Source organism: Rhinolophus ferrumequinum, chromosome 20 (genome assembly GCF_004115265.2).
Source record: "Rhinolophus ferrumequinum isolate MPI-CBG mRhiFer1 chromosome 20, mRhiFer1_v1.p, whole genome shotgun sequence".
Taxonomy (NCBI): domain Eukaryota; kingdom Metazoa; phylum Chordata; class Mammalia; order Chiroptera; family Rhinolophidae; genus Rhinolophus; species Rhinolophus ferrumequinum.
The window spans coordinates 52,728,681-53,305,396 of NC_046303.1; the positions used below are offsets into that span (position 1 = coordinate 52,728,681).

The window sequence follows — 576,716 nt, forward strand, 5'->3', positions numbered from 1 at the left end:
GGGTGGAAAAAAGGGAAGGGATTAAGGAGTACATATTGGTAGTTATAAAATAGTCACAGGGATGTCAAGTACAGCATAGGGAATATAGGCAATAATATGGTCATGACTACGTAGAGTGCCAGGTGGGTACTAGACTTATCAGGAGGATCACTTCCTAAATTGTATGAATGTCTAACCATATGCTATACACCAGAAACTAATATAAAATAATATTGAGCTTCAACTGCAGTTGAAAATTGAAAAAAAAGAAAAAAGAAAAAAGAAAAAAGAAAATAATTTTTTTTAAAAAGAAAAGGAACATAGGACCGGTATAGGAAATGTACAAGAAAATTCTGGAACATCTTCCTGGCACAAAAAGTAAGGAAGTTATCAAAGGCTAATGGGATCATGTCAAAAGTATATATAGCCAGCTTGATGCGCTCCCATGGAAAAAGATGTGAAAATTAGAGCGTCAGTGAGAATAATTATTGCAATTGTTTAAAACTCACTGAAAATATAAAAATCTATGAGTTATTAGTTATATTAAAAGAGAAATAAAGCATAATTCATTGTACAATATTGGAGGCTGCTAGGGCACAAACTCACTCTGAAAACTGATAATGTAAGTTAAAGAACTGAGTTTATATTCTGTCTTGCAATATAAACTGTTTCAAAAGAACCACGTATCTCCACTGGGTGAGGGCAAAGTTCTCTGTATAAAAACTGCTAATAAATGCAGAAGGAATTAGAAAAATCGCCATTTTGCAATTTCTAAAGACTAACAACTCCAGACAATGGTCATCGACGGGCCAGAAAACTGTTCAATGAAATGTCAATGGCGGGAACACGTTATCAGCACCTGAACCTTGAACCTCAGTATTGCTAAAAGTGAGACGACCAGACTGTAGCTGCCTCCTAATCACAGCAGCCACAGCACCATCCAGGATGAAATTTGACCCCGAATTTAAGCAAGTTTCTAGGTCTAACTCTTAGTCTGCAGGAAATATGGGAGACAGAGAAACAAGTTAGATCATATCAGGAAAAAAACTATCAGCAAAATTCAGAACACGCAACAGACTCAGTTTCTTCAACATTTAAAGTATAAGAAACAATGAAGAGGGGATGTTTTCTTGTAGTAAGAGTTTTATGAGAAACGGAAGAGATACAAGAAAATAAAAACTATAAAACTATTTTGAATCTTAATTTAATAAAACCAATAGTAAAAAGACATTTTTGATAATATATCAATTTTGAGAAGTTTGCTTATGGATTTAATATTAAAATATTGAATATTAGATTATATGAAAAATTATTAAATGATTAGTATTAAGTAATAATTATTAATTTTTAAAATGGTCTGTGGTAATGTAAGAAAATGAATGTCTTTTATATTTTGAAATTCACATTAAAATGTTAGAAGTAAAAGAACGTCACATCTGGGGTTTGCTTTGGAATACTCTAACCAAGAAAGCAGAGAGGGGCTGATAAAAGAAGTCTGGTAATGTGGGTGATTGTTGAAGTTGGATGGTAGTTATCCATTGCTCCAAAGATTTTCTTGAAACTCTTTTAATCCCTGTTTGCGCCTCCCCACTTCATTTCGTGCTTTATACATATGTCAAAAGTTATCTGGTAGCACATTTTAAATATGGCAGTTTGTTATGTATCAATTATACCCTAATTTGCTTTCTTTTACTATACTTTAGTTTACATTTTCTAGAATTTTACACGAATGGAATCATACAGAATTCACTTTTTTTGTATCTCTTCTTTTCCTCAGGATAATTATTTTGAGATTCATTCATATTGTCATGCACATCAAAAGTTCAGTTATTATTTTTTTTTTTTTTAGGAAAAAATGTGTTTTTTTTTGTACACGGGAAGAAACAATATAAATTCAAAACTTACAGATAAGGGTTAGCTCTAGCACTCATCTCTTTAAAAAGTTTATATGAATATCCAGTCAAAACCAACAGGGTATCTCCCTTGAAATGTTATCTATACGGATTTCCAAGTAGACCACAGGACTGTATGCTGTCTTGGAATGTCCTTAGAAGGCTCTGTCATTGACCAGGTAACAGTAAAAACCCCAGAGTCCTTTCTTTCCAACGGAAAAGGGAAAGACCGGGATAGAACAAACTATTCAAACTTCGTCTTCTTTCCTTGTGGCTTGTGGTCTCCTCCTCCTCTGCCTCCTCGGAAGCCTCCTTGCCCTCCAAAGCCTCCCCAGCCTCTGCCACCAAATCCACCTCGGCCTCCGCGGCCACCACCTCGGCCTCCAAAGCCACCTCTGCCTCCGCCACGACCTCCAAAGCCACCTTCACCCTTAGGCTTGGCCCAGTCCAAAGTAACTTTGTTTCCATCAATTTCACCGTCTTCCATGGCCTCCTTGGCGGCTTTGGCATCTTCCTCACTATTGAAGTCCACAAAACCAAACCCTTTGGAAGACCCAGTCTCCCGGTCGGTGACTATCCTTGCCCGAACAGAGCCGTCAAATGACTCCTTTAATGTCTCTTCTGTAGTCTCCTCAGACAGACCTTTGACAAACAAAGTTTTGGATGGCTGGCTTCTTGCATTAGGTGATCCCCTAGGTCCTTGCAACTCCAGCCTGATTGCTCTGCCCTCAATTTCTCTTTTATTACAAGAATTTAAAGCTTCTTTAGCATCTTCAAATGACGCAAATTCTATAAATGCATACCCTTTAGATTTGCCATTTTGGTTCTGGGGCACTTTGATAAAAGTTGCCTTCTCAAATACTTCCTGAAGAGTTTCTTCTGTTGCACTGTAGGAGAGGTTGCTTAAAACCAGAGTTTTTGATTCACCACTCCAAGTGCTATTCTTTCCACCTCTGTAGTCTTGATTTTGACCTTTCTCTCCGGTATAGTACAGGGAAATGGATCGCCCATCTATCTCTGTTCCCTGCTTTTCTTCCAACGTTTTCTCTGCATCAGCTTCTGTCTTAAATTCAATATAAGCAATCCCTTTACTCTTTCCATCCTTGCTGACTAATCTGATCTCCATAGCATCTTCAAACACTTCTTTTAATTCATCCTGAGTAACTTTATAAGGCAGATTTTTAGCCAAAAGTGTTCTTGCATCTCGATCTTTTTTACTGTCTTTTCCCTTTGGTTTTTCTAGTTTAATTTCATTGCCAAAGACTTTTAAACCTGTGAGTTCCAAGGCTTTTTCCAGGTCTTCAGCAGATTCAAAATCCACATAGCCAAACTTCCTAGACACACCAATTCTGACATCCACAACAGCAAGATCATTTTTAGCAAAAATGTCACTGATACCAGTTTTTAATTCAGGAGCAGATTTGTTGAAGTTCAGGTTTCCAACAAATAGATTGAAAGATGTGGTCGGTTCTGTGCCTTCCACCTTCTGTTTCTTGGCTTCAGGAGCTGCTTTCTGTTTGGCCATTTCCTTCTTTCGTTTTCCAGGTGCTTCTTTGACAGGCTCTTCCTCCTCATCCTCGTCCTCCTCTTCATCGTCCTCCTCATCCTCGTCCTCATCCTCATCATCCTCATCATCCTCGTCATCCTCGTCATCCTCTTCGTCTTCATCATCTGCGGTGCTCTTGGCCTTCACAGAAACAGCTTTTGCAGGAGCTTTCTTGCCTTTGGCTGGTATAACCTCCATGGGTTCCTCTTCTGAGTCATCTTCTTCCTCATCATCATCATCATCCTCGTGGTCATCTTCCTCATCATCGTCTTCCTCCTCCTCCTCATCTGAGGCAGCAGCAGTAGCTGCTGCTTTCATCACTGCTGGCTCAAATTCATCCTCATCCTCATCTTCGTCCTCATCTTCATCCTCATCTTCCTCTTCACTGTCATCATCTTCCTCATCACTGTCTTCCTTCTTGGCATTCTTGCCATTCTTGGCTCCCTTGGCTGGGGTGGCTGCTCCTTTTTGCCAGGGGTTGCTACCAATGCTTTGCCTGGTGTGGCTCCCTTCTTGCCAGGTGTCACCACTGCTTTGGCTGGTGTAACTGCTGCCTTTTTGGCAAGGGCTGGTGTAGCCACTGCCTTTTTGCTGGGGGTGACAACTGCTTTCTTGGCTGGTGTGGCAACTGCAACCTTTTTTGTTGGGGAAACCATCACCTTCTTTGCTGGAGTAGTGGTAGCCTTCTTGCCTTTTTTCTGAGGAATGACAACCTCTTCTCCGCTGCTTTCATCTTCTTCATCTTCTGACATTTCCTCATCTTCACTATCTTCTTCTATCTCCTTTGGGGGAGGAGCCATTTTCTTGGGGTCACCTTGATTTTTACTGGCCTTTGCAAGCTTTACCATGATGGCGGTTTATGACGGCGGAATGTGTGGCGGACGAGTGGCGCAAATGAGCCCAGAGGAACGCAACGACGTCTATGGCGGCCGCTGGTACTGAAGATCCGGAGCGCGTATACTTGGCTGCCAGCTAGAGCTCGAGACTCAAAAGTTCAGTTATTTTTTATTGTTGAGTAATATTCCATTGTATGGATATACACAATTTATTCATTTATCTATTGATATCTTTCGGTTGTTATTCGTTTTGGGCTGCTGCAAATAAAGGTGCTATGCACATTTGTATATAAGTCTTTGAATGGACATCTGTATGCTTTCATTTTTCACATGTAAACACCTAGGAGTGGAGTGGCTGCATTGTGTGATAGATATGCATTTAACTTTTGAACATACCCAAACTGTTGTACAACGTGGTGGTACCACATTACTTTCCTGCCAGCAGTAGGAGAATTCCCTCTCCTCCACATCTTTGCTAGGTCAGTCTTTTCAGTTTTAGTCATTCTAATAAGAGTGTACCTTATAAGTAGTAGTATTGCTAATAAGTAGTAGTACCTCATTGTGGTTTCATTTTGTATTTCCCTAATAAATAATGGTCATCTTTTCATGCATTCATTTGCAATATGAAGATCTTCTTTGGTTCAAGTGTCTGTTCAAAATATTTTGCCTATTTTATTATTGAGTTTTATTGAGTTTGGAGAATTATTCATATATTTTGGATATAAGTCCTTTATCAGATATGTGATTTGCAAATATTTTCTCCCATTGCGTGGTTTGTCTTTTCATTTTTTTAACATTGTTTTTTGAAAAATAGTTTGTAATTTTGATGAAGTCCAGTTTGCCACTTTAATCACCGTTGTGCTTTTGTTATTGTATTGGAAATATCTTTGCCTAACCCCAAACCACAAAGTTTTTTTCTCCGGTTTTCTTTTAGACATTTTAAAGTTTTAGGTGTAATATTTAGGTTTCTGATACAGTTTGCGATAATTTTTGTGTATTGTGCAAGGTATGGGTCAAAATTCATTTGTTTTCTACGTGGAGCTATTCAATTGTTCCAGCACCATTTGTTGAAATTATCCAGTGAATTGCTTTTGCACTTTTACCAAAAATCTGTTGTCCATATATATGTGGGTCTATTTCTGGGCTCTCTGCTGTGTTCCACTGACCCCTTTGTCTGGCTTGGTGCCAATACGCAATGCACTGTCATGATTCCTATAGCTTTATAATGTCTTAATGTCAGCTAATGTTAGTCCTCCAACTTTTTCTTCTTTTCCAAAGTTGTTTGGCTATCCCAGACACTTTGCCATTCATATCATTTTTAGAATCAGTGGGCCAGTTTGTGAAAGAAAGCCTGCTATGATTTTGGTTGGTATTACATAGCCTCTGTTGGTCAATTTTGGAAGAATTACCACCTTAATATGAGCCTTCCAACTCATGAACATAGTATATCTGTTGTTTATTTAAGTCTCTCTTAATTTCTCTCAGCAATGTTTTATATTTTCCAGTGTACAGATCTTTCACATCTTTTGCCAGATTTATCCCTAAAAATATTCACATTTTTATGCTATTGTAAATGATACTATTTTTTAATTTCAATTTCTGATTGCTTATCGCTAGTATATAGAAAGCAATTGATTATTGTATGTTGCTCTTGAATCTGCCAACCTTTCTAACTTCATTTATCAGTTCCAGTAGACTTTTTATAGATTTTGTTATAATTTCTACATAAAGTTTTAATATGACAGAAGTATAAGAATGCTAATTTTCCTTGTCTTTCATGGAAATTAGAAGAGATAGCACTAGAGACAACTATCCTGAGGGATTTTCTGTAAAACAAAGCAAGGAAATGGGGTGATAGCTGAAAGAGGTTCATAAAACAGGTGCTTTAAAAGGTAATCTAATATGTTATTTATGCTAATGGAATAATCTAGTAGAGTTAGAAATTGTACTAGTGCAGGAGGCAATGGGGAAGATTGCAAGAACAAAATCCTAGAGTAATTGAAGGGGAGCAAGATCTTGTGCACAAGTAGCAGTGTTCTTTTTATTCAGAAGCAAAGATACTTCATCTATTTTAGCTTGAGGAAAGGGAGGGCATTTGGTACAAACACACACAGATTGGCTGACTTGGGGGCAGGAGTGGGTGGCCGTTCTCTGCTTCTGTAGTTCTGATGAAAGCAGAAGCAAGGCCATCACTGAGAAGGAGGAGAAGTACGGGAATGCTGCAGATTTCAGGAGAAAGTGGAAAGTGTAGAATTGCGCACTTGGAAAGTGGGAAGTGGTTTGAGCAGGAAAATCGCACTAGATTGCGGGCAGCACCAAGGGCTGCTTTGGGGTAAATGTGCTTAAAGTAAGACGGCGAGCATGATTGTACGTGTTTCTCCTCCTACATTCTTGTACATGGGTGTAGGGACAGAATAGGGAAAGTGTTGGATTTAACGTGGGCTGGGTTTGGCCATTAGGATGACTGGTGAAGAGCTGAGACTGTGCTTAGTGCAATGGTCTCTCTGTTCACTAGCCAGAGGAGTCTTGGGTTCAAATAAGCAGTCAAACCCATGAGAAACAATAGGCTTCACAAAGTTCACTTAGGTTGAAGGAAGACTAAAAGATGGGCAACAAAGCATGGAGCGTGTTGGCATAGGGAAGTTCTGTGACTTCTCTACGAACTCCTGATTTCCCAGTCATTCTGTACTTGGGATGTACAGTCATAGATGACATGAGCTCAGGGAAGCCGTGGGCTCAGGGTCTCCAGCTTTTATACTTAGACAGTTTTGTAGCCCCCTCAGGAGCAATTTCTCAACTCACAGCTCTCACGTGCCTAGTCTGGGACCTAGTCTTCAGAAAGATTTTCATTCCTCAATCTGGTATAAACTATACTCCAAGATTCCATGTGTTAAATTTGCAAGAGGGACTCAGCCACTAGTCAAATTCTCTAGTGTCCCTAAGGCTAGAGGAAAGCTTACAGAACCTGCTGTTAATCCTTTCCTTTTAACAGGAAAATGAACCATAATTATGAACCATGAAATTTAAGCTTGTGGAGGGAAATAACATCAAAGAAGATAAAGGTCAGTTGTTTGGGGTCCCAGTGGAACCAAAGGAATGATGGAATTAGGGTAAATTCTAGATATATGGAGGGTTGTAGGAGGAGACTTTGATCCCTGGAATTAAGGTTCCCAGGGAATACAGGTTGCAGTTGTTGGTAGGATCTAGATTTGACCCTGGGTGGCACCGGCCAAGTCGGGGTAGGGTCAAGAACACTGAGCAGGAGCAGGTCAAGGGTCATCTATTGGTTAGTAAACAAGACACATTAAAATTGATTAAGATGCTAATTTTTGACTACTTGGCTTTGACTGCTGCTTGCAGAAACAACTCAGAAACACTTCCAATCATATGGATGTTTAATGACATTTATCATTTTGTTTTGTTGCATTTAGAATAATCCATTCCTTTAAGTGTTATTTTTGTGTTTTAAGTTGCATTCTCATTTTATCACCAGTTCAACTTCCCTCTTCACTATGGGCTCAGACAAGGTGCATTTTCACCGTTCCTTTCACTATACCCTTTCTTGCTATCAGCATCCTTTCTTCTGATTAATCCCATCATTCCTGGTTCAAATGTCCACACCAAGAGCATCTGTAAATCAACTGTATTCACTGATGTGATGAGTGAAACAAAATAAGTACTTTGCAGTGTTTCACTGATGTCCTTATCATTTCTATTTATACTTAGGGCCCCAAATTTCTATATGCTTCAATAATTGCAACTGTACCTAGGTATTTCTCTATACCAAAGTGACCACCCATTTTTTTATATTGTTTTATAACGTATAAATCTTTCTCATTTAAAAAGGGTTTTCAAAACTCAATACTATTGCTTGAACTCCAAGTTATACGTACTATTTCTGTAGAAGAAAAGAGGAAGGAAAGTAGAAGAAGAGAATTACAATTTGTAAGAATGTACTGTTATTCTTAACAGACATTGTAATAGGTATCCATGAACTTTCTCTTTTAAAACCCAAAACAACCATCGGGTCAGCTGAGGTCAGCCTGTCCCTTGACAGTGAGGTAAAATTGATACAAGCTTCCTTTAACACACATCCTTCACGGATTCACAAAACCTTTGTGAATTCTCAGGGTTGTTGTAGTAGACTTATTTTATTGCCCTGCTTTCTACCCACTATTAATTCTCCTTTTCCTAAAAGCCCCTGCTTGCTGTTTGTAGAGTCACATGTCTTCAGGGCTCCTGATTGTGTCCAGTAAAAGACTGCTGGGCAGATCACACCACCAAGGCTGAGACATCCAGTCTATTCTAGCCCTTTGAGCACAGAAGTGGAGGGCTGCACGTGTAATCTAGCCAAATCACAAAGAATCTCTGGGCTTTTGTTTGGCTATTAGAAACAAAGGGTCTCCCTCCTGTTCTGGATGTCGTGGTTGGTGGTGTGGTGTAAGGGAGCTGCTGTAGCCATTTGCTATCATGAGGGAAGCCAGTCTGAGCCAAACCAATGCTCAGATTGAAACAGAGCCAAGAGATCCATGGAGAGGTGTAGCTCTATTGATGTTAGAAACCTCGAGATCAAGCCAGACCTGAAGCCTACTTGTCTCTATACGCTTCAGTTTTGTGACCAGCAAATTCCTTATTCTGTCCAAGAAAGGCACAGTCCAGTTTTACATTTTGTGCATGCTAACAGATACTAGTTCACATTCTGCCACTTCCTCAGGCTCTGCCTGAACTTCTTGCAGCTCACTTTCCATAGCTCTTCTGTTTGCTTGTTGTTATTGACTCGGATGTGAAATTCAGCTCTCCTTCTTCTGAAAAAATGTTCATCACACAAGAATTTATATGTGTAGCAGATTTTGCTGAAGGTTTGGAAATCAAAGAATATATACAAGGCAGGAAAAAACAATAGTAACAACATATTCAATTAATGTTGAATGTTAGCTATTTCTGTTTGTAAGACTCTCTCTCACTTCTCTCTTGGGTGATGGTGGGAAATTTCTCACCCACTGCCCCAGTTCTCTTGAGATCTCTGTTCCTTCTTTTCTGTACTCTCTGACCTAGAATTTTATTTTATTTTGCTATGTCTTTGTTACTTGTCTTCTTGTTCCTTGCCTTTGGGCCTTCCTGGTTAAGCAGTTTATCAAACGTTTTCCTGAAGAAACAAAATCCCCTCCCTAAAAGGATAATCCTGATTGGCACAGCTAAATAATTATGCCATTACATACATTCTGTTCTATTTCATGGGTGTCATCATTTTTTTTTTTTTGGTCCAGTACTGCCAACTATAGTTTTATAATCAAATGGATGTTTAAGAATTATAAATTTTACTCTTTTATGTTCTGTACAGATCTGCTTGTCTACTTGACATGGAGGTTTGGCAGATACATAATGTTATAGCTGGAAAGAGTATTAAAAATCCAACACCTTCATTCAAGCCCAATGTCATAAAGATATTAGTGGCAGCGATAGGAGTGGAACCGGACAATTATTATTCCTTTGGGCTCTTCGTTGAGGCATGTGGCAGTCACCATGGATACTCTTCAGTTACTGTGACGTAGATTTGATACTGATCACAGATAAGCATCCTGTATAAAATGTTTAAAAACCCTAATTTAATGATTTTTACAACACTCCCATCTCAGTTTACTCATATATAAAATTATAATTTTGGGTCATTCATCTCTAAGAACCTTTGCATTTTTTCCCACAAATGTTCATAACATCTTTATTTAAATAGACAAAACTATAAATAATGCAAATGTCTAACAACACATAATGGATAAACAAATTGTAGTAAACCATTTAATGCAATACTAGTTAGCAATAAAAAGAAACTGTTAATTCATGCTATAACATTGATAAATCACAAAATTATTATTCTAGGCAAAAGAAGCTGGGCCAAAAATAAACAAAAAGAAAAAAATACAAATTTTATAATTCCATTCACATAAAATTCTGGGGAATGAACTAATCTATAGTGACAGAAAGTAGGTCAGAACGGATGGATTACAAAGGGTTACAAGGAAACTTTTGAGAAAAAGGGAAATGTTTGTTATCCTAACAGATTTGTATGCATATGCCCAAATCGTACACTTTAAATATGAGTATATGAAGTTTAGTGAAATTTAATTAGACTTCAATAAAGTTAAAAGAAGCCAAAAAATAAAAAGGGATAAAATTGCATCCATTCCACGGTAAGAGCTTATAGTAAAAAAGCATTTTTAAGGTAGGTTACCTAATGCTGGTTTATTTGAGACTATTTTCTTTCTTTCTTTTTTGTTTCTTATGATTTTTATTAAAATATAGCTAACCTGCAATATTCTATTAGTTTCAGGCATCCATCATATTTATTCAACAGTACCCACCTGGCACTATATATGGTTATTAGCATATCATTATTATCTTTCCTATGTTTCACTTTACATCCCCATGACTATTTTATAACTACCAATTTGTATTTCTTAATTGCTTCCCCTTTTTCACCCTGTCCCCAACCCCCTCCCATCTGTCATCCTGAAAGATCTGGTCCCCATCTGACACTACACCTCGTTATTGCTATATTATTGACTATATTCCTTGTGCTGCTGTACCTTACATTCCTACGACTACTGGGTAACTCAGTTTGTACTTCTTAGTCTCTTCCCTTTTTCACCCTGTCCCCAACCCCCTCCCATCTGGCAACCACCTAAATGTTCTCTGTATCTATGAGTTTGTTTCTGTTTTGTTTGTTTCTTTATTTTGTCCTATAGATTCCACTTATAAGTAAAATCACATGACATTTGTCTTTTGCTGTCTGACTTACTCCACTCAGCACAGTACCTTCTAGGTCCATCCATGTTGTCACTGATGACAAGATTTCATTCCTTTTTACAGCTGAGTAATATTCCATCATACATATGAACCATCTTTTCTTTAATCATTCATCCTTTCAGGGACGCCCAGGTTGCCTTCATATCTTGGCTATTGTAAATAATGCTGCATATGGATGAGTATGTCCCTTTGAAGTAGCATTTTGGATTTCTTTGGATAAATACCCAGAAGTGGGATTACTAGGTCCTTCTTGGTCTCTTATTATAATCTTTGTTTTAAAGTCTCTTTTGTCTGGTATAAGTATTGCTACCCCAGGTTTTTGTTTCCATTTTCGTGAAATATATTTTTCCATCCCTTTACTTTCAGTCTGTGTGTGTCTTTAAATCTGAAGTGAGTCTCTTGTAGGCAGCATATGTAAGGGTTTGTTTTCTTATCCATTTAGCCCCCCTATTTTTGATTTTTTTTTTTATCTTAAAGAATTCCCTCAAAGATTCCATGTTATACTGGTTTGGTAGTGATGAACTCCTTTAGCTTTATCTTGTCTGGGAAGTTCTTTTTTGTCCTTTGAATCTAAATGATGGTTTTGCTGGGTAGAGAGTAATCTTGGTTGTAGGTCATTGCTTTTTCATCACTTTGAATATTTACTGCCAATCCCCTCTGGCCTGCAAAGTTTCTGTTGAGAAATCAGCTGATAATCATATGGGGGCTCCCTTGTAGGTAACTAACTGCTTCTCTCTTGCTGTTTTTCAGGTTCTCTCTTTGAATTTAACCTTTGGTATTTTAATTATGATGTGTCTTGGTGTGGGCCTCCTTGGGTTCACCTTGTTTGGGATACTTCCTGGGCTTGTATATTTATTTTCTTCAATAGGTTAGGGAAGTTTTCCTTCATCATTTCTTCAAATAGGTTTTCAATTTCTTGCTCCCTCTCTTCTCCTTCTGGTACCTCTATAATGCAAACATCATCCCAGAGGCCCCTTAAACTTTCCTCATTTTATTGGATTCTTTTTCCTTTCTGCTATGCTGATTGGGTGTTTTCTGATTCCTTATCTTCTAAATCGCTGATTCTGCCCTTCTAATCTACTGCTGATTCCCTCTAATGTATTCTTCATTTCAGTTATTATATTCTTTATTTCTGACTGGTCCTTTTTTATGCTTTCTATCTCCATTTATGTTCTCTGCCTCTCTGATGAAGTTCTCTCTGATCATTGAGTATTCTTATAGCCAGTGTTTGGAACTCTGTGTCTGGTAGATTGATTGTCTCCATTTTGTCTAGTTCTTTTTCTGGATCTTTGTTCTGTTCTTTTATTGGGACATATTTCTTTGTCTCCCCATTTTGTCTGCCTCCCTGCATTTGTTTCTATGTACTAGGTAAGGCTGCTATGTTTCCTGCTCTTAGAGTGGCCTTATACAGGAGGTGTGCTGTGGGGCTCAGTGGCGCACTCTTCCTGGTCACCTGATCCACGCATTCCAGGTGTGTCCCTTGTGTGGGTTGTGTGTGCTGTCCTCTTGTAGTTGAGCCTTGGTTGCTATTTGCATGTCAGTAGGAGGGATCGACCCTCCGACTCACTGGTTGAGTGCCATCTTGATTGGAACGCAGAACCTTTGCATTTATAATAGTCAAAATACTGCGATCAGTGTTCTCATCCGTAAAGTCAAGACTAAAAAATATGTTGAGGGCCAGTGTGAGGAAAAAAGGCATTCAGACATATGAAGTGCTTTGGACAATGCATAGCATATAGTAAATACTGTACTCTGACTGCAGTTCTCATACTTTTTTGTCTTAGGACTGCTTTACACTATTACAAAATTATTTAGCACACAAAAGCTTTTATGTTTGTGGGTTTTATTTATAAATATTTATATTAAAAATTAAAGCCAAGAAACTTAAATGCTTATTTATGAAACCATTTAAATAATTAATGATAACATTATTTTTAATGAAAAGAACTATATTTTCCCAAGACAAGACAGTTAGTGATAAGAGTGGCATTGTTTTACATTTTTGTGAATCTTTGTAGTGTCTGGTTTACCATACCTGCTTTTTGCATTCAATCTGCTATGAAATCACAAGTCAGGAAGCCCTGGGAAATCATCTTGTACTCTCTTCGTAAAATGAGAGTGAAAAGGGCAGGTCTTATTTTAGTATTATTTTGAGAAAGTTTTGACCTCATGGACCCCCTGAAAGAGTCGCAGGGACCCTCAGGAGTCCTCAAACTAAAGTACACCTTGAGAGCTACTCCTATATTTTCTATTGTTAGGATTGTTGTGATTATTGATGAGGATGATGAAAGAGAAAACCAAGATAGAAATGGATTTTCCAAAGTCAAAGCTGAGAGCTGTTAAGTTCTCTTAGTGAAACTGGTTCCATGCAGACATCCACTTAAAAACGCCTGTCTTTGAAAGAGTAGAACTAGGTTTAGATGGGAATGCTACGAGCTTACTGATATGAGGCCGGAGAGGACAGTGGTATTTAGCCTTTCCAGGCATTGGGAGCTACAGTCATGAAAAAAGGAGGAAAGTCCCCCTAGTGTACCCTTGCTCTAAAGAGACAGAGCATGTGTTTGTACCACACGGAGAATAGTCATGAGAAGTTATGTATTAGCATTTGTCCTCAGATACCAAGACTGCAGTTAGTATCGTGAACCTGGGAGCATTTAAATGCCTTTTTCCAAGGGTATTCAGGCAGAAGAAATATATTCTGGAATACCAAAATGCATAACTGTTACCAAAACATTCCATGAAAGAGGCAGATAGAAATTATGGGATAATTGCATCATTTTTTCTGTATTTATCCAGGATACAGTCACCCGGTAGAAAAGATGACAAACTTGGAGGTCTAATAATGCATTGGTATGTTCATAGGCCATCTTTGCCAGGAGTCCACAGGATCTTGAACTTCTCAGCTGTTCATTTGAAAGGTGAAATCTTGTCCCTGTCTCTCAAGGGAAAAACAGGGCTTCCAAATTATGCTGTAGAAAAAGTTGGAATTACAGGTTCTCACAACCAACTGTGCTCGGCTCATCATTGCTAAACCACACTCCCTCATGTAGTCCCTGGGTCTTGGTGTGCGGAGCTTTACTCCTTCTCCTGTTCTCATTTAAAAATAATCATCCTGCGTAGGGTACTTTTCCTGTGCTCACTTTCCCTAGAAATATAAAAATAACACAAAAAATCCCAGGGTGCAAATTCATTACACTGCTTAAGGGCCCATGGAAGTAAAATCTGTCTCATATGGCTTAAGGAAACCGATGGTGGTTGAAAAGACCATATCAGAGCAATGATCTACAGAACTTGACAGTGTAGGCAAAAATTTTGATATTGAGGGCTGTGCAAAGAGAGAAAGTAGTGGATCATTCCAGAGGCTGATGGTGCCAAATTAAATTCTAGGGAAAAATTGACCTTGAAAACGAAGGCAAAAGTTGTGCTGAAGGGGAGAGAATTGAAGACTGTAGAAAGGGAGTCAATGAGGAGTCTTGACTGTGTGTACTTACTCCCACTATGCTGTCTCTCTTCCACCTGTTATCTGGTTCCTACATCAGCCTTGCAAATCATGCAGCAGCTGCATGGTAAGCAAACTCTAGAGAATGCTCTGTTATGATTCATATTCTAGGAAGAAGGCTGAAGTCATGTGGACACATAAGAAAAACGGTGGGGGGGGGGGTGGGAAATCTGGGGGCAAAAATAAACAGACTAGTTGGAGGAATGGTGAGATTAATCTTTCAGAGACCAGGAATTAGAGGAGTGAAAAGCAAAGAGAAGTAGATAAACATTTTTTAAAAAGTAACAAACGAACAAACAGTAAGCAAGAGAAAGAGCAAGTCAACAGAGGGAAAGGGCAACAAAATAGAATTGAAGTAAACCTACATTTTGTAATAGCTTAAGTGGAAACATACTAAGTCTAAGAAGGAGTGGATTCCTCTTGATGTCTTTTGTTGAAGACTTTTTTTTGATTCTTGCATTCTAAAGACACTCACCTATACGGTTGTCCCCCTTTATCTGTGGTTTCATTTCCTGAAGTTTCAGTTATCCATTGTCAACTGCATTCTGAAAATGTTAAATGGAAAATTCCAGAAAAAACAATTCATGAGTTTCAAAATTGCACACTATTCTAAGTAGTGTGATGAAATCTCTCACCATCTCACTCCATCCTGCCCATGACCTGAATCCAATGTCAACACTCTCTATACACTACTCCCCATTTAATCACTTAGTAGCTGTCTCAGTGGAGAGAGAACATTCTTTATACATTTTATTATAGTATATTGTTATAATTATTCTATTAGTTGTTACTCTCTTACTGTATCTACTTTATCAATTAAACTTTATCATAAGTATGTATGTATGTATGTATAGGAAAAAACATAGTATTTTAGGGTTCGGTACTATTCATGGTTTTCGGCATCCTCGGGGGGGGTGTCTTAGAACATATCCCCTGTCAATAAGGGGAACCACTACTGTATTATCTCTTCTCATCTTAAATATTGCAAAGAATGTATTGAATAGCAGCGATGACCAACACCTCCACTTTGTCTTGGTTCTCTGTGCAACACTTATCTCTTAGTATCCTCTGCAGTTTAATGATTAAGAAATTAAAGGCATCCTTCTTCTAAGAAGTTGGGTGCTAGGTCTGATTTATGGCGACCCATTGCTGTTCTGTCTACAATAGGGTCAGTGTTGGGAAAAGGGCAAGTCTAGCTGATCTGTGATGCAAGCAGGGAGATTTAGATGGCTGGGTAAAGCACAGTGGAAATTTGGTGGAAAGAGGGGAGAGAAGAAGAGCGGGTGGTAATAGAGAATATTTAGCTTAAGGAATTTCTTTCCTAAATTCTATTGTGGAAGTGGGAGTAAAAATTAATTGAATTACTTCCTGTGTTTTTCCATTGCTCTAATGTTAAAAGTGATACCCACACTGATGGAGGAACAAATGGTTTCACTCATGCTAGTCCCTTTGACCTGAATACAAGATGCCTTCTGTTTATATCAAAATCCTTCTGCCATCTTCATGGAGCCTTCCTCAATTCCCCAGCAGAATTCATCTTTCCTGCCCTCTATCATCCTCCCACATGGGAAAATAACTAACATTTGCTGAGTACTTACAGAATATAACTCAATAAGGTCTCACAAAACATTATCTCCCCCAGTCCTTACACTACCGTTGAGGAGTTCTGAGAAACTCACGACACACAGGAGTTGCCACTTTCGCAAGACCACACTCCATCAGAGGTCAGGGCTGGAGCAGATCCCAGCCCAAACCTGTATGTTATGGTGCCTGAAAAATGTAAGCATCTTCCACCAGATAGAATCAAACAAGCCCCACAGATAAATGTTTATGCATTCAGTTTATTTTTTAAAAAGCAATCTGTGCTGTATTTAAGTCATTTCATTTGTGTGAGTTTCCCACTAGATTATTGATCTTTGAATGTAAGGAAGCAGGTCTTATTCAAGTCTCTGTATTATCCAGAATGCCTACCTGAGATCTCACGATAGGTGCTAGATATAAGTTGTTAATTGAATGATTCAAAACTACCTTTGTGTTTTTATCTTGACGTCCTTCCTACCATTGCCATATTAGACTTGGAGACCACTCCTTCCATTTTGGACAGGGTCTTAGGGCCTTACCTGTACTTTATACCAAACTGAGATGCTTTAATTCATGCTGTCTGGAGACTTTTCATTATGGGGGGGCTCCTAAGAATGGTTGTGGTCATCAGTTTTACCTTGGTTTCCTGGCAGGAAGATTTTAATCAACTGGACAGTGCCAGAACCACCAACTTGTTCCAAAGCAGTCAGAGGCATTGAACAAAGTCAAGAACATTGATTTTCCTCAAATGAACCTTACCTGTTGCTGCCTAGACTCCTAGATTTTACTTCTGAAAAAAAGGGGGATAATCATTCTTACCCTGAGGACTGTAGTGAAAATAGATCTCAAATCAAAATTATGGTATCTACCACTTGTTCCCAACCTGGTCCTACTCCTGATTCCCTAGCTCAGTAAATGGCATCACCAGCTATGCATTTTGTACAAAACCAAAAAGACATCTCCCTTTTCTTTAAGTTCCATTATCAATAAACCACCAAAGTCTGTGAATTGTACCTCTTATCCTGAAATCATCCAGTTCCTTGTATCACCCACCAGTGCTATAGCCGGTCTCACCGAATCCACTTTCATTAATCCCAACCCACCCCTAACTTTCCACTATAGCCAGAGATGTCTTTCAAAATTCAGTGAGACTACACTGCTTAAAGTATCCTCAGTGGCCTCACAGTGCTCCTGGCTGAGGGAAGGAATCTGATGGCACCTAGGAGAGCCTGCGTGCCCTGGGCTTTGCCTGCAGCCTCTCTGTGCCTGCTGTGCTCCACACAAGGCATCCTGCTTCATTTGAGCTCCAGTAAGTCACGCTCCTCCACACCTTTTGCATATTTCTTCTGCAGAGAATGTTTACCCCCATCAACCAATTTCCAGCTTTCTTGTGTTTTCCTAACATTCTTCCAATTTCAGTTTATTTCAAGTCAATTGCTTAGTGATGTTTTGCTGACTCCCCTTTGTTTACATACAAAACCAAGACTAGGTTAATTCCTCTGATATAGGTTCTCATATTACTCTGCTTTTCTCCATAGCTCTCTGATTATTTGACAAATAATCAGAAGCACCCGGGTAGGTCAGTTTCCAGAGGCAAGGACGGGTTCCGGCGCTCACTGTACATTGTACCTACCTGTCCAATCCACTAAAATGTAAGATCTCTGAGGAACTATATCTGTTTTGCTGGATCTCTAGCACATTACAGTACTTGGCACATAGTACAGACTTCATAAATATTTATTGAATCAGTCTGTACTTTGTGTGTGGTAACCATTATGCCAAATATTCCTTGACATCTGGGTTTTTTATGAAAAGCTCAGTCTTTGGATTCAGAGCAGCTTCAAATCATGGTTCGTTCATCTTGGGCAGTTATCTTGTGTGTGTCTGTGTGTCTCATCTGTAAAATGGGAATAATTGTACCGGGTTTACTGAGTTGTTTAGGGGATTTAGCGAGCTCCGGTTACGTCTGACCCAGTGCGTGGCTCAGGTTTCTATCAGTGTTGGCTAGTCATGACTGTAATTGATATACGCCAGATGGTCAGGTAAACAACCCGAGTGTAAGCAGAGTTGTCCCTATGCCGACCTGGGCCACTATAATTCGGAGGATGCAGCTTCAAAGGGGGTCTTCGGCCTCATCCTGCAACCTAGACACCACTCCCATCCAATTCCCCGGGGAGATGCCCAAGAAGCTTAGATCCCAGGAGGAGGTTGAGACTGCAGTGAGATGGCGGCGAGTGGACACCACGGCTGCCTTCCAGAGGTGGGGGTCGACAGCCCAGCCCCAGGCTCATCACCAGCCGACTCCAGGCTGGGCTCCCAGGAGGGCGCAGAAGGCTGCAACGCGGGATTCTCCGGTGCCGGGGAAGGCAGCGCCGCGGGAGGTGGAGGGTCAGTAGCTGGTGGAAATCACTTGGCTCGGCCCTCCTCCGCAACTTTCCCTGGTTCCCCATACTCCGTGTGTGGCCAGTGTCTGCCTGGGCAGGGTCCCAGAAGGCGACGCTTGGAGCAGTCGCACCTCACATGCCCTCTGCAAGCCCGCGGGCTTCGGGCAAGTTTGGCACAGCCCTGGCGGGTTCCCACAGCAGCTCGGGCCGATTTCCCGGCTCGGCTGCCTGTGCCTCCCTCCCCTGCCCGGCCAGAGGTGGCGATGGACACGCGAGCAGCGTCTGGATCTGGGGTAACTGCAGAAGCGCCCGGGTAGGTCAGTCTCCAGAGGCAAGGACGGGTTCCCGCGCTCACTGTACATTGCAGTCCTGTTCAGGAGGGCCTTTCCCCAGTCCTCAGGTCCCAAGAGGGCTACCCAGTTGGTGCACGGCTTTATTTCGTTTGGGGATGCCAGAGTGTGTGCGCGCGCGTATGTGTACATAAATCTGTTTATATGGAAGCAACTCTTAATGGGAAGTCTATGAAACTTCAATCTCCTAAAGCTTTCTTTTAAAATGTTGAAAATTGGGTTTTTTTCCTGACTTGAAGTTCCTTTTAATTTTTAAGCGATGATATGATAGAATGCTATAATATACATAATAGTATATATTCTGTATTAAACATTCCTCATAATTTCTCTCTCTCAAGCTTAACGTTAGTTTTGAACCTTGAAAAAGCATCCCCATTTTAATAACAGAAAGTTTTCCTGTAAAAAAAATTTTTTTGAAAAGTTAGAGTACTCCAACTAATGAAATTAATTAAATTCATGAAGAAGATAAATGCAAACATTAACAACTCCACAAAGCCATCAAATTAATGGATATTATTTATGGTTTTGGATTTTCAAAGAGCAACTTTGCAATGTCTGTTGGGTTGTATTGAAAATCAGTTTCTGAGCTTAATCCTGAAAGAGTTAAATGGCTACTAGGTTACATTCAGGTCACCCTTACAATAGCTGACCCACAATACATGAGCAATCTATTCTAGAGTGTGTGGGATCAAAAAGCTTAAATCAAATGAAAAAAAGTTGAAATATTTGTCATCACATTACATCAGTTTAGATGAGCCGCAAGTAAGTCATTTTCTAACCTTTTAGAAGATAAAAAGTTTAGTGACAACTGTTTACACCCTTTGAATATTTTATATTTGAGTGGTCATAACAGTTTACACAAATGATTGTATATATCCATTTCCAATCAACAAATACCAGCGTATCTGTGTTATGCAATGGTTAACATTTCAAGCTTCTCTATGAAGGTGACATTAAATAAAACTGTAGAAATTACTGAATATTGTCAAAAGGTCATTTAGAGAATCTGAAAATAAAATCATTAGGGACAGCTTAAGAAAGCTTATATTACTTATAACTGAAAAAATGTATATGGTGGCATAGAAATCCAAGTTTCAATTATCACATGAATTTGTTCAAATATCACATGTTTTTGTTTTAAACATAGGTTTCTAGAGCATTAAAAAAATCTCCTACGTTTGTTAAACCTTTAGCGGATGATTACAGCCAATGTTTTGTCTTTGGTGAATAGCTGTTTGTCTCACTTTATTTACTTGGTATTGGATATTTGTCAATGTCATTTCATATCTACAGAAAATTCTTACGCTCTATGGAGGTAGTGAATGTGTGTGTGCGTGTCTGCTGGAGGTCACATGACGGTTTCATCCTATTTGGTGGAGCAGCTTGACTTTTTTTCCCCTTGCTTTTGGTGATGGTTGTGAGTGCAGAAGTTGATTGACAGATGCATGCCAGAAAGCCCCATTCTCCTTTTCAAAGACAACATATGATGGATTGCGATCTCTCAGCCCAGCACGACACAGGGACCATGCAAGCTGTAATTGGTCAGGTATGGAGTCAGCCATTTCTCAACTCCCCTTTTTTCCACAAGGGTTTCACCATATGATTCACATAATTCATATTTACAGTACCATCTTTCTATCTGTATCTCCAGCTACCTGCCAGCATAGTGCTGAAAGCGCGAAAGGCAGAAGGCACCCATTAAATCTATCCAGGAAACCTCAGCTTAAAACTTCATTGCAATATTTAAAAACAAAAACTAAAACAACAACAAAAAAATATCGAAGAACAAATCTAGTTTATAATTTGGTCTGGTGAAAAAAAATCTGTTTTTAAGAATTTATTTTCTGTTGAGAATGTAATCTCTGAAAGAAATGAAGTGTGAGAAGAGAATAAAGTGTTATGTTTCCTAGGTAATAGTTAAAATTTTTCTGTTCAATATTTTTATTTTGATATTTTTTATGTTTTCCCCTTCCTCCCTCCCTCCCTTCCTCCATTTCTCCCTCCCTCCCCCCCACCTCTGGAAAATATAAATATATAAATACACGTGCCTTCACTTCTAACCCAGATGTGTGATTGAGCTTGGTAACTGTAGTAGTGGTCTTGGCTGCAGCACAGGGCGGGCTGCAAATTAAACATTGCCACAATCTGAAAGGTCCAGGTGGTCTGCTTGCGTTTCCTAATGCAATCCAGCACAACAGCTTTAATAAACAGCTCTATTTAGTTCCTCCTCCCTGGATCCAGGGAGGTGAACTGGGCTGGGGCTGCTGTGATGAAATGCCAGAAGAATATCTTTCAGTGGCCTCACAAGCTGATTTTTAGAGCTTTCCTGTTCTGTCGTCTTTGTCTTCCAAATGGGTCAGTGAGTCTTGCTCTTTCTGTTCCGTGCTTTCTGTTCAATCCTTACTTTCTGTTTGTGTTGAAATGTTTGCGTTGTAAGCTAAATCAGGAGAGGAAAGGATCATTGTATTTTCATTTGCCTTCAGATAACTGAAGTGGTGAAAGGAATGCTAGTGCCCGGCTGCAAAGGAAGGGTGATTTTTCTGACTAGGATGGGGGTGGGGTGAGGAAAAAGGGGATATATGAGGCTTCTTTCTTTCTTTCTTTCCTTTTTTTTTTTTTGTAACGTGTTTTTGACCAAAATATTTCTAAGTTATCTATGCTTACTTATGAATTGTTAACTTATCAATCAGAATAAGGTTACGAATATTGATAAACTCCTAAAAGTTGTTTTTTGGGTTTTTTTGCACACTTTCCAATCAGGACAACCTTGCAAGGTGGTAACACAAAATTTATTTGCTGTTTGTTAATAGCATGGTGGAAAATACACCACCGTATTCTGTTTTCAACAAAAATATAGCAAAGCACTTCAGGGTTCTGAAAGCATATGGTTTATTAATACCAGCATGCTTCATAATGTATTTTAGATGGAAAATGTCAAATATATAATACCATGTTTCCACAGGTTCATACTCTCTTAAAAGCAATAGATATCTGTTTCAACAGAACAATATATTTTTTAAAACTTTCAAGTTGGTTTTGTTTACAGACATATGGGTATATAAAGTGAAGTCTCCAGGCATATATTTGTTAGGACAAAATATGTAAGGACTGATTTTATATACTATTAATACTTATTTCAGTGTAAGTGTTCATTGATGAGCAAGTAAATATATGAAATATAACTAAAAAATTGTGGCATATAGAATTAAATAAATGCCTATTTAAAAAGACCTTTTTGTGTATAAATAAACCTTGAGCTCCTGATAACTGTCTTGTCCTGTTTAATAAAACTTTTCTTAGATTTCAAGAATGTTCACTCTCCCATATGTCATAGTATGATCTTAATATTGTACAAAATTACTGTGTTTCAGTCCCAAATAAGAAATAGGATTTCATTTTGTATATATTTTCCTTAGTTGAGAAAAGAAAGCTTGGTGAAAAAAAAGAAATGATACTTCTAATTTGTTATTCAATATTGTTTATCGGAAATAATTGCAAAGGTGTATATATTTTTTAAAGGTTCAAGTATATATTTCAAAAACAGAATCAGACACCAGACTTAACTTCTAATTTGTTAGGATTTAAAATTGGTTGTTATTATTACATAGCTCTGTATTTTGTGTGTACTCTTAAGTAATTTTTAAAGGTTCAGTATGTCCAGGCACTATATATGTTAATGACTTGTTATGAATACTTTGTAAATAGTTTCGTCAAAGTAACCTCGTTTTCTGAATATTTCATTTCTCATAAATTATTTATTTAAAACTCAGATACTTATTCAAGCTAGTAAATTATAAAAGAAATTGTTCTGAAGGTTGCAAAATTTTCTGTACTAAAAATATACAAACTGAAATGCTTATTACTTTTTGAAACTGAAACACTAAGTATTCAAAAGGAAAAAAATAGTATACTGTCTCATATGTATACCATGAAAGTCAGGAAACCTAAATTTAACCCAAATCTAGAGATATAAAAAGAAAGATGGCATACACATTTGAAGTGATTTTCTTTTAATTGTTACAGCACAGGTAAGACTATTGACTCAAATGTCTACTTCTAACAGTAAAGACAAGAAAGTGAAAATAATTTTTATTGCCAAGCAATCACTTATAATCAGAAAGAGATGGTTTATTTTTCATCTCTTGATTTCAATATCACCTTATACTTACTCAGGAGGAGTGACAGTCCCATTTGATAATGCAAATGTTTGTGTGTGTTACTTTTCACATACATACTGGAATAATCATTATTTTTGTCCTTGTTTTTTTTTCTGTTCTGAGTCCTGTTCCTAAATGGCTTGGGGTTGGAGGCACAATAACCAGTTTTCAATGGTATTTTCCTTTCAGAATACTGAAAGATTCTTATGAAATATGGTCTTTAGGATTTTTCATTCATCGCTAGGATCAAATACCCAGTTGCTTCCACTAGAGGGGAAGAGTGGACCTCTGCGTTGCTGGCCAGGATCCAGCTTGGGAGGGTGTACGGGCTTCATGGAGAAATATTGCTCATATATGCCTTTCCCTCAGGATTTCCTCTCCCCCAAGCAAGCAATTAAGCAGCCTCGTACTCGAGAACATACTTCCAGCTTAGTATATCAAGATCAAGAAACTTAGTTCATTCATACAGTTTTTGGAAATTAACAGGATTTTTGATACCTGTAGCCAGCTTCCTAGCCCTTTGAACTATGGAATGGATTATTTCCTGCAGATGGTTTTTCAAATTCAAACAAAACGGATAAGCAGGTCTGAGCCATGGGTTTGAATATCGTTTAAAAATGAAGACTCACATTTCCCCCTGTCATGTTCGTTAAATGTTTACTGCATCTTTTCTTTTTTGCAGACCTGAGCTAGTGAGTGACACAGTAGCTCATCAGTATTACAGACCTCCGGTTTTATTTTTTTCTCACCTCATGTCGACGGGTCACCATGTCCAATCCTCTTTCTGGCACTGCTGTCCCCAGAGAACCCTTGGCCAGCCTGCCATCTTGATGTGTAGGCCTGAGGGTCTGGACTGGCTGCATGTTTCTGTATCCTGACTTATGCAAATATTGTAAAACAGAGGATATTCAATTAGTTGTTAATAAAAACAACAGATGAGGCCAATGAGATAAAAATATTTACCAAGGATATCTAAGAGTTTGCTAGGAATAGGAGAGACAGCTGGTTAAGAGTGCTCATTGGTGCTCTTGCAGTGGACATAGCGGAAGTGCTAGCACCAGAGTGAAGACACCGGATTTAAGAGCTTTGCAAGTGCAGTCATAGCTTTTGCGATTTTCCTTACCAGTAAAATGGGTCTTTTTTTTTCAAGGTAAATTTAGACATTTGAAATCACTTGCAGGTGGCACACTAAAAAGAGAATGCAGTTGCTGCAGAGGTGGTCTCTGTGTGTCCTAATGGCTCAGAAGGGACGTGAGGGTGACAGTGCATGAGGCTTGACAGTACCTCAATGCATGTTTCCTCACAGGCAGATTTTAAGGCACAAAAATATTTCGTTGTTCTAGTACCAAGACCCTTTTATATGTGGGCTGATTTATACCCTCCCTTGCTCCCCACAGTATTTAATGTGGCTTTAAGAGCAGTGTGCTGACCTAGAACGCACTCAGGCTGATGTGGAATGGACGTGGCCCAGGGAGGGACCCAACAATGACAACACACTCGCACATTGTTCTCAGTCCATTTAGACTGGTTTTCGGGCCTCTGTAAAGATTAAGCTTTGGGGCTAACCTCATCCTGTTTTACACATGCTAGGCATAACTCCGATAAACTCTAGAAAGTCAGTTTTGTAGGTGTGAATGCCCCCTTTTTTTCTTTTTGTAACAGACATATCACTTCCACAAATTCATGTATTTTGGAGATGTGGAGTTGTTGTTTGGATTTAATTGAGAATGCTTTTTTCAGGGTATTACAGGTGAATAGTATACTAGACAAATACAAATTAATTAAAGATTATTCTTTCTGAATACAAAATAGTGCTAGTATCCCTTTTGTAAGTGTGGAACTCACCAACATTGATTTTATACTATGTATTTCTGATTGACCTACACACTTTACTCAATACTCCTACTTAGCAGAAAGTGGATGTTAGCTTTTTATAGTCTATCAGATGAGCTCAACTTTTATTACCTTTAAAATATTTTTAAATTGAAGTTCAGTATATTACCTCAGCAGGTGTTTAAACTGTAAAGCCAATTTTGTCCATTAAAGTAAATTTTATCAATGTAGTAATAATACAATATTGTTAACAATAATAATACTAAACAATCAGCACATGAAATCTGGCCTCTAACTAAATTTTATTTTCAATTTATAAGGTCAATTAATGAAGCTCTATATACTATTCAAGCATCATTTCAATGCTTAAGACTTTAAAGCTTTTGGATTCATATCTCTAGAATATGGAGAAAGGTTGCTGAAACACTTAAAATATGAGTGCTTATGAAAGAAAGTTTGAATATAACATGTTTTCTATATGTAAAATCTACAGTACTTGTTCCAGAGGTGAATGAAAGAAGGCATGCTGTGTAAACTATATTTTATCAGTTTAAAGCATCTTTCTCTCTTCATCTTTATTGTTTACCAAAATTAGAATTTAACTAACATCTGCAAATACTGAAAAACTCCACTTTTCAATTGCATTGTGATATTGCATAAGCTGTTACTTTTTTCTAACACTTGATAAAGGAGAAAGTAAGTTTGTGAAACAAGATGCCACTATAAAAGGATCGGGCTTGAAGAAAAAATATGCACAAAGGTAAATATTGACCATAATTTGGACACTAAGAAAAGATCCAAATTATGCAATTTTTAAATTAATTTGTGGTTTTTTGGCCAAACTATTACTTGGGGGATAATAGCTGCTCTAAATACAATTTCAAACCTGCAATTATGTTCTCCTTCTCCTTTATTCTTATTCCTCCGTCTTTCCCTCCCTCCCTCCATTTCTCCTCCTTCTCCTTCTTTTTCTCCTTCTCCTTCTCCTTTTTTTCTTCCTCCTTCTTAGTAGTAGTAGTAGTAGATGAGATGTATGTCCAATAAAGTAAGTTACTGAGTTACGTACGTCTTGTTCTGGGATCACATGTCAGTTACTCTGTTAGCCATGTTGTTCTGAGCTGGTCCAAAATTGTAATAAAAATTTATACGAGTTTTACTTTGTACACATTTCTTCTGAATCTTAGATTAAAGAAGGGCTTGTGAGAGACTGTCATTACATTTCAGTAAGATTAGTTTTTCTTTCTCTTATTTTCTTGTTCTCCTCAATTTTACAGTGTGAGCCAATATGGTAAAAATTGCCTAATTTTTATTTGATAACTTCCTTCCTGGTTTGCCCTATGCTTCTGTTATTTTTCTTTACCGCAGTTATAATTGACCATGTTATTATTTTAGAGCTACCACTTCTAAATATAAACCATTATATGTAAATGGTAACAAAATAATTGAAAACATATATCATTATTTATATTAAAGGCAACTCTTTAGGTTTTAAAACACTTTATTTTTCAAGTTGGCTGGTTTCAGAAAATAATTTTTTGTTTTGTCACTACCTTGAAAATCTTCATGATATGGACTCTTTCTTTAAAAGACAGAGATTAGCTGTTGGTACTTAAAACTGCAAACTTATTCCCTTCAGCAGCATTTTTCTAACCTTAAGAACAACAACAAAAAAATTGAGGATCAACAGAATATTCTAAATTTCACCTATGTTCAGTTTCCTTTTTTTTTTTTTCCTTCAGGGGGTGGATCATTCCAGTGGGAAGAGAGACCCACACAATTTCCCACTCCCATCTCCTAAGGTCAAAAACGCAAAATAATGTGTTGACACCTTGCTTGTAAAGGAAATAGTTACTCCAATGCATTGCTCTGAAATTTTGCTCTCTTCCTTCACTGTCATTTCTCCATCAGCTTTTCTTCCCTCTTCTACTGTAATCCAGAGTCAGGGTGATGAGTAATAAGTGAAAAATGAATTAATCCTTGTGGGCTGCCCAGGCAGCAAAGGGCACTGGACATAGACAAGACCTGAAGCAAAACAAAGCAAAACAGTAGCAGAGAACTCACCAACACACTTACTTCTGCAGTTAGTGTTTTTTTGGAGTTATTTTGTGAGCTTACTTCACCTCACCTAGCAATTTTAGATCACACAACTAAGCAGTAAAACAATACTTTAGGTCAGGACAGATAAAAGTAAGAACAAACCAAAAGGGGAAAAAAAAAGCTTTACAGTTTTTAGAACACAAACTTCAAAATTAAGGAACACTTTATTTGGAGATTTTACAAGAGTTTGACCAGTGCATGGGTGTTATGAAATAGCAGCCTTATTAAAAATAGATGTTTCTGGCAGTTCATATGATGTTGACTGTTTGCATATTTTACGACTTTGATTTTTTTTCATGAATAATTAGAAATTATTTTAAGAAGAAAGTATTTACCCCTAATACCTAAAAACTTAAAGAAACAAATATACTTTAAAAAATTAAATACCTGTTAAATGGTGTTTCAGCATGGATGAAAAAAATTCAGGTAAACTCTTTAAAAGAATAAAATGCATCATTTATAGAGAGCTGACTTTTCAGTGCAGAATTCATATACAGATTTTTTTAAATGAAATTATTGTTGAGAGTGAGATGCAAATATTGCACCAACACAAAAGCGTGGATGCCAGAAACCCTAATTGATATTGAGGCAATATGAAAAAAAAATAGCTATTTCTAGATCTGCAATTGTATTCCTCCAAAACTGACGGCCGACATGGGTGAGAATGGAGCCAGACATGCAGCACTAGGCTGTAGCAGGCCAACTTGTTTCGGAGCTGGTTAACTTCGTAAGCCTTAAATAACACTAGAAAACAAGGCTCTTTGAACCTTTTGGAGTAAAGGTTGAGAGTTGGGACAAATGTAAACTGCTACTTACTGTGCGTGAATAAAGCCAAGGACATCAAGCTCATTTCACTTAGTGTCATTCCCGATGATTCATCATTATGGTCAGGGCAAACTGTGGTCTCTGGCTGAAACAATTTTATCCATTTTTTTTTTTTTTTAAACAGAATGTTCCAGCTTGGATCTTATATCCTTAGGGTTACAATATTGAATTCTGAATCAGGAAACTTAATCTTGCAGCCAGATTTGACAAGATGCCGGTTGAATGGTAGGCAGAAATGATGACTATGGGATGAAATGCCCCAGGTCAGAATTCGGGAAAATAAGAGATTTTTGTGGAAGTTTGGCTGTGATACAAGAACCCTACATTTGAAAATTTCTCACTGTTCATATCAGCAGATGGTGTTCTAAGGTCTGAAAAGTAGATCACTGCTGTATTCATTTTCTCTGTTTCAAATCTTTTTTAACAGAATGAGTTTTTACACATTCACAGGTGTATTTCTTAGCGTGTTTCTAATTTGCTAATATAAAAGGTGCTTCGTAATATCCAAAAGGTTTCTGGGAACGAAGGATAACATTATTCCTCAAGACAATCATACTTTGTTTCTTGGTAGAACGTTAATACTGAATTCAGGAACTAAAATTGTGTGTGTTTTTTTTGTTTTGTTTTTTTGAAAACTTTCTTCATTTCTAAATAAAATTATATCTAGATTTCCAGGAACTAAATAATTTAGAGTAAGAATGAAAATGAGGAAATGTAAAACACACACACACACAAACACCGCTTACACATTTTAGCCATGCTTGATTACTTAACCTCTAATAATCTAAAAGTATTTTAAGTCTCTATTTTCAAGTTTAATACACGAAAAAATTATAGCAGGTGTTTACTTAAAATATTGCTCCTCTCAACTAGAGAGGAGAAAAATACTCCTCTCTAGTTCAAGAGAGTGGAAAAATACTTTGCAACTTCTAGAAATCAAGATTATTGTAGAAATCTGTGTATATGGTTGATCACTATATTGCAAAGGGATGATTATTGTGGTTATTTCCTTCCAAAACCAGGGGCACTTTATTTTGCAGTGTACTTCCATTTTATAGCTACTTTCTACAAGTGCTGAAACATATCAACTGGGATTGTTTTCTCTCTTTCTACCATCATCCATCAAATAGAATTTAAAGAGCTAGTTCAGACGGAATGTGGAGCATCTGTGTAAAACCTACAGAACAAACACAATTCTTAGATGTAGATGACTGAGGCGAGTTACATGGCGGGATTCTGAGTCCTTTAATAATTTTTTATTAAACAGATTATAAAAGTAATATGTGCTTACGATAAGCAATTTCAACAGCCCAGGAGAGTATAACATGAAAAGTAATGTGCCCTATTATTCCACTCCTCACAAATAACCATCGTCAATAACTTATATATCCTTCCAAAAGTGTTCTATGCATGTACAAACTTAGAAAATCTTTATACAACCCAAGTAGATCCATGCTGTGCATAGAGTTGTGCAATATACGTTTACATTTTAAAAACTTATGTTGAACATCTCATATTACAATAAATGGATCTACATCATTCTGTGTAGTATTTCCTTTTATGGATATACACTGATTTATTTAAACAGTTTTTTTTTTTATCGAGATGTAACTGACAAATAGCATTATATTACTTCCAGGTGTACAACATGATTCAGTATTTGTATATATTGTGAAATGATTGCCACAATAAGTAACCAGTTCTCTCTTGATGAGCATCTAGCTTTTAAAAAAATAAGTTATTCTCTGCAATGAGACTAACAAGTAAAGATGTTTCATTTCTCTTGGCTTACAAAATTCCAAAATCTTCCCAATGGGGTTTGCTCTACCAAAAGAACTCATAAGTAGTGTCTCCTAAGAGAAGGCCGGGTGTAATGTTAAAAGTGAAGGATAGCTTTATGCCAGAATAGATTTTTGTCATTTACATATGGAACATTCAAACCAATTAAAATAGCAATAAAGATCACAATATTGTATTTAGTAACAAGTGCCAGTTCTCAGTCAGATCCATCATGACTTTAAAGCCTCTATGTTTGTTCCAAGCCACCAACTCAACTAAACAAAATGCATAGCTTGTTTTCTTTCATGGGCCTCAATACTATTTATTAAGATAATTGACAGAGATATATGTTTGCAATGCATGATTCAGTTAGTATACCTAGATTAGTGAAAAGGAGACCAGAAGAAATTCATGGTAATTAATGTCAGGTAAATTCTTGTCTTCTATATTTCATATCGTCAGACCAGTCCTTCAATCATGATTCATAGGTTAAATAATGTAGTCCGAAGAAGCTCTGAATCAAAATTAATCAGACATAGCCCTTGAATTCAATTAATGTAGAGTTTTGGTAAGGTGGACGAAATATATGCTAGCTAAATATTTAAGAGAATGTGAAAAACTATGGTCTACGTTTCTTTTAGGTTATGTCTCTGCTCATTCATCTTAACCACATGACTTCACATATGCTAAAAAGAAAGGAAGTGGGAGGTAATCAAATCTTACAATTATGTAAGAGTTGGAAGCGTGAACTGACTGTGATATCTTTCCCAGAACTGATTCTATGGAACAGCTGGTTGGGTGGGTGTATGTTTCTCCTCTGTTCTTTCCCACAGGTACTGGGACAAGTACCCTGGATAGGAAATAATAACGCTTTTTGTATGTTTAAATGTAGCTGGCTCGGTCACCTAAGGCCCCAAACAGGTTCTCAAGAGCAAACTGCAGAGCATATCATTGATATAAATGCTCTCATTTGAAACCCACACCTGTGGGAAGTAGCTACAGACCATCATTCCCATTTTATGGAACTGGAAACTGGCTCAGAGAGGTTACATATCTTATTTATAGCTAATGAGTAGAAATGAGGTGTGAATCAAGACATGCTTTCCGAGAGTTCACTGTTTCCCTCCACACCAGTTCTTAACTCTGGGTGCCTTTTAGAACCATCTAGGACAACCTTTGAAAATCTACTGATAGGCAGGATCCACTCCCAGAGATCTGACTCAATTTATCTGAGAATTGGCTTTTGGAATAGCTCCATAGCTGATTCTGATGCACTGTGTCATAGTGCTTCTTAAAATGAATGAATGTTATTTGAAATAAGAAAAGATACAATTAATATTAAACAATTAACTCCCCCCTGCCCCCAATCATACATCACAGCAGAAAAAAGAGTGGAGGTAATTTAGTCTAGTATTCATTGTGTGTGTGTGTGTATGTGTGTTCAGTAGGAAGCTTTGTTGAATATCTGAGATTATGTTTTAATAACATTTTTCATCCATAAAAGAGCTAGGTATTTAGTCATCTCAAAAATGACAGCAGTAATACGTCTACCAATTAGTGAGCACGTCCTAAGGTGCTGAGCGCTTTACAAGGGTAATTTAATCCTCACAACAGCTCTGTGCTGTAGGTGCTGTTACTACTACATTTTGCTAATTAGGTGACTGAGGAAGTGGCACGAGATCACAAACACAGTACAGGGCAGAACTGGAGTGTGACCTAAGGATGTCAGAGGCCAGGGGGTCAGCCCTGATGAAGGCAGGTTTTATGACAGAAATGTCTCCTTTCTTCCTCCTATCCTCCTCCTCCTTTCTCTCCCCTTCTTCCTCCTCCGTCCTCTGCTCCCTCCCTCCCTCTCTTTCCTCCTTTTCTTCGTCCTCCTAAGAATCCGTGACTCATTCATCCATAAATAAGAATTTTATTGTTGCCATCATTACCTATTATAATTGGACACTACATAGTGGTTTGGAAAATGGTTCCTTTATAAAACAAAACAATAAAGCAGATAGTGAGCTGAAGGGTGGAAGAGCTGGTGCTGTCGTGTAGGATTCCTTCACTGAGGTGCTCCTCCCTGGACACGGAGTCACACTGGCCTTCACTCCTAGTTCTCCACGAGACATGCCTTCAGACCCGACAGGCCTGAAATGGAGGCCGCAGGCACTGTCTGTATGCACGAGGAACACGATTTCTGTAGACAGTTCCAGGGAAGGTTTAAAAACAAGCTTGTATTTCATAATATATGTGTAAAATAGAAAATACTTGTACTTTATAGTATATATGATATATATTATACATAAAATACATAAAATATAACACAAGTTTATATTTTATAATAGTCCTCACTCTTTCAGATTAAGAGCCTCAGAAATTCTTTTGTCTGGCTTTCGTCTTTTAACTGATTAACATTCTTGCCTGGATTTTAAATCAAGCATTAAACTTGCAAAATGAGCTTGTTTTCTTTCTTCATTCGTCATAAAACTCAACTAAATTCCAGCCAAATGTGCATTGCTACCTCTAAACTAATTTTTATGAACTAGTTATGTTGTCATTAAGGGTTACTGTCATGGGAAATTGGCACTTTTATCAAGGGGATATTTCTGAACTCAAATTTTGGAAAACTTTTGAATAATATTGTGGCATTTCTTCTATTTCAATTCCATTTAATAAAACAAATAAAGGGTATCTTTTATCCTTCTTAACTGTTTTTAACTAAATTTCTTCCTGTCAAGTGGCATTTTCAACATTTGTGACCCTAGAAGCAGTAGTGGCCTGAAAAAGAGAAATCTCTCCTCTACTCAGTAGTGTGAAATTTTCACAAAACATTAATTTTGTTTGCATTTCTGTGTTGTAGATACAGGACCAAGAAGAGTTTACACTTAAATATATCCTTTAACTTTTACACATAATTCAGTTACGTTACAACTCATGGATCTATGGTTAAGAAACAATATGATGATTTAGTGAAATGAATCACCATGACCTTCAACAAAGTGTGTATTGCTTTGGGACATCAGAAATGAACATAATGCTTGGCAAAGACAGGGCTGTTGGACAGGGGCTTATAATCCACTGTAGTATACCTTATATCTTGGCCCACCACCTCTTCCATACCTACATCCTTTCTCTCAGTAACTATTCTGAGTCAAAGGGAGAAGACATGGCCATTGTTCAAACAGATGAGCTGAGTCTTGATACCATCTCCTGTAAGAGCCCAGCAGTGTGGGAAATTGCTGAGATGGGATACAGGTGAGATGTGTGCTAGAATTTAAGGAAGTAGACAAGGATATGAGTCGAAGAATTTGTGCATTAAGATCTCTGAAGGTTTTCTCTTCTATTCACACCTGTCTTCCTTCAATGTGTCTTGATGGTTTTCTTTCTTTCCAGTTGGACTGAGTCTTCATTAGAAATAGAGTTTTAAAGGAGACGTTAAAAGTGAGGGATCATTCTACCTTTTGGTTATTTGGTTAGTCAGCACATAAAGTTGACACGACATCACAATACAGGGGGTTAAATTATGAGCAAATGAATGAAAGAACGAATCCCTGACCCACCAGCCATTATTTAATTTTAGGAAAAATTACAATTATATATTAATAAAAAATAAATAGGTGCCTCATGCACCCATTTCTTTTATTCTATTGGAGTTTCAAGTGGCAATAAATAAGATCCTTTCTTTAATTCTTGAGTTTGTTTTCACTTTATTATTTACAAAACTCATTAAAAACTGTGGTTTTACATTTCAGCCAGGTGAGCCTGCTAATTTTTCATGTGCCTACATTTTAATCTTAGGACAGCCTACCAATGGAACGTTTGAGTCTGACGAAAAGACCCATTTACCCAGGATTTCTGCCTCCTACTGGGAGTGGGGCAAAGAGGGAAAAAATATCAAATTCCCTGTGGCTGTGGTGAACTGTGGTTCTTGTCACTGAGCATCACGAGACAGAATTTCTCCACTGTGGTGAGAAGTCCATTCACATGAAACAGAGCTTCCCCACCACCCACTTTCTGGTCAATTCCTTTGGAGATGTTCTTGCACGAAACGGGTGATATGGGTGTCTTATTGTGCCATTGTCAGACCGAGAATCCAAACAAAGGGGTTTAACTAAAATAAGGTGCTGGGCTTCTTGTATTTTTAGTTTAGACTGCTGTGGAATTTCTTTTCCTTTCCTTCTCTATCACCTATCTCTCTCTATCTCTGTCTAATCTCTCTCATCTCTTTCTCTTTATTCTCCCTCCCTTCCTCCCTCTCTCCCTCCCTCCCTTGGTCCCTCCCTTCTTCCTTCCTTCCTTCCTTCCTTCCATCCTTCCATCCATCCATCCATGCATCCATCCATCCATATTTCTTTCTGTGAAATTGGCCCATAATTATCTTAGAATAGTTAAAGAGTGAAAGAGTTGCTATACATGATACAGTTTTTTTCTCTTTATACTCACCATCTTACTCTCTCCCCTTGTTCCGTACTTTCTCAAACAACTCTTAGGTCTTTCTAGAGGTACATCCTGGTATGTAGCAGGTGCTCAATAATTGCTTTGGGCTGTTTTTTTTTTTTATTACAACTGTCACTCTTCTAATTTATATCTTGGTAGAATGCTCTTCTCACGTGGTTCTGAACCTTGAGTTGTCCTTGCTCCATTTAGTTCCCTCCTAGTATTCCTTGTATGAGAATTTGTTTGTGTTCTACTCCTAGTTTCATTTCAAAATATGTAAATAGACTATCCTTGACAATTATTATTTGCCAGTTTTATATTGATGTCTAAAAGGAAAGGGGTTTCCGCAGCTGTAGTTTCTTATTCATATTCCATATTGCATTTAATTTAAACAGCCACCACCATGGTATCCAGTGGATGCTAATTTTTAGCACATCTTAATCTTTAATCTTAAATTGAAGGATGGATGCAAGTTCTTATTTAACAGACCTTAAAAGACAAAGAAGAGTGGAGAATGAGAACACACAATTTGTTTCAGAAGTTTACAATGACTAGATGTTATGGATGTGGATAAAATAAGCAAGACATGACCAAATAAATAAATAGATAAATCAATAAATAAATAGATAGATAGATAGATAAAGGACATCTTGTAAATCTGATCTCATTGTTTTCAGGGATTTCATGAAAATATTCTTATATTTGCTTAGTGGTGAAGTCTGTTTGAACACTTTGTCACCTCTAAATAATACTCCTTAAAGCATTACTCTGGGTGGAAAGATTGTCTTACATGTTAGCAAAGTTTTCTGCAGTCCAAACCAATTGACTGTGAATAATTTTCATCTTTCTACAGTCTGGGAGATGGATTCAAATCATGCTTTAAAACTCTTAATACCAAAGGCCACAGAGTAATTGGCCGTTGCATGTGTACTTACAAATTGAAAAAGTTAATGAATAAAAAAAATCTAATGAATGAATAAATTATTTTGGTACTTGGAAAACAATGAGATAAATTTAGGATCTACTCTAGTTGATTCTTGAATTAAATTTTCTAAAAATAACATAAGGAAAGATATGTTAATAAATTGTTTTACGTTTTATATTTCTTAGGGTAAGTAAATGGCAACATATAAACATTTGAAGTTTAAGTTTTTCTTGTTTTCAGCTGAATTTTAAGCACAATAATGAAATAGGTATTACTCTTCTGCATAACAAATGGACGAAAAAAGAATATAGGCATAGTTAGAAAAGAAAAAAAAGATTTTTAGACCAGATCAGTAAAAAATGAAGTGTTGATTGTTTGGTTTTATTTATTTGAATGAATGTTGTGCAATACATGAGTTTCAAGTTTCAAATTAGAATTATAAAATATGAAATGGTATCTAAAGAGAAAAACATGAAAATGTCAAGGATATTGTTTGACAGCAAAATGGGGGTTTTTCAGGGGTTGCAGTTTTAGGTTTATGATTCCAAAAGCAGCCCAAAGGAAAGTCTGTCTAGCATCTGAAGTAAGACTGAGCAATACCAACATTTGAATCTCAGGATTTTACACATATGCGCACATGAGCACACACACGTACACATATGCATGCAGACACACATGAATCAGTGGTTTTTCTAGATAGGTAATCTATTTTCTTCCTCACAAGAGGTCAAAGGTGTGAAATTCTAAAGTACTTCTGATTTGACTTCTCACTAGAATCCCACGGCAGAGGAAGTGTCTGATGCTCTGAGGACATGAGGCTTCTTGGTAGATAGACAAGGGTAGCAACATGTCTCAGGGGCTGGAGTTCTCCTTCAGAGGGCAGAATTGAACTCCAATCCTTCCTTCATGCCTTTTACTGTCTTGTCTATCCTAAAAGTGACTTTTCTACTTGGCTTAACAAACTCTTCGTTCAACAAAAGTCAAAGTATCTGAGGCTAACAGAAAGGCAAAACCATCAATTTTGTTAGTGCCAACAGATTCTTTGTTATTCTCAATTTTGCTGTGGTAATGGAGATTTGGATAAATATCATGCCATCGTCCCTTCCTAAAAGAATGGGAACTCCAAACTGCAGGAGTGTTCCATGGAGAAGTCTGGGTGAAGCAACAACCTAGAAACAGGAAACCTGTAGGAGAACTAGGAAAGTCTGATAGGAGAGGCAGAGGGTCTGCAGTAGAGGTGGGGTACCATCAGGGTGTCATGAGTGGCACCTAGCAGGTTCCAGGGGAGGTAGGGGGAGAGGAGGTAGGGAGAGAGGAGACGGAACATGAATTCTGCAGGTCCTGGAGAAGGACGGGAAGGGAATTCAGCGAGGAAAATGTGGTAACCAGGACCATGGTGCAGAGAGAAGAGTTTGGGCACAGAAATAAGGTTGCTGCCTGACTATGAAACAGGACACAGGGCCAGAGTAGGAAGAGAAGGCTGACATGAGTGCTCTTTCTAGTGCCATGATGGGAGCTGATAAACAGCTTGGCTCAGTCTGAGCATGAGGCGCTGGTCAGCAGCCTTCAGGGTAAGGAAACGTCGTGTGGTCAGAGAAATAGGCTGGCTTTGCCTTCTTTTCCCCATTGCCCGTTGTTTTCCTGCCACTTTCATTTCCCCCCGTGATCCAGCCCCTCATTCCAATTCATACTGCCGTCACATCCTGCCATTTTGATCTTGTCACTCCTTTGCTCAGGCTCCTCTCTCCACCACAGTCTCATTTCCTAATGTGGCAATGTTTAAACTCTCCCGTCTATCACCATCTTACTTTCCTAGTCCCAGACTCCCAACAGTCCCCTACTGCCAGGCTGCTGTACTCAGATCTTCTCATGGAGCCCTCCAAAGGGATTCTTGTTATGTGCCAGACACTATTCTAAGAATTTTACATATATATATATATATGCATATATATCCATATATGCATATATATAGACATATATGCATGTATATATATATATATATCTCAACAGAAATAAGTGACAGAATTAGGATGTAAATCAGGCAGTCTGACTCTTGACTTGCTTATTTCTGCAAAGGATGGAATAGCCTTCCATTCACTTAAGCTTAGAACCTCAGTCATCTTTACTTCTCCCTTACTCTCACCTGTCACATTTAATGAATGGTCATAGCTCACGGAGTCTACCTGGGTTAAAAATTCTTTGTCCACTCTTGCTTCCACCTTCTCTTTTAGACTTTCGTTCCTTTCACCTGGATTATTGAACTAACAAACCCACTTATAGTCTTCCTATGTCTATATTTTCCGTGTATCGGTGACTTTCGAACATTTCTACTTCCAAACAAATTTAACATAGAAGCCCCAAATGTAGAACAAAGACAGCAGGCTCTGATTGAAGTTGAAGGAGGAACTCAGATTCCCACCTGCCCTGTGTTGACTTTGTCTCCCATGGCAGCCTCTGGTCCCTCAGTGGAAACTTCAGGGTGTGAAATCTACTAATGAGCCAAATATTGGATAATTTCCTCAAGACTCACCTCTGAGGCTACTCTTCCGTGTCCTGAAACACTCAATGGTTTAAAGACTCCGTGATGAGCTCGTGGGAGCCTCCACACTGTCTTTCCCAGGTTTGTTTGTATTCCTTCCCTCCTTCCACTCAGACTCCAAATTCTAGTCTAGATGAACTAGATCACTCACTTTCTCAAACATCTGCAGTTTCTTTCTCCCATGCTTTTCATTTTCCACCACGATTTCTGTTTACTTAAATCCTGTCCGTCTTTCTGAAACAAGGAGGCCTCTACACATTGGCCCAATCGTACGCACCCGCACAGCACATTGTGCCTCTTTTTAGCACCCACCTTCTGCTTTGTATTAGGGTTGTTGTAAACTGTGATCTGCTTCCCCTTGAGGATCACCTTTCAAGGTTTATCGTCTATATTTCCCTTTGGTGCCAGCACTAAGCACAAATGCATTACATTTAGTACACAAATGTATTACAAATAGTGAAAATAATTCCTTCATTCAACAAGTATTTATTGGGCATTTGTTAGGCCAATTTCTCGGTCCCAGCTGTTATAGCACTGAAACATATGAGCAAATATGATAAGGTCTTCCTTTTCTGCAGAAGTATGAATTTCATATAGTTGCAGAAGTTTTGGAGGAAAGAGGGCATCAAGTGAAACAGATCCAAGGCCCTTATTTGACTCAAAGAAGTGAAATGATTTAACCGAGGTCAATGGCCAAATGGATGAGAGAGACCCCATTCTTCGGACATTATATCACAGCTCCAAGGTAGCCATGCATAATTTCTTGTTAGTTCAGAAAAGTGGGCAAAATAGAGATTGTTCTTTGCAAAATTATCCTTATATCTATTTCCTGTGACCATTTTTATAATGCTTACGTCTTTTCTCTTTATCTCCTTCCTTCTCTGTCCCATCCTTGCCAGCAACTCCCGCCCCCAGTAATCCTGTGAACAATGTATGCTTACCATTGCTCGGCTACTCGTTCCAGTTAATGAATTACCTGTGACATTGCTCAGACCCTGCAACTTCCTGAGGTTAGGAGTGGGGGCGGGAGTCTACTTCCAAGTTGTTTATCTAGCACATTCTAGTTTGAGCTGTCTTTAAGTGATTAAGGTGTGCAAGAACGAATTTTAACAACTCAGAAAGGAGAGGTTGAAGCCAGCTCTGAAAGAAAGAGGGAGTTTACATGACATACAACATTTCTCATGTTTACAGAGCATACATATATCTAGACGTAGGTGTATGTTGGTAGTTATTTCATGGGCTACATAGCAAGCCATTACTTCATCTGAACATCTATAAAAAGCACAGACATGCTCTGTGAAGTATTTTTAATTCAAGGAGAATGTTAGGAAAATGTAAGCAGTAAATATTTTTTGGTGTTAATTATGTAGTTGGTGAGACAGAAGGGGACAAGGCAAGAAAGGATAGACCAACACATCAAGTATAGAGACTCAGCAATGGGAAGCCCAGTAGTGGGTGTTAGATAGTTAGCTTTAGGAGATAGATGCTGGAATTGAAGTAGTGGGCGTTTGGGGGTAGTTTCATAGCATTTCCACTTTATATACTTCTCCACATGACATTTGAGGAATATTATGGGCAATTTCTGCTGTTTGGCCACAGAAGAAGGAATTCCCCATTCCTTGTAGAACTGTAAGGTCCCAGTGGGTATTTTTCCACAGAAGCTACTTGAGGCAGGGACCATATTTTCCCACAGCCTCTAGCGCAATGCTTTACACATAATAGGCACTCAATAAAGATTTGTCCAGTGTATGAACACGTAGGGTTTCCATAAAGACATGATCCAAAGCTCTTCAAGTGGTCCTTACTCAATTTTCACTGCCATTCGAAATGACAGCTCCCATAGCAACAATAACTTGTACCCCTCCAGCATATGTGGTATTTAGTGTTTCCGTATGTGGTGTCAACTTTCATGTCATGATATACTATGTATGCCACTGGTGAAGTTACAGTTGTTTGGGAAACCACAGGCTTCCCCATCTAAAACAAGCCCTTGCTGGCCGTGCTTGCTGTGCAGAGGCAACATTCACTGAATGACCTTTTCATGCCTAACTCCCTGTCCCTGGCACTGGCCCCTCAGTTCGGTTGACACATCAAGTTATAGCTTCTGTGCTGGTTATAATGACAATTCTGTGCTTAATAGTTTTTTTGCTAGTAACAGTATGACATCAATATTTCTAAAGGTCACTTTTACATTTCCTATTGTTTTGTTGGGGGTACTGTTATATTATACCTATGGTTTGAAAAGGGGGATCAAGTCAAGAGTTGGTTTGGGTAAGATATTCCTAGGGACGATGACATGGAATAAATATGTCACTTCGTCCTGCCTCATGCAACCAAAGATGAAGTGTAATGGCATCATTTTCCTAAAGTAGACACTTTAACTTTTCATTTTCTGTTTATAATTACAGAATTTTTCAAGGGAGTTTCTTGAAATTTAGGAAAGTAACTAAACCTTCTCTTAGTTCTATTCGTTCTTAATTGACCATCATGAGTATAAAGCCAAAGAAAGGGGTCAGTGCACAGCGAGGGGGAGCTTAGGGGAAGGGATGGGGCGTAAAATGGTCTCCGCTCAGGACCCAGCAGCATGTTCCTGTGGGTGCCAGAGCACACTGTTTACGCAGACTGGCCTGGAGCCAGAACATATTTCTGTCTGTGTGACTGGAAGCTTACAGAGCTATCTGTTGTGCTCTCTAAGAGAAAACCTCAGCGTATCTATGTCTTTCTAAACTGAGAGCACCTTATTGTTTAAGACTCATTGACTTACAAGGCCTTTCCCCCTTCTGGTGATCACTGAAACAGTTAGTGAAGCACGTATGATATTTTACCAATGTTTATTACATATCAGCAGCTAGCATCAGGTTCCTGTCCACTGTACTGCTTCGCCAAATGTGTTCTTAATCCCTTCCACATCTCCCACCCTCTCCATTCTTTCAACACACACACACACCCCTCCCTCCTCAATTTACAACTAGATATCAATCTCCGTCTTTTATATTTGGAGCCCTGGCCTCAAGACTGAACACTTAGGATCTTTATTTCTTCTTCGTAAGTCATAAATGGGCTCTCAAACACATCTATTGAAATGGAATAAAAACACTCCAAAATTTTGCTTATAGAATATCTAGGAAAGACTGGGGCTAAAGGAGACATTTTTTCCCACTCTTGTTCTTTGATGTCTTCTTGGCCCTTACGTACAGGGTCTTCTGGCACAATATCTTGTTCCACCCTTATCAACAACGTGACCTTTCCTTATCCTTATATCTTCCAGCACTCCAGTCCTTGGCAAGTCAAAAATGACTAGTCCAGTGTTCTTTGTTCAGTCTGATAAATGAATTCATACCTAAGTGTTAATATGTGAACCACCAGGTAGTGATTATATTTTAAAAAGATTTTCATGGCATTACAGTATATTAACCTGAAAGATTAATTTAATGGTGGGGATTTCATGCTGGGCAGGGGAGAGAGATGTTTCTGAGTGACTAGTCCACTCTACCTCTTGACTCATACCACTTGTAAGGCCACTTTCTCTGCCTTTATGTATTACCTGTTCCTGGTAGTGCCTATATGCTGTGTAGACAGTTTAAAAATAACGTCTTATGGGTATAGCAGAACTAAATTTCCAGACAAAATATACTGGAAAGATCATTTTGCATTGCATGCAATTTTGATGTTTTTAAAGTTAGGTAGAGTTTATAACCATAATTGAGGACATATAATGATAATTGATTGATTAATTAATTCATGTGATTTTTATTGAGTGCCTGCTATGGGCCAGACACTATATAATTTACTGGAGAAAGAACAATGGCCAAGATACTTGTGGTCATTGTCCTCACCTAGATTGCAATGTAGATAAGGAAAGATATGAAAAACAAAAAAACAGAGAAAATGATAAACTGTGATAAGTACCAGGAAGAAAATTAAAGGTATGGCTAAGATAGGGAATTATGATCGTCAGTGGGAAACCTACTTTAGAGGGGGGAATGGGGGAAGGTCACATTTCAGCTAAGTCCTGCAGGTTGGGTAGTCAGCTTGTGGAGGATGGGGCTGGAGATGGAATGGGAGCGATGGTGATGATGGCGACGGTGGGGTGGTGACGGAGGTGGTGATGGTGGTGAGGGTCATTGTGATGGATGTGACGGTGGTGATGGTGATTATGAGTCACAGTGAGGTTTAAAACTACTCTCTGGTAAAAATAACAAAGCTACATCAAATGTTATTCGGCATTTTATCTAAGATGACCTAAAAATATTAACAATTAGGGTGATAATAAATAACTTGTTTAAGCTTACTTTTGCCTGTGAACAATTTACTCTTCAAAGTACACTTAGTGGCAAAGGAGCAAGCAATATTTCCAGGACTTATGTATATGTTTATATTTTAGATAATGAATTCTAGAAAAAACAAAGTGACTGCTATTATTCTGTTCTTTGTTTTTAACTTTTTTATTAGCTTCAGGTGTACAAAACAATATAATAGTTAAACATTTATCATTTATACCCCTCACACAGTGAAAACCCCCCTCCCCCATCTACTACTCCTCTGACATCACACACAGCCATTACATTTCCACTGTCTCTATTCCTAATGCTGCACTCTACCTCTTGTAACTATATATATATGTATATCTATACATATATATACACACACATATATATGTATGTGTATGTATATATATGTGTGTATATATATATATATATATATATGTATGAAATTGTAGTTGACATTCATTATTGTTCAGCTTCAGCTTCAGGTGTACAGTGCAGTGATCAGGCATCTACATCAGTTCTTCTTTAGGCAAAACTCAGTAATTTTGAAACCAGTTTCATATATAGTACTAGTTTTGCCTTGAGGTCAATGCTTTACAAGTCTCAGGGAAAATAAGATTTTAGGGCACTAAACTGATTACTGACCTGTTGTTTTGGTCATTTATTGATTTGATCAATTTCTTCAAAGCCCTAGCTTGTTTTTCTCTTCAGGGGAACTTCTGAGTACTTTCTGATGGTTGGTGTCTCCTTCTGAACCATGCTCTTCTCGCTTCCTTTCCTTTTCTCTCCTGTCAAAACATCTTTAGCATATAATGAAGGTTTCATTAAGGATCAGGTATTAGTGTTAAGTAGTGAACAGACACGGTGTTTTAAAATTTGCTGAGTTGTAGAATTTTATTCAGTCTTATTCATTATCTACGAGAGAACACTTTGTGAAAAACCAACACAATTTAGTTATCCTTTGCTTTTGAATTTGGAAGATTTAATGACATGAAAAGAATCTCAGTTATTTTGTTAATTGGAAAAAGCTAGTTATAATACATTATGTACATGCTTCAGCTTTATAAATAATACAAAAATATAAAATGCATATCTAAATTTTTTTATATGTATACAAGGGCCATCAAGGATACACTAAGATGTTAATCTCTTACCAGTGGGTTATTTTGAGAAAATTTTCTGGTTTTTCCTTTCCTAAATTCTAAATTTCAGCAATGAAGTGGCATTCCCTTTAAAATGAGATATATAAACATAATAGTTTTTAAAAAAGAATCAGAACAAGATAATCCAGATAAGAATTCATTTAGTTGTTTTGGTGGAAATAATTAGGCCTAGAACATGTTACATTTCTCTTGTATTCAGCCAGTGGCTAAGTAAACAAGAGCAAATAATAGCCTTGAATTTCTTCGACACATCTTATACACTGTCTAAACTCTGGAGAAAAACAACAAAATCTCAAGCTTTAGGATTGAACTATCGGATTGTCTGAACAGTTATTGCTCAGACATACTGTTAATATGATTATTAGACATCTTATCAACTTTGTGCAATTGATTAGGAGGGTTCAATCAGATTAATAAGCAACAGAAGGGTTTCCTAAAGGTTTTTTGCTTATTGTACAAATGGAATAAGAATTGGCTGTATTAACCTCTATTCCCCTGTTAAGCTACAGGACAAACCCAGTGTGTGAACTGACCCAATTGCTTAGGCATCCATGGATCCCTGCCTTGGGTGAAGGAAGCCTAGGGAAGAGAAGTGCCCCGTCCAGAGCAGTCCCTCCATAAATGACTGGTCAGAGGGCACCTAAAGCACATTTGGTCCAGTCTATATCCCATCCCACAGTTTCAACTGGAAAGTAAATACAGTTGACCCTGAAACAACACAGGTTTGAATGTGTGGGTCTTCTTCTATGCAGATTTTTTTTCAGTAAATACTGTAAATGTTATTTTCTCTTTGTTTGGTTTTTCTTAACATTTTCTTTTCTACAGCTTACTTTATTGTAAGAATACAGTATATAATATATATAACAAAGTATGTGCTAATCGACTGCTTATGTTATCAGTAAGGCTTCTGGTAAACAGTAGGCTATTAGCAGTGAAATTTTGGGGGAAGTCAAAATTCATACACAGATTTTCAACTGTGTAGGGTGGCTGTCAAAACATCTTTAGCATATAATGAAGGTTTCATTAAGGATCAGGTATTAGTGTTAAGTAGTGAACAGACACGGTGTTTTAAAATTTGCTGAGTTGTAGAATTTTATTCAGTCTTATTCATTATCTACGAGAGAACACTTTGTGAAAAACCAACACAATTTAGTTATCCTTTGCTTTTGAATTTGGAAGATTTAATGACATGAAAAGAATCTCAGTTATTTTGTTAATTGGAAACAAAATAACCCCTCTGTGGTTCGAGGATCAAGTGTACTTTATATATGATATTTACATGAATGCTACCTGTCTGGGGTAAAAAAGCAAAAACAGGAGGAGTAATTGTATTAATAGTAATAAAAGGATCCTGAAAATCCTGGCTGCCCAATATTGTGCACCTGCTGTATGCCAGGCCCTGCAAGAGATGCCGGCATTTGTCCTCACAATCATCTATGGCACCCGCTCCTGATTTACTCTAGGACTTGTCCTTGTCTGATGGTTACAACATGTGAAAAGACACAGTGACCAGGCTCTCGGCACACATGGTGTCCCATGCCCTTTACCCCTTGGACAAACCTCTCAGTTTTGGTCTGTGCTCTGATGGTGTTCCATCTAGGTCTGAGGCAGATGAGATTCAAGGTGAGAGAAAGAACAAATCTGGTAAGGTAATTCTGTCACTCACCTCATCTTCATAATCTTCCCTGCGCTTCCTCTGCTGCTTACCCTGGTATTGATCGTGTCACAGGCTATAGCAGACCGAGGCAGGGGGCTGAAAACCTTTCCCTGCAACCCTCGCCAGAGCCCCTGTCTCAGCTCCAAGAAGAAAAGCCTGCTGTGAAAACAATCAGTGCATTTGCTTTAGATCTAAGTGACTCCAACTAGGTCGATGCTTCATGCTGATGTGTTGAAAACATTTTAAAAATTTCTCAGAGTATGATTTCCACTGGAACACTGCAGTATGTGTCTCAGTGTCTGAGGGTCTGCAGTTGTTATTTCCCCTAACGCAGCAACAACTACTTCCTGCCACAGCACACAAAAGCAGTAGGAAAACGGAGGCTTTTGTCTGCGTGGATATTTACTAGGAAGGTTTTTTGGGAGAAAGGGAGGAACATGTGTGCAGGTCTGGTTGGTAGCCACGTGTTATTGTGACCTGCAGTGGTAGGGCTTTTGTTTTTGTTTGTTTTACTCCTGAAGTGAAGAGGATCCAGTGTTGACTAACTGTAAATGTGAGAGAATGGGCAGCTCTCTTGTTTGGTTTTGAGTTTTGAGATTTTCTTTGTTTTGGCACAGACTTTCCTAAAGCCAGCTATTTATAATAATGCTGTGAGTGACTTTATCTTCTAAAAGATCCATCAGCACCCTGAAAATTTGTTTATATTCAGAAACAATTGGACCTCTTCATCACATTTTGGCATCAAGTAGCAAAATAGGCACTACAGAAAGGAGCTATCTGCACCCAAATTAATATTTATTTAATCTGTGGCAGAGACCCAGGACAATATTTAATGGTAGAATGTACAACAAAAAAATTCCCACCTGAAAAATCATCCTTAAAGGCAGGGACTGCTGCACCAGCATTTACTTGGTGCTGGGGACATGATAAGGGACAAGGGGTCCAGTTTAAAAGTGTAGGGATCAAGGACATGTATAAACATGTTACACCTGATCCCATCTCTAAGTTCCCCATGTTAGTTATTAATAATAGAACCCAGGATTTGTTAAAAGCAAAACAAAATGAATCTAACACACCTTCAAATTACTCTTCCTTTATTTCGAGATGAAGCCAGAGGACGGCCATTAGGGCTTTTTGTTTTTCCCATATCGTTTTGGAAGATTTGTAGATAAATGAGAGTGTAGTGTTCCATCTGCCAAGTCCTATCAAAAGTATGTGTGTCTGTTCAGCTGAGTTTTCTTTGCAATGCATCATTTGAACCAAATGTTGGGGTTTCCTTCTAGGCATGAACTCTGGGGTTGTGTGACCCTGTGTGCTGGTTCTGGTTCTACTACCAAAATGCTGAAAGAATGTTCTTATAATGATCCCAGAGGAAGTGGCAAATCAGTGCTCTTCTTCAGGTATTTTGCTGATTTTTCAGAATGCCTACCAATAGGAAAATTCCCACAAAACTCTACTCTGTGGGTTTATTGTATAAATCCCAGGGGAAGTGTTGTCACGTTTCCTTTAGTCAAATGAGTGAGGTCCCCTTTTGCTCTGATTTGCTGCTTCTCCAAAAGGTTAGATTTATATTATGTCAGAATCATTCCTTATTCATTATCTGTTCCCACCTCTGGTTAGTCCATGGGTGATATTATGGTTTATTTTACTGAACACCTACATTGAGTACCTGTTGCGTACATACTTGACTATTAGAACTTATATTCTGAATACAAACTGCATATACATGATTGTTTATGGAATTGTTATTTGCTATTGTTATACCTCATTTAAAAATAAGATAGACAGGGTGTGGTTTTTATGGGGCAAGATACTGTAGATATTTGAGAATTACTTTACACTTGTATTTCTATATAATCTGTCTTCCTGAAAAGCCCAAAGTGGTTTCAGGGAGTTAAGATGGTGATATTCATAGCTTCCTTATGATGAAGAAAATTTCAATTGAATGTAATCTGTCTCAAAGACACAAAAAAGTTGTGTTGTTTAAAGGGGACCTAGGTCAGTGCTGATGGATCTAGGACCACAATTTATCTCCAGCTTTCTAGTTCTCTTTTCCTTGTAGTAGATATATGCTTCTCTAAAATGGGACAACTCGAGAATGTCTTCATGTATAGAGTTTTAGAACTCTGGGGATAATAGAATCAACTGGTTTTGCCCTGAGAATAGGATTTCACAGTGTCCCATAGTATAAAGAAGGCAGCCTGTATGTACAGCCTTGTCCCTTTCTTTCCACTAACAGTATATGTCTAAAAACAGTAAGAGAGTGGAGCTGCTGTAAGTCAACGAGTGGGGAAAATCATTCTAAAATGTCATCTTTCCAGCATCATTTCATTCATTTTAAAAATGAACTCCTTTGGTGTGCTGTAGAACTACTATTTGTACTTTATATGTGCTATCAAGAGCCCTATTTATAAAGAATTTATGCACTTAATTTATATACTCAGCTTGTCAAGCTACTTTGTTTCTGGATTTCCACCCCCCTCACCAGAGCAATGGGGGGGGAGTCCACATGAGTTACAGAAAGTAAAACTATAGGCTTACAGTAAGCTTCTACTGGTTCGTGTGTGAAGCTTAGGCTACTATAGATTTTCCAGAAAATCAGATATGGCTGTGGTGGGAATGTCTTTTTTTGCCAGGAGAAGCAACTCACAATGAGACTGTTAACTGTGTATTTCTTGGGAATGTCTTTAAGCAGTTACTTAAAAGCCAGTGTTTAGCAACAGAACTTTGAGGGAGGCATAGTCCAATGCTGGCAGTTTTAAAGCTGCTTTAAGTGAACATTTTCCCATAGGAGATTATTTCAAATGGGACTGTGGAAATGGCAGGTGGCATGGAATACCACATTTTCAGCTAATTGGAATACCACATTTTCCCGAGAGTAGTTGTTATGACTATAAAAATGAAGATGAACATACTGAAAAATAAATGGATAAAATTAGTTTTACAGAAACAATAATATTTTAGACATTGTTTAGCAACTTTTAATGTTAAAAAATCTTTCTTTTGTGCCATGGATAATGTGAAGTCAGCATTACTGAGTAGTTTTATGAAAAGTCTATGTGCAGGGCAAGTCTTATTTCACGTTATGAATCCCATTAAAATATTATATGTGGCATCTTATGGGTTCAGACAAAGCTGAATTGTAGAATTTTCATGCTTTGTCAATTTATTGTTATTCTTTTGTTACCCTCTACTTGTTGGTTATTACTTAGACCTCGAAAGGAAACTTTGCAGGTTTTGTTTTTATTTTTTATTTTTTCCTGGTCTTCTCTGAGATTTGAGGGTCACTTGGAGCATCCTCTCACAAATGCTGGAGAGCTCCTCTACGCGGTAGGCAATAAAAATATACCTCTGGTTTAATAAATGATGGGCCCTCCCTAGTTCTCAGTTTCCTTTTGGCAAAACCTGAATTATTTCCGTGCAGCTGTTGCTTCCTTCTTTCTACTGCTATTGACCCTTTTCTATTAGTGGGCTTCAAGAGCCTTTTGGCAAAAGGATGGCATCTGAGGATAAATTATTGTCTCTCTCCTTGTGGTTCCCATTCATGTGACCACTGAGAATATTTAGCTTTTTACTCATGGATTAAAAAACAACAACACTGAATTAAAAAAATATATTAGTAATGGTGTCAGAATATTTTATTTTGTTGACAAGCAGAATTTTAAGAGATTTGGATGCCTAATAATTTCTTATTCTTCAAACCCATTTTCTCCTTATGTTTTTAAAAAATATTATGATGACTGTTAATCATACCTGTAGGTCTCATTATATGTATATACCTCTTCTCGAGACGTAAAGTAGAAAGAGATTTAATTCAGAAGTGGAAGCTGGGGCCAGCCCGGTGGTTCAGGCGGTTAGAGCTCCATGCTCCTAACTCCAAAGGCTGCCGGTTCGATTCCCACAAGGGATGGTGGTCTTCCACAAGGGATGGTGGGCTGTGCCCCCTGCAACTATAAACAGCTGGACCGGGAGCTGAGCTGCGCCCTCCACAACTAAGACTGAAAAGACAACAACTTGACTTGGAAAAAAGCCTTGGAAGTACACACTGTTCCCCAATAAAGTCCTGTTCCCCTTCCCCAATAAAATCTTTAAAAAAAAAGAGTTGTTAACATTTAAAAAAAAAAAAGAAGTGGAAGCTGGTTTTAGGAAACAGATTTACTTATTCACGTGTTCGTTCTTTCATTCATTCATTCACAAATTAATCAAAATATATTTGTTCAGCTTTATTATGTGGTAGGCGTTTTGTTGCATGCTGAAGATAAAAGTAAAAATACAGTTTCTGCAATCAAGGAGCTTTGATTTATTGTAAAAATAACAAATAATTGCAATGTAGTTATAATAGCCTTAATTCATCCTATTAAGAAATATGTATTGGGCCCCTACAGTGGGCCGTGCACAGTTCTAGGAATTGGGATGCGATGGGTCTGGTCCTTGTCTCTTTGTAGTCCAGTAGACCTCATCTCCTACCAGCTGTGCCCCGTGCCGTCCGCTGTAGCCACACTGGACATTCTTGCTGTTCCTCAAACATGCCACACATGCTCTCACCTCCCAGGCTTCGAACTCCATTCTCTTTGCCTGGATGCCCTCTTCCCTAGTAACTGCATGACTCCTCCTTTACATAAGTCATTCAGAATTGTTATTAAGCTTATGTCCAGATATTGTGTGTGTATGTGTGATTTGAATGGATTTTTTTTTTTTTTTTAGAATTCTCTTATTCTCTCAATTTGTTTTCCTTGTCTTGCTGTATTGGCTATTACTGTCGTGTCATTGTGGGAAACTCAGGTGATATCGGGCATCCTTACTTTCCTCCCAGCCGATTGAAAGTCCTTGTGATTTGTGTTAAATAGAAAACCAGCCTGAACTCTTTGAGTTGCAAATGACAGAAATTCAAATCAAACCGTTAAGCAAGCTGGGTCACCTAACTGGTAAGTCTGGGGATCGGGCAGTCTTCAGACACAGGTGGACTTTAAAGGTTCAAATAAGTATTCCGGGGATATGTCTCTGTTTCCATCTCTCACCTTTGTATCAGTTTTGTTCTCAGAAATACCTTTCTCCCTGCAGTAGGAAATACGGAATGTTCTGATTGGTCTTTCTGAGGTTACAAACCCACCCTCCAGTACAATTTCTGTGTCCAGTGGCAGGATTAACCACGCTTGAAGCAACAACCTGAATTTATTTGCTGCAAAACCTGACCTGAACTGATATGTCAAACATTTACACATTTTTTTCCTGCAGAAATGTTAATTGGCATGATAATCCAGAATGTGCTGGAAGTGTCACTTAATATATAGCCTAAATATTATACTATCCTTGTAAAATCTCTGAAATTCTGAGTTCTGATTCATATCTTGGTCCCGTGGAATCACATAGGGGATTGTCAGCCTGTATAATTAAGTTTTCCATGTTTATCTATAAGTTGAATAGAAAAATGGGGAAAAAATATTTATAGTGAATATTTAAAATATTCACTATAAAACAAAATGGAATGTTTCATAGGTCAAGACATATAATAATATGTCTTTAAAGCAGTGTCACTAAAAGTAGAAATACAGATAATAAAAGTTGGAAGTGGGAAGGGAAATAGAGTGGGGTATTTTTACTTCAAATGTTTTAATATGCCTTTTCATCAAGAAGATTCATTGCCTCTACCAAGAAATTTATTTTTTAGAATTCATTTGCTTCTTGGAAACACTAAATTCAGAGTTCCAGTATTCCACGTTTTATTGTAGCCTGGCTTCCCAGATCCACTGCATGGCATCTTCTAGAATTTCTTTTCATTTTGATGACTTATTTGGTCCATGGTTTTGAAATCTCATATTTTCCTCACTCTTTAATTCTGTTTCATTTATATTATTGTTAAAGTACATTTTCAAATAATTCTTTAAGAACAAATCTATAGATGGTAAATTTTGTGAGTCCCTGCATGTCTGAAAATGACTATTATGTCTTTACTTTTGATTGATAACTAGAATTCAAGGTTCAAAATAATTTTCACTCAGAACTTTTAAAGACATTACTTGATGTTTTTTGGCATCCAGCATTGCTTATGAAATGTCTGAAACCAATTTGGTCCTTCTTCCGTGGAAGATAAATGTTGTACTCTCTTTGGAAGCTTTTAGAATCTTTAAAATCCTGAGGTTCTGAAATTTTATAATAATGTGTGTAGATTTTTTCCTCCATTTTTTTTTTTTCGCTCAGCACCAGATGGAATCTTTCAAGATAAGACATATTTTTTATTGGTTTTTTTAAGTTTTGGGTAATTTCTTTCTTTTATTCCTTTGATAAATTGCTCATGTCCCTTTTCTTAGCTACTGCTTTCTGGAACTATTAGTTAGATGTTGGTCTTCCTGGATTGATTGTCTGCGTTGAAATCTTTCACATTTTCTGTTTGTCATTTTTTTCTAGATTCTGGAAATATTCCCTGACTTTTTCTTCTTGACATGCGGTGTGATCAAACAATAAGGTGAATGTTTAAGTAAAATAAAATTTATTACAGTAAAATACACATTATATCAAGATATCAAATGTCAAGAATTATATTTTGAATTTTCGCAAACCATTGTTTCTTTTGCCATTACAACCTGTTCTTGTTTTATGGATAAACTAATTTGTCAAATCTCTCATAAACCCAAGTAAAATTATTTTAAGATTTCCTTCTCCTCCCTGAATTGTTTCCTCCAGCCTTGGTCGATTGTTTGTTCTTTTTAATTCTTTTGGTTATTTTTTATGATTTTTCTCAAATATCTGACAATAGTTGGCTGTCCATTTGTATTTATGAATGGAGTAGGTTAATTATTACATGTTACTGTAATGTCTTTCCTTTGCAGCTTACCTATGGTGTGTGGAACTAGGAGCAGGTGAGCAGGTTGGGTGTGCCCTCCCAGACCCCAAAAGAAAGTTTGTCCCCACTCTGAGATCCCATCCTCACTCTGGAAACTAGTGTTTCTATTTTAAAAAGTGTTGACAAGACACCATCATTCAGGCCCTGATTAATAAAGTCTTTTTATAAGGCTGTGAGAATGGGAAGAGAAAGGAATAAATGGTATTTATCTACTCAAGATACTCAAATATCTATCAGGATATTACTACACTATGGTCAGATATCACCCGTCTTGTCTTCTCAGCCTGCTATGAATGTGAGCTCTTTTATATCCAAAGTCTGTGCAGTAGTGTTAATTTCCACAATTATGGCATTGAGGATAAAGTGTGAGCTAACTCGTGTTTCTGTTTTGAGGATTTATTGAGATGGCCTTTGCAGTCTCATCCATGACTCCTTTGCAGTACTGTTCCATGAAAATTTGAAACAGATATGTCTTTTTACATCTGGGAGATACAATGGTTTTTTTCACTTACTTTTTCTCCTCAGTATATCAAACTCCTTAATTGTGTTATTCAAGTACTCTCTATATTTTTTATCTACTTGATCTATCACATTCTGAAAGAGGTATGTTATCTCCCTTAAGATTGCAATTTCTGCCAATTTCTAAAAGTTTTTGTCTAATGTATTTTGAGGTTAGATCTTTACTGATGTATAAAGTTTCTTGACATGCGGTGTGATCAAACAATAAGGTGAATGCTTAAGTAAAATAAAATTTATTACAGTAAAATACACATTGCCATTAATACCCCTCAAAATGCTACCTCTCGCTTCAAACACACTTATCCCATCGTTCTTGTCACTTTCTGAAGCAGTTCTGGAAGTTCTCTTTCATGAGTGTCTTTAGTATTACTGTCGTGGCTGCCTTGATGTCCTGAATTGTTTTGACTTTGGGAAAGAGTCAGAAGTCGCATGGTGCCAGAGCCGGTGAATAAGGTGGATGAGGACACACCGTAAAGCTTTTATTTGACAGAAATTGTCGTATAATAGAAGTGATGTGTGACACGGAACATTGTCACGATGGAAGATGACTTACAGCACACTGTAAAATACAACATCTCTCAACCATACTTCACACCTGACTGACTGTACCGAACAAGTTGAAACTTGTCACACACTGTTACTAAGTTTCCATGCGCTGCTTCCCGTTTTGAAGATCCCTGCCTATCTGTTGGATGGCACTCGGCAACGGCATTCACCGTATTTTGTGATCGCAATGGAAAGGCTCCGTGTCACATATCATTTCTGGTACGAAAATTTGTCAAATACAAATATTATGGTGTGTCCTCACCCACCTTGTCCACTGGATCTGGCGTTGTGCGACTTCTGGCTCTTCCCCAAAGTCAGAATGACCACGAAAAGTAAACATTTTGAATAGATTCAGGACATTGGGGCAGCCACGACAGCGCAACTAAAGACACACAAGAGGACTTCCAGAATTGCTTCAGAAAGTGGCAAGAATGATGGGCTAAGTGTGTCTGAAGCAGAGTATTTTGAGGGGGATTAATGGCAATGTGTCCTTTACTGTAATAATTTTTTTAAATTTAAACATTCACCGTACTCATATCTCGTGTTTATTTGTAGAATGTACCTTTCATAAATACAAAATATCCCGTTTAATGCATTTTGCTTCAGCTGTACTTTTATAGTAATAGTGCCACCTGCTTTGCTTTTGTTTCCATTTCCCTAGCATATTGTCACTGGGGCTCATGGGGATGTCCTAAAGAGGACTCATCCCCGAGCAGCAGTGACCAGTTCTTGTCTTTGCACAAGAAAGAGTTCAAGTGTGAGGCAGATGCAGGAAAGCACAGGGAGTTTATTGAAAGGAAAGTACACACTTGAGAGGGAAGTGCAGGTGAACTCCAAGACTGACTTGCATGGAGGAAGTCTTCACCAGGGATATTTATCTCCCTTAGAGGTGGAAATTGGTCACATCCCACTGATGTGGCTCCTCAGTTTCTTCCCAGTAGGTGGCAACCTCAGTTTCCCACTCTCTCTTCCTTATTTGGTTCCTCCAGGACTGTCATGGCATCAGGTGCACGATGGCAGTCTTAGTAACTGCAATGTAAATGACATTATAATGACATTATAATCAGCTAAAGGTCAGGTCCCTGTCAGGGGTATTAGTCCGGTGGGGGATAAACTCCTTGTTTTTCTTCAGCTGGAGGTATCAGATGAGATTACTTGTTACTTGCGTAATCAGGGAGGAACTCCACATTGTATCTGGGCGGGGGTGGTCAATTTCCTAGGCTACTTATCCTGCCTCAGTATCTTCAACTATTCTCAACCTTTCCTTATAATTGTATTTAAAATGCTCTTTTAAATAACCTCTGGATGAGTTTTACTTTTCTTCTCTAACTTCTCTAATTTTAGACATTATTGTTTATAGAGAAATTTAGTTTATTCCATTTGTTATGTTAGTTGTTTGGTCTTGGTCTTATTCTTACCTGCTACATTTTAGGTTTTGTGGTTTTCTTTCTTTTGCTATCTTTCCTTGGAGTAATCATTTTTTTTTCCTTTACCGATTTGGAAATTCTGTGTTTTATTACTCTGTACTAGTGGGTAATATTAATTTTTTGTAAGAAATATACATGAAAAAATTATATATATATGTGTGCATACACACGTTGCAAAAAATGTATACACATTTTAAGAAAGGAAAGAACTGTATTAAAATTGTAGTACAAAATATATACTGGTAACAAAAGATGAACACAAGTCATGTTTGACTTCTGCAGTACAAGAGGTGCTCAAAGTGGTTACCATCAGTGTGATTGTAATACAGTCTATTCCTTTCTTAAAATGTGTATACATTTTTTTTTGGCACCGTGTGTGTGTGTGTGTGTGTGTGTGTGTGTGTTTCTAACAGCAAGATCTAAACTGTACTGGTAGCCTCTCTCCATAATCCTAGGATAAGAATTTTAGTATTCATTTATTCCATCCAGTTTGCCATATTTTATTGAAAGTATGTGAAATTTTAGCTCCAGAATTTATTAAAAAACAAATTTATTTTTTTTTAAACAATCCTTCCGTCATAATCGATTAAGCTTCAAAACCATATTGTTAACAATTCTTAGGATGAATATTTATTGGTTTTATTCACAAAATGTTTCCTGAGTACTACAAATTCCTTGCATTCTATTACATTTATGTTGATTCATGTCTTCCTCAAATAATATTTTACAAAGGTCACATAGATGTCATATCTCAATTTGTGCATTCAACAATATAAAAATAATGATTTCCATAAGAATAAAATTCCAGGAAAATAGTGCATTTTGCTAAAGATTTCTAGAAATCTTATTACATTTCTAAATGTTTGTTTTGAGATTCTTGTATGAAAATATTTTGACTTATTTTCAAAGAAATAAGGAAATAAGAACAATGAGTATATTTGTGGGTATATGTGTGTGTGTGTGTGTGTGTGTGTGTGTGTATATATATATATATATATATATATAGTCATTTTGAGGAATGCCTGCCTGTAATTTTGATATATCCTTCCTGTTTTATTGTGGTGATATTAGATGATGGTGATAGTAGATAACGATATTTTAAGATTTTTAGTTCTACAAATAAAATTTGGCAACCATTTTTAAAAATTTTATTTGGTACCTAAAATACAATTCTGGAACCCACAGTTCTAGCATTTTTTTTCTTTGAAAGTAATCTTTTTCTTTCTATCTTTTTTCTACACATATTCAGGGTTTTATCTTTATCTTTAGAATTCAGAACTTTGTCAGAATATGTCAAGAGATGTATCCCCTAACAAATAACCCTGCTTGCTCTTAGATATAAAGACATGACTTTCTTCAACTCAGGAAATATTTCTTTTATTATATCTCTGATTAATGCTTTTCTTCCATGTTCTATTCTTTCTCTCTCTCTTTTTAAATGATATCCTCTACTTGTTATTTTCTATATTTTTTCTCTCTGGCCTTCCAGTTTACTAATTTGTCTTCTTTGTCATTTGTTAATTACTCATTTTTTTGTGTGTGTGCTGATTGCTCCTGTTTTACTGGATAAATTGTCTTCTCAAAATTCAATGAAATGGCTTGAATGTACATGGATATTTACTGTTCTCCAGTTTACTACCTTCACTATTTTTTGTGTTGTTAATTCTGGTTGCTCAGCCTGATTAACCTCTCACCCCTCATTTTTCACAGTAAAACACACAGATGTTCATCTCAATCAGTTTTGACACATGTGTATGCCTGTGTAACCACTACCCCAACCAAGACATAGAGTGAAACCAGGCACAGAAAGCTCCCTAGTGTCTCAGAGGCAATCGGGTTGATTCTGTCATCTCAATTTCATTTCTCCTGTTCTAAAGCTTCATATAAATAGACTTACAGTGTATACTCCTTTATGTCTTGCTTCTTTATTTCAGCATAATGTCTGTGAGATTCATTCATGTTTTTGCATGAATAGTACTTTTTTCTTTCTCTTTACTTTTCTACGTTCCTTTCCTTTTCTTTTTCCACTTCTTTTTCTTTTATCCTTTCTCCAATGAGGAGTATTCCACTAGGGGATTTACCACTGTTTTCACTAATTTGTCTCTTAGGCACTGGGTTGTTTCCAGTTCTGAGCAACTATGAATAAGCTGTTATGAACATTCTTATAAAAGTCTTTGCACGCACACATGTTTTCAGTTCTTTTGGATAAATACTTAGGACTGGAATTGCTAAGTCATAGAGTAGGTATTTGTCTAACTTGATAAGAAATTGTCTGTCAGCTTTCCAAATGGTTGTACCATTTTACCCACCCAACAGCACCGTACAAGAGCCCCGCTGTTCCATATCCTCACCAGCATTTGGTATGGTTGGTCTTTCTACCTTCAGCCATCCTAATCGGTGTGTACTAGTATTTCGTGGATTTGTGATGCAGTTCTCTCAGGATGTTGAGCATCTTTTCATATGCTTCTTGACCATTTGTATATCTGATTTTTGAAGTATTTGTTCAAGTCTTTTTCCCAATTTTTAAATTAGTTTGAAAAAATGAAAAGTTTTAAAATATATTATGTATGCTAGTCTTTATCGTGAATATTTTTTTTTGTCAATTTCTGGCTTGCCTTTTCATTTTTGAACAGAAATTTTTAAGAGCAGAAATTTAAAATTTTGATCAAGTCCAATTTGCCTTGTTTTTCTTTTATGGTTGCTGCTTTTCATATCATGTCTAACATGCTTTGTCCCCCCGTGGACATTTGGCAATGTCTGGAGACATTAATGTTTGTTTCAGCCCGGGTGGGTGGAGATGCTGCTAGCATCTAGTGGCCAGGGATGCTGCTGAGCATCCTGCAGTGTGCAGGACAGCTTCCTCAGAACTGGGAGTTACCGAGCCCCAAGTGTCAAAAGCAGAGAGGCTGAGAAATCCTGGTTTAAAGGGACACACAAATGTCAAAATGAGTTTTCCATTTTTCTTAACGGAGGGTTCTTATTGGGAAGGTTTTTCTATCTAATTTATAAATTTATAAGGTCTTCTATTCTTTTATATCATTCTACATCTACCACTTATTGAGCACTTACTATGAAGCCGGTCCACTCTATGTACTTTATTATTATCTCACTGAACTCTGACAAGTAGGTATGATCCGCACTTTACAGGTGAAGAAACTGAAGCCAGAGAAGAAAAATCCCTGAGGTCAAAGAGCCAAGATTTCTGTTTAGGTCAGTGTGATATTTTAAGACTCTAGAAGTTCTTTTGTGTGTGTGTGTGTGTGTTTTAATATAAAACTTAAATTGTCACTTATATCACCTGTTTTACTTTAATATTATAATAATACTGATGCTCCAAAAAAAAGTGTGCTATAGTTGTGCTACGATGATAGAGGACCTCATGTTGAAATGTAAGGAGATACATATTTTCATTCCTACTTTAGAGATTGCCAAACTAAGAAACAGAGGTCAAGTGCCTCATCTCATCCTCAGGAATGAGTTTAGGCAATTGACTGCTCTTCTCTCTATTTTTGTTTTAGTTTTCCATTTGACTGTCCAACTTTCTGGTGATTGAAAGTAGTATCAAGTAGGTTTTGCTTACGATTAATAAAAGACATAAGCAATTTTTCCTGACAGCACAGAAACAATGTAAGTAAACTACTTATGAAGATTATAGTGTACTTTCAGAGTGCTTCGAGCAATTTAAATGAGTAATAGGAAATATATTTGGACGCTGGAGACCTTTGAGGCTTCTTTCAAAAACATTGGGTACCTTTGATATTACAGCTGGATATCTTTCCAGAAATCCTACCCATTATTGTACACTGAGCAGGTGTCCTCTAAAAACACTCATTAGGCTTTCTGCCATCATCTAATCACACTGACATTCTGTGATGCTTCTGTAATATAAATTAAGATGGTGGCACTCACTGCAGAGCTTCTTGTGCTCTATCCATAAAAAGTTTGCACAGTTCTCTGGAATTTATGGAAAGTATTTTATTATTTCATGTCTCCATCTGTTTGCATATGCTGGGTTATTTTATTTTGTTTTGCATTCTCTGACATTCTTTTCTATTTGGGGTACTAGAATGTTCAAATTTAAAAGATAATGCCAATTTGTATTTAAAGTGGATAAACCGATTTACATTCCTGCAAAGTAATATTTCAGAGTCTCCATCGATCCTCATCCTCTCCAATACTTGGTGTAATCGAACTTATTAATTTTCCCCAACTTAAGGGGAGTAAAATTGCATCTTGTTGTTCTCTAATTGCATTTTCCTGGTTATTAATAAGGTTAAGCATCTTTTCACATGTTTATTTGCCATTCCTGTTTTATTTTCTTTGAAAAGTCAGTTCATGTTTTTTGTCCACACTTTCTATTGGTTTTCCCCATATTATATATTCATTATATTATATATCCATTACAATAGTTTGTCTGTAATATGCATTCTAAAATTAGTCTCTCTGCTTTTGTCTTATATTTTACTTTCTTTAGATGCCTTTTGATGGCAGAGGTTTATAATTTTGATGCACATGAAATTAATTTTAAAACTGTCAATGTTTGTTTCTTTTCATGGCGTGCTTAAGAAATCTTAACCCACCTCAATGTTTCAAGGATATTCTTCTTTTACATTTTTTAAACATTAAAAACTTTTGCTTTTTACACTGAAGTCTTTAATCCACCTGGAATTAATTTTTTTTGAGTACAGAAATCTAATTTCACCTTTTCTCTATATGGATAACCCAATATCCCAAGAAATAGTTATTAAACACTCAGTCTTTCCCCCAGTAATCTGCAATGTCACCACTGTCATAGATTAAAATTCCATATATGTGAGGATCTGTTTCTTGACTTCTTTTTCTTTCTTTTTTTTTTAGTTTTAGGTGTACAAAGCAATGTAATAGTTAGACATTTAAACCCTTCATAAAGTGATAACCCACCCCCAAGATACTACCACTCTGACAACTTATATAGCTGTTACAATTCCATTGATTATCTTCCCTATGTTGTATTCCACATCCTGTGACTATATATCCATATATATTTAGTTATAGTTGACATTCAATATTATTCTACTTCAGCTTCAGGTGTATAGTGCAGTGGTCAGGCATCTACACAGTCTATGAAATGATCCCCAAGATAAGTCCAGTGCACTTGATCTTTACAGCATTGTTGATTATATTCACCACACTGTATTAACTACCAATTTGTATTTTTTAATACCTTCACCTTTTTCACCCTGTCACCAACCCCATTCCTATCTACTACCCTGATAATTCTAGTATGTGTCTGGCACCATATCTAGTTATAACAATATTACTGACTAAATTCCTTAGTTCTATGCTACATCCCAATGATTACTGTGTAACAACCAATTTGTACTTAATCCCTTCCCCTTTCACACATTCTTAACCCCCCTCCCATCTTAAAGAAGTCCCTCTAAGATTCCTTATAATACTGGTTTGGTGGCGATGAACTCCTTCAACTTTTTCTTGTCTGGGAAGCTCCTTACCTGTCCTTCAATTCTAAATGATAGCTTTGCCGGGTACAGTAATCTTGGTTGAAGGTCGTTGCTTTTCATCACTTGGGACATTTCCTGCCAATCCCTTTTGGCCTGCAAAGTTTCTGTTGAGAAATCAGCTGACAGTCTTATGGGAGCTCCCTTGTAGGTAACTAACTGCTTTTCTCTTGCTGCTTTTAATATTCTCTCATTGTCTTTAACCTTTGGCATTTTAATTATGATGTGTCTTGATGTTGGCCTCTTTAGGTTCATCTTGTTTGGGACTCTCTGTGTTTCCTGGGCTTGTATGTCCATTTCCTTCACCATGTTAGGGAATTTTTCTGTCATTATTTCTTCAAATAGGTTTTCAATTCCTTGCTGTTTCTCTTCTCTGTCTGGTATGCCTATCATGTGAATGTTGGTATGCTTGATATTGTCCCAGAGGCCCCTTAAACACTCCTCAATTTTTTGGATTCTTTTTTCTTTTTGCTATTCTGGTTGGGTGTTTTCTTTTACCTTATTTTCTACATTGCTGGTTGGATCCTCTGCTTCATCTAATCTACTCTTTTATTCTCTGTAATATATTCTTCATTTCCGTTATTGTAACCTTTATTTCTGGCTGGAATTTTTTTCATGTTTTCCTTCTCCATTTTTAGGCTTCCTATCTCTCTGTTGAAGTTCTCTCTGTGATCATTGAGCATCTTTACAACCAGTGTTTGGAACTTTGCATCTGATAGATTGCTTAACTCCCTTTCATTTAGTTCTTTTTCTGGAGCTTTGTTCTGTTCTTTTATTTGGGACATGTTTTTTTGTCTCCCCATTTTGGGTGCCTCCCTGTGTTTGTTTCTATGTATTAGGTAGGGCTCTTATGTCTCCCGATCTTAGTAGAGTGGTCTTATGTACGAGGTGTGCTGTCGGGTTCAGTGGTGCAGTCTTTCTGGTCACCTGAACCATGCACTCCAGGTGTGTCCCTTGTGTGGGTTGTGTGTGCCCTTCTCTTGAAGTAGAGCCTTGATTGCACATCAGTGGGAGGGACTGACCCTTGGGATCACTGGTTGTGAGGACTGGCCTTGATTACAGTGGAAGAGTTGTTGTGCAGGGGCTGACACTAGACAGCAGGATCGGTCTCAGCAGGGCTCTAGTGTGCCCAATTCGTCCCTTGAGTATGTTGTTTTAGGAGGTGGCTAGGTGATGCTCCAGCTCATTTTGAAGCTGGCCACCAGGGACGCCATCCCCAGGACCACCTTGGAGGGGATTTGCTGTAGGTCAGGTTCAGCCACAACCTGTACCCCACCCAGGGCCACCTCACAGGACCCACAAAGCAATCCACAGGTGGCTGCCCCCCATGCCGTGCTTGGAAGTGCCTTGACAGTCCAAGCCGGGAACCAAGGGCAGTTGCCGCTAGTGCTGGCTTAGGGATGCTCAGCCAGAGGTGCAGGACCTGCTCAAGCTAGATGTTGCTTGTCTGGGTTACCTGAACCTTTGAGAGACCCTAGGAAAGTCTGCAGCTTGAGCCAAAGCAGGCAGTCTGTATGAGAAAGCCACTGAAAGCAGCCTGGGTGTGCCCAAAAGTGGGGTGGAGCCAGGTCTTGAATTGCCAGGGCATGGCAAATGAACAGCAGAGACTCAGATATGGCAGCCACATGCAGGGAAGGGGGAGGGCTCAGCAAAGAAACAATGGCCTCTTCCAGTTCCTCCATCCAGGATAAAGCTGCCCTTCTAGCCCCCGTCCCAAGCCAGGCAAGTTAGTTCCCTAACATTTGCCCCTGCTGCCTCTCCAGCTGCTGCCCCAGCACTGGAGCTCAAAGCAAGTGATTCCATTGGTGGATATGTCCATGCACAGTCCCTTTAAGAGGAGCACCTGTGAGTGCAGCTGCCCTCTGTCTCACTCAGTCACAATCTCCTCTCGTTTTTACAACCAAACATAATGGGGACTTCTCTCCCTAGCACTGGAACCCTGGGCTGGGGTGGGGCTGCGACCTCTCACTCACCTGGCGGCTGGGGAGGCCCCCACAGCTGAAATATCCCTTGTGGTCTTTAATGGTCACACGTGGGTGTGGGACCAGGCCCTGTTCCATGTCTCTGCCCTTTTTCCAGTCTGGAGGTGGCTTCTTCTGTGCATCCTTAGTTGAAGGGCTTCAGTTGAGAATGATTTTAGGTGGTTCTCAATAATGGTGGCTTTGTAGATGAGTGGTGTTTTTGATGTGGTTGTGAGAGAAGGTAAGCACAGCATTTACCTACTGCGCCGTCTCAGTATCACTCACTGTTTCTTAACTTTTAATTTGGTCACTACCATCTTAATTATTACTGCTTCATAAAGGTCATGATATCTGGTGGGGAATTTTGATTTGAATGTCGTCTTTTTTCAAAACTTGGGTGAATTAACATGTTTATACCCTTGAGTTTTCCAATCAATGATTATTTATATAGGTTTTCTTTAATATCTTTCTATAATATTTTTTGCATATTCATAGAAAATTTGTGCAGTTCTTTTTGTACAGGTCTTGAACGTCTCTTTTAGATTTATTTCTAGGTAGCTTGTAGTATTGTTCCTTTTCTTTTTAACAGATCTTTTCCAATTATTTGTACCCTTTCTAACTTAGCTTTTCTAATTGTCATTGTTGATAATATATAGATTACAAATCAGTCATCTTGTCATAAGTTAGTCAAATTATCTCTATTTCTAATATTTTGTCTTGTATTCTTTTGGATTTTCTATGAAGAAGACAATTGCATAATCTTTAAAGTTTTGTTTCTCTTTTATATCTTTTGCACCTTTGGTTTCTGTCATGTGACACTGTCTAAAATGTTGATGCTAATAGTTAAAAAAATAGTGCTAATGAGAATATTTGGCTTGTTCTTCACATTAAATGTACTTGCCATTTTTCATGATCAAGAATAATATTTCCCGTAAATTGGTTCTAGAAGTTCTTTAAAACAATAAAACATTCTCTTCTATTCTGTTTCCTAAAATTTTTTTCTTATAGTTTAAATTTACAGTGGAATTTAAATCAAATGTTTTTTTCTGAATACAGTAAAATTATCATATAATTGTTTTCCTTTAATCATTTAATATATGAATTTCCTTTATAGATTTTAAAATTTTAAATAATCCTTGCATTTCTGGGGTAAATGTGACCTGCTCATAATGTATATTTTTAGACACCCCTAGATTCTGTTTTTAATAGTATTTTTGCATCTTTGTTCATGAATGATATTGGCCTGTAAATATCATTTGTGCTGTATCCTACTCTGGTTTTAGTATTAAGGTTTTATTGACTTCATTGATTGGAAATTATACCATCTTTATTCTTTGAAAGAGTGTTTAAAGTTCAGAATGACTCTTTAAAAGTTTCATCTGTGTAATCATCTGAGCCAGTTTGATGTGTGTGTGTGTGTGTGTGTGTGTGTGTGTGTGTGTGTGTGTGTGTATACTTGAAATTATAGACTCAATTTATTTAATAAAGAAAAGACATGTGCAGGTTTCTATCTATTACTGAGTTTTTTGAGAAAGTTTTGTTTTCTAGGAAATTGTCCATTTTTACTAGGAATTTATATTCATTGCTATACATTTTTCATTGAATTCTGTCCTTTCAATATTTATTTTATTTGTAGATATACTTCCATTTTTATTCCTAATATAGTTTACTTATGCATTCTCTTTTTTGTCTAGATCATTCTTACTTGAGATCCGAGTATTTATTAGCTTTTTCTAAGGAGCAATTTTGGCTGATCTTCTCCACTGAATCTTTTTTTATAGTTAACTAAACTTTCTTATCTGTACTAGCTCTTTCCTTTGAGTTTATCCTGTTGTTTTTTTCACAAACTACTGAAATACATGTATAACTCATTAATATTTGGTTTTTATTATTTTCTAATATATGCATTTAAGAATATAACTTTCCCTAGAAAAACTGCTTTCTCTGTATCCTACAAGTTTTAGTATATAGTATAGTCATCATAATTCATGTCTAAGTATGTTATATTTTTAAAAATTTTTCAATTACAGTTGACATACAATATTATATTAGTTTCAGGTGTATAGCATAGTGATTAGACATTTATATAACTTTCCAGGTTATCACCCCAATAAATCTAGTACCTATCTGACACCAAAAATAGTTATTGCAATAGTACTGACTATATTCTTTATTGCTATACTTTATATCCTCATGACTATTTTGTAACTACCAATTTGTACTTAATCCATTCGCCTTTTCTCCCATACCCCAACCTCCTCCCATCTGGCAACCCTCAAAATGTTCTCTGTATCTATGATTTTATTTTTGTTTGTTCGTTTATTTTTTTCTTTAGCTTCCACATATAAGTGAAATCATCTGACATTTCTCTTTCTCTGTCTGACTTACTCCATTCAGCCTAATACCCCCAGGTCCATCCATGTTCTTACAGATGGCAAGATTTCATTCTTTTTTATGGCTGAGATATATTCCATTGTATATATGTACCAGATCTTCTTCATCCATTCATCCACTGATGGACACCAAGGGTACCTTCATATCTTGGCTGCTGTAAATAATGCTGCAATGAACATATAGATGCACATATCTCTTTGATGTAGTGTTTTGGGTTTCTTTGGGTAAATACCCAGAAGTGTGATTACTGGGTTATTCTTTGTCTCTTGTTATAGCCTTTGTTTTAAAGCCTGTTTTGTCTGGGATAAGTAATGCTACCCCAGATTTTTTTTCAATTCCTCATGAAATATCTTTTTCCATCACTTTACTTTCAGTTTGTGTGTGTCTTTCAATCTGAAGTGAGTCTCTTGTAGGCAATATATGTAAGGGTTTTGTTTTCTTATCCATTTAGCCACCCTGTGTTTTCATTGGAGCATTTAATCCATTTACTTTGAAAGTAATTGTTGATAGAAATATACAGAGGATGCCGAAAAAATGTATACACGTTTTCAGAAAGGAAAAAACTATTAAAATTGTAATACTCAATATATACTGATAACAAAAGATAAATACAAGTCACATTTGACTTCTGAAATTTTACAAGAGGTGCTCAAAGCAGTTACCATCAGAGGCCAAACACTTCTGATTACGGCAAACTACTGCTTGAGCAACATTGAACAAAGTGTCTACTTGTATACATTTGTTTGACACCCCCGGTAGTTATTGCCATTTTATTATTCATATTTTTTATCTGTTTTTTTCTTCTTATTCTTAAAGAATTTTCTTTAATATTTCTTGTAGTACTGTTTTTTTCTTGTGTGGGAGGCTCTTTTATCTGTTTTTGATTCTAAGTAGTAGCTATACTAGGTACAGTAATCTTGGTTGTAGGTCCTTACTTTTCATCACTTTGAATATTTCCTGCCAGTGCTTTCTGGCCTGCAAAGTTTCTATGGAGAAATCAGCTGAAACAGTCTCATGGGAGTTTTGTTGGTAACTAACTGCCTTCACTTGCTACTTTTCAGATTCTCTCTGTCTTTAACCTTTGGCATTTTAATTATGATGTCTCTTGATGTTGCCTCTTTGGGTTCATCTTGTTTGGGACTCTGCACTTCCTGGGCTTGTATGTCTATTTCCTTCACCAGATTAGGGAGGTTTTCAGTCATTATCTCTTCAAATAGGTTCTCAATTCCTTGCTCTCTCTCTTCTCCTTTTGGTACCCCTATGATGTGAATGTTGGTGCACTTAATGTTATCCCAGAGGCCCCTCAAACTATACTCAATTTTTTGGATTCTTTTTTCTTTTTGATGTTCTGATTGGGTGTTTTCTGCTACCTTATCTTCTGAATTGCTGATTTGATCCTCTGCTTCATCTAATCTACTGTTGATTCTCTCTAATGTATTTTTTATTTCCATGATTGTATTCTTTATTTGTCACTGGTTCTTTTTTATTTTTTATTTTTCTATTTCCATGTTTCCTCTTTGTTAAAGTTCTCACTGAGTTCATCTATTCTTCCCCTAAGTTCATTGAGCCGCCTTAAAACCAGTGCTTTGAACTCTGCATCTGATAAATTGCTTGTCTCCATTTTCTTTAGTTCTTTTCCTAGAGCTTTTGCTCTTCCTTCATTTGGGACATGTTTCTTTGTCTCCTCATTTTGGCTACCTACCTCTGTTTGTTTCTATGTATTAGGTAGAGCTGCTATTAATATGTCTCTTGGTCTTAGTAGAGTGGCTTTATATAGTAGGTGTCCTAGGGGGCTCAGTGTCACAGTCTCCCTAGTCTCCTGAGCCAGGTGCTCTAGGTGTGTCCCTTGTGTGGGTTGTGTTCCCTCCTGTTGTAATTGAGCCTTAGTTGCTGTTGTCATGTCAATGGGAGGGATTGACCCTCGAGTTGATTGGTTGTGCGGACTACAGTCGAGAAGCTGTTGTGCATGGGCTAAACCTACAAAGCAAGATTTGCTTTAGCCCATCGCTGGTGCCTGTCCAGTCTGCCCTTTGGGTGCATCATACATGGAGGTAGTTCGGGTGGTGCTCCAGCTGGGTCTGAAGCTGACCACTGGGCTGCCAGTGGAAGGGTCTCTGCCACAGACCAAATTCTGCTGCAGCCTGTGCCCTGTCCAGGGCCACCTGAAATGAGCCACGAAGCAATCTGCAGATGGCCGACACCTGCGGTGGCTTGGAGGTGCCTGGGAGATGTTAAACTGCAAACCAAGGCAGGGTATCGCTAGTGCCAAGCTTGGGGCTGCGTAGCAAGAAGTATGCAGCATGCCGAGGTTAGATGCTGCTTGTTTGGGATTTGTGAATCTGAGAGATTTTAGGAAAGTTTGTAAGATGAGCCAAGACAGGCCTTTCATATGGAAAAGCCATCAGAAGCGGCTTTTGTGGGCCCTCAAATTGAGTGTGGTGGGTTTTCAGGGAATCACCAGGATGGGTCAAATGGTGTTGGCCAAGTTGATAGAGACTCAGATATGGCACCTGTAGGCTGGGTAGCAGGAGGGCTCAACAAAGGAACAATGGCTTTTGCCAGCACTCTGTCTGGGAGAAAGCTGCCTTTCCATCCCTTGCCCAAAGTCAGACAATTCAGTTCTTTCCCTTATGTCCCTGGTACCTTTCTAGCTGCTGCCTCAGTGAAGGAGCTCAGGGTGAGGGAGTCCATCAGCAAGTAAATCCATGTGCAGGCCCTGTAAGTGGTGCATCTGGTACTCCTGCCACTCTTCATCTCACTCAACCACAATCTCTGCTGGTTTTCACATGAAGTTATAGGGACTGCATTCCCCAGGACTGGAACTCTTGGAACCTATGTGGAGCTGGGACCTCTTGCTGCTCAGGGGGTCTCTGCAGCGGCAGTATCCCTACAGATTTTTAACACGCATGGCTGTGAGACCAGCCCGTTCTACATCTCAGCCCCTGCTACCAGTCTTGAGGTGGCTTCTTCTGTATTTCTTTATTTGTAGGGCTTTGGTTTAGCTAGACTTCAGGTGACTCTCAATAATGGTCATTCTGTAGTTTAGTTGTAAATTTGATGTGGTCAAAAGAAAATGCAAGCACGGGATTTACCTACTCTGCCATCTGGACTGGAAATCCCATGTCTAAGTATTTTTAATTTCCATTATTATTCCTCCTTTGAGCCATGAGTTATTTACTAGATTTTGTTTATGCTACCAAATATGGAGATTTAAAATATATATATTCTTTCACATTGATTTCTAAATTAATCACATTTTGGTCATACAATGTGGTATGCTTAAAGTTGTTTCTTTGAAATTTATTGAGATTTACTTAATAACCTAGTTATTTTGTATAACTGTTCCATGTTTTGAGAAGAATATTTATTTTACTATTACTAGGTACAGAATTCTATACAGGCCTATTAGCTCAAGTTTCTTAATTATGCTGTTCATATTTTCTATACTTTTACAAATTTTGGAAGATTTGTCCTAGCAAAAATAGAGATGCATTAAAAAAATCTCTTAAGATTTCAAAATATCTCTATTTTCAAAAGTTCTATTATTTCTTTATGTATTTTCAGCTATTTTGATTAGATGCATACAAGTTCAGTATTGTTTTAGCTTCCAGATGAATAAAGTAGTCTATGATTATCCAGGGATAATCTCTATCTAATACTAATTTTTGTCTTAATGATTATTTATCTGAAATAATATAGTTTGCCTTGATTTCTTTTTATTAGTACATGTCTGGTATGTATTTTTCCAAACTTTTATATCAACTTTCCTATAGTTTATGCCTTTATGTTTTATATGTATCTTGTAAACCGTATATAACTAATTTTTAAAATGCCTAACAATCTCTTTACAAAATGGTGAGTTAAAACATATAAACCACTTTTTCTATGCATTTCCTTTCTCTTTCACTTTTTTTTTTTTACTTTTTTTGAGACAGTTTGAGTTTTTGAGTGGTCCCTTTTATTTCTCATCCCTGCTTCATTGTCCTTCTAGTGATTAACAACTTTTACACTCTGTTTTGATTTTCCAAGTGATTATACTTTGATATTTCTGCATATTTAACTTTTAAAAAGGCTTAAAACTAAACACTTTAACTTCTTTAAGAAAAAATGTAGGGATATTAAAAAAAATGTAACTTCATTCACTTCCTTCCCAAACTGACCTGCTCCTGGTGTTCCATATTTTAGTTTCTCTTTCCTTCTTTCTTTCTTTCTTTCTTCCTTCCTTTCTTTCTTTCTTTCTTTCTTTCTTTCTTTCTTTCTTTCTTTCTTTCTTTCTTTCTTTCTTTCTTTCTTTCTTTCTTTCTTTCTTTCTTTCTTTCTTTCTTTCTCTCTCTCTCTCTCTCTCTTTCCTTCCTTCCTTCCTTCCTTCCTTCCTTCCTTCCTTCCTTCCTTCCTTCCTTCCTTCTCTCTCTCTCTCTCTCTCTCTCTCTCTCTCTCTCTCTCTCTCTCTTTCTTCTTTTTTAAATACTCTTTAAGTTAGTCATCAGTGTTTCATATAGACAATTTTTTTTTGGATTTGTGCATTTAATGTTTTAAATGATTGCCATAATGTCTTTCAATTCACTCTTCTCCCTAACCTGCGTTTTTTTCAGTTCCAATAGTGAAAATCTGTTGATGGTAAATTTTCTATTTGTACTTAACTAAAATGTCTCTTTTCCACCCTTGTCATTGACAGATAACCTTTATAGATACATAATTCTGTTTGTCTTTGGTGTCCTGCTTTATTACTAAAATATGTCCAGATTTACATTACTTTTTCTTTATTTATTTTGGAAAATGTTACATTTTCTGAATGTGAATTCACATTTTTATCACTTCTGGAAGTTTTTGATTTATTACCTCTTCAAATGTTGCCTTCCCTGATTTCTCTCTATTCTCTCCTTCTGGGACTCTGTTAAAGTAAACCTGGACTTTATGATTGGATCCACTGTGTCTCTTAACTTCACTTTTATTTTTCCTTCTGCTAGTCCCTCTGTATTGCATCCTGGAAATTTTCTTTACCTATATCTTCTCGTATTTTAATTCTATCTTTGGTTATGTTTAATTTGTTTTTAAATTAACCTATGCAAAAAAAAAGTGATATTGGAGTAGAGGTATGAAGGTGTAGAAATGGGCACCATTTGGTTATTTAGAGGAGAAGCATCTAGACAGAGGGACAGCACATGCCAAAACTCTGAGATGAGACTTTGCTAGGTACCTTAGAGGAACTGTATAGAGACAAAGGAAGATGCAGCAGGGGAAATAAGAGGAAGTAGTAGGAGATGATGATGTGGAGAGGGGCTGGTTGGCTGGGTGATACATGGTTCTAGACCATTAGAAGGACGTTAGCTTTTTCTCTGAGTAAGCTGAGAAACCATCAGTGTTTTTTCAGAGTAACATGACGTGAACAAGGGATCCTTGATGGCAATATACTGGCAAGGGTGAGAGCAGGGAGACTAGTTGGAGGCTATTAACATAATCCTGGTAAGTGATGGCATGGGTCAGGATAGAAGTGCTGCAGTTGGTGAGAAGTGTTTGAATTCTGGATATATTTTGATTTATTATTGGGTTGGATGTGGGATGTGGGAAAGAGAGGAGTCAAACACAACCCCAAAAATTGGAGCCGTTTGAAGGATGAAATTGCCATTTGCTGAGATGCTAAAGCCTATAGGAGTAACAGGGGTTAAAAAGCAGTTGTTCGGTTTTTAACAAATAAAGCTTACTATGCTATTGGATATTTAAGTGGAAATATATTGAGAGAGCGGTTGAATATTTGAGACTGGCACTTGGAAACCATGTCTAAGTATTTGGGGATGCCAGCATATGGGTGGGCTTTAAAGCCAGAGCTTGGGGAATGTCTCCAAAAGAGAGAGGGTTGATAGAGAAGAAAAAGGCAGGGTACCAGGCTCTAGGGCATCTCAGTGCTCAAAAGGTGGGAAATGAAGAGGAACCTGCAAGAGACTGATGAAACCTGAGAGGTAGAAGGGACACCTGATGAACTTAGTGTCCTGGAAACACAGAGGGTTTGAAGGAAAAGCAAGTGATTGATTGTGCCAAAGGCTGCTAAAAGGTCAAGTACATGAGAACTAAGAACTGACTATTGGATTTAACAATGTGACATGCCTAGCGACCTTTAGTAGAGTAATATATAGTAATTGTACCTTCCTCCTTGGACTGTTGAAGACAGCACGTTGCTGTCCTGGACACAGTATCAGTATCCAATAACCATTACTACCATTGCTAATTCGACTGCTAGAATTCAGCTTTACTTCACTTTGTAGGACACAGATGCCACGAAGAAGGTGCAGAGATTTCACCCACCTGTGTGCTACCACCTCAGAGGTGTGGGGTCTCTGTAATAAGTGGTGTGACAGAGGCCGCCCCGTATGCTCTCCTGGTGACCTAATGCACTGGAGCTGCTGTCCATGAGAACTGGTCGTTATGCTCCCTCTGCTTCAGTACAGCAGTGCCACACTAAGCAGATGAGAGCCAGCCACTAGAATTCAGTTAGGGCTGCCTGCTTCAAGTGGTCCTCAAATGAGAGGATTTGAAAAGCCCAGGAGGTGGGGGTGGGGGCGCACACTGCTGTGATACTAAAAATCTTCATTAGATCAAAAATAGTATTGACCTTGCCCCCTTCCAATAATTGATATGCGTAGAGGATGAATTGAGCCCTCAAAGTGTGAAAAAAGATGATACCAGGATAGAAGCTACACAAGCAGATAATACAAATAATCTACACCTTACTGATATTCCTCAAGAAACCCCTAGAATGTTTAGAAACGGCAAAGGAGATTCAGGCGTGGCCAGTGAAGTAGGTGGAGAGCCTCCCAAGGTCGGCATCCTGGAAGTCACGTGACGTGTATCCATGATCTGTTGTTCTAACAGAAACTCTCTTTCCTGTACTAAAGAAAGACCCCTGTCTGCAGACCAAAGGGCCCACCAAGAACCATTACTGAATAGATTACCTCTTTAAAAGTGTTAGAACTTTATCTCACATTGTACACCAAAATAAAATCCGGATTGATTTAATAGTTAAATAGAAAAAAAATGATACAATAATTTTTAATATTAAAAAATAGGAGAATTTTTATTTGCTAATAGTTTAGAAAGAAATTTTCCCAGGTAGAAAGAAGCCTGGAAGTAGTTACAAAAGTGGAAAACTAAGAGATATGGCTGAAATAGAAGTGTGGAGCTTTTATAGGTCAAAACATGCTTTGAACAAAATTCAAGGAGAAACTCAAAACTCAAAAATATTTGCGTGAATCTGACAAAGGGTTGTCATAATTCCTATAAAGAATTATTTATTACATAAGAAAAATAATACTCCACAGTAGAAAATATTGAAAGAAAATATAAGCACATGAAAATATAATCAACATGTGAAGCAGTATCTAGACATACATAAAAATTAAAGTAAGACAATTAAAATTTATGAGATGCTGTTCTTCATCTGAAAAATTTACAAAAATTAAAATAACTGACAAAACATAGAGATGTTAAAAAAAGAGAGTGTTAGTATGCAAAGTACTTAGATATTTTTTGAAAAACAATTTGTCATCATTTGTTTTGGTCAAGACAATTAGACTAAAATCCTTAAAATTATTTATATAAACTGTAGGCTAAGTAAGCTTTCCTATTAGAAGCTATTATATGATGATAGTAATCCAGGCAAAATATATGCATTAAAAAGATGCTCATTGTCACCTTAAATATTAAACTTTATAAATAGTTTAAATATCCAGCCATAATACAGATTACCTTAAATATTATACAGCCATTATGGGGCTGTCATTGAAGAATACTGAGTTTGGTAAATGTTAGCAACATAATCTTAAGTGAATGAAATAGGATAGTAAATATACCATGTGATACCAAATTTGTATGTGTATGTATTAAAGAAATATATCAAGTAGTATGACTGTGGGTGATACATGACATTTTCTAACTCACATGTTTATTTCCCAGATTGTCTTCAGTAAGCATGTGCTTTTAAGATATTATTATTATTTATTAATATATTAATCCTGCTAATAGTAAGTATTGCTTTAATACAAAGAGGTCAGGAGAAAAAAGAAAACCAAGACATGATATTACGAGCTGTAGAGTTTATTGGGGGTCATTTAAGAAATAAAGGGGCATTTTCTAAAGCAGATGCTTTTTCCATTTTTCTCAACTGTCCCCAGAGAGCAGAGAAGCTACTTCTTCTCAAACTTTGAGGAAGTTGGCTGAGAGATTCATGGGAGGGTTTCCATTTTGCCTAAAACAATCGTTTGGATCACTGAGATCATTTCCTTTCACGGAGAAAAGATTTCATATAGCACAGACAAAGGTGGACAAGAGCTGCCTGATTTCCCCAGACCTTGGTGCAAAAGCTCTATCGTGGTCAGCTGATGGTGGTGCCCATGAATTAATGCCTTTGGCCAGAACCTACGTTATGTTGCTTTTAGAAAAATTATCTGTAAGCTATTTTATTAGAAGTTTAGTAAAGGATAATTATTAGGATCAGCAAACTAATTTTTGATACTAATAATACTTTTCTTTTTTAAAAATTAAAGTTTATTGGGATGACAATTGTTAGTAAAGTTACATAGATTTCAGGTGTGCAATTCTGTAATACATCATCTATATATCACATTGTGTGTTCACCACCCAGAGTCAGTTCTCCTTCCATCATCATACATTTGATCCCTTTTACCCTCATCTACCACACCAGTCCCCTCCACCCCCAACACTCTGGTAATCACTAAACTATTGTCTGTGTCTATGAGTTTTTGTTTCTTCATTTGTTTGTCTTGTTCCTTTGTTGTTTTTAGTTTTATATACCACATACAGTGAAATCATTTTGGTTCTTGACTTTTTCTGTCTGATTTATTTTGCTTAACATTATAATCTCAAGATCCATCCATGTTGTCACAAATGGCACTATTTCATCTTTTCTTATGGCAGAATAGTATTCCATTGTGTATATATACCACAACTTCTTTACCCATTCATCTATCAAAGAACACTTTGGTTGTTTCCGTGTCTTGGCCACCGTAAATAAAGCTACAACGAACATCAGAGCACATATATCTTTACAGATAAATGTTTTCAGATTTTTTTTGTAGACACCCAAGAGAGGGATTGCTGGGTCATATGGTAATTCTATTTTTAAATTTTTGAGGACTCTCCACACTGCCCTCCATAGCAGCTGCACCAATCTGCATTCTCACCAACAGTGTATGAGGGTTCCTTTTTCTCCACAGCTTCTGCAACACTTGTTACTATTTGTCTTGTTGATAATAGTTACTCTAACTAGTGTGAGGTGATATCTCACTGTGATTTTTATTTGCATTTCTCTGATGATTAATGATGTTGAGCATTTTTTCCTACGTCTATTGGTCATTTGTATGTCCTCTTTGTTGAAAAGTCTATTCAGGTCCTTTGCCCATTTTTCACTTGGATTGTTTGGGATTTTTTGTTGTTGCTGTTGAGTTGTATGAGTTCCTTATGTATTTTGGATATTAGCCCCTTATCAGAGATATTGTTTGCAAAAATCTTCCCTCATTCAGTTGGTTGCCTCTTTAGTTGGTCAATGGTGTCTTTTGCTGTGCAGAAGCTTGTTAGTTTGATATAGTCCCATTCATTTATTTTGGCTTTTACTTCCCTTGCCTTTGGAATCAAATTCATAAAATCCTCTTAGAACTCAAGGTCCATAAGTGTAGTACCTATGTTTTCTTCTATTCAGTTTATTGTTTCAGTTCTTATGTTTTTAGGTCTTTGATCCATTTTTAATTAATTTTGGTACACGGTGACAGACGGCAGTCTAGTTTCATTCTTTTGCATGTGGCTTTTCAATTCTCCCAACACCATTTATTGAAGAGCCTATCTTTTCTCCATTATATGTTTTTGGTTTCTTTGTCAAAAATTATCTGTCCATATTTATGTGGCTGTATTTCTGGATGCTCAGTTCTATTCCATTGTATGTGTGTCTATTTTTCTGCCAATAATTGTACTGTTTGGGTTATTGTTACCCTGTAGTACAAGCTGAAGTCAGGGAGTGTGATACCTCCAGCATTGTTCATTTTCTTAGGATTGCTTTGGCTATTGTGGTTCCATATAAATCTGATGTTTTTTTGTTCTATTTGTTTAAAAAATGCCATTGGGATTTTGATGGGGATTGCATTAAGTCTGTATATTGCTTTGGGTAATACGGCCATTTTAACTATGTTGATTCTTCCAATCCATGAGCACGGAATGTCTTTCCATTTCTTTGTGTTTTCTTCAATTTCTTTCAAAAATGTCTTATAGTTTTCAGCATATAGGTCTTTCATATCCTTGGTTAAATTTTTTCCTAGGTATATTATTCTTTTTGTTGCAATTGCAAAAGGAATTGTGTGTTTTTTTGTTTCTTTTTCTTAGGTTTCATTGTTAGTATATAGGAATGCAATGGGCTTTTGTACATTGATTTTGTAGCTGGCAACTTTACTGTATTCGTTTCTTTCTAACAGTTTTGTGGTGGAGTCTTTGGGATTTTCTATATATAGCATCATGTCATCCGCAAAAAGTGACAATTTAAATTCTTCATTTCCTTTCTGGATGCATTTTATTCCTTTCTCTTGCCTGATTTCTCTGGCTAGGACTTCCCCTATGGAAAGCAGAGGTGCTAGGGGACAGCACCGTCGTGTTCCTGAACATAGAGCAAAGGGTTTCAGATTTTGACCGTTAATTATGACATTGCTGAGGGTTTGTCACATATGGGCTTTATTTTGGTATTTTCCTACTATACCCATTTTATTAAGTGTTTTAATCATAAATGGATGTTGTATCTCATCAAATGCTATTTCTGTACCTATTGATAAAATCATATGATTTTTGTCTCTTATTTTGTTTATGTGGTATCCGTACATTGATCGATTTGTGTATGTTGAACCATCCTTGTGCCCCTGGGATGAACCCCACTTGGTCGTGATGGATAATCTTTTTAATGCATTGTTGCATTCAATTTGCTAGAATTTTGTTTAGGATTTTTGCATCTGTATTTATCAGAAATATTCGTTTGTAATTTTCTTTTTTTGTGTTATTCTTACCAGGTTTTGGTATCGGGGTAATGTTGGCCTCATAAAATGGGTTAGGGAGTATTGTCTCTTCCTCAATTTTTGGAAGAGTTTAAGTAGGACAGGTATTAGATCCTCTCTGAATGTTTGGTAGAATTCACTAGTAAAGCCATCTGGTCCTGGACTTTTACTTTTGGGAAGGTTTCACATGACTGATTCAATTTCCTTACTGTTGATCTGTCTATTTAGATTTTTCAGTTCTTCGTGATTCAGCCTAGGAAGGCTGTATGTTTCTAAGAACTTGTCCATTTCTTCTAGGTTATTGAATTTGGTGGCATATAGTATTCTGGGATAATCCTTTGTATTTCTGTGGCATCCATGGTAATGTCCCCTCTTTCATTTCTGATTTTGTTTATTTGTGTCTTTTCTCTTTTATCTTAGTGAGTCTGGCCAAAGATTTGTCAATTTTATTAATCTTTTCAAAGAACCAGATTTTTGTTGCATTAATTTTTCTAGTGTCTTTTCATTCTCTATTTCATTTAGTTCTGTTCTGGTTTTTATTATTTTCCTTCGTTCTACTGACTTTGGGTTTCATTTGTTCTTCTTTTTCTAGTTCTTTAAGGTGCAATGTGATGTTATTTATCTGGGATTTTTCTTCTTTCTTGAGATAGGCCTGTAATGATATAAATTTCCCCCTTAAAACTGCTTTTGCTGCATCCCAAAAATTTTGGTAGGATGTATTTTCATTCTTATTTGTTATATGTATCTTTTGATCTCTCCCCTTACTTCTCCTTTGACCCAGCCATTCTTTAAAAGTTTAATCTCCACATATTTGTAGTTTTTCCTGCTTTCTTTTTGCAGTTGATATCTAATTTCAAAGCCTTGTGATCAGAGAATATGCTTGGTATGATTTCAATTTTCTTAAATTTGCTGAGGCTAGTTTTATGTCCCAATATATGGTCTATCCTTGAGAATGTTCCATGTACACTAGAAAAGAATATATAGTCTGATGTTCTAGGATGAAGTGCTCTATACATGTCAATTATGTGCATTTCATCTAATGTGTTATTTAGGGCTGATACTGCTTTATTTTCTGTTTGGGTGATCTATCTATAGCTGTCAATGATGTATTTAGGTTCCCTATTGTAATTGTGTTTTGGTCAATTTCTCCCTTTAGTTCTGTTAGTAGATCTTTGTATATTTTGATTCTCTCTGATTGGGGGCATAAATATTGATGACTGTTATGTCTTCTTGTTGTATAGTCCCCTTTATCATTATGAAATGTCCATCTTTGTCTCTTGTTGCCTTTTTTATCTTGAAGTCTGTTTCATCTGATATCATTATGGCTACACCTGATTTTCTCTGGGTACCATTTGCTTGCAGTGTCAATTTCCACCCTCTCACTTTGAGTCTATATTTGTCGTTGTAGCTGAGATGTGTCTCTTGGAGGCAGCATATCGTTGGGTTTAGTTTTTTTTTTTTTTTTTAATCAATCTGCTTCTCTGTGTCTTTTTATTGGTGAGGTTAGCCCATTTACATTTAGGGTGATTATTGATATATGAGGATTTCCTATCATTCTATCTTTGGCTTTCTGGTAGGACTGTGTCTCCATTGTTTCTTTGCCTTTTTGTTGCTCCCTATTATTTCAGTGTGGTGGTATTCTATAATTTTTCCCTCTGCTTCTTTTTTTATGTTATATATTTCAGTTCTGGATTTTTTTTTTTTGAATGGTTACCATTAAGTTTATGTAAAAGAAAGTTTTATATCTAGAGTATTCCATTTTCTTCAGCATGCTTACTTTCTCCATTCCTTTGTGTTGATTCAGACCTTACTCTCTCCCCTTTTATATTTTTGTTGTCAAAAATTATCCCTGTTTATGTTGTGAGTTGATTTCTGCATTGAAGTAGCAAATTGTCTTTTTCCTCTTTTTTTTTAAGTGTTTTTTTTTCTTCTACTTTACCCTTTATGTTATGTTTAAGTATATAGTGTCTTATTTGGTGTAGGGATTGCCATTTCCTGCTTCTGTCTGTCTGTTCGTAGTACTGTTCATGGTTTTGTATTCTTTTGCTTTTTTTGTTTCAGGTTGAATAGCCTCCTTCAGTATTTCTTGTAGTGTAGGTCGTGTGTTAGAAAATTCCCTCAGCTTCTGTATGCCTGGAAAGGTCTTTATTCCGCCTTCATATCTAAAGGATATCTTTGCTGAATATGTTATTCTTGGCTCCTAATTTCTCCCTTTCAATAGTTTGAATATTTGATTCCACTCCCTCCTGGCTAGTAGAGGAAAAATCCATTAGATTATCATCATATTTTTAAAAGGAAAGCCCATTAGATTATATGATGATAATCTAATGGGCTTTCCTTTGTAGGTCACCATCTTCTTTTCCATGGCTGCCCTGAGGATTCTTTCTTTGTCGTTAATTTTTGACAGCTTCAATACAATGTGCCTTGGAGAAGGCCTGTTGGGATTGAGATAATTTGGTGTTCTATTTGCTTCTTGGATTCGAGGATCCAGTTCTTTCCACAAGTTTGGGAAGTTCTCATCTACTATTTGAATATACTCTGTTACTTTCTCCCTTTCTTCTCCTTCTGGTATGGCCATTATTCTTATATTGCTCTTTCTCATGGAGTCAGAAAGTTTTTGTAGAGTTCTTTCATTTCTTTTAACTCTCAAGTCTCTCTTCTTCTATCTGTGTCATATCCAGATTTCTATCTTTGATGTCACTGATTCTTTCCTCCATCTGGTCAGCTCTATTACCTAAGCTGGCTATTTCATTCTTCATTTCTTTTATTGAGTTCTTAATCTCCATATCCCTTATTTGGTTCTTTTTTGAAATTTCAATCTCTTTGGTAAAATGTTCATTTTGTTCTTTGATTGTGTTTCTGAGTTCATTACACTGCCTGTCTGTGTGTTCTTGCATCTCGCTGAGTTTCTTCAGATCTGCAGTCTTGCCTTCTCTGTCATTTAATCACATATTCCCACGTCTTCAAGTTAATCTGGACACTTCATTTCCTTTCTGAGCTCTCTTTTTATCTTGATTATTCATGGCAATTAATGAATTATTAGTTGTCTTCCTAGGCATCTAAAAGAGTGGGTTCTACAACAGGTTGGTAGAAAGAGGTCTTTCTTTTGCTTTCCAGTAGGTGTTGGTAGAACGCTTTATTTCCTGTCCAACTTCAGCCTTTTATTCTGTCTCATGGTGTAGTGTCATATTTTCTCTGCACCGTTCCAGCTTCTCACTCTATGGTGGGAATCCCTGGAACATGGGCTTCTCCTCTATGAGCAGGTCACCTGAGTCTTAAGGCACCACCTCCGTGGAGATATGTGGAGAGCTTCTGAAGTTCCAAAGTTCTTCCTGTACCATATTCAGGGCCTGTGTGTTTCAGTGGCTCTGTTTACCCCTGCGGGAATCCGCCCAGATAGGTGGGGACATGGGTGGCATGAGTTGTGAGAGGTGGCTCTGAGCAATGGCAACGACCACCAGCACAGCCGGTCCCGCACCCAAGGCTCCCTCCCCTCTGCCGGAACTAGTTGGGCTGCAAGTCCGTATCTGTGGACCACAGTTCTCAGAACTGCAAATATTCTGTTCTTTATATCTGACACTGCTACTGTTCCGCTTCTAGCAGTGGGCAGGTGGGAGTGGGGCGAGCTCTGGGAGGGTGGGGAGAGGGCGGCTAGGCCAGTTTCTAAGCCTTCCATCCTCTGCTCGGCAGTGAGGGCTTAAACCGCCATTTTGACTCTCCTTCCCTCAGTCTTTGCTTCGAGGTCTCTGCCGTGAGCGTTGGGTTCCCCCGTGTTATATGCTGCCCCCTCAGCCCTGTGGGCCATAAGCGGAGCCCTCGCAGTCCGAGTGCTTCCCTCTCCCGCAGCTGCGGTAGCTCCGGGATGCAGCGAGCTCGGAGCCCTGAGCCAGGTCTGCGTCCTGCGCCTGCCCACGCGGCTCCGTCTCCGCACTTCTCCCTTCCCTCCTCCCCCGTTTGCGCAATTTGCCCACCTTTAGATGATTTCAATTGCGTGCCTTTTAGTCTTGCCTGTCTACTGCACACAGAGTCTCTTGTGAAATTATAGCTGTTCAAATTTGTTGTAAATTCCAGGGGAGATTTCAAGACGCTCACGTCACGCTGCCATTTCTATGACATCATCAATACTACTTCTTATATTTAGAGTGCAAATTGAAGCAACAGCAGAGAAATCATTCCATTTTAAGATTCCCATGTGGATACAAGCATGTAACAAAATACCGACTCTATATCTCTATTAGTATTTTATTTACTAAGCGGCTTCTAGGTTTTCTTTGAAAAGGGGCTGCATTCTCTCCCTCCTATCATTTAGCTTCCTTAGAATTGCACTTGTCATGTGATAGGTTAGATGCAGGACTCTGTATTATCACAGCCCTCACTTGTAGAAAATTGAGTTTTCATATTTCAATAGTTGAATATGACTTTCGAATGAAAAAGGATGCTACTCATGATTTCTGGATTGGTGCTCTACTTTGGATGCTAACAAGAAGACACATTTCCCCAAAATGTTTAGAGATACCAGGAGGTCTTCTTTCACTTGCTAGCCCCACAAACTTTCCTGTGGCATATTGTTTACTAGTGAGCATTGGATGATGGACTTTATGGAGAAACTTTGACTGCTTCTGGAACTCCTTCACTCTCTAGTCAGAAACCATCAAAAAGGTGAGATGGTGAGAGAGATTTTAATCACAGTGAGTCCTTCATGTCCAAAAGAAATGATAGTCACTCTATTGTACCTGTATGAGTGTCAATATAGCATTTTTCAATGAAAAAGGAGGAAAGGAGGCATTTAATAAAAACTTTGGTACATCCCCCACCCCTTAAAAGATACTTGTTGACGTAAACCCTATAACAAATGTGGACATTTAGTTGAATGAGGTTTGCATACATTAGACGAGATCAGGTGTGTTCAGGGAGGTATGGCCGTAGACAGCTTGCATGCATCAATCACACCTGTTTCCTAGGGTTTAACATACCAATCCCTTGTGTCCCCTTCTTTGTCTAAGGAGGAATGTAGCATCCCATAGAAGAGCCTTTTATTCCCAAAGGAGCTATGTTACTGTTAATTCTGACATAAACTTGCATGACGTACAAGGAAATTCAGATTTAAGCCTGCCATGCTGAGAGTTTGCTTGGTTTTATCCGGGTATTACGGACACAGGATGTTCAGCATTCTCTGAGGCCCCTGAAATACCTCACTACCGCACAGGCCATAGTTTTTAATAACCGCTTTAACACAGTGCAGGGGAAATCTCAGCCACACACAGCTCAGGATGCTATAACCACGGAGCCTCCTGGGAGCAGTCTGTCCACTCCTAGGCTTGTTTCCTTGTGACACACATCTTCTGTCTAAATTCTTTATCAAGGCTTCTCTGCCTCAGAGTGGTAAAGAGCATGGACTCTCTAGTTGAGAGACAAATGGCAAATGTGTTAGTGGGGAAGGGCTGGTAGCTACAGCAGGTCTGTCAGAGTGTATGTGATATAACCAGTGACTGGGTTTCCTGGGTCTTTGCCTAGGGAGAGAAAGAAATAGTCATGGAAACTAGTAACACCCACGATTCTATGCATATCATACCCCAGGTATTTTTAGGTATCGAGAGGTACAACCTATATACTGATGAACAGGTACCTAAGAACGACACCGACATATTTGGCTTCGGAATGCCTGAATCATAGCCAGGGCCACCCAGAGAACAGGTGTAGTTATAAACACAGATGTGTGTATGGCTGTAATGACATTTCATCGTATCACATCTATCAGGTCACAAGCAGCTTATAATTTTCTTTTTCTAGTCACAGCCAAACATTATAATGGCACAAACCATAAATCACATCAGCATGGAACATTGCTTAGCAAATATAAATGTATGTGCATTGCAGAATGATCTGAGATTACAAAAATATATCAGAAGTCAAAAGTAGCTTGTGGAGAAATGCTCCATCTTTAGTTTATTGAGATTGTTTGAGGATCCTAATGTACTGTCACTGAAAGAATAATTTTTCCTTTACAATCTACTTAGCAAAGATTTATCGATCCTTTCCCCCTTCATAGAGAATTACTGATCCATTTTAGAAAATCAGATTTTCACACCTTTCATGAGAATGTGCCCAGCGTGGTTCTCAGGGGACTGCCTGGGAAGTTGACTTTGACACGCAGTCCCTTGGAACTTGCACACCACAGCTGAGAGTCTCAGCACTGATTTGTTGCACCAGGCAGTAAAATACTTTCCTACATTTATAGAGAAATGATAGTACTGCAGGACTTATTTTTCCGTGCTAGTGGATGTATTCAGGGTACCGTTATTTGTGTAAACAGCATTTTTCAGATGTGCTTTTTCTTTTTTACCCCTGTCTTCTCAGCTGTGATGTTATGAACAGTAAGGTAAGATAAAAGTTGTTGAAATTCATGCTGCAAAGCTGTGGGATGCTGTAGAATTTCTCAGTGTGTGTGTAAATAACTTTCTTAGAGACGTGCATGTCTGCTGCCCCTCATTATGGGAGTATCAGAGTAGCGAAGCAGCCGGCATGCTATCCTGATGTATGCATCATAATGAAGGTGATTTATTATAATTAAAACAGTGTGGAGAGGAGCTTTGTATTAGACATACTGTTTCACAGAAGAGCTTAATAAAGAGCATTATTATTAATGGATTTGGGTGAAGGATGTTGTTTACTGGGTTATGTGAGCATTACTCAAAGTCTGAAGTTGCTCTTTGAGTTGTTCTGTATTGGGAGGGAAGAAACCTTCAGTAAACGAAGAATTTTAATACTGCCAGGAGGCTAGTGTGTATGTGTTTGCGTGCAAGTAGGAGAGAGAGGGGAGAAGGATACAGAAGAAAATGACGCGCACCTGAAGTGTTCTCGGCAGGAGCAGTTCTAGGATACTTTATTACATATCTATGGAGACAATGGCATGGACTGTAAGTAGCTGCTGTCTCTTGATATAATAATACACATAAAGTCGGGGTCAGACTGGGTTCGCTCTGGGCTTTGATGCTGCGGAAGGTCACCAGGGGAATCGATGGACCAAAATGAGCCCTGAGTTTCATGCAATCAATGCGATTTTTCTATTTAAAGTGGACACTGCTGGGTGTGAGTCTCAAGCGCCAAATGTGGTTTGGCTCAGCTTTTCAGATCAAGAGTAGATTGCAGTGCAAATAGGCTGTTTATTATCATAATTGAGATGAGATGATATGGCAAAGGCAGAACAGGAGAAGCAACCTGCAAATACTGCTTTCAAGTTTGGCGCTCTGTTATTTGGGCAACCAAATTAGGAGCCAGCTGATTGCTGGAGGGTCCCTTGTGTTTTGTTTATTTTGCTTTTTTAAATGATTTTAAAATAAGGAGACCCTTTAAAAATGAAAAGCAAATTGTTACTAAACCAAAGTATTTCTAAATCTTTTCTATATTCTGCGTATCCGTTTTATCCATCCATCCATCCATGATCTATTTATCCCTCATCAGTTTGCTGATTGGAAGATAAATAGAAGGATTTTCTAATGTATGTTTTTTGCATCAATACCATTTATAATATAAATTTTTAAAAAGTCTTGTTCGGTCAGAATGTGAATGGAAGATTTTTTATTATCCGCGAAGCTAGAAGGTTCTGATTTTGCATCAACTCTTCAAGCTCTCTTACTCTGCAGTGGCAAGAAGCTTGCTATTTAAAATGACAAATTATAAATGCAGTTTTCCCACCAGAATAAAAGTTCTGGAGCTGCTGAAAGATCTTTTACTGGTTTCTCTTCATCAAGTCACATTGCCACTGAGATACACTGTCATTTAGGAAAACAGATTATGGAGGGAAGGCACTGTTGCTTTCTGTTTGGGAGAGAAGGCAAGTTAGGAGAGACTGGAGTTTATAAAAATATTCTAAGTCTTTGAGGGACGCCTCTTTTGCTCTTTCCCACAGGAGGACCGGTAGCCCCAAAGACAAAAGTAACTGGCATAAAATATTTATGCGTTTTACTTAGGGTAAAATTTTACTTCTTCCTGCGAATCAGGGTTGTGATCTACAGAGAAAAACGTGCCAAAGACTCCACTTATTGAAGGACCTGAAAGCTGGAGAAATTAAGGAATATTAACCTTCCATTACATTGAAGCATATTTGCCACTGAATTGTCACTTTATGTTTTTTCTTACACTCTAAAAGATCATATTGCTGCCCAGCTTTTAATTTAAACTTAATTTAATTTGAACTTCCAGAGTTTTAATTTAGTAAAAGAAGACAGGAGGAAATAAGTTGAAATTACTGTTGACCCATGGCAAAGAGCCAAGTTCATGCTCCCTCGCCCAAACAGGCCTGGCAGCCTTTCACATTCAAATAAATGTGGTTTTTATACAAAATGCTAATTAAGTATATTTGTAATAGTACAGGTCACATACAAAGAGCTCTAAATTTGTTTGCTGAAACTGGAAAAATGCCCCCAGAGAATAAGAAACATGAGAAGGAGGCAAGGAAAGGTATGTGGAGAGCAAGGGAAGAATTTTGCCTATAGGATGTTGTTAGCAGACCTTTGCAACCGAGACAGTTTGTCTGTGCCTGCAGTTATGGGTCTTTGTAGTCAGGAAAAACTACAGAATTTGGTTTGCATTATCATCCTTATCTCTCCAAAGTCTTCTTTTAATGATCTCTAGAATTTGGGGCACTTGGAATGACTAGAGTTCTCAGCCAAACCATTTTGTGTATTAATTATAATAATCACAAAACAACTCAGAAATAACCCACTAAAAATTTTAGAATATGTTTCCATTGGGTAGAACCTTAAATCTCAGGTATGTGAAATATGATGTAAACATCTGGAGGATATGGAAAGAATGATTTCATTATAATTAATTGTCACGAGTGATGCTCTATTGTTTTATTCTAGTCACCCAGTTATTTTTTAAGGGAGTAATCAACATTTATTTTACATACTACTAAATACAAAATTTGACATATGAGCAGAATGATTTTTTTTCTTTGTTTTACCAGTGATTCTTTAAAAATGAAAGGAAGGAGAGAACTTTGAAATTTGTAGTTGTGATTCTTACTGTCCAAAATAAGTTTATTTGTGAAAATAATGGGATACTTAAATTTTCTCCAACATAGATTTTTTTTTTTAATCATATGTTTTATATTCCAAGAAGGAATATCTGGTAAATGTACTTTGTATATAAACTTACAATGTATGTCATTTTATATTTTGTAATATATGATATTTATTTATATTTAGTATTGTTTTATTTATCATTGAATTTATATTTATTATTGCTTATATTTATTATTTTATTATATTTGCTATTATATTTATTATTCCATTTAACTCTTAGTGTCCCCGTATTTTAACTTGTAGGGTCCATGGCAAAAAGAAAGGGTTCCTCCTCATTGATTATGATTTTGAAATATTTATTACGTGGTCTTCAGTTGAAAAATGGATTCAAGAGACTTAGTCACTATTTAAAGACCCTGAGGCCTTTTGGGGAGGGTGGATTAAGACTGTCACTGAGATGCTTCTGCCTACAAAATCACTGCCCTTCAGATGAGGGTACTGAGATGATGGAAAAATCCTTAATCTCAAAAGCACCCCTGAATGTGCCACCTGAAAATTAACCTCATTCATCCCCTTCCCCCACCTTCATTTTTTTTCTTTTTTGAGGTCTCAGAAAAACTGAGCACATAAATTAAAGTGTTCCTTTAACTGCTCCAACATATGCAATTGGCATTCATTCAACAGAACCCTGGGGTTCAGAGACCTTGAGAACACAGAGGTCATATTTTCATCCAGATGAACTGCTCATGAACAATTTTTTCATTGTTTTAGACCCAAATGGGCTTTTCTTTGATTTCAAAGATGAAGGAGGTCTTCCTTCTGTCTTAATTGGTTTTTTTTGAGAAGACATTTATTGTGGTTATTTCTGAGAAAATCCCACTTTTCTGTGATGTTTGCTTTCTATTATGCATCTTCAGCAATGTATCAGGCAAATAAAGAGGTACAGGGTCTGATTCTGTATGTAATATGTTTTCATTTGTGTTTGGAAGCACCTCTTGCATGTGTCCAGTACCACAGACTAACAAATCATGTTTCTTGTTGTTTTTCAAAACCGGATCTAGTTCTGGGGAAAGGTTTTGATTGATTTTGCTCTCTGAGAGATCCTTGTCTATGTCATCCTGATGGTTTAGAAGTACCATCAGCAGTTTAGGATATCTTTCTAGTTTTCTGAAGGCCAAGAGTAAATAAAACATCTCTTCCCCACTTATCACCTCAAATCAGATTAGTCAAAGAAGAAATGTGAAATAAGCAGTTTTCCATAAATTTCCCGAAAATCAAATGGATAGTAGGTTTATACTGATGGCCTTGAAGAAGGGGCCCTTGTTGAAACCTTTTACTCTCCTGGGTAATCTAAAGACACCAAAGTGAAGGAATGTGCTGTCCACAGACTGGTGACAATAGAAGCCGCAGCTAACTGAGCGTTCAAAAATTAAGGAAGAAAGCAGTTTACCAGCTCCGGAGTCTGTCTTGCAGCACAGGGTTGTTCCTTTCCACTTGGAAGAATTATCTGGAGGATTTACTCTGTCCCACCAAGATACAGGTATAGTTCACATTTTTCTGCCACGTACATTACTCTCTTATACAAGTGACTCTTGAACAACAGGAAATTGAACTATACGTGTCCACTTACATGCAATTTTCCCTCCTTTAATATCCATGGGTTTCGTATCTGCAGGTTCAACCAACCAAGGATGGAAAACAGTATTTTTGCTTTCCCAATCTTGGTTGAATTTGCAGATGCAAAGGGTCGACTACAGGTAAATTTTGGGGGGCTCAAAATATATACATGGATTTTCAACGGGTGGGGGTTCAGAGTCCCTAACCCATGCTGTTCAAGGGTCAACTGTACTGTATGAGTACTTTTCCATCACTTAAGTCATCTGGGCATTAGCTCCTCTGGGCATTAAACATTGCATTTGCTTCAAGAGAAAATTAAGGTATTTCTAAAGAATTTGAATACTCCTATGAACATTCGAAGGCTTCTGTTTTTCACAGAAAATATAGCTTTATTTTGCCAAGAGTAAATGTATTTGAATCACAAAAGGTTTAAGTTAGTTTAAAGACGCTAACTAACAGCAAAGGTCCCACACAAAAAATTCACATCTCTAAAATTTATCCTTAAGGGAATTTGGATCTTGGAGAAATGTCTTCCCATTTTTCAATATGGCTTGACTTTGTTATAACCTTGGAATTAAATAAAGCATTTATTCTTTCTTGTAGATCCCTTTAAAAACCTCTTTAGTAATGCTGCTGAACTCCTAAAAACCTTGTTTCATTATCTATGCTCACTCTAGCTTTTCCTGTTACCTTAATTATCTCTTTCAGTCCTCTGGTTATATCTTGACTGGTGTAGAATATGCCCCATTGAAAATACAGTACTTGGGCTGACCTTGGTTGCACTTTCGTGATTTGTCTTGGGCAAGTGAGAGTTTCCTCTTACTCCAGTCTCTCTGTTGACAGAGAATATTTTGTCACCACAGAGCACAGAAACACCAGAGGGGAAAATTGGGGTGTGTAATAAGGGTGAAGACAAAACTGCCTATAAAATGTTTTTAGTTCCTTGGAAGAAGTGATATTTTATATTCAAACTGGCTTGAATCTATGCTCTTAATCCATATGGATTAAGAGCATAGATTCAAGCCAGTTTGAATTCACATAACTTTTGTTGGACAATTGTATCACAATATTGACTCAAGTCCAAATTAGGGCCTCTGGGGTGCCTCTTTCTCTACTGATTTGCAGTTTATTCGTTCCGCAATTCCATTACTCTCCATCTGATTTTCTCAACATTTCCCTTGCTGTCTTACTGTGGTCAAAAGTTCTGTTTAGGAATGACAGATACAAGAAGTTACTCATGTATAGAATGCCGCCATCACATTTAATTTCCTTGATTCTGGGACATTCACTTTGTTCTCTGCAATTTATTAAAAGAAGAAGAAGAATCAATAGTTGAGAAATCTTATTAGTTAATTTCCATTGAAATGTGACTTTTTTGTCATCTGTGTCCTCTGATGTCTATATCTTTAATTTTGTGAAGTATAGATGAGCCCCTTTATGGATACATCAACTAATTGAATTTGCTTAAAGAAAAAAAAAGGGGAGACTATTTTTTTCTTTACTCACTCACTATAGACATTCTCCATAATTACAAAAAGAAAAGCAAGGTACAATAGTGATCCCAAGTAATCCTAATTAGTTCAGTGGATACTTGAGCTCTATCAATTACTGAAATGGCTTAGGGAGCTGGGGGTGTGTTGGGTGAAGAAGTATGTATTGGCATGTGGGTTGGTAGAGCCAAGTAAAACAATCGGCTTGAAGCACAGATAATGCCCCTGATTCTGCTATTAAGATAATTCTGAATATAGTGCCTGATGAAAGACAAGTCTAAAAATTTGCATTTCCAGTTTTGAGTGATGAATTTTGTGCAAGGGTTAGGTGCAGAATGCATTGGAAAGTAGACTTTGAAACCAGAAGTTTGACTGGGGCTCAACTGGGTGAGGTCTTGGATTAGCTACAGAGCTGAATTCATGACTTTAAATCCCTGGTGAAGACAGGTGTCTGGAATCCTGGATTTAAGTGCTGTACTGAATTTCCTCACCTGCTTTTTTATCAGAAACAGTATTGACAAGATTTTCATTACTTCCTAAATGTCTGCCCTGGCTTTCTTTATTTTTCTTGTTAAAGTTTGGTATTTATATATATAAAAGCCACCGGTCGCCTTACCATTTTAGTCACCACCAATTTCATCATCTTTCTCATTTATTAATGGTCTTGCTTTCTTTCTAATACCTCTTTTCTTCCTGACATATCTGTGAAACACTTTTTCTTCCCCTTAAATTCCTTTATCTGAAATTAACCAAGGCAACTTCCACTGTCTTTTGCTTCTGTTGTAGACATTACAGGGCCAACAGTTTTCTTCATGTAAAACAATGCATATGTAAAATGTATACATGACAACTATATTAATAGCATTTCTTTAACTCTACTGCCATTAAAAAGTCCCTATCTAGATGATTTTAGTAAATTTAAGAAATAAAATCTGGTTACATATTTCTTTAGCAAATTTGAGAAATAAAATCTAGCCTGAATTGCATTGAATAAAATCTAGTCATCCTCTCTTTAGGATATATTTTTGTAATCTTACCTGTAATCAATAATTAATACCACTTCTATGATAATAAGCAACATAATTTCCTAAGAAAATAATCAGAAATGGTGTCAAAATTCATGTACAGTTAACAAATTATTCATAAAGTGTAAACTTGGGTTGAAAAACCCCAAAGTTACTTTTTCCTAGAGAAAACAATGGGAAGAAATTACACCAAAATATTAATAGTGGTTATCCTGAAGTAGAATAAGTATGGGTAATTTATATTTTCTCCTTTTATATTTTGCAATTTTTCTAAAGTAGTAATGTATTACTTTTGGAATAAAATACGTACATCTTAATTTAAGAAAACTATTGAAGCAATACGTGTTCAATGAAAAAAATGCAAACAGTACTGAAGTATGAAAATTACAAAATGGTACATTACCTCTTATTCCACGGTGATTCTGCTCTAGTTTTTGTTTACCCTTTCTGATATTTTTTCTGTGTCTCAATGCTCACATGCAAATACATGCTCACATACTTACATACTCGCACACATTCACGTATGTACTATAAAAAAATGAAAATAGTCCCATAAAATGGCTTGCAGAATTTTACAAGCCAATTATTAAACATTGGTAGCTGAAATGCAGCCATGATGAGTGTACCTCATTGAAATCAGCAAACTCTGATAAAGCCTTCTTTTTTAAATGACACCTTGTTTTCCAGCACATCACTGACCCATACTATACATTTTATTCTGTAACTTGCTTTTTACTTAGCAATGAAGACCATGTTCCGCATCGGTATTTATAGCTCTTACCTGATTCTTTTTATGGTTGAGCAGCTTGTTATTGCATGGGTGTATCAACCTCTCCATTGACAAACTTTATGCTTTTCCCAATTTTTGATATCACAAACAATACTGTAAGAAGTATCATGCTTGTAGCCCTTGACGTATTTGTGCAAGTAATTCTGTAGGACAGATTCCTAGAAGAGGAAGTCCCTCTGTCATAAAGCATACAAATTTAAAGTTTGACTACTCCTGACAAATTGCTCTCCAAAATCATTATTCTACTTTGTACATCAACCAGGTCTTCATCTTCTGACCATTACTTGATATTATCAATCTTTACATTTTTTTCTAATTTTAGCCTAAATTTAGGCAAAATAATTGGGACTTCGTTTAATTATCAATGAGACTAATCATGTTTTATAAGCTTATTATTCATATGTACCATATGTTGCCATGTATAATATACACCCACATTTTTGGCCCAAACTTTTAGGGAAAAATAAGGGCATTATACATGGGTAGTACTAATTCCATATCTATATAAATGTTTTTAATTCTTTTATTTATGCTTATGAGTTAAAAGTGTAATAATACATAAATAAATAAATAAATGTTAAAATTCCTTTATAATACAAAAAATAAGTACCTAAATATAAACTAATAAAAATTTGAATTAAAATTAAAATTAAAGATTTTTTTCCCTAAAAGTTTGGGCCAAAAATGTGGGTGCACATTATACATGGGAGCACAACATGCATGGCAAAATACGGTATTTCTTTTCAGTTTTTTATTATTGATTTGTAAGCACTCTGTATATATTATGGATACTGCATTTTTGTCATGTGTAGTAAATATTTTCTTCCAATATGTTATGTTCCTTTCATAATATCCAAGGCTTCTTTGGCCTATGGGAGTTAAAATCTTGCTTTATGAAATCTAAGTTTCATGTCAGAATTATAAAGGATTTTGTAACCTAAGGCTATGAAATTATTAAGTGATGTTTTTAGACTTCCTCCACATGATTTCATGGAAAAGAGCATTCCCGTTCCCACCAACAGACCCACAGAGTGTTAGAATGATCTCTTCTCTGCTTCTTTACTTGTCCCCATGGTAGAAGGAATTGCTAATTTGATTGGTAAGTATCATGAGCATTTATTGGGCCAGAATTACAAATGTGTGGCCTATGTGTTAAAAAATCATAGTTTCCTATGGCACAGCCCATTGACTTCTTGGACATATACACTAAAGTGTAAAGAAAGGGTAGTTAGAAGAGGATGTGGGAGGAACAGAGAGAATCGTTGGTCTCCCTGTGTACATTTTTTATGAAAGTGCCTTTCCAATGCTTGTTAAGACTATGAAAATAAGACATTGGAGGAGGCAGAAGGAAGTGGGCAATTAAAGTATGAGTGGTCAAGCTGTAAGATACTAGAGATAAAGTACAATGTATGATGATTTTAAAATGCTACTCCCCACTGTAGCATACATTCCTGGTGTTTACTGGGAAAATTGGACTTCTCTGTCCCTTTGAAATTAGAAGGAGCTATTTGACAAGTTCTGGCCAGTGGATTATAAGGAGAAGTGAAGTGTATTACTGCCCAGCCAGAACATTCTATTGAGGCTGTGAGACCCTTCAGCTGCACTGGTAATGGCAATATATGTTGAGAACGAGCCTCTGTCAGCAGAGTCTCTGAGTGACTACAAAGAACAGAAGGCCACTACTCGCCTCCCCACTCCCAACCCATGTTTTACAACTAGCTTGAGAAAGAAAATAAAATGCTCTTCAAGTTTCTGAGATTTTGAAGCTCTTTGTTACTGCAGCCTAACCTAGCCTTTGCTGACTGTCACATTCATCAACAAATGGTGTAGTCCCCACCCCAGGCTCATTCCCTTTGATGTCAGCCTCTTTAGTGGGGCTTACCTTGCACCACTATTCTCCAAGTGGTAAATGGATCTTTATCAGAGCCTGCTGGAAACCCAGTGAGGTACCTGCTGTTTGTTTGTTTCAGCTTTACACTTCCATGTAGATGGCTAAGTCATGCCTTCAGTGCACACTGACCTGTTTTCAATTGGGGCAGAGGAATAAAAATCTTTTTGTCTTGGGATCTGTCCTATGCTGCATCCTTCGATCAGAAAGCCCTACTTTTAGAGGGTTGGGGACACCTACTAGGGCATGAATAAAGTGGGCACACTGATCCACTATTAGGCAAGTGATTCTTGAGTATGTGTATATTCTCTGTAGGTTGGAACTCAGAGGGGATAATGGAGAGGGTAAGGTTTCCTAATATCCCACATGAGACAATCTCCTTAATTTTATTCTTGTAGGAATTTTATATTTATATCATAGGACCAAAGTTAAATGCTGCACATGTTTGTGTTCAACATTACACATTTGATTCAAGAATGCAGTCATCCACTCCACCATCTTTTTGTGTACTAATAATGGCAAGAAAATACATTGGAAAAGAATTGTAACTCGTGGAAATTTCACACTCTAGCCTAGAAATGGACACTGATACTGCAAAGAAGCAAGGAATATTTGTGAGAGCAATTTGTGTGACATTATTCTGCTGTCTATAAATATGTCCTATATACAGGAAGACCAAATGAAACTCCCTGTAATGCTGTCTTAAGGAAGAGAATGACTGCTTTCCAAGCCAGGGCAAGTGCTGTTGCAGTATTGGAACATCAAACAGGCAAAAATTGTAATTGTATGTGTCAATGGCTACAATGTAATTTTATTGGTTTACAATGTGAAGACACGATTTCTGGCTTATATAAGGTGTCACATTGGAGTAATTGCACACCAACTGGATTTTGTGACTAGATAAGAACATGGTAATGCCCACACAGATTCCTCAGGCTTCCTTGCATTGACTGTTCAGTAATCAGGGACTTATTATTAGCAATTGTCCCGCTTGAATACTCATAGAAGGCACAGATGTTATGTGACTTGGGTTTGGTGTTAGTATAATTTTTTGCGTCATCCAAAGGAAAAACATTTTCAAGTTGCTCCCTTGGTTTAGTCTGGATCCATTCTGTCCTTTTGGCCCCTGATTGTCCAGGTTTTCACAAATCCCCATAAAGTTCTCTGTTATTCACTTTAACTTATCTCAGGCTCCAGTGTGAAAGCTTTGGGAAATACACCTCTCTTTAAGCAGACTGCCAGAGTCTGGAGCAGTGTCATTTAAGGTGTGATTCTGACACCACCTGCATCAGAATCACCAGGTTGCTAGGCTTTGTCTTGGACATATTGAAGCAGAATCTCAAGGGAATAAGGCCTTGAAACGTGCATTTGAACAAGCACCTTAGTGGATTCTTATGAATAGTAGAGTCTGGAAACCTGGCAGTGAGGAAAGAATGTCCATAACCTATGACCCATATGAAAAATTTAAAGAATATAGAGGTTATATTTTTATTATCATTTTGTTTTACATTTGTGAAGTAACTTTATTCAGAGAAACTGAAACATTCAAATTTATATGAGCTTTCCAAATAATTTTCATGCTAGTTTAAGGCATGTCACATTCAATATTTGTTGTGCATGAGAATACATGCCCATATATTTATTTTTATATGGAGATTATAGGTATAATTTATATAAAGAACTTGTTTGGAGTTCACCTGTGCTGTTTTTAAAATTAAATATATTGGGGTAACATTGGTAAATAAAGTTATATATTATAATTTTATGGAGTAGGATTCACTTTAGTGGTACTCTGGTGCCTGCTGAATCTGCCCTTGGGTGTGTCATTTGTTGAGGTGGTTGGGTGGTGCGCTAGTGTGATCTGAAGCTGGCCACGAGGTATATTGGTTATGGAGCCTCTTGTGAGAGGCTGTGTTGCAGGCCAAGTTCAACCTTCTGCCTATGCCCTGGATGGGAACTCTTGGTATGAGCTACAAAGTGATCTGCAGATGGTTGCCACTTGTGCTGGTCTTGGAGGTGCCTAAGAGAGCCTAAGCTGGGAACCAAGACCAGCTGCCACTATTGTCAAGTTTTGAGCTCCTTAGCAAGAGGTACAGGGCACTCTGAGTCCAGATTATGCTTGTCTGGGGTTTGTGAACCTTTGAGAGATTTAAGGAAAGTCTGCAGCATGAGCAAAGATAGGGTATTTTTTACAGAAAAGCCACTGGAGGTGCCTTGGGTTGGCCTGCAGTTGGGTGGTGTGGGGTCTCAGGGAATCATCAGGGTGAGGCAAATGGTGTTAGCCAGGTTGATGGAGATTCAAATATGGCAGCTGCAGGCTGAGTCGTAGGAACGCTCAACAAAGGAACAATGGCTTCTGCCAGCCCTTCTGTCTGGGAGAAAGCTGCCCCTGCAGCCCTTGCTATGAAGCCAGACAATTCGGTTCCTCCCCTTATGTCCCTGGCACCTTTCAAGCTGCTGCCCCAGTGCTGGAGCTCAGAATGAGTTAGTCCATCAGGGAGTAAGTCCATGTGTGGGCCCTTTAAGAGGAGTGCCTGGGACTCTAGCAGCCCTCTGTTTCACTCAGCCACAATCTCCACTGTTTCTCACAGCCAGAAGTTGTGGGGACTTTTTTTTCTGGCACTGGAACCCTGAGCTGGGGAGCCTGGTGTGGAAGAGGGACCTCTTGCTCCTCACGGTGGACCTCTGCAGCTGAGATATCCCTCCCAATTTTTCACCACCATATGTGGTTGTAGGACCAGCCTGTTCTGCATCTCAGCCCCTCTTACCAGTCTAAACGTGGCTTCTTCTGTATATCCTTAGTTATAGGACTTCTGTTCAACTAGACTTGACGCAATTCTACATGATGGTTGTTCTGTAGATTAGTCGTAATTTTGATGTGGTCCAGAGAGGATGCAAGCACAGCATTGACCTACTCTGCCATCTTGACCGGAAGGCCTGAATAAACATTTCTTATAAGACTTACAAATGGCCAACAGGTATATGAACAAGTGCTCAATTTCATGAATCATCAGGGAAATGCAAATCAAAATCATGATAAGATATCACCTCACACCTGTTAGAATGGCTGTTATCAGAAAGATGTTATCAGTAAGAAGTGCTGGCAAAGATATGGGGAAAAGGCAATCCACATACACTGTTTATGGGAATGTAAATTGGTACAGCTCTTATGGAAAACAGTATGGGTGTTATTCAAAAAATACCTCATGATTTAGTAATCCCACTTCACTTCTGGGTATATATTCGCAGTAAGTGAAATCATTATCTTGAAGAGATACCTAAACTCTCATGTTTATTTTAGCATTATTCACAGTATCCAAGATATGGAAAGAATCTAAATGTTCACCGACAGATGAATAGATAAAAAATATATATGTAATACACACACACACACACACACACACACACACACACACACACTATATGTACTATGGAATATAGTCTATATATTCCCGAATGTTAGAATATATTCTATATATGTTAGAATATATTCTATAATATACATAGTGTGTATATATGAAAATGTGATATAGAATATATACTATAGTGTTATATATATATGTATATATATATCATATATACAACGAATTATCATTCTGCCATTAAAAGAAAGAAATCCTGATGGTTGTGACAACATGGTGAACTTGGAGGACATTATGCAAAGTGAGTTAAGCCAGATACAGAGAGACAAATGCTACCCTGATCTCATTTATATGTGTAATCTAAAAATGTCAAACTCAAGGAAAGAGTAGAATGGTGTTTACCAGGGACTGGGAAAGGAGGAAATGGGAAAATGTTAATTAAGGAGTACAAAGTTTCAGTTATGCAAGATAAATAAGTTTTGGAGAACTGATGTGCACCAATGTTACTACAATTAACAATATTGTGTTTTATAATTGAAATTTGCTAAAAAGGTACATCTTAATTGTTCTCACCATAAGAAAAAGTAACTGAGGTGATGGATGTGTTGATTAGCTTGATTGTGGCGAATATTTTAAAATGTATGCATACATTAAACTAAGTTGTATATCTTAAACATATACAATTTTAATTGTCAACCATAACTCAATACAGTTAGGAAAAAATAAATTTTGTGAAAATCTGACAAGTGGGCAGAAGGAAAAAAATTAAAATTGTCTTGTCACCTTTCTCAAAAATCAATTGACCAAAATTATAAGGTTTTACTTCTGAAATTTTCATTTTGTTTTATTGAGATACACACACACACATACACACATGTGTGTGTATACACATATATATGTGTATATATATGTGTGCATATATATGCATATATATATATATATATATATACATATATATATGTATATATATGTATTTTTATACAGGTGGTGCCAAAAAAAAGGAAACAAATGGACACTTTGGTCAACGTTGATCAAACAGTAATTCACCATAATCAATCAGAAGTGTCTGGATGCTGATGGTAACCACTTTGAACACCTCTTGTAATTGTAGAAGTCAAACATGACTTGTATTCATCTTTCATTATCGGTATTTATTGTGTATTACAATTTTAATAGTTTTTTCCTTTCTTAAAATGTGTATAGATTCTTTTGGTACCTTCTGTGTGTGTGTATGTGTGTGTGTGTATATATACAAATTCCACACTGTCTTGATTACTGTAGCGTTATAGTAAGTTTTAAAATAAGGCAATGTAAGTTCCGTGACTTTATTTTTCTTTTACAAAATTGTTCTGGTTATTCTAGCTCCTTTGCATTTATATATAAATTTTATATAAATTTCTACCAAAAAGATCCTATTGGAGTTTTAGTAGGAATTGCTGTGAATCTGTATAGATAATTTTGAGGACAATTGTGATTTTAACAGTAATGAAAATTTGCAATCCCTGAACAGTGTAGCTCCATTAAATTATACCTTCTTTAATTTCTCTCAACACTTGTTTATAGTTTTCAATGTATAAGTCTTATACTTTGTTAAATTTATTAAGTATTACATTCTTTCTGATACTATTGTGAATGAAAGTATTTTCTTAATATTCAGATTGTTCATTTCTAATATTTGAAGCTACAATTGAGTGTTGTACGTCATGCTACTTTAGAGTGTGTGTGTGTGTGTTTGTGTGTGTGTGTGTGTGTATTCCTTAGGATTTTCTCCGTATAAGAGTTTGTCATATGCCTATAAAAACAATTTTAATTCTTCCTTTCTAGTCTGAATGCCTTGAACTTGTTTTGGTGGAGATTGAGGAAATTCCTTTTTATTCCAAGTTTGTTGAGATCTTTTAAAATAGTCATGAATGGGTGTGGAGTTTTGTCAAATGCTTTTTCTTTTTCTATATTTATTAAAATGATTGTGTAAGGTGATTGCCAGATTGTTGCTGAAACTCCATGTGCCCATATGTTTCAAAAGGCCAAAACTCAAAAATGTAAGAGTTTTGAGTAAGAAAATGTTTATTGATCAAGAAGGCACCAACCAAAAAGATGGGAGACCTAATCGTTCCTCAAATCCATCTTGCTCGCTGGACTAGGTTAAGGGTTTTTAAGGAGCTAGGTAGAACAAGATTGTGGAAGTGCGGGTGGGGCAAGTTTTAATTGGAGAACCTTGAACTTAGCCATTGATGGTAAAGGGGTGTCAACACTGCATCTTCCCGGACAATGGACCCTTAGCTTCTGAAAGTGTTCCAGTGTTCAAGTTCCAGTTACGTCCTGGTCCTTTGGGTCCATGGATGGGGGGAGGGGAGGATGAGACTTTGGTTCTGGATGCAGCTGACGGTCAAAGTTCTCATCTCTGCGTGTTCTCTGGCTGCACGGCTTGTGGTTTGGTCTGTTGTCTCTTAAAAACAACTCAGTATCTCCTTAAACAGGAAGGCACCATTTTGAGCTGGTTCTGAGGTTACAAGATGTTAAACCAAACTTTCATTCTTAGGATAAATCTCATGGTATAAAGTACTTTTATATCTTGATTTGTTTTGTTTGCTAGTTTTTAAAAAGATATTTCCCACTGTATTCAATGAGGGATATTGATCTACAATTTTATTTTCTTTTGTCATTTAGATTGTTGCTTATTACTGACAACTCTGCTGAGCATGGGATTTTCCAACTACTGCTCCAAATCTAGTCACTTTCCTTCTACAGTTAAGCTGCTGGTTATTCACCACTTTCCCTATCTTGTTGGGACTACCATGAAGAAGGAGCTAGGGAAGGGAATGTTTTAACTCAAAATTCAGTAGTTTTTCATTAATAAGTGCTTATCTGTTTGTTCCATACATTTGGTCAATTTCCAGGGCACTGAAACAGTTGTTTTTGATACATTTGTCCATTTTTATAGTTACTATTTGGTGAAAAGGTTTTTGACATCCTCACTCCACCAATCCATTCGCTTTGATTTTTGTGTCTCCAGAAACTGCAGCCTAGGCTGCTGCAGGTACACAGCCTAGCCCAGACTATAGGGCACCTCACGTAGCCTAGCCTACAGCTCTAACGATGGGACTCAGACATCTTGGAGAAGAAATAATTAAATCTATTTTTATTCTTTTATATTTTAATGCCAGGGAGCTTCAGGTCATTACTTAGAGTGAGTTTCTGATAAGCGAAATTCCTACCATCAAAGAAGACAAAGGGCACCAACCTATGTTGACATCACTGAACACGAACAACTCACTTTCTGTCTTTGCTGAAGATCAAGCTGCAGAGCCGGCTCGTTTTCAGGTTTTGTAGCGTACTATATATGCTTGAAAGTATTTAGTTAGAAAATGTCCATGAGAGCTAATGCTCAGTAGTCTACTTGTTACTTAATATGCACATAATATTCAGGTTGCTGAGATATCTGATAGGAAAACATTAGAACATTTGAGGAATGATCAAATTTCTCTACCTATGCTTTTCAGAGATACTCTGCAGAAATATTAAACTTGAAAAAGAAAGTCAAAACTCTTGGTGTATGAATTGAACGATGTTTGAGTAAGGCATTTAGTAATATTCTTTGAGACGTTTATAGAAGAGGTTTTTTTTTGCTGAGGCGTACGTAGCTATTTCTTTCATGTTGATTGCTATCCTCTCCAGGAAAAGGGAGAATGTTCTGTTAAAACAGTTACTGCCGTAAGGCGTTTTCACAGAAGTAATATGGGTCTAGTGGCTAGGGGAGTGAAGAGGACGCTCATGAAAAGGGTTTAAACTCTAGCTCCTCAGTGTATCTGTGAGTGTTTTTCTTCTTTCTGGTTCATTTATTGTCTGTTGAAGCTGAGGGTATCCTTGTGATACACAATAATGTGGTGTTGGGATGTATGTAAATTAACTATATAGTTGCCATTTGTGTGGCTATTTGCCTTTCACATGCTCATGAGCTCTGAACCCGTCTAGGTTCACTCCTACTGGTAACTGATAAGTGATAGGCAACTAACCATGACCATTGGGGCGTCAGGTGATCCAGCTCTGAAGCACATTGCATATCAGGTGGCACATGTAACTTTTGGGAACCCTGAAACAACAGTGGAAAATAAACATTATATATTGTGTTTTTACAATGTGACAAGTGGTGCTGTGCTGGGCTAGTTTAATGTCTATTATTTTTCACTTCCAGAATAACTCCATAAGGTATATATTACGATGACCCCAATAAAAAGATGAGAAAAATTTAGGACCAGAGAAATTAAATAATCATCAAATGTCATAAAACCAGTAAGTTGGAAGGCAGTTTTTGAAACCTGATGTATCTGATTGCAAAGCCTGTTCCCCGGACCACTATTATATACTGCTTCCCTAGGCTATTCATAGAAGCTGTTAGCAAAAACATCACTCATTCATTGTCCATTCATTCACCCAATTTTGTGGGGTGCCCAGTGTATTCCAGAAACATGCTAGATCTTGGCTCTGTTCATTCTCCTAGCTTTTTAAAACATGACTCTACTTCCCAGGTTTCTTGCCCTTGCCTCTGGGCTTCCAGAGCTTCTTGAAGGTCAGGATTCCCAGACAAGCAGCCTCAGGGTCACCTGGAAACTCATTAAAAAGGCATATTCTTGGGTTTGCCTCAGACCTACTGAATCAGAAACTCTAGGGCTATATTGAAGAGACAGAATAATACCTCACACTCTGAAAGGCCTTGGCAGGGCTAATTGGTGAAGAAATAGACCCTTTAGGGTGGCGGGAGAGGGACTATCCTCCTTTCCTAAAGTGAAGAAGGAAGTCTTCTATGCGTATTCCTGAAAGTAAGCATTCACTGGGGAAGGTTTGCAGTGTGGACTATGTCAAAGTGCCTTTTCTACACTTGATCTCTGGTAACTTTGTCCATTAAGTAAGGGACTCTGTAGTAGAGAGTCCTGATAATTCTTTCCTTTTTATCCTCCCTTCTTTCCTTCTTCTCTGTCTCTCCCTACTTTTTTCTTTCTTTCTTAGATATATTAAATATATATACACTTTGGCAAGACCATCATCCTTTTCTCTGCAGAAGATCCTTAGGAGAAGATGGATTACTTAAAGTATAATTTTCTTTCCTGAATGCATGAAATGGATACCTCATTTGTGTGTTCACATACATACTGGTATGTCTGAGCTGTGAGCATGTGTTTTAGGTACAGTAGTCATTGCTTATCCACCGAGGATGTTTTCCAAGGCCCCCAGTGGGTGCCTGAAACCATACATACTATGAACCCTATACATACTGTTTCTTCCTATACATACATACCTTTTCACTTAAAGGAAGCAGTTTATGACTTCTCTGCCAGCATCACTACCTGTTATGCTTTGAGGTCATTATTAAGTAAAATAAGGGTTACCTGAACACAAGCATTGCGATACCAAGGCAGTCAGTCTGATAACTGACATGGCTACTAATTGACTAATGGGCAGGGAGTGGACATAGCCTGGAGACCCTGGAAAAGGGATGATTCACTTCTTAGGCAGGATGGAGCAGGATGGCGTGAGCTTTCATCTTGCTCCTCAGAATGGCATGCGATTTAACTTATGAATTGTTTACTTGTAGAATTTCCCATTTAATAGTTTTGGACTGTGGTTGACTGCAGGTAACTGAAACTGAAAAGTGAAACAGAAAAGCGGGGGAGGGGAATTACTGTCATTGCCCATTTTTTCTGCCCCTTACCATTAGTTCAACTATTCTTACGAGAGAAATGAAAACTTTTTCTCAGGAAATGCTGTATAAATACTTTTGAAATAGTCCATTTCTCGGCCTAAAAGAAATCAGCACTGGCAAATAAAACAACAAAATGAAAATTTAAAATATATCCTTAAACATTACTTTTTTATTCTTCCCTTTAGATATACGACTGGTCAAATAATGCACTTTTCAAATAATAATAATGATTATCTATTAATTAGTGTTCCACAATTCTTTATAAACAGTTACAAAATTTATTATCAACTCTGACCCTCACAGTCAGGGAAGGTGTAATTGTTCCTATATTATAGATAAGATAATTCGCCACAGAAAGTTTAAGCAACCTACTCAATCCTACAAGGTGGTGACAACACTGAATAAATGGAGTAAATGGAAATCTCAAGGGAGTGGATTCATCTTGGATCTGATAACTTCAAAACAGTCATGTTTAATTTTCTGAGATTGAGAGGTAGAACAGGAATATGAGTACAGGCAATGGTCCTTCAATCATGGGCATAAAGTTGGAAGAGACAAATATTGAGAGGAAAGGGGATCCGTGGCTCTGGAGAGGCTACTCTGATGTAGGGTGTTGAAACAGAGACACAAAAGTTGAGCTGGCTATGGTGGGGGTTGAGGAAGAAGTAAGGAGAGGGATGCTCCTAACAGAGCACAGAGGAAAAATCAGCGCTTTTTGGGGGAACTGAAAGAACAGCTATGTGAGCACAGAGGAAAAAACTGGAGAAGTTGAGGCTGAGAGGTTGGTGAGGACGCATCCTGTAAGGAATATTTCTTATCCTCAAGGTAGTAGCCACTGAAGAGTGTTATGGAGGGTTGGATTGTGTTGATGGGGGAGGACAACATGATCATATTGGTTATTTAAAATTATCACTTTGGGTGCAGAGGGAAGAATAAATTGGATGGGGGCAAGAATGTTTACCTGAAAGTGACTTAGACTAGAAGCGGTAGACTGTGGGGACAAAGTAGAAGATAGAGTCAAAAGATAGTCAAGAAAATGAATTGATTGGATTTGGGATTAAGTGTGGACAGTGAGCAAGGGGAAATGATACTTCAAAATGTAGCTCTTAAAATGTTTTTGTTTGATTTTCTTTGTTTTATGCTATTAGTAAAGTTGTAAAAGAGCTGTGTGGTGCTATGATTCATATGTTGTTTACAGCTTTCTCTTTGGATGTGAGAAAAGATGCAATGGCAGGTTTTCTTCCTCCGAGGCAGGAGATTATTCATCATTGTCTTCCAGGAAGCCATGGTCCTCAGAACACTGTCAAACTTGAACTTTTTTTTTTTTTTACAATAAATTCTGTTGTTCTGAACACTAACACAGTAGACAGAGTCATACTTTTAAAAAGATTCTACCTTCATGAGTGAGAATATTAAACAAATAATGTTATTGAAATTACTCTGCATGTTAAAGATATTTATCCTTAAGCCCTTCAAATAGAGTAAATGGGAATTTTTTTCTTCCCTCAAACCGTGACATTTTTCTTCTTTCCCTTCTCTGTTAAGTCATGTTTCTTTAATTTTGTGGTCAGATTGTATGTGTTTGACCAAAAACAAAAATAAAATAACATTCTAGACTTATAGAAAAAACACACTCCTGAAACTAAAAAATGTAGATTCCTTCTATATCCACACAAACACGACACATACAGAGTTCTTTTTTGTGTAATAACATGACTGTGTCTTGATGTTGACTGTTACCTATCAATTTTTCCTGAGGCAGGATGGGCCTTTTCAAAGTATAGATTAAAGTTTTCTTTTATTTCTAGAAAATGTTATTAAAGTATGTTTTAGTTTTCTTCATCTGGTATTCACTTTGAATCTTTTTAAATCTGGATTCCTCACCTGTCAATATCATTCTAATCTTTAAAAGAACTCTGGTTTTGTTTTGTTTGCATTTGGCCATATTTTCAGAAATGTCTATTTTCTTAGGTGTGGTTTTACCTTTGTCTTTATTTTTGTAATTTTTTTCTGCTTTTATTTTTTTAGCTCTGCCAACTAGTGTTTTATCTCTGTGGTCTTATCATATCTTTCCTGAGTTATTGACTATCTTCTTTGTATTGTTGTTTAAATGAGGAAAAACCTATAATTTTAGGATGCAAAGAAAAAGCTGGGAAGAAATAAATCACCAGGGGTAGATAGAATACCATTAGAATTATTTCTTTTTAAAATTATTATTTTTTTTATATTTCAACTACAGTGACGTAAAATATTATATTTCAAGTGTACACCACAGTAATTAAACATTTATATAACTTACAAAGTGATCACCCTGATAAATCTAGTACCCATCTGAAACCACATATAGTTATCACAATACTACTGAATGTTTTTCCCGTGCTATACTCTACATCCCCATGACTATTTTGTAACAACCAATTTGTACTTCTTAATCCTCTCCCCCTTCACTCCTCCTCCTCCCACCATTCGACAACCATCAAAATGCTCTCTGTACTGTGTTTCCCCGAAAATAAGACCTACCTGCACAATCAGCTCTAATGCGTCTTTTGGAAGAAAAATTAACATAAGACCCAGTATTATATTATATTACATTACATTATGTTACGTTACACTACATTACATTACATTATATTATATTAAAGACCCGGTCTTATATTATAGTAAAATAAAACTGGATCTTATATTAATTTTTGCTCCAAAAGACACATTAGAGCTGATTTTCTGGCTAAGTCTTATTTTCTGGGAAACATGGCATCTATGAGCTTCCTTCTGTTTTGTTTGTTAATTTATCCTGTTCTCTAGAGTATACATATAAGTGGAATCATATGACATTTGTCTTTCTCTGTCTGACTTGTTCCACTCAGCAAAATAACCTTCTTTAACTCTTTTTATAGCCTTTTGTGTAAAGTCTATGTTGTCTGGTATAAGTATTGCTACCACAGCTTTTTTTGTTGTTGTTTCCATTTTCATGAAATATCTTTTTCTATGCCTTTACTTTCAGTCTCTGTGTGTCTTTCAATCTGAAGTGAGTCTCTTGTGGGCAGCATATGTAAGTGTTTTGTTTTCTTATCCATTCAACCCTCCTATATTTTTGATTGGAGCATCAATTACCTTGAAAGTAGTTGTTAATAGATATGTAGTTATTGCCATTTTATTATTCATATTTTTATTTTTTTTCCATCTTAAAGAAGTCTCTTTAACGTCCTTTTAATACTGGTTTGGTGGTGATAAACTCCTTTAGCTTTCTCTTGTCTAGGAAGCTCTTTTTCTGTCCTTTGAATTAAAATGATAGCCTTGCTGGGTAGAGTAATCTTAGTTGTAGGTCCTCGGTTTTTATCACATTGAATACTTCATGCCAATCCCTTCTAAGCTGCAACATTTCTGTTGAGAAGTCAGCTAACAATCTTATGGGAGCTCCCTTATAAGTTACTAGTTGCCTTTCTCTTGCTACTTTTAGGATTTTCTCTTTGTCTTTAACTTTTGCTATCTTAACTATAATGTGTCTTGGTTTGGGCCTGTCTAGATTCATCTTGTCTGGGAGTCTCTGTGCCTCCTGAGCTTGTATGTCTATTTCTTTTGTCAGGTTAGGAAAGTCACCAGTCATTATTTCTTCAAATATGTTCTCAATCTTTGTTTTATCTCTTCTCCTTCTGGTACCTCTATGATGCAAATGTTGTTACGCTTGATGTTGTCCCAGAAGTCTCTTAAACTATCCTCATTTTTTAAAATTCTTTTCTTTTCTTTTTTTTTTTTTTTGCTGTTCCAATTGGGTGTGCTCTGCTACCTTGTCTTTCAAATCACTTATTCGATTTAGTCTGCTAGTGATTTCATTTCAGTATTGTTTTCTTCACTTCTGACTGGTTCTTTTTTATGGTTTTTATGTCCTTTTTTATGCTTCTGATCTCTTTGTTGAAGTTTTCACTAAGATCCTTGAGCATCCTTTTAACCATTGTTTTCAACTCTGTCTCTTGTAGGTTGATTGCCTCCATTTTGTTTATTTTTTTTTCTGGAATTTTCTCCTGTTCTTTCATTTGAGATGTATTTATTTGTTTCCTCATGGCTGCCTCTCTGTGTTTGTTTCTATGTATTAGGTAGATCTTCTATGTCTCCCAGTCTTGACAAGTAGCCTTACATAGTAGGTGCCCTGTGGGGCCCAGTGGCACAGTCTCCCTAGTCACCTGTGCTGGGTGTTCCAGGAGTGTCCCTTGTGTGTGCCCTCCTATTATATTTGAGCCTTGATTGCTGTTGGTTTGTCAGCAGGTGGGACTGACCCTCAGGTTGGCTGTGGGTGGGGTTTGGCCCTGTCCAAAGCTTACGGGCTACTGTATGGGTGGCTTACCGCACAGAGCTGGATTTGCCTCACTTCCAAGTATGTTTGTTCTGGGGCCTCTTGAAAGGGGCTCCTGTACAGGCTCAGGTCACCCACTGCCTGTGACCAGCCAGGGACTACTTGGTAGGAGCTATAAAGCAATCCACGGTTGTTCACTCCCTGTACTGGACCTAGAGGCTGTGAGAGAGGCCACACTGTGAACCACAAACTGCTGCCACCAGTACTGAGCCTGAGGTAGCTATGCAGAAAGCCAGAACACTCAGATGCCTGCTGACAGCTGCTGGCTCCCATAAGGTTCAGCCACTGATAAAGCCTCATGTGGTATGCAAGTTCGGTGAGGCAGGGTCTCAGGGAGTCACTAGAGTTGGAAGAGTTGTGGTCACCAAGTTAATGTAGACTCTGGTTTGGTGCCAGTGCTGAACCTGAAGTTACTTAGCAAAAGTCTTAGAGCTACTCAGCAAAAGTCTTAGAGCACACTGAGGCCAGTTGCCACCTTCCTGGGGCCATGGACTTGAACAGTTTTCCAAGAGTGCAATGCGTGTGGGGCTGGCTTTTCCCAGAGAAAGTTATTCTGGCATTGGGGGTGTTGGGCAGGGTAGGGTCCCAGTGGAGCTCACCAGAACAATTAGATTCAGATTTGACCATGAGGGGGAGGGTTCATAATAGGAAAAATGGCACCTGCCTGTTGGCTGCACAGAAGCAGGACCCCATACAGGGAAAATGCCGACTGTCCTCCAGCCCTTGCTTGGAAACCACACACCTCAGTGTGCCCCTGTATGCCTCCTACACCCTCCAAATCACTGTCTCTCCACCAGAGCCCAGGGTGAGTGCCTATGAGTGAGTCTGTATGTGGGCCCTTTAAGAGGATGACTGGGTTTTCCACAGCCTTCCATCCCATCCTGATTGTCAAAATCCCCATTATTTTTCACAGAGGAGCTCCTTTTCCCACCACCTGTATTCCAGGCTGGCGAGCCTGGTGTGGGGGCTCAGGTCCCTGGCTCCTTCAAGGGGAACCTCTGTGGCCAAGATATCCCTCCCAGTTCTCAACTGTCATGTGGGGTTTGGGGCCAGCCCATTTCGCATCTTCAACCCTCCTACCAGTCTTGATGTGGCTTCTTCTTTATATCCTTAGTTATAACTTTTGTTCAGCTAGACTTCAGATTGTTTTCCAGGTTGATTGTTGTGTATTTAGTTGTAATTTTAATATATTCATGGGATGATGCAAGCACAGAGTATATGTATTCCACCATCTTGGATCTCTCTCTCAGATGTCTCCTAGTTTTGTTGAAGGTGGAGTTCGTGCTTCTGTTTTTTATTGTCTGTATTACTTTTGCATGCATTTAAAGATATAATTTTGGAAACCTCACATTTACACCATGATTCTAAAACCCACCCACCCAAAAAAATTGTTTTTTGGTAAAATCTTTTTAATTTGAAAAAAAGGTAGACCTTGGTTTTAGTTTATTTAATTTGCATTTCCTTTAATATTAGTCATTGGACTTTTTAATCTTTTCTTATTTCTTCCAATGTGCTTTATTTCTTACCTTTACCAATTTGTCAGTGTTTTTCTTTTTTCAATTTGCAAAGGAACATTTTTTCAATGTTCAAAGGAACATTAACTCATTGTATCTCTAGTTTGTTGCAGTTATTAGTCTTAGCCTGTCATTTGCCTCCTAATTTTTCAATAGTGTTTTTGGCACATAGATGTTCAATAGTTTTGTGTAACTTAATATTTTTCTTTGTGATTTCTTCCATTGCTCTATGCTTAGAAAACAGTTCCCTATTCCAAAACCAGTTAATTTTCACATTTTTATTCTATTTTTTTTGTAGTTTCACTTTTTGTGTTTAGCTCTTTATTTTATTTCATTATTTAATGTGAGGTAAAAATTTCAATTGAGAGTTCCCCAAGTAGTCATTTTCCCAAATCATTCACTGGAAAATCTCTTGCTTTCCCAAAGATTTGTGATGTTTTGTGTGGTAAGTGTTTGTCTAACTTGGTCTATTCCTCACATAGTGAGGCATACACTGAGTGTTGATTCATTCCTCCAGTTGGAGATCAGTATTGTCTCCAGCTGTCCTCCTGTCTGCCCAACTCCTGGCTGGCCAGCAAAGTTAATGAACAGAATTTGTCCATTCTGTTCAGCAGGTCCAGCAGGTCCTTAGGATGTAAGGTCTGATTGATCCAAGTTAATGTTTCTCCTCTTCCAACGCTTAGACTTTCTCAGATTCCATAAAGCCAGAAACAGTATCTATTTACTCCTTATTTAAATGTATTACTTGAAGGGCAACATAGTCTAGCACGTATACTCTTCTCCAAGCCATCCTCAGTTCTCTCATGTAAGTCGATCTCACAAAGGGCAATACACCAACATCTACATCTAGGTGAGTTCCATACTACAAGCAACCAAAGTTTCCAGATGTATTGTGAGAGTGAGCACAGCTACTGATGGGGTTGGGAATGGAATTAGGAGGAAAAAAATGGGAAGATTCTTAGTGGTGAATCCTTGCATTATCATGACTAGGGCTAGAAAGAGGCATGGATCCACCAGTCTCCTTGCACAATGCAGAATGCCTCTGCTTTGGGAATGCATTTCTGCAGCGATCCCACTGCACCACAAACCAGTGACACTGCAATTGTTGTACATCTCCCCTTGGAATTTGGGAAATCATCTTTTTTCATCAGCCTGCCTTCTTGTTTCTAGTGTTTAGTCATTTTCGGGCTCTTAGTGAGTAAAATTTGGAGATGAGACGATCTGTCACCTGGAATACAGGTGGAAACCTGGAATTGCAAGAAATGAATTTAGATGATTCTAACATTTGCAAAGTCTTAAGGTAATAAATTCATTTTTGTATGATTAGATATGTATGGGGGTTATCAGTTTTGTATGGCAAATGCTCATTAATATTTTCCTGTAATTTGAATGATGAAAAGAATATCTATGAAAATTCAAATTGTGGGTGATTTATACTAGGGTAAGGAGTTTTATTAAGTTGACTATTACCAGCTGCTGACTCCAAACCAACATCCAGAATGATTACTTTTTTCAAATTTGTTTTTATGAAAACAATCTAGATTTTATGACAATTAAGTGTTTAATTTCCTGAGAAGGTACAAAATCACCTGAAAGACTTAAGAAACTAAAAATGTAAAAAAAATCCCATACCCTTTAGAAAGATACTGTGACAGCAAATAAAGGTTCTTGGTGTGTTTTTGTACAGTACCTTTGTGGTGAGCTGACAAAACAGCATGTAAATAATGAAACAGCATAATCATTTCCGTAATGACTTGTCAGAGAATGGCAGTATCATCCTCAAGTGGTCACATAGGAACATAAGCTTCAAGAAGAATTTTAGAATATTATATTAGAGATAAAGGTTTTAATTAGGAAAGAAAAGCAATGTTGAAATCTTTTAAATTAAGGTCTTAGAAAAATGAATATGTACTTCAAGAAGACTCAAGAGAACAAAGAAAATAAATAAAGGGAAGATTATTAATTGAAAAACTTCAGAAACTTGCATGTATGTTTAAAATGAGTGGCCAGACCTTATTCATAAATATAATATTTAAAACATGCTCAATTACTTGAAACCAAAATGAGATGCCACTTTATACCCCAAAAGATGGCTATGATAAAAAAGTGGAAAATAATAAGTGTTAGAAAACATGTGGAGAAATTGGAACCCTCATACATTGTTGGTGGGAATGCAAAATGGTGCACCTGCTGTGAAAAACACTGGTAGCTCCTCAAAAAAGTTAAACACATAATTACCATATGATCCAGTAATTATATTCCTAAGTACATTTCTAGGAGAACTAGAAGCATAGGTACATAAAAATACCTGTATACAAATGTCTATAGCAGCATTATTCATAACAGCCAAAGTAGTTGGAACAACCCAGATACCCAGCAATTAATATATCCATACAATGGATTATTCAGCCATAGGAAGGAATGAAGCATTGACACCTGCTACAACATAGATGAACCTTGAATACATTGTGCTAAGTGAAAGAAGCCAGACACAAAAAGTCACATATTATATGACTTCATTTATATGAGATGTCCAGAATAAATAAATCTATAGAGACAGAAAGAATATGAATGGTTTCTTAGTGCTTAGGGAATAAGAAGATGCAGGGGTATAGCTAAAGGATTTTTTTCCCGAGGTATTGAAATATTCTAAAATTTACTGCGGTGCTGGTTGCACAACTCTTTGATATAGTAAAAACCAGAGAATTGTACACTTTAGAATGGTGGATTTTATGACATGTAAGTTATATCTTAAATTTTTTAAAAAAGCTCTCAGCCTTCCACTAAATATCTGAAGGAACTGAAAACATGAAAATTTACAAAATCCCCAAATAGAATTAAAACTCACCTATTTATTATTCAAGTCTGAGAGGAATTTTTACTAACTTCAAGATATTATAGATGAAATTTGAAAGAAAAATACAGTTAATGGTCCAACAATGTTGTATGACCAGAAACAGAAAGTAGAAAGTTGTCCCTTTCTCTATGCACAAAATAGAGTGGGGGTTCTCAAACTTTCTGATCTCAGGACTTCATTACAATCTTAAAAATTGTTGAGAATGGCAAAGAGCTTTCATTTATGTGGGTAATATCTATTGATATTTATCAAATTAGAAACACAAATTGAGGAAATTTTGTAACATTATATATTAATGCATTTAAAAATAATAATAAACTCATGCTAATATATTTCATTAAAAAACTAAGTTTTAATAAAAATTTCACTTAAAAATGAAAGCAGTTGGAATCTTATATCTATTTCTGCATTTAAATTTTGTGATACGTTCCTTTGGTTTAGACTTATGGAGAAATCAAGTGTCATGCAGATACGTGATAGAAAAAGGAAGTAAAATTTTAGTTGGTTTTGAGGATAATTATGGTTATTCTTTGATACTACCCCAAAATCTGACAAGTGGTAGTTTTATAAAACTTTGTTGTAATGTAGAGTTGAAAACCATATCGATAAACTTTTTGTAGTCATTTACACTAAAATCCATTGATGTGTCTTGCACTTTGAATGGATCTATTACCAATGCATAATTTTGCAACATCATGCATTGATCATTTGGAAAATATTGATTCACTGTGTTACACAGCTCTTTTAAATGTTGGCGCATTTAATTACACAATGTAAAAAAATCATGTTTCTTAATATCACCACTTATTTCACTTAAAGAAAAATTCTTTAAGTACTGGGAAGTTCTCAGACTTTTGGTGGCAGATACAAGTTTTCCAAAATTCTAATTTTCTCTTTCGAGCTCGAATGTTATCACTGGCAACAAGTACTTTTAGCTGTTTCCTTTGAAATAACAGGTTCAAAACATGTTTATCTGCCAAATACCCAAGACTGAAAAACCATAGTTTGTCTGTCGATGGTTTTTCAACCTAAACAATCTCACCAGTGCTTCCCTTGAAACCATCATTATATTTGGTATGCTCCCAAGGTGCTTTACGTGTGCTGCCCAGTTCCTCACACAGAATAGTTCTTAAAAATGTACTCAAGGGTTGCAATTTAATAAAATTAATATTTGACCACTCCATCAGAGACATTTTGGAATGAAACTGTCTTCTCCTCCTTCTCCTCCTCTCCTTCTTCTTCTTCTTCTCCTTTCTTCTTCCTCTTTCCCTCCTCCTCCTACTCTTCATCCTTCTTCTTCTTCTTCTTCCCTTAGTGTGAGTTCATGGATACTACATATGTAGTTTGCTGCCATTGGTATGAATTATGCCAAGACAGCAGCAATTTTATCCAGCACTTACTATGCTTTTGCATAGTAAGTATAAATGTCAACTTAGTGAAAGGCAAACATGTCTAAGTATTATCACAAAATAGTATTATAATATTATATAGTAGTATTACTATGAAAATAGTTTTGACCCTGCAGACCCCCTTATAGGGTGTCAGGGACCCTCAGGGATTTGCAGATCATGCTTTTGGAACTGTTGAATGAAAGGACTTGTAAGGTGCCCCTTTTCTCCTGTAGTGTCATATTTTAGACGGTTTGAAACACACAATGTGATATATAGATGATGTACTACAGAATTGTACACCTGAAACCTATGTAACTTTACAAACAATTTTCACCCCAATAAACTTTAATAATAAAAACAAGAAAATGAATCAAACTGTGAACCTTCCACCACTCTTCTTCACCTTCTATATACAGACGTTTTTATTACCACAAGCAACGACAAAGAGAGGAGAGGATAGAAGGCACTCACCCATACTATCCAGAGACAGGAAGCTTGCCCACAAAGCACATGACTCAGGGGCGCATTCAGGGAGAGCCCTGGGCATACTGAACTCTAGTGGTTGTACTTGCTTATGTACAGTATCAGGGTCAGAAAGTCAGACAGATGGAGGACAAGATCCAATCGTAGTCCAGCCAAGTCATACTAGATAAAACTTGAACAGATACACAATCTTTAATGTCACAATGGTCATTGGTGGTAAAAAGTCATAGTAGGGACAAGAAAAATTACAAGATGCTGCATATGTGACCAGGAGTTATGTGTAAGAAAACTCCTGGTCACAGCAGAACTGAGAAAGAGATTTGGTGATTCCCTTAAGTGGACTTCTGAAAGTGGGGCCAAAGTCACCTTTTACCTAAGTAGGTAATAGTCTGGATAGCTTTCTTTTGATATACAGATAATTAGAAAAAAGAACAAAATTAGACCTATATAAAGATGCTACAGAACAAGAAAAGGAAGGATTATTATGAACACTGCGACAGCAAGCTTCTAAATGTGATTCTAGTAGTAAAAATCAGAACAAGGATTTAGAAATTTCATTAGCATCCTTAAAAGTGTATAAAAGCCTATAGGCTTTCTGTCATAGGATCAGAAAATCATAAGAGGAAAAGGAGCAAAGAGGAAAGGCAGCAGGTGAGATGCAAAGAGTTCTGTGAAGTCAGAAAGCATTTCAACGACAAAATAAAAAAATAACATTAGAGGATCAAAAAGCAGGCTTTCCACTGGCAAGTTAAATCAGTGTATAGAGAAGAAACTCACAAAACTTCTGCAGAACAGAGACAGTTAAAAGAACTTAAAATGATGAGGTACAATGGCCAAGAAGAACGCAGAATGGAGAGCAATGAAGACTTCCTGAAGATGAGAGGAAAATAACTTAAAATTAACTTATGATTAAGGCCATAATTAAATAAAACTTAACTAAAACTGAGTGGGAGGAAAAAAAAATCCCTGAGAAATTAAGGTTGAGAGGGTTCTCTTAGTTCTAAGAAAATCAATAAGACACCCACCCTAGAGCTATCTTGGACACTTTTTCCCCCCTTTTTCGCCTCTCCCCTGTTGTGGTTCAAGCCATTGTTTTCTCAGTCTAGTTGTGTAGGAAACAGCTCCCTGACCCATGCTGGTATTATGAGCCACTGGACATTCATGGCAGCACACGGTAGCCCACAGTAGCCCACGGCAGCCCACAGCAGCCCACGGCAGCCCACGGCAGCCCAGCTCCAGGCAGAGCAGTTGTTCACAATCTTAGCTGTAGAGGGCACAGCTCACTGGCCCATGTGGGAATCGAACCAGCAATCTCGGCGTTAGGAGCACGGCGTTCCAACCACCTGAGCCACCAGGCTGACCCCTCTTTTTTAATAAGAAAGAGAAACAATAATTTTATAAGCATGTGGCAGGAAACAAAAAAATGTTATTTATAAAGGAACAAAAACCAGTTTAGTCTCAAAACATTCCTATTTAGAAACAAATTTCAGCAGCCATATGAATAATCTCTGTTTACAGAGTTTTGAGCCCAAAGTAGCAATATAAAAAATTCACTCGGTCAAGACATCTTTAATGTGTGAAGGCAATAGAAAGGCATTATCCGGTAAACAAGGACTTTGACAAAAATCTTCTTTAAAATTACAAAAAAGCAAATGAGAGATGAATCAAAATGAAGAACTAAAGAAAGGGGACATCAAGAAATTTCAAGCCACTTAAATACAAAATTGACTAAATAATTACTGTAACTTTAGTTAAGAAATTGAATACAAATAAAAAGTAACAGAGAATTCAGAATATAAAATATTTAATAATAATAGTAAATTTGGTGTAAAATTCCAAGTTAAAGACTTGAAATGAGGTGTGTGTTGGTGGTTGTGTATACAACCATTCTCTTTCTTTTAAATCTTCCATAGAGAGGGTGCTTAAGTGATATCATTATATTCTCAACTATGATAGTTAAAAATTAAAACCTGATATGTATATTTTAATAGTGGTAACCATTTGAAGAACAAAAAGCAGGATATAAAACTTCCAAATTTCTGTCAAAGATCAATACCAACACAAATGAAACCAAAATCAGTAAGACAAATAAACAATTAACTCCAAAAGCAAAAGAGACATAATAACTGAAAATTAAAATTAAATAGAAAATACTAATAAAACTACAAATGACTGAAAATAAAAACTGAGGTAACCAAAATAAGATCAAATATATTGATTATGACAATAAACATAAATGTTTTTAATTTCTCCATAGATACAAAGTGTCAGTTTTGTATGAAAAAAATCTTAGTAACGAGACACACCTAAAACAAAATATTATAAAAATGGTAAAATCAAAAGAAGAAGCAATGTTACCAGGAAAATTCAAACAGACAAATATGCAAATCAGAATTTAAGACAAGAAACACTAAATGAAAAACAGCTTATTTATATTTCTGGAAAATACAACACATCAAATAACAAGTTAAAAAATACATAAAGCAAACCCTTAAAAATTCAATGCCAAATTTATTGAAAACAGCATTATGAGAAATATTAACACAAGTCGATCAAATTTAGCTAGACAAAGGAGTCACAAGGTAGATAATGACAAAAATTTTAATTTTTAAATATTGATTTATTTAATAGGTTCTCTTATAAACTTAAAACAGATTTTGTTTTTATGCATCCAAAAAACATTTGCAAAAGGTGTTCATAAAATAAACCACACAAGAAAATTTTCTCTCAAGAAACCTCAAAAATCACATTACCTGGCATGATACATTAAAATTAAAAATTAATAATAAAGACCTAATAATGATTTCTTTAAAAAAACTGCTATATCTAAAACATCTCCAAAATAATTGTTGGGTCAAAGAACAAAACAAAATCACAAGATGAGCTCCTTATTAATTAACAAAAATATAAAGGAAAAATATGAAGATTCACAGGATATGTCAAACTTGTAACTGTCCATTCTCTCATTTTTTAATAGAATACATGAATAAAGTAAGTGTGAAAATCAAGAAACGTAAGGACATTGGGTAGACAGATATACTGAAAATAAAAGAAATCAAAAAAAAATTTAAGTTGACAAATGCAAGAGTTAGTTCTTTGAGGAAAACTAATAAAATAAAGATTTGATCAATTTAAGCAACATAAATAGGAAAAATACAGCAACAATGGATGTGAAGGAGACTAAAATGATAAAGACATGTACAATTCCATTCAAATATACTTAGAAATATTGATAAATATGAATTATCTAAATTGACTAAGAAATAAGTAGGGTAATACCATAGTAAAATTATGCAATTATTTTTAAATCCCTCCCAAAGAAAAAAGAGAGAAGTTAAAATCATTCACGGCAAATAATTTTACTAGTAAATTATTTCAAACTTTCTAGAGAGTGATTCTCCTACTACATAAATTATTATATAGATAAAAAATCTGAAAAAATGACCTGAACCGTATTATGAACCAGTCTTCATCTCAACACGGCAATTGAAAAACAATTATAAACTAGTTTTATTTATACTGGATATCAGTGCAAAATACTCCTTAAAAATACGGACACCAATTCAGCTTAATTTTCAACAGAATATTCCTGGTATCCAAAGATGCTTTACTATTAGGAAACTTATCAGGAAGTTAACTGAAAGAAAAAGAGAAAGCATCTAATAAAGTACAAAAGCCATTTCTTACATTAAAAAAAAAAAAATTAATGAATGGTAGTTTCTTACATGATAAAGCCAAATTTAAACCAACACCAAAAATCTACAAATACCTTATTTAAGTGAAACACCAGAAGCATTCCAATTAAATCAAGGCCTCACATCATTACTGTTATGCACTATCTTTCTTATAATGTTATAAGAAATATGAAACAGCCATTAATAGAAAGGAGGAGACAACTATTTTTGTTTGTTAAATGCATGAATATATATGTATGGTTCTAATTGAATCAACTGAAAACTCAGTAGATTATAGAAAGGGAAATTGATTTTATTCATAATAGGAACAAAACATAAAATATTTGGAAGTTTTAAAATTAAAATGTCTATAATAGATATGAAAAAATAACCAAAAATTACTGATACAAGAAAATTTAAATAAATGGACAGGGCCAAGTTTCTTGATGGTGACACTGAATATTATAAAGATGACATTTATCCATCCCTGTTTTAATTTTAGAATTTGACAAAATGATTTAAAGTTCATCTGGAAACAGCTGAGATTAAGTATGAAGTTTTTGAAAAAGAGGAATAGACTATATAGAGGATTTTTGCTCTATTATACATATTACATAGTACATATATAACTATATAAATATACATTAGACATATAGTATTATCTAAAATGTATATATTATACATAGTGTGTGTATATGTGTGTGTGTATATATATATATATATATATATATATATATATATTTTAAACATATTTTGTCCATTATATATGGTCATACATATATATGGTCCAAAAACACACCTGAGATTCCATTAGAACTTAGTTTTTGATTCAAAAAAGAGGAAGCATTATATGCCAATGGGTTATTTAACTAACTGTATTCTAAAAATTGACTATTTCGGATACTGTAAAATTTTCAATTAATATGCACATAAATTCCCGATGGATTCTAGAATCGCCTAAAAAATAAAATCAGAGAAAATAAAGAATTTTGGTGAATATTTATACTTTTTCACGATGATTTTCTCATCATAAACGCACTAGAATAAATCATAAAGGAAAGGATTGATACATATAACTGGATAAGAATTTAAAAAATCTTTTTTGAAAATCAACATTAAAAGAAATCAAAAGGAAATAATGAATTCTAGAGAAAATATTTGGAATTCTTAATGTTTGAAATCAAGACGACTCTGCCAGGTTACATGTTATTTACCATCATTCATCTCAATTTGATCATTGATGAAATTGGAATAATAATGCTATCGGTTGTTTAGAGGACTAGAAATGCAGTATATTTTAATATCACAGCCCAGTGCTCAACACAGTAAGTGTCAGCAATTATTTTTTATAATTATTACTACTTCTATGTAGCTATACAAATTTCAATGAGAAAAATACTTAGGTCCCAATAGAAAGACAGGCAAAAGATGTGAGTAATTTATGAAAGAAGAACTTAATTAGCTAATAAACTTGAAAAAATTAGCCTTGCTAATGAGATGCAAATTAAAACATTAATAAAATGTCAGTTTCTAGTTAATAAATTAGAAAAATAATTTTAAAATATAATACGAAACAGAAGTTTCCTCATGTACTGGGAGCATAAATTTCCCAACAACTGACCTTGAAGGTATTATAATTTGGCAATGGTCCAAACTCTTTGGCCTGTAATTTCACTCTTGAAAATATATTTTAAAATGTCAAAATTTTAATTTCGTGTAAATAGTTGGACATATCTTAAATCAAGGGACTCCAAGGTTTTGTGATGACTCAGTTTTATCAATGAAAATAATTTTACCATGGACTCCTAATAAATATAAATGTATTTATTCCTGTTTTTTGTACTATATATTCTTACCACTACAAACATAAACAAAAAAGAATTGAAATAATTGAAATGAAAACAGAAATGCTAATACTTTCTTCCTGCACCTCAATGCATTGTCTTGCAATATCTCAGTATGCATGCATCCCGTTTCAAAGACCACAGCCCAGAATGTTCCTGCAGTTAGAGAAGAATTAAATAAATCATGGCACATCCATCAGAGTAAATATTATGCTGGTGTTTAAAATCACAATTTCAGGTAATATTTAATTTTAAGAACATGGTTACAATATAATAGTATCTGTAAGGGCAAATACAGTGCCTGACTGGCTTACCTGCCTGAGTTCTGCAGGTTTGAGTGACTCAGAATAGGTGACAATAGAGAGGACAGGTTAGGATTGAAGTGGAGACATAAAAAGTACATGCTTCTTGCCAGTACCACTGCAAAACACAAAAGCTGCATTAAGAAGAGGTCTCTTAAAAGCAGAGGTCCTAAACCGCGGTCTGTGCAAGCCATTGACAGTTTAAAAAGGGGCTTCTGTTATGTGTGACTAGGTCAAAAGTCCTAGAATTCGAGGGACCAAGTGTGCTAGGAGAGACTTGCTTTCAGAGGTGGAGCAGAGGCCCCTTCCCAAGTGCTATCCAGGCAATGGAGATGCATTAATGCCAGGAGAGTCCTGTAGGTGACGCTCTTTTTCTGACAAGCTCAGGACTCTGTACAGTCCTTAAGCCCCACTGGGAAGTGGACAAATATTATTTTAGCTGAAGGAGCATTCAGAGAAGTTCAGGTGACTTACCTAAGACTGCATCGGGAGCTGGTAGGGTGTCAACAAGAATGGGACTTCAGTGATCTTAGGGACACACTCCCTTCCCCATCTGGCCTCAGTGCCCAGGAGGACTCTGGGAACAATCCACCTAAGCCTGACAGGCAAGAAGAAGCAGCCAGTGCAGATTCTGCAAAGGCAGGTAAAGCTGAGGAATGATTCGTTTGATTACTTTTCAAAGAAAATTAAGTTGACATAAAGGCTGTTGGGTAGACAGTAAGGAAAAAATGTGGTTTATATTTGGGTTTTCGTAAGATTCAAGTTATTGAAATTATTTATGGTTCCATAGACATCGTGCGGTAGACTTTTTATATGGTAAAGTAGATCTTTGCAATCTTTTATTTTTAATAAAAAATTTATCTCCTCCCCCCAAAAAAATCTTTTGGAGGTGATGGATATGTTTATTACCTATATTGTGGTGATGTTTTCACGCATGTATTTATATGTCCAAACTCACCAAATTGTATACATTTAAATATATGCAAACTTTTTTATATATCAATTATATCTCAATCAAACTGTTAGTTTTCTTTTTATCTAGTACCTAAACTATTAATACAAGGCATTTCCCTCCAAGCAGCCTTTGAAAGGCAAGTCAGATCCTGTCACATCTTGCTCAAACCCTCAAGTAGATTCCTTTCATGTTTCCAGTTAAACCCCAAGGCCCCACAATGGTCCACAAGGCCCACCTGATCTTGTCCCTGGCCGTTTCCCTGACACCCACTTCTCTGGCCTCAGCTTCAGCCACACCCACTCACTCCCAGTCAGCTACCTTGGCCTCCTGGTCCCCGGAGGGCATGGGACAGGCTCCCAGGCCACAGCCCTTTAATCAAGTTCCCATTATGATGCTTGCATGACTTTCCCTCGCTCATGGTGGCCTCTTCATAAAGTCCCTTATCTGTGTGACCTTTCTGATCATCTTCTGTAAATTACACACCCTTAGTCCTCCACACACTTCAGCCTGATTTCTTTCTGTTCATAGCACTCATCACTGCCTCACATCATGATATTTCCTTAATTGTTTATTTGGCTATTTTCCGTCTCTCCACTGTCATTTCAGTTGCAGGAGGGCCTGCACCTTGATCTGGCTTGTTCAATGACGTGTTCCTATATCCTTGCTGAGTGGGTGGTATGGCATGCAAGTACTCACTCAATCTGTAGTTGTTGAAATAAATGAATATAAATAGCATTAAAAACATTCCCAATATCAAAGCTAATTGAAGAGAAAAAACAATCTCCAATAATCCTTGTGCAACAACAATCAAAATGTTTCCAACTGGATTTAAAAAATTTACTCAATTTTTAAAAATCTATTGTAAATGACTGCATCTATTTTTATTTCAAAGACTTGGGAATTTATTTCCCAGTTTATCTCAATGCTCATTTGAACTTACTTTTCCAGTTGCTTTTAATCAAAGAGATGATTTCTTGCTGATTTTTAAATTAAGTACTCTGCAGGCTTGATTAGAGTTTTGCTTGACATACTAAGGAAATGAGTGCCCACAGGTGGCCCACTCAAGATCCAAAAGCCAAGGGCAAGCCTTGCAGGAGAGTGCAGATCCCGCAGGCTTCCAGCAAGACTCTGTTCCCAGGCGTGGAGGAGAGCAGACTGACCCTAGTAGTGTAAGTAGTGAGGAAATAGGAGGACCTAGCAATGGTCCATTTCTCATTTGTTCTGTGCAGGAAACAGAAATTTCAGGCATTACGCATGTGCATGTGGACAAATTGTGCAGAAGCTCAGCGGAATAGAATAGAAAGGGGTTGTATAAGAGGCTGTGTGCCAGCCCTGGCAGATCAAGCCTTCCTAGGGCGCTGATACACTAATGTCATTGGGATGGGCCTGCTCACATAGGCAGACTGGGGATAATTCAGCTAGCACTGAGTTGAAATGGTCTGTTTTTAATCTATGAAGCTTTAGTCTAAGCAATTAATGGTGGAGGTATGAAGAGGGGATAAATGGAGGCTTCTCAACCCACTGAAAAGAGCCAATTGTCTATAGAGACTTCAGCACATCTGTTTCTATGAGTGTGTCTTACTGACTTGTTAAAACAGTTCTATTTTCTTCTTGATAACATATTACTCATTCTCGTTACAGTAGGTGCTTCAGGATATTAGGGAAGCAATTCTTTAAAAATACTCTCTGCCCAACTAGTAACTCAGATGCTTCATCTGCTGCGTCTGGCACTGCAGCCTTTGATGGCCTGGGATCCTGTGGATGGCTGTGTTGATATTATATATTGTTTTAGTGTGTGACTCAAACACATTGGGGTCATCAGTTACAGGCTAGCTCCCTAAAATAAGGAATTAAGTCTAGAAAAAAACACTTAAAACTCCCTGGGAGGGGGAATATGCTTATTCATTAGCATCTGTAACGATGCTAAAACAGTGCTTCAGAGAAAGTGTTGTGTGTTTGTGTGAGCGCATGCGTGACACACATGTTCAGTATACGTTGGCATTTTACAGGAAGGGGAGGCAAGGGATGCCAAGAAAAGGTTATATCTGTGAAACAATACACTAGGCTCATAGAAGTTGCTGAATAATCTCTTTCCTTTGCTGACGTCTACCAGATGGTGACATTTTTGATGGTAGCAAATGTTTCTTGATCCTTACATTCCCCAAACTCCCTAGCACAACGCCTCATACAGGATGAATGGTCAATAAATATTTGTTGAATTGCATCAGTTTTATTTTAAGTGGACCCTGATTCAGAGCCATCCCCGATCATGCAAACTAAAGGGACAAAAATAAATATTAATAAAAGTGAGCCTCAATTTCAAAGACTAGAGACTCAAAGAAATATTTAGTTAAGCCTCTTTTTATAGTTGGGGTTGGAAATAAAATATTTTTAATAAGGATTAATAAGATAGCTGATTGTGGGGAGAACCCATAAAAAAAAAAACGACCCCCCCAGTTCATGTATTTGTGAGAGGCTAAATCCCCAGGAATGAGAAGATTTAGCTCATCTTTCCAATCACATTCTCAGTCCCTCCCCACCCCCATCTCCTTGGAATTATGTTATCTCTGCTCGGTTTAAAAGCTCAGAAGCCTTTTGAATTGGAGCTGCATTCAAAGGACAGTCAAGGGTCACCCTTGGAATATTAAAGGAGAGTGGATTACAGGAGAGGGAGGGAAGGGAGCAGCTGGGGCCAGGCATAGCCAGGGCAGAAAATGAGAGGAAAACGCCACAGGAGCCGGTGTTGGCCGAGAGAAAGCTGCCCGGATTGTTAGGAAGGACAGGAAGTAGCAACGCAGCAACCCACATTATCAGTGTCTAGTGCGTGCTAGTGGAGTTTGAGAGCAGAGGACAGGAAAACACGTATTCGTGAAATCAATTAGGCAATGGCCTTTTGAACAGAAACAGAATGCTTCCCTTAGAGAGCATGAATACATGAACCTTGGAAAATTAAAAGCCAGATATTGTTAGTTCAGGGATATAATTCTACGGAATGTACAGCCCCTTGACAGTTACTTATTTCTTAAGATAATAAGGCCTTGGAATTTATAAAGCGAATTTCTTCTCAAAAGACGTCTAAGTAATTCAGTTTTCAAAAATCTATTTTTTGACCTTTCTTCCATCATTTATAGATATTGATTCTTGTTTTTGTTTTTCAAATAAAATCAATGGATATTTAGTGAAGGCTTATTATGTGCCAAGCAGTGTCCTAATATTTGGAGTGAGAGGACGCGGTGACAGGCCCCTGCGCCTCAACAGTGGTTACTTACTCTTATTTTGTGGTGGGGGAGATTGGGAGGTGGATCATGAATCTTTTTGAAAACCTGATGAAGACTAAGGAGCTTTCCATAGTAAAATGGATGCACAGTCATACTTTGTCAGAAGAGTCGCAGACGAAATGCAATATATGCATCTCTTATGATTACAGTTGGCCTATTCTGAGCACTATTTGTGATTTATTTATCTAATCTGCACAGCTATCCCATGAGGCATATACTATAATTACTCCCATTTCCGTTCTGGGAAACTGAGGCTCAGAGAGTTGTCCCTTGCCCCATGCCCTTCAGTGAGGAAAACGTGACCCCAGGCACACGCACAGGCTCTTGGCTCCAGGGTCCAGGTTCTCGCGCCGGCACTGCGGGTCTCCAGACGCGCGCAAGGTCCTTGTGAGCCTGGCCTCTGTTCCCCTCTGTGGGCTGATGGGGGCCGGTCTCTGCATCAGGTAGATCAGGCAGTGCCTGACACATCATTGCCACCTGCCAGAAGAAAATCTCAGCATGTTTACAATCATTATAAAAATGTACGTGGCATATTCTCTGGCTGTGCAGTGGTTATCCATATGCCATGGGCTGACTATGAGGGGTCTGGGGTGTTAAGCAGGAGTGAACGTTGTAGGTGATGTTGGATCAGCCGGGATCATGTCTCCTGAAGCCGAAAAATGGAAACACGGACCAGGGAGAGGCAAAAAGTTTTAAAAAGAGGATAGTTTATTAGAGGCAGAGAGAGGTTGCAGCTCCCGAGAGGGAAGGGTCCCAAATGGTGGTGCCCCATGACTGAGGCAAAAGCTCTTACTTTTATACCTTCCCTTTGCCTGCTTGGGGAAGGGGAGCTGTTTGGAGAAGGGAACTTGTTTGAAGAAGGGAACTGGCGCCTTCTAATGAAATTCGTCTACCAGGTGTGTTCTACTTGCCCATCTTAAAGGAATTAGCAAAGTAACCCACTCTTTATCTATCAGATCTGCTCCATGTGTCAGGCCAAAATGAATTTTATGATTAACCTCAAGGCCTTGTTACATTATGTCCTGGAGCGAAGGTGTGATTTCAAAACCTGAAGTTTTAGGATATGACTGTCTTTGTTTATTCCACCAGGGACCTCCCTGTCTACCTAGGGACGTGCTAACTCTCCTGTATCATTTAGACCTAACTTAGAAGGTACTGAGGAACGATTAGGTTTCAAACTGGATTTTTAGGAATATTAGTCTATCAGCAGAGGGCAGAATGGAGTTTCTATTTATTTTTGGAAATTGGAAACTATAGGGAACTGGATAGTTCTCGAATAAAAAGTTTTTCTCCTCAACTGTGGTCCTTTGCCATTCAGAATGGAAGAATAGAATTAGATGTCTCCACATATTTAATGTATTATTCATTTAAATGAATATTTGCCTCTGAGCAAAACACGATAGAATAAGAACATTTATAACAAAATTATGTTTCTAACATGCTGTATGTGTGAGATGATACTGCTCCTGAATGACTATGAGGGAACTAGAAGGAGGGTGAATTGTACAGGAGTGGTGTCAGGCTCTCCTTGTTGAGAGGGAAACTCTTCCAGGCTGAACAAGGGCCATGGACAGCCCATGAGGCGTAGGCTCCTGGCCGACTGGCCCTGCACTCCCCCCCCCCCCCCCCCCCCCCCCCCCCCCCCCCCCCTCATCTGGGGCCCCCTGGGCTCCAGTGCTCAGTGCCTTTGCTTGGGAGAGCTTATCCCCCCGACCAGTGGTAGCTTTTCTTCCAAGGAGAAAAAAACAAACCAATAACAACAAAAATCCACTTTCCTTTTCTCTTTTAGTGTTGCTGTTAAATTCTTCCATTTTGTCCTACAGTAAAACAAAGTAACACAATCACACAAAGCCAAACTCACTTCCATTTCTGGAAGCAGAATATGGGTCAGTGTGCATGTCAGACATAAAATAGCCAGGTGAAGCCTAAGTTTTACACTGTGTGCTTTTAGACACAATTAAATGTATTTTTAAAACATTAAACGTATGAGTATCAACCAAAGACAATCCTTGCTGTAACCTCCCTTCTTTCCTTCCCTTCTTCCTTCCTTCCTTCCTTCCTTCCTTCCTTCCTTCCTTCCTTCCTTCCTTCCTTCCTTCCTTCCTTCCTTCCTCAGAACCACAATCAATCAAAATGCATTTATTGAGAGCCTATTTTGTATCAGACACAATGCTTGGTATTGGGAATTCTGAAACATGTCTGCCTGCAAAGGACTCAAACATAAATATTTTGAGACGGTAAACAATTATCCAATAGAAAACAGTGTTGTGATTTTATTGCATCGGTGCTGCATTGCAAATATGTAAAATGGGCCAACCCGGAAACCTTTCTTCAAGTATACTGAAGATGCCATGTAAAATAGGTGAGAGAAGCCCATATGGTGTTAAACACCAGGAGTGGGCACTTTGGCCCTCCCCTGCATTCCTTCCCCAAAACCTTAGGGCTTCTCAGTTCAATGCTCAATTTGACAATTCTGAGGCTAGAGACCAGGTCGTCCTTTTCTATGAACTGAGCCATCCCCTTCTGCAAAAGGTTACAAGTGTTGAGACTTTATATATCTGTATCATCTATTTCTATCTATCTATCTATCTATCTATCTATCTATCTATCTATCTATCTATCTATCTATCTATCTATAAACGCAAAGATATAGACAAAATGTATACGCACACACGTTAATTAAGTACCTCTGTTAGAATTTCTAAGATGCTGAAAGTAAGCTGTTTTTTAGGATAGAAGTTGGATGTTCTCTGTTTGTACATTTCAATCACTAAATGCAAATTCACTTTAATCTGCATTTTATTCTGATTAAATTCTGATGCCTGTGGGAAGCCATCAGATTATGAAGAATGTATGAATATAGGGTATGTGTATGCAATGTCGATACTGCTGTATAACCCCATTACCAAACAACCAGGTCCAGAGGAGCCTGGTTTGAACTCTTATTGATGCTTTTTCACAAAGGCAGCAGAAACTGAATTGATGGAGCTATTAGGTTGTCAATACCAGTGTCTCCCTTTCTTCCCAGATAAGTATACATGAAGCAGCATCCATACAGTCATTTTAAACTCTTGGGGGCAAAGGAGCTATAGAGGTTCAAGGTGATGATCGAGGTGAGGAGATGCTTTGTAGAAGTCCAGAACTGGCAGACTCTTGTTTGACTGGTTATTGTCATTTCAACCTACACATGTGCATTGATGAGCTGTTTTGCTTGTATTATTTGCTTGTTTTGTTTAAATACAGCTGTGTCTGACGCTTTCATCTTTAATTGGAGTTGTCTCTAGAGTATAAGCATAGTTAAGAGGATGCATCACTCATGGCGGTATTTCGAGAGACCTAGAGACCCTAGGTGGTGACTGACAGGGGAGCAGGAGATTGCATACATATCTGAGGTTCAGCAAAGAGACAAGAGACTCTTAAACTGTGCCCACAGGTACACACTTAGATGAAATACCATCCTGACACCAAAGCAAATCAGATATTTTGCAGCCTCATTTTATCCTATGACTCTGAATATTCACCTAATAAATATCCCCCAGATAAAGTGTTAGGGATTGGTAGGGGCAGCAAATAGTGTGATTTGCCCAGGACATCTTTGAACAGGTGCTCTACACCCTATTTCACTCCATAATGACCTAGCCTGTCCCTAAGGCTGTGTTCACCTAGGTATGGGTCATAATTCAGTAGACAGGGTTGGGTTGCAGAAGGCCTGCACCAACTTTGTAGGCACAACTTTTGGGTTCCTTTTTGGTAGATCATGGTAGTCAGTAATGCTTAGAAATGGGTAAGGGCTTGCTACATCCCCAAAGCCTTGCTACCTGGTTATAATGAAAGTGAGCTCTGAGACCAAAAGCTGCCATACATTATTAAGTACACTTTTATTAACAAACTATCCCAAAATAATTTGTTCAATCTGTCTGTAAGCTTAATGAAGTCATAATTCTTATTTCCAGTGAAGCTTACACACCTTGCATGGAAGGTTCATTAAGGCAGATACAGAAACATTCTAGAAGCAAAATCTGTTTCTCTTGCAGTCATCATCAGGCAACTAGAACTCTCTGACCCAAAGACTGGACATGGGATGGTTTGGGGATCAAGCCTTCGTTCCCTGGCCCCAGGTACATAGATCACAGGACTTGCTAGATTCTTATTCTCTGGTTTCACACAAGTGTGGGGAGTGTTGTCTCCAAAATACTTTAGCTAATACATATTTCAACCTTTGTTAATGCTGATCAAATCATTAATTTAAGTCTAATACAAATTATATTAATCAACAAAATGCAGGGTGAGGGAGTGGTGGACAGCGAACAATGAAGTGAACTGAGGTAGCTAAAGAGTCTGTGGGGGCCACGCCTAGAGTAGGGCGTTTCTGATTAAATGCTAGCCTTGGCACACGAATACTGATTAAGGGAATTGACTGAACCTAGGGTGGAGCTCAAGGGTCTAAAAACCTTTTTTGTGAAGAAGCAGACAGTAAATATTTTAGGTCTTGTAGGCCATAAGGCAAAATGTAGGCTGCCCCTGAGGAAAGGACACGACTTTGGAGAGACAGTCCCTTCTCAGGCAAAGGCAAGTCCTAGCAATGGACCCAACTGTGATCCATCCTCAGATCCATCCCTGGCAGCTGAGAAATGAGTATGTTGGTCCTTAAAAGGGGATCTGGACAGCACACGAAAGCATCCACTACGGCATATTCTCCTGTTCCAAGCTAGAGCAGGGGAGAAAAGGAACCTGCAGTCAATCGTATGCCTTCATGTGGAAGTTGTACGATGGAAAGTGGTCTATCTATATAGCACTTTCTATCTTTCAAAACATATTCATATACATTATCTACATTACCTCACTCTAATCTCACACTATCACCCTTAAGATATAGAAAGCCATGTTGGTATGGAAATCAAGATGGAAGAGATGATGATTCCCTCATGGTCATGCAAGTGCTTAGTGCTAAATCAGGGAGCAGCCATGCGTCTCCTGAAGGTTCCTCAGTACTGCACACTCCAAGCCCAGCATTCATTTTGGATTTTCAGTGCCCTGCTTGACTTTCACAGAATTTTCCTTTATTTCGGGATGGGATTAAATAAAATTTCAGCCATACTAACTGCAAAGTGAGAGATGGGGGAAATACATAGCAGTTGGGAATATTAGGCTGAGGAAGGAAATACAGGTTGGGATCAACATTTTGCTGTGAAAATCAACAGTATGTATGTGTAAGCTTTGTAATTACGTTCATTATAATGTAAATTTCTGTCGTTTATTATTTGCTAAAAATGTGAGATTTTCTGGTTTTCTCAAAACAATTTTTGTTTTCAGTGTAGGAAGTGACATTTAAAATAAAATAATCAGTGGTGGGTAAATTTACAGTGTCTTTTGATCATCAGTAATTGTCAAAATTTTCAACAATAAATATATATACTTATATCAATGGAAAAAAAAGTAAAAATAAACTATGGTCTTATTTCCAAAAGTCAAATAGATTGTTTTTAAAAATTATTGATAGAGGGAGGAAATATGAATAATAAAAATTGAAAGTCTTCATAATTTTTGAGAGAAAACATTCTGCAGTACATTAAATATCATATTGAGAACTAACCTACTCAATAATATTTGGTAATTGGTAAAATAAAAATAAAAATTGCTTTTCTTCATGACTAAGGTAACAAAATACACACTTGAAGTTTTCTTTTCCCCAAACCTACGAAGGTCTAGTTTCTTCCTCTTAATTATTTGTGATTTTGAGTGTTTCACCTCTTCTTAGTGAGAGAAATGAAATACAAAACATGATGCTGTCTTTACATCTTAAATTGACTGTAGATAACTTGTTCCCACCTTTTTCCTAAATTGAAATGTGGCATTTTAAGAGAGAGCGAAATCCAATATATATATATTTTTTCCCTTTATAATGGATATAATTTTTCTATTGATCTGTTGAGTACAACTTTGCCATATCCTGGCTCTTCACAACCAAATGAATTGTTTCCTTGGATTTTTGAAGCCTGCCTGTCTTATTTACAGTTTCTTAAAAGCCCTTCTGATCGCCTGTTTCAAAGTTTGTTTGTGCGTACATAAGAATATGCTGGACTCAGTTCAAGCTGTTTAGAGGGGGACAGATACTTCCATCGCGTGGCTGCCGCTGGGCACAGATGCTTTGCTGAGTTAATAATCTCTCTGTCTTTAGTTTCTTTGACTATAAAATGAGAATGATTATGCTTACAAAAACCCTGTTGGTTAAATTATTGAAGGCGGTTAGTTGAATTATATTTTTGTTTATCTGGTATTATTTTTAACAGCCTGGTAAAAGCCCAAGTTGAATTCTCCTCCTTCATACAGTACCCTATGTCTGCTCTTCAAATCAAGTTTTCACAACAGAAGTGCATGGGGACATCTTTATTGAAAAATGGTATTAAACTATCAGGAATTAGTATATGATGAGAGAGTATACACACTTAGTCTATACTAAACCGTATATAATTGTATATAAATGAACTGTAAGGAATATTAATTAGGTAAAAGTTATTAGAATGTGAGAAGTGCTTGACATATATGTACTTGTTGAAGCTTCCTAACCTATTATTGCAGAATCGTTAAAAATTAGAGCTCTAACTTACATTAGCGAATTTCCAGTAGCTGTAATCCAAGTGGGTGCATTCTAAACTGAGTTTCAAGAAGCACTAGGTCCATTAGATAATATAATAAAGGTGATAAGGGAAAGGCCTTCCTTGGTCAGACAGTTTGGGGGAATGTTAGGTTAAGCAGACTTGAATTGGTTTCTTTCCCAGTAGACTTTTCTGCTGCATGTTCCATGAGGGTGTGATCCAATACCCATTTATTGTACAGTATCTTTTGGGGCAAGTATTCTGTGGAATGCTGTTTGAGAAATACTGTCTTATTCCAACCTTTTCATTTTCTAGGTGAGAAAACTGAGGGTGAAAGTGGTTAGCGATTTGCTAAATTTAGGCTAAGAGAGTGAACCTGAATGCATGCCTGGGTGTTTGACACTCCATGATGTTCTGTCTACTACACCACATCGCGCCATAGATTTCACCCAACCAGCATCAGACCGAAAAGTATTTTGTTCCTAGAGTCTGAAGGGAAGAAGATTGAATACACAACATGCTCTGGGAATCCATTTTCCAGGACTTAGCACTCTTCGCAGTCCATAATCCAAGTTATGGGAGATCCCCTGGGTTCCGAAGGCCATGACTCTCCGTTTTTTCACCCGGTGCCCATTGAGTACAAAAAAATGTTAATATTTGGAGATGAGTCTACTAGGATTCAAAATGCAGATCCACGACTTATTAGCTAGCTGTATGGCTTTGGGACAAGTCACTTAGCCTCTCTGAGTCTCAGTCCTTTAACCCTGAAATGGTAAATACCTGGCACAGTTGGGTGACTTGAAATATATCTGAAGCACCTATCTGGTAAAGGCATTCAATAAAAGGGACCTATTGTTTAGGCCTGAAAGAGATTTAAATAATATCTGTGTAGTTCTGCTGTTGATTGCAGCTCTTTCATTGTAGTATGCGGTGAAATTTTTGTTTATGCAAACTACCTCTCCCACTTCTTTTCTTACCATCTGGCTCTTGGGTCTCTGATGACCCCTGTGAGTGTCCTGTATTGGCCTATGCTGTGTCCTATTCTTGTACATACTTGGCATTGTTCATATTGGACCAGTCACTTTCTTCTATCAGGGCTGATAAACAAATTGCAGAGAAGTCCCAGCTTCTTCAACTGTAGCTGTGACAAGTTCAGATTTTCTAGTAAGAACTCTTCACCAATTCGATTTCCTTTTTTTTTTTTTTTTTGCCTGTACTAGCTATTTCTGTTCCTGTTTGCTGCTGCAGGGATCCTTGCACGTATTGAAGTTGCAGCTCTCTTTCATCCCTGCAAGCACTTATGTAGGTGCACATTGGAAAATCCTTTCCTCACTCTGGCAGAAAAGAATTTTACAGACTGCCACCGCTTTTGGCAGAGAGAGAATGACTTCCAAGCTGAGTGCTGCTTGAAAGAGGCATTTCCCCATCACTTATACGCCTGTACTCAGTGGTTACTGCTTGTGACACATTTTCAAATGGACCCCCCAGTGGCTGCAGCTGTGATTAAAAGCTGTCTGCTCTCTGCCTCACTGGGGGTTTCCTGTTTAACCATGTCATGCACATATATATGTGGATTGCAGCTGCATCATGGCAAACATAGTGTTTTGTAAGATGAAAAATCAAATGAGTACTTGAATGATAAACTCCTGAATTTTCCAAGCTTAAGTCACTGAGAGACACTAGTTGGGAACCCAGCCATGCGTGAGGTACATAAAAGTAATTTAAAGAAGCAGAGTGAATGGTCAGTGAATGTATACCATCTGCCAGGACATGCTTTGCATACATCAACCAGACTGAACATCTTAAAGATTTGAGTGCACTTGAACTTAGTAGCTGCATTTCAGCTCCTCTGTGTGATTCGGGATTCAGTTTGACCATTCACAAATAGAGCAAAAACAGGATATTCTTGTTTAAAGATTACCCAGATCTTCACTGATACACTAAAGGCCACGTTTGGCACATCATGAGGGTAGTGCCTGGCATTTTAAGTACGTTTGCCATTAACACTACCTTAAAAAGTACTCAAATGAGCAGTGTGGCCTCAAAGACTCATGTCTCGAAGGCACAAGTCACACTCCTTCCTTTGGATGAGAAAGACTGAGTATTCAACATTTTGTAAAGTAAAAAGAATGTGCTAGAATTTAAACCTGGGCTCTTTACTTCACGTGATGAGTATACCTATCAAAGCCATGAGGTGAAACAGTGTTCCCCTCCTACCCACCCTGCTCCACCAACTGAATCAGAAGAGTCCACATACACATTCTTTCTTAGATACAGAGGAAAGAAATTTGGGGGAAATTTGAAAATTTTGTGTTTCCTTTCCCCTCTGCCTGCTTCCCCCCCAATTTCAAGGACTCCAAATCTCAGCAACCAAACACAGCATATGAAATGCTAATGTATCACTAGCAAATTTAGGCTGACAATACTGTGAATCGACCACATTGATTATATTTCAAATATTTACAATATGGTGAGACAAGCCTAATTTATTTTCTAAAGAGTTCAAGGTAGGTATCACCATTCCAGAGGGGGGAACAACGGAGAAATGTTTGTGGTTGCTATCTGCAATAATCTGATGCTGACAGAGAGTAGTATTTTATTTAGTAATTAACAGTGTAAAGGGGAGAGGAGCTGTCATGTTGGTTCTTAAGCTGGGGAATGTGATGAAAGATGATATCTGCGATCTCATCCTTTCCACTTGTTTAGGATTGTCAGGATGAGAAATGTCAGCATTATGAAAGCTCGGCTCTGCTCTTGATATGATAAAACCCTTCAAAAGCCAGTCTTTCTCTCACCCTCGGCCCCCTCCTTTCTCGCTCTCTCTCCGCACTTGCTTTTTTATTTATCCTGTTTTGTTAGATGGCAGAAATATAATTCTTTTCTTTCTTCCTATTATAAGCCACCATTTTTGTTTTATTATATGTTTCACAACCCCTAATGCCCCACTGAAAATTACCTTGTTAAATGACAGTGTTTCAAAGCCATGAATCCTTTCCACCATTCCCTCAGAGGTTTGAAACAGTCAACAGACTGTAAAGAATAAATAATAAAAAAGTATTGATTATTTTGATGACTGTGAGATTCAATTAAGTATTAATTTTGCCCTCCAGTGGACCTATCAAGGTATTCAAAAGGGAGGATTCAGCTCGGCTAACTGCGTGCAGAGTGCTTCAGCCTTAAATAGGGAGAAAATGTGTTTACCTACAGTATTTGAAGAAGTGCATTGATGCACAGAGTCCAATATTTAAGTGCTGTGCAAATTAAGCCCTGGTGACAGTGACATTGTTTTCAGTGGTATGAGTATTGACTTAAGAAGTGCATTTGATGACAGCTTAAACTATTTGTATTGATTAACATTTTCATAGATTATCATGTGTCATATCAAATTCACTTTTCAGGCATGAATACATTAAAAAAAATAATAACCACAGGCATACCGCAACCAATGCAATGATGGCACCAGAGAGCTTGCGGCCCCACCTGCTCCTATGCCGGTCACCTGTTTCCTGCTCAGGAACCACTTAGGCATGAACTTGGCAATAAATAGCCTGCAGATAATGCAAAAAGGGCACCTCTTGCTTTTCTTTTCCTTCTGCATCTGATATTTGTGCCAAAACAATATTGGGCATCGGGGTTTGCAAATGCAATAAAAGACTACACTTGGAAAATATTTCTGATCCTAGAATGCCCTCCTAATGAGCTGAAGATAAAACAGATTTAAATTACTGGGGCTGAAAGTTTGCCCTTTTTTGGAGGTGATTTTTGTTTTCTTTTTCTTTAATGCTCTGAGTGTAAGATGCTCTAGATTTCCGAATTCTTGAACACAGTTTGTAAGTATGTTTCCGATTCCTTTAAAAATGTTAAAACTAATTTTCATCTACTTTGTCGTGTATTGTTTGCTTTGAAATGTTCATTTGATTGGAGGTTAGTTTCCGCCCAAATCTGGGACGGCTGGAGTCAACTTCTAAGGGCGCTTATGGAATTTACATAAGAAATCGCTTTTATTCCAGTGACAGCGTTTTGCCGACTCTTTTCTCCCTATCTTTTTTCTCTGCTCTGGGGACAGGGTTTAATTGCTTGTCCCCCAGGGAGAGGGCTTCTTAAAATAGCCGGCGGTTCCTCCATAGGGTGCGCCTTCCTTTTCAGTGTGTTGCTGAAGTACAAACCCAGCACTTTCTTTTTTCTTACTGCATTAAAGACAGAACAAGGTGTAAAAACATTTGCACAAAAAGCACATCCCTCAATTAAAGCTGTGTTGGTTAGGTTGCTTTCAAAGAAGTTTTTTTTTCCCTCCCCTCCGAAGCCTCCTGAATCTCTCACATGCTAGTTGAGCTTTAATAGGGTGGGGAGTAATGGAGAACTCCTCGGATCTGTAATAGCTCTTCACTTGACTGCAGCCAGACATAACAGCGGGAGCAGCCAGAGATAAGAGGAGAGAGGGAGACTGTGCGTGTGGAAGAGGGAGAAGGGAAGGGAGAGGGAGCGAGGACACGCACACTGAAGCTGCCACTTTTTTCCTCCCTGCACTCTTCCCCTATCCTAGGATCCAATGATAGCTGGACAAGTCGGTAAGCCCTTGCTGTCAGTGCGGAGTGAAATGAATGCGGAGCTGAGAGGTGAGGACGAGGCTGCTACTTCAGACAGCGAGCTGACTGAGCCCCGGCTGGCGCCTGTGGAATCAAATGACAGCGAGGACCCTCCCAGCAAGCTCTTCGGTAAGTCTGCCTAGGTGTTCATTTCAGTCCCACCGCGCTGTCCAGAAGAGCAGTCCGCACACGCACCCCTTCCCCGTGCTCCGTGCAGTGTGCTCGCGCGTGTGTGCTGAAAAGAGGAGCTTCGCATCCTGAAGGGGCCGAGCCACTGCAGCCGTGCCAGCTGGCTCAGGAGGACGTCCTCCAAACTTTTCCCGACAAGGAACTTCCTCGCTGCCCATTCTGACTTGCCAAATATTGCTAATTCCCAGGCTAGGAATTATTTGGAAAAGGAAGGTGGTAATCCTAATCAGGAAATCAGTTCCACTTTGAGAATTGGTTAACGTTTACTGAATAAATATCGACTCGGTTTCGGGTTGCTCTGCTGCCTTTTGTTAAGGGGAAGGAGAGTAAAGTGTTGTTATCTGTAGTCAAAGGACGGGAGAGGGAAATGAAAAATATCAATACAAGTCGTTCCAGGCCCGGTAAACAAAGGTGGCTGCGGGAATTGTTCAAAGAAATACCACTTTGTAATCACAATTAGAATGAATATCTCTCTCTTCTTTTAAAAGGGTGATGAGGAAAGAAAACAGGTCCTTGGCGGCCCTCCCTGACCCTGTCCCCTTTAACAGATGTTTACAGCCCCAGCCTAAGTGCAGAGGCAGCTCAGCACCTTTTAGGAACCTTTGTTTCATAAACAAAACACGAACAAGCAGAGTGCCACTCCAGCAAAGACATCTGTCATTCAAACAGATGACACTCTGTAAGCCGACTCAAGCAACTGTGGTCTCTGATCAGAGAGGCGAGCGGGCTGTTGAGGCGCGTGACTGACTGATGGATGGCGACAGATGTCTCTGCTGGAGACGCGTTTTCTGGGCTAGAGTGACACGCGCCTTCCAGAACACTTGCTCTTGAAACACTTGCTTTTAATTATTTTCCAGTGTTTATGTACTTGTATCACTAAATATCTATAATACCTACAACCTGTTTATACACATATACTAACCTGACATATATATCTGATTTTATATATATATAAATTGTATATAATATGATTATATATAATATATATTTTACATGTATATGTATGATCTTATACATATATACATATATATGGCAGAGAACTGCTTGGTCTCACATTAAAAACAGTTGTATGCCTGAGCTTAAGAAAAAAAAGATCAGTGCATAGACTACTTTGTTAAAAAGTCATTAATTCAGTTAAAAAATAAGCTTTGTTATTATTTTTTTTAACCTGTAGCAAGAAAGAAGCCTTAACAGTTTGGCAACTCGAGGCCAGGTTCCACAGAGGAGATTTTCTCTGATTTTAAAGCTCAATCAAACATTAGAGGGGTGTTTTAGAGAAACTTTCTGTTTCAATTTTTCTATTGGTAAAATACTGTTTTATAGTTAACAGTATAATAGATTCCAGTTTCAAGAAATTCTAACATACTACCCTTTCTTCAGAAAGCAGCAATTCCTCCTCTGACATAAATTTTCCATACCTAGGCACTAAGGTTTGAGCATTTTCACTCAAAAGAAATATTTTGTTGTAGTCTAAGTTTTTATCTGTGTAGGAAGAGTTATGTCCAAAACACTCATTTCATTTCAGGGCGTTAGCAGGAGAGGCCAGATACAATTATAAATTACAGGAAGGCAAAAGCCAGGCTCTAGCCTCTCTGATGTTGAGTATACTAATACTAAGCACTTTGACTTTTCAAAAGTAATCAAGTGTGTATTCAACGTAACTTCACATAATGGATTATTTGTTTCTAAACTCTCCATGCATTTTTTAAAAAGTAAATGCATTTTGAAGACTTTGACTTACAACCCCAACGTGGTTTTGTTTTGTTGCTTGTTTTCTTCATTTTTTCTATGACTTAATCTTTTTTCCCTCATTGGTTTCAATGGAGGGGTGATTAATTTGGCTCCTCTACATTTTAAAAAAATTTCCACAGTTGAAAATCGTTATATGTTTGTTATGTTACTTCTTACTGATTTGCATGTGTAGAGAAATAGCTTTTGAAAAATCTAAGAGGGTCAAAGAAATTTGAATTAAGACTTCATTGAAAATATATCTCAAGTGGAATCTTATGGTTAAACTAGGAATCATAGTTTAGAAATCATAGTAGATTTTAGAAGGTACTCATCTTACTTTGGAATTCTCAACTGCTGAATTTGTGACAGAGAAGCCAGCACAATTTACATCCTATAACTATCATTCTTAAGTATTCACTTAATTTTATTTGGTCTGTAGCATGCTTTTCAAACTCAATGTCAATATTTTTCAGTTTCCAATTAGGTGAAGACAAAATCAGTAGATGAACAGTTTTGAAAACTTGAGAAAAAAACTGGAGACAATCTGAGACAGAGAGAAATAATACACGTTGGAAAGAAAGCATCCCCAAGTCCTCTAAGGTTTCCTTAGGTAGTGGGTCTATTGTGTTCTCACTTTTTAATATCACTTAGGAATTCTAGTTTATGTAACTGACTAAAACTTCGTAGAATAATTCTCTCCCAGAATTTTTAGCAACTGTGGTAACACTTAATGGGTGATAATTTAGTGGACCATTATTTTATTTGACATGAATATGTTCAAGGTTTCTGATTATTTATGTAGTGTTGGCTATACTCTTTACTTGATAATGAAGAATTACATTCTTCCTGAATAACTTAGAGCATCCAGGTTTATCGCTAAACAATGATTTTCTAACATACTCTCTTAAACCATCCTTCCTAAAATATATGCACTGAATTACTGAAAACCGTACTTCTATAATGAAAGAGGCAGTTTAAGACAAACCATGTGCATCTTGATATGTTTACTTTTGTGGAGAGACATTAAGCAACATCAGAAGGTAAGGGGAGTTCGCTGTTCTATTGTACCTGAAATTTCTGTGTAAATGGACTTCTTCGGAGGTTATTCCCCTTGGGTGTCTTGTGCAGATTAGCAGTCCAGAGGACAAGTCTGTTTCTCTCACAGTATGGCACCTTCAGCACAGAACTGCAGGAGAAAAATTAATACTGATGCCCTCTATGGATAAACAAAGGAAATTTCAGGAACCATTGGGCCTTTTATGCCTCCCTTAAATTGCACCTCTGCACCGAACTGCCTCCAAAAGCAAACATAGTGTGCAGAATGTTTCAGTGCTCTGAGCAGCTCAGAATACCAGAAAGAGAAACCAGAAGCCATGTGCCAGCCTAAGTAGAAAGTTCAGAAAAGCGCCCTTGTGTTTTACAGAGTAATTACATCAGAGGTAATGTTTTGCTTAAATTGAACAGCATGGAAACTAAAGTACACTTAGGAGAGATGAATCCACATTTCATTGAGAAACATGTGGTTAGGTAGTTCTCTGTGATATCATTAAGTGGTGCATTATTTACTCTTGTAAAGTCTGTGGAGTAACTCTCTCCTTTTTCACTTCCTAGTCAGGAAGTATTATGCTAAGCTCCAAGCCGTAGGAAACAGTTTGGAGAACAGACTTCCATGTCAGGGGATTTTAATCAGAGAACCTGGCTCTGTTTCACTGGGTTTCAGCTGTGGGATCAAATGCGTGATGCCACACAGGGCCCCATTTAATGTGTGACTAGTGATGTACATATATGAAACCATTTTCAAAAGCGGACTTTAGCAAACAATCTCAAAGGAAGACGTTGCTGTGTTTCTCCAGTGACATTTATAGCTCTCGTGTCAACGTGGTACTTCATTTTTAGTTATGCCCATCAAGAATTCAGTGTTCCAGGCTCAGTCAAGGTGGATGCTAAAATTCAAATGGTAGCATCAACAACCTGGTCAGGAAAATGGCCACAGAAAGGATAAAAGTAATATATATCCCTAGAAAAATATCTGTACTAAAGTTTGCCCATGCAGTCTCAGCCAAAGAAGTGAGACCACATAAAACATGCCCGATATATTTTCTCCCATATATATTTGAAATTTGAAAGATGATTTATTGACAGTTTCCTCCTAGGAATATTTTTATTGTTTCAAGTTAAACCTCATGATAGTGTTCCTTAAAGTCCCGACTGCCTTGAGTGGTTGGGTTAGTAGTCTCTTGCTTCTTGGTTGTGCCACACTGTACGCGAACTGTGGCACACAGTTCTAAAGCCTGAGCTGAGATGTAAACGAAACACCATTTATAAACATTGCACCTGAAATAAAAATTGGTGGTTGGTTTACTCTTATGATACTGTGTTTTTCTAGGTTAAAGGAAATTGCATGCAATGATACTTGTAAGAATGGGTATTTTCAATGTCATTTATCTGTGAACTATGGGAAAAGGGTTGAAAGTTAGGTCAGTGATTCTTCCTTGCTAGAAAATGTACTATCTGCAGGGCTGTTTTTTTCCTTCCCTGTCTGTTATCTTTCTCATAGAAACATGCATTAAAAGATTTAAAAACAAAAATTACCGTCCAGTTTGACTTGATTAGAATTTATGGCAGTGGAATCGTTTTCAATGACAAAAGGATAAAGGACTAAATTGTCTTTCAGCCCTTGAGACAGTGGTCTCTGCAGGTCAGTGTGGAGGTCATTGGTAGGGCATGGCTGCACTTTTGGGGATGCTGCCTCTCGCCTGTGCACACGTGTGCCCTTCCTTATGGCATCACTGTCTTTATTACTTTATTTAAATGTCTCTCTCAGGGTTTCAGTGCCGTGGGTATTTATAATATTCTGATAAAATATGCTGGGGCCCGTAATCAGGACAGAGGGCTTAAGCCCAAGAGGGACTTAGCTGGGAGGTGATGAGGAAAATTCCCTAGAGGAATCTATTTATTTAAAATATGCATCATGCTTTCATATTTTAGGAGTTTCAATATCATACCAATTAAAAATTTTATTTTTCACTGAAGAAAGTGTGTTTTGCTAGGGAAATATTGAAACAGGATATTTTTTATCAATTAAATAATTTGAGCAATAGAGTCTATATAAAAACAGTTATTTCAAAGAAACCAGTAGAAACCTGTATTTGTGTAAGTAAATGGGATGCATGATAATGTGTTTGTTAAAAGTCAATTATAGGTTAATAGTCAAACAAAACTTGTAGTGCTGCTCTCTGACTACTGAGGGGGAAAATGGACAGTTAGATACATTTCTTAACATTTAAGGAAATCTAATACACTGAGGTACTTCTTTAAAAAACCCAGTGAGAGTCTGTGAGTTTAAACAAATTTAGCTGTGTTTTTTTTATCCCAGAAAACCATTGTAATACTGCACTGATAAATAAATCCACTTTAAATAGCAGGCGTGAGCTTTGAGATAGAAAATAAATCCATGTAAAATGGCAGTGATGTTCAAACTTTTCACCATATTCGTTCATTGACCTGCACTCATTTCTAAGTGGCACTTTAATGGAGGACAGTGCATAATCCGAGACATAAGATTCAGTGGGGATTTTTTAGTGTCTTTCTTTTCTGTCCCTTTTCCATGCCTGGGGAGCTCAGGTCAGCCCTCTGTCTAAAGAGGAAAGTTCAATGTTGCAGTGTCTGAGGATGCTACTACGTGGTAACACATCAGCAGACTGAAATGCTGATACGGTTTGACGTTTTTTCTTTTATTTTGATTGTTAACGGTTCTTATGTTGTTGTTGTTGTTAAATGGTACTATAAACAACTGGCAATAAGACAAAGTACTAGAAATTACATTAATCTGTACCATCATCCCTTAAAACGATCCCATTTTAGGCTTTTTAATGTCTTGGGTGTTTCTGACTTAAAGGTCACATGGCATTATAATGTTTTTGTAGTTTCCCCAGCCCAGTTTCTGTCATAATTAATAAATAGAGGGTCAGTCCAGATTCCAGCTCTCTAGGCTCAGTCCTTAAGTAGATTGCCTTCTTTCTCAATTACCTGATTTAACTATAGAGTTAGCATTATTCTTTTCAAGAATTGACCAAATAAAATTTTGTTTCATTTCAAAAATGAGACATAAGTGACTGTTGGAAGTGGACCTTGCTTGTTATTAGAGAGTAAACAGGTAATTTGTGAGAGAACCGGTTCTTTCTTTGATTGGGGACCTTGCTGGTTTATGTTTGGGGATTAATAATACATCAGACATTCACACATTAAAAAGGAAGTGGATGTGAAGGAGGCAGGGCGGAGGGTGCAGTTCCGCTGTTGGGCTGCTCCTGATTATTCAGGATTCCTGAGAACGGAGACTGTTGGAGGAGCCGTAGCATTTGCCCAGAGATGCACCTGGCTCCCCTTAACATGTTTCTTGATTTTCTTATGCTAAAGGGAAAGATAGCAAAGTGTTTATACCAAACCGGCACCCTGTCAGGGGGCAATCTGTGTAAAGTTTCCTGCTGTCAGGTTAATAAATTTTTTAAAAATATCCAAAGGCAGAGGTAGGTGGAGAAAGCTCATAGTAACAGTTGCCATTCTCCAGCGGGTGGGTTTGTCTTAAACACCCAGTGTGGCTCTGGAATTTTCTTGCTGTCTTCGTAGGTTCTATACTTCGCTGGCGCTTTTGTTCAGTTTTCCCTTTATTAATACTTTTTTATTGTTTATCATTTTAAATTTCAAGTGTCTTTTCTTTTAGAGGGAAATAAAATGAGCATAATTTGTTTAAATATGGTGTTTTCCAGTTGAACACATACCCTATGCTATGAGCCTAAAGGAGGTTTTAAATCTGCCAACATTGGACCTTTCTTTGGGAGTACCTTTAAGTAATATTTATATTAATTCATACAGGAGTATTTGGGCTTTGGCAGTATGGGGGCTTATCTGTTCATTAAACATGTTGACCTGACTCAATATTTTAAATGTAAACTCCCACCTTCTGATTCTCAAAGTCAGCTTTCATAAAAATATGAAGCAAAGGCACACTAGTTTGCTAACATCTCTTACTCTGTGTTGTGACACTATTGTGCTATCAAAAATGGACCTTTTTAGTGTGGACACAGAGGTCAGAAACAAAAATACTCAATCTCTTTAGGTGGAAGAAAGTTTGTCATGCTCAGAGAAATGGAAATGGAAATTAATTTTTTTTGTAAGTATTCAAAGATCATTTTTAAAACCCACCTAATAAAGATACATAGTTCCTGACATCTCTTTCTAATAGTTAGCCACTACTTTTGAAAATATCTTAGTATGTTATATGAATGTCTATATTTTATTTGAGAATTTAAAAGAAAATTCATGCTCAAACTTCTTTACAGTCTTTCCTTTTTAAAGTGCTCTTAAGGTCCTGTATGTGGCAAAAATACATTGCTTTTTATTTTAATTAAAAAATTAGCTAGCTGGAACAGCATATCTAATACAGTATCAGTCACTTTTATTAGAAGACTTCACTACCATAAAAACTATTTGAAAATATGAGGAAAAATTTATAGATTACAATTAGAGAACCTAAGTAATATCATTACACATAAACTATTAGGTTGGTACAAAAGTAACTGCTGTTTTAAAAGTTAAAAATAATTGCAAAAATTGCGATTACTTTTGTACCACCAACCTAATAAATGCTTAAGAAGTTTGCTCTAATGAAAACCATTTGAAAATGGAATCCTATAATGAAATCTTCATTTACTAAGATGCTTAAAAGTATTCTAAGTAAATTACTAAAATAAAACCTGTTAATTTAGCCTGAGAATGAAGTAGAATATTAAGGTATTTTAAGGACACTTATAATGTACCAACGATAACCAACATGAAACCATTTAACAATTTAATGAATGTGTTTGTCCTACTCCATAGTGTTTGGCATTCATTAGCAGTTTGTTTAGTATTTCATCGTTTTCTGTAAAGTAATCAGTGTTTTCCAGAGAGATGCACTTTCCAAATATCTTGTGTTACTTTAATTTCATCCTATTAATGAGAAAAAAAAAACACAACCCTTCAACTGTGATAAAAGTTTCTGAAAGCCAAGAAACACATATATAAAGATTAACATTAATACAGTGTTTTAAAATAACATTGCACATTTTTCATTTTCTTGTGAGGTCCATGCCTTAATTTTGTTTCCCTGTGTTTTTGTTCTTAGGCACTATGCATGCACACTGAATAAATGTGATGCTACTCATGTGAAACATTTGTGTGTGTCTATGGTATGTTTGCCGTATTTTCTCTTGAGTTCATATGAGACTTCAAATTGTCTTACTAAATTTTTAGTATGCATGTATTTTCTTTATCGTAAAATTAATAATGGCTAATTTATAATAATACACTTTATTTATTTCCCCGCTATCTATACATCACTTAATGTAGTTCTCCTGTACTCATGTATAGTTTAGAAAAATAGTTTTCAGACAAGCTTATCAAATTTAATAGTTTGCCAATAAAAGACAACTAATTATATTATTGTATTGCTTGTGGCGTATTTGGGCTATAATCCAAGTTCCAGTGTCTTCTCTGAAGCTTCTATTCACTGAGCAGAAGAGAAAACAGGATTTCTCAAAATTTGTGCAGTTTAATTCAGTCAAAAGATTTGGGGGTTTCTACACAGTTTGATTTATAAGAAATTATATATTTATATATATTTGTGGGAAATTATACATCTATAGGAAATTATATATATGTGTATAAATATAAATATATATGTGTGTATATATACATATATATACACATACACACACACACACACACACACACATATATATATATTTATATATACTGGGGGTGCCAAAAAAGATGTACACAAGTGGACACTTTGATCAGCGTTGCTCAAGCAGTAGTTCACCATAATCAGCAGTGTCTGGATGCTGATGGCAACCACTTTGAGCACCTCTTGTAATTGCAGAAGTCAAACGTGACTTGTATTCATCTTTTGTTATCAGTATATATTGAGTATTACAATTTTAATACAGGTTTCCTTTCTTAAAATGTGTATATATATCTCTATCTATATCTATGTATAGATATAGATAGAGATATATATATATATCTCTATATATTATACATTTTTGGCACCCTCTGTATAGATGTAGATACATAGATAAAGATATAGATACAGATATAGATATAATCTGCCCAAATTAGGGAGGACTCTTGCACTCTAAATATTGGGAACCTAAATATTTGTCTATTTGTAGGTGTATATCCTATGTATATGTATATGTATATTATACAATAAATGTCTTTTTCTTTTTTTAAGTAAAAGACATTTTTTCAATAGTTAGTAAGCACAATTTTTGTTACATATTCCTGTAAGGATTCCATGTCCCTAAATATGCATTTACATGTACACATATCAGACAGAATGGACACATATCAAGACAGATGCACAATAAAGAAATCACATTTTAAACATTTGCTGTCAAAATAGTGTGTTGTGATTAATCCCCTTTTGCAGTTCTTGATGGCCACATAGTGGTGATTTGTCTTTTAATATCAATATGGCAAGATTTATTCTTATAAATTAATGGTTGGGGTTATTTATTGCATGAGAGAATCATCGCTGTTGAAGTAGAAGGGGACTGAGGGATTAATTTGATTTACCTCATTCTCAGGCTAACTTCAAAATTCGAAGCTGTTTAAAAATCATGACAAATGATTATTGCAGAGTGAATTTTTGCCAAAATCAACCGAGGCTAAAAGAGAATACAAAATCAAATGGAACACATTGCCCTGTATTTAAAAATGTATAGATGTGGAAGTGGTGGTGGAGTGAGATGCCTTTTCCCAAACGGTACAGTTTTCCTTTAATATATCTAATTTCATTTAGCAAAATAGCATAAGATAACAACATATCAGAAAGGAAGCATACAGTCTACAAAGAAGGCATGAAATAAACACTGAATAAGTTAACATTTTTATGGATTTGTTTAATTATATAAATATAGTGTATGCTGTAATCTATGCCAGGGTTAATATTCAGAGCAGGGCTCATCTGGATTATGTGGGAAAACTTTCATAAACTTTTGGAAAGAAGTTTAGGTGTTCATAGACTCATCTTTTTCTGATTCCTAAGATTAAGGCAGGTTTTATTCTTAAGCATTACTTAAGAAGTTATTCAAATTTTCAGAAATACTGGTCTAGTTCTTTGCTCTAGTTTGGAATCTTTACTTCTTCCATTAGATTCTACATATGTAGTAATTTCCTAACATCCAATCAGAATCTGCAGGCAATAGGATAAGTGTTGAAAATTAAGCATTATGCTTTCAAAGGGATTAATGTCTATAGGTGACTACTTAAAAAAAACAAAAAACAGAGCTGGTGAGATTGGAGATTGCTGACGACATTGAGATGGTTGGTTGCACTAGCCTAGAATGGTAGCTACTCGTCTTGTCTTCTGTAGAGTATCAATATGTTTTATAATGATACAATAACCTGAACCCTGTAACAGTTTATGGTCCTTTGGAGAATTCTTATGGATTCTTAGAGTGACGGAGGTCTGAGAAAAGATCTTGAAAGCTTTCACAAAATCTGGCTAGGTGACAGAAAATGGGCATGGCTTTGATTTAGCTGCTAAGGAATCCTATTGACTGGGAACATTTTTAAACTTTACGTTAAAACAAAACCCACAAAACAAATAGTAGATACAAAGGGTGGGGGTACCCAAAAGGATAGCAGAAATTAAAAAGTGCTGAAGGGTCTGCGATAAGAGGCAAAATCCAGCAAACCCAACATTGCTCTTGATATCCAGCTTGGAAATAAGATTTTGTTTAAATACAGTTCTGAATATTGCAGCATGCATAGGAAATCTGCATCAGTGCATTTCCTTGGTGGAATCTATCAGACTTGGTTGTTGCTTTTTCATTCTCCCTGCCTATTTTTAGTCAATGGTAAACAAGAACCTGAATTTTGAATCTGGCACCAGTGAGATATAAAACCAGAAAGAGCAGGAAATAACCATGACAAGTAACTTCTCACCAGTATATGCACGTAGACCTCCGTCTTCTTAACATTGTAATACTGCTAATTTCTGTGGGCTTTTAAAAATACACTTCCACATGAGCTCTCAAAACCCATAAAGTGTGGCATGTAAAGTAAATTGTTTGTCACTTGCCGACGACCTGCCATATTTATTGTCAGGAGAAATGGACATTAGTTGGAAAAGCAGTTGTTAAAGGCCAAACAATTTTTAAAGATGGCAAGGATGGGCGAGGGGTTTCCTTTTTCTAACAATGAGCCGCCCCTTCAGACATCAAAAGACAAGATAATAAGACCACTTCAAGCACAATTCAAGATTATATTCAACATCTAAAGGCTCATCTCTTGTCAGTTTGCATTTACTCTCCCAGGGATGTGACGCTTCTATCATCTTTCTGTCAAGAGGAGTCTGGCAGAAGAGGCGAGAGCTCTTATTTCACACACTTAGGGTTTTTTATCAAATAGCCCACACTCGTTCTGATTCAGCCAAAATGGGGGGATAATTGAAGAAGGTCATGCACAAGCACAAAAATCTCATATTGATTTGTGTGATTAGAAAGCATTAAATTGCACATTTATGTTAGTTGCTGAGATGTTTTGTCAGTTTATTTGGTAAATACACTTTTGCAGCCTAGAAAAAAAAGATGACTTAAAATTTAAAAATACGTGGCTGAAAGTCGAAATTGCTTCCTTTAAGGTGACCATATTTGAACATTTAATAAGTGAACATAAAAATAATTTAATGCTTTTAGTTTAGCAGTATTTAAATTAGCTTATATAATGAAATACTTCATGCAATGTAAAAGCAAATAGCACAATTGTGCCTATCAGAGGAAAGAAATATATATGTGAAATTTATTTGTAAATACTTTAAAATTGATTTCATATATTTAATATATAGATAAAAGATGATGACATTTTCAATATAAATGTAATTATGAGGGTATTTTATAATGGTTATCAAATTTTTAACATTTTGCACTCTTTGAAATTACAGTGTCATTATATTGTCATTTTATGCCATTCTTAGTAGATATGCCCTTTTCCAGAGAGGGTACTAAAGAATAAATAAAGGAGTTGTTAAATTATTATTACTATTCTCTGTCAAAATCCATCACATGCCTCCTTTGCTCTCTGACAGTCACAAAGCAGTACAAAGAAACATTTTTTTTTTTTTTGGAGGGAGACACATCTATAGAAGTTAGAAGAACCAGCTTTTCCTCTCAAAATAAACAATTGATGAAAATAAGCCATGATATCCTTGGATCACTTCTATATTGTATCTTTGAAATTACTTTCCTAGGAATTTTCATCAACTCTGTGTGTCTGTCTCCATTTCTTATATTTCTCTTCTTTGCCATGAAGCATTTTGAAACTGACTTTCTTACTTTGTGCTACTTTCACCTACAAAACAGAAAGGAGGTGCACACATATAGTGTAGTCACAATGAGCTGTAATAGAACGAAACCTGTAATTTGTCCTTTTTGTTATCTAGGACTTTTCTACGTGACACAGTTTACGTGTTCCACATTCAGCAGTGACTTCATCCACTGAACAAATAGTTGTGGGCGCCTGCTCTGTGGCAGGGGCTGTGTGGTTCTGGGGACGCAGTGGAGGACACAGCAGACGGAATCAGTTACCTAGTCTAGCTCACCTGCTGCACTGGACGCTGAGGATGCGGAAATGAACAAGGCACGGACACCTCACCCTCAAATAGTTTGTTAATTGTGCCTGAAGAGAGAAGGAACTAGATTTATCTTTTCTCCCTGTCTCTCCTGCCTCTATTCTTCTTCCAAAATTCATGTTTGCTTGTCGTATAGTATCATGTAGTAGGTCAAGGCTCTGGCGTCAGGATGTTTTTGTTCACTGGTTGTGCAAGTACATGTAGGTTCAAGCTTCATTTTCCCTATCTCTAAATGGAGGTACTTATGGCCTTAACTCATAGGGCAGGCTTGAGGTTGACATGGGTGACACCAGTAGAGAGCCCTGTTGACTGCCTGGAATATAACCAGCTTTGAATAAATACCAGTCGTTCCAAACTACAACTAAGAGTTGCAAATGAACTTGCCATTGTTAGAAGGAATTTGATTACTTTTTGCAACAGAAATCAAGAAACCAAATTCTGAGGTCTTCAGAATTAACCGTGCTCCCTCCCCAAGGAAGCATCAGCTCTCAGGGCTCCCTTGGCCAAAAGAAGTTCTGGGGATACTTTCTCCTGATGACAGCACCCCTTCCTTCTTCAGATACATTAGATGCCGCTTTCTCTGAAAGTACTCAGGAAAAGATTCAGACATAAATAGATGGCAAGCACTTTCTAGAGAAGACCATAATTCACAGTCTTTATCTTGGAGAGTGTGTGGGCAAGGTGGTGAGCAGGATAGAAGGAGGCAGTTACATATCTTATCCTCTAAATTTAAAATATGGGAATGTGATTCTTTTGAATCATAGGGATTTAGGGATTTAAAAAATAATTTTGGCAGTAAGAAATGATATGAAACCAGATGTCTGTGGGCAACAGCAAATGCTTCTCTAATGGTGGCTCAACCAGATACCCTGGTGGCAGCCTCCCTTTGAGGGTGTTTCTCTAAGGTGCTAGCTGTGGATGCCAGGGAATTTGCCAGCTCTGAGGCCAAGCACGTACCTCTCTACCTTGACTACCTTGTTACCCAAACTAGGAAAACATAGCTTTTGCCTCCAACTAAATGCTCAGAGATCCTTCAGAGGATGCTTTTGTTATGCAGTCAAGATGAAGGACACAAAATTTCAGAGCAAGAGAAACATCCCCTTGAAATCAGGTGAAGAAAAGGGAAGGATGGTTCAGCAGTAGGATCGTAACCAGGGTTTGAATCACAGCTTTCTATCTACGCAGAGGGTTATTTGAACATGAGAGTTCAAATAATCTGATAGGGTGTTGAAAACTACGGAAAGGAAGGCAAGTAAGGTGGCTGCACATGGGGGTATTTAATAAAGTGAGTTCCTTTTCCCTACATCTTAGAGCAATAGTGTGTCTTTCTCAGGTCTGAAAAGCGACCCTGTCGGGAGTGTGAAGCAGACATTAATGATAAGATGAGGGAGGAGTTTTTTATGATAAGATATGCTTTCCTAGTCTAAGTTTCTTCATAAAAGCCAAAACTCAAGCTAGGTATAGAGAGAATTATCTCTGCTCCAGAAGTAAAGAGAATTTGATTAGGTTGTGGGTCTTCTCTGTCCCAATGGGGAGCTCTTTTCTGCCTTCAAAGTAAAGCACTTGTCTCAAAGGGTTAATTATGTGTTAGGTACTGGAACATGGCTGCAACGAGAAATCCATGGTGTCTTTATTCCTTTGGGGATATTTATAGCCAATGTTTAATTAAGATTTTCTGATCTTCAAGTAAACACATTTTTTAAGGAATAAACCAAAAATAAGATAACCTCAAAAAACCTTCAATACAACACTTCTAAGAATAGAACATGCTGTAAATATTTAAGTATGTTAAATTGACATTTGATGCTGTATTTGCAGAAAATATGTTATCTTTCTTAAGGATATTTAGGGATTTTGGTTGAGATTACTAACATCTACTTCCTGTTATAAACACAAAAGTAGTCAGGATCACTGAGGGAGCATCTTTGTGTTGTTGTTGTCACCATGGCAACCCCAGATGTTTTCAATTACATTTTTATTCATGACCCATGCACGTTTATCAGAAGTTATTGGCACTTCTAAAAGCACTTATTTAAAGTGTGTCGATTGACGTCAATAAATACATGGTGATATTGAAAAATATTAAATCGTGCTTTCAGATTGAGTTAAGGTACATGTTTGTGTGAATGTTAAGAAGTGACAACCCTTCTTGAAGCCAGTGGCAATGACCATACCCCTTTATATAACGTGTCTTTTGACAGTTTTGACTTTTTTCACAGAGTGTATAGGACGTTTTGTCCCTTAGGAGTCCTAGCTTTTATTGCTGTTCTCTCTGTCATTTTGTCATTGGGGACTAAACAGATCTGTGTCCACTTGGCTGGGCACCTGGATAGTGGCATCGTGGGAAGGACAATGTTGGGAAAACTAATACGGGGTTGGGCTCTATTAAGGGATGTATGTACAGAAGCAGGAAAAAGCCACCGCTGCAAGCTGTGCTGTGGATGGGGCACAGATTTATTTAGTGAACCTCTCATCCGGCTCTGCTGTGCCTTTCCCACACCACTCCTGTTAGCCGCATCATGCGAGATACTTCAATCCAGCCCTGCAAGCTACAGCTGAATCTGCCATTTTTTTCACATTTTTATAAAAATTAAGCTGCATCTTAATTGCTTCTTCTAGAGAAGATTTTTTTTTTTAACTGATTTCTCTGCCTTTATGCTTCACGATGGTTCAAAACTCTTTCTTCCTCAAAATCTTCAACTTTAACAGTCTTAAGTACTCCTGGGAATTTGTAGCTTGTCTTCTTCATTTAAATATTAAAATAGGCTTGCTAACTATTAGGCACTCTTTAAGGTGATTGGCCTTTGAAAATGGCAATAATTTTATACTATCCTTATGAAGGACACCTTGGTTCTTGGTCTTCCGATTCTTCAGAGATGCATTTATTTTCCTATCAAATATCAGCCTTTTAGAGAAAAATCTATAGAATCTATGTAACAATACACTATTAGCTAATATCACTTTGTTTCAATTGGGTGAAAGGGCCAGGTTCAAATAACCATTTCATATTTTGATATGTTCTCTAAGTTGCTTATAATGAACTTATTGAGAGCTTAATTTACTCAGAAACACTTATTGCATGCGTCCCAGTCTGCTGCCACCTTGTTTTTCATGGTCAAAATATTTTGGCTAAGCTTCTTGATGTCCCACATTACAATGAATCTTGCCTTCCCTTGCTTTCCAACTGTTCTCTCATTTTTAAACCTCTTTTGCAGCCCTTTCCAGTGTTTGCCTGGTATTATAATGACTTGTGCATTTGTCTGCCTTCCTTGCTGGATAGCAAACCCCTAGAGGACAGATAATAGATCTTGCATATATTAAGTCCCAGATAAATGTTTTTTGAATTGAACTGCCTCTGAATTGGATATTTCTGGACATCATCCACACTTGGTAAATACTAACTGAATATTAAGGGGAAATAGACTCTACCCACAGGAGTCTATTCAACTGTTCAACTAAAGTAAGAATGTGTGTGTGTGTATGTGTGTGTGTGTTTTGTGTGTGTATCAGCAAAAATGAATAACAAAACAAAGGTAAAGAAGTGTTTGTTCACATGTTCAAAAAGTATTCACTGAGAACCTTTCACTATTGTACTAGGTGCTGAGAATACCGTGATAAATTATACAGAATTGGTCCCTGTTTTCATAGTTTACAGGTGGCAGGGAACTCAGATATTAAGCAGTGATTATCCAGAAATTTAATAATTTTCTGTTGTGTGACATGCTCTGCAAGAGAAGTACTGGATGCTATAGGAATGTAATGGGGGATGCGACTTAGTTTGAAGGATCAGGTGTTGTGGTAGACATCAAGTGGACAATATGTAGTTATTACTTGGGCAAATTACTCTTCTCCAATTGGATACAGTTTCGGTGAAACTATCAAACAAGACGTTCCATATTAGCCTGGATAAAGGGCTCGTATGTGCCCCAAAGTAGATAATCAGGTGCTTTCTCCTGGGGAGATGATTCTTCACCTGAGTGATCGAAGGACTGAACAACAGCTGGAGTGTGTCTAGATGGTGCTGGCCCTAGAGACTGCCCTTAGCTTTTATCACCTTGATTCCTGGAAGAGTCTTGATTACTATCTTTTCAGAGATCTAGATCTTTAGCTTTGGCCTTTGACTCTGCGGGCTACTTTAAGCTCTTAAAACAGTTTTTTCTCTCCCTTTCTATTTTTTGCATAAGTAAGCCAGAACAGGTTCTTGTTACCTACAACTGAATCACCCTTGTACTGGATGATCATGACCTCCAGAGCTGCTTTTAGACAAGACATTTTTCTAAAATCAGTATCTCACGGTTAGAACAGAGAAGGTATTCCAGCTTGGACAGACAGCAGGGACAAAGGAACAGAGTGAGGGCGTTGTGTTCAGCTACAACTTTCTCTGATGGAAAATAAAAACTATGCTTTCCTGGTAGAAAAAGGGTAGGGTCAGGTGAAGTGTTACGTAAAATATGGGAATCTGCTTTCTGAAGCAGCAAAACTGGGAAAGCTTGAGAGCAGCTTCATAGGCTGCAATTCTGCGTCTGCCTCCCATTCTTCCTGCCTAGTTTCAGACCCACCCAGAGCACCCATCACCAGCCGTAAATGCCTTCTACTAAGACATTATTTAAAGTACCACGTATTTTTAAAGTACAAGTACTCATGGTTATACAGTTGTTCCCATTATCTGTTGCTATGTTCTAATCTATCCCAAAACTTAGTGGCTTAAACAATGACAACATTTATTTTGCTCACAATTCTTCAATTTGGAGAGTAGTTAGTAGAAACAGTGCATTTCTCTTCCACTTGGTTTCAACTGAGGCAGTTCAGTTCAAAGGCTGGGGGTTGGAATCATCCAAAAACTTGTTTTTAACGTCTGGTGGTTGATGCTGACTGTTGGCTGGGACCTTATCTGGGGCTATTGAGCAGAATACCTACATGTGCTTCTCCATGTGACCTTGGCTTGCTCACAATATGGTAGCTGGTTCAGAGAGAGAGAGAGACAGAGAGAGAGAGGTGGAATCTAGCTGTCATAAACTAGAGTTTTCTAACTTGTCCTTGGAAGTCAATAGCATCACTTCCACCACTTTCAGTTTATTAGGATCAAGTCATTAAGGTTGTCTCATATTCAAAAAGGGGGGAATTAAACTCCATTTTTTGATGAGAAGAGTGTCAAAAAATTTGTGGAAAATTATAGAACCACTACACAGGTTATATTACTTTTACATATCTATTCCTTTTTTCTCTAATGAATTAAAGTAAGCAAAATCATTTTAGAGGCAGTATTCTGTTATTAGTAAACAAACATTGGTAATGAATCAGAAGTTTTTATTTGGGGCAAAGTTAAATTGGGGATGACTTGTACACCACATAATGAGCATAACTCAGTAACTTCTAGATATTTGTGTGTTTAGTTGTACTGAAAGTTACCTTTTTATCACTTTCATTTTTCTCATAGAGATTAAGAGGTTTAGTTTAGATTTTGGAAACTGGATTGTTACTCTATAAACATGAAAAAAATAAAGGAAGTCTCATCTTAGGATGTCAGGGGCAGATGGAAGATAGAATCTGGAAGTCCACTATGTCCACGCTTATGACAGACCATTGGTTATAGCAAATGAAAATAGATTTCCCAAACCTAACATATTAAGTTCAATACATTTCTTGTAGGTAATAAAAGACAGAAATTTCAGTTATAATAAACCATTCTGAGCATTTATGTCTACCACTAGACATTCCAAAGAAGGATGAGCTGGTAAAAGAAAGTGGGTATGTCTGAAGGCATTTCACAGTAATTATTGTTGATTATAAGAATATCATCTGTACCACAATTTTCTAAAAATATCTTTAAATTAAATAAATTCTAAATTTAAGGTTTTTGGCTCGAAATTTCTTTTTCTGGTTATATCTAGGATATTCTCTCTTCAAACATTTTGAATTCTTATAAAAATTTATTCTATATTTCCTAATGTATGAAGATTTTTATTAAAAAGGATCACCAGAGGAAAGAATGAATATTCGTGGTGTTTTTAGACAGACAAATGTATAAATAAAGTATAAGGTTCTTTCTGGTTCTGTTGAGGAAAGAGGGGCAGCAAAAGACCCCGTTCAAACTTAGTATTAGCTGTGGACGTTTTAAATACGGACTCAGCAAATTAGAATGTGCTCATCTGCTACGTGTTGTTCAAATAGTGACCAGACTAAGCAATTTTATTAACTGAAGAAGTCATGAACTGATTTCTGAATTCTTTTCATTATGATAAGAATTCTAGCCCAGAATTGTGTTTTCCTTGGACCAATACTCTCCAGCCCTCCATTTCCACCAGGGAACACTTGAGAATTCGAGTTCAAACTTTGCTGGGTGCCAGCCTTCACACACAGTGCCGTCAGTGTCGGTGACTGTGCCTAGATGGGCAGGGGAGTAGGGCACCACGAAAAAATGTTAAGGTTGGTGCTTGTAACCATTCTCTATAGGTCATGGCATATGCCACAAATATACAATATGAAATGCCAGTTTACAGGATTCTTCAAAAAGCGTTTTCTTTAAATCCAGCTAGAACAACTTCATAATAACGTAGATTTCTGAGTGTGTCTACAAGCCGACTTCTACTTCCAGGCTTTCTTTGATGATGATGATGGTGATGATAGAATAGATTAACATTTTATAAGTATTTTTATTCTCAGAAACCAAATGAGGTAGATACTTACAGGGATTTGACTGTTAGACCTCAGGTAATATAGAATTTATGGAGTTGTGAGCATAGTTTTTCTCTACTACTTAAAGCCTTATGGTGGCTTCCTAGCTCAGAATAAATTTCAAACTCCTCCAGTAACATGGTTTCTATGTTCTAAATGGTATGCCCCTTGCTTCCCTGCAGGTAGTCTATAACCATGCTGTAATAAAATGTTTTTATAGCTTGCTTTTTCCTTATTGAGCTTGTTTGTATGGAAACTATATATGCCTAAACGTTTTTCTATGCAAACAAAAATTTTTATATCAATAGCTCAAATGACTATAAAGTATTTTATCATATGGATGTGTCATCATTTATTTAATTAATCTGCTACAGTTGAACAGTTAGATGGTTTACAGTTTTTTTAACTTAAATATTTAAATTTAAACTTTGTTTATATCCTTAATCATTTCCTTAAGATAAATTAACATAATTTATTTATTTATTAAGCAGAATTACTATTAAACTATCTGTTTTATATTAAACAGATTAATAGGTATGCATATTTTAAGGCCCTCCAGGAAAGATAAGCAATTTATCTTGATTATCTTGATGTATAAGCAATTTATATATCCATGAACAGTATTTTAGACTATCCATTTTCTGATTCCTTCACTAAACCTAATTTTTATCATTCTTTTTGGTTTTGGATAATTTGATAGTTGAGAAATTTTATATTTCTTACTTTGCGTTTCTTAGATTACTAATCAGGCTTAAATAGTCTTTTTGCAATTTATGGCTATTGGAAATTCCTCTGTGAATGCTTGTTCTTAACTTCTATTGGGAAATCCATCTTTTTTCTTATTGCTTTATGTAAGCTCTTTACAAAAAATGACACCAGTATTAATTTTTCCATATTTATAAACTTGCATAAACTTTGCTGATGAGAGCAAATAGAACATATTAACAAAAGTATGATGGGAAAATATTTTCTTTTGAATTGGCTATTGTTCTAAAGACCGCTAACTGATTATACATGGCAGAATATTATAATAGTTGTTTTAGTCAAGATCTTGGCAGGAAAGAAATGGCACACTCAAACTGGGTAAATTGAGGAGAGTTTAATAATGGTATAGTGTTTGTAAAAGTTTAGATAGACTGTAGGCGAATACGAAAGAGAGTGGGAATTTCCTCCCCAATATTAGTGATACAATGTCCTTCTGACCCTTGACCCTTGAATCTATCACCCTTTGATCCATGGTGTCTCTTTACCTGAAAGGATACAGTTACCCTGAAATGGTAAAGGAGAAGGCATACACCAAAACCTAGAAAGGGAGTGTTATTTGGAAAGTACCACCTCTGTAGGAGGATGCAGCCATTTTAAGACATCACAGATAGGGAGAAAATGAAAATAAATAACCCAATTTCATTCTCTTCCCTCCCTCCATTGACAGAACCCAACTGGAAACCAAAGGAAAAGAAAGGTTTCCATGTAGTCCATATAGATCAGCCTCCCAGAACGCCAAGCAGGATGGAAAAGAGTAGAGTATCATCTGTAGGGACAAATGGTTTCAGCATAATGGAATATAGCTATGAATCTGGAATTGGTCTCAAAAAGGCTCAGTCCCCCGGCCTTGCTACTTACCTATTATTTAAAGTCTATGACCCTCACCTGTAACATGAGGATAATCAACTATCGCAAAACTGTACCCACCTCATATGGCTTTTGTGATAGATGAAGGAGTTAAAGCAGTTGATACAGTCTTGGCGTAACGAGAATGCAGTGTGTATGCAGTTGAGGGTCCAAGGAAACTTTCATTGATGTCTTCTTTCTCCTTCCCTTTCCCCTTGTCCGTTAATAATCCCCACTTCTAACACAGCCTGGTTGGCATTTGGCTGGGCATCCTGAATGTAAATCACCAGGGCCAACCCTGTTCCTTTTCTCAGAACTTGGCTAGAGAATTCGTGGCAATGGCTCCCATCCAGCATCCAGACAGACCTGCTAGCTCCCTGTGGGTCCTCCAACCACTTACTCGGGAGGCTCTGAGCTCCCCTATGTCACGTCCCCAGCATTTTATCATATTCCTCCAGCCTGGGTACTTTCCAGTCATGGCACATACACTCAGGAAGTCTTTCCCAGAGATGCTTTAACTTGCTCAGAGAAATTATGAGATAAAATAAATGTATCTCCCAAAAGGAAATTTTTCCTTGTTCTCACAATAACCACATGAGATGGGTCTTTAGAAGCCATCTAGAGGTTTTTGTTTCAATGTTTGCTTTCTAGATTAAAAAATGAAACAAAATTATCAACCCAACAAAATAAATGTGTGAAGAAGTTTGTGTAACTGAGCGTGCATTAACTCATAAAGTTACATATACTCTTCAGATTTTCTAGATAATAATTTGCAACAAAAAGCCTATCTTCTCTTGGAGAATTAATAGAAGAATTTCTCAATCAAAACTAGAAGAAACTTTTAAGTATACAATTATAAGCAAAAATTACTTCCTGGGAGCCTTTAGTTGGCTCTGTGTTGGGTTTCTTAATTTCACTGTTGATTATTACTTTCTGAATGAAGTAAGGATAATTCTATACACAACTATTACTATTTTAATACTATGAAATTGAAAACGTGTGTTTGTTGGTATCTGTCCAAGGCATTGATATCTAGCTTGAGTTGGGATTTGGACAGGAATAAATTCTGACTGATGAATATTAGCATACTGTGGCCATGCATATGCTGGGACAGTCCCTCCATCTGCCTGATGGAGACTTTAGATTATTCTGAGAAGCAACTTTAGTTCTTGTGTATGAGCTTATAACATTTGTATAGGATTGGTAAAAATAGTTGTTTAGTTTAAAAGAGTGATTTATATTACATTTTAATGACAGAATAAACATTAGAGATGTAGTTCAGGTACATCTATTACACAGTAGGAAATGTAAACGTATGGTTGGCATTATTGATGAAGTTATTTTGGCTTTAAATTTTGAGTAATGTTTCCAATTTGAATCAGTGATTTCAGAGCTCAGAGAGGAGTCTAGCAGATCGAGGTAGATTTTGAAAAATTGAATATCTATCTAGCTCTACTACCACTGGTGTAGTGGAGCCAGCCTATGCTATCTTGTGAAAGACAATTGTTATATTCAGGAATTTTGTGAGCCAGTTGTTAAACAAATCACTATTAAGAATTAAATTATACAATTCTATAATTATATAAATTACATTTAAAAACAAAGGTAATAAATACTCAAAACTACCATTTCCTAAATATTTTAATACTGTATTATCTATGCTCTTGGGGTTTTTACATTTGTTGTATTCACATGGTGGAAATACAATGTAATGATATTGTGTATCTCTTCTCAACCCTACCTTCAGTGATGTGTTGGTAGCTTGAAACCGGCCATGGAGAGAATATTTGTACCATGGAAACGGGCAAATGCTAAAAATCAGAGAAGACTGTATTTATTGTCTTGTTGATTATCTAGACTTGAGAAAGTGATGGAGGAAATGCTAATAATGTAGATTAAACTTAAAAGTGTGTTGTGTCTGTAGGTATTATATTGTGAATAACACAAGGAAATGAAGAAATATTCTTCTAGTATTCTAAAATTATTATATGAATCTAAATGGAAATCACTTATGTCATGACGAATAAATGAAGTCTGGCATTCACCTTTACTATCTCACTTTCATCTTACTTGTTATCATAAATGAAAATATCAACCAAACATTCACTCAGAATGTTTGCAATGGCATGAGAGACTTTGCTAAATCAGGTAGTAATCAAACATTTATTTGTAGTCTTAGTTTTGTAACACGATTATTGGCAAAAGAAATTTATAGTGGATTTTGTAAGAAATAGTAAATTTCAGAATTATAGGTATAGAGAATTTTAGTATTACATATTTTGTTATTATTTCTAAATTACGTGTTACTGTTCTTTATGTTAATTTATAATAAATGTGTGCACACGTGTATATGCATGCTTTTTTCTTCTGGAGAGCTGGCTATTAAGCAGTTACCAGCACACGGTTGATTGGATGTTATTAGTTCTAACAACAAGTCTGAAAAACTCTGCATCTTGGTCTCAACATATCAGCTTTCGGTTTGTGAAGACCCACAAAGAGATTAAGAAGTTTTACTAAAAAGTGTTTTACCCCAGAAATACCATATTTACCCCAGGAAACTTTTAGGAAAGATTATTCTAGTAGCAGGTTGGCTCTAATACCAATTGCTTTTTCTTTTTCTTTCTTTCTTCCTTTTTTTTTCTTAAAAGAAGAATCTGTTTATGAAATTACATGATATGCTTTTAAAAGTGGAGAACATTCAGTCCACACACTGCCCTGTTTAGAAGTAAAGAAATGCAGCAATTCAGATGAGAGTGCTCTGGAAGATAAAAGGATTCATAACATGTCACACAGGGACTGATAATGAAACAAAACAGTCAACCTGTAGTAAAGAAAACTTGGAAGTCCATGGCAGAAGTCTGCAAATATTGGAAGGTTTTTAGAAAAATGTTGGAGAAAGACGAGGTTTATTCTGGGTGGTTTCAGAGGCCTTAACAAACTCCAGTGTATGGAATTGTAGGGGGATGGCTTTCACATGATGTAAGAATTATCTAACAGCTAGAACTGTCCAAAATGAAACAGTGCCTCCTAAAGAGGTGGTGATTTCCTCATCATTAGAAGTCCTCAGGCAGAGGTAAGAAGTGTTATAGACGGGAGTCACATGATCATTGTGGTCACCTTTCCAATTCTGTAATTCTGCGAGTCACCTGACTTCTCAGTTGTATATTAACCCCCAAGGAGCAATCGGACCTTGTTAATGTGTCTGCTTATTTGAAAATTGGCTGACAATTGTCACCCTAATAAACTTTAATTTAAAAAATATTTAAAAAAAGAAAATTGGCTGAACATGTTTTTCAAGAAAGCTAAAAAATGAAATTAACCTTTCAAATGTGATAATTGAAATGTACACATGATCATATACTACTTTTAACTGAATAAATCCAGGTAACAAATTGGATTTGTTCCAACTGGAACAAATTCCTATGCAAAGAAGCATTCTCTATAACAAAAATATTTCTGTCTCCTGGAAGTAGCCGTAGCAAACGAGCCCTGCGACCTATTAACAGTGGATGGATATTATTGCATGCTTACACTACTGGTGTTATGCTTGACCACACATTCCCTTTTGGCCCACTCAGTTTTCAATACAGTTACTTTATAGCTTTAAAAAGAAGACAGGGTAGAGAGGAAACAGTCAAAACCACTGTTTAAACTGAGTTACCACTGGCAAGCTATTTCAGTAAGTATCTACATGGAATTGCTTAGGGTACAAGAATTGAGTGGGGTTTTTTTCTTGTACTTTTAAAATACATTATACCCTCTAGGGGCCAATTATATCCCCCCAATCAGTGTTTTACTTGAAAATGTTCATAGATCAAATGAACAAAACTGAATCTTGACTGGCAGACTGGAATATTAATTAGAGTCGGCATGTAGGAATATAATAACCATATACTGAAAGGGTCTGTGTTGGTTAGGAATGCTGATCAGATCTCTGATGTTTCTGTTCCCCAGAGAAAAGGTAGTACCATCCTAAGTGACTATGGATTAGATGTTTATATTTTTAACCCCTTAATTATTCTTGATTTTTATAAGACAGTTGAAAGTTTTAAATTTTATTCTTACAGAAAAAAATATTTCCCGGGATCAGGAAACTCACATGAACATCGTAGTTTTATCCTTAAGTCAGTTTGAAATATAAGTAACAAGTATACACAAGATACAAAAAGAAACATGGGAAAAACTTTTGAAATATATCATTGTCTTGAATTTAAACTAAGGAAAGTACCTCTTGGTACCCACTTTATGAAAATATACCACCATTGTTTGCAAAACGATGAAAGCAGGGAGAAAGTGCTCTTAGTTTAGTGTTTTGTTTTGTTTTTAACTTATTGGGGTGACAATTGTTAGTAAAATTACATAGATTTCAGGTGTACAATTCTGTATTACATCATCTATAAATTACATTGTGTGTTCACCACCCAGAGTCAGTTCTTCTTCCATCACCATATATTTGATCCTCCTAGTTTTAATTTAGTTTGTTTTTTTAAGCATCAGGAATAGAAAAGAGAAACACTCCAAGTTAAATGAATGGGTAAAATTTGCTAGAATTTTAAAATAATACCACCAAACAACTTTTGCCTGGGTATGTGTTGTTGTCTCAGAGGTTCATGGTTACAATAGCCCAGACTACTGCTTGCGCCAACTCACCAAAGGAAAAACAAACCTTATGTTTTCTCCTCAAATCACAAAAAAAAGAAAAAAAAAGAGAAGGAGAATATTCAAGGAGAGAAAATAGTCAAGGGAATAGACACTTTTCTTAAAGTTTTGGAGAGGAAACAGGAGCGGAAATGAGCTGAGGTAGAACCGGGGTACTGAACCAACCCAGTCAATTCACAAACGGGGTAACAACTGGAAGAACGGGGCGTGATGTCATTGCATCTCTCATCCTAGATTTGTTTCTTTACATTGCAAATTGGCTGTTCAGAGACTGGGTCTCCGAAATAGTTCATTTGTAGTCTACATAAGCTAGGAAAGTGCCTCATTTCAATAAAATCCACCCTAGATCAAAACAGTCTGAACTACACTTACAATGGAGATTTGCCAGCCTGCATTTGCTTTCAACATGTGGCAATGCTGTTGGTCACAGGCTCGCTGATGGTGTGCAAGTGTGGAGAACAGGGCACAGGTAGCCATTATCATGGAAAAAATTCAGGGAAATGCCCTTCTGGCTAGGTCAACAGCACGCTTTTAATATGGAGGTGTCAGTGTGCTAGGGTGCTAGATTGTAAGCCTTATAAAAAGTGCATGAATACTTTACTGTATAGGTGAACGCGTACTGAATATGGACATGGGATCTCATAGAAAAGTGCCTAGAACTAACTAACTCTCCCCCGCAAACACACACACTCATAAACATTACAAAGAAAGTCATTGGGTAAAGCCAAATTTCTTTGTCATTTTTGTCGTCGTTAACAGCTAAGTCATGGTGTTGGTGATCATGATTATTACCTTTCAACTGATAGTAAAAATCTTCTCCATCTTAGAGTAATTTAAATAAGAGGTAAGCTCATTCATCTATTCTGAAGGGTTAGAATGAATATTTGACTATAGGAACTTAGCATTTACCCTTCATGGGTCAATGGAAAGGTGAGGCTTAAAACCTCTTTAGGGGAAGATTATTCCAGCAGAAGCTTCCTTCAGCCCCCTGCCTTTCAAAGGCCCAGAGCAATATTCCATATTTCTTAGAAGAAATAAGGTCAAATGTGGGGAAAGTACAGATAAACAATATCATTCTCATGGAAATTGTCACTTCAAGTTAATGAAAAGGTGATTTTTCTGGAAAAAAAGAGAACTGATGGAACTGATTTTTGATGGTATTAAAGGCAAGGAGTTTTATTTAAAAAATTGTTCTCCAAGTGCTGAATAACAGTTTAATGCCATAAAAATAAAGTTGCTAAATCTTACACCAAAGGAAGATTGTCTTTTAATGTTTAACAATAATTGTTTTGTGCTGGGAACACTGTGCTGCTAATCGGAGAAATTACCCAAGTAACTTAGCTGAAGAGAAATTTTAAATTTTATAAAGATGCATACCAAATTAATTATACACACACTATATGAATACATACGCAGATAGATAGTAGATAGATATGTGTATATATGTGTACTTGTGTGTTATTCCTATATTCCTTTGATTTACATGGTATAAATCATAGTGATTTAGGTAGCTAAAATACATATTAGCAGTTAAAATACATACAATTAGCAGTTTATGTTCACAGTGAAAAGAGAGGAGAGATAGCCCCAGTACCAGGTAGGCATGAAAAGCAAACCTTTGAAATCACTGGCCTGACTCTTCATTCCGCAGACAAGACTATGAGATTGGCACCTATGATTATGCAGCCCCTTGTGGGAGAGCCAGACGTAACTCACCGTTTCTCAGATCTTAATTATTCTGTGGTGAAATGCCCAGAGGCGTGATATGCAGCCATATTTTTTTTCTCAACAAATTTCAACTTCTTTTCACCCTCATACTAAATCTCAGCTTTCCTCAAAATTTTCAAGGCTTTTTAAATGTACCTTCAACTTACATTTCTTTCCCTCCATCCCCTGCTCTTTGTTTTTCAGTACATGGGACTCCAAAGAGGTAACTTCCTGCCTAATTTGAAAGTCCCTCTCTGCTGTCTTGTCCTGTTTCCTGGGTTCTGTGGAGCCTGCTACTCCACCGCCCACAGAGAGTTCACCTCTTTCAAAGCAGACCAGAACTTGCCTAACCCATAAAGACATCTTCGGTTACTTGGAAATCTTAGAAGTGAGAGCAGAACCTTTTCTGTATTCACTGAGACAGAAATCATAGGAACTCCAATTGGGGCTGGCATGTTTTCTGAGGAAAGGTGAGAGTTACCAGGTTACAGCTCCTGAGCTCAGGTGTTAGACCTGGTACATTTTCTGATACCACCATGTTTAACAGGTAGAAGAATAAGAGCATTTGGCAAAAATAAACTGAAGTAAGATCTGTTTTTTTAAAAAGGCACCTTCTCTTTGTAGCGTATACGTATGGAGTCCTAGAAGCAGCTGTTCTTACCTAGATTACGAAAGGACATATTTGATTATAGACCAAATTCCACTTTGAGCACTTGTTCTTTTTTTTTTTTTTTCAAAGATTTTATTGGAGAAAGGGAACAGGACTTTATTGGGGAACAGTGTGTACTTCCAGAACTTTTTTCTTTTCCAAGTCAAGTTGTCCTTTCAGTCTTAGTTGTGGAGGGCGCAACTCACCTCCAGGTTCAGTTGCATTTGCTAGTTTCAGGGGGCACAGCCCACTATCCCTTGCGGGAGTCGAACTGGCAACCTTGTGGTTGAGAGGACGCGCTCCAACCAACTGAGCCATCCGGGAGGCAACTCAGCTCAAGGTGCCCGTGTTCAATCTTAGTTGCAGGGGGCAGAGCCCACCATTCCTTGTGGGACTGGAGGATTTGAACCAGCAACCTTGTGGTTGAGAGCCCACTGGCCCATGTGGGAATCCAACTGCCTTCGGAGTTAGGAGCACGGAGCTCCAACAGCCTGAGCCATCGGGCGTGAGCACTTGTTCTTATTTACAGAAAATAAGAGATTGTTCTGAGGTTAAGTAATTTGTTCACCACCTTGCAGTGAATCTGGACAGAGTCTCCTTAGCAGACCTGCACCTCCCCCTGGGTATTATCTTTTTGTTCCAAGACAGTCTCAGCCAGCTCTACTTAAAACTATAAAGCAAGTTATCATTATGGTGATCACTGTCATTACTAACTACCGTTTATTGAGCATTTACGAGGTGCCAGGCACTTTGCTAAGTACTTGTCATATATAACCTCACTTAATTCTCACCTCCTTTGAAATACATATTATCATCCCTCTTTTGCAGATGAGAAAACAAAGAGAAGCTAACTGTTTAATATGCACAGCTAATGTATGAGGAAAGTAGGATTTGAACTCACGACCCTAAATTGCCTTTCTCTTAGCCGCTAAATTGCTGACCTGCAGAACCACGCTACCTGAGCTTGGTGCCTTCCACTCTCCTTCCATCCTGTGCCTTTCCCTTTCTCCAGAACATCTTTCTGTCTTCCCTCCACTGTCAGGTACCCTGATTATCTCCCTCCCTTCAAATAAAAGTCTTCAGACTTTTCATTTACACCAAGATTTTTATGTTATCACCTCCAAAGTGTCCTTGTACATCAAGCAGAGAAAGTCTTAAGCAAAAAAATTTATAAAATAACAGTACAATTTTAGGTATTAAGTCAGACAGGAATTGTTGAGGTTCAGGAGTGAATTAGGAGCCTATCCTACAGGTCCTGTTCAAGATGATGACATAGGAAGATCCTGAGCTCACTTCCTCCCACAGACACAACGAACCTATAGCTATCATGGAACAATTTCCTCTGGGGAAAAAACAAACCCTAAAAACTGGTGGAGCAACCCCCTTACACTGGACAAATGAAACAGAAGCCACATTGAAGAGGGTAGAAAAAGCCGAACACGATATCGCCATAACCCCCACCCCTGGCACAGTGACCCACCCTCAAGAGGGACCTTGAAACCCAGAACTTCTCCCTGAGGAGCAAAGGGTTTGTACAACACATCAGGAACCCCAACTTTTAAGACCAGCACCTAAGAGACAAGCCCCCAAAACATCTGGCTTTGAAAACCAATGGGGCTTGGTTGCACAAGACCTGTGGGGCTGTGGCGAACTGAGGAATGTCTGAAAGGACTCACAAACAGACTCACCAACCTCAGGGTTCAGCATAGATGCAGCCCTTTGAAAACTGCCCAGACTTTATGTAAAAGAGACTCATTGCTTAATTTTAAAAGTGTTGGTCTTTAAGGGGACAGGAGCCTGCTACAATACTTTCTGGGCATGGAAGCTGGTGGGGAGGGGGGGTGGGGGATGGGCATCTTGCTGCTCTTCCTCTGCCTTGTTAAAGCCAGCAGGGACCATCATTTTTTTTTCCTTTCCTGTTGCTGCCATCTTTATGTTTCAGTTGGCAGGCACCATCTTCCATGCTTGCCCTTGGCCTTGCTGAAGCTGTGGGCACCATCTTTTTCATTTTTTGAAATTTCTCTTTTCTCTTTTTCTTCTTTTTGTACCTCTTTCCTTTGTTTTCTTTTCTTTTTTCTATTTCTTCTTCTTTCTTCTTTGCATTTTTTTCAGTGAGTGCCATTTTTGCACTTGCCCTCTGCCTCACTCCAGCCAGTGGGCACCATCTTAGTGCTCTTCCTTTGCTGTGCTCCAGAGAACCAGTATCTCTGAGAGGGGAGCTTCTACACGTGCCTGGTGTCCCAGTTTTTACGTCTCATGTCCAGGGAACTCCTCTTGATGCCTGCCTTAGGAGGCCAGGGTACTTGTGTTCCTGAGTCCCAGAGGATTATAAAAATTGGAGAGACAGTTACTGGCAAACTGCCATTCCCAGGGCACTGTAGAGATAGCAGAATGAAACACATCCCCAGTCTTTCTGAGAAAGAGGCCTATTTGCTTGTCCAGCTTTGACCTCAGGGGCAGGCTTCAGGTGTAGCACACATCTAAAGGCTATAGCAGTGCTCTCAGGGATCATAGACAGAGGGACATCATCTTTGTGCTCTCCCTCTGCCTTGCTACAGCTCACGGGTATCCCCAGAAAGGAACTATACACTGGTCTGGAGCCATGAGTTTTGTAACTGCTGCTCATGAAACACGTTCATTCACCTGATTCTCGGGCCAACTGGGACTGTATGCTTCTATACAGTCTCACAGGACTGTATATACTTGCATTCTTTAAAAGCTGTTGCCTGAGGATTTAGCTTCCAATCAACTTGAATCTAGGTGCTGACTGAGATCCTTCCCTTTGGGACAATGACTGGTCTTGACACACCATCAACTACCCGGAAGGTGTTAAAAATAAAACAGGCTGCTTGAACAATCACAAAGGTTTGAGAGACAACCAAGCATTGAATAATAAAGCTCATCTACACGAGTCCAACCCTTCAAGAGGGGAGATACAGCCATTTCATTTAATGCATAGAAACAAACACAGAGAGTCAAGTGAAAGAAGAAACAATGGAATATGTTCCAAATGAAAGAACAAGAGAAAAACTAAGGGGAATTAAAACAAACAAACAAACAAACAAAAAACAAAAACAAAAAACCTTAATGCAACAGAGATAAGTAATTTACCTGATAAAGAGTTCAATGTAATGATCATAAAGATGCTCACTGAACTCAGAAGAAGATTGGATGAACACACTGAGAACTTCAGCAAAGGGATAGAAAATATAAGGAAGTTTCAAACAGAAGTCACAGAACTGAAGAATACAATAACAACTGTAAAATACACTAGAGGTGTTCAACAGCAGAAGAAAGGATCAGTGAACTCGAAGACAGGGCAGAGGAACTCAATCAGAGCAGCAAAAAAGAAAACAGCATGTAAAACAATAAAGATAAGAGACTTATGGAACAATATCAAGCAGACAAACACTTTCATTGTAGGAGTCCCAGAAGGAGAAGAGAGAGAGAGAGAGAAAGGGGCAGAACACTTATTTGAAGAAACAATGGCTGAAAATTTCTCTAACCTGGGGAAAGAAAGAGACATTCAGATCCAGGAAGCTTAGAGAGTTCCAAATATGATGAACCCAAAGATGCCCAAGATACATTCTAAATAAATGTCAAAAGTTAAATACATGGAGAGAATTTTAAAAGCAGCAAGAGGAAAACCACGTGTTACATATAAGGGAGCCTGTATAAGACTATCCAATTTTTCAGGAGAAACTTTGCATGCCAGGAGGGAATGGCATGATATATTCAGAGTGCTAAAAGAAGCAAAAATCCCACCAAGAATACTCTATATAGCAAAGTCATTATTTGGAATTGGAGAAGAGGTGGCTTTCCAGAGAAGCATAAGCTAAAGAGTTCATTACCACTAACTCATCTTTACAAGAAATGTTAAAGAGACTTCTTTAAGGAGCCTATCCTGATTTCTCTGAAATTACTTTATGTAAGAGGTACCTTTTTATTTGTATGTTGAGCCTGAGAAAGCTCCTTTTTAAAAGTGATTTACAGCCAGGAAGTCCACATATTCAGTTGCATATCAACTTTGTTCATTTTGCAAGACTGGTATGTTTCAAGAGAATTTAGCATTGTGTACCCAGACAATTACTTAATGGCAAATGAATTATTGCTTCACTTGTTATATAATAAGTCATTATGGTAATACAACGGTATGGTTGCTGAAATCTTGGACTTTAGGGTGTGGAGCATCAGAGAAGTAAGCATAAATGCCTCAGAAGGAAGAACACACTTGAGTTATCAAATTATCTTCCCCAGGAAACCAAGTTCCATATTGATACCACCAGAAGATAGATAAAACAAACAAACAAACAAGTAAAAACACTACAGCAGACTTTTAGATTGAACATTTCTCTTCAGTCTCTACTGAAACACAATAAACATAACCACAGAGGAATTTACAAAGGTATAAACCAGCAAGAACAAAGAGGAGCAGAGCAGAAGTGACCCTGACCGTGATATGTCAACAAGCTTTTAGAAGAGGGGAAATGAATAATAACTGATGTAACTGAGTAGAGAAAGTTAACCCCTTACAACTTGCAGGAGGAGAAACCAACAAGAGGAAGTCAATCCACATGGCAGAGCCCTTGATTCAGGCACTGGAGACACCAAGTGCCTCTGCACAGGGAGTATTGGTATGCGGTTGAAAGCAAGAGAATTTGTTGAAAGTCCTATAAAAAGCAGTTAGAGCTCCAAGGCCTCTTCTGCTTCCCCCTTTGAAGGTGAGTCCTCCCCCACCTATCAGAGACAGGAGCTTTACTATTTGTGGAAACTGAAACAGAGAGCTTCCCATCCCAGGGACAACAGACAAGACCAGCAAGGGGGAAAAAAACCACAGGACTGAAAACAAAGGTATTGAGTGAGAGTTAGATATACAAAAGTTGGGCCCTCAATTCCCTTTCCCTGCTTACCTTCTAGAATGCCAGTAGTCAGTCTTACACCCTTATACCACCACCACCACCACCACCATATCTTTCCTTAGCAGAAGATTAGAAAATTATTCTCTGGGGAAGTGGTATGGTCCCATATAAAAGACCCATAGGGTTGATGTTGAGTGTTCTTCAGCAAATTGACTGGTTCTAATCCTAATTCTAAGTCAAAAAATACCATCTATCCATTGGGACCAATCAGCTTTTTATTGCCTTGTTTTGTAACAAAAACTGGAGGAAGGTTAACCAATATTTGAGGAAAGGTTTCAATATGAAAGACAGATAATAAAAAATAGGATTTGAAAGAGGAACTCCAAAAAAAAAAAAAAAAAGCAGCAAAATAAAACTTGGAGAAAAGAATAATTCCATCAACAACATAAGATACTATAATGGTGAAACAAGAAAATGATGTTACAGAAAAGGGACACTCAGGTATCAAGTGAGAGCTCCTGAAAATAAAAAATAAGAAAGCAGAAATCAAAATTGAATAGAAGGTTTGGAACAGATGTTGTAATCTACCAGTTGTTTCCAGAAAATATAGAAAATGAACACACAAGTTGTGATAAAAAATACAGTTAATGTTTAAAATAAAAAATTTATTACAGTGAAAGACACATTGCCATTAATCCCCCTCAAAATGTTCCCCCTTGCTTCAAACACACTTATCCCATCATTCTTGACACTTTCTGAAACAGTTCTGGAAGCCGTCTTTTGTGAGTGTCTTTAGTTGCACTGTTGTGGCTGCCTCAATATCCTGAATTGATTCAAAATGTTTACCTTTCATGGTCGCTTTGATTTTGGTGAAGAGCCAGAAGTTGCATGGTGCCAGATTCAGTGAATAAGGTGGATGAAGGCACACTGCAGTGTTTTTTGTTTTGTCTTGTTTTGTTTTAGTTTCAGGTATACAAAACAATGTAATAATTAGACGTTTACATCCCTCACAAAGTGATTAACCCCCTCCCCCAATCTACTAACCCTGTGACATTATATATAGCTGTTACAATTCCATTGACTCTATTCCCTATGTGTAATGTTTTTATTTGATAGAAATTGCATATACCATAAGCGATGTGTGACACAGTCTTTCCATTATGATCACAAAATACGGTGAATGCTGCTGCTGAGTGCCATCCAACGGAAAGGCAGGGACCTGCAATATAGGTCCCTATATAGGTCGCTGTGTGACAAGCGACGCATTGAATCTTAGTAACTGTGTGACAAGTTTCAACTTGTTCGGTGCAGTCAGTCAGGTGTGAGCTATGGTTGAGAGAAGTTGTGTTTTAAAGTGTGCTGTAAATCATCCTCCATCATGACAATGCTCTGTGTCACACATCGTTTCTGGTATGCGACAATTTCTGCTAAATAAAAGCATTACGGCATGTCCTCATCCACCTTATTCACCGAATCTGGCACTGTGTGACTTCTGGCTCTTCCCCAAAGTCAAAATGATTCAGGACATTGAGGCAGCCACGACAGTGCAACTAAAGACACTCACAAAAGAGGACTCCCAGAACTACTTCAGGAAGTGGCAAGAATGATGAGATAAGTGTGTTTGAAATGAGGGGGAGTATTTTAAGAGGAATTAATGGCAATGTCTCTTTTACTGTAATAAATTTTTTAAAAACTTTAAGCATTTACCATATTGTTTGATCACACCTTGTAGTGTAGAAAAGATTGAATAGAAAATTAGAGATTAGAACCTGGAAATTCACTATCTGGTTAACAAGAACAACAGAAGAAGAATGGTGAAAATGGAAGGGAGGCAAATTATCAAATAAAAACTGTGAAAACAATTTCCAACAAATTAAGGATATTAGCTTCCAGATCGAAAAGACCCACTAAATACCCTGCATAAAATAAATGACAAATGAACATACCATTGTGAAATTTTAGAACATTCTAAACATTTTCAGAAACAACAAAAAGGCACATATCAGGAATTGAGATGGTATAAGATTTATCAATAGCTTAGAATTCTAACTTTAGCAAGAAATAGTTTTCATTCACTAATTTTTTACTTTTTAAAAATGTGTCTCCCATACACCGTTAACTTGCAAAGCTTCTGGAGGATGTGCTCCACCAAAATGAGAGGATAAGGCAAGAAAGAATACTTAAAAGCCATAATGGGGTTGCATTCCAGGAGAGAGGTGGAGGGAATTCCCAGGAGGATGATAAATAAGGCCTGGAGAGCTGGCAATCCTATTTGGAATAGGAGAACACTGGGATGTCAGGGGTGTCTCTAGGATTTATAAAGGCTCTGTTATCGCCTGATGTATTTGACAATGTTGAAGGCATTTTACATAGAGTTTGGGAGAAAAAACAATGATATTTCAGATAGAGAATTACCAAATAAATAGACAAGGCAAGTATTCATTACCAAAAAAGTTTTAAAAAATAATTAAACATAACTGCATAGTAAGTGTTTTAATTGTGAGAAATAAATGCCTAATAGTAATAATGTAAACATCCAAAACTGATTTATTTAAAGTCAATTATATTATTTTGGGAGGAGGATAAAAAGAAGACTGGGGGGAGGAGAGACGAAATGGGCCAGAGAGAACTGAATTCTCATCTTCCAGAAGACAAAGCTATGAATAATGGCAAAAGTAGGAAAATAAAGAAATATGTACCAGTTCTAATAGTTTTTTAGTGGAATCTTTTGGGTTCTGTCTACATAGTATTATGTCATCTGTAAATAATGACAGTTTTACTTCTTCCATTCCAATTTGGATGCCTTTTATTTCTTTTTCTTGTCTGATTGCTGTGGCTAGAACTTCCAACACTATGTTGAATAGAAGTGGAGAAAGTGGACATCCTTGTTTTGTTCCTGATCTTAAGGAAAATGCTTTTAGCTTTTCCCCATTGAGTATGATGTTAGTTGTGCATTTGTCATATATGGCCTTTATTATATTGAGATATGCTCCCTCTAGTCCCACTTTTTATCATAATTTGATTTTTTTTAATCATAAATGAGAGTTTTTTATATCATAAACGGATGCTGGATTTTGTCAAACCTGTTTTGTGCATCTGTTGATATCATATGATTTTTATCCTTTATTTTGTTTATGTGATATATCACATGAATTGATTTGTGGATACTGAGCAAACCTTGCATCCCAGGAATAAATCCTACTTGATCATGATGTATGATCTTTTTAATGTATTGCTGAATTCAGTTTGTTAATATTTCGTTGAGGATTTTTGCATCTATGCTCATCAAAAATATCGCCCTATAGTTTTCTTTTTCTGTAATGTCTTTGTCTGGTTTTGGATTCAGGGTAATGGTGGCCTCATAAAATGAGCTTGGGAGCCCTCCCTCCAGCTTGATATTTTGGAATAGTTTGAGAAGGATAAGTGTTAATTCTCTTTTGAATGTTTGGCAAAATTCTCCTGTGATACCGTCTGTTTTAGGACTTTTTTGGGGAGTTTTTGGATTACTAATTTGATTTCATTAGTATTAATCGGTCTGTTCAGATATTCTATTTCTTCTTGATTCAGTCTTGGCAGATTGTGTGTTTCTAGGAATTTATCAATTTCTTCCAGATTGTCCCATCTATTGGAATGTAATTGTTGGTAGTATTTTGTTATAATTCTTTGTGTTTCTGTGTGTCATTTGTCACTTCTCTTTCATTCCTGATTTTGTTTATTTGGGTCCTCTCTCTTTTTTTCTTGATGAGGCTGGTTAAAGGTTTATCAATTTTGTTTATGTTTTCAAAGAACCAGATCTTGGTTTCACTGATCTTTTGTATTATTTTTTCAGACCATATTTTGTGTATTTTTGCTCTGATTTTTGTTGTTTCCATCCTTGTACTCACTTTGGGCTTTGTTTGTTGTTCTTTTTCTAGTTCCTTTAAGGAAAGGTTCGACTATTTAAGATTTTTCTTGTTTCTTAGGTAGACTTGTGTTGCTGTGAATTTCCCTCTTAGGACTGCTTTCTCTGTGTCCCATAGATTTTGGGTCATTGTGTTTTCATTTTTCTAAAGGTAACTTCTAATTTTGTCCTTAATCTCATTGTTAATCCATTCATTGTTTAGCAGCATGTTATTTAGCTTGTATGTGTTTGTGTGTTTTTCCACTTTTTTCTTGTAATTGACTTCTAGTTTCATACCATTGTGGTCAGAGAAGACGTTTTAAGTGATTTCAATCTTCTTAAATTTATTGAGACTTGTTTTGTAACCTAGCATGTGGTCTATCTTGGGAACTATGCCATGTGCACTTGAAACGAATGTAAATTCTGCTGCTTTGGAGTAAAATGCTCTAAAAATACCAATTAAATCCATCTGGTCTAATGTGTTGTTTAAGTCTGCTGTTTCCTTGTTGATTTTCTGTCTGGAAGATCTATCCATTAGTGTCAATGGGGTGGCAGAGTCCGTTGGTGTAACTGTATTCCTGTTAATTCCTCCCTGTATGCCTGTCAATATTTGCTTTATTTAGATGCTTCTATGTTGGGTGCATAAATGTTTGCAAGAGTTATACCCTGTTGTTGAATCAATCCCTTTATCATTATGAAATGTTATTCTTTGTCTTCTATTATTGCCTTTGCTTTAAAGTCTATTTTGTCTGATATAAGTATTGCTACCCACCTTTTAGTTTTTCATTTCCATTTGCATGAAATGGGATTTTCCATCCCTTTACTTTCAGTCTGTGTGTCTTTCGATCTTAAGTGAGTCTCTTATAGACAGCATAGGTATGAGAGTTCTTCTTCTTCTTCTTCTTTAAATCCATTTAGCTACCCTGTGTCTTTTGATTGGAGCATTTAGTCCATTTATATTTAAAGTGATTATTGATAGTATGTAATTATTGTCAATTTCTTATTCATATTTATGTTCTTTTTTCTTCTTCTTCTTAAAGAAGTCCCTGTAACATTTCTTGTAATACTGTTTTAGTGGTGATGAGCTCCTTTAGCTATTTCTTGTCTGGGAAGCTCTTTATCTCTTTTTAAATTTTAAACGAAAGCTTTGCTACATAGGTTAGTCTTGGGTGTAGGCCTTTATTTTTCATCACTTTGAGTATTTTATGCCAATCCCTTCTGGCCTGCAAAGTTTCTGTTGAGAAATCAGCTGACAGTCTTAAGGGAGCTCCCTTGTAGGTAACCAACTGCCTTTCTCTTGCTACTTTTAATATTATCTCTTTGTATTTAACCTTTGGTATTTTAATTATAATGTGTCTTAGTATGGACCTCTTTGGGTTTATGTTGTTTAGTACTCTCTGTGCTTGCTGGGCTTGTATGTCTATTTTCTTTGCCAGGTTAAGGAACTTTCAGACATTCTTTCTTCAAACAGGTTCTCAATCTTTTGCTCTCTCTCTTCTTCTCTGGTATCCTTATGATGTGAATATTGCTACACTTGATGTTGTTTTAGAAGTCACTTAAACTCTCCTCAATTTTTTGGATTTTTTTTTTCTTTCTGCTGTTCTGCTTGGATGTTTTCTGCTACCTTGTCTTCTAAATCACTGGTTCAGTCCTCTGCTTCATCTAGTCTTGTGGTGATTCCTTCTAGTGTATCCTTCATCTTGGTTATTGTATTTTTCATTTTTGACTGGTTCTTTTTATGGTTTCTATCTCATTTTTTATGCTTACTATCTTTTTGTTGAAGTTGTCACTAAGTTTCTTGAGCATACTTATAACCACTATATCTGTTAGATTGCTTGCCTCCATTTAGTATAGTTCTTTTTCTGAAGTTTTCTCTTAATCTTTCACTGGGGACATGTTTGTTTGTCTCCTCATTTTGGTTGCCTTCTGTGTTTGTTTATATGTATTAAGTAGATGTACTATGTCTCCCAGTCTCGATATTGTGGACTGTGTATTAGGTGTGCTGTGGGGCCCAGTGGCACAGTCTCCCTGATCACCTGAGCTGGGTGCTCCAGGAGTGTCCTTTTTGCCTGTTGTGTACGCTCTCCGGTTGTAGTTGAGCCCGATTGCTGTTGGCTTGTCAGTGGGTAGGATTGACCCTCAGGCTGACTGTCTATGAGGATTGACCACAACCACAGCACACAAGCTTCTGTGTGGGGGCTGACCTCATGGAGCAAGATGCACCCCAGTGGTTTCTAGTGCCTGCCAATACCACGTTTTGAGTGTGATATTTTTGGGGCTAATTGGATGATGCTCTGTTATGGTCTGAAACCCGCCAAAGGATGTTTTTCAGAACAAAGGATGTGTTCTGGGACCTCTTGGGTGGGGCACCACACAGGCCAAGGTGACTGGCTTGGGGCTACCTGGTAGAAGCTACAAAGCAATCCCAGGCTGGTTGCTGCCTGTGCTGGACCTGGAGGCATGTGGGAGAGGCCATGCTGCAAGCTGAGCCCAATTACCACCAATACCACACCTGGGGAAGCTCAGCAAATACCCAGGGTACCCTGAGGTCCGCCTCTGCCTGCTGGCTGCCCATTAAACTCAACCACTGAAAGAGCCTCGGGCAGTATAAGAATTGGATGAGTCGGGGTCAAAGGGCATCACTAGGGTGGGGCAAGTGGTGTTCACCAGGTTAATACAGATTTAGATTTGTCACCAGTGCTGAGCCTGGGGCCACTCAGCAAAGGGCTCAGGGTACATCAATGTCAACCTCTGTCTGCCTGGGGCCTGCAGACCCCCAAGAGGTATCCAAGAAAGACTGCAACATGGACTAATACCAGCTGCCTGCCACCAAAAGAGCATTAGGTAGTGCTCAAGTGGGTGGAGCAGGGTCTCAGGGAGTCACCAAGGTGGACTGAGTGAAGTTCAGCAGTCCAATTCAGATTTAGATTTGACTTTATGGAGGGAAGGCTCAACACAGGAAAGATAATGCTGCCTGCTGGCTGCATGGGAGAGGGCTCAACACAGGGACAATGGCTTCTGTGCCTCCAGCCCTAGTCCCAAAGCCACACAATTCAGTCTCACCCTGTATGTCTCTTGCCCCTCCCAAACCACTATGTCTCTGCTGGCTGAGTGCCTTGGAACAAGAGAGTCTGTACCTGTACCCTTTAAGAGATTGCCTGGGTTTCTAGCAGCCCTTCATCTCGCCCAAACTGACTGAATCTCTGCTGAGTTTCACATCCAGATGTTGTCAGACCTCCTCTTCCCAGCACTAGTGCTTCAGGCTGGGGAACCCAGTGTGGGACAGGGACCCTCATTCCTCAGTGGGAACCACTACAACTGAGATATCACTCTTGATTCTCAAACACCCCACCTGGATGTCGGGCCCGCCCGTCTCTGCTCTTCCTACTAGTCTCCATGTGGCTTCATCTTTAGTTATAGGACTTCTGTTCAGCTAGTCGTCAGGTGGTTCTCCATGTTCATTGTTCTATAATTTAGTTGTAATTTTAATGTGTGCATGGAAGAGGCAAGCACAGTATTTACCTACTCTGCCATCTTGATGGGCTATTTTCTATTTCATTTTTAAAATGTTGATTTCTAACTAGTGTCATGAAATCAATATAGTGGATTAATAGGAACATTTATTTTAAAAATGGAATAAAATAGAATGTTACAGAGTATTATGAAATTAAAGTATTTATGACCCCTAATTTGAAAAATATTTTGTTTCCTTAATAAAAATCCTAATCCTTTCACTGTACTTCTCCAAAGCCTCAGTACTCATTGGAATGTGACACATAAGTCCCAAGAGTGGTGAGAATCACGTAAGCTAGAGAAATCTGATGAACCAGTAGTCTTAGTGCTGTGATGGACTTTCTAGCCAGCATGCAAGAGTCTGCTAGACCAGGTAGCTATTTTTTCAATTCTTAAAAATAATTTTTACCATGACCCACTGTGAAAAATGTCGACATGCAAAGAATGCAATTAAGGATGGTTAGTGTTCTGTGAAACTCTTGTTTCAGTTGTGTGTGTGTGTGTGTGTGTGTGTGTGTGTGTGTAAAGTTGCTTATACTTTATGAACCTTGATTTCCTCATATGTTAAGTGGGAATGCTAATATCTTCATCATGGTTCTTTTCAGGATTAAATGAGATAACCCCTGTTGAAGCACTTTTCCCAGTTCATGGCAGAGAGAAAACCCTCAGCAGAAGCTGGCTTTCATTATCAATCGTTTTTTTCTCATACAGACTTGTTTCTCAGCAAAATTCTTTGCTAAGTAGCATAATTAAGATTGGCAATTTATAAGTGATTTTCCACAACTGGTTAGAAGAGATTGGTCAATATTTTTCTATCAAAACTTGTATGTCTTGTTATTTTTCCTCATTATAAGGCTTCCTTAAACTTATAATAGGCAATATGTTTACTGTTTTCTTACTTAATTTATGCATTTGACTAGGATATCTTTTGTTCAAGTTTGTATGTACACCCAGAAGGAAAAGATTAGTGTGCATTGTTAGTTTATATGGCTCCATATAGATAAATATTTAGTAATCAGGTTTAGATAATGGTGGTGATCATTGATAATACACCAAGAATAAGAGATCTGGTTCCATTCCCATTTTCATACCTAATTTGTAATGTACTCTAAATCCTATCATTTGTGCCTTTTGGCAAACATCTGTTTTATGAAATATATGTATATTCAGAAGGATTCTACACTTCCTGAAAGTTGTACTATAATCTACCTTTAAATAATAAACTGCTTTGTATGTTTAGAATGGGACTGATTTATAAAATTCACATGATTCACATACACTAAAATTTGGGCACAGCATGAGGTGTAGCCAGACCACCACTCAAAAGGTAGCTCTCCCACTTACTATGGAAGCTTGTGCGAGTTAGCCTCTAAAGGGACTCAGTTTCTCCATCAGTTGAATGGGCATATTTATAGGCCACTGTGTGAAATAAAGTTTGTAGAATAATTAGCACAGGCTTCATGCAGAATAAAGAGTCAAAATATTTTGAACAAGTGGACTTGAAGGGTGCATATAACTGAGGGTGCATATAATAGATTGGAGGAGTCTCAGGAAGCAAGAAGATTGCCTTTCCCTGATACTCCTTTATTTATTTTAAACTGACCACTTCCGTCTCAAATTGCTTGGTGATTGCAGTTCAGCCAAGGCCTAAATTGGGAAGGCCATAGATACAGACGCCTCTGAACACTTCACCAATTACCACCTGTGTTATCTGGGCAAGTTACTTAATTTCTCTGAGCCTCAGTTTCCTCATGTGTAAATACTGAACCATGTTTTGTTATTGTACAGATTAGAGCTGATGTGCATAAATCAGCTGTCACGATAATTGGCAAAAATAGTAGGTCCGCAGTAGTGCTAAAGTTATGCAAATTGATTATTGTGCAATACAAGCAATTGTTTTGGCGTGCGGTATGTAGTGTGCACTAGCTCTTTGTTTACCAGCCCATCTTCCTATGGCACAGATACACAATCCTCAGGCCCTGTGGACATGAAATAGAAGGGTAGGTTCATCGTCATAGAGATACGAAAATCCCAAACATAGACCTCAGTGAACAACCAAGGAATCAAGCATTCAGAAAGTTGGTAGGAGATAGAATACTTGCTTCTATACTTGTGTTACTATATCTTCAATTTTCTTTGGTTTGAGCACGAATTAAAACTAAAATGTAGTTCCTTGTAGGTTAGCATGATTTTTTCAAATACTGTTAGAGAATCAATTGCTTCCAAATTTGGGACATTTTCAAAACTTTTGTGAAGTTGTCTCTATTGTCCGTTTTGGCTTTGCCAGGCTTTAAAATACAATAACATTTCTATTATCTCTTGCTCATTTTCAGAATGTCTTGGGTATTTTTAAGGCATCTATTTTGATTGTACTATCTTGGAGCAATGACCCCTCAGTTTCTTGGAGAGGGAGTTTTAGTTTTCCTAGGTTAGACCTTTATTTTCTTTTTATTTTTGTTTTAAATTTACAGTATATAAACTGATATTTCAACAATTTCACATATGTCAAGAAGAAAAGTTAAGTAACTAGTTTTGGAATCTTTTAATTAATAATAATACAAGTATTTATAAACATATACAGAATATAAATTAAATTGCATATACGTACCATAGTTACCAGCCATGACTAAGAAACCAAAAATGTTCTCCAGACTTCCATAAGCTTTCTCTGCCTTTGTTCCCTTGTCCATAGAGTAGGCTTTCCCTATTTTAGGCTCATGCGGATCTGGTACAGATTATTGAGTTAACATCTATGGAAAATTGTATCTGAACACTTCCGTAAACAAGGGCAATAGAAGTGAAAAACACTTCAGTTCCTGGCTAGTTGCTACAAAATTCAGCTTGCTACTAAATTTCCACTGACATGGAAATTCTGTTTATCTTTGTGCATTTTCAGAAATGAAATGCACTATGCAAATGTATTGTTTGGTGATCAACTACTATACTTTAATGAAATGGCCAGTTGTATTTTGAAATAAATAGGAATAACTTCCCAGACAGCATGAACACACTTGTTATTGTCATGACAGCTATTGTCATTCTGGTAACAACAATAGTGGCTTCTGAGACATAATAAAGAGTATAATTCTCAAGTGTTCTACACAGTACTAGGGGCTCATTTCACAGAAGCAGATTAAAAATAAACTCCACAACAACCACAACAACCAAAAGCCCACTGGTGAAGACTGAGTCTTGTAACAAAACCACCACATCAAACCATCAGTGGATACAAATTATGTGACTCACAGAATAACTCAAAATGGCGGAGGTTCACCTAACAAGTTTTCTTGTCTCTGTAAAGCCAGATATATTTTCAGAAGTTGAATTTACCTACATTTTGGTTGGGACAATTAGCTGATATACAGATACATCCTTAAGCTTCTGGTTAGGCTTTATTTTTCTCTTCTTCCCTTGTTATATTTTCTTTGCATGTACAGTTGGGTATGGAGGAAGGTGAAGTTTATATTACCTATAGAAAGATTCATAAATTTACCAAAATAATCCATGTGTGTGTGAGGCCCCTAATGTAATGTCTATTAAAATGTCTATGTGTTGTATACTTGTTTTTAATATGTAGAATTATAGATCTTGGGTCCTTATATGAAAATACTTGTCACTATCCTTTATAGTTTTCCTTTCCTTTTTTAAATTACATTTTAACTTTCATAGAAAATATACTATTTTTCACTTTACAAATGAAAAAAATACTATGCCATTAAACTTGAGATCACATACTATCCTAGTACTTACATTGAAACTTTGGAACTGTGTATACGTGAAGTAGGGTTTTGTATATCTGTAGACTGTGTTAGAAAGATACAGTTGGAATTCAATGTTGGATGGTATTTTTAAAGCTGAAATTAGATTCCCCGCTTTGATTATTCCATTGTGAGTTCCCAGTTATATTTTAGTGTCCTTCACCCTTTCTTCCTTTATTATTTATAACCTGTACTCTTTGAGCAATGACCAGTACTAATCTGTAACCTTCTGTCCTTCTGCCTGATTCGCTGCCTTTTTTGAAACTCAAAGATTGAAGCATATATTCTGAGGCTTTCTGTTAAAAAATATATTACTTTTTTTTCTTTCATATTTCTGAGCCTGAAATAAGAGTCAGTCCTGAGTTTGCTTGTCTCATTCATTTTCTGCCTGCCAGCTTCATAAAAAACAAAAACAACAACAAAAAACTGAGAAAGAGAGAGAAGAGTGTAGGGGGGAGAGAGAGAGAGAAAGAAGTATTATAAAGAAGTCACACTTTTATATTCATTTTTTATTTCTCACATGCACGCAAATATACTTTTGCATACACACTTGTTAAAAACATTTTTGTTTTGCTATCTTGATTGCTAGATTAATGCATTGGGTCTTTCTCACATCCCTTGCCTCATTTTATTTTTCTTCTCCATCCACAGTAGCTGGACCTAAATAATAATAAAAACAAAGAATAGAAATTCAGTTTTACTTGGTGTGCATTAAAGAGAAGTGGGGCATAAAGCAACCTTAGTGGTAAATTCCCTGAGGACCAAAGACTCCCACTGGTTCCAGTCTTCTGAACGGTGCCTGTCCCTCCCACGCAGCTAATGACTGAAATGGGATCCATTGCCACTGGGAGCTTTTAATTTCTTTACATTTTGTTCAGGTTGCTCTGATATGATGCAAAGTGACAGCTTCCATTTCAGTCTGGCTCATTATCAGCTCTTACACCAGACAGTAAGGACACACATCTTTACCTGCATGTTGGACCTAACCCTTGTTGCCATGTAAACTGAACTCGGCCTTGGCTAAGGTATAAAGTAATGTGGGCATATGTGCAAACTATGTCACATCTAAAGGAATCAGGAAAAAGAAAAGGAAAGTGGAGACAAGGCATGGATTCCTTAGGATTCACAAACTGAAGAACTTCCGTTTGGTTAAAATCCACTACTTACCATTAGAGGCAAGAAAACTTCCGAGGACAGTTCAACTGTGAGCAGGTGAAGGCAAATTTAAATTGTAGATCTGGAAACGGATGCAAGTCTCCTGGATCCTTTATGTCTAACGTCGACTGCCATATTTAGCCATGAGCACTCAGTCATTTACTAGGGTATGGAATCGGTCCATGCCAGTTAAGTATGTGTTGTGAGTTTCTTTTCCTTCTAGAAATGGCTCAACGAACTACTGCATGGTTCATGGATTTCTTTATTTAGATATAAGTTATCACACCTGGCCTAAGTTTCTCCTAAGCAGGCCTCAGAGAACAATTCAAAGATGGTCCAAATTCTCAGTATTTTGGTCAGCCAGTCTCCTGCATCTGGAAGTTAACACTCTCTCTAATGCTGCATATGAGAAAGCAGAAGCCAATGCTGTGTATAAGTTTTCTTAAAAGTACACAGAGATACACATAGATATTGACAATGTATATCAAGATGTACTTATCTGCAAATGCTCATTGGTATTGAGTGTGGGTAGGGTACGTTAGGTCATGGGGCTAAAGAAATACATGAAGGACTTAAAAAGTAGGTGAGATATGTTTTAGGTGTGCTTTACTAGCACTGCCCAATAGAAATTCAATGTGAGCCACACTTGTAATTTTAAATCTTCTAGTAACCACATTTAAAAAATAAAAAGAATCAGGTGAAATAAATTTTAATAATACATTTTATTTAATCTAATATATAAAATATTATCATTTTGACATGGAAATTAAAGTTATTTATTAGATAAAATAAAAATTATTGAGATGTTTTACAATTTTTTTTTTTGTATTTAGTCTTTGAAACCCAGTATGTAGTTTATGATTACACCACATTTCAGTCGGACTTGGCACATTTTAAACATTTCATAGCCACGCGTGGCTCGTAGCTGCTGTAGCAGACAGCACCGCTTCACACAGCCATAGTGACTCATAAGAAGCTCCGGTTCCTTACCAAAATGTGGCTTTTTAAGAAATAATGAAGAACGATTGTCTAGGTCTGTTCGGGCAGCTATAACAAAATACTATAGACTGGGTGGCTTAAAAAGAAAAGCAAGAGAAATTTCTCACAATTGTTGGAAGTCCAATTCAGGGTGCCAGGTTGGATTCTGGTGAAGGCCCTCTTCTGGGTTGCACACTGACAAATTCTTTTGTCTTCATATGGTGAACGGGGTGAAGGATCTCTGTGGGGACTCTTTTGTAAGAACATTAATCTCATTAATGAGGACTCTGTCTCATGACCTAAGCACCTCCCAAATACCCTACTCCTTAATACCATCACATTGGACATTAGGGTTTCAACATATGAATTTTGGGGGGAACCAAACTTACACACCATAGCAGAGATCTTGATAATATCTTGGCTTAGGCAAGCACAATCTATCCATTTACTTATTCAGTCAACAAATATCCAGCACCTGTCATGTACTAGGCACCTGAGGAAAGTCAGGATGCATCAGACATGGGTACAATGTGTAGAAGTGAAAAAGAATGACAAGGTCTCTTCTATCATGCAGCTGACATTCCAGTTTGGGATACAGGAAGAGAAAGACAAGTGAATATGTAATCCATCAGATGGAGACAAGTGATCTGAAGAAAAATGAAGTGGGTAGAGGACTAGAGAGTGGTGGTGGTGCCGTGCTAGACTGGAGGGTGCTGCAAAGGTATCTGATAAGGGAGCATTTGAGCTGAGACCAAAATGAAGGGAGACCTTGGGTCCTGTGACCATCTAGAGAAAGATTATTTTTGGGAGCAGCTGCAAAGGCCATGACGCAGGAAGGTAAATTTCATATAGTCCTATAAGCCACTGAGGACTCTGGCTTTAATTTACTCTAAATAAGGTGGAAAGCCATTGGAAAGGTTTGAACCAAGGCATGGCAAGATCTATCTGGATTCTCTATAGAGAATGGTTTAGGCAATATCATTTATATGTACTTGCATTTATATTTTTATTTATTTTTATTGATGAATTTCCCTTTTGATCATATAATCTCTCAAAGATTATCTTCTATATGGGCAAAATGAAATTTCTGAACTTTACTCAAACAATGCTTTCATTAATCAAATCACCAGTGGTGAGATCTGCCTCCCAAGTATAGAAGAGCTGAATCCAAGACATAAATTGCATGTTAGGGCTGGTGCAGAGATTAGGCAGCTAATCTGAAATTAGCAAAAATTGGGACATGTGGATTATTACATATACCTGGGTTACAGTAGATGTGTATGTTAATTTGATGATTATTCATGGAAATATCCCCGCATGGGACTGTACATTTAGACTTTTTGGTGTGCAAAGGTAAAATTCTAGTCTGTCAGTCTTTATACAAAATTTTGATTATTATCAGTGACAAATGTGCACAGGATGAAACTGGTGGTATTTTATTTTTATTCAACGTGTGTACCGCTAGGAAACAAGAAAGAAAACCAGAGGTATCCAGTTGTGTGGATCTATGATCGCCATGTGTTCTCAGGCAGCCTGGCAGCCAGATATAAGCCATTTCTTATCTCCTATTAGAATCAAAAGTTATTCCTGCTTTCTGATTTAAGTTTTCTGCAGAGTGAAGAAAGTACATTTACCTCTGAAAAGGAATGCAACTGAAATTATGTGGGAGTATATTAGACTTTAAGAACAAATCTCCTGCTAGCATCCTTATTTAGTAAAGGACTCCCTAAATGTAGTTAGGATAAAATCCAGGATCAGGATAAGAGTGGCTATCACTTTGGAATATCATGGTGGAAATCAACATATCTGAAAAGACGTGAATGTCCCTCAGGAGTTCAGACTGAATAAAAGGCTGGTGAAGCATTCAAACCACTGACTCTTTATCTTGGTAATTGGTCATTTCTTAGTGTGGTCAGAAAAAAATGTTAAGTTGTCGCTGGTCATTATGTCTGCGGTTTCTTAGGAGAACAACTTTCTCCTTAGGAATCTCATGATTTAGTAACTCCAAATCATTAGTCAGAATCCCAAGGCTCCATGAGAGTAGAAATTGTGCCTATATCGTTCACTGTTGCATTCTTATCATCCAGAAGGGTGCTCAGCATACGACAGATGCTCTATCAATACCAGTTAAATGAAATTCGACGTGAACTGACTTAAATATAAAACATTCTTTAGGCAAACCTTGAAGTACAACTCCCCACCCTCCCACACACACCCCACCTTTACTCTCCCCAAACACCCACCCTTACCTTAACTGACAGTGGACTTATCATACAATTTAATTTTGAAGTGGTGGACATTCTGGCTCCTTATTTGTTACTTTTAACACAATTTGAGAGATTTTTTTTTCCAGGTAACAATTCAAACTTTAAGTTTGAAGCATTATTATAACTATTTAAAAAATGTTTTCACAACATAGACTGAAGTAAAATATCATTTTATAAAAACTAAAGAAAGATGTGTGTGTGTGTGTTTATTGTTTTTTTGTTTTGTTTTGTTTTGTTTTTTGTCTGTAGGATATTCTTTGTTAACTGGGAAAAATTATATTTCATATCCAACAAAACAAATGAAGGTAATCAAATTCGAATAAGCTGAAGGCAGGGAAACACTACACCTATAGACCTGCATTTTTCCCTAAGAATTTTACTCTTTGAAAATAGGACACACTGTCATTTAAACACACTAGGGCTAGGCCATGCTATTTGACATTGTTGACAATGTATGGCACTGTATCAGGGCTGTAAAAAGTTCACTTGAGAGAAGTCATGCAGTTACGACCAACATGCTGAGCTAAGCTACTATGGCTTGGAATTTTCTGATTTTATAGTGTTTCCTAATCTCCCTACCCAAAAGTAAAATGAAACTACATACAACAAATTAGATAATCCCCTATAGATGATTTTTTAGAAAACAGTTTTGCAAATATACGTGGAAAAGGCACTTAATCACAATGAAGTTTATTACTCAGAACAATAAAAACCCAGAGTTTTTTCAAAGAGGAAGAAAATAATTTATTTAAAAAAACAATCCATTATAGACCCTGTCCTAAAATGCTCCTGAATTTTCAGATGCTAAGTAGGGTTTGGGTGGGATTGTCACTCACCCAAAATGAACAAGTGGCATCTTAAAAGATACCATTTAATTAAAAGGCCACACTTGGGATTTCGTTTCCCGGAGTTGGAGAGGAATGTGGACTTTGTGCGCTCCCACCTGCTGCCCAGCGCGCTGCGAGCGTTGTTGCGGTGCCTCCCGGCTGCAGGTGAACCACTTTCACAGTCCAGAAAGCATGACATTCCCTGTTACCAGTGGGAGGAAGGGCTAATTGAGAAGTGTGTATAAAGGCTGTAATGAGTAGCATTTACATGTATTGATTAGAAGCAGGGCCACCGTTTCTCATTTATCACCACCAGCAGCTGTGAAATTTTCCCCACGTCGATTGGCACGGCTCATATTCCCGCTCCTCTAGTTCTTTATTGCTTTTTTCCCCCTTCCCCTGCTGAACCAGAGTGCTGATCCACCAGCTGGAATGGCCTCGTAATTACTCCAGCTCCTCTACCAGCTGCCACAATTGCCAAACCGCTGGAGTGAAAAATTCCATCCCGCATTTCCGATTTTTTACATTACCATTGCATAATCATATTTGACGAATAATTAACCTGGGTTAATACTTCAGGGAGCCATTTGCAAGTAAATTGATAAGCTGAGTGCTGTAACCCTGCACAAGGGCTGAGGACTTGGCAGTGGCGTGCTTCTGCTTTGGCCTAGCTGCTTCAGGGGAGCGAGTATTCTTTCTGACCACCTCCGCTGACCAAGGCCACCAGCTTTCAAAAAGAGTCCTTGACCATGACTCAGTTGGGGCAGAGGAGCAGACTCTAAATCTATAGTCACATTGAATGACTACGAGCTGTTCTTTCTTAAAGGGCTACCCTCATTGTCTATATCCTCCTGGATGTGGGATAGGTATTTTAAGTGTCAAACCCATTTTGAAAAATTTACTAACTCAGGAGACTGTGGCCTGGAGTTTAGGAAATTATTAACTTTGTTTTGCTTTATTATTTAATCTTTTTTAAACATTGGAGAGGCTCCTTTGGCTGGCTAGAGAGTGATGTGCTTCAGCTTCATAAGTGGCAGCCATTTGGGAAGTAAAGGAGAGATGTCCTAATATATCCAACAGCATGGGAACATGTGACAGAGAGAATTGATGCGACTGCTGAATAATAATCATGTTTCCAGTTCAAAAATAATTTGGCTGGCCAAAATTTTCCAGTTTGGAAAACTATTCATAAGACTAAAGTAATAGGAGAGCATCAAAGTCTAACCATCTGAATTCAAAGTTGTTCATAACCCTTTTTTTTGTGAACCATGGGGACATTGAATTCTTTTCAGTTGTTTAATTCCAATACTTCTTGATTCTTATCTCTTCACTTGCTCATCTTGGGCCATGCACTTTGTCGTGCGAGGCGGCCTGCGGGGTCTCTACTCTAGCTCCCCACATAAGAACGCAGGACACGGTGAGGCCAAAAAGGAACACCCACGGAGCCATAGGTAGGGGAGTCATACCACTATGGTCTCACTGGAGGCTGGATTCACACGACGTGCGACCTGCTGTCCGCTTTTCTGCCAACCGACCGACTCTCCTCGACTCCAGTCCCCAGCGCAGTCTCGGCAGTTGTATTAGTGGCCAATGGCTCACTGGTTACAGCTGACGGCCAACTAGTCACAGCTGACGGCCATCTACTACCCGAGCCAGCACCTTTCCACGTGAGGCCGAGAGCCCGGAAACTGCTCTCTGTGGCTCTGTCCCCACACACTCTTTCATAGCTAATCAAGGGGGCAAGTAATGACCCTGAGATTTCAGTAATAATATTTATATCGTGTCATTGGGCTTTGCTATGTGAGCTGAGTATTTTTAAAGTGAAATCCATGTGTACAAGCCAGATGGAAAGTCAGCACTCAGCGTCTGTCACTGTGTGAGGCTTTGCAAGGAAAAGCAGTTCCTTTCAGACTCAACTGTAGCACTAAGTGAAATCAATGGCCAAACAATCTAACACAATTGGTCACATATTGATAGAATTAAACACTGCTGTTAACGTGACTTGTCATTGATCTGACAAAAACAGAGTTCAAGGTAAAAGTAGCCTGCAGTGTTAGACTCTGTGTTTATGGAGAAAGGGAAAGAGAAATGAGACTTAATTGGCTCCATCTACTTTAAATATGATTTTTGTTTTCTCCAGTCACTGTATTTCACTCTGGAACACATTTTCTGGACCTCAGTTTTTTTTCCATTGGTGACATGGAAGAGGGAACTAGAAGGAGCTTATTTAAAGTTATGTTATGCTCCACAACACCTTCTCAACGGTGTGGAGATGACCTCTTTGACAGAAGTCCTATAGATGCCTGTGGACAATGAAACAAGTCAACTCAGTTCATAAAACATCACATTCTACTGTATCCCACATCTCTGCCTATGAACAGGGATCTGCTTGTTGAATACCAATTCTGAAAGTGTTTTCCATCATTTGCGTGCACTCAATAATATTGCAAACCACCGTGGCCCAGGAGAACCAGGCCATATCCTTCCTCATGGTGCCTCTGGGCACTGCAGTCAGTTGTTTATGGGGCTCCATCTGCCAAAGCACGTGTGTGGCTATTAAGAGAATGTCCGGTCAGAGAAAGTCAGCTGCTGTGTGTAACCTGTGTGTGTGGTTTGCCCTGAGGACCCACATCAAGTCGCTGTGATTTCGGAAGTGCTGTATAGGAGGGAGCAGTGCTGTGTCAGCACCTGCAATGAATAAAATCAAGGGAGAGATAGGATATTTTTGAAACGGGGGACCTCTTTCCTTTCTGTGTTTCAAAATGACATGACTGTGGGTGCATTGGTGAATATACCTAAGGATCTGAATATAAATATTTTTCTCTATTGCGTAGCCTATTGAGTTTCTTCAAAGCACTCCCACAGTCTATAATTATCTTATGCATGTAATTGTTTACCAGTTTAATGTGTGTCTTCCCCAATGGAATGCATACTCTATGAGTACAGTCACATTGTCTGTCATATTCTCCATAATATCAAACTAATGCATAGCCAGGGTGGAGTAAAGCCTGTGGTTTGGTAGAATGTGCTGTGCACTGCACAACTCCAGGGGGTGCTATTCACACAGAGCACAATGTACAACCTGTGTAAGCTCCACATCACATCCCTGAGAGGCTAAAACACAGATGATAATAAATACCTTTGGAATGAATGAATAATTTTTTCTTATGTTACTGTGGACAGATAAAATACCATTTCCTTTATTGAATAATGAATAACTGTAAAGCAGTGGTTCCTTAGCATGCATGAGAATCATCTGTAAGGCTTTTCAAAACATACATTGCTGAGTTTCACCCTCAGGGTCCCTGATTTAGTAGATCTGAAGTGGGGCCCAAGAATTTGCATTTTAACACTTTCCCAGGTGATGTTAATGCTGCAAGAACCATTTTCGTAAGGCCCACAGATGGTGATGATGATAATGCCAATGAAAGATGATGCCAACTCCAACTACAGTTCTTCGCTCTTCTTCCTCATTCTATCTTTCACATTGGAACTCCAGAGTTATTTTCCAAAAGAACTGATCTAATCTAAGCTTTAAACCTGCTACAAACTTTTGATGACCCTTGTAGCTGTAGCACAAAATCCAAATTCTTTCACATAGTGCTTAAAGCCATCTGCCATCTTTGAGTGTCACCAACAATTCTCTTCTCCTCCATCCAAACCCTGTACAATAGAACTGTGTCTGAACTCTGGCTGTGTATCAGAATCACTCATGGAGCTATCCAAATATACAGATGCCTGTGTCGTGTTCCAGACATTCTGATTCAGTAGCTCCTGAGTGAGCATTGCCTTTTGAAAAAGCTTCACAGATGAATCTGTTGTACAATTGCACTAAACTACCAACTTACGGGATGTGGGCAAGGTTATTGTCAAAGGTGAGTTTATAATTTCATAATTTTTCATAATAAAAATAAATAGGCAATAATCTCAATAAGTTGAGAAGAAAACAAAATAAAACTTACAGACTGATATAAAAATGAAAGAAAAGAATTCAGTAAATTAGAAAACTAAAAAGAAATAGAAAGGAAAATTAAATTCAGGCAACAGATCTTGAAGAAACTGATAACATACAGGCCTCTGATAAATGCATGAAAAATATATGCCAAGAAATTTGACAAAGTGATGAAATAGATAATTTTACAAGACAGCAATTATGAACATTGACTCAAGAACTTTAAACAAATACCAGATATATTCTATTAACTCAGCAAATATTTATCAAGTACTTACTATATACCAGGCAATGTCCTAGGCAGAGAGAACCTGGCAGTGAATGAAATAGACCAAAATCCTAGCCAGTGTGAAGTTTACTTTTTATCAACCTTAGTGTCAAACTCTGTTAAAACACATGCAGAAAGCAATAGACCAATCGCATATATAAATAAAGATGAGGAAAATGTAAATAAAAGACCAGGAAGCTATGTTCAACAGAACATTAAAAGAATATTCATCCATACTCATTTCAGGATCATAATGATAGTTTAATATTAGCAAATGCATTAATATAATGCATCAAATCAAGAAATCCACTAATTTTATGAACATAGAGCTCAGTAGATGCTGAAAAGGTATTCAATACAATTAAATATCTATGCCTCATAAAAATTCCTTGGAACACTAAGAATAGAAGGATCTTTCCTTAACCTGATAAAGAGTATCTGAAACCAAGAGCCAACATCATACTTCATGGTGAGACAGTGGAGGCATTTTCATTTAAACTAGAGACAAGAGATGAATTCTTACTGTCACCATTGTTATTTAGCATTGTCTGAAAGTTCAGGCAAATACAATAAACCATGAAAATAAGAATAACTACAGAATGGGAGATAAAATTATGGTTATATGATGACAGTATGATTAGACACATCTAGAAAATCCAGGGAAACAACTAAATAATGTTTTGAATTAATAAGCAAATTCATCAAAAGTGAATGGCTTCAAGATAAATATATAAGAATCAATGACACTTCTATATAACAGCAATAAACATGCTAGAAGATATAATGACAACTAAACCTATGAATTATCAAGAAATGCATGACACCTATATGAAGAAAACCACAAAATTTTATTGAGCAATATAAAAGAAGATTTGTATAAATGGAAGTGCATATTGTGTTGCTGGATGGAAACAGTGTAAAATAAAATTATCTTACTTTCCCCCTAATTAAGAGTTTTCATATAATTCCAATCAAAATCTACATGGGATTTTTATGGTTGGCTTGACAAACATCTAAATATAAAATAATAAAAAATTTTAAAAAACAAGAAAAATCTGTAAAGTAAAATGATGGGGAGAGTGGAATAGGACTTGCCCTAGTAGATACTAAAATGCATTACAATGGTATGAACACTGTAACAGCAAGGTACTGTACCCAGAAATAAAGGTCAAATCAAAGAACAGTTGCAGATACCTCTAGACAGATCCTAGGATATGTGAATGTTGCAGACAATGTGAACAGAACAGCATGCGCCACAGTCCTGGGATAGAAAGGGATCAACATGTTGAAGAACTGAAGCCTAATGTGGCTGAGGTGTAAATAAGTTTAGTACACACTGGAACAAACTTTTTAAGAAAGCAAATTCTTTATGCTTCTAAAATATGCACTTTTAAATATAAGAATAAAGAGTCTTTGACCCAGTGATTCTTCCTCAAAGGATCCTAGAAGTGAGTACAAGTGAAGATCAGTTAAAACCAGAGTTGTTCTTTGCACCATTGTTAATAGCAGCATTGAAACTCAACAATTTAAATGACCTGCAAAAAGGAACATGTCAAATAAATGATGGTACTTCCATAAACTGGGCTATTTGAAACTATTAAAAATGTGATTTGAATAACCCAAATACTATATTAAGTGAAAAAGCAGGATTCAAAACTATATTCATTGTACAATCCCATCTTCAATTAATATGCATATATGCAAAATATAGAAATATATCAAATTGTTAGCAATGATTACTTCTGGGATGGTGAGCCTGTAGATGTTTTTATACTTATACAACTTTTAATTTTTGAAATTTTCTAGTTAATTATCACAAAAATAAACATAACATAAACATTAAAAGATCCATTTCATGCCCCAGCTCAACTATCACCTTTTGTGTGAATTCTTCACAGATTCCCCAGTCAAAAATATTCTCTCCTCTCCTGAGTTCCTATAAACTCCATGTGTCTTGGTTAACCCAGTATGTAACACTCCTGGGTAAGGTACAGTTTAATGTATTCATGTTGATTGCCTCTGTTTGATGCTAAGCTTCTCTGGGTTGCATGCTTTCACTAAGGATTTCCTGTGAGAAACATTACCAAATCCAGAAGAGAGATGTCTGCAAGCATATGGTCCTGTAAAGAGATGCTACAACTAACATGGGAACTGAGGAACATGAGTGCAAAGTCAGCTATCTTAGCACATGAACGTCTTCATGTGTATTACGGGAATTTGGGATGTTTAATATTTTGCTATTAATTTAGGTGGTGGTACTTTTCTAGACACCTGTTGTTCTAGACATATTATAAACAGTATAATATAGTAATTAGGAACTAGTTATTTAGACATCAGACCTTGGAAAAATTAACCCCTATGACCTCAATTTCCTAATTTATAAAATGGGGAGAGCAATATTACTTACTCACGGGTGATGGAGAGAATGAAATAAGATGACGCAAGTTTGCAGGCAAAATGGCTGGCTCACAATGAGTCTATTATATAATATAGACATCACTAGGAAAATTCTATTATTTACATAGTCTGACTGGAACACCCCCCTCTTTCTCTTTCACATCATGAAGTCATAGTTTGAGAGTCTCCCTTCCCTACCTCCTCTGGCTTCAGCCCAGTAAACTATAATTTCTCACCTGTTTGGAGAGTGAGCTATAATTCATTGCAGGATCTGCTTCATGGGCGTGAGACCTGGGCACAGAAGGACCCACACTTAGTTTAATGCTCTGCTGTCGCTGAAGTTTTAATGATTTTGAACAACGGGCCCAGCATTTTCATTTTGCACTGGGCATCGCAAACTGTGCAGCCAGCCCTGTTCAGTAAGCTCTCCCATCTCACTGATCCCATAGCAGTTGCTGAAAGGTTATGCTCACCAGTGGGCTATTATAGTTCCTAGACTGTTGAGGCATTAGGGGTGTTTGACTTGTCTAACTTCCTTCATATGTAAGTCGGCAAACAACCGGTTCCCTGGAGAGGCAGCACCTTGGGAGACCTGGTTTAGGGGGTCATTTCAGTGCTGATGTGCTGGTACTTTGCTGCTGATCTTGAGTGTACGCTTAGATCTCCTCTGCTCTGCTTGTGCTGTCTGCTACCTGAGTTATTTGTAAGAGTGGCCGCCACTGCTTTTGCCACAAATGCTAACTGCTGTTTGTTTTTCTTATTTTTTACGCATTACTAAAAGTCACATTGCTCCTACTTTTGGTGGCATTTGCTGCTTTCTAAGCCCGATTCTCTGGATGATGTTCTACTGTCATGTGCACTCAGATCCTCCTTCTCATGCGACCTCTATTTCAGAAGCGAGGCTGGGAAGGGTTTTTGAGGGAGCGCTCTCATATGCAAACAGAAGAGGGTTTCTTTGGATCAGGGCAGACTGCGGGACAGTTCTCCATTGGTTCTGAGTCCAGGGAGAGTGGACAGGCGGGATTAGGCACATGTTCCTGGCTTGCTCTGTGATGTGTCACTTTTGGGTTTGCAGATTGGTCCAGGCTGTCTCTTCTGGAAAGATATGTGAGTCTGGTTTGTGCTTAAAGGCCCTGTGCCTAGGAAAGCATTGAGAACAACCAATAGACAGACTATTTGAACTCAGGTTGAACACTGGATGCTGATGCTGTTTTTATGGGACACTGAACATTCACAACAGATTCGGATCAGAAAAAAACATTGGAGACAGAGTCAGGAGCCTAATTATGTCATTAACCAGTTATGAGATCCACTCTCTGAGCCATAGTTTTCTTAACGTGTAAAGGGTGAAACTATTACTTATCCTTCCCTACATTACAGGGCTCTTTAAGGATCAGATGTGATGGGGAAAAGCCCTTTGTAAATTGCAAAGCACTGCAAACGTGTAAGAGCTGCACCTGTAACTCTGTTTTTACCAATCTAGGCACAGAATCAAAGTTTATTTCTATTTTCCACCTTGGTGTCCCTCCACGTCCTGATTTTCAACTGTCGGGAGTCTCTTGGAGGAGGACAGAGCATACGCTAAGAGCTAAAGGCTACATGGAACCATCTGTTTGGGCAAATACAAATAGTTACAGAATGGCTGCGGTCTAGAGGGGGTGGAAGGCAAGCGGTATGGCAGGGTTGGGTGGGCAGAGGGAAGGGGAGGCATCGTATTAGTTTTCTGTGGCTGCTGTAACAAACTACCACAAACTGGGTGGCTTAAAACAACAGAAATTTATTCTCTTACAGTTCTAGAGGCTGGAAGTCTGAACTCACAGTGTCAGCAGAGCTACATTCTCCTTGGGTCTCTAGGGGAGAATCCATTCCTTGCCTCGTTCAGTTCCTGGTGGCTGTTGGCTTTCCTTGGCTTGTGACTGCACCACTCTAACCTCTGCTTCTGTAATCCTATTTCCTCCTCCTTTCTTTGGCCAAACCTCCCTCTGTCCCTCTCTTTTAAGGACACTTGTGATTGCATTGAAGGCCCATCTAGATAATCCAGGTTAGTCTCCCCAAGTCAAGATCCTTAATTCTACCACATCTGCAGAGACTTTTGACATGCACAGGGATTAGGAAGTGCATACCTTCGAGAAGCCATTATTTTGCCTAGCACAGGGAGGGACATGGAAGGATCTTGAAAGACCATGAAAGCCTGGCTCAGGAGTTTGGAGCTGATGCTGAATGCAGTGAGGAGTCATTGTAAGGATCTGCAGAGATGGGCTGGTGGGTCTGGAGCAGAGGTCAGTAGCCCAGCTACAGAACTGCTGTAGTCCCTGTGTGAGGGCCAGGCCCTGGAGGAGCCCCGCACCCTCCCCTGGACTCTGGAGGGTTGTTTCTTTTGGCCATACTTAAAGTCACAAGTTATTCTGAGGGCTTCTTGGGCCCCCAGGTGCTCTGAACTAATCCATAGCAGAACCTTTGAATGTTAGGGGACTGTGTTCTTCCATCAGGTGCATCTTGTCTCATGTTCTCTTTCTTTTACCAGGAATGGATTGAGAGCACACAAGCTGTACTGACCATTACTGTAAAATCTTACCTTTCTTGGGGACAATTCTAACTTAATGAGAAACAAGGTTTTAATAATAAAGCAACTTGGTTGGGATTTCAGGTATCAGGAAGCAGTTGGAGGGTGGATTGTCCTTTCCTCTGTGATCAAAGTCTACCCTCTTCTCAGAACTTTCCCCAATCCCAACTCATACCCAGACACCTGGCGTTTCCTTACAGTTTGGGATATAGGACGAGGAAAGACAGGGAGGCTCAAGCCCAAAGTTCTGAGATTTATTTTTATTTGAGATGGCAGGGCCTCATTTTACTAAGGTCTTATCACATTCTTTATATGTCTTACATGCAATTCTAGAGGTCTTTAGTGCTGTGTAGTCCTATCGTTAAGGTTTATCCCTTGGTCCTGAAAGCATACACCCTAATACTGCAAGTAAAAACGAAATACTGTGGTTTTAAAGTCCCTGTATCAGTCCCACAATAAATTATCAATAATAATCACAATGAATATTTGCATTGTTAGAAAAATATTTTTACAGATAGAACTTTGGGAATGCCATGAAAGAAGACTGAAAAAAAGTATTAAAAATGTCACACTAAACCAAACTCTGCTGTCTGAGTGTCTGCTAACGTATGACTCAGCTCTTATCCTCCCTTGTGAAGGTCGGCGGTCTGGAGGCCTGACCTAGTGGCTGGCAGCTTGAAGTCTGCCTTTGCAGAGAGATAGTGCTCTGCTCATGCTTCTCAGAACATTTTAGAGAGCGAGCAGAAGAGACTATTCACGTCGTCGGCCATACCAAGTGTTCATACCTTCTGTAAGGCAGGCGAGGTGGGTCGTGAACTGCTGAAAATTGTCTACAATCTTGGAGATGTCCCTTTGCATTTAGCCACAATCTATTTTAAAGGAAGGGGAAGAATTCACTCTGGTAACTAATGAAAAGAAAAAAAAAATTAGATTTTCCATGAAACTTCATATGCCCTTGATGCTGTTTCCTGATTGATGATTTTTGTTGAACTGTAAAATACTTGGCTATCAGAAATATGAGTATATTGAGTCACCTAGTCCTGGCCCAGGAAAAATTTTGCATTTTTAGTTAAAGTGCTCTACTCGATCATCTCTTTCTCCTTTTATAGAAAAAGATACATAGCCACCCCACCTCCTTTCCTCTAATTCAGCCTTTGAGCTAATGAATGTTAGCAGTCGTGCATGTAATTTTCCATGTGTTGCATGCCTTTGAACACATTAAAAAATGTATATAAATATATTAAGATTTTTAAAAGCATGCACATTTATTTAGTATACATTTAATTAAAATAAAAATTTATTAAACAGATTTTTATTGAATTGTTATAGGTATCTAGCACTGTTCTTGAGGCTGGGTATATAGCACTGAACAAAACAAAAATGCCTGTTCTCACTTACATTCTAGTGGTTTTTTTTTCTAAAGAAAGTCTCAAGTTGGAAATAGTTTTGGTTTAAAGGAGCATATAAGAGAGGGTATGACTCACCCAAACCTCAGTGGTAGCTGCCTGGCCCTCCTCATGAAGTTTAGAAAAGAAGGGAGCTGCCAAAGGGCACATGTGGGCTAATGAAGTAGCCCTTCCTTCTTTTTTCCCTCCCTCCTGCCCTTCCTCCTTCTCTCCGTCTCATGTTCAAATATTTATTAAGCAGCTACTAGGTGCCAGTCACTGATAACATGAAATTGAACACAACATGGCCTCTGCCGTTGCAGATTTTGCCTTCTTTAAAAAAAAAAAATTGTATGTATATGTGTATATATATATATATATATATATATATAACAGGATATATATATATATATATATATATATATATATATATATAACAGGATATATATATATATATATATATATATATATATATATATATACATATCCTGTTTCCCCAAAAATAAAATCTAGTTGGACCATCAGCTCTAATGCGTCTTTTAGAGCAAAAATTAATATAAGACCTGGTCTTATTTTAATATAATATAGGACCAGGTCTCATATAATATAATATAAGACTGGGTCTTATATTAATTTTTGCTCCAAAAGATGCATTAGACCTGATGTCCGGCTAGGTCTTATTTTTGGGGAAACAGGGTATATATATAAATATACTTTTTCAATTACATTTGACATACAGTATTATGTTAGTTTCAGGTGTACAGCATAGTGGTTAGACATTTACATAATTTATAAAGTGATCCCTCCAATAAGTCTAGTACCCACCTGGCACCATTCCTAGTTATTACAATATTATTGACTATATTCCGTATGCTGTACTTTACATCCCTGTGACTATTGTATGCAAACTTCCAATTTGTACTTTTTAATCCCTTTACCTTTTTTACCCAGTCTCCAACCCCTACTCCCATCTACCAACTAGCAGTTTGTTCTTTGTATCTATGATCTGTTTCTGTTTTGTTTGTTCATTTATTTTGTTTTTTAGGGTCCACATATAAGTGACATATTGTCTTTCTCTGCCTGGCTTATTTCACTTAGCATAATACCCTCTAGGTCCATCCATGTTGTCACAAATGGCAAGTTTCATTCTTTTTTATAGCTGAATAATACTCCATTGTATATATGTGCCACATCTTTTTTATCTAATCCTCTATTGATGGACACTTAGGTTGCTTCCATATTTGATAAGGGGTTAATATGCAAAAATATAAGGAATTTATACAACTTAACACCAAAAAAGCAAACAATCCAATTGAAGAATGGGCAGAGGACCTGAATAGACATTCCTCCAAAGAGGACATACAAATGTATGTTTATTTGTTCTTTAGATTCCACTTACAGGTGAAATCATGTGACATTTGTCTTTCTCTGTTTGACTTACTCCACTCAGCACAATATCCTCGAGGTCATCTATTTTCTTAAGATGGCAAGATTTCATTTATGTTTTTCTTATGGCTGAGTACTGTTCCATTGTATATATGTACACCTCTTCTTTATCCATTCATTTATTGATGGACACTCAGGTTGCCTCCATATCTTGGCTGTTATAAATAATGCTGCAATGAATATATGGATACACGTGTCCCTTTGAAATAGTATTTTGAATTTCTTTGGATAAATTTTCAGAAGTGGGATTACTGAGTCTTTGTTTCTTGTTATAGCCTTTGTTTTAAAGTCTATTTTCTCTGGTATAAGATTTGCTACCCCAACTTTTTTTCGTTTTCATTTTCCTGAAAAATCTTTTTCTATTCCTTTACTTCCAGTCTGTGAGTGTCTTTACATCTGAAGTGAGCCTCTTGTAAGCAGCATATGTATGGATCTTGTTTTCTTATCCAGTCAACCACACTATGCCTTCTGACTGGAGCATTTAATCCATTTGCATTTAAAGTAATTATTGATAAATATGTAGTTGTTGCCATTTATTGTTCACATTTTTAATCTTTTTTTCCTTCTTAATGAAGTCCCTTTAACATTTCTTAATAATACTAGTTTGATGATGATGAACTCCTTTAGCTTTTTCTTGTCTGGGAAGATCTTTCTCTGTCCTTCAATTCTAAATGATAGCTTTGCTGGGTGGAGTAATATTGGTTGTAGGTCCTTGGTTTTCATAGATTTGAATATTTTATGCCAATCTTTTCTGGCATGCAAAGTTTCTGTTGAGAAATCAGCTGACAGTCTATGGGAGCTCCCTTGTAGGTAACTAACTGTTTTTTGTTTTTTGTTTTTTGTTTTTTCTTGCTGCTTTAAAGATTCTCTCCTTGTACTTGACCTTTGGCATTTTAATTATGATGTGTCTTGGTGTGGGCCTCTTTGGGTTCATCTTGTTTGGGACTCTCTGTGCTTTTTGGGCTTGTATGCATATTTCCTTTGCTGGGTTAGGGAAGTTTTCTGTTATTATTTCTTCAAATAGGTTTTCAATTCCTTGCTCTCTCCTTTTCTCTTTCTGGTACCCACCCCGATGATGCAAATGTTGGTACACTTGATGTTGTCCCAGAGGCCCCTTAATCTATCCTTAATTTTTTGGATTTTATTATTTTTTTCTATTCTGATTGGGTGTTTTCTGCTACTTTATCTTCCAAATCACTGATTGGATCCTCTGCTTCATCTAGTCTGTTGATTCTCTCTAATGCATTCTTTATTTCAGTTATTGTATTCTTCATTTCTGACTGCTTCTCTTTTATGCTTTCTATCTCCATTTTTATGTCTCCTATCTCTTTGTTGAAGTTCTCCTTGAGATTATTGAGCATGCTTATAGCCAGTAGATTGCTTGTCTCCATTTTGTTTAGTTCTCTTTCTGGAGTTTTGTTTGTTTGTTTTTTTCCATTTGGGACATGTTTTTTTGTCTCCCCATTTTGGCTGCCTCCCTTTGTTTGTTTCTATGTATTAGGTAGGACTGTTATGCTTCCTGTTCTTAGTAGAGTGGTCTGAAGTAGTGGATGTCCTGTTGGACCCAGTGGCACAGTCTCTCTGGTCACCTGAGCTGGGTGCTCCAGGTGTGGCCTTTGTGTGTGACTTCCTGTTGTAGTTGAGCCTTGGCTGCTGTTTGTACATCAGTGGGAGAGACTGGCCCTCAGGCTGATTGGTTGTGAGGACTGGCCATGACTACAGTGGAGGAGCTGTTGTTCAGGGGCTGACCCTACAGAGTAGGATTCACTTTAGCAGGGCTCTGGTGCCTGATCAGTCCTTTGGATGTGTCTTTTGTGGAGGTGGCTGAGTGGTGCTCTGGTGTGGTCTGCAGCTGGTAACCAGGAGTGTTGGTTCTGGGGTCTTTTGGGAGGGGCTCTAGTGCAGACCAAGGTCAGCTGCTGCCTGTGCTTTGCCCGGGGACACTTGGTATGACCTACAAAGTGATCAGCAAGTGGTTACCACTTATGCTGAGCTTGGAGATGTCTGGGAGAGGCTAAGCTGTGAATCGGGGCCAGCTGCAGCTAGTGCCAGACCTGGGGCTGCTTCATGTGAGGTATGGGGCATGCCAAGGTCAAATGCTGCTTGTTTGGAGTTTGTGTACCTTTGAGAGACTTTAGAAAAGTCTGCACTATGAGCCAAGATAGGCTGTTTGTAGGTAAAAGCCTCTGGAAGCAGCTTGTGTGGGCCTGCAAGTTAGGTGGGGTGAAGTCCCAGGGAATCACCAGGATGGGGTGAATGTTGTTAGCAAGGTTGATGGAGACTCGGATATGGCGGCTGCCTATGTGTGCAGGTTGGCTGGGGGGAAGGACTCAACAAAGGAACAATGGTTTCTATCAGCACTTCTGTCTGAGAGAAAGCTGCTCTTCCAGCCCTCACTCTGCAGCCAGACAGTTCAGTTCTTCTATGTATGTCCCTGGCACCTTTTGTGCTGCTGCCCCAGAGCTGTAGGTTAGAACGAGTGAGTCTGTCATTGAATAAGTCCATGTGTGGGCCCATTAAGGGTAATCCCTGGGACTTCTGCCACCCTCTATCTCACTCAGCCACAATCTTTGCTGGTTTTCACAGGCAGAAGTTATGGAGACTTCTCTTCCCAGCACTGAAACCCTGGGCTGGGGATCTTGGTGTAGGGTAGGGACCCCTTGCTCCTCAGGGGGACCTCTGCAGATAAGGTATCCCTCCACCTTTAACCACCACATGTGGGTGTGGGACCAGTCCATTCTGCATCCATACACCTCCCTACCTGTCTTGATGTGGCCTCTTCTGTGTGTCCTTAGCTATAGGACTTATGTTCAGCTAGACTTCAGGAGATTCTCAGTGATGTTCTGTAGTTTAGTTGTAGTTTTGATGTGGTCATGAGAGGAGGCAGTCACATTTACCTACCCTGCCGTCTTGTTTGGAACCTCAAGAATTTGCCTTCTTAAGAAGAAAACTACTATATTCTCAATGCTTCTAAATGGGAGATCTCAAGTAAAACTCTTATTTGGTGTAATTGTTAGAACATTTTTCTTTAGATTTACCCAAGGCTATATATAGTCTTCTTCTAGGGTGTTAGACACATTGCAGGGGCACAACTTTGAAGACTGGGGGATTCTGCTTGCTTGTCCTCCTGTAGGCTTCCTTGGCCTGTAATCACCTCTTTTCTCCAATGGAGGCTGGGAGTCTGGCCATTATTCACTTGCCAGCAGGACATAGATGGTTTTATGTAGTGATTGATTCTCTCATATCACAACACATTTGGATACTTACAGTGCAGATTTCAGGCTAGTTTCCTAGCTTCACCTTCTTCAGTGGTCTCTGTCTACTTAAATCTGATATTTCAGGGGAAAAGCAATAAAACTTAAGCCAATTTTTGCCACTCTATAATGTTTTTTTTTTAATATTACTAAATAACAAAAACAAACATTTTATTCCCTCCACATGTTGATGATCAATATGTTCATTGGGAAATCTGCTATGAGACAAGGTATTATACTTGCATAAATATAGACTTGGAAAACAATTATATTACCACCATAGATCATACTTGGAGGTGGTGGGCATATGACACGTATAAGAGAGAGAGAGAGAGAGAAAGAAAAAGAGAAAGAGAGAGAACCATATTACATAGTTTTAAATAGCATATGTCATTTATTATAAGCAATCAAATAAAACCTGCATGAGCAGAAAGAAATAAGTTTGGTACATTTGTTGGACCTCTTTGCAGATGTGCAGAGTGGACATACCTGAATTCCAACCTTCCTACTTCTATCTGGCAATGGTTTTAACAGGTCCTAATTAACATGGAAGGGCTTTGAAAAGGTTTTTCAAGTGTTTTATTAGCTCTGGATGATTCTCACCCTTTGGCTGCAGGTTAGGTGGTTGAGTCTGGGGCTTTTTGTCCTCAGTGGTCAGTTTGTAGAGGAAGCAGGGGAGGAAAATTTCCCTGGCTGGGCTGTCACTCCAGCTCCCTGTCCCTTCCTCAGAAGCTGCTGTGTATATTTTTAAGGGGTTGGAATTGTGGATGATTCTCACTTTATTTTTTATGTTCTGTTTAAGAGAGAAGAAGAATAACATAACTCACCCTGCATTTGTTTTTATTTTATTTGCTTTTCTTTGCCTGGATCCAGAAAGGACATAAGAAAGCTTACCTTAACAGAGATAACTCAGGGCAAAATACAATTTAAAATATTTCGAATAGGAAATAGGCAAAGATAAAACTGATTCGTTTTTTTTCAAAAATATTTATTGAGAGCCTGGTATGTGTTAGAAATGGTCTAGAAGGTAGAGATACGATGATGAACCAAACAGTTCTGCTTACATGGAGCTTAGAGTCTAAAAAGGGAAAGAGATATTTATCAAATAACCACACCACACACACACACACACACACACACGCACACGCACACACACACACACACACACACGCACACACATTGTGATAAATGTTACGGGAAGAACACAAGAAATGATCTAATTAACTCAAGGGAGGGAGGGTGGATATTATTAGCTTACCCTGAAGGAGGAATTATTTTTGGAGCTAAGGGGACGGGTGGTAACTGCAGAATGGTGAGTGCAGCTGCAGCAGGTTTGTGTGTCACTGGATGTCAAGGCCCAGAGGTCACAGAGCTGGATGCCTTTGAGAAACTGAAAGGTGCTGGAGGGATGGAAAGGTGTCGATGCCTTTGGAAACTGAGTGAGAAATGAGGCTGGAAGGGTCAGTGGGGAGCCAGCTCAGGCAATGGCTTTGTAAGAGCAATCATGGGTCATTGATAGGTACTGTCTGGAGAGTCATGTGTTAGATTTGTTTTTACAGTGAAAACAGGAGAAATAAAAAGCTGTTGTGGTATAGTGAGTACACCAAATCCAAACTGTAAACTCTCACACATTTGATAGCGGGAATCACACCTAGAGGAGAAAAGAAGAGATGCAGTCCAGTCTGAGGACAGAAGCTTCCCCCAGCGCTCTTCAAGGGGCACTGAAGGGCTGGGAATTAAAGTAAAGAACTTCCTCCAAGGAGGTGGGGTGGTGGGGTGGTAAAAATTATTTCTAACTGTCAAACAAAGCACAGGAAACTAATATCCAAAGAAGTAGAGTGACTTGCCCAAGGTCACACAGCAGAGTAGTGGCAGCTTAGACTATCACCAGGCCAGGGATCTTTCCACCAACCTGCTTTCTAAGTCACAAATTATTGGTTTGTGCCATTTAAAGTAGTCACATAAAGATGTCAATAGCTGGAATATTTTTAAAACCATATAACATTATGTGAAAAAAATTAAGTTACAAATAAGTCACTAGATATAAATAAGAATTTAACTATGTAAATATATTTCCATACTCATATATTTGTATGTGTGTTTGCATATACTCAGAAAAATGCATGGAAAAATGTATATTAAAACATTCTTTTATTTGAGTGGTGGGATTATGGCTATGTTTTATTGACTTATTTATAATCACTTATATTTTCCAAATTTTCTACAAGAATATATTACCTTTTAAATTATTAAAAATAATTTTAGGTTGTAAATATTTTCCTGTCTGATAAAATTTTCAGGGAAACTAAATGTAGCATAATCAAGTAAATTCTATTGCAAGGGCAGCGCATATGTGTATGTAATTAATTGTAGGAGACAATGTGTGAGCTGTTTGGATTCCTGAGCATACAGAATACTAATGTTCTGGGAAAATACAAATTTAACCTGTGTGTGACCTGAGGTTGCTTGTAAACGAATAAAGAAGGAACAATGAAACAAGTTTTCATTTGTAAAGATTGTACAAAACATACTTTGAAATGAATGAGAAAAAGCCCCACACTGGGGTAGCTGTGTCCCCACACCATTCAGTTCTCCTCAACCTCTTTCTCTTTTCTCTCCCCCATTGGGAAAAGGCTCCCATGTTTTTGCATTTCTTTTTCACTCTTCACATATCAATTTAGAGAGGTGGGAAGGACTGGGTTATTGGAGGAACTTGGGATGCTCTGGAAATTATAAAGGGAAATAAATTAAACTTCTCTCAAATGAGAGCTGTAGCCTGTCTACAAATGCCTCGTTTATCTACAAACGCCTAATTTGTACCCTGCAGCCTAATTGTAAGATTGCCTAATTTGTACTTCATTTCAGGAAGACCTCCTTACCATATGAGCCTCACATACCTACGTAACTGAGATGAAAATCTGCTCCCACTCTTATTTAAGCAGTAAATCACACACACACACACACACACACACACACACACACACACACACACCTCTCTCTCTCTCTCTCTCTCTCTCTCTCACACACACACACACACACAGACACACATCTTAAATTTTCTAAAGCAGTTTTCAAATATTTCAAATGTTTTCCAAAGGAGGCATCGTTCCTTTCCACCTGATTACAGCTGATGGCCCTCTAATAACCGAGCCAGCACCTTTCCACGTGAGGCCGAGAGCCTGGAAACTGCTCTCTGGGACTCTGTCCTCACAGATAACATCCAAGAATTTTGTCAGGCAAGAGTGGAAGGAGTGGGAGGGATTCCTTGGGAAGGATGGAGGGCTTGTTTTTGATGGGAGAGCCTCAAGCATATTTATTTGCTGAGGAGAGAACACTAGAAGAGGAGCAGCTGAGGATCTGGAGATAGAGGAGATCGTTGATGAAAGGAGGCTGTGAGGACGCAGACGGGGGTTGTAGGAGGACCAGACTCGGGCGGAGGCGTTCTTGAGTTGGCCTTCTGTAGGTTGTGATACTTTCTGTATCCAGACACATACTTACTTGCAGGGAATTTTACAGCAAAATCCCATAAGAAAACCTTTTGAAAAAATATGAGAAAATTTACAGAATTGAGGGAAAATTCCTCATTCAGAAAAAAAAATAGCTTTTTCTGATACAGCTTATTCCTTGTGGACTATTCTCATACCTTGTTCACCTAGAAATCTCCCATCTGATGTGAAGTGGGGAGTTCTGCCCTCTGCGGGTCCATGATCTCAAATACAATGCTGAAGTGGCATTACTTTTTTTGCTATTAAACATGGTTTGTGGGGGTTTTTCTTGTGTGTGTTTTTTGCCTCTTCTAGAAGGTTCTTTTCCTGATGGAGGTCAGCAAGCTGCAAGGTCTAGCAATGATTGATCCCAGCCCTGCATGGCATTTTACAAAGCTGAAGTAACAACAGCCTGAACCACTGCACAGTAAAAGTGGTTTTATGTTTCCAATGCCTGTCCTAAAGTAGTTTTAGAGGTCAGCCTTAATCAATAAATCATTCTGATCACATGTATCCTCTCTGGGGGCCCATTAGCTGGTAGGGATGGCTTAGTCATTTCACCATCAGCTTCCTTAGACCAGAAGTCCTTGCGACTACAAGTTCAAACCCCTGTTGAGCTGATGTAGCTCTTGGCTCTTCTGAGGTAGATAAATCGAGCTTCACATAGTTTGTTGTACAGAGATTTCTACGAAGCAGCATTCGCTATCCAGTGGTGGTACGATATCTATGACCCTTTTATTTAAAACGTGACAATGCTTGATTTTATCCTTGTACCTTCTCTTTTCATCTAACTGTCTAATAATGCAGGTTAATGGCTTCTGAAATGGCTAGATTAACTTAATTCTTTAAAACAGAATGTCATGACAGTGATGGCCTTTGTGGATAACCCCACACCCTGCCCTGGGCACAGACGCTGTGAGGGCTTAGGAGAGACATGGTTTCAAATCCTGTGGTTCCCTGTGGACAGGAGAGGATTGGAGTCATGAATTAATAAAGAATGGGACTGTTGCAAACCCTCTTGAGAGATAGGAAACTGGCTTTCTACCACATCCTGCTGTGTGTAATCCCAGGGCAGTGCTGTAAATGTTGGTGCAAACATCCCACCACCTGGATGCTCTTTGTCAAGTAGTAACAGAGGTTCCTGTAAGTGTTTTTTCTCCTTGTGCCTGAGAGTGGTCAGGTTATCAACATGAGAGTCACATTCAGGGTGTCTTATCTTCCTTCTGTAGCCAGGAGAGCACATGGTAGAGAAAGAAGTGACCTGCAGGCCTAGGGATTGCTCAACTGTGTATTAGATTGGTGCAAAAGTAATTGCGGTTTAAAAGGTTAAAAAGCATTGCAAAAACTGCAATCACTTTTGCAGCAACCTAATATTTATATAGGCATACGCACGCAATGTTAGAAAATGCAGCTGTGAGTTTTAGTTGGGTACTGCTGTGTCTGAAACCTAAGTCCAAAAGTATCAGGAATGTTCGCAGGACTGAGGTCCTTAGCATCCTTAAAGAAAGTCCTAAACGATCAGCACATGCTTACTCCTGCTCAAAGAACCCCTGGGAATCAACCAATGACCAATACTATCTTCTGGGCTTCTGTATGGATAAGTGACCCCCAGACGGTTGCTAGGGACTAACGATGGCAATTGTTTATTTTGCTGGGCTGGAAATGGCACGAGAACCATTCTGTCCCCAAGGCCCTGCCTGTCATTCTGGGTACTTGAGAGAGATGTTAGAAAAAATGTGGGGTTATAGTTTTCTTTGGGACCTGAATCTCTCCTCCTTTGTCCCGGTGCTAAGAGGTTTCCCATTCCTATTAGCAGAAGTGGTGGGTGAGCAAGCAGGGAGGGATGTGAGCCCCAGAGCCCCAGTCTCTCTGTGACTGGGCTGGCTGAGGTTCCCAAGGTCACTCAGTGATTTGCTGCCAGAGTGGAAATCATTTGCTAGGTCCCCTGACTCTGCCTCCTGCTCTCCATCCATTAGACCATGCAGCCTCTCACCGCCAGTGAGACGCACTCAGGACACTTTAATTTCAGAGTTTGATTCCATGTCTATTTTTCAGCTATTTGCTACTACAACATTCTGGGAAAGTAAGGTTTAAATTTCCTACAATCCAAATCATTTTCTAGTTTACCTATAAGTGATTCTGAAACAGTTGGCCCTGGAAAGCTGACAACTTGATAAAATGTATCTTTCAAATCAACCTAGTGCTGCCTTTATATATAGTTAAATCATCCAAATCCAGGGTGCCGAGTTAAGAAACGGAGATCTTCTGTTCTCAGGCTGCCTGTCACTTTGGGTAAGAAAACACACAGAGTTATGCTCGCTTACACTTAGTCAATGTGGTCTCTTGGGAAAGAAATAAGCACTGGCTTTTGGCAGGTTTGTCTGCTTTTAGCCAGTAAGAAATGCTTTCTCCAGTGATGTGCACTGGACAAAGGTAGTTTGGGGAGACGTAGTGTCAAACCAGCAGGCAGTATAATGTTGATGGAGAAAAGGTTTATACATACATATACATACGTGTGTGTGTATAATAATAATTATTATTAAGGTTAGAGGGTTTAAGAGCCATCCTGAATGTTCAACACCAATAATGACAGTTTCTATTGCTTTAGAAAGTAGACTGATGTGTATCTGAACTGATATGACATCTATCATGACACGAAGCTGAGACTGGTGTGACGCGCCTGGCGCTTTCCTTGTACTAGTCAAGGCCCCCAGATTGCAGTGGCTTCTCATATTTTGCCACAATATGGTTGCATGCCACCCTTTGGGAAATAAAGGAGCCAAGAGGGCAAGAGACCAGACGGGTCCCTTGCCACTGGTAGTAAGGATAAGTGATAGCTAATTTAATATTCTCTACCACATAGAATGTTCACAAGTGAATACAGATAACATGAATAAGATCTCTAGGAATCTGGCTATTCTGGGGTGAATAACTGGCTATAAAAAATGAAGGTAGATTATTTAGATTTTGAGAAATAGTGTTTGGGAACACAGTGAATATAACACATTATTTGCTGGTTCTCTAGTCAAAGATTTCAAAGTATAAACATTAACCCAGTGAAGTTGTTTAAAATTAAATTACAAAACAGTGTTTCCTGTTTGCCCCAAACTCCCTGGTACCCTCTGACCCCGTAGCCATGCAAGGCATGTAAGATAGTGATTAGAGCATGGGCTTCAGAGAAAGGGAGACCTGGATTTGCATCCTGCTTCTACAGTCCTTTACAGCCTGGCATATAAGCTCTGTTGGGTCTGATCTAAGAATGCCCATGCAGGTTTTTGTAGAACTAAGTAAGCTGAGATATATACAGCATTTTGTTTTGTTGCTTAGTTACTGACACAATAAGTGCTCACCTAATAGCACCTGTTACTGTATTGTGCTCTTTATGTGTCTGATCAGTATGTCTAAGTTCATTAACATAATATCCCAAAGGGCAAGGCTTATGTCATGGTCTCCTCTAAATAATTTTGCATATAACTAATTGTTATACAATTTACTGCAACTAATTGGATTAGAAATTGCAACCATGGGTAGAGCCATTTCCAAGGGTTGATAGACCCTGAGTGAATTATGAATTCATGTCATTCTTTTGCATAGAGGTTCTGTGCTGAGGTTGGGCCTCCTGGCTATGTTAAAATGAAGATGGTGACTGGCGATGAGAACTCCTTTCCTGCAGCGCATGCACTGATGAGTGTGCTGGGGCCAGGCCCGTGCTGGGGCCAGTCACGGTCATCGTTCTATCCGCTTGCTGCGAATCCAGGAAGAACCAGAATGATGCAGAAGCAGGCTCTGTTTCTACAGTGATCTCAGGGCACAGAAATAGGACAGTTAATCATACCCCATCCAACTTACATTATGTGCTGATTCACATTCCCAGGTTGTAGTACAGTTGGCATTTGTGCAAGGGAGGTAGACCTGTGGATAAAATGACTTCAGTATACAGGTAAAACAACAACAACAACAACAACAAAACCCACCTGAAGGGTCTTCCTCACAAGGTCAGAAGGTTTAACAGTGACTCCCTTAGACAACCAGTGCGGTGTGCGGAGTAACACAGCAAAGCAGGCATGCAAGATCGCGTGGGAGACAAAACATTTGGGACTGTGAAAGGACCTGAGCAACTTTGGAAAGGAATGATAATCCAAACCAGTATTTCTCTTGCTTTTATTGATTTTTGGAGTTCAGTTTTAAAGATTTTTTTAGTAGTGAGATAGAACAACTTTTTGTGAGAGAAAGACGATGAAGAGGGTGAAATGGAAAGAACATTAAGTATCTTTTCCACTATGGCCAGAATGTCTTGCTTTCCAAAAGTCTGTGAAGAAGGCAAAAAGTGGTTTTCATTTTGGGGAAAAGAAGGACGAGAATAAGAGGTGACCTTTTGAAGGACTTTCTGAAAGAGTATAATTTCCATTTGGTAAAACAACTTGCAAATTGTGAGCTCTGAAGTCACAAATATCTTTGAAAAACTTTGTGGCAAATTTAAATCAAATGTATTCTGTAGGATTTGTCTTAAACTGGTTTCATATTTACCGTTATGTTTTAAATTCAAGGCAACTCCATGTTGTATCAGAGAATGGATAAAGGACAACACCTGATTGTATAATACACATTGTAATTTGGTGATGTTAATTTTTGGCCCCTAAGCTTTCTGAAAGGAAGACAGACTTGAGTGAAGACAATTCATTTTAAAGTTTAATCTAGTATTTAATTTTTAGTATGAAAGTTATTTTTTTATATTTAAGATAAAATGTATAAATAACAATATGGCAAATACTATTCTACCACCCACTCAGATTAAATAATAAAACTGCCTACAGCTGAAGCCCCTCACTACTCTTCCTTGAAAAAATTCCCCTCCATACTTCCAAAATGTAACACCTATCAAGTTCAGTAGGTCACGCTATTTTTTATGCTAAATAGCTACTAGACATTTTTCTAAAACTAAATATCAAGTACGCATTTTGGCTGATAGGGACATAACAGCCTACAAAAGTGTCGATATCTTGTTCTAAATCCCCAAGTAAAATCCTGATTGTGAGCTTCTTGTCTCACACAGACATTTCGCACAAATTACGGGAGGGTTTACATGTGCTATGACTACGATCGCTGGGCTGTGGTATGATAGCTAAGCATGCACTTTGCGAAAGTCCATCTTAGCCACAGATCCTCATCAGATCACTTAGAATGATCACAAAAGAATTGGCAAGTGTTCATTGACTTTTGAGGCTTTTCCATTATTCACGTTATTTTGCAGCTTCATGTGATTTCACCCTGTTAGCCCTGTCTCTAGTCTTCATCACAACCACATAGTTTATGTCCAGTATATGCTTTAGATTAACTGGGATAATATATTTGAAAGGTTTAGGAAACTGCACAGCAGGAGACAAATGTTATTATAATTGCTGTGTCCCTGAGAAAGGAGCCAGACATTTCAGAGGCACTAGTTAGAGAATAATGGGGGGAAGAAATCTCGGAGTGGGCTTGGCAAACTAGTTATTACACTTGAAGGACTTAATCACAGACTTCTAGAGCTTTATAGCTGGAAGGAATCTTCAAGACACTTGAGTTCAACCTGTTTATTTAATACAGTTAAATAACGTGCTTAAAACCATTCAGGATCCTTCAGGAAGATTCTGGACTAAAACCAGTTCTCCCCACTGCTCATCCAGGGCTTGTTTCTTTTCAGTGCTGACCTCTTCAAGAAAGGGGAGCTGGGGAGGGATATCTAGATTTTGACCATGAACCACTTAGGGGGAAGCACCACCTGATGTCAAAATAATGCCTTTGTGTCGATTGCCTGGGCAGCACCAAACAGACCAGCTGTCTTCATCATCAGACCTCTTTAAGGACCTTCCCCTTTTCCAAGCAGAGTTTTCTTTTGTTTTCATTTGAAAGAAAATAGTCTCCCTTGTCCCGGTCACCACCAGGTATGTCCTTAGAACTTCTCTGTGTTTATTGTAATCTGTGAATATTGTGTTTTACAGCTTGTAAATTAAATATAGAATTGAGTACTGAGGCAGAGCACAGAGTATTAAAAACAGTCAATTCCAGGGGGGAACCAGCGATCGGTTAAGGCCTGGTGCATATAATGCTAATATTGCATCAAGTACTGTGTTATTGCATGAGATGCTCATTGATAATGTCTGTGGGGAGGGTCCCTTCCGAAGATTTCAATTTCAATAAACAGATTATGCAGTTCCACCATATACAATTAGGGAGGTGGTAATGAAATGGTTATAGAGTCCCTTGTGGGTCTGTCATCTTTTTTTTAATTTTGTAAATAACATCAGAAGCATTCTAGAGGGAAGTGCTTATGCATTTATTTATTATTGATTTTTTAAAAAAATACATTTAACATTACTAGTTATTGCAAATCCAGTCTCAGTGAGTTGAAGAAGATAAGCTGTTTCTACATTATTAAATGCTGAATGTATAGGGAATTGTGAAGTGTTATCCTTCATATAAATATATTAAATATTAATGAACAATGATTGCAAAAAATTAATTTACAGCTACCTTACTTGGCAAATAAAACCTTTCCCAGGTTTAACCCTTTTGCTGCACACAATGCATGTTTTACTTACATCCCTTTGGGGAATGGTTTGGAGGATACAAGTGGTTCTGTCCTACCTGAATGGTGCCCACTGCAGAGAATGAAGGTGGATTAAACACACACACTTTCATCAGGCAAATAATTGTTGGAGGGGCGACCTCAATAAGCTGCCAGAGTTTTGATGTATCACTAGTGGGTTAACTGTTGTTCCTTCTGGGGACTATCATGAAGCAGTAAAAATGAATTCTGGATAGTTAGAATTCTCCTTGGAGCATGAGACTCAATATAGCACCTAAAGATTCAGGATGCCAGCCATTCACCCAGGACGCCATTCTTCAGGTGAGGGGCAGAGATATGAAGCAGGCTGACTGGATTCCATTTTTCCAACTTCAGCAAGTTGTGTAACTTCTCTGAGCTTTGATATCTTCATCTGTAAAATGGGAGTAATAATAATACGTTCTTTCTACGGTGTTATGGAGATTAAACACTAAACAAAGCTGGTGGTGCTCAGTAATTGTGTTATTTTTAAAAAGTGTTTTTCATTCACTCATGCGTTTAGTTAGTTATTATTAAATAAACCATTTGGCAGGAATGAGGATACAGTGATAGATAACAGTCCTCACACTTCATGGATTTTGCCAAATTTCTAGACGCGACAGGGGTCTCTCAGGGAGTTTAGATGCCCTCCTCCCTTACTCTTACGGGATTATGTTCTCGGAGGCTTCCTTTTATGTTTCACTGGCACTTCATTGTTACCCAGATATAACAACTGCTTTTTCTTTCTTTTCTTTCTCTGTTTCTTCCCCAGTCCAGTCTTAATGCTCATCCCAGAAGGGGGATTGGGCAGAAAGCTCCCCAAAATCTAAGCACTGTGGAGCACCTGAATATAATCTCAGAATTTATTGTGTAGAGACTTATACCTTCATAGCTTTAACACCATATTTTTATTTCTACATAGTCTTTTTTAAGAGTTGAGATGTACATACCTTTCTATTTGGTAAACACATAGGCATATGTGGCTCAGTCTAGATAATTACTGTATACCTATTCTGTGTATGGCATTGCGAAAAAAAATGTATAGGACATATATTGAAATGGGTATTATATTATTGTGGTGGGAAGAGGTAACAAAAAGAAGTGATAGAGGAGAGATAGAAGACAGATAGATAGATAGATAGATAGATAGATAGATAGATAGATAGATAGATAGAGATTGGGAGCGAGGAAAGGTAGGAAGGGAGGGAGAGAAGGAAAAAAGGAAGGAAGGAAGGAAGGAAAGATAGAAGGAAGGAAAGAAGGAAGGAAGGAAGGAAGAAGGCAAAATGTGCTAGTGTTATGCAGATTTGAAACTGGGAGTTAGACAATGGAGAGAAAAATGCGAGAGAAAGGATTGGGAAAGGGAGGAGAGGAGAGAAGAAGGGAGGGGAGGGGAGCAAAGAAAGAACCTACTTAAACTTGTCAGTAGGAGAGGGGACACCAACGGGTCTCACCCAGAAAGACCTATCCTCTCAGAATCTTCAGAAGGCATGGGTACTTTAAATAAGCTCACCCAAGCTCCCGAGATTCTGATATAACATGAGAGGCCACTATCCTCATTCAGTGCCTCTGCCGGTGCAGACAGAGTGGAATCAGTAAGGAGGACTGGGAAGTAGGTAGGGGTCCGAGGGCTGTCAGGAGACATGGGTGAGAACAGTGTAAAAGTTGAGAAAGTTTCCAAGAGAGGGTGTGGCTAGTGCAGACGTACATGTCATAGCTCCTAACACATTGGCAAACAATAAATGCTAGTTATTAAAATCATTCATAAATTCTGTATGGAGCATCCAGTAAGATGAAGACTAAGAAGAGGGAAGTGGATTTTATAATTTCAGGAAGCTGGCGGTGGAAGGCTGATTTTAGGTGAGAAAGTAGTTTAAGAGAAAAGTCACTCCAGTCCCCCTCCCTCCCATACTTTTCTGTCCCACTATTCTCTTCTGGTTCCTCTGCCTTAGTATCTCCCACTGGTCTCTTGACTTGGAGTGCTGCTCCAATACACATCTCAAAAACCTTCGGTGGTCCGTGTTTCCCATTACCACTATTGGTGACAAACTCGTCGGCTGTCTACAAGAGAGGGCCAGGCTGTGTTCTGCCTCCTGGGACGTTGCTTCTTTATTCGTACCTGGTATTCATCTAACACTGAGCCTCGTGGCTTCCTCCTTCTGGATCTTTTCTCAAGCTCATCTCATCTCTGTTAATTGAAATCCTGTCTATACCATAAGCTCTATTTAAAAATCATCGTATTTCATGAAGACTTTGCTGATTAAATCTTCGGAATTGTTTTTTTCCTCTAACTGGCCTCAGTGTTCTTAAACCACGTATAACATTCTGACTTGTACGATAATTGTAAAAGTCTCTTTGCCAGATTTAAGCCCCTTGAGGGCAGTACCTGTAATGTTGTAAGTACCCAGAGGATAACTTTTGTCAGAAAATTGATGAATAAGAAAATTACCTTCTTTATGCTTCCTGTAGTGCCTAACAGTATCTTGAACATAATAGTTGCTTGTTAAACAGATGTTGAATTGTATCCATGGCGATCACCAATATCTTTCATTTATCCTTAAGTCTTCACGCCTTGTGCACAAAGTAGGAATAAATTCTGATGCAAATTCTAGGTCAGACTATCAGAAGTACTAGAGCTTGGGAAAGGTAAATGCTAAGGAGGAAGTGCTGGAGAGAACATTCATCACATCCTAGTTATCCATTCTAGTTTTTCACCTATTCTAGTCACCATCTAGTTCTAACTATAATCTCTTAGACCAGGGGTTTCCAAACTTTTTTCAACGTTTTCCACCAAGGGCCACATGCAGTAAAATACACAAACAGCCGGGCCACTCACTCGAGGTGAAGTACGTATTGCCTCCCCTGGTTTATTTAAGTAAACTAAATATATTTTTGGAATTTGCTGCGGGCCAATTAACAATGGATTGCGGGCCGCAGTTGGCCCGCGGGCCGCAGTTTGGACACCCCTGCCTTAGACTCTTCCTTTGCCCTTCATTTCGTTCCTTTTCTCTGCTGAGATTTATCATCACAAATCTTTTGATAGAACATTCACCTACATCTCATTGAAACTGATATGCTACTTGAGTCCTCTCAATATACCTTGAGTATATTCGTTTGTGCTGACTTGTTCTCATTCCTGCAAAGGTCAGTCAAATTGTGGAACTAAAATTTAGTAATTTAGTATTTCCCCAGTTTTCAAACTTCCAAAGACAACTGTATGACATATGTTGGTATAGGTACTAACTACAGGCAGGTCCATATTGGTGCTTTTGTTTCATAGATGAGAAAATAGGAGCTCAGAGAAGCCAAGAGATTTGCTCAAGGTCACTGGCTGCAGAATGGCCTGTGCAGAATGATGAGGTATCTTCAGGTACCGAGAATGAAGCCACGTGGGTATCGCTTGCCTCATGGTCCCATTGGTCAGTGACAGATGCCTCGTCTCCCCACAATTTCATGATTACAAAAGCAGCAGTATGTATGCAAATCAGGGAATATCAAGAAAGAAGCGATGAAGTTTAGGGGAAAGGAGAAATAGATCATGCATCATAGGAGGTAGACCGCCCTGCCCGCTCACAGCCATTTTGCTGTAATATTTAAGGACAAGAATTTGGTGTCTTCTTATGTGTCATCATCCTATGAGGTGTACTGATCACCTTCCACATTCCTGTACCCTGCATGGTGTGGGAATGCTGTGCTTCTGTCAGAAAATAATGCACCTGACCCACCATTCCTCATGAAACAGGCTTTGGAGGGTTTTTCCAGTTTGTGGGGATGCCTTTCTGCCAATCCATTTATACCCTCTCATTGAGTTTCCATGGTGACCAGAATGCGTTTTTAAAAGACACATGGTGAGGGGCTGTGAGTATAGTCTGCGGCTGTAGGCTGAAGGAGTGAAGTGCACATAGCAATAGAGATACGTGGTAAATGCGGCCGTGTGTTGTTCCGGAGAGCGCATAAAGGGAGGAGGCAGGAAGCGCGCAATTAGACTGACTGAGGAGATTTGGAAGCACTTTGGCCTTTTTTTGGCATTTTGATGTCTAATAGTGGAAACTCTATAGAAGTGTGGTACATGCTTACTAAGCAGGTCTAGTTGGGTGCCAACTTGAGAAGGTTTTCTGACTGTCAGTCCTGATTTTCCCAAGATCAGATGGTCTCCATTTTAGTGAGTCAGATAAATCCCCACAATGCAAGCCACTATCACTCCTAAGACATGATGTTCTCTAAACTGTGGAGTCCACGGAATTCAACAGGATGTTCAGAGGTATAATGCACAACAATTCTGTGGTCAGAGAAAGTTGGTGTAAACAGAATTGAGCAGTCTGGTTTTCTCAGAGCCATCATGCCATCCTGCCGGTAAATTTTAACATGCATTGTGCTGGTACATTTCTAAGGGGTAATAGTATTCAATTTTCCAGCTTTTTGATAAATAAAACACTTTTTCCTAGAACGTACGTTAAGATCTTTTGGGAAGCTAAGGCATTGGCTGAGTGCTGTTACAGAGCCTGGGTTTTCCAGCAATCTGTGACACTGTCCTCTGTCTCACTAGAGGGAAGGTTAGGGCAGGAACCAAGCAGAACCTAGGAACTGGGTGTCACTACTGTTTTCCCATGCCTTCCGGCGGAAGCATGGACCACTGTGCCAGGATCGAGCTTAGATTTTACACAGCTACCTCGTCACCCTTTCCAGCTGAGTTTAACTCTTATTTTCTCGTTAGAGACAATTATAAATGGAACCTCTCAGAGAGGTTGTGATCCAATAGAATTTGACTGAGGTGAAGTGACTGTCAGGTCCTGGTCTCACCCAGGAAGTGGATGGGGAATTAGAGGATTTCTGGAAAGCTCTGAAGAATCCTGTCCAAAGCATCAGTACTGGCTAAAAGGAGCTGGTTTGATTCCCGTTTGAATCTCTAGTGAGACAGGAAGCTGCCCATTGGAGCCAACTAACATCGTGGAGAAGTTTCTAGGAGCTCATGATGGTGGTGGAAACCCTAGAGCAGAGAACGAGACCTCATGCACAAAGCATTGGCTTTAGTGGCAGGAATTCTGCATAGAGATTCAGGGTCTAGTCCCTGCTCGGCACTTTACTTACGAGGTGACTTTGAATAAGTCCCTGAAGACTCTCTTGGTCTCAGTTTCATCTGTAACACACAATGGTTAAACCACTGATGTTTTTCCCCATCTATTCTTGCTTACATCCATGCTTTTTCAAATGAAATCATTTCTGTAAAATGGATAAAAGCGTCTGTGCTAAGACTGAAGTGGGGCTCAGAGTCCCACTGCTCTGTTGCCCAATGGCTCCCCAAGGAAAGTCCTTAGCACCCCCGGAAGCACCAGGCAGGACTCTGGGCCAGGCTGTGAGCACCACAGCTCCCTAAGGGCCCATGCAGCTATCAGGCTCTGTGCTGGCTAAGTCCTGATTCTGCTGCATCTGGGGCTGACCGGGAAGGGAGACTCTGGACGCACTCGCTGTCCAGAGCTGCGAGTCCTATGGGCTGGCACTGACCCAGGCCCAGAGATCCCAGAGGGCTGTGTGCAGCTGTCGTCCAGAGAAGGGGGAGAAGGGACAGGGCACGTTGGCTTTACATGTTTAGACAAAGGAGGGGAATGAAGATGAGGGAAAAGCTCCAGTCTACCCCTGAAGCTCAAAGTGGGTTTCCACCAAGGACTTTGTGTCTGCCAGTTATTTGTTTATGGGAGGCTTTCCAAAGAGATGTCGGTCTTGTCGCGAGCCAGGTAAATCTTTCCACCCTTAGCTGAATTTCCAGCCCTGCATTCAGTATGATTCCACTTTTCCTCCTCATTAATATTCACCACCATGCCACCCATTATTTCTATTTCTTTGAAGTCATCCTTGGCCTATTTATTTAAATTATGCAAAGAGTTTGTATTTCCTAAGATTACAACTTCACTAAGGTCAATTATCATGTCATGCTTCTCGGAGGATTACAGCCCGCTCTGACTGGCGGGCCACTCAGTGTGTTCACAGAGCTTTTCCAGGCCGACTATAATCTAATGTACTTGATGAAAAGGCAGCCACACTCCCCAGCCCCTCATCAAGTGACACCTCAGATGTGACTACCCCTCCTTCATATATTAACCCTTTTCAGTCAGGCTTTGGTTATATGTTTATGTTTGATAGGATTGAACTTGAGGGCCCAAAGAAATCATAGAGATCCTGTAATCTATCCCTTTCCATATGAGAGAATGGAGAGAAGTGGCTTGCCAAAGTAGTGGTGAGAATAATGATAATCCAAACATTTATAAACCTTTGTTAATATGCCGATAGCAGTCTAAGTGCTTTATATATCACTATGTTTGATTTTTTATAACACTACCAGGGAGGAATTAGTAGAATTGTTTTGCAAGTGAGAAAGTTGAGGGCCACAGAACTTAGATAACTTGTCCATGTTTACGAGTCTGCAGAGTCGGTTGCGAAAGGCTGGATTTGAGTGAACCCCTGCGGTTTGTCTCAGAGGGTATCCCCCACCGCCTCCTCACCTCCCTGGCTCCATCCCATTGCCCATAACTATGGTACCTTAGCCTTTTTGTTTTTTATGTTCTTGCCACATTTTAATATACTAGAACTTTTGGTGGCTCGCCAATTTTTAAAAAGCAATTCCCATTGAAAAACACACACACTAAAAAACGAAAACAAAATAAAACCTCCTGACTGCAGTGATCATTCTGTTCCCCTGGCAAACTGTGTTGCTGTCTCACTAGAGCTGCCCTGTGCCCAAATGACACTGTCTCTTCAGGATGTGTTTTGTTCTCACACATTCTGTCACACAGGTATCTTGGTTTTACATTTGGCTTGCTGCTTCTTATTCACAGCTACCCCGTTTTACTTTAAATCTCTGAACTTCTTCTCTGCTCAAAGTTCTGTTCGACAGACATCATAGTAAATATCTCTCCAGTTGTAGGGCAAGTAAATGATAGTCATCAGAATCTGGCTGCCAAAACCACAGGGTTTGCAGCTTACCCGTAGACCATAGTACACCTGTTGAGATAGGTTAAAGGTCAACTTCCTGAACCCTGGTTGAGCATTCTTTGTATTATACCTACGCTGGATTCCACATGCATCGATAGTTGCATTTCTCTTCTGTATCAGAGAGATTAACTCTTTTCTTCTTGTACCTCTAGCACTAAGACTGTGCTCCTGCATTATTTATTGACTTGAAAAAGCCTTGTATTTTTATTACTGACAGTATTTGTGAGCTAGTAACCAATGAAACAATTATCAAATCGGTTTTGGCTGTTTCAACATTTTATTTCATTTTAATAAGTACTTATCAAACAACTGAAATGTGTCCAGGACTACTCTAAGTATGACAGAAGGGAGCAAAGAGGTATAAAACATGGTCTCAGGCATCATGGCACTTATAGTCTGTGTGAAATAAAATCTATCCCCATGAAAGAATTTAACAAACTGAATGCTCAAATAACCATCATAGACAGTAAGTGCTCTCAGAGTCGTTAAAAAGGAAAAACATCTGTGGGTTACAGGGACTTGAATTGGACCTCAAATGGTGGGTTTGATGTGGAAAGAGGGCATTCCAGGTCTTCTGGATGTGTCAGGGACAGAGCCACAGAGCCACAAATGAGCCTGAGCTGGTGACTCATTGAGGAGAGATTGGAAAGAATGTGGCTAACTTTACTCTACAACTTGAGCAGTTCTTAGAGGTAAGGGTCTCCTTGAAAGACAGGTCCAGGGCCTAGGACAGCGGACTACCTGAAGATTTATACATTATTTTGAGGGATGTGAGGAGCACTGAAGTGTTGTGAGCCCAAAAACGTTCAATGACAATGATGCTCCATGGACACCAATGAGAGGGCAAAGAGTAGGAGACACTGGAGCAAGGGATGAGAGGCAGCAGAACAGCAGTCGGGCCAATTATAGTAATTTAGACGTGAGCTGCTGAAAGGCTGGAACGCTCGGTGACTGGGAATAGAATGAGAAGGATATGAGCTAGTTTACTAAAAGAGATAAAACACAAGTGAGTGATTAGCTAGACATATGAAGTGGAGGGCATCAGTTGAAACTGGCTCCAAGGTTTCAAACACTGGTGTTTGTAGAGATCCTGTTTTGAGGGAGAACCCCCAACATTTATTGGGAATCCACTTCATAAACACTGTTACACACGGTAATAAAAGCTTTATATGTATTGGTTTATTCCACAGATTACATTAAAAACCAGGTATAAATGCATACATTTCACTGTGTACATGAGGATTCTCAGGCTCAGTAGGTTATGTGCCCAGTTCAAACTCACACAACTGACAGAGCCAAGACCCCAGCAAAGATGCCTCTAACGCCAAAGTCCACATTTTCCATATCGGGTTACTATGGGATGACCCCCTTGCTGCCAAATACGATGGACCCTTCCTCTCTTCTTGTTGACTCTCTGACATAGTTGGCTCTCTCAAATTTCTCTCTCCTTTCTTATGACTTCATTTTATTCCAATATAGAAGATAAATGATAGATAGATAGATAGATAGATAGATAGATAGATAGATAGATAGATAGATACAGTCTTTTGTCTCCACTGGTTTTCTTCCCCCACCTGCTACTTAAATGCTGGTGTTTCTGAGGGCTTTGTCCCCACACTCTTCCTGGGATATATTCTCTAGTCCCAAGGTTTTATTACTATATATGTGAATGATTCCAATATTTGTTTTCCTATCTCAAACCTCTTTCTGAAACATAGGACTCATGTCCACTTGTCTCCAGACTATCTCCACCAGACTATACCATGGAGACCTCAAACTCAACATGTGTGCCATCTTTCTGCACAACCTTCTTTTCTTCTGTTGGTTTTGTGGTCATTGTTCCTGTGTCTCAAGAGGTATCTCCATGTACCTGGTGTCCCAAACTCAGAAGACAGTTAGTCTGACCCACCTATCACATTACAGATGAGAAACACCACAGATTACATTAAAAACCAGATGTAAATGCATACATTTCACTCTGTACATGAGGATTCTCAGGCTCAGTAGGTCATGTGCCCAGTTCAAACTCACACAATTGACAGAGCCAAGACCCCAGCAAAGATGCCTCTAACTCTAACTACAGATGAGTGGGAACTGTGTTAAGTCCTGCTCTGTTGTAACCCCAAGAACGTGGAGACTTGGAGCCTACTTCCAAGCCCTAACTCAACCACAGACCGAAGCTTCTTTAAATTAGAAGCTCTTAGTTAACTCAGTTTGCCTTTCTCATGTTAAAAGGAAGTGAGAGCCAGACAGATGATGAATATAAAAGTGAGAGCTCTGGAGGTGGCCGGTTAGCTCAGTTGGTTAGAGTGTGGTGCCGATTACACCAAGGTTGCCAGTTCAATCCCCGCATGGACCACTGTGAGCTGCGCCCTCCTCAAAAGAGAGAGAGAGAGAGAGAGAGAGAGAGAGAGAGAGAGAGAGAGAGAGAGACAAAGATAGCTCTATAGCTCTGGAGTGGTAGAAATAGTTAAGTTCCTGTGTCATAACCTGGGATAAAAGGATGGTGGAGATGCCTAACTTTCAATGATTCTTAAACTGCCCCACGTCTGGTATATAGGCTTCCTAGAACCTTGTCTGTGATTGAGTTTTACCACTTATGAATACTGTATGTTCACTGTAAAAAACCCTACTGATTCAGAAAATGGTGATAGTTCTGAGAAATAAATATGACTTGCAGGCCACCATCTTTCCCCATCATACAAAGAATTCTTGATACTATTAGTGATTATGGACTGTGAAAATTTTGTTCAAGATCTATAAAAAATCAGAAACCTCCCAAAATACATTATTGGGTATAAAGAAGAGAAGGCTAGAAGATAAATTACTCAAAAGTTCCCTTGTAATATAAGTATGTCCACTACCCAAAGTTATTTGTCCTCTGCCCTCAGTCCCAACTAAAGACCATGCAATAGAATTTATTTCCACTAAAATATGAAAAATTGAAATCAGACTAGTTAAAATTAATTGCCTAAAATAGTGACACTGCATGAGTCCCTGGACCCCTAGAGATTCTGAAGGCAATAATGGAAGTTCTTGAACCATTTTTATTTAACCGTTTCAAAAGCCAAATAAGAATTACACATTTACTCACAATAAGCAACTGAAATATCAGATTTCTTTCATCAGGTTGAAAATATATGCTGATAATATGGCTTAAAATGTTGATCTGTAATTATGAAAGATAGTCATGTATTTTGGTAAATAAAAATGAGATGGAAATGTTATTATTGTTAAATAAGAACAGTTTATTTGGCATAAAGTTTGTAAGACATGTATGCCTATAAGCAAAAATTAATTGAGCTTTCGATGGTTAAAAAAAAAAAACATTGAGATCCTAAGACAAAGAGGAACAAGAGGGAAAAATTAGAGTTTTCCAAATAGTAAATAAAGATCCAAAGGCAAAAAATAATTAGCCAATAAATACAATGAAAAGCAGGAGTTGACTAACCATAAATGAGTGAATTTTTTTCAATCCTAATTCACCAAATCCGTGTAAAGTGTTGCAACTCCAAGGTAATTCTTAGATTGTGATGAGCAAATCACATTCAGCAGAGAACCTGTCCAAGTAGGTTCACTTCTTGGGAGATACAGGAGCCACTTTGGTAACTAATCATGTCCCAACCTTGAGTAGGTTTTCCCCACAGAATAATGTTAGCTTAGTAAGTTTTATATATGGAGATAGAGAAACAAGATCTTGGGAAATTTTTGTGGGTTTTGCTGTGAACGTACTACAAAATAACACATGCTCATTGTAGCATATTCAGACAACACAGCCATTTCCCCTCACTGCCTCACGTTCCATTCTCCAACAAGGACTTGGAATAGTTTGGTTTGAATTCTTCAAGATATCGTGCAGATCCGTACAAACCTGATATGTACAGAGGGTGCCAAAAAATTGTATGCACATTTTAAGAAAGGGAAAAACTGTATTAAAATTATGCTGATGGGAACCACTTTGAGCACCTCTTGTAATTGCAGAAGTCAAATGTGACTTGTATTCATCTTTTGGTATCGGTATGTATTGAGTATTACAATTTTTTGGCACCCTCTGTATATACATGAAGTTAGATAGATAAATATATAGATATGTAAATATAGTCTTGTTTTTTTACAATCTAGGCTCAGCCTGTGCATATTACGTACAAAACTTTTCTTTATTTGTATCAGAAAACATCATTAACATTTTTCTATGACAGAGTCCACTTTTTAACAGCTGCTGAGTAGCCTAGTATCCCATGTTATGGATGATTTATAATTTATTTAAACAGACTCCAACAGATTGATTAACCTTTGAGTCACTTGTAAAATATTTAGCTGTAAAGATAACGTCTCCATGAACATCCTTCTATAAACATCTTCGTGTGTGACTCTTCCTATAGGAAGGACATCTAGAAATGGATTTCTGTTCCCTGTATGCACATCTTTCACTTTGATAGATTCGACCAAGTTTCCCTTCAAAATGACTGTACCTTTGTACACATGTCTACAGTTACTAGTGATGTTAAGCAACCTTTCCTTTGTTCGTTAGCTATTTGTATTTCCTTTAGGAATTGTTTATTCATATATTTTTCTTACTTTTCTATTAGGTTGTTCATCTTTTTATTATTGATTCATAGGCAATGTTATATTTTATGGATATTAATGCTCTGACTGTTACATGTGTGGAAATATTTTATACTTCATTGTCTCCAAAATACATTTGTTTCAGAGAAGTTATATCTTTTTATATAGTCAATATGTGACACTTTTTTGGGTTTTAGGTTTTCTGCTATGTTAGTAAGGCTTTTTCTAACTCAGGCCTATAAAACTATTGCCATATTTTCATTTAGTACTTTCTCAAGTTTATTATTTTTTCATCAGTAGATATTTAACCTACCTGGAATTTACTTTTGTGGATGGCATGTTGTAAGAATTTTCAAATTGAGAAGGATACCACAGAAAACACATCGACAATGATAAAAATATTTTATTATGTCACAAAATAGTTTTTAAAGTCTTAGAAAAAATAAATTAGATATTTGGCCAAGCATAAATTATAACCTATGCTTATTTTCTCAAGAGTCATAATATAACAAAATGCTTCGTATTTATGTAGCACCTTAAAATTGTCCAAACATTTTTGTATCTGGGTTCTATTTTTCACCACCATAACAACCTTATGTGGTAAATAGAGCAGATGATATTATCTGTTTAAAAGACTTGCCTACAGTCTCTAAGATAATTAATAGTTGCATTACTGATAGAAACCAGCTTTCTTTACTTTCCTACTATTCTTTCTACTCTTCTACTATTTTTTGTACTATTATTATAATTATCACATGTGCACCACCATTCTGCATTAAAAAGAAAAATCCCAAGGCAGAAAGTCTTGACTATAATAAAAGCGAAAGACTTAAGCAATACAGATTTGTTAAAACTATTAGTTATAGGCCCTCTCTCCCTGTTTCTGGCCTAACATCAGTGTTGTGAGTGAGTTATACACTTGCGGAAGCTGGCCTGGGGTGTGTGCCCACACAGGCTTAACTTGAGAGGTGCAAATTGTGCCAATGTAATTCCTAATACGAGACAGTGGAAAATTGCCAGCACAATTGAGAGTTGTTAACACAACAGAAAGGATTCTGAAGGAAAACTTGATGTGTCTCTCCGGCATCTTTTTTCTACCCACTGCCATTTTCCAAGGGGACAAAATGAGATGACACAGGGAGGAAAAGTACCACACCAGAACAGCAATGATTGCTGCTTTGAATGCCACGCAGCTGCTCCAGTGCTGCCAGATTGATCCATTTCAAAGCAGTGGTCATTATATTGCGTTTTACTCTGAAAATGCAGTACGTTTCTGTTTCCCGATTTGTCTGTGTGATGGACGGTGTGATTCTCTACCTCAGTGCATTATTCTATGTTTAACAATCTTGCATCGTAGAATTAACTGTGGTGTGTATTTCGGCAGTATCCCCAAAGAAAGTCTGGACTATGAAAAGAATGCAAATTATGTGAGAAGAAGTGAGAACAGTAGAAAAGAGGTTCATTTTGTTCAAACAACTGTTTTTAGATCTGATTACATCCAACATCTAATTTTTACAATGTTATCTTACTACCTACTGATTTTCATTCTCAGAGAAAATTCCTATTCTTAAAAAAAAACTGATTTGAGACCTCACTTAATTTTTTTTATTACCTTAATTAAGTCATTATGCTTTGAGAATGAAAGTTTGGGGGAGAATTGTTATGCTTATTAAACATATGCATAAGCTGACACATGGTCTTAAAGTATCAGGGCCCAAAACAAACAAACAAATGAGCAAACAATAACAAAACAGCAAAAACTGATCTGAAGGGAATAGAGTTAACATGTAACATGTACACATACAACGCGGTGAATAAAGTGCCATCAAATCATACAATGTTTAAAATTTTCTATGTGAAATTGTGACTTTTGTGTTCATTTTGGGACTACTAAAGACACATGGTCAGATTGTGAGCTATATACATGTAAAGACTTCTACCATTCTCACTTGACATTTGACCTGTAAGAGAAAATAGAGGTGAAAGCTCAGAATAAAATAGTCATATGTTCTACAATAAAACTATTTTTATAAAGTATCATATCACATTTGTGAGTAGAGATTGACTTAAAAGATAAAATATCTTATTGCTTGTTATGACGTTTTTGTTTAAGCTCTACGTATTTCTGCCTCTTACTATACTTCTAACTTTGCATATTGGAGGGTTAGATTGGTAAAATGCATATTGTTATATTTTGTCTATCTTCTTCAAAGGGAAAATGACGTAAAACTTAGAAAATACTCAGAATCCTTTGCAAACTATAAGCTATATGTAGACTCTAATAATAATTTATTAAAACAATTAGGTCTGTGTACTATAGATGACTTCATATGACCAGGAGAACTGCAAATTTCCAATTCCTGGCTTTGAACAACATAGCCATGCAATTTCAGTGTTGCAATATCCATATATATGTATATGTATACATATGTATCATAAACTAGGAACAATAGCGACACAGATATATTAAGACCTACATAATCTTCACTTAACTAATCCAAAATCCTTCATATTTCCAAAAAATTATTAACCATTTTAAATTACTTTTCAGCAAATATGGAACAATAATCACATCTGTCATAGATTTATTTATATACACAGAGGTGCCAAAAAAATGTATAAACATTTTAAGAAAGGAAAAAACTGTATTGAAATTGTAACACTCAGTATGTATCTATAACAAAAGATGAATACAAGTCATGTTTGACTTTTGCAATTACAAGAGGTGCTCAAAGTGGTTACCATCAGCGTCCAGACACTTCTGATTATGGGGAACTACTACTACTTGAGCAACATTGACCAAAGTGTCCACTTGTATTGCAGCGCATGCCGTTTCAATTTCTTCACACAGTGCCATGTGTCTCAAATTTATCATGAATGGGTGCACTTGTTAGGCGTGTTGGAGGTTCTGTTGCATATTCACACCTCCTTTGGCATTGTACTTCCACAACGTTCTCGAATTTCAAATACCACTTCAAAATGGTCTTGCGCTCCTCCAATGACAACCATGCTTCGGCCATTTTTTTTTTAACTGTCCTGCCTGTCACATGGTGACGCTAACATTCATTTGATTAATGCCATCTTTTGAGCAAGCGTGATACTACACCTTGCTATTGTAATTCAATTCAACTTTGAAAAGTAATACATAGATCACATCTCTTAAAATGTGTATACATTTTTTTGACACTGCCGGCATATTTATCCTATAAATTCTGCTAGAAAATACTGCTGTGAATTCTTTAAAATTATTAACTAGAAATTAAACAATTTTCTTTAGTCAAAATGTATTAGTAGTTATATATAAGGATAGAATATCTGACTTTTAAGTACCAGGGCACATTTTAACTTGGGAAACATTCTGTAAATTATAAGATTTCTGTTATTCAGATTTAGATTTTTCTTAGACGTATTTAGGAAGCATCTCTCAGCATTGTCTAGGTTCAAAAAATTGAATCAAAAGAGAAAAAAGAAAGACTGTTGGATTAAAAAAAAAGATGTTCAACTATAAAACAAAAATAATCTTTCGATTGGTTAATGACTGCCTTAGTAAACTCCAGCAAGAAATCCAAATTTCAGAGTATTTAGCCATCGTTGTTTCTTTTCTATTTCAGTCTTCAATAGGCAGAAATGGTACCCTGTCCTTGGCGCTGTCTTAGGCAGCAGGACCATCTACTCTAGCTTCTCTTTGAAAATCACTTCAGCCTTTTAACATGTTCAAGTGTTAGAAACTTTTCAAGTCAGAAGAGACTTCCTTATGTTTAACTTACATATTTTGTGCTCAGTAGTTTCATGATTGTTAAACAGTAAGGCCGTTAGACATTTTTTGCAATCACTTTTTTGTTTGCATATTTATTTGTTTTTATTGGGAGTGGGGAAAGAGAGCAGAGAGAGTCTGGAAAAGGAACGGCGATTGGTTTTGCTAAAGCATCATTTATATAAGAGAAATACTTGCTCCTTTTAGGAAACTCAGAAAAATCAAAAAGGTGTAAAGAGGTTAGTTTTTTTTAAAAAAAAAATCATCCCAAACCTCACCTCCTCCAAGAGATAGTTCTTGTTAACATTTTGGTGTACTGTCTTCTACTTTTTCTTTGTACACATGCGTTCACATATTTAAGATCATATTGTGCATTTGACATTAGATCACAAACATGTTCTAGTATCACTGCAAACTTTTTAGAAGCATCACATTTAATATTTTGTTTAATATTCCATCTCATGTACGAATTTCCATCACCGTTCTCTACTATTGGACATTTAGACTGTTACCAACTGTTCATAAAACATTGTTTTAGATCTGAATTTCTACCTCCGTTTAATTCCTTGTTCACATAGAGTAAGCCATAAGTAGCTTACTCTATAGAATTTAATGGATTACTCTATAGAATTTAATACACTTAATGTGATTTCTAAGTAGTATATTATTATATTCAAGACATATGTAACCCAGGAAGCCTAAGAAAATAGCATTTGAGGATCAGTTTCTACACGACTCCCCCTCATATTTCAGAAAATTGAAGATGAGTATTACCTAAGGCTTGTCCTTTCAGGTGCATTTTCAAAACTATGGAGAAGTATGTCCAATAGAAATATGATGTGAGCCACAAATACAAGCCACTGACATAACTTTAAATTTTCTGGTAGCCACATTAAAAAATAAAAAGAAACAGAGGAAATTAATTTTAATAATGTACTTAATCCAATATACCCAAAATATTATCATTTCAAATTGTAATTAATATAAAAATTATTAATGGACTATTCTATATATTTTTTCAAACTAAGTGTTAGAAATCTGGTGTGTTTTTTATATTTATAGCACATCTCTAGTCAGTCTAGCTACATTTCAAGGGTTCAGTTGTTACCTGTAGCTAGTGGCTACCAGTCTGCACTGTGCAGCTGTAGAGAGGTAAAACGGGGATTCTGTCTGGAGTTTAAGCTAGCTCTGTCACTTATTAGCTAACTTCAGGTAAGCTATTTAACTTCTCTATGCTTCAGTTTGCCTATCTGTAAAATGGAAATAATAATAGTAACTACTGTGTAGAGTTGATGTAGAGATTGTATAAGATTCTTGAAAAAGTATAGCTAGTGATCCCATTCTAACTTAACCACTTAGTTTCAGTATCCTATGATCTCCTGTATTAGTCTTGTCACTATTTTCCTTAAGAACGAATTATTTAGAAAACAACCACTGCTCTCCTGCTCTGGAAAAAGGGACTAGCACTTTACCCATAGCCTGGATGACCAAAGCAACATAGAATCATGTGCATTTTTGTTATTTTTAATCCATATTGATGATGGGCCTTCTCCATGACTCACATTGGTTCTCTTCTAGAAGAGGTCTGCACTCCACCCTGGTCCTGTTGGATAACATGTTCCAAACACAGTTCCTCCAAGCGGTGGGTGGGAATGTAGAGAGAACCCCAGGTTCTCCGCCTGCTGGCTGCCATGGTAGTTTGCGTGGGTTACTTAGGAAAGATTTAGGCCTATTCTGCCTCTATTCTCAATTTCAGACATTCCAGCAAGGAGCTAAAACAGAAACAACTGAAGAGAGTTTGGCAGATATTTCTGAGCCAGAGAGCTGGCTTCTCATGCTGGTTCAAGTGTATGTGCATCAGTGTGTCTGCTTGATGATTTCTGATTTCACTAAAAGGAGCAAGTATTTCTTTTATACAAATGATGCTTTAGCAAAGCCAACCACCTATCCTTTTCCAGACTCTCTTGGAAGAGCTCATGTGGGAGAAGTGACTGGAGATGGTTCCCTTCAGTTGACCCTGAAGGTGGCTTGGATCCCTTAAAGCAGAAGCGCCCTGGCTGCAATCATAGCCTTTTCACTTGGAGAATGTGACAAACTGGTGGAGATGGGAAAGGCAAACACTCTTGCTGACCAACAGGCCCTCTCCAGACAGATTACACTTAGAAGACATAACTGGGAACCCCTTGTTGACTTCAGAGGTCACACTAAAGTATAAATTCCTGGTGGTTGCCACTTCTCTGTAGTGGCTTTGGAGTATTGAAAATTCAGTGTTAAATAACAGTATTTTTATATTGTGAGTGTAATCAGGACTGTTTTTAAGGGTGAGTACAGTTAGAAAACCGTGACTAGCTATATCTGATTTTTCATTGCTTTCATATATTGCTGTGATCTCTTTATTTTCATTGTATTTAGTGCTGAAAACACTTACAAATTTACCTACAGTCGTGCCTTCCTGTTCTCCTGTTCGAGGAGAAGAGATGTGCCCATTCTGGTCAACACTCCCAAGTGATTGGCCGTTTCTCCTCAGTCTTCCCCCAATTGCTATCAACTGGCTCCTTGGTATCTGTTCTTGTACACACTCAAGTCCTTCCCATCCTTTTTTTTTTTTTTTTTTAAAAGCCTCTGGACTCTGAATTGTCTCCAGTTATTGCCTGATCTCCTTCTCTGCCATAGTCCCAACACGTGGAAGAACTGGTCTTACGTGCTGCATCCATTCCTCTAGCCCCCCATATTCCTCAGATCACGTAATCTGGATCCCGTCTTCCATTGCAATCAGACTTTCCTTGCCTGGGTCAGCTGTGTGCTCCTTACAGCTAAATCCAACAAGCACTTTTTATTCCTCTTCTCACATGACCTCTCTTCAGTGTTTGATGCTGTTGTCTAGTCCCTCCATCATCAAATTATTTTTCCTTTATTTTGTGACACTACACAATCTTGTGGGGTTTTTTCCTCCTCCCTCTTTGATTTATGAGGTCCTCTTCCTTTGCCCCTCCATGGAATGGGATTCCCTAGGTTGCCATCTTCCATCTTCTATTTTTCTCATGCATTCACTTCCCCTGCCCCGGCTTTAATAGAGTTTAAATACTGATAACTCTGCACCCTGTGATTTGACTTCAAATCTTTCTTTTGGACGTGGCTCCAATTTTCTTCTAGTCACTTTCACTCAGATGTCACAATGGGCGCCTAAAACTAAGCATGTCCAAAGCTTAGTGTATCATTGCAGGGTGACCACGTGTTTTATTGTTCAAATTAGATCTGTTTTGAATGTGAAAAAAGTAGACTACTGATCATTAAGCCACAATAACTGGCATAAACAGAAACTGTCCCAGGCTGGTCAGGTCACATGTCAAGGGCTGACTTCTCTAGTAGACACAGCAGCCACAGGGCCCAGGGACCACGATTCTATTAGGGACACATGAAAATGTTATCATTTAAATTTTATTTAATGTCAGAAGAAAAACTAATGGAATAAATATATTTATAAATGCAATAATAACACATAATAATAAATAAAAATATAATAATATAATAGCGAATCCACCTGTCTTTATACCAACACAGTCATAAATATAATTTCGTTTTTTTTTAATAGGGGAAGGGTCTCCATAGACAAAGGCAAACATATGTAGGGGAACATGAAAATCATACTGCCGCTTGCTTTCTCTCCTCATTTCTTCATCTCATAGACTGGCATCCTCACCATCCACTCAAAAGGCACCAAGTGGGAACCTGGGAGTCATCCTTGCCTCCTGCCCTATCCTTTCAGTGCCCACACCAACTGCTAGGATTACCTGTGACTCAGCAATTCCCTAAATTCAGTTTCCATGTAAACATCTGCCTCATAGCTGCCTTTATCTTAGGTCAATCAGCAAGTCAGAGAGCACACTTTTGCCAAACATTTTCTCATTTTTCTTCTTTGTCTCTTCCTTGAGCTTATACTCCTCCCTCTCTTTCACAGCTTCCAGCGTCCTTTCATTGGCCTGCAACAAAGTGTTTATTCTGGCACACACCCATGGCGGGCCTCAGCCCCTTCCCATGGAGACCCAGTGTTCTCTCTCATGCAGACAGCGAAGGAGGAGCGTCTCTCCCCACCTCAGTCCTGCCATGGTGCTGGGGCTGCAGGGTTCATCCTTAGCCTATCAGTTCTCTGTCAGACAGAATGATCAGGGCTTAACCACCCATGCAGCCCCACATTTTTTAAAGAGTATCCTTTATGTTTGATTTTGAGAGAAATTGCAGCTGTTAGGAATATTGATTTTATCTTTAATGTTACAAATAATGAGAATGAGAATTCTGTACAGGGCCTGGACGTTGCATGCATGGATGGTTATGCAACACCATCTGAAAGCCCCCTCTGTGGTCATGTTTTATCTGGTGACTTACCAACTGCTCCATCAATTGGACCAATGATGCAACAGTAAGGGAAACAGGAAGACAGGGAAAGCTTTCCCTTCCCAAAATATGTTTCCTCAATCCTCACCAGTCTTCAGATGTATAACTGATAATGACTTTGCTAGCCTGGTTTTGAAATGTCCTTTCATCTATACGTGAACATAGAAAAGTTAAAAAACAAAAAATAAAAAAACCCAGGTACATACAAACACATACCCTATATCTTGGATTAGCAACAGATAACACATTCTAAAATGCTAGAACATTGAAGTTTTCCAAATACCACTTGAAACATAATAATATAAAAGTCCATGGCAGTAAGCATAAGAAATAGGTCAACAGACCCCAAGTCTGCTAAAACCCAGGAACATATGGGTGCCTACCAGAATAAAAGTTAATACACAAATATTTAAAACATCAATTTCATTAATGTTAGAAGAGTGGAACTTACTCAGAAAAAATGGCCATAGAAAACCACAAATTTCATCTTACATGTTCGTGATTTACTCTTTAACCAGCCTATCCTTTCTATACCATGTCTCAGTTTTAGGCACCTTTACCATTTTTCAAATACAATGTATAGTTAACCTGCATTTGCTCATCAAATGGTTTATTTTTATAATGAGATTTGGGCCAGAATAAGGGGCTATACATGCATAACTCAGTGCCCCTCATTCACTGTGCTCATGCGAGGATGCCGTCCTTGGCCGTCCTTCGCACCAGCTCCACCTGCAGCTTTAGATGATTCGGACTACGTGCGTCAACTCTGGACTTCCCGTGTCCTGCCCTCATACAGAGCGAAGCTCAGGGCAGGCATGGAAAATCTCTTCCAGCTCTCCTGCCAACCATAACCAATCGGGAGTATCTGTGCTAGGAGAATTCTTTAGGACAGTATTGGGCTGGACTAGCAGCATCTGCCTTGGGAAGTCATGGGGGCAGGGAAACTCAGGTGCTGCCTTTTTACAACCCCTGCGATCAGATCACCTGGTGAGACACTCCTAAATTTTTGAAAGAAGAGAAATAAGAATGCCTTCTGATGTGTATAGTTTAAAAACAACACAAAATAGACGAAATAAACAGAGGCAACGTCACTTGCAACAGACACTGCCTCCTGGTTTAATCAGAAGTAGGTTTGCTCAATACCGGAACAGCAGAAGTAGGCAGTGTTCCTCCAAACACATGGCAGGGTAGGGGTGGGCACAGCCTCCCAGCTTCATCTGCAGGGCCTGTAGCCCTCTGTAAGTTTATGCTCTCACAGCCTGATACCAAATATAGGAGATTCCAGCTTTCTTTCTTCTAAGGTTTTTAACATTCTCCAGTTAGAAATTGCCTTACAATTATACTTTCAATATAGCATTTTGATCTAAGAAGTTATTACATTGATACTATATTTTTTTAAGATCAGTGTTGTTTCTCTAAATAGATGAATCTAATATGGATGCATTTTAATCCTCTTGCTATAAATCTGTTTACATAGATTTATTAAGTGTAAACTATATTCCATGTAGTGTACCAGTTTTTTTCAAGATTTAAAACTCTTTCTCTAAACATAAAAATGTTACTATTTGTATATGCCGTGTTCCCTCCTCCACACACCCTAACATCCTATGAGAGTCTCTTCTATGTATCCTCACTAAGAGTTTCTATAGCTTGATTACAAAAATAGTCTTTATTTTTTATTTTCTAAGTATTATAATATTTTATAAGTATAATAAGAATTACTTTAAAATTGTAAGATTCAATATACTTTTTAAGTTACCCATGCAGAAATTCCCTACATGGAGATACACAGCCTACCAGCAAAGAATGTGCTGTTTTTAAATTTAATATGTTGCCATTTTTGTGTCTACATACCTTATGAATGAGCTTGATAAATGTGAGTCTGAGCCTGAAAAAATCTCCTCCCCGTGAACAACAGAATCCTAGAAATCAAGTTCTGAGACGGTAAACCCAGGAGCAGACCCTGGACTGCGATTACGTCCCCGATGGAAGGCCCCTGCTGGAGCTGCCTGGCCGACAACCTGCTGCCCGCTCTCCAGGGGCTGACATCACTAGAGACCCTTCTGGACACGTCTGTAGCCTCTATCCACTGCTTTTTTCCCTTCTTCTGGTTGGCTATGGTAGAAAAAGGCCCTTTTTCGGGTATTTCCATCCTGTCAGAGCATTTCTGTGCCCAAGGCAGGTGACCAAGTATGTCTGGGGAAGAGGCATACTCAGCTGAGTGTTAGTAGGATAAAAGCTACCTTTTCATAATTAAAGAGCTGCAGGGTCTTTTCTGCAGATCTCTGGAAGCCCAGGTATCCAGGGTTTGGCCTCCAGATAACTAGATTACAATTGCATTGTGATAATATGATTGTATTCTACTTTATTATTGCATTACTGATCAGTGAAGAAACCCTAAGTCACTGCTGCTGCGTTGAGAGTGTTCTCTCAAGGGCTGTGAAATGACCCCAGAAGAGCAGGGAGGGGCTCCTTTGCTCCATCAGAGAGCTGGAACAGCATAGTGCTCGAGAATGCTCATGCTGGTGCCTCACTGCCTGGGTCCACCTCCCAATCTGGCCATTTTTACTAGGTTAGGCAAAGGTATTTCACCTCCCCATGCCCTGCTTTGGCTGTTCAAAATGTGGGTTATAGCAGTACACTCCCCTTGTGGGTCAGGTAGCTAAGGTTGTCGTGGGGATTAATTGTTAGTATATGTCACATAAACCCAATATGAATCTTTGCTTTTGTTGTTATTATCCATGTTACTCAGAGAGAGAACACACACAATCACACAAGATCTGCAGCAGTGATTCTCAATCTTTAAGACTCATAAAAACCACCTGGGGATCTTTTTCTCCACCACTTTTATAAAGATGTAATTAGCATACATAGATTACTGTATAAGTTTAAGGTATATAGCCTAATGATTTGACTTAATATATCGTAAAATGATTATCACAATAAGTTTAATTAACAGTCATCATTTCATACAGACACAAAACAACAAAAAAGAAGTTGTTTTCCTTGCAATGGAATCTTAGAACCCACCCTCTGAACAACATTCACGTATACCATACAGCTGTGTTAACTCCAGTCACCATGCTGCACGTCACATCACCAGTAGTCATTTATCTTATAACTGGAAGTTTGTCCCTTTTGACCACCTTCATCTAATTCCCACTCCCCCCACCCTCCACCTCTGGTAACCACAAATCTGATCACTTTTTCTGTGAGTTTGTTTTTTTCTTTTGCTTGTAAACTCCATATATAAGTGGAATTCCACATATAAGTGTGATCATAGTATTTGTCTTTCTCTCTGTGGCTTATTTCACTTAGCATAATGTCCTCGAAGTCCATCCATGTTGTCACAAACACCTGGGAATTTTAAACGACAGGTTCTAGTCCAGGGTGATCTGAGATTCTTCATTGCTCCTGGCTCACTGACCACATTTTGAGTCGGAGGGACTAGAGCAGATGAAGAGCAGGGTTTACAAAAGGTATTATTAAGAGTAGAAAATTAACGTGGCCCCAGTTACAATCACTCCCTCTCCACTGGAAAGCTCCCGGAGCGTCAGGGAGAGGGAGGACCCAGTTTCCGCCGAGGCTGCCATTCACCAGCTGCGGGTCGCATCACTCAGGGCCCACCACTTAAGTGCGTTGTATTTCATTTTCCTCATCTTCCAAATGGGGATAATAATACTTGCTCTGCCTACTTCCCAGGATTGTTGTAAGGGTCAAATGAGAGAATGCACGTGAAAGCTCTTTGAAAAATTAAAAGTGCTGCCCAATTGTAAAGGGATCAATACAGCAGGAGGAGGAGCAGGCGGAGTGATGTTGGCTGGTGACGGAGAGCCCCGCGCAGAAGAGTCAATTCGGACCCTGGGTTTGAAGGCAGCGGCTAGGGAGGCTGATTCGCCGTTATTCCAATTGAGAAGTAACTGCTGATGGAGAAAATGACACTGATGGAGAAAATGACACAAAGACAGAAGCAAGTAACTCTGGGTGTGCATGTCTGTGTATGCACGAGCCACAATGAACTAACGTGCTTCCTCAGCGAAGGCTCCATCTGCAGGAATTGATGAAGTTTTTTAAAAAGAGAGAAAAAGAACATTAAAGAGAAGGCAGAACACTGCCTCTGAAGTCTTGATTAAAGTCTTTTGAGATGAGGCAAAGACAAAAGAGACATTATTTTAGAAAGCACATTTAGTGTTGCTCATATGACAGACTGACCCCTTCATTTGCCAGAAACATTGTACAGATAAAGCCTCCCCGCACCTGGCCGCTAGTGCTGCCTCTATGCAGCCTGGATGCTACCAAACCTTAGCTCGCATCTCCAACAAAGGCTTGGTCCCAGAATTGCCTGTGAAACTCCAGCCTTGCATCTTTGCTGCCTTCTGCGTGAGGCAGGGCCAGCTGCATGGGTGTGTGACAAGTGCAGTGGCATAGGGCCCCACGTTCAGAAGGGCATGTGCTTAGTTTATGCTTGTCTGTCACTGTCTTGAAATTCCTAATAATTTTTGAACAAGGGACACTTCATTTTCATTTTGCATTGGTCCCCAATGCTGGCTTTGGTTTCCCGCCTCTCCTTACCAACTCCCCACCTCTGACCTTCCTACCAACTTCCCCCCTTTCCCTTCTAAAACAATTTTTAATTCGTCCCATCAATGGTTCTCGATTGTCTACACATTGGTATCACCTGAGTCATTTTAAATAATACTAATATCTAAGTTCTACCCCAGACAATTAGACCGGAAGTGCGGGGCCTAGGTCCCACACATGCAGATTTATGTTCAGGTCTGCATGTGATTCTCAGGTGCATCCATTCCAGAGCGAGGAGTAACTGTCCTGTTTGCAGAAAGCGTTCTCCGCCTCCTGGCTTTAGTGGAAACTTGGCTGTCCCCTATGGACATGGCTTTCTTTGCAGTCCTTTCAGGTGGAGACTGTTCATTCTTGTACACTCTATACGTATTGGCACCAGAAGGTCATGTTGTCACACCCCCAGATGTTCAGATGTTGCTAACATGGCCTTACTTCTCTATTGTATTCCTCTGAGAACCTTGCTCTTCTGCGATATAACACACCTTTCATTTCTGTTACTGAAGGCAGCATTCTTTGGCCACCTCAGCTCCAAGGTCTTCACCTTCTCTCTGTGGACTTGCTCTCTCATACTTACCTGTCATTACCCAGAACGCTTCCACTCTGAAAACCACATGCTGAGCCCCGCCTCACTCGGTATCAGTTTTCAGCCCTTTGTTCCTGCCATACCTATTCTCCCACCCCAAATAACCTAACCTTCAGAGTGCTGGGGATGAGGACACGACTATATCTCTTGGGGCCACCACACAACTCAGGCCATTTTGCAGATGAGAGCCACAAAAGGTCTCCAGCCTCTTTACCCAGGCCTGTTCCTTGTTCACAAAGAGCTCATTCCCCACTCCTTTCGACGACTGTCTGAAACGTCACCAACACTCCTCTCACATCAAGCCGTTCCTACCTCTGACAGCACATGAGCTGATGTCCTCTTTCACTTAGAAAATTGACATCGTTGCTTTTCTTCTCCATCAGCTTCTTCGACACACACTCATTCTCTTTCTTTCTGGGCTCAAAGGGGGACCTTTCCTTCCTCTCGCTCAAAGCCAGCTCCTCTCATGAGCTCTGAATCCATCCCTCCCACTTCTTTTGGGGACCTTATTCCATTAGGAGTACAAACTTTCTTAGTAGTATCTTTAACCTTTCCTTCTTAACTATCGCCTTCTACTCAGATTGTAACAGTCTCAAGCCTCTACCTCCTTTAAACAAACAAACAACAACAAAAAACAACTTTATTCACACTATCTTTTTTGCTTCACAATAGAGGATTTCAAACTTTTTAACTTCAATTTATAACACAAAACATATTTCATATTGGGATGCAGTTATACAAAAATATAATACATAACTGCAATTAAAATTTCTTGAAATACTTGCTCTTAATGTGTGCTAAGCACTCTGTTATTTCCTATTTATTCTACTCCACTCAATTATTCTTTACGATTTAAGTTTTTACTGCTGGTTGCAACTCACTAAATTTGTTTCACATACCACTAATAGACTACACAACCCATAGTCTAAAAATCACTGATCTAACCTGCCCTGCCTGTTTAAACACATAGATACACTTCTTCGCTTGCAATGCATTCCTTCACTCACTAAAATGTATCGTCAATCTCCATGATTTCAGTAAAACTGTTCATGCTAATGTTTATTCATCCAAATAGTATTTTAAGTAGCTGCTATATGTTCACATATTAATAAGTGTAGTATCTTTCTCTTCTTCTCTTACTTGATCCCTCTAAAGGATTTGGGATGACCAGTTGTACGGTCCTGCAAAATCTCTTGGCCACTGGATGATTGTGAACTCTGAGTTCTTATGTCACCTCACCGAGTTTCTCCTCAGTTAATTCCTGGGCTCCTCTTTTCTGCTGCAATCACAAACTTGATGTTCCCCGAAATTACATCCTAGTAAGTCATTGCTCTTCTAACACACTTTTCCTGGGAGTTAATCTGCTCTGTGGTTCTCAAGGCCACCTGATTGCTGATTGTTCCAGCATCTGTGTCTCCACTTGGCCTCTCTGCCTTGAGCATCTGGCAGTATCAACATCTCCACGGGAGTCCCACAGGCACTGTGTATATGCATTATAGCTAAACCTGAACTTTTTATTCCAGCAAAAACACAGTGAAGAAAATTATGGACTCTGTAACGTGGCTTGGCAGCAGTTGAAAGTATCCTCTATGCCAATAATTTTCATATTTTCTTAGCTCTGATGATGCCAAGAGTCCTTGTAGACTACCTTCTTTTGCCAAAGAGCGAATTTAAAAATTGACATGACTATTCATGATCCACAGTGATTAATATAATTCCTTATTATTATAATACAGAATATGCTATGCAAATCTGTGTTATTTCATTCTTCAAACTAATGTATGAACATTACCATGTTCTCAGTACAAAACCACTAAGAAGCCAATATTCCACCCACCCGATTAACGTCCGTAAGTCCAGGCTGACACATGCATTGCCTGTCAAGTCTTGTAAATGCCAGGGACCTCCTCCCCCAAAAGTCCCAGTCCTGTTCTGGTAGATAATAAAGAGGGATAATTTCATGTATCTCTCTAGTCCCTGGGAGGGGTCAAGTCGGTCTATGCGAATGGGTCATTAAATCGTGGGCTTATTTGCACAGCAATAGAATTATCATGAAGATTGGACGGACCCAATCTATTAATTTTTCTTTTTCTCTATTTCGGTTATCTTTCTCCCCTCAGGTGCAGAAAATTTGGATCAATGCCAATTTGTTTAATTGGATTTTTTAAATAAGCACAAAAAAATATCAAGCAGTCCTTTTAAGCTCTTTTAGTGAGCTTGACAAGGGCCAAATCAATTAAGCAAATTGCTTTAAAAAAATAACCTACCAACTCCAAATAAACCTCTTCTCTGCTTCAGAGATACATATGCCAACGTTTATGCAGAGCTAATTTTTCCAGCTGAATTACCGACTTCTCAAAACTGGGGATTTAAAAGGGAAATGCTGACGCGACCTCAGTCATGGTAGGAAAAGGGTGCCACTCTGTTCCTACCCCAGCAGGGTTGTTTTGATGGCAGCTGTGGGACGTGCAACAGCAGCCTGGAGACATTCACCAAGCCTGTGGCCCTGACCTGATTTACTTGTGCGTTCGGTGGGGAGATTATATTAAAAATATCTGCACTCTGACATATAAAACAAGACACTTTTCTCTCCTCTTTAGTTTTCTGAAATAAATATATGTGAAATTTGAAACCCCACCTGGGTGGAAGGTTTCCTGCGTTTCTTTCCCCCTTTGTTTGCAACCCTCCCCGCTTCCCCACCTACCATTTAACAAACAGTAGCACAAGAACTGTGTTTTCTTTTCAGTGGTAACATGTAACCAGAACAAACAGAGGGCATAGGAAAGGTGGAGAAAAGTTAGATATATAAGCAAGAAAAAGTGAGTTATTGATTTTATTGACTGGTGTGTTAACTTCTGACATTGCAATAAAGTCTTATTTATTTGTATACAGAAGACTCAATTACATAGATACATATCATTTTAACAACTGGGTTATTTACAGGAGAATTGCAGCTTCATAAATAATATAGACCTGGGATCCCTCAAGCTGCTGTTTATCCATTGTTACCTAAAGAAGTGGCAATGGCTACACACACCCCTCCTGCAGTCATTAGAATAGCATTACAATAGGCTATGGTGAAGAAGGAAGAGCCAGGGAAGAGCAGTAAAATGAGGGCAGGAGCCTCAGCCCAGCTGAAACATACAGTAAATCATCCCAGACAGAGCTGCTGAACTCTTTTCCCTCCTGCCAGCACAGGACTGCTGTCACGGAGACAGCTGGGTCAAAGGATCCAGTCTTTAAACTTCCACTTTTAATTGCACAAGCCACTAGGATTATATCACAGATTTTGTTTTTTTAAACATGAAGGATACCGTGTTTCCCTAAAAAGAAGACCTAGCCGGACAATCAGCTCTAATGCGTCTTTTGGAGCAAAAACTAATATAAGACCCGGTATTATATTATATTATATTATATTATATTATATTATATTATATTATATTACATTACATTATATTATATCATATTATATTATATTAAAGACCTGGTCTTATATTATAGTAATATAACACCGGGTCTTATGTTAATTTTTGCTCCAAAATACACATTAAAGCTGATGGTCTGGCTCGGTCTTCTTTTCGGGGAAACACGGTACATCTCAAAGGAAGTTTTAGAAGAATAGGATCAAGTAGTCCCAAACATCTTCTCTTGATGGGGCAATGGGTGGAAATGGAGGGGACATCCTGGTGCTGCCCCTAGTTCTGTAGGGTTCCCTGGAGCCATGTTCAGGGGTCTCCTGAAATAATTCTTTGTTCAACTATTAATTTAGCGCATAATTTCATTGCTAGGCTGTAAGCCCCAAAGGCCCAGGAACCATATCTGGTCATTATTCAGTGAATATTTGTTGCAAATGAGTGAATTAAGTAATGAGGAGAAATGGAACAGCACAGTATTATTTTTATGTGTCCTTAGCATCTTGCAAATGCCCTCCCCCAACAAGAACTTAGTAATATTGTGAAGAATTAATGATCAAAGAAAAGTGTTAGCATTCCAATTTTCTGATGAGATGGCTGTAATTCAACGTTGGTCGTGAACTTAGAACATAAGCCCAAGTTTTGGATCTCAGAATCTCCCAAGAATAGCTCCTCTGCCAAGAAGGGGGTGCTGGAGAGCTGCTGGGAGGCAAGAGCAGACAAAGGGCAGTTGCAAGAAAGTGCAAACATACTTTGGTTATTGTGAATGATGCTGCAGTGAATACGGGAGGACAGAATCTCGTCCAGATCCTGATTTCAATTCTTTTGGGTGAACACGCAGAGCACAATTGTTGACTCGTATGGTAGTTTTATTTTTAATTTTGGGGGTAACCTCCATACTGTTTTTCATAGCAGCTGCACCATTTTACATTTTCACCAACACGGTACAAAGGCTCCAGTTTCTCCACATCTTCACCAACACTTATCTTTTGTTTTGGTTTTTTATAATAGCCATTCTAACGGGTGTGAGATGATATTTCACTATCCACAATAGCCAAGATATGGAAACCACCTAAGTGTCCATTGATGGGTGAATGGATAAAGAAAAAGTATCCATTGAATGAAATCCTTAAAAAGGAAGAAAATCCTGCCGTATGCAATATGGATGAACCTGAGGACATGACGCTAAGTGAAATAAGCCAGTCACAGAGGGACAAATGCTTCATGATTCCACTGATATGAAATGTCTAAAATCGTCCAACGCGTAGACACAGAGAGTAGCATAGTGGTTGCCAGGAGCTGGGCAGAAGGGCGAATGGAGAGTTGCTGTTCAATGAGTACAAAATTTTAGTTGTAAACATGAAGTTTGTATCGGTGGAGATGAACACGTTCTATATACAACATTATGCCTCCAGTTAAGAATATTGTAATAGTGGACTGCAATATTTGTCGAAGGTGGAGCTCATGTTAAGTGATCTTACCCCAGGAAAGAAAAATTAGTTAATTAAATTAACTAGAAAATACAAGCAGAATCCAGTCTGGGCGCTGAGGAACCATTTGCTATTTGCTTACCCACACGGCTGTCATCACCTCCTTGGTGGCTGCGTCTCCTGGTTCTTATTTTTAGAGTCCACTTACATATCCATCTGTGTTTATCATCCACGTAGGGACCAAGTTCTTTTTTGGACTCACATTCAGACACCACCGCAGTCCACGTGTAGATTCCTAGGCACCAGCTCAGTCATTTTGGAAAAAGCCATCCCAGCCAGCCATTGCCCTGAAAATGAAACCCTCTGCTCCGAAGCATAATCGCTTTCGTTCTTTTCCACAACAGCTCACACATGACACACGTACTTCTGCCTGAGCCATGAGCAGTGCCTGTCTGCAGAGGCTTTGCAAACCACCAGAGGAGGTTGCCGTGGGGTTCTGCTCCATCCCGTCTCTCTGTCCCTCTCCTGACACCCCTGTGGGTTCTACCCTGCCCTCGAGGCATTGACAATGTTGGAGGCGAATGCTTAGGATATTGTCAGATCAAACAGCTGTAACCACATTTCGCAGGCCTGCTGCGTGGAGTGCCACCTGCTCTGCGTACCGGAGCCCCTCTGGGTGAGACACTTAGCAGTGCGGACCCCTGGGTGGGGCTCTGCCTCCCTCCCCGAATAATGGTAATGGTGAGAAAGCTCACGTGTATGGAGTGCTTACTGTGTGCCAGAAACTGTGATTGTATAGTTTGCTTATAGGATTACTGCACTTAATCTTCACTTTATGAGGGAGGTACCATTTTTATTTCAATTTTACAGATAATGAAACTGAGCCCAGAAAGATTAAGCCACTTGTTTGAGGTCCCGCACCTAGCAAGTGGTAGAGACAGGCAATCCAACTTCAGAGCCTGTGCCTCCACATAAGGCTCTCACGCTCTTGTTCACTCCCTCCTGGGGCTCACCTGTACAGCTGCCAGGTCTCCTGATGGAGGCTGTCTCCTTGCCCACTCACTCCTTCAGACCCTTACACCCCTGTCTGCAGACCCAGCTTTCTGTCTGCCAGGTAGCAGCCAAAGCAGGGCCATCTCCTGGACTTCACTCAGTGGCAGTATTTATAGGTCTCACTAGCGTTAGTGTATAGGATGAACGGAAGACAGGACAGACCAGAGGCGTGGGGACTATGCCTATGACCTGAGTGAGTGACAATGAGGGAGCTGAAACAGAGAGAGGGACAGTTATCAGCAATGCTGGAGCACAAGATTTGGGATTTGGGATTTGGCTACCTCTGGGGATGAGACAGAGAGACTGTAAGCAAAGGTAATTTAGAAAATTGTTTTTTTGAGCATGTGTGATTAGAAGGATGAACCTGAGTAGAAATTGTGCAGTTAGGAGGAACTGGAGCTGTTTTTTTTTTGGGGGGGGGGACCTGTGGGAAATGTGCTCCTTAGAAATACTGGACAGGAACAGAGGAGTTTTTAGATGTAGCAACTTAGGTTTAGAAATCATCCTCCTTCTCCAGTCTTCCTGCTTTTCTCCTATACTTGAATTCATTCTTGGATATTGGCTGCATGTGTGTGATTTTACAGGCTCCTCTAGATTGTCCCCCTACTAATGGCTGCCCTCTGTGGCCACATCATCTCCTCTTCCCTTCTTGATCTAGATCATTGGTGATTGGATAATCATATGTCAATGTCATTTGTAACAATGCTCCAATAATTGATAATGACAGCCAATACTGTTGAACATTTATTATGTGCCAGGCTCGATGCTGAGCTCTTTCACTCAATAATCTGTTTCACTATAGAAATGACACCTATAATGCAGGTACTACTTCTACCTCCATTTCATAGTTGAGGAAACTTAAGATCAGAGAGTGCGTAACTTATCCAAAGTCACACAGATAGCACATGTGACACAAAGATGAAAATATCAGTCATTCTGACTCCACACTATATTGTCAGAATGTTCTTTTAGACTCCTGTTTTCTTCTTTTTATGAGTTCTGATTATGGGGTCATGAGGATAATTTTTCTGAAATTTTCAGAATCTGACTATCCCCACATTCCCTTTCTCATAAATAAACCGTCTAGAAGTATATGGTCACATTATCCCATAGATCCTCTTACTTCAATGTGGCCCTATTAATCAGAATTAAGTCTAGACTAAGAATACCGCTCCCTGCCCCCAAACCTCCTGAGAGATGAGGCTGTCAGGCCAAACAGAAACTTACCTGGTATTCTGCTTTTGGCAGACACTGCCAGCAGAAGCTAGCTCTTCATTACCAAATGCTTCTTCTTTATAAAAAAATTACAATTAGCATTAGATAGCATCATCCACATCTTCCTCCTGATTTGGGGTCATATGCCCTCAAAATAAAATGTGTACTTTTTAACTGAGAAAGAGAAATCACCCCTCGACATGTAGGCCTGACACGCGCAGCTGGGCCTTGGTCCCTGCTGCTGAACATAAAAAGTTCCTAGAACATGTAGGCCTGACACGCGCAGCTGGGCCTTGGTCCCTCCAGCTGAACATAAAAAGTTCCTAGAACATGTAGGCCTGACACGTGCAGCTGGGCCTTGGTCCCTCCTGCTGAACATAAAAAGTTCCTAGAACATCAACATCAGACAAGGCCACTCTGACCATGACGGACAAAACCAAGGTCATTCCATCATCATGTCTGAACAGACAAACCAAGAACATTGTCCAAACCACAAAATGACCAGATAGGCATCCATCCTGGCTAATATAAGCGAATACTTTTCTTGTACCACCCACAGCTTTAGCCTTTCTTTGTCTTCCTCATTTCCTCCACAAGAATTATTCAAACACTCAATTGCCACCACTTCCAGATGGCATCCAAATCTTGCGGATATTTTAAAAGTTGTATGTAAAATTTCTAGTTTAGTGTATTGCCTATTCTCTGTTCCAAAATACATAGACACACAAAGGCCAATGAGTAGTAATGTATTTCATCATTCTGAGATACACAGCTTTCACTTCATGTGACATCTTAAAGTGAAGATTAGGGATAGAATTAGGATGTATCTTATAACCAATCAGTGGCATGTCATGGTTTAATTGGCAGATTAATTTGTTCTTAGGGGAACGTAAAATATTCATGAGCTTTACATCAATAACATCTTAGATTTGATGAAATACAGTGTATATTTTTAAATGATTGGACACCTCTTCTTCCACTCTTTCACCTTTTCACCATTGTATTAGCAGTTTGTTCTGCTTCTTCTTTCACATCTGACCCTGCCATTCTAAAGTCACATGTGAACTCAAGGGGTAGGTTTATAAAAGTATTTGGACTTAAAACCTTACAATTATATAATCTGAGTCTAAGTCATATTTAGTAGGCATATTTTTATAATATGAACTCTAAAACATATCTAAAAATAAGTTAATATAACAAACCAAAATTGTTATGTATTTGAAACTGTCATGAAAAGGAGTTAAAATAATGATGAAAAATATTCTGAACAAGTTCTGTGAAACTTTTGTTCTATTTGACTTTAAGTGGAACAAAATCTTCAGAACAAGAGGACAACAAAATAATGCTTTGCTAAAAGGATAAAGGAATCTGACCTAAGTCTATTAGTGATATAACACTCTACGAATGCACTCAAGTTAATAGCACCTTTAGCAATAGATAACGTTTTCAATTATAGTAATGCTAAGAAATAAATAGACTAAGTGAGAGCAAAATGATCAGAGACATGAATTAGACTAGTTGTTTGGCTGTTTAGTTTTCTATAACCAACTCTCAGGGGAGAAAAAACCTAACCACCAATCTATGGATGGGCCATTAATTTGAGTTTTCATATTCTAGACCTACTTAATCTTACTACAGATGCAATGTTTTGTTACCCCATCTCCAAAGAAGGTTTTGCAGCACTTGATAATTTGTTCATAGTGACTTGTGTGACATCCTTCCCTCCTGCACAATTTGGTTGTCACGCTGTCATACATAGATGCCCCATTACTGTAAGGGTTGCTAACTGCGTGTGATGCTACTATTTCATGCAATGTAGTTGCTCTGGAGGTCCCTCCATCCTGTCCTTTGCTGAGTTCTAAATGACCCCACTGTCACCAATCTTTAGTTGCACACAACAGTGAGTGATTGCAAATGCTTTGCTTTTGGAGTACCTGTGTAGAAATGCAGTTTTATTCCAGGTTTAAGGGATTTAAAATTTTTATTCCCCCTTTTTAAAGTGGCGCTCTGTCTACTTTTGCAATGAATGTGGTGTTCTGAAAGTAAATAACTGAAATGGATAAGCCAGATTCTTATCTTCATGGACCCTCACAAATAGAAGAGCAAAGATATGGATATGGAAGGAGAAAGTGTCAGGAAAATTGCCATAAATCATAGAGCAAGGATATTGGCATTAGTTTTGTGGTGTTTTAGAAAGAATAAATGTACTTCTCTGTAAGAATCTAGGACCAGCTCTTCCTGCTGTGAACCTCTTCAACTGGGGGGTCCTCCCACTGGGTACGTGGGGTAAGAATGGTTGAGGGCTATTACTGTGATTGAGAGTGTTCCTCCTGAACATTTTCTTTTCCTGCATTCTCACACACCTCCACTCCAACTTTTGTGAGATAGGATATGATAGTCTACTGCAAATAAAAGTTAGGCATTTTAGGTATATTCATACTTAAATGCTACCCAAGGGGAAGGAAGGAAGGAAGAAACAAGGGATGAGGGAAGGAGAGAAGGATGGAGGAAGGCAAGGAAGGGAAAAAAGAAAGGACAGAAAAAGGGAGAGAGGGAGGGAGGGAAGGATGGATGAAGGGAGGGAGGGAAGGATAGATAGAGGGAGGGAGGGAAGGAAAGAGGGAGGGAAGGAGTAATAAACTCAAAACCAGTGCTTCTCACTCTGAGCTACGGGTAATGGATCACCTGAGGATTTTGTTCCAACGCAGACCTGATGCAGTGGGTCTGAGACGTGGGTGGACTGGGACCTGCAGACCCACCTTTCTCACAAGGTCCCAGGTGGTACTGGTGCCAGTCCAGAGATTACACCTTGACTATGGAGACGCTAAACTAAGAATGCAGCTGTACTTTATGCCATTTTCCCTTCTCCATCACCCACTTTCCCAGACCTCAAACCTAGAGGTCTCTGGAGTGAAGTTCCACTAGGAAAATATCTGAAAACATGATTTCTATCGTCGCATTGAGAATTTATTGTGTTGTCTCCCTGAAACATTTTTATTTGATGCATATGGTAGTGGGTTCAAATTCTGATGCTATCACTCACTAACTGTGATCATAGGTGAATTATTTAAACTGTCTAAACCTTAGTTACTGTATCTGTAAAATGGGAATGATAATCCTGATAATACAGGGCTTCTGCGGAAATTAAATGAGAAAATGTATATAAAATACTGAGCAAAGTCCCTGGCTCATAGTAAGTATTCACTAAATGGTAGGTGATATAAAATATTTGATCAGTATATAGTCTAGGTGATAAAGATGTGGGCCTTCCTTCCATTGATCGGGTAGCTTGAGATACAGTTGCTTCTCTGTCACTTCCTTATTGTGTACTAGAAAAGTGAGTTAACCTCTGTAAACCTTAGTTTCCTGTATAAACGGACATAGTCATAAACACCTTGTACAGTTACTGTAAGGGTTGACAAAGATAATATTTATAAAATAATGTAATACTTGGAACATAAAACTTTATATATATAAAGAAAATTATGTGATATCTCTAAAAAAAAAAAAACCATTGAGAGAAAAAAGGAATTATTTATTCAAAAGAACAAACACTTTAGGAGTGTTAGGTCAGACATTTCCCATGTCTGGAGGAGCAGAGGGAGCAGTCGTGCTGATTCTCCAAATCCTGCCACATGCACGACAAGCTCCCAATGCTCTGTGACAAAGCAGTGTCCCTCTGCGACATAAAGAAAGACACTGGTCGAAGGGAAAAAGAAAAAAAAAAAAAGAAAAAGTCCAGTGAGTTTCTCGTTAGGCTAAACTTCTGCAATTTAAAGGATTATCCTTTAAATGGAGAATACATCCTTTGGGTGTGGAGAGGGCATCCAAACACCTTTATTGTATGATAATGCCAGTGCATAGCAAGTTTTTACTTGGCAAAATTAAATGTCGAGATATTTCTAGTCATACAGCTATTAATGTGCTCCTTTAATTTGACTGCCCTGTGAAACCTCGAAGTCTGAGATAGTCAGTGTCCTGTGATTTCTAATCACCTGCTCTTTGCAGTCACAAATGCAGCCCTGCAGACGGAGGACACCAGTGTTCCGCATTGGGGCTCTCCGAGATGTTGTACCATGCGTATTATCAGAAGTGACTGTGCCCAGAGGCCATCATTTCCAATTGAAATAATGATTTATTCTGTTGTAGCTCATAGTTAAATCATATTCTGAATGTCAGGTCAACAGCCCCCTTTCTGCTGAGGGTTGCACAGAGTTCAGACCTCTGGAAGGCATTTGGTCCGGGAGGAGAGGGTTTGATACATCACTGTGATTGCCATTTCACTTCCGTCAGAGCCCAGAGTTTGGGCTCGTGTGACCATGATGTAGCTCTCTCTGTTTCAGCCCCATCTTCTTTCCACACTTGGGTTTCCAGGTATCCATGTGGGGCTGCTGGGCTAAGAGTCTCAAAACACTGAAAATAGTTTAAAACTTCATGATGAGACTTTTGATGAGGCAGCCCTGTGGGTCCAGAGGGCTGCAAAAGAGAGCCCTACAGATATTCGAAAACAAACTCAAATGTTGCTGGAAGAGGCTGGAGGATTGGAAATTGCAAGAAGAAATACAAGGACCTCTGACCCCACCACTTGTACCCCTTAGTACTAATAACACTGGTGTTAAGAAAAAATGGACTCTCTCCTCTCTGCCCTTCAGCCTCATCTCCCCACCCCAATACACACACACACACACACACACACACACACACACACACACACACTCTTCACCTAAGTTAGTACCAAAATTTTAAAGCAGATTATTTAACAGCTTTGACCATTTTTCAAGTACATTTAATGTCTGTTCTTAGTAATCCTTGCATGTTGTCCCGTAGGTAGGTAACCTGGGGGTGCTTCCCGACGGCCAATTACATTGCCTTGAACACCTAGGTCAGGGGTGTCCAAACTTTTTTCAACATTTTCCACGAAGGGCCACATGCGGTAAAATACACAAACAGCCGGGCCACTCACTCGAGGTGAAGTACGTATTGCCTCACCTGGTTTATTTAAGTAAACTAAATATAGTTTTGAAATTTGCTGCGGGCCAATTAAAAATGGATTGCGGGCCGCAGTTGGCCCGCGGGCCACAGTTTGACACCCCTGCCCTAGATCATGTCCCCTGTTGTCAGGCTTGGAGATGAGCCAGCAGATAGTCAGGAGAGACAACCTTTGTTTTTGTTTTTGTTAGTGAAAGTGTAACACTGTTAAAAAGCTATGTCTACAACTGAGAAAAGACATGTGACAACTTGTATGTGATTTCTCTTTTGAGGAATTCATGCCTTTTCTCTCCAATCTAGGCAGAGGTAACTCAAACCTGATAGAAAATAAAACAGTATTTCATCCTAATTTTCCACCAAATGGTATATTTACGTGGTATTTGATAATGATGTATAATAGATGCATTGATGATTTGTTAGCTTGATTTCTTGTTGGGGAATAAAAAAGCCATGCCTAAATTCCTCCGTAGACACATACACTGCTTTCAAAATTTGCACTGATTTGGAAAAATGACTCTCTCAAAGCAATTTTAGGTTTAGCTGCAATTTTTCAAAATTTTAGGACCCTTTATAAGGAGGTCCCCTTGGTGGAAAATTAGTAACCAAAAGTTGTGTGGACACTGACTCGGTTTATGCCGACAGTGAGCCATGGGCTGGGCTCCTTTCAGGGCCAGGACCACTGGGGGACACAGGCCTCCCAGCGCAGCAGGGCCCGGTGTTTGGGGTCAGTACCCCGAGGTCACCATCTTGCAATTCTAAATAATTTCTCTTTGAATTTGTGTTTTGTGAGTAAAGTCTGACGGGACAATGAGAGCGTGTGGGTGGATGGGGGCTTGGAACCTCTGGTGGTCCAGCTGCTACCTCCTCACCTCCCCAGGACAGGACAGGCTCTCGGCCACCTGCTTCTTGCCCCTGGCAGCTCCAGACCCCTGGAAGCTCGAATCTAGCTGTCACCTTCTCCCTGCTGCCCTTCTCAGGGTCCAGCTTAGCTGTGGGATGGTCATGTGCTCAGTGTGTATCTCAGAGTGGGCTTCCTGCCCACTCCTGATCTAGGTGTCCAGTTCATCTCAGCGGAGAAATTACAATCCCTGGTTTCACCTATCTGCAGTGGATTGAAGCAGCCCTGGGGAAAGGGAGGTTGACTTCCCAGCCCCAGGCCAGGGACCTGCATTTTCATTTTGCCCTGAGCCCCACAATTTATGGAGCTGGCCCTGGTATAGAGTTGATCATAGATGAAGCATGAGAAAGGAGGCTCCATATATGGGCATAAAAACACAAGTTATCCGTGACCTTGGCATCCACAGGGCCATGCTAGAGTCCCATCAATCACAGGGGAGCAAAGACTTCATCCCTGGATCAAGTGCCGCAAGCAACGTCCTTGTCAGAGGAAGTGTCCATTTCCTGGGAGAAGTGTGTGGAACTGTGCAAGCCTTCTTAGATTAAAATGCATTTTTTAAATTAGACAAACCATTTTCAGGTGGTTTAAAATCTGTGTCTAAACTATTTCAGCTCACTTTGATACATATGTCCATCATTTTAAGAACACTAACTCACTACCACATACAACTCACACCACCAACATGCATATATACATTCATACAAACCCATATGTACATACATACATGCCAAGGCCCGGAGCTGGTCGGACGGAGACACAAGATGGAGTTAGGAAGAGCCTTTGCCTTGAAAGAATGTAAACCCTTGTAGAGACAGCAGTACTCGGGGAAAATCCATACCCCAAAGCTCCCTCTATGCCTACAGTATGTCATAGAATTTTGCTTAAATATGTTTGATGACTCTCTTTTTAATCTTTTTTCTAAAAAGAAGCGTTTACAGAAATTGAGAACTTCATTGGCCTAGATATCACAGGAGTTCAGCTGTGCTTTTATTAGATGGATGTAAAAACAATGATAAAAAAAAAAAGTCGTTGGAGAAAGAATGAAATTTTGAGAGAATGAAATGCACTGAAAGTCTTCTATAGCACACATAGTTAAGCCTACATGTAGAACTGAAGCAATTAGTGAATAATTTTGGTAGATATTACAAAAACATTTTCAGATAATCAAGTCCAAATGAGAGATTTGTAGGATTTCTTATTATGGTTTATCTATTAGATATCCCAAGTCTCCCTTTGACATTTAATGCATCTGTGCAACCTTTAAATAAAGATCAGTATTGAGAACCACTTCGGACCTAGACCCCTCACAGAAAGAAAACTGGACTTCCCTCCACCAGAGGCCAGATAAGTCACTTGTTAGAAGAATAAAAGAATCCATTTTTCTCATTGATATCATCAGACATTCTCTGTTCTCCAGGCCTCAGTGGGTGAAGTTACAAGTACTTGACAACAGAACTTGCAAAGACACAGACCCTTATGTGAATTAATGAATGTTTGTTTTTCAAGTGTGGCTTATTACTTAGCATCTCCAATTCCGGTGGAGTCCTGTATACTGTTCTGTACATAAATGTGTGTGTGGCCAGTGTCATAAAGAACTCCCAAATGGCAATTAAAACATGGCCAACAGTGGCAGTGGCTGTGAAAAGACGTTTACAGACACCATCACTCCCACCTTGGCATTTAGTCATCTTGAAGAAATTGACAGAAAGGGAAGTTTAATTTAGAGAGGACTTGTGCCCTGCTTAGCTGGTTTCGCACACCCAACATGAAATAATAATGCATTCAACTGTCTACCTTATAATAAGCCACCTTTGCATCACCTCCCTCACTGGTAAAAGCCACGAACAGTGGGTAAAAGAGGCATGAATTCCAGAAAAAGCTGAGGGATCCCTGTGACCTTCATGTGATTATGTTTGTGCTAATGCATCGAGGACAGAAACCCAAACTCTCCCTCTGCAAAACCCGATTCATTAAAAATGCATTGGTCGTTAACAAGAGAATCTGGTGCGCTGAATGGGATAGGCTCAGCCTCCACCTGGGAGGTGGTGGAGCTGGCTTACTCAGTTCATACTGCAAATCACATTGCAGCCCTGTTTTCTTCTCAGTGCCATGGCCGTTGTGTCCTCTTTGCAAAGGTAATGCAAAGGTAAAGGCTCCACAAAGGAGGATAGCCTCTCAGGATTAAAAATGTTTTATTTGTTTCTTAAAATGACTTATTTGGAAGTCAACTCCAAAGTGGAGGGGTGGTAGGGTTTAAAACTCTATACTAGAGTGCACATCTATTTTATCTTTAGAATAACTAAGAGATGCCACGCCTGGTTTGCCTTAGTTAATAAAAACTCATATATATATATATATATGGATGAAGCGTGTGTGTGTGTGTGTGTGTGTGTGTGTGTGTGTGTGTATGTAAGAAAAAGAAAAGAAGAAAAAAGAAAAGAGGTAATTTGCCAAAGCAAAAGTAGCTTGCTGTGAGGAATGAGTGGCGGTCCTTCAGGAACTCGCCTTGAGCTGGCGGGGAGGGTGGACTGACAGGCTGTCTCCTAGGCACACCCTGAGGGAAGAACCCAAGGCCTGGGGTATCACCTGTCTTGGTGCTGCCAATAGTCTGGTGCCTCCAGAGCAGAGTGGTCAGCAGGCAGCTATGTAGGCTTCAGACGTGAAATCAGAACTTGAAAAATGGTGCTGAATGAACCAATGCTCTGACAAGCAGGCATTTAACAATTAAAAATAAGTTTTACCCTTGTGTCCCAGCCAAACTCCTCATCAGTCTTTCAGTGTCTTCACCACTCCTGACCTGTCCTTTCCATAACAGATTTATAGCAGGGCTCCCTGTACTTGCACAGAATTGACTCCTATTATAAAACTATTTAAAATTTTATACTGTGATCCTTCTAACACCAGTTTTTATATTCCTTGAATTAACAGTGAGCAAATCATAATTACAAAAAAAAACAACAAAAAACCATGTATCTGAGATGGTTCTTCCCCTTGCTAAGCTAGAAGTATACGGGGATTGTGATGGGACAATGCCCCAGGTGAAGAGACTTGGAAGGCCAGCGAGGTAATGCGAGCTGATGTCCCGTCTGCTTCTCATAAAACGAGTTGTATGAGCATCCTCTGTGCAAGGGCGATTTAGACCCGCCGGGCAGCCTCTAAGCCACTGTTTTCTGCCCATGGTCTTTGATCACTGGTGGAGTTTCATAAAACTTACACGTGAGCCCCCACTTAGTTGTTCCATCAGTAGTCTCATGAGGGATGTGATCCTCTGCGTTCCAGAAGCTCCACAGACCATGCTGATTCACAGGCCTGGGTAAGAACTACTGATTGAAGCCTGGGTCTGGGTGAGAGAGAATTTGGAAGCTGTATCTTTGTGCCATATTTCCTGGTCATGTTACCATGGACTGAAGGAAGCATTATCTGTAAACATCCCCCTTTGTAGCCTCTGAGAGGCCTGACTATTTGATGAACTATTTCCAAACATTCGTCAAAAGGTTCAGAGTATACAGCGTTGTGGTGCTTGTGTGAGGAAATGTGGACTGCTCACATAGGGATGGGAGAAGGTACTGAGTTGACTTGGGGCAGGTGGATGTTAGGGGCTAATTAAATAATATTAAATATTATATTAAATACAAAGTAAATCTTATTAAATAATAATAGTCAAGAGAAATAACACTGAGTGGTAAGCATGCTCTGTTCCAAAAAAATTACAAGTGTATTTCTCATTCAATTCTCACAACAGCAGCCCTATAACGGAGGTGCTATTATTTCCCCAGACTTTTACGAGAGGAAGCTGATACATGAGGAAGAGGGAAAACAAGCCCAAGTTCACATAACTAGTGAAGTGGCAGAGCTAAATTTAAACACAGAGAGAGCTAAAAATTTAAGAGTCCTTGCTTTTAAACTGTACAGCAAACTGTTTCTAACATCTACATTGGAACTGAGGTAGAATTTGCCAACAAGCTAATGATTTAAAGATATTTCTAAAGTTTACACTAAACAGTAGTAAATAGTCAAGTGGATGCCAATACTGCTCTTGAAGGAATTATACCACCCCCAAATGAAAATCCAAGCCTCTATTTCTACTGAGCGAATATTTAATCGATGTGAGTAAAATGCCTGCACAAGGGCTGGGCATAAAGTGGTGAACCAGCGAACAGTCCCTGCCTTACTGGACTTCACAGCTGCTGCCTGAAAAACACAAACTGTTAAATTCAGAACAGGTCACAGAGAGCTTTCTGGACATTCTTGGTCTCCGGAGAGGTAACACGTTTCCCGGACGCCTGATCAGGAGGAACCTGCCCAACCCATTTAAGTTCGTATTTTCATGTCTGTGCCCATGGAAATAGATAACCTGAAATTCTCTGCTAACGTAGACTCAGCACTGCTTTGGATCTCTCTTAGCCAATGTCGTTTATTCATTCTGACTGCTGGAGTCCCCTTTGGCTGTGAGAAGACCCCTGATCTGGGAGCCGCCTTATGATCCGACAGATTAGTTTATGGTCCTACAAAGTTAAGTGTGATACATGCGTTTGGGGAAAATGGAGACGTGCATTAAAAAGAAACATTACTTGTTGATCCTGGCAGGAGAGCATGCATAATCTCCTCTAGAGCCTGTGAAAGACTTTATTTTACACATGAAATTGTGTGGAATTGCCCTGTACTGCATTGAACATGGTTTTTGAGAATAACCAGCCTCAAAACCAGCGGTTTATGCATTGGGCCTCCAGCCAGAATAAAATATAAGCAAATGTAACCTGTGTGAAGCTACAGGTGACACACACACACAATCTGTGACACAGTGTCTATATGGGACAAATCCTAAACCTTACAATGGCGTGTCATTTGGAACAGAGTCTACAAATAGGCATGGGACTTTGAAAGAAGTATGAAGAGAATGGCCAGGCATGGTACAGAAATCTTTAAAGATTAAGAGAGGTATTTTTTTTAATGGTGTAGAAGGGTTTTCTCTTTTTCTGTGCATTGTAAAACTCTTTTCACAGTGTGGTGTAAAAATTCATGGCTGGCGAATATGGGGAAGCACAAAATTTTTAAGAACATCAAAAACTAAACCTAGGAGGGTTTTTGGCAATTTGAGAATGCACCTAATCTGAATATTTGACCAAAAGCGTCACTTTGGACCCAGTTAATGCTATAAAAGTACATAAGCTCTGCTGAGAATTTTAAGGCAAAATAGGACTTGAGTATATAGGAAGGGAAATTGTGAAATTTACAATGCATAATGCAGCTCCCAGTTTAAAATGCTCTGCTATTCAAGCATAATAAATAAATCACATATAAAAAATTTAGAAGAAAGGTCTCCTGCACGTTATGGGGAAATTGTTGGCATCTTCTGGTGGGTCATCTCACCCTTGTTATTAAATGACAGCGATCATTAAAATGCCAAACATATTTTGACAGAATTCACTTTATAAAATGTCAGCAAGTCTGTGTTTTTATTAGTTTGTCCCAAATCAATTTAGAAATTTCAATAGAATGCTTGTAAGTATTCCCCAAGCAACGTCCATTCCTGACTTTCTGCACACAAAAAAATATTACAAATTAATCAGATTTTCAGATTTCTGCATAATGGCTTTGCACATTTATTGCTTAATCCTATTATAAAATGATGTTGTGATTGACACATCACAGTGAGATAGAAGTCAATTGAATAATATGTAGCAGTCAATTTTATTTGTGGCTTAATGTGCTGAAGTATTTTTTTCCACATTTCCATTATTTATAAGTCTGTCCCTTTGGAAACTATATAGAAGAATTTGTTTTAAATGAGCCAATAATACCTTCTTTAAAATTTATAAGTGTGACAGAATCATCTTTTTTTTTGGTCATCCATGGCACACCAGTAAACAGGATTTGAACTGTCTTCCACTTGCTATTCATAGGACAAACATCAGGAAAGAGGATCTTGTTAAGGATGGCTTGGAATTGGATTTTAACTAACAAGAAAACAAAAGTTACCCTTAAAAACCTTCAAAAATTGCTATTACCTGTATTTGTTTGTTCGTTTGTTTATTTACTCATGTGTTTATTGTCACTGCCACTATCTTATCTGCTACGGTTTGTCCTGAAACAAAGCACATAAGCCCACACAGAGAAACTACAGTGTTTAGGAAGCTTTCAAGTGAAAGCTTTGCTGTTTGGGTGGAATTTTATATTTCATGCTTTGGTGTCCAACAGGATTCAGCAAAGGCAGTAAGTTATGTTCTACGGAAAAGGGCTTAAGCATATGAAGCCATATTAAGGGATAATGTCGACGACTTGGTCATGTCTGAGATCACACTTTCTCTGGCTTTGGGAAGTTAGATTAGCTGTCGCCCACCTCTGCATAAAGGATGCAGTTTCCCATACCAGAGACGCATCGGTGTGCCCTGTGCAAACTAATGCACAGTGTACGCCTATCAGAGCCCCTGATAACACTGTCACTTTCCCTGCTGTCACAGCCTTCTACCTCCTGAATGTTCATTAGCACAATGTATGCAGTTGAAGAGTGACTTGCACACTAGAGATATTGATAAACCACGTCGCATATCATCTGTGTCTTAGTTATGTGATGTCACAGAAAAACGGGGTCATGTGCAGCCCCTAGGCTGGATCATATATTAAGGGAGCGTTTCTCTTTTGAATTCCAGGGGCCAGAGGAAACACGGCACTATCAGACCCAGGCACTCCTGACCAGCACCAGGCCAGTCAGACCCACCCCGCTTTCCCAGTTGGGCCACAGGTCAGTATCTCTCAACTGCTTTCTATTGGGTTGCATATAGGATGGTTTAATCATAAAAATAACCAAATAAATAACAATGAGTTCAATCCAATTAACTCCAACAGAGGAAAGATGGTGATAAATATTTGTATGGGAAGCTGTATGACTACATTATTTATTAAATACCATCAAGAAAACAAATGTGTTTGCAGAACTTGTCTCTGTTTTAAAGGAAGTGTTGGTTTTGATCATTTGGAATCCCGTTTTGTTTTTTGTTTTTTCCTTTTTCAGATCCACTGCAACTGCACTGTTGGTTACCATGCAGTTTTCTAGAAAGTAAAACTTTAATGACTGGAGTGTGAAGAAAATTAAGTTATTTCAACCTTACTATAGTCATTTTTGAAATACAAGATGTGATTTAATATAAAAAAGTTAATGCAATTTTAATGCAAGTTCAGCTTATTGGGTTTGACAATACTGTACATCACATACAGCCCCTGCATTAATAAATACATTCATTATTTTTTAAAGTCTAATATTTGTTTTCTGCAGCCTGGTGTGGTTATATGGAGATATAGAACACAATTATAAAAGGCTGGGCTTTTTTTTTTCTTTTTTTTTTAACCTCTTTCATTTAGTGTGAAGCTATTGGAGTTCACCCTGATTTTACGGAAAAAAGGCCTGATACTTAAGCCTTTCTCTTTCGCTATCACTATTGCTCCTGGAAATTGATCACTTTCATCACGTTGAGGGCTCTCCAGATCAAGGCTTGAAAACCCAAGTGTAGAGCTTAGATTGGTCTTGATTTTCTTGTTCCAGCTGCCACCAAATCCCCCTATGGCCTTAGATCCCAGGGTCCATCTCGGAGCATAAGGGCTTGAGGACAGAAGGCCTGGAGAGATGTCTACTGTCCATGGAAGCCCAGACAGAGTGTGACTGGGAATCTCAGAAACGGGCTGGGAATCTCAGAAACGGGCTTCTTCCAGCTATGCCCTTTCTAATGTTATGCTTATGACATTGTGTGTGTGTGTGTGTGTGTGTGTGTGTGTGTGTGTGTGTGTGTACATAGCGGGGGAACGAAGTCTAATGCTTCTGGGTTATATAAGCAGCACGACAGACCCAGACAGTGAGAAGTGCTGGGCACCATGAGAAACAAGATTGCAGTCCCTGCTGTAAGCCTGCAAATTCAATTTAAAACCCACACCCCCAAACCCCCAAACCTGTGGCCTGTATACAGTCTGAGGACTACCCACTTGCCTTCCCTCTTATCTTGATATTACTAGTGTCAGTGATATAATACCAGCAATTTGAGGATCAGCTTACCATTTTTGTACTTATTTCTAAAGAATATGCCTATTTTAGTGCTTCAGGGCAACTTTATTTTCTTAAAGAAAATCATAGTTACTCTGTGTGACTTTAGTAAAGCCTAGCAAATATACTAGGAGCTAGGCCCACCGAGTCCTGAAGAGTGGCTCCAACACTGGGCTGCATGGAGTCCTGGGCCTTCTTCAGAGGGCTCCCAGAAGGAGACTTGCGGGCAGACCACAGACAATGGCAGAGTGGGCTCAGCGCTCTTCCCCCACATTCTGTAAACAAAGCAGCCCCATTTCCCTAACCCAGAAGTGGGCTGTGGAGCAGCCTGCCTGGACTTGAGCCCCACTCCCTCCTCTAGAAATGGGATTTGGGGCAAGTTAGTAACGTCTCTGTATCTCAGCATTAGGGCAACAGAGTTAACGCTTGCATAGCAGCCCTAGAACAGTGCCTGGCTATTGGATACTGGGCTTTGTACTATGCCTTATAGAATTACCTTTAATTTATAGAATCATGCTGCATTAAAAGCAAAAATGGTAAAACTTCTCAATAAGAGTTTTGTATTGCTTTATCTAGAGGAAAAATGAACACAAGATTATATCTCACAGGCTTCCACAGGGTCCAATGAGAGTTCTGGATTAAGGACTCTAAGATCAGTGACCTTGTGGGTCACCTGGCCTGGCCAGGGTAGGGATTCTTCCTACGTCACAGCGGTGAAGAGGGCACACTAAGCTCAAGTGTGTCCAGTGCCCGAAGCACACCTATGAGGCTGCCTTTCCATATCAAACAATGGCTATTGGATAAATAGTGGACATAAACATGTATTTTTAATGTTGTTTTAACTCAGCAAAGAATGTTAGCATGATAACAAAAGAAATATTTAAAGCATTTTAAAGTTTATCCTCATGAAATATTTTTGTTTTCTATATTTCTTTTTAGATTTTGTCATGATACATATGCAATTTTCCATTTTAACAATGACTATCATTTGCTTAATTATTTTCCATTTTATTTTATGTATCCTCATATTATAAACATTTTCTATTTTCCTAAAAAGGTCATAATGATCCATTTTAAAGAGTAGGCAATATTTTATCAAGTTTAGTACTGTAACAAACTTTTTCAGCATTTATGTATTTAAAAATGTAATGCGTACTTTAATGCATTTATCTTTTTTCTGTTTCAATTATATCTTCAGTCTACATCCCAGGAGGATATTCTGAGTCAAAAGGGGATGAATATTTTTGTAGCTCGTGATATGAATCTCCAAACTGCTTTCCAAAAGGCTTGTGTCAGGGCACATGCCCTAAATCCGCCTAATGGTGTCACTGCAGACTTACCTGCACTGAGTAAATCTTTGACATTATTTTTGTTAATTTAATAGATGAAAATAGTATTTTGTTGCTATTTTTGAACCAAAAAAAAAAAAAAAAAATCCACTGATCCCAATGAGTTCTTTGTGGAACAACACAGAATACAGTATCAAAGAGTTTCAAATATATACGGGTAGGATCGAATGAAACTTCATCGGAAGAATAATGTATAAGTGTAAGGTAATACTTTTAAAGGTATTTGAGCTACTCAAAGGATGTCTGAACCAAACGAAATTTTCCAACAAAAATAAGTGAAAAGTGATTTCAATTTTTTTCTACCAGTCAATCTTTTTTTTCTGGAATAGAGCATGTTTCTTTACAACTTGTTCAGGAACTTTCTAACCCTGCGTAAGTAGCAGAAAATGCTTTACCACCCCGTATCTTGGTTCTACTGGAAAGTGAGCTGGGATTATCTGTTTCCTTGCAGCCACTTCTGACAGCACAGCAATTGGCCTCTGCTGTCACCGGCGTGATGCCAGGAGGCACGCCAGCCCTCAACCAGCCTATTCTCATCCCCTTCAACATGGCGGGACAGCTAGGAGGGCAACAAGGACTGGTCCTCACACTGCCTACTGCGAATCTCACCAACATCCAAGGGCTGGTAGCAGCAGCTGCAGCCGGGGGCATAATGACTCTGCCATTGCAGAATCTACAAGGTAACCCATTTTGTCCGTGTGGCATGTAGGGCTCTATCCACTTGCAGTGGGCAAGTGCCCTGAATATTGAATGTGGCTCAGAGTTGCTTCCATCATAAAGCATGTGGGGGCTTGTGTAGAAAGCAAAGTTTTAAGTTGTCTTGTGAAGCCTGACCTTGCTCAAGCACTGGGCTTTATCAGTCCTCATTTCTTAACATTGATCTTCCTAACATTTGAGTCTTCTGGAAGCATTTATGAGCAATCATTGCATGACACATCAAAAGCATACATGTAAAATTATTATGCTGTTACTTGAGGACCTGAGTTATAGTTTCAGGAGTTCTTCAATGTAGCCATCTTTAAAGAAAGGTTAGACATGACTGATTTGTGTAAGAAGTGGTTAGAACATCTCAACAAGGGATCATTTGGAATGATTAGTTTAATTATTATTTTACTTACTAAGTATATTTTAGTTATTACTATTAAAATTATATTATTTGTGGTCATAGTTTGTAATGAGAAAAATAGACTTGACTATTGAGCCTTTCTGTTACATGGCCATATAGCAAGAGTTGGACTCAAATTTTACTCAGGAAGGATAGTTTTCTTGATATTATGAAGGTATTCACTTTTCTTTAAGAGATTTGGCAACACTGACCAATAGATTGGTTTACAAAAGTCTGTAAGGGGAAGAATTTTATGATGTAAAATGACTTGAATATAATTAGGATGCTTAATAAAGAGAAAACAAATTTATTTTGGACTGGTCAGAGATGTTTATTTTCTCTGTTGATATAAATGTTAGCGATTATTTTTTTTTTCTGCAGAGTGAGAATTTGGTTGGGTAAGTCATCAGAACAAAGTACTTTTTTAGTTGATCAAATGTAGTACTTCTTATAAGCTATTAAATTGGTCAGAGCATCAATCCATAGATTAAGAAATAGACCAAGTAATAACTGGTTAATTCTTGACACAAACTTCTTTACCCACTATTATGTTCTAATATCCCATCCATTGTCTCCACTTCTTGACTTTCACTTTAATGTTTAAAGCAAGGTCTCTCTTACACTATTAAATTTTGTCAAGAAACCTGCCATTCATAAATCATGCATTCCTAGGACACATTCATGCACAAACTTTGCTTGTTTCAAATTTGAGAGTGCCTGGGAAGCCAGGATCTCCAGATTAAGCAAATAAGGAGGGAATAAACAAGGTGAAAGCAAAAGCAACAAAATACAGGGAGAGGCTTTTTAATGTAGGTGGATGATGAAATCTTAATGAAGAAATGGGCATTATCAGAATGCAACCTTCCATTTGGAACATTTGCACTTATGGGAATATTGAGTATTAAAATAAACATAAGCCTGCAGAGCTCATGGGTCATAAATTAATCCTGCTTGGTTAAAATAGACAACAAAGTCAGAGTCCAGAAAAACAGGCTTGTTAGATCTTTATTACAGTTTGGTATTCTTAGGGCTTTATTACCTGGTTATTTTAAGGGTTCAAAATTAGTGAGTGACGGGTCCGGTATAGACTTTCATCAAAATTTTCTCTCTCTCTTATTAAATATCAAATTTAGTATTAGCTTATAGTTTAGAATTTGGTTCTTGTGGCATCTTTGGTTTCAGAAAATGAATCCTAAGTTTTGTATCCTGGTTAAGTAGTTTCAGTAAGAGCGCTAGCTCTTTTTAGTCCTTGGTGCTTCTCACAGAACTTTCCGATGGCCTCATCTTCAGAAGTGTGTTGGAGTTAATGGCCAAGCTCCCGTACACTACACAAGCACGGAGGAGCTTCTCTCCTTTTGTCTTCGTTTATGAAATTCCAACGAATTTGGAGGGTGGGTGGCGAGCTCGTTAACATGAAACACCTCCCAGCTGCAAGTCAGACAATTACAGGAAAAGCTTCCTAGTATAAATAACCCAGCCATGCCCCCCCGACCCCACCAATACCCTTTTCTTTAATATCCTTATGAACATATCCCAATTCCCAAATCAGTGTTAGGATCCAGGAAACTTCTGTCTTCCACTTTTCTTGGGCTTTTCTGTTCCTTTTGTATCTTACCGTATGACTTCTTCACCACCCATTCTTCACTCGTCTCAGAAATGACCAATCATCCTGGTTGCCTGGAGACTGGGGATTCTCTCAGGACATGGGACTTTCACTGTTGAAACCAGAAAGAGTTGGTCACCCTGCAAGAAGTTCAGGGGCAATAAGGATGGCAATCAGGGAAACGTCTCATGTCTCCGAGGTGCCCAAGATCAGTGTCCACCATCTGAAGGGCAATGCCAGTCAGCCAGCTTGTCGGTCAGTAGCTGACCCAAGGCTGATCGCATCACCTTTAGGGAACCCCCCTGCAGCCCTTGGCAGGCACCGGGCAGTGTCTACGACTTGTGCGGCTTCCCAGCTTCTATCACAGAAGGTTGTTGGAGTCGGGATCATGGGTGAACGGCTGGCAGGCCGCAAAGTCATCTGTAGAGGTTCTGGGTGACTCTGAGACCAACCCAGTCCCGGATGCCGTCAAGTTTCATCCTTTTTCAAGGGTGGTGATATTGTAAATGAGCTACGGTACCTCAGAAGGAGACCTTACCTAGATTTATCTAGTCAACTGGGTAGAATGCTCTGCCCCTCCCCATGGCCTCCCCCTAGACAATGAGCACAGTAACCTTAGCCCTAGGCTTTTAAGAGTCTTTTGAAAAAACCAGTAAGTCTGTCCACCTGTAATAGATACCCCACCTTCTTAGGTGGTTTTGTAAAACAGATTTGGTTGGTCAGTGTGAGGGGGGTGGATTTAAGAGTTAACCCCTTGGTCTGAAGGAGGGCTTGTTTCCATATGATGTGCTTAGTTCTTGATGGTTTCCTTTTTCTTCATTGTGAAGGGTTAAGTTTTTATTCATGAAAGAAGTTCACCAACTAGAATTGTCTCTGACTATTCTCCAACTTTCCTGACTGGCCCTCCAGCCTGTCTGTTTTCCCAGCTCAAAACCTGCAAATTTGCTAAGGAAAAAAATTTACTGACATCAATTTCTTAAGAGTTTAGAATTCAGAGACAAGTTTTCAAGTGTTTTCCTCTTTACTAACGGGACTGAGAGCTGGCTCATTTATGTTCCCTATCAAGTGTCCTGGAATAGATCTCAGAGCCTCAGAAGCATGGTTCGTGCATGTATTTTAATGAGCACTAATGACATGATGTTACACAAAGCGGTCTTTCTCTGCTCAGGCAGAAGGGATCCTGTCACGGCCTCCTCTTCTAAGCATGGTCCCCACTCCAGTGGCATCAGCATCTAACGGGAGCATGTGAGAATGCAGACTCTCGGGCTCCACCCCAGACCCACTGAACAATCTTCGTTTTTAAGTTCCGCAGGTGGTTCTTGTGCACACTAAAGTTTAAGAAAGGCTGGTCTAGGGAGCTTTTTCAAAGTTCATTTGGCAGCTCCCCCACTATCTCTGGATTCTGAGCATCTCAGAGTGATGGGGAGCCATGTGACGCTGATAAGCACCTGCGTTAATTCTCCTGCTGTCTCTCCCGACCCCAGGCCTCTAAATGAGGATAATGAGTGAAAGGAATAACTTACTTGGGAACATTTTTGCTTCTGTAAGGACATTCACATCCCCGAGACCGCAGGGTGTTCTCTTGCATAATTCAAGCATTATTGAAGTCCTTGCTCTGAGATTTTATCCAGAAAAAGCTTTGCATTGCTGAGAAGAGACCGCTTTGCACTGCAGAAAACCCATCTGCATGGCCTGGGATTCTTTTCCCTTCTCAAGTCCTCCCATGCAAGAAAGAGACGCACTCCTATCTCCTCGTGACGGGGTCTTCCTGTAAGGAAACAGACAGGAGTATGGAGTAAGAAATCTTGCAGCATCATAAGAACAGTCCTGCACCCCTGCCTGAGGGATCCTGGAATGTGGTTGGGGGATTAGAGAATCCAGTGAACCACTGGGCTGCAGGCTGCATCATTCGCCCCTCTGAGCGGGCAGATGCCAGTTTGCACTCCCAGCGGGACTAACAACTTGTCTCCTCTCCTCCTGCTTCCCCTTATGACTTTCCTGTACTCTGCTGGTTGACTTTTGGCTAACCCATCATTTTGGTTCACTACTGCTCCATTTTTTGTCCTCGAAGTACATGCATCTTTCCAACTCATGTACCTCTCAGAAATCTCCAGTGCTATCTCTGTCTTCACATCTCTGTCTTTATCTCTGTCTCCATGTCTATCTAAAATCCAAGCTCACCCAAACTCAAGTTCCTGTTGGGCTGAGCCTTTTCATTCTCAGCTTCCTCACTGGTCACTGGCCAGACTAGAGGTTGACTGCCCTGTCCTCCCAGCTATAATGAGGGTGGGAGGGAGAAGCCAGCCAGGTGACGTGCTGTGGAACATGGGCAACGTGTTTAAGAAACACTCCAGGGCCTCCCTCATCGGCAGAAGGGCTCTGGGTGTAGCGGGGTATATTTTGGCCTGCCTACTGGGAACACTGCATAGACCAGCAAGGACCGTTTATGGGCAGGGACTGAGATTGAGACAAACCCTGAACTCAGATGCCAAAGATGCCAAAGAGTCTAGGCTCTGAATGTATTTTTTTTAATTAAAGTTTATCGGGGTGTCAATTGTTAGTAAAGTTACATAGATTTCAGGTGTACAAGTCTATATTACATCATCTATAAATCACATTGGTTCTGAATATTTTAAGGGAAATCCGGGGAAGTCCTGGCTGGGATTCAAGCCCAGAAATGCTCTAAACTCAGACAAGATCTAGAAATTACCTACATGAAGACGGTGAAGGCATGTGTTGTCTCTTGTCCTACCTTTGAAAGCCTGTTTCCCCGTCTGTGTACCTGCCAGGTGATGGGTCCCTCTATTCTTGCATCCTTTGTCTGCTGTGTACTCACAGGGATTTGGTTTCAGGTGACTATCAGCAAACCCACACCTGTGAAATAAGATTAACAATGACCATAAGCCTCAAAGAAAGAAAACCACTAAAGTTGCTCTGTCACATACTTTATAAACTCCTTTAAAAATCAGTGTCTTCCAATTTACTTAATATTTTGAAACACAGATAGCTGTACTAAAAAATGTAACTTGCATTTGTCCTAGTATAGGAACTAGATGATTATTTGATCTGGCAAAATAAAGTCCTCCTTATGGAACTCATGCAAATCTGTTGGATTTTTTGCTTTTTTAAGATATAGGCAGAAAATGTAAGTAAATACGTGTGCATCCTCAACGTAAGTGACAACAAGCAGCGAAGTGGTTAGTGGGACGGCAGAGGTGGGGCTACAGTTAGGATTGATTATTCACGTTGGTGACTTGTTCTCATCACACGGGCCGGGTGGGATAACCCACTAATCACTGTGGGCAATGTAAATGGAGAATATTAATGTGCTACACGAGACATTTATATCAAAGTGTGAACACTCCAGTTAACTCTAGCATAATGCTGAACTTAATGACCAAAATTACATTAGAGCGTGCTGCTTGACCTGAGCACAGAAAAGCAATTAGGTTCAAAGCAAGCTGAAACTCAATGCCAACGGTGGTATTTCCTTCCCTTACCTTAGCACTGGCAGGAAACCTGCCCTGGTTTTCTCGGACTCTCCAAACTAAAGACTGTGCTGAGCTAAGAATGTGGGAATAGTTCTGAGGTTAGGAATTTCATGTGCAAGTTACATTACACTTCCTTTTTGTTTGTTTTGTTTTTGTTGTTTTAATTGAGGTGTATTTACATACAACAAAATGCATGGAGTTTAAGTGCTCAGCTCGTTGAGTTTTGATAATTGTATACACCCTTGCAACTTCTATTCACCGCAATCAATACATAAAACATTATCTCCAAAAGGTTCCCTTGTGTCCCTTTGCAGTCAATCGCCTCCTTCAAAGAGGCGACCCTGATCCGCTTTCTGTCACTATCCATTAGTTTTGTCTGCTCTAGAACTTCGTAAAAATGGATTCGTACAGTATGTATTCTTTCACATCAGTTCTTCTCACTTAGCATAATGCCTTGAGATTCGTTCATGTTGTTGTGTAGATCTGTAGTTATTTTCTTTTCATTTCCAAGTCCTGTTCCATCATAGGAGTATGCCACAATCTGGTTATCCATAGCCATTCCGATGTCCTAGTGGGCAGACATCGTGAAGGTCTCCTCCTCCAGGGAGAGGGAGAGGATCGTCTATTGAGCTTCTCTAGGTAAAGACCCTTGGTCACTCTTCTCTTGGACCGCTGGCTACACTCCTGGGATTCTTTCCTGTCCATTATCTGCCTTGGCCACATCTGAAGAGAAGGTTGGAGGCTTTCTCTGTCTGTGGCTTATGGAATCCTGGGGGCCACAGGTTACTTGAGGTTTCCAATAGTTAATGATTTGTAGTCTCTTTGGGTATCCAGTTCTCTCAGAAACCCAGAATGCTTCTGATCGTCTTGCTTTCAGTCAGTTCATGTGCCAAAGACATAGATCTTTGGTTTAATTTATTTTGCTTTCTCACTTCCACACCTGCCTCCCTTCCAATTCATAATCAGCCTCAGTATACGGGCCTCTGGCCTCCCTGGTGTTCTTTGAATATACTTCTACCCAAGGGCCTTTGCTCAGGCTGTTCCCTCTGCCTGAAGCACTCTTTCCCCATAAATCATGAAGCCTACCATCTTCCTTGTACCCCCCACCTGTTCCCCCTTACCTACTTTCCTTTATTTCCTTTTCTCATAACACTTATAATCTTCTACATAGACTTAAAATCTCAAAAATGGTTGAGTTTTTCTTTCTTTCTTTCTCTCTCTCTCTCTCTCTCTCTCTCCGGCTCTCTCTCTCTCTCTCTCTCCGGCTCTCTCTCTCTCTCCCTCTTTCTCTCTCTCTCTCTTTCTTTCTCTCAAACAATTTGGGTCATGCCTACTACTGTAGCCAGGTAGGGCAGTGGAGGCAGCATTGTGATGCATGGCCCTGCTGCTACAGAGGAAGATGCCCACATACAATGTATTGTTTGCGTCTGGCTCCTCCCCTAGGATGTAAGTCCCGTGGTAGGCATCTTTGTTTGGTTCAGTGATGTGGCCCAAGAACTGGAATAGTACCTGGTTCATAATATGAATGAATGAATGCATAGAGGGATGCATGGATAGATGGATAGATGAATAAATTTTAAAGAATTAATAGAAGTCAAAAGAACATTCAATGTAGAGAAAACGGAATGAAAAACATGGAGTCTACAGAGTTCTGTGAGCAGTTCTAGTTGTTGAATTGAAGGTTGGAAGTCTGAGGTGGTAGCAATCAGATTGGGGGAGAAGTGGGTGACGATAGAGGCCTTTCCCGTGCATGCTGAGTGGCCAACACAGAGCCTGATGTAATACAGACAAACGTGCTTGGACAATGCAGTTTGATATTTTCATGGATATATGTTTGCATTTACTTAGTTATGCCTCTCTAATTCCAAGGATTTGAAGCAGTTTATAATATAAGAAGCATGAAAGACCAAAAGTTCTTTATTAAAAAACAACAACAACAACAAGAAGAAACCTAGACAAAGGTTTGGAACCATAGGACAAGTCAAAAGGGGAGACACATCATATAACATAGTTTTAATTATCTGATGGTAAAAAGAATCATACCAGCTTAACAAGAAATAAGCTTATTTTGTGTGTGTGTGTGTGTGTTTTACTAATTTTATTCATTTTCTCAACAAACACCAATTGAGTTTTCATAGTGTACTAGGCCATGATCTTTACGTGGATTATAGCAATAAACAAAATAGAGAGCCCCTTCAGGTGCTTCTCTGGGGAGTGAAGCAGATCGAGAGAATAGAGGGCAGCAGGGAGGGCCTGTGATGTATTTTGTACAAGGTCAGTCTCTCTACTGGAAAGAGACCCAAAGGACACAAGGGACTAAGCCGTACAAAATCTGGGGAAGAGTGACCCAGGGAGAAGTCCTAAGTGCTAGAAAAGTTAACCGCACAAATTCTCAGGGAACATTGAACAACCCGATGGACAGATGTTTGTATCTTTTAGCTTTCAGTAGGTTATGCTACAGGAACAAACATGCACAAAATCTCACTAAGATATAACAAAGGTTTATTTCTTTGTTTATTTCATAATACATGTTAGCTGCAGATCAGCAGTGGCTCTGCTATATGTCTTCATTCTAGGAGTTCTGAGCTTCGGCTCAGAAGTGGCCCACGTCACTTTCACTCACATCCTATTGGCCAGACAAGTCACCTGGTCAAAACTGCTGCCAGTGGAAATGAAGAGACTCCTAAGGGGAGAAGTCCTCCTGCATATTACTGTTCAACGGCCACTTCACAGAAGATACACCACAGGAGTCTTTGACTTAAGAGAACTTGAAGATTCCTTCCAACACTGCGATTCTATAATTCCATTATGTGAACCTGTTGTGTTGTATGGACTATCCGTGGGGTTACGTAGAACATAACACGTTAATTATTTCTTAAAGTAGTAGAACTCAAATGATAAACATAAAAATGGAAAACAAATACATGGAACAACTGGAGCATATTTAAAATAGCAAATGAGCACATGTAACTGAGCACAAATGACTCCATTTATCTAACATTTAGGAAAAGGCAGAACTATAGGGACAGAAAAAGATCAGTGGTGACCGAGGGTGGGAGGGCTGTGGGGATGCGTGGAGGAGTTGACTCTAAAGGAGCACAAAGGAATTTGGGGTTTGATGCAATTGTTCTCTGTGTTGATCATGGCGGGGACACAAGAGTATATGTGCTTATCAAACTTGTAGAGCTCTACATGAGAAAGGGTGAATTTTACTGTTTGTAAAATATACCTCAATTTTTTCAACAAAGTTAAAAAGGTAAATGGATGCTGTAGTGCTTATAAAATACCAACTTATTTTAAAACATTAAAAAGAATGTGTGAGTACAAACTATTAATGAAAGCTAGGGAAAAAACTCATGGAAATGGGAAACTCAAGTTCTCTCATTAAAGAAAGTGTTAATGGCTCTATTTCTCAGAGCCAGAAGCTAACACTAAAATAGTAAAGATTTCAGATGCACACAATTTATCCCATTGTTTAAAAGAAGCCCCCCCCCACACACACCCCACAGAGAGAGGAAAAGAAAAATACTATATACAGCAAAGTGTTACTTGTGAACTCTAGTGAGAGATATGAGTGATTGCTTTCCTTCTTAAAGATTCTACACTAATAAGTATTATTTCAAAATTAAAATACTTTGTATTCGTTAAGGTGAAAGGTTATTTCCAAAACGTCGTTACTATCATTGACAAGGTTAAGTCGACAGTTGTATTGTTTTGACTTTCTAACCAACTTTTTAAGGAAGCATCTCTGAACTCAAAATGGATTAATTCTCAAATTAAAAACAATACAACCACAAAGCAACTCTATACGCTCATTATGTATGAGCAATATTTAATATTAATAAACTTGCCTTTAAATGCTTTGATTTTATTGATCAAAGCAGAAATTGTTGGCAGGGAGTGGTTGGGGTGGGAACGTGGACTGATGGTTCTGGTGTCATTCTTGGAGAAGAAAACAACCAGGCGGCTATGTTTGCTGCTTTTCCTCATGATGGACTTCTGTGCTATTCTCGTTATGCCCACACTCAGAAAGTCGCATTCCCGGGGCGTCATGAACATGCGAGCAGAAGTCTCATACCATTTGCAGAAAGGACAATGCAGTACCCACCACGGAAAGGAGAGGAAGGGACTCTGGCTTTTAGTATGCAATGTTTTCTCAGCTTCTGGTCTGTGGCTTGCTGTCACAAAATCCAATATTAGAAATACTTAGTGCATAAATTCCTATTTCCAGTGTTATTCAGAAGAGCCCCACATGACACACCATACAATAACACAAAATCCACCATAAAGAAGTTATGAAAAGTTGTTGCAATGTGTCTTACCCTGGCAGTTTTTCAAACCTCCGTATCTCCAAAGCTTCAGACTATTTAAAGTACCTGGAGAGCCTGTGCTGCAGTACATTATCCTTGAAACAGGCATCGCTGAGGCACTGGGGCATGGATTAAACTGGAAGCACATGAATGAGGAGTATGAGTAGTATACTGTGTACTTAAGAGATATTGTCAATGGAATAAAGCATTGTCAAAGGATAATGGTTTCCAGCTGCCACATAAGTGTCAAAGCAAAGCCAAAGCATTTATTTTCAAAGCAAAAGGCAGTGAAGTAATGTGATCCCCAGTTTGCACATAATAAGGCTGTAAATCCATCGGGACTCTTGATGGCATCTAACACTGTGTCTACACTAGGATGTGCAAACTGGATTAGATTCCAAGCTGGCCAGCAGAGCTCTGTTTCAAGATGGCTGCTATCAGAGTGGCACTGATGCCTAAAACAAGGAAAGACTGCTTGAAATGTTTCTCAGTCTCACTCCATTACCAAGGATGAGAGGGAACTGCGATTATTTATTCAAATTTTCTCTGGAATCAAAATAAACAGGACTCCTGTATCTGTGGGAAGTGGGGGGTGGGGCAGGGAGTGGAGAGGTATTGAAAATAGGGAAATGAGAGATGGGCCCCAATTCCTCTCTGCCCACTGTTGATAGAATGGAGAGCTAATGCTCTCTAAGAAAGTCCTGTCTTCTCTTATGTGTGCAGGTCTTGCAGGACAGATTCCCAGTAGAGGTCATCCCCCTCTAGGGAAAAGCTAAACCTCATTTCCTCCCATGAAGTGTGCACAAAGATTGATTGATGGATTTCACAAATACTTATTTAGCATCAGCTCTTTTCTAGGCACTGTGGTAGGCACTCCAGTCTAGTTAGGAAGGAGGCTTTGCAGTCACCCAGGAAAGAAAGGGTCTGGTGATGAAGAGCAGAGGATTGATTTAGGAGACATCAACAAAGTGAGTTTGGTAGGATTTGGTGATTGATTAAATGTAGAATGACAAGAGGAAAGAGGGGAGATTGTTAATTCAGTTTGACACGATTAGTTCAAATTTTCTGTGGAAAATGTAAGTGGAGATCCCAGCAGCCAGTTGGAAATACTTGGATCTAAAACTGAGAATGGGATTGGTGCTGGAGGTCCATCAACAGTTTAGAAAACATCAACATATATGACAATAGCCAGGAAGGAAAGAAATTTCTGGGGGAGAAGAGGTTAGGAAAGGAATACCACTGGAAGAGGAAGATGCAGAACCAGTGGAGACTGAGGAAGAGCTCCCAGCATGTATGACTGTTCTGCAGCAGGTTAGGCTGGGGCTTCTGTAATTCCCTCGGCTTAATTCTCTTTCTTTGGACATAATGTACACTTTAGAGCTTTTGATTGTCTCTTACTCTTTATATAGCCAGAGTGCAACAAGGAGCCCAAAAATGTATCTGTCAGTTTGCTTTTTATCTTCTAAAGACATGCCAAGTTTCCCTGTATAAAGAAGCTATTTTAAGAGCTTGTACATAAAAGCTTGAACAGTATTTTCTCTTTCGCTGAAAAGTAACTCAATTGATTTAAATCTATTATTTAAAAATGTAGCTGTAGCCTTAAAATTTCAAAATGAAAATGTTTGAGTCATTTTTTTTTTCTTTCTTTTCTTTATTGCACTTTGGTTGCTGCCTATGGTAACCACGCAGGGCAGTGTTATGCTTGGGCCTGGTGTTATACAGGAGGAAATCTGTGCTTGGGAAAAACTGCAGTTTAGATAACATAGTTTTAATTTTTGGAAATTATTTATCTTGGAAAATTATGTCTTACTAGAAGCAAAATCAATCTGTAAAAACCTTTTGGCTCCATGTTAACCTTTTCCTTTGGTTTATTGTCATCTTCATCTTCTCTCACATTATATTTGTCAACTGTGCTCACCAAGTTTATAGGCATAACAAAACAAAACAAAAAGATAAAAACAAAAAAGAGCTGGTATGTTTGCCATCTGTCACTGGATTAAGATTAGCACAAATCTGCAGGTGCACTAATACATTCTTATGCATCTTGGTTCCCCTGTGTGCCATTATTTTAGAAATTCTTAGCTGAACATATATATATTCAACATTTGACATAAGATAATTTGAGTTTGCTGTGTTTGGAAAATAACTCACATGGGAGAAAGTTGCATTAAATAAATAATAGAGATAAAATTTATACTTCCATATATTTCAAAGCTAATGTCGCTAACTTAGAATGGAATTGTAACATGAAGACACAGTGCTGTAATTTGATTGATTTGTTTTGACAGCGGCCAAATAATTGAGAGTGAAAGGTGTCAGCACAGATGAAATATTGTATAAGCCACGTTCAGAAGGCAGCCCCAGCAGCAGCAGGAACTGGAGTTTTAGTTCCTTTGATTCTGTACTGGTACTCACTTCCAGTTTATTAAGAAGCCATGAAAGGTGTACGACTTCCCCAATTAGGGAGACTTTTATGGAAATGCTAGAAATAGAAATTTGTCAGGTAGTTGAACAATGGATATACACAAAAGGATCGAAGATGGAGATACTGCACTAAGTGAACTGTGTCAGCCTTTCCCTTTCTTTTGCAAGTTGCCGCTCTCCTACATTTTACCTTATTTTGAAGGGATTCTGAATCAGAGGAAATATTCGATCCAATTTTTCAGCCCCTTGACAAGAGACAGGCAAAATACAGCGGTGTACTTAGCACCATCTCTGGGCCCAGACATGATGTTTATCCAACTGAATACCCAAATGCCTTACAAGAATAAGATTTGAGGTACTCAGTTATATAGAAGCTAAATGGTCCGGAGAGGATTAATTAAAGAGAAAGTCTCTGCCCACAGGTGACCTTTGATCAAGGGAGTTAGGAGAGTGGCTTGTGAATAAGCACTGACCTGGTTTAATTCCAGCCCTACAGCTTGCTAACTGTGTGACCTGGGCAAGGCGCTCTGATTTCTGACATTTGCTTTCCTTGGATATTTCATCGAGCTGATTTAAGGATTAAATATGACTGGATGGAACATGCCTAGTATAGTGCCTCACTCTGTGTTTAAGTGCACAGTGAACGAGAGCTACTTTTGTTATGAAGAGCTACAAAGTGCAGTATGGCAGCCATGATCCACATGAGGCTATTGGAATTTGAAATGTGGCTAGTCCGAACTGGCATACGCTGTAAATGTAAAATCTACTCGCATGCAAAATATCTCATTAATATCTTTATCTTGATAATATGTTGAAATGATATTTTGGTTATATTAGGTCAAATACAATATATTATTAAAATTAATTATACCTGTTTCTTTTTACTTTCTTAAATATGGATACTAGAAAATTTTAAATTATATATGTGGCTTACAGCTGTGGCTCATGTTATATTATTGAATAGCACTGGCCTGGCACGGAGGATCTCCATAAATCTCATGTACATGTGGCACTCGTTAAAAGCTATGTTCATTAACAATAAAAATAATTAGAACACATTTAAATTTTGGATCTTTAAGCAGAAAATCATAAAGAATCCTCTTTGGTAACTAAATTAGAGAGAACATATTTTTTAGGTTCTCTGCTATGGTTTAGGAACTGCCTGGGATTTTTATGTATATAGAAAGAAAAAGGATGTGATTTGTATGAGCAATTCCCATTGATCAGAATCTAAAATTCTCTTTCCTTTTGAAACAAATTATTATACTTTACGGTTTGAAATATAGAAGAAATATATATAATAAAACGATCTAGAATTTTAAAATGTTAACATTTAACCACATTTGCTTAAGATCTTTTATCTTTAAAAAATGAAATATTATAAATAATGCTAAAATACTCTTTTTCCTCTCCCTCTCCCCACAGTCACTCTATGGCATATTCTCCCTCCTGAAAAATAATCACTATCCCTCCAGTGCTTGTGTTTATAAATTGTGTGTGTGTGTGTGTGTGTGTGTGTGTGTGTGTGTGTATGAAATATATAGTATTATTTTGGGTATCTTAAAATTTTACATAATGGTAGCACACTCTAGACACGTTTTTGTATCCTGCCTTTTTCTTTCAACATTTTGCTTTTGAGACTTATCTATGTTAGTACATATAGATAGTGATATATTTAAATTTATTTTGATTATCTTATTTTGTCGGTTTTTTTAACCATGCTTTTTCTGCCCTTTTCCTCCTGTCTTTCATTCTAATAGGTTTATCAAGTATTCTGGTTTTCCACCTACTGCATTTTATTCTTTTAGTTGTTACCAGTATATTCTGAACATGCTTTGCTTTAAAGAGTCAAATCAGTATTTTCATCTTTCCTCCCAAATAACAATCACAACTTACTGATCAACCCTTCCAACCTTCTATATTATTATTGCCCAGCATTAGTTATTAATATTATTGTGTTTACAAGATCACTTAGCTTTCATTACATTTGCAAAATTTTTTACTCACTGTTATGTCTCGTATCCCATTCTTTCCTTCCAGGGCTTTCTAATTTTTTTCAGTGAAGGTCTCTGAGTGATAAACTGCATTTCATTTGCTGGAAAATGCTTCCTTTGTCATTTTTTATTGTTTAGCTAGAGTTAGAATTCTAGGTTAATAGTTATTATTTTTAGCAAATGAAGAAATTATCTTCTGGCCTCTATTTTTGGCTGATAATACATTGTCCGTTTAATTGTCATACCTTCATAGATGAATGCCTTTTTAAATTGTGGTTGATGTTAACATTTTTCTCTTTGTCTTTGGGATTCACAGTTTTACTATGAATGACCTTGATATGAATTTGTTTTTATTTATCCTACTTAGGACTTGTGATGCCTGACATTTCAGTAATGATCTCTTCTCCTCTGTTCTCTCCATTCTTCCCTGCAAAAACTCTTATTAAATGTACACTTGAATCATCTCTTTCTATCTTCTATGTCTCTTAACCTCCCTTACATATTTTCTCTCTATATTTTATGCTGCATTTTTTTTGTGATTTCCTTAAATCTGTTATCTGGTTTAGTAATTCTCTCTGCAGTTATGTTTAATCTTATGTTTATCCTTAAGTTTTTCATTTTAAAGACTATATATTTTTTTATTTCTAGAAGTTATATTTGGTTTTCTATAGCTTCTATTTTTCTTATTTCTTTTTAATTGCCTTAAATATGCTTTCTAAACAATCTGCTTCAGACCGTCTTTTAGCTTGAATACTTGAGGATCTAATTACTGCTTTCTCTCCTTCATAGAGTAATATTTCCTTGTGTGTTGGGTAATTTTTTATTGAACAGAGATAGTTTTCCTATGAAACCATTTAAACTTTGGGTTGCGTAATCATGGCTAATAAGAAGCTTTGCATTTCCTTCTGCCAAATGCTCAACAGATTTCACTGAATGATCTCTGCTTGGAGATATCTCCACTAAGCATAGTATAAATTTAGACTCTACACTATGAAATATTCAGAGCTGGGTTTTAATTTTTCACAGATATGTTTTCCCTATCCATATTCTTTAACAGAAGCAAACACCTGTGTTAATTCCCTTGGCTAGTACATGGGTTTTGTCTCATCTCTTTTCACTGTTGGCGCAGCCCTTTCAGGGTTCAGGGTTTTTACCGGGACTTGGTCCAAACATCTCCCCTTGCACTGTCCCTTTGTTGATGCCCAAACATCAGCCCCAAGTTTGCCAAACTTGTACCCATGACTGCTCCAATGGTGACAGGATATCAGTTAATGGTCTTGCTGTTCTTCATTTCTGATGCCTGAAGATTTCCCTTTCTGTCTGAATATTTAAATTTCTCACATATATTTTTTCAATTTATTTTATTTAAGATTTTTATTAAAATATAGCTAACATACAATATTATATTAGTTTCAGGTATACACCCTAGTTATTCAAAATTTATATACCTAAAGAAGTGATCACCATGATACGTCCAGCAAGCATCTGACATTTACCATGCTATCACAATATTATCGACTATATTTCCCATGCTGCACATTACATCCTCATGACTTAAGTTTTATACCTGGAAATTTGGACCTCTTATTCCCCTTCACCTTTTACCCTCTTTTTAAAATTTACTATTACAGTTAACGTTAACTATTATTTTCTATTAATTTCAGGTGTACAGCATAGTAGTTAGACATTTATATAATTTAAGAAATACTCACCTGGCACTATACATAGTTACTACCATATTATTGACTATATTGCCTGTGCTTTATTTGACATCCCCATGACTATTTTGTAACTACCAGTTTGTACTCCTTAATCCCTTTACCTTTTTCACCCTGTCCCCAACCCTCTCCCATCTATCACCACAACAAATCCAGTACCCATCTGAACCATACATAGTTATCACAATATTATTGACTATATTCCTTATGCTATACTCTACATTTCCATGATTACTGTATAACAACCAGCTTGTACTTCTTAATTCCTTCCCCCCTTTTTACTCATGCCCAATCCCCTCCCATCTGGCAACCATGAATATGTTCTCTGTATCTATGAGCTTGTTTCTGTTTTGTTTTTTAAATATTGTTCTTTAGATTCCACATGTAAGCAAAATCACATTGTATCTGCCTTTCTCTTTCATACACTCAGCACAGTACCCTCCAGGTCCATCCATGCTGCCACAGACGACAAGAACCCATTCCCTTCCATGTCCGAGCAATACTCCATTGTCTATATGTATCACCTCCTCTTTATCCATTCTTCCATTGACAGACACCCAGGCTGCCTTCGCATCTTAGCCATTGTAAATAATGTTGCAATGAACATATGGATGCATACGTCCGCTCGAATTATCGTTTGGGTTTCTTTAGATCAGGAGTGTTCAAACTGTGGCCCACAATCCATTTTTTATTGGCCCGCAGCAAATTCCAAAAGTATATTTAGTTTACTTAACTAAACCAGCTGAGGCAATACGTACTTCACCTCGAGAGAGCGGCCCGGCTGTTTGTGTATTTTACCAAATATGGCCCTTGGTGAAAACATTGAAAAAAGTTTGGACACTCCTGCTTTAGATAAATACCCTGAAATGGGATCCCTGGGTCCTTCTTTATCTCTTTTTATAGCCTTTCTTTCAAAGTCTATTTTGTCTAGTATAAGTATTCCTACCTCAGCTTTTAATATTTTCTTCATGTCCATTATCATGAAGTATATTTTTCCATCTCTTTACTTTTTGTCTGTGTGTGTCGTTCAATCTGAAGTGATCCTCTTGTAGACAGCATATGTAAGGGTTTTCTTTTCTTATCTATTTAGCCCTTCTATGTCTTTTAATTGGAGCATTTAATCCATTTACATTGAAAGTAATTGTTGATGGATACGTAGCTATTTCCATTTTATTATTCATATTTTTTTTTTTCTATCTTAGAGGAGTTCCTCTAACATTCCTTGTAATACTCATTTGGTGGTGGTGAACTCCTTTAGCTTTTTCTTGTCTGGAAACTCATTGTCCTTTGATTCTAAATGATAGATTTTTTTATGTGGACTAATCTTGGTTGTTGGCCCTTGCCTTTCATCGCATTGAATATTTTGTGCCAATCTTTTCTGGTCTGCAAAGTTTCTGTTGAGAAATCAGCTGACAATCTTATGGGAGCACCCTTATAAGTTAGTAGTTGCCTTTCTCTTGCTGCTTTTAGGATTCTCTCTTTGTCTTTAACTTTTGCCATTCTAATTATGATGTGTCTTGGTGTGGGCCTGTTTGGGTTCATCTTGTTTGGAACTCTCTGTGCTTCCTGGACTTGTATGTCTATTTCTTTTGCCAGGTTAGGAAGTGTTCAGTCATTATTTCTTCAAATAGGTTCTCATTCCCTTGCTTTCTCTCTTCCCCTTCTGGTACCCCTGTGATGCAAATGTTGTTATGTTTGATGTTGTCCCACAGGTCCCTTAAACTCTTCTAATTTTTTTTGGATTCTTTATTCTTTTTACTGTTCCAATTGGGTGTTTTCTGCTACTTTCTCTTCCAAATCACTGATTTGATTCTCTGCTTCATCTAGTCTGCTGGTCATTCCTTCTAGTGCATTCATCATTTCAGTTATTGTATTCTTCACCTCTGACTGGTTCTTTTTAATAGTTTCTATGTCCTTTTTTATGCTTGCTATCTCTTTGTTGAAGTTCTTACTAAGTTACTTGAGCATCCTTATAACCATTGTTTTGAACTCTATCTCTCGTTGGTTGCTTGCCTCCATTTTGTTCTTTTTCTGAAGTTTTCTCTTGTTCTTTCATTTGGGATGTATTTCTTTGTTTCCTCATTTTGGCTGCCTCTCTGTTTGTTTCTATGTATTAGATAGATCTGCTATGTCTCCCAGTCTTGGCCAAGTGGCCTTATGTTGTAGGTGCCCTGTAGGGCTCTGGCACAGTGTCCCTGATCACCTGCTCCGGGTGCTCCATGAGTGTCCCTTTTTGGGTTGTGTGTGCCCTATTGCTGTAGTTGAGCTTCAATTGCTATTGGCACATCAGTGGGTGGGATTGACCCACAGGCTGATTGGCTGTGGGGTTTGACCATGTCTACAGCTTATAGGCTACTGTGAAAGGGGCTTACCACACTGAGTGAGATTGTGGTGCCTGTTGAGACTGCCCTTTGGGGTGCCATTTGTGGGGCTAATTGGGTGGGGCTCTGCTGTGGTCTGAGCCAAGCTCCAAGTATGTTGGTTCTGGGGCCTCTTGGGATGGGCTCTGGTTCAGGCCCAGGTCACCCACTGCCTGGGACCAGCTGGGGTCTACCTGGTAGGAGCTGCAAAGTGATCCACAGTTGTTTGCTGCCCGTAATAGAGCTGAAGATGCATGTTAGAGGCCACAATGCCACCATTACCAGCCGTGAGATGCTTGGGAGAGGAGAGCTGCCACCATTTCCAGTCTTGAGTAACTGTGCAAAAAGCCAGAAGACCCTGAGGTCTGCTGCCACCTGCTAGCTCTCTTAAGGTTCATCCCCTGATAAAGCCTCATGTAGTAACACAAGTTGGATAAGGCAAGGTCTCAGGGAGTCATTAAATTGGAAAGAGTTGTGGTCAGCAGGTTAATTTAGACTCTGGTTTGGTGCCAGTGCTGAGCCTGGAGCTACTCAGCAAAAGTCTCAGAACACACTGAGGCCATCTGCTGCCTGCCTGTGTCCTGTAGACTCTGACAGTTTTTCAAGAAAGAGTGAAATGTGGGCAGGGCTGACTGCTCTTGGAGAAAGTACCTCTGGTGTTGGGTGAGTTGGGTATGGTGGTATCTCAGGGAGTTAGCAGGGTGGAGCAGCAGAGCTCACCAGGCCAATCAGATTCAGATTTGGCCTATGGGGGAGGACTCAACACAGGAAAGATGGCGCCTGTCTGCTGGCTGCATGGGAGAAGGACCCCACACAGGGAAAATGGTGACTATCCTCTAGCCCTTGTTCCAACGTCCCCCAAGTTACTGTCCCTCCACCAGAGCCCAAGGTGAGTGCCTGTGAATGAGTCTGTGTGCAGGCCCTTTAAGAGGATGCCTGGGTTTCCCGCAGCCTTCCATCCCACCCAGATGGTCGGTATCCCCCATGTTTTTCACAACCAGATGTTGTGGGAACTCCTCTCTCCAGTACCAGTACTCTGGACTGGGGAGGCCTGTCTGGGGCTGGGGTCTGTCGCTCATCTGGAGACAACCTCTGTGGCCAAGATATCCCTCCCAGTTCTCAATCGCCACACAGAGTTTTGGGGCCAACCTGTTCCATGTCTCCACCCCTCCTACCAGTCTCACAACGTGGCTTCTTCTCTATATCTTTATAAATCTTCCAGTCAGCCAGACTTCAGATGGTTCTCCAGGTTGATCTATAATTTAGTTGTAATTTTAATGTGTTCATGGAAAGAAGCAGGCACAGTGTTCATCTACTCCACCATCTTGGATCTCCTCTGTAGTTATTTTTTAGGATATTTCATCCACAATTTCTACACATTGGAAGCAAGAAGGACGTCCTTGTTAGATTAACCTAATATTTTGCCATGAAAGTCTGTTCCTCTTCCTCCTGTCAATTTCATGAGATAGATAACTAATTCTTAGCAGACAGATAATTCCTAATAATTTCAAGCATTTGACTGAATTTGGTAGTGACTTAAATCAAATATATTCTGGAACTTTCAGAAATTTGCAAATACCTTTTGTGGAATATTGGAAATGTTTAGAAAGAAAGTAACAGGCCCATAACAGATATATTTAATATTGCGCTCTATCATTTCCTCTGAGATATTCTTGAGTGATAGGTATATCTATGTTTCTTATTAAACAAACCAAATTTGGTGTAGATGCCCAAGGTTATTCAGCTAATCTTTGGTCTTGAAAATAAGTAACAGAGATCACATGTAGGTTAATAAAATTCTCAATTTCAGAGAAAAGCATGTAAGATTTAAATTTTTTATTTTAATCTTTAGGATATTAAACAATTTTTATTTGTATTTAATTTATTGATTTTATAACTTTTTAAATTTATTAAGGATGTGGAAATTGATTCTGAATTAATTCTGCATTAAAAAAATGCTTAATATTTTTGTTTTGAAGTAGTTGAACCATAACAGAGGAGTACAGTGAATAACATAAAGAACACCTGTGTACCTACCACACGGTTCTATCAAATTCTAACCTTTTGCCCCTTTTGCTTTACATTGTTTCTTTAAAAAGTATTACAAATACAGTTGAAGCACTTTTTGTAACACTCCCAGATTCCCCTTCCCTTCCCTTGGTTTTAGTCTTTTTATTAAAATTATGGTAAAGTATGCAAAACATAAAATTTACCACTTTAACCATTTTTCAGTGTACAATTCAGTGGCATTAAACACACTGTCATTGTTGTGCAATCATCATTACCATCATCTCTAGAATGTTTTCATCTTCCACAACTGAAACTCTGTACCCATTGAACTATAACTCCCCATTTCCCCCTGCCCCCAGCCCCTGGCAACCACCATTCTACTTTCTCTCTCAATGAATTTGACTACTCTAGGAACCTCATATACGAGAAATTATACAATATTTGTCCTTTTGTGACTGGCTTATTTCACTTAACAAAATATCTTCAAGATTTATTCATATTGTACCATAAGCCAGAATTTCCTTCCTTTTTAAGACTGACTAATATTCCATTTATGTATATGCCACATTTTGTTTATCCATTCATCTGTTGATAGATTCTTGGATTGTTTTCACCTTTTGGCTACTGTGAATAATGCTGCTATGAACATGGGTACAGAAATAATCTTTGTCTCTGCTTTCAGTTCTTTGGGGTGTATATTCAGCAGTGGTATTGCTGGGTCATATGGTAATTATATGCTTAATTGCTTAAGGAGTCACCATACTATTTTTCTTAGTGACTGCACGATTTTACATGCCCACCAACAATGCACAGGATTCCAATTTTCCACATCCTTGCCAATACTTGTTATTTTCTGTTTTTTGTTTCTTGTGTTTTGATCATAGCCATCTCAACAGGTGTGAAGTAGTATCTCATTGTGGTTGAAGAAGCATTTTTGAGAGAACAATTAATTACCCACTGACTTCTCCTGATATTGCTTAATCACATTTAGGTATGATTCCAAATTTTAAAATAACGCTAAGAAGAATGCACACTTTAGAAGCTGATTTACTTCTATGTGATGCCCTTCAAATGGTAAATATTATAATTATGGTATTTGTATAATTGCAGTTGGATTTAGATTTTCAGGTATATATAAATGTGTTATATACGCAGGTACTAGCAATATTTGCCATGAAAGAAATATTTTCAATGTAAATGCTCTTTTCTTATTGACTTCTGTTACAGTTAAAGATTTCACTAGACAAAAAAAAAAAAAAAATTACCTTCAGATGAAATGAAAAAGTTCCTTGAAGAAGATTTTCAAGTAGTAGCCTGCTCAGTGGAAAGCTGATTGTTGGAATTAAACAGAAGTAGACCATGAAGAGATTCAGCACCTAGATTCTCTTTTCCTTTGCAGCATTCCCCCCCCCCCCAATCTTGATATCTTCCCTATCTTTGCGAGCTATCTAAATTCCTGAATCATAAGAATTTCTTCCATGCTGAGTATTGCTTTATTTCCTGCTTTGAATGCCATAAATGTTGCTACCATGTTCATGCTTTGGTCTGGTAGGGACCCTCTCTAATCAATTGGAGTATGACATTTACTTTTCTAGTAAATGCTATGCTCTAGTTCTTGTTTTATTTTAGCCTAAATTTTTATCATTTAAGCTTCAAGTTATATTTTAAAAAATAAGTTGGTTTCTCCTTTAACATTTCTATCTAATCCTGTATGTCTAATATATTTATTAGACATTTCTGGTGCATTTTCATATGCAATAGATGGTGTTTAAGTCAAGTGTGAACTGCACTTAGCAGAGCTACACTTTACCAGCAAGTTTTGTTTTGGTTTGGTTTGCTTTTTTTTGCATTTACATAATCTATACTGTCAGCCCTATACTCTGGAAGAGAGCAGAAAACAGAATATAGTAGGCAGGTCACCTCAACAAAAAGAGCTGGTGTACAAAAGCCCCTCAAAATCATAAAGTCATTTGTGTCCATAAAATCATATTGCACACTCTTTTTTTAGGAGATCAAGGAGTCGGTCATAAAATAGCATTATTTTTTTGGCCAAATTCTAGTCAGAAAGTTGTGTGTCTCCTAGGTAGTGCTCTTTGAACTGCAAAAGACTTACTCTGAGAATATTTGCAGTTCAAAACACTAATGCTATTACGCTTCTTCACTTAAAAAAAAAAATAAAAGAGGAAAAGTAGCTATTGAAATCACTAACCTATCCAGCATTTCTGGCAAGGTTCGTACTCAGTTAAGTCTTCAGCTAAACTCCCCGCTTCATGAGAATAATGAGAAGGTGGTTAGGGCAGAGTGCTATTGAGGGTGCACTGAGACCCCGCAGGCTCTCCCCAACACACAGAACCTTACGTTATACTGACCAGCAACTTGAAAATCAAATTTATTGGTCACAAGAGTGATAACATTATGAAATACAAACCATACAAGCAATCACTGCTACTGGGGAAAGAAAATAGCAGTTGCTCAGCCCCGAGAATCTCTGTAATAACACAGTCACCCTCATACTGAGTACAGAACAGGACAAGCCCACCCACTACCACAGATTTCCAGAAATTCTAGGAGTCCCTCAGTAAATGTGACTGAGTCTGTAAATATAGTTTCTCTGTGTGACCTGGGACAGTCTTCCATGTTGGTTCCTGCTTCCTGAATGTTCCAGAATATATGTGACCACATGATGCACTAATTTATAGTCATTTGTCCAGTATTTTTTAAAAATGAGAACTCTAAACACTTCTCACCTGAAATATTCCAATACTGTGTTCACAGAGAAATAATCACTTATGAATTAAAAAACAAACAACTTTAAACTACTTTGAATTTCACAGGCTCTTGGAGAAACTCAGGAATATTACCGATGCAAAAATCAATTCAGAATACCATTAAAATAATAAACTCTTAATTTAAGAGCTAAAACTTGAAAAGAGGCCTGTTTTATAATGATTTTTTTAGATCCATAACTGTCCAAGTCTCTCCCAAGTTATTCTTTTAATTGGGCTATTTTACATTCTCATAACAAAAGCATAAGATGGACTTTTCCTAGAAAATCAGTGTACTGAGCTTGAATTCCTTTTTCTCCACAAAAGAGAAACCCAGATTCCAAAATGTGTTCCCATAAGGCCAAATTTCCACCCACAACATTCGCAGAATTATCAGGTATAAGATAGACTTTATCTAAAATTTAATCTATAATTTTATTTTTAAAAACTAGACTATATGGCCACATGCCTGTGTGTAATTGATGTGTGTGTTTGTGTGTGTGTGTGTGTATGCTTTGCTGTTCTTTACACTGGTGTAAAATGTTGCCGTATTTGTTGATTTTGTCATGACAAATGTTTGACTACATTTGATTTCATGCCTTAAAAATACATCTGCATTTTCGGGGGAGAATGGGATGCCTCAGTTCTCATGCCAGATTTTAATGTAAAATTAATTCCTTCAAAAGAAGATTTTAAAAAACACAACATTTTTCCAATGTACATTAAGGATGTTGGAGAAGTTCACTGAAGCATATGCTCTGAGCTTTCAGGAGCAATCTGTAGTCAGGCATTTTAAATGAAAATTGATTTGTGATTTACATGGTCAGTGGAAAGAAAATTAACTTATGGAAGGTTGTAATGAAATATTAGACAAGTAAAAAAGTAGATGGTGATCTAGTGGAACTAAAAGTCCCATCTGGAAGAATTCTGTGACATTTTTACATTTATCTGTGTTCTGCATGAGTTGTAATGTTAGTGGTAATTTTATGGGACTGAACTGAAATGAAAAGGGTGTTATCACAGATTGCCTACAATATAGGATTGTGTTCAGTGGAGAGTCCTGTATCCTTTTCTCCATTTTCCTATAATATGACTCATTGCACTTTTTTCAGCTACTGTTGTTGAATGCATTCAGCCTTTTACTTGAGGTTATTAAAGAAGAACATCAAATGCTCACAAATACAATCTAACTGCACATTTAAGAGCAACGCTGCAGCTTTCCCTTAGTTCTACATTGTTTAGGTAATGTCCAGGAATGAACCTACAAATGTACATGAAAGAGGCAAGTGTACTGACTATAAAGGTTTGCCTTTAACCCGTTTTTGTCTCAAAAGTATGATTAACACCTCACCAAAACCTAGAACACATTACCTGAATGGTAAATTTATATCTTCCTAGAAATGGGTCGTTCAGAAGTTGTCCATTTTCTCCCCACACCCTTTATTTTCTCAATTTTGTAAAAGTGATTGTTTCAGAGAAGTATGTTCTAGTAAAGAAAGGTGAAACCTTTTCTTTTTGTTTAATAAAAAAGATCCAACATATTTCAGTATTAGCTGATGTGAATTTTTAAAGACAGAATGCATAGTGGGCTTAATTTCATATGTTACTCTTTTTTCCCTTTACATTTACTATATTTGACAGATGGTCATGACTTCTTGAAAGTATATAATTTCTGAATTACTGTACCTTAAACATTTGATATATTTAAATAATTTGACCCTGTGCTAAAGCATAAGATAGGGAATTATTTGCCTTAGAATTTCAAAATCCATTTTCTGTCTTTTTTTCTTTCCTTTCATCTCTTTCTCCGTGAACCACAGCTGGAAATAGGTAGCATTTCTAAAAATTATAAAGATTAAGGTCTTTGGCTAAATTCATACTTACTTGTACTATATTTAAAAAAATCTACAAAATGTGAAAAATCTTATTTTTAGGATTGCCAGTTAGGATTGCCCTCTTTTATTTTAAATTATTTTCATGAAGTATTTTTCATTTGTGAGGTTTCTTATTTCTATTTTTCTTACTGTTTTCTCTAATAAGAAAATAGCTAGTTATTTCAATAGATTAAAACTATGTTCTGTTTATTCCATCCAGAATGGTAACGTTTCATTCCTGCAACTGCAGTGTTGAGTCTCAAGCAAGCAGGGCTGCCCATTAGAATCACTGGGAGCTTTGGAGAGAATATCAATTCCTAGGTCCCATCACAGAGTTCTGATTTAATGGGCCCAGGGTACCTTCTGACATCGGAGCCTTTTAAAAAACTCCCTGGTTGAGCTGAATGTGCAGCAGGGTTAAGACTAGAGCTCTGTAAAAACAAGCCACAGGGAAAGTCACCATGGAGTCAGTTACTGTAGGTCTGGGGAGAGGGAGAACAGGGGAGCTGGAAGGAGCAGGTGGCTTTGACCCTGCTTTACCAAGAGACCCAGCTCCACCTTCTCTTCCTGCACGCAGTTCTACTGTTTCAGGAATCATTATTTGACCCACAGTATTTGGATTTGTGCATTTGGCCCAAATCTACATACAATAAGAATTCTGTGTTTATTTAATTGCATTTTCAATTGTATGTCCAAAATATACTTTAAATCTGTTGTGGGTTTTTTTTTATGTTTGATGAATTAAATTGAGATTTCTGTTCTGATTTAAAATAAAATTTTAAAAAACGTAAAACCTGCTCCTGACAGCAAGCTAGAAGGGTCTATTTTTGCAGGCAGAGAATGGCCTATTGCTTCTATCCATTTAGCTTGATTTTCAGTTGTTTCGTTCAAGTGGAAAGCAAATAGCACCCCCCACCACCAACAACAAAATGTCCTGTAACGTCAGGACCCAAGACTGTAGCTGTGGGTGCTGACGTAGCATTTAAACAACCATTTGACATCCATCCCTCCTGTCATTTCTACCGTGCATTCGGTTCATATCATTTCTAGGGGAAAGGTCACGGATCTGTCACCAGCAGTGTTTGTGGCACTCAGGAAATAACGGGGTGGTTAATGATAGCTGGGGCCGCCCGTGTAATCACAGGATGCCGCTGAGGTCAATATTTTGTATTGGCTTTCCGTCCTGTCCATCTGAAACAATGTACTGGAGTAGATGTAATCAGTAAGTGGTTGCAAATGAATCTTTTAGAAACATTAGCAGCATTACAGAAACAGGAGATTCAAGGAGAGATGCTAAGTGGACCTTTGGGTTTGTAATTGCAGCCCTGGGACTCATTACCCTAATTAATAGCTGCTAAACCTGGGACCCTTGCTCCAGGCGCTGGTAATGTCTTTTGGGCTCTGCAAAAAGTGTCAGTGGGGGTAAACAGACCCTGGGGACCAGGCGCAGGGGCTGGAAGCCTTCTGGCCCCCATCTCTTCCTAACCACAAGAACATCCCTGGTGATCAGAGAGCTCCCTCCACAGACCGCAAAGTGGTGAGCCCGGGGGATGGAATAGGATGAGGAGATCGGTTTCAGCACTAAGTTCCTGTTGAGTAAAGATGGCCTTAAATAGATGCGGCTTCTGGTGGATTCATAGTTCTGGTTGGAAGACAGCAGCCCTCCTGGCATTTGCCTGAGGATGTTTAAAGAGCAAGCGAGAGAGAAAATAACAGGACAGCTTTTGTGTGTGTCCTCTAGCCCTCCTTCAGCACACTATCTTTAAGAGGCTGAAGGGTCATCCACAGGCAAAACTGTGAACAAAGCCAAGTTTGTTTCTGAGCCTTCAGTTTTCCTTAGCCCTCGTCAGGAATATTCACTCTCTCTGCCCTCCTCACCTGTCCTCAACTGTCCAGGTTGTTAGGCTGCTCTTGCCCTCTCTTCAAATTTCCTCTCGGGAAAGGTCCCACTGAACTTGCCCATGCAGAGCTATAGTTCCCAGTAATGCTTCAGAAACATTTGTAGGAAAGCAAAGCTATGAAGCAGGCATCGGTTAACTGGATTTGGGATTATTTTGGAAGGGAGAAAAATACCTCCACATTATACCCTTATCCTGTGACTTCACTGAGAAGGTATTAGCTACTGAGGACCTGATGTCATCATTGATTCATTAATTGATTTACTCACTATATAAAAGGATGTATGAAGAAGCCCAGCTGATCCAAGTTTTCTCAGCAATGATCTAAGCGTCGTCTACACTAAAGATGTCATCCACAGCCACCCTTTTCAAGTGCATGTGCCAGGGAAGCATGTGGAATTTTATAATAGCAGTAAGTATCTCTATTTAGCTGGTAATCTTTGCCAGAAACTGCCCGTGTGATCACAAATATTGTGAGGGAAAAGGAGACATGAACTCAAACATTTTCAGGATCTAAATGCCAGTGTTCTGATTCAATCCAGTTCCCATGTATTGCGCATATGCGAAATGCGAAGCACTCTAAAAACTCAGTTCGCTTGGCTCTCACAAGCACTCAGTGAAACGGGCACTATTCTCCTGAATGTGCTCAGTAGTTACCTGAGGCACAGATGTGAGTCAGAGATCGTCCTACAATAACACAACCAGGAAATGGCAGAGTTCGAGTTTGAACTTGAGCTTTATGGCTGGGACTCCCTTGTTCCTTCTACTGTACTGCTACAGTGATCTGGGGAGTCGTGTTTACCCGTCATTGGTTTGGAAGATTTAAAATGGCTCCCACAAGCTCTATAAAAAGTTCAAGATAGCATGGTTGGATTACATAATTCTGGTATGCTGAGACAGTAGTAAGTGCTCAATAAAACGATAAATTGATTAACTGACACAACTTCTCGCCTCTTTATATAGCATTCCTTCTTCCCACAGCAATGGAAGAATTTGCAAGTAAAGCCAGAAAGGGAGAAAATCATTGGGGGTGGGGAGGAGGACACACAGGAGTATCAGAACTGATTCAAATAGTTTGTGCCATTCTTAAAATAAATAAGCCAAGGAAGAATGCCAGTATACTTAATGTGGTTTTGTGTATGTCTGGTGAATATTACTGCTAAAATTTTTAAATTAGAATTCTGCCCACCTTCCACATAGTTTTGTGTGCTAATGGGGTAAGAAGATGCTAGACAAAGGATTGGAGCAGTGGTCCTCGACTAGGAATGATTCTGTCCCCACCCCCAAGGTGCATTTGGCAATGCCTGGAAACATTTTTTGTTATCCCAGCTGGAGGTGCTGATGCTACTGGCATCTAGAGAGAGTAGAGGCCAGGATACTGCTAAACATCCTGTAATGCACAGGACAGCCCTCACAACGAAGAATTTTCGGGCCCCAAATATCAATTGTGCTAAAGTTGAGAGACGGTGGATTAATTAATCTTGGGTGGAGGATGACAAAGGGTAAAGAAACCTGAATGAATGTACAACCTCAAAGTGAAAGTGTGCTCTGGCTAGAAATTGTGACAAGAGTCTTAATATTGTTAGTTTGAACAATTATTTAATCATCTTTCATAGTTTAATAGGATTAGCCTCATAAAAAATTGAAACCATATGGAATTAAATTCCTTGAAAACAGCAATGATAATAAGTAGCATTTTTTTTGACCACCTACTGTATGCCACTTACTTCATGTTTTATAAACATCTTATTGAATCATCACAACTATGAAGGTTGTATAATTATGCCCTTTTATATGTGATGAAATTTTGGCTATAAACAATTGAGTGGTGTGGCAGAGATATTTATTTCTGTATCCCCCAAACCCCATTTCCTTTTCCTCCTAAACACACAAACTATATTTTCCATCCTGTCTTGCAGTTGAGTGGTGCTCTGTCACTGATCCTGGCCAAGGGAATATGGGTGAAGTGAGATATGCACTTTCAGGACTGGCTTCTAAAAATTTATCCATGCAATCCCCTACATGCTTTCTCTTTCTTCAGCTGCTGGCCAAATGCAGAGGGTGCAATAGAGGACTCCTGGCATGAATCCCTGAATGACTGCATGGAGCAGAGCCCCCATTGCCCTCATAGGACCTTAATGTAAAAGAGGAAAAAATAAGTTTATTCCAGTTAGCCACTAAGAAATTGGGGTTGTTTCTTGGAGTAGTTAGTGTGCCCTGTTTAATATAAGAAACTTGTAAGTAAGTTGGAATTTGAACCCACGTTTTTCTGATCCCGTTACCCCTGTTCATGACTACTACATTATGTCACCAATAAATGATTATCAACCTTTCAAAACAAGTACAAATTATTTTCAAGAAATAGTTGTAAAAAGATGTGTATAATTTTCTCTGTGTTTCTTTTAGATAGAAAAACTAAACTATATAATTATCATTGTATTTTTCTCATTATGAAGATTTATAAATTGATACAAATATATCCCCAGAGTGTATAAATATACAACAATTTTACAAGCGGATAAAAATGTATGATTTTGTGATTATCATATGAATAGGCACTATTCTTGACATGTTCTTCAGATATTAAACAGATGCCTACTAGCTGTTCTGCTTTCCAAGCACAAATCACAGGTAAATAGATTACAAAGATTTCAGGAAAAAATATGGAAAGAAGATATAAAAGGTTTCTAGACCTAGAAGAACAAAGTGCTGCTTCCCCATTGCTGTTCCAAATCAAATTAAAACGTTGTCTGTTGGTGAGTAGTAAAGGCCATGAACTAGGAAGACAAAAGTTGCTTTCCAAGCTGGAGAACAAAGGCACCTCTGAAAAGATTATGACCATGGCCACTGGATTGAGAACTCCTTAGCAGAGAAGATACAATTTTATAAGAATAGGTATGGGTTCCTCCAGGATATAGTAATAGTAGGTATTCAAATATCTATTGAATGAATCTGAATACTCGTAGTACTATATTATTACATTTATAAATTGAAGCACAATGAACACATACTAAATTTTCTGGTAGGTTTCCTTTCACTCCTTGCCACCAACAATTTCATTGAACTCCACATACTGAGCAAATATTATTGCAGTGGCAATCATTTTATGTGACTATGACATGCTAAGATCAAAAGTAGCTAGAGCCCATGCCATTTCTCTGAAATCATGTACTTTCTAAAGGTGAGGAATCTTCTTGTGTGGCATCAATTTCCATGGCATTAATCTAAGGACTTGCCCATGAAATGAAGTTTTGTGCTCTCTCAAGGACATTTACAAAATTTCTTGACACTGCATGTAACATTTTTCGGATTTATTTTTGGTTTTGTTTTTAAGCTTTTAAGCTTATTGTCAATAACATTTTAGTTTATTATAATCATATTATAGCTTGCTGTACATTAAGGTTATTTTCTTTTAAATTATATGTAATTCATTCACTCCATTCATTTATTCATCAGACATTTTATTAACTATCTACCCCATGCTGTGCTCAGGAGATACCAGTTATCTAGCTCCTCAACCCAATCTCAATATTAAATTATTCTAATATGAGTAACACAGAGCTCATAGTTTAGTGGGAAAGGTAGACATATAAAAAGGTAATTTACAAAAACATTTGATAGAACATGGACATAAAATAGCTACTAAAGAAATGATGGTCTTATCTGTCTCACCAAAAAACTATTTATATTAAGTGGGATCGGATCTGAATTTAACATTTGGTTTTTCTCAGAATTGTCATTAACTTACCGTCTTAAGTAAATTGCCAATATTGTCAGTGATTTCATTGATAATTTTTAAAGAAACACGTTATTGCAAAGCTTCTTGCACTGCTATTCTTTCGCATTCTCTGGGATCGTAGGGAAGGACCCATTCCAAGGATGGTCTCCTCCCCTCCTTCACTGCACAGAGATGGAAGCAGGCAGGGATGTGGGTGATGAGTCTGTTATGGAAAGCCGGATATAGGACCTGGGTCCGTTTGTCCCTCCCAGGCTCCCTCCATGTAGCCACCCTATAATACCAGTAGCAGGGTTCTGTGGACATTAGCCACCCCCCAGAAGAAAGGAGCAAGTGAGTGTCAGCCCACACAGTATCGTTACATTACTGAACCTCCTGATGACTCATTTTCTGCTGCACAACCGAGTCTTTACACAACAGAACGTTAATGACATCAATCCATCTGTTCAGCTGTCCCCACTTGTGTCTTCCCGTCTCCTGGTTGTGAAATCAGAGCATGTGGACATTTCCTCTGAGACGTTTCATTAAATGGTATTCAGCACAGAGAAAGGCAGTGTTGAATTTTTAATGTTCTGCTACCCACATATACGTGGACCTCCTGTCCTCCTCGTTTTTGTATAAATTTTATAGAAACTACATATTTAGTGTACGCTAAGTATATAAGGTCCTATCCTGTGAAAAGTAATCCAAGGATATTATAATTTGTCTGATAGATAAAATGCACGTTTCTCTTTTAATGATAAATTGACACACTCAAATAGAGCATAGGATGGTACTCCAAGGATTTCTTATGATTAAGATTAGATTATTGAGGGGAAAAACGAGTCTGAATGGAAACATTTTGACGGCCTCTGATTAGCGCTTGGATGCCTTCAGCACCGCCCTTTGAGCGCTGTTCCCTTGTATCCTGAGTGAATGCCCCACAGGAGACACAGTGCAAATGGCGCCCCCTGCTGTTGCGCAGTGCCGTGGCCTGTGTACTCCTAAACCTTTGCTTCTAAGAGAGGTTTTGCACATTATTTTGATCAGTTATTAAAGTTAGTAGTATTTTCTGGTGAACACGAAATGCAGCCACGTTGCTGTGTGTCCCTCTCTGGAAAGGAGGCTGTAAAGGAATGACGTCACACTTGGTGCTTTTGACACTCAGTGTGTGTGTGTGTGTGTGTGTGTGTGTGTGTGCTGGTCTATCAGCTGCCTCATACACAACCTCTCTCTAGATGTAAGAGCATCTTTTGTTCCAACGATACCATTCACCCCTTATTCATATGAACGAAACTACTGTTTTATCCATACTTATCAAGAAATTTGTTCTCTACTAATGTCAATTTTCTGGCCAACACATTGCATTTTCCATGCATCATTAATGCCACTGTGCCCACATATTTCTGTTACACATGACATTCTCCTAGAAGTAAAACTATCCAGATAGGGCATCAGCCAATGAAGTAACTTTTTGCCAGACTGCTAACTGAATATAAGCTGTGTTGGACATTACTCTCTGGACTTGGCTTTCTCACTGTGCTCAGAAACCGATTCTTTCATGCTAATCAAACAAAACATCTGTCTTCCTACTTTTATTCATGCATTTCTAATGCTTTGAAGGTCCCTGTCTTTTTAAGGCTACACTCTATACCACTGAGGTGGTGATTCTTGTTCAGACTCTTGCATTCTAAGATTGCTACTTTTAGCTTCCCAATTAATCATACTCTGCATTTTCCTTTCCTCACTGTATAAATACCTGCTGCTCACATCCTCACCTCTCTGAGCAGCCTACCTTTATCTGACCTAGATCTACAACCACTCATTTTTATAAAAGAAGGAAGGCAACAAAAGCAGTAATAGATGTATCAGGGCAGATCATCATAAAAATGCTTCCTAGCGTCACGTACTGTGCTCAGGACTTCCTGTTTATTATCTCATTTATACATGTAATGATTTAGCAAGGGAGTTATTATCACATCCATTTCTCTTATTCAAGGTCACACATCCAGTAAGTGGTGGTGCTGAGATTCAAAGCCAAGGTCTCCCTGCCTTAACTATTGTACTACCCTGCCCCTGCCTCTTTCAGCTCCCTGGGCTTTCTCCCCCAGGAGTCAAAGTTTCAGCCTGTCTTCTGTCTGAGGGCTTTGGTGTTGACAAGACCTCTGTCTAGATCAAATTACTTTTCACCCCTTTATTCCCCATGCATTGTCTCCACTGAGCTTTTTAACATAGAGGGAGCTTCCTTAGATTAGCTGTCACCTGGGCCTATTGTGATTTATACCTATTGACACTATCCTGCAGGTGATTCACCCTTGCAAACTGTCACTTTCCACTGTCACCAGAAGTAGCAGCCAAGGGAAATCATATGCATGGTGCCTATCAAGGGAGGGCCTTCGTGTCACCTGACACACACATAGGTGGGGGGAGAGCCTGCACCTCTGGGATCACATGAGTTTCTTGTTTCTGAGCAAGTGAATCATTTGATGACTGAGGGAGACAGACGACAAGATTAACCCCTGAGATATGATCATTATCACAATAAAATACTGGACAGGCACATCTGCATTTTCTGCAACTTCCCTCCAGTAGGTCTTTCATTCTTGTGTTAAGTAGCAAAATGCAATTGTAATAGTCTCCTAAGAAACTGTTAATATAATAAATATTGAAAAACAAACTGCATTGACCATTGCCTTTTGAGTGCTCAAAGAATCAAAGAACCATGGAATTTTATTTAAATGAAAGAGACATTAGAAATTATTCGTCCCCACTTCCTATTTGGCAACTAAGGAAACTGAGGCACAGAAATATTAAGAGACTTGCTCAAGGTTAAATGTGGCGAGGACTCCTCAAAGAATAGAAAAGGTCTCTCTCGCTCAAATTAATGTCGTGGTGGTTATATACATTTCTGTACTCCTTACTTTTCTCTGCTTCAGTGGTGCCCATGATAAAAATACTTTATAAATTCAGTAATAATGGAAACCTATTCCTGCCTTCAGAAGGTGTTTGCATTTGTTTCTCATCCTCATGGTTTGAAACAGTTAAAGCATCAGCCCCAACCAATATGCAGTTGAATTTGAAATTTACTGTACGATGCTTCTGCTTTTCATTTTTTACCATTTCACACCTTGTCCGCATCTTGAGCAAGCTTGTAAGTTTCCAGCGCATCCATTTCTTGTGATGATATATTGTCCTGGTGGAAAATTTCATTTACTGGCTGTGCCCTTTGCTGAACCTGTTGCTAGTCAGGGAACATGATAAGCGTATAAGTAGCATGCTACTTCATTTATCATACATCGTTTTAGACACTCAAATATCTCATATACAATTCTGCATTCTGCACAGAAGGGAGCTTCCCAACTCACTGAAAAAAAAAGATCTTCAAATAAATTGTCAGTTTATGATATATAAATGTATCCTCTTAATAAAAATTCATCATAGTTTATACTAAATCTGTAAGTACCCTTTATTTTTTATAATCCTGAGAAAAATATGCTATCAAACACTAATAGAAAGGATCTGGCTTTTGTGATTTGGTGTGTAAGAGAATTGGAAGATATAAAAATGCTATCTATTTTCAATAATTGAATTACATTGTGAAATAAATCAGGGCATTGAGAATCTTAGCTGTATTTCAAGGGTCCTCTGCTGCCACACTTCTCACCATCAGAAGTCCTTCAATATTTTCCTCCTGTTGCCGTAAGTGAAAACTGCCATAAGTCAGAACCAACTTTCTGAGAAGCTGGAGTTAAGCTGGAGATAGAACATGTGTATCTTTGAATGGACAGCAAGAAAAACAAAACTCAAAGCATCTACCTCAGAAAGCCTTTTTTAAAGGGTGATTTTCCTAGGCTGCTGCAGGAGGTCAGTCCTACCTATTTTAAGTAACTTTTCATGTATTGATTTCAGCTCTTCCCCAGCCTGTCATCGCAGTGTTTTTACTAACACCCGTGTTTTATGTGTAGCATAAAAAATCTACATTTTGTCAGAATGGGGCCCTTGAAATTTTTAAAGTAAACCTTAATTTACATTAAACACTGTTTAGACTAATTAGGACCTTTCTCAGAGGAATTATGAACATGAAATACAGCTAACAGTTACTTGGTTGCTGTCTCCCTGTTTCTTATGGTCTAGGAAATACGTTAGCTGAATAGAACACATGTGGAAAGATGAAGGCTGTGGGTATTTATATAAAAGTATAAATATAGGTAGAGGCTCATCGTTCTTATCTATGTGGAACGATTGTTCTTCAGAAACAACAGTGGTGTGGTGATGTGTGTCAGCAGCGAGCTCCCTTATCCACACGCAAACATGGCTGAGCCGGGCCTGCCTCGCAGCGGGTGCTCACATACAAGGGCAGAGGTCTCTCGGATGACATCTCACTTATGGATTTATAAGGAGGAATACCCCTTTCTGGAATACAGGGTTAAGATGCAGATTTAAATGCAACATCACTTCTGGCCACTGAGGAAACACCTGGAGTAGACATATGGCAACAAACCATTTGATTTTCTTCATTTCTCCTGTTAGTTAAACTCTCTAGGTCTTGTTTCTTCCTGTTCTTTGGCTCACAGTCTTTGAGATGCTAATGAAAGCTATGGATCTGCTCCATAGAACAATGCTCATGTCTGCACCTAATTCAGGGGTACAAAAGCTCTGAGCTTCACCCATGGATCTCTTTAGGTGGTAGAAAGGGCACCAGGTTCAGATCACCTGTTCCAAATGGGGGCAGTGATTCAGCCCCTCTGAACTCAGTTTGGGCATCTGTAAAACTAGCACAAAGAAAGAATTTGCCTGAGTAGATTGTTGTGAAGATTAAATTAGACAATAAGTATACAAGGACAGACTCTGCCTGGCACGTGGTAGCTACTCAGTCAGTGTCACTGTCCTGTCCTTTCTATGACTAACTTACCAGGAGGCAAAGTCATCCACTGCAAAGTGGGGCTGGGCTAAGTCTGACCCATCACCTGTTTTTCTAAATAAAACTTTTTTGAAACAGATACACCCACCTGTTTACATATTGTCTGTGGATGCTTTTGTGATACAATGGCAGAGTTCAGTAATTGTAATGGCTCAAAAACTGAAAAAATTACAGGCTTTTTACAGAAAAAATGTCCATGTCCTGCTCTAGAGTTACTAGCACTAGTCAAGGTCATTTGGGGTGGTTCTCTTCATCCTGACTGGAGGAATCTCTTGATCCCTATTGTGACCTTGGCCTATTGGAGGTTGGATCTGGGGTAGATGCTGACAGTTGGTGGCAGTAAGACTGATGACTAAGACTCCAACTCCAAACTAGAATCACCTTAATTGTCCATTAAAGGACAATGGATGAATACATCATGGTATATTTGTACAATGAAATGACACACAACAATGAAACAAATGAACGACTGCTACACACAGAAACACGTGTCCAGAAAAAGAAGCTGGTGTTGAAGTCTTCATATACAGTTTGGCTGCATTTAATAAAGTTCTAGAACATGCAAAACTAATTCATGGGGATACAAGTCAGAGTAGTGGGGGAGAGGGCAGTCCCTGGGAAGGGTTACAAGGAAAACCCTTTGCTAAACACCTTGATCATTTAGCTCAAGATGTAGTTATATACGTAAAAACTTGTTGAGCTATATGCTTAAAATTAGCATACTTCCTGTACGTTACATCTGACAGGAGAGGGAAGACGGAGAAGGAGAAGAGAGAATTCTCTGTGCTGAGGCTATCAAGGTTCGAATCCTCATTCCACCACTGACTACTTATGGGACCTGGACCAACTCTCTTCATGGTACCTCAATTTCCTTAACTGCAAATTGGCCAAATAGTTGCATAGGTCTAAATTTCTTTAGCTATAATTCCCAAACCCAAACATCTCTGAAAATCAAAAGTGTTTTCATAATTTATTTAGCAGCAAAACTGAGCTTAACTAGTGTTAGGATATTTAGAGTTTTTATTGACCCCACTTAGTGCAAAAAAGTAATAGATTTTGTTGCAAAAATATTAACGTGCTCAAATATGGAATGCTGCCCTAGATTGTACCAAGGATGTTATGTGATGTACAGTATATATTTTCCATATTAACTTTCTAAAACATAAACAATTCTGAATTCTAAAACATCTGTCCCAAGGGTTTCATATAAGGGATTGTGGGTTTATACCTGCCTCATGGAGTTTACGAGAATTAAATAAAGTCACACCCAAAGAGCACTTAGAACAATGCGGGTCTCATGCAAACACTCAGCAAAGATTAATATTATTATAAATTGTGGTCTCTGCTCCCATTCTAAGAAATCTTGTGACTTGTTTTCCATAGGGCCAGTTGACACCAATTATGAAAAACCATCATGAGCCCAATCTCTAAGGACCATCATCTATAATATTTCCCTTGAGCAAGCTTTATGGGAAAGAGGTGGAAAACTCACAGAGGGCAAAGCCCTGAATTAGCACCAGGAAAACTTCACAAATGATACTCTTAAAAGAGGCTGTTTTCTACCATATTTCCAAGTGGCTATTTCTTCCACTAAGACAGAAATTGTTAAGTGTCCTTGAACAAGGTATGAGGGTTTCCCTGAGGGAGCAGGAAAGGGGTTTTATCTAGTGCTGATTCTGCCTGAGTTTAGACACCATTTCCAGCATTCCCGCTGAACTGTGTGTATTTGAAGCATTCCACGGAAAGGACGCCACCATCCCTGACAGCTTTGCTTCTTCTGCAAATAAGGTGGCATTGAGCAGGGAAATTCCCGCAAATCAGAACAAGGAAGGAAAAATTAACTGGAAGAAACAAATTACATAAATAATCCTTCAGAAGGATTTTCAGTACCTGGAAATAATCAAAAGAAGAGGCCCCTGCTTTAGTGGAAAGGATGATGGCTCTGAGTATCAAATTCTAGTCTGGCTTCTGACATTACTAGCTGGGCAACCTCAAATGAACCACTTAAACTCTTTATGCCTCATTTGTAAATTGAAGGGATCTCGTAGATTGAAATTAATTTCTAATATATTTCCCAATTCTTTGAATTCTGACTGTCTCTATTTGGGAAAGCTGGAAACCAGTTCATATTAAAAACTTCAAAATCCTACATGTGACATGACTTGAGGATCTGTAGACATCACAAACTTTACAAAATTGTTATTAAAAAAGAGGCTTTGTCTTGTTTATTGCTGCATCCCCAGTATCTGAACTATTACCTGGCCCAAGGTAGGTACTCAACAAGTATAGCTGAATGAATGAATAAATGATCATTTCAGTGATATATCTATTGTTGAAGCAGCAATAGTTTCTTTGATAAATAAATACTGATGAAGATTATATTATTTAATGACTTGCAAATAACAAGTAGGATATTTTCAGCTGTACAGAAAACCACAAACCAAAACAATTTATAAAGAAAAAAATCTCATCTCATATAACAAGAATTCAAGAGGTAGCCAACATCTTTATTGGCTTATTTGAGGCTCAAGAGGGTCATCGAAGACCCAGGTTTCCCCATGTTCTGCTCCACTGTATGGAATGTTGGTTTTCTTGCAGCTGGCTCACCTGTGGTTGTAAAATAGCTGCTGCATTTCTAGGTGTTGCCTTTTCCAGAAGATCCCAGCAGATTTCAGTTAATTTCTTATTGGCCAAAATTAGGTCACATATCCATTCTTAACCTACCACTGCCCAGAGGACTGGTACTCATGCTTAGATAATGTAAGGGGCATGGTCATTTTCCCTGAACAAAAATAGGTTCTCTGAGACAGAAGGAACTCCAGGAATAGATGTTCGTGGTCAACTTATAGTGATTGCCCCAATATTAAATATCTGTGTAGTAAATGCCTCATCAATAAATAAAAGAATAAATGAATGAATGGAGAAATAAATGGCATCAAGATAGAAAGCCAAACATTAAAAGGCCTAATGAGTGATCCAAAGACTAAATGCCACCAAGAGTTTTCTGGAGACATCACTGGGGACTGGTGTCAGAGAGAAGTGGCCCCTGAGAGAATGGCACATGGCCTGCACTTGAATGGTTCAGTTTGGCTCAAGAGCTGGTGAATGCATTTCATTTGTGGGGACAGTTTGATCCAGTGTGCGGAAGTAGAAACACATATAAATGTAGTAGCTGGCAAGGGGGACATTGAGTGAAGTGAGGAGGATTCAAGAGGGGACAGTAATTAAGGATCAATATGGAAGAACAGATTTTATCGCTCAGCTAATTGGCTAGGCTTTATTCTGTTGGTAATGGGAAGGATTTCTTTTATAGTCAGGTTTGTGGAGCTACACTTTACATAAAGTAAAATTCACCCTTTTTAAGACATAGTTTCATGATTTTCGACAAACACATACAAGTGTCACTACTACCGCAATCAAGTTAGAGAAGAGTTCCCACAATTCTCCCCTACATCCCTTTGTAATCGACTCCTCCTGACCCTAACTCTTGGCAACACTGATTGGTTTTCTGTCCCAACTGCTTTGCCTTTTCCTGAATGTCGTATGTGGCCTTTGAGTCGCTCCTTATACTTAGTACATACGTATGAGATTCAGCCACGCTTGTGTGTAGCAGGAGTTAGTTCCTTTTTATTTAAACGGGATTTCATTTTATGGACATACCACAGTTTGCTTATCCATTCACCCATTGAAAGATATTGGGATGGTTAATAAAGTCACTGTTGACATTTGCATATATGTTTTTCTGTGAACATAAGATTTTATTTATCTTTGGAAAATATTTAAGAGTAGAATTGCTGAATTGTATGGTAATTGTATGTTTAACTTTGTAAGAAATTGCTAAACTGTTTTCTAAAGTGGCTCTGCCATTTTATTATCCCCCTAGCAACGTGCCAGCATCCCAGTTAGGCCACATCTTCATCAGTACATTGAACTATCAGTTTGAGATGTTCTTTCTTTCTTTTTTTTTTAGTTCAGCCACTCTAATGGGTATATGGAGGCATCTCATTGTGGTTTTAATTTTTATTTCCCTAATGACTAATAATCTTTTTCTGTGCTTACTTGCCTTCCATAAAATTTCTTTTGTGAAGTGTTTAAGGAGAAAGGGTTTAATTTTTCTCTTTTTAGATCATTATATGACAAAAGCAAAACTTTAGAAATGTGAATCTGAGTCTAGAAGGAGGGTGTTGATGATACAGAAATCAGATAGGGGCTATTACATAGAACAAAGAAGAGGCGATGAGAAGGACAGCATATCCTTAACTGACTAGTATATTTGTCCTAATAAATGGATATCAGACACTGAATGCACTTTGTGCCTGCCAGTAGAATGAAAATAATGGTTTCTGCCGTTTATGATGCACAAGACACATGCAGGCACACATGTATACTGTACATCTTCCCACCACCACTGTGGCGTCCTAGTTCTCTCCCCTGTGTTACACCTGAGGAAACTAAAGTAGAGAGCAAAATGACTCACTTAAGATCATGCAGCTAGTGAGTGGCTGCTGGGGCTTTGAATGCTGACAGTCTGCCTCTGTGCTCACCACATGCTACTGCCCTCCTAGAAGCACCTTAATGTTTGTTGAATTAGGCAAATTACTAAATTATAAGAAATAACCAGTCATACCTTCTGAGAATCAAAACTAGAATCAAATCAAAACTGGCTTGACAGAGACATCAGATGTAACTCTTCTCAATAATATACAACACATACACCATCTTATTTGGACAATAATAATGACAACGTTCTTTATTTAGCCAACTGGGTCAAGAGTGGTGGTCTCCAAACTCAGCAGAATGTAGGGTTCTTAATCTCAATTTTCTGTGATTCTGTCTCAAGTCTGTCCTCCTGTTGACAGAGGGGGAGACACACACCCTCACCCCTACTTTAGCCATTTTTTTTACTTAGCCAGATGTGTGACTCTGTACACCAGGCTCAAATGGAAGGTGGTGACACCGGGAGCACATAGCCTCTCAAGGAACAGCAGCACCCACCTTTGAAACCACTTCTACAGAGCTGGAAGGACAAGGAAAAACTAACAAAACACAACAAAAAAGCCCTTTTATCCTTTCTCATTTCTTGGTTCAGCCACAAGAGAGTTATTTCGATGAATCCTCCAAGAAGAGTTGAGGTGCTAATTGTGGTATCAATGGTTTGTCCAGGAACCGGAGCAATTTGCGCCACTAGATCAACATGGACACGTTTTTTGAGAGAGTTTATATCGTAAGAGCCCAGCTCTGTTAGGATAGTACGTTAATCCCCAGAAATGAAGTCCCCGGAATCCATCTGGTTCCTCTCTCAGTCAGTCAGAAAATTGGGAATTCGCGTTTTTTATGGGGAACCTTCTTCGAAACAGGTATTTGATATTGTGCTCTAGCAAAGATTCATGTGTGGACAGTGCAGGAATGGGAGGTTTTACAGAAGTACCAGGCCGTTTTTTTGTTTGTTTGTTTGTTTTAAGGGGGCGCAGCTCACAGTGGCCCATGCAGGTATCGAACAGGCAACCTTGGTGTTATTAGCACCATGCTCTAACCAGTTGAGCTAACCAGCAACCCGCCAGGCTTATTTTTGCTGCCAGAAAGTTTTCAGGCCATTGACAATTCAAAACTCATAACATCAGTCTCAATTTATTCAAATGAGATGTTTGTTGAAAGGGGAGATTGGAGGAAACCTTTAATGAAAAAGGTAACAATGTTTGATAAATTTTAGTTAATTGTCTTAATCTTTTCTTGGTAATGTCCATTATGAAATCAGAAATAGATCCTCTCAAGGGAAAATTTTTGGTTTACAGTTCTTCCAGATGAAGTAGGACTACAAACTAGAAACAAACAACAAACAAACAAACAAACCAAAAAAAAAAAACAAACCAAAAACACAACCCTAAAACTGTATATTTTTGAAAGGACCAATTTTGTGATGATACTTTATAATAAGTCTCAACTACCACTGTCATTAATTTTTGATTGTGTTGTGTCTTTCTGAGGTATAGTCATTTCTGAAATTGCTTCTAAAACGAAGGCAGAAAACAACATCTTATACCCCTGTCCCTGCCTGTAGTATGGAAAATCCCACACATTGTTCTTTTGGGTAACTGCAGAAAAGTCTGATTCTGTGGCAAGAGCTGGGCTTCGGCAGTACCCCACTTGCTGCCTATGTGGCCATAGAGAATTCCCTTCTCTGAGACCGCCTTTCCTCATCCATAAAGTGGGCATAAGAATATTTATTAATATATTTATCATACCACTTATATGTGAGATCTGAAAAAGTCATAAACCCAGAGAGTGTAAAATGTAGCTATGGGGAGTGGGGAGTGGGGCAAGATTGATGGTGTTTAAGGGTAAAATCTTGCAACAAGTAGTAAATAAGCCATAGAGATCTAACACACAGTCTGGTGAATATGAACAATATTATTGTACTATAATCATCAAACTTGCTAAGAGACTAGAACTTTATTCCAACCGCTAAGAAGAAAACATAATTATGTAATGTGATAGAAGTGTTAAGTATCACTACAATGGTAATCATATTACAATATATAAATGTACCAAATTAGCATGCTGTACACCTTAAATTTATACAATGTTATATGTCAAATATATTCAGTGAAAAAAAATGAACTGAAAAAAATTGTCTAGGTAAAAAGGAGGGTAATTAGATCAATGAAAGAAAGATGGAGAAAAACAACAAAAGACTAATAAAATGTAGTCAACAGTGTTATCTACAAAGCTATTTATGTATAATGAAGTATAAATTCCATTATTAATCCTTTTATTGGAATTTTTGATGCCTCAATAAAATTACTTGCATTTTTTTAAAAAAGAATATTTATACTTAGGGTTAGTGTGAGGATTGAATACATTAATGTGTGTGAAATACCTAGAACAGAACAGTCACTAATGGATTGACAGTTCCTTTTTCCTAAAATTAAAATATCCTAAAATCCTAAAATCCTAAAATCCCAAGGAATCCCATGTAAACTAATCATTCATCGTTGCATGCACACACACACACACGCACACACACACACTTCAAACAAGTCATATAATATTAGTACAGGAAAGATCACAGCTGAAGATCACCTACAACCTGAAGGTTCCAAATCCAAGCCAGGTAGGTGAAGTCATGGTCACCCTTCATACTTACCAGGAACAGAATCACCATCTCCTATTCAGAGGACCTGACGCTGTCATCAGTTCTTCCTCAGTATTACTGTATAGCTGCCCCTTGCCCGGAAATAATTCTTTCATTGAAAAGGATTTGATTTATAAAAATTCTGTTTTTTAATGAGCCAGAAATCAGTAGCAGCCACAAAAACTCCTTTAATATTTCCAAAGGAATATTAGGAATCTTTGAAATTCACAGCAGCCTATGAAAGAAAGGTATCCCGAAGATGTCAAAATTTTATAAACTTGTAGGTATTTCATTGAAATAATGTGGGGCTTTAGATAATGAATTACTAAAGTTAAGAATTTTGTTGAGTAAAATACTACCAAACAAAGCTAAAGCCTAGTTTGATTCAATAAATCATGGAAAAAAATATCTTTAAAGGTTAAATTTGCTAGGAGAAAATATCTGGCCCTGCTTTAAGATCTTGAGTTGAAGATAATATCAAAATTAATTTATTCAAAAGCAAACAGATAGCTTCATAAAACATGACTCAAATAGAATTTTCATCAATATTCAGCTCTCCTCTCATTCTGAATTCTAAAAAGCACAAATAATGTGTGATTATTTACCCCTTCACTTTTGCACCAAGTCATCATGGTCTCTCCATTCTGTTCATTATTTAGACCCAGTGGGAGAATTTTAGTAAAGTTGTTAGCCCAAGAATTTGTCTCTGTTGTAGTATCTACCACTTTGAAAGAAAAATCTTTTCTTACAACTTGGTTTTTGATCAACTTTTCACTGTCCACTTATACCTATTAGCAAGAGCTGCTGTCCCTGACACATTGGTCATTAGTTGGCAGTCTCTTAATTCTACCCATTGAATTAGGATTAAACACGAATGTGAGTCTCTTTCCATCTAGAAGGAACTTAGTTTTTGTAGGATATCACGTTATCATCTCCAGTAAAAGCCCTGGTTGCATGTAGTTCCAGGTAGATCTTCAGTAGAGGGCACTGGAAGGGAAAGAAACAATCCTTAAAAATTAGAGGGAAGACCAAACAATTTGACCAAGCATATCATGGCTCTGATGGCCGTTGTCGGTGCCTTCACCACTATTTCTAACTGTTTTTGCTGCAAACACAGTGAAGGGGACAATGATGACATTTGGAGAGGAGCAATAGGAATATAGAGGGAAAACTTAAATATTATCCATGATTCAGCTTCATCCCGTGCCCCCCAAAAGACCAGATCAGCGAGCTGCATATCCCTGAGTATTGGGGTAACTGGTAAGAGAGAAAGAAACAAACAAGACTTTAACATGATTAAAACTGAACCCAAAGCTTTTTTTTTTTTTTTTTGCCACCTGATTCCACCTTTTAAAATTGTCTCATTGGATTAATACTGGTCAACCTTTCGAAACACGATCAGTGAAATCATGTTCTCCTTCCATTAGCAAATACGTACCAAGTCCCTCCTATGTCCCAGGCATTGAGGTAGGCATTGGGACTATAGTAGGGGACGCAAAAAGGCCTGGTTTCCCAGGGGACATTCTACTGAAGGGCAGCCATTTAGTCAAAAAAGTGCACAGACAGCATAATACTTATCAGTAGTATGAAGAGAGAAAACAGTGTCAGGATAGAGAAAACAAGAGGGATATGACTTAAATGAAAATGGTTCAGGTTGACGCCCTCCTGAAAGCAACATTTAAGAAACATTAATGGAAGGCAGTATGACGGAGTGATTAAGCCAGGCTGCCTGGTATTGAGTCTCAAATCCAGCCCTAGTTGTCTGACCTCGGGCAAGTTACTTAACTCATCTGAGCCTTGGTTCCTCCATGTAAAATTGGAATGACAAAATGACCTATCTATCTCATGAAATTGATGGGCTGATTATCTGAGAATGAGCTAACTCCTACTCGTATAACTGGTTTAATATCAGCTATCGTCATCTTCATCATTGATAGTGTTGTTACCAGTGGTAATAGCAGTTGTAAGCTGAGACCCAAAGAATCTCAGGAATTGGGACGGTTTTTCCATTCAGTTTTTCCTTAAGCATTTGTTCCATGGGGGTTGCTAGCCAAAAAGGGAGAGAGATTGAAAGTTGTGTTTCTGATCAGTTTTGAGACATATTCCAGCTCATCTCAAATCCAAGCTGTCCCTTTTCTTAAGCCAGTAATCACTCTGATTGAGGAACAAGTTAAAGAACAAACATGTCTTCAGTGCCTCCTAATCGCCCAAGCTCTGTGTGAGGTGCTGCCTCATAGAGTGTTAGCATTTGTTCACTACCATTGTTGCTTAGGGATTATTTCCGCTGTACGGATGAAGAAATGGAGGCTCAGAGAAGCTCAAGAGTTTGCTTAGTATCACACAGCTAATAAATGGCAAAGAGGATTCAGCTTGAGGATCTCCAACCTCAAATCTAATGTCCTTTCTAGTCTAATGTAGTCACTGAGGCAGCAGTCTGTTCAGTGACGCACAGGTACTCATCAACACCTATTTAATGACCAATCTCACTCCCATAAGCGACCATGCAGAAATTCAGCACTCACTCACTCACTCACTTCCCTAGGCTAGCATTTGCTTCAATAAAATCGGGAGGTTACAGACTTTCAAGTTAATGGCCTTTGGTGACATGATATTCCAGAGCACCTAGTAGGTGGTATCCCTGTCAGAGCCTGAACGTCCTCTGTTGTTTTCTGAGCATCTCTAAAATCTTTTTATTTTCCACTGCCATTTCTGGGTAGTGGTTAGGTCTTTCTTGATAGTCTGAGATGGATCCTTTCCCAAGAGATTATAAAGTACATTTAATTCCTCAGTATGCACGTCATGTGGAAGCCTCAGAATACACCCAATAGTAAAGATAGGATTTAATGTGCTGATTCTGATAGACCTCAGAGTAAGTGTTGTCTTTCCCAGGACAAAAAGCAGAATGGCATTATCACTCTGGGAGAAGTGGACATGTTGACTTATTAAGAGATATTGTTGATCTTTCAAGTACCAAAGAGATACTTAGCAGGATATGAGATTAAAATAATATTTCTGACCAACGAGCTCACTTTCATACTAAGCATCAGCAAAAGGAAAGTTGCTAAAAGAGTATCTTCCCAATTAAAAAAAAACAAAACAAAATTTAGAAAAGAATCCTTACCAGGGAGCTAATAGAAAAGTATTTGAAAATGACAAAGTGTGTTCAGGAAGGCGCAGAGGATGAAAGATCACCGAGCCGCATCCCTCGCCTTTCCCGTCCTCAGCCAATCACAGAGCTCCAGAGTGACAATGCTCCTAGTGTTGCCAGAAGTCAGTGCCTCTCTACTGCAACGTGGTGGCCCAGCAATCATGGAAATCCTTTCTGCACTGAGTTTTTGAGCCCCAGAGGCCCTGCTCGATGCATGCATGGATAAAATTCTTGGGCAGGTAATTTGTGTGAAATGCATCCACAGTACATGCCATATCCACATTTTAAATTCTTATCAGAATAACCAGTGTGCTTCCAGCAGTTTTCAGTAATTCTGTTGTTTATTTTTGGAGCACATACATAAAGCGACGTTCATACCATTAATTTAGATGCTGAACTCACTTGCCTTGGCTGCCACAGTGTAGTTGTGTGTCACATGGTAAAAGAGACAGGCTAGCTTTGTTTGTCATCACACAGGAGCTCTCCTATCCCCACCAAGTTGACTGCCCATCTTTCTCCAGGGTTTTCAGAGTTGGAAACAATAACATTTCCCACCTTCCCCTGGGACAAGAACACATAAGACACAGTCTTTCATGGCTCACCAACAAGGAGCTCTCTCCTGCCACAGTTTAACTCCAGTTCCCTGATACAATGACTCATTTTGGTCCATGACTTTCCTACTGGTTCCCTGTCCAATCTCTGTATTCCACCCACCCACCCCTCTGCCCTTTGGGCCTCAATGTAGCTGTCGAATCTTCATTGCAGCAGGGCTTGAAGAATCAGAGAAAAATCTTACTTGTGTTGTTTCTGACTACTTAACGTGCTGTCACAACATGTCTCGGAGTTCCTTTCTGACTGAGTTAATTTCAAGGATTGTTTTTTGCTTTTTTTTTGCTACATCATTAAATTCCAATTTGTAAGCCTCCCTGAACCTCCACTTAACAGATGCTACTAGCATTTTAAACCAGGGTATGGACCGGGTCTCCCTCTCCATCTTCTGCAGCACCCCTGGAGTGTGCTCTCTTCCCATGTTACTGCAGATGCTGTAATGTGTCTCTTTCAAAACACACGGCACCCACTCCATTTCTGTTCTTTCTAAAATCATCTGGGGAAACTGAGAAGCTGCTTGTGAAGAATTACATGATGGCTTTGATTTTTATTTATAAAACATAAAGGACTAATATATATCAGTTAGGACATTTTGCTTCCAAAGTGCATTGTAGCAAAATAATTGGAAGGCAGTTGCGGTGTGAAATATATGACAGCTTTACAGGACATAAAAAGCAGCTTTTTCTTTGTAATAGTGTAATTGCCTTAAACCCCACAATCATAATTGTTATCAAAAAATAATCCCAAGGAAAGGCTAATATAAGGTGAGCAGACTATTATAAGAGCTCTAATATACTCGATTCCTTGAACAGCAAATGCAGCTCTCAATCTCCTCCTGCTTTTAGTGTCAGTCAGAGAGCACTCAGTCATTTCTGTGCATCACGCCTGCAGTATTGATTTTTCCACTGACTGAAACAGCCATATAAGCATAAATTTTGCATGAGCCTTTCACTTTGTAGACTCTCCTTTGGTCAGATGACACATGATGTGAACATGAAGACTGTATAATAACAATGCATGGTCAACCTGCAGGCATTAAAGCGTGGGCTCTCACAGCTCTGAAGGACAAAAGCTGGATGGGGGCTTCTGCCTCACCGGTGTAGGCGGTGCAGGCGAGAGAAAACAAATAGCAGCTCCATCTTGGCAGCCCGGGTGCAATTTTATTTTCTACTTCCCTCCTGCATTTTCACATCTCCTTTCTAAAAGCCCCACCACACACACACACACACACACACACACACACGCACTCACAGGCATCTTATCATCTCCACCCACTCCAGGTAAAACTCGGCTTTACAAAGAGAGCCACTGCGGTAATGACCTAACTTGCTCACTGCACCTCCCTCTGGTTTTCCCCACGTTGTTTTGTTGTATTCTGTCCTTGATGTCATTTCTATTGTGTCGGCCCTGGAGACTAAATAGTGTGTAACAACATTTGATAAGATCTGGTATCATGCTGGAAAAAAAAGTAAAACAGTCTTATCTAAAGATATGGCTCATTGATACACAAGTACAAGAGAAACCAGCCCTCCTTAATAGCCGCATGCCATTTAAGCTGCCTTGGCCCTGCTTGAGATCTCCTTATTCATTAATAGTTCTTTATCTCATGTCTTCATGATTTAAAATGTTCTGTGTGAAGTGCAATCATTCTGTTAGGAGATTTCTCCAGTGGAAACAAGAGGCGGGTATAATCCTACCTCACGTGTCTGATACCACCTTATCCCAGGTGGCATAATTGCTCAGTCACGGTTACCCTGCCCTGTCCCAGGAACCTGGGCGATTTGATGTAATTAATTTACATTATGATATGAAGAATTCTCAAGATAATGTTGAATTGGCCTGGGGGGGGGGCGGGGAAGGGAGAGGTGTGGATTATCTATTTAAAAATAAATCTCTATTGACCAGATAGAGTCAACCAGAAGGAGGTCACTATTTTCTTTTAAATAAAAATTATGGTGCAAAGCAGGGACTTGCTGTAAAGAATAACTGCAAATGCTTTCACTTTTTCCCTTTGTGTAACCATTTGGAATAACAATAGTAGCATTCACCTCCAAGCTTGCTCACCAGGAGTAAGAGAGGGGCTGGACTTCAAACTTCAGTATCTTATGAAGGAGATAAACTCCATACATGGACAGCATTAGCTTATGGTGAATGTAAACATGATCTGATTTATTTTTAAGGAGACATGGACCTGGAGTCTTTCCATTGCTTAGAAAGGAGACTCTATCATCCTTAATTCTTTTAATATTTTCCCGCTTCTGAGGCAGCTGCCTGCCTTCTGTGATCGGCTTCATCTAATGCTGCTCGTTGTCTGAAAAGAGTTTTGAAAATTATTCTTTTTATTTCCAGTTGATGGCATCACAGGAGATATTTCTACTTAAAACCAAAGTTATTATAGCGAGCAGTGTTCTCTGAAATGAGTTTTGGCCAAGGAGAATGAACAAAATGACACTTGTGAGCCTAAGCTTGGAGGAGAGCTTTTTCTCCAGGCTGGAGAGTGAGGAGGAAGGCCTGGTTTGTTTGTTCTTTATAGGAAGCTAAAAGTCTGTGGAGAAAACACAGTAAACTCTCTTGCTAATGCTTTATTTGATGGTCTCCTCTCCTTAAAATTGGCTCAAATACTGACTGATCAAAATAAGAATGCTTTATGATGAAATAAAAAGAAAGAAAAGTAAGACAGTGGCTCCTCAACCTAGCTGAGCTCCCACTCCTGAGGTTACTCCCCTCATTTAGGAAACTTCGGAAATGCAGTCTCAAATCTGGTACCCTGCAAGATGCTGACAAAGACATAGGGGCCATGATGCGCTGAGACTGTATCCCAGAATCTGCTTACCAGACCACCAGAAAAGAAGGGTTCTTTTCTTCTTTCTTCTCTCTTTTGGCTTTTTTTCTCCCTTCTCCTTTTACTGCCCCCAACCCCCACCCCATGAAATGTGATTTACCCAAAGGAGAAAAAGCTGGTAGCAGACTCTGCAGTTGTCACTTCAGTACCTGTTGCCTCAAATCCATCCTGTGCCTAAAAAAACTTCCTTTCCCTTCCATGTCCTGTCTGAAATGTGATGGCAAACTCTACATCTTTGTGATGCATGGCTGTCCTTGTTGCTGCTCTCATTCTCCTCAAGTCCCCGCGGAGACATCAGCACGTAGAGGGATAGGAGGTTAACAGGCTTGATGGCCACTGTCCTGTGAGCTCCGGGGATTCCTCATCGCCTTCTCATCAAGAGGCAAATACCCCAAAACACTTCCCTTTACAATTATTCCTCGGTCTGAACGTGGGCCCAGTTCCCACTGAGCCAAAGAGGACACTGAGCATGTTGGGATAACCCTAGGGACAACTAGTAAAGTTTAGGTCCATGAGTTTTTGTTTGGTTGGGGTTTTTTTTTATTTTTGTATTATTTTAATTTTTCAACTATAGTTGACCTTCAATATTACAAATGTCCATAGATTTTATAGCCTCTCCACAGTCACCAGAAGTGCACACACACACACACACACACACACACTTCTGTCTGAACAGCCCTGGAGCTTTCCTAGCCTCTCTGAGTATTTAGGAATGGGTATTATAGAATGCTGCCAAACAACTGCCTAGAGTCTCGTCTGGCTGGATGCCAGATCTGGCTGGAAGGTGGTGGTGAGGGTGGCGTGTGTGTGTGTGTGTGTGTGTGTGTGTGTGTAAGAGAGAAAAACAGAGTTGGGGGGGAACACTATTGTTTATTAAGTACCAGGCAAAAAGCTAGGTATTTACAAATGCTATATGATTTAATCTTCATAACAGTCTTTCTGAGTATGCAGCATTTTTTTTTTTTTTAGTTTTCTAGATAAAATACAGAGGTGGAGGAAGGAAAGAAGTGACTTAATAAGGTCTCTCAGCAAATAAATAACATGATCAGGATTTACATTTTGCTCTAATTTCAAAACTCAAGCTCTTTTCAGTATATCATGAAGAAGCCCCTTTTCACTAGCAGCTGTGCCACAATACAAGCATTGGTTTCCGCTTAGGAGAGGAAATGAGGATGAAGGTGTCTGTCTGTGTGGTCTCAGCTGGGTGTGTGGGTGGCAAAATTGACCCTAGTGCAAGTGTAAGTATTGCAGATGCTGAAAAAAAAAATTCAACAGACAGCTTGAAATAGAGGCATCTTTACCAGTATGAAACGAAAAGCATTAATCCAAAAGCATGTTTTGGAGTTCACACAGCTTTCTCTCCCATGGAAATGGTCCTTACATCAAATTGTGACTGAGCTACCTGTGTGCAGAGGTCAGACATTTGTGTCTGGAGAAAATACAACCTCCGCTTTTGTTCACATGTGCTCAGAGTCTTTGTGCTTGCTGTTCTCTTTCCTGTGAATGCTTTTCCCTTCCATGTCCACATGGCTTGCTTGCACACTGTTCCAGAGGCTGCTTGTAGCTCTTATCAGCAAGAACTTCTTAAAACACCCTATAGAATATAACACTTTCCAACTCCCAAACCACTGACTCACCTTATGCCCTCTCCCTGCTTTACTCTTAGCCATAGCTGTTAATACCATGGGGCAGAACACATGTTTCCCTGAGTATTGCTCCATTTTCTGTCTCCCCCACGGAAGGTAAGCTCTAGCAGGGTAGGACTGTGTGACCCTCTGCTGGCCTCCCAGCTCCTGAGACACGGACCCTGTGCGTGTTCCGTCAACTTTCCTGTGCTGAGGGGAGTCGAAATGGCTCTCTCAATTTCCTCATCCAACAGAGGAAAGGACCCACCCAGAAACAGAAATGTCCCTTTAGTCCCCAGGAGGCTGCTCCAGGGTGTTTGAGCTCAGCTAGAGAGTCCTCACCAGGGGAACCTGCACCCACTTGGAAGCGTGGTATGGAGGCTGGAGAATTTCCTAGAAGATGCAGGACTCTAGATGTGCCTGTCACTTTCTTTGTCTCAGATAGAGAGGACCTGTGTACTGACATGGGCAGGAAGCAGGGGAGGTACAAAGTTTGCTGACTGAGGGCCAGGGACTGCCTGCTTAACAGAGCGTCTATTCTAGAAAGGTACACAGTGACTTGTGATAGACAAGCTTTATAAAATAACAGCAATAATCTTCATTTATTTTAGGTATTTCTGTGTTTTTTTGTACAATTGCCTTTGGGCAGTGTGTGGTTTTAATAAATAAACACATACCTTCTAATGAGGGAATGAAATTACGGAATTGCTATCAACCCCAGAATACCAGCAGGTTGCTGCTGGCGTGGTCCCCTAAATGAGAAGTGTGTAATGTAGTTCAGAATATTGAGAAGTCAGGAACCCCAGCGTGATGCAAAGTGGTGAAGCAGCAGCGGAAGGCATGGAGGGGGCGGAGAGGAGGCGGGGAAATGCCTAAAGCAACCACTGAAAGTGAAGCCCTGGGAAGAAACTCCATTTCCTTTCTCTTCTAAGTTTATGATCAAGTTATTTAACTGTTTCTTTCCTATTACACTATGCCATTAAGATATCCAAAACATTTTTTTTTCTCTTAGAATTTACTCATTATAAAGAGAATTCTGCCTCTTTATATCTGGATTCATCTCCACTAATTTGCTCAAGTTTACCTTGCCTAGAATGCATGTCGTCAGCACCGGACGGTGAGCTGCAAGGAGTTGCCATGAGCCCATTTGAAAGCCAAGCCACTTTAGGGTCGTTGAGAAATCAGTGGAGGGAAGGTGGTCCTTAAGCTATACTTCAGATGGAAGACTAAACAATTTGAAACCCAATGAAAATGAGATTTGATTCTTTCTTATTTCTTTGCTAAAATATTTCCAACAGCCTAATACCCATCAAGCAACAATCTTCTTTGCACATTTCTTTCAAAAGGGGGGGGTGCAGCTCTTGCATTACCAAAAGTTGTCAAATAGGAGAATTGATGTTTGTAAAATGAATGAGTTTGAATATGTCCATCCCCATTCCATGCTGGTCTGGCTCTTCCAGTATGAGAAATAGAGACTCACTCAAGTTGCTTCAAGTAAGACAGAGTCCATTATAAATATTAATGAGGATCTCTGGGAAATCTAAGAAAGAGCAGAACAATCGAGTCTCAGGGAACCAACTAGAAACCCACATTGCATTTCCAGTGGCTGGCATGTTCCTTCCCACAGTATCTCTGCTTCTCTCCATGCACCTGCCCCCTTCCCCGCCCTCTCAAGCTGTAGGACTCTGATTCTTCATAATTCTTCTACAGTCTTGGCTTCCACAGCCATTTTGACCATCTTTCACCTTGTTTCAGGCTCTTTTTTGTAATTTCAGCTTCAGTGCCCATCGCTAAAGTTCTCTCAGCTCCTAATTTCAAATTTCAGGGAAAAATATAATTGGCTCTGCTCATTCATCTGAGCCACAACACATACATCTTCTAAGAGAGAATTAATTGTGAGTTGGAATACCGTGGAGGCTTCATGGGGAAAGCGGGCACAGTTCAGGACCTCAGCGAGAGATAAACTCTAGACACAGAGGGTTTCAAAATCTTGTAATTCTACTCAACCCATCCAGGTCATTTGGCAGCCCAAGAACAACTACACGGAGGATGTAAATAATCTGGCAGACTTATTAAATATCTAGATAATTTTGAGAGTGTGAATATATCCTTTGATTAATAATTGAGGATAGAAATAGAAAAGATAATTTGAAACCCTCCTAAGAAACAAAACTTTGGTTTTAAAGAAATTACTACAACTTTCGAAAATTAATGTAGTTTCTTTAAATTGAAGTGCAAGTGGCCTTCTCACTTCATGATAAACATTGACTGTTGTCAAAATTATTTTCACAGGTATAAAAGTATACCTTCACAGAGTACATGAGCATACGCCCCATTAAATGATTAGATATGCTTCACAGAAAGAAAACACTTTATTCTCCATGTTATAATTCAGAACAAAGAAGCATATCTTTTTCATCTTCATGTGTCTGTCATCGAGCTCAGAATCTGACGACATATTTGGTGGTCAATAAATGTTTGGGAGATTAATAATAAATGAGTCTGGTCTTACTATTTGGGGAAATGGAGCAGAATGTAAAGTGCTTTGGGAAGTAAAAAGGTTTTAGCTCACGTTATTTAAAAATTAAACCAGCTAAATGCCTAGTTTGGATTAACCAATCACCGGAGAAATCACCGTTAGCTTGAAACATGTCGAACTTTAGAAGTGACAGTCGCAGCCCTGGGCAAGGAAAGACATTTCGGGCAGGCTGTCCGATCAAAGTTGAGGGCCCTCTCAGAGACTCCAGTGCCTTCGTCTAGGGGAGTTGGTGTGTGTGCGTCTTTCTCCTCCTTCTCACCCCCTTCACAAACAGCCCCTCTGCGTCCCTCCCAGGTTTTGGACTGTGAGCTCCTGCAAGGCAGCGCCCGAATCCTTCTGCTTTTGCAGCTTCTGACACAGTGCCAGGTCCTTGTTTACTGAGTGAATGGATTGCGCCACACACAGACAAAATTAAACATCACCGAGGAGTAACAAAACAGAGTCTCAGGGGGCTGATAGACCTGAGAAGGTTACAAGTACAAGAATGATCTTTGCCCCACCCAGCTAGGTCACCTGAATTCCACGTTGATGAGACCACCGTATGTACGCTTCTGGACCCTGTCCTTTTCCTCTTTCATAGCTTTCGTCACTCTCAGCTTATTATTTATATAATTCTACTTCTGTTTCATAAAACACATGGCCTTGCACACAGAAGGCTTTCAACAGTACTCAGTGTGAGATAGATGGAATCTGATGGAGCAAATGAACAACGTGCTCAAAGGCCAGGGAGCAAAGGAAGGCCTGGGTATTGAAATCCCCCAGAGAGGATGGCACAGGGTAAAAGGAAAAAGAGGGAGCTCACTAATTCTTTGAGGGCAAGGAAGCCCAGAAGAGAACACGTTCCATGTTAAACTCTCCCTGTGGTAGGTAGGACATCGGCCCCATCCCCATGATGTTCACATCCTGGCCCTGGGACCTGTGGATATGTGATGTTACATGGCAAAGAGGAATCCAGATTGCAGATGGAACTCTGGTTATTAATTTGCTGGCTTTAAGATAGGGAGATTATCCTGATTGTTAGGTGGACCCAATCAACAGGGTCCTTAAAAGCAGAAGAGGGATGTGGGAAAGGAGTCAGAGTTAAAGGAGGATATGTGGTGACAGAATCCTCCTTTAGTGATGCAATGTAAGAAAGACTCGACCAGCCACTGCTGGCTCTGAAAATCAAGGAAAGGGTCACAGGCCAAGGAATGCAGAGGCACCTAGAACCTGGAAAAGGCTAGAAAACAGATTCTCCCATGAGCCTCAGAAGGAATGCAGCTCTGCCAACACCTTGATTTTGGTCCAGTAAAATACATTTCAGACTTTTCAACCTCCAGCAATCTAAGATAACAAATTCGTGTTGTTTATACTGCTAAATTGTGGTAATTCGTTACAGCAGCAAATAGAAAACTAATACACACGATGGCAGTCGACTACGAATTGGCAGATATGCACCTAAAATTTTATCAGCTCTCCCATCAGAGGAACTCCCATTCAGACCTCTCTAATAAAGGCTGTCTCATCTGTTTGTTTCCACAAGACAAAGCTAAGCTCATCAACCATGTGTATTTATATTTCAGGAAACTTAGACTAGATAACAAAGGAGACTGGTACTCGAGGGAGGGAACAGTGGAGACTTTCCATTTTCTCATATCACGACTGACGTACTCCCTATTTGGGGAAAATACATCTGCCTGGAGTCAGGAGTAACTTAAGTTCCGAAAAACTTTGATATTATTAGCCATTGTAAAGCTCAGTTAGAATTTTCAATAATTTAATAGATATAAATTTCAACTTTTGAAGGGGAAACAACATCTTCTTAGTGCAGTAAAATTTTAAATTCCTATTTGTATTTGTTTTTGTTTTTCTGCTGCCCATCTGAAAATCATTATGCGTCATCCAGTAACAAAAACCTCTCCACTGCCTACATAGCATCTCCATACGATTATACACGTACAAATCAGCCGTGGGTGAGTGAAAAGACACAGCCTTGGGCTCCATAATACCGACAAGCTCTGAGAAGACACCTACTGGGAAATAAAGAGCAAAACTGAAAAAGAGAGAGAAATTATAATGGAGCTTATAATGGAGCCTTAAACTGCAACCCACAGCCTAAAACACCTAAAATAAAAGGATAACATTTATGCATTGGAGTAAAAGTCACACACAATCACACATTCCACTCAGAAAATACGTGTCCTGAACCTCAGTGTGCCGAGGAGGCAGAGTGACTGCAGGGCAAACATACGGGCACCGCGCCCATGCTTCTTCTAGTTTTATTCTTTTCCACAGGTATGTTTCCACATGTGGAAAAGCTTCCAGACAGCTATTGCTTTTATGCAAAGCAAACAACAAAAAAATTCTTAAAAGAAAATATCAGTGCTTAATACTATTTGTAGCCACGATTTTGAAACTAGGTGATTAGGCCCAGCAGTGTATCCTCCGTTTCATACCTCGGCCAGATTTGCTGCGGAGAAGAAATTTGAGGTACACATTGAAGCTAAACATAGGTAAGGACATTAGATATTCTCAGCACATACATCCTCAAGTGGTGAAATTAACTTTCAGACGATACCATGCAGATGACCTGGTTATGACGGTAACTCACAATCGAAACAATAGTCACAAGTTTCATTTTTTCATTTGTTTTCCCAAATATTGGGGTATCACAGTTGTTGCTTGCTAATTTCTTACTGAGCTCAAATCATGTTTAACAGTTTTGTGACATCTCAGGTGTAAAAATCACCAATGGCCGCAAATTGTTTTCTGGCTGCTTTGTGTATTTTTACTCCACATGGTAAAAAAAAGGGGGGGTGGCGGCGGGGGGAGTATCTGTGATGTTGTAAAGTGGTCCAGGTGGACAGAGCATCACAAGGACAGCTCTAAGCCACCTTGCTCGTTTCATGACAAAGGTAAAACATAGGTGGGAAGGAAGGAAGCTGAAAAGAAAGCTAATTGTAGGCCATTTGTAAGTGTTAAGAATGGGTAAACATACTACCCTTCTCCTGGTATTACATACTGTTCTGGGTAAATTGCACCTAATTTTTTTCTTATTATGCCATTTGAAGGACAAACTCATTCTTTACAGAAATTGCTTCAGGACCTGAGAGTTCATGTAACTTGTTTAATCGTGATTGCTATTTGATAGCATTAGCTGGTAATCACTCTATCAGAAGTTGGATGATTATCTAGAAGCAGAGACATTTAAAGACCACAGAATTATTCAAAATAAAAACAACAACCAGCTCAGCTTTCACAACAATGCAGTTTATGAACTTCAAAGCAGCTGATTTTTATTTTCCAGTCTCAATGTTGTTCTGTAATCAGAAAAAACTGAAACAGTGGACAGCTTTTTAATCCAATTAACTCTTTATCCAAATGTAATCCTCAATGAATTCTTTAGCCTGACTTTGTGTTCAGAAGCTTCCCAGCCCTTGAAAATACTTCTAAAATATGCACAAACCACAACTTACCTTTGTGGTTTGTGCACAGGAGAGAGAAGGAGAAGGAGAGAAGGAGAGAAGGAGAGAGAACAGAATGGCCTGTTTGGCCCTGGCAGGGAGGTGACAGTCATCAGATTGTATAGGTAGGTCAAACACAAGAGGCCGCTCTGAGAGCAGGCCAGGCCCTGCGCGGCCGGCCCAGGGGAGCAGCAGGCCGGGGGATGCACCCAGACCAGGTTCCTCCCTGAGGACTTCGCAAGGGCAGTGCTGCTCTTCTGAAGGAATGACGATCAGGTCTCTCAGGAGCAGACAAGCAGCCTGACCTCTGCCTGCCCAGTTTTCCCAGGCGTTAAGAGCAGAGGTGTGGAATTGAGAGAAGCCCTTCCAAGAACCAGCTTAGCTCCCACAGTTGTCCCTTGTTTCTCTGAGGGAAGCCTTTTCCTTCTCCAACCACCAACCCCCATCACCTCCACCTGAACACCGTACCCCTTGGCGTGTTCCCGCCACAGGCAGTCTGCACGAGAAGTTTCTGTCTCAAAGCGCTTCCCCAGGCTGCCCCAGATTATATATCCCTGTCTCCTCTCACCCTACAGCAGCCCGCTCTACTCCTTAGGGAAATTTGTGCAGTGCTCATTGCAGCCCACTCACCCACCGCCAGCCCGCAGCCTTGGTATAAGGCAAACTCAGCCCAGATGCCAGGGCTTCCACAGCTGACGATCGTAAGTGCGGCCTCAGGCCTGCGGGAGGCCAGTGGGCCTGGGAGCCCATGTGCGCACATGTGCACACGTACACACATACACACCCCACAAACCTGTCTCCTGCCCCCTTCAGCCAACAAGAAAAGTTGCCATGGAGACATTCCTAGCGAAAGGTTCTGGGGGCACCAATTCCGCCGCCAGCCAGGCCTCAACCGGGTTGTCTGTCCTGCAGGGAACATGGTACGACGGGAGGCCCTTCCTGCTTCACCAGCTCTGCCCCCGTCAGTCAGGCCTCTCCAAAATGCCCAATTCCCCCCAACACCTTCTCAGCCAACTCCTTATGTCACCTTATTAAAGTTTATACTTCAAATGATTACCTTGTAGTACTCATCCAAGCCATAATATGTATTTCTCTACTTGTTTGGAACTAATTTCCCATTTGGGACTAACTTGAAGAATTCACTTTTCTGGACCTCACTTTTATCAAGCATTGTTCCCATCAATTTGCTTGAAGTGTCTCACTGAATCTTCCCTTTGGTCCTCAAGTAGGTGCTATTATTGCCTCGTTTTACAGATGAGAAAACTGAGGCACAGAATGTTTAACTTGTTTATGGCCACTCAGCTAGTAGGTGGCAGAGGTGAGACTTGAACTTGGACCCAACCACTCTACACTCTGCTGTCTTTTCTCATCAAAGAAATGGCAAAATGGAGCTAGTCTCCGTAAGATCCTTTTCATCTCTACTTCTGTGATTTATGTCATTCTATGCTGTTCAGGTAAATGAGCTTTTATTTTTGTCATATTTACGCAGATTGGCTTAACCAGAAAATTCCCTAGTACTTATGTCTTTAGGAAGTCAAAGCCAATGTAAATCAAATGAGCCAGTAAATCTAAAACACACGCAATGTTTTCTGCCATTTTGATTTTAGGCTTCATGGGAATTAGTAGGCAAGGGAAAGCTTGGGATAGGTTTTGAGGGGGCTACTATAGGAAGCAATTCCGAGGATGGGGTAACACTGGAAGAGGGTCTGGGATACACAAAAGTCACTCTAGTGAGTCAGTTTGAGGCCACCTCTACAGGTTCAAAACCTTTCGCTATAAATAAGTTTACAGCCAAATATGAGCCTCATACATCACATACCTAAGTTGAAAACAGTGGCTCTAAAGATTTCTGTTTGTGGTTAAAAAGAAAGGAAGGAAGGGAGGGAGGGAGGGAAGGGAAGGAAGGAAGGAAGGAAGGAAGGAAGGAAGGAAGGAAGGAAGGAAGGAAGGAAGAAAGAAAGAAAGAAAGAAAGAAAGAAAGAAACAAAGAAACAAAGAAACAAAGAAACAAAGAGAAACAAAGAAACAAAGAAAGAAACAAAGAAACAAAGGAAGAGAGAAGAAAGAAAGAAAAGGGCGGTTGTTGTTGGGCCTCAGGAGGAAGTCAAGCGGAAGAGACCCCCTGCCGAAGGATAGCCCAACAAGGACACAGAGGCTGGAGATCCCAACAAGCTCCCGTCCCAGCAGGGCCTTGTTTGGCCTCAGTTTTAGACCTGTCTTCTTTTCCCAATGTGCCTCAATATTAGTACAAGTTCACTAATGGAATCTACATTGGATCATCCAACAGTTTATTCCACAAATGCCAAACCCACATCGGCTGCTATGCAACTGCAGAGAGCAATTTAATGCTCCTTTTTATAAATAACTAGGTTTTATTTTAATACTTAAGAAAGGCATAATAACATACTGATCAACACCACACTGGGAAAACTTTAAAGTTATCAGCCTAGAAGTATGTAGAAAAAAATATGTTCTCATATCAGAACATGAACTACTTTCAGTTTTACATGAATTTTATTTATAGCATAGTTGTCATTTGTTTTCTTCGGGGTTTTTTTGTGTGTTTGTGTGTGTGTGTGTGTGTGTGTGTGTGTGTGTGTGCTTTTCCCAACTTACATGAATCATGGGGTTAGACTTTTTTTTTTTAATGTAAAATGCTTTGGAACCTATAACATATACTTAACAAAATTACCCAGTGCATTTTCTGTGAATAGTACCCAACTCCCTTTCCCTTCTCTTCTGACAACAAGAGTGCTATTGCTCAGAAAAATCACCATTTCCTTTCACTTTTATTTGACTGCAAACAGCCACATTTCTATGGGTTTCCTAAGGTAGGGTGTTCAGCTCATCTGATATGAGATCACGTTAAAGATGATTGTGGCAATTTGTTTCCTTTTGTGGTGAAACCACATGCTGTCCCCAGAAATTCAATCACATTTTTAGAGACATCGTTTATGTGTTTCATTATTATAAAGATATAGGTGTACAATTTAAAATTCAAAAATTGCAGAAAATTATTAAACAGAATACTAGAATCACCCATAATTTGTCGTGAGATTAAGGAAAATTTTGTTTCCTTCTCTTTCCAGTATTATTAAACTAAAACATTTGTTTTGAAATCATTCAGAATCTTAGAATTCAGTTAACTACTGGTAAGGTAGTGTTTTTCCTTTCACTGTTTTATCTAATCATATGTATTGGATCTATATTCTTAAAAGTTTACGCTTTATAGTAATCAGGGTTTTTTCATTTAGCATTTTAGTTTGAATATATTCCTCAAGCTGTCCCCTTAGCTTTGAACTTACATGGCCCTTTGGAGATCAAAGGATTGTTTATTTGTTTAATTAAGATACACATGGTTATATGATGTGGTTAGTTCTTGGATACAATGTACCAAATAGAGAAAAATAGAGTCAAAAGCAGGAATGATGATATAACTGATTTGGTTTTTGTTGTGAAACTTACTAAGTCTGAATGCAATCTCACACACACACACACACACACACACACACACACACACACACATGCTGGTGCCTTAGCACTTTCTATTTCCTCTGCCTGGAAGTTTCTACCTGATGTCACATTTCCTAATTGCCCTTATTTATGACAACTTGACAAGATATTGAATACCATTTGTTTACTGTCTATTCTTCCCACCCCCATCGCAACCACCCATACCCGAATGTAACCTCCATGAGGGCAGAAACTTTGTTTGCTTCACCATTGTATCTCCAGAACCTAGAACAGTGCCTGGCATATAGTAGGTCTTTAAGAAATGCTTGTGGACTAAAGATACGCACAGGGCCACTTCCTGTCCTGCATTCCATTCCTCAGTCTGGTATCTGGTGCCAATTTGCTGATTTTCTGCTCACTGGCAGGAAAGACTGACTTGGGCAGGTACTTCTTGACCATCTGGAGGTCCTGAGGACATGAAGACCGAAGGCCAGGATGCTCCATGTCGTCGCCAGGAGCATGACTTCCTGGGTGGGAGCTCCAACCTGCCCACTTCCTACCTGGGCTGCCGTAGGCAATGCATTAGCATCTCGGCTGCTGTGCACATCGATAATCGTACATCTATAAAGCTCTTCCAATAGGCCTGGCACATAGTAGGTACTCTATTAATGTCAGTAGTTATGAGAGGAAATGAGACAGCAGGGAGGTAAGAAGATGGGCTCATTTTTCAAATGGACTTGGATAGGCAGCCATCCAACTGGTCCCTGATTTTGTCATCACCTTCACTCACTATTAAGCCTGTCTCTTTCAGAAAAATGTCATTGGAAGAGAGAGGGAAGCTGGAGTGTATGCCCCACTCCAATAGCTAACAAATGGGGGGCTAAGGCCTGGATATGGGAAATTTGTCAGTTTTCAAAGAGAGTAAGTTGCCTGGCTCTTAGAATATTCAATCCATGCGTTATAATGAAGATCTGAGAATAAGTGGGGCTTGTAGCCCACAGGTTTATTCCCTGACGATGTTGTTTTGGGTGTGTGAGGGCTATAGCTGGTACCTAAACTGTGCACACCACCCTTAGCCGTGTCTGGGGGACTGAGCGCTAGGTCATCAGTTATATACCCACTGGACTCTCATCTTATTAGTCTATATCCCCAGTACCGAGTAGTTTAGCACCCGCCACCTGCTTATTATTCAGTAAATGCTGAATGGGTGTATAAATAAACAAATAATACATTCAATCAATAATCTAGGTGTTCAGAATGTGTATATATATGTATAAAGGTGTATACACTCACACACACACACACACACACACACACACACACACACACGCTCCCTATATACCACAAAGAATTATTCTAAAGACTAAATTCCAAAGGTATCCAAAATTGATTGACGAAACTGCAAATGTCTCCACAACCAAACAGCATTTGCTCTTCTTGTCAGGCATGGTCAGAGGATTATTAGAGAGGTCGTTAAGCCCTGAAGTACGTTTTGAAGGAAAGGTACAGTTTGGCTCGGCAGAGGAAAGCTAGCCTGGCGAAATAAGTAGAAAAGGTCAGACTATGTACCTCAGGCAGTTCTTGATTTGCTGTTTTATAGAAAAAATAGAGACACCCCCACCCCACCCCACCAGCCTACTAAGAACGCCAGGACCCCCGGTTCCGAGTATTTGGGGCAGGAAACCCAGGCCTGCAGGGTGAACCCCAGACCTGGGGCTCAGGGTGTTTGGTCTGCGTGTAACGACCTCCCCAGCACCGCTGGCCTATGGGGTGCTTGGGGAGCCAGAAGGCTTTGGGGAAGTCTTAATGGGACATTACTGCCCCTCCACCCTGCATTCCTTCAGGGAGAAAACCAAAACTCCACAGAATCTCAGACCCAAAGCTTTTCTTCCTGAAATCTAACCCATGTTATTATTACCCATGTTATTAGTTCATTTGATGGTAAAGTACCTGCATTTACATGTGTTTACATGTGTGTTTCAAGAGAAGCATGCAGCTCTAAATCAGCTATGTATATTGTTACAACTGAAACACTCCCTATTTTAAAACCTATTATCAAGATTAAAGTAATAATTTAGTTTAATCGGCAGTGTTTTTCATTTGACTCAGTTCTTCCAGAGCTGTGCTTTATGTGGTAAGGCAGGATCCAAGGCTGGCAGGCCAGATTTCCATCTCCCTTTGACTCCATTACAGTAAGCTTCTATAAACAGACATCAATTACAACCAGTTTTAAGGGTTTTAAAATGTAATCCAACGGTGCTGCTTAACTAAATGAATCCCAGGAAGTGATCTTCAGTGAATTAATAGAGCAGTGTACAGACGACTCACTATGGGTCTGAGTTAATGACTGAAGAAGATCAAATTAATTACAAGTGTCTCCAAGGAGTTTCCCGGAAGAATTCTCCCTTATCAGTTAAGGTCTGTTTAACCCTTCACGTTCAAAGTTGTACATTTTCTAATTGTTAAAATACCAAGTGATAATGGGGAGAGAAAGGTGGGTCTGCTTTCTTCTTCGAAGTGTGGGTTTTCAGATGCATCAAAGCGTCTCACCTCGCTGGGAAGGCAGAATTCCCGGAAAGATGCTGTGATTCTTCAGGCCCTTTTCATGGACTGGAATCCAGCTGCGTTTGTGCTTGACCCGTCAGCTGAGTTCCCTTGCCAAAGATCCACAGGAGACTTTAATAAAGTTTCTATGGTTAAAAAGTGTCCAAGAAAGACAACTTTAATTGGGGGCGGGGGGTATTAATGTGAATAGTGTCAGATAAAAGCCTGCGCTGACCAGGCAGGAGGGTTCAAGGTCATCAAACATCATCTTGCACCAGGCCATAAGGATGTGTACTAGGTCGTCGGCCATGAGCTCCTGGGTGAGCTGATTTCCCCAGGAAATTCCAAGGGACCACGCTCAGGCCCTCCTCCTCTGCTCTGTTTATCTGGCCTTCAGGGGTTGCCCTCCACGGGCCCTTGTCTTCCCCTGGTTAGTGATTTGGAGATGAAGATTCCATCTTTTAAACACAAGCTGCCTTGTATTTTATTTTTATCTTGACCAAGAATGATTCTGAAGTGGGTGCTGGGATGGTGTGCTTGCTTGAATAGCACAACTGGAGAGTAAAATGGCAGAAGTAAGACAACTAAAGAAGAAGCCAGTTGAAAATAAGAGGTGAATTACAGTGTGTGAGGAGGACGTGGAATAAGAAAGAGAAGACACACACACACACACACACACACACACACACACACACACACACAAATTACGTTGTACTTGGAAGCAACCAAGATGTCCTTCAGTAGGTGAATGGATAAACTGTGTACATCAGAACAATGGAATATTATTCAGCGTTAAAAAGAAATGGTCTGTCAAGCCATGAAAAAACATGTAGGAACCTTAAATGTACATTACTTAGTGAAGAAAACCTATCTTGAAAGACTAGACACTGTATGAGTCCAACTAACAACATTTTTTAAAAGGCAAAACTATGAAAATAGTGAAATGATCAGTGGTTGTCAGGGATTGGGGAAAAGGAAGGATGAATAGGTGGAGCCCAGAGGACTTGTAGGGCAGTGAACATACTCTGTATGAAGCTATGATGGTAGACACATGTCCATGCATTCATCCAAACCCGCAGAATGTACAGCACCAAGAGTGACCCTAATATAAATTATGGAGGGTGAGTGATTATGATGTGTCAGTGTAGGTTCATCAATTGTAACAAATGTCCCACTCTGGTGGGGATGGAGAGAATGGGGGAGGTTATGCACAACTCAAGGATATATGGGAAATCTCTGTACTTTCTGCTGGGAAACTAAAACTGCTCTAAAAAATAAAGTCCACTTCAACAATTACACTGTTGAAAAAACAAAGGGAATTGGGCACCTGGATTCTTTGTTCTTCAAATACACAAGTGTCATTTTCTGTAGGTTTCGTATCGTTAGAGCACCCCTTATTTTCAATAACTCATGAATTAACTCATTTATGTATTCAGAAGTGTTCACTGAGTACTGGTTCTGAGCAAGATGTGAGCCAGGCCTGTGGGAGGCCGCAAGGGGCCCCTTTCTGCTGCCTGTCATGGCATATCCTGTGAAGGGCCAATTTGTGACCAGTCTGACATAGGGAGAATCCAGGGAATGTTCTGTAATTTGCATAATTCGGACAAAATATTCCTTAGTAAAGTAATATGCCTAGCTGATAAATCTGCCTATCTGATAAAAACTGGCTGCTGAGGTTTCATAAGATTTTTAAAGATTAATTGAGCACGTACTATTAACCATAAATAGCAAGTCTGCTGACACTCTAATTCCTCTTGTCAAATTTTTCTCACTATTTAGTTTATTCATAAGATGAGGCTGACTTCCCAAGCCCTGGTCTTTCAGGTCGTTGTGTAAGGGGATGAGCGCACAGCTTGCTTGTGAGTAGAGTCTGACTAGAAGGGGTTGCTGAGTGGGTCCTTAAGGCGCATGCTGCAGCAGTCTGAGCTTTGCTTCAAAATACAACGCTTCAGAGAAGTGTTAGCTCCTGGGAACTTGGTCAGTTTCAGCCTCCGAGGTAATATGCCTTGTTTTTATGTGTCGTCTGCATAGGGAGATGTGGCAACAGAGTGTGAAAGTCATGGAGTCACGTGCCACATGGACTGCGATTTTGGTACCGCTGTAAAGTCCATCAAAAATAATGGAAAGTAGATAAAATAAAATCACATACCCATTGTGCACCCACCCGAGCTGGAATCTCAGTGCCGGGACACTGACTGGTGCCAGTTTAGATGTCCCGATATTATCTTTATGAGCGTTCATGCTTGTGGGACAATCCTAGAAAACACGCCGGGGTGAGGGAAGGCTCTCATTGGCAAAGGGAGAGAAGTACAGACAGCAGGGAGGCACAGGTGCCTGGTGACTGTCAGGGGATGTTTCCGTCATCTGGTGAGAGTTAATGCGCGGCGAATTTTCCAGGAATGCAACTCCCTGATATTGACATCAAGGGAGGACTGAACTTTTTTTGGTTCACATTTGCTACCAAATTTACCAAGAATTTTCACTGCTTTGAGAAAGCCTCCAATTCAAATGTTGCTGGTGGTAAATCGCTAATCTCATGCTCCTGTGTCATTCTTTTAATAGCGTACCCCTCATGGGATTCTACCCATAGGAACAAGAATGAGGATACGTCAACCGTGTCTTTTAATATAGTCATGTCCAGGCATTTTCAGGTGGAAATACGTATGGGTTTTTTCCCCATAAATTATCTTCCTTTTATGTTTCCTTTATGTTACAGTTAAGGAATTGTATTTTTTTAATCATTTGCATAGGTAGGTTATACTGTTTAATTTCAGGCCAGGAAGGGGATGTTAAAAAACGTTTGTTAAAAAGACGTGGGTGTGACGGGTGGAGAACCACTGTCCCCATGCACAGGGGAGGAAAGACTGGAACGCAGGTGTCCAGCCCTCACGAGGAGCTGGACTGCTGCTGGCCGCCCCAGTGCACGTGGGTCACCCCATTTCCATCTGCTGTTAACTATTCCTGGATGACTCTTCCTGGTATGAGGATGCATTTGCTTCAGGGGTCAGGAGGGAGGCCTTGACCCTCCCAGGGTGCCTCCAGGGACACTCCTGAGCCCTTGACACAGCCCTCCTGGCAGGTGCGGATGGTCTGCAGGCCCGAAGGCCCAGCCTGGCCTAACCAGCCAGACATCCCAAGCTGCTCCCTTTAATTCACCCTGCATCCTCTCCCCTTTACGTCGTTCTCTTCATCAGCTCCTGTAACTCAGGCTGTCGGACCTGCCTCTCCGGGGTGTCTCATCTTCCAGAGTTTGAGTCAGCATTTGGTTGCCTGGCACGTCTTCTCCTTGGGAGGCCTCCCTGATCTGTTGGAGCACAGTCTGCTGTGCTTTATGTTCAGTTTTTGGCACAAACCAGGGGCTTATGCTGTTGTCTTTTATGTATTGTTTGCATGAGAAAATGGGGCAACAGGGTTAGAGTCATACAGTCACGGGCCATATTGACTGCATTTTTGTTGCCATTGTCAAGCCCAACAAAGACAAAGAAAAGCAGATAAAATGAAATCGTACCACCCCGTTCCAGACTCACCAAAGCTGGAATTTCAATGCCAGGACAAAATTAAGATGAGCGCTGCACTTTGGTTTCAAAAACAGGAAGTAGTTTCATCAGCATTGTAGTTGAAACAATCATTAAGAGAGGAGCCATGACAGAGTACAGGAGGCCAGTGGGGTGTTGCAAGCAGTCCCTGCTCCTTTCTCCCTCCTTTCCCTTCAGAGAGGCAGGGCAGCATCACAGATAAGAAAATGAGCATGCCTGGCTTCAAATGCCAGTGAGGGGACCTTAGGCAAGTGACGTGCCCAAGCCTCGTGTCCTTTTGTGTGACATGTTACCAGTAACTGCCTTTAAGGCTGATTCTGAGGCTGGTGGAAGGGAACAAACACCTACAACATGCCAGGCACTATGTTAAGAACCTTGTAGATACAAACTCACTTAATCCTCATAACGGTCTTATTTTACAGATGAGGAAACTGATGCCCAGAGAAGGTAAACAACTTGCCAAGGTCCCATAGGAAGCACGAGGCAGAGAAGGGACTTGAATCCAGGCAGTCTGACTTCAGAGATCATATTTTTAACACATAGGCTATAGTGCCGCCAGTAAATGTATTGAGTAAATGTTACTGTTATTACTTTTATTTCTGTTTCCCTTCTTTTTCCTCCTCCAGTGGGGGAAGGTGAGTGAAGGGGCTCAAGCCTTTGTAGGGGATGACGTGCCATGGAGCTTTTCCCAGTCTGCACTGCCTAGACCTGGCTCCGTCACAGGAGGAAATTAGGTGTCCTTGATGGTGACTGTGAGGCTTGGAGGGGCACCTTGCCATTCAAATTTTATTTTCCTATCAATTATCTCAAATCCTCTAAAATGTGGAATAATAGAAAGATGCCTAGATCCAAGAGTCAAAACACCGGTATTCTGGTCCCATCTAGTCACCTAAGTTCAGGTCAGTGGGTTAACTTCTCCTAGACTCACTTTCTTCACCTGTAAAACAAAGCTGTTTTATTTCCGTGTTCCCTGGGACCGCTTTCTTCTCAAGGACTCTGGGATTCTCTTTCTCAGGACTGAACTGGTCAGTACAGCTTATCACCAGCCCACAGAGCGCAGAGCACACCTCCACGAGAAGGGGCAGTGTTGCCCTGAGGCAGCTGGGTAATATGGCCCTGAATGCATCTAACTCAGGGGTCAGGCCAGCCGCACTTTTACATGGTTGGAAAAAATCAAAAGGAGAAAAATCTCTCATGGCACATGAAAATGCTATGAAATGCAAATTTCAGTGTCCATAAAAAAGTTTTATTGCAACCCAGCCTTGCTCATTCATTTATATTTTGCATATGGCTGTTTTTGCACTCAGTGGCAGAGCTGAGTAGTTACAACAGAGACCAGACAGTCACAAAGCCCAAAACATTAACTATCTGGCACTGTACAGAGCCTGGATCTCAGCGAACAGCAAGAGAAGTATTTTCCAAGTTGTCTTTGTTTCCTTTTATTTTTAGAAAGGAAATCAGGTACAGTCCTGGATTCAGTCAGCAAAACAAATAACCCTAGGTCCAGGGAGCAGTCCCCACAGTGAAAAAATTGCAGCCAGCCCAAATGCTGGCAGTGTGGTGGCTGTGGAAGCTGTGTGAGCCATAGGGAGCCGCAGATTATCGCAGCAGCGTGAGTTGTGCAAATCTCCCTCTTGTGGCTGAAGAAAACTGCTTGGTGGGCCACCACTCTCCATCAGTAACAGGCCTGACGCTCCCTCGTTTTCAAACATGGTCTCTGCCTGCCAGAAGGGATAATCTGCTGTAATGAGGGAGAGGGAAAGAAATCCAGGAGCACTTCAACTAGTCATTTGATTTATTTTACTCTTCTTAAAAAAAAAAAAAAAAAAATCCCCCAGAATCCTGGAAATGGAAATGTTTTCGGAAAAACCAATTTGCTGTGGAAGAAAAAAAACAAGCGATTTGATTATTTCTGATCAGGAAGGAGGCTGGGATGATTTGAACCATAAGGTTATGAAAGGGTTAAGGGACTGGTATGTGTGAGTTTGTGTGCGGTTGTTGTTAGATCAGATTACAAAAAGGCTAGTGCTCCTGGCTTTTTGTTTTTTAAAAAAACATTTAGATGGTAAATGTGGAGATAGATTTAAATGTTATGATAACTACATAGACGATTTGGGAGAGGTCCAGAGGTAACCTAGGGTTGTGGGGAAGAAACTATATTGTGGTTTTTAAGAAACATAGCACTTAGTAATTGCTTGGAAAGAGATGAGTCATAAATACCAAACAGAAATTTACTAAAAACTAATCAGTTCCTCATCCTCCCAACTACCCCAGGAGGGGTAGGATCCAGGCTGGATCCTGCTTCACTTCCATCACAGCCAGCCATCCTCCCAGCCACTGTGATCCTTCCTCCTCTCTTTGAGCCAGGGTCCCTCTCCTGTGCCCCAACAGCACTTGCCAGATTGTATTAAAGGTCTCTGCAGATGTATCTGCCTTTTCTACAACCTGGAAGCCCCTGGAGACCAGGGTCATGTTTCATTCTTCAATGAATCCGAAGACTGCTCTCAAAGCCAGAGCCATATTAGGAACCCAAAAAATAAAATGTTTGTGATCAAAACGAAGTAGCAAGTTAGCTAGCTCAGTTTTGGGGTTACAGGAGATAGGAACTTTTTGCTGAGCTTGGATCTCTCTGAAAATAAATATGCTAAGTATTGTAGTACCACCAAACATTCTTTAAACCTAAATTTCAAGATCTACTAACTCAAACATTGGTTAAATGCACATCAACAAAAAAATATGGGTCAATTTGCTATGTTTTACTTTTGGATTCATAATTATTTATTTGTAGAAAGAACTATTTTTAAGAAGAAAGACCAATCATTAAATAAAGATGATTTACTTAGTGACAAAATCTCTCCTTCCCCAAATTCTTCTCTTCTAAAATGAGTAGGAAAGAAATTAGTGAACATTTAGGTTACATTACTGAAGAGCAGTTAACACTAGTCAAACAGCCGTGTAGAAGTTAGAGCCACTGACTTCCTTCCAGAATTCCTTGATAATGAGAATGAAACATGAATTTAAGCAAACTACAAACATTTTAGAGACTGAAAATATGGGAGATAAAGGGGAAAAGTATGGGAATGTGATACTTTGCAGGATATTAACCAAGGACCTTTAGATACTAACACAGGCAAGTCAGAGATAAGAAGAGGTTAAAAAGGAGTTTCAAACCTTCCATAAAGAAGAATTTCAAATAACATATATGGATATGCCCCACCCTCCAGGAGGTGGAGCTTAATTCTTCCCTTTCCCCATTCCATCCTTCAGGATGGGCTGGACTTTGTGACTTGCTTCCGTACAACAAGGTATGGAAAGGGGAAAACAGTAACTTTACATCAACAAACCTGGCAAATACTACCTGAACCGAGTGATGAAAGTTAACATTTCCAGTAATGAAATGTAAGTGTCATGTATCTCCTGATATAATACGATGAGAAGGGCACTTCACGTCTGTGGTATTCTCTCCAAACACCCATAACTCTTGAATCAAGATAAAAACATCAGGCAAACCTAGATTGGGGGACATTCTAGGGGATATCTAACCAGTACTCCTCAGAACTTTAAGGTCATGAAAACCATGAAAAGACTGAAAAACTGTCGTAGACTAGAGGAAGACATAGACTGGGGAGACATGTCAACTGAATGTAGCGTGGATTGGATTCTGAAACAGGAGGAGGACATCACTGCAAACACCAGTGAAAGCCAAATAAAGTCTAGATTTTTACTTAAAAAAAAAAAAAGGAGTGGCATCAGAGGAAGAGTGGGTGCTAATTCTCTCCTTCCGTTATTCCAATAGATAGCAACTAACTTGCCAACTACTTTCTCAGTATAACACTTTGGCTGCTTCGGAAAAGTTAAAGATGATTCCAGTTTTCATAAGGCTATGTTGAGATGAATAGGTGTGAGGATTTAATGTAAAATATGGTGACAAATTCATAACACTGTATTGCATGGTTAAAATTTGTTAAGGAAGTAGAAATTAAATGTCCTCATCTGAAATAAATAAATAGTAGTGTGAGGTGATGGTGTCTTAATTAAATAGGTGGGGGGAATCTTTTCTCTGTGTACTCAGGGAAAAAGAAATCTAAGTTGGCAACAAAATTGTAGTGATTAAACAATGGCAATGGAAATGAGTAGAAGATGACATAGTTAAAGCAGTTTTTGGAAATTCATTTAGAAAATGTAAAGGATAGAGGGAATAACAAGGAAGAAAAATATAAATAATAACCGTGTGGCTGTGACAACTTGCAGGCTTCCTCCCAGCAAATGTAATGAGCTTAATCTAGCTAACAACTGTGTTCAGCCTTTTGAGCCCCCTCACTTCACCTTCAAACTGCTCACCAAAATATTTACTGTTGCCCACTCGCATTTCATTTGAACCAGTCATATATAATATGATCTTTTCAAAATATAGCCAGCAGTGTGCTCCTAGAAAAAGTGTCTTTCAATTGGAAAAACAATAACTAAGATTTAGGAAACAGTAGAATTTCAAGTAAACAAAGGCAGATAAGAAGGTCTCTATTTTTCAGACCCCTAACTAATAGACCAACACAATCAGGAAAATACATACCATTAAGTCTGCAGGCACCAGATTTGAACGCTGCAGGAACACGGAGTGTCTAGGATCTCAGAATCTATGTCATCATTAGTTGAGCTGGACAGACCCAGGCAAAGGGAGAAGACTGATGCCCTGGTTAAATTTCCCTTCACAAACTTTCATGGGGCGGGGGGTTGGGGGGTGCAAAACGGTCAGGGAGAAATCCTGCTAGGGAAGCTCTTGATGTCAGGCTGCCTCATAGAGCAGGTGGGGGGACCGTGGGTGTGGTCCCAGGTCCTCCAGGTCTGTGTAACAGTAACTCTGGGCAAAAGCAGTAAAGGGTGCTTCAGAAAAGCACCTGAGACAGAAGAACCTCTGAACACCTCAGCCTTAGCGCGTGGTCAAGCATGCAAGTCAGCTCCCTGCAGCTGGGTCGGGAAGCAGAGCCACCGGCACTGGGCTTGTGTACGGCCACCTTCTGTATGGTATTGGGGGTGAGAGAAGTTTGCTCACCCCATTTTGTTCATTCTCCAGAGGTCAGACAGAGTCCACATGGCCCAGGTTCCAATGTTTTTAGCTCTGTCCTTCATGAAAAGTACTTGGTAGAGAATGGCTGAGCCCACGCTCTCTAATGAGAATGCTTCACCACTTAAAATGTATGGAGGACGCTGTGAATAAAGGGTGCTCAGTGGGTTCCCATACTGGTGTCCAGCTCTTCCTCATGTCTAGATTGCAGGTGGCTCAGTCTGCACCCACCTTGCACTTGCCACAGTCTGTTCCAGGTGAAGAATCCCCATCACTGCTTTACGGCCCTTCTTTCTGATCACTAATGACCCTTTGCTTGCTCACCCAGGAAACCTCCTTCACTCAAGGACTCCATATCTGTGCACTTTCTTCACACCACTATCCAGGGGCTCTATGGGCATGAATAATGTGATATGTACCTGTCACCAAGTCAAGCATGTGACTCAGCTGAGCGTTTTTGTGCATTTCTCAGTCAGGCATCACCATCTAAGGTCCCTCAGGCTAGAGAACTGAGACTCAAACTTCCTTCTCCCTCATTACCAACCACTTCCAACCCCAGGAACCCACATATTAGGTTCTGTCTCTGAAATATTATCCAATTTCACTTCCCGCTGCCTGGCCCCACTCCCATAGCCTGAGTCCTAACCCTTGTTATTTCTAAGCGGAACTAGGAACCACGCAGCCTCCCAGCTTGTCCCCACTGGCTGTAGCCTCTGCAAACTGCCCGACACTCGTAGCGATTCAGAATCGGGCTCCAACCGCTCTTTCCCATCTCATCTCATCATCCTCCCTGACACACATCCTGTGTTCCGGTCATTCAGAACTTCTCACGTCCAAGCGTCCTCTTCCTTGGCCTCACCCTGGAACGTACTCCCTTCTCACTGAGCAAACTGCTCATGCGACGAGCCCAGCCCAGACTCCAGCATCCAACTTTTGCAGACACCCTGAGCGGCGCCTGCCTACCTAGGGGTCCCCATGACACTCATAGGATTTTTGTTCCAGGCCTTACCTTTCTGAGCCTGTTTCCACATCTGTAAAATAGGAGAGAGTAAAATAACAGTTGCCCCTAGAGTGATTGTAGAAATGAAATGAAGTAATGTATATATGCTAGGGCTGCCATCACAGAGTATAACAAACAGGGTGGCTTCAAACAACAGAGATTCGTTGTCTCACAGTTCTGGAGGCTAGGAGTCCAAAATTCAGGATTTACCTCTTCTGAAAACTGTGGGAAATTCTCCCTTGCCTCTTCCAAGCTTTTGGTGGCTTGCCAGCCATCTTTGGCATTCCCTGCTTATAGATGCATCACGCCAGCTTTCCATCTTCTCACGGTTGGTGTTGGTGTCCATATTTCCCCTTTAATTAGAACACGAGTCATATTGGGTTCATCCCCACTAATGGTCTCGTTTTCATTTAATTACATCTGTAAAGACATTATTTCCAAGCAAGGTCATATTCTGAGGTACTGATAGTTAGGACTTCAACACTGTATTGCATCTTTTGGGGGGAACTTAATTCAACCCATGAGAGATAATGAACACTAAGTGGGGGTCTGCGCTGCACGCACGCTGTCCCACGGTGTGGTCAGAGGGCTTGCTCACTCCACTCCCAGGGTCCAGAACGGTCAACTAAACGATGTGTTCCATGAAACTGGTGCTGCTTTCCCTTCCCCCAAGAGTTCACAGCTGACCTTTAGGAATCCCAGAATCTGAAGCTATGCCGCTAAGATATAATATAAGCCCAAAGGTAAAGATTCAAATGGACGATGTCTCTGGAACTTACTCTCCTTTCAATTGCTTCTGAAAATTGCTGGAGAGGCAATTACAGCTGCATGTTGGTAATGGAAATAATTATGACTACTTTCTGAAATTATATATTTGATATATTCCTCATAGGTAATTTAAGGGGGCAGTGAAGTGGGGTAGGTGGGTTCTTTCGCTGGGAGCTCACACTAGATAATGGAACAACATAATAGAGGAAGAAAACTACATAAGTGAGCCTAAGATAATGCAACCAAGAGAAAATAAGTTAACGTGCTGATTGCTTTGGGATTTCACTAGACTCTCTCACTGAAGCACTTGGAAAGATCCATGAGTAAAGACATCTGCCTACAAAGTGATCATCAAATACCATTTTAGGTCCTAAAATGCAGTGATCCTTACAAGTTGGCAGACACCAGTGAATTTCCAGACATTCATGATCTTGTTAGAAACCAGAGCATCCTGGTGCAAAATCTCTTAGGGTGACATGAGAGGACAATTTGCAAGATAAACACGTCTTCTAAAAGTTTTAGCATTTACTGATGGAAAATACCAAGTAAATAAACAGAGAATGCAAGATATATAAAAGCAGATTCACATACAAGTCATGGCTTCTTTACTTTTCATTTCATTTTTAAATTGTAATAACATATACATAACATAAAGTTTACCATTTTAACCATTTTCAAGTGTGTGATTCAGTGGTATTAAGTATATCTACACTGCTGAGCAACCATCACCACTATCCAGCTTCAGAACTTTCCCATTTTTCCCAAACTGAGCCTCTACTCATTAAATAACCTCCTAGTCTTCCCTCTCCCCAGCCCCTGACAACCACCATTCTACTTCCTGTTCCTATGAATTTCTGTCTCTGTGAATTTGACTACTCTACGTACCTCAGGTAAATACAGTGTTTGTCCTTTTGGAACCGGCTTACTTCACTTAGCATAAAGTCTCCCAGGTTCATCCATGCTGTAACATGTAAATATAATGTCTTTCTTTTTTAGACTGAGTAATATTCTATTACGTGTATCTCTCATGTTTTGTTTATCCATTTATCCATGAATGGACACTTGTGTTTTTGTTTTTCACCTTTTGGCTATTGTTCAAATCATGACTTTTTAAACTTACTTTAATTTAACTCATCCCAACACCCACAGGTTTTTGTCTACTGAACATAGCAAAGAAACACTGTTTCTGAATAGCTCAGCCAAAAGACACAACCCATTTTCCTTTCTAACTTCTGGAAAACTTAGCACCTAAGCTCTCCCAAAATGTGAGACATGCGTTATTATTGCAATTATTGTTGCAGAGGATAAACAGCTTAGACCTTTGAAGTGACTCACTCAAGCACACAGCTAGTAAGTGATGGCACCAGGATGCAAATCCTATCTGCCTACCTCGGAGTCTGAGCCTCTTCCCTACACGCCATCCAAGCCTGACCCACATTATTAACATCCTGCAGTCTTGAGAAGTAGCCTTGGCAAAGTCCTCTATAAAGGAGACGCGATAGTGAGATGAGTTTTCCCCGTACGCATGTGATTAAGAGAGATCCTCAGTAGCATGCTGGATGGAGATCTGGTTGATTCCACTGAATACATCCCAGGCAACTCTGTAGACATAAACGCATATTTGTAACTGAAAGTCTGCACAGTGAGGAGCAAATTTACAAGGCGGGGATACAATAAACCCTGTGAGCTCTGGGCTTTCTATGGGTTTTGCGGCTGTGGCGGCAGTCATTCACAAGATAAAGGGATCTGGTGCAGTTTGAAAAGGCTGCCACACTTCCCTGTATTTTGTCCAATGAATGTGCTGCAGGAAATTTCTCCTGACAGGTTATTATGACTACTTTAACGTACATATGACCAGCTGTCTGGAAAACAGTTCAAATTATAAATTGTTCACAAATACACTGACATACTTGGCGACAGTACATTATAGTGCTAAACATTTAATTTGATCTTTGTTCTTTAAAATAGTGGCACTGCCTTCTGAGTGGGAGTAAGATACTATACACATCTCTTTTTCTGTGTGTTAGCTTTCAAATACTTTCTGTTTGGGAAGTGCTCAACATTAAAATCATAACAGGTTTGTGTTTCTCCATGCCACTCAAGGAATAAGAAATGGCATCTTCCTGCCTAAGTTCAGTTCAGTTAAGGCTGGTAAGAATATGATATTAGTCATTTCAGGGGCTGTCTCCCCCTCCTGACTATACAGGCTCCCCAGGTATAAATAGCTCTCAACACGGGGATGGCCTGAGTCCTCAGTCAGTGGTGTTCTTGGCAGCCACTGCTCCTCGGCCAGGCCTGTGGGCTCCACGCAATGTGAAGGCTGGAGGGATTCACTCCACCTGTGCCAAGTTTATCCACAAGCATCACCACGTAGGCCTTGAGCCCACAGTGCCCAAAGAGGGAACTTCCCATCTTACAGACCAGGAAACCCAGGGGTTCAGTTGGCTTGCTTTGGTCATACAGTTTGTAGCAAAGCCTGGATTTCACTCCCAGGTCTTCAGATCCCAAATGAACAATTCTTTCTAATTTGTCACTGCTGTATGTGTTGACTTTTCCTCCTGTAAGAATTGTAACTCATCTTCAACTTGAAAAAATATATTCCAATCAGCCATAGATGAAAGGAATCTGAAATTATACAAAATGTCCTAAAAGGTTTGCCCTTGGTTCCTACTGGAGGTGCAGAGGTTTCTCAGCCCCATCCCAGGACTCCACGTTCTCCCCTCTCTGCAGCTCCTCTGACCCCCTCCTCTCCATCCTCATATCCAACCTGAATTCAGGAAGACATCTGCTCTCAGCATTTATTCCCTGAGGGCACTAAGGATATGGCTGTGTGTTCCCAACAAGTGGCTCCTGTGGATTCTCAGTTAGCGTTGATTAATGGAGTGAATTAGTGCATGAATGAGTGAATAGGAGTCAGTGAGTTCCTTCTTTCACCAGTGTTTGTATTTGAAGCCTCATCTCTGCTTGTTGACTTAATACAGCCTCTCTCTTATTAAAGGAACTTTAGCTCCCAAGGAGCACTGAGAGATTTACCTGGGAAGTGAGGAGTTTGAAATCATGGTTTATATGGGCACATATCTATCCTGCTTACTTAACATATCTGCCCTGCTTACCTATGAGGTGGATCTGTGCCCCACCATATAAATTTAAAGACTCTAGATCTGTTACCCAGGCCAAGGATTACAAAAGTGTTTCTATAATAAGATGGCTGGGGCACATATGGTTTATAAGCAGAAAACATCCTGACTCAGCTGTGAATCTAAAATAATTGAGTTATTCACAGTCTGTTGATAACATTATTTCCTAATGTGTTTGTTTTAGTTCCATAATATGTTTTAATCTTACTGTCAAATTACAGGACAAAACCATAACACAGATAGTATGATAACACTAACCACAGGTTCCATAAAATGGAGTGTCTTTCCAGCGTGCTCACCTTTCTCTCAAAGATAGTCTCTAGCCTCTCCTTGAACACTCCTGATGAGGGGAAATTATTACTTTGGACAGGTCAGATTATTAGAAAGTTCTCCTTTATATTACTCTGGAATCTGATTCCCTGAAACTTTCACTCATTGGACATAACTTACCTGTCGACATCAACATTTTCCAAAGTGTGTCCTGAGAATCCTAATTAGTTCCATGGGATGTTAAGAACTATTATTTTTTATAAAGAGGGTCTCACAGTCAAAAAGAATGAAAATCCTAACTTAAAAGATGTCGAAGTGTCTGCTTGGCCGCGGACTTCTCGGAGCCTGTAATAGCGTCATGGAGGCTGTGAAGCTGTGAAGAGTGGACATAGATATTCCCCTGACCACACGAGGACTTTTTTACCAAGCAGCTCTCAAAATTAATAACCCAACAAGCAATGTTTGCCAACAGTTATCCAAATAAACATAAAATAAATCTACTTTCCCTTCCACATACAGCTCTCCAAATACCTGAAGAAAAGCCTAAGGAATGTAAGTTATAAATCCAGGCTGAGTACCCTCATTCCCTAGAGGACTGTATCTGTGATAAGATCCTGACCCTCTTCCCGAGACTCTTCTTTCAATACATTATACCTTTTCTAAGGTACAACATGTTGGAGCAGAACTCCAAGTTCATAGTTGCTGCTGGCTGTTATTCATCCTCTCTGTGCCAAATGGGAGAAGTCAGAATCTACCAATCTCACTGAGTCAAGTTGAAGGTTAAATATGTTAACATACATAAAATACTATGTAAGTATTTGCTATATGCTGTTTTTCTATCTTCTCTTCTCTTTAGCAGCTATCCCCTCTTAAAGATGTTTTGGTCTTGCCTTTCACATTCAGATTCCAGAAGACACACAGAGAAAACATTGGGTCAATCATCTAATGATCTAAATCTTACCTGTCCATGTCATTCTTTGGTTCCCGAGAACCTGGCTATTCCAGTATCACCTTGGAGATGATTAAAAATGGACAGTCTCAGACCCCAACCTAGATCTGCTGAGTCAGAACTTGCATTTTCTCAAGATCTCCAGCTGATTTGTGGTGACATGAATTGAAAAGCGCTGGCCTGGAGAGTGCACCTAAGCACTGAACCTCTCTATCCCAGCCCAGGGCACCCAGCCCAGAACTCTGAGCATAGCAGGAGCTCACTGGGGCTTTCTAGCATCAGTGTTTATTAACTGAATCCATATGAAACCTGTTGGTAGAGGAATTGCTGATTGGGAAAAGTCTGGAGTCAAGGGCATGCATAAAGTAGATGAAAAGGGTTTGCCTCATAGCAATTTCTACAATTTGCCTAAATAATGTCAAAGAGCAGGTATAGTTTTAAACATTAAAAAATGAAGATCCGGCTTTTGAATTATCTTTTCTTTTTAATTGTTTTAATTATTTCATCTCTTTTTATTGTAATCAAAGCTCTAAGTTGTGAGAGATAATGTTAATAATTCAGTGGATGATCTGTCCTTTGAGGCAACCAGATAACGTCAAGAGCTTTGCATTGAGACAGGCCTGAGTTCAAAGCTCAGCTCTACATCTTACCAGCTGTGTGAGGGCCAACCGCCTCAGCTCTCTGAGGGTCTGTGTCCTCATCTGTAACAGGTCATAGGCAAAGGAGGATAAACGAATATAATGCACATAGAGCTTCCAGCATAGGGACTCACATGGAACAGCCTCTGAACAAATACTGATTCCTTCTTTCTTCACCACAACCACTTTCTCTTCATGAAAACCAGCAATAAAGGGGGAAATCAAAATGATTTTTAGATTACAGCCACCTGGTTCCTTGGTTTGCAAGCCCATCTTTGAAGCATATATCATGACCCATCTGCCTTACGGTGTCGGCAGTCAACACAGAGCATAGGGAGAAGTTTTCAGTTCATTCTCCAATTACCCACAGTAGAGACCACATGATGAAAAGGCAGTCATAGCAGCATGTGGATGCTAACAGCAACAAACAATTCATAGAATTATAGTGTCTGGCTCATAGAAGATGCTCAATTGATGTTTTCAAATTTATTCATCAATTGGTTGATAAAACTGATAGTTATATACAGCCTTAGAAGAAATCTAGTCCAACCACCCATCCAATTCGGGTATTCTTCCATACAGGTGGTCACCCAGTCTCTGTCTACAGGTGCCCAGAAGTAGGTACTTGGTATTTCTTAAGATAGCACATTTCATTGTAATAACTGAAATATTAAGCCTTTATTTTTATTTTGAACCCAGAGCCCACCTTCCTCCAGCTTCAAAATATTTTTCCTGATTTTGGTCTAAACTAGACATCTTAAAATATGTTAAGGCACCCATGCCTCCATTTTCTGCTCATTATTTCCCCATAATCTCCTTCACTTTGGCACCTCCCTCCAGCTGTCTTGGTAGACACCACTGTCAATCCTGCCTGGCCATAGGTCCCTTATCCCAGCACTATACTTCCCCAGGGCCACCCAGCCCTTGTACTGGACACTAGACAGCAAAGCCCAGAAAGGCTGATATAGCCTTGGTTTGGATTCCATCCCAGCTGTGAAACCACCAACCACATGACCGTTTTATAGCCATGTCAATTTGTTGGGTTTTAATTAACTAAAATTTTTTCTTCATTTCATATGCATGGTTATTAAGCCTAGTTTTCCTGGTCTCATATTTGTAGAGATTTTTGTTTTTCTTTTTTTAACCTAAAAGTAGGACTTCACACTTTTTTCTATGGAAGCCCAGATTTAAAAAAAAAAAAAAGAACATCCAAGTCTTTTAGCATTTTGATTCAGTTGTGGAAAATATTAGCTATAATTTTTCACTGATTTGTCTATCAGTGATCTGGTTCCAGGTTTTTGTAAACCTAGTGTGGCCATTGATCATCAAACAACATTAAAATGATCTTTTAAAGGAAACTGTACACAGTAAGTTTTTAACAGTTTTTTCCAATAATCTGAATTTATGGTTTAAAATAGCTGGCCTTGCTTTTGTTAGTCTATTAGAACAAATTTCCTAGCCTCACAAGATAGAATCCAGGTCATTTACAGTTAGAGATGCTACGTTTCCATTATTATTTGTAGTTTGGGACAATCCTGAGGGGTGGTGGCTTATTATGTCATGTCTGGGCTGTACTCCTCATTTTCGCTGTCAGCAGTGTCAACAGCATTGCTGTTAAGCCACCTTAGTTTAACCACGTGGACTTGGGCCTTCTTACTGACCACCAAGAAGTCCCAGTGACATTGATAAAGAATAAGCTTAAGAGTTATAATAATAAAATATAAAGCCATTCCCTTTCATTAGAAATTATCAAATGGATATTTCTGGTCAAAATGGTTGAGTAGATAAATACTGTGCTTGCCTCCTCTCATGACGACATCAAAATTACAACTAAATTAAAGCTCTTCCACTGTAGTCATGGCCAGTTGTCACAATGAATCAGCCCAAGGGTCAGTCCCTCCTATTGATGTGCAAACAGCAATGAAGGCTCAAATGCAACAGGAGGGCACACACAACCCACAACAGGGACACACCTGGAACATCTTGCTCAAGTGACCAGGGAGACTGCGCCACAGAGCCCCACGGGACACCTACTACATAAGACCAGTCTACTAAGACCATAACACATAGCAGCCCTACCTAATACATAGAAACAAACACAGGGAGGCAACCAAAATGGGGAAACAAAGAAACATGTCCAAAATGAACAGAACAAAGCTCCAGAAAAAGAACTAAACAAAATGGAGACAAGTAATCTACCAGATGCAGAGTTCCAAACACTGGTTATAAGGATGCTCAATGATCTTGGGAGAACTTCAACAAAGAGATAGGAAACACTAAAATGGAGATAGAACACATGAAAAAGAACCAGTCAGAAGTGAACACTACAAGAACTGAAATGAAGAATACATTAGAGGAAATCAACAGTATGTTAAATGAAACAGAGGATCATATCAGTGATTTGGAAGATAAAGCAGCAGAAAACACCCAATCAGAACAGCAAAAAGAAAAAAAAATGAGGATAGTTTAAGGGGTATCTGGGACAACATCAAGTTTTACCAACATTCTCATCTTAAGGATATCAGAAAAAGAGAGAGAGCAAGGAATTGAAAATATGAATCAAAAATATGAATAATAAAATGGCAATAACTACATATCTATCAACAATTACTTTAAATGTAAATGGATTAAATGCTCCAATCAAGATACAGTGGCTGAATGGATAAGAAAGCAAGATCCATACATATGCTGCCTACAAGAGGCTCCCTTCAGATCAAAAGACACACATATCCTGAAAGTAAAGGGATGGAAAAAGATATTTCATGAAAATGGGGAAAAAAAAGAAAATAAGCCAGGGTAGCAAAACTTATACCAGACAAAATAGACTTCAAAGCAAAGGTTATAACAAGGGACAAAGAAGGACCTAGTAATTCTACTTCTGGGTAATTATCTAAAGAAACTCAAAACAATATTTTGAGAGGACATATGCATCCATATGTACATTGCAGCATTGTTTACAATGGCCAAGATGTGGAGGCAGCCTGGGTGTCCATCAATGGATGAATGGATAAAGAAGAGATGGTACATATATACAATGGAATATTACTCATCCATAAAAAATAACGAAATCTTGCCATCGGCAATAGCATAAATGGACCTAGAGGGTATTGTGCTAAGTAAAATAAATCAGACAGATAAAAACAAATGCCATATGATTTTACTTATATGTGGAATCTAAAGAATAAAATAAACAAACAAACAAAACAGAATCAAGCTCATAGATACAGAGAATAGTTTGATTGTTGCTAACTTAAAGGGGGGTTGTGGGTGGTAAAAAAGGGGAAGGGATTAAGAAGTACAAATTGGTTGTTACAGAGTATAATAAGAAATATAGTCAATAATATTGTAATAACTATGTATGGGGTCAAATGGGTACTAGATTTATCGGGATGATCACCTCCTAAGTTATATAAACGTCTAATTACTATGTTATACACCTGAAACTAATATAATATATGGCACTCTAATTGAAAAATAAAACAATTATCAAAAATATAATAATAAACTAATTAATAAATAAACAAAAAGAAATTATCACATGAAAACCATCCAAAATTAAAAAAAAATATGACCTAAGGAAAAGTATATTTTGTAACAACATTTTAACAAGTTTATTTTAGATTCTTCCTTATATACATGGCTTCAACTTAAAAAAAACAAAAACAAACAAATTTTATTTATTTTGAGTGTGTTTTTCCAGGATCCATTAGCTCCAAGTCAAGTAGTTGTCTCAATCTAGTTGTGGAGAGTGCAGCTCACAGTGGCCCATGTGGGGATCTAACCAGCAACCTTGTTGTCAAGAGCACTGTGTTCTAACCAACTGAGCTAACCAGCCTCCCAGCTTCAACTTTTTAAAATCCATTTCATATTTTGGTTGTCACCTTAAGCTTTCATGTTAGTCTGTCTTCTCATTGGAGAACTGCCCATATTGTTCTTCAGGACTCCTGCCCAGGACCGCCCATCCTCACCCATCGCTTTTCAGAATTCAAATCTCACTGGCAGGATTCTTGTTGCTGCAGCCAGTGACCTTTCACGTCGAGAATCTCCCTAGAGCAGGGTTTGAAACTTCAGGCTGAATGGGCAAGTCTCTCCACTAAGCCATTCCCATATAAAATATTTTCTCTGTGCTCTTTGCTCTTATATTCCAGATTCTAAACATGGTTATGCCGTATTTCTTTTAATCAGCTTCTTCAAGTTGAACCTGGTGAATGACTTTGCAAGTGCCATTTTTCAAAGACCAAACATATAGTGCTATGAAATCAGTAGGTGCTATATGCAAAGTTAATTATGATTTCTGGGTACATCGAAATGAGACTAGAATATCACTGAAGGTTTTTGTTTATTTTTATCATGATTTTTGCACCCTAAGAAGGCGATCGAGGGTTGCTCTTACATAGATCCAGCCATCCCCTTTTTCCAACCTCCTGAGACACTCACAGGACTTTCTGTGGTGACTGCCATCCTTTAGGGACTGTGCCAGTGATCATGCAATGGAAACAAAGCCAAACTTGCTGGCCCATATAAAACTATACAGATGGCAACCAACAGGAACGAGCTGGGCTAATAAAAATTACAAATACTTGTAGAAAAGATTAGACAATTGGTCCAAATAATGTCACGACTATAAAGAAAATTCTAACAGATTTGTTAATCCACTTTGGTCCAGGTCTCTGTACTAACAATATTTAGAAACAAAGAGAACAGAAATCAGAACAACGTAGAGACACCAAATAAGAAACCTATCATCACTGCTTAAGGTTTCACTTTTAAGCTGCTATCTAGCTGTAGATGTAAATTTGTGGATATAAATGAGTTGTCTCTGTTAGCTAATAGCACAGCATTTGGCAGATTTTTGCTTAAAAAATTCACAGATTAATTCCCATCTAACTAATCATCATTTTTTTTTTCATTTTAGGAAAATTAAGCATGAGCTAATTAAATGAGTCTTTTGAAGGTGAAATTATTTAATAGCATTAACCTACATTTGACCTGCTGTGGATGGCATGTTAGACTCCCAGCAAAATCAATGCATTATTTTAGGTTTCATATTATGTTGTCCTGACCAGCTGTAATTATAAGGGGAGAATTTTTTTCTTTGTATATGACATATAATTTTAGATGACTTTCAGATACTACATCACGTTTTGTTTTTCTCTTTATAAGATGCAAAGATATTGCTACCGTCCAATTACATTGGATCACCAACCCTACACCTGCTATGATTTAATTATATTTTTGTTCATTCAAACATTTATACCTCACATGTGCTTTCAAATCATTCTCAGTCTAGTGCCAATTTTCCAATGTGGCTGTGGTCGAAAATGGCCTTTGAAATGGTGCTTTCTCTATAGTGCTTAAGAAAGGAAGGCAACACATGAAGGAGAACCTCAGAAGATGAGGGCCAGGCTTGAAGCACGGTTTCATTAATACTGGATGGCAGAAAAGGAGCCAAGTCCCAGATAATGAGGAAGGAGTTGCAATTTTTTTTAAAGCTATCTGGTGACAGGGAAAACAAAAATGACATTCAGCTGACGAATGAGCAGAGTTTGACCTAGCCTTTTGACCCTTGACAATCAATCTTACCTGCTACTTCATAAAGAATTATAGCTCTGCCACTCACATTTGACTCTGAATTTTTACTATTCCCTTTACCTTTTTTTTTGAATACATGGTCCAAGAAGATAAATGTTTATGTTGTATATAGCAGAGAGGAGAAAATATGGGGTACTCAGAGGGGGGAAAATTGAGAAAGAGAGGAGAGAGCAACAAGACCAACAGCCACAAAATGGTTTATACATGCAATTCAGGATTGTCAGGGATATTTTTTATGTGACTGACCAAAATAGCAACTGGAAATAACTGATGACCCCATACACCGGGTCTAGATGTGCAACTGGAAGAGTGGGGGTGAGATCTAAGCCTGCCTTCCCGCCCAGCCTGCCTCTGCTCCCCCCCTCCACCCGCCCCCTCAAGGCATCAAATGAATTTTGATGGATCCATTTCCTGTCCGCGGGCTCTGATTACGGTGTGTGCTGTGAAGGGTTTCGGTGGCATCATTACAGGAAAGAAAGGGCATTGGGTCCAGGCCACGGAGCTGTTTTCGTTATGTGTTAAAGGCACCAGTGTAAGCACTAACCAGCCTGTGCCCTGTCCACCCTGTGCCCTCTGAGGAAGTGTAAATCAGCAGGAGGCTCTCACTGGGAGGGAGAGGAAACACCTTAGGAATGAGAGAGAGGTCTTCTTAGGCATTCTGGGTGCTTTGTTTTTATATATAATTTGATGCAGTTTGTATCAAGACACTCAAACCCAGGCTGGTCAGCGAAAGCAACTTTATGGCGCTCGTCTGGTGCATAAGCTGGCCGTGGGGACTTCTTCTTGCCTTTATAGAGTCAAGATCCTTTTTCATGACTGTACAGGAGACTTCAGCACAAACCCAGTCTCCTAGACGCGGAATGCCATCTTTGATCATTGAATCCATCCTGGATCCCTGGCAACAATAAGCTGTTTCCCTCGTCTAGCCTGAAAGAAGAGAACCAGGATAGTGCTGGGGAGATGGATGGCGCTCGGGTAGCTCTCAAAACAAAAACGAAACGTAAGAGTGGGCTGTGCACAAAGTGGCCTTTTTGGTAGCGTGTTCTGGCTTCTTCTGTCTCACTGAAGAGAGAAAGTATTCTGCATATAAAAGGAACCCTGGTTATAGCGTAGAAAACTACCAATCTGTCGCCGACACCTTTCTCAGCAAACAGGGATTACACTTTGTCTCCAGCCGCTTCCTTCCTAAACCTAGGGGAGTGCCTGCCTCGCACCAGCTGTGACTGTGCCAGGCGTCTCCGCAGCCTGCTCCGCCTGGCCGGCTGCTCTCCAGGTGCCGCCCGCCCTCTCTTTGGCATGGAGTACGTTACTTCCAGAATCACAAGGCTGACAAGCTGTTTATGAGGTGTTTCTGAGCTGTGTGTTCAGAAAGAATCTCCCCTCAAAATAGGGCGAGCTCGTTAATGGAGGAAGTGAGGTCAGTGCTTCTGACAGTCTTAACAATGTGACAGAATTTATGACGCGCTGGGGTAGAAAGATGGAATTATCTTCAGTCTATTCATATAATAAGGCCACTGGGGGCCCATCGTTACTCCCCTTGAATTTGTTTTCCTTTCTTCATTCCGTTTTGTTGACTGGCTCTTCTTGGCCTCGCTTTCTGATCCACATGGAACTATGATTACTCTGGATGCCACCGTAGCTGAGGTAAACGGCACACGTCCTCAGAAGGATCGGTGGGCCTGCTCTCTGGGCTGTGTGTGAGCTGTGGTGACAGGAGAGTTGTGTGAGCCAAGTCCTCTGGCCAAGTTTTGTGTAAAATCTAAATGTGGTATCAAATCGCCGGCATCTTAAGACCAAGTTAAAATTTTCAGCTTAGAGAAAGAAACTTGTTGCAGTTTCTTTTTAAAGTCCATTGTCCTTCTATTGCCAATGACTGGTGACATCTGTTTTTTTCATAACTCTATGAAGTGGGGGTGAATTCTATTGTCTCTGGTATAAAACCTCCATGGCTTGAATAATCAGGGAAGACTTGATGGGGATCCACAGCTCTGGCTAAACACAAATGGAGCAAAAGATTTCGAAAGTGAAAGGGAAGGAGGAAAAAAGATAAGCTACACCATTTCTACACCATTTCAGTACTAAACTGAGTAGATACTTTGCTAATAGAATTTATTCATTATAAAAACTAGCAATAGGCGAAGTCAATTAGTAACAAGGAATAAAAAAATATTGCCTGTTTTTAAATTTTGAGAATAAATCTAATAGGACCATCTCATTGTGGGAGAGTCAAACGCCTGTTCAGAAACCCACCACCATGATGGAGGCAGCGGTCTCAGTTTTTACTTTGACTCAATATTACTAGTCAATCAGAAGTATCAAAACTACGTTTTGCCGGAAAAATTATTAATAAGATGCATAGTGTATAATTTTTCCTACTAACAGTACTTCACAGTTCGTTGGGAAAAGGGAAAAATAAAGAGTTATCTCAGATAAGGAAAACAAAAACACATTGCCCTTTTCTCTCTTATCTAGACTCAAGAGCTATGAAGTAGCAAGTGTCCAAGTCCACCTGACTCCAGAACAAAGTTTATGTGAATTTGACTCAAAGAAAAAAAAAGGTTCATCCTACCCTTGAGTCTTACAGACTAAAAATGTTGATTGTTTGACTAGGTGCTGTACCTTTGAGGTCCACCAAATGCATCCTGATTCATTCCAGAGTTCAAGAAAGAGACAGGCTGATCTTGGTAAAACCAGATCACCAAGAAACTGCAGGACCTATAGTCTGCCTGACACTGATGACCAATATTTATCAGGCCTGATCGGCATGTGACCTCCTCCTCCCTCAAGGCTGGCTTGTAGTTGACTCCAGGAGAGTCTTGTGGGACACTTGCTGGATTGAACCTATGACATGAGAACATTCCAGAGTCAGACCTGGGGCTTAGATCCAGGATGGGTCCAGCGAAGCAGAGCCTTTCAGTCTGGCAGGTGAGGCAGGGCCTCCCACAGCATGGATTCTGAGAACAGGATTGTTAACATATTCTCATCTGTGGGGCATGATATTAATTAGTCTGAGGTCAAAAGATGAATTCATGTAGTGCTAAGCACGATTATTTTAAGAGCTTTCACTTTTTTCCCCAAAATATTCAGCCCAAATTGTCTTTGGCACAAGTTCCAATATAGTACACAGTTGACAGATTCCTGAAATGTAAACCTGGAGTTTATGTACAATTGAGTTCTATAAGCAACACAGGAAAATCAGTTTCACTGTTTTCTTGGAACTAACAGAAGAATCATGAGGTGACAGTAAGAAGTTGGATATGGGGAAGGAAAGTGGCCACCCAAGCCTAATATTGAGATAGACTAGCTCCGTGCGTTGTTGTGTCTGATAAGTATAAGGAAGGCCATATTATTTAAAATGATCACCACAATCTTTATGCCAAATTGTCTAAAATTCATCCCTTAGAAATTTCTTCCTATGCATTATTAAACACATTCTTTCAAAACACAAGCAACTTGGGGGCCGGGCGGGTGGCTCAGGCGGTTAGAGCTCCATGCTCCTAACTCCGAAGGCTGTTGGTTCTACTCCCACATGGGCCAGTGGGCTCTCAACCACAAGTTTGCCAGTTCAATTCCTCAAGTCCTGCAAGGGATGGTGGGCTCCGCCCCCTGCAACTAAGATTGAACACGGCACCTTGAGCTGAGCTGCCTCCCGGATGGCTCAGTTGGTTGGAGCGCATCCTCTCAACCACAAGGTTGCCAGTTCGATTCCTCGACTCCCGCAAGGGATGGTGGGCTGTGCCCCCTGCAACTAGCAACGACAGCTGGACCTGGAGCTGAGCTGCGCCCTCCACAACTAAGACTGAAAGGACAACAACTTGACTTGGACAAAAGTCCTGAAAGTACACACTGTTTCCCAATAAAGTCCTGTTCCCCTTCCCCAATAAAACAAAACAAAATAAAAAAAGCACAAGCAACTTGGAACAATTAACAGTTTCATTCCATATCAACAATTATACATCAGATGTTAGACTAGACCTGAGGATATAAAGAAGGATTATAGTCTCTGCCTTCACAGAGCTGTATCTCACCGTCATCAGCCTTTCACACCTTAGTAGAAATTAACTACCATGTTTCCCCCAAAATAAGACCTAGCCAAACAATCAGCTCTAATGCGTCTTTTCAAGCAAAAATTAATATAAGACCCGGTATTATATTACATTATAAAGACCCGGTCTTATTTTACTCTAAGTCTTATATTAATTTTTGCTCCAAAAGACACATTAGAGCTGATTGTCCAGCTAGGTCTTATTTTCTGGGAAACACGGGAAGAGCTAGTGATGCTGTTATCAGCCCTTCACACGTTAATGTGAATTAATGTATCACATAAATGTCTTCTGTCATAGTTTAATGAGAACAAAGTCACACCATACATTTAAGGAATTCGAAACATAGAAATATTAAGCTTACAAATTTTTATTTAGTAATTTCAGAATAGAGCCCAGTTGTCCTGCATAAATTGCCTCTGAGAATTCTCTGGATTTTTATCTTTTGTGAGAGCACAAGAAAATAGAAGAGTTATCGGATGCTCATCAATTGTAAGAGCTCTAAAATTAATCACTTCCCCTGTATTTTCCCTATGAAATAAATTTGAAATCTTAATTTTTGCCTCCTGTACTAGCACCCTGCTGAGCAATATAGTCATAAATGCACTTAAAGTTCCCATCCTCTCTTCTCTCCCTTCCCCAAATCCAGACTGTTCGTCGTCACATTGCAGCCTGAGTGATCTTTTCAAAATTCAAATCTTAGCATGTTGCTCCACTCTAGCTCTTGGGATAAAATCCCAGATCCCTTACCACAGCCCCGATGGCTCCTTCTCTAGTTCCACTGTCGGTTATGCCCACTCTCTCCTGCTCAGAGTCTGCAAATTTTGTTCCTTCTGCCTAGAGGCCCCTTCCTGTCCGTCTCATCCACGGACTCATCCTCGGGGCAGCGTGGCCTCCTGCCTGCACTGCTCCTGGAGGAAGATTCATATGTGTGATGATGGCGCTAATGTGTTTTCCCCTCTTGAAAGTCAGAGCCCATGGTTCTGTGACAACAGGCTGTATGCCTGGTTTTGTTCGCCATTGTTTCCTGGTGCCTGGCCCGTGTCTGTCAATGAGTGGGTGGATGGATGGACGGACGGACAGACAAATGGATGGAGGGACCAGTGGACGAGTGAATGAATGAATGAATGGGTTTAACCTCTCAATGAAGGCTCAGTGAATTGATTTAATTAGATACAAGAAGCCCTTAAAGTATCACAACAATATGTAAAGTCTATATAGCTTTTGATTCTAACATAATTTTGAAAGTCTGGATCTATTTACACCTGGGAGAGAAAAGAGTTAAATTAAGGAGTAATTAAGAGCTAATAATTAGAAAAAATCTCTAATAAAAATCCTGTTTAAATTATGTTCTTTAATATTTGTGATTAATTATTTTAATAGGAGTTTTTACATACACACACACACACACACACACACAATCACTCACATACATACACACATGTTCTTTCCTTAGACTGAATTAAGCATGACTGTTGGAAGTCTGGAACTTTGCACCATAACCGTTACTAGTTTCCTGTTGGCATTTTGTCTTCACCATAAGACAAAAATCACTTGAAACTCACACTTAACAAGTGGTTACATGGGCCACATTATTACAATAAAACAAAAAGTTGGTTAAGTATTTAGTTTTGCCTCAGGCCAATCTCTTATCAGATTATTCCTAGAACCAGAAAGTAGGGGGACCAGAAATCCTTTGCTTTAACATATGTACTCATAGCCTGAATCCGCGTGGGAGGCCACTGTGAGATACATTTCACAGTCTTAATTCCAGTCTTGAATAAAAGTATGCATACTGCCAGATATTGCTACAAAATAGCTGCAAGGCTGGCGCCGTCCTTCTTCTGAAATGTCACTGGCAGGAATGGGTAGGGATCCATCCAGCACAGTCAAATTAAACCACCTCACCTGCTTTGAAAGTCAGTCAGATACTCCCAGTTTTATTTTTCATCACTTACTTCACATATTTCTTTTCATCTTTTTTGAATAAACAGACACTCTTACCTCTTGACCCTTTTGGTTACTGCCGTGTATTTCATCTATCTCATAAAGCTCTCTTTGGGTCCACTTAGAGAGGGAGACCAAATAATTAATAAACCCCACTCCCTGAATTGAGTCCACAGCATTGATACTTCTGAAAGACACTGAAAATAAACAAAACAGAAACAGCTAGAAGCCTGTCAATTTCACAGCAGGCCATGAAAACGACCCGCCCTTGCCCAGCAGAAAACTACTGCTAAATAGGTAATGAGGGACTGGAATTGTTTCACATTTGGTATAGGCTTCATTCATAATTTAATGTTGACATCTAAAAATTGTGAGAATTAAATACACTGGATTGATGGAGCATTTGCTTAAAACCTAAACAGCGTTCAGAGGTCCCCATCTTACTGACATTTGCAAGGTTTCTGCACGTGGGTCCTCATTCAACTCACAAGGGCCCTTACTGATGTCAAGGTCCCTCCCGAAAGGCTCAGGAGGATTCTCAGCCAGGGAACAAGGAAGTGATGAGCCACACTTGATTAACTTAGCGGGGCGTTCGCCCGAGGCAGCTTCCTTCAGGCCACGCTTTTTGCTGCCAGACAGCCACTGTCCTTTCATTTCCCAGCCAGCAGACAGACTCCTTCTCCGTATCCTGCCTGCCTTCCCAGCAGTCTCAGGGAGGCCTCCCTGACTTCTGGCTGGAGAACCAAAGCTCCTGGTTCCCTCCCCAAGACAAGCCAATCAGGGAGCTCTGGGACCTCAGACGTTTTCCCAAAGTAATCACCTTCAGGCGCTAAAGACATCCTCAAACCAAATGTAGAAAAGGATATTCTTCACAAAAAGATTATAAGGAAAAATGAATAAAATTCATTTCATAAAAGTTTGAAACATGACTCAACTAAACATTGCAATAAATAACCAGAAATAAAGCGGAGTACAAATTTAGTTAACGGTGAACTGGAGATGTCCCAAATAATAGGGGGCGTGCCAAGATGCCCAAAGACCGGGGAGGGGGTGGGAAGCTGGGAGAGGAGTAAGAGTCATGTTAGGAATGTGTGTGAAAGTGCCAAGTGCCACATGAGGAATGCTGGGGTGGGGCATTATGACCCTCAGGCCTGTTCCCCAAGGCGGGTGACAAATGCTGGAGCCGGCGGACAGCCACCATCTTCAGCCCTCACTTAACTTCTGTGTTGGTCTTCTGAAACAAAGTACCACAGACAAGGGGCTGAAACAACAGAAATTTATTTCCTCACAGTTCTGGAGGCTGGAAGTCAGATCAAGGTGTCGGCAGGGTTGGTTCCTTCTGAGGCTGTGAGGGGAGGATCAGCTCCAGGCCTCTCTCCTTGGTTTATCCATGGCCGACCTCTTCCTGTGTCCTCACTGGTATTCCCTCTGTCTGTCCTAATCACCTCTTCTTATGAGGACACCCATCATTCTAGATGAGAGCCCTCCCTACTGAACTCATTTTGACTTAATGTCCTCTTTAAAGACCCTATCTCCCAAATACACTCATATTCCGAGGTACTAGGGGTGAGGATTTCAGCATGTAAATTTGGAAGAGACCCAATTTAGCCCATGACAATCTTCTTACTGGAGACTTTATCAGTCAGTCATTTTCCTTGGAATGCTGTTTTTAATTTTGTAGGGAAAATTGAACCCCATTTGTATTTTGATAAAATGCTGTTTTATCGTTTGTTTGATAAAATGCCTTCTTTAGTCTAAGGATCATTACATATCAGTCCTGTGTAATGGGAAAAGGCTATCTAGAAATTCAAACGTGATTTTCAGTGTTATTTAATAGTTTTTCAATTCTTTTTCTTGGCCATCCTGTGAAATTAGAATTGGCACATTTCTAGAAGTTTCAGTTTTGTTTATTTTAGGGTCTTCCAGCATCATCAAGAAATGATGGGCTTCTTCTCAGTGTCCCTAGTAAATCATAGCATCCAGAAGTGACCACAATATTCCCCAGTAGGATCTGCCAGCTCTGTGTGCAGGTGGACTTTACAGCTTTGTTCTAGGCTCTGTTTTTTTATCAATCACGTCAGCTTTGGGCAACCACACCACTCTGTTTGTTGAGTGTTGTTGCTCATTGTAATCCAGAACCTACAAGGCTCTTTAGTGTATACTGCTGTTACGCCTGGGTCCCCGCTCTAGCACCTCGGCAGAGGCACGTGTGTGCCTGTGAATATGCCAGCGTGTATGCGGGTGTATTTGAAACCACCACATAGATTGCAACATTGTCTTTATTATGTTTTATTTTATCACGTTTGTTTCATCATTGCAGCCTGTCATGAGCTTTTTGGACCCTCATTCTGTCATTCATCGCCTTGGCAGTCATTCCTCTCTGCCCTGGTTCTAGTCACCAATGAAATCGTTAAATAGGAAAGGGCTGAGGACAGATCTTTGAGGCAGCTCATCAGAGAGCTCTAGCTGGGTTGACACAGCCCCATTAAAAAGTCCTCTGCATTTGCTTGCTCAGTGATTTTTGAACTTTGTAAGGTCATCAGAAGTCTACAGTTTTCCAATTTATTCACATATGAGAGACTTTGTTGATTATTCTGTCCAAACCCAAATAATAATAGCAATTTGTTTTACAGTCCCCCCACCCCAAATCTATGAAGCTAAAAAGTGTTTTGAAGAGAAAAGCAAAGAATTTTGCCTTTTAATGTCTTCACAGTTAACGTGTATCAGCTCTCGGCTGTCATCACTGCCCCTTTTAGACAGTTACAAATCACTTATTAATACATTAGCTGTGAGTTTTGCATGAGAATAAAGTCAATTTCTCCACTCCATACTTTTCAGAAACTATCTTCTTCCCTCTTGAAATTCACATTTTCTCAATTTGACACCCTACTCTCTTATGCATATTTAAAAGATACGAGGCAAGTTTTGTTCAAAAAAGCTTTGAACTAGTGCGACCTAAAAACTCACCAAAAAATGAATAAAGGATGGCAGGGGGGTTCTGGCCCACCCCAGGAATAGAGATCAAAACAGATGGGCCCCATGCCAAAGGTATGGGCTTTTAGCGGTGATATTTATTTCCCTACCACGCCGTGCTCTTCAGGGCTTTTTGCCAAAGCCAACATGTTTGGGTAGTCATTTGGAAATGACTAGAGTGTAAAAGGAGGAACTCTGTGTTCCCTCGGTTTGCACTACTGACTATTTCCTCCACATCTTGTCTTGACACTGCTTCTTTCCTGCGACTCTGGTCAGTCCTATGAAATTCTAAGTTCCTTGAGGGACGGGCTTATATATCATCATTCCTTAGGGGCCTCCACAGTGACTAGCACAGCATAAGACAGGATTGCAACAGGTACTAGCTGTTTGGACTTGAAAGAAACAATCAATGAGAGCCAAGAAACTGGAGTAAAATCAAATTATAGTTTTCATAAGCGACATGTGTGCCTGACTCTCTTCTATTGTTTGCAGCGTGAGAATCCACCTTACAGCCGGTTGTAGGTAGGCAGAGCATAACACATGTTTGCTTGCAGAACTGAACACGCAGTAGGTATTCAATGATTGCTGACTGATGAGTGACTGAACATCAGGGATCCAGATCTGAGAGCTAACCTAGTCCAGTGATTCTCACACTTGACACGCATCAGAGTCACCTGTAGCACTTGTTAAAACGCACTGCTGGGCCCCACCCAGAGTCTTCTATCAATTGTTCTGGGATTGGGCCTGAAATTTGCAATTCTAACAAGTTCCTAAGTGATGCTGATGCTGCTGGATGGAGAACCACACTCGGGGAACCACTGCTCTTGCCAAAGTGCCTCAGAAGGCAATCGATTCCACCTTTTCTGCATGTACTGCCTCTTATGTTAGTTCTTCTGCTTGGATGTCTTCTATGGATGTGTAGGAACATCTCACATGCTCAGATTATAATTCTTTTTATCCTCTATCTTTTCACAATATTCTCATTCCTGTGACTATTGGAAGACACAAAAGGAGTTGATCTTGTGGACTGGATTAGGTGGGCGATGCTCTGGAGGTTAGACTGACTTCCCTTCCTTCAGGAAAGATGGGAGCAAAACGTTGGTAACAACTGTGTCCCCTGTGATGATGTTCTCAGCACACACAGCCACACCAGTTCCCCTCAAGCTGCAGCCTTAGGAATAACCATGCCATCTGTACATTCATAGAAAAGAAAAGGAGGGAGGGAGAGAGGAATGTGCACAAATCCTCAGAGAAAAAAAAGTAGTTAGGCAATATAATTCATAAAAGACCACCTGGTCCAGAACTTTATTATTTCTTACCAAGACTGTTATACTCAGCACTCCCCATCTTCCATTTCAGTATACTGCAAACTATCCAAAATATGGTGTCAGACTAGTTCACTAAACAACAGTCTTCATAACATCATCTCTTATACAAACACTTTTCAGTGATATTTATCTCATCTCAAATGGGATTAGGCATTTCTAAAATAAAAACAAAGGAAAAAATCCATTAAAGAAAATCTTCAGAGATTTAATATATAAAAAAATAAAAGATATTCATATTTTAAAACCCCCCAAAATGAAAAAATAAATGACAAATTGAGAAAAAAATAGTGTGACACATATGACTGAAGGAAGTACCTTTAAATCATGAAGATTTTTGTATCAGTAATAAAAAGATAAATATATTCAGGAAAAATGGGCAAGGACACAAAAGATAAAATGTACGAACTATAGAAACAGTCTTTGGAGAGATTTATAGAATTCAAATCAGTGTCTCTCAAGCCAGTATTTGGTGGGTCTCTTGGACTTCTGAGCAATCCCATGAGCTCAGATCTTTCACCACCACTGACTCCTCTGAACCTCTTTTCACCAGTCTCTATATTAGAAGTAGGCATATCCAGGATCTCACCAAAATTATGATCCCAAATCAGAGCCAACGCATTTAGTGAAACAAAACCAATTAAAAACAGGAGCAAAGAAATCAAGGCACCATCTTAATCCCAATCCAAATGGAAACAACCTATAAAAAGGGTCTCCTGGCACCGGAAATGAAAACCCATTGGGATTAGGCATTTCTCAAGTAGGTTTAGACACAAGTCCTTATCCAGAGATGAACATACAAATGATGCTCTCTGCAAGCTGAAAATAGCATGCCTTCCTATTTGAAAAGAAAGTCCCTTAGGTTTTTAGTATTCTTCAGAAAATTCTGAATTTCTGGACAGTTTTATAGGAATTCGGTCATGTACTTAGATTAGGTAATGACCCCAAATGTAAGTCTAGGGGAAAAATCCCTGAGACGATGACTACTATGGATTCCAGAGGGTGACAATAAATTCTAGAAAGTAGAATCCTACAAACCACCATTTAGATAAGTCTTTCAGCTCAGTAAGTTATGTTAAGAGAGGCAAGATTTATACCTCAAGTCAATCCTTGCCCAGCCAAGCTTGTACCCTAACTTTAAAAGACAAAAACAAACAACGATAAATCCTTTTTATCAACAACATGTAATATACAAATTCACAAGTTAGCATGTTTGGTTCCAAAAATCAATGAGTCTTATAGGCCAAAATAATAATAGTTACCATTGTTGAATATTTAGTGCTGAGATAAGCTCTCTGGATACATTATTTCATTTCATCTTTACAATAACTTTATTAAGATGGTATTTTTCTCCCATTTCACTCTTGAAGAAGCGAATGCTTAATGAAATCAAGCAATTTGCCCAAGGGCATACACTTAGTAATAATAATGTCACTAATTTTGCACTTCTTACTCTATAATCAATGACAAATGCTTATCTATGTTCTAAAATGTGTTTAACTCAAAAGTGCCTTTCTCATAACTCTTAATGGATAACAAACTTCAAAATGGCACTCTTACTTTATATTGCATTTATTAACATGCACCCAGTACTAATCGGGTTGGTCACAAATGATCATGTCACGATCAGCATGTTTATGTGGATGTGCAGGAAGTGTTTATAGTTTTATTAGCAGTTATAATTGTCCAGGTAAAATTTTTGAGAAGGTTTTCAAGTGTCATATTTACATGTGGGGAGGCCTGTTGAAGCTTTTTCCATTCTGCGCAATTCCAGTGAGAATGTGCAGCTCCTTTTTCATCTTCCAATAGTCTCAGGAATGAGACTATTGTGAAGAGAAAGAGGATAAAGTTTATAATCTGAGAATGCGAGATGTTCCTACACGTCCGTAGAAGGGGAAAGGTGGGCTTCAATTGGCAATATTCTACCACTTAGAAAATGGAGGGTGTTAAACAGGCCTTTGCTAATGTTTCAATGTGCTGAAAACATCCTGAAGCGTGATACCTTGAATTATCATGTACGTGACTTCCACTGAATATTTGTAAAAGAAAAGAGAAATGAGCTAACTTTATTCCTAGAAAGCTTTAATCGATAGTTTTCTTTGTTGGAATAGAATAGTAAATTCTTTAACCCCTCTGGAATATAACTCAATTTTCTTTCCTTTGAGAATGACCCTTATTACTGCTTCTTCCTCTTTCTCTTATTTTCTTTTTTCTTTTATCTGTAGTTACTTAACTGTAGGGAGAGACGTTATATTTGCAAATTCAGGCCATGAAATCCTATACGTGAATAATATTGAAAATTTCTGTGCTTCTAACAAATAGAAACCAGGTTCACAAATCAGGACAACCCAACCCATTAAATCAACCGGAACTGCCAACCTGTCAGTAGCCAATAAATTATCATTGTTGAAAATAAAGTCACGCTTGCTTATAAAAGCAGCTATTATTGATGAGTCTAAGACTTTGACCTTCGAACAGCAGTAGTGGCATAAACCCACAAAGGAAATAATAGCTACCATTCTTTGAGTACCTCCCAGTATCCAGACACTTTACCCACAGCACTATATTTATTTCCTAACATCCTTGCAGGTGGGTATCATGAAGCTAACTTTATGGATGAGGAAACCGAGGCTCAAACAGGTTAAGTAGCCTGGCCAGGATCACTTGGTAAGTATAGAGACTTACACCTAGGTCTCTAAAACCCACGCTCCCCCAATTATACGCCCCTACATCACTATAGAGGTGCCAGTGGAGACTCTCCTGTATGATTCCACTCTCTATAATATGTTATTACACTCTGGCATCTGTTGTAATGATTGCTTCAGGGTTTTTAGCTTCAGGCTCACTTTTGGGGTCACTACCTCATCTGAATATTTTACTAAATTCAGAAAAACTGGCCAGGAATTCAGAAATTTCTGCAGAACACCAAAAGTGTAGGGGCTTGCATTCCAAATAGAAAAGCATGTTACTTGTGTATATTCTTATCATGCATGGAGCATCATTTTTTTATGTTAATCCCTGGATCAGGGACTACTATCCAAACCAGAGTTGATGGTTTCTATTTCTTGAGCCAGAGCGTCCTATGTATAGGTTATTTCCTTCAGAGTTAGGATTTAGATTGTTTTTTTACTTCAGGATAACCAGCTTTGACATAACAAACTTTCAGCTATGATTTGGGGTCAGGATCTTGGAGGAACCGTTAGAAGAGATTCAGAAGGAGTCAGTCATGAGAGATGGCTGAGGGCCCTGGATTGTTCAGATGTCCAAGAGGCCCCCAGGAGGTGGATCAGGAGGTGCTGATTTGAATTACAACACTCTCAGAAGACTGCTTCTGCAGTTACTATTACATATTTAAAACAATCGACAAACAACCACCACTTTAAAAAGCAAACATCTTTTTGCTAAGCCGATATTTAATAAATCAAAATATTCTTTCTTTGGGGACAGCTCCGGGTTATAGAGCCTGAAGCTGATATAATTTGGAGAGCTCTCTTTAGGAAAAAAACATATAAAAACTAGGAATACAAAATTATGTATTACAGTCAATACTTTTTAGAATGGAGAAAGAAATCACAACATGTTACAAATATAAACGTTGGAAAAGGCCATAAAATCACCAAATTTACAAATATAACCTGTCATACTCTGTAAGAGCTCTATATTTTTTGATTAATACCTTTTGCTCACTTCTTCAGATGAGAAAAAAATTGTAATATCAATTTCTGTAGAAATTATTGAATGATAATTCTTTGTTTCCTCAGTTATAGTTAATCTTTTTCAAAAAAATTATAGATATTTCAGAAAAGTTGCTTAGAGCTTCGTTTGTTACTGGTCATGTAAAGTTTTAGAAAATTTGAGAAAAATCTCTATTTGTTGCTTTTCTTATCAGATTTGTAAAACTGGGAAGAACTTTTCACAGCCTAGTTTCCGCTTTGCACATTTCAGTTGCTGCCTCCACTATCTGCATCGCCCCAGGGCGAGGCACAATTGAACTCCTTCCTCTGTTGGTGCATATCCATGTCCTAAGGATGGCAGGGAGGTATACTGCTTTAAGCCCCACCAAGATATCTAGCAGTAACTTAACTATTCATAGAAGGAACTGCAAACCTCGTAAAGAAATCCCATTAAGTCAATACTAAAGATAGCCTTGGCTCAACTTCTCCATGGAGCCTCACAACCCTTCCAAGTACCACCTGAGGCGGGGGGATGGAGGGGGTGGAAGGAGAGACAGGGGTCAAAGTGGAAAGATGCAGCGGACAAGACAGTTACAGTTACACTATCTGAGTAAAGCATGTCATCAGGAGAACACAGTGCTGGGCCCTCCCCCGGGGACTTTGAAGGGCCCTGTGCCAGTGAGGGGCCTGGGGCTTAAGCGTCATGAATTCCTTGTAAAAGGGAGATTGCCAGTCTATCTCTACAAGCTTCCTAATTGAAAAACACACCCAAAGTCTGGACTACAGTCACGAATAAGAATTTAGCCCATGTTTCTATGTAAAAATAGCCTCGTAATTCCAGCTGGAATATCACAACACTTTCCTCAAAAACAGTAAGATCTGGGATTCCTTCGCTCGCCCACCCCCACCACCATACTAGGCAGAAGAAGCAGAGCATCACCCAGCTCACAGGGCTGGTGAGGACTCTCTCGGACAGCCAAATAGGAGCGACTCTGTTCTGCCAGCCAGGGCTGCGGCACCGCGAGCCACCGGTGCCCACGCTGGGAGGACTCGAGTGGCTGTGCCTCCGCTGGCTGTGCTCCCCCTTCCCTCCTCCAGTTGCTGAATAGCAGGGCTAGCAGGCTAAAGTGAGAAAGAAAGCTCTTGCGAGAAGTGGGGGAATGGAGATGGTGGAGGAAACCCCGAACAGTGGCCAGGACCAGTGGCCGGGACAGCCGATCCCCATGGCTGTCCGTAAAGAGAACACAGGCGAGAAAGAGAGTGCTTAGCTATAGATAGCCCATACTTTAAAATTTTTTTTCCTTGGATTCGCAAACTGAAGGACATTTAAAGAAAACTGAAGGGCTAGTATAATGTCAAGGTTAACATTTTAATTGCATAAAACACCGAGAAAGCCCATGCTTGTCATTTTTACAAGGTTACCTTTCCTGTACAATGGAGGCTTTTATCCAACAACTATATATGAGTTGGTGACATGACATAGAATGTGACTTACATAAATGGAAGCACTCACACTTTCTTTTTTCCATATAGTTCCTCCAGAAGGCACCATCAAGTAGCTAAATTGTGGCCTTTTAAACCTTTCCTCATAGATAAGAAATGCACACATGTGTGTCATTTTGTAGTTTTGAATGCACAGGGCCTAATTCTCCTGCAATATGTCTGGTCTACCCCACGCCCAGAGCCCCATGGACTTCAAAGAGGGGTTTGCAGGTGGAATGGCAGATAAGCGGTGGCGAATTTAGCTCCTTTAGATGAGGCGATCACATAACAAAAGGCTGCTGTAACCCTGGAGAAGGCAATGTTAAGGTTACTATTGGAGCCTTAACTCTGAATTCCCTGAATCTAGGGCATTCCAGAGTATATAGCCCCACAGCGCCGTACTTCACAGTGTTTTTACAATGAGCAAAAAGAAAAGAAAGAAATCTTGTAAAAGATGGGAAGCCTTTCAGACCTGTGCATTGGACTTTTTTTTTTTTCTGAAAAATAACTTTCCAAGGTTGAAAAGTAACTAATGTAAGTTTAAACATGTTACACACACTTTAGGAAAACAACAACTTTATGAATAAGGTGCAGAAGAGGTAAGTATTTTTACCGGTTGTACACAAATGTCTATTATTCTATTATGTTTTCATTTCGTAAAACTCAGAAGCAAAAAGGAGGTTGTTACCCATAATCACAGATTTATTCATAGAAAACCACTCTTGAAACAAAAATCCAAATCCCCAAGTATTGATGAAAAACATCTGTCGGTGCCTTAAACACCAAAACAAAGATTCAGTCCCCTTAAAACAGGACTGATACTTTTTAAAATTAGTGGAACACCACCACCACCACACGTCACTTTATACCTGTTATGCTGAAGGATAACATCAGTTACACGTGTGTAGCACACTAGTTTTGTTCCCCCAGCCAGGAGGAAGCTAGGACGATTGCAGTTACTCAGAGCTAAAAACGTGGGTTTGGCTGAATGGAAGACAAAAGAGAAAACGCATGAGTCAAGAGGCACCAAAGAGACAGCCCTAGAGGAAATCCCTGCCCCACCTCCAACCAGGACCCCACCATCCTCTGCCTGTTCCCATCTTCTGTCTAAGAGAGGAGTGAGGAGGGCCGCTGGAAGGAGGGGTGAAGACAGGAAGCTGAGAAATGACCACCAAGTGTTGACCTGCCTTGTTTCCAGTGACAGAGACTTCACCTGAACTGGGGAACAATCCAGAGGGAAAGACTCCAGGGAAGCAAGTTACATCCTGTCACCCTGGTTTGTGGTTTTTAACAATCTCAGGAAAAGAGAGTAACGAGCAGATTACCACTGATCAATGAACAGCCCTTAGCCCTCACCTGAGCACTGAGGAGCAAACGATCACTGACAAGGAAAGAAAAGGGTCGAGGAGGAAATAGGGGCCAGATGGGGCCTGTTGTAAGTGTTAGAAAGCAGCCAGGGGACTTATTTTCTTTTACATCAAATCATATCACTCCTCTGCTCAAAACCCTCGAATGGTTACTTGTTTCACTCCTAGTCACCTTACCCTACTTCAGATTTTCCCATAACACTTAGCACCTTTTCACGTGTCATGTAATGTACCTACTTATTATGTTTATTACCGTTCTGTCTCTCTCCACTAGAATGTAAGCTCTGCAAGGGCAGAGATATTTGTTTGCTTTTATTCCTAATTTTTTCTTTAGTACCTAAAATAGTACCTGGCGCTTACTAGATCTTCACTGTATACTTGTTGAATTACTTAATTAATTGTCTATGGATGCATGGATAATGTTACAGCATTAAAGAAAAAATAATTCAATACTGTAGCTATGTGGGTGTAGGCATAAAGATATAAATGGAAATGGCTATAGTTTCAGATAAAGTCACATGTAAAGGCAGAGATAGATATGGGTAGATGTAAAATAAAGGAAAAAAATATGCAAAATCTGAGTAAAGAATTTATCCTGGAAGAAACAAACAAAAAAAATTAAATCCTTTATAAAGGAAATAAAAGAGAACATAAAATTATGAAACAAGACCTCAAAGAGGTGATGGTAACTTTGAATGAAATTTGTAAAGAAAGAATTTAAGAGCTAAAGCACAATGTGAATCAGAATAATACTATTAAAGAATGGATTAATAAATCAGAAACATCAATAAACAGAACACACAGAGCAGAAAAAAGAATGGCATTTTATCTATATGCAGTGAAAGTAAAAGAAAAAGAATCATAGATTAAAGCAACTAGAGGGAAAAGAGATATGGAAGATAGACAACGATGATCCAACATAAATATAATTGATTTTCCAAACAAAATGGAAGCTGTAATAGAAAAAAATATCTGGATATGAAGAAAGGGCTGAATCAGCATGAAAAAAATATGTTCAGGGGAAAAAAATTAATGTAGAATGCTTGCTATAAGGCATATTTTGGTACTGTTATTGAACTTAAAAGTTAATTACTCAAACACATACTCATAGGCATGAAATAGAAGTTATCTGGAAAGGATAAATAATAAGCTGGTGCCTAGCTTCTCCACAGAAATACTCAATTCCAGAAGATGATGGGGCCAAGTCAATAAAGCTGTGAGAGAAAAGTGGCCTAAGCAGTTTGTACCAAGCCAAGCAGTCATCAGCATTAAAATCACTACTATGTGAGAGCCCAGGAAACACGACACTGTTGAAAACCCACTCAACAAGAATCACTTGAAGTGAAAGCCGAAGTTCTTACAATGGCTTCCAAGATCTCACACCTGTTTCCTCTGACCTTCCTCACTCCATTCCCTACAGCTTCTCTCTTGCCCCATGTACTCCAGCCTCACTCACCTTAGTGATCCCACCACGCATGGGAGGGCATTGAACCATGCCCTCTGCCTGGAAGGTTCTTCACCACATTCCTGAATGTCTTGCTCACCTATTAGGTGGGGACTTCCTCGCTACTCTATCTAAAATTTCAATGTCCCCCCACACCTCTTTTTCTCTTCTCTGCTTGATTTTTCTCCTTAGCAATGATCACCACCTAACATACTGTGTTTCCCCGAAAATAAGACCGGGTCTTACACTAATTTTTGCTCCAAAAGACGCATTAGGGCTTATGTACAGGGGATGTCATCCTGAAAAATCATGCTAGGGCTTATTTTCCGGTTAGGTCTTATTTTGGGGGAAACACAGTACTCTATTTTTTTATACATCTTATTTCTTATGTGTCTCATCAACTAGAATATAAGTTCCCTAAAGGACACAAATTTTCTGTTTTGTCTATTCCTTTCTCCCTAGAACAATGCTGGAACACAGTAGGCATTCAAATATTTATTGAATGAATGAATAAATACCCTGGGATATAAGTCCATCTATTCTAATCTAGCCCCTTAAATATTTGGAACTTTAAGCAGTACATTGGGGAGTCTACAAACCAAATCTTGTTAGGACAATCTAATGAATACTTCAACTTTGGTTTAATTGACCATAAACGTATTAGAAGGAATGTCAAAGAAGTCTCGTATTGCTCTTTCAGCATTGTTGCAAAAGTAGAATTTGGATGTTTACAGAGAGGTAGATTTTCAGTTTTCCAAGAAAAGCACCTTACAGTCAGAGCTAACAATGGAACTGACCTCCTCGTAAACACTGAGCTCCCTGCCAGTGGCAAAGTGAAGCAGATGTTGACTGTTTTCTGGGGACCCTGTGAAAGAAATTCCCACCTGCATGAAGGAGTTTAGTCCAACTCCTGTAACGACAGCTCCCAAGCTCAACTCCTGCTCTGAAATGCTGGGTACTATGCACACGGGGTACCCCTAGTTTCCGTTGCTCCACTGTGTGTGCTGGTGTTTTGCAGAGGTTCACATTTAGGAACTGGAACTATACTCCTGCCTGCAGTCTCTGCTGCTTCAGTAGTCCCTGCTGGCTGCACACTGACCCGCACACTCCCCGCAGTGGGCAGCCGCCAGACAGCTGGTTGACTGGTCTTTCTTGAAGAGATTCACAGTTCAACCATATTTCCAATAGGAGAAATGCATTTACTATAATTCAATAAGCAGATCACCTCATATTTCTTTTGAAAATTGTAACCACATTATTGTGACTTCCAGGCAAATCCTTCACTCTAGATATGGGCCTTGGTTGGATCAAGATTCTATGTTTCCCTGCAATAAAGATAAAAGACCTATGAGAAAAATCTACAGATTCTAGATAGTTGAGTTAGTTGCAGGCATTTTGGTGGGAGGGCACATTCTTGCCAAGGGAGGAAGAGCATGAAACAAATGTTTTTGTTTGTTTGCATTCTGATTTTGTTGTTGTCATCTTCCTAATAATCATATTTTGTGTGGCTATCGCTGAGTCCAGTTGACAAGATATAGAATTCACAGTAAAACTCATTGCTACAGTCAAAATTTGAAACTCTTATTCCTATATAAAAAAATTACTTATTTGGTATGGAAAGTGGGAAGCTAAATTAATCATGATTTTATGTTATAGGACACATAAACTAAACGGTAGCAAAGACATTAGAGAGATTTGAGGTTCTAGGGGAAAAAAGAAAAGAATTACTTCCAACAGTTTCTTTAGAAATGTACCCTCTTAAGCCTAAATGAATGCCATCAGCTTTCTGAGCTTTAAAGTTGGTGACTTTTCAACAGTCTCTTGGCCACAGAACCATGGCAGTGATAACATTCCTAAGGATGGTCTGGATGAAGTGCCAAGTGGTCAAAATTAAATATAACAAAACCCCAAACCTCTGTGGTCTTAAGTACAATGTGTTTCATAGTATTTCCATGACAGATTTATGGTACTGTTTTAGTATCCTGCTTATCAATATAGATATATAATATAGATATAGATATAGATGATGTAGATATAGATATAGGTATAGATGATATAGGGAGAGGGAGAGGAGAGAGAGAGAGACAGAGAGACAGAGAGAGAGGAAGGAAAGAAAGAAGGAAGGAAGGAAGGAAGGAAGGAAGGAAGGAAGGAAGGAAGGAAGGAAGGAAAGAAAGTTTGTGTTTCCCATTCATTGCTGAGTGGGGTATTGCTATGTACAGTTTAGGACTTTAAAGGGAGGTTGCTGCTCTAATTCCGTCAGCCATCTAAGAGAATCATGTCTCCATTTGTGAATGTTTCCTTAGTGACTGACAATGTTAATTTTCCAGAGAAGTATACAGACTCTGGGTCACTGCAAGGACTTTCCTGGCCTGACTCGTGACAGGTCATTTGCACAGGTTCTTAAGCGGTCCATGCCAGTTAACTGCCAGGGGGGTTAGAAGGGTTATAGGAGGTTGAATGTGGCACATAAGTACTCAGTGAGCGATCCGTAAAGTGTTTGATGGTGTTAGTTGGTGTTTTCAGGCTGATAACTCATATTGTTTGAAAATAAATGCCCTCTAGTTTATGCGCAGTTTCCGTTCTCCCCGTCCTTCTCGCAGGCAGCCACTGGCCTCTCACCATGGCTACGGGAGCAACGGGACACCTTCTCTGTACCCCTCGTTAGCCCATTCATTTTCCTCCTTCAGACTCCCCACCTCCCTCACAGATCTCTCATTTCAGTCCAAGTTGGAGTCTCCAGTAGCAGGAATAGTGAGTGGTCGGTGAGGGATAAAGGAAAGAATGAACATTTTGGATGTTCGTACTTCATGGCAGGCCCTGAGCTTTACGTGCACTCATCATATTAAATTTATAACACCCATATGGAGTCACTTATTTTTCTAATTTTGTAGACAGAATACCTAAGTTTCAGTTAAACAATTTGCCCCAAATTAATTATTTCAATCCTTTTGACCTACTTGTCCTATAAGGAAATCCAGTCAGTTAAGATGGGAGAAGTGGATGAGAGCAGATTGAGGAGGTTCTTGAATTCCACTACCATTTAACACTGTGTTCTAATCATAATGGTGGTAACAACACAAGTAAAAACAGTGAGAGTCGTTATCGTAAGAACAGTAACAACAGCAGTCACAGTAGTAGTGATAGCAGTAGAAATCTTAGAAGTCATATGCCTCTTGATCTGTTGCCGGGGTTCGATATTCAACTTGCTCTCTTTCCAAAGCTAGGATGCTCAAATGGTTTCATTCAGGTCCCTGAGTTTATAGAATTTGAATTTATCTTGTTGCCAGAGACTCTCTGGGCACTAGTAGGGATATAATGTTTTGATTTCCATTTTTAATTCTAATACTAACAGAGCAATTATGATCTTAAGCAAAGCTGCATTTGACACTCATCCCCACCAGATCCAGGAACTTAAATGAGAAGATCTGACAACAAAGGGTTGGAATCTCAGGCACTACAGCTGGGAAATACCTACGGAGACAGCTTGCCCCCGGACATGCCCACTGGTTGCAGTAGAACCGAGTCACCCCACAAGGGTGCAGGGCAAATCAGGGCTTGGTGGGCGGGGCCTCCAGGAGGCCCCACATCTGCAGAGTTCCTTCTATCCGTTTCCATGAAGATTAAGACTTGGGAGCCCCTGGGTCAGTCTAGCGCCCAGTGCCCTGTGCATAGTGTCATCTGAAAGACTTTCACTTTCTTACTCACTGTCCGAAGTTTGCATCCGCATGCTTCCAACGTATGTATCCCTAAGAGAGCAGCAGTTTCCTCCATCCTATTGCTCCACTTGACTGTAGCTGGAGAAAGATGAAATGTCGCAATTATGGCTTCCAGAATGGAAATTGATTTTATTAACTGCCTAATAATAACAGAGAAAAACTTACTCATGTGAACTTGAGCCTTTTTGAATATTCATTCTCCGTTCAAATTCTTCTGTTTGAAAAGTGAGAGGCAAAACCAGAGAGTACCCCACAAGCATGGCCCAAGATTATACGAGCTTCCCAGGGACGTGGGGTTGTCTGAGTCTGTGAGGAATCCGGAGCTCACCTTCCTTCCTGAGATGAGTGAGACACTATTCCAAAGCAGGAATCTCTCTGTCTCAGATCCCCTCTCCTCTGCAGTAAGCTATCCCGGAGGCCAGAAGGAAGTAGATGTCACCAAGATGCTTCACCGGCCTTGAATATATTGGAGGGACGATGTTTCCCAGAGGACCCCTAATTCAGTAGCATGTAAAATTGACTCCCAGTAAGCTGGACCTCGAAACGGGCTGCCCCTGTGCCTGGTGCTCACTGATGGTCTGTAAAAGCCAGCACATGCTCAGAGAGCTTCAGTCCTTTCTCATGTGAACGCCTCCTTCTTTAAAATTCCAGATTTGCTTGGGAGCAATCACAATGCCTGGAACACAGTAAGCACTCAGTAAATATGTGTTGACTGAACCAACAAAGATGGATACACAATTCAGTTGTTGTGCCAATGATATTTTTCAAGTTTAATAATTTATGGTCAAAAGCTAGGAGATAATAAATTACCATGGGGATTTTTTTTCACTTCCTTGTGTTATCTTAGATAAAATAGTTCTTTAAAAAGAAAGTTTTTGAAGCTTTCTAATTATTCCACTCATTTAATCATATATTTATAGGGATAGTAATTATTAGATTAGAACGGCCTCTAGAACTCTAAGCCAATAAAAGTCTCCCCTTGATATAAGTGGTTATTGATTCAAGATATAAGCATAATGTACAGATAAACAATTCTACCCTTTCCTCTGTGTGCTTGAGCAAGCTATTTAAAGTCTCTGGGTCTCCTTTTCCTTATTTCTCAAGGGTAAGGTTGGATTTGATGAGTTCCAAGAACACTGACAGCTCTGATTCTTAGGCATTTGGCAGAATTCTGAGAGAGGAATCCTCAAATTATAAGTCACTCGTTCACTGCGATTGGCCTCTTAAACACTGGGCCCTTCGTTTTCCCTTCCTCATCAACCTGACTCTCACACCAGTAGAAACACCTGACGTTTTTGGCACTTAGGATGGGTTTTCTCTCTCTTTTCCTACTAATCTTATTGCTATCCCACGGGTTGTAAACATATGCTTACATATGTCAGCAATTTGCTGACTATCTTATCTGCACATGCCACCAAACAGTTATATTTTGAATAAGAAATATGCCTGGTTGTTTGTGGTGTCAAATGTACCCAACACAGTGCCTGGAACCCAGTAGAGACCAGAGCTACTCAAGTATGGACCAGAACTACCTCTGGCATTAGAAGCTTGTTTAAAAGGTGCCAATTCCTTAGCCCACTGGAGATCCACTTAGTCAAACTCTGGAGGTGGAGGCCCGGAGTCAGACTTTTACAAGCACCTTAGGTGATCCCCCGGCACCCTTGGAGTTTGACAACTCTGCTGTATGCAGTCGATAAATATGTGCTGAATGCTGAACGGATGTTTCCTAGGAAAGGGACACTTACTCCTCCTCCCAACAAAGGTCTTAGATTCACAAGGGCAACACCAGGAAGAAAAGGGGAAAATGTCACCCTGGACTCAGGGGTATGTCCAAGAGAGGACTCAGCCCAGAGCAGCAGTGACCAGGTTCTTTTCTCTGCGGAAGAAAGCATCCAGGAGCAAGACAGATGTAGGAGAGTGCAGGGAGTTTATTAAAGCAAAAGTACACACTTGGGACAGAAATGCTGGGAATTCAGAGGCTGAGTTGTGCTGAGAAAGTCGCGATCAAGGGGTTTTATAACTCAGGGGCAGGACGTGGGGACATAGCGCTGATGTGGCTCATCTGTCTCCTCCCAGCAGTTGAGACCCTCAGTTTCCCACTTTTTCTTCCTTATTTGGCTCCTCCAGAACTGTCATGGCCTCAGGTGCATGATGGGTGTCACAGTAAGTGCAATGTAAATGACATTATAATGACATTCTAATTAGGTAAAGGTCAAGTCCCGTCAGGGACACTGGCTCTGCCAGGTTCTTGTTTTTCTCTAGCTGCAGGTACCAGATATAGTTTCTTGTGAAACTGAAACTAGGGAGGTGCCTCACGTTGTATCCTGAGGTCAGTTCCCTTAGACTACTTATCCTGCCTAGAAAAGACCATGCACTTAAACCGGCAGTTATTAAGTACCTGCTGCAAAGGCACTTATCTGCCCTCTTAAGAAAAACAAATCAAACCTTGGTTCCTCTAAAGTCAGTGTAACTGTATATTGAACAAACAGGACTTGTTCAACCTTATTTTGACTCCCACCGTCACTTTAAATTCATTGACTAGTGCTGGTTCTTCCCCTGCTTCCAAATGACAACTGAAGGAGGTCCCACAGATCCTCTGGTCACACCAGGTAATGCACACTCCTAGGTAATGTTCTTGTTCACTTTAATAAGAACAATGTACAGACACAGGTAACAGTCAAAACTCCAACCTGGTTTAAAGTTCTCCTCTTCTCCTACATCCTTTGTCCTGACCAAGATCCTGCAGTTGGAGAATGGGGTTAGTCAGCTCTCTCTTTGCCCCCACCTCAAGTTTCTGCCCCTCCTCCCCTGACTATCTTCAGTTTTGACACCTTCACGGTGAGCAAGTGTGTGTGGGAAGTAGATATGCAAGTACATCAACTGGAATGGAGGTCACACGCAGCAGAATGGTGGGAGCTAACACCAGAAAATGGGGTTATGGCTAAGCTGTGAATGGTTTTAATACGAAGGGTGAGGATTTATACTTATCTGGGGGAAGTAAAGAAACAATGAAAATCGTTAAACAAAAAGAAATATTAACATATACGCTATATCAGGATTGGGCATTTGCATGTCTGTTTTCCCAGAGAGAATGTGAATAAACTGCAGGAAAGCAGAATCAGAATCTAATTCATGTTTATTCTTCCTGCACATTCCTTGGCACGTAGTAGGTGCTTACTGACTTTTTAGAGTAAGGAGGGAAGATAATTAGAAAGGAAGGAAGGGAGGAAAGTGAGGGAGAAAGAAAGGAAGAAGGGAGAGGGACAGGTTGGGGAGAGAGGAGCTGTACTTTTTAAATATACATAAAACATATATATATACATAAACAGGAGACTATTACATTGGTCCAGGCAAGCAGCGATGACAGCCTTCATATAGGGAGTGAATAATTTATATTGATGAGATGCTATGTTGCTATGAAATTTCATTTCTCATCTAGATCCTCTAAACAACTTTTCTACAACCTGTTCAGAATTTGTGTTTAATGCCTTAATTCATTATAAGTAGAAAGGATCTGTAAATTTTGTGATACCAACACTGTTAGTGAATTTCTGCTCATCCATCCTACACTTTTGCCCAGTTTCCCTGAAAAACAGAGCGTACATTTGCTGGTGGCAAGGAGTAGAGACTGGCCATAGAGAGAGGAGATGGTAACTCACCCACAAGGCACCCGCACCCCACACAGCCCGTCCGCCCTTCTACTACCCACTCACTTCACAGGGAACGCGCTTGGTATACCTGGCTGACTGTCACATGCTGCTAGCCCAGACATACTAAAAACCTGACCTTCAACACAAACCCACTTAATCCATATGCTCTATGATGTTTCTCCTCAGATTTGGTGGAATTTGGGTCAGCCCTGAGTTGTGATGACATTTTTCTCTCTTCTAAGATTATGATTTAATCTGCCTATCTCAAACCCACCTGACGCACTTTTCTTTTTTTTGTCAGATAACCTTGCAGGGCATTCTAAGCCTGTCATTTCCTCTTCGACCACACTTCATACACATATTTCATACTGAATTTCTGTAGCACACCTTCAAATCCTGAACCCTTAAATGTTCATTCACTTCCTTTATGACCTTTCTAGTCCATAAACAAAATTAGTCTACAAAATTTTTAGAACATGGCTCTATGTGTGTCAGGATGGCCACCTTTGCCTGTATAGTTATAAAAAAGAAACACAGAAATTTGACTTAATTTTTTTTTATAAATCAACAGCATTCCCCAAAGTTAATTTAGATCCTGGCCCACATGTAGTCTCCTAGAAACATGAGCAATGGATCTCTTTAAACTCCAGAATTCTCCTATGATGTCTCTCGTTTTCTGAGCCAAGCCAGAGCAAACACATGACACAGTTAGGGTAAGGAGAATAAGATAAAGTTAGCAAGTGGCAAATCAGATTACAGTTCCCTGCAACTACCATTTCTGAATTATTTAGTGAACATCTGCTATATGCACGTTGCTGAGAGAAGGCGGGAAGATTAAGAGGAAAAAAGAAAAAACCTGACTAAAACAGGGTTACCTTCTGTAGGAAACTATTTGTAAAAAAAGGGAATCAGGTGTATATTATTCACTGTAATGCAAGGCACCACGGGAATGTCCCCTATCAGAGTGCAGAGAGCCATTCATCCCGGGAATGTGGGTACCAGCCCCACCTGGCAGGGCAGCTGCTACTCAGGAACAGCTCCCCACACAGGAACAAGAATCATTTTGCCAGACCTTCTGGATTTTTTTTTAAGAAAAATGGACAATACACATTTTATGTAGACTCCCCTGATTTTTTTAATGTTGTCAACCAATTCAAACTTTTTTAAAGCTGTGCTTCCGTAAGCCATGTTATCATATACCACCAGCTTCTATCTCTGAACCAGAGGGGAGCATGCTCAAAGGGGGTTAGAATGAGTCTGGAAAGGTGGGCTGGAGACAGAGTGCAGTCATTTTCCAATATAGACTGAGCACTGCGGTTTCCATTAGCCAGATGATGGGGACTGCCATGCATTTTTGTTTTAATTAGTGGTATAATCTTATCTGTGTTAGAAAAATAATTCTGGTGGCTGATGGGCACATGACTTGATAACAGCTGTTGAATTAATGAGTGAGAGAGAATGAGGGAAGGTAAGATATTAGAGGCCTGTTAGTAAGCTCTTTCAATGATCCAGGCAAGAAAAGACATAAAGAGTTTAACCTTAGGAAAATGGAAATGGAAAGAAAGTAATTGTGGAAGTAATTAATGCTGTTCACCAAATTTTCCTGGTTCTCCTCTCTGGGAGTTGATAGCATGGCACTTCCTGGTCCCCTTGCATTTGAGTGGTACCACGTGACTCATGCTGGCCAATGAATTGTGAGAGAAAGTGACAGGATTACTTCTGAGCCAGAACATTTAACTCACACCCTGAGAAGCTCTCTTTCCTTCTGGCATCATCCTTCCAATGTTCAAAATAGTGAACGCTCCTTCAGCTTGGGCACCTAAGTGACTACAATAAGGTAAGGCCCTCGGCCAACTTATGATGACATTGTTAAAAGTGAACTGGCATCTTAAGATGCTTAACCATAGAGCTGGAAGGACTATGGGTGGAGCTGTGTCCCTTGTTGACTCTCCAGTCTTGACTGCCTATTGAACTCTATGGTAACCTCCAGCAGGGAGGGATGTCAGTAAAGGAAGGAGTCATGTTGGGCTTGGGGCTTTTTGCCACAGAGGCTGCCCTCCGGTGCGAGGTGCTTGAACTCCTTGGTGGTTTCGTTTTCTTTTCTTTTCCCGAATAAACCATTTTCTTTTGGTGGATTATCTGGAGAATTATTTGGCCAGTCAACAACGTGAAAAGAAAAAAGCTTTGCTGGGCTACACCACTATTCTAGGGCTACCTGTTATCACAATATAACCTAATCTATCCTTACTGATACTTTTGTGTCTATTATGTCCATGCTGCATTAACAAAGTAAAAATAAGGGTACTTTACCTCCCATGAACAAGATCAACCAGCCTGGCAGAAATCCACGAGACATTTGCAAAAACATTTGTACCATAAGTAATAAGACCATATTATGTTCCAACCTCATTAATTTACCAACATTTATTGCTTTTTATGAATTTTCCCAAGATTCTTTTTTTGATAACTCTTTTCTTCCAGTACTGTTATCATTAATGCAATTAATAATTTCATTGAAATTATTAATTGTCTTCTTTTTCACTTATTATATATGAAAGCTTAGAATGAACTATATAAATTGAATGGCTAATTTACACTTTAAGATAACATAACCAAATTAGCCATGTGTAATGCAGGGACTCAGCTCCCACTCCCCGCACAAGAATGCAGGATATGGTGAGGCCAAAAAGGAACAACGACGGAGCCATAGATGGGGAGTCATACCACTATATTCTCAATGGCAGCTGGTAGAGACAAAAAAGCAAATATCTGCCAGTACCCCAATGAGGTGTCCTCCTGTACCCCAGTCTCACTGATGGCCAGGTGAGACACAGGAAGTAGGATCAACACAATCCACAATCCACTTGCTAACTGCACTTGCTAGCGGCAATCCGCACCTGCTAGTGCAGCCACCGCAGTTACATTAGTGGCTAATGGCTAACTGGTTACAACTGACAGCCATCTGATCATAGCTGATGGCCATCCACTACCCAAGCCAGCACCTTTCCACGTGAGGTTGAGAGCCTGGAAACTGCTCTCTGGGACTCCATCCCCACACCATGCAGTATATGAATTGTCTTACTAAAGAATTCTATAGAAATGGAATGGGAAAATAAAAAGGAGAATATTTATTATGTAATATGAGTAATTTCTAAATAGTAAACAATTTGCTGTATAATTAAAGTCATTTTGCAACATGTTTCTTTTTATTGAATCTGGAATGGAATTGCAAATCTGCAAATTGCAATTTTTAATTCCTAGGTTTCAGAATATAAAAATAGATGTAGCTTAAGGAAAGCATTATAATTTATTGTACAGGTCAAGAAAAGCTAGGATACATGTGGTCCTAGAATCGTGTCTGAGTTTATAGTTCTTCATCTGCAAAGTAAGAAGAAATATACACTATCTCCTCGTCTCAAAAAATAAGTAAGAACCAGATGAGGTAAGATCTATAAAGCTTTTTGGCAACCCTGAAATTGTTGATAGGAACAAAATTGTAGTACCTGTTTAGGAAGTTTAAAGTTCAGCCTAGATAAGGAAGGGTTGTGGTGATATGGGGGAAATTCAAAAGAGGAGAGCATACATTCTCAAAAAAGAAATCTCTTGCCATACATTCTAGTATCCCCAGCCTTCTAAAGGAATCAGCCACCGCATCTTTGTCACTTAACTTTTTTTAATCTGAACTGACAGATCACTGGAGAATAACTGTAGGGAATAATCCCCACACTGGCAGAGAGGATGGATTAAATCAACCATGAAAATAAGCACTGGCCCGTGTGTCTACAGCCTAAAAGAAATTTGAGTGAACATAGTGCCGTATTTAAACCAGGCACAGTATCCATTGGATTGCATGTAATATTTTTTCCTGCAAGTGTCCATTTGAAGGGAAAGGCAAATGTTGATGCTCTGAAAACCAAGGTACATCTTGCTTTGTGTGATAAGTTTAAAGAATTATGTTATGATTTCATTAGCATAAGAATATAAAATGAGCACACTTCCTCTCTTTTCACCATATCGATAGCATCATTTTAGTGAATATAGCTTCACTTCTACCCTAATTGAAAAGTTTCCCTGGAAAAACCATGCTCAATAAATGTTAGCTATAATTTTAAACCTTTTAACCTCCAGTTAAAAGGTGGATTGGCCTTCTGAGAAGAGGTCACCAAAGATATAAATAACTTTTTCACTTAAATGGAGGAAAAATAATGGGATTGAATGTTACATGAGCGCTTCTTTGAAGTGCTTCCCAGCTCACCCAAATGTACTTTCTGTCTTTAAGTTCATATGGTATGAAGAAGGGATGGTGGCATATTCAGTGACATACTGTGAATCTCAAACCTCTCAAAACAAAACAAAAAAATACCCATAATTATCCAGGGAGAATTGGAAAACGAGCAGAGCATGGAACTGTCATCCAAGAGTCTCATTGTTTCCGCCATATTCTTCACCAAACTTCTGTCAAACTCTGTAAGAGAAGGAAACCAGTTATTATGGGAGGTTTTGGATTTGCTGAGGAATAAATTTGGTCTCATCTGTCCAGCAAACGGATTTCAAATAAAAAATGAATGTTTCCCTATACAGCCTATGATTCCATACAGGTTATGGAAAAATCAATCAAGCAAAATCAAGGAACAGAATCTATCCACTGGAATTTAGTCAAAATTCACATTCAAATCCTAAGAGTTCTCATTTGATATGGTATCACCACCTGAAGAAGACTTGAAAATCTGATGGAAATGACAGGAGGCGTTTGTAATGCAGGGTCTCTGGTGCTGCTCCCTGCACAAGAACGCAGGATATGGTGAGGCCAAAAAGGAACACCAACGGAGCCATAGATAGGGGCTTCATACCACTACATTCTCTCTGGCAGCTGGGTTGGAGACACAGGAAGCAAGAGCCACACGATCCTGAATCTGCCATCCACTTCTCCGCCAACCAACCAACCAACCCCCTAGTGTAGCCATGGCAGTTATATTAGTGCCTAATGGCTAACTGGTTACAGCTGATAGCCATCCACTACCCGAGCCAGCACCTTTCCACATGAGGTCGCGAGCCTGAAACTGCTCTCTGGGACTCTGTCCCCACACTCCACCCCTCCAGGGTCTGGCCTCACAATCTATGCGACAAGCATCTTTTGCAAGGGGTCCTGTGTGTCAGGAACCCAGCCCATGAGAAAAAGCCCCAGTCCAGTTCAAGCAATGTCCCAGGGGGTGTCCCTTGACATCCATTCACTTTCTGGGCACAGGCAGGCTTTCTCAGGGTACCACCAGTCTTTCTGGGCACAGCCAAACTTCCTGGGCACAGCCAGTGTTTCTCAGAGTACCGTGCTGGAACAATAGTGGCTCACAGCCAAGGTGCTTATATATTCTGGACGGTGGCCGGTCGAGACACAGGAAGCAAACATCCTCCTACACCCCAACAAGGGGTCGTCCTGCATCACAGTCTTGCTGGAGGCTGGGCAAGACACAGGAAGCAAACATCCGCCAGTTCCACTACATGGTGGTACATTCCCAAGCAAACAGTCAAGCAATCCATCAAATCAGGGATGGAAGGCAATTCCTCATAGTCCACAGTCATTTGCCAGGACTGTGTGTTGGCCTCACGATGTGTGCCCTCTCCACAGGGCGAGGGCTCCAAGTCCTCCCAAACCTGGGGGTGAGGGATGTCTTATATTAATTTTTGCTCCAAAAGATGCATTAGAGCTGATTCGGTGAAACACAGTAGTTACTTTCTAGCAATACGAGTATGTTAAAACTTGCATCAGTTCAAGGCCTTTAATGGAACTGAACTCTAAACAGGAGGAGAGCAAGAACCATTTCTGTATTGTTCAATCCTATATCAATTACCAGCACTCTGTTCAATAATTAATTGACCAAGTTTTTGGAGCCTGAGGAGAATCTGTCTCTTTAATTTGGCTTGGTGATAGATGTAGATATAGGTATGAATATGGATATGGATATGGATATGGGATTATATATAGGTATGGTGATATACATATGGTATATATATATACACACACACACACACAGAGAGAGAGAGAGAGAGAGAGAGAGAGAGAGAGAGAGAGAGAGATCCTTGTCTATATAGAGATAGTCAAAAGAACACGATACGATTGTGCTTTGATCCACCCATTACAGACAAGTTCCATGGAAATTCATATCTAGTCTGGGCATTTCTTAGTACCTTATTGGACCTGCTACATAGTACAATCACCACTGATAGTAATTTTTAAACACTGTACTTTGATTCTTGGGCACTGAAGTCACTTCCCCTTTATAGAGAACTAGAATTCCCCCAAGTTTATGCCCAATACTCACCTGGAACCAATGACTGACTGATGTGAGAAGGAAGAGAAGAATAAACTCTGAGGTACAGTTCATGCTTCAGTCCCCTGGGGTGAGAATAGACTGGGACTTCACCCGAAATCTCACCCCTGCTTTGCTTCTCACCTTTCCCTATCCTGTTTTCCTTACTCTCTTCCTGGTGTCTCCTGGAAGCCCTTCCTTAATAAATCACTTGTACTTGAATTCTTGGCTCAGGGTCTGCATCGGGGAAAATCCAATTTAGGAGACTGACTTTACTATAAGGTTGTTGAGAGAATTGATGAGAAAATGAATGACAAGGGCATAGAACAGTGCCTGGCATATAAAATTTAGCTATTATCATACAAGACGCAGCCAAAATTTTGAAACTGATTTTTTAAAAAATCATTTGTCAGTGTATTGCATGCATGTGGTTGAAAATTATTTCGGTACACAGGGTTTATGAAGAAATGCCCAGGACTCAGCTATACACTCCACCCTCAGGATTACTTCCCCAAGGCAATCACACTTAACCATTTAACCATTTCTGGTTTCAGGTTTTATGGGCTTACCTATATATTTCTGAATATTTTCCATTTACCTCTGTCTCTTGATTTATTAGCTTTGTATATCATCTGTTCATGTCCTGCTATGATGTATGAGGGCTTAGCTCACTTACATCTCCCACTTTCTCTTCCTCCCTTCTCCTAATAGAAGTATAACACTCTTTTTAGTTAACTTTATAACTTTACACAACATATTTAAATCCCCATTTGTTCTGTCAACTATGGAGTCCTCTCTTGATTTCCCAGTTAGTTCCCGGTCCTCACTTCCCCTCCTTCCTCCCACAAAACTTTCACTTCTACAGTGTCAAGAATGGTAACATTTATGTTCTCATTAAATCTTTCCTGACTTGTTTACAGCTTGTTTCAAAAATTGAAAACCAGTAAACACTTCTAACCTTATGGCTATATTATTATTTCATTTAACTTTTGTTATCATATTATTGTGTAGGTGGCTTTGGCATTTTTCAGACAAGAGTTCCATTCTTGTGCATCCCCCTCATGCTTTTCTTTGTATCCAGGACCTACCTGAACATATTTTCTTGTGCATGATTGTTTCCTTGCAGATGCCAAATTAGTTTTTGTAACTCCGAGGTTTCGTTTAGGTTAATGCTTCTCCAGGCAAGCTTCAGGTCATGGGAAAAAAATGCCAAGCAATGTGAACTCACTACCATAAAGGAATGAAAATACATTTGGGATCATGTCTCATTAGGAGGTTAGGGTCTGCTGCACCTACCTACCCGTCTGCCAATATCTATCTGCCAATATTCCCCAGTCTTTCCTGTTTCTAAATGCTGAATTAGATAAATGCTTTTCTAACCAAAATGAAACAGGATGGTATTTAAGTCAACCATGAAACTAAGCACTGACATATGTGCCCCCCACCTGAAAGAAATTAGGACAGGCTTGATTTGAATCAGGCAGGAGGCCAGTTGCAATCAGTTTCCCAAAGTCTATAAGTCCACCCAGAGGAAAGATCCAGGCCCACTCCCCCAGGACCCTCCAGATTGCAGAAAAATCCTGGGAGGTCGGAATTGAGCTGGGCTCCCAGACCTTCAATAAGATGTGATTTTGTACCACAGTTGGGGGAGGGAAAGGTTATGGCAAAACCAGACCATGATCTTAAAGTACCAACAAATGGGATGATGACCGGCTATTTTTATTATATAAACTTTATTTTTTAGAGCAGTTTTAGGTTCACAGCAAAATTGAGCAGAAAATTCAGAGAGTTCCCATTGACTGGGTATTTTTCAGCCCTCTCTCACACACACCTTCTCTGCCTCTAGAGTCCCAGAGCGCTTCGAACTTACATGCAAGGTAGGACACACACCAGACTGAGTGTTTGAGCAGACCTAGAGTAATTAATTGACCCATTGAGGACTTGCCATCCCATCTGGTCCAACATGAAAGCCCGACATGGTACCTGAGGCCACAGAATTAATTGGTATTTGGTGTCCCTGGGAACTGTCAAATTATCGGTCCACTACTACAGCTATGCCTTGCTTTAAACAAACCTGATTCTGTATTTTAAATCTGACATACACAGCAGTTAATTGGGAGTGATCCATCTTTCCACCACTCTCACAAGCTAGGTTCCTCACCTTCTGTAAGGTCTAAAGTCATTCAAACTTCCCAGGACTTCTGTTCCAGGCAGTCCATTTTCCACATCATCCTTCAGAAATATCCCCTGAGCCATGCTGGCTTCTGGGTGTTTCTCCAGCCCGGAATATCCTTCCTTCCTTCCTTTCAAGGTATGAACCTCACTCTCTCGAACCCTCTGCTCTCATTCCACATCCTCTATGATTGCCACCTTGGTTCTCTCTGGCCCACAGAAGCCCCTTCCCCTGATCTCCCTGGCCATTAATCCGTGTCCACACTGCTGACCATTGAGTCAATTAACACATATGTATCAAGATCTACCATTAGCAGGATTCTGTAACAGCTACCCTCAAACCTGATCATTTCTCATGAGTTAATCTTATTTCCACAAATAGATTATAAACTCTTTGAAGGCAGGACTATGTCTCCTTTTTAAATACTACATATTACCTAACACAGGACTAGTACCTAACTGATATTCAGTAAATCTTACAAAATTATTCTTAGCTTTGCAAAAATACTCACTGGTTTATTTCCTTACAGAGTAACTTCTCTAGGTGTCTTCATCATCTGGATCAACGTACACACATTTCTTAACAATATGTTGTATGAAGACAAGTATATGATGTGTCATTTTACAGAACCACTAAATTTTTTAAGGGAGCACTTTTTAAAAACAAGGACTAGTTTAATGCTGCAAACAGGAGTTATTACCTTTGGAAATCTTGACAAATTCTAGGTAGGGGAGGAGCAGGAAAACTTTGCAGCCCAGGCCTCCGGTTCCACATTGATCCTTATATTTATTTGTAGGCTTGTTGGAAAGTTTTTAGACTGAGATTCAGGCAAAGAAGGAAGTGAAGTTGTCGCAGTAATTTTCTTTAGATCATTATTTGGCCAAACTAACTGTCTTTCTGCTGCAGAAATTGTTCCGTGCTAGATGGGCATCTAAGAACAAATTTAGAGTGCTCGATGTTGAGACAGTTTGTCCCACCAACTCTTACATTTCACATAACAAGAAAACCATGAAAGATGATTTCATTCCCTCAGTTCCTCGCGTGTCCTTGAGGTGCTAATGTGTCTAGTCACCACTGTATACCGTTCATGTCACCTACCATACTCCTTTAGGTCTGGGGGTTTCTGTCTCCTTGGTCAGCAGGCAAAAAATTCAGTCTCACTCTTTTGATTCTACAAAACTGAGAAGCATGTACTATCTTTAAATTAAAAAAAAAAAAACTTGAAACTAACATATCTAAGCAAATTGGCAGAGCTCTGAAGTAGCAACTGAAAATGACACGATTAATGGCATTGATGATGGAAAGGAGATCACAAACTAGTTCTCTGTTCTTAACTCCAGTTGAGCATTTACCAAAAGAATTTAACTGGTTGAACTTTAAAAATCTAAAGTGCATGTTGAAAGCCTAAGCGTGTTTCCCAAGCAGTGTGGAGATGGCGGGGGAAGTACTGACACAAGACCTCCATGTCTAGTGCATCCCTTGGCTCAATGCCTTTCAAAGAAATACCCTGATAAGTTACATTCTTGTTCTCCTTAAAGTTTAAGATTTTCCAGAGAAGTGACTCTTTTTCTCCCACAACCCTCTTAAGTACCAAAGAGATCCAGGCTGAGAGGGGAAATTTTTCTAAAGGAGAGCCTTCGCAGCTCACACAGGACAAGCGGCCAGCGACACAGCAAGATACTGGTCACGTTTGTTTCACCTGCACGTTGTTCCCTTTCTTTGCTTGCAGCTACCTCATCCCTGAACTCCCAACTCCAGCAGCTCCAGCAGCTCCAGCAGCTCCAGCCGCAGCCGCCACCGCAGCCCGGCAGCCAGCCCCCGCAGCCAGCCCCGCAGGCCCCGCAGCCCCAGCCGGCCCCGCCTCAGCAGCCACCACTCGCCTCCCAACAGCTGCCAGCCCCACCATCGCAGCCCCAGCAGCCTCAGTCCCACCCCCACCCCCAGCACCAGAACCAACCGTCTCCAACTCAGCAGAATGCAAGCCCCCCTCTGAAACCCAGTCAATCTCCAGGACACGGCCTCCCGTCGCCGCTCACGCCACCCAATCCTCTGCAGGTATGCTCCCCATGCCGGCCCATGAGCACAGAGCACTTTCCATGGGGCTGTGCCGTCCCCAAAGGCAGAGGCCAGCAAAACTGAGCGTCCAGTTCTGTAGTATCTAATTCAAATTGATCTCTTAGACATAAGGAAGAGGAAGCAAATAGCCAGCAACCGGGGATACAGTGTGAAGGAAACAAATGGAGCCCATTGATGTGGTCCTGCAAAGGATAAATGTTATCTGCTTTCTCCTGTGAGAGGCCGGCACTGCAAGTGCACTTGCAGCCTGTAATAATTCCATTTTATGATACTTTTTGAAGGCAGCAAAGATAGCATCCAATTAAAATTATTACTAGCACAGTTTTGTAGCCCCGTGGAGAACTGCATCTCCTGTCCATGAGGCATGGTGGTTATTTCTCTATATTATGAATACAACAGTGTCTTACCTTAAGTACTTTGTGCTCTTTTGTTTCTATTTTTCTAAAGACTCTCTGGGGTTAAGAGGGTGAAGAAATTTAGCCCCCGTCTTATGTCCCAGATTCCAACCATCACTCCATGGACTAACAAGTACTCTGAATGCATGCCAAGAGCCTCCACAAATATGCATTATAAAGATGTTTACAAAATTATTTTTAAAAAAATAATAAAGCTTCTGTATATTTACTTTATTACTGTGAGGCTGAGGGCCTCTAAAATAAATATTTCAGGCTAACCATGGAAGCTCATCTCTAATCCACTATCATTGAGGAACATTCAAGAATATATAAGTTTATAGTTCAGGAAACCATTCTTAACTTGGAGGCCTTTGTAATAAATTAGTTTCAAGTTACAATGACTGTGATGTCAACACATCAGATCCGGAAACGAATGGCTCAGTTTTAGACTTACATAATGCTGTTTCTCCCGGTGAGACTCCCGATGATGACTCAGTGTACTTGTGGCACAGCGACCAAGTCCAGCAGAGTGAGCAGCCTATGCACTCATTTCATATGCCAGCTTCCCCCACACCTTGATGTGGGTCACGCAGCCCTTCCATACCTTAGGGCTACAAGAGCGATCACACCCTTAGGCCCGAAATGGGAAAGTATACAAAGTGACAATGAATTGGTACACAGACAGAGAAAGGCACTCAGTATTTTAGAACCGACTTTGTTTGTTGTCCCATAACGTTTTTTCTTATGAACTTAGATTCTCAGTGGTGGCCCAAAGTTTTCCTGGAAATGAAACTATTGGGGTAGGATGAGTAATTGTGTTTTCCCTGGCACTTGGGTCATGGCTACTTTCAGTTTGAACATTTTCCTGAGTCGAGTTTAAAGACGTATTTTTTTAAAATCTCACAAGTATGAGACAGCGTAATACCAGGACTAAACTTGACACAGGCTTAAAAAGTCTTCATTGTACACTTGACATCTACAGAGAAAATAGATATAATCAAATTTACAAGGGGCATGATTACAGCGATCCTAATGTTGTCAGCATTTGGAATTCAAAGCTATTATCCCAGAGAATGTTTGATGCTTTTTAAGAACAGTTAAATTAGGTGTACCTGTACACCATGTGATTAAACACTTCCTCTTTCCAAGCCATCAAAATAAGTTAAATTACCCGAGAAAAAAACCTGTCCCCCTCTGAGGGATGAGGTTACTTAGCTCCGTCTGTCTCCAGCTGTACATACTCCACTAGTCAGTTCTTACAGCTGAGTGAAAGCTTTGAGCTCAGTGGACATCAGCCTTCTCTGAACACTGTCAATATCTTATCAATCTCTATCAGCCAATGAAAGCCAAGTGTACACAACCCATTTGAATGGCTGTTGACAGGACTTCAGATGAGGTGACCACTCAGCTTCATGGAAATAAATTCTATTAGAATTTCTAAAAGTTCTTTTCATGGTTTTCCATGGACATCCAGGGGCTGTTTTGTTTTGTTTTGTTTTGTTTTCACAACAAATGAGGGCTCAGAGCCACAATTCTTTCTTTAAAACCCTGAGAGAATATTCCAATTTTTTTACTGCTGTAGTTTTAATTTATAAACTTAATTAATCCACTGTTAAGATAATAGTTTAACTTCTGTGGATCTAATGAATGACTACCAAAGGAGTGATTTGGGGAAAACTTTTAAAAGTATTACCAAATGGATAAAGAACTGATTTTGAATAAATCTATATCAGTAGAAATAAAAGGATTCCCCCTCCCACCCGTTATTACAGGCATGTGTAAAGGAAATGGAGAACTCCATGGTTTTGAAATGTTGGGGTTTTTTCTATACTAGCTGAAAGGTTCTTGAGTTTGTGAACATGGAATGTTTAAACATTTTAAAAAGAAAAGTGTGTAAAAGGAACTCCAAAGATATTTAGCTGTCAAAGGTAATGATCTTTATGAACTAGAATAAAGTGGTTTTGGTTGGAGATTATTAAGGGAATAAAGGCCAACTAAATTTGTATATGACAGCTTAAATTCTATTTAAAAAATTTTTTTATTTGCATGTGGGCTTTATCTTTTTACGTTATTCAAAATCTGAGAAATATTAGTTTAGAACTATGCAACTTAGATTGTTAAGGAAAGCTAGTAATTCAGAATATATTTTTGTTAAAAAAACTGAAAGATAACAATTATTTCTGAAATTATACAGATGTCATGTATTCAGAAAAAATAATAAATGAAAGTGGCTTATGTAGGTATATTTAAGAGAGGTCATTTTTAGAAGTGAAATAAATTAATAATGCTGGCAGATAGTAATACTCTAGATTAAAATTCCTGGAATAGTTCTTGTGACGTTTTCCCATAATATTGCAATATAATTTTTTTCACTCTTTAGCTCAATTCCATGAAATGGGTTGCATTTACAAAACCAGCTTGTTGTTTCAAGACAGATATGAGTCTAAAATATCATCACTTCAGAGAAGCCCAGATAGAGGAATAAATTCATCCACGAATTTTGATCACTCAGGATTATAGGAGGGCTGCTGGTCCAGAGTGGAAACCAGAAGCTGACCCCTGGATGTCTGTCTTTAGATTCTCTATTGAAACTCAAAACCTGCCCACCCATCCATGTTTGGAGAGAAGTTCCAAACATAGATCATAAACACAAAGATCTTCAGAGGCCAGGCAGTTAGTCTAAATAATAAGTAAAGCAAACTTGAATATAAAATCCAAAGTCAAATTTGGAAACAGTGTGTGTGTGGGACAAGCAAAATGCATCCGTGAGATGAATTTAGCCTTTGGGTTCCAGAATGGTTATCAGTCCATTCTCCTATTTTGGCTGCAGACTATGTCAGAATCTAAAACTAGAAATGTAGAGTGTGTTGGGTAGGAGCAGATCAGAAACATAAAGGGTAGCAACTAACTTTTGGGGGAAAAGATATGGCCTAATTATTCCTGGGTAAAAAAAACAATGTACAATTTTAATTTCAATATATAATTTTGATCTGGATAAAGACCCTATAAACATAAGAATGGTGGAATAAATACCTCTTTTCTATGAACTTTGAGATGGCTTTTCTTCAGACTGTTCCTTGGGAATTTTCATTCGCAGTAGGGAAATTCCAAACATTGTATAGAAGCCCTAATGTGTGCATGTTCCTTCATGAGTGATCTGGAGATGAGCTAGGTATGACTGGAACCTAATTATGGTGCAATGGGAAGGGGGACCTTGAGGGTTTGAGGACTCATCCTAGTTCTGACCCTGCTTCCAGCTAGCACATGAGTTTGGACAAGTCACATTGGTTCTCTGGACTTTGTTTAGCTCACCTGTTAAATGTGTGAGCTATATGGTTTTTAAAATCCTTTTCAGGCCTATGAGTCTATGATCTGAATGTTAGTAGGCCTCTAGAACTTTATTGGCTATTGGAAACCTGATAGTCTTGAAGATTCTGTGAATATTCTTCAAGGTCAGGTTAATTTCTTCCCACTCAGCTGGGTGGCAGAGTGGAAAGAGAGTGGGGATAAACATAAGTGGGATAATGATAGCAGAAGCAGATTTTATCTTAGCCACAGAGTCCAAATTAAAGTCAAGTTTTTATCCTCAGAAAGTCACCGCTGTAAGCTCTGGTCCCAGATTGCTTTTCCACACCTATACATTAGAGAAGCTTAAGAAACCAAATGCTGCATTTAACCTTGGCCTTCTGCATACCGTCTTGCATGGCAGGAAGCAAGATAATCTTTTCCTCTTCTTGTCGTATTGCACATCTTAATAAATAACAGAGGGAGACAAAGCTCAGGGGAAGCAGTTAGGGGAGAGAAAGCTATCTGTGCTTGTGTGAGGAAAGAGGGGCATGGTTACCTCCTCAGAGGTGAAGTTGCTTCGGAGACAGTGTAAAATTGTTCCCGACCATGTGGATTTGCTAATGTAAAGGTCTTGTTACCACTCAGGCATCCAAGAGTAAAACTGCATCCAAATTCTACCTCTGCTCTGCAGGAGGCACAGCCTCCTGATCTTCTCATTTGGGATGTTTTCCCACTGGCAAACTCTCAGTACTAAGTTCCAAAGTAGATGAGTGATGAAGAAGGTAGTGCATGATCACTTTTGAAAACAAAGACCCAAAACACTTAAGAAGTAGTTCGACCTGGACCGACATGACTTTCATCCTTTTTAAAGCACATGGCCTCCAATCACAGCTCCTAAGAGAAAAGGCCAAGTATCGTGGGCCAACCCCTTCTCTCCCGGCAGTCTGTCTTAATCCACTTAGCACAACATTAGTCAAAGCTTTGTGACTCAGTTTTTTAGCTTTACAACTAAACTTTAATTTTACCCTTCCTCTATAAAGGGAAAGGGTACAATTAAATACTTTCTAGAAATCCTTCCATTCTATTTGGAGTTTTGTATTACTAACCCCTAAAACTGTGTTGAGTGACTTACATGGGTTTAGGGGGAGAAAAAAATATTTTTCCTCTACTCATCCCAGGTTCTCAGGCTGGGGCTCTATAAATTAGACTAACAAAAGACATATTAACAAGAGAATAACAAACAGAAGTTCATTAACACATGCATCACAGGTACACACGGGAGGACTCAGTATGAATAACTCAAAGTCAGTGGTTAGAATTTGGACTTATACAGCATCTTAACAAAAGAACAATACATTTTTAGAGAAGTGACAAGACAAAGGAGAAGGACTATGGGTTTCAAGGGGTGGCAAATTGTGGGAAGGTAAATATATGGTTAAACTAAACTAATGGTAGATAAGGGCTAGTTTTAGCAAGATTTGTTTTATAGATTCCTCTAGTGCCATCTCTGGGCTGATAAGGACCTAGAGTTGTCTCCAGTAATTAATGTCTGTCCTTCCTGGTAGAAGGGGAGGGGGGAGGACACCTTTACAAATTTATGTCCTGCTTTTAGGTAAATGGAATGGCAGAGAAGTTTTCTTCTATCTGCTTCTTCTCAATTGCCTTCAGTTCAAAAAAAAATCTCCGTGACAAAGTGGCACATTTTGGGGTGGCATATTCTAGTACCTTTCACAGGCATATTTTTATAACTCCTTTGTGTTCATTGTAAACTCTAATAGAACTCAGACATCCATGCCTACACAGGGCTGAATCACTGCAGAATTCTCCCAGTCTGGACCAAGACTAAGGTAAGGCAAGTGAAGCACTCATCTTGGATGCAAAATTCAAGATGTACCCAAAAATGTGGTAATCAAGATAGATAATATTTTAATAAAAAATTTTTAAAAATCAAAATGAATGCCAAAATTCATGATGAACTAAATGCCAAAATTTTAAATATAGGATTAATAACAGTATTGAGCCATACTGGAGTCTGAGGCAAAAGGAAAAATTAGTAATACTGATTTTGTTGATCACGAATTTTTGTGTTCATTTTGATTTTTAAAAATATCCCATTACATGTTATTCATCTGGATGATTGTGTATTGGGCACACCCTTAACTTTTGTGCCCCAGATAAGTGCCTCACTCACCTCACTCTAGTCCCTCCCAGCTTGGCTACCAGCTGTGTAAATGATTCATTTAACAAATATTCTCCAAGGTCAATGGCATTCTATCCACTGTAAATTTCAGCCAGATCTTGGATTCCATTTTAGTTGAACTTGAAAATGGCACCAAATTTGTGCAGTAGAAAAACAAGTGCTTGTTGGGTAATGAATGGGGCAGGGAGGTGGGTGGAAATCCATTGTGCTTAACTGTGTATTGCACAGGTCTAATAAACCAATCGTCTGATTGGATTGAAATGTTAGGACAATCAAGTAACTGTTTTGGCTGACATTTTTCACTGAACTAATTTATGGTTTTATGAAATTGAGTAAGTTTGGTGAAAATGATAGATGTAGACAATATTCTCCAAAGCAATTCAGGCCATGAGGATCTTTTCAAAACTGGACCAGTCGACACAAAGTAAGGCTTCCTCTTGGGCTAACGAACCAAAGGAAACTTCATTATTATGGATGAGAAAATCCATCCAAATTCTGAGGGTTACTGTGAAGATTAAATAATGCTTTTTATGCTCTAAATTTGCTAAGCACATGTTGATTATACTACAGATATGAAAGAGGATGAATTTATTTCTGTTTATACTACCATCCAGCAAATCGAGAGCTTCATTCATGATTCACTCATTCAGCAAGAGGTTGAAGGGTCCCTTTACGCCACCATATTCAGCACTGAATAAAATAAACAAAACATATGTACCCACATTCTCTGCAAGGCACAATTTTTCCTTTTATGAAAGAAAGACAATCTCCTTAAAAAAAAAAAAAACCCTCAGTTCAACATTACGGACATTTCAAAGAATTTATTACCAGCATTTGAGATCCAGGAGGAACCACAAAGTTTATATTGCTTTGAGAGTGGCTGGGGGAAATTACTTTACCAAGAATACACTTATGTACTTGGTGCTTCTTTGCCATTGTCTAGATTTACCATTTCTGGGTACTGTTCTGCAAATTAGTCAAATGATGTAGATAGGGGTTTAACAAAGTAGGTGGCATTTTCACACCACTGAGTACAGAAGCTCCCAGCAAGTAGTAGCAATAGATGGAAAGGGTGCCAAAATCAAAGGGAGTGCAGAGATTCTTGCAACATTTGAACAGGGCAAGTTATAACTTCTCAAGGAAAACAACACCACTCTGACCACCATAGGGGGCAGACCCGTGGCCTGTCTGCAGCGAGTTCAACAATGAGCCTGGGGGGCCACACATACTCTCCAGTCCCATCACTGTCTGTCGGATATGGCTGGTAAACTGATCCCAAAGTCTAGTTCAGATGGCTTCTGAAACTGTTTTGCCTCCATGTGCATAGATGCAGGTTTTAGTGGAAATTCAAGATGCCCAAAATGTGCTGGCTGGCACTTCACTCTGAATGAGCAAAACATAGCCAGTGTTTATGTTAACTTAATGCAATAGTCTTGTGCTTACATGATCAAGCGCTAGTCCTCAGATTTTAGCCTCAATTTATTTCTCACACGTTAGGGGTAAATTTTCCACAGGCTTTAAACTGACTTCCAAAGTATAGACTTGCAAGTGAATATTATCCAGGTCGTAAAGATAGCACTTTTATCGTTATCTACAAACGTTTATCAAGCACCTACGGTGTACACTGTGGCCCTAGGGAAGGTTTGCAGGACAGCCGTGTGGTGCCGTAGGGAGAGCATGGTCTTTAGAAGCAGACAGACTTGGGCGTGGGTGCTGGCGCTGCCGGGCACTTGGGTGAGGTCAGCCAAGAAAGATCCTGAACCTTAATTTCCTCATTGGTTGGAGGGTTGGTGTGGGGATTAAACGAGATGACTTATGTGAGGGTACTGAATTCAATTCTTGACAAATAGCTGGCACTCAAAAAATGATCAGTTTCCTACCTGCCTTTTTTCCTTTCTTGACTCTAGATATTAAAATCTAAGGAGATAATCTAATGAGATACACAGACCCGCTCAAAGTTGAGCAAAATGCAAACAGTCCTGGGAATATAAAAATGCATGTGTACGATAAAATTATGCACTGCACTTCTACAGAAAACTCATATAAACTATAATGAGGCTAATAATTACACATCTGCTTTGTAGTGTCAAGTCAGAGAGGTTGGGAGGGTTTCTGGGGAGGGGGACTTAGCAAAGGGAGGGGAGGGCAAACCTGCACAGAGGCCTGGGAGAGATGTGGGGGCAGGAGAGAGCCATGTGCTCCCGTAATCTTAGAGCATTCTCACTTTAACCCACAGAACCTCGGTTTCTCCACCAATATTATAAAAAAAAAAAAAAAAAAAAAACCCAACTTTTTTTCCTTCTAAATTCCCAAAGTTGTGGTTTTTAGCATGTCAGTAAACAGGGAGAATCTTGGTAATCCCAGTTCTGCCACTAACTAGCCGCATGACCTTGGACAAGTCACCTAATCTCTGGACTCAGTTGTGTCACTCATTACATGAAAAGTTCATATTAGATGATCTTTAAGTCCTTTCCAGTTCCACATTCTATTTATGAAATAACACAAATAAGGTGGTTTGAACTGCATGGAAAAAAAGACCTATATATGTACAACATCATATCGCACAGCACATATGCAATACTCAAGAAATACTGATAATATTTGGCTAATATTTGCAGTGTGTTTTGAAACTTACAAAGTGCATTTTTATGTACATTATTTCATGCATTGGCCTCATGAGTTCACAGTTCTAATCAGAATAATCCCGCGTTTCCCTGAAAATAAGACCTAGCCGAGCCATCAGCTCTAATGCGTCTTTTGGAGCAAAAATTAATATAAGACCTGGTATTATATTATGTTATGTTATGCTACGTTATGTTACGTTACATTACATTACATTACATAAGACCCGGTATTATATTACATTATATTATATTGTATTGTATTATATTATAAGGACCAGGTCTTATAGTAAAATAAGACCGGGTCTCATATTGATTTTTGCTCCAAAAGATGCCTTAGAGCTGATGGTCCAGCTAGGTCTTATTTTCGGGGAAATACGGTAGATAGATAGATAGATAGATAGATAGGCATTGCACACTGGCTGTCACTCCTAGATATTTCTCAATTAACATTAGAATACTAAAAGCTAAAAGAAATCCTGCATTAGAGATTTCTAGTTAACATTATTTAACCAAGAAATTCCCAAACTTATGTTACAACTGAATTTTTCCCCCATATAACACTAATTAATATCCCATAGAAATTCCATTGCTCTAAGGATTCCTTGTCTAATTGTTGTAGCATCCACACAACTAAAATAACCTTGCATTTCCTTACCTAAAATAGGCAACAGTCTACAGACCCACTCCAGTGGACTAGATAGTGGAGAAAAGGAAGTACTATAGAAAGATGGAGAAATATAGGAAGGAGAAACCCTAAACAAAGGAAGAGCGAGGAAAGCTGAAACCAACAATGGTCCTTGCAGTTGGCAACAAGCAAAGTCAGGCAAAAAAATAAGGAAATGTCTGTCTGGGTTGCCTCTGATGGCAGCTGAGGTCTCAGAGACCTTGTCTTTCAGATGGTGATTCCTCCCCCTCTTCTTCACTGCCCATGATTTCTCCTGTTCACACTCCACTGCACCTGGAGTCAAGCCTCCCCATGGCAGGGCACGGAAGTGATAGCAGGGTACCACTGGACCACATAGCCCCAAACCCATGAAATCAGTAGGACTGAGACAGGGCACAGCCTTCCCTCACCTCAACTCCATCCTCCTGTCCTTTGAGGAATTTCCAGTGGTCAGAAGGTTCCTCAATATCCTGACTACCTCATTCTCCACCCCTATATTTTAAGAAGTATTAGATTCCAAGCAACAGGTCAAGTCAGTCTGAAATATGTATGGCAAGGCTTTAGAGTCCTAGGCAGTCAAAACTCCATGTCTCTGGGCCATTACTCCCTTCCTGGCTCTTTTTCTATTTCCTGTTAAAAAAAAAAAAAGAAAGAAAGAAAGAAAAGAAAAACAACCCAACCTCAGAGACACTGGTGTTTTCTTTCTTTCATCCTCTACTGTTGAGAACTAAATTGGGTATTCTGGCTTCAAACGGCAATACTGGGGCCCGGTGAATGCAGAGTTAAGACAGGGAAAGGTGCCATGTTGAGAATACCAGTTCCAGAGTCTCTTCGTTCATGTATAAGAGGAACCCACATGGCAAAGGTCAGGTCTCTGAGTGGTTCTCAACCGGAAATGGAAATTCCGCGTCCTCAGCCACTCAGTGGGGATGCCTGGGAGGCCTCAGATGAAGGCAGCCGTGGAGGGAGCTCTCTGCATTTGTGCGTGCGCAACACTCTCTTCTGGGAACTGGCGGTCTGCGTCTAAAGGCCCAGGTGGGCTCCCGATTGATGCAACCTTTCCAGCCCCACACGTTTTGTCTGAACTGTCATTTGGCAGGGATCAGCCTGACACCATCACTTAGTTTTCTGCACCAGAAGATATTTAACTGTCATAAAAATGAACCAAAGTTAGGGAGCGCCTTCTTATCTTAGCTGGACTCCATCTCCCAGAGGCTGGCTGTTCTTTCCAGAGCCGAGCTCTCCATCCTTGTGTGTGAGGCTACAAATGTGGCATCTAAAGAGAACAAAGCAATGGGGAAGGGTTTAGAGAGGAGAAGATTTCAGAGAAACCCTAACCCTCTCACTTCCCCCAAGGAAAACTCTCTGGTTGGCTTGGAAACTTCTATTTTTTTAAATCAGAGGGAAAATAACCTAGTACTCCTACCTACGGTTATAAAATTTAACATTCCTTAGAGTAGTTACTACCTTCAGTACTTTGCACCCCATGGAAGGAATTTGATCAATTTCAGGCTAAAACTCAATGGTCCTTGGACCCAGCCTGGACAAAGCAGAGTTATTAAAGGCTTAAAGCAAAGATGGGATATTCTCCAAGCTCCCTGCATGTAACAGTCACATGAATCCATTTTAAGCATCTTCAAGGCACAACCTGCATAACATTTTCTCTGCCAGTGAACCCCCTTAAACGATACAGTGGGTATTTTCATACCAGAAAGGGAGGCCTCTACACAACGAAATATTTTCTGGGTCACGGGTGCCCGTCATCTCACTGTCTTGCCTGATCTTTCTCCCTCTTCTTGACTCATCCAAGCCACGCCAACTCCAAACAACTGAGGCCATGCCCACACTCATGCCACTGTATTTTGTTCAATCTCTTGCTCGATTTTTCAAGAGAAAATTTCCAAACTCCATGGCAGTGTTTCTCAGTATTGGCTGCACGTTGGGATTACCTGAGTTTTTTTTTGTGTGTGTGTTTTTTTTTAATACCAATGCCTGAGTCCCACCCAGAGATTCTGACTGAACCTGAGTGGGATGGAGTGTGGCCATCAACATTTTTTAAGCTCCCCAGGTGATTCCAGTGTGGGGCCAGGGTTAAGAATATTTACCTGTGGTCTTGTAAGTAGGCTCGCAATTACTCGTTTCTAAAAGAGCAAATTTCTACTTCTTATTTAAACAAAATGCTTTCTACCCAAAGTGTTGGTTGCATGAGTTGCTGCTAACTTTACTTCTGTGATGTGATAAAACTAGGTCTTCATTTCTTAAAAGAATGAGCCAGTGTTAACTTCTACCCTACTCCTCTCCCAGATTCACAGCTGTCACAGAATGAAAACAACCAACCATATCTGTACTTTGGTATCCACTTGAGCCTCTCCCATACCCTGAAATTGAGTTATTAGCCAATATTTGCAGAAAAACCTCAAGCCTGGTAATTCATACCTGATATTCAAAACATAATAGAGGAAAGGCATAATCCTTTCATACTCTTCAACATGCTCTCCAAACACGAACAGCTACTATAGGTTGAGAGGCCCAAATGCTGCTAAATGTTGTCTCACCTCATCTATACTAGGGCTTTTCAAGCTTTATTTGCATATAATCTCTCTGGGACCTTGATAAATGCAGACTCAGACTGTAGAGGGCCCACCGGGAGATTCTGCATTTTTAAACAGCTCCTGGGTAATGCTGACACAGCTGGTCCTCTGCCCACCTCTTGAATAGCAAAGCTCTGTTCAATGAATCAGTGAAGTGCCTCCCACAAGCTCCATTTCTCAGATGAGGAAATTAAGAGTACGGACCTATTAGAGGTGAGAGTCAAACTGAGGTCTTTCTAACATAAAACTTTGTCCACTCTGTTAACCCATCTCTTTTTAGTCTTTTTCCATTGAGAGATTTCCAACTTTTTAAAAAGATCACATAATGATTTCTTTCCTTGAAGATGAAGATGGAGATAGATATGCTGTTGGATGAAAGACTCTCCCTTTCCCCTGTCTGGTCTTTCTTGTAATTCCTGATCTAAATCTTGATCTTAACATTGCTCAAGAACCAGTAACACTGAGGTTGGAGGTGAGGATGTGGCCACACATTCTTCTCTTTCTTTAGTAAATATACAAGTTTTGTTGAAACCGTTTCTACCAAATTGAAACTCAAGTACAAAGATTAAAGTGGTCTGCGACCACTAACTAAATTAGAGCTGAAATGGCTGACAGGATCTCTGTGAGAAGTCAAAAGGTCTCATTCCAATTTTTAGGCCCAAGATTGCCAAGCTCTGTGACTGAGGACCACACCCTACCTGCAGCCCCACCAGCTTTCATTCAGCCATGAAAGTGCACCTGGGACTGTCTGCCTCAGCAGGGGCCGAAGGAGTCTTCTTTACACCATTATTACAACACTCTTTTTCAGGAGCAAAAGCCAAGATACATGCAACACAGCAGCAAAATCATCTTCCAGATGTAGAGGCCGTACAGAGTCAGAATGTGGTTCTGTTTCCTTGATGAAAGATCCTAAAGTATAGTTTGTTGAAATGCTTTACCCTCTTAATCAGGGGTGTGGGACCTGTGTACAAAATACATTTAAATTAACCATCTTTACCCCAGTCACATGTTTGTTTTCCAAACTAGCCCTTCCTATTATTACAAAGAGGAATTTGCTTTATGGCAATTGGGAGCTGTGCCATCACTGTAAAGTAATGTTTTCTTTATAAAATGCAAGAAAGGTTTTCAAAAACATCCCCCCTTTTGAAGTTCCTGGACTGTCGTTTCGTATTTCTTGTAAGTGGGATGTAGACCCAGTAACCCAGACAAATCCGTGGCACTTGCCCAGTGTCTGCCTGTACCAGATTGCACGGGCAGGTCCTGCTGATTAGACAGACGGCTTTAGGGGGGAGATCTCATTATCACTTTCATCTTCAAAGAACAGAAACCCAACAGAACGTGTAGAAAATCAGCCACTAGCCTTAGGATGCATAAATACATGCCTGGGCTGACCTAAAAGAAAACAAAGTGGGAAAATAAACTTCTTAAACCCTGCCAATGCAATTCCCAACACGCTGTGCGCTTGCATGAAAGGGTGAGACTATGCGTACGTCTGAACTTTAAACCTTCGTAGTTATATGGATACGTGTTCCCTATGTGTGAGTACACACTTTAGGGTTTATTTGATCTATACACACGCACATATTTATTTAGAATCTTTTTGAGAAAGACCAATTCAGGGGTTGTGTAAAGTGTCCGTTCATAGTGTCACGGATGTGGTCCGGGGAAGTCAGCGAGTGTGAGCCCAGGGGGAGAACGACATTGTCTGGGCTTTCCTTTCTTTCCTTTTCTGCCCGGGATGTTGGAGAGAATGACTAAGCAGGGCTGGAGATTATGAATTTGCTTAAGTGTGAATGGCTCATTGCTGAAAGCAGCATGGCCCTTCCCGAAGGTGATTGACTGGGGCTGCAGGTCTTCACACTTGATGCCTGGATTTGACTCGGAAAGTCTGCCAAGTCTTTTACGCGGATATTTATCTTAATTAGATCTGAAAGACCTGCCACAGCAGAATAGTCACACCGATTAAAATGAAAAACAGGAGAAATTACTGATCAAATTAATCATAATGTCGGGTTACAGCTGTAGGTCTGATGTAATTTGCCACTCCAGTGAGTTACATCGCGGGCCTGGGAAAGGGAGCTGGCTTTACGCTGATCCGGAACACCCGCCCGCTCCAGGCAGCCTGGCAGGAGGCTGGGTCCATTCATTTTCCTGGCTTGCTCTGACCTCCCTGCTGCAACTGGAAACAAATCAGGCACCAAACAAATGGGGGTGGGGGTGGGGGGCGGAATATTCACTTACCCAAGCAATTGTACTATTTCAAAATGGTGAGCTTCTGCAACTCGCCTGGGCAGGCTTAGGGCTTTGTGCTCCTTGGGCTTTTTGCTTTTGGTTTTTCCACTTAACTTCCTTTTAGTTTTACTTGTGGTGACTTGACATTGATTACAGATGCAGAATGGGAATCAAAAGGTCAGAGGACAAAACCTTTGGCTCTAAGCAATGATAAAAAAAACCTTTAGAAAAATCTCCTTGCCAAAATGACTCTACAACTGGGGCATGGATTGAAATAATCTAGAATGTCACAACAGAGGAGGAAGAAACTTAAACTGTAGGAGCTGATTGTTCCCACGAAGCTATGGTCCTGGTGTTCTAATTTTTAAATAAGCACTGCTTTATACCATATCATGTCTTTAGAGTAAGATGGGTGAGGGATACTGTTTTTTTAAGAAAATAAATGACAGCCCAGATTCTTTTCAATGTATAGCCCTGACACTGAGCTGTGATTCCTGATTCATTCAGTGTTTATAAAACACATCTCCCCATTAATGATACAAAGAAGGGATCCTAAAACATAGCCCAGTCTAGACATTCAAATGGGAATTCTCAGAAGGTAGAATTTCGGAGCAATATACAACTTCTCTTCAAACAGTTCTGCTTTATCAGGGAATTAGATAAGCTTCCAGGGTGGGGGTGGGGGGGAAGTTCATCCTAAAACAGAGGTGACTGAGAAGAAACAGGGAAAGGAGGCCTCTTTCCCAATCAGTAGTTATCAGATGACTCTGGAGCACTAACCTTTCTTTTTGACCATATCATGGTTGCCCAAATTCCATGTATTCATCCCTGGAACAGAAGTACCCTTTTATCCCCAATCTGAAAAGGCCCCTGTTCTCTCTCTATCCCATCAGGAATGAATCTGGTACATTCTGTAAATGAGGAAGACAGGCAGTCATAGAAGACAAGGTGGTCTTGACATTCAAGACATGATAACTTTTGGACCTTTATATGGACCACATTGTGAGTGGTTATTACATTGGTTTAGTGGTTTTAACCAGAATTTAAAAAAAAAAGAAAAGTAAAAAATAGAAAATACCAGGGCATATCACACAAAGAAAGGCTATGTATTTTTCTTCAAGCTTCTGTTTAAGTTAAATACATATAGATATATGTATGCAGTTACATATAGAGAGACAGAGGTATACATATACATATAGAGAGACAGATATATTTGTCTGTATATATATATTTTTGTATGTAAGTATGTGTTGATTTTTGTTGGAAAATGTATTTCTTACTGAGATAAGATCAGAAGAATTTCAAAAACCCTACCTTGAAAGACCTCGCTATTTAAGAAGGCAGAGGTGGGAATTCTTAGACATGTAAAACCTCAGGAAGCAAACTTATCAGTGCCCCAACATATTGAATATGATGGTGAGCTGCTAAACACCAAACACTGTCAGCAACAGTCAAAATCAACCAAAAAGGTGATGCCGCCTCCCCCACACACACACATTGCAGGGAACTTCAACATTACACCACTACCTACGGAGTTGAAAACTCACGTGTAATTTAATAATAAGCTTATTAAACTGAGAAACTAAACTATATATTAAAAGCTGACCAAATGGTCCCACCAAAAAAGAATAGATGATACTAAAGACAAAGCGAAAAGAGGAGAAAGTGGTAGGCAGGAAGCACAGGGCACCACACTGGTTGACTAGCTTAGGTTCCTGGAAGATTTATCAAGGGAAAAAGCCTTTTCACCTAGAATTGCAAGTCAGGAGCCAGTTCATGGGCCCTGGTCAGAAAACGTGTGGGCTATAGAGCTGCACATCCAAGGTGCCTGGAACTTTTCTCAGCCCCACTTGATCCGGCCCCAGGACTGGGCTTAGCACCATTCTCCCTGACCTTGTCTTCCTACTTGTGTGTCTCCCGAATCCAATCCACTTAGCAAAGCACTGCCAAGCTAACCTTCTTAAAGGAGCATTCTGTTCACATCACCCTCCTCTCAAAGCCCCTTGGCCTTTTAGCCTGGGTACTCAGGCCTTACTGTCACCCACCTCCCACCTCCCTTCACTGCACTCGGAGTCTCCCTGTACCTGACATCCCTTGCCGCCCGCCTCCCTGGCCCTCCTGGTGCTACCCCAATGGCCAGGGGTGCCCGCGCTTCTCTCACTACTGGTCCCATATGGCTCCCATATGACTCTTTCCACGAAGCGCCCACTCTTGCCCAGACCTCAGGAATTTCTCCATTCTCTGAACTCACACATTGGGCACTTAGCATGTGCAATTTGAGCCTTTTTTTCGTAGTTTTCATGAACAAGTTTGTTATCTTACTTGAATTGTAAGCCCCTGAAGAATAGACACTGTCTCACCCTTCTGTATATCCCAGGACTATCAATAATTGTTGTAAGTGATGATTTGTCACTTAACAGTTACTCTTTTTGCAAGTATGCAAGTGCCTATCATTAGATCTTCTTAGATTTATTTGCAAAATTGCTCAATGAACATAGTGATTACTAATGAAAGAAATGTTATTTTTATATTTATAGCAGTGCCTGGCACATGCAAGGACTATAAATAAACAGATATTATGACCATTATTCTTTTCAAATTGTTTTAACCCCATTGTTCTTTGCACTACCCTCTCAATGGGCTTTGGGAAATGCAGATTTTAGTCAGACTGCTTTAAACCAGCTTCTTTAATTTGGGAGGAAACGTACCTCAAAGCAAGGACCCTCATTTTCTAATTAATTTTATGTTTCCTTTTCCCCGCCATCTCAACAACACGTGGTGGATCTTAACATGCAGAATATAATAGAGAAAGGCCTTCTTAACACTGGGTCAATCTGATTGCTCTGTGAGTGAAATCATACTTCCCAAAGCATAGAAGTGTTATAAAGCAGATATATAGACCCAAGGGAAACAGAAATGGCTCTCCCACCATGGGATACCAGAGGCCCTCAGATGACATGCTCTGGCTGCCTAGACCCCACTGGTAAAGTGGACAAACACATATAGAACCTTCCAGTAGAAAAATGATGATCCAGTTTGAAACATAAAAATACTATTGAGCATTGAGCACATGCTAGGCACTGTACTGGGTGTTTTGTATCTTTCTCACTTAGGCCTGACATCACTTTTAAGAGTGAGCAAACCAGGTCTCAGAGAAGCTGGGACTCACGGACGGCCCCCAGCTGGGCAGGCGCAGCTGGGACTGAGCCTGTCTGTCTGGCCCCAACCTGGGGGCCTCACATGCCTTTCCACGTGCACAGTCTGTGTATGTCTGTGTCCGGTGTAGTTGTTGATAGCACCCATTTCACCCTCAGAACTGTCCTGGTTTGGACAATCCATTATTTGGGCACCTTTTCATGTTCCCTGTGCCACCTCCAACTTTTACCCAAACTGCCTCCACCTGACTTCACTACACTAGACGCCACAAAAGCTAAGACGTTTGAATTTCTTAATTTACCGAAAAGATGGAAACAGTAATTCTTATAAATATATTGTTTTCTCTCTACTTGAGAACTAATAATTTTTCAAAATGTGACCCTACTTGAAACAAGAGAATCCTTGGATAAAGGGCAACAGGAGACACCCCCTTCTTCCAAATCATTTGGAAAAACCTGACAAGAACATTTCTAGGAACCTGGCTGAGGTGACCAACACCAAGCTAGCAGAATTATAATTTAGAACAGAAAGTTACCCCCTCCAAAAAGATGATGTTCAATAAGGATAAGCATATATTGTAAGGAGAGGGAAAGAAATCACACACACACACACACACAAGAATAAAATTAATGATTTTTTAAATCTCTAGGTGAACAGGAGCCAAAATGCTATGTTATTAGAAGGTTTGCAGGTGACATGGGGGAACATGGGGACAAGGTTTCATAAACAGGGTGCGTGAGAGCTCCAGGCTCTCTTCTTCTAGGTGGTCCCTGAGGGGGCTTCAAGCAGTCGTGATTCCCAGAATGGCTACACATCAAAACCACGTGGGGAGACTCCTTCAACAAATAAATTGTAAGAAAAAGAGAAAGAAAGAAAAGGAAGGGCTGAGAGAATTGGACCTGTAGATCAAAAGACCCAGTAACCAATTTCATTATGTGGACCTTATTTAGTTTACAATTCAAGCACACTGTAAAAAGGAAACAATAGGACATTTACGAGACAATTGCAAATTGACCACTGACTGAGCATCTCATGATATTAAGGGATTACTTTTAATATGTTTAGGAGTGACAGTGGCATGAATTTTTTTTAAGAATGCGTTTTGAAGATACATACTGGAATACAAATAAAATGATAGGATGTCTGGGATTTTTCTAAAATGATATGTATGAGAGGGAAAAAATAATATAGGTGGAGGTGGGTAGATGGGGTACAGGTGAAAGGATAAGTACTGAAGCTGTGTGATGGGTCCACAGGACTTAATTCTAGTATTGTGTCTTGTACGTGTTTAAAAATTTCCATAAGAAAAATTTAAAGAAAAAAAATATAATTACCTGGGGATTCCTTCATTACATAGATTCTCCTCACCCAACCTAAGAACTACAAAATCTGACTCTCTGGGGTGAAGCCAGTGATTTTGATGATCATTGAGATTTAAGAACTCCTGCTTTATAAAATTGTAAACAATTTATTAGATCAAGATAGGTCAGTTAAGGCTCAGGGGCAATACACAAAAAAAATGGTTAATAGGTTGAGATCCAGTATCTTAAGAAACTGAGGGGTTTCAACTGAAATATTAAATAACCAAAGATGGTTGTTAATAGCTGAGGAATTTAAAAAATGGATAAGGTACTAGAACACTGAAAATAGAAAAGGTCTTTCCAATTCTCATAAAGAAAAAAATGGGAGGACTTTCTGTTAAATGAAGTACATTGAATACATGTGTTTATCTCTACACCCTTCTCAAACCTCACTAAAATGACATTAAGGGAAACTTTTTAAAATGGTAGAAATCCATAAAGACAAAGAGAAGTGGAGAAAAGATGGCAGCGGACAAGCCATGTCAACAAACTTTTGGAAAAGCAGGTGGAGGAGTTAACAGAGCTGAGAAAACTAAATCCCAAGAGCCTGAGAGAGGGACACGATGAGAAGCAAAGCAGCTCCAGAGCCCCCGAAAGCCTGGGGTGTTGGCGACAATAGATGCTGTGGAAGATGGGAATGGTGGCGGGGGGGGGGGGGTGGGGGGGGGAGATTGCCGAAAATGGGGAAGTTAATGACAGCAGAATGAATATTTAGACCCTTAGTTTCTTCCCCAATCCAAGCAGACAGTCTGCTCCCTCTCCAGAAGCTTTATACATTGAATGAGAAACAAAATATGGAGACATCAGGTATGGCTGTATGCTGGGGAGAGCTCTTTGCTGATTACCAGGACGTCGAGGGAAAGTCTACATCGTGAATGATGAGACCTGGCCTCGTTGGGCCTCTCAGATTATATACAGGTGTTCACATAGGCAGGCATCCCACCACCTCCCGACCTCACCAACACCCCAAGTAATTGTGAGGTTCTTCCCTGGAGAAACTCCCCAGCTAATCAGAGAGGAAAGACTCAGTTATCGATATTTGGGGTCTCCAACAACATAGTCAGGTCCCTGCCTTATCTTTACATATAAAATGACAACATAGAATGACTAGATATTTGGGAAATACCTTGTTCTGAAACTGGGGAATAAAAGGAATTCATAGGAAACAGAGACAACACAGGAAGGAGAAAAATTTCATGAAAACCTGAATATTAATGTCCTAGAGAATAGCCATAGAGAAGACTATACATCTACAAAACACATGAATAAGTTCTGTACACAAGGAACATTTAAGAAACAATTCAGGAACATTTAGGTAACTGTTAAAATAATTATAGCTGAAATAAAAAGTTCAATAGAAGGTTAAGAAAACACCTCAGAATGTAGAACAAAAGGGCAGAAAAGGGGAAAAAAGAACAAATAAGTAAAACAGGAGACAATAGTAGATCAATCCAGGAAATCCAACTTCTAATAGACCAGGAGAGAGAGAGAGGGAGAGAGAGAGAGAGAGAGAGAGAGAGAAACAGAGAGAGAGAGAGAGAGAGAGAGAGAGAGAGAGAGAGAGAGTTACCAAAGAATAATTCAAGAAAATTTCTCAGATTTGAAGCATCGTACCTCATTGAAAGTGCCACAGAATGCATAATCTAATAAAAATAAAAAGAGTGACCCACATCAGTGTGAACATTTTCCAGAGGTGAGGGAAACAGGTGAAATGCAAGGAATCAGGAATCAGAATAGCATTGGACTTCCACAGCAAAACTTGAAGCTGGAAGACAATAGAGCAATGCCTTCAAAATTCTGAAGAAAAATGGTTTTCAACATATATTTTATGTACTGCCAAGCTATCAAATGTGAGTATAAACTCAAGAGTCAGATGCAGAGTCTCTGGAAGATTTATCTCAAATTGATCTACTGTGTATCCTTCATCAACTCTACTGGAGGAAGTGTTCCACCAAAACAAGAGTCAATCAAAAAAGAGGAAAATTGGAGGTTTACCAGAAGAAAGAAGCATAAAGGAATCCCAGGCTAACAGTTACACAGTGGACTTAAAAAGCAACCAGTCCACCTTGGGGCAAGAATATGGATGACTCCAGGAGGGACATTCCTCAAGAAGAGGCAGGGAAGGGGAAGGAAAGGAGCAGAAGAGAAACGACGAGAATGTCCTGTAGGGTTGACCTTATGGAAAACATTGTTCAGACTGGTTTTATCTTTCTTGTGATGAGTTTGGGGAGAATTATGGACAGAAACAAAGAACACCAAGCAAACAAACAGAAAAGCAATAATCAACTTTGTAAAAACACAAACTTTTTAGACAAGATTGGGCGCATTCAGGGTGGTATGTTCATACACACAAAAGAAAACCTTTTTAATAAAAAAGAAAGTCAAGTTGTGGTATACTCATAGGCTCAGCAGTAAACAGAACTTTCATAGTCACAAAAAGAAATTCTTATTAAATCAGAAACTTTTGGAAGAATAAAGGGAAGTAGGAGGAGGGAAAATAGAGTGTGGACGGCAATAGTGTTTAACCCTCATCTTCCCCATTGAAAGTCAATAGATAATGCCCAACACTGACAAAGTGAGGAAAACAATTTCAGCATATTATTTAGAAATATGGAGGTAAGTACCAAGAGAAACATCGAAAAGAATTTGGAGAATTTGGAGAGGAGGCTTAGGGGTAAATAGGTTTGAGTTATATAAGTTTACATTATTTCAGTGTTTAACTTTCTATACTAAGGGCTTTGTGCTTATTGTTCCCTCTGCCCAGACATCTTTCCTGTAGATATCTAATTTGCTCCCTCATTTCATTCAGGTCTTGGCTTAAATTTTGCCTCATCAAAGACTCCTTCCCTCACCATCTTATATAAAACTTTACATATGACACCTCTGTTCCTTCATCTTTCTTCTTATCTCCCTCCATGTTTCTTCAGAGGGTTTATCACTACCTGAGATGTTATATATTTGCTTATTACTTTCTTCTTCCATCTAGGATGCCAATTGCTTAATCACAGGGACATGGTCTTGTTACTGTTGTATACCAACAACAATAGGGTGTCCACAGTGGTAGAACTAGGATGAGTGGGTACAAACTCTATAAAGCAGAGCTTCCTAAGAGATGTCTGCAAAGATGGGGTGTGCTTTCAGGTGAGCTGGCAAGATGCCCCTCAGGGAGAATCGGTAACCACTTGACTGGTTCTCTTATAGTACAGAGATGTTGGGCCAGAAGACCTTGTGGTCCTGCCCTGCTCAAATGCTGTGGTCAACCCTGAAAAGAGAACAAAAGGAAATGTCAGACATCAGTATAAAAACTGAGTTTGGGAGGGAGACGCTTTTATCACCAGCTGAACTAAACTGTGGAATAGATGACGTAGGAAAGTCAAAATTCCTCCTCAGTGCACTTTAAATACGGATTGTCTTACTGCCTAGGCTTGTTTAATGTGTCCGTTTAATGTGTCTGTTAGTCATTCACCTCTACGTCCTCCAAGCCTAACATGGTACATATTTAATGTGGCTAATTGAATGCTGTGACGTTGTCAAATTAGTTTGCTCTTTAGGGTGACTCAGACAAGGAAATGGTGGTGTTTTTCGGCGATTAGTACCCAAGGAAGGAAAAGGAAACTAATATGGAATAAGTGTCCAACACTGTGTCAGGCAGTACATGAAGGCTTCCTCATCTCTACTGTTGGGTTTTGGAAAGGGAGGTACCACTTCTAAGTCTCATTGCTATTTGGCCTCAGGTGTTAAGCTGGCACGTCGACAAAAACACCATCTCACACAAGATACTCCTATATTTTTAAATATTCTGTGGATTTATTATAGACAAAAACTTTGATTATAAAAGTTTACAGTTTGTGAGGTTTCCTACCAGAACTATAAACAGACTTTGTGTTAAAATATTTTTAATGTACATCATCTGTTCTCAGTTCCAATTTATGGAAATAGGAAAACAGGTATATTGTAAGCTTTAATTGCTTAAATTATCACAATCCTAGACCAAAGAGACAGGGAGAAATAAGAAAAAACTAGAGAAATGAAGTCTTGTTTTATCTTTCGGATACCCAGTGCTTTCTGCAACAGTTAATCAGGGTGCTGTCAAATGCACTGAAAAGAGGTTTCCTAAAGTTAATTTTTCTCATAATACAATAACCAAATTTGCTTTAACACTTGAAAAGCCCCATCCATACTAAAAAGAATCAGTTGCTTAATCCTAAAATTAAAGGTTATTGCATGCAAGAGAAAATAATTACATGCTCAAAGTATGGAAAAAAGAAAACTTTTTTTTAAATATGTAGGTATTTGTATAATTAAAGACTAATCAAGCATGAAGGGCTGCTGACTAAACCAGAAAATGAGGTTGTTGGCAAGCAATATTGTAATGTAAATACCATTTTGTTTAACTACCAAAAAGCTGGAGAAATGATATCCTGAACAGATTAAAAGCAAACAGCATTGATAATAAATATTTATCAGATTTCAAATGCAACACAGGAGTTTTTTATATTAAGATTTGTTTGCACTGAAGTATTCAGGTACTTTTTAAGGGAGCAGTTAGCATCCTTATGTAGAACTGCGTTTTCAGACAGTATCTTCCTACTGTTAAAGTACATGTGAAATATTAACCAGAGAAGTGTCCCTTGTGAGATGTATCACCCACAGTGGATGTTGTTAATTAGTGTTAGTGACTTAGTATTAGGTAAAGACTTTCTAATGAATATACTGAATGTATTCTTAGAGAGAGAGATGAGATACAAGCCACACAGTTGTCAAAACAAAGAAAATAGAAGCATTAAATGGAAACAGTTTCTCTAAACTTCAAGTACATGATTTAAAGTAGAAAGAGTAGAAACTTTACAGTCACATACAAACATCCTGAGACTTTACAACTGTGAAATACTACACGGCACCCTCAATTTTCCGTGAGGATTAAATAACAGAGATAAAGCACCTTTCAGTACCTAGGACATAATAGTCACTCAGTGAAGCTGCATTTGCTCCCTTTCTCTGCTCTCCTCTGCTGACTGAATTCAGTCTGACATCACATGTCTGTTCTCATGGAGACTGTTTCTTCTGAAGACCGTGCTAAGGCATGCGATTCTGCATTCTTGGTAAGCACGGAGGGCCTGACGGATCTCACCCCTCAGCACTCCTGAGCCGTGAAAACAATCCGAAAGGTGGGGAGTCTACGGTTTTTCTCTTGGCCTGAGGAAACCTAGAAATTCAACAGCTTACCACCAAGGGACAAAATATTTTCATCTAATGATGCCCTCGCAGTAAAATTTACTTTCTATTTATATGTGGTGAGTTCCCTGTGTTCAGCTGTACTCAGCCCTGATTTGTCTTGTACATCAAGAATTGCTGCGTAAAGGTGGGTGTGAACTCTAAAAAGCAGACTTCTTGACCTACCGATAAAAATATGAATTAATTAATCAAAAGTAGCTTTTAAAACTCAAGTGTTGAGCACAGGAAGTTTGCTGCTGTCTTTCCACCACAAAGCATAATTATCGATAAGTTTTCAGGCGAAGAGGCAAGACTTTTTTTTTAACCTTCAAAAACAATAGAAGGTTAACTTTCCGTTTCTGAATTAGAATCTGTCAGTTTGACTGCCTCTTTTTCTTTTGGGTGTAATGTATATGGCATGTGATCCAGAAAGTTGAAAGCTTGCAGACCTACTAAAGTGCACTTGGGGATTTTCAGAAACAGATTATTGAGTGACAACATGCTAACCTTCGGGCTTGCTGCTGGAGATTTTTATTTAACTTATTTTCTCCATAATGTGGTAGTATCATGTACCTATTTTCTGAAGATTGTAGAACACATCATCAAATGACAGTTCAAAAAACATTTTAAAGTTTATTCTTTCCCTTTTTTATGTAACTTACTTTGAGAACCAGGAAACAACACTAAAAGATGTGTTTCTCTCACCACTTTACCCCACTCACACAGTTTGAAGAGGTCACAGAGAAATTGTGAGTTCTTGAGTCTGAAGAAAGAACACCCGCAAATGTTTGAGCTCTTATTATAGGGAGGACCTGAGGGTATTTGCAGAAGAGAATGGGTCAGACATTAGGAGGAGCCCACAGAAAGCGTGTCCTTTACAAGCTGCAATGGACGCCTTGCCCATCCACTCAGGACAGTGCCAAACCCGCTTTGGGCACCATCACCTGGTGGCAGTATCTCAGAGTGCAAGGGTTAGTTCACTCAGCCTGCATCTCTACCGCAGTCCTTGCCATTCGTTGTCTGCAAACATGAGGCTGCTCTTTCAGTGAATCCCAGAAAAAATTATAATCTAGCCAGAAATTGCTTGAAAAACACCTTCCAACTAAAAGACATCCTGAAATTTCCAGTCCTGACTAAAATTCAGAGAGCGTGATTTCAGTGATGTCTTTTTACTTCCTACTGAAAGTGATCAACTGCCAGAAAAAAAGGGGAGAGGGGAGGAAATGCAAACGTTTCTTCCAGTGAATATAAGGGTTGAGTAGCCCAAGACAGAACCTGCCCCTGTTCCCTTTGTAGGCCCCTCTTTCTGGGCACATCTGCTTAGAAGAAGAGCAAAATCAGCAGGATTCATGGGACACTGAGATTCCCAGAGGATTCTAAAGCTGACCCAGACCTTATCATCTGGGGAGCTTATTTTTCAGGTTCCATGTTAGATTTCTGATGCCGTTTTAATCCTTTGGTTCGCACATTCATTCCTTCAACAACTGTGTGTTGAGTATCTACAGATGACAAGCGCTATTCTTGGAGCTAGAGCAGGAGTCACGTGTACAAATTCTAAAAAATCAAGTAAACAAACATATAGTATATCAAACATCGGTAACTACTATGGGGGAATAATAATAAATGGGGCCAAAGGGAAAGAAAGTGCCAGAGAGGGGGTTACTGTTTGACATAGTTTAATCAGAGAAGGCATCTCTATTGGAACGGAGACTTGTCAGGAGAGAACCTGCCCGTGTATGGAAAGCATGCACTCTAGGGGAGGGGGCATGTGCAGAGTGCAAGGTAAGAGGGTGCTCGGCAAGTTCAGGGATGAGCAGAAAGGACAGCAGAGCTGGAGCAGAGTGGGGGAGGGGCAGAGCCCAGCGGCTCGGGGCATAGAGGAAGCAGGGGCCAGACCATCTGGGGTCGTGTGGGCCACTCTCAGGACTTTCGCTATCACTCTGAATGAAATGGGAAGTCCTGTAGAACCTATAACGAGAATAGACCATGTAGGGTCAAGAGCAGAAACAGGAAGTTCAGTTAAGAGGCTACTGCAATAAATCAGATGGGCTAATGATGGTTGGTACGAGGCTAGAGGTGGTGGAGATGGTAAGAAATAAGCAGCTTCTCAATGTATTTTGAAGAAAGAGCTGACAGGATTTGCTGATGGATTGGCTTTGGGGTCTAAGAAAAATAGAGTGAAAGTTGTCTCCAATGATTCTGACCTATGCAACTGGAAATGTGAAGTTCCCCATTTACCGAGATGAGGAAGACTGCAAAGAGCAGTCTTGGGGACATCTTTTGCTTTTAGCATGTCAGTTTTGGACAGGTTATGTTTAAGAGACCACTACTTGACTGAGAGGATATGTTGAGGGTACAGCTGGGTAATAAGGTCTGGAGAAAGGTCCATGCTGGAGATACAAATTTGGGAGGTTGTCAGTGCACCACGGGCATTTAAAGCTTTAAACCTGGAGAAGAGCGTCCCAAGAGTCAGCACAGATAGAAAAGAGGTTCAAGCACTGGGCCCTAGAGCACCCCAACATTAAGAATTCCTATGGAAGAAAAGAAATTGGGCAAGAGGACTAAGAAGAGGGGCCAGCGAGGTAGGAAAAGGGGCCCCTGGAAGCCAAAGTAAATCAGGTGCTTCAAGGAGGAAGTGATTAACTGTGGCCACTGGTTCTGGTAGATCAAGTAAGAGGAAGGCTGAGAATTAACATTGGAGACTCCGAGGTAAGTAGGGCCCTTTACAAGAGGTCAGTGGAGTGGTGCTGATTAAAGTGGATTCAAAAAAAGTATGAAAGGATAAGAATTGGAGACATCAAGAATAGACAACTCTTTCCAGGTATTTTGCTCCGAAAGGAAGAAAAGAGAGTAGCTGGAAGGATGTGGGGCTAAGATAAGTTTTTTTTTTTAAGTTGGAAACTAAAATTTCATATTTATATGCAGTTTGGAGTGTTGCAGCGAAGGGGGTAAATTTGATGAAACAAATCCAGGGTGTTCTTGAATAGGCGAGAGGCACAGGCTCTATTGCACGACTGAAGGTTTTCTTTAGAAAGAAGCTCAGTGTGCTTATCTATCAGAACAAAACACACGTAGATAAAACACAAACAGATTCTGTGAGTGGGTATTTGCACCAGTGCAAAGGTGTAGATGTTCTCTTCTGATCGATTCTACTTCTCACTGAAATAAGGATCAAGGTCAACAGCTGAGAGCAAGAATGGGAAAGGAGGTCCTGAAGGTCTGAAGACAAATGGAGGATTTGAAACAGTCCTTCTAGGGGATGGGAGAGTGATGTGACCAGGGAAACGTCACAGCGTTATTAGGTGGCACTAAGGGTCTGTCTACTTGAGGTTGATGTTTTTGTGTTTAAAGTGAGACTGGTCAGCACAGTTGTGAGGTTTTCTCCAGCCACGTTCAGCTGTGTAGGCACAGAGTAGATAGTTGGACAATGAGCGCCAAGCTGGGTAAGGAAGAAAGGACTCAAGGTGGGGAGGTGAAGGACAGTAGAAGGGTGGTAGGATTCGTGGATTATAGGTTCCAGTGGGATTAAAGAATTGTTGGAGTTTGAAGTACTGGAGGGAATGAGCTGGAAACAGGTGGGAGAGGCCAGAAACGTAGGTGGGGGAAGCTTGTAATTGAGACTATGGAAGGGGTGTGGTTACTGAACAACACCAGAGCATGACCTTCAGAGGCATGGCTGAGGTAAGGTGAAGGGCATGCTGTACATCGGACGGCAGCAAATCAAATAATTAAGAGGCCACGTATCAGAAGAATATAAAAATTATACAACACACACACACACACACACACACACACACACACACACACCCCCCACAGCCGTTTTGGCTCCACAAAGTATAACAGAGAGCAAGGAGCAAAAACGTCAAGAAATGAGGTAGGGGGTGATTTAAGGATCTATAGATTATTGTAACAAAGAGTAACAAGTGGTGGAGTCTGAGGGTGTGAGCTTCAAAGCTGGGGTTTCCAAGGAGATGGGAAGGAGAATGGCCTGAGAGCACCAACGAGCAGCAAGCAGGACACCCACCCGCCTCCAGGCCCAAAGACTCTAAGAAGGGTAGAGAGCAGCCACCAGCCATGAAGTCTTTAGGGGAATGTCCTCAGGGGAAGCCAGATTTCTGTTGGGGGGAAAAGGTGCAGAGAATATTCCAAGACAATATTGAGGAGATAGGAGATTTGGCACGTGAAGGACCATGACTTTGAGAGACGACAGTGGAAGGGTCTCAGGAATAGAGGAGGTGAGAGAGAGAGGGCATGCAGAGCCAAATAAAGAAGAGTGTCCAGAAACTAAGGGCTGGCCTGGAGTTCTTGGACTTCCTGAGGTGACAAACACAAATGAGGAGACAGGATATGATGGCTTACTCCTAGTGGCCTCCAAGGCAGACTGTGAAGGGAGTTTTGAGAGCCCAGAGGAGACAGGAGTGGGGAGTTTTCCAGAAGCACAAAGTTTTGGGGTTCATCTTCACTCCCAAAGATGGAGGTGGAGACTAGGAAAGAGACAATATTTTGAGAATCACAAGGAGGCCACTGGGTCCTATTTACTCATGGCAAACACTTATTTAAGTCATTTATCCAAAAAAAAAAAAAAAAAGTTGTTGAATTAGAAACTTCAGAAACATTTAAATTTGAACCTTTAATTTTAAAGCAATATGTAATGAACCTGGGAATCCATTTATCTGATAGGCAATCATTACATGAAAATAAACATAATTTTAAATTCCCTGAAGGTATGTACTTTAAAACACACATAATGGAAGAATATCAGGATAGTATAGGAAAACCTTATCTATCTATTACTCTCAAAGAAATTAGTTCCTCTGGACAGCTGAGTTTTCCCAGAAAAGCTAAGGGTTAAACCTTTTAGTATTAGAACTATGCAACTTATAAAATGTAAATCATTTATAAGCATTTTACTACCATCCCCTGTCTTCTTAAACAGAGTATCATACTAATAAAAGTATGATAAGTACTCTTCTTAAACAGAGTATCATACTATCATCCCCTTCTATTTGTATCATTCCTTGTGATTTGCAAAGTACTTTTACAAACTTTATCTCATATTATCCTCCAACATCCCCGTAAAGTAGGCATTTCATGGATCTGACAGATTGGTGAGATGGGCAGTCACAGGGCATGAATCGCCCAGGGTAGAGGAAAGGAAGCATAGCTGCAGCTTCCTGATGACTTTGGGTCACTATTGTCAGTTTAGATTAAAAGGATGTTCCCAGAAGTCAAGACTAATATGCAATATAAGAGACCTTGATGAAAGGTCAAACCATGTGGGCAGAGAGCAGGTTCTCTCAAAAATCCAAAGAGCTGTCTAATGAGGACTGGAATTTCCGAGAGGACTTCTGGAGGCAGTGAAATTTGAGTGGAACTCTAAAGTTCCAGCAGAGTTCAGAAGGGCAAGAAGAGCCAGAGGAAGATACAGTAAGTGTGCTCCTGGATATTTGCATCAGCAGTGGTTATTCACTTGGATATCTCTGTTTTGCTGAAAATGGGTACCACTGACTTGGTCAAATGTGCCTCCGCCCTTCCACTCCCTTTCCAGCTAAATTAGTTCCTGTGATGGTTAATTTTATGTGTGGACTTGAGTGGGCCATGGGTCCAGATATGTGGTCAAACATTATTGTAGATGTAGATGTTTCTGTGAGAGTGTTTTTGGATGAGATTTACATTTAAATCAGTGGACCTTGAATAAAGCAAATTGCCCTCCATACTGTGGGTGGGCCACATCTAATCAGTTGAAGGCCTGACTAGAACAAAAATCTGCCTTCCCCTGAGCAAGAGGGAATTCTGCAGCAAACAGCCCTCAAACTTGAACTTCAACATTAGCTCTTCCCTGAGTCTCCAGCCTGCCAACCCAGCCTGCAAATTTTGGACTTGATAGCCTCTGTGTTCACATGAACTAATTCCTTAAAATCTCTCTCTCCCTCTCTCTCTCTCCCTCTCTCTCTCTCTCTCTCTCTCTGTCTCTCTCTCTCTCCATATAAACAATGTATACACATTTTAAGAAAGGAAAAAAACTATTAAAATTATGCTGATATATTAAAATTACTTTGAGCACCTCTTGTAATTGCGGAAGTCAAACGTGACTTGTATTCATTTTTGTTATCAGTATATATTGAGTATTACGATTTTAATACAGTTTTCCTTTCTTAAAATGTATCCACATTTTTTTGGATACATATGTCTCCATATCTTCATCCTAGTAGTCTCATTTTTCTGGAGAACTCTGACTAATACTGTCTCTTTCTGATGGATTATATGAATTTCCAGAAAGACAAAAGGGATACAGTTCTCCTTTGCAGTGAGTAAACAGGAAGAGGCTTACCCATAAAGTCGATAGGATCGAAGATGTGCTGTGGCAAAAGAAGCCAGACTCTGTGGAGTGGTTCTCAAAGTTCAGCCTGAGAAAGACCTAGACACAGAGCATTACAGACCCCATCTTTCAACCCTCACTGCTCTGCTCAGAGCCAGCTCACCAGCGACCATGTCACCTCCACAGGTTTTACCCTTGAGAGAGCCCTCCGGCTTTCCCCAACACCATCCAAAGGGAGAGTTGTGCTGGGTACACTGGTTACCTTCAATCATCTGAACCCACTGATAATTCTTCCAAACACTTAATCGAAGGGAACTAACTAACTAGTTCAGATTTAACCACAGGCTTATTGCTATAGAGGGCCAAATATTAGGTTGGTGCAAAAGTAATTGCGGTTTAAAGGGTTAAAAATTAATGCAAAAACCGCAATTACTTTTGCACCAACCTAATAGTAACTATTTGGGCTTCGTGAATTAAAAGACAAAATTGAAGAAATTATTTATGTATTTATGCAACAAAAGAAAACAAATTTACATAAATTTCTTGCTAACGAAATTAAAAACATAATAATAGTAACTGAGTAGAATTTTTTGTAATATGGGTAAGTAATGAGAAGAATAGAATGGGGGGGAGTAAAATATATAGATGTAACATAATATACAAATATATTATATATAAGTATATATATAATATATATATAAGGCCATTTCTTATAAGGAATTGGCTCATGTCATTTGAGAGGCTGGCGAGTGCAAACTCTGCTGAGCCAATAACCCAGTTTGAGTCCAAAGCCAACAAGCAAGAGAATTCGTCTTACTTGGGGAGGGTCAGCCTTTAGTTCTATTCGGGTCTTTAACCGATTGGATGAGGCCCACCCACACTGTAGAGGGTAATCTGCTTCACTCAAAGTCCACCAATTTAAATGTAAACCTCATCTAAAAATACAGCAATGTTCAGAATAATGTTTGACCAAATATCTAGGCACCACATGACCTACTCAAGTTGACACGTAATACTAGGTATCATAGGGGAATTCATTGCACTTAATTGAAGTTCAGAATTAATGGTCCTCATCATCAAATCAATGCAAATGTTTATCTATAAAAACCATTCTTAGCATGTGAACCATAAAAAACAAGCTGTGTGACAGATTTGGCCTGTGAACATAGTTTGCCAATTCTTACTAAAGAGTAATATTTTAGTAATAATAATGATAATAGTGTCCCTGAAAATAAAGATAATGAGAGTCAATATAGTGTATAGTTAGGAGAGGAGGCTGAAGCCCAACTGTGTGGGTCAGAGCTCTGACTCTCTCACTTAGTAGCTGCATGATCTTAGGGACATTGTTTAGCCCTGTTTAGCTTCAGTTTCCTCCTTTTTATTTATTTATTTATTTACAGTGAAAAATTTTCATATTTAGAATTAGCCAGCTGGACTCAGCGTAGATGATCCCAATGTTGTTGGCAACATCCAAAGCGTCGTAGTCAAGAGCCAGTGGAACACAGGCCTTCTTCTCTCCATCAGGCCTGATCAGGGTGCTGACCTTGGCCACGTCAAGGTCATAGAGCTTCTTCTGTCTGATCTGGTGCTTGTTGGCCTTGCCAGCCATAGTGAACACAAGTGCACTTCTTCATGGCTGACTCGGTATTCAGGGGGACCTTGATGATGGCATAATGGTCACATTTACTTCTCCTGGGAGTGCTCTTCACGGGATATTTGGGCTGCCTTTGAGGCGCAGTGTCTTGGGCCTTCCGAAGGTGGGTGATGTGCAGATTTTCTTTTCTTCGCTTTTCTTTTCTTTCTTTCTTTCTTTCATTTTTTTTTTTTTTTATGGCTGTGGACGCCTTTTAGCACTGCCTTCTTTGTCTTCAAAGCTTCCTTCAGCTTCAGCTTCAGCTTTGGCTTTGGGAGCCGCAGGGGCTTCCATCTTCATAAAAAGCTCAGTTTCCTCCTTTTTTAAATGAAAATGAAAGTATCCACCTCTTAGGCCTCCTATGGAGAGCAAATGAGTTAGTAGCTGTAAAGTTCTCAGAAGAATGCCTGATATGTAGTGATGCAATGTACCGTACGTACCAGGAGTGATGACGATGCGCAAAGCAGGGAGGGGCAAAAAGAAGATGGGAAATTAATCCTTCCCCTGCCAGGACCCTGGATGGTTTCCACAGGCTGCGAGTGCTGCCAGAAAACTGACTAACTGGCCTCTGAGACTGACCAACCCTATAAGAAACTCAAATGTGGGACACACTCTTGTGTTCCAAGCGCTAGAAGTCCTGGTCTTGTGTTGTAGCCATCAGAACTATTTGTGTTTATTTCACTCTGAAGACCCTACCAGCTCAGAGGAGTACGGGCTGGGGAGAATGCACTGTGGAAGAATTTTGGTATTTCCCTTCAGAAGTGATTCAGAGCCCAGCACACAGGAGACAGACTTGCCTACCCAGTCTCAGCTAACTGTGGGTTGACTGGAGAGGCAATCATTTTACAAAGTGTCTGAGAATTGGTGTCCTTATTGAATAAAGAATAAGCTCCCAGATTTACATTCATTGATTTTCTATCCAGTTTCTTTCTCTGTTCATCATGTTGAATTTCTTCTTACTATCCAAAAATCAAACCACTGGTAAAGCAAATGTATCTATATCTGTGCCCTGTAATTCCCACACCTTTGTAACATGGTCAGCTTTTTATAGATCTTAACTCTTAATTCTACTCATTCCAAAGAGAAGATTCTTAGGGGAGAGAGAGAGAGAGAGAGAGAGAGAGAGAGAGAGAGAGAGAGAGAGAGAGAGAGAGAGAGAAAGAGAGAAGGAAGGAAGGAAGGAAGGAAGGAAGGAAGGAAGGAAGGAAGGAAGGAAGGAAGGAAGGAAGGAAGGAAGGAAGAATTCGGAAAAATAAAAGGATCTAGTCTTATTGGCTTGATGAAGATTTGTTACCCATGACCCTTTGAATATTGAACTTGGACTATAAAAATATCACTTCTTATTGATCACATGGTTATTAAAGTCAGTCAAATGCTGAATTTATATGTCAAACACTCCTAATATTTCCTATAAACGTTAGGGCAAAGGGAAAAGATGATAATGCCACTGTGAAGAGTCACATCAGATTTGTTCAACTCTACGTAACTGAGAAATAATAAAACTGTCATCAAGAATTTCATTGTATATGCCAAGCACTTGTCAAAAACTGCAGCACATCATTTATGCATGCATGTGTCTGTGTATGAGCCCAGAAAACACACATACACGTGTAACATGAAAGAGAACGGAATGAAGAGCTACCCAGGTGCCTGTCCACCTACGCTGGGCCCACGCAGCACAGGGCTGACAGCTGCTAGGATTGTGCAGCAGCCCCTGCACACAAACACACTTGGGTTCACTTTTTCTTGAATTTTAATCTATAGTGGGATCTGACCAACTCTCTGGGTCTGGGGGAAAGCCTTGGAACTGAATAAGTCAACAAGGACTAACTAATCAAGGGTTTAGGGCAGACTGTTAAATCCCCTCAGATTTTTAACAGCCACGTCTAATGATTTTCAAGAGTGTTTTCAGGGGGAGGTCAGCATAGAGATCCTTAGAGATAAGATACAACTTCCCATATAAGCAAATCCTTTCAAATGAATAACAGAAAGGAACCATTAGTCAATCACAAGAGTCTTTACTGAGACTCTGATTGGAGGCCCAGGGCAGGCCCGTGAATGGAGCAGTTTGTAGGCATTTCTAATGGCATTTTGATGTACATGCACAAAATTGATGTCGGAAGGATCACTGTAAAGTCCCAAACAGTGGAATATTGAGGACATTTTCAGGTGGCAGTACGATTCTGGCTGGGTGAGCCCAGTATATTTTCTCATGTCACAGTTGATTAGGTTCACAGGGAAGTGGAAAGAGTAAAAAATTCTCTTATTACTGCAGCAATGCCGTCTCAGCCTCTTTTCCCTTTGAATGCAACATTAGTTTTTGTCCAGAACTCTAACTGCTTTCTACAGTTTGGGGAATTGTAAAGCAGAAACAATTTTCCCAGCCAGGCTGACCTTCACAGTAATGAGAAATGACTGGAATTTCTCTCTATTTCTCTAACATTTGGGGAGGTTTGGGAAGAGGGGGAGGGGGGCAGAATATGCTTGTTTTACCTGATATTATGTTGTGGGCGTCCACTTGGCACTTGAGCCTAATTTTTTTCCATTCACGGGAATACATGGACTGCTGCACCATGTGACCTGGGAGCCAGACCACAAGTGTACTGAGAACTGACAGTAATGCACTTTAAACATTTTGTTATCACAACAGAGATGGCATTTTGTTTCAGCCACTAAATGAATAAATATTTTTCTCCTGGGGATGGCTATTTTCATTTACACTCCAAGCCTTACTCAGGTGATGAGCTAAGGGTGGGGAAACTCAGCCTTCATTCAGGCTGTGCTCTGAGCCTCCGGCACCCTTGGTGTCCCCAGCCTCCAGGTCTTCCAGGGGGACCCTCTGTGAGTCGGCCAAACAGCGCTCCTTTCTGGTGACTTCTACCTGGAGCCTTGCTACTTACCTTTTCCTTTTTCGGGATGGCAGGATCGATAGGCTCTCTGGCCAAGGCTGGTGCTTCCTCCTTGATTCTTTCAAATATTTAAGGTTCCTATTTAACTGCAGAAATGGGAACACTCCCTGGAAGCAAGTGCAGAAGATAAAATTGAACACAGCCTACCCCAACCCCAAGAGAAGCAATTAGCCCTAAAGGAGAAACTTCATCCCGAGAGACATACCCTGAACTGTCCTTTAACTAAGTGTTCAGGATGGCGGTCATCCCCCAAGACACTTTGGCAGAGGGAGGAATTTATTGGGAGGGGAGTTGTTTTGTAGCTCCTCTTGCCACACCTCAAACTCCATCCTGGCCCCCTCAGATAGGCAGTCGAGCATCATAATTACACTGAATCTAAATCCTACTCTGCAACCCACTACCTCGGTGACTTTGGACAAGCTACTTAAATTCTCTGAATCTCAGTTTCCTCATCTGTAAAATGGGTCTATAATAGTACCTACCTCACAAGGCATTTTCATTTGAAGGAGAAAAAAAAAATACCACTTAGTACAATTCCTGCTATGTGCCCTCAATAAATTATAGCTTGTATTAGTAACTCAATTTTGTCTTTTTAAAGTCTATCGTAAATTGGGGACTGATTTGCCTTATGGTATCATGCAAGACTCGACTACTAATCCATTCAGTGCTATGTGCTACCGAAAGGTGCTGTTGGAGGCCCACCTTAGTATGGCAAATGAAGCGAGAATGTGATTCAGGCCTGAAATTTTCTTCTCTGGATGGCAGTACTGCCCAATCCCTACATGAGACAGAATAGTGAGGCCTAACACTAAGTGTTAAAACAAACAAACAAATGAACAAAGTGTTGGAGGAGTGGGTGGGCGAGAGGGGAATCCACATGAGAGGACGAAAAGGAGGGGAGCACCTAGGCTAGCGCACTGTGGATGATGGGGTCCTGGTCTCAGGGTTCCCAGGGGGGCATGTCACTGCTTGCTCTGTCACCAACTCAGTACTGAGCTCTCTGCTGCTGGGACTCAATCTGCCTGGAACCTCTGCCTGGGTAACAGTCTCACACCCTCTCATTTCCCACATTAGGAAAGTGAGACCCACAGCACTTAAGAAACAGACCTAGGAAGCAGGTCCTCTAAGGACTCTCCCAGCTCTAAATTCATCATCTACTTGAATATTGTTTGCTATTTAAAATAGCCACAAGCATAGCACTAGAAAGCTCCAGTGCCTAGAATAGATGTACAGAACTCAAAATGACACTGTAAATACATGGTTATCTATAGTGGACATACGCGTAGCTTTTTTATTTATTTTTAGCATTATTTTTTATTTTATTTTAATAGAATTTTAGTATATTTTAATATTAGTGTAATTTAATATTTATTTGGTATATTTATTTATACTTATAAAGTCAATATTTATTTAGTATATTTAGTGTATATATGCTTATGTATTTAATTATACATAAATATACTTGTTATACATAAATATATTTATGTATAAATATATTAATACTTATATTTTTATTTACTTATAAAATATATAATTTTAGTAGTAAATTAAAATGTTTGCTGTAATTGAGAGACCAGTTTGAGGATTCTCTTCCTGGGTCCACATCTCCGATCCTGGCAGCTTTGCAGGAGATGCTTTCAGAGCTTCATTTAACAGTTGCAGTTTATGGTTTGAATGTCGGTAACCAGCTCCCTGCCCCTGCCTGGCTGCATCAACCTTCAGGCGAAAGGACTCAGCTATACTTGCATTGCCGTGTGTATCCAACGATAGCTCGAAGATCTGAAAAATGAATGTGTGTCATCTCAGCGATTCCCCAAGAACTAAGGGTAGATGTGGGAGGAAGGTGGAGACTTGTAAAAAACCTTAACTTATAAAATTAATTAACTTTTTAATACCTTGCATTAAAGCTGTGAAAGGTAAGTCCCTCTAAGAAGAGCTGGTTTAGGAAAGGAACTTTGCCTTCTCCTCAAACTCTTCCTTCTCCGTCTTGTTTGGAGCCAAATATCTTGGCTAAATTTCTGCCAACAATATGTCCCTTAAGGAATCTCTGTCCATCAAGATATTTTGTGCCACTAATTGGTCTAATGATATAAGTGAGTGCACAGAGCCCCTCCCCTGACCCCGGTTTACTGGCATCTCATGAGTGACTTACTCAAACTGCTACCTTGAACACAATCCACCTCTTATAATGATGAGAACCTGTTTCAAGAGGCAGTCTCTGTCCCAGAAACATATTCAAGCAGAACCAGGGATTTAAGCAAGAACAGAGTCATCTGAGGTGTAATAGATCTTGACCTTCTTCCCAGTTTCCCTGACTCCGGAGGCCCCTCTCAACCCATCCTACAGACCAAGGCAACCTTCTTGAAACCTGGGCAGTGATCAGTTCACATTGGTAGTCTGATGTGCCAGGGTGCCATACGACGTGGCACAGGAATATGACGTGGCATGACAGAGTACAAAGTGGCATGATGTGGCACGGAGAGACGTGGAAATATTAGAGGCAGAACCAGGAGCATGATTCTGCAGTCATCCATATGAGAAGAGCTGGGGGCCTTAACTAAGCCAACAGCAGTGGAAAGGAGGAGAAGTGGATGGATCTTCAACGATAAGATTTAGTCATTGATTGAACCTTAGAAAGGAGGAGAGAGAGAAGCTAGGGAACAATGACCCAGGAATTGAGGAGGTGGCACGGAGTGAGGAAACTGAGCTCCATCTGAACAAACTGAGTTTTAGGTGCTGTGCAGCATTACATGGACATACACAGCACATCCACGGTATTTGTCTGGAGGACGCGGAAGTCAGAGCTAGAACCATAGATTTCCATATGTAAATCACAGCGGCTAAAATCTCTCCTGGAGTGAACACAACCTCTGCTACCCTGCTCTTCTTCCAGCAATCGCTCCACTTCTTTCAGAAGTCCATGCAGCCACTTGGGTGGCCACTTTCCCCTTCTGTCCCCACACTTCCATGCCTCTTCTCCTCTCGCTTACTTCTTTCAGTATCATTTCAGCTCCCTTCCTTGAGTTCCAACCCTCCTAACTTAGATGTCAAGGAACATATATACATTGTTTATTTATTTTTTCCTTTTTTGCATGACTCATTACTAAATGCTCTTCAGGTTAAATGCTACTGGTTCCTGAGATCCTGCAGTGGAGTCAGCTTACAAACTCTGCTGTTTCCCACAATGGTTACTATTGTTCTCTTTTCTGTTTAAATTTTGTTAAACAAAAAGAAATCCAGAATCCAGAGCCAATTTCCCCTCTTGGCTCTCCCTTCCCACCGCCCATACACAGAACCAACACTGACTCCTCTGGTTTTCAGAGCAGCTGTTCACTTGGGTCAGTGCGTGAGAGGATGTTCCTCCCCAGAATGAAAGCTCTTGTCATTTTGAGGTAAAATGCCCTTCTAGACAGAGCGGTATGACTTTCTAAAAGAGGGCATTTATAGAACCTCAAATAGATGAATAGTTTTCTTTCAAGCAAGGAAATGTATTTTACTCTTCTTGCTTCAACTGGGATTGGGCCCATTCATTTCATTTTTTTATGCTCTCCTGTTTTATTTAGAAATGATCTATTCATCCCAACCCAATTGAAGAAATATAGATAACTCAGAAAAAAATTGCTGTATTATTCACGTGAGGAGTATAGAAGCTCTCACTGAATATTTTCATGGCTCCATTTAATTTGGGCTGTATAAACCCGGCCGACGAAATTCTCTCTTGTTTATTATGCTCTAAGAAGGCAGCATGATCCCTGGAGTGGGTGAGACCCAGATTCAAATTGCAGCTGTGCCCACGCCCCTTGCTTGACTTATTGAACTTCCAGGGTAATAGAATCTACTTTTCATGGTGTTGTGGGTGGGATTGAGTGAGATCTTAAGCATCTGACGTATACTATGTTATATGGGAAATAATATCACATGCGTAAAGTCGTACTTTGCAGGACTCCTTTTGCCAGCCTGCTCGCCTGATGAGCAGGGTGCTCTGTTTCACACCTTCATTCTCAGTTCAGCACTGCTTGTGCTGCAAATTGCCGATGTTTCAACTACAAAAAAATAGGGACACTGTATGTGTAAGAGTGCTAAATGCGAGCAAGAATAATACCAATAATCACCATAAATTGAATCCTCGTTTATATAACTATCTTCTATCATCGTAGCATTTATCTGCTCCGTGATAACTATCTGTACAGAGGCAAAGCAATTAACAGTTACAGAAATGCAGCCTCCTACCCTTTTGCTCCTAGAACTCTTCTCTTTTGGGGCTCCTGTCATTGTGATACTTAGTAATGTGAGGCAGATTTCACAACAGATCCCCAAATCCTGCTTCATAGTGCCATGTCCGCCAGAAATCCTACTCATACTCAGACCACTAGCGTCCCTGGTGGTCCCCGGTGGAAGTGCCAGGTAACCTTCAGGGGCAGTTACATGCCCTTCAGTTACCTCACCCTCAGCATACAGGACAGATTCCTGCAAGGGAGAGGCCGCGGCGTGTACATGACGTAGGAAAAACGGGATCAGCATCCAGTCCCTCGTCTTTCCCACTTTGTGAACTTGGTGGGCTCTCTCTATCTCCTCCCCAGGCACATGGCACTTCACCATGCGTCACCTCTCACCTCTCACCTCTCATCCAAAGCTACTTTCAAGAGAACCCCGATAGGAATAAGAGGTTCAAATTTCCAGATATAAAAACAAATAAGTCATGGGGATGTAATATACAGCATGGGGAATATGGTCAATAATATTGTGACGGCGTGGCTCGGTGCACATGGTAGCTGGACTTATCATGGTGATCACTTCTTTAGGTACATAGACGTTGAATAACTATGATGTACCCCTGAAACTAATATAATGTTGTATGTTAGCTATATTCTAAAAAAAAAAAAATCTTTTTAAAAGGAAAATGAAGAGAACCCCAATAATGTCTATTGTTTGGGCTGCAAAAGACCGGGTTGTATGTGTAGATGCTCCTCTCACTCAGGATATTTGCATGATTGCAGAGGACCATGCCCCTGCTCCAATTTACACAGAAAAATGACCCAATTATGAAATGGAGTCCCTTAATCAGTTGATTAGATTCCTGATTTCTGTGTATTAACCCATTTCACATCTTCAGTAAAGCTATACAAACTCTTCTAGAAACTGTATATCCTTAACAACTCTCTTGAGCTACATGATTTCAGATGGAATATAAGAGAAAAGTTCTGTTCCCTCAAACAAGGATAACAACTCCACTCTCAGAAATTCCTCTGTCCAGCAACTTGGCTCTGAAACAGTTGAGAACTGAGAGACTAATAATAATAATAATAATAAATTGTAAAATGTTAGGCAAAATATCCATGCACATTATTTAAAGGAGAGAAAAGACACTTAAGCTCTCATCCAGATTCAATTAGATTGCTATCTGGTTGCAAAAGCCACAGCAGATTATAAGCCCCATGTAAGAAGGGGAAGAAGTGCCCTTAGAGCAGGGCTGGGACAGCTGAGAAAAATGGCACTGCCTGTCAGGATGGGAAGATACAGAAACACACAACCCAGAAAGCACAGCCCTCCAGGCCTGTGTGGGGTGATGGGTGGCAAAGAGGGCCACTTGGAGCCTCAGGGTGGCAGGACCTAGAGGAACCCAAGAGCTGGGAGAGACCTCAGGTACAGATCCCAGCAGAGGAGACAGAGCCCCCACCCAGGAATTCCCAAGACAGACACCACTCAGGCCCTGCAGGAGGCAAGAATTCAGGACAGAGGGAGGCTGGGAGAAGGAAACAGTGCCCAGGCTGGAAGGAAGAACACCTTGCAGGAGTCAGGAAGACTGAAATGAAAGGACATGTGTGTTCCCCTGGTAAAAGACGTGGCACAGGGCACAAGTCGGAGTGGCTCCAAGCATGCAGTCGTTCTGTGAGGGCCGACTTCTCCAAACTGAGATCCTGAAAGTCCCCCGTAGGACCGGACAAGGGCAAACAGGAAGGCAGAGCAACTACCATCGTGATTTTCATAACGATGTCCTGGAGTCATCAAGAGAAATTCCACTAAGTTTAGGAAGGCACAAAAATTTCTTGGTGTGGAAAGGTATGAATTATATACAACGCAGGGGGGAAAAACATAAGTGAAAAGGATGACCTTCGCCCCAAAGTATGTATATTGTTCTCCTATTATTGTTATTACATCACCTGGGAGAAGGACAAGAGGACAGACAACAACATGCTGGCATTGTTATCTCTGGAGTTTGGGGAGTTTTCATTTATATTCTCTATTTTGCAATTTTCTAAAAACAAACAGGTACCTCATGTGTAATAAAAGTGATAAAGAATAAGAGAAATTAATAATGTTAGCAATGCATTTTTAATATTTCCATGTACAGAATTAAAACTTTTTTAAAACCTGCAGCAGAAGTACTGGTTATCTGATGTGATTCATGCCTCTAGGAACCACAGACCTGTAGCTGAGATTTTCCTTTACCTATGAAATGAGACCCTCAGTCTAAACCATTGCTGACAGAAACTTTCTATACTGCTACCTCCTGCAATATTTTAGCTTATACTCATAAAGAAAATGTTAAATTCCCTTTGATCAGTAGATCAAAGACCTCCAGTTAGATCAACCCAATGGTGTGAGCTTTACAGCATCAAGAGCTATATCTTTGACCACTTTTGTCTTCACCAACAGAGTAAAGAAATCAGCACTGTTGACAGAAGCCGCTCAGGGGTATTTATTATTTGACCAGAACCAGAAGGGTTACGTGAAGGTGACACAAAAGTTACGTGAAGGTGACAGAGAAAGGGTTACGTGAAGGTGACAGAAGAAGGGTTACGTGAAGGTGACACAAAGGTTACGTGAAGGTGATACAAAGGTTACGTGAAGGTGACAGAGGAAGGGTTACATGAAGGTGACAGAGGAAGGGTTACGTGAAGGTGACAGAGGAAAGGTTACGTGAAGGTGACACAAAGGTTACGTGAAGGTATCCACAGTCTCAAAACAAACTAGTGCTTAAGGTGCTGGAATCCAGCCAGGCTCGAAGTCTGATGGCTATGTCCACCTACCAAAGCCACAGTGTGTCCAAGGCGCTGGGAAAGTTGCACATGTTTTAAGTGGTCCCTGACTTAACAATGGTTCGACTTGTAATTGTTTGATTTACAATTTTTCAGCTTTACAATGGTGTAAAAGCAATACCCATTCTTAGAAACTGAATTTCAAATTTTGAATTTTGGTCTTTTGCTGGACTAGCGATATGCGGTGTGATCCTCTCTCATGAGAAAGAGGCTTGGCAGTAGCTGAGCTGCAGCACATAGTCAGCCCTGCGGTCCAGGGAGAACAACCCAAACTTCACAGCGTGCTGTGTTACCAGCGTTTTTCAGGTATCATGTTCTGAGCACGTTTAAGGTAGGCTAGGCTAAGCTATGAGGTTCAGTCGGTTAAGTGTACTAATGCATTTTCAACTTATGATATTTTCAACTTCTCTGGGCATAATTCCATTGTAAATCGAGGAGCATCTGTAGTCAGTTCTTTCTGCACCTGTGATGTGAGGACCCGAGGACTCTGAGCTTCAGTTTCCTCATCTATCAAAGCCCAGCTCTTAGCATTCCTGTTGCATGAGACCACCTAGAAATGCATCTTCAAGTTTTGCTGTTCTCTCTCACCCATTTCTGCAAGGGCAGCATGATTTAATTCTATCATCTTCTCCCAAAATGTTTAATTTGAATATGATAATTCCCCCTCCCTCAGATAATGGTCTTAAAATAGGTGGTAAATAGCAAATCATTCAAACACAAGAAACTCAAAGATCTTTGATGCAAAGGCTCATTCAATAATCTAAAGCACTGCCCATTTACAGGTCAGGGAGTGGGCAATAAATCCAAACTGGGCCCAGTGGTTCTCGTTTGTTCCACTAACGTCTGGAGAAAGGAATTTTATTGGTTGTGGCTCATAAAATAATAGATGCTACATCCTTAGAAATACTTGCAATTGGTCAGATCAAATGCTCCAGGGCTTGGACCAGACTCCATGTCTGGGCTGTTTCCTTTATGCAATAGCAGTGACAGATTGTCATGTTATAAACCTTACATAGTTTTTTTTAACGTTTTAACAAAATGCACTGCAACTCAAAGTGTGCTCCTATTGGTGATTGTGTCTGAAGTAGATGTAAATGTAGGGTAACAAAGGAGTTGAAAACAGAAGAGTCAGTTGGAGTCTGCAGTTGATTTGTGAATACTTACCGAGATTAAAAAAAAATCTGCCATGTATATTGAGTATAAATTAAAATAACCAATACCCAAATAACTACGAGTGTGTTTCCAACCCGGGGCTTAGGAACAGCCTTGCTTGTTTGTGCCTCAAGTCTTTTGCACTTGCCGTCCCCCTCCGCACAGCACTAGTCCAGCTGGTTATGTGGCTGGCTTCCCCTCCTCTCTTAACTCTTGTCTCAGATCGCACCTTCTCAGAGCGATCTCTCCAGACCATGCTATCTAAAGTGGGTTCCCTCTGCACCCACCCACCCTCTATCACCTTTTCCTGTTTTAGTTTCTTCCTCCACTTCACACTGCCTAAAATTATCTTGTCTGTTCCTTACCCATTGACTCTCTGTCTCCCCAGTAGACCGCAGGCACCTTGTCCTCCCCATCAATACTTGCTGTATCCCCAGTCCCTAGAACAGTGCCAGGCATGTGACAGACACTCAGTAAATACTTGCTGAATAAACGATTTCACTTAGTTTCCCCTTTGTCTCAGCATCTATGTTTCTGCCCTGTGGACCATACTTACGCAAGATCCCTACCATATATTAGTTATATCGCCATAAACACAGAATGGGAGCAAACTATATAGGTCGGGTGATTCAGAACACTTTTGGAAGCTGTGCATTCTGTAAACAAATCCTTGTAAGTGAAGGGATGAATTCTGATCAGATAGTAATACCTGAGTGTTTCTGAAAGCCAGAATTTAGATGTTATCTGCATATATATATCATTTATAACTTACCTACTTCCAAAAACTATCTGAAAGGGCTTATGCTCAAAAACATATAATAGTTATAAGCAGAGTCAATAAAACAAACACCCAAATCCATGCAGAGTAAAAGGAAAAGAAGACACCAAATGCCTAGGCTAATGCTGTTTTTACAACTGCTCATTAAATTTAACTCTGGATGTCTTTAAGGTGATGATAGAAAAGGAAGCAATGGGTTCTGTAAATCTCAAGTCTTTGCAATGGGAAGAGTATGGTATGTCTTTCATGTATTCATTCAACAAACACACTTTGCTTGCCTAACAACTAGGAGTGGAGGGAGGAAGAGGAATGAGACACGTCTCTGCTCTTGAGTTGCTCATGGTCCTAGGGGAAGGGAAGAGGGTTAGACATGCCTATAATTAATTGTAATATGATAATTATTATATTAAAATCACATACTGAGTGCTATGGGAATAACAGGAAGGAACCATTCTTTCTGCCTGGAGTGGGCTGTGTTGGCTTTGGGTTGGGAAGGAGCTCACCAGTAAGACAAAAGGGCATTCACAGGGGAAGCTAAGTGTTTTGGTTAGAGGCTTGGAGGTGTATGAGCATGTCGGGTTCTAGGAGGAGCAAGTTATTCAGAGTGGCAAGAGCATAAAGAACACGGTGATGATCGGATAATAGATGTTTGTTGAGGATTTACTATGTGCCTGGGCATTGAACTTCAGACAGACGCCAAAAGGTGAATGCTTTTATCACTCTCCATTGACACTGGAGGAAACTGAGGCTTAGGGAGGCTGGGTAAATACTTGCTGGTGGACACTGTGAGGCACCCCGAGGCCCCTTTCAATGGGAGTGGTGCTGAGGACGTGTTGCTCCCGCTGTCTGAGTGCTCCTGTCACACAACCTTCAGCTGTCAATAGCCTCAGTTGCAGCGAAATTTGTCATCCAAAGCCTCAGCCAAGGCCAGACCCCTTTCCAAGAAGTCGTGCATCCAACAACCTACTGCTGTGGGGGTTTCAAGGCCCAACTCTGCCACTCTTATGGACTGTTCTAGCTCTAAAGCTTCCCCCACGGGGTTGGCAGGGACCTCTGCCCGAGTCGCAGCTCACTTCTCCTCTGCTCACTCCTGCTTCTAGAGCCCCCACCCCTGTCCTCCCTCAGGGGTCAACCCCAAAGGCAGTCCTTCATTAACAGCCTACTGGCTAAGCTGTCAGAGTCTGCGTCTGGTCAAACCCACCTGTAACTCAGTCAGGGTGAGGGGGTGGCAAAGGCTCATTTAGAGCCCAGGCAATAAGACTGCAGAGATTTTAGTCTTGCTGTAACCCCTGAGATGGAGTAAAGATGAGGCTGGAATGATAAATTTGGGCCAGACTGTGAAGGCCCTTTTGTGTCATCCCAAAGAGGTGAGATGTTACTGTGCATCCAAGAGAGAACCAGCAGGGATTTTAAATGAGAGGATGACATCAGCCAACGTTTTCGGACAGTCACTCTGGCAACAGCGCAGGGACTGGGCTCTAAGGAGAAAGGTCACCTTCGCTCCATAATGGTCAGGGTTGCGTCAGAATCCCTCCTGAATGTATTTGCAAGCCCCTCTTTAACTTTATGAAAATAATGCAAAGGAGAGCAAGAATAAGCTTGATGAGAGAGAGGTGGGCTACAGCGCTGAGCACGCATCTGTCCTTAAACCTTAGCTAGATGGTTGACTTCCAGTCTGTTTTCAACAGGAAGAGGCCTTTGAATACATGACCCACGGGCCAGTAGGGAGGTGACTGTGATACTGAGTGCTGTGCTCCCCCTGCTTCTCCCCTTCTATTGCACTCATGACATCAGCCTCGAAGGTGGAGCAGAAGCAGTCTGAGCACCAACTGTTCAGAGGAGCTGTGTACCAGTTGGGAACACGAGCTGCCCAGGACCCGTTGTACCGAGAGACCCTGTGGCAGGTTGAGCCCACATGGGCACCTCTTGCCGGGGGTACAGGAAGCCAGTTACTGAACCGACTCATCTCCAAGAACCTGGGGTCACCCAGTGGCCAGTCCTGCCTGTCTCTCCACAGTGGTTGTCTCCGTGCGAAGGTGCTCATTTATAACCTTTATTTTACTGTCCATCTTTCCATCTTTGAAGATATGACCTAATGGCAGAACTCATAGAAACCTGACATTTGTTTCACAGTTGACGTAGCTGATAGTATGTACTTTCTATAATTCTAGTATGTCTCTAGCAAGTGCATTTTTCCTCTTTAAAAAACAGACGATTGCGGGGCGGCCAGGCCGGTTAGCTCAGTTGGTTAGAGCAGGATGCTAATAACACCAAGGTTGTCAGTTCAATCCCCACATGGGCCACCACTGTGAATTGTGCCCTCCTAAAAAAAAAAGAAAGAAAAAGAAAAAGGATTGCATTGAAATGCTGGCATAAGGCTGGTATGTTGGGAACACATTGTATCGATATGAACCTCCATAAGGTGGAGGGTCCAGGCCTCCAAACAACAGAACTGACCACCTGGGTGCGGTTGTTTCACTTTTTCCATTTAGATAGGAGAGAATTTCTGCCAAAAGCAGTTGTCTCGCTTGATACAATTGCTCGTAGGCCACCATGGTGATAGTCATTAAGCATCATGCGTCAGTCACACATTGATAGAGTCCTTTGAATGTCAGGCACTGAGCTACATGTAGAAGTTACAGAATTCATCTAAGATTCAGCTGCTGCCCCTGAGTGCACGTATCTAGCATATTCATCTGATTTCTAAGACTGCTCCTGGTTCATAGGAGGAAAGCCAGGACTTTCACATCAAGAGCCATCAGCTCATCCATCTAAAGCCACTCGTATAATTTACTCATAAAATAAAAATAAAGGGACACCAGAAGCAGTTATTCCTAGGAAATTATAATACCTCAGGTGATGAACCTTCAAGAAAGGACCAGAGTGGATGCTTTTCAACCTTAATATAAAAAAGAATGGAGAGGCCTTTAGGTGAAAGCAAGGATTTACTGTGTGTCAGTTTTCACAGCACAGTGTTTCACTGTTCTGTGCAGAGCTTACATGGAACACATGACCACCCCAGGAACAGAGGCCGGAACTTCCGTAGGAGTCCTCACAGACCCCCCAATCAATAAAAGTCATCTCCTTGTCTCTATTGTTTGAATGTCCTATTGGTATCCTTGTTTGATCATCAAAATGATTCTTAAACAAAAAATGTTGGCTGTGGAATGACTCTTAATGGTGAATTGAATTCCCTGAGTAAAGCCCTTATTTTGCTGCCAAGTTCATCTTCTATCTATCCTGTTAAATTAATGGCTAGTACATTAACCCCGTTTTATATTTGAAATTACCTCTACTTGAGATAATGTATTTTATAACGTGTTCCATGATTACTATTTGAATACTGGGTAACAAAGTTCATGAGAGGGAAATGCATTAAAAAATGTTTAGAAAAATTATAGGATTGTTTCAAAATTTATCTGAAATGAAATGCAATTTTCACTGCATTTCCTGATTTTATTTACCATAGTTTTGTTGTTTTACGCCAGCAATTTATAGATATCTGTATACATCAGCATATTGACTTCTCCCCGCCCTTCTGGAGAAGATTTTTGTCACAGAGAACTCTATCTGAAGTGGTTACTAATATTATATTAGTAACAATGGCTGTAAGAAAGAAAAATAGTGTCATTCGTTTTCCGCAATATACAAGTCACTATACCATATCACTTTTCTACACACATATGTGAAAATTAAGGAAAAAGACTATAGCACATGATTATATAATGTTTTAAATAAATTTATTTCCCAGAACAATAATTTTACACATTTTAGTTTTATTCGGACATGCTTCAAAACAACCTTGTCAATGACAAGTTCTAAAACATAAAATTGATTTATTTTAAAACTAGGCTTTTAATTGTAAGATTCAATTACAATTGACAGTAACTATATTTTGTGTTAAGGAAACTGGTTTGTTTGTTTGTTGTTGTTGTTGTTGTTGTTGTTTGGGGGGGCGGACTTTGGGTACAGCCAAACCAACATCTTTGAGTAATTTGCCTTTATTGTAATTGTGAGGTAAAGCAACTGATGTATAGGTGCAAATAAATTTAGACCCCAATATTTCTAAGGTTAAAAGAAAATGTTGTGGTTACAGAAACTAAGGAAAAATAGAAGACCATATGTAAATTTGTAAATTTGCTTCTTAGTACCAAAAAAAATTTTTTTTTTCTTAACTGTATTCTCCTAAATATATGAAAACATGTGTTTTTTGGTTTTGTTAACATTGAGGTTTTAAAAAACAAAATGAAAGCCTTAGTGGATATTTGTTGTCCCTCTGTTTAGCAATTTCTACTTGGGCACATACAATAGAAAATAATAGAGTAGTATTCTCAGTCTACAATTAAACAAATCAGTCACAGATCAAGTTAGAAACCTATAGCCTTTAAAACAGACACACGTGGACACACATGGCCCTATTCCAAATCCCAATATACCAGTACAGAGAAATATCTTTCAGTTTTCCCTTCTTAATGGTGTCTTCTCTAACAGGTGCTTGATTTCCATTCTATTCCGAACTCTTCCGTTTCTGGGATGTACAAGGTGCTATCTCTGGTGGTAATAATGAAAACACCATCAGACAACATCCTGCTCATTTAATGGTGATATTTCACCTAATAGTAATGGAGAAATAGTACCATCGTGCTTACTTTATGCTAATACAGATGTATAGGTGAATTTTCCAGGATTCTCTTTAAATCAATAAATCTTATCTAAACCAATTTGCATGAACATTAACAAAAGCACCAGAGGAAATTTTGTTCAAGCCTAGATGGTTTGTGGAGCACATAAGTTTGGAATATAAAGTCCTTCCTTCAGATATAGTTGATGAGACTAGCCACGGTGGATTACAAGCTTATTGCATTAGCCCATTTGTTAAATCTGTGGATAACAAACCAATATATCATCGAACTTTTCTCAGAGTGCACAACATAGAACACAAGCTAGTGTTACATGCAAAAGGGACACTATGATTAGATGTTTTGGGGAAATGCAGAGTTTAACAAGCTGAACAGCTTTCCTTGCCTGTGGACAACTTCCAGAAGCTTTCACACACCAAGATGTATTGTAAATCAACGAGAGGTGAATACTTCATGTGGTGTTTTCTGAACCTTTTATTCCAGATCAAATCCCAGGACCAGAGTTCCACTGAACACACTTTGGGAATTGCTATAATTTTCAACCGTTCCACCAAAATACCATTGCTTGCTAGCATGTAGAGCTACAAGCTAAAAATAGATTGTTCTAAAGACATTATGAACTTCTAATTTATTGTGATAAATTCTTAGAAATTACATTTCCCTTTGATACTTGATGCCTCTTTTTTTGAAGTATTTTTTAATTTTATTTTTCGATCACAGTTGACATACATTATATTAGTTTCAGATACACAGCATAGTGATTAGACATTTATATGCCTTATGACGTTATCACCCCAGAAGTTCATTAAAAATCTATTTTAGGGGGCGACTGGATGGCTCCGTTGGTTAGAGCACGAGTTCTGAACAACAGGGTTGCTGGTTCGATTCCCACATGGGCCAGTGAGCTGTGCCCTCCACAACTAGATTGAAGACAATAAGCTACTGCTGAGCTTCCGGTGGGGTGGCCGATGGCTCAGTTGGTTAGAGCGTGAGCTCTCAACAATGTTGCCAGTTCAATTCCCACATGGAATGGTGGGCTCTGCCCCCTGCGACTAAGATTGAAAACGGCAACTGGACTTGGAGCTGAGCTGCGCCCTCCACAACTAGATTGAAGGACAACGACTTAGAGCTGATGGGCCCTGGAGAAACACACTGTTCCCCAATATTCCCCAATAAAAAAAAATGTTTTTAATCTATTTTAGATTTCAAATTCTATTGCTGTTCCCTATGACAGAACACTGTAACAGCTCTGCTCATGTTGGAAAGGTTATAGCCCCTCTCCGCCCAGGAAGGTCAGGGACTTTGCTTCTGGAAGCTAGCTGGAAGTCAGGGGACAGCACAGTCATTAGAAACTGGCTCTTAGCCCAACCTAAATAAACATTTACTTCCAGCCTTATTCCCCACTTGCTAAAGCAGATTTAGGAAACATTTTTAACATCTTTATTTAGTAACTCTTACAGGAATAGAACTTGAAAAATTATAGCACTGTTCCAAATTTATTGCATCATCACAGAATTTTACTCTTTGACAAAGGCTTGGAGATCATCTGGTTCAAGGCTCTTAGGCTTTCGTTAGCATCAGCATCACCAAGCAGCTATGAAGACCCAGATGCTGCTCCCACCCCACAAGTTCTGATTCGGCAGGTCTGGGGTGGAGGCCAAGAAAGAGGTGAGGCTGGCATTGCCTCAGGGCCCCACACTGAGAACTTCTGGGGTGAAAGGCACTTTCTTCCAGCATACTCCAGAGCACCTAAGCATTTCCGGAGCTGGCCTTCAACCCAAACCCCGCAGAGCTGTCAGGGAAGGGAGGAAATCATGATTTCTCCAGGCCTCAGGGCAGCGTGAGGGATGATGGGTTGATAGACCTCCACGCTCATCAGGGCCACTCATCAAGGAAAGCTAACTCAGTAACACAGGACCCTAAAACGGCTGTGGCTTTTCTGTCCATCGAGGACCATTTCTGAGAACGACTGATCTAGTTCAAGCTTCTCATTTTGCAGAAGGAAATGTTGGCTCAGGCAGGGCGGAATGGTGTGCCCCGTTAGCTGCTGACTCAGGAAGAGAACCCAGGTGCCATTTTCCACTGATTTCACATTTCCTCCTCCGTCACCAGTTACCTAGTTTCTGCCTATAAATGCACAGCCAGTATCTTCTCAATAGCTATCAGTATTGGCCAAAAAAATGTAAACAGATTTTCCTCTTTGCTGATTGGGTAGATTAGTTTCTTCAGTCAGCGACTTTCTACTGTCGTCTGCCTAAATGGGGAAAATTCCGACACAGCCTCGCTCTTGCTCTTGGTGAGATTAAGCTTTATGTTTTTTAACCTATGTTCAGTTTTATTAATGGAAACGTCCCAAACGATCTATACAACAACTTTTTATATTTTCTTGGCTTACGGCTCCTACAGGTAGTGGTTCTTACTGTTAGTTTAATGTTTTTAGAACAACCTATAACCAATATATTTTGTGAGCACAGAAGGATTTTATTTACCTCTGAGCATTCTGGTCATGTTTTTTGCTTTCTCTTTCATGTATTTATCCTCCTCTTTCTAAAGAGTCGTATTTTCTCTAGTAATTTGGACCATTTGTTTTTCCTAATGGTAAAGTTCTCTTCCGGGCATCTGATATGGGTAAGGCTGCTGTTGAAAAGACCTCTGTACTCTTTACAATGAAGGAACTATCATAGGTGTTAACCCCAGGCTGCATATGGGCACCTACTTAAAGATGGGTGTGATGTGACCAGAAATGGCATTTTCTTCCCTCTGTATTCTAAATGGTAAATCTGATCCTTACTGTGAATTCAGAAAAGTAGATGCTCAAAAGTTCAATTGCATGCCAACAATAAACAGGTTGATTTCTGCTGGTCCTTGGGAAAAATATAATGCATGACCCAAACGTAGTATTGTTTTGTGGGAAGAATAGCATATCTTCTGACTAGCTTTCTTCTACAACAGCTGTTCAGTGAATACATTTTATGAGGCAAGCAAGCGATTATGCATAACAATAAAATTCAGTAACAGCTTATATAGGCTTTCCATTTGCCCATGAGTGGATAAAACCAAGATATTATGCATAACATTTTCTACAAGCATATTTTAATAACCAGTGTGGTTATTGGGGTGGAAGGAAGAAAACGTATATGTTTTGTTCTTTATAAGTGATAAAGTGACCAGATTGGACTTATGAAAAGTTTCTTGCATTTCAATGCTGAAATTAGTATCTATAGAAAACATACATTCAGGAGTACTTGTAAAATAGCCCTCATGTAAATAAAAGACTTCCATCTTCTCTGGGTAGATTCTCAAGAGACTTGAAATCTTATATAAACTAATACAACCCTTATAATTAATTTATATCATAATTTATAAAAATTCACAGCTCAGTCTTCATATGTGGATATAGCCATCGATGCAATGGTGGCCCTTCATAATCCAGCTTTGTAATTGTAAAAGAGAACATTTTGTATTTTAAAAGATGATGGTTTTGTTTTTATTACTCAAAATTCAATTATTAATTTTTGGTCAGTCAGCAGTTTAGATTTCCCTTTAACAAAATAAACAAAAGTAATTTATGACTTGCTGACTATCAATTAGTGTTGTTTCCCAAGCTGCAGAGCTGTTAAGGCTATCTCCATAATCTTGCAAAAGGCTATAAATATTTAGGTGCTTTCATAACAACAGCTTACAGGGGAAATTGCTCAGGAGACTCTGTACCATATGAACACATGCACGCCATCCATACACATATTTTTCCACCCTTTTCTCTGGCTTCAGAGCACAGCTCAGAGTTTTCCTGCCCTAACTGTGCTCTGAGCATTCAGCTCATACCAGACATGCTCGTTTTCCCCCCATGTTGAAGTTAGTCTTTCTTCAGCTCTAACTGCCTGCTTAGTAGATCTATCGTTTATTCAGCTTTGAGCTCAGTTGAGCTCATGAAGCTTCCCTGGCACCCCTCTTCTTCCCTCATTGAGCTAGCCGGTTCCCCAATGTTCCCGTGGCTCACTGAGCCCAACTCTACCGCGGTTCATCCCCATTGGCTGGTAATTTATCTGTCTCTGTATCTGTCCTCACACTCCCTGGAAGCATTTTGAGGATGAGAATGTCTGTTCCTGGCATATAGTTGATGCTCAATATTTGCTGAATCAGTGAACGATGAACTAGCTGTACTTCCGCCCGCAGAGGCAGCCAAGCCACACCCTTCTCCTGACGGGCAGCCTTCTGCCTCCGTCTTTGCTGCGCGGCCTCCTGCCCTCCTTAGCCTCCAGTCAGACCGACCTCCACCCCAACCCCACTCCAACTCTGTCTCCAAAGTGACCGTTCTCAATTTCAGATCTAATCATGTCCCTCTGCCCTTGCCTGCAGAATGAAGGACAAGCCAGATAAAGTGACATACAAAGTCCTCCCTTCATAAGCTCATGCCTTACCTCCTCATCTGACACTTCCCTCCTTCCACTTCATGTTCCCAAAATATCCAAATGCCAGCCTAGTGGCTCACACCCACAAAAGGCTGTCTCTCACCTCTGTCTGTGACCACACCATTCCCAGTGGTTGCGAAGACTTTTCTCTCCCCTTCTCAGCTCCTCCCCACTCAACTCCTAACCATCCATTAAGGTTCAGTTCTTAGGCGGTCTGGCGGCCTGAGACCTGGTGACAGCCCCTCATCAGGCTCCCCCGCCCATTTCTTACAGCACCGGTTTCATGGGATGCAAATCAGCAGTTATCGATGAGACTGGAAGTGCCTCAAGGCAAGAGGCTCTTGCCTTACTGTGCCTTGTTCAGCTCTGTATCCCTGGGGCCTGGCTCAAAGCCTGCACCATGGTTATTGAGAAATAGCTAATGAACAGAATCTTCCTGAAGCTTCCTAGGACAGACCGTATTTTGTCTTTCTTTGAGCCCCTCATCCTTTCTTGTCTTTCTTCTGCTCTCCATAGCAGTACTTTCCCTGCAGGGACTCAACAAGTGTTGGGGAACAACTTAAGTAAATTAGGCATGGGGGGGCCGGGGGAAGTGTGCTGTGTGTTCCCATGGCCCGGAACTAAAAGAATACCAACTGCTGCACCATGGCAGCAATTTATTTAAAAAAAAAAATTATATATATATAGCCTTTTTTTTCATCAGAGGAGTGCTCCCAATCACTTGTTTAAACTGGATGATAGAATAAAAAATACAGAAATATCAACAAATTCACCTAACTAATGTGCCATGACAACAGGCAATTGGTAAGAGTAGCACTATTGTATGTAAGTAAGAAAATAGCGTGAAACTCAATAAAAAGATAGATTTTCGGGTTATTAAATGGAGGACAAGACAGAAAAGGAAATGAGATGTGTAGACTTGTGGTAGTATAGTATTTGTCTACATATAACTTGGATGAAATCTGATTTAGAGTTGGTGTTTCCATGATGCTGACCTCTCTACTTCAAAATCAAATGTATCGGGTTAAGTTAAAAGCTATTTTTTTCCCTCAACTCTGGGCTTGACTATTTTTACCAGTAAATTTCAAACTAAAAGAGAAATGCCTCCCTTTGGAGAGCTTTCTTTAGTTTGCCACCAAATCATAGTGTGCAGGCCGGATTTGTTTATTTCCTTCCCGTTCTCCAAGGGCTCCCCATGTCCCCGGTGCACTGCTCATCGATCATCCTGCACTACCTGACCTGCGACCCCTGCAGGATCTACCTCTCTCTCCACTATACTTCTAGAACACTCTCTCAGATGTCCACATGTGCTCATAGATGCAATGATATCCAGGGCCTGTGACCTCTGAGTAGAGTCTCACTTGTGACCCTGTGTCCAGTGGCCCCCAGGAGCCCCTGAAGTCTCGCTACAATGGGGTTGTACAAAGAGAGAGCGTGCCCCTTCCCTCACTGATGTCACCCCATCACCTGGCCTCAGAGCAGCATTGCTTGTTCCCAGGGGCCCATAAGTCCATCCTTCTGCACCCGCCCTGCTGTCCTCATGAGCTTTGCTCTAGTCTGTGAGGCTGGGCTAGGGGTGTAGGTTCCATCGCCCAACTCCATCTCCAGCACCACAGCCCAAGGATAAAAATGGAAAGGCCCTCATTCACTGCCACATTATCCTTCAGCTCCCAAAACACATCAAACCTAGAGAGTAAGCCCTCTGCCCCACTCTATCCCCATTCAATTCCAGCCATGCAATTCTAGGGACGTCAGGGGGCTTTTGGTGCAAGATGCCCATGGACTCTCTGGATCTTCATCTTTAGATGCTGCCATTGTTGCGTTTTATATCCTGGAGTTTTTCCAACCAGTCGGAAAGACTGTTCAACGCCCCTTTTCACCTAGTGGGACTCTACCTGGGCAGCTGAAGGAAGGCTGGAAGTGCTGGTGCCGACTCACACGATGAATGGACACATCAGGACGGTGTCACTCATATCCTAGGCTTTTGCCAGTCAGTCCAGCATTGTGTGAGAGACTATAAAGTGTGGTGATGTATTTTTAAAAAGAAGAGTTTACACAAATTTGCCTCCAAAATTTTTACTCTCTTCTGTAAATATCGAAGGGTGAAACTCTCACCAAGGTCCCAAAGATAGAGATCTTTGACTCACTTCTTCATATGTTCATTCAACAAATGCTGATTGAGGGCCTACTGGGTGCCTGGCACTGTTGAAGGAGTTGAAGATACAGCAGTCCACCAAAATTTACATTCTAGAGAGAGGAATAAAGAGAATAAAACAAGTGAGTAATACATTATCAGATTCAAAGTGCTGTGAAATAAGTGAGAAGACTAAATGGAAAGTGGAAGGAAAAATTTTAAAAAGTCTATTATGGAAAGTTGCAAGCATATATAAAAGTAGAAAAAATAACACAGTTGACCTGTGTTGGCAGAAAGTTGGATGGTCCACATCTAGCGTGTTGCCGTCTCTACAGGGCAGTGGGCTGAGAGCAAGCAGCAAAGCTTGGCTTGGTATTCAAGCTCACAACGTGGATTCCTAACTGTGATGAGAGTGTTGTAACACATAATAACCATGAGACCGAGAGGGAAAGCCCAGTGGGAGAAAACACACGCCAAGTAGGTTGTTGAGGTGAATATGGCCACCCTTACAGCATTTGTCTGCTGGCCTTTCCTTGACCTTTTAAGAGAAGATGTGAGGGTAAGAAGTGGAAGTACTGATTTGGTTAAAAGACTCCCAAGGAACCAAGAAACACAGTTTTCACATATACGGCAAAAGAAAAGTAAAGACCTAATGTATGTGAATGAACTCAAGAAGCCACGTTTGTCCTCCTATTTCCAGACAGCCACTGCAAGTCACTTTGTACCTTAAACAAGGAGTGAATTGTGATGCATGCATTTATGAACATCCTCATTTAAAAACAAATTGCACCACGGTTTCAGGATTCTAAATTGAAAAGTTAGTAGCAAAAAGAGCTGCTCCAAAATCCATACTCTATAAAATCCACATAGCTCATGAGGAGAATGATAAAACCATAGATCATGGGCCTCTATGCTCCAAAAAAGGTTTCGAAGCTGCTGTATTCACGAGGCCCTCTTGGAATAAAGGTCTAAACAAAGGAATGTAATACCATAGCTATCATGTTGCCATATTTTTGTAAATAAGATTTATAATAACACAATAACATCACCGGCAAATCTTCATAAAAAGTATTGCGACTACTAATGCTCAGATTCAAGAAACCTGAATTCTTTACCAAGCTGTAGGATGTCCATCCTTCAGAGAAAGAGAAGATGGAGGAAGACTTAGAGAAAGACACCACTCCCTTATGTGGTGGCATCACCCCTTGGTGACAGTTACTTGATGTCATACATATGACATCACCTAAAAGTGAGACCTGAAGAGACTTTATCAAAGTTTTTCTTCTCGTTACCATTTGGTGTCCACAGATAACAAGGATGTGCACAAAGCACTGTAGATTTAGGAATTTATAGGATTTATTCTCATTATACCCAATATCCATCCAGGTTGACATGTGAAATAAACTGTTGCAAATCCTAAGGAAAATTGTTTTATAAATTTACCTGCATGCCTTCACTATCAAAAGATGCAAGCGTGAGATAGATTCGTTCACAACATTTTGGCATGAGGCAGGAATTAAACTCCAAAATGGGTGTTCTTATGAAAATTTAACACATGTTGTAAACTAAGTTTGAGGATAATGTACTAGAAACGTCTCTCTTGCTGGTCTGTCATCTACTGGCCCTGGCCTCAGAATCAAAACACCACTTTGTCTATAAATAATTAAATATGAGAGGTCCAAGACAAGCAGGTGAAAATCTTATTTTAAATACTTCTTTCTGATATCCTCCAATCTGAAATATTGTTAAAAAGCGTATTTGCCTTTTAATCATGAAACTCGCCCCATTCAAAATATCACTTAGCTAACATCTTCTTTCAAGCTACTCTTTTAAAAATAAGTACAGTAAAATTACAGAATACAGTTAAAATATAAAAATAGAGAATACAGTTACCTGGGTTCATATTATTTATGGAGTTGAGTTCTAATTCTGACAAACTGATTAGCTTGGCCTCCTCATGCCTAATAGAAACTGTGAGGACAATAGCTAGCATTTATTAAGAATATGATATATGTCAAGCATTGCTCTAAAACTTGTGCGTGTGGAATCTCACTTAATTCCCATCATGACTCTGTGAGTGTGCACCTGGAATAAGCACTATCTGTAAAATGGGTACTATTTTTACACCCGTTTTACCCATGAGAAACTGAGGCATGATTTACTTAGTCACAGCCAAGGCAGTATGATTTCAGAGCTTGCCCTCATCTGCCTGAATGGAGGGACAGGGTTCTGTGCAGTCTGGGGTCTTTCCTTACTGATACAAAACTATTTTTTAAAAATCATTCTGTTATTTTACCCTCTAAAATTTGAGGGGGTGGCTTAAGAAATTAGTGTTTCTATTAGTAGGTGTTTGGACTATCTGAGGATCCCAGAACTATAGCTTGATGTGTTCAAGGCCCAGATCCATTTGGGTGGAACATGAGAACTCTAGCCCTCTGCAAATCCTTGCTTTGAGAGCTGTCACATGTATCAAAAAGCACGCAGCAGAATTCAGCATGTATTTTAAGTTGGTCTGTTGAAAACACAAGTATGTAATGTAGTCAGTTGATTTGGGCTATCCTTTGTTAGTTAGGTACATTGGCAATGAAAGAACTGAAGGCATAAATTTGGCAGCAACTTCAAAATATCCAGTTGGTCCCAGAACGTTAGCATGCTCGTTATGTGCATTTATTGTGCCTGAGTACCCTGCTGTCCAAATCTACCCTGAGTCTCCAATCAAGAGGCAGTATTGATAGGAACACTGCTAATATGACATGACTAGGGACAATACAGAGTGACATGACCTGAGGTGATGAAGAGAACACGTGTGTGGTTTCCCCACCGTTCCCTGCCCCCTCCCTGCCACATAGGTTATGCATATTACATCCCTCCTTGGCAGTCACAGACAGAAAAGCCAAAAGATGACTATGAAGCTGCATCCATCAACAACCCAATGGTCCACTTGGAATGCTGTCAGCTTATAGATTGACTTGCACCCGCTGTCTGTATATACACTTTCTCACCTTTGGTTCTAGCGCTAGCTCCAGGGGCCATCAGGTGTTTCCCCAGAGCTCATACACCTTTCACAAAGACCTAGGGATGCAGGATAGGAAATAAAAGAGTTATCAAGTTGGCGTTTGCTCCAGTAAGAGGGAAAGGCAGCAAAAAAGGGAACAAATTGTGTTTCAACCTAGGACCAGGATGTAGAGAAAATAAACATTAAAAATATACAAAATCTGTACATTTGTGGTTGCTGAAGCAACCTTCCAGGGCGGTAGAAGGGGACCCATTCCTGGCCCCAAAACACAAAATCTCAGAGCCCACATTTCAGTATCTGCTTTGTTTTATATTCAGGACAATAGTTTATCCTTTATATGTAATGCCTGAATTTACAGCAAATCCATGGGACTATAGCTGAACGATAGATAAGTGTCCTAGATGTAGGAAATTGTCAATCTACACTAATATATTGTATACAGACAGTAATTCCATAATTTCATACGTGGATTTTTGATTGACCTAGATGTTAGAGAAATGTCTTACAATTTGTAAAAATATTTTCTCTTCATTAAAAGGGAATCGTCTATTTTCTTCAGAGAGCATTCTGTATACACTGTCTTAAATTTTTCACCCACAATTAATAGATAGAATTGTATACTCAATACTAAAACCAAACTGCACATCATTTAATCTTTCTTTGAGAATTAAGAATCTTATTTTGAGATCTCCCTGAAACTCAGGAATTTCATTATGACTTCAACTTGTGTTACATAAGAGAAATATAAACCTTGCAGCTGGCAGAGCACCTGAGAATAATGTACCCCTGCACAGTGTGTATCCTAGCAGTTTGGGAAGGATTCCTCAAGGGGTCTCCTCACTTTGGGAGTGAAAAATGAACACAATATGAACTCTTTCACTTTAGGGACTCAAACCAAATTCAAGGATTTTCCTCAGTATTACCATTACTTACCTTATACACACTATAAAAATATACTCAGAAAACCAAGACCAAGGGCAACCTAAATTTGAAATTCCATGGTGGTGATCTGGCATAAGACAGGGTTTCTCTTTAGGCCAATGAATGAGAATTTTTTTCTCCTTAGGAAAAAATCACTATTGTCTTTTAGGGGAGAGATAAAGGCTAAAGACACATAAAATAATGAGCTTAAAATGGATTTTCATTTCAAAAAAGTGCTGGGTCAATGGAATCACAGCAAAACTAGTTATGTGAAAATTGATTATAAATGAATAAAGAAACCAATAAGATAAGGATATCACATTAATGAAAAAAGAATTATTAAATTCTTGTCCTTTGTTATGTTCCTCTGACAATTAGTATTTCCTTCCTCATCAGATGATATAAATTCTAGGCAAATTTCCAAAGGAATTAAATAATAAAATATGTTTTAAGGGAAGAAGGAAAAGAAAGAGAGAGAGACTGAGATAAAGGATGGAGAAAGTAAAAGTAAAAACGAGGCATCTTTCAAAGAGCTTCCAGGACTTGAATTAAGTATGGCATTAATTCTTTTCCACCAAGTCTTAGTCTTGGCAGGTTCCTGCTAAAACGCAGGAATTTCATGGATGTGGGAACTGGTGATGGAAAATGCATTATTATACACAACAATTGTTGTACTTGAGAGGAACTATATGGAGAAAAAAATAACACCCTAGAATAAATACAAATGAAATTCATGTATCAAAACCAATACTGTGAAAATAGTTTAAATGTTTCTTGAATTTATATCTAGTCATTAACCTAAATGCAGATTTTAGTTCAAGCTACACTTCTGCCTCATGGTCAGAAGGCCTGAAAACCTGTGGTGTGGAAAATTGGCAGGATAAAGAATATTGAATTGGTCTCCATGGAAAAACAGATTTTGGCAGCCATAACCTCCTCCTTGAGTGCCCCCCCCCATCAAATTCTTCTATTTCAGTCTTGTCCCAGGAAAGAGACCAAGGGAGTGCCATATATTAGTTAAAACAGCAAACAGATATCATCCTGGCCATTCACCAAAAGACCTTTCTCATTGGCCTTGAATCTCACGGTCAGGATGAGGCCCCTCAAAAATGTTCCAACCCTAGACTCTGAGAGCACAGAGGTCAGAGGTTTTCATTTCTACTGACTGGTTTCCTTCCTCCTTGGAGAAAGGAGTGGAGTGAAGCCTCTGCCTTACCACATGACCCTAATGGAAACTGCAATGCACAAATAAAAACAGTCAATTCATTTGCAGAATTCCTTAAAATCTATTCCTCTCCTCCACTCTTACTCCCGTACTGCTTTAACCCCACATTCTGTCTGGTTACCTCAAAGAAAGTAGACATTCCGTCAGAGTTTTATTTAGTCTAGAGGACAAAAGCCAGGGACTTCTCCAAAATCATTTCTCCACTGGCCCACCTCACTCTCTCCTGGGGCTAGTCCTAAACCCAGGCTCCACGAAGCAGGCAACTTTGGTGGGGAATATTTTCCTTCTACCCTCATTTCCAACCTCCCCCAAACTACACAGCTTCAGAGGAATGTTCACTAGGCCCCCTCTGGTGGGTTCTCGGCCCTCTGCATGAGCCAGTTGAGGCAAGAACTTCCTCGCCCCAGAGAATGTTGCATGCGTGTGCTGTATCTGTGCCTCTCTCAGTGGTTTTACCCTCATCTTTTCTCTCTTTGCAGCTGGTTAATAATCCACTAGCAAGTCAGGCTGCAGCGGCTGCAGCAGCAGCCATGGGCTCCGTAGCAAGCTCACAGGCCCTTGGCAATGCCCTCTCCAGTCTTCAGGGGGTCACGGGTCAACTAGTAACTAATGCACAAGGACAGGTGAGTGGGAGATGGGAACAAGAGTGAATTTTTATGGCAGATGGAACTTGGAAAGGAAATGAATTTCTTTTGCATGACAGTGATATGTAACCGCATTCATTCGAGGCAAATAAATAATGTTTACTAGCAATGTCAAGAATAGGAGAAGGGTTGGGAGGTTTTTCTATATTTTAGAAGCAAGATTTTTTTTCTTTCCCCTAGAATGTCTAAGTTTTATTTTGTTTATATTTCTATATGGTGACTTCTGTTTTGACTTTAATTGAAGAAATTACTTTTCATTATGGGGTGTTCTCTTTTTTTTAAAAAAAAAGGTAAATTTTAAAAATAAAATTTCAGTTTTGCTTTATTTTTTTCATTCTTTTTAAACTTGGGTAATGGGGGAAACTGGTAAGTTCCCTTCCCTAATTGCTCTAAGATTTCTAAACTAGCCTTAATAAAGCCAATTTCTGAATGTGTGGGGAGGTGATGGGGAAGGACTGAAGAAGTCCTACAAAAAGCATCAGAGAGAAAGGGTAAGTTAGAGTGAAGCCCACTGCAAGTCAGGCGCACGAGCCCAGACTCTGGCTGGTTCTCAGGGAAGCTGGGCGGTCTCTTCATACCTGTAGGTTCACTTCAGTCTGCCAGGGCCAGCAAGTCTTCCTCCCGTCCTGGGAATTGAGCCCACACCCTTCACCGCTAAAGGGCCAGCACTGCAGTCACCAAGATACTGCTGGAGCTGCAGATAAGGATGGCTCCATCTTCAAGACCCCAATAAATGGAAAGGCTGCACGAAAAGCAAACAAGAGTTGAAGCTGATGGTATCGGGGTGCCCTCCATTCGAAGGCCTGATACAGAGCCCAGCCTCGGTGGCTAGGGCACCTCCATCTCAAATGTTGCTGTTACTAATGAATAAACACAAAGGAGGAAGAGCTGGCACCCTCTCCAAGATTTTTCCTCCCAAGTTATTTAGCCGGCAGTGAGTTTGTGCAGCCCTCCTTGGCCTGCTCTGTGGAGAACAGGAATTGCAATGTCTTGAACCCTGTTTTTATTTTACATAAAGAGTAAACACAGATGCATTATAAGCTAAACCATCTCCATCTATGTCCCAGGGAAAAAAAGCTGACCTTGTTATATTTCCTGGGCGGGTGCAGGATTGTCCCGTCAGAACCCCGAGGGCTGAACGATGGAGCTTGTCAAAGAATGGCCCCAAGTAATGAATCATCTTATCACAGGTGCACACCACACATATTAAAGGAGGGTTGTATGAACACCGTGCCCTCCACAGTCACCTTTCAATGTCGGCTTTAACCCTTGTTCCAATCCCTTTTCATCAAAGGATCATTTTATGCAGCCGGCTCTAAATGGAGGCTCTCAAAAGCCTATTAAGGTTTCTGGAGGGATCGGGTATTGGTGTGAAGGAAAAGTTGGTTATAATATCTATAACTCATTCTCAGATCAGGTCAGTCCTGGAAGCTATTTCCTGGAGTGGGGCCCAAAATAGAACACCCGGATTCATTCCTGCCAGGCCGCTGGCCCTTGAGATGTAAATGTTAAGAGTTCAAGATAGAAACCTTATCCACTGATGTGTATTTCCCTCTCACTTTTCTGTTCCAGTGTACAAGCAAAGGGCACCACTGTGCCCCACCACTTGAGAATTTGTGATGGAGAAAATGCTTCATTGTTTAGAAGGAATTATTAGTTCATTCTTTTGATAATTGAGTAGCTAATCATTTTGCCAGTTACAAACCCATGCCCTTCTCAAGGGCTAGATCTCCAACCTTTGCTTTGTTTGGCCTTTGCCCGCCCCCCTTCCCAGAGGCAGCTCTCCCAGCCCATAAGCACCCATAGGGAAAGGAGCTTCAAAGTAGAAGCTAATCTCCATATAGTGATTAAGTGTTGATTTTACTTAAATTTTTTTTATTTTACAAACTGTATTTTGATAATTGATTTGATATTGTACACAAATCTCCTAAAGTGAAAAAAAATTACATTTACAGAGAAATCAGTATTGCCCACTCGTGAAGTCTTGTCTGAGAGTTTTAGAAACGTGTCTAGTGGCATCATATCCCCTTCCTAGTGCCAGAAGAGACCAGGATACTCACAATTCCAAAGTAGACGAATTGGTCATATTCAAGCAGCACTATGCTTTGTGTTGTTGTTTTTTAATCTTTGTAATATAATCACAATTATCTTCCCAGAAAAAGGTGCGTGCCCTGCATCTATTGGCACAAAGATACTGGTTCGGGCCTTATGAAGTGGTCGAATTACACAAGAAAAGAAGGGCGAGAATGACTGTACCCAGCCCATTTTCAATTCCTTACAAATCTCCACAGAAAAGGCACAAAAAGAAAACTCTCAATATATTTGGAGATTCTTTCATTTGAGTTCTTGACATTAACTATTTTTCATATTTGAAAATTCACCTGGAAGTAATAACCTTAAAATCTAAATGTACATTTGAAAAGCATGTTTTACTCCATTGATAATTTGGTGAGGTAGGCATATAGAGAAGTCATCTCCACTGCTGGGAGTCTCTTGCCTACCTGGAAACCACGCTGTGCCAACCCAGTAGTTAAAGAGTCCTGACTGAATTTCGACCTGCCCAGGATTGGGTTTAGGCTCCACCTTTTTCTCATTGTGCGACTTCGGGGCAATGACTTACCCTTCCTAAAGGAGAGCCTCATCTTCAAAGTTCTAATGCAGCCTTTGTGAGGCAGCCTGGGCTACGGCTCGGGCTCATGCTTGCTGGGCAAGGCGTCCCAGGAGGCAGATGCCCTCCACCCCCACAGGGAGACATGCCTGCATCACCCAGTCAGGTTCCTGGCTCCTGGTTCCTGGCATTACACGCTCAACAGGAAGAAATCCCACTCCCTGGGACTTGCAGTTTTGTTCTTTTGTCTGGAATCTAACTATGTTTCCATTTAGTGGATCTCAGTAAATTTAAAGGGATGGGAAATCTCAATATATTTAAGGGTTTTTGTTTTCTGCTTTTTTTCCAACCAGTGTTATGAGCAAATATGGAGGAAAAACTTCAGTCACTTTTATACTTTTCTGATCCGGCCATTCATTTGCAGTTAATTCAGAAGTCAGACATTGTTCCAAAGAGTGATTCATTTTAACAGAAGTATTACCTTCTAAAGCCACAAAGTACATACCTTACCAAGGGATGTTAAGGCAATTTAAGATGTATCATATTCAACTTCACTCTGAGGTGGAAAGGTAGCAAGTTTCCTATTGGTAATTAGTGATCATGAAATTTATACTGACTATCACAGTGCTGAGAACTTTCTAGTTCCCTTTACTTACCAAATCAAGAACTCATGCAAGTGTGGGAGCTAGGCAGTGGGCAAGCTATAGACTTGTATGAATTACCAAGCAGCCAATAACTAGCTCTGTGACCTTAAGCAAATTACTTGAGCTCTCTGAACTTCAGTTTCACAATAAAATAAGGATAATAAAATCTAAATCCCTAGATGATGAAGATTAAATGAGATAATGTGTGGAAAAAGCCTACCATACTGCCTAAATACACAAAGACTCAATAAGTGGTTGCTATAATTATCATCATCATCACCACCATCATCATCATGGTTTAGAGTTTTGTCTAGCATTTTCTGGAAACCTATATTTGGTTTGGATATACAGCAAGAGGCAGTACAGTATACAGGCAAAAAAACATGGGCTTTGGAACCAGATGGCCATTCATCAGCTGTGAGACCTTTAGCAGTGGACTTACCCTCTCTGTGCCTCAGTTACTTCATCTGAAAAATGGGAATAATGGCATCGCTTCTAGGATGAAAGCACTAAGAATGGGGCAAGCACATAGTCATCAGTCAATAATGTTACCACTCAGTAAGTGCTATCTGTTGTTGTTAGTCAAGCTGCTATGTTGTTTTCAGTTCACAACTGTGCACACAGACCCACTATGTGTCTGAGGACTTTGAGAACGTGAGCATCTTAGTATTTTATTTATTTTAGGACTACGTTATTTTAGGGAAATTTCATCCTTACCCTGGATAGTTCAGGGTGAGTGTGTTTGTGTGTGTGAAAGAGAGTGTGTTGTGTGTGTGTGTGTGTGTGTGTGTGTGTTCATAACACTCATTCAGTGGGTATGTTCAGGATTTGGCAAGTAGATTTATCATCGATTTGTTCAGCTATAGAATTGGCTTCCCTAATGCCCTTGGCAATATCTCGTTATTGGCATTATTGCAGAAAAGTAAAAGCAAATGAAATTTTATTTTATCCTGGGGCTAAAGAAAGCATTTTACATTTTAACTGAAGCTCAGAATGTTTCCTGATGAAATTAGTTCTCAACCACTGTGAAATTTTCTTAAGTGGCAGCAAGTCAAGACAAAGACCCTCCCTTAGGTCTTTAAAGAGCCAGTCAAGTAAAACAACAAAAAAATCAACTAAACAACATTACATTTTTTAATATATAAAAAGAATGAAAAATTAAAAGGACTTACCCATCTAAGTTCCCCACGAATATACACACCATTTTATGAATAAACAATGGCTGAGCAGAGCTGGTTTGGCGAGGCGAAAGGATTTGCTGTAGGACAGGAGCTGCCTCCTAAAATGACCACAAGGTCGTGATTAAAGGAAAACAATATGCTGATGCTGACAGAAGCCTGTGCCCTGTGGCTTAGAGGATACACCCGTGGCTGTGCAAAACCATGCGTGGTGAGTTTCCTCTATTTAGCAGCTCTGGGTTGGAGAGGGGCAGATGGGGAGGCAGAACGCTCCTAGCACGACGTCTCTGCACTCCAACGCAAGGCCCTTCTAATATCATAACTTTCAAATGTGGTGAAAATAGACGTCTTAGAGTTGAAGAAACATGATGCTTACGTTGGGATGTTCCTCTGAATTATAACACTAGTAAGCTAAATAAACATCTCTAGACGGCCAACGGAGTAGCTAAGAGCATGGGCTTTGAAGGAAACAGGTCTGACTGGAACACATTTTTATCTTTGTGGTCTTGGATAAGTTATAGAACTGTTTCCTCATCAGTAAAACAGGAGTGACAAGACTTCTCACATACTTTTGTATGTGTAATAGCAGGAAAAGTGCTTAGCACAGTGCCTGAGATGTCTTAAGCATTTAATAAATTCTATTAATTTATCAATACATTAATGTTATAGCTATTCTTTTTAGGATTAAATAAAAAGCAATTGACTCTGAACTATGGGACAGTAATTCAACACATAATTTAAATAGAAAGATGAGAATCTTTTAGAGAAAAAAAGCACTACAAGATGATTAAGTTATAATCACGAAGATTATAACAAAGATTAAGTTATAACAAAGGTAAATCTCAGCCAGAGGATGAGATATGATGAATTTATTCAGTAAGTATCCATTGATCCCCTCTGTGGGTTTTACTAGATCTGTGTAGGAGAACTAACAAAACCATAGCTGCCCACATTTGTAAAAGTAACTTCAAACCCTTTTACAAAGGAGACAAAGTGTGTAACTTTGACAATGTGACTAGATCAAATGAAGTGCCGCAGGCATTTCCAGCTAAAGCCAATTGGTCAGGAATTTAGGGAGTTTCACATCTGCTCTTTCAAGGCATTTTTTTTATATTGAAATGTGTTAAATGTATAGAAAAAATATTTTTTTTCAAGAAATTAATACGAGACATCTTTGTTCAACCACCTAGATATTAACATTTTTCTATATAAGCTTCAGTTCTCTTGCTTTTTAAAAGAAATAAAACCTTACTGTTACAGCTTAGGCCTTAACACCCTCTTCTTCCATTCCTTTCCTTCCCTCCCTGGGGGTGATCACTATGATATAACTGATGATTCCTTTCATGCAAGTTTTGCATTTTTACTAAAAAAAAAAAAAATACTGATTTTTTTAAAGCTATAAAATCACATGTACAGAATATCATTTTAATACAAAAATAGAATATATTAAGACATTTAGCATAAATAAGAATCAAACACCTTTTGTTGAAAATTCAGCATAGATATCCAAAAAAATCAGAGAGTTGGTATCTGCATATTTTTCCCCAAATAATCTGAACAGAGAAATCTATTTATGTAATATGCTGAACTAATGGGTTTGGCCAGGTTTTCTAAACCAAAGTTCAAAACTGACTAAAGATTTTATTTTCTCATTTGTAATTATTATATGAAGTTTTACAAAGGTGTAAAATTCAATCACATTTGGTGAAATACGTACCAAATGACATTTTTAACAGAATAACATTTTAAAAATAAGCTCTTTCTAGAGACTGGAAAATATATTTTCATGGGGTTTGTAACATTATAAGAATTTTACCCTGGCTTCATCCGAGTAATAACGATAAAACAATAACAACAATAAACAACCTCAATCTTTCTACTAACATATCAAATTTCCCCTTTGAGCCCAGTTGAGAGCTTTATTTCCTCATTTCAAGAGAGGCCACTGCATTAAAGCGGTGTTTCCCTAAGTGCGCGCCTCTAGGGGCCCAGGGGGGCGGGGAACGAGCCCCTGAAGCGGCTGCACAAACAACGGTTCCCCCGAGAAACGCGGGGAGGCGCCCGCCGCCGTGTCGCGGCGCAGCCCAGTGGCGTGGGCGTTCCCTGGCGGGGCGCTCAGAGGACGCGTGACCCGCGGCGGCCACGCGGCGGCTGACGACGGGGGAGTGGCGGGGCAGGGGGGCGCCCCGCACGCTGACGCGCCACACACCCTTGCACTTTTTAACCCCAAATTTACCGTCCACTCAGCTGTCACACAATTTAGGGTCGCAGAGCACACTTTAGGAAACGCTCCAGGAGCTGATTCACAGCCATTCCTGCCCGCCTTTTCTCAGGTGAAATAACGATGTAAATCAGAAAGGAACCCGCTCCGGGGAGGTTCCGCCTGGCCGCCCCGCCTGGCGGCGATTCCCGTGGGGCCGCCCGCAGTGTACACACCTGCAGAGCAGGTTTGCAGCCAGCAGGAACCACAGCTCTCGGAAGAGCTCCCAGTTCTGCAATGTGAGCACCCAGGGCAGTGGAACATGTGGCAGTCCGAGGCCCCGGGCCGCCGCACGGCGCTCCCTGCGGCTTTGTCACCTGCAGGCACTGAGCGGAGGTAGAAGGGAGGGGGTGGGGGGAGGGCCGGATCTGAGGAGTGGGCGCCCCTTTGGCCCTCGGTTAGCTCCGCAGTAATTACGCGGGAGATGGATTTGTTGGGAAACCTTGTTCTTGTCGTAGCTCAGCTGCCGACACGCGGGACGTAATCAGGTCTCAGAGCCGGTCAGCGCCATCAGCAGAAGCGCGGCTCTGTCCTCCTTAGGGCAGGGAATTCTTCTGCCCTGACCAGGGTGCCCAGCCAAAGTTCGCCCCTCCCTCCGTCTCCCGCTTCCTTTACCTCCCCCATTTTTGACATGAAAGGGTTAATCTTCCATTAGTGTCATCAGCCCAAAGAGCTGGCCAATTTAAAGAACTGAAAATAAAGCACCCTCTGAAATCTTTCTTTCTACCCTCTTCCCCAACAAAACTCGGCAGTGCCACCTCTCACATACAAGTAAAGGAGTGGGCAAAAATAGACAATAAAAAAATCTAGTTTGGGGGATTGCCCCTGAAGATTGAGACAAAGAACCAAGGCCTCTCTCATCTAAAGCAGAACTTTGGATTGTTGTGCTGTCACATTTTTTTTCTGGCCACTGAATTTTTTTAAATTCGTCATCTATGAGTATTTCATTTTCCTGGGAATAGGGAAATGTTTTCTTGTGTAGGCTCTTGGATCAAGACTGTTGGCACAGTATTTCTGCCTAAAGAATTGGAAAAGGGCCAATTAACTAATGGAGCAACCTAATTAACAGCTATCATTCTAAACAGGTAATAAGTTAAAAGACACCGTTTACAAACAGTTCCCTCAGAGCTAGTGTGACTTCTCGGATCTTTGTTTCACTAGCATAGTTTACATTCTAATTAGTGCACCCTTATGGCAAAATAATATCACTTTCTAATGCTCACGTGGCTCATTTCAGTGTGCAATGCTCTTTAACCATCTTATTTCCTAGAGCAGCAATAGGTTTTAGCTGAATGTTCTTTCAGGCTAAGTGATTTCTAAAAAAGAATAATGGAAATAATGATATCTCCCTTGCACTGAGCCTTCACCATGGGGCTGCTATCATCTGTGATCCTGTTGGAACACGGGTTTGATTATCTGTAATCTGCAGGCATGATTATCCCAGCTGTGCAGATGAGCAAACTCAGAATGCCTAGAGTCAAGGCTGCTCCTTGGGACAACACCTTCAGTAAGTGGCAGAATTGAGATATGAGCCCAAAGTCCACACCCATCCTCTCTTACAGCCCTCACCGTCTTGGGTTCAAAGACCTAGGTTTATTTCCTTGATTCTCCATCTATGTGTCACAAACTCCAGAACCTTCATTGCTCCATCTACAAATAGGAATTGTAATTCTTGCTCTAGCAACCTTACAGAAGGTATAAAAATACACACCTTAAAGCTGTAAAGACCTAGACACCTGGCCAAAATAAACAAAGGGTATTTTATTCTATGTTCTCACCATTATTATTTTTGCTGATTAAAGGAACTGGTAAAGTAGGTTCAGGGAAATCTCCAAAGGAGATAATGTCAAAAAGTTGACCTCATGTCTCCACTGCATTGTGCCAGAGAAAATCAGCCTCAAAGCCTCAGGGTCTGGTGGTCTGCAGGTCTGCAGCTTCCAGCAAGGCACCTTATCCATGAGGAAAGCAGTGTGCATGGTGAGTGCTTCACAGGGGGCTCTCCAAAGTGAGTCTTCCATTGGGCTATTTATAATATCACACAGCAAAATGATTTTAGACTTAATTAAGCTCCCGAAGTGGCAAGGCCCCAGATATTTCTAGGGTCTTACCTTTGGAAGCTGCCCCACTAAGAAAAAGAGAAATACTTGTTACTGTATTATGAGTCTAAAAATCCACTGATTTTAAGTTATATCACCAATGGAATAACAGCTTTTTGGGAATGAAAGAAAATACTACTTCATTAAATAGATATGTCCATTATTAGGGGCAGTCTAACTTCACAAATATTGAAAATGTAAAAATTGTGGGGGGTCTTATAATTAAGAAAACATGTTATTTGTCTGATAATTCCCTTAACCAAAAGCAGTCTCGGAAAGACTGTACATTTGGCTGTGGATGATGACTCTCTTTTTAGTATTAATATTTAGTTTCTAATAAAAAATTAGGGATGGAAGTAGAAGCTATTTATGTCTCAGTTTTTCCAACTAGAGAATGAAAATTAAACTTGATTTGGGTTTGGGGACATGGAAAGAGAGAAAATTCTGAATTTTGACTTAGCATCCCTAGAACAACATCAGCTTTATCTGCAAATGATTTTTGTGGTTAAGCAGAGCATTATCAGAGGGGGAATCATTAAATTCACATGTGAGATACATTCAACCTCCAAATAGATGTTCACTGTACAAAATACCCAATAATGCACCCAACTTTCTTATTGACCTATGAGTTGTTGACATGATCCATTCTTCTTAAAGATGTCGGCATCATGTCAACTCACAGGACAATAAGAGAGAAAGAGATCAGAGACAGGTAGGAATGGAAAAGTCACAACTCAGAAAAGTGAGAGGACCCAGGTTCAAGTTCAGTGTACTAAAGTAAGCCTTTCTACGATTCAATTGAAGGTAATATATTAGCCATAGGACATTGCTCCAAATTGCTATCCATCTCATTAATACCCCTTTTCACCTTGTAAAAAAAAACAAAAACAAAAACAAAACAATACAGATCCTGAGAAGATGTCATAAGGTGGAGAGTTCAGAATATAACAATAAAGTCAAGATGTGAAACGGCTTTAAACTTATAAGTAGATGGCATCAATCAAACAACAGAGACATACAAAGGAAAGAAAAACCATTACACACTCCTTAGATCTGACACTTGCCGATAGATACTCCCAAAATCCAGTCTCATCAGAGTAACAGAGGTAGACAGTGCAGCTGTCTGTGTGCCCACTGGAAGGCAGCCCAGGTAAAGAGCACAGGCTTTCAAATCAGATGCCATCCCCACGCAGCTCTACTGCCCCAAGAATTCCCCAGTCACTTAGCTTCAGGTTCTCTTCCATGCAGTGACAACCATGTCTTCCTCCCGGGGCTCTTAGGAGGATTAGTAACTAAAATTAATAAATTGCTGCCATTGGTTGTGCATTCTACATGCCAACAAGTGCTTAGCATTTGATACATTACTTCATCTTGACCACAACCACAAAATACGGTTTATCCCCATTGTACAGATTAAGAAACTTCCAAGATCACCCATCTGGAAATGCTGGGATTCAAACTCAGTTTTGTCTGGTATCAGAGATTGCTCTTAATCAATAATTCAGAGCTCCAACAATAATTTAATTTTTTTTTGTTTTCTTCATCAATATTTCCCAAATGGCTAGAATAGCACCTGCAAGTGATAATCATAAACAGTTATAAAATCGGTGGACCGAATGGAGTATTTCATATAAGCTAATACATTATCCACTAAACATTTTGCATAAATTCATTATTTTCATTTCATTCTCACAATGATCTTGCACTATTATCTCTAATTTACAGCCGAGGAAACAAGGCTCAGAGAAGCTAACCAGCTTCTCAGGGCCATATAGTTGGTAAGTGATAGAGCCTAGATTTGAGTCCACATCTGGCTGCTTCAAAGCCCCGCTTCCATCTGAGTGAAGCCGCTTTCAGCATGATGTGGATAAGTGACTAATACCGTGACTAACCTATGAAATAGTCATTCCATAAACATCATGCTCTCTTCACCCACATACATTTTAATCCACTTAGGGAGGCTAATCTAAAGTAGGGTCTATTTAGGATATTGAAGGTTTATGTGGAAACGCTTGTAAGCATAATGCCATCCAGCATTACCATAGCTGATGAAAGAGGCATTTGTCTATTTACTTAACTTTTTTCAATTTTTTGAACTACTAAGTTTCAGGGTTGTTGGAAGTAAAGGTCAAAAAGGATGTTAACAGCTTGGCACAACACCTGATACACAGTGGATATCAGGTAAGTCCTGCCTCTGCCACTCATGCCCTGACCACCTCGGCCTTGAAACCCATGGTTACTCCAGCACGCAGAGAGGCCGGTGTGTTGATTCTGAGTTTGCTGCTCACGCCCATTGGTAACAGGGTAAGCTGACTGCCTAGTTTTCCCCAGATTACCAGCGACAGAAGGCTAGCGATGCCAGGCTTGCGCCTCCAACATCACCATGTGGCTGCTGGGTGCAATAACATCCGTTTTTCCTTATAACAAAATGGCCTGTATTTAATCAGAAGGCAGGGCCACAGGAGTATTACCTGCGAGGTTCACTTAACCACTGTTGGTTTTCTCTGATGCTCTAGAACAAAAACATTTCCATCTGCCTTCAGTAAATCTGCAGGTGAGCTTAGCAAGCTATCCCAGACAACCAAAAGGAAGAGATTAGTGGTATGTACAGCTAGAAAAACAAGTCGGTTTTAAATTCACATGGAATTTGAGGACTTGATTGCAAATTAAAAATGAAAGCCTTCTCAGTATTATTGGGTTATAATAGAACTATTTCAGTTTTTTATACAAAGGGTGATATCCTTAAGAAAAAGGATACTTAAATATTTACGTTTAAAAGGTAATATACAGGTGGCTGAATGGATAAGAAACCAAGACCCTTACACATGCTGCCTATAAGAGACACACTTTGGATCAAAAGACACACACAGACTGAAAGTATAGGGATGGAAAAAGATATTTTATGAAAATGGAAACAAACAAACAAAGCAAAAAAGGCTGGGATAGCAATACATATACCAGACAAAACAGATTTAAAGCAAAGGCTATAATAAGAGACAAAGAAGGACCTAGTAATCCCACTTCTGGGTGTTTATCTGAAGAAACCCAAAACACTACTTTGAGAAAACACTACTTTCTCAGAACTCATTTTGATTTTTTGAAATCACAAAATCATATGCATTTAAAAATATTTAAAAAGTAGAGTTTCTGCCCCTCTCAGCTCAAGTGGAGATAAGACTGTGGAAATGGGTATAATATGGATGGTTTTGCACATCTAGACTTGTTACTGAAATGTGGAACCTAGGTGAAGCAGAAAAGTGCTAAGAACTTAGCCTTCTCAGAAACCAAATCTGTTACCACAAACATTGCTAGAAATATCCCAAATATTTTAAAGAAGTTAAGTAGATTATTTTTTAATGCTGAGTTATGAATTAAGTTAATAGTTTTGTGACTAAATATCTCAAATACTCTTCAATGTGGTAATCACTATACTGACGTCTACATTATTTGACAATATATATGTATAGTTTGTGAATGATTTCATCTGACAAGGCAGTGAAACTTATTCCTGCTAAGGTTGTACTTTAAAAATAGGTTTTGAAATTAAAAATTCCAAAGTTCATACCATTGGTAGAAATTATAAATTATTGAGCTTAGAATAGCACAGAAAATCATTATATTAGTAGTATATTAGTAATGATAAAATACATTTTTCTAGGACCAAATTTGAAGTACCAGAGTAGTAGTTAAATACATATGTATTATATATATATGTAAATGTCATATATATATATATATATATGATATTTAAAATAGGAACCAGAAAACTATGAGAAACCACAATTGGGAGAATGCAGTGGCCCTCTTTACTTACATCTATGAAAACCTGCCTGATGGTTAGGGGTAAGAGTACAAATTGGTCACCTGTGAAAATGAGGATACAATTTTATGAGAAAAACAGCATAACTCTAATGAATTATGGTTCTTTGTTATGAGAAATGACAAATTTCACGGTCTCACCCTACAGAACATTAAGAAAACATTACTAAGAGGAAATTGAAAAACTAATCTATGTTAGAGTGATGAGGACAACTTTTTTCTGATTGAACAGATAGATAAATATTGCATGCAAGTATGAAAATCCATTTAATTTTGCCACAACAATAGATATTCTCTTCACAAAAAGCATATGAACCATCTTGGACTCATGAAACTGGATGGTGATAACAGATGTATCTTTAAGGACACTTCAAGTGCCTTGGCTCCCCACCCCTTTTTTCTTAGAGGCTCGTTTTGTTGTTTGTATGAATTTAAATTTTGCTTTACGGCCTGAATTCTGAATTTGCTTACAGCACTAGCTGATGCTAAAAGCGGGCAGCACTTTCTTAAGCAATTGCCAGACATTTCCTTCCAAATCCCGTTGCTCCAAAGAATCTGGAATATTGGCGATCACTGGTCCCAGATTTAGGTTCTTTTGCTCTGTTAGCTATAGCTCTTTTTCTCACATTTGCAAAGAAATATAAAATAAACAGTTTAGAGATCCAGGGCTTCGTTTAGAATGTTTGTTAAAGTTTCTAAGGACCAAAGGTGAGTTAAACTAAGACATGTTCTCCCAAGCAATAAATAACTCTAATCTGATTTAGTCACTTAATCTGGCACCAGCAGGCAAAAGCAGAAATACCTCCCCAAATTCTTGGTATTTTTTGCTGGCATTAAAACGTAATGTCTTACACAAAGCCATGTAAAAGTTTATAAAGTTGGTCTTTCTGCAAAATTATGGCCTAACCGCAATAGTGATTCCCTTTTGAAAGGAAAAAAAATGTTTTAGCAATTCCACAGAGTTGGCAGCTGCAAAGAAAATGAAAAGTACTCATAGTTTAATTTGTAGTCATTGGGAAAAGGAGAAAGAGATGATGAAAAGAAATGTTTCCAGTTCATCCTTAAGAATTTGTCTTCATTTTCTGATCTTTGTCCTACTGGACAAATATAACAAGTATTACAATGAAAATGTAAAACCTCTGAAGAAAGTTGGAAATTGAAGCATTCGATCATATTTACAAATATTTTCATTTTCTCCCATTGAAGCTACAAATTGAAACTAAGATCACAGTGGGTTGAAGAAATTTGCTTTCGTATGAGATGTCACACTTGCTCTTCTTGTAAATAACTAGGGATTGAAATATACATTTGTTTGTATTCCAATTAGGATTCTATAGATAGGACAATTATAATAAAAATTATAACATTAAAATTATAATGTATAAATGAATAAAATGTATAAAATGTATAAATGAATACATTTATAGATGAAGGGAGAGTTTTGTGAGAGCATGGTAGAATGAGCCCTTGTTTACCACATCATGAATTCATATGGATCCTCGTGGTAGAATCAAAGTGACAGAGATTGTTGGACTGCAGTATGGTCGCTGAGAAGGAACATTGTTCCCTGAAAACAGACAGGCATTCCCTACTCTGTGCCTGTCATTTCTGCTCCCCAGCAGTTTCAATTTATGTTCTTGGGGACCAGAAGTCCCAGTGAATGTACTCCCCACCGAACCCCTAGGGTAATCCAGCCTACTTGATGTTTGACTTCTGCAAGCATTTCAGCCGTCTGCTTTCTTACAATCAAAGTGATTTTAAAACAGAATTTAGGGACATCAGATATTTCTCAAACTCCCAAAATCTAAGACAGTGGTTGGCACATATTGGGCCTTGATATATGGAATACAGAAATCAAATTCCAATAATATAGGACATCTTCAAAGATTTTTAAAAACTACCATTATTCAGGGGGAAAGAACCTATTTTCGATGAAGGGTGAATTTAGTAGTCCCAGGACAGACATATCTGAGCACATAGTCATTAACTTTTGAGAGGAGGAGAGGCTCCCATGCCCCATCCTGAGAGAGAAGAAGACACAGAGTTTCACAACTTCTCTGTGTCTGCCCCGACTGTGAGGGGTGAGCTCTGGACCATCTGACTGGGTTGCAGAACCCGCCTCCATCCGTTCAGCACGAAGGTCTCATCCCTCCTTGGGAACATGGCACCTACGGAATCTCAGTGCCTCCGTGGAATCTTCCGACTTAGCATTCTTTTACAAGACAAGGAAGAAGTCGTTATTTTCCATGGTGAACTACACTGTTTTTTGTTCCTCAGGGTAAACTAGTTTCATGGTGAAATTATAACATTCAGAAAAATTCAAAAGATCTTTTGCAACTTAATGCAAAAACCCAGGAGTTACCACAAAAGCATAATGAAGTTATGAACAAACATTTATTGAACACCTCTTTGGTTATTAAAGCATGGTGTTGGGTGCTTTGCATACATTATCTTATTTAGTCTTCACAATAACCTTATGAAGTGGGAATTATTACTCCCACTTCAAAGATGAGTAGACTAAAGTTCTAAGAAGTGAATTAATTCACCAACAATCTCCCGTTAGTGGCAAAGCCTGGACTTGAACCCAGGCAGTGGAGAATTTTTTGCTTCCTATATATATCTGAAACTTTATGAAGAAGAATTACCTTTAATTAATTTTAAAAAACTTTTAGGGGAGAGGATTGTTTTTATTGTTGTTATTGCTGTTTTTATAACATCAGTTTTCATGCAAAGTATGTTTCTCATAAAGTGACTGAAAGTGACATTTTAAAGATTATGACACATCCAATTCTTCACGCTTGTCTGTGAGTGTTTCTAAAGTTGAAACCAAACATAGAGTACCCAGCGTGAATCCTAATTTTAACTGACAGTGAAGAACGTTGTGTAGGTAGGTATTCCCAGGGATAGAGTGCCTATTGATACCCATCATATAGGCGTGAAAATCATATGAAGTTCTTTCTCACAGTTGCTCATTAAGGAAATGTGTGTCATCCACTTCTTTCAAGTTGGTCTAAGATAATTTATCTCATATCCTGGGCTTCAATTATGCCACCTTCGGGCACACTGCCATTCCCTATGCCCATACCCATGTCAGACATTGTAATCAATCATGGCAATGTTTCTTCTTGAACTCTGGAAACTCCAGATCTCAGGGAAGCCACAACCAACTTCTTAGTTTTGCCTGCAAGATTAAATCTATTTGTCCTTAGTTGAGTGCCTTCCTGTAATTGAACTCCTTCATCTCCTTATCTTCATGCCTACAATTCTCTGGTTCAGATACTCTGCTAGAGGACCCTCTCGATATTCATGCTCTCTAGTTTTCCATCTTGGACATAGCTAAGTGAGAGAAAACACTAAATTGCATCTTGCAATTTTGTTTGGGAAATAACTGCATTCTCCTACTCTTCCTGGAATCAACATCAGAGCTGCTAAAATAACTCTAAAGTGAGTTTAACCTTAAACCTGAGAGCACAAAGAGACTAAAATGAATGTATTACATAAAGAAGACGAAATCATCCCTTGGAGGAAGAGAAAAGAGTGAGTACGGCCCTGCCAGGTGATTGGCTGTTTCCCTTCTGGTGATCACTCACCACCACCTCCTTGCTTCTCAAATGCTATGAGCTCTTTGTTCAAGAATGGACATGGACGGAGTAATGCTAATGTTAACAAAAGCCTCTTGACCAAAAAGTGCTAAGGTTACACAAATGTTTGGTAAAGAATTGTCTCTACTAATGGAGTGAAAGACTTGAGGAAGTCACCGATTTATAGCATTAGTGGGTTTCTTTTTCTTAAAGATAGGTGCAACAAAATTACTTATCAATTTGCCATCTGCAATCACATTCTCCATAGCAGAGTTTAACAGCATGTCATAGACTATTCCGACATGTGGCCCATCAGACAACTTGTCTGGATGCCCTGAGCTTCTGTGATACCGCCCCCCACTGCTGGTGATGACACACACCTACATGCTGGCAGCGAATAAATTCAGCACACACTACCCTCCATCACTCATAATTCATCCCTACTGAATACCTCAACTAGACCGAGGTCCATAAGGACACTATAATGATAACTTGGTGACCTAAAAGACTTACATGGCCCTGAATCGCTGGGGTTTACTACAATTGCAAGATAATCTTTATGATGGCTAAAATTATAATTGCTGCTGCATTAATGTTACTCACATTTATGTGTAAGCTTCCCAAATTCTTATGGAAATAGGGATACATGTGCTAATAAATACTAGTAGTCATTTAACAATTTTTTCATTGCTCTTGCAACATGGACTTATTCTCAGTGGTGGTTTATGCTCTTAATTCCTCTCAGGAAACAAACGGGACAGAACATGAACAGCAACAACCAAATAAGACCCCTGTCAGAGAGGCTGGAACTCTTTTAGGTCGCAAATTATCATTTACAGTACCAGTACGGGTCTTGGCCTGTTTAAAGCATTCTTCAGAGATGAATCATTACTGTTACAGTCAGGGCAAAGACATACAGGATCATTGCAAACGATGCCTGAGCTATTTGCTGTGGAACTGATGGAGCAATAACCTCACTCACAAATTTCTAATGTTGCAATCTAGGCATAAAGTAGGCCATGCTTTTTGAACTGATGTGGAAGTGAACCAGTCAAGCAACCCCTGTGCCAAGGATTCACTGAGGCATTTGCTTCATGCTTGGACGATGACAGCAGCATCCTAGTGACCAAGCTCCTGGTCTGCAGCCTCTCACCACTCCAGTCCATTCTACCACGCTATCACATTCACACCTGAAATAGCTCCTTTCCAGCATTCCTCCTAACCCCCTCCTCAAAAAAAAAAAAAAAAAAAGAAAGAAAGAAAAACAAGAAAGAAAGAAAGAAAAAGAGAAAAAAAGCATTCATCAAAACCCCTTGCCTGGATGGAATTTGACCCTTCCAGACTGACCTGTCATTGCTCTACTCTCTCCATCCTCTTTTGCATCCATGTTTCTCACCTCCAGGCTAGAGTCTTGTTTGGAATGATTTCTCTGCCTCACCAAGTCCCACCCAACCTTCAAAACCCTGCTCTGCCCCCATTTCTTCTGTGAAGTCTTCTCTCCTATACCCACCTTTCCTTCTCTCATTCGTTCCCAATATTCTTTTGAGCATCCGCCATGTGTGTACAGAGATTCTTATCAAATAGTCCTGCCTGTCATTTGGTGCATAGCACTTCTCGATTGGATTGTTAGAATCTGCATGCCGTGTGCCTGTCTTATCATCCCCTCCTCTGCCCCAATAGCATCTTCTGGTGCCTTCCATGGCAGATGACACCATGCCTTACATAAAGCAGGGTCTGCAGGTACTCTGCCAGAGTCCTCAGCATCTCAGCAAAGCAGGAATTTGTTTTGTGCCGTTTATGCCTCGAGCTTAGGGGCCATTTTTATCAGTGACATATTCTCCCACTTATTTCTCTTATCAGTAAATCTTTAGTTCTGGGAGCCAGAAACTCAAACTCCAAAAGCTAGATAGACCCAGGACCACAAGTGTTTCAAAAGCATCCTCTTTCTATCAAGTCACTTTCCCTGATGTCAAAATTCAATTTTAATGTCCTGATGGAGTTGAAATATGTGTAAAAGTAAGTACTTCCCTTGATATCAAAAGGTTTTTAATTTAAAATACAATTTCCACAGGTAAAATTGCCAACTTTTCACTAATGCCATGCCTCACAACTTGGCTGCCTCGGCTCGTTTCATTTTCTTGTTTCAATATTTGAAATCAAAGTCTGAGGAGGAGTTTTGGTGAGACCTATGGAAGTGCTGAGAAGAATGGGGACCAGCCTAAGCAAAATAGGCACATCGGAGAATTTTTAGACAATATTGTGCAACTGTCTCTACCCTTTGATGAACGGAAGCAAATTAAAATCAGCATGTTGTAGTACATTGGAGGATGTTCGTAAATTCCCCAGAGTGCATTGCCAAATTTTTGACATGCTGAGATGATCAGTCCAGCTGCCCTGAAAGGGGAACAAGAATGAGAAAGGCCTAATTTCACAGAAGGCTTCCTGACTAGAATGGCCCCGGCCCCTGCCCCTGCGGGCACCCTGGGCAAACTCTCCTTAGTAAGGGTACATTTAGTCATACCATTCCAGATCCACCTGGCTCTGACACTAGCTCTGTCCTACCATCAGCAAGTGATGCTAGGGCCTAAGACACAAAAGAGGAGCAGGTGGGAGGGACCTAAGAGGTGCTATGTTTTAGTAATGTCGCAGCGTAGTGTGTGGAAGTGAGGCCGTGCGCAGGGAAGAGGCTTGTGAGACATTTGCGTTCACTGTTTTCTTCTTGTCACCCAGAGAGCAGACAGAGCATCTCATTACACGAGCGAGCACAGACTCGTGTCAATCTTCTCGGAGCAGAACACCTCTCTCTGCATCACAATGTGTTCTATAGCTGTCAGGTGCTGTGCCTCTCTCGGCTCCTAAATGCACTGATATCTGCCGAAAATAGAACCCACAACCCTGCCACCTAAATGAACCCAGCTTCAACTCAGGCCAATCAGATGGAGTGCGGTTTTCAAGCCTGTGACTTGGGGAAGCCAGAGTGGATGGGTCAGCCACAAAGTTGTCATAGGGCATTGTAGAAAGGGGGACTGTACAGTTCACAGTGCAAGTGTGGAGAGGGGATGTATCCAGCATGGGTGCAGGACAAGGACGCTGTCCCCAGGCCTCTCCACATGGCCTGTGGGGACACAGGGACAGCCTTTGGATACTGAGCTGCTTAATGCAGGAACACTCATCGATAAAGTGCTTATGTGCTCCGCTCTATTGATGTGGACTCCTCCTGACCTTGCTGGCACTGATGGGACATGCTTATTGCTGATGCTGCAGGATGGACATCGTAGGCCTGCTCAGTGGGCCTGAGGCGCTGCAGACTCCCGGAGGGACTGCTGACCACTCACAGTAATTACCTGACCTTTATCGGCATCCATTGACAACTGCCATTGATACCTGATATTCTCACAGCTCCTCCATTAGTGCCATCCCACGGGGCCTTCTGTGGTGGAAGCAACTGCCAAATGAGGACGGGGAAAGAGGGACAGTTTCCCTGTCATGATCTTTGTCACCGAATGGTGTGGTCTTGTGGTTCTTCTGTGGTCCCGGTTGCATCTGGAATCCCAGTGGCAGCTGAGTCTAGAAGCCATTCATTTAAAAGCATTTACTGAGAAAATATATTTAAAAGCCTATTTGGGGTACTGTGGGGGTAGGAAATGAATCATTCATGTATAAACTCAGTCCACAAGCAGCTCATTGTCTGGTGGGAAATCACAGACCGAATGCAGTGCTTCTCCAATGTTCTCTATGTGGTGGCAGCCAGGTGACAATGGAAAAGCAGGCGTTTGGGGTCAGCCAGATGTGGACTCCAGCTCCAGTTCAGTCCATCACTTACAAATTCCTCCATCAGGTCAGAGCAGAGCCACCATTGTCTTACCTATTGAGCAGGGTGGGACTAATGCCCACTTCTCAGAGCTGTTGTAAGAACATGGAATGAAATGAAGTCATACATGTGAAAGCACTTCCTCAAAGAGCATTACTAATTTGTCTTGGTGGTCCCCAGGCCATGTCACCACAGTTCTCATCTGGCAGGTGGCCCTGGCAGATCCCTAGCAGAGCAGAGCTGCTTAACCATCCTGTGGCATGGGGAGCCAACCTCGAGCTCCACAATGCCCCCAGGAGAGTTCACACATTGGAAACATAGACCACATTTTCATTTTTGACAGATTAAATTTGTCTCTAACAGTCTCCCTGACTCCAGAACCTGGACTCTCAACCATGAGCGCCAGGTACAGAGGCCCCTAATCCTGCAGGGTGTCAGGCAGCCCACCCCTGACTTTGAGAGAGGAGCAGAATGCCAGTGAGGGAAGGAGGAAAGGAGAGAGAGCAGGGGAGTGGAGGCAGAGGAAAGGAGGTACGATACATCGTGCCGAGGAGCTACGGTGGGGAAGAGATGTGGCTCCCCAGCTGGAGAAGGGCGTGAGCACCAAGAGAAGTCTGCCCTCTCTCTGGTTCTGAGACAAAACAGATGTCTGTGCTGCCGTGGAAGAAATCACGTTTCTGCCATCACTGATGCTTGGTTTTGCTTTTAACTGTTTTCTCTTTGGTCCATGTGTGCCTGTCAGATGCCCATCCCTGCCACTCTCTTCCACACACGCAGCCGCAGGCCTGTTCACAGCTCCTGAGCCGACTCCAGGGAGCACCCAGCTCCAGAGACCAGGAAGGAGTGGTCTTTAGGTGCAGAGCCTGGCACCTCATCTCTGGGCCCCTCTCTTGCAGATTATTGGGACCATTCCTCTGATGCCGAATCCGGGGCCCTCAAGCCAGGCAGCGGGCAGCACGCAGGGCCTGCAGGTGCAGCCCATCACACCCCAGCTCCTGACGAACGCCCAGGGCCAGATCATCGCCACGGTCATCGGGAACCAGATCCTGCCAGTGATCAACACACAGGGCATCACACTCTCACCCATCAAGCCCGGCCAGCAGGTAAAGGCTCCACGTCCAGGTGGCCACGGCTACCTGGACACCCTTCCTTACCACCCTTCTTCTGTTTGGTCACCCTCAATGAAAAGTAATTTTTTAATTATAAAATATTTAATTTCACTAATCCTAACATATCAACACTTAGAAACAGGCAAGTAGCTTTATTTTTCATTCTTAGTGTACGTGGGTAAGAACAAAATAACTCTCTAATATAAAGTATGAATATATTAAATTATAAACAGAGACAATGGCCTAAAATAGGGATCTGTTCTTATTTATCTATGCTGTGATACTTGATTTCCAGACAATTTTAAAAGCAGTCAAAAAGAAACTAAGACCATTTATGTCTTAATTGCAAATGAAAAAAAAATTATTAAACACCACGAGATTTCATCCTGGTGCTGCTGAGACTGATGCCTACAAATTAGGGCATACAAAATAGGAAGTTCCACTTGGTTGAATTTCGTTAAAGCCTTGACAATCCAGTTCATTTTTTCATTCAAACATCACCAAAGCACTTCCTGTGTGTTACGCTAGAGGCTGGGTTTACAGCACTGAAGAATAGAGATGTGGTCCCTGACCTCAGGGACCTTCTGGTTCATTGGTTCCTCCTACAAACATTGTTTTGATAACCAACTGTAGAGCAGGTCCCTACTGAATGCTAGGAAACAGGGATGGAAGAGTGGTTCTTCCTGATATTGAGGAGCTCATAGTCTTCTAGAGAATGCAGATACAAAAGCAAGCCCCATTGTGCAATAAAACAGAAAATGTCCTACGACAGGACACATGTGCGCAAAGCTTAGTATCAGCACAGAGAAGGAAGTGACCAACTCTGTCCAGAGAGTTTTTTGTCCTCACAGAGAGAATGACTTGGAGACTGAGTCTTAATGGGTGAGTAACAGTTAACCAGGTAAATGATGGGCTAACCACATTCCAGGCAGTGGTAACAGCAGACACAGAGTCAGGGGAATGTGAAGGAGAGCAGAATATTGAGAAGCAGGAGAAATCATGTGACTGGAGCATAGAGAGGGCTTTGTAGTCAAGCTGAAAAGGATGCACTTTGTCTCTGTGTGATTTGAACACTTTATGCATCATCTTTGTGCCCTAGTTTCCTCATCTGTAAAATGGGGTGACCAGTACCTACCTCACAGGTGGTTGTGAGGGTTAAATGAGCTCATATATATGAAATGGTTAGAATAGTGCCTGACATACAGTAAGCACTTATGTTACCACGATGATGGTGATGATGATTTGTTTACCTTGCAGCCCTGGAGGTCTATACAAGGGATTTAAGAGGGTGATGGCACTCTCAGCTTTATTTTTCAAGAAAACAACTCTGATAGCAGATAGAGGTCGAAGTGAAATGGTGAAACATCTATTGTGAACAAACCATTTGGGAAACTATAGCAAAACACAAGTAGAAATCACGAGAGCAGGCACTAGATAGTTGAAACTAAGGATCTCGAATTGCAGGGGAGCTCAGAACAGGATCTGAGAGTCATGACGACACACGTTGTAGCTGAAAACAAGACATCCAGAGAAATGCTGAGGAGCAAGGGAAGGAAGGCAAAGGAGTCACCTTGGGAAACATCAGCATTTTCAGAAATGAAAGAGGAAGGGAGAGAGAAGAAATGGCTGGTTAAGTAGGAGAGGAACCCAGAGTGTGTTGATCTAATATCCAAGAGTTTTAAAAAGTAGGACATGGACAACAGTGTCAAATGCTGCAGAGATGAAATCAGGTAAAGCAATGGAGAAACATCATTTCTTCTATTACTTTGTTGTCTTAAAGTCTGGATTGCCTCTGCTTGAAACATTTGAAACAAGTAACTGGGTGAGGTAGGAAGCCAGACATGGGCAAGCCGAAGGCCCAGGTTTGCAGTTGGAGGCTGCAGCAACAAAGAAAAAGTGGTGGAAAGAAAGATGGAGAACAATGTGAGTGTATGACTGAGTACAGGGCTTTATGGGTTGTTGGGAAGCTAACATACAAAGCCTTTAGCAAGGAAATAAAATACAAAGGAAAAGGGAAGAAGAAAGCACTGATATAGCATTCATTGGCAACAAAGCAGAAATGTCTGTCCAGAGACCTCAGCCATTTTTGGCTTTTGAGCCAACCATGAAAACAGCTCATTCTTGGTGGCACTCAGAGGCTATGCTTGGAAAATCCATTTGCTTGTTCAATAAATATAAGAAATCTGTTTAATAAAAATATTTGTTGGCCACCTATTATTTGTCAGTCACTGTACCTCCAAACTAGGCTGGTGGAGAAGACAGTTTCCATGAGCCCTTCCTTCAAGGAACTTACAGCCTAGTAAAGGACAAGGACATTCAGCAGAGAGTTGCACAAATGTGCACCTAAGATCAGCAGTAGTGAGGGGACCTGTGAGAGGGTCCGGCAAAGGGACCTTCTCCAGTGAGAGCTCAACACCAGGAAAAACAAAGCCAGGTCTGCACACATTTCCTAGGGATAGAGACCTCTGTGTTACTCCCCGATTCTCACGCTAAATCTAAATGACTGCCTGGGAGCCAAGGTTCCCAGCCACACTCTTCTTCCTCAGCTTTGTCCCAGGCAGTGGGGGAGTCCCTGCCCAACACATCATGGAAGGCTTTCGTACCCGCTCCAGCCTCCGTCTCTCAGCTGGTTTATCTCTTTTGCTATTTACAAGATCCCATTGCACCGTCTAACTTCTAAATACTTCCTTCAATAAGGCAATGTCCTCTTTCTTTCATTGGCTTTCTAAGCCCTAGTTCCATCTGTTCAAACTTAAGTTCAAAATTATCTGTAGGGGGAAAATGAAGAGGTTGACCTCTTTTTGTACAATGTGCTAGAAACTATTTCTGTCAGCAAAGCTAAGCTGTAAATTGCCAAAAAGGTGATGAATTAATTAGAAATCATCAGCATTTAATTCAAAATAGCTCTCACTTTCACGTGGAATTTCAAAGCAGGGTGTTTGGGTGATAGACTATTGCTGTTACATAAAATTACAGCTCTAGATTTGAGGTAGTACAGTTTTAATCCAGGAAAAGGACCTAACCAAGAAGTAGCAGATCAGAGGCAGGTATGGGACCACTCTTCAACTCCCTGCCTACAGGAGGCATCATTAATCCGTTTCCACAGTCTCTCTCATGAGCACAGATGTACTGCTCCTGGAATGAAACCTCATTACCACTACGGGAACATCTGGGCCTCTGCTGGTCTAACCACCACCATCATCCTCATCACTGTAGAACTGGAGATCTAGCAACTGGGAAGACACAGCCAGCCTCTTGGGGGTGTGCCTTGCAAATCCAGCTCATGTCAGTTACAACCAGCATTCCAGAGAGCAGACGCTCCTCGCAGGTGTATGTGCACAAACAACCTCTCATGTATATGAGAGAACACATGAGCACAGCTTACAAGAGGGACATGTAAACCCTCCCGAATCCCCAGGTGGCAGCAGGAACTGACCAGCCCATCCCTTTCGTTCAGGGCATGTGCCGCTGGTCTATCCCAGTCCCAGAAAGGTCAAGGGAACCGATAGTGAACCTGGTCAGAAACATCAGGGAAAGCGGGAAGGAGATGAGTGACTATCGCTATCCTTTGGCATCAGCTCGGTTGAAGCACCTTGGAACATGTAGTAAAGTTCACAAGTTACGTGAACTGACAGGAGATTCACAAGTCTGAGTCCCATTTATAAAAGCTGAGATTCTGAGGATAGTGGATCATAAAATACCCAGAGTCCAAAAGTTAAAATCTCAGAGCTGGAAATATAAGGATAGAGGTCTTCAATTTTTTTCTTTAAATGTTACCCTTTACATTGAAGAAATATAATATGGATAACCACTAAAAAATAAAGGGTTTCTATCACACAGTAGAGAAGTTTCTCAATTTATTTTTTTCATGTGATTTATGACAAATGCTTGATCTCACAAGAGCATAATTCCAACAGTAAAATACGTTATAAATTACAGGAGCAGAGAGATCCTTAACTCACACTCAGAAGGAAGTCCACTGGCATGGAGTAAAGTATAGGGCTCTCATACCAGATGACCGGGGTGGTTTATTTTCATTTAATAAAAATAATTACATATTTAATTTGTTACATCTGCCTATATTAAGAGAGCCTGAATAAAATCAAGAGTGGAGTGTCAACTATTCTTGATGATGATTTATTCTAATGATGAAAGATTGAGAACCTCCAGAGTTATCATCTGAAATACAACATATGTAGTACCAGGATCCGCTCCCATAGATATGGCTTCCACAGTACCACATCAGAGATCTTTGATGAACAATACAAGAAAATAAGAGTCAGAAAAGGACTAGATAAGAGACAGAGAGAAAAAAATATCCTTCTGGACATGAAAAAAATTACTTACTACAAAAATATTTCGTGGAGCTCAGAAGTAATCCCTCCATGGGATTTTGCAGCTACTGTGATTATGGTGAACTCCACCCCCTAAAGTGCGAGTGCCCCAGACCCCCTCACTTGCCTTTACTATCCTATGACTGTGAATTAATGATTTCTTCATAAGCAGCACGGACATCATTCTTGTATATATTTATTCTTCATTTGACTAAGTCCCAAGGGGATTTAGGGGGTATAGCCATTTGAAAGGGAAAATGTTGCAATTTGTAATATCAAAGCACGAAATCTTTCAAAAATTAAATACCATAGTTATAATACTTGGAGCGTGCCATCCATGAAGGCACTCAGTTTTTCTTCAGAAAGTAATCTTGGTGCTAATAGGAAGCCAAAGGAAAGTGGTTTATTTAAATTAGCTCTCTAAACTGCCATATGATTATCCAAATCCATCCATTTTTTTCAACTAAATACAAAAATGTTCTTCCTGATATGTTTTTGAAAATCAACTTCCCTTCCCAGCCCTGGCCCAAATCAATGGTTCCCAATTTTTTCTTGGAGCTTCCCAGAATGTGATATAAATGAGACATTTCCACCCATAAGGGATCTAAAATAGTGTAAGGTATTCCTAGATGGATGAAATGTGTCAATAGAAATGTGCCAATAGAAAACAGGCCTCTGACCTCCCAGGCACATACCTGGGTGTCTCACCTCTCTGATCCCTGCCAAACCCAGCTAACAGAAGTCATGCTCCCTCCACATTCTGTGCCCCTGGCCTGGAATGCCTTTCCCACCTTCTCTGTCTGGCCAACTCCTGCCACTGTTCTTCTGTCCAGGACCCCTCCTTCCTGAAGCTTCACAGCATTGCTCCTTCACCGCTGATTTTCCCATGCTGCATTCATGTTCATCAAACTGTACTGTCATTAAGAGTCTACTCCTGACGGGCAGGAACGAGACTGATTCAGCCTGATGCGTGCTCAGTCAATTGTGTTCAGTTCAACCGCTGCCCAGTCGTAGTGTTTCCCTGTCTAAGGCACCAGCATCCCAGAGCCATGCTTCCGGAGAAGCCCCGCGTTAAGCTCTTCTGTGGCTTTCTGAGTCTGCCTCCTGTCATTTTCTAGTCCCTTGCAAGTTAGTGCCTGCAGGCAGCACCATCTTCTCTATATCCGTTTGAAATATTAACCCCTTCCTCTCACCACGCTCTCCCACCTCATCATCTCAGCTACATTCAATCCCTCATTTTCTGTTCTGCAGTAAAACCTGACTCCCATCCCGTCATTGGCCCTGCTGAGCCCGGGTTGTGTGTCCCAAGCTTATCTGAGGACAGCCTTGGCCTTCCCTGCCTGTGTCTGGGCACCTGCCCTGAATCCTGCTCTCGTTCTACTCTCCTCGTGCCCTCTCATCCTCACAGCCTGGCAGGAGCCACACTGCTTTCAGCTCTCTTTCTTGAGACCACCGGCGCTTCTCCCATACTTACTCCCCTGCAGACAAGAGGAGTCTGAAATAGAGGCTTACATCTGGGGCTCTTCTTTCTGCTTAGGTCAAAGAGCTGTTTCAGTCACGGAAGAGAGCGGAAAGGAGGAGCCAGTGAGTCTCCTAAACTCTGCCAAAAGGCTAACTCCTTCCTTGCTCGTTTAAACTGGCCACGAAGATAACAAAAATCTCTCTTAGATACCACCTTCCAGTCATTCGTCCTCGTAGTTATTCGAGTTAGATTGTCCTAATGTTAGCCCCAGACCTTCCAGAAAGCTTCACCCCTCTGCTCTTGTCCTGCCCTCTGTAGAATGAACTCTTCAATAACACTCAGGCATTCATTATGTCCTCCTAATCATTGAAGGCTCTTATTAAATCTGGGCTCTGCCTTTTCTTGTCTAGACATAATAAATCCACTTTCTTGACCCTTTCTCTAAGAGAAGCTTCTTCCCAAACCTCATGCGGCCCGCAAACAGCAGCAGCAGCAGCACCTGGGAACCTGTTAGAAACACAACTTCTTGCGCACCCCAGACTTACTGCGTCAGACTCTGGGGTGGGGCCTAGTGATCTGTGTTTTAACAGCCCCTCCAGGTGACTCTGCCAAATGCTAAATCTTGAGAACCACTGATTCCATTTCTCTTCCAGCTACTATAAGGTACAAAATACTCAGAAAAAAGCCAGCCAGCGCCGGGAGGCGGGGCAGTCACTGTGTCCTGTGCTTACTCTCACCTCTGCTCAACCTCCCGAAGTTATATGTGTTGGTCAGACAATTAAGTTCGCGAACTTTCCACTGTGTAAGTGCTCAGTGGAAAGTTCCCGAACTTGATTGTTGGACCGCGTTCACTTTCTCCACCGTATCACCTGGAGATGTAGCCTGTGGTTCATTATGGCTTCCTGACATATTTAGAGAAGTCCAGACCTCCTTCATTTTGCATTTGTGTATTTGGAGAGTATTTTTCTCCCCAAATGAATTTCTCTATATTTATTTGTTTTTTTCTAAGGCCTCTCCTTAGCATACAGATGGCCATCTTCTCCCTGTGTCCTCATATGATCTTTCCACTCTACCTGTCTGTGTCCTAACCTCTTATAAGGACACCAGTCATACGAGGTGTGATCAAATAATACGGTGAATTTTTAAATAAAAAAAAAATCGTTACAGTAACAGACACATTGCTATCAATCCCCCTCAAAATACTTCCCCTTGCTTCGAACACACTTATCCCATCATTCTTGCCACTTTCTGAAGCACTTCTGGAAGTTCTCCTTCGTGAGTGTCTTTAGTTGCACTGTCATGGCTGCCTTGATGTCCTGAATCATTTTGACTTTGGGTAAGAGACAGAAGTCACACGGTGCCAGAGCCAGTGAATAAGATGGATGAGGACACACCGTAAGGTTTTTATTTGACAGAAATTGCCATACCAGAAGCAATGTGTGACATGGAGCGTTGTCATGGTGGAGAATGATTTATGGCACACTTTAAAACACACCTTCTCTCAACCATAGCTCACACCCAACTGACTGCACCGAACAAGTTGAAACTTGTCACACACTGTTACTAAGTTTTGACGCGATGCTTCCCGTATTGAAGATCCATCCCTGCCTTTCCATTGGATGGCCGTTGGAGCAGCATTCACCGTATTTTGTGATCACAACAGAGAGGCTCTGTGTCAAACATTGCTTCTGGTATATGGCAATTTCTGTCAAATGAAAACATTACGGTGTGTCCTCATCCACCTTATTCACCAGATCTGGCATCGTGCGACTTCTGGCGCTTCCCCAAAGTCAAAATGATTCAGGACATGGAGGCAGCCACAACAGTGCAGCTAAAGACACTCACAAAACAGAACTTCCAGAACTGCTTCAAAAAGTGGCAAGAACGATGGGGTAAGTATGTTCCAAGTGAGGGGGAGGGTTTTAAAGAGTATTAATGGCAATGTGTCTTTTACTGTAATAATTTTTTTATTTAAATATTCACTGTATTATTTGATCTCACCTTGTATTAGGTGAGGTCCCACCCTAATGACCTCATTTTAACTTAATTACCTATTTGAAGACACTATCTCCAAATACAAGATCGGGCAGGAATTGATGAGGTTCCTCTAGCAGAAGGAGCGCTGGCTCTTGAGTCAGACTTACCTGGATTCAAATCTCACTTATACCCACTGTGTGATCCCAGGTAAGCGACTTAGTCTTTAAAGTCTCTGTTTCCTTCTCTGTAATGATTATCACCAATACCTAACAAAGAGGGCTAGTGCCAGGATGAAAAATAATGTATGAAAAACAAGTAGGAAGCATCCAATAAATAGTGCCAGCAGAGTTGGCCTCTTAAGATCAAAGCAATGTAATGAAACATTACCTTTATGGAAGCTTCTAAGTTTCTCTTTCTCTCCAGGAAGGAAAAGGATTGTATTTTTCTTCATACTTCTAGTTATACCCTAACTCCTGCATTTTCTTTTAGTAATCTATTCCAATTTGTGTGGCCAATTATGTTTTAGGTATTTATACACCTATTTCTTTTGCCAATAATTATGCAATACAAGTATATATGATTTTCACAGTTGTCAGTGTCTGAAAATCAATATAATTAAATCTAGTTAAATAACATTTTTTCTAATGCAGCTTATTATTTAAAGTATATTCAGTATTTATATTGAATCCGAGTTGTTTCATGAAGTAGCTTAAATCTCTGCTTTCTCTTTTCTTATTCAATATATATAGGTATATATATTAAGTTTAATTTTTTAAAGATTAATGCACCAAAATCATTAAACTAATACTATCAAAGATAGGGCTATTTTTATAGTTTACCTAAAAGAATTGCAGTTTTAGGGATAGAAGGTAATAGAAATGTTATCTCTCATGTTCTCTTTTTCTGAGGGAATAAATGGAAAAGAAGTCAATCCCTGGGATGATTTTGTAGGTACAATAAGCTAGTCTACCTGGGCTTACAATTGATTCTGGAATTAACAGATACATGTCTACACTGACAATTAGAAAGAGTTATATGGTCTCCATTAGGATATTACTGCTTATATAATCTTGATTCTTGACAAGCAAAAACCTTTTTGAATTTTTGTTGGTTTTTCTGAACTGCTTGGTTGAACTCTAGAGGGTAAGCAGGACCCCAGTATCCTAAAAAATAAAAAATGTTTATTTCCTTTGGAAGAAATATATCATTCTTAGATTTTTAGATATCTTAGATTCATCTCTCTATAACTGTGTAGACAGAGAACAGCTCTTAAAAAAAACTATTTTACTTTCCTCTCAAATTTCTCCTCCTACGTAGCTTAATGCATAAGCCCTAGCTTGCTTTAGAGACTCCTAAGTGAGATTGCAGCCTAGTAATTTTTTTTTTACTGAGTTTTGTCTGAGGAAGAAAAGTTTTAATTGATTATTGTCGTATCCAGTTCCTTGATGGTACTTTACCACATCCAGGTCCAATAAAATATTGATGAAATGGTAAAACTGTAAACTATCTCATGATTCAGTAACTCAACTGTAAAGCTTTTGTCTAGTAACAATATTTAGAAAAGCAACTCAATAGGCTAGAGGGGGAAGACTGACACACAAATATCCATCACATTTTATTAAGCAAATTAAAAATAGATTTAATCTTTAATGTGTGTCCCTACAGAAGAAAATTTATTGGATTCAATTGTTGATTGTGTGCTCAACAGATAGGCTAATTAATTTAAGCAGATGCTTGATTCATATTAATTTGGATTCCATGTCTATTATAGTTATCTTTGGTTGACAATCTAGCCTTCACTTAGCACAGTCAAATGACAATAAGGATGTTCACTTACTGGTAGAGGGACAGCATGGCACCCTGGAAGGAACCCTGAACCACAGGTGGAAATCTAATGGTGGATTCTAATGTTCAGCAGACCACATGGCGTTGGGCCAGTCATTTACTTCTCACCATCATGTCAGGCACATCCCATGAATCAGGGGACCAGATGAAATAGCTCCTTAAGCACATTTCCAAAGTAGCACCTAACTAACAATTGCTTGAAGTCAAAATGATAATTGATGGTTAAAAACACTTTAGGGAATTAAAAAGACTGATATTCCCAAGTGTTGACAATGATGTGGAGTGACTGGAATTCTCATACATTGCTGATGAGAATATAAAATGCTACAACCTCTTTGGAAATCAGTTCGGTAGTTTTTTAAAAGCTAAATATGCGTTTACAGTATGATCAAGTAATTGCCACAATTCCACTCCTAAGTATTTACATGAGAGAAATGAAAACACAGGTCCACATAAAGGTTTGAAAATGACTGTTTATAATAGCTTTATTCATAATAGCCCCGAAATGGAAATAACCCAAGTGTGCATCAACTGATTAATGGATAAATAATCTATGGTATAGATATAGATATAGATATTATTCAGCGCTAAAAAAGGAATAAGCTACTGATATATGCAATAAAATGGATAAATTTCAAAAATAGTACCCAAGCAAAAGAAGCCAGATACAAAAAGAGTACATACTGGATGATTCCATTTCTAGAATAATCCCAAACGAGTCCATCATGACAGAAAGCAGAGCAGTGGCTGTCTGGGTCAGGAGTTGAGGGAAAATTGATTGCAAAGGGGATCAGGTAACTTTGTTGGAAAATGGGAAGTTTCCGTATCTTGATTGTGATGGTGGTTTCACAGGTGTGTATACATTTGACAAAACTCATCAAACTGTGTGCTTGAAATGGGTTGTACTTTATTATGTGTAAATTATATCTTAATAAATTTCAGTGAAAGAAATGAACACACGCGCGCACGCACACATACACACACACACACACACACACACTGGGAAAACAATGGCAAATGTGAACTCAAAACACCCCAGGCTGGCTCTCAGACCCTGGGAAGGTAATTAAAGATGGGCATCTGTTTTGTAGTTGGCTCTCACACCAACACTCTAGCCCTGACCCGACTCTACTCCCTGGATGAGCTCCTTTTATAAAAAGTTCCTACACCTCTGTGAGCGTGATGATGGCTATGAAAGCACTTTGTAAGCCAGAAAGTGCTATGTCCAATCAACAAAGGTGGCAGGTGGCCACTGCTGAGGCCAATCATGTGCCTGCTCAGAGTCCTGGCCTGCCCTTTGTGTCACCTTTCTAGGAAGGCAAGACACAGATCAATAGAGATTTCTCCTGGGCCTCTAAGTACCTGGCACCTGTAGTCATGACCCTTTCCTCTCTCCTTCCTCTCCTCAGCCTAGCTCCTCTCCCTTCTCAGAAAAGTCCTCTGATAACCTATGAAGGAGTCATGAGTAAATGGACATGGTCTTCCTTGAGGCACACAAAATGTTTTAAATTTAGTTCTTACTGTGGCATTGTGACTAAGAGCTAGAGTCCACGATCAGACTTCATATGTGCAGAGACCTGCTCCCCCACACCTGCTGGAACCTACAAAACCTCTGCCTCTCAATGCCGCAGCTTCCTTGTTTGTAAAAAAGGATTCAAAATATACTGACTTCTCAGGCTGACCTGAGAATTAAGTGAGAGAGGTCCTGAAAGCCCTGAACAGAGTGCGGATACAGAATAGGAGAGTGACAACCGAGACCTACAAATATGAATAGATGTTTCTGTCCTGACTGCCCTAATTTCTCTCTTAATTTTCTGTAGGATATTAGAGAGCATTTTTCCCGACTCCCCAGTAGTACACCCAGACTCTTTGGTCTGGGAAAGCAGAAAGTTTCCATATTACACTCAAACTAAACTGGAGCTTTCCTAAAATTACCAGTTACATAAGACAAATGATTGGGCACAGCCACACTGTTGTGATTGAGTTTTGCATTCTGAGTTAATTGTAAGCATTATATTTTATCTTTCCATACTTGAGAAGCCTGTCGAATACACTGTAATTGTTTGAACAGGCAGAAAGGGTCTACCTACAAGTCATGGTCGGGAAATGTAGAAAATTGGGTGCTCCAGCAAGCCAACTAGGGAATTAATAATATATTTAGAATTACTAATAAAATGCCTGTCAGGCAAGCAATAACATATTATATACAAAAAAAAAAAAAAAAGTCCTGCCTGTTGGGTAGGGTATTCACGCTTTCTGAGAAGTATATATTTGTGGAAATAAAATGATATTCCCAGATGCAACTCCTATTCCCCAACATTTCCCCTAATGTTTCATTCATTTGTATATTTTTACATCCCCCTGTGTAGCTCCACCAACCCTCCCAGACGTCAGTGGGTCAAGCGGCCTCCCAAGGCAGTCTTCTGCACCTGGCCCACAGCCACGCATCCATGTGTCAGAGCCCCATTCGGCAGGCTTCTTCTTCCTCCTCCTCATCCTCTTCTTCTTCAGCTTTGAGCGTGGGCCAGTTAGTCAGCAGTAAGTATCCTTTCCGGCTCGTTAAATCATGGTGGTCTTCTTGTCGCCTGTTTGCAATGCCTTCTCTCTCTCTCTCCCTCCCTCTTTCTCTCTCTTTTTCTCTCCTACCCTACCTCCCTCTCTCTCTCTTATTTTCTCCACATCAAATAGGCATTTCCTGGCCCTGCTAGGCCAGTATTGGGATGAAGTCCATGCCCCGGGCCAGATGACTCCTTTGGGGTGCAGGCCCCCTGATGAATACCCCCTGATGAACGCCTGTAGAGACTGGTTTCCATCTCAAGTGCTTTGATGTGCTGAGTCAGTCCTGCCACTCCAGGAGGAACTGATCAGCTGACATGAGCCACATAGCTCAGTGCTGAAATAACCAACAACAGGCACTCAGCCCGCAGGTCAAGCTGCTTTTCTGGTGTTTGAAGTCCCCTGCTATTCTATTTGTAGATGTTAGAGGAAATAAGAGAGAATGCCTGTGGACAGTTAGGTTGTGTGCACAAGGAGCTGCCTCCAGTGGCGTATGGGGGGAGCTGCATGGGCTGGAATCCAGCAGGAAATCTCTGGACAACCATTCATAAAATACAATACACCTGCAAGTCTGCTTCCCTGAGTAGGCCATATGCATACAATTTTTCAAAATGGTACTTGCCCCTAGGTGAAGACAGCATATATATCACATGTAAATGAAAACATATTAAGATGAATGGGACAATGGGCTAATTTAATGTTAGTTACTCATGTTTAGTACAATTTTTACTTATATATAAAAAGCAGAACATGTGCACAGACTGTGATTGTCCAAAGGCCAAAAATCCAGTAGTTATGGATTTAAAGGGCTAAAGCACTGCATAGGAATCTGTGCCATAAAACAAGGACACATGTGAGTATCTATGTTCGGTCAAGTGTCATGAACGGACTGTTATAACAGGAATCATAGGGATCCTCACATATCATGGGGCAAATCTGGTAATGCACAACAAACAGGGGGGATGCCATGTCCTCTCCCGACAAGCAACTCCTCCTCAAAAGAACATGGATGAGATGTGATCAAACAATATGGTGAATGTTTAAATAAAAAAAAATTATTATAGTAAAAGACACATTGACATTAATCCTCCTCAAAATACTCCCCCTTGCTTTGATTCGAACACACTTATCCCATTGTTCTTGCCACTTTGTGAAGCAGTTCTGGAAGTCCTCTTTCATGAGTGTCTTTAGTTGCGCTGTCGTGGCTGCCTCAATGTCCTGAATCAATTCAAAACGTTTTCCTTTCATGGTCATTTTGACTTCAGGGAAGAGCCAGAAGTTGCACAGTGCCAGATCTGGTGAAAAGGGTGGATGAGGACACACCATAATGTTTTTATTTGACAGAAATTGCCGTACCAGAATCAATGTATGAGCCTTTCCGTTGTGATCACAAAATATGATGAATGCTGCTGCCAAGGGCCATCCAACGGAAAGGCAGGGATCTTCAATACAGGCAGCTCTGCATCGAACCTTAGTAACAGTATGTGACAAGTTTCAACTTGTTCGGTACAGTCAGTTGGGTGTGAACTATAGTTGAGAGAAGGTGTGTTTTAAAGTGTGAGTAAATCATCCTCCATCATGACAACGCTCCATGTCACACATTGTTTCTGGTATACGGCAATTTCTGTCAAATAAAAACATTACGGTGTGTCCTCATCCACCTTATTCACCAGCTCTGGCACAATGCGACTTCTGGCTCTTCCCCAAAGTCAAAATGATTCAGGACATCAAGGCAGCCATGACAGCACAACTAAAGACCCTCACAAAAGAGGACTTCCAGAACTGCTTCAGGAAGTGGCAAGAATGATGAGACAAGTATATTCGAAGTGAGGGGGAGTATTTTGAGGGAGATTAATGGCAATGTGTCTTCTACTGTTCAATTTTTTTTTATTTTAATATTCACCATATTGTTTAGATCACACCCCGTATGCATACACATGTTGGTTAGTATATATGTGTGTTATATATATGTATATCTATACACATATTTGTTTATAGATATACATATATTCAATTATATGGCTAATTCAGGCAGGAAAGATGATTGTGGAATGCATGAGAAAATGAAGGATTGTGGTAGGATATTAAAATACCCAAGTACTTCAGTCGATTATGCTCTTGATGCTCTTGATCTTAAGATGGGAAACAGGAAACAGAGTTTCAGGATATATATGGAGTTTGCCATTGACCTGTTTTTTTAGGTTGTTTAGGTACACAACCTCTCTCATTTGGGTCAGAAACTCTAGTCTTACTTAAATAAAATCATGGATAAATTAATTTTATTATAGACAGATGTTTCCCAGTAAAAGAACTCCTCATAGGTTTGTTGTGGGAAAAAATTCAAACTTTGTTCCAATTCAATATTCTGCATAAGTTTCTATAAAATATCCTATTTCTAAATAACAGCAAGTTCATACATTTAGGATAGGCTGTTAAGCTTTGGTCCTGAAAGAAAAGGAAATGAGATCAAACATCTTATGGAGAATAAGTTAAATATGAAATAAAAGTACAACCACTCCCACAAATACAGTATTTTACAAAAGGTAAGCACTCAATACATGTTGGATGGTTAGAGGGAGAAATGACTACCTGGACGGACACACAGAAGGATGACAGGACTGGGTTCTCTCTGGTCAGGTGTCTCAAGCTGGGCAGGGAAGGATTTTTCCTTTCTCAGAAATCAGTAACAGAGCTACTTAATGGGCCAGATGGAACTTCAATTGCACAGTGGCCAATGGGGCAACTAAGGCCAATGGGGAATGAGTGAACCAGATTACATATCCTTGATATAAAGTATAAAGAACTGAGGAGAGAGACTCCTATACCACAGGCACTTGAAGCAGGAAACTCCACAGTCACATGCAAAGCCTGAAGGAGGAACCTTCCCTGAAAGATATGAAGGGTCTAACAGTACCACCGGGCATCAGACTTTACACAAACCCTTTGCTGAACTTAGAGTTAACACAGATTTTGAGCATGTTGTTTAGTTAATTTCCATCTGTCTCAAAACCCAGCTACAGACTGAAAAGTACATGGAGTATTTTCTGATGCTGAGTACCCCCAACAAACCTCCATCTGAGCCTTCATTTGTGGAGTTTTCAAAGCATTTTCAATATTTTATTCATTTTAATACTCACAGTACACTATTATGAATCCTTGTTTTCAGATATTGAGGCTGGCATCAATAGATCCTGAAAAGTACCACCCATCTTGACCATCGTAAGTCAGAGGAACCAGATTCAGTCTTAGCTGAGAGACCATGATCCCTGGATGACAAATCTAATGGGTGACAAAGCCAGGATGATATCCAAAGAAGTCTGACTCAGTGGGTCACACACACTCTATACACCACAGCAGCCAGAAAGCACGAGGTGCTTACATACAAATTTTATCCAGTGAAATTTAAGTGACAAAATGTATCAAATTACCTGAATAGACTTCGAGTCATTTTTTAAAGCCTGGGCCCATGCCTTACAATTAAAGCATAGGCTTTTCTCTGGGTCAATATGAAGAGAAAAACAAGACATCTTGCATATTATTAAATATACATTCAAGCATAAAATATTCAATTAAAATCATTTTTGTCCGAGATTAAACTTCACTAAATCTGTAGATAGGCTAATGTGGGGAGACTTAACCCCATACTTCAGATGTTGTTATGCAGATTAAATTACAGGGAAAAAGAAGGGTCAAAGTCTGTCAACATAGAAATGAAATCCATTTATTGAGTACCATGTACATACCAGGCACAGGGATAGAAATGAAGAAAGCTGAAATAAGCAAGATGTTCGTTCTGCCCTGGGGGAGGTCATGAACTGGTTACAAAGAAACACAAGGGATAAAACAAAACAAATGCTATGATCTACACAGGTACGGGGACAATGACTATATAATAGATGGTTATCTCAGTTTTAGAAGTTGAGACAGAACAGAAGGATTGCTATAACAGCTCATCCTTGAATTGAGTTGGATGGTTAATGGAAAAACAAATCCATCCAGTAGGCCAAGGTCATAGTTTTAACCAGGTCCAACTGGATTTGAACCTGTGGTCAAAACCTTGGTCAATGAACCCTCCTTCGTCATGGTCAAAGTCTCTCCCGTTAGCACTGGGCAACCTACCACCGTTTCAGATGAAATGGAGTGGGTGGATGATCCAAAAATCTCCCCACTCCAAGCAAAAGGAGGCAGAGTTAATGTGTTGGCAATGATAACAGGATTTTCATGTGCAAAGAACACCACCTCTGGGCTCAGAATTACCAAATATGCACACACATTGAAACATCTACATAGTACAGTTCATAGCACCTACACAGCTTGCCATGTGTTAAACCTTTCTCCACAGTCATCAGAGGTAAATGTAGTTTCTATAAGCAATGCTTTTGAAATGAAAGAGTCAAACAAATGACATATGTCCCAAATTGGCTCAAGATTTACACAGTACTGTTTAAAAATAGGTAATTTGGGATTTTTTATTCTTTGCTGGGTTTGGTTCGGTTTTTCTTAAAGCCCTGGCCTATGAACTTCATTCTTAGTCAGCAAAGCACTGATAGTTGCTACCAGGAAAACCAAAACTATAAAAAGAGCATAAAGATCATGACGATAGCTTAGAGCACAGTGGAACCCTGACTCACATGAGCACAATTCACACCATTTTCCAAAACCCAGTGAAGTCACCAGATCACAAGCAAGCTGTTCTCCTAAATCACACTGCACACTCCCAAATGGTTTCTTTGGGCTCAGAACTATTTGGTAAATATGCCCGTTATTTGCTGTGAGACTAGCACTAAAAAGCAGATGGATGTTTACATAAGGCAGTTAATTCATGCTTGAAAGAGGCATGTGTCTCCTATAACAATCCCAGAGGCAGAGGCTGTAGAAGGGTGACGCTGAAACATGTGACTAGCCTGCAACCCACTTAGCAACCCCTTATACTGATACCCAGGCTAACACTTGGAAGGAGCTAAATTTACATAACCAGACACAACAAAACATCAGTCTTGTTCAGTCTTGAGTACTCAGTTCAGGATGGGATCAGGGACCATGTGACCAGACTCTGCAGAGCAGGTTTGTTTTTACACAATTTGCATTTAGCTCCCATTAAAATCTTTTTACTTTTCAGCGCATACATTCCAGGTTGATTCGGGAAAAGTCATCACTATACTTACAAGTCATTGCCAACTTTAAATGTCAGTTTATTCCCAATCTCCAGGCCGGTTAGTCCCCACACAGGGTGATCGTCTGGCTCCTCTAGCAGGGATCAGATTCAGGGCGAAACCTGGCAATCACCGCTATTGCTTTCCGCCCCTGTGTTTAACATATTGGGCCGACTTAATTTGCAGCAAACTTCTGTAAAAGGTGCGACTTCATCCTCAGTGCAGAAAAACCCCAGCCTGGGTTGCCCTAGAGCTGGTGACAGGTGCTGGATCCACCTGGAGCAGGATCTGAGGGCTCCCTCTGAGATCCTCATCAAGGTGCCCTCAGATTCATCCTTAAAAATAACCCAACCTCCCTAGAGCCAGGAGAATGGAGATGGAAAGTCAGGCTGACCTATCCAGGGTGGAATGTCAACTTCTGAGCTAGACTGAGAGCTCAGGTGACATTCCAGGGAAGCTCTCATTTACCACACTCACCTCTTGTTTCCCCTCGTCAACCAAAAAAGCTTCGGTTTTCAAACATAATCCGTTCCGGAAGACCGTTCGAGTTCTGAAACGTTCAAAAACAGCTGACACCTAGGCCTCAGGGTCTTACACTCAGCAGAAGCCGCGTGACATGTTCGACTTCCGAGGCATGTTCTAAAACCGAAGCATTTACTTCTGGGTTTATAGCATTCGTAAACTGAAATGTTTGTCAACGGAGACATTTGAAAACCAAGGTACTACTGCATTCCTTAAGGAAAAAGAACTGTTCCAACAGTGGAAAAAAGCTCAGGAGTTTAAGTTAGAAACTTCAGGATCAAAAAAAGAAAAGATAGCATCAGCTTTTTTATTAATTCAAAACATCTTATAGACACCCTCTAATGAATTCTGTCAATGTGTGAAGACAAGTCACACAGGTGGTAACAAGGGTGAAACCAGTATTTGTCCGTGGGTGAGCTCCTTCTTTGGATGGAGAGACTTTTGTGGTCTTAAGCCCCACAGAGCCAATCCATAATAATGCATTTTGCCGTCTGATATTATGGATAAGAACATTATTATAAGAAAACCAGTCAGCTCACCTCCAGCAATCAACAAATTACACAAACAGAGATGCTGATTTCCCCTCCTGGGCCTTGGTCCAACAGACCATCAACCTGCTTAGATTTCACAAGAATTCCTGTCTTATCAGCTCTATAAGTAGAACCAGGGAAAAGACAAGAGTGGGAAATGTGTGCGAGGAGGCAGAAGGAACTCAGCCTCCTGGTGTAATGAAAGTCTGTGTGGGGCCTCAGGGAAGCCACCGGGCTCAGTGGGGCAGGCGCCCACCTCTCTGAGCTTCAGACTGAAGTCTGAAAACAGCCCTGCTCGGTGCACAGAGCTGAGTCCATAGCTTTCTTTTCATCTCTGGTTATTGTCCATGATCTGGCAAAAAGCAACCTGCATGATCATATACACAGTTTTAGTCTCAAGGAACTAGGAAGGAGACAAATGATAAAGCCAGCCGAGAAAGAGGAAGAAATAAGCAGAATGGACCTGCCTAAAATGCAGCCCAAGTCATACAGCTGCCCAGTACACACTGCTAACGCAGGTGGCAGCACAGGCCGTGGGCCTGGAGTAGATGAGGAAAATCCTTCCAGATTAAAGACCACCCCGCATGTGCTGGTTAACTCACTTGATTCCCTTATATTTAGAGGTGGGTCTAATGTAAGGCAACAATTTTACTTCCCACAGGGGCTACTTAGCTTATCAAAGAGAAAAATCTCCCCCAACTCCAGACTGCACTGCCCCCCGACCCCAGAAAACTGGCATCCAGACATTTGCCACTTGCGTTATAATGTGGAGCTGGAGGTGGGGAAGGGCAAGGACAGGGTACCTGCCCAGGAGCCCCTCCTTGCTAGTCCCTTCTGGCCAACCGGTCTTACACAGGCAGTAGAGCAAGTTTTCTGTGTAGTGGAACCTGCTGAATAATAATGGTAAATGGGCCCAAAAAAGACAGTGGCATGCAGAGGGTGCCGTGCCCAGACTTGGTCATGACCGAGCTACAGAGAAGGCGTCTGTCTGTGGGGTCACAGATCCCTTGCAGCAGAATTGCTTGAGGTACTTGTTAAAGATGCACATCCCTGGGCCCCCCGTGACTCTTACACCTGCCAGATTAAGAAAACCATCATCCTAAAAGCCACATTGCTACAAGGAAAGCATCTGGGTTTCATTTTTTTACCTGCGGTTTTGAACTTCCACTGCCCACGCTGCCCTCTCTCTTGGAGAGAAACCAGGCCCCTCTTTCTGTGCCATTTTGTACCAAGTGTCCTGCTCTCTTCTAAACCAGTGTCTCAATCATTATTTTACTATCGTCCTCCCACCCCCACCCCACAAGGAGTCTTTTTAAACGTTTTTATCTGAATTGTCCTCCTGCCCCTGTGAAACGTTAATACCACAGATATACTGCACACCTGTTCTGTTTGGTGGGAAGGAGCCACACCACATACTATCTAAGGCTTTTCCACCTTCCCCACCATCCAGAACCAATTTCACCTCCTCGGGAATGCATGCTCTAGACGCAGGGTTGCAAACAGGCTCAGCAAAGCAGCCAGGCTGCAGAGGGCTGGAGATGAGCCAGGACGAGGAGCTGAGGGGAAGCCAGAGGCAGTTCCAGATGACTGCTTGCAGGTACACGCGCAGGCTGGGTGCAGCCAAATCTTCCCACATTTCAAAAGAACATGAAACATCTATATTTTTCTTCAGAAATGTCCTAATGTTTAAATGTTGGCAAGTAATTCAAAAAAACATGGAAACACTAGGAAAGCTGAGTTTTTATATGCAAGCTGCTCATTTGCAACTTCTGTTCTAGGAATGTTTAAAGAAAAAAATGAGAGAAGGGGGTCAAGGCCACCGTGTGTGTGGGTGTGACTTCCCAGAAGCCCCAGCAAACCCTTCACCCTGCTTCAGGTTATGTCACGGTGGGATTTAAGATCCAGAGGGCAGCCTCCATCAGGAATAACCCACAGTTTTTCATTAACCAGTTGTTGCTGGCTTTCTGGGGGGAAGTTTGGAAGAAAAAGCAGGGCTTTAATTCATCTTAACCAAACCGGTTTTATAGTCGCTCTCTACATGCATATAGGTTCACAGTGTCCTACACAGAGATATTCCCCAGTCCTGTTCCACCGTACCCGACTCCACCCTCCCAAACCCTTGCAGGCTTTGCTCCCGCCTGCACCTGTGGCCATCTACATGCTGTTCCCACTGACCAGAATATAGCCCCACCATTCTCTGAAAGCTGCCCAGTGGGTAAGAACCAGACGAATCCTCCCTCTTGTCCCCTCGCTCTTCTCTGTAATTTCCAGTATGGGTGTCATAACATCCGTCCTCGTTTATGCTGTGCCTGGTATTTTTCTCTAATTTTCTTTTTTGTAGTATTAGGCCCCAACTCCCTATAGACTGTAAACTCCATAGAGGCAGGAACCGCCTATTCTATTGTTCGTGCCCCCTCCCTCCACTCCTTGGGGCTCCCAGGAGTCACTTAAGAAATACTTACACACTGATTGCAGTGGTTATACCACTTTTCAGTCTTTCCATAATGAAATTATGACTGACGACATGTAAAAACCTTACAGGATTTTTTAAAATGTGAAGATAATTCTATTGAGTCCATTGGCCCTGTAGTGACAGAATCTGTACATGAAGCTCCAAACCCCCCCAAATTTTAACATTTTTATTTAACATCCTTGAAAAACTGGCCCTTGGGATGCAAACATTTTTTTCATGGTCACAAACGTGTCTGTAGCCCTGAGCCCAGAACAGTAGTGTCGCCCACCACTGTCCTTAGACAAGTGCTCAGATTTACTGAAATTGATGGGCTCCTGTGCAGAAGTAGGAAGAGAAAAACTTTTCACAGAAGTCCAAGGAATGAGGTGAAAAACAGTAGAGTCAGCTGCGGGGAGAGTGGCTTCACCCCAGGCAGGCCCCAGCAGCACTCCGAAACCGTCCACCGTCCCCTCCCCACGCCGTCTCCAGCTAGCTGTGTGCTTTCATCCACCCAGGGATCAGTGGCGCCGGGCGGGAGAGTTTCATCCTCCAGCTGTTGTATCATTTCCCCAGATAAGTCCTAAATTGACCAAGTTATCCGGCACCAAAGGAGCCTTCCTGCAGTAGGCATTTTTTATTATGTGCCCTTTCAAGGGACAAAGGCATCTGTGTCAGTAATCTGCTATGGGGTGGGGGGTGTATATTATTCTCACAGCTTCATGAGCACGCTCTTCTGAAGAGTTCATGTGAACATAAGAAATTAGGCAACATTACCATCTGTTAGCCTGGGTGATCAGGTGAAGGAAAAACATAAAATACCGTATTTTCTTCAAGGGAATTTTTAGCACTAACAATTCCAATTAAGATATTTCAAATTGAAATATTTTTGCACAGTATTTGAACATATTTCTGGGCAAAATGGAGTTGCCTTCCCCATCGTGGTGCCTTCCTGCACTGGCTACTTGTTAAGCCCTAAGGAACATGCTCACATGTTGTGGAAATGGCAGTGTGAGCCACCTGTGGTTTTATCTGGGATAGAAATGTCTGGAAGGACGCTTTCTACAGGTGTAATGAGTTGACGATGGGGGCGTGGTTGCCTACCTGGGAGACAAAGAGAACATTCTGCAATGTTGGTTTCCCTGTTGCTCTGCTGTTAAGAGAGCCACTGTCCTGTAAACCATAAGAAACAGAAACTACTCGAATGTGTGTTGACGTATTGATCCTATTTTTAAAAACCATCTCCACAGATCCTCAAACGGCAGCGGGTGAGGTGGATGGGGTTAATCTGGAGGAGATCCGAGAATTTGCCAAAGCTTTTAAAATCCGGCGCCTGTCCCTTGGCCTGACCCAGACTCAGGTGGGACAGGCTCTCAGTGCTACAGAGGGCCCCGCGTACAGCCAGTCAGCCATCTGCAGGTAACCCGCGCCCGCATGCTGTCACCTCTCCTGGCCGGCCTGGGCCTCGTGTGTCCTTTCGGCTCAGCTTTTCTTCTTCGGGTGGGCAAAGCTGGAGGGGTAAAGTGCTGGGACTAAGTTTGGGGTGGCTATATGTTGGAATTAGTGGTGTTGATGGAAATGAAGATGCTAAAGCAGATTTGCAGATCCTGGCTTGATAATTCCTTTCAACTCACGAAGAACTTCCAAGGCAGTCTTATTGGAAATACACGGCCCTGGGCCATGCTTTCCTCCTGGACCCACGAACCTATGCAGCTGAGAGCCATTGTCTCCTGCCTGCAGAGAGATGCCCTGAGCAAATGTAAAGCTGCCAGTCCCGATTGGCGTTAACACTCCCACTATTTCTGCCCAGGAATACCTACCAGGGTTTCCCAAGAAAACACACCTTAAAAAGAAAATGAGCTATCTTGTGATCTCAAAGGAATTTTTTAACTTGCCTTTTCAAACACAACTTTAAAAGCACATTTTTAAAAACAAGTAGCTGCTTTACATAGCTCAGAAAAGGGTAGTGGGAATCTGGCCTAACCTTGCTTAGCCCCCCCAAAACTAAATAAATAAATGACAGAATCGGCCTTGGTTGTGTTCAAGTTGATCTGGGTCAAGCCGTGAGGAGACCCCACGCATGCACGCGTTTGTGTGTCTGTGTGTGTGTGTGTTGCACTAATCCCTTGTTTATGCATGAGGTAACAAAGGCACTTCTGTAAGAGCTTTTTCCTCTTGGGCAATGCCTTATGAGTTCTCCGCCATCAGGAAAAGCCAAGAAACCAACTCTAAACTCATTTAAGTGGATTTTGTTCTTGGTGATCCATGAAATGCTGTCTTTTTATCTGCTCTTTATACTTTTAATGTATTCCCCAAAGGACGGAAGTGTACTTTTCCTGCAGTTTAAGACTAAGGTTATAAATAACATCAGTATGGGGTAGTAGCTTGCAGCTCACATTTTGCTCAATGATTTTCCATAAAACCCATTGATTGTTGTTAAATACAAAAAGCGCCATAGGACTCTCACTTCTATGGCCTCCCCTACTGTTTTTTCTTATAAGATACCTCCCTGTAGAAAATAACCTTTATTCAGTCTATACAGGGATACTTCTGCTGGGAAATTTGTTTCAAGGCTTGTATATGTTATTCCAAACAACATGTACAGCAGCATCAACACTAACAAGCAACATCAATGATATGAATACTGTTGCTCCCTGTTGGGAAACATTAAGTTTTTTTTCATCTTGACAGGCTTGTGATAAAAGCAGCCACAGGTTTTTAAGTTGTTGACAATTTGCTATTGTTGCTAAAGTCTTCTTTGTCTTATTTTTAGTCCTAAAATCTGATTTTTTTTGTTTTCTGTTTTGTTTGTTTGTTTGTTTAAGTGCTATCTAATGTGTTCACTAACACCAGTAGTGTTTCTTGGGCATTCCCAATCAAATACGTTAATTTCTATAGTCTTCCCCAGCAGAAGCCAAAAAAGAGCTATGGCTGAAATGAAAAGAGACCTTGGGAATTTACTATATAATAAAAGATGCCAGATGCCTTGTTTTTTTGGCCTTTCTCTAGCTTCTAGAGTTTCAGTGAGGTAGTTTTAGGAGCAAACTACCAAGAAAAAAAAAAGAAAGTCTTGAAAGAAACTAAGATGTGGCAAAGGAACAATTCAAGTTCATCTAAAGGGTGGGGAGGAATGTACATTTGAGCCTGACACCCAGCTCTCAGTTCTCCCTTCTTAGCTGCAGATTCCCAGGCGCTGCGTTGATGAGCCCATTCTTATTAGAAACACAGAGGGGAAAAACACCACCAATATGCTCACAAGAGTTTAAGCTTTAGGGCTTTTATAGTAAATAATGGTAAGATGTGGTATGTGGTAATTAACACGACAATGAGAGTTTGGGGGAAGCTTGCCACATATGTCAACCTCCTTAAATAACATTAAATGATTCATTCATTTTGTATTGAAAGCAAAATGTACTTCTTCTCTCTTTGACCAGTACTGGAAGTTGGGTTTTTTTGAAACAAACAAACAACTCCTTGAACTATGCTTGGAAGGGAATGCTATGGGAATCACATTAAAATTTGATACTATTTGCACTGCTTATCACAACACAAGATATCTAACATACACCTCCAAAAATAAGATTATGGCACATAAAGGAAGCTTATCCTTTTGTGTCCTTTTGCAAGCATCCTTATAAAACATACTCTGACTGACTAAAGCAGGTTCATTTTAGCTCTATGAAAACAGACTATTGTAATAAGATGCACTCTGCAGTCAGACGATTGTTTTTCAACAGCACTAAACTTTTAAAAAGAGAGGAGAATTCTATGTATCCCAAGTTGTCATACTGGAGGGTTGTGAATTTGGATTTAGAATAAACAAATGAATAAAAGCAATTGGTACATTTTCGTATTTCATTGAGAATGAGTATGAACTTGATACCAGGATGACCTCTTATAATACTCTATATAATTTTATTCGAGATGCTTCATATTTTTTTAAGTCAGTGTAGCAATTGATATCCGGAAGACCTCATTTACAGCATATAATATCATTCAAGTACAGTTTGCAGACATCACACATTAAATACAGCTTGATGCCCTACTATTACTGGACGGGATCTGGAAGGCACACGTGGCCTCAGCACATCGGGAAGGAGTGTTCACAGTAACTACAATGTGTCCAGCTATTTGAGTCCAACAGTAAAGTAGCAATGGGCCATGTTTTACCTGAAAAAGGAGCATGTTGCTAACTTACATATGGTGAAAATTGTTTGTTACCAGAGGGTGGGGTGGGGGGAAGAGTGAGAGAAAGAGGAAAGACAGAGACAGAGAGGAGATGTTAAAAATGAGACACAAAGAGATGAAAAGAGAGCGACGTAGAAACTTGTCCTAGTTGTCATAACTATTTTAACAGATGTACTATTTCTATAATAAAGTCAGTGTGTGTGGGGGGGGGAATTTAAGGAAAACCAAACGTAAAACATAAAAAGAATCATTTTAAATGAAAGAACATGACAGCTGTTGTCTTTGATGTCACTTCCGAGTGTTAATTTTTGCCTTATGGTTTCTAAAGATTGGGGAAATAGTGCTGGTATGATTAAAATCAAAGCTTAGATCTCAAGCGTTGACAGGAAAAAGATCTGCAAGTCGCTTTGTTTCCATTGTGATGGCCTGTGTGTGGTGCTGTGTCCACCTGCTCCCCAGCACCTGTGTGGGTGTGCTGGCTGCATGCACTGGCATGAAGCATGGGGAGGTGGGTGCTGGCCTGAGCGGGTGGCTACCTTGCAGCTGGCTGCTAATTTGGAGTGAATTCGCTCTGCCAGTCAGTCAGGCAGGCAGGCAGGCAGGCAGAAGCCCACCCTGGCAGAGGACTCAGTGTAAGACTGTTCTTTCTCAATTTTCCCCCCAGACACACCATCCTGAGAAGCCACTTTTTCCTACCACAGGAAGCCCAAGAGAACACTGTAGCTAGCAGTCTGACAGCCAAACTGAACCCTGGCCTTTTGTATCCTGCCAGGTTTGAAAAGCTGGACATCACCCCTAAAAGTGCCCAGAAGATCAAGCCGGTGCTTGAGCGGTGGATGGCTGAGGCTGAGGCCCGCCATCGAGCAGGTATGCAGAACCTGACCGACTTTATCGGGAGTGAACCGTCCAAAAAGCGCAAGCGGCGCACCTCCTTTACGCCCCAGGCCCTTGAGATCCTCAATGCCCACTTTGAGAAGAACACACACCCCTCGGGGCAGGAAATGACCGAAATTGCCGAGAAGCTGAACTATGACCGGGAAGTAGTTAGAGTTTGGTTCTGCAATAAGAGGCAAGCCCTGAAGAACACAATTAAACGCTTAAAACAGCACGAGCCAGCCTCGGCCCACCCCTTGCAGTCCTTAACAGACTCTCTGGAAGAAAACTCCTAAAGGGAAGGCCACCAACAATCAGAAGCAAACTCCACAGAAACGAAACTCCACCCCTGGGACTCCACCCAAAACAGAAAGATTAATTAATTAAAAATAACATTTAAAAAATAGCCCCAGTCATCCTCCTTGTAAGTAAAAGACTAAGAAAACTACCAAGTGGACACAATGGTTTATACATGTCCATTGGTTTTCCAAAAGGAAAAAAAAAATTTTTTTGAAAATTTTTAAACAAAGAATACACCACACTGCAGGTGTGTGGTAGGACAGTGCCCTCCCCCACCTATCTCCCCAAAGCCAGTTTTTTAAAGGACTTAAAGCGAACCAAATAACCACATACTTTTTTCTGTGTATTATGAAAATGTGAATACATTTCAAGGAAAAATAAAAACAACTAAACCAAAAAAACAAACAAAAAAAACCAACAAAAACTTTTATCTGTTCAAAGCGAATACAAGCCTGCCACCTGGAGGAGGGACTGAATTCTTTCAGGTTCTAAGTGCTGACTCACTATGAAACCTATTAACCAAAGTCAAAAACATGGCATTGCAAACGCGATCGTCAGTCTGCTCTTCTCTGCGTGTAAAGTTATGTTAAGAATTTTTACATTTGTACTTAACGGAAAACTAGAAAGCCCGATTTCTCCCATGTTTCCCATCTATTGTCACCACCTATGGGGTGGGTGCCATTGTTGAAGCCATTGCGTGAGGCTCACTATTGATTTTTATTTTGGGTGGATGGGGTTCCTTTTTCTTTTCTTTCAGTTTTTTGGGTTTTTTTTTTTTTTTTTGGAAGGGGGTGGGGAGGGCATCCTCGATCGTGTGCCAAAGCATTCATTGCTTTCTTCTCACTATGACTTGTGGGTTTGAGAAAAGAAAATAGAGCTTGCATTGCTCTTTTGTCCACCTTCCTCGTGTGTAGCCTCCAGGGTCTGCTAGAAGGCCCCAGAGTGGGAATGGTGTCTTTTCCACTCAGATCCCAGTGAAATGCAAGAGAGACTCCAAAATTACTAGGGCTTTGCTCAGTGAACTGTCAACACTGGCATAAGCTGTAATTGTGCTCACTGTCCACACCAGAGCTTGGATTTTTCTCAGTCTGTTGGCCACGTACATGGAGAGCTGACCAAAACTAATTTTGTAATATAAACATAAGCTGCACATTTGGTTCAATACTTACATCTATGTTATGCTTCTGTGCAAAGCAATTTCTCTGAGAAGTCTGATAGCCAAAGAAATGTCTCAAGATTTCAGTCAAAATTCACACATGGCATGCACACACCCATATATATACACATAACACAAAGAAAACAGGCCAAAAAGAAAGAGAGTGACTGGATCTTGAAAGGCCACCATGTCTCCCGTTTTTTTCTGTTACTACTTTCATTCCAATAACAATGGTAAACTTTTTTCAGGGGAGAACAATTGTTCTTGGGGTATATAAATGGAGCAGAAAGTTGGCAGACAAATTTAAACAATGAATTGGGCTCTGGGTTCTTGAGGAGAAAAGAAGTTTTAACAATGAAGTGCCTCCACTCAAAGGAAAAGTGGCTTATCTAACACGTCAGAATAGCCTTCACTACTAAAACTAAGGGATTGTTTCATTTGTCAAAACAAGCTGCTCAAAAGATCTGTGGGCCAAAATAACCCAATAAGCCAGAAGGAAACGCTGTGATGGGCGGCTGGCTGTGCAAGTGAGCACTCGGAGCCTGTGGTTGGTGATTTCCGCAGGTATAGACAAAAGGTGTTCAGTCAAAGGAAGAGGCAAAAGAAAAGCATCCATTTGCCTGCTGTTGAAATGTAAATACTCCTGAATAATTAATTAATAAGCATGCTCATGTACTATCTAGAAGTAAATTGTGAAAGAAAAAAGAGAAACCCCACCTCAAGTTGCCCAACTGATTAGAAATGCCATCTTCCCTCCCTGATGAGGGTTGAGTCTCTTCTTCTGGTGGCTCCTTTGCTGGTTGTGTGAACACAATGGTATAATTGTCCCCTCCTCTCAGATGATTCATGCAGTGATCAGAGATCACCAGCAAGAAAACTCTAAAAGAAAACTCCTGGAAGTGGAACCAGTCGCTTGTACAGGATTTTCCATTTTGCCAGTCTGATGCTAACTGGACCACAGCTAACTTCGCCTTCAATGCCAATGACATCATGGTACCCATTTGGCCACCTCAAAAACTGCACACAAACCAACAACCCAGAATTCCAAAGATGTATTGATTAAACAGATTTTGTGTTCTCCTACGACCTGCTCCAAATTCCATCAAGAAAAGCTCCCAAAGAAGAGAAGTTAACAAGATAACATATGATGGATGCTAAATGTTTAAACATATGCCAGCAGCAATTTCATAAGGTCTGCTCAGTTCAGAGATCTATAATTGAGAAGGTATAACTAGGACAGTGAAGATATAAAATAAAAAAGGAGTCTTCCAAATGAAATGAAAAAGAAATACATTTATCCCACAGTCGTAAAACCATTCATGTGCAGTGATTTTTTTTATAGTTTTATAATTTTGTATTGTTTTATAAATTATTTATAAGGTGTTGTAATGCTTCTTATATTAATTTTTTACAGATAAATTTTTTGCTACAAGGCATAAAAACGTGCCTGAACAGATTCTTAGGAATATAAATTACACAGTATAACTCATAAGTCTTCGGGACCACACCTATTGCTTAATTTTATTATGACATTTCTTATTTCCACTTGTAAACAACTTCATATGCCAATAGCATTTAAGTGTCTTTTATGTTTTCATGAGCTAAAGGTTATGGTTGCCAGTAACAAAAAATAAAAGCCACTCGGGCATATGTGATTGTATTTCAAGCTTCAATATTTTTCTTACATATTTTTAAATTATTGTCGTCTTCATTTTCTTCATTGTTTGATGAAAAACAGAAACGATTGATGTTATATTTTACACTTGTTTGTGGGTTTTTTTCTTTTTAATCAAAAAACATTCTGAATAGTTGAGAGTTTTAATTGCATTGCAAGGTTTTGATTTGCAATCACGGTCTTTATGTTGTAATCACATAATACACATACAAGCACACACACACACATACACACACACCCCACAAAAGAGAGATAACAAAAAAGCAAAAGGATCTAGGAAAAAAATAAAAAAACAAGTAGAGATGTATCAAAGAACTCAAGCTATAACCAAAAAGAAATTGTAAAATGCCTTTGCTCATCTTCTCTACGCTGGACCAAAGCTCAATATTTATAGGTATATGCACATTGTATAGATATGGCTAAATGTTGCTGACAATCTCGCAATACTAAACTGTTCCTATTTTAAGAAAAAAGAAAGAAATACAAACTGTTTATCAGTGTTTTTACCTCAGCACTCTACTTGTACCCAGTTAATGACCAAGCTTAAAAAAAAATGGAGAAAAAGGAAATTGATTTTCATTTCAATGTTTGACTGTAAAATCTGTTTGGATAACATTTTGTAATGAGCTTTTTTGTCGTGTGATTTGCTTGACTTCAACTTGAGATTATGTGAGGCACATTTGTTTATTTATTGTTAAGAAAGTGATTTTTTTTTGTCCTACGTGCTGTGATCTAGACTGGTCACCAGGGTCACTGATGAGATACCAAGAAGGAGCTGCTTCTCCATGCCTGGAGCAGGCAGTAGGAACAAGAGCAGGAACGCAGACTGGGTTGTTTTGAAAAATCATCATGATGAGAAGTTGACATGATGGACTTGTGACCAAGAAGCCAAACTGGATATTTAAAAGCTCCTTACTTGCTCTGACATTGAAACCAAAGCTAATTTATCTGCACAGGTTGCTTAATGTTTAAGAAAAAACTGACAAAACTGTACTTAATCTAGAGCAATATCTGTATGGTCAGTAAAGCTGCACTTTGTGTATTTCTTAACAGCTTCAAATCTGTCACTTTTAATTTGTACCATAAAAAATAAAGAATTGTTTGACATGAGCTTCTAGGCTAACTGTGTTTTGAACTAAGATATGGCATTTGAATTGTAAGCATGTAAATAAGCATATGTCACGACCCTATATGTTAAGAAAAGGAAGGGGTTTGAGACAGACTGGTTAATATCATGATTATTTTAAATGAACTACTATATGAATTAGTCCTCCTTTGGTTGCAAGTAACAGAAATCCAACTGAAACTTGATTAAACAAAAAGAGACCATGCTGTTTGACTTGACTGGGAAGTCTGATTGTGGACCTTGAGCACAGCTGGATATAGCAGTTCCAGGGATGTCATCAGCCTGTCCTGCTTTGTTTCCTTCTAGACAGATCCCAGACCTTGAGTCACACGCCGTCTCTAAGCTAAACACTCTGCTGGGGATGGTGTGCTTGAATCTGCCACTCAGGATCACAGACCCACCCGTCTGTGGTGGGGTTTGGGGCCGCATTAAACAACCCCTCAGGACCTCAGGGATGAAGGACGATGTCTCCATGAAAACCAGAAGACAGAAGATGAGAAACCGGAGTAGGCCGACAAAACCCACAGCCACCACAGTCTGCTGTGAACGCCCGGCTGTGTGCTGGGTGTTGCAGAGAATTCTGCTGGTAAAGAGGTTTTGCTGTTCTTAAGCAATGCCTGTCATTGCATGTTCTGGAAAATGTAGAATCTACGATTTAAAATGTGCTCCTGCTTGAAGTTTAATGTGGGTAGGAGGGCTAAGTTAATGTAGCTGTATAATTTACTAATTCCAAAGGAAGATAGGAACATTTTGCTAAAAATACCAGTAAAACATTTTTTTTTAAACTACAGTCACAATCTCCATACTTTCAGTAATCTTTAGCAAACAGTTTTTATGCTACATAGAGATCCATACATCAACTTCATGTTATAATTGATAAGAAGTGCTTTGGAGCAAGCAACAGGACCAAAACTCTGAGTGCCCGTACATTATAAATGGGCAAGGAAAGTGGCGAGAAAGCTCCCAGACTGACCTGCAGCAAAAAAGGGCTGGTGCTTCTGCCTTCATGGGTGGAGAAAGACAAAACAAAGTCATTTCCAAGCTTTCTTTCAATCTAAAATACTCTCAGAATATTCTGGGGAAAGGCCCTACCTATGATACTATCTATTACTGTGAAATACAGAGGGTGCACAATTTTTAAGAAAGGAGAAAACTGTATTAAAATTGTAATACTCAACATATACCAATAACAAAAGATAACAAATCATATGTATACGTTTTTTTGGCACTCCTGGTATGTTTGTCTTAGAAAACTCTAAAATGTCTTCTTTGAAAAAATAGCCATCATTTAAATTCGATAATTTCATGTTCCATAAATATATGCTAAGCACTTCATATGTGCCAGAAACTTCTGTGTGCTAGGGTGTCACGCAGGGTGTCAGGCAGGGTCGCTAGTCCCGCTCCCCACATAAGAACACAGGATATTGTGAGGCCAAAAAGGAACACCCACAGAGTCATAGATAGGGGAGTCACACCACTATAGTCTCGCTGGCGGCTGGGTTGGAGACACAGGAAGCAGGAGCCACACGATCCGCAATCCACACTCCGCCGCCTACTAGTCCAGCCACCATCTTCTTGCTAGCCCCCATTTTCTGCTTGCGAAGCCACGGCAGTTATGTTAGTGGCCAATGGCTCACTGGTTACAGCTGACGGCCAACTGGCCATCCAATCACAGTTGATGGCCATTTACTACCTGAGCCAGCACCTTTCTATGTGAGGCCGAGAGCCTGGAAACTGCACTCCTGGCTCTGTCCCCACATAGGGACTCAAATAAACAAAATGAATCTTTGCCTTCAAGAAACTCATGTTCGTTGTGCAAAAACCAGTGATATTTCTCCAGAAATTAAAATCATCTCGTGTTTCTCATACCATAATGTTTCACAAATAAAATCAATTTCAGAATCAAAATGACAAGGAGTTCTGAGGCTGACTTCAAAACAGTAAATGAACGATGGAAGTAGCCGAGGCTGATAGGTTAATCACCGGTATCCATTTAAAATGATTCCAAAAGCTGTTCCAATAATAACTTTCCACTACACCAACCATATAGACATAATCTATGTGGCAAGGGTGGCAGGACAATGGTTGCTGAGTTTAACAAAAAGAGCTATGGTTGGAAAGAGTTCAAAAGCAGTCTGTCACAAAGTAGATGCAACAAGCTCCTCGTGAACACACGCATACAGGTCTGGGCTCCTCATCCATTGTTCTGCCCTCTGAAAGGAGTCCCAGCGAATAGTACGTACCTCTGACCCATTTGACTTACCTGCTGTACCATGAGGAAAGCCATGCTCAGGGAAGAGGACAACATCTAAAAGGTTTTCAGTGTGTTGGATAAAAATCTCTCTAAAACATAAGAGACATCTCTGCTTTCTTAAAGCAGATTGTGGACGTAATTCTTGATGGACTTTCTCCTTCTGTTTGCTTTATCCTTGTTAATGGCTCCATCCATCAGCCATCCAAAAGCAGAACAGTCATCCTGATCCTTGTACACATACATACACACACACACACACACACACACACACACCCCAAGTCACCAAAAGTCCTGGCAGCTGTGCCTCATAAACTCCTTTTGACTCTGTTTCCCAGTCTCCATCTTCTCCTCCCACCACCACCATTTGGTTTAAACCCACCCACTTCTCACCTGGACCACCATGATATGCTCCTCTTGGTCTCTCTACCCATCATATACTCGCCACTAGAGAAATCATTCTAAAAAGCCAATATGAACATACCTCTCTTTTATTTAGAATCTCCCAATGCTTACCATTGCCTTCAAAATGAAAAGCAAATTCCAGCATAAACAGTCCCTTTCATGACCTGGCCCTTGTTTACTTCTAAAGCCTCATCTTTCATCAATTCCCAGTTCAAACAGTTGTGTCCTGGTCTCACCAAGCTTCCTAAAATTTCTTCAGTGCCCAAAGCACTTTGGTACCTTCTGCTTGGAATGTCCATCCACGACACTGTTGACCTATTCAGTTTCTACTCATTCTTTAAGACTAAAATCTTTCCAATTCCACAAATAGTTATTGGACTCCTACTGTGTGCTGGGCATTGTTCTGTCTTCATTGTACCATGTAATGAGTTTGCATATTTATCAGCCACCACTTTCATGTTACAAAATCACTGCCAGAGTTCTCTGAATGACCCATGGAATTGGTATGCAGATAAGTGAAGTTTGGCAATATATTCTTTTAACTAGTTGTCATTTGTATGTGACAGATCTTCCTTGTCTAATAAGAGTAAAAATAATCTCATATTTGTATATTTTTCAAGCTTTTTCATGTACATCGTTTTATCTGCTGCTAACATAAGACCTTGGAGGTGAGATGATTTCTATTTTATAGATGAGAACTTGGTCATAGGCTTGACCAAAACCCCAGGGTTCATGAGTAGAGCTGACATTTGAATACAGTATTCATCAAAGTGGATACACACTGAACCCCAGTGAAATAGCGTCTGACACCACCACGTCTTTGAATCGCCTGTGTAAAGTACAGTCAGTATCTGATGTATGGTACAGTTCAGGAAAGGCTTACTGTTGTTGATAATAAATCGCAATTATCTGATTACCCAGTCCACTAGCTGAATGTAGCCTGAATGATTAGTGCCTGGCAGAAATAGTAAAAGATACATAAAGGAAAACTAGAAATGCATATACGTGTTGTGCCCTTTCACTATCATTGTGAGTTGGGGCTCAGATAGACACACAGAGAGTTCCCATCATTCCAAAGGCAAAAAAGTCAAAACCATGAAAAAATGAAAGAGAAAGTCAGTGAGTCCTACAGGTTTTTTTCACTAATCCCATCAGCAAGTGAAGAACATGCAATGTGTGTAGAAACAGGAAGCTGGCCTGGGACCTAGACTGGTGGGTCAACCCCAGAACTTTCTCTAATACTCTCACGTCACTTTTAAGAATTTCAGTTGTGCTCCCAGCTGTTAAGGGTTTCTCCCTTTACCAGACGTGCTGGGATGTCATTTAGGAACAAATCACACTCTCCCATTGCTTTATTTGTACCACTGGAGTCTGCTATCTGCATGGCAGCCTCTGCACGTGTTCATCAGCTTCATTATTGAGGTCACTGGGGCATCATCTCTGAGAGTGGGGACGTTCTAGGGGTTTGGCTATTTGCACATATGCAATGGTAGGAGAATCAATATAGCCACACAGACCCAGAACTGGAGTAGCTCCAAAAACTGAACTTCAGGCAAAGAGCAAGGGGCCCATATGCAATAACAACATTCATGGTGAGCTGTAATATTGAAGTCCTTTGCAGGTGCTTTCATTAAGATGTTGGATCAAGGCAGAAAAGAGATTGGCAATTCTTCGATTCCTACCATATATATGTATTACTGTCGTCGTCTCCAAGTCTTGCACTCTTATCTGAGATTTGAGGCCTGCTGAGATATACTTCTTTTACTAATAAATGTTGTCCTAGAGGAAGATCCACTAAGACTTACTTGCATCGAGACTGACTTAACTCGTTTACTAACATACCATTGAAGTAGACCACTGGGCCTCAGACAAGTCCAGTTTGGATCTCATCGTCACCACTTGGGGCAGCCACATCTATGACTACAGATGAAAAAGATACGAATTAGGAAACATTTTTGCTTGTTTTTCCTTCCAGTTGTTTGTTGTTGTTGACATCTTGTATTATACAAGTAATCTATGTTACAGAAAATTAGAAAATACAAAGAAACAGATGTTTCCATTGTAAGCATATTATAGTTCAACTATCGAACCTAATATTGTTCTATTTTAACATTTATGGGCTGTTTTAAATGAGTGTCTCAAATGCAGAGACAGAGGGCAAATTAGGAAATCAAAAATTGAACTCATATATCTTGAAATCCCATCTCCATGAAACATCACACCTGCATGAGTTGCCCAAACTCAAAACTATTTAGCCAGAATCCTAACTAACCCCACCATGAAGCTCATCTTGGAGGGAAATACAACAGCCTGAGACTTGCATGCAGGCTTTGCTAATCAGTCAAGAGGCCCTAGTGAAGCAAAGCAGGTTTAGCCATGAGACACGCATCCCAGGTACTGGCAGGACTGCGGTGGCTGACATCATGAACTCTTCCTTGGGGTAAGAGGCTCTGCCTTACATTAAAAGAATGGCTTTGTCTTCCAAACATATCAACATGTCGTGTATGTCTTCCAAACCGTACCAACACCTACGATGGCCATGTCTTGAACACACAAAGCATTATACACATGCACTTTATGGATATAACGGCATGGGAAAGAGACTGAAATCGTCAAAACCATCTCTGCCATCTAATTTGACATACACACATTAAACATTTTTGTTTCTTTCCAGTAACACAAGCTTCATGCTTACATTCTAACACACTCCCATGGTGCCATCCATGTTCAAGTTCCCACTTTTTCTTTGACTGGAGGGGGACAGTCTCCACAGACTCCTGGCTCAGCTCCTGGGAGATTACACGTCTTCCCAGAAAGTAAGGTGGCTGAAGCATTTGCCATGTATGTATTCTTTATTTCTGCTTCTAGAACTATCAGACTCCTCAGGAGGAACAAAAAGAGGAAAAATGGCTGTATCTGAATGCTCTGAAGAGGATAAGAACAGAAGTTTTCTCCATAATCCCCCTTCACAGGAAGCATTAACCTCTGAAGAGGACTATTTATCCTTCCGGCAGAGAGCACAAACCTGGGGGGGACACCCGCCGGAAGAGCAGTCGGCTGCTCTTCCCGTGGCAGAGCTGCCGACTGACCCTGCTGCCCCTCTAGCTAGTCCTTTGTTTTCTGCTTCTCTCTTGTAAACTTATTTCCCTTACTTTCTCCAAAACTTAAAGGGTGAGAAGCATCACCGGTTTAGCCAGATGAGACAAGTTGCTGTTTTTTGCACACACTCCCTCAATTTTCTCAGCCAGGGGACTTTCCTTACATTGTGTGTTCTCTTGGCCTGTCGTTCTTTCCCTATCTTCACGTCCAAACTCTGATCAGCCACCACAGTCCAGAAGAAAGGCCTGAGACGTGGAAAAATAATAACAGTGTAACTGAATATTTGGAGCTATGTTCAAGATGAGAATCTATTACAGGAAAACTTTTTCTGTAAAGGGTCAGAGATAGCAAATACTTTAGGCTTTGAGGACCATATTGTGCTGTTCTAGCACAAAAGCAACAAACGGAAATGATCGTGTTCCAATAAAACTTTATTAACAAAAAACAAGGAGCTGACTGGATTTGGCCCCCAGACTGAAGTTTGCCTACACCAATCTATTAGGTTAAGTTGGTTTGGGGACCACACAGTCCCCATAAGTCTTCCATGGACTCTGGGCATGGATCCACCTTCTGCTCCACCCAGACCTCCTAAGACTCTTTTACCTGTTTTCTATGTACCCCTCCACCTGCTTCAAACACTTTGTCCTCAAAATTGTGTACCTGTGACTCTTAGGGAGGACTTCCTCAGGCTACTGGAGTCACCTTGTCTGCAAGAGCACAGGGCTCCAAGTGCCTGGGAACGTCTGGTCCTCAGCCCCCACCCCAGGGCAGCCCTTAACTTCCAACTGATAGGTGCAGGATGACCTCCAACCCCCTGCCTCTGGTCCAGACACCTGTGGATCCTACACATTCCAGATTCACACAGATTGAGGGATCCAGCTGCAGCCAATCTCCCCGGGGATCGGCCTGAAATTTCTCCCCTGCTGTCCTCCTTCTCCACTCCCTTACCAGTTTGTCCTGGAAACTGTTCCTTGATAAATCACTTATACTACCGAAATCCTCATGTCTGGGGAACATCAGTCACCCCTTCAGAACGTTTCAGGAACTTCTTGCCTCCATGAAATGTGGGGCCCAGGAACCCTGTAGGAAAGACCTTACACCCAGCCCACAATTGAGATTCAAATATATGCAGACCATCTGAGAGACTAGGGTTCCTGCAGAGACCCAGATCAGAGGGAGAAGATGGCCCTTCTGCCCTTGAGAGAAGATGGCAGTGGGTGTGGAAGAGCCCAGCAGAGAGGACCAGCCTGAGCTGAGCAGAGCCCAGAGCAGCGGTTCCCAGTTTGGGGAGGTAGAAATCCTGTGTGAACCACCTGGAAGGGAAGAGGCATTGGAGTTAAATAGCAACTCACCTCTAGTGTGAAAGGGGGGGGAGGGGTGGTTATTTCCAAGCTCTTTGCATGTTGAACCAGAAACTGGAAGTTAATACACTTATTATTATAAGCGGGTAAAATTTTCAGATAAATTCAGGGCTCTATACTGACATCAGCTTATACCATTTCAAAGACATGCATTTCCATGACAACATTCAACATTCAAACATCAAAATCCCAAGTCAATGAATTCCATATTGTTGATACATATACCTAATTTCCAACCAAGGGATGATATTGTGGGACAGTATGAGGTCAGTAGGCTTAAGTTCAAACCTTAGCTCTGTCACATACTGGGTTACCTTGAGCAAGTAACCTAGCTCTCTGAGTTTATTTCCTCATCCGTGAAGTAGAGCTAATAAATAGTAGTTAAGAAAAATAATAGTGTGAGTGTGAGTGTGTGTGTGTGTGTGTGTGTGTGTGTGTGTGTGTGCGCGTGCGTATTTGGAGGATAAAATAATAAATTTCACACAAAATTGATTTGTAAATGATAAAGTTCAATTCTATGGACATCTAATTAATACAAACAAGTTTTCCTCCTTATTTGTAATCCTCTTTGTAAAGTCTCTTTAATTTCACAGGGGAAGGTATACACAACAGTATTAAATAAGCGTCAGGAATTAAAACACAGTTCTTTTTTCCAAAACTTTTTAAAATTTTGCACAGATTACTAGAGCTAGAAAAATCATAATAGAACAGTAGATAGTTTACTGAACTTTCTAAAAATTAATTTGGTTTCACAAGGGATAAATACCCAGTACCAAATATAAGACTCCTAGGGCCACGTGTTTCCCTGAGTATGGTCGTCATGTCACTTCAAAGAACTCCCACATTGAACTTTAGGTCAAGATAAAACCACAAAACACTGTCAGGTGAACTGCTGCTGTCAGATCTCCATCTCATGAAATCCGTTTATGTTTTTAATCCAAATGCAGAATTTTGCATGCATTCCTACTTAATTTCACCTCGTTCATTTGAGCCCACATCCCAGCCCAACAAGCTGTTTCTCATATTGACTGTTATTTAATGAAAAGATCTGCTTGCTCTCAAAGTCGAAGGCCACCTTGTTGGAGATCCTGAGTGGATGCCTTCAGCCACAAGTTACAGAAATCTTCTCTGATTTTCTTATATAAAAAGAGAAGATTTATTGAGCAGGGATTGTGTCCTCAGAAAATTGTAATGTGGCCAAGTGATCAGGCTAGACAAATGTGTAGAAACCATCTCTTGAGGGCTGAGAAGCAGGAAGCACAATTATCTTTTAGTAGAAATAATCTATCAAAGACACTTCCTCCACCACCATCAGGCACCAGTGTCGTCACCCAGGACACTGAAGCTGCCTCCATCGTGAATGAACACTAAAATCCCTTTGCCTTGTTTGGATTTTCTCAAGAGAATATCTAATTGGCCTAGACTCTGCCACATGCTTGGGAGCCAGGGAGTGAGGGGAGAAAACCCTCACTTGGGCCTTTAACCACGATCAGCAGTAAGCGGGCGGGCACTACCCAGTATATCAGCAAGGCCACACACAATGTGGAATTCCCCCAGTGGGGGAGCTAGGACTGGACACTGGAAAGGCAAAAAACCCCAAAGTTCACCATAAATGGGGTACTTTAATTTTTAAAACTGTTTTGGAATGACATAAAACAGAACTGATATTCAGAGGATATATATTACTATAGGCACACCTGTTGGTCATAACCAGTATCCTTTCTGATTGGCCTGTGTTGTCAAATGTTTTGAATATCATCCTGTATATAACCATATGAAGCAGGTTTAATTAAATAAGAAGAGCTCATAATGCTATGTAATGTAGTTTTTGTCAAATAACAAGAAGTGATTAATAAAGAATGAGACCACTTTTCTGGTGTGATTTCTAGATAAGATCTAAGGGCAATTCCAAAGAGGAGTCCAGAGGTTTTCTTGTTTTGTTTTGTTTTGTTTTTGACAGTAGCATTGGAATAAGGAGGATATTGGGAAGGATAGTTTGATTTTTTTTTGTTGTGTTTGTTTTTGTATGTAAATGCTGATTTAGGAATCAGTTTTTGCACCTCACATCCCCAGATGAATGTATCCACATGTTAAAAACCATTTTTATGTGCAAAGACTCTATGACTGACCAACTGTTCTTAGTCATGAGCTTTGTAAAGAGCAACTTGGGCTAAGAAAGTAAGTAAAGGAAAGATTTCTATGAAAGGGTAGTTATTGTGTTCAAATAGCCTAGCATCCACACCTGCAAGAGAGAGTTGAAAGGAAAAACATCAGAATGAATAACCGGGGAATGCATTCAATGGACCAAAAGGATTAGCACAAAGAGGAAACTAAACTGGACTCACAAGATAAAATTTTAAAAGGAGACAACCACAGGCACAGGCGGGCAGGGGGAGGGAAGAAATGGAGGACTCAGAATGAGTCAACACAAAATCTACAAAGAAAAACAGAATTGTATGTCTTAGGGCTGAACAAACAAACCACGGAGGCCCCGTAAAGCCCCTGGTGAAGGGAGTAGTGCTCGTTGCACTAAACTTTTTGCTTTTCCTCTGCTTGGCTCTGAACACCCAGAGCGGGGCCTCTGTCTCCACACCTCACCCTACTCCGCATTGTTAGGAAGGTGCATCCTTATGGCTGAAAAGTTTCCCTCTTTCCGATGAGGCCCATTTTTCTTTGCTACACTTTTAAACACAGTCAATAACTCGTCCCTTCTCCTCCTGTTATTACTCCTCAGTATTTATAGATGCATCAATGGTTTCTTTCCTTCAAATTGTGCGTATTCAATTCCCTTGATCCCCACTGCCTTCCAAATGCATGACTTTGAGAAGAGTGGGAAGGAGAGAAAGACAAGGGTCATCTTTATGATCCTTTGCATACCCCCATTATCAGTGTCTCCTCAGTAATGAGAAGGGCAAGCTGGACCAGGCATGTAACCCGCTCAGTCGGCACAGCTACCACCCTCCCCACAGATCGATCACTTGATTGATTTTTAAGATTTATAGACATACACTCACTGCCAAGCTCTCTGGGCACCTCGATGACAGTAACATTAGACAACATAAAGATGTTCCTTGTCCCAAAGGCTTTCTCTCGCCACTCAAGAGTTTTTTTAAATGCACATTTAAGGTAGACTTTATGCCATGCACTGACGGTCATCCAAACAAGGTTTGCTCAGGAATCAAAAGGAAAAAGCTTGCAATGCCAACAACAAGCCAACACAAAAATATCTCTCTCCTGCTTTCAGAAATTCAAGAGCCATAATCTTGGAAAAGCCACTGAGACTGACGATTCCCAAATACTAACCCGTGGTACAGAGCCAGTCTTTCACTGGTCCAAGTGAAGTTAGAAAAAAGAAAAAAGGCCAATGTAGTAAGTTTCCCTAAAAACTAACTCAATTTAAAGAGCTAATCAGTATTCTGAGGTGATGTTCTTCCTAACTTGTAGTATTAAAATATACTTCATTCTATGAAATGATGGTCATAGCAATCGATCGATGGCTGTTTTAAATAGTATCTTTGCTTGACAAAGCAAAAAATTGGCAAAATGACTATGTGCATCCCCAAAATTCCCTTTGAAATTTTACTGATCAGTGAACTCCAAAGTCTGGGAAGCACTGATTTTGTAGACAGGAAAACTGCGGAGGCTCAGGGGGCTCAGTGGCCTGTAAGGGCCCAGCCAGCTAGTGGCACAACGCAGATGAAGAGACAGGCTTTCTGACTCCCACAGCTGCATGCTGCTTCCTCACACCTGCCAGTGTTCTGAGAAGTCCACTTCAGTCCTCAGTGTCATTTCTTGCTACCCCAATTCAAAACGTTTTCCTCTTTAGGGAATTGCTCCCCACCATGTACGTCTTGGTGGGAGGCAGAACCTCGCTAGCCAGCTGAGGTTAGTTACTTCCTCTCCCCACTGCCTGGCAGCCAGAGACAGGGCATGCATGGCCCAGGCCAGGTGGCTCAGATGCTGCCACCTGGGACTTTGAACCTTGAAAGAGTAACGTAGAGGTACGGAGATCATCAGACACGTTGATGGAGGCAGACAGAAGAGGCAGTAAAGGACACGCAAAGAGCCTGTGCTTCCTGAGGCACTCCCTAACCAGCTGCTCTGCGGCGTGACCTTGGCTATGCACTTCGGTCTCCCAGCCCCCTTGGCTCTTTCCTTTTCTTAACCTGGTTCCGCAGCCTTCCCATTGACTCTAACAGTTAGTTACCTTAGACCCTTCCATTACATTTCTTTTCTGCTTAAATTGACCAGAGCAGGTTTCCACTATTTCCAGCCAACAACCCACTGAAACCACCGCCCAGATTAGCACTCCCAAGCATTTGGGTGTTTCAACCCAGTGCTTTGCAAACAATCGGAGGACAAATTATTATAGTGAAGGACAAATTATTTTGTTTCCCCAATCCCTGATGCCAGATTACCAGATTAGAAAATAAAAATATGGGAAGCCCAGTTAAATTTGAATTTCAGATAAACAATGAAGAATACTTCAGTATTATGCATGCCTGGTGTAAGAGCATCAACAACATTAATAGCATTAACAGCATAGTGAAAAACATTATTTGTTTTTATATTAAAATATAATTTGACCGGGCTTCCTGTGTCTGATCTGGCAACTCTACCCATGGGCCAACATGTAATCCGACTATACATGACCAGAAAACAGCTCACACCACATAAGACTCATCACACAAGTCTGACATTATCTGAAATGGTCTATACTCTTTTCAAGGAGAAGAGTACAAATATTCTTGCACTGCACCACCAGAGATCCTGATTTAATAGGTCTCGAGTGGGGCCTGCACATTTCTTAAAACTTCCTAGGCGATGCTAATGTGTAACCAAGATTGAGACACTTGCAACATAGATCAAAGATCTTCATGTAAAATTCACAGGCTGGATCTAATTAACATCAGACAACAAACATAGTCAAAGCTCCCTGGATAGCCCATAGTTGAATTGGGTTCAAGGTCAGGAATTCCCTCAGTGTAACCATCCCAGGTCACTGACTACCAAGGGTTACTGGTGACCTAAGCCCAGCTCTAAGTGAATAGAGCATCTTGGCTCCTTCAATAATCAAAACAGTAGCTCCTTCTTGATAGAAATATAGTTCAGAAATGGACTGTCACAGCCAAAGATACAACCCCTGTAACTATATCACAAACAAGAAAAGTCTAAGGGGTTAGGGGGATGATTCATTCATTCATTCATTCACTTACTCACTCATTCATTCATTCAGGAAATGTTTCCTTCTTGCCCTCTACTTACTTTCCACCATTACATTTGCTGAGAATATGGCATTATGCAACAAAGCACACCTCTCTATCCTCGTAAGGCTCACGTTCTGGTAACAAAAAGGATGAAACCAGGATGATGAGCAAGAGCTATTTATGACAAATACCAGCACTTCCAGTGGGCATAGTCTCCATCTGCACTCAGAGGCCCCCTGAATTCCTGCTCTTCTCAGGCAAACATCAATGGCCACTTTACATTGAAACACAGTCTCACTTCAGTAATCAACTTAGCATTAAATCTCCCTTCCCGAACTCAGATCTCCCTCAAACTGGGAGCCTTCAGCCAAGAAGAAAGCCAGTCCTTCTGCTCCATCTTCCCAACTCACTAGTATTGCTCCCTGCCTGGTAAGTAAAGGAAAAAGGAGGAGAGATAAGAGACAGGACAGTTCTGGCCATGTGGCTTTAGGCTTGGGAGTTAGGCAGACTCTCTTCTGTGGCCCGCCCTCACGGCCCTGTGGGAAATTCTCCTCTGAGCCTGTGGTGATGCATTTCTTCCCGGAGGGTGCTTTGAGTCCTTCCTGGGGGAGCAGCTGTTCACCACCAGCTCTTCGTGTTTCAGTCCCATTGTCCTTCCTCGATGTCTTAATGGGCAGGACTCAGGACTACTCCACACAAGTCACCACAGTTTCCTTACCAATGACACCCGAGCCCCACTTCATTCATCCCGTGCTCTAGACGAAAATGAGTGAGATTCGTAATCACTGAATGGCCCCTAACTCCTGACCACCAGGGTAAGCCCTCGCTTCCTCAAACCCTCCGCAACATCCCCCAGCACGAAGTCACCTTCTACGACAAGTGTCTCCTGACTTCTCTTCCCAAGACACTTACCCATTGCTTCCCTGGTGTGCAATATCCCTTGCTGCAAGTTAATACATGTAATTTTGTTCAACCCTACATGTTTTCCTGGTTGCTTTTGATGGATAAGCTTCCACGGTACCCAGAAGTGAGGTGCTCCAAAATAAATACTTCAACTATCTAAAATCAGCTAAGCAGGCCGTTAGTGAGTTGAGGAATCAGCTACTGGAGACGTGGAAGAGAATGCGACACTTCATGAAGTAGTGAAAATGTGTAAAACTGTCACCACTGATTACGTGGAAGGTAAGTAACATTTTTAATGAACTTGCAACTCTGGGGAAATCGTTGGAAAACAGAACATTAGTAGTATTCATTGGCTGTTGTTGGCTGCTATGCACAAGATACCACAAGAAAAGGATAAGCTCAGAAAAGTACACAGGTGTACAAGTAAGAGTGAGAGAGAAAAAAGAGTCTGGAAATTCAGGGACTTGTAGGCTGAAAGAAGGAAGCTGTTCAACCCCAACTGAAAGAAGCCCTCTGAGTAACGAAAGCCAAATAAAGCTCAGTCTTGAGATAAGGGTCAATTCAAGACCACTGCTGTCAAGGCATTGTTAAAAACTTTGAATGGATTGAGGTGCCTCAGAGTAAAGGTTCAACTAAAAGTGCGATGCCTAAAAAATTCTACTAGAAGAAAAACATCTCAATCAATAGAGACTAAAAGTGTGGATCGTACATCTCAACGTACTGGAAAATTAAGGTAAGAGAGAAAAACAGTTGTGGGGATGACAACACAGAAAAATAAAGAGAAAATTATAAGGATTATGTCTAGAAAGGAACTGTGGGTGTGACTACAAGGAATCCACCAAAACAAGGGCCAGCAATTTTTTCTATAAAGGGACATATAGTAAATATTTTAGGTTTTGCAGGCCTTATCACCACTGTTGCAATCACTTAATTTACTCTTATGGAGTCAAAGCAGCCACAGACAAGATGTGAATGAATGGATGTCTCTTTGCTCCAGTAAAATTTTATTTACAAAAACAACTGGTGGCCTGGACTTGACCCATGGGCCATAATCTGGATTAGAATAGATACTAGATTAAAACTAAATGCTAGACATAGAACTAGATTAAAAGCCCAGTAAAACTTGAAGTCACTTGTACAGCCAGGGAAACCACAGCCTCGATTAGAAAAGTCTGTGACTGAAAGAACTCTACCCCTATTGTTGTTCAACAGAATTCTGTCCTAGGCTCCTTCCTCTCATTTTATATTCTCTCTCTTGCGAGCAGAGTCCTTTGGTTACAAGAACCAGTAATCTGCTTGAGCTAGATTGAGTGCAAAAAGAGGGAATCAATTACAAGGGCACAAGATTTGTTATTAATGCAAGCCCTTAAAAAATCAAGCAGCTAGCTACTCAATAATTCCTTCTCTCTCTCTCTCTCTCTCTCTCTCTCTCTCTCTCTCTCTCTCTCTCTCTCTCTCTCTTTCTCTCCTTTCTCTCTCTCTCCCGCCATTTTTCTGCTAATTCTGACGTATTTCTATCTCTCTATAAACCAGATTTCTATGCTCCTCTGTAAATATGCTGGACTATGATCCTTAAGCGTCCACCCTGGTCAAATCAGCTATGTCCAAGATGACATAGTCAGCATGACATCACCTTGGATTCTGAGCTCTGTTCTTGATGGTGAGGCAGTTTGGTGATGGTCGTGGTGGAAGGGGCAGGGGCTGGGCTGGGTAGACATCCCTGCAAGCACCCTAGAAAATCCCACATCCCTTTCTCATGTGGTCCCTGACCCTCTCAATCTCGTCCCTCACTACTCCTCCGCAGTCCTTTATGCCCCAGCCATCCAGCACTGCTCTGGCCATCCTCTCTCTCTCATCGCCAAGCCTTCACCCAAGCTGATCCTTCTGCCTGGGAACATACGTTCCTCTCTGTTCTCCTGGCTAACTCCTTCTTGTCTACCAGATCTTCATGTAGGTGTAATTTCCTTCCGCCAATCTTCCAGGTCAAAGTTAGATGCTCCTCCTCTGCACTCTTCCAGCTCCCGTGTTGTTGGAGCAGCTAGAACATTACACTATGTACTTATCTACCCCTCCCAGCAGCCTGTAAGCTTCTCGAGGGCAGTTTGCTCAGGACCTGCGCCTGTGCCTACCTGGCACATTGTCAACGATCAGCAAATGCTTGCTAAACAAATGACTCCATCCACTCCCCAGATTCCCCTCCTTCTCTGCTCCATCCAGCTGAGCTTCCCAATAAATCACTCGAACAGGAGTCTCACAAATGTGCTCCATCCCCTTACTCTGTAATTCTATGCCTACCAGCCCTGCTCATCCTCAACCCTGATTCAATTCAAACCACTCTTTTCTTCCTGGGCTGCAACACTGCTGGAAAAAAACTACAGACATATGGAAGTTACCACTTCAATGAAGATCTCGAGTCCCCGTGGAACAATGAGTGGAGTTCCATAATTTTTGAAGCTTTTCCTTAGTCTGATAGGTTTTCCATTCCCTGGGCAGCTGTTCTAAAACTTTCCTGGCATGGAGTTTAGCTTAAGTCTCAGTTTGTTGATGCCCTGTTCTGGCCTTTCTGGATATGTCAGGGGAGCTATTAAGCGAGGGTCTCCCACAGTCTGCTGACATGGGGACATAGGCTATGTCCCACAGCTGACTTTCAGACTGGGTAGTGGGGCAAGGCAGGAGACAAGGGAATCGACAGCTGCCTTCAAAGAAGTTGTGTGAGGCACAGTGATGTTGACATAAGAACAGAGTCTTCATCACTGGAGCATAGTAAGGAACTCCGAGAACAGCAAGGGAGCTATCATTCAAGTGTATGCCTCAGCCAGCACTTGGGTATTTATCTGCATACAAGAGAGACAGAAATAAAAACTGAAAGAGCTGTTTCTCTTCCTACTGAAGCTCACAAAGGCTTTGGAGCATGCTATTAGGTAGGTGCAAATGTAATTGTGGTTTTTGCAATTATTTTTAACCTTTTAAACCGCAATTACTTTTGCACCAACCTAATACAAAGAGCACACAGAGGCGTCTGCAGCAGGCAACTGCCAGGTCAGAAGCAGCAGTGGGCAGGACCACAGCCCAGAAGAGCAATGTGGGGTCAAAGGAGTGGCCTCTGTACCTGGATGTGCAGCAGCAGTCACCCACTGGGGCCACTGGTAGGAAACCCACAGTGCCCAGGAGGTATTATGGAGACCCTGACCGCATGGAATGAACGTGTCCCTGAGCATGTGAAGAACACTCTGGTAATTCCTGAAATCCTTGTAGGGCTTTGTGAGGGGCTGCTGGACCTAGGGAAGAAGGAGATGGAGAGTTAGAGTGACCTGGATTACACCTGACTTCTCTTCTTAATATTTACCCTGCCTCTGGGCACTGAATTTGCCTCCCACTCCACGGAGAAAATAAAGGCTGCGAGATATAATCTTTAACAATTTTTTGCCTCATCTCCAAACACTAAGCCCAAATTCTTGACCTGCATTTCTGTGATGGGAATGACAGGAATGAGAGAGAGAACGTGATAGAGTACCCATCAGAGTTAGAAGGAGCAAAAGTACACTGACTGAGCAAGTCTGAGTCCAGGGTGGATGCACTAGGGCCTTATCGTAGGGAAATCGTGAAAAAAAATTTAAACTTCACTCTGTAGCACCATTGTCTTCCTTTAACAATAGTTCCTTCTTAATAATTTTTATATTTCCAATGGTACAAGTGCCTAGTAAATAAACGCAAGATGAATAAATGAATGAACAAGTACATGAAATAATGAATCTCCTCACTATATGACTTGATGTCTCTCAGAAAAAAAGAGATTTGAAAAAGATAGACTTACTAGCTAAAATAATATTGGCCTGGGGACCTCATTAGGTCCATGAATATGTACACAGAAGATGCTGCAGCTCAGATTGAGGAAGGAGGAAATACTCGTGCAAATTCAGACCATGTCTACATCATTAGTTTGCAATTTTTTAATTGTATGGCCCACATGGAAAAGCCTTACCTGCCATGGTCCTCCAGTTTGAGGATTGAGGGCTGGGAGGGAGTGGTCCGCCATGAGCGGTGGATGGGCTTTGAAAGGACATTTACAAAGCAAGCAACGTGAGAAGAAGAAGAAGCAAGAAGCAAGGAAAACTGGAGAAACAGCAGGCTTCACAAACACAAAACCAAGCCATCATGGCAGCTTTAGTTGGGAGGGACAACAGATATCTTCATTTGAGCTGCAGTCCAACTCAAGAATTGAAAGAGAGTCCCACCTGTTGTGATCTTGTCTGAATTCCTTTACAAGTGAATTGTGGGATCAAAATGTCTTCCCAGGAATGGCTTTACAGGGCCTATAGGTAAAATGAACCAATGTTTTTCTTAAGCCATGGCAAAAAAATAAAAAATTGGCTTGGTATGGATATGCAATAAACTTAAAAGCAGTAGGTCCATTATTTTTCTTTCAAGATTGACATTTATCAATAAATATCAGTTTATACCTGGCCTAGACATGTGACTTTTAGTCATACATGTCACATTCGCAGTGAAAAAGTTCACTGACCAAAAAAAATAAAATAAAATAAAAAATAAAGCAAATCATTTAAATTAAATATTTTCTTTATTAGATTTCATTTTCCAGCTGTTTTAACTTAATAGGATTTTTTTCCTTAATTTCAAACTATCTAATGCCTTTTGGCTGAATGATGATTATCTTTCCAGCCCAGGGGCCTTTTTCTGTCAATAGCAATTAAATCCACAACAATGATTTGCTGTCTAACTATTTGAGGTTCTTGTTTTCCCATTGCACATCAGAAATTTTGCTCAAGTCAACCGAATTTTGTTACGAAAATTTTATTTGATAAGAAAGAATCACAAACCCCCAAATTACAATGCAAACATTTAGGGGCATGTCAACTGCATGGTGTTTTATTGTGTAAATATTGTACATATTGATAAGTTGAAAATCAGCTCTCTTGGTCTTTATGTTTTCTTAAAGTGTATTTTCTGGGCTCACATCTCTTCTTGTTCCCATGTAAACCTCCACAATTTTTTTTTTAATGTTCTTTACTACTGCGTGACCACATATTTTTTATGTGGGATTTTAAATCTCCTTATTTCAAATGATCATTACCGACCAGTTAGTGAGCCTAGGTGAATTTTTTAGGTAAGGTGAACAAAATAGACCCCAAAGCTGTTTTTTAAAAACCTGCATTTTAACGTTCAAAATATAAAAATGAACACCCAGGTCAGATTAAAATACAAAGTTTTGATTCTTCTTTTTTACCCTGTTTCTGAACTATGCAAATCAATTCTATGTGTTATTGCCTTTTAAATGGCTTTGAAAATCTCAAACCCTTCACTCATTCCTCTGACTGTGGGCTTATTCTCTTTCAAACACACACAATCCAATTGATCCCAAACTTTCATACAGAGTTTCATTTTTTTCTACTTGGTGTTATTCAGCAATATGATGCAACTAGATTCTACCAATGACCAACGAGGTGTTTTTCATGCAGATGTTCAAAAAGAAAATATATATATTAAGAAAACTCTCTATTCTAGACTAAGGTCTTGAGGTGGGGGAGAGATAGTTCTGTTCTAAATGCCTGGATAGGAAAGACAAGCCAGCCTATATTGCATTAGGCCCACAGAAGGCATGTGGCCAAGAGGATCTGCAATATTGTTTTTCTCCCTTTCACTTGAACGGAGTACGAGACCTTAGGTGATCACATTTCTCTGTTTGGATTTTTGTATTTTTATCTGCGTGTAACACTTCCTTGTCTGTGTGCCACCACAGAAGTTTGGACAAAGCTATTTAGCTTTAATAAGAATAATAACTGCTGTTTACCAAACTCTTCCTGACAGAAACTAAACTAAGTGCTTCACACACACACACAAAATAAAGTGTGTGTGTGTGTGTGTGTGTGTGTGTGTGTGTGCGTGTGTATGTACTTATATGTACTTAATTTTCACAAGAACCCCATGAAGGAGATCTTGTTACCTCCATTAAAAGGATGTGAAAAATAAAGCTTAGAATATTTAAGTAACTTACCTAAGAAAATGTCCGAGGTAGAAATTAAACCCATGCCCGTCTGATCAATAGTCCATGCCCTGACTCTCTCCCCGAAAGGCCCATATCATATTTGTTATACACTCCTCATTTCTAAAGTGCTTCTCATCCAAGAACATGGGCCTCCAGCCCCGGATCATTGGTGTAAAGTATCCATCCATTTTCCTGGAAACACAGCAAAACTTCTTCAACTTTCAAGCTTTCAGAGGCTTCTAGAATTTCCCAATGTGGAGGTCTGCATGGGCCATAAAGATACACTTTGTATGTGTTATTTGACCATCACTCATTCCTGGGAGTCCTGGGAAAAGAAAAAAACCAGTGTTTTCCTCCCTGCAAACTTCCTCTATCTTGTAAGCTCAAAGGAATAATTAGCTTCTCTCACTGCTTTGAAGACTTGTTCCAAAATTCAGTTCAAACCACAAATATAAGAAAATGCTACCATGATTTGAGAATCAGAAAGTAGTTTCACTCAAATCTAAAATTTTTATTGCAGTAGAATCACTGATATGTTTTTAAAAGAGATAAAGTTTGAAATTTACAGTTATGAAAAGTGCTACGTCCCTCCTTGGCACCTGCATATAACAGAGCACTTTGTGCTCATGCATAGAAAAGGCCGTGAATGTGCTTCACTAACGTACAGACCCACTTTGATTTAAAAACAATTTCTTAAGGAGGAAAAAAGATGCCACTCTTAACTGAGCAGAACTTTTCTTTAATTGATAGGGGGGAAAGGAGTTTTTCCATAAGCCGTTGAAACATGCTATTTCAATGACTGTTTCAAACACAAGAGATATGGTATGAAACCTCCTCAGAACTCATTCTGTATTACTCACTTGTCCAAATGGCAGTTGATCTATTTTTCTTAATTGAACATTTTGTTATTAAAGTGAAATAAAAGAGACAAGAGAATCAAGCATTATAATTACAGCTTTCCCCCATTAAAAAACAAAAGAGAGGTAAAAAGAGCTGGACAGTTCTGCACCCTGAAAGCAGGAAGATGGAATCTCTGAGAATTTCCAAAAGAATAATTGATATATTTTCCCCCTTTTTGAAAATTCATAATTTCCAAAAATTATTACACATAAGTTAGCATACTCATTTCTCATTTGTGGACCACATGGAAAAAAACTTCTTTATTTTGATGACAGAAGAAAGGAAAAAGCAAAGAGAGGGAATTGTTCAAAACTTTGTTCTCAACAGTTTGGGACTTTTGATTTCTAGCAGGGCAAATAAATAGGACCTGAAATAGGTTAAGACAAAGTTGATTTTAATTTATTAGCAACTAAAAGAGTTTTCTCTATGATCACAAATGCATTCTGATTTAATAATGAAAACAGTAGGTTGGTAATAATGTTATCAATGATTAAGCATCTATCATATGCCGGTACTATACTAAATGCATTACATAAATTATCTCATTTAATTTAATTGTCACTTTACATATTAAGAAACTAGTGTTCATGAGGGTCCCAACACCAAGAAGTAACACAATGTGTTGGTAAGGCCGCCTTTTTGGTTTGTTTGAAGAGTGTAATTTGCCTAATGGAGTAATTTTATGGCTGTCTCAAGCAATAGCAACCTGATGCATAACCAATGGGGAGGGGAAAGAAGGCTAAAACTAATAGGCAGAATATCCACTCTTTAAAGTGCAGCACGGTCATGGCCAACCATGTGTCACATTTCAGAGGCTCTCCAGGTCATGGAGAAACAACCGGGAGAGCCTTGGGAGAGAGTTCCCCACTCTCCCCTTCCTTAGACCCACTCCCTCTTTGATTAGGACACGTGGGATTGCTTTCACACACTCTCTTCATGAGTTTTACCCATTAGCAATTTCAAGCCATTCAGTCCTTTACTCACTCCAGTGAACTCTCTGTTCACCTCCTCTCCACCAGTCTATAAGTCTTACTTCCCCAGGACCCAGCTCTCAGCTTCCAGAAAACTGCTGCTCTCCATACTGGTCAGTCCTCACTTCCTTCTTTCATCACTCCATACAGTGCTTGGAATCTTCCCCAATCAGACTAAGTTCTTCAAGGGCCAAAATTTCACCTCTACTTCTCCTGTCTCTCCAGGTGCCGGTTAAATTAATGCACTGATGATAAGTTTATTATTCTTTAGGTTGAAGATGTTAATGCAGAGGATATGACTTCCGAGCCACACTAATCTATTAGGATACTTATGACTCAGGGACTCACTAAGGCTGCTTAATGCATTATTCATCCAGTTTATTGATTCTATTTTCCATCTGTAATAAATGTGCATGCCCTCTTCCCAAACAATAGCTCAGTAAGTATAAGATAATTCAACTTCACTTAAAACCTAACACTGGTTTCTATGAGCTGCTTCAGCACTTATGTTTTATGAGCTCAGAGCTCTTGGGTCCATCAAAATTCTTATCTGTAACTGAGTGTTCTTAATTAGCTCACTCTGGATTTTGATATCATTTCTCATTAAGTAATTTTACCCATCTGTATTAGTTCGGCTAACCTATGCTATGATATCAAATAAACCCAGATCTCTTGGTAGTTTTGTAACACAAAAGTTAAGATTTTGCTCACACATGTCATTGCTTTGGTCACCATGGCAGTGGAAGAGAAAGAGTCTAAAAGTGGCTCATATCTCTTCTGCTCACAGTCCAATGGTCAGAACTGGTCACATGGTACCAACCCACTTGCAGGGGAAGCTGGGAAATGTACGGAAGCACATAGACATTCAGTATGCATTTATTAACAGTCTATGACACACCATCCTTCAAGGCCCATCTCAAATGTCTTCCTCCACAAAGTTCTCTCCAATCTTCCCCAAATAGGTGAGGTCTCATCTTCACTCCAAATTCCCAACACCACATTGGCCCATGTTCATTTCTTCCATAGTTTATGTTCTCTGCCACAGGTGGAATGTGTTTGTTTTATCCACAAGTTCTGAACCCTAAGCTCATTGAAGTAGGGGGCTACGTTATATTCAGCTGTTTAAGGAGCCTTTTAAAACCTAGCACTGCTCAAGAATCTTTGCTGAGTTCACAAGAATCAGATAGGGACTGAGGAATGTAGGAATCCAAAAGCACCTTTGAGAAAACAGAGCGGGGAAAGGGCAGCAAAGTTTATAGATATTCAGAAGCAAAAGCCTCCCTTTGGAAAATGCTTCCTCATTTTCTCATGCTCAGTGGGCAAGCAAGATGGCATCATTTGAAAACATTGGCCAAGACTGAACAATATATTGCAGATTTGTTTAATATTGGCAGTTTTTTTAAAAAAAAATGTTCCTTTGAACAGTCTCAGCAAGGGGAAGCTCTCTCTCCCAGCGCTGCTGTAAAAGTTAGAAGGCAACTTTCTGCCCATTCCAAATCACCAGAAGTGAAGTATCAAGTCATAAATGTCCCCCAGTGACTGCCTGGGCTAGCTGGTGTGGGGTTTTTTCCCTTCTACTTTGCAGAAAGAAAAGACAGTAAAAGTTCCTTCAGCGAGCTGCCAAGGTGCTCCCAGGCCATTGTGCAGAAACATTGTCAGGTTAAATTAGGGAGTACAGACTCCATGAGTGTAAAAAAATCAATACTTGATGGAAGATTGCTCCCCGGAAAATCTGTTTTGATTCCAGGATTAATTCGCGACCAAAGGCTTCTGCAAAATGACAAGCCATTAGTCAGAAAATGAACACATTCTATCCTTGAAATTGGATGGAAATATGTCAGCTGATTGACCCATTCATTCTCCTCACTCTCTAGTCAGAAAGAGTGGGTGTGGTAGCCATGTGAATTAGTGCCCCAAACCTGGTCCGTTTTCAAAACAGGATAAAATATATATGTATTTTTTAAAGTCCAGTGTGAATTGGGAGTAGTCTCCAGGCCATTGTTGGAAAGCTATTGCAAATGTGTTTCATCAAGGCAAATGCATTTGTCTGGAAGGCCCGAGTCTCCTGAGTTTTCTAAGCCTCTGAATAAACCCTACTAAAAATCTTAAAATAAAACAAGGCAGAATTTTACCCCCAAAGCAGTGACCTGCAACATTAATGACAAAGTAATGTCTTTGTCATATATAAAATAACATTCTTCTCACTCCTATCCCTTAGGTTTCTGCAACTACAAACTTTTGCAAGAGGCAAGTTCCAGCTCTTCATTTGTGCTAATGCCATCGGTCTTCAGGGCCTTTCCCAGCTGGTGTGGTTAGATCTGCAACAGGGATGAATTTCATTCCACAGACCCTGGTACCTGTAAATACCCCTCGCTTTATTTCCTTCAAGTCAAATTCAGTCTCATTCTGAGGCCCTCAGTCATCATTAGGAACGTTTCTCCATCTCCAGGGTGATGAAAAGAGCCCAGGAGTTTTGACAGAGCAAATGTTCAGGGATGCCCTTCTATTCCTCCATCTAAACTGGTCACCACCGAGGCCAGGGCTGCACGGTCCCTGGAAGGCAGGTGGTTGTAACTCAGACACAGCAAACCTTGCCAACCTGGAAGTTCCAATGCTAAGAATCAGGCTTCACTCTCCTCTGTGCTTCTCACTATCTTCCCCAAAAGACACACACCTCTCTCTCTTCCTCCTGGAGTCTCTTCAATTAGCTCATCACTGCAAAAACCAATACAGGGAAAAGGGTTGTTTTCAAATAACCAAGGCTTCCATTCTGTTTGGCAAAACAGCACAAATTCCTGGCTAGCGTTAGGGAATAGGAGGAAGTTAAAGGAAGACAAAACCCACTGAATATGTCAGTAATTCACACATCCACACACACACCCCCCAAAAGACCGCTTCCACAGCATCTCCATGAAGCTTTGTTCCACTGCCCTGCCAACCCACACGCAGGCCTCATCTCCCAATGCAAAAGGACATTTTAATTTACTTGCCGGTGTACTCTGGGCCCACACTATGGCTGCTGACAGAGTCAAACATGCTGAATGTGTGGGACAGAAGAGGGTCATGATTTCAGATGTTTGTATTCATTTTGCCAGGAGAGGAACCACCAAGGCGTCTTTCCCTGCAGATACCGCAGACAAACACAGCAGTTGCACAGCTCCCAACCAGGCAGTAGGAACTCCCTGCAGGAGAGGACCGTGGGCCCGAACTTATCACCATTAGGTAACATCATTAGGATCCTCTTACTCAGGAGTACATTGAGATGGCAAGAGATAGTCTGAAACCTGCATTAAAAATAAAAAGCTTCCAAATTGCTGTGTAGGCTCTGGTGCTCCAGAGGCCGCCGAGAGCTCCTTGTTTTCCCAGCTTAACAGCTCCCCCTCTGACTAGAGCTCATGTTGACAATATTTGACTTTCAGAGAGGAAAAAAAAAGAACTTAGACAAGAAAACAGATGCCAGCACCCAATGGATGGCACACCATACCAGCCCATGGCATCTAATGCCATACCAACATATGGCATCTAATTCTGACATTTCAAATTGCTAAAACAGCCTGGGCTCCCTAGGTACCTGAATTGTACCAGGATACAATTATGATAGCATGAAACTTCACACTTTAAAAAAGTGTAGATTATTGTAAAATGAAATAAATAAACTAGATGACTAAACAAAGTTGTATGAGGTTTCCTCGGCCTTGCTTGCAAATGGGAATAAGAAAACTATATTAAACACCAATATGTTCTAGTAACACATTATCATGTTTATTCTTTTGTATGTTTGCAGGCATTGCAGATATTACTAAAATAAAAATAATATTTCTGAAAAATGGAAAGAGAACTTTCAAAGTCCAGCCCCCTCTAGCCGTGAAAGAACAGATTCAACTAATATTAAGACCACAATCTCTGAAATCTGTCCCAAAGAAATGAAGATGGAAGAAGTTAGCATTATAAAATATTTTCACTTGCGTACAAGGATTTAAATATTAGGGCTCAGTTGCTGAAAGTTCTCTTTTATTTCTACTTTGGAACTTCACCCTCCCATACACTAGAAACATATTCAGCCTTGTCACAGCAACCTGTGGGGACTAGAACACTGAATAAGGGATCGGGAAACTTAGATCCTACCTCGTCATCCACTGGCTCCAGAATTCTAGGCTCTTCTACAAAGTACAGGACTTTTCTAAACCACAGATAATTAGGGAGATATTTAGATCATGTCTTCAAAATTCCTGGTGTTTCCTTTTGCAGACACATGAAAGAAGAGATGTTTCCACACACATACAATGGAGATGTGATATTTGTATGTGCACGGAGAAAGGGGGATTGGAAGTAGGTTCTGCTGAGTCTCCGAATGTGATCAATTTTGAAAGGTAAATGATTACCCAAAACAATGATTAGATTCCCTCTGAGGCAACTTGATGACAAAATTCTCAATTGACTAGTAATGTTTGTTGACAGAGCTTAAATAGCAGTGCCTGTGCATATCCTTTGTTTATATTCTGATAACCGGAAGCAAGCCAGCCTGAAATCATGTTGAAAGGGAAAGAAGATATTCAAGATACATTTGCAACTAATTCAAAAGCGTCTCTCCTTAAACACTCTAGAAGGAAAGAATTCTTGGTTATTCTCCTCAAACAATATAGTGAGAATGTGGAAGTGTTAGGGCTAGCAAGGGTGAAAAGATGTTTCTTGAGGAAGTCCTTGCCCACTGTTAAGTAATGCCATATATGTCCCCAAAAAAGTCACTGATTTATTTGAATCACATTTTCTGGTATGGAATGTTTCATCTTAAGCATTGTTTTGCGAGGGGTTTCAGAGATGTAAACGCTAAATGGTGAGCTCAAACGGAAGAGCAGAGAGTCCAGAAGTTCTTGAGGAGAACCCACCCCCCTGCCCATCTTTCCTTTGTCTTGAACATACTCAGAGGGCTGGGGGTCACAGAAGCCACCAGAAGGCTGTGAAGCAGGGCTACCACAGAGCCTACTGTAGGTGCACCAGTCACCACACACACACACACACACACACACACACACACACACACACACATTTCCCTTCCCCCAGTTCTGAGATGCTTTCTCAGCTGTGGAAAGCATCATTATGCCACTGGCATCAGAGCTGAATTTCAGGCTGTCTCACCCTTGCCACATCACTCCCACCTCTACTTTGGTTCATATAGTTCTACTTTCCCTAATTAATTCAGCTTGCAGTGTCTTTTCCCTTCCATCTCAATAGCACTTACCAAGTACACTGACATACATTTCTCCTTGATAATTTTTTTGGAGGTCTTTTTTTAATTAATTTTTATCATTCAATTATAGTTGGCATTAAACATTATTTTATATCAGTTTCAGGTGTACAGTATAGTAGTTAGACATTTAAATAATTTATAAAGTGATCTCCCCAATAAGTTTAGTTCTCACCTGGCACTGTACATAGTTATTACAATATTTTTGGAGGTCTTTGCTCTAAATGGAAGCATGAAATACTAGGGAGTCATTACATTTGGAGTCAAACTGAACTGGGATCAAAAATCTGATTGGGAGACCCTTAAAAAATTACTTAATCTTGCTTAGCCCATTACAAATCTCAGAGATCTTGATGAGAAAGAATAGACTTGAGCACTGGTTCTTATTGGACATTCAGTACGTATCTATCACGGCCTCTGCACATTGGACCCTTCTCCACGTGCATATTCTTTATCTTTCCAACTATGCTACGAGCTCTGAAAATGGAGTGACCACTTCTCTCATTGGTTACTTCGAAGGTAGCATGGTGTGATTTGAAGTTAAAGATAATGATTTCAAATCTAAGCTCCCCCCTCTACCATTCCCCTTCTCACCTGTAAAAGTTTGAACAAGTTATTGGGTCTCTTGATGTCCCAACCTCCTCATCAAGTGGGGCTAAAATAATAATCATCTTATAGGGTTGATGTAAGAACCAATGATATACCGTGTTTCCCCAAAAATAAGACCTAGCCGGACCATCAGCTTTAATGTGTCTTTTGGAGCAAAAATTAATATAAGACCAGGTCTTATTTTAATATAAGACCGGGTGTAATGTAATGTAATGTAATGTAATGTAATGTAATGTAATGTAATGTAATGTAATGCTGGGTCTTACTTTAATACAATGTAAGACCGGGTCTTATATTAATTTTTGCTCCAAAAGACGCATTAGAGCTGATGGCCCGGCTAGGTCTTATTTTTGGGGAAACAGATAAGTACCCAGCACATTACAGGCACTTGGTTCAGTGTTCAACAAATGAATCACCTTTTTCCTAATAAATGTTCTTTCATTTTTGATAGGATGTATCTAGATAATGCTTCTGCCCAGACCTCAGCACCAAGAGGGATGGGTTTTGGTCTTCCAGTTTTTGGTCAAAAATTATCCCAAAATGTCATGTCTCCTCATTCATTGAACGCTGGATGAAGGTCTGTGACCCAGAGGAGAACAATTTAATGAGGCATCCAGCGACCCAAATCAAAAGCTGGGTCAATTCACTGAGTGAATAAAAGACAGTTAAATTTAGGATTTAGTGTTAATTCCAATTTTTCTCTTACTCTTCTCCCCAAACTCATCCTCCTTAGAGGATGGAGCAAGGAAGTCAACCTTTAAAATACTTCCCAGAAAGATCATTTATTTATTCTCTTTCCTAGGTGTTGTGAGAGCTATGGAGATTAATTTACAAAGGCAAAAAAGATGGCTGGATTATGAAATCTCATAAAGAAAAACTTGAGTAAGATCTTACCACCAAATGAAATTTCTCTGCAGAAGCCAGGACAATAAAACTTTTAACAATAATCAGACTTCAGTTTTGAAGTTCATTTAGGCATTTCTTAAAACAATTTGTTTGTGGGCTTTCTACTATGTCTGATAAAGGACAATGAACTTTATGTGTGACTTTCCATTGGAGTTTGCAGATATAGTTCACAGAAGTTAATGACTTTTTTTCTCTTCAATTTCACCCTAGCAAGATAAAACCAAGTTGCTCTAGAGTTTTCCTATAGCAAGGTGACTGGTCAATACCGCTGCTTGATCTGTCAATGCTATCAAAATATTGTTTAATAATTTAGGAACGACCATGTAATTTTCTTCCCTAGCAAGAGCAAATTAGGCACTTACTAAATAATTGACAAAATACTTAATTCTAGAGACGTCCTGAGGATTTGCTATTATTAAAAAAGAATGTAAAATAAAATCTTCTGTCAATTATTCAACATGTTACTTTTATTTTCATGTTATTTTTATGGCTGATGATGAAAACTATATTTGATTTGTCCCCCTGCCAACCCCAATTTCTTTACTCAAAAGTGGTCTACAAGTGTCTGTATAGGGTATGCCTGGCCAAGATCACTTGGAAAGGTAGACTGGGGCTTAAGTGGGTTAGACAAAGCCCCAGGAACACCAACAGGGGCACCAAGAAGTTTTGGTCTTTAGAGTTCTAATCTCAAATAAGGAGATGCTGTCATCGAGAATATCTGCCCATGGAACCCTTTACCCCAAGCCATCTGCCAAGGCAGGCACTCCGTCATCATCAGGCTGTCAGGCTGAGGTCTATCTATTCAGTCAGGCCCTCTGTTAAAGATCCCATATGCGGACTGAAATGCCCTGCGCAGACTCACAATTCATAGACCAGCATATTAACCCTTGACTTTAACAAGTTATAAGGGTAGGAAAAGAGGAGTACCAAATCTTCTGTCTCTATTTCAACAGTCATTTTCTAGAATGTTCTCTCTGTTCTCTCCCCAAAGGACAAGACCAAGAATAAAACTTTAAATTATTCAAATAAAAATGTCCATCTATCTATCTGTCTATCTATCTATCTATCTATCTATCTGTCTGTCTATCTATCTATCTATCTATCTATCTATCTATCTATCTATCTTTCTCTCTCTCCAGCATTTGCCTTCATTGACCTAATATCGAGGGAATGGAGGAGAGCCTCTGTCCACCTCTCTGATACTACCCTCGCCCTCCCTGGCTCATGAACACTGCAGCTTCCCACTGACCTTTCTGTGAGTACTGTTCTGATCTCATTGGCAGAATGAGTGATGGGCTATTCAAAATCCTCAAAACTTGCCCCAGTTACAGAGACCCAAAAGTTATTCTAGAAACTTCCTTTATGGATAGTGATACACACAATCAGAATTCCAGCAGAGGACAGTGTTCTAACGATGCCTAACTCTTGGGTTGTGAATTTCAGGCTATTTTTTATGTAGAACGTCATGATCAAATACACACATCATAGCAATTGAGATAATTAAAGAGTAATTTAATCTTTCCTTGAATCACTCAAAGAACATTAACAATAGCACTTCTTTAAATGTCTTGTTCTTTTTCCCTCTTATTTTCACACATCTTGTGGCCCTTCAGAAATGTTCACCCTGTAAACCTCCTTCTCTCAACTCTGTGTTCCTGACCTTGGAACCTGTCCCCATCCATGCAGGCTTTGGCTTTTGTTCCCTTCCTCTTTTCCTTCCACCACTAGTCCAATTTCTTCTTACCCCATCATAAAGCCTGTGAACTTGGCTGGCAAGAAGAGCTTAGAGTAATAAACATGAAGCTTATGTTCTAGTGAGCGAATACGAACAATAAATAAATAGACAGTAAACCAAAATGATCAGATAGAGTGTGTTTTCTGATGGACATAGTGCTGCAAAGAAAATAGAAGATGGTGAAGTGAAAAGGAGAGCTGGCAGGGGAGGGGTCATGTAAATTAGACAGTCAAGAAAGACATTTCCGAGGAAGTGACTTCAAAGCTGACATCTAAATGACAAGAGAAAGCTAGTCTTGCAGACTGGCAGCTGAGAGAAAAGGTTTTTAGGAAGAGGGAACAACTACAGGAACAGCTTAAAATGCAAATAAGTTTAGCATAATGGTGCCTATGTAGCAGAGAAAGAGAGAGATACCTGGAACTAATTTGTAGAACTGCCTCCTTTTAACCTCTTCTATTAATGCCCTGAAGCCTGAACACCGCTAAGGTGCAGCCCCCAAACGGAGGGCCACAGTAGACCTTATTACTCTTTATCAGTGTTCTGTGTCCCACCTTTGTGGGGCTATACTACCCACCCCATTGAACTCAGGTGGGGTCATTGACTTGTTTGGGCCAATGATGTGTGATATGCGTCACTTCCAGGCAAAAGCTTTTGTAGGCAAATTGTACTTCATCATGTCCTTTGTCTTTCCCCTCTGTCAGGACACCGGCAGTGTTCCAAAAAATGGTTACTCTGTAGACTGGGTCCTGGAACGAAGAAGCAATAATGTGGGTTAAAGCCTTAGCCAATCCACTGTGGAGGTAACACCTTTGTTGTTTAACTGCTGTGTTTAGGAGTTACTTGTTAGTGCAGTGTAACTCTGCCCATCCTAACTCATAGAGTCCTTGAGCAATACCCTAAAATGACTACAGATCTAAATAAAAGTACCCAACTGGCCTCCCAGAATTCCCCACACACACCCAGCCACAACTATCTGAGAGTTTCCAGAGAATACATGTGGTCCATCAAGAAGTCTATTATGAGTTAGTTTCCTTTTTCTTTCTGTTTCTCCTCTTTTCTCTCTCTTCCTTCAACTTTCCTTCTGCTGTTCTGACAGAACCCTTATGTCTGAGGGATGCCACCTTCCCTGGGCATCACAGCAGCTTCCCACTGCCATCACCACTTCCCACCAGTCCCTGCATATCAGGTATTGTTCAGGATTTTAAGACACGGGTGAAAAAATGGAAAAAAAAACCGTATAATTCAGGGAAAAAGTATCATACATTATGTTGAGAGTATAAATTGATACAACGATCAGGATTTTTTAAAAGATGTACAATTCAATGTTTAGAAATTTATATTAAAAAATAATTAATGGTAAATGCAAAATTTAATCATAAAAAATTTAACCATAAAATTGTGTATAACGTTTATAGTTTATAATGTGGTCATGTCTTCTGTATGTCTTTCGTGAGCTGTCATACATGTACTTTGACCATTTTTTTTCCATTTCCAATGATAACATCCTATAATATTTTCTCTCCCCCAACGCTTTTCCCTTATCAAATCGGTTTTCAAGTTCTGTCTTTGAGATAGAGCCTATCATTTCATCACAGGGCCCTGGATAGTACCAGTAAATGAAGGAAGCAGAGGTAATTAAGGTTAAATAAGGTCATAAGGGCGGAGCCCTGATTTGATGGGATTTATGTTCTCATAAGGAGAGACACCAGAGAACTCATTCTCTTTCCTTCTCCACTATGTGAGGACACACTGAGAAGGTAGTTATCTACAAGCTAAAAAGCAGGTCCTCACCAAGAACCAAATCACCCAGCACCTTGACCTTGGACTTCTCAGTCTCCAGAACTGTGAGAAATAAATTTTTGTCATTTAAGCCACCCACTCTATGACATTTTGTTATGACAGCACAAGCTGACTAACAGTCATTTCCTATAATCATTCTCTTACAGTCTACTTCCATCTTGGCATCTGCTTCTCAAAGAACCCATCAGGCAAGAGGTAACATCACTTGTCTAAGATCACAAAACTGATTACTGACTAGGCTAAATCAGAACCCTTAATTGCCAGAATCCCTGAATCCCTGTTTTATTAGAGAATAACTAATATTTTCATTCTAACTGGAAGAATAGTAGTGCTATTAACAAAAATAAGATCCCAGACAAGAAAAAGCTGATATTATAAGAAAACACAAAGGGACTTTTTAAAGAAGAATTAAAAAAAAAAAAAAAAGATCAAAACCATGAATAATAATACATTAATAGCTATGTATGTATCAACAATTACTTTGAATGTAAATAGACTAAATGCTCCTATCAAAAGACAGAGTGCGCTGAATGGATAAGAAAACAAGATCCATATATATGCTGCCTACAAGAGACTCACTTCAGATATAAAGACACTCACAGACTGAAAGTAAAGAGATAGAAAAAGATATTTCATGAAAATGGAAACAAACAAACAAACAAAGCTGAGGTAGCAATACTTATAGCAGACAAAATAAACTTTAAAACAAAGGCAACAGGAGACAAAGAAGGACCCAGTAATTCCACTTTCGTGTATTTATCTGAAAAAATCCAAAACACTAATTCGAAAAGACATATGCACCCATATATTCATTGCAGGATTATTTACAATAGCCAAGATATAGAAGCAACCTAAGTGCCCATCAATAGATGAATGGATAAAGAAGACATGGTAAATACATACAATGGATATTACTCAGTCATAAAAAAGAATGAAATCTTGCCATCTGCAACAATATGGGTGGACCTAGAAGGTATTGTGCTGTGTGAAATAAACAGAGAAAGACAAATACCATATGATCTCACTTATATGTGGAATCTAAAGAACAAAATAAACAAACAAACAAAACAGAAACAAACTCATAAATACAGAGAACAAACTAATGGTTGCCAGATGGAAGAAGGGTTAGGAAGATGGGTGAAAAAGATGAAAGATTAAGAAATACAAAGTGGTAGTTACAAAATAGTCAGTAGGATATAAAGTACAGCATAGAGAATATAGTTAATAATATTGGAATAACTATGTATGGTGCCAGGTGGTTACTAGACTTATCAGGGAGATTACTGCATAAATTATATGAATGTCTAACCACTATGCTGTACACTTGAAATTAATATAAAATGATATTGAATGTCAACTGTAACTTAAAAAATATAATTTTTATTAAAAAAAATTTTTAATTTAAGAAAAAAGAATTATACATATGTTTGACAAGTTTATATAGAATTCCCCAGCCCCAGGAGTGGTCCCAAACACAACATTTTGATTTGCTTGTAAAACTTTACTAATGGGGGAGGACAATGAAAGTTGAAATAGAAATCAGGTTTTTTTCTTCCCTACCTCCCATCTTACCCAGGGGGAAAAACATATTCTATTACCAGCATAACACAGATATTAAGACCTATGACTCAGAAAAGGTAGCTGGTGTCTGTATAGTCTCATTTCTTAATGAAACAGAATCCAGCACAGGGTGCCGTGGTGGTGTTAAAGGCCTGGAGATGTTTCCCTCTGGCTGGTGTCTGGGCTGCAGAAAAGTTATCTGCACAGTTCCAAAGAGAAAAAAATCTAGAGTTACCATTTCAAGGGCGCTGGACAAAATAGGTAGGTAGCCAGCCTTTGGCTTGAATAAAAGGATGCGATATATATCCCAGAAAAATAAATAATCTCAGTGCTGCTCAGGCCCTCTCTCCTATCACACATGATGACTATTACCCTCCAGTTCCTCACCCCCACCCCACCCTACACACACACACACACACACACAGTCTCACGTCTCACACACTCACATTCACACTCCCATTTCCTACTCCAACAGACCTGGCCCGGTCAGGCACTATATCAAGAAACATTCAAAATAGTATCAAAATCTAGTTTAACATTTTTTCCTTGGAGTCCTTCAGCATGGTTATATGAAACACCTTATGGTATAGAAATGGCTGGAGTGCAGAGCCTTTATATTTGGGTGATAGGTATGGTATTAAATAAAACAATAATCCAGATAGTTAGGCTAACAGAGTCTCAGCAGTAAGCTTATATTACACCAGGGGGTCTGAGATTACTAGGAAAGAAGTAAAACGTCTCAGGATTAAGCAGGACTCTAGCTGTTTTCTACCAGGAAATCCTCAATGGTGTTGAATGTGCATAACTTGAAAAATTACTCAGCAAAAACAAGTGAAGGCAAAGAGACAGACAGGGGAGAGTGGGGATAATTTGGTCACAGAAAAGTTTGAAAGTACTTGTGTCCTTCTTTGTCTCTTGATATGGCCTTTGTGTTATAGTCTATTTTTTCTGGTGTAAGTATTGTTACCCCAGCTTTTGTTTGTTTGTTTGTTTGTTTCTATTTTCATGCAATATCTTTTCTTATCCCTTTACTTTCAGTCTGTGTGTGTCTTCGATATGAAGTGAGTTTCTTGTAGGCAGTATATGTAAGGGTCTTGTTTTCTTATCCATTCAGCCACCTTATATGTTGATTGGAGCATTTAATCCATTTTCATTGAAAATAATTATTGATAGATACGTAGTTATTACCATTTTATTGCTCATATTTTTAATCTTTTTTTTTTTCCATCTTAAAGAAGTCCCTCTAAAATTCTTTGTAATTCTGGTTTGGTGTTGGTGAACTCCTTTAGCTTTTTCTTGTCTGGGAAGCTCTTTATCTTTCTAAATGATAGCTTTGCTGGATAGAGTCATCTTGGTTGTAAGTCCTTGCTTTTCATCACTTGGAATATTTCCTGCCATTCCCTTCTGGACTGCAAATTTTCTGTTGAGAAATCAGCTGACAGTCTTAAGGGAGCTCCCTTGAAGGTAACTAACTGCTTTTAGTATTCTCTCTTTGTCTTTAACCTTTGGCATTTTAATTATGATGTGTTTGGGTGTGGGCATCTTTGGGTTTATCTTGTTTGGGACTCTCTGCACTTCCTGGGCTTGTATGTCTATTAATATTTCCTTCACTAGGTTAGGGAAGTTTTCTGTCGTTATTTCTTCGAAAAGGTTTTCAATTCCTTGCTTTCTCTCTTCTCCTTCTGGTACCCCTATGATGCAAATGTTTGTATGCTTAACGTTGTCCCAGAGACCCCTTAAACTATCCTCATTTTTTGGATTCTTTTTCCTTTCTGCTATTCTGATTGGGTGTTTTCTGATACCTTATCTTCTAAATCGCTGATTCGATCCTCTGCTTCTTCTAATCTACTGTTGATTCCCTCTAACATATTATTGGTTTCAGTTATTGCAGTCTTTATTTCTGACTGGTTCTTTTTTATGTTTTCTATCTCTATTTTTATGTTTCCTATTTCTTTGTTGAACTTCTCCCTCAAATCACTGAGCATCCTTATAATCAGTGTTTGGAACTCTGTGTCTAGTAGATTTATTTTCTTCATTTTGTTTAATTCTTTTTCTGGAGCTTTGTTCTGTTCTTTTATTTGGAACATGTTTCTTTGTCTCACCATTTTAGCTGCCTCCCTACATTTTTACTATGTATTAGGTAGGGCTGCTATGTCTTCCAGTCTTAGTAGAGTGGCCTTATACAGTAGGTTCCTGTGGGCACAGTGACACAGTCTCCCTGGTCTCCTAAGCTGAGGGTACTCCAGGTGTGTCCCTTGTGTGGGTTGTGTGTGCCCTATGCTTGTAATTGAGCCTTGGTTGCTGTTTGTACATTGGTGAGAGGGATTGATCTTTGGGCTGATTTGTTGTGAGGAATGGCATTGACTACAGTATGGTACAGGGGCTGACCCTATAGAGCAGGATTCATTTAATCAGGGCTGTGGTACCTGCACAGTGTACCCTTTGGGTGTGTTGTCTCCAGAGGTGGTTGTGTGATGGTCCGGCTGAGTCCAAAGCTGGCCATCAGGTATGCCAGCCCTGGGACCTCCTGGGAGGAGACCTGCTGCAGGCCAAGTCCCGCCACAGCCTGTGCACTGTCTGGCGTTGCCTAGCATGAGCTACAAAGCAATCCATAGATAGCCATCACCTGTGCTGGCCTTGGAGGTGCCTGGAGAGTCCAAGCTACAAACCGAGGCCAGTTGTCACTAGTGCCGGGCTTAGGGCTGTTCAGCCAGAGGTACAGGACATGCTGAAGCCAGATGCTGCTTGTTTGGGTTTTGTGAACCTTTCAGAGATTTTAGGAATGTCAGCAGCATGAGCCAAGTCAGGCTGTTTATATAGAAAAGCCACTTGGGTGGGGTCTTAGGGAACCAGGGTGAATGGACTGTGTTAGCCAGGTTAATGGAGAATGAGATATGGTGACAGCCTGTATCTGCATGCTGGGATAGGGGAGGGCTCAACAAAGATACAAGGGATTCCACCAACTCCTCTGTATGGGACAAAGCTGCCTCTCTAACCCTCGTCCTGAAGCCAGACAACTCAGTTCCTCCCCGTATGTCCCTGGTGCCTTTTAAGATGCTGCCTTAGCACTGGAATTCAGAACCAGAGATTCTGTCAATAAGTAAGTCCATGCACAGACTCTTTAAGAGGAGCACCTGGAACTGCAACCACCCTCTGTCTCATTCAGCCACAACCTCTGCTAGTTTTCATAGCCAGATGTTATGGGCACTTCTCTCCCTGGCACTGAAACCCTAGGCTAGGGAGTCTAGTGTGGGGCTGGGACCCCTCATTCCTCTGGGGGGAATCTCCGCAACCAAGATATCCCTCTCAATTTTTAACAAGCAGATTCAGGTGTGAACCCAGTTCTATGTGAGCCTCTGCTCCTCCTACCAGTTTTGAGGTGGCTTCTTCTATATGTCCTTAGTTGTAGGGCTTCAGATCAGCTAGACTTCAGGTGATTCTCCATGATGGTTGTTCTGTATTTAGTTTTAATTTTGATGTTGTCATGACAGGAGGTAAGCACAGCATTTACCTACTCCACCATCTTGACCAGATTTACTTTAGTTTATTTTTTTCTACCCTCACTTCCTAAGTCCTGATCCTAACTGCTTTTCTAGTATGATATTTTGTTGTTGTTGTTTGCTGGCCACATTTATAGTATTTTACAAACTTAAAACATACTACTTATATTTAGTTGTGACTTAAAACACATAGGTAAATTCTTTCTTGTTAATATTTGTTATATTCCAGAAGCATACAGTGAGTGTCCATTTGTGACAGCACTGATAAAATCAGCTTCCACGGGAAGTTGAACTATAACAGTGGTTTTCAAAGTGCTCCTGGACCAGCAGCTTGGACATCACCTGAGAATTTATTACAAATGCAAATTTTCAGCCAAACCCCCCCACCCAGATTATTGTTTTAGTTTTCTATCTCTGTATAACAAATTACCACAAATTCAGCAGCTTAAAACAACATACACATACTGTTTCCACAGTTTCCGTGGATCAGGAGTCAGGGACAGGTTAGCTGGCTCTTCTGTTCAGGGCTGAAATCCAGAAGTTTCCCAGGGCTGCCACCTCACCTGAAGCTTAGAGTCCTCTTCCAAATTCACTGGTTGTTGAGAAAATAACCTTGTAGTGATAGGACCAAGGTTCTTGCTTTCTTGCTAGCTGTCAGCCAGGGGCCATTCCAGCTCCTAGAGGATGTCATGTAGCTTTTTCCACAGACAGTTAGCTTTTTTGAGGCCTGCAGGAGAGCTCTCTTGCTTTGAGTCTCTCCAGTCTGCTAAGCCATAGATAATGTAATATAGTATAATGATGATTATCTCATAACTTTGACATATGAGATAACCTAGTCAAGGGAGTGACATCCCATTATATGCATTGGTCCTACCCACACTCAAGGAGGGTATGACACAGGGTGGGAATCTTGGGACCATCCCAGAATTCTACCTGCCACACCTATTGAGTCATCATAACCAAGCTGAGATCCTGGATGATTTCCCTATGCTTCCTGACTCTTCAGCATAAACTGAGAAATTTAAGGAGACGGAATAACTTAAGGATTCTGTCGAATGAATACCTCCTTCGTTCTTCAAAAGAAACTTTCTCCCACAAAAATATTCAGCTACCCTGAGCTCCATGGGTACATCTTACTTCATGGGTACACAGAAAATCAAGCAATCCACCCTGACAGCTGAAAGTCCAGTTCAATCAAGGGGTTAATTATACAGATCATTTTCCTGACTCCCATGGGCATAAAGGTTATAGATGGCCGCATATTTATGCAGCCATTGTTAAAAATTCAACTGCATAATTTATTTCAGTGAACTCCTTTGACTGTATGTTCAACAGATGCACTAAGGTACTACATAAAACATTATATCTATTAGTTCAAATTTTCTGACCCCTTAAAAGTTTCCAGTGACTGAAGGAAAAATGCATCTGTAATATACCCTCTGTAATTACAAATGTGTTCATTAAAACACAAACAGCTTGACAATAAGTGAACATTAAGCACTGTGCATGCACACACTTGCACGAACACATACACACACACACACACACACTCACACAAAGTAGCTTGAATGTGGAGATTTTGTAATGCACATCATGTTTAAGATTTTACAGTTATTAACAGACTTGGATGATAGTTATAAATATCAAAATACTGCTTCAAATTGTGATCAATGCCTTAGATGTGTTCTAAGTACCCTCTAACCCTAAATGCACAGTGCTGTCTGGCACAGTCCAGTGTGAACAACAGGGTCTTCTGCTCTGTTGGACTCTGAGTAGACAGAAAGGAAGTTCACATTCCTGGGGCTCCTTGGTGCATCCCTGCTCAATTTCCAGCCTCAACTCTCCTGCCAGAGAGAGGTGATTTTGTAGTACAATGTAATTCATAGGGTGGCTCCCACATCTTTATCAAAATCTACCCAGGAGGAGTCCCTAAAAGCATCAAGGCATTTGTCAGAGTTTACTGACATAGAGAGAAGTTGCCTTTGAAAGGAGAATAAAAGATATTCCTCTAAACACTGTCTGCAGTGGCTTTGCCCAGACACAACCTTAGTGTGCATCACATCACAGTTCCTGGCTGACACTGGGGTGTGCCTATGCCCACACCTTGGTCATTTAGCTGTGAAAACTTAGAGAAGGTGGTTGAATGTAACCACCTCGGGACAATACACACATGGTGCCTTTTCTGCCCTGCTGCCTGGTGGACAAGTGTCACCTTGTAATCATCACATAGTTAAGTTGGATCAACAGAAACCATTGCGCAAAAGCGTGAAAGGACTAACTCTCCTAAAAATAACAACCTTAGATACATGGCTGCCATGACAGAAGTGGCTTTGCCTGTTATCAGAGCAGTTAGGAAAGGATTCCTCTGTAAGTTAAAGCCCCTTCAGTGCTGAGAATTACTGTTTGTCCTTGAAAGAAGATCCATGATAGAAGATCCATGATATCCTCTCTGTAGGGCCTGAAGAGCCCCTGGCACTCTTGTTGAAGAAACAGGGAGCAGAAAAATAGGACAACACCAGCCCCAAACGTTGAGCAGAAAGTCTCCCTGTTGTATTGGAAAAGCTGGATTTGAGAACAGGGAAATACCTGTTGCCCCTCTTTCCCGGTGACTAGGGTAATGTGTCTACAAGAGATTCATGTAAATCAAGCACTTAGCAAGATATTTAACCCCTGGCCTACTCTTTTAGGAGGGTTGACTTCAGAAAAGGAAGAGCTGATGGTGGAAATTTCAGACACTTTTTAAAACATCCCTCCTTCCGCCATCTGACCTCAAAAATCACTTCCCACACACAATCCCTCTGCCCAAGGAAGTGCCCTCAGGGTGCCTCTTTCCAGAGACATTCTCTGACTTAAGAGCCTCCGTTTGTCAGGCTCCAGGTGTTAACATTTACTTGTAGTGCACCTTTCGACTTCACCTCTTGTTAGTCTCCTTTCTGTCCTCTTGGAAGCCCAGTGGAAGGAGTTTATTTCTATTTTTAAATGTATGGTCTCTATTTTGAGATTTTATTTTCCTTGTAACAGCCCTAGAGAAAATACTTATGGCACATTGGAGACTTCTAGGAAAGGAGGATTGCATTAAATACTAAAACCCAAGCTGGTGGGAATTTGTGTCCCCATCATCCTACTTTTTACTTAGTGTGCGCATGGAGTGATGAAAGCTACTTTTGTATAGTCTACTCCTGGGGGATGGAATTTCAGGGGATGTTAGTTATTTTCTTCTCTTGCTACCCTTGTCCAATCTGCATTCCTGGGTATGTACAATGGTAAGAGCAGGACTGAATCCCCTCCAAAAAGCAATTCCAGGTGAGATTTGTTTTCATTTTCCTTTAGAAAAACTGTGAACATTTTTTGCCACTTGAGATCTTAGTAAAGTATTGTGGTTCATACCTTTAGAGAGTGTCAACTCTCCAGGGAAGGGCCCTAGACCATTTGACAGGGGAAAGTCTTAGCGACAGCTGGGAACAAGACACAGTAAGAGCAGTGCTTGCCCTTCTTCCCTCTAACCCAACCTTTAATAAAAAGCATCCTGCTTGTCCCAGTCTGCAAGGTAAAAGCACCAGTACTCTCTTTCCAAGTTCAGTGCTTTAGCGCCACCTGGTGCTCGTTGCTCTGATCACTCTTTTATCCAGTAAAATGAATATATATATATATATATGTATGTATATTTTTTTTCATTTTACTGGATATATATATATATATATTTTTAAAGGTCCTAACTACGGAAAAGTCTGCTTAATACAGTGCCAGATTCACATATGTAGGAAACGTTGAGATTAAAGGACAACATTCACTCAGTGAATCACAGAGTTTGGGACATGGTAAAAACAGGAGCAACCATAATTGTTTTTATTGTCATGGTTGTAATTACCAAAAGTATTGAAAAGAGGGGTATTTAAAAGAATTTCTAGTGACAAACATATAGTAGCTTTTCAAATTATCAATGAATTGTGTTTTATGAGATACAAATGATAGTTACTTGGAAAATAAAGTTCTACCCACCCATCCCACCCCGCCCCCATCTGAAAATAGAGCCTTCCTATGAAATCTTTTGTAAGCTGAAATGGTGTAAAGAGAAAAAACAATTCATTTATATGAAAAATTTCAAAAGGTAGAGCTTGATGCCCACTAAACCCCTCTTGAGTATGAGTTGGACTTAATAACTCAGTCTAAAAAACAGATTATGTCAAAAAGGTGCTATACAGCCACCTAGAATACAGTGTGGCTTGCACTACATCTAAATTTAAATTTTTCTTGCTGCAAACAATACCACCAAAATTGGGTTGTCTTTATATTATTGAGTTGTATGGGTTCTTCATATATTCTGGATACAAGTTCCTTATCAGATATATGATCTGCACATATTTTATGTCATTCTGTGTATTACCTTTTCACATTCCCAGACCCAGAAAATAACTTACTAAATCATACTAAATAACATGCAAAACCTTAAACAACACTAATGTATAGTAAAAGGAGAAGGACACAAAATAAACCGAGATAAAGCACAGATGCTCTCAGACAGCTCAAGGTCAAGGCAGCTTGGTGCTGCGATGCTGAGTGTTGTTCCCAGGGCGGGGGCTTGGCAAGGCCACTGTCGCTGCTTTGGGTGCAGGCTGCCTCTATAAGCTCGCTGAAAAACAAGCGTTCAACACTATTTTGGCTTTTTGCCTTTTTTCCTAAAAGCAAAATTCTTCTAAATTTTTCTTTTAATTAGCCAAAAAGGTAGGTCTTTCAAAAAAAGCGAAGTGGCGTACAAGAAACTTTCATAAAGTGTGGGATACCTGTAAGTGTTTATTATTAAAGAATCAATGCCTCAAGTAATTAAAATGCTTAAAGAAAGGTAAGCTCTCTCTATTGAATTTTATCCATAACAAAGAGTTAACCAAAATGTTGAGTTTGTTTCTTTGCATATTTTAGAATATTCCGATAAAATCGAGATGTTCATGCCCAACTCTCTCTGAGTAACAATAGAAGCTTTAACAGTTTTGGAATTACCTCAGAGCCTTGAAGTTATCATTCTGAAAATAAAAGTGTATATACAGAAGGCAAATGCCTACTCAGAACTCAGGGTACACCATAAAAGCTGATGTGTGTGTTATCATTATCCTTTTTCCTGAAATTGAGTGCAGCAAACCTTTCTATTAATTAAAGCCAGACTATACTAAACATGAATGTACTTTACAAGTGAATACATATTTGAAAACTCTCATATATAATCTGTCCCAAGGAGTCAAGATCGGAAAGAAACTGATGAAGGCTCTAAGCGATAGGATGATGAGAATCACGTCATCTGAAAAAAGTTCTTTAGTGGTGAATCGTTCTAAACAGAACAGGGAAACTAAGACCGGATTAGTTAAACAAATACAGTCATCACCAAAATAACTAACTTTTGAGCATCTACTATCTGCCCAGCACTGTTCTTAGTGTTTAACATGCATCATCTGATTCAACTTTACACTTAATTCTTCTGATTCTTGGTCATGAATTAGTTCATACACAACAGGTAGGAGGGGAGTGATGCTTGTAGCCCTCATTCAGACCTGATTTTTTCCAGAACATTAATGTTTTAAAGTGATCAGAGACAAGTTTTCACACAATGAAAGAGGAGGCTTAGCAATGAGTGAAGACTGCAAGAAAAAAGAAAAACTATATCACAGTGTCTTTCTTTTGTGCAAGTGAAAGCTGGTTTAGAGGCTTCAAGAACAACTGGATTTTCTGTTATGTTAATTTATGTGGTGAAGCTACAGCTGATGAAAAGCTATGAAAATATATCTTCCTTATTAAAAGGGTGCATTAATGAAGGTTAGAAGAAATCCCTTCCAGGACCCACAACTTGAAGAAGGAAGCACAAGTCCAGGTGTCAATGCTGCGAAGAACAGGTGCCAACCCCTGTAGGAAACCCTACTAGCACTTTCATTACAGTTTTTGTTAGCACTCTGTTTTTGTTAGCACTCAGTTACAGAGGTCCATAGGTTTTATTCGGTATTCCCCAACTCTGTTACTTTTAGTGCATGATTTTGTAGAACATGTGTTTTGTTTTTTGGGGTGTTTTTTTTTTCAGGAATTTGTAGATCGTATGTAATATTATGGTAGAAACAAATATTATCATTCCCACTTTACAGCTAAGAAAACTAAGTCACCAAGAATTAAGCAATCTTTTTCAAGATCACACAGTAATTACATGATGAAGCCACAATTTGAACCCAACTTGGCTGTAGATTTTGCCCTCTCATAGACTACTTTGTAACCACTAAATGTGATATTTAAATTAATATTAACATATGTGGTTGTTTTTAAATATATCCATAAATTATTTGATTCTCCTCTTTCAGAAGGTAGAGCTTGATGCCCACTAACCCCTCTTGAGTGTGGGTTGGACTTAATAACTCAGTTTAAAAACAGATTATGTTAGGAAGGTGGTATACAGCCTCCTAGAATACAGTGTGGCTTGCACTACACCTGAATTTAAATTTTTCTTGCTGTAAACAATACCACCAAGAATGTGAAAAAATAACACACAGAATGACATAAAATATTTGCAGATCATATATCTGATAAGAAGCTTGTATCCAGAATATAAGAAGAACCCATACAACTCAATAATATAAAGACAACTCAATTTTGTAAATGGGCAAAGAATTTGAATAAACATTTCTCAAAAGAAGATATACAAATTGTCAATAAATGCATTAAAAATTCAGCATCATTAGTCATTAGGGAAATGCAAATCAAAGCCACAATGAGATACTGCTTCACACCCACTAGGATGGCTAGAATTAAAAAGATAGTTAACAAGCATTGGTGAGGATGTGGAAAAATCAGAACGCTCATACACTGCTGATAGGATTGTGAAATGGTGCAGCCTCTTTGGAAAACAGTCAGGCAGTTCCTCAAAATGTTAAACCTAGAGTCACCATATGACCCATTCCTAGGTATATACCCAAGGGACATGAAAACAAATACACACGCAAAAACTTGTACACGAATGTTCATAGAATTATCATGTTAGCCAAAAAGTGGTAACAACCCAACATCCATCAACTGATGAATGGATAAAGAAAATGTTATGCATACTACGGTATGAAATACTTTTCAGCAAAAAAAAAAGAAAGCACTGACACATGCTACAACATGAATAACCCTTGAAAACTTAAGGCTAAGTGAAATAGGCCAGATACAAAAGCCACGTATTGTGTGATTCCATTTATGTGAAATTTCCAGAATAGGCAAATTTACACAGACTGGGGTAAGGAAGAGGCAATAGGGAGAGACTGCTTTCCACCTGGAGTACTGAAGAAGTTCTGGAACTAGATAGTGGTGATGGTTGCACACCCTATGAATATATTATAAAACATTAAATGGGTGAATTTTATGGTAGGTGGATCATATCTCATATGGCTTCTTCTTTGTTTCTCCTCTCTCTTGGGTCCCTCACTCTGGAGGAAACCAGCTGCCGTGTTGGAAAAAAAGTCCACGTGGTGAGAAAGTGAGACCTTCAGTCAACAGCCATGTGAGAGAGTCGTCGTGAAAGAAGATCCTTCCATCCCAGCGAAGCCCTCAGATGACTGCAGCCCTGACTGACATCTTGACTATAATCTCATGAGAGACCCTGAGTCAGAACCGCAAGCTAAGCCATTCCTACGGGTTCCTGACCCTCACACCATGCGAGATGATAAATGTCGCTCTAAGCTGCTAAGTTTGGGGGAAATTTATTACACAGAAACAGACATATTCTTAAGTGGATAAACAAGTGGCAAAACACGCACACTATGATTTCTTTTTTGTTTAAAATATATCTGTGTACACGTAGAAAAAAATCAGGTACTATTATCTCTAGATGGACAGATTGTTTGTATTTTTTTCCTTTTAATTTCTCTTTATTTTCCAACTTTTCTACAGTGAATCTGTTTCTGTAATAAAAAGCAATTGAAGTTACTTTCAATATTTGATAAATTAAATGGGCAAGGTTGAGAAAGCCTTTGACAGTAAGTCAGGCATGGGATGAGGGCTTGAGCCAAAGCAAGACCAGTATGAAAAAAGAAACACAAGTGACTTAAAAGTCTGTCACCTGTTACCTTGGCAGCAGTGCCCACTCTCCATGACTGAGATGTTTATCCAACTACCTCAGGGACACTAAGGGCCTCTTCAGCCACCAGGCACAAACTTCAGAGACACTTCTGTCATTTCTCAAGAAAGATGAAAGAGTACTTCCTAGGAACACTTGCCTTAACTCATGTTATCATAGCCAGGGCTGGATGTAGGCTGTGGCTTTGAATATATTCCACTGTTGGCAGAGCTACTATTTATTAAACGTTTTCTAGGTACCAGCACTGAGCTCCATACTTAAGTTGTTGTCTCAGTTATTCCTCACAACTTTTCCTGTTTTCTTCCATCTTTTACAGAAGAGAAAACAGGTATGTTGAGAAAGATTAAATTATTTGCCCAATGTCACTGCCAGTGAACAGCAAAGCTCGGCATGAACCCACTTCTGTCAAAAGAATCAGAATAACCCTCTAGCGCTCACCTCTCCCACGAAAGACCTGTGTTGAAGGCAAAACACACTGCTCTCCTGCCCAAGAATGTTTGCGTTGCCAGATCAAGCCAGCCTTAACTTACCTAGCGGCTCCCAGTGCCGCTGCCTCTGGGGAGGGCTTTGTCTCACCCACAGTAACTATCACAGCACCAATAATTCAAAGTCATGGGCACTTTGTATTTATACTCTGTGTTCATCCTTATTACTGGGAACCACTTGGACCCTATTTCCTCTTATATTTGTTAAAATGGAGACAGCTGTTTATCCAAATGCTATGATTAACAAGAATAAAAATAATACCTCAGGTGAATAGTTAAGTTTTAAAGCCACTCTTGCACTGTGGCCACTAAGGTACAAAGGTAGGAAGCTAGGAGTTTGCTGTGGGTTTGCTGTGTGCTGATATTTTTTCCCACTTTTGCTAACAAGAAGAAGCCAGCAATTGTTTAGTAATCGGGAAAAGGAAATGACAGTGCTTTTAACAGCAGGCTCTGAAATTCTGTCTGTAGGAATATTCCACAGAAGAATAGGAGCCTCATTAAACAATAAAAAACTTTAAATAAGTGATGGTTTCCAGAAAAAAGAGACGAAGAAACATGTTTCTCAGAGCTTACAGGGATGTTGAATGGGAATGTGAGTAAAAGAGAAATAGAGATGCATTCTACCATGAAGAAGGAAAATGAGAGGGGAGGAGAGAAATGAGGAGGACGGTGAAAGGAAAAAGAAAACAGGGAAGGGACATGCAGGCAGGGGACCGGGATGGGGCAGAGGAGGCTGGAGACGGCGAGAACGAAGATCAAGGAGCTGAAGTAAAGCGAGGCGAACGGACGGAGGGGAGGGGAGAGGAGACCGAGTCCTTGAGTTCTTACGAGGACTCCCAAGAGCCCCTTCTCACCAGAAGAAAGGGGACCTTGCTCAAATAAGCCTTTACACGTTTTCTCTTATATCCTCATTTCCTGCAAGCAATTTCTGAGAGGGAAAAAAAGCCTCCAGTCTTCAATGAACACCAAAACTCTAAGAAGGTCTCTCTTCTTTCGTTTCTTAACCTCCAGAGTGAACAGCAAGTTTTGCGCTATAGGCAGACATCTCCCTCTGATCCTACAGACACACACACACATGCTCACCTGTGTATCCACATGCATGCAAACACTCTCAAACACTCATGAATACACATGTATGCACAGCCACTTATACACATATAAGTGTGCCCACTTTTACACACGCGCGCGCACACACACACACACACACCTGCCCTGAACCCACACCACTGCAATTTTCTCTACAGTGGACTACCCAGGACCTCATCTTCCTCAGGAACTGCACCCAGTGCCTTGAATTCCAATACCACTTACTCCAGAAAAATATTTTTGTCCAATGTACTCTCCTGGAAGAGCAGTTTAAGATTTGACCAATCCTAAGAGAAAAATTTAATTGACTACATCACTTTTCAAAAGAAAAATTGAGGAAAGAAAGAAGGGAGGAAAAACAGAAGTTGGGATAAAGATAAATATATAACCCTCACTAAAAGCCCAAAGGGGCAAAAGTTATGCTAAGAGTTCTTAATCCATTTGGGCTTCTGTAACAGAAATAAACAATAGAAATTTATTTCTTACAGTTCTGGGGGCTGGGAAGGGGCAAGAGCTCTCTGGGGCCTCTTTTATGGGGCACTAATCCCACAGCCCTCCTGACCTAATTACTTCCCAAAGGCTGCACCTCCTAATGCCATCACCCTGGAGGTTAGGTTTCAACCTAGAATCGTCCGGTAATGTATCATCTAGCGCCTTGCACTAAGGGTCCTACATTTGTCCTCTCATTTATTCCTCCAAACAGGATAGGGACATGGATTTTACGATCCTCTTTTGAAGAAAAGAAAGCCAAGGCTCAGACGCCTTAGATCTCTTGTCCAAGAGCAAACGTGAATTCAGAATGGGATTTGAACCAGATCTGCCCGACCCTGAGTCGGAATTGAGAACTGAGTGTGACAGGAGAGGGGTCCTAGACGTAAAGGCTGCCAGCGCCCCCGGGAAGGAGGTTGGAGGAGTGTGGGTCCACTCTGGCACCTCTGAAGAATGACAAGCTCTGACTTTATCAAGTGTTTGGTTTTGCCTCCTTACAGACTCCCTTTGTTCTTTATTCTTGTTTCACTTCTTTCTTATGCTCCTATGTTAATCAGTCACATTTTGAGTATAATTCAAAGCCTTCATAAATCTGTTTTTAAAAAAAACTCCTTAAAAAAACAACATATAAACAAAATAATTAAAAAGAACTGTGCTGACAACATAGATTCCAAATTACATAGGGCCAGAGAGACTGACTGAGGAAGGGTTAGGGTCTGAGCTGTGAGAAGGGCCAAGCCTGACTCCATTTCTCCAAAGCAGAGTTGATCTGCCATGGATTTCCTAAATGAATATGGTCAGTTGTTAACTCCACAAGGTGTGATAGCAGGATTTCCCACGAGGTGCTTTAGAAAGGTTTTGAAGTGCTGGGGTGAAAAGAACCATAACACAGTTTTTCCCTTTTTTTGAATGTCAATACCTCACACCCACTTTTCAGTTACCTTTTAAGAGCAGCTGAAGTGTGCCATGCTCCAAAGCCGCTGACTTGGAATGAGGAATTGGTCACTGAACGTACTTCAAAGCTTTTAAAAACAAGTCAAGGAGCCCATCCCAGAGCTGACTCCTGAGCCCCAGTAAGGCCCTCTAGGCCCCCGTTTTTCTCTTACAGGAGAGCTCTTCCTCAGCCCACTACAGCCATAAGTCCCTCGGGTCACAAACAGGCCAAAAGCAGTCTGAGAGACGCAGGTCCAAATCCTGCCTTCACCACTAACCGGCTACATGATCTTGGTCAAATTATTTCACCATGCTGGCCTCCATGTTCTTGTCTATGAAATGGGAATAATAGCAGGGCCCACCTCAAGCTTTGTCATTAGAATGTGACCAGATAATGAATATAATGTGCCCAGTGAGCTGCTTTTCAACATGATTAGCAGCAACTGTAGCATCACCCCTCAGACAGGTGTTCATCTTTCCTCCTCCACATGCCCTTTCTTAGGGCAGACCCAACAAAGGCTTTGGTCGGGAAGGGGTTCGTTTTGGACGTAGCAGAATGTGCTGGGAATTCCATTTTATCAACAGAAATCCCTTTCAAGTCACCTCCTCCCCCAGCCACTGCCAGGGATCTGTCATTACTACCCTTAAATTCCCTACCATTATCCTGCAGTACTGATGAGGCATCCTCCATCTTAATGTCTGCAGGATTCAGGCAGGCCACCACCCCGTGTGAAAACTGAAGGCAAGGCTCCAGGCAGCTGGGAAGTTGGAAAGCTATGCCATCTGTGTCAAAGAAGACAGGGGATGAAACACTCAGGACTTCCCCCTCCGCCCCTTTGTTTTTGCTCTTTATAGAATTTGGGTGCTTGTTATGGGACTTAAGAGACAGCAAAATTAGGAGTAAAAGTGGGGGAAGAGATTCCTATTTGCACAAGCACTTAACTGGGCTGTTCCTGGAGTATGTGGGGCCCCAGCAAATATTTTTTTGCAGAGCCTCTGTCTATATGAACAGTGTGAGTCACCAAAACCTGTGTAACAGCACATCTGTTGGCCCAGTTTCTCGTGATCCCACGAAAGAAATACCAATCGATCAGTAGGAGCTATCTCTCTCCAGGCTGCCTTCTAGAGCTGGGTCTCCAGTCCCAGAACATCATAAGCATGAGGCTCAGATCTCCTGGGGCATCTGCTCTACCCCACGTGAGTGGGAGAGGACGGGAGAATGCCATAAAGGGGAGAAATGGCCACCAAGGGCCAATGAGTCCCACCTGCATGGCATGGCTACTCCTGCCCATCTCAGCATCAGAGGGAGAAAGAGAAACATTCAGGGAAGGCACTCCAAAAACCAGAGTGCCGTGAGGTGCAGGGCTGGATCAGGGGCCAGGCTGCCCAGGTCTCAGGACAGGACTGCATTTGATTCAAAAGCCTCTGTGAAAGTTTCCTTTTCTTCATCGAGCTCAGAAGGAACACTTCCTCCTTCCTCACAGTGTGTGGCTATCATGGGATTCTCCTAAATTCTAAGACAGACAGCCTTCTCTTTTTTAAGTAACTCCAGTACCTCAAGAACCATACTATGGACCAGGAAGTCCTGGTACTATTACATGGACTATTTGCCCCATTAGTGATATAGCAGATAGAGGTGAAAACAGTTAGGGCTGACTCTAGAGCAAGGGCAAGACAGCTTAATTCTATCAGGAACTATGTGCAAATTCAGTGGTTTTACAAGAAAAGTTATAAGCCTGGAGTCTTGCACAGACCTGTCTCCAGCATTTGCAGACATAGGACAGTAATACAAACGGAGGCCCCTGACTCACAGCCCACTCCTCTCTTTCCTCCCCTGGTTCTGCAGATGGGTGTTGGGTGGGATAGTCCAGTGTCCCTGGTGCTTCGTGGGTGGTCTAGACATAAGTAGCATGGGCTCCGGGTGGGCACATCCCTTGGCCTCCTGATTTCCCATCCCATGGCAAAGGCCAGCTGAAGGAGGGCCACAACCAGGCCCCTGAAAGCGTGGAACCAGGGCAGAGGTCCATGCGTGGGATCTAAGGGTAATGAACCCACTACGTGACTTTTAAACCCATACTCTGATCCCTACTTCACTTTTCAGTTTCTACTTCCTTAATCTCCTTCGGCCTACTCCCCAACTATTCCTTTTCTCTCATGTATAAGAATTCCTAGTTCCTATTTTTGAGTCATCCTGAATCTGACCTTGAAGCTGGTGTTCTACAAAAAAAAAAAAAAAAAAAAAAAAAAAAAAAAAAAAAAAGAAAGAAAGAAAGAGAGATATTATATCTTTTTTAAAAGTCTACAGAACCTGAATATTTATGATATGCCACACCAAGACGTCCTGGTAAAGAAATGTAATTCTTGTCACCCGTGGCTACTGAAAAATGACTTTCTGGATACACTAGTGGCACTTTTTATCTTTCACAGGCTGACAGATAATGGGATTGCAAGTTTCAAGCAGTAATCTCCTCATCTTATTGGTTTATGGTGGGGGGGGGAAGGCAACCTAGTAAAGTTCTGTAGAAGACTGAACAGACAAGCAAACGAAATAACACTCTACAGCAGGAAGTCCGTGTCCTGTAAGAGACCTGAGGTAACTTACACTCTTTCCGGGGGAATTGACATTGTTCTATTTTGTGACTGAGGATGCCCATGAAGCGGCAGGGTGGCATGAAGTGGCTATGAGATTCCCCCAGAAGTCAAATCCAGGACAGACAGAATCCAAATTTTTTCACATTACATGATACCATGTCCTGTTTCTGGAGCATTGCAAAGTAAAGATAAAAAGTATAACATGCTGGGTGAATGAAATTAAAGATACATATGATAAGATAAATTTGGTGTTTCATAAAATCGTTTTGGGGATGGGAGAACTCATCAGGTTGTGAAAATGAATCACAGAACAGTCGCGTTGGCAGAACATCTCTCTCCGCAGAGTAATTCTGCTATTGTCGTGGGGCTCTGAGCAGAGGGTGGATTGATGATGATCCCTTTTTTATTGAGATTTGGGGCTCACATCTCATTTATGTTTATGCCTGCCAGATGGCTCAGCCTTTATTTGTCATTGCATTTCTTATCTATTTCTTGATCTCTGAGGCTTGAGTGCATAGATGCTGAAGTGGTACGGTAAGTATGCCTGGGAAATGCATCAGTAAACACTAAGAGAAAAAGACAATGCTGAGAGCAGAAACTTATTCCACAGGATAACAAGAATGAAGTTAAGAAAGGGAAAGATGGATGTTCAATATCAGGAAAAATACCCTGGCCGTTCATTCGACTTTAAGAATAACTTCCCAAGGGAAGCTGTGAAAATCCCACTGCTTGAGGTATTTGAGGATAGACTGAATGATGTACTGGAGATTATCCTTCAGGGAGTCAAATGTTCTCTGGTCCTGGGAGTGAACTAAAATAGCCACAAAAACCACAAAATGGTCTTTTGTGGTTATGATTCTGGGAGTCCAGTCAGCTCTCACTTTATTGAATCCTTTGCTGCAACAAGCATAAATTTCTCCAGGCTGAACTGAGGAACCACATCTTAGAATTTGAGCCCTAGTGGACCTGCATGCCCAGGCCTGGCCAGTTAGGCAGTTATTCCGTGCGGCATGTCCCGCATGGTGCACTGGTTGATGGAGTGATCTCCTCCTCTCCCCTCCCCACTCTTCTCCTCGCCTCCCTTCTTCTCTCCCCTCCCTTCCTCTTCCTTGCTCTCCCTTCTTCCCCACTTTTCTCCTCCCCTCCCTTACTCTCTTATAAATAAAGGAAACAAATAAGGGGTGGGGTGGCAAAGGCTTGGAAAGCATGCCTCTGAGAATGAGTCATCATGATGTTCCTGTTGGATCCTGCTCTGTGCTGCTCACTGCACTGTGGTTTAGCGTTGGGAGAATATGGTTTTAAGCCCCCCGGAGTCCACCTGAGAGATGGGAATTGAGGAGGTCTGCTGGTCATTCCACAATGGACAGGCCCTGCAAAGCCTGTAGTGTTGCCATTAAAATCCCCTCCCTGCTCCTGCCCCAGAGATCTGCTGGAGATTCTGAGTTTTATCTGTCTTAACACTATTGTTAATAACTTGATGCAGGGGGAGGGTTGCGGAGGGAGGAGAAAGGTTTAATTTCCTAAGGACAGACCTAACCAGTCAGCAAGTTCAGTTCTAAGAGACTCCAGAGTGAAAAAGTTGAAGGCCAACTACTCATTCTTCTTTCTTCTGCTAATGAAGTGCAATTGATCTAAAAATATATTTAAGGGAAGTCTCTGAAGCTGGAGCTGGGAAAAGTTGCTGATATGGTCACAGAACTGTGTCTGAAGCAAGCACAGGGGCCCAGGTAAGTCAAGAGCCTGAGAAGGCATTTTTCACAGAAATAGAATAAACAGTCCTAAAAATTGTGTGAAACCATAAAAGACACCAAATAGCCAAGCAATCCTGAGAAACAAGAACAAAGCTGGAGGCGTTATGCTACCTGATATCAAACTATACTACAAGACCATAGTAATCAAAACAGCATGGTACTGGCATAAAAATAAACACATAGATCAATGGAACAGAATAGAGAGCCCAGAAATAAACCCTTGCTTATGTGGTCAATACCACAAAGCAGCCAAGAATATACAATGAGGAAAGGACAGTCTCTTCAATAAATGGTGTTGGGGAAACAGGACAGCCACATGCAAAAGAATGAAACTGAACCACTATCTTACATCATACACAAAAATCAATGGGAAGTGCATTGAAGACTTAAATGTAACACTTGAAACCATAAAATTCCTAGAAGAAAACATAGGCAGTAAACTCTTCGATATCATTCTCAGCAATATTTTTTTGGATATATCTTCTTAGGCAAGGGAGTTTTTGCACAGTGAAGGAAACAACCAGCAAACGAAAACACAGCCTACTGAATGGGAGAAGATATTTGCCAGTGATACATCAGATAAAGGGTTAATATCCAAATTACATAAGGACGCATACACCTTAACATAAAAAAAATAAAACACACACACACACACAAAAAAAAAAATCTGATTTAAAATGAGTAGAGGGCTTAAATAGACATTTCCCCAAAGAGGACATACAGATGGCCAATAGACATATGAAAAGATGTTCAACTTGACTAATTATCAGGGAAATACAAATTAAAACCACAATGAGATATACCTCATGCTTGTCAGAATGGTTATTATCAATAAATCAACAAACAACCGGATGTGGAGAAAAGGGAACCCTTGTGCACTGTTGGTGGGATTGAAAATTGGTGCAGCCACTATGGAGAACAGTATGGAGGCTCCTAAAAAATTTAAAAATAGAGCTACCTTGTGACCCAGCAATTCCACTTCTGGGTACTTAACCAAAGAAATCCAAACCACTAATTTCAAAAGACAGTACACCTCTATATTCATTGCAGCATTATTTACAATAGGCTAGATATGGAAGTAACTTAAGTGTCCATCAGTAGACAGATGGATAAAGAAGATGTAGCACATACATACAATGGAATATTACTCAGCCGTAAAAAGAATGAGGTCTTCCCGTTTGCGACAACATGGATGGAACTAGAGGGTATTTTGCTAAGTGAAAGAAGTCAGACAGAGAAAGACAAATACCATATGAATTCACTTACATGTGTAATCTAAAAAACAAAATAAATAAACAAACAGAACAGAAACAAACTTATAGATACAGAGAATAAATTGGTGGTTAACAGATGGGAGGGGGTTTTGGGAGATAGGTAAAGACGGTGAAAGGATTAAGAAGTATAAATTGACAATTATTCAAATAGTCACAGGGATGTAAAGTACAACATAGGGAATATAGTTAATAACATAATAAGTATTGTGTCAGGTGAGTACTAGACTTATCGGGGTGATCACTTTGTAAGTTATATAAATGTCTAGTCACTACGTTGCACACCTGAAATTAATGTAACATTGTATGTCAACTGTAATTGGAAACTAAATTTAAAGAATTAAAAAAAATAATAATAACCTATTTAGCTACCTACTCCAGTCAAGAGTCTGCCTTTATCTCCTAGCCACATCCAACTCCAGCATATGAGTATATGCACCCTGTTTATCCACTCTTCTTCAGGCCTCTTACTGTGATGCCTCACTGAAAATGTCCCTTCTTCTCCACCAAATATGGTTTACAGAATGTTATAGCTGGACAGTTCCTTAGTTGAAACTTTTTTTTTTAGACAGAACTATAAACCTAGAGAGAGAAAAATGCATTAGATACTCAGTTTAGAACACTTGTTTTTCATTCCTTGAAAAATACATTTATCGTACGGCATGGAGATAAAAGACACAATCCCTCCCCTGAAGGAGTGCTCAGACTGGTGGAGGCAATAAACAAGTAAAGAGAAAATTGTGATTATGATAATAAGTGCTATGCTCAAAAAAAGCACCAGGTGCCTTAATAATTATAGGAGGAACTCCTAAGCCAGAGTGGGGCACATCGTTCTTGTCACTCTTTACCTCCCTCCAAGCCATTCTCCAGACTACAGTCAGAGTGATCTTCTTAAAGAAATCAGACCATTCCTCCACATAGAAAATTTCAGGGACTTACTATGCATTCACATTAGGGCAAGATGTGGCCCTCCTACCTCTGCAACTCAGCCCCCCTCACTGTCTCCGTGGCCCATCAGATCACAGCTCCACCCCGTTTTCTATTCCTAGACTTTATAAAAGACCCCTGAGAGCTTGCTTGTCCCACTTCTACTACATAAGGACTCAGTGAGAAGTTGCCAGTCAGCAGCCTGGAAGGGCACCTTCCCCCAAAACCAAGCAGGCTGGCACCCTGAGCTTGGACTGCCAGCCTCCAGACCTACAAGAGCAAGTCTTCCCTGAGTGTTGTCCCGCTCCTTAGCGAGCCTGTGAAGTGAACGGTTTCTGCCCCTGTGGTGTAATAAAAAACGTGTGTGGCTGGACAACCTCCATTATCCGTTATCTGACGATTTGAGAAGTAAAAACTTTGCCTCCCCAATATTTGGTTACTTATACTTTCCAAAAGAAGTTGAAAATAGAAAATATAGACACTTTTAAACCATAAAACTCTTGGCAAATTCCACTCACACTTATTATCCCCAAAGATTGAACGTTATCCCTGTCTCTTCCCACATGGACAGCTATCAGAGCTCCAGGGAAGTGATTTTCCTCTGAACTCAACAGATGAGATGAGAGGAGAGGAGAAGCTCTGGAGAAGAAAGACAGGAATCAACCAGAAGGAAGACCGGGACACTGACCCACAGGAAGCCGACTCAGTGGAAGAAAGGACCCGCCTGCTGCGCTTCCCCATGCAGGGGGTGCCTCCGTTTTATTGCTCGAGTAAATTCAAACCAGAAAGTGACAGAATATTGGCATTTCAATCAAGGCAGCTTCACAAAGCCACACGCACACACACGCACACATGCACACACATGCACACACATTCTCACACACACACTCCCTGACCGGCTCACTGAGCTCTGTGTGTTGAAAGCTTTATGAAAGAAAGCCTGGAGGATAACCAGAGATTGCTGGCAAGATTCAAAGGGATGGAATTTTACAAATCCTTATAAATGAACAGGGAGCCCTTGCCAATGGGAATTTGAAATATGTCCCTCCACTCCTCTGTCTGTACAGAAAAATATCATAAACAACTTGCAGAGAACATACATTCCCACAGAACATACTATCCTCAAGCTAAGTGCTCTGTCTTCTTTAAAAACCAGGATTAGTGGCATTACCGGGGTAATACAGACCTGCTGACTCCTTCAATCATGTGGCAAATTATAAAACAGGACTAAATTTACTTCAACTGCTGAAATAAGGAGGCAGACCAAGACCGACATTACCAAATAAACACATGTAGTGCAAGGGGATAAGAAATGGGGCAATATTTCAAGTTCTTGGGAAGTGACAAATTTTATTGTGAGCCATATCCACTGCAGGGCACCATGTGATATGTCTTCAGATGCAGACATTACATGAGGGTAAACTGTTCTGTGCACATTTGTAAAGTATTTATATCCCATCAGCTTTCTTGCCAGTAGGAAAATAGTAACAACTCTTTGCACATATGCCAGATAATTTTTATAATAAAAACCACAGCCTAGTTCTAAGTAAATTATTAAATCACCGACTCTCTAATGAAATGGAATTATCTGTACTGATCCTCCAGATAAAATATGCTCTTTTGTAGAAAATGACTGTCCCAAAATAAGATAAATGATTTGACCACATGTTTCAGAAGATTGTGGAAAAAAGTAAACCAGCATTTACTGAGCAGAATGCCAGGCACTGAGTAAGCACTGGCTCTGTGATTTCACTAAATCCTAATATCAGCTTACAAAAAAAGAACCATTTCTCCCATACCAGAGATGAGAACTATCAAATAGGTGATCACATGCCAAGAAACACAATGCTAAGAAGTGGTACAAATGATATTTGAAAGTCTAGCTCCTACTAAAACCTAACTTCATTCAAATTCTGTATGCAAATTCCCAACCTGGACAAAGTTGGGCTAGATAATCTTGCCCTGGCTTTTCAAGCCAAAATTAAATAGTGTTAATAAGTCACCTGTCAACCAATGTGCGCTAATGCCATACATATTGAGTAATTGGTGGCAGGCACTATAATACATTTCATGTATATAGACTATATACCCTTTATAATTGCTGTTAGTAGTCACATGTAAGGTCAGAACAAATTTTCAAATAGAGTGTGAAGCTAAGGATCATCTAATTCATCCTTCAATTTACTCATTATTCATTCAACAAATACTGACTGAGTGCCTATGGCCCATACATTGTTCTAGACACTGGGGATATAGCAGTAAAGAAAACATATACCATCTCTACTGTCATAGATCTTACATTCTAATGGTGAAGATAGGCAATAAATAATATCTTTACCATAGAGAAACTGGCAAATATTATCTTAACCAAGTGATGAAAGTTAACGTCCCCAGTAATATAGTGCAGATGTCATTTACTCCCGTATGATGTGACGAAAGGGCATTTCACCTCTCAAGTATTCTTTCAAAAATACAAAACATGATTCCAGTCTAATTACAAGAAAAACATAAGGCAAATTCATATTGGGGACATTCTACAGGATACTTAGCCAGGGCTGTCAAGGTCATAAAAACAAATAAATTTACAAACATGTGGAAACTAAACAACACACTCCTGAACAACCAAAAGGTCAAAGAAGAAATCAAAAAGGAAATAAAAAAAATCTCAAAACTAATGAAAATGGAAACACAACATACCAAAATCTATGGAGTGATGCAAAATCAGTTCTTAGAGGGAAGTTTATAGCAATAAATGCATATATTAAGAAAAAAAGATCAAATATATGGTAATGGAAGGAGAAATGACTCTGGGTGGTGAACACACAATGTGATATATAGATGATGTAATACAGAATTGTACACCTGAAATCTATGTAACTTTACTAACAATTGTCACCCCAATAAACTTTAATTTAAAAAAAAGAAAAAAAAAGAAAAAAGAAATAGCTCAAATAAGCAACATAGTTTTACACCTTAAGGAAATAGAAAAAGAAAAACAAAGCCCAAGATTACCAGAATGAAGTAAATAAACAAAAATTAGAGCATAAATAAGTGAAATAGAGATGAGAAAAACAATAGAAAATGTCAACAAAACTAAGAGCTGGGGTTTTTTTTAAAAAAAGATAAACAAAATTGATAAGTCTTTAGCTATATTAACTAAGAAAAAGAGAATATGCAAATAAAAATCAGAAATGAAAGAGGAGACATTATAACTAATACAATATTTAGGATCATAATAGACTACTATGAACAATTATATGCCAACAAATTTGATAATCAGAAGAAATTGATAAATTCCTAGAAATACACAATCTATCAAGACTGAATTATGAAGAAAAAACAATCTAAACAGATAAATAATGAGTAAAGAGGTTGAATCAGTAATCAAAACCTCCCAACACAGAAAAACCCAGGACCAGGTGGTTTCGCTGTTGAATTCTACAAAACAGTTAAAGAAGAATTAATGCCAATCCTTCTCAAACTTTTCCAAAATACTGAAAAAGAGGTAACACTCCTAAAATCATTTTACAAAGCCAGCATTACCAGATGCCGAAGCCAGATAAGGCACTGGAAGAAAAGAAAATATAGACCATTATCTCTGATAAATATAGATGAAAAAATTCTCAACAAAATATTGAGCAAACCAAATAAAATTGCACCCTAAAAGGATCATACACCAGGATCAAGAGGGATTTCTCTCTGGGATGCAAAGATGGTTCAACATATGAAATCAATAAATCTGATATACCACATTAATAGAATGAAAGATAAAAATCATATGATCATCTATAGATGTGGGGAAAGTACTTGACAAAATGCAACATCCTTTCATGATAAAAACCCTCAACAAATTGGGTGTAGAAGTGACATACTTCAACATAACAAAGGTGATATGTGACAAACACAGTTAACATCAGACTCGGTGGTGAAAGGTTGAAAGCTTTCCTTCTAAGATCAAGAACAAAACAAGGGCACCAACTATTATCATTCTTATTCAGTAGAGTGCTGGAAGTTCTAGCTAGAGCAATCATGCAAGGTAAAAAAATAAAAGGCATCTAAACTGGAAAAGAAAAAGTAAAATGGTCTTTATTTGAAAATGTTATATATAGATCTTACATATAGAAAATCCTAAAGACTCAACCAAAAAACTTTGGAATTAATCAATGAATTTAGTAAAGTGGCAGGATATAAAATCAACATACAGAAATTAGTTGCATTTCTATACATAAAAAACAAAATACTTGAAAAAGAAGTAAACAATTCTATTCATAATAGCATCAAAAACAATAAAATACTTAGAAATAAATTTAACCAAAGAAATGAAACATCTCTACAATGAAAACTACAAGACTTTGATGAAAGAAATTGAAGAATACACAAACAAATGGAAAGAGATCCCAGATTCATGAATCAGAATTAATATTATTAAAATATCCATACTACCCAAAGCCATTCATAGATTCAAGGCAATCCTTATCAAAATTCCAATGATATTTTTCACAGAAATAGAAAAAAACAATCCTAAAATTTCTATGAAACTACAAAAGACTGCAAGTAGCCAAAGTAATCATGAGACAGAAAAACAAAACTGGATATGCTATGCTTCCTGATTTTAAACTATATTACAAAGCTATAGTAATCAAAATAGTATGTTACTGGCATAAATAAGAATAGGCAAATACACCAATGCAACAGCATAGAGAGCCCAGAAATAAACTCTCACATATATGGTTAACTGATATTTGACAAGGGAGCCAAGAATAGTCAATGGGGGAAAAGATAATCTCTTCAAGAAATATTATTAGTGAAACTGGATAACCAAAAGCAGAAAAATGAAATTGGACCCCTGTCTCACACCACTCAAAAAAAATAATAATTAATGTATTAAAGACTTAAACATAAAACCTGAAGCCATAAAACTCTGAGAAGAAAACATCGGGGAAAATTTCCTTAACATTGGTCTTGGCAATGATTTTTTGGATTTGACACCAAAAGTACAAGCAAGAAAAGCAAAAATCAACAAGTGGAACTATATCAAACTATTACCCAAAACATATAAAGAACTCAATAACAAAAACACACACCAAAAAAAATCTGATTTAAAAATGGGCAGAGGAACTGAATAGACATTTTTCCAAAGAAGACGTACAAATGGCCATCAGGAACCTGAAAAGTGTTCAACATCACTAATTGTCAGGAAAATACATATCAAAACTACAGTGAGGTATCACCTCACATCTGTTAGAATGGCTATCACCAAAAAGACAAGACATAACAAATGTTAAAGAGCTTATGGAGAAAAGGGAACACTTCTGCACTCTTGGCGGGAATGTAAATTAGTGCAGCCAGTATGAAAATCAATATGGAGGTTCCTCAAAATATTAAAAATAGAACTATCATATGATCAAACAATACTCATATATACCACTTCAGGGTATATATCCAAATGAGATCCAAAGAGAAACAGAATATTAAATAGATATTAAAGAGAATATTAAACAGATATTAAATAGAATAGAATATTAAATAGAATAGAATAGAATATTAAATATATATTAAATAGAATATTAAATAGATATTAAACAGAATATTAAATCTACACTACCATGCTTATTATAGCGTTATTCACAATAGCCAAGATATGAAACAACCTAAGAATCTATTGATGGATGAATGGATAAAGATGTGACTTAAATATACAATGGAATATTATTCAGCAATGAGAAAGAAGGAAATTCTGCCACTTGCAAGAACATGGATGAACCTTGAGGGCATTATGCTAAATGAGATGTCAGACAGAGAAAGACAAATACTGTATAATGTCACTAATATATGGAATCTACAAAAGCTGAAGTCATAAAAACACAGTAGAATGATGGTTACCAGGAGCTGAGGATGGGGAATTGGAGAAATTTGGGTCAAAGGATATAAACTTGCAGTTAGAAGTTGAATAATTCCTAGAGATCTAATGCACAGCATTAGCCAAAATAATTGACAAAAATACTCCTGGAAATAATAGGCAATTATGCAAGGTTGCAAAATACAAGGTTAATATACAAAAGTCAATCATTTCCTGTATACCAGCAATGAACAACTGGATTTTGAAATAAAAACATATTACTATTTACATTAGCACCCCCAAAAATGAAATGCCTAGGTATAAATCTAACAAAATATATTATCTATATGAGGAAAACTACAAAACTCTAATCAAAGAAGAACTAAATAAATAAAGAGATAGTTCATGTGCATGGATAGACTCAGTATTGTCAAGATGTCAGTTTTCCCCACCTTGTACTATAGATTCGGCAAATCCCAAAAATCCTAGCAAATTATGTTGTGAGTATGGACAAATTGATTCTAAATTTCATAGAGAGAGGCAAAAGACCCAGGATAGCCAACACAATACTGAAGGAAAAGAACAAAATCAGATTGACATTATCCAACATCAAGACTTACCATAAAGGTACAGTAATCAAGACAGTGTGGTATTGGCAAAAGAATAGACAAATAGATCAATGGAATAGAACACAGAGCCCAGAAATAGACCCACATAAACATAGTCAACTGATCTTTAACAAAGGAGCAAAGACAATTTAATGGGGGAAAAAGTTGTCTTTTCAACAAATGGTGCTGGAATAACTGGAAATTCACATGGAAAAAAGTGAGTGTAGGCAAAATCTTACACCTTTTACTAAAATTAACTCAAAGTGATCACAAACCTAAATATAAAATGCAAAGACTCATTGGTTACAGCTGACAGCCAACTAGCCACAGCTGATGGCCATCCAATCACAGTTGATGGTCATTTACTACCTGAGCCAGCACCTTTCCACGTGAGGCCGAGAGCCTGGAAACTGCACTCCTGGCTCTGTCCGCACAGTGCCAGATCTGGTGAATAAGGTGGATGACGACACATCGTAATGTTTTTATTTGACAGAAATTGCCATACCCGAAGTGATATGTGACATGCAACATTGTCATGATGGAGGATGAAGTAAAGACACTGTGGGGACAGAGCCACGAGTGCAGTTTCCAGGCTTTCGGCCTCACGTGGAAAGGTGCTCACTCGGGTAGTAAATGGCCATCAACTGTGATTGGATGGCCATCAGCTGTGGCTAGTTGGCCGTCAGCTATAACCAGTGAGCCATTTCCCACTAATATAACTGCCGTGGCTACGCTAGCAGAAAATGGGGACTAGCAAGAAGGTGGTGGCTGGGCTGGCAAGTGCAGATTGCAGTTAGGACGGCGGGTTGTGGACAGTGTGGCTCCTGCTTCCTGTGTCTCCAACCCAGCCGCCAGTGAGACTATAGTGGTATGACTCCCCTACCTATGGCTCCGTGGGTGTTCCTGGTTGGCCTAGTCACACATCCTGCGTTCTTATGTGGGGAGCAGGAGCTGAGACCCCGCAGGCCACCCACCCCGCATGACAAATGGTACAGCGAGCAGGGTGTGGTGTCAGCTGAAACTCTCCGGGAGGTAATGGAGCAGTTTATACGTATAAAAGCTCAGTTTCATAAGCAGTGTACGGTGCCGGCCAAAGCTCTCCGAAGGGCAGTGGAGCAGTTTGTGCATATGAACGTCTGAGGAAGACCAGGAGGAGCAGCTGCTGGAGAGCTGGAACCCCGTGGAGGGGTGGGAAGACGTGGACGGTTCTCCAACCAGCAGAGGCTGGAGAAAGCGAAGGTCGTTGCGGCCCTGTGGGCTGGGAAGTGCTTGCTGAGGCCCTCACCCCCACATTGGGGAGGACTTGGAGCCCTCGCCCTGCGGCGAGGGCACACGTTGTGCGGTTAACGCACAGCCCTGGCAAATGACTGTGGACTACGGGGAAGGGCCTTCTATCCCTAATTTAATGGAACTCTTGACTGTTTGCTTGGGAACGTACCACCATGTAGTGGAACTGGCGGATGTTTGCTTTTGTGTCTTGACCGGCCATCAATGAGAATATGTAAGCACCTTGACTATGAGCCGCTGTTGTTCCAGCACGGTACCCTGAGAGGCCCAGAGAGAGTGGCAGTGCCCTGAGAGCCCTGGCTGAGTCCAGGAAGTCTGGCTGTGCCCAGAGAGAGTGGCAGTGCCCTGAGAGGCCCTGGCTGTGCCTGGGGAGACTGGTGGTACCCTAAGAAGCCCAGGAAGTCTGGCTGTGCCCAGAAGAACTGGTGGTGCCCTGAGAAATCCTGGCTGTGCCCAGAGAGCCTGGCTGTGTCCAGGATATTGCATTCACCTCCAGGCTCCTCGCACAGGGCCCCTTGCAGAAGATGCTTGTCGCGTAGATTGTGAGGCAAGACCCTGTAGGGGTGGAGTGTGGGGACAGAGCCAGGAGTGCAGTTTCCACGCTCTCACCCTCACGAGAAAAGGTGCTGGCTCAGGTAGAAAATGGCCATCAACTGTGATTGGATGGCCATCAGCTGTGGCTAGTTGGCCATCAGCTGCAACCAGTGAGCCATTGGCCACTAATATAACTGCCGTGGCTATGCTAGCAGAAAATGGGGGCCAGCAAGAAGATGGTGGCTGAGCTGGCAAGTGATGATTGCAGTTAGGACGGCGGGTTGTGGACAGTGTGGCTCCTGCTTCCTGTGTCTCCAACCCAGCTGCCAGCAAGACTATAGTGGTATGACTCCCCTATCTATGGCTCCGTGGGTGTTTCTTTTTGGCCTCACCATGTCCTGTGTTCTTATGTGGGGAGCGGGACAGGAGACCCCGCAGGCCGCCCCGCATGACAGACACTCACGAAAGAGGACTTCCAGAACTGCTTCAGAAAGTGGCAAGAACAATGGGATAAGCATGTTCGAAGTCAGGGGGAGTATTTTGAGGGAGATTAACGGCAATGTGTCTTTTACTGTAATAATTTTTTTTTTATTTAAACATTCACTGTATTTTTCAATCACACCTCATATTAGGACACAGTGAGGGGCAGATGTGGTGACCATTCAATGAGTTGCAATACTTCTCAAACTTGACTGTGCATATGAATCACCTGAGGATGCAGATGCTAATTCAGTGGGTCTGGGATGGGACCAAAACTCTGCTCCCAGGTGATGCTGATGCTGCGAGTGTCTGCAGCAGAGTTTGAGCAGCAAGGAGCTAGAAAACATAAGAGGAGGAAAAACACTAAAAGAAAAAAAGATAAATTTGGATTTATTAACTCTATATGGTAAATCTAAACGAAGATATCCTACAGGCCATTAGATACATGAGTCGAAAGCACAGAGAAGGGCTGGACTGGAAGGAGAAATTTGAAAGTCATCAGGAAAAATATTGTGGAAATTTCCCCTTAACCCCTCACAGCCATTTTAAATGGAGTAGTGGGGTTGGAAGCCAGATTGAAGTCAGTTAAAAAGTAGAGGCGCAGAAGTGGAGACATTGACCCTTTCAAGAGGTTTAGTTGTAAAGAGAAAGAGAAGCATAGAGCAGTAGTAGCCAGAGAAGAGCTCAGAGTTGAGGGAGGCTTTTTAAAAAAAAATAAGACAGACTTAAATATGCTTAAATGCTATTAGACATAGCTGTCCATCAATAAGCCATTTGAAAGATCAATCATCCTTCCTGTCTGACATTTCTTCTTCCTTTCTAATATTCAACAAACATTCTATATCGAACTAATAATTTTCCTCTTAGCTTTGACAGCTATATTATCACTGGGGTCTTCTGTAGACACAATACTTTTTAAAAAAGGAGGCAACTCTACCCAGAATCAATCTACTATCTACTGTACTTATTCTAAAGCCCTCTTTTTAGAAGCCATATTTTGGAAGCTCCTCCACCATTTTCAACACTAGCAACAATTTTATTTGTTAACACATATTATATAGCCTTAGAGCAAACCTGATGTAAGCAATTGAAAAACGGCACCCAAGGGCTTAGTCACTGGATACCACCAAGGTTCGTAGAACATATGAAAGTTTAGAAGGGATGAAGAAAAGTAGAAAGCTACTTCCTTTGGAATATAGAAATCAGGAATTCTGCTGGCTGGTTGCCAGAGACTTAACGTAAATTAAAGCCAGTACACTAGAAAATTTAAAGAGGAACCGAGAAAAAGGTCTGTGCCCTCTTAGAGTTTAAGATACCAGCTACAAAAAGCAGTCTGCAAAAGGCACAAATAAAGTGTGAGAGATTGAGATAAAGAATGAAACTTAGCAGGAGATAAGAAATAGAAGGACATAAAAAAGAATTGTTGAAGGCTGTGAAAGAAAAGACAAGGAGACCGATAAGCAGAAGAATAGAGAGGAAAAAAACAGAGTGAATCCTGAAGGTTGACCTCATCGTAGAGTATTTATATGAGAGACGTTCAGCTACAAGATAAGTTTACTAAATACTGTAAGTTCACACTGTGACACCAAAATTTACGCAGGGGATGTCACTCTTATTTACAGTTCATTTTAAAAAGAAAAGCTATTTTGGAAAAAATAGAATCACACATTTGAAAGGCCCTTGGAAGATCATCTGGTTGTTGACAAAGGAGCACCCCCAGGCTTTGCCTCAGATTTCTACCCACCGCCGCAGTCTTCCATAGCGCCCTCTACCAATAACTGAGCTCGGCAGAGCTACCAGGGCCAGGCCCTGCGCCCCGTGCCAGGACTCCTCTTTGCCGCTGGCTCCGGAGTTTCTTTTTATGTTGGCCAAGACTACATACCAATCTCAACACACCAACCCACCGCCCGGTCCCGCTTCCTCCTCCCTTTTCTATTGTAGGTATCAGATTCTCTGCCTACTCACGTTTCCTCCTCCTTTTATCTTTCACAAGCGTTATGCTCCCTTCCCCACAAAACATCATGAAGTCCTACCTCTATCTCCACAGCTATTTCCCAATGGGCTATAACTATGCAAAAAACATATTTGCAATTCATGTATCTGACAATGGACTTAAGTTCAGAATATATAAAGAACCTTTAAAATGCAAGTGAACTCATTCTCTGAGTTCACTCACACTTTCATCTCAAGGGTATACTTTCGTTTTCAACATAACGTGTTTTTTTTTTTTTTTTTTTTTTGCTTTCCTGCAAAACAGAAATAAATAAATAAAATAAAATGCAATGAGACAACCCAATTTTTTTAAATGGGCAAAGACTTCATTAAAAAGATAGGCAAATGGAAAATAAGTACAGGAAAACATGTTCAACATCATGTCATCTGGAAAACAAAAATTAAAACACAGTGAGATGGCACTACATATCTATCAGAATGGCTGATGTTAAAAAGACCGACAATTCCAAGTAAGGAAGAGGATGTGGAGCAACTGGCACTCCCATACATTCTTGTGGGAGTGTAATACCACTTTGGAAAACAATTTGGCAGTTTCCTATACATTTTTACTGACCATCTGACCCAACAATTCCACTTCTACATATTACCCAAGAGAAATAAAAACATGTGTACACAAAATGACTTGTTCATAGGAATGTTCATAGCAGCTTTATTCAAAATAGCCCAAAACTGGAAAAAATCCAAATGTCCACAAGTGAATGAATACATTATGGTACGTCTGTACAATGAAGAGTACTTAGCAAGTATCAAGAACAACCTACTAGTGCGTGCAACCACATGAACGAATCTCAAAAACATTATGTTGAGTCAAAGGAACCAAAAAGACAGATAGGATTTCATTTCTGTGAAGTTCTAAAACTGGCAAAACTAATCCTGAATGATAGAAATTGGATGGGTGTTGCCTCAGGGGGTGAGGAATTGACTGCAAGGAAGTATGAGGGAAATTTCTAGGGTGATGGAAATGTCTATATCTTGATTGGGTGGTGGTTACACTGATGTATATATTTGTCAAAACACATCAAAACTGTACACTCAAAATATATGTATACTACTGCATGTATATACCTCAATAGAGTTGATTTTTTAAACTATATTCTTGACATTTATACATGCTATATTAATAAATACAGGATACTAAACAAATATGTAAATACTATATCTAACAGTATTTCTTGATATTGCAAGTGGAATATTGATCTCATTTACATTTCTAGATGGTTATTGCTAGAAAATAAAGAGGCTATTGGTCTACTTTTTTATACCCAAAGACTTTATCACAGTCTCTTATTCTATTTTTATCTGAAGCCCTTTGGGTTCTCTAGGCACATGATCTATAAACAGCAAAAAGAATAACTTCATCTCTTACTAACTAACATTTATATAGATTATTTTACCTCTCTTATTGCATTCACTAGTCTCCAAAAGAATGTCAAATAATAATGGTGATCATCAGGTGTCCTCTCTTTTCTCTAAAGGAAATATCTCAACATCTGATTGTTTAGAATACTACTCGCTGTTGGATTTTTCATAAAGTGTAAATTTCTAGTTTCTATTTTATTGTGTTAAGGGTGATTTTTAAATTTTGTCAAGTAACTTTTCAGCATTTATCAAATAACATATGGCTTTTCTCCTTTAAACTGGTAAGCAGGGCTAGCTGAGTGGCTCAGGTGGTTGGAGCCCCATGCTCCTAACGCTGTGGTCGCTGGTTTGATTCAAACATGGGCCAGTAAGGTGCGCCCTCTACAGCTAAGATTGTGAACCACAGCTCTCCTTGGAGCAGGGCTGCATTGAGCTGCTGTACAGCTGCCAGGAACAGCCGGTGGCCAACATGAGCGGCTGGCAGCCTACGAATGCCTCAGCCCGGGGTGAGCGTAAGGCTCATAATAACCAGCATGGGCCAGGGAACTGTGTCCTACACAACTAGACTGAGAAACAATGGCTTGAACTGGAGTGGGAGTGTGGGAGGCAGAAGAAGGGGAGAGAAAAAAATAAAAGTGCTGAAGCAATGAAATATGCTTATACATTTCCTAATATTGCCACAGTTTACTTTCCTTGACTAAAACCTCTTGAATTATTCTTTTGATAAGGTACTAGATTCTCTTTTGAATACATATTCATAAGCTAACTTGAACGTTGGGGTTTTTTTGATACTAACTTTATCAAGTGACAGTGAGGCTGGCTTCATGGAATGATTTAGGGAATTACCATCTTTTTCTTTGCTTTAGAATGTAACTATATTTTTTTTAATATTTTGTTCTTTTAAAAGGATTTAACTATAAAATTATCAAGTCTCCATCTTATTTTTATAGATATTTAATCTCCAATTTTTCTACCATGTTTCCCCGAAAATAAGACCAGGTCTTATATTAATTTTTGCTCCAAAAGACGCATTAGGGCTTATGTTCAAGGCATGTCATCCTTAAAAATCATGCTAGGGCTTATTTTCCGGTTAGGTCTTATTTTTGGGGAAACACGATATTATAATTTGTCTCTTCATGTTTCCTACTTGTTGGGTCAGTTTTATTAGGAGGTCATTCATATCTCCTAGGTTTTCAAATGTGTTTTTTTTTTAGTTTCAGTTAGTAATTTGTAATATTTGAATTTCCTTCTGCATCATTACTTCCTTTCTCATGTCTATCTTGTATAATTTTTTTTTTAATCAGGATCAAGAGAGGATTATCTATTTTATTGGTGTTTTCAAAGAATCAGCTTTTGGACTTATTTATGCAAGTTTTGGAGCTTTCTATTTTATAACTTCAGTTGTTATTTTTACTGCTTCCCCATACTACCATTTTGTTTCTAATTAAGATACACAGTAAGTTTATGTATTTTTTTTCTTCTTTAATAATAAAGACATTTAAGCCTATGGAAGGGCCCCTGAAAGCAGCTTTCCTCTAGTCCCACATTTTTTGGACGTATTCTGATTTTACTTGATTATTGTACGTCATTTTAATTTTTATTTCCTTTTTGATCCAAATGTTATTTAGGAGAGTGTTTCAAATGTCCAATATTACAGTTTAAATTATTGGGGTTATTTTTATTATTTATTACTGATTCTGTTGGATTATGATCGGAGAATATGACCTGTAAAATCCCTATTCTTTTAAGTTTATCAAGGTATTTTTTGTGGTCAAGTATGGAATGTTTTTATACACATTCCATGGATCTACCAAATACTCTCTGAACATTTAAATTTATAACCTGCACCACCCACCCACCTTCATTCACATATTCATGGTGCTACTGAGCTAAGTTTCAGCTGCTCACTGCTCCTATGCCCAAGATTGAGAGACAAGGGTTTGTGAATAGAAAAGTAGGCTTATTCAAAATGCCAGCATTTTGAGATGATGGCAGACTACGGTCTCAAAGGCCACCTTTCTGTTCCTAGAACAGTCAGAAGGTTATGTAGGTACACAAGAAGGAGAACAAAGGAAAGGGGGAGTTAGTCATGTGACTCCTCTGGGAGGACGACTCCTGGGGTCTGTTTTATTCCCCCTCGGTTATCTCAAACCTGGTCTTAGGGGTGATTCATATATCATCTGACAGAAAATCACAGTCTGGAATCTCAACCTGGTTGCTGGTGTCGGGATGGCTGAAGGCTGACTCAGTTTCTTGCAAGTTAGTGTTCTGCTGATTAACTAGATGAACAAGGTATGCATGTAGCCTTGGGAAACAGTTATATGGGGCAGTGAGGGAGAGAAACAAAGAAGACAAAAAAATAATAATAAACTACAAAATAAAGTAAATCAAACTATAATTGAGTAAACCAAGCTAGATTGCTAAATCCTTAAAAGTATTCCATCACCCTTACAATGGTTCCCCTTACTTTTTTTCACAGCATATATCATTCATGATCTTATAACAAACTATATAATTTACTTATATAGTGCTTATTGTTAATCTACCGTCAATTTTACAAGAATGTAAAGTCCACAAGAGTTTGGAAATTTTGTCTGTATCATTCACTGATGGATCCCAAAAGCCTACGTTGCCTGGCACACGGCAGGTAGTCAAAGAAATTTGCTAGATAAATAAATCATTACCATGCAGAAAAAGGCGAATCAGGAATACTACTGGAGTCATTCATTCACTAGCATCTGTTCCAGCATTTACTAGAGTCAGAACCTTACTGGTGTTGAGTATATTGTAAACAAGTCTCCGCCCTCACCGAGCCAATAGTCTACTTTTAGGAAACCAGTGAAGGATGCTGTGAATCAATGAGAAATATTTCAGTTTCATAAGTGTACTCTACATTTATTGAATTCAAAATGGCCGCTGTGTCTAACTTTTCGATTCTATTTTCCTTTGCTCCACGCTCCTAATAATTAAAACGTCAGGCTGTCAAATCCCTTAAATGCACAGAGGGAGATTCTAAAAGACACCAGAGTCTTTGCCTAGTAATAGCCCATCAACTGAACTACATTGAATGGTTTCACAAACGCGCACGACTCCAAAACCCAGTTTACTGGGGAGACCCTAGGAAAAATGAAGTGTTCGCAAAGGGTTCAGGCTGTCTTGACCCGCAGAGGTCAAGGTCGGCGGGCCCAGCGAGGAAAGAATCCGCCTCGCCCACCACAGGAATCCGCCAACATTTTGAGTCAACCGAGGGAGGCTGACACCACCAGGGAGCGGAAAGCGCGGGCGGCACGCCGGACCCACCGGAGACCGCCCCCGTCGCGCACGCGCACGCGCACGCGCAGCCGCCCCGCGAGCCCGACTCGCAGACGTCGCCCCGCCCCTCAGACCGGAAGGAGTTGCGGGCGTTTCCTGCGCTCAGCGGCCTTGTGGTTGCCTCGGTGATGTCGTGGGTTCAAGCCGCAACTTTCGTGGGCGATCAAGGAGAACAGGGCGAAGTGTTTGATGAGGAAGCGGACGAGTCGCTCCTGGTGCAGCGGGAATGGCGGAGCCACATGCAGAGACGCGTCAAAGTAAAACTGTGTGGAGGGCGCGGGGATCCCTTGATCTGCTGGGTCGTGGGGAGAGGGGCGCGAAGTTGTGAAGAAGCTGGTTCCGGACATTAGAGGCCAGAGTGGTCCCGGCCCGGCCAGGCGCTGCCCTTCCTACCGCTTACACGGTCCGCCCGCGTCCTGCTAGGATTTCCCAAGGGGTTACTTGAAAGCGTGTGAAACCACAGGGAGCGTTCCGCGATGGTCTGTGGGGTGCGTTAGACGCTGGGTCCGACCAAAATAAACTATCTAAACGTTGAACAGATTACAGTTTAATGAGGACCACAGAGAAAGGGGGTGGAGGAGAAGTGTATAATATATAAACTGACTGTACTAATTATGGCTGTCAGAGGATATGTACACAGTTTACACGGGTTGCTCGAATGGATGAGGAGCCGAAAGTTAGAGCCGGTATTAATCTGTACGGAAAAAGTGAACATAAGAATGTTGTCGAAGGGCAATGAGGGAAAGTTAATACGGAATACCGGTGGCTAAGTGAGGAAATATTAAAGTTAATTTCTTTTTTTATTTCTTAGGTGTGATTTGTCCATTTCTAATTTGTCTAACTATTCAATAAGACTGAGCTCAATACCACACACCCAATTTCTAGGTGGAGCATTCCAGAGTCAGGACCAAATAGTGAGGTCCACTTCTACTTAATATCCTTGCCAACAATTAATTAAATTGCCCGTAAATCTGCTTTTGTTTAATGTTTCACTAAAATAGTATTTGTTTAGCCCAACAACCATGTTGTCAGTTTCAGGAATACTTTATATGAGGCGGGGACATCTGTTATTGAGCATCTTTTGAGTGCTGTGGCACCAGAGGAGGTGCAGGACAAAACCCCTGCCCACAGAAAATTTGTACTTTGATTGAATTTAGGTATCAAGCAAAATTTCTAAAACCAGACTTGTCTTTTTCCTTTTGCTAAACCAGTTTCCTCTTCCTCTACTCCAGTTAATTATTCAAGACTTTCAATAACTCTACTTACTGCTCAGCCTCCTCACCCTCCCACACCAATCCTATCAGTTGCCAAGGGGCCAGACACATAATTCTTCTTTCTGTGTATCTTTTCTGTGATGCCATTGCTAACACAGGATTTTTTAAAAACTGTATAAGAATTAGTACTTTTTAAAGTGTAGCAAATAAGTCTAGACTTCAAAAACGAGATAAACCAATAATACGTTTTTATGAGCATAGCCTACTTTGTGTGGCTGTGCCATATGTTATAGAACCTTATGTTAAATATACACAGGAAAGTCTTATTTCATCAATTTTCTAAATTGGTTCTATGACTTTCAGGGGAAATCTACAGTTGTTCACTTGATGTTAGTTACAGCTGCAATTCTTCATTACTTATTTTTAGGAAGGTTATAGAGATGGACTAGAGGCTGGCAAAGCAGTTACTCTGCAACAAGGCTTCAATCAAGGTTATAAAGAAGGTGCAGAAGTCATTATAAACTATGGACAACTCAGAGGAACTTTGAGGTAATTTTTTAAAACTTGCCTTTAACTTACCTTAAACTTAAATGCTGAATCATTTTAACCTCAGTACTACTGGAGGATTTTTATAAAAGTAATGTGTAAAAATAAAGTGTTAAAATGCTTTTCCTAGTGTTAAATCCACACGAGTGCTACAGAACATAGAATGATAATGCCTTCAAAAAGTCAAAATTGTGGGTTTATCCACTTTAATAAGTGATCCAGGTGTTGTCCTTTATGGCAAAGCAATGATAGAAAGGTGTGTATTTTTTGCAACCTGAACTACCACCAATCTATATATCAAAGTAATTTAAAAGATTTTCAGGTTTTGAATAAAGCTTTTAGTCTTGCACATGTGACAGAACGCAGTATTACAGACTTCTAGACTAGAAGTACATGACAAAAATTACGGCTGGTATATAGAGAAAAATGATACCATTTCCCTTAGTCCTGAACATTGAACACCTGTCAAGACCCCATAGTAATAATGGCATATGGAGCGAGAAGCGTGACAGGGTTGTCCTCTTTGATACATTACACCTTTTAAACCGACCTTGATAGAGAAGATGCTGCAAGGAATTATGGTTTGTGAAAGGGTAAAAAATAAAAATCATCAAAACAAAAAAACTAATGACTGTTTAAGGTTTTAGAAAATTCAATGCTCAGGAATCAGAATTTGTAGTTTACTACAGTAGGAAAATGATCAAGTGTTCATCTTCACATCAAGTTAATCTTTTATAATCTTAGAAAGTTTATCGCTAAATCTTTATATCAATTGATTCCATTTTTAAAACATCATTATTTTTAACAACCATTTTATGTCATGGTTATCTGAACAATCTAAAATACCAAAAATCAAAAGTGCTGTCTGTACTAGAAAAGTAAAGAAAAATATTTATTAGGACTAGAAGAATTCCAACCTTCTTCAAGAAAATGGTTAGCTCAGCAAACAGTCTGTTTGTAACAAAGTTGGGAAAGTGAAGTTGCCTCAAAATTTTTTTTCTAAGCTTCAGTTTTAATGGCAAGCAAATGCTGTATGTGATTAGAACAATGGCTTTCAACCTTGGCTGCACCTTGATATTAGCTAGGACGTTTTAAAAAATAATACCTCTAGAGATTCTGATTTCATTGGTCTGGGGTGTGACTCGGACCTTGATAGTTTTAAAAGCTCCCCGGATGATTCTAATGTGCATCCAAGATTGAGACTCACTAGTTTAGAAGTTGTTTGATATCCTTAAAGGGGAAACTGGTGTATCTTTCTCTAAGTTGTATCCCTTATCAGCAGGAGCTACACAGTCATAAACGGGAAAATCTAAAATGAGGAAAAGTAGATGTGAAGGAGGGGTTATGAATTATAAACAGTTTATGTGATTGAGTCCAATTGTTTAATTTCTATTGAAAGATAATATCCTTATATATATATATTTAAATCCTGTTTTTACCATTGTTACTTTCCTGATTTTGACTTGCATTATTATTAATTCAGTTTTGCATGCTGTTATCTAGAAAAGAAACATATAGGGCTTAGTATCAAAAAATCTAAAAGCCTGTGATTATTTCATTTTTTTCCTATTTAACTCTTGTTTATATTTTCATTCAGTGCTTTGCTCTCCTGGTGTCACCTTCATGATAACAGTTCGACTTTGATCGGTAAAATAAATAATCTTCTGGATGCAGTTGGCCAGTGTGAAGAGTGTGTTCTCAAACATCTGAAATCAGTTACCCCACAGCCCCATGTTGTAGATTTATTGGACTCCATTCAGGATATGGACCTTTGTCATGTAGTTCCAGCTGAGAAAGAGAGTGATAAAGCTAAAGATGAAAGACTCTGTGAAAATAATGCTGAGTTGAACAAAAAATGTAACAAGAGCCTTGACTGTTCATCTTCACAATGTGGTCGGGAGCACACACGTTCTGAAAACCCAAGTCTCTCCTGGATCTTAGAGCAAACAGCCAGCTTAGTAAAACAGCTGGGAGTGTCAGTAGACATATTACAGCACCTCAAACAGCTGTAAAAGTTCACTTTCCTAATGAAAATAACGTTCAGAACATTTCTTAGAGTGTTTTGTTTCTTAATAAGCTTACCAAAATTTGTACTGGTGTCTACATTGAACACTTCACTATCCTTCATGGAAGTTTGAAATGTCTTCAAAATTAACACTATTAAATGTAACATAAGTCTTTTTTCTCTGTCACTGATAATTTTTGTGTAGTTTAAGATACGCTCAGAAATTCTCGTTGTATTGTCATTTTCAAATTTCTGATCCAAACCAAGCATTTTCAGACTCACTAGCAAAAGTAAACACAAATCAAACATTTCATAAGGACCTAACCCTACTTTCTTGCTCTGTCACCACAGGTGGTTAGGATCTCATCACCAGCTAATCAGACCAGAGTTAGTAAAAATAACCTAATGGCTAATATTGTAAATACACACACACACATATAAAACATATATGAAGACATATTTTGAAAATATGAGGTTGTAAATGTAAGAAACCGAAAAATGTTTATACTGATCATTAAAAACACTAAAAATACAAATATTTGTTTCAGTTTCTTGTTAATTAAAAGTAAAAACAATTCCTTGAAAAATACAGAAAGTACATTTCATTTTTAATCTACTTAGTTTTTACAAGTATTAAGGAGTTAGTAGTGTTGCCTAACAATTTGCCAAATTGTTATATCTAAACTGTAGTTTTGTTTCATGTTCACATAGGAATAAGACACTAAAACCACTGACCTGTATTCTTAGTCTGGCATAGATAAAATTATAATCAAACCTTTGCTCTAGGACCTAAGCATATAAGATCAGGAAGAGATTTTACATCACTTTTTTGCCTGAAACAAATTTATGTGAAGTGCCTGACGTCAGAGGCACCCAAATAATCACCCCTCATTGATAGCCTTAATTAGTTTTCACCAATATTTATATCTACCATCTAAAAGGCCATACTGAGACAATGAGAGAATCTGATAAAGAGTCTTTCAAGGGATTGAGTAAATGTAGTACTGTGATCTTAACAACTTCCTCAAAGTTCACAGAACATTAAGGAATTGAAACAAATTTGAAATCGAAAGACTAGACAGTGATTCAGGGTTTACTAAAACATGCTGAAAACCAAGTCACATTTGACAGCTGGATTTTTTTAAAAGTTTCTCTCTAGATAAACTAATTTTTAATCTTTTTTCACATGTATGTGTACAGGAAAAATCCCATCCTCATGGAATATTATAAGCAGTCTTTATTAAGTCTTTGTGTTGCCTTGTCCATTCTAATGATACATCTCAAGAAAGTCACACTGTGTAAAAAATTTCATGAGTGCAGCAAGTCTTGAGATTTTATCGGGGCTCACTCTAAGATTCCCTGAAAGTAACCCCATGCCACCATTAGAAATACGGTGTTTTCATGTAGATGGTCATAGAAAAAGAAGGCAAGAGAATTAGCTGAGTTGATGAGGCTGTCGGGTTGAAAACATCTCTTAACATTTGCTTTGCCTTTTACAAAATACAGAAGTTCCTGGACTACAGAGGAATATGAATGGTATGCTCACACCTGTGCTCCAGGAACATGGGTCTGCCAGAACCAACAAGGGTGAGGGAAAGAAACCCACTCACCTTATGTCTTTTACCTTGCCTTACATGCTGTAGGGCCTGCCAAGTCTTGCCAGGAAAAGGCCCTACATAAGCATAAATGTAAGGCAGGATCACCCCAGAGCAGGCACAGCCAGAGTTTCAAGGCCTAGGACAGTCATTACGTCTGAGGGATTCAGCTTCCTTAAAAACCGAAATCTCACCTGAAATACATTGTTTCTAGATGCCGATGTATCTGGCATTTTTCTTTTTTTTCTAAAGGTGAGAGTGGAGAAGCCTACAATACTATGCTTTTCTGACATTTCAGTTGCTAGAGCTGCTGAGGCCACCAAAATTTTTGTGATAAACAGGAAGTGGGCAGCTGAATTCATCCTTATCTCCTTGGTATCCCTAGCACTGCATATTAACTGCTTCTCTGGTAAAGCAAAATAAAAACCTTGCACCAAGTCGAAGTTGTGATTCTCACCCATCTTCAAACGAAAATTAAAGCTTTGTGTTCTAGTCTGAGATACAGAGGAATACATAAATATGGAGACAGAAAGTATGTAGATATATAGGAATAGGGTATAACTTATTTTTTAAACCTTATTCTTAATTTCAGGCCAATGGATGAAGTAAATATGTTGTGTTAATAAACTACCAGTCAGACTTCTTGCTCTCCAGAAATTTTCAAATCTCCATCATTAAGATACCACCCCAGCATGTTGCCTTTTTTGCTTCTGCTCTCATTTACTGCCTTTTCTCAGCAAACTTACTGGAAGAGGAGTCTGTTGTCACTGTCTCAAATTGCTTTCTGCCCATTCACCCCTCAGCTTCAATCTGCTTTTGGCTAAGGTCCCTGAGGGCTAAAGCCACACAATTGCCCCTGGCTTGTTTTCAGTCCATCATTGGACATGATGAACCATCCCTACTTTCATAATCCCTCCTTCTGCAGCACCACTTTTTATTCTACCTATCACTACTTACTTCTACTGGATAAATTACACACTTGAGTTTTTCTGGGCCCAAGTAGCACTGTCTACCGGATCGCCCATCCTGCCTCCTCCTCCCCCTTGCACACAATACTTTACGGATGCTACTACTACAATGTTTTATAGATAATTCTCAACTTCTAATTTTACTCATCCCTGACTCTTCTGCCCAGAATACTTTATTCCACAGCCTTCCTAGAAAAGTCGTACTTATCCTTCAATACCAGCTCAGATTTCAACTTTCTCAGGCAGAATTAGTTGCTTTTCCCACTGTTCCCTCTGCATCATTTTGAGTATCTCAAACTTCAATTTTTTTCAAGAAAGTGCCTTATTCATTGTTAACATCATGAGCATAGACCCTGTACATAGATGCATGGTGGTGCTTAGAAAAAAAGTAAATGAATCTACTAGCCAAAATGTAAATAAAACCAGAAATTTAAGATTCCAAAATACATCATGTTATATTCTTTTGTTTTTAGAAAAATTTTGTGTTTGCCTTTTTTAAAATGTTCCTTTTTGTTTTGCATGGCAATAAAAATCCAGGTATATAAATTTTGTCATCTAGTACCAGGCTAAATTGTAATAGACAATAATACTTAACCTATCATTAAAAATTGCACTAGTGAACAAATAATACTACAATATAATTTCTAAAGATACAAAATTATATTTATAGTATGGTTTCAGCTAATAAAGGACAGGAAAACTATAAAAAAAATCTGGAAGGACACAAAAATATTAGTTTCTAGCAGGATGCCTGGTGCGTAGTATAATAACAGTAAGAAGGAGTTGGAGGGAATAGAGGCATGGAAAAGTAATACTAGCTAACACATACAGGCACTATTCTGAAAACTTTACATATGTTAATATGTTTAATCCTTATAATGACCTTATGCAGTGGAACTGAATTATCCCCATCCTAGAGATCAGGAAACCCTGGCACCGAGAAAACTAACTTGTATATTTCCCAGCTACTAAATGGCCCGGTTGGGATTTGAGCCACGGCAAACCTAGCTCCAGGGTTTGCTGAGGACAGAGGCACACAACATGACAACAGTAGTGGTGACTGCTTAGCAGAGAGACTAGGAACTATATATCCCCCTTGCTGTTAATTTCTACTTTGCTGCATTTTTCAAATCTGACCCAGCCAACAAGTATCTTTCTATAATACGATGTGCATAGCAATCAGCAGCTACTAGGAACAAAAAATTTACCAGAAGTTTGTTTGCTGCACACCTAGAAGAGAAATAACATTCCTTGCTGGGAGGAGAGAATCTTTGTCATCCAGGAAGTGGTATAGAAAAGTCTGTTTGGCTTATATAGAAACTAAATTCCCCTTGGACTCCTTAGACTTTCTACACTCCTGGTGGAGAGGATAATTTGTATCACTCATTTGTGATGATTTCTTTAGCTTTCCTAAATTCCTACTTTCAAAAACGGTGTTAGCCTACTACTTAAAAATGTAGTATGTATTGCTACAGATCTGCGAAAAAGAGCCGAGTCCTTAAGATACTCCAAACTCCATTTTCTTGCCCTGAAACATATAGTCTTATCTTTCCAGAAAGTAGAGTAACAAAGTAAGATCAGAACTGAGAACAATGGATTCAACTCTGCAAAAGTTGAACCCCGGTGCTTTCATGCATGCAAAGCAGTCCTGGGGTTCTGGATCCTGTTTCCGAAAAGCTGTTAGATTAGTTTAAGGCCACTGGGTGGTGCTGATGCATCCTGATATGTAACTCTGCTTAGTCTTCCTGGTCACATGGACAATAAGCTGATGATTATCCCTAAAGTTATGCCTAACAATCATTTGGGTGAGTGGGGAGAGTGGGGAGAGTTTTCTGAGGTATGCCCAAAACTCAATAAATTAGGGTGTCCCCCATTTTTTTAAATTCTAGGCTGAGAATTTTTATAAATCAAAGTAACTGACCATCAGGAAACTCGTTCACAAGAAAAAAAGCATCTTTTATTCTCCAAATCCCTGAGGCCTAAAAATATGCACCTAGAATTCAAAGCATACATCCTTTAATCAGAAGTGATTATAAAATTATAATTTCACGTGCTTAAAGCACCTATACTTTGTCAGGCAGGACTATACCTAAACTCTTTAAAAAACAATCTCAATCTCATATATGTATATAAATTTCTGTATCTCACACACACGCAAACATCTCAGAATTTAAAGATATGGAAAGGCAACAACTTACTTTGTTCACCTATCAAGTATGTCACAGCCCTTCTTTTTTTAGTCAACAAATATACAAATAAGTTTTCCTCACATCCAATACAACTCATTCCAGCTACTGTTTCTTTATGAATTGCATAGTCACCATTATGTAATATTGCTTAGTTATTTATAAAATAAGTACATGGTTCTGTAAGGAATTTTTAAACATAAAACATAAAAGATTTGCCAAATCCCTTGTAATAATAAAATAAGAGTAATTTGACAACGCTAGTACTGACAGTCCTTGCCAATCAAGTGACACTGGACTAAAATGAGGATATAATGTAAGTAACCTGAAAATGAAATATCTTTCTTTCTTTTTTTTTTTTTTTTTACTGGAAATATTGCAGAACACCTTTCTTCCAAAACCAGATCTTAAAATAACCAGGGACTCTAATTTGTGATTATAAACTATACCGTGAAACATCACATTATCCTTGGGAACCTTCAATGATAATTTACCTGTTAAAAACTAACCATAAATTTTCACTCCATCAGCTGTACTAGAAAGTACTGCCATGGAGTTGATTATGAAAGGAAAACTCATTTAATGCCTTTAGACATTTAAATCTCAAGTGGGAGCCAGACTATTTTCATTTGAAATTACTTTGTTTTGCTGTTCAGAATGCTATAATTTCTTATAGGCCTGTGTGAGGTTCATGTGATGTCTGGAATCTGACATAGTGTTGGTCATGACCCTTTGTCAGGCCAGAGACCATTTTTCTTTCTATCAGTTGCTAAAACAAAGGCCTGCCTTCAGCAGCAGTGAGATCAGAGATATGACCCATGTTCACTCGGCAGCTCTGGGCTCCGCCTCTTTACGGTGAACATGAGACTTCTGACCTCATCACAGGTTACTGTTGTCCCCAGGAAGTCCCCAAGGGACAGCTAGAGAAGATGAGGCAGAGTAGGTGGCCACTGACAGAGTTGTTTGGTTGGTGGAAAGAATGAACAGCGAAGGCTGGTAAAGAAGCAAGCTGAAGATTGGTATGGCTTTTGGTCTGATATAGCGAGGTGTGTGCCACATGAAAGACACTCCACTTCTAGAAATTTGATCTAAGGAAATAAACAGGTGATAACAGTAGAAAGATATTCATTGCCACATTCCATCGAGAGTAGAGAATAATTAGAAACAACCTGAATGACCAACAATAAAAATTGCTTCTACTCAAAGAAAAGTATACACTCCTTTACAGGTTATCATTTTGAGAACTATCGGAATAAGGAAAATAATTACGATATATTTTTAAGTGAAAGTCACTGAAAATGTTATGTCCATATGTAGACAAATTATGTTCAAAAATGTGTATTTTGCAGATAAAACCTGGAAAAGTATTCTCAGATATAACAATGTATTAATGTGGTATTAATGTGGATTGAAGAGGGTTTTTTTCAGAATTTTATGTAGATGTGCTGTTGTACATTAATAATGTGTAAATATTTGGAAAAGGATTCATTTTTAAGAGAAAGAACTATGAGTGCCTTATCCTGAAAAGCAATCTGGAAAAAAAGCAAATGCACTTAATTCAAAATAGAGGACCAGAAAAAGATCCCCAGACTACTTACTATCTGGTAAGGGGGAATACAACAAGAAATCAGAAAAGGTTTATTAATTAAGTTTTTCATTTTTTTCCAGTGATATCAAAACGTGAAGTTTATTTCTTGAAGTATTGTTCATAATCAACTTTAAACCCCAGTTGAAGAGAAAGGAGTATGGATAAGCTAGAAGCCATTCCTATTGGCCTGTTATGCATTTTCTGACAGCCTTTATAAGGTTTTACTTCCGCTGATGCTAATAATTACACCAACTAGTGGTGCCCCAAGATTTGGGGTATATTCTCAGTAGCATGAAAACTGGCTTTCGTAAAAAATCTCTTGGACTGCTTTCTCTTAATGAAATTTTTTAAAATAATAAATAAATAAAAATGAAGCTTTTATTGGATTTGTCATAATATTGCTTCTGTTTTAAAAGAGAAAGATCAGTTCACAAAATTGGGACTATTAATGCTGTACACCTAAAACTAATGTAAAGTAATATAGAATGTCAATTGTAATTGAAAAAATAAAGATAGAAACCACAACAAAAATTGGGACTACTATTAGCCCCATGAAGTTATTTTTCATTATCTCCTGGAGAAAACCAGTATTACACATATAAATCACTTTTCCACAGTATAGCTTATCCAGTAATAAGATGCTTAGAACATCAGAAAATTCAATCAGAAGTGACTGACTACTAACTTAAATGGATTTGGAAGAGAAAATATATTCTTATAATTTCTTTGGTTCTCCACATTTTAATTATGGGGATAACTTTGGTTAAGTTTGCCATTATTTTGTATATGTTAATAAACTGCATGCAAGCTGTGTGCTTCTGAAAAGAGATTTGGGCCTCTTAGTTTCCAAAAATGTGAAATGGTGGCAATCTCATTGTTTCTGTGAAGACCACGTGCCATATGTCTGTAAAGCGCTCACCGCAGGTGCCAGAAGTGCTCAGTAAGAGGGAGCCGGCACCCTGTGGCGGCTAAGCATGGCAGCCCTGGAACCGACTGCCTGCTTCAAAGCACAACGCCATCACCCACAACTCACTTCACCTGCCTGTGCCTGTATCTTCACCTATCAAATAATAGCACCTACCTCATGGGTGGTTATGAAGAATAAATGAATCTGTATGGAGAGCGCTTGGGACAGTGCCTGGCACATGCTCAGTGCCCACTGCACGCCTGCTGTTTCTGTATTTTCTCCTGAGCACTATGCCTGCAATTTGGAGAACCTGCAGCAAACGAGGTTTAACTCTCTTTAGACAACTTTAGCTATCATGAAACTCTGCCATGACTCAGCCAACCTTCCCACTGGCATAGCTAAAGGTAATTAGCATGACTTCTTCCTCTGCTATTATTTTAAAAGAGAAAGTAAACGGAGAGACAAGAAGAAAACTTCTTAAACATTTGCAAATATAAGTATAAATATAAGTATAAATAAAATGCAATGGTCAGTGGGGGGGGCAGTTTGGAGAACTATGGGGACATTTTTTGGTTGTGATGGGTACAGGTACTACTGGCAATAGTTGTGGGGAGGGGTCTCTGGGTATCCTGTAACGCTTGGGTCGATCCTTCACAACGAAGAATTGTCCTGCCTCCCTCACGACTTTCGAATGCCCAGAAGACATTCATGTAAATGAAAAATCTGTTTATAATTAAGTCTAGAATCTAACTATATTTTAAATATAAACACAAAGAATTTGTTTTGTTCAGACATGATGGCTTTTCCAAATTATAAAATAATTAGGCTCCTTGTAAAATATTGAAACATTATAGAAACATTGTAGAAAATATTATTTAGGAAAAGTAAGCCTTCCATATTGTCACCTATTATGGACTGAATTGTGTCACCCGGAAATTCATGCTTGAAACCTTAGCCCTAATCACTCAGCATGTGACTGTGTCAGGAGGCGGGGCCTTTGAAGAAGTGATTAAGCTATATCCAGGCCTTTAAGTGGGCCCTGATCCTGTCTCACTGGTGTCCTTATGAGAAAAGGAAATTTGACACACGAAGAGACATCAGACATGTGTGCACAGAGGAAAGACCATGTGAGGACACAGCAAGAAGGTGGCCGTCTGCAAACCAAGGAGAGGAGCCTCGGAAGGAACCAAACTGCTGACACCTTGATCTCAGGTTGATAGTCTCCAGACTATGAGAAAATAAATTTCTGTTGTTTAAGTCACCCAGTCTATGGTATCTTGTTATGGCAGCCCTAGAGAACTAATGAACCACTCCTTCAAATTCTTCCAGACTCTTTCTATATAAATAGTAGCAAAGGGCACAAGTTTTATAGCAATTTATCGCTTCAACAGATATTTATTAAATACCTACTATATTCAGAGAGGATAACTGGCATGCAAAACAAAATGCATTCTGAAATGAGATCATACCAGATATACAAAAAGCAGCTTTATCTTTTCACTTAGAAATATGTCCTACATGTCAGTCTATGTCAGTTATGGCAATGTCACTTATGGGGGTTTTGTGTGTGCCAGGCACTGGGATAAACACGGCTCACAGCGTGCCCCTGGTACCCGCTGTCCCTCCAAGCCAAATGTGGTGATAGACTTGAAGGCCTTTGGAATCTAAAGCTCAAGCTACAGATAAAGGATTTCCCCCCAACAGCAGCCTACAAACACTCACTGCCTACCAGCCATCAAGCCTGGAAGGAGCCTTTATGCATCATGCATGTGAAGAAACTGAGGACCAGAGAAAATGGGACCTGCCAGAGATCTCGGCTGTGATCAGTAAATTGATTCTGGTCAACGGAAGCAGGAACTTGAGGAATCAAGGGAGAACCAAGTTCAGAAAGCCAAGAGAGGGGCAGAGCTCAGCCAGCCACTACCAGCCCCTGGAGCCAGCTTGATTCACAGCAGCACCACAGCCACCCAGACTAACCTGTAACTAAACGCTGGTCTACTCCCCTCCAATTCTAAGCCCAGGCAAGAGTGTCCAGTGAATTGTTCTCCCTGGGGCAGGAATAGAGACTATCTGGTACCTGACATTGGGAGGAAGAGCTGTGTCTCCCACCAAGCTTCACATTGTGGGGGATCTCCAAATCAAGGAAGGAGATTCAGGTGCTGGGCACCTCAAAGAGCCAACGTCCACTAAAAAGGGGACAATTAAGGACTTGAAATCAGGTGTCCTGACTTTCGGTTCAATTTTTTCTACAACCTCTTTCTTTACCATCTTTGTACCATGGTTTCTTTAAAAATACAAATTATCTTTTTTTGGTGGGGGGAATATGGTGTAATATACACTGAATTTTCTGGGGGTACAATGACTGTCTAAATAGAAGGATGTAGTACTATGTTGTGTTTGGAAATTTGCCAAATGGCAGTAACACTGCTCCTGGTACCAAGCCCTGGGCTCTTCCCAGTCGGTCTGCCCTTCTGTGCAGATTGCTCTGTTATGCCTTAGTGGTTTGTGCCCACGCACTTACCTATTGAAATACAGCTTCTTTTGCTGTTAATTCTCTTCCTTTTACTTCTCCTTTATATTACAACTAGTGCACTATCATAATTTTTTAATTATGTATATGGATAAATTATATTATCTATAAATTTCATTTCAAGGCAGTAAAGGGATCATTATAATATGTTCGTTATGGGAAAGGGTATTGTGTCTAAAAACCTCTGCTTTAAATACGACAACTTAGAATAACACTTAGAAAACAAAAACTTTTATCTCTTCCTTACTGTTTATTTTTTTAATCACTGTTTAGTTTTTTATTTCATTTTCTTAGCTAATTGGCTCCAATTTATCCTTCATCTTTGCTGGTTTCCAGGACTTGTAAAAGCTCCAAACTGCTATACTTGTCTCTTAGAGATGTTAAAATTTCTCCAATCTTTCTTTTGCTCCAGCTTAGATTTCATTAACATGTTACTGTGGACTTCTGGTTTTGAAAAGCTGGTGTTACTTAGTCCTTTGTACGTGTAGGGAGCTTGGAAGAAGGAAAAACATATAGCTGCCCCCACGTACTCCACAGCAGTGACAGGAATTCCCAGTGTTTCTTTCCTGGTAAGTCTCCTCCCAAAAAGAAGGATTCCCCCCTTATATCAACGCTGTGGCTATTTGGTTAGAAGCTGTTTGCTCACTGCATCCATTTACGGTCATATCAATGGATTAAACAAGTTTTCCTGTTTATTCTGTGCCTGCTTCTGATTTCTAGAGAAATCACACTCAGTTTTTAGAATTTACTTTAAAAGTGTAAACCGTATACAATGTTAGTTTTATTTTAATTTAGTTTAAAATAAATGATTTATTCTCAAAATAATTCACAGTAATTTCAGAAGCAATAGAAATTAATTTACCTTACAAATAGATGAGTTTTGAAAAATGATAGCACTAGATAAAAATCTGCTATAGCTTTCTATATAGCTAGTCCAGTGGCTTCAAGAGCACATGTGTTTTAGAATCTGAAATTCAAGCTATTTGTTGATGGTTTAGGAATAGCATTCTTGAACACATACAAAGGAGTGCTTGTGTTTCAAATCTGAAATGTGTCCTCCTGCTGGAGCATCAGTATTGCACTATCTGGGTTGCTTAATTAGAATCAGTAGTGTTCAGTCTTGTTGATGTGTGTAACAACACTCAGAGATAAATTCTCTTTTCCTTTGTAATTGGGAACCCCAAATCCTGTTGGGTCTTAGTGAAAGTATGCATTTTAGATAAAGAATATAGCTCAAACCTGGTTCTTAGCTGTGTAAGAAACCTCATTTTCTTCTCCATAGTGTTTAACTAGCATGGTCTCAATCCCCACCCCTACACCCCCATTCCAAGGCCGTAATCCCATCTAACTCCCAAACTTCCGAGGAATTCTGGTATAAAAAAAGGCCTGTTTCCTATCTGGTAAGGAAATTGTTAGACTAATACGTAATAGGTAGTATTAATATTATTACAGCCTAATCTCTCTTAAAATCTTGTCAGTGATTTAGGTTATCTCCTGAATTCCATGGGGAGACAGAAGTCTAATATCTAATAAGAGAGAAATATATTGACTTAATCGTTTGCTGATTGTTTGGATGGATTTGAGAAAAAGGAGAATCAATGTGGAAATACCTGTTGGTGTGTATCCAACACTGTCCCAGAAAAAAAAAAAGTTTTCTTTAGCGAGCGCTCAGTCATGCTCAGGGACAGTTGTAAAATCCATTGACTTTAACGTCTACTGCCTTGTAAGTTTTGGCCTGGGCTGTGGGAATACCCTCTTAACTTCCTTACTTACTTCTGTAGTTCCCGCCCGTCCTCAACATTGCCAGATCTTTCTAAAACACAAGGTTGATCATATTGTTCTCTTCCATATCTTTTCATGACTGAAACTGGTCCCACCCTTCCTTTCCAATGTCATCCCCTGTAAGTACAACCAAAAGCCTCACACATCAGTAATAAAAGCACATGTTGTTTCCTAAATACTCCATGTCCTTGTATTTGCTACTGTGCCTGGAATGAATTTTTTCCACAATCGTCTTTAAATCTGACTGGAGTATCAGCTCCTCTCATTACTCATTCTCCCAGGGCTAAAGTAATCATTTTCTCCTGCTTCCCTGGTACGTCCTACCTACCACATAATGTGTTATAATTAGTCCTTAGTGTTGCCCCTTTTAGATTGTGAGCTTTTTGAGGCATTAAACAGATTTTATTAAAATCTGGATTCTCAGCATGTAACACAGTGCTGGGTACATAGTGAGTGCTCAATTTATGAGGTCTGACAATTAAGTTTGCTAACTCATTGTAGAAAAAGTGCTACATGCCTCATTGCTGAATATCACTGTGGTCACCTTCAAAGTACTCCCCTTGGGAAGCTATGCACCGATGCCAGTGCCTGGTCCACCCTTCAAAGCAATTTTGGAACTTTTTCTGGAATGGCCACCAGAGGTGTCGTTATATTACTCTTGATGTTGTGAATGTCATCAAAATGTCTTTCTTTCAATATTTGCTTTATCTTCAGGTAAAGAAAGAAGTCATTGGGGGCCAGATCAGGTGACTATGAAGGGTGTTCCAATACAGTAATTTGTTTACTGGCCAAAAACTCCCTCATAAACAGTACTGTGTGAGCTGGAACATTGTCGTGATGCAAGAGCTTACCGAGGTATTTGTACAGTGCTACCAATGTAAGCGCACGGTGGCAAATTCGCAAACTTAATTTTCACACCTCATACATGTATTGAACAAATAGCATTCCACAGGATCATTCTTTTAGCTCTCCCACAGTCTAGATGAGACTTCCTTAAAATATCCAAGTCCCCTTTGGGGAGGGGTGGGAATTGTGTCTTGAATGTATATGAGGATTTTGACCACTGTAAACTTATTAATGAATAAAGTGACATAATCAGTCTGACTTGTTTAGGTCTCTTGGATTTCATTTATATGACTTAATTTACCAGAACTTGATTGCTCTGAGTAAACAGAAGAAATAGAATTCCTGAACACATAGTAGGGGCCTATCAAGCATCCAAGGGAACCCACCAAGGCATAGATCTTGTGGGAACATTCTAGATTTTATTCTATCTCTGGAATCTTATCTCATTGGATCGGTTGGATATATAGACCCATTTTGGATTGCTTGTTGGTGCATGGGTATAAACGTTTCTAAATGGCTGACAATCTTTGACTAATCTGTTCAATTATTGCCTTAGCCATTTTCATGGTAGTTTTCTTAGTTATCTGTAATGTGTGATTGTTTCAATTTTCTAGTTTTGTTTTGTTTCGGTAAATCATTTTCTAAATTGAAAATAAGTTGGGTATCCCTGACTCGTTATTTGGGGTTTGATTGGCTGTTTCTTTTGGAATTTGCTGATTGTAAGCAATTGTTTGGGGTCATTAATTTTTCATAATTTTTCTGGATTGTTTACCGAAATATTTCTTTCAAATATGAGGCAGTAATTATTGTTAGTGTATTTTATTCACAGCTGTGACTGTAGCTTCTGGACTACTGCTTCATAATACTTCTCCTTAATAAATATCTGTTGAAAATAAATAAATAAATAAATAAATAAATAAATAAATAAATAAATAAATATCTGTTGAATGAATGAATGAATATTTTAATTTAAATCCTTTTTTTAAATCTCCGAACCCCAATATTGGTTATAACACACACACAAATTGATTTTTTTCTTTTATTGAAATCAATAAAATGTCTACACTTTTAATAGAAATAAAATTATTAAAAGTATGTTTTCAACATTTTCCCCAATAATATATTTTTTTAAAAGTAAATTGGATCTTTCAGTCTCAGTTATATGATCTGAATATTATTTTTATAAATGCCAAGATAGAACTTCTGTATTTAAATTGTTATTCCTCTTAACTACTGAAAATAAAAGGATAATCCATTTTTGATAACTAATGCTGTAAAGAGTCTTTGTGTTATCCATAATGAAAGGTAATTTACTTAAGTACCTGACATCTCTGTAACAAAATACTCTCCTATTTGCCGGGAGGCCTCAGGAGGCCCATCAAGGGTAATTCCAGGAATGCATCTACCAAGGCTGCTGGGACCGTCAGCAATTAGGGAACTGCAGCCTTATTTCAGGAAGTCATGCTTGGAGGCAGTAGGCAAAAGAAAAGGTCACATGTCACCACAAGACACCAAGACAATGACTCACCAAAAGCCCCTTTCCAAACCTCGGGATTTACCGGAAGAAAACACCTGACATGTCACTGGTAAAATATGTATGTGTTATGCTTTACAGTATGTGATGATAGAAACAGGAGGTTCAGAATACAAGGGAATATAATTTCAGTACAGCCCAGCCCCATCAATGTGAAAATCATATGTGTATATAAATGAATTATTATTGACTATATACTACATAAACATTTAGTATATTAAGTATTTATTAAGACACTATACTAAGCACTGTAAACCACAATAACAGAGTTAAAATCATAATCAATCAAACAGAACTTAAATTTAGTCATTTTAATTATTGGAGCTATTTTAAGAGAAATTATCTTCATTTATATGCATCTCACAGAGTTTTCATGAAATTAAATAAGATAATGGTACTTATTGAGCCCTTACAATATCTCAAATACTAGTTGAGGGTTTTACATGGACTATGTTATTTTATTTTTATTAAGCAGTAATATTATCCCTACATAAAGAGCCAGTAAGATTGAACCCTCTCTGCCGGACTCCAAAGCCTGTCCCCTCAACTACTGTGATCTTCTCGGCCTTTACATTGGAGAGCCCACTTTAGCTGTTGCCCACAGAGCTTAATAAAATACATTTTATTGGCTGCCTTTCTTTCCCTTTCTTCCTTCCCCACTTCGCTACTGTTAAACAAAACATCTTAACTTCTGGAGCTGAAAGTCTATTTAAAAGAAAGGGTTTATTAGGCCATTGCTAGCAAAAAAAAGAGAAGAAAAGAAAGATCAGCTCTGGGGCACGGAGTCTAAACCACCAGCAGCAGCATAGCTAGGTGCAAAAGACAAGTTCGACACCTACTATGTTTCCCGGAAAATAAGACCCAGCTGGATGAATCAGCTCTAATGTGTCTTTTGGAGCAAAAATTAACTTATATTATATTACTTTATATTATACCCAGTCTTTTATATTATATTATATTATATTATATTATATTATATTATATTATATTATATTATGTTACACCCAGTATTATATTATACCCAGTATTATATTATGCCCAGTATTATATTATATTATATGAAATTGTATTGTATTGTATTGTATTATATTATATTATTATATTATATAAGACCCGGTCTTATATTATATTAAAATAAGACCGGGTCTTATATTAATTTTTGCTCCAAAAGATGCATTAGAGCTGATGGTCCGGCTAGGTCGTATTTTCGGGGAAACACGGTAGGAGTTTTGTAAGCAGAGGAGAGAAAGGTGTAAGCTGTTCTGAAGGAACTTACACTAGCTATAGACAAAGGGGATAGGAGAAGGTGAATGGGGCTAGCTCTGGGGTAGCGGCAGCAAAGTCTGCCGCAGGGTCCACAGAACAGTCGGTAAAGCTCGTGTGTGTAAATAAGCAGAGGCTCCTGGGGTTCCTAGACGCCTGACTATTCTAATTTTTTGGATAATCCCAGACATAGCCACCTGGAAATTAATCCCAAATTCCAACAGATACACGGGAATGTGAACAGTCTTGTGTCAGAGCTGGTCCACAGCTATTAACAGGCTAACTCTTCTCTCTTTCTCTCATCCTCTGGCAGCTGTAATTCTAACTTAGAACATCTCAGAATTTTCTCCTTCTCATTACCATGTTTCCTGGGATCACCCACTGTACTAGTTTGCTAGGGCTGTCATAACAAAATAGCAACAGTCTGGGTGGCTTAAACAACAGAAATTTATTTTCTCACAGGTCTGGAAACTAGAAATGTGAGATCAGGTGCCAACAGGTTTAATTCCCTCTGAGGCCGCTCTCCTTGGCTTGCAGCCGGCTGCCTTCTTGCTGTGTCCTCACGTGGTCATCTCTGTCTGTGCACTCACGTGCCTGGTGTCTCTGTGTGTGGCCAAATTTCCGCTTCTTAGAAGGACGTCTTAGATGAGGGCCCACCCTAAAGACTCTAAAGACCACATTTTACCTTATCTCTTTAAAGACTTTATCTCCAAATACAGTCACTTTCTGAGGTACTGGGGTTTAGGAGATATAGATATAGATATATTTTAATATAACACACACACACACACACACACACACACATATATATTTTATTTTATTTATTTATTTTTTGAGTGGGGACACAACTCAGCCCAAGACATCTACCAAATAAACTACTTTACTTGAAACTTGGTTCCAGTCTTGGCTTTTGGGAAACACAGACTACTACATAAAACACGGAGGATGCTGTTTGGCACATAGTACTAAATAGTGCTTCAGCATTTGTTCTAGCGCTGGACTACTGACAATGGACTCTCTTCATTTTCATTTATTTTAAAATGCCTTTATTTTATTTTTGTTCTTTTCTTTCTTTTTTTTTTTTTTGAATTTGTAAAATATTTTCTTTTTTTTTTTTTTTAAGATTTTTTAAAAGATTTTATTGGGGAAGGGAAACAGGACTTTATTGGGAGACAGTGTGTACTTCCAGGCTTTTTTCCAAGTCAAGTTGTCCTTTCAATCGTAATTGTGGAGGGTGCAGTTCAACTCCAGGTCCAGTTGCCATTGTTAGTTGCAGAGGGCACAGCCCACCATCCCTTGTGGGAATTGAGGAGTCAAACTGGCAACCTTGTGGTTGAGAGTCCATTGGCCCATGTGGGAATTCAACCGGCAGCCTTCTGCGTTAAGAGCACAGAGCTCCAACCGCCAGAGCCACCGGGCCGGCCCTAAAAATTTTCAATTACAGATGACATATAATATTATATTAGTTTCAGGTGTACAACATAGTGATTAGACATTTATGTAACTCGCAAAGTGATCACCCATCTGAAACCATATATAGTTATTACAATATTATTGACTATATTCCCTATGCTGTACTTTACATCCCTATGATTATTTTGTAACTGCCAAGTAGTACTTCTTAATCCTTGAAGGGTACTTTTCAGTAGAGATGCAAAATTCTAGATACTTTTATTAGATATATATTAGATTAAAATTCTAGGTTTTTTTGTTTTTCTTTCAGCACTTTATATTGTCCCATTCGTTTATTTTATTTAGCTTTTACTTCCCTTGCCTTTGGAGTCAAATTCATAAAATGCTCTTTGAACCCAAAGTCCATAAGTTTAGTATCTATGTTTTCTTCTATGCAGTTTGTGTCAGGTCTTATGCTTAAGTCTTTGATCCATTTTGAATTAATTGTGGTACATTGTGACAGATAGCAATCCAGTTTCATTCTTATGCACGTGGCGATCCAATTCTCCCAGCACCATTTATTGAAGAGGCTGTCTTTTCTCCATTGTACGTTTTTTGCTTCTTTGTCAAAAATTATCTGTCCATATTTATGTGGTTTTATTTCAGAGTTCTCAATTCTATTCCATTGGTCTATGTGTCTGTTTTTCTGCCAATACCATGCAGTTTGGAATATTGTAGCCCTGTAGTACAAGCTAAAGTCAGGGAGTGTGATACCTCCAGTATTGTTCTTTTTTCTTAAGATTGCTTTGGCTATTTGGGGTCTTTTGTGGTTCCAAACAAATCTGATGATTTTTTGTTCTATTTCTTTAAAAAATGCCATTGGGATTTTGATGGGGATTGCATTAAATCTGTATATTGCTTTGGATAATATGGCTATTTTAACTATATTGATTCTTCCAATCCATGAGCACTGAATGTCTTTCCATTTCTTTGTGTCTTCTTCAATTTCTTTTAAAAATGTCTTATAGTTTTCAGCACATAGGTCTGTCACATCCTTGGTTAAGTTTATTCCTAGGTATTTTATTCTTTTTGCTGCAATTGCAAAAGGAATTGTTTTTTGTATTTCTTTTTCTGAGATTTCATTGTTAGTATATAGGAATGCAATGGACTTTTGTACATTGATTTTGTAGCCGGCAA

The 576,716-nt window shown here is 39.6% G+C and overlaps 2 protein-coding genes, 1 long non-coding RNA gene and 1 pseudogene across 4 annotated transcripts; 2 read left to right on the plus strand and 2 right to left on the minus strand.

The window, feature by feature from the left end:
* Window positions 1–1,828: 1,828 nt before the first annotated feature.
* Window positions 1,829–4,398, minus strand: LOC117012487 (nucleolin-like; annotated as a pseudogene). The gene has a single exon (XR_004421175.1). The product of XR_004421175.1 is annotated as a nucleolin-like (transcript).
* Window positions 4,399–20,295: 15,897 nt separating this feature from the next.
* POU6F2 (POU class 6 homeobox 2) lies at window positions 20,296–482,123 on the plus strand. The gene is made up of 10 exons (XM_033088902.1): window positions 20,296–20,417; window positions 131,449–131,620; window positions 250,472–250,563; window positions 253,654–253,882; window positions 373,509–373,834; window positions 434,239–434,382; window positions 455,297–455,503; window positions 467,497–467,665; window positions 477,588–477,756; window positions 481,190–482,123. The coding sequence occupies exons 1-10, from the start codon at window positions 20,313–20,315 to the stop codon at window positions 481,692–481,694; spliced, it is 2,118 nt and encodes a 705-aa protein (XP_032944793.1). The 5' UTR covers window positions 20,296–20,312; the 3' UTR covers window positions 481,695–482,123.
* On the minus strand, window positions 427,159–439,034 carry LOC117012544 (uncharacterized). The gene is made up of 4 exons (XR_004421181.1): window positions 438,828–439,034; window positions 434,982–435,145; window positions 431,600–431,669; window positions 427,159–428,710 (listed from the first exon to the last, which is right to left on the minus strand). It is a non-coding gene; the product is annotated as an uncharacterized LOC117012544 (long non-coding RNA).
* Window positions 482,124–555,227: 73,104 nt separating the features above from the next.
* Window positions 555,228–559,465, plus strand: YAE1 (YAE1 maturation factor of ABCE1). The gene is made up of 3 exons (XM_033088904.1): window positions 555,228–555,420; window positions 556,805–556,926; window positions 558,521–559,465. Exons 1-3 carry the CDS (start codon window positions 555,292–555,294, stop codon window positions 558,933–558,935), a joined length of 666 nt encoding a protein of 221 aa, XP_032944795.1. The 5' UTR covers window positions 555,228–555,291; the 3' UTR covers window positions 558,936–559,465.
* The last annotated feature ends 17,251 nt before the right edge of the window (window positions 559,466–576,716 follow it).

What these genes read in the sequence shown, in the direction of transcription:
- YAE1 (XM_033088904.1), top strand. Translation starts at nt 555,292, where the DNA reads ATGTCGTGGGTTCAAGCCGCAACTTTCGTGGGCGATCAAGGAGAACAG. An exon ending in ACATGCAGAGACGCGTCAAA is followed by an intron (nt 555,421 to 556,804) that starts GTAAAACTGTGT and finishes ACTTATTTTTAG; the next exon opens with GAAGGTTATAGAGATGGACT. An exon ending in CAACTCAGAGGAACTTTGAG is followed by an intron (nt 556,927 to 558,520) that starts GTAATTTTTTAA and finishes ATTTTCATTCAG; the next exon opens with TGCTTTGCTCTCCTGGTGTC.
- POU6F2 (XM_033088902.1), top strand. Translation starts at nt 20,313, where the DNA reads ATGCATGCCAGAAAGCCCCATTCTCCTTTTCAAAGACAACATATGATG. An exon ending in GCCATTGCAGAATCTACAAG is followed by an intron (nt 253,883 to 373,508) that starts GTAACCCATTTT and finishes CTTTGCTTGCAG; the next exon opens with CTACCTCATCCCTGAACTCC. An exon ending in AGCCAGTCAGCCATCTGCAG is followed by an intron (nt 477,757 to 481,189) that starts GTAACCCGCGCC and finishes TTTTCCCCCCAG; the next exon opens with ACACACCATCCTGAGAAGCC.